General features: G+C 43.0%; 60 protein-coding genes and 2 long non-coding RNA genes across 95 annotated transcripts; 27 read left to right on the plus strand and 35 right to left on the minus strand.

Moving 5' to 3' along the window:
• The first annotated feature begins 11,523 nt into the window (after positions 1-11,523).
• On the plus strand, positions 11,524-13,997 carry LOC108080916 (uncharacterized). Its single transcript, XM_017175820.3, has 4 exons — positions 11,524-11,588; positions 12,042-12,281; positions 12,351-13,039; positions 13,188-13,997. The coding sequence occupies exons 3-4, from the start codon at positions 12,872-12,874 to the stop codon at positions 13,707-13,709; spliced, it is 690 nt and encodes a 229-aa protein (XP_017031309.1). The 5' UTR covers positions 11,524-11,588; positions 12,042-12,281; positions 12,351-12,871; the 3' UTR covers positions 13,710-13,997.
• A 12,970-nt stretch (positions 13,998-26,967) lies between these two features.
• maca lies at positions 26,968-29,359 on the minus strand. The gene is made up of 3 exons (XM_070287358.1): positions 29,345-29,359; positions 28,433-29,266; positions 26,968-27,978 (listed from the first exon to the last, which is right to left on the minus strand). The coding sequence occupies exons 2-3, from the start codon at positions 29,244-29,246 to the stop codon at positions 27,035-27,037; spliced, it is 1,758 nt and encodes a 585-aa protein (XP_070143459.1). The 5' UTR covers positions 29,247-29,266; positions 29,345-29,359; the 3' UTR covers positions 26,968-27,034.
• A 2,483-nt stretch (positions 29,360-31,842) lies between these two features.
• obe (activating signal cointegrator 1 complex subunit obelus) lies at positions 31,843-39,004 on the minus strand. The gene is made up of 6 exons (XM_017175988.3): positions 38,810-39,004; positions 37,060-38,747; positions 36,034-37,009; positions 35,573-35,981; positions 32,621-35,509; positions 31,843-32,564 (listed from the first exon to the last, which is right to left on the minus strand). Exons 1-6 carry the CDS (start codon positions 38,944-38,946, stop codon positions 32,100-32,102), a joined length of 6,564 nt encoding a protein of 2,187 aa, XP_017031477.1. The 5' UTR covers positions 38,947-39,004; the 3' UTR covers positions 31,843-32,099.
• A 727-nt stretch (positions 39,005-39,731) lies between these two features.
• Positions 39,732-40,424, plus strand: Trissin (trissin). Its single transcript, XM_017175990.3, has 3 exons — positions 39,732-39,856; positions 39,933-40,026; positions 40,094-40,424. The coding sequence occupies exons 1-3, from the start codon at positions 39,805-39,807 to the stop codon at positions 40,272-40,274; spliced, it is 327 nt and encodes a 108-aa protein (XP_017031479.1). The 5' UTR covers positions 39,732-39,804; the 3' UTR covers positions 40,275-40,424.
• A 33-nt stretch (positions 40,425-40,457) lies between these two features.
• Rh6 (Rhodopsin 6) lies at positions 40,458-42,363 on the minus strand. Its single transcript, XM_017175989.3, has 3 exons — positions 41,508-42,363; positions 41,167-41,447; positions 40,458-40,745 (listed from the first exon to the last, which is right to left on the minus strand). Exons 1-3 carry the CDS (start codon positions 42,213-42,215, stop codon positions 40,625-40,627), a joined length of 1,110 nt encoding a protein of 369 aa, XP_017031478.1. The 5' UTR covers positions 42,216-42,363; the 3' UTR covers positions 40,458-40,624.
• Positions 42,364-42,653: 290 nt separating this feature from the next.
• Positions 42,654-43,488, minus strand: B9d1 (B9 domain-containing protein 1). Its single transcript, XM_017176199.3, has 2 exons — positions 43,092-43,488; positions 42,654-43,037 (listed from the first exon to the last, which is right to left on the minus strand). The coding sequence occupies exons 1-2, from the start codon at positions 43,486-43,488 to the stop codon at positions 42,700-42,702; spliced, it is 735 nt and encodes a 244-aa protein (XP_017031688.1). The 3' UTR covers positions 42,654-42,699.
• Positions 43,489-49,999: 6,511 nt separating this feature from the next.
• On the plus strand, positions 50,000-85,986 carry AdamTS-A (ADAM metallopeptidase with thrombospondin type 1 motif A). Of its 3 annotated transcripts, none has more exons than XM_017176196.3 (16): positions 50,000-51,277; positions 77,586-78,024; positions 78,353-78,678; positions 78,832-79,370; positions 79,428-79,577; positions 79,644-80,422; positions 80,506-80,676; positions 80,848-80,970; positions 82,180-82,403; positions 82,467-82,747; positions 82,829-83,030; positions 83,097-83,258; positions 83,323-83,496; positions 83,557-83,934; positions 83,992-84,672; positions 84,743-85,986. In XM_017176196.3, exons 1-16 carry the CDS (start codon positions 50,909-50,911, stop codon positions 84,839-84,841), a joined length of 5,097 nt encoding a protein of 1,698 aa, XP_017031685.1. In that variant the 5' UTR covers positions 50,000-50,908; the 3' UTR covers positions 84,842-85,986. The 3 variants fall into 3 exon arrangements, with proteins under 3 accessions (XP_017031685.1, XP_017031687.1, XP_070143387.1); XM_017176198.3 differs by lacking the exon at positions 50,000-51,277 and adding an exon at positions 65,251-65,519; XM_070287286.1 differs by lacking the exon at positions 50,000-51,277 and adding an exon at positions 71,623-71,646.
• Positions 50,576-52,336, minus strand: LOC138928941 (uncharacterized). Its single transcript, XR_011445349.1, has 2 exons — positions 51,538-52,336; positions 50,576-51,467 (listed from the first exon to the last, which is right to left on the minus strand). It is a non-coding gene; the product is annotated as an uncharacterized lncRNA (long non-coding RNA).
• Act88F (Actin 88F) lies at positions 85,972-88,455 on the minus strand. Its single transcript, XM_017176055.2, has 3 exons — positions 88,330-88,455; positions 86,613-87,553; positions 85,972-86,546 (listed from the first exon to the last, which is right to left on the minus strand). The coding sequence occupies exons 2-3, from the start codon at positions 87,535-87,537 to the stop codon at positions 86,341-86,343; spliced, it is 1,131 nt and encodes a 376-aa protein (XP_017031544.1). The 5' UTR covers positions 87,538-87,553; positions 88,330-88,455; the 3' UTR covers positions 85,972-86,340.
• A 2,115-nt stretch (positions 88,456-90,570) lies between these two features.
• nxf4 (nuclear export factor 4) lies at positions 90,571-91,925 on the minus strand. The gene has a single exon (XM_017175871.3). The coding sequence runs from the start codon at positions 91,681-91,683 to the stop codon at positions 90,658-90,660; it is 1,026 nt and encodes a 341-aa protein (XP_017031360.1). The 5' UTR covers positions 91,684-91,925; the 3' UTR covers positions 90,571-90,657.
• A 4,023-nt stretch (positions 91,926-95,948) lies between these two features.
• LOC108081255 (broad-complex core protein isoforms 1/2/3/4/5) lies at positions 95,949-109,009 on the plus strand. Of its 2 annotated transcripts, none has more exons than XM_017176345.3 (5): positions 95,949-96,693; positions 105,417-105,510; positions 105,575-106,700; positions 106,776-106,985; positions 107,059-109,009. In XM_017176345.3, the coding sequence occupies exons 1-5, from the start codon at positions 96,627-96,629 to the stop codon at positions 108,499-108,501; spliced, it is 2,940 nt and encodes a 979-aa protein (XP_017031834.1). In that variant the 5' UTR covers positions 95,949-96,626; the 3' UTR covers positions 108,502-109,009. The 2 variants fall into 2 exon arrangements, with proteins under 2 accessions (XP_017031834.1, XP_017031835.1); XM_017176346.3 differs by having other exon boundaries at positions 107,062-109,009.
• A 5,898-nt stretch (positions 109,010-114,907) lies between these two features.
• Atx2 (Ataxin 2) lies at positions 114,908-122,713 on the minus strand. Of its 2 annotated transcripts, none has more exons than XM_017176125.3 (5): positions 122,284-122,713; positions 118,750-119,153; positions 117,749-118,691; positions 116,260-117,680; positions 114,908-116,089 (listed from the first exon to the last, which is right to left on the minus strand). In XM_017176125.3, the coding sequence occupies exons 1-5, from the start codon at positions 122,397-122,399 to the stop codon at positions 115,647-115,649; spliced, it is 3,327 nt and encodes a 1,108-aa protein (XP_017031614.1). In that variant the 5' UTR covers positions 122,400-122,713; the 3' UTR covers positions 114,908-115,646. The 2 variants fall into 2 exon arrangements, with proteins under 2 accessions (XP_017031614.1, XP_017031615.1); XM_017176126.3 differs by lacking the exon at positions 122,284-122,713 and adding an exon at positions 121,984-122,089.
• A 1,693-nt stretch (positions 122,714-124,406) lies between these two features.
• Positions 124,407-129,187, plus strand: LOC108081124 (sodium-independent sulfate anion transporter). 2 transcript variants are annotated; one of them, XM_017176142.3, is made up of 6 exons: positions 124,407-124,543; positions 126,643-127,313; positions 127,374-127,710; positions 127,774-128,036; positions 128,115-128,300; positions 128,360-129,187. In XM_017176142.3, exons 1-6 carry the CDS (start codon positions 124,513-124,515, stop codon positions 128,717-128,719), a joined length of 1,848 nt encoding a protein of 615 aa, XP_017031631.1. In that variant the 5' UTR covers positions 124,407-124,512; the 3' UTR covers positions 128,720-129,187. The 2 variants fall into 2 exon arrangements, with proteins under 2 accessions (XP_017031631.1, XP_017031630.1); XM_017176141.3 differs by lacking the exon at positions 124,407-124,543 and adding an exon at positions 126,424-126,572.
• Positions 129,188-130,827: 1,640 nt separating this feature from the next.
• Positions 130,828-159,217, minus strand: Rbp (RIM-binding protein). 10 transcript variants are annotated; one of them, XM_070286165.1, is made up of 20 exons: positions 158,845-159,217; positions 151,825-151,993; positions 151,655-151,753; positions 151,354-151,593; positions 149,759-149,882; positions 149,172-149,689; positions 146,960-147,497; positions 146,779-146,890; positions 145,998-146,176; positions 145,725-145,925; positions 145,280-145,470; positions 143,818-144,499; positions 143,488-143,756; positions 142,150-142,230; positions 140,594-141,106; positions 139,613-140,056; positions 139,455-139,550; positions 138,784-139,072; positions 135,822-135,889; positions 130,828-132,527 (listed from the first exon to the last, which is right to left on the minus strand). In XM_070286165.1, exons 1-20 carry the CDS (start codon positions 158,952-158,954, stop codon positions 131,811-131,813), a joined length of 5,640 nt encoding a protein of 1,879 aa, XP_070142266.1. In that variant the 5' UTR covers positions 158,955-159,217; the 3' UTR covers positions 130,828-131,810. The 10 variants fall into 10 exon arrangements, with proteins under 10 accessions (XP_070142266.1, XP_070142268.1, XP_070142269.1 ...); XM_070286167.1 differs by having other exon boundaries at positions 145,998-146,143; positions 146,960-147,467; positions 149,217-149,689; positions 158,845-159,216; XM_070286168.1 differs by lacking the exon at positions 142,150-142,230 and having other exon boundaries at positions 145,998-146,143.
• On the plus strand, positions 150,029-151,272 carry h-cup (heineken-cup). The gene has a single exon (XM_017176143.3). It carries the CDS (start codon positions 150,161-150,163, stop codon positions 150,953-150,955), a length of 795 nt encoding a protein of 264 aa, XP_017031632.1. The 5' UTR covers positions 150,029-150,160; the 3' UTR covers positions 150,956-151,272.
• A 1,162-nt stretch (positions 159,218-160,379) lies between the features above and the next one.
• Ccm3 (programmed cell death protein 10 Ccm3) lies at positions 160,380-162,423 on the minus strand. The gene is made up of 5 exons (XM_017176365.3): positions 162,127-162,423; positions 161,804-161,981; positions 161,588-161,720; positions 161,092-161,256; positions 160,380-160,694 (listed from the first exon to the last, which is right to left on the minus strand). Exons 1-5 carry the CDS (start codon positions 162,190-162,192, stop codon positions 160,610-160,612), a joined length of 627 nt encoding a protein of 208 aa, XP_017031854.1. The 5' UTR covers positions 162,193-162,423; the 3' UTR covers positions 160,380-160,609.
• A 155-nt stretch (positions 162,424-162,578) lies between these two features.
• LOC108080911 (copper homeostasis protein cutC homolog) lies at positions 162,579-163,664 on the plus strand. Its single transcript, XM_017175815.3, has one exon. The coding sequence runs from the start codon at positions 162,737-162,739 to the stop codon at positions 163,511-163,513; it is 777 nt and encodes a 258-aa protein (XP_017031304.2). The 5' UTR covers positions 162,579-162,736; the 3' UTR covers positions 163,514-163,664.
• Positions 163,665-164,577: 913 nt separating this feature from the next.
• LOC108080940 (coiled-coil domain-containing protein 149) lies at positions 164,578-166,761 on the plus strand. Its single transcript, XM_017175846.3, has 6 exons — positions 164,578-164,801; positions 164,869-165,453; positions 165,515-165,622; positions 165,709-165,796; positions 165,853-165,991; positions 166,047-166,761. Exons 1-6 carry the CDS (start codon positions 164,715-164,717, stop codon positions 166,627-166,629), a joined length of 1,590 nt encoding a protein of 529 aa, XP_017031335.1. The 5' UTR covers positions 164,578-164,714; the 3' UTR covers positions 166,630-166,761.
• A 116-nt stretch (positions 166,762-166,877) lies between these two features.
• Positions 166,878-170,604, plus strand: LOC108081259 (colorectal mutant cancer protein). Of its 3 annotated transcripts, none has more exons than XM_017176352.3 (7): positions 166,878-167,400; positions 167,931-168,180; positions 168,236-168,574; positions 168,643-168,785; positions 168,846-169,147; positions 169,198-169,911; positions 169,977-170,604. In XM_017176352.3, the coding sequence occupies exons 1-7, from the start codon at positions 167,110-167,112 to the stop codon at positions 170,110-170,112; spliced, it is 2,175 nt and encodes a 724-aa protein (XP_017031841.1). In that variant the 5' UTR covers positions 166,878-167,109; the 3' UTR covers positions 170,113-170,604. The 3 variants fall into 3 exon arrangements, with proteins under 3 accessions (XP_017031841.1, XP_070142415.1, XP_017031842.1); XM_070286314.1 differs by having other exon boundaries at positions 167,931-168,177; XM_017176353.3 differs by lacking the exon at positions 166,878-167,400 and adding an exon at positions 167,729-167,866.
• LOC138928749 (uncharacterized) lies at positions 167,493-167,945 on the minus strand. Its single transcript, XR_011445085.1, has 2 exons — positions 167,898-167,945; positions 167,493-167,845 (listed from the first exon to the last, which is right to left on the minus strand). It is a non-coding gene; the product is annotated as an uncharacterized lncRNA (long non-coding RNA).
• Positions 170,605-170,907: 303 nt separating the features above from the next.
• Positions 170,908-172,043, plus strand: LOC108081069 (aprataxin and PNK-like factor). 2 transcript variants are annotated; one of them, XM_017176050.3, is made up of 3 exons: positions 170,908-171,428; positions 171,490-171,653; positions 171,711-172,043. In XM_017176050.3, the coding sequence occupies exons 1-3, from the start codon at positions 170,995-170,997 to the stop codon at positions 171,944-171,946; spliced, it is 834 nt and encodes a 277-aa protein (XP_017031539.1). In that variant the 5' UTR covers positions 170,908-170,994; the 3' UTR covers positions 171,947-172,043. The 2 variants fall into 2 exon arrangements, with proteins under 2 accessions (XP_017031539.1, XP_070142823.1); XM_070286722.1 differs by having other exon boundaries at positions 171,725-171,866.
• Positions 171,990-173,237, minus strand: Trax (Translin associated factor X). Its single transcript, XM_017176049.3, has 2 exons — positions 172,300-173,237; positions 171,990-172,245 (listed from the first exon to the last, which is right to left on the minus strand). The coding sequence occupies exons 1-2, from the start codon at positions 173,010-173,012 to the stop codon at positions 172,062-172,064; spliced, it is 897 nt and encodes a 298-aa protein (XP_017031538.1). The 5' UTR covers positions 173,013-173,237; the 3' UTR covers positions 171,990-172,061.
• Cog2 (conserved oligomeric Golgi complex subunit 2) lies at positions 173,233-175,852 on the plus strand. The gene is made up of 4 exons (XM_017176042.3): positions 173,233-173,437; positions 173,496-174,566; positions 174,623-175,311; positions 175,373-175,852. Exons 1-4 carry the CDS (start codon positions 173,345-173,347, stop codon positions 175,668-175,670), a joined length of 2,151 nt encoding a protein of 716 aa, XP_017031531.1. The 5' UTR covers positions 173,233-173,344; the 3' UTR covers positions 175,671-175,852.
• Positions 175,696-177,741, minus strand: Hibch (3-hydroxyisobutyryl-CoA hydrolase). The gene is made up of 3 exons (XM_017176048.3): positions 177,583-177,741; positions 176,633-177,517; positions 175,696-176,432 (listed from the first exon to the last, which is right to left on the minus strand). Exons 1-3 carry the CDS (start codon positions 177,583-177,585, stop codon positions 176,160-176,162), a joined length of 1,161 nt encoding a protein of 386 aa, XP_017031537.1. The 5' UTR covers positions 177,586-177,741; the 3' UTR covers positions 175,696-176,159.
• A 70-nt stretch (positions 177,742-177,811) lies between these two features.
• Tmtc4 (Transmembrane O-mannosyltransferase targeting cadherins 4) lies at positions 177,812-180,745 on the plus strand. Its single transcript, XM_017176043.2, has one exon. It carries the CDS (start codon positions 177,812-177,814, stop codon positions 179,930-179,932), a length of 2,121 nt encoding a protein of 706 aa, XP_017031532.1. The 3' UTR covers positions 179,933-180,745.
• A 249-nt stretch (positions 180,746-180,994) lies between these two features.
• On the minus strand, positions 180,995-183,742 carry Atg4b (Autophagy-related 4b). Of its 2 annotated transcripts, XM_017176045.2 has the most exons (6): positions 183,616-183,742; positions 182,469-183,429; positions 182,218-182,413; positions 182,071-182,147; positions 181,430-181,902; positions 180,995-181,367 (listed from the first exon to the last, which is right to left on the minus strand). In XM_017176045.2, the coding sequence occupies exons 2-6, from the start codon at positions 183,427-183,429 to the stop codon at positions 181,077-181,079; spliced, it is 1,998 nt and encodes a 665-aa protein (XP_017031534.1). In that variant the 5' UTR covers positions 183,616-183,742; the 3' UTR covers positions 180,995-181,076. The 2 variants fall into 2 exon arrangements, with proteins under 2 accessions (XP_017031534.1, XP_017031535.2); XM_017176046.3 differs by lacking the exon at positions 183,616-183,742 and having other exon boundaries at positions 182,469-183,605.
• Positions 183,743-183,786: 44 nt separating this feature from the next.
• Trs33 (trafficking protein particle complex subunit Trs33) lies at positions 183,787-184,448 on the plus strand. Its single transcript, XM_017176261.3, has 2 exons — positions 183,787-183,946; positions 184,001-184,448. Exons 1-2 carry the CDS (start codon positions 183,878-183,880, stop codon positions 184,388-184,390), a joined length of 459 nt encoding a protein of 152 aa, XP_017031750.1. The 5' UTR covers positions 183,787-183,877; the 3' UTR covers positions 184,391-184,448.
• Positions 184,383-185,099, minus strand: LOC108081194 (uncharacterized). Its single transcript, XM_017176260.3, has one exon. The coding sequence runs from the start codon at positions 185,090-185,092 to the stop codon at positions 184,445-184,447; it is 648 nt and encodes a 215-aa protein (XP_017031749.1). The 5' UTR covers positions 185,093-185,099; the 3' UTR covers positions 184,383-184,444.
• A 190-nt stretch (positions 185,100-185,289) lies between these two features.
• Positions 185,290-186,809, minus strand: LOC108081192 (zinc finger protein 567). The gene is made up of 2 exons (XM_017176257.3): positions 186,380-186,809; positions 185,290-186,318 (listed from the first exon to the last, which is right to left on the minus strand). The coding sequence occupies exons 1-2, from the start codon at positions 186,707-186,709 to the stop codon at positions 185,290-185,292; spliced, it is 1,359 nt and encodes a 452-aa protein (XP_017031746.2). The 5' UTR covers positions 186,710-186,809.
• A 23-nt stretch (positions 186,810-186,832) lies between these two features.
• LOC108081193 (uncharacterized) lies at positions 186,833-188,695 on the minus strand. Its single transcript, XM_017176259.2, has 5 exons — positions 188,204-188,695; positions 187,715-188,091; positions 187,453-187,649; positions 187,230-187,391; positions 186,833-187,169 (listed from the first exon to the last, which is right to left on the minus strand). Exons 1-5 carry the CDS (start codon positions 188,613-188,615, stop codon positions 186,947-186,949), a joined length of 1,371 nt encoding a protein of 456 aa, XP_017031748.1. The 5' UTR covers positions 188,616-188,695; the 3' UTR covers positions 186,833-186,946.
• Positions 188,696-189,067: 372 nt separating this feature from the next.
• On the plus strand, positions 189,068-191,557 carry Surf4 (Surfeit locus protein 4). Its single transcript, XM_017176004.3, has 5 exons — positions 189,068-189,181; positions 189,255-189,369; positions 190,109-190,372; positions 190,433-190,843; positions 190,922-191,557. Exons 2-5 carry the CDS (start codon positions 189,319-189,321, stop codon positions 191,006-191,008), a joined length of 813 nt encoding a protein of 270 aa, XP_017031493.1. The 5' UTR covers positions 189,068-189,181; positions 189,255-189,318; the 3' UTR covers positions 191,009-191,557.
• A 256-nt stretch (positions 191,558-191,813) lies between these two features.
• On the minus strand, positions 191,814-194,418 carry SerRS-m (Seryl-tRNA synthetase, mitochondrial). The gene has a single exon (XM_017175999.3). The coding sequence runs from the start codon at positions 194,271-194,273 to the stop codon at positions 193,008-193,010; it is 1,266 nt and encodes a 421-aa protein (XP_017031488.1). The 5' UTR covers positions 194,274-194,418; the 3' UTR covers positions 191,814-193,007.
• Nagk (N-acetylglucosamine kinase) lies at positions 192,061-196,920 on the plus strand. Its single transcript, XM_017176003.3, has 5 exons — positions 192,061-192,189; positions 192,708-192,808; positions 195,076-195,286; positions 195,350-195,575; positions 195,763-196,920. Exons 2-5 carry the CDS (start codon positions 192,783-192,785, stop codon positions 196,362-196,364), a joined length of 1,065 nt encoding a protein of 354 aa, XP_017031492.1. The 5' UTR covers positions 192,061-192,189; positions 192,708-192,782; the 3' UTR covers positions 196,365-196,920.
• Positions 196,921-196,988: 68 nt separating this feature from the next.
• Cyfip (Cytoplasmic FMR1-interacting protein Sra-1) lies at positions 196,989-201,729 on the minus strand. Its single transcript, XM_017175998.3, has 9 exons — positions 201,404-201,729; positions 199,502-201,333; positions 199,142-199,434; positions 198,964-199,076; positions 198,701-198,900; positions 198,096-198,631; positions 197,945-198,039; positions 197,499-197,885; positions 196,989-197,441 (listed from the first exon to the last, which is right to left on the minus strand). The coding sequence occupies exons 1-9, from the start codon at positions 201,608-201,610 to the stop codon at positions 197,226-197,228; spliced, it is 3,879 nt and encodes a 1,292-aa protein (XP_017031487.1). The 5' UTR covers positions 201,611-201,729; the 3' UTR covers positions 196,989-197,225.
• A 71-nt stretch (positions 201,730-201,800) lies between these two features.
• Fkbp39 (FK506-binding protein 39kD) lies at positions 201,801-203,403 on the plus strand. Of its 2 annotated transcripts, XM_017176002.2 has the most exons (4): positions 201,801-201,957; positions 202,146-202,358; positions 202,425-202,607; positions 202,671-203,403. In XM_017176002.2, exons 1-4 carry the CDS (start codon positions 201,942-201,944, stop codon positions 203,282-203,284), a joined length of 1,026 nt encoding a protein of 341 aa, XP_017031491.1. In that variant the 5' UTR covers positions 201,801-201,941; the 3' UTR covers positions 203,285-203,403. The 2 variants fall into 2 exon arrangements, with proteins under 2 accessions (XP_017031491.1, XP_017031490.1); XM_017176001.2 differs by having other exon boundaries at positions 202,425-203,403.
• On the minus strand, positions 203,382-204,306 carry mRpL9 (mitochondrial ribosomal protein L9). The gene is made up of 2 exons (XM_017176005.3): positions 204,158-204,306; positions 203,382-204,101 (listed from the first exon to the last, which is right to left on the minus strand). The coding sequence occupies exons 1-2, from the start codon at positions 204,227-204,229 to the stop codon at positions 203,415-203,417; spliced, it is 759 nt and encodes a 252-aa protein (XP_017031494.1). The 5' UTR covers positions 204,230-204,306; the 3' UTR covers positions 203,382-203,414.
• A 257-nt stretch (positions 204,307-204,563) lies between these two features.
• Positions 204,564-205,480, plus strand: LOC108081216 (39 kDa FK506-binding nuclear protein-like). Its single transcript, XM_017176290.3, has 3 exons — positions 204,564-204,671; positions 204,802-205,014; positions 205,074-205,480. Exons 1-3 carry the CDS (start codon positions 204,662-204,664, stop codon positions 205,355-205,357), a joined length of 507 nt encoding a protein of 168 aa, XP_017031779.1. The 5' UTR covers positions 204,564-204,661; the 3' UTR covers positions 205,358-205,480.
• ea (easter) lies at positions 205,469-207,183 on the minus strand. The gene is made up of 3 exons (XM_017176289.3): positions 206,918-207,183; positions 206,320-206,706; positions 205,469-206,263 (listed from the first exon to the last, which is right to left on the minus strand). The coding sequence occupies exons 1-3, from the start codon at positions 206,976-206,978 to the stop codon at positions 205,533-205,535; spliced, it is 1,179 nt and encodes a 392-aa protein (XP_017031778.1). The 5' UTR covers positions 206,979-207,183; the 3' UTR covers positions 205,469-205,532.
• Positions 207,184-207,484: 301 nt separating this feature from the next.
• LOC108081214 (CLIP domain-containing serine protease B9) lies at positions 207,485-210,683 on the minus strand. Of its 2 annotated transcripts, XM_017176288.3 has the most exons (6): positions 210,312-210,683; positions 209,189-209,983; positions 208,451-208,553; positions 208,262-208,392; positions 208,097-208,204; positions 207,485-207,961 (listed from the first exon to the last, which is right to left on the minus strand). In XM_017176288.3, the coding sequence occupies exons 1-6, from the start codon at positions 210,469-210,471 to the stop codon at positions 207,594-207,596; spliced, it is 1,665 nt and encodes a 554-aa protein (XP_017031777.1). In that variant the 5' UTR covers positions 210,472-210,683; the 3' UTR covers positions 207,485-207,593. The 2 variants fall into 2 exon arrangements, with proteins under 2 accessions (XP_017031777.1, XP_070142752.1); XM_070286651.1 differs by having other exon boundaries at positions 207,917-208,201.
• A 71-nt stretch (positions 210,684-210,754) lies between these two features.
• LOC108080903 (uncharacterized) lies at positions 210,755-212,311 on the minus strand. Its single transcript, XM_017175805.3, has 2 exons — positions 211,709-212,311; positions 210,755-211,644 (listed from the first exon to the last, which is right to left on the minus strand). Exons 1-2 carry the CDS (start codon positions 211,931-211,933, stop codon positions 211,060-211,062), a joined length of 810 nt encoding a protein of 269 aa, XP_017031294.1. The 5' UTR covers positions 211,934-212,311; the 3' UTR covers positions 210,755-211,059.
• A 201-nt stretch (positions 212,312-212,512) lies between these two features.
• PpD3 (protein phosphatase D3) lies at positions 212,513-215,692 on the plus strand. Its single transcript, XM_017176219.3, has 8 exons — positions 212,513-212,908; positions 213,153-213,394; positions 213,466-213,616; positions 213,679-213,800; positions 213,857-214,127; positions 214,186-214,636; positions 214,700-214,781; positions 214,841-215,692. Exons 1-8 carry the CDS (start codon positions 212,725-212,727, stop codon positions 214,898-214,900), a joined length of 1,563 nt encoding a protein of 520 aa, XP_017031708.1. The 5' UTR covers positions 212,513-212,724; the 3' UTR covers positions 214,901-215,692.
• On the minus strand, positions 215,661-219,258 carry Tti1 (Telo2 interacting protein 1). Its single transcript, XM_017176218.3, has 4 exons — positions 218,979-219,258; positions 218,405-218,903; positions 216,150-218,350; positions 215,661-216,089 (listed from the first exon to the last, which is right to left on the minus strand). The coding sequence occupies exons 1-4, from the start codon at positions 219,161-219,163 to the stop codon at positions 215,690-215,692; spliced, it is 3,285 nt and encodes a 1,094-aa protein (XP_017031707.1). The 5' UTR covers positions 219,164-219,258; the 3' UTR covers positions 215,661-215,689.
• Positions 219,259-219,338: 80 nt separating this feature from the next.
• Positions 219,339-220,823, minus strand: Rpt3R (Regulatory particle triple-A ATPase 3-related). The gene is made up of 2 exons (XM_017175834.3): positions 220,151-220,823; positions 219,339-220,099 (listed from the first exon to the last, which is right to left on the minus strand). Exons 1-2 carry the CDS (start codon positions 220,701-220,703, stop codon positions 219,426-219,428), a joined length of 1,227 nt encoding a protein of 408 aa, XP_017031323.1. The 5' UTR covers positions 220,704-220,823; the 3' UTR covers positions 219,339-219,425.
• A 74-nt stretch (positions 220,824-220,897) lies between these two features.
• On the plus strand, positions 220,898-223,741 carry Alg12 (Alg12 alpha-1,6-mannosyltransferase). Its single transcript, XM_070286650.1, has 6 exons — positions 220,898-221,372; positions 221,432-221,564; positions 221,624-221,797; positions 221,860-222,013; positions 222,073-222,444; positions 222,501-223,741. The coding sequence occupies exons 1-6, from the start codon at positions 221,247-221,249 to the stop codon at positions 223,651-223,653; spliced, it is 2,112 nt and encodes a 703-aa protein (XP_070142751.1). The 5' UTR covers positions 220,898-221,246; the 3' UTR covers positions 223,654-223,741.
• A 157-nt stretch (positions 223,742-223,898) lies between these two features.
• Positions 223,899-225,526, plus strand: Mpi (mannose phosphate isomerase). Its single transcript, XM_017176246.3, has 2 exons — positions 223,899-224,778; positions 224,838-225,526. The coding sequence occupies exons 1-2, from the start codon at positions 224,202-224,204 to the stop codon at positions 225,461-225,463; spliced, it is 1,203 nt and encodes a 400-aa protein (XP_017031735.1). The 5' UTR covers positions 223,899-224,201; the 3' UTR covers positions 225,464-225,526.
• A 959-nt stretch (positions 225,527-226,485) lies between these two features.
• Positions 226,486-227,559, minus strand: Snap24 (Synaptosomal-associated protein 24kDa). Its single transcript, XM_017176247.3, has one exon. It carries the CDS (start codon positions 227,170-227,172, stop codon positions 226,534-226,536), a length of 639 nt encoding a protein of 212 aa, XP_017031736.1. The 5' UTR covers positions 227,173-227,559; the 3' UTR covers positions 226,486-226,533.
• A 2,866-nt stretch (positions 227,560-230,425) lies between these two features.
• On the minus strand, positions 230,426-242,794 carry jigr1 (jing interacting gene regulatory 1). Of its 3 annotated transcripts, none has more exons than XM_017176159.3 (6): positions 242,632-242,794; positions 234,029-234,095; positions 232,994-233,297; positions 231,566-231,827; positions 231,201-231,507; positions 230,426-231,132 (listed from the first exon to the last, which is right to left on the minus strand). In XM_017176159.3, the coding sequence occupies exons 4-6, from the start codon at positions 231,777-231,779 to the stop codon at positions 230,619-230,621; spliced, it is 1,035 nt and encodes a 344-aa protein (XP_017031648.1). In that variant the 5' UTR covers positions 231,780-231,827; positions 232,994-233,297; positions 234,029-234,095; positions 242,632-242,794; the 3' UTR covers positions 230,426-230,618. The 3 variants fall into 3 exon arrangements, with proteins under 3 accessions (XP_017031648.1, XP_017031647.1, XP_017031646.1); XM_017176158.3 differs by having other exon boundaries at positions 231,566-231,830; XM_017176157.3 differs by having other exon boundaries at positions 231,566-231,947.
• Positions 242,795-254,340: 11,546 nt separating this feature from the next.
• On the plus strand, positions 254,341-256,360 carry Ssadh (succinic semialdehyde dehydrogenase). The gene is made up of 3 exons (XM_017176366.2): positions 254,341-254,514; positions 254,593-254,894; positions 254,975-256,360. Exons 2-3 carry the CDS (start codon positions 254,601-254,603, stop codon positions 256,208-256,210), a joined length of 1,530 nt encoding a protein of 509 aa, XP_017031855.1. The 5' UTR covers positions 254,341-254,514; positions 254,593-254,600; the 3' UTR covers positions 256,211-256,360.
• A 186-nt stretch (positions 256,361-256,546) lies between these two features.
• On the plus strand, positions 256,547-270,990 carry Npl4 (nuclear protein localization 4). 3 transcript variants are annotated; one of them, XM_017176320.3, is made up of 8 exons: positions 256,547-256,655; positions 257,805-258,038; positions 258,102-258,268; positions 258,328-258,856; positions 258,916-259,114; positions 259,182-259,342; positions 270,019-270,434; positions 270,581-270,990. In XM_017176320.3, exons 1-8 carry the CDS (start codon positions 256,635-256,637, stop codon positions 270,738-270,740), a joined length of 1,887 nt encoding a protein of 628 aa, XP_017031809.1. In that variant the 5' UTR covers positions 256,547-256,634; the 3' UTR covers positions 270,741-270,990. The 3 variants fall into 3 exon arrangements, with proteins under 3 accessions (XP_017031809.1, XP_070143038.1, XP_017031808.1); XM_070286937.1 differs by lacking the exon at positions 256,547-256,655 and adding an exon at positions 256,853-256,873; XM_017176319.3 differs by lacking the exon at positions 256,547-256,655 and adding an exon at positions 257,469-257,726.
• On the minus strand, positions 260,857-262,916 carry LOC108081239 (uncharacterized). Of its 2 annotated transcripts, XM_070287072.1 has the most exons (2): positions 261,462-262,916; positions 261,239-261,394 (listed from the first exon to the last, which is right to left on the minus strand). In XM_070287072.1, exons 1-2 carry the CDS (start codon positions 262,914-262,916, stop codon positions 261,371-261,373), a joined length of 1,479 nt encoding a protein of 492 aa, XP_070143173.1. In that variant the 3' UTR covers positions 261,239-261,370. The 2 variants fall into 2 exon arrangements, with proteins under 2 accessions (XP_017031807.1, XP_070143173.1); XM_017176318.3 differs by having other exon boundaries at positions 260,857-262,916.
• On the minus strand, positions 267,392-267,802 carry LOC108081242 (RING finger protein B). The gene has a single exon (XM_017176321.3). It carries the CDS (start codon positions 267,800-267,802, stop codon positions 267,392-267,394), a length of 411 nt encoding a protein of 136 aa, XP_017031810.1.
• Positions 270,991-272,969: 1,979 nt separating the features above from the next.
• Positions 272,970-290,486, plus strand: ymp (yellow-emperor). 5 transcript variants are annotated; one of them, XR_001770939.3, is made up of 7 exons: positions 272,970-273,190; positions 273,250-273,289; positions 273,349-273,422; positions 288,667-288,831; positions 288,894-288,967; positions 289,021-289,221; positions 289,276-289,409. XR_001770939.3 is itself a non-coding variant. In XM_017176021.3 (6 exons), exons 1-6 carry the CDS (start codon positions 273,137-273,139, stop codon positions 290,091-290,093), a joined length of 525 nt encoding a protein of 174 aa, XP_017031510.1. In that variant the 5' UTR covers positions 272,991-273,136; the 3' UTR covers positions 290,094-290,486. The 5 variants fall into 5 exon arrangements, 1 of the variants encoding a protein (XP_017031510.1); XR_001770938.3 differs by having other exon boundaries at positions 289,021-289,217; XR_011445154.1 differs by having other exon boundaries at positions 289,021-289,210.
• On the minus strand, positions 281,120-403,710 carry msi (RNA-binding protein musashi). 4 transcript variants are annotated; one of them, XM_070286699.1, is made up of 7 exons: positions 376,447-376,655; positions 372,344-372,839; positions 321,400-321,444; positions 309,300-309,338; positions 286,902-287,394; positions 282,030-282,736; positions 281,120-281,969 (listed from the first exon to the last, which is right to left on the minus strand). In XM_070286699.1, exons 2-7 carry the CDS (start codon positions 372,448-372,450, stop codon positions 281,483-281,485), a joined length of 1,878 nt encoding a protein of 625 aa, XP_070142800.1. In that variant the 5' UTR covers positions 372,451-372,839; positions 376,447-376,655; the 3' UTR covers positions 281,120-281,482. The 4 variants fall into 4 exon arrangements, with proteins under 4 accessions (XP_070142800.1, XP_070142801.1, XP_070142802.1 ...); XM_070286700.1 differs by lacking the exon at positions 309,300-309,338 and having other exon boundaries at positions 376,447-376,654; XM_070286701.1 differs by lacking the exons at positions 309,300-309,338; positions 321,400-321,444 and having other exon boundaries at positions 376,447-376,654.
• Positions 300,692-302,088, plus strand: LOC108080880 (lipoprotein lipase). The gene is made up of 2 exons (XM_017175783.3): positions 300,692-301,224; positions 301,293-302,088. Exons 1-2 carry the CDS (start codon positions 300,695-300,697, stop codon positions 302,074-302,076), a joined length of 1,314 nt encoding a protein of 437 aa, XP_017031272.2. The 5' UTR covers positions 300,692-300,694; the 3' UTR covers positions 302,077-302,088.
• Positions 390,261-392,386, plus strand: LOC108081048 (NEDD8 ultimate buster 1). The gene has a single exon (XM_017176018.3). It carries the CDS (start codon positions 390,365-390,367, stop codon positions 392,219-392,221), a length of 1,857 nt encoding a protein of 618 aa, XP_017031507.1. The 5' UTR covers positions 390,261-390,364; the 3' UTR covers positions 392,222-392,386.
• Positions 392,689-393,698, minus strand: LOC108081050 (uncharacterized). Its single transcript, XM_017176020.3, has 2 exons — positions 393,551-393,698; positions 392,689-393,485 (listed from the first exon to the last, which is right to left on the minus strand). The coding sequence occupies exons 1-2, from the start codon at positions 393,611-393,613 to the stop codon at positions 392,904-392,906; spliced, it is 645 nt and encodes a 214-aa protein (XP_017031509.1). The 5' UTR covers positions 393,614-393,698; the 3' UTR covers positions 392,689-392,903.
• Positions 403,711-404,111: 401 nt separating the features above from the next.
• LOC108081265 (fatty-acid amide hydrolase 2) lies at positions 404,112-405,982 on the minus strand. The gene has a single exon (XM_017176361.3). It carries the CDS (start codon positions 405,807-405,809, stop codon positions 404,238-404,240), a length of 1,572 nt encoding a protein of 523 aa, XP_017031850.1. The 5' UTR covers positions 405,810-405,982; the 3' UTR covers positions 404,112-404,237.
• Positions 405,983-406,408: 426 nt separating this feature from the next.
• On the plus strand, positions 406,409-411,391 carry Gnpat (dihydroxyacetone phosphate acyltransferase). 2 transcript variants are annotated; one of them, XM_070287407.1, is made up of 5 exons: positions 406,409-406,621; positions 408,398-408,992; positions 409,546-410,828; positions 410,891-411,233; positions 411,356-411,391. In XM_070287407.1, the coding sequence occupies exons 2-4, from the start codon at positions 408,413-408,415 to the stop codon at positions 411,221-411,223; spliced, it is 2,196 nt and encodes a 731-aa protein (XP_070143508.1). In that variant the 5' UTR covers positions 406,409-406,621; positions 408,398-408,412; the 3' UTR covers positions 411,224-411,233; positions 411,356-411,391. The 2 variants fall into 2 exon arrangements, with proteins under 2 accessions (XP_070143508.1, XP_041633552.1); XM_041777618.2 differs by having other exon boundaries at positions 410,891-411,391.
• Positions 411,392-412,967: 1,576 nt separating this feature from the next.
• On the minus strand, positions 412,968-414,932 carry LOC108081247 (putative GTP-binding protein 6). The gene is made up of 4 exons (XM_017176331.3): positions 414,694-414,932; positions 414,182-414,635; positions 413,685-414,125; positions 412,968-413,623 (listed from the first exon to the last, which is right to left on the minus strand). Exons 1-4 carry the CDS (start codon positions 414,930-414,932, stop codon positions 413,165-413,167), a joined length of 1,593 nt encoding a protein of 530 aa, XP_017031820.1. The 3' UTR covers positions 412,968-413,164.
• A 33-nt stretch (positions 414,933-414,965) lies between these two features.
• LOC108081248 (transmembrane protein 141) lies at positions 414,966-415,421 on the minus strand. The gene is made up of 2 exons (XM_017176332.3): positions 415,224-415,421; positions 414,966-415,162 (listed from the first exon to the last, which is right to left on the minus strand). Exons 1-2 carry the CDS (start codon positions 415,336-415,338, stop codon positions 414,966-414,968), a joined length of 312 nt encoding a protein of 103 aa, XP_017031821.1. The 5' UTR covers positions 415,339-415,421.
• Positions 415,422-415,440: 19 nt separating this feature from the next.
• On the plus strand, positions 415,441-417,083 carry RagA-B (Ras-related GTP binding A/B). Its single transcript, XM_017176343.3, has 4 exons — positions 415,441-415,582; positions 415,645-415,744; positions 415,802-416,186; positions 416,242-417,083. Exons 1-4 carry the CDS (start codon positions 415,571-415,573, stop codon positions 416,678-416,680), a joined length of 936 nt encoding a protein of 311 aa, XP_017031832.1. The 5' UTR covers positions 415,441-415,570; the 3' UTR covers positions 416,681-417,083.
• On the minus strand, positions 417,022-419,167 carry CAHbeta (carbonic anhydrase beta). The gene is made up of 4 exons (XM_017176344.3): positions 418,889-419,167; positions 417,910-417,994; positions 417,651-417,838; positions 417,022-417,591 (listed from the first exon to the last, which is right to left on the minus strand). The coding sequence occupies exons 1-4, from the start codon at positions 418,979-418,981 to the stop codon at positions 417,190-417,192; spliced, it is 768 nt and encodes a 255-aa protein (XP_017031833.1). The 5' UTR covers positions 418,982-419,167; the 3' UTR covers positions 417,022-417,189.
• Positions 419,168-442,085: the final 22,918 nt, after the last annotated feature.

Here is a 442,085-nt window from a genome sequence, read left to right on the forward strand (position 1 = left end):
CGACAACGACGTCGATGATACCGAAACTGAGACTAGAACTGAGACTGGGACTGAATGCGAGGGATTGCCAGTTGGCAATTGGGGCATAGTTACACGTCCTTGCCAGCTGCAAGTGTATCCGGGGGATTCGTATCTGTTTCACGGGGCTTTGGCTCGTTTCAGCAACTTTGCAGAGTGATACTTGGCTTGTTTGTCTTTGGAAGGAGCGTATAATCAGCGAGCTGGTTTCGGATTACCCCATTAAGATCGTTTCGTTTTGCTAATTGCAAGGAGCAGGCCCTGCGATTTACTCAGGCGCGCCGGATGCTGACCTCTGGCACTTGAAATATGACAACCCTTAATGGGCGAATTAATTAACATAAAAATGCCGATGGCGGATGTCAAACCGTCCGCATATCAGCGGTTCGGAGGGTATGAGGATATGAATATGTCCGGAATGCCGACATATCCGTATGCACTCCAAACTGAAGTGTTGCGACGCCGCACTTGCGATAATGAAGCGTTGGCCACATTTGCATATCGCCAATTTGCAATTCGTTGCTGTTTTAATATCCTTTAATGGGGAGTCCACGAAAATGCAGGAATGTGAAGCCCAAGGGACGCTCGGGCACTTCATCAATGATGTATTCCTGCTGATGCCCGGGCCTCTCTATAAATACAAATTGCCATAACAAATATCTTACCTCAACAACAATTACAACTTTTGCCTTGTTTTCTGGGATTCACTTCGAGAGCACAAAGTTTTCGGAGCCGGTGAGGAAAGTTTTCAATGCTGCCGCATATTAAGCAAAATAGAAGAAATATATACATATATACATATTTATGCAGAAATTTCCTCTTTTTCTGCATTTTTTGGGATCTAAAAGTTTTTTGCCTTTTCTTCGCTACATGTTTCTCTTACGGCATTTTTGCTTTAACGCCCGGTGGTAGGAAAAGTTTACGAGGACTTTGGTCATCTAATAAACCAGGGGAGGGCCGGACCGTTCCTGGACTTTGGCTAAAAACTCAACTTTTACTACGGCTAATATTGCCGCATAAACTTGGCACAGGTTGGCAGTACCAAGCTCGGTTTTATGAGCCCCTCTGCACGGCACAAAAAATATGAAAGCCTCCCCGGCATTTGGCTCCTTTAGGAGCAGGATGCGTGACTTTGCATTCGGTTTTATGTGGCTCTGCGGCCAGTCCTTGGGGTCACATTAACATGTATTTTGTGCTAAAAGTGTTATTAGATTTTAGTTTCGAGTCAAGTGCGAGAGTCCTTGGCGCTTCAGTCACTCGTGCACTAAAGTTTTATTCAGGGCGGGCATAAACCAAAAGTGCCTTCGGGCCGGGCTGCGAACATATCGCCGAGAGCTTTACGGCCTTCCGAGGGCTGGGACCGAGGGCAGCAGCTGTGCGGATGTCACTTTAAAGCGTGCCAACACTTAACGGTGCGATAAAGATAACAGCCCAGAGACGAGCACGCAGGAGGAACCCAGTGAGTGATATTGTATGGGACTAGCCCTAGCCCGGCCCTAACGTGACTTTGAGGCGAATTACGGCTTTATTATTGCGTTGCGGGAGCCGTATGCAAACTTCAGGCACTTTTAATTGCAACGAAGAACTTCTGACTCTTGTCTGGAAGCGAGTGCCACCAAATGTCAATAATAAACAGATATTTATCTTGTACTTTTACACAGATAAAAATATCTAAGATCAAATGTACGAATCCTGCAAACATAAGGCACTTTCTTGATTAAAAATCTTAAATCTTAAAAATTAATTTACAATGACTTAAAACCCAAAACATGATTACTCATTTTCTCTGTCTATATAACTTATATGAATAATAAATAACTATGTACTTTTATTTCTCGGTATTCGCTCCGCCAGTTTGAAAAGTAATTTAAGGCTCCGAAATGGATGCTGAATGGCGAAAGAGAAAAGCGAGAAGTGAAATCAATACGTTGACATTCATCCAACGGCTAGACTTGGCCCTGAAGTGGACAGGACAGTCAGGATTTGAACCAATGCCAAAGGACATTGCTGGCTGAAAGCTGTATTTTTTATTTGTCGCATTGACACGTCAGTGTCATTAAAAACAAAGAACAGACGACTTCAGATTAAATAAAAAAGTGATTATCTAAAGAATAAATAACGCAGAGCAGACAATGACCCGTTGTGAATGGGTTTTCATTGCGAATTATTATTGCAGACGAAAGTTTATGAAAGTTTCCTGGAATTGGAGTTTGCTATAATGCTTTAATTCCTTAAAATTATGTTTACTGTTTGGTTATTTCCATTCACTACAGATTAGATGTTGACATAAATTCAATTGGAGTTTTCTTGAGTAAAAGTACATAAAACTAAATCCAGAATGTTGTTTACAGACTTTGGACTCCCAATCAGCAATCACATTTTCTTTACCCTAAGAAGTCTGCGAGTGGAAAAGTGAAAATTATTTGAATACATAAGCTAAAAGTTACGTTTTTCCCAGGAAGCCCTATCACTTTTTAATTCGATTACGTTCTATCAGCTTTCAGTGTCCCCAAATCTTTTATTCCTGGAAGTTTGATGCCCTGTCCTGAGCCAGGACCCCGTAGATACCCATCTAGTGCGTAAAAATAACACCAGCCCTGGGCCCCATCCTCCCCGGCGAATGCAAATGTCGTATAGCCCGGCGCGATCCTGGAGAAATTCGTTTGAAGTTCTCACTTTAAAAGTTGACAAAATTTACATAGAGCCGGAGTGCGTCGGGCTTCTAATTAAATTAAGAGTGTCCTGGGCGCAGGCGGTTGATATTCAATTTTGGCGGGCGTCAAGGCGTTAATAGCAATGAATTAGGTCGGTCGGGAGTGGCCTCGGACCGGGAGGTGTTGGCAATTCATGTTTACAAGTAATTAAGCAATTTCCATCCATTAAGCTGAAAAAATGAGGCACTTTGATGTCCCACAAAAAGCCATAGATATAATATTCTTTTTCAGCCATCTTTTGATAACACCAGAATGGATTTTTTGATGACGCCAAAAGCAGGAAAGGCGCTGGCACTAAAAGTGGCAGTGGCAGGGCGAGCCCGCCACTAATTTGAGCTTTGTGCGCTGTCAGACAGCATCTTTTACAGCTCCTTGTGGCGGGAGCATCCTTGGCCGAGCTCCCACTATTCCATATTCTCTGACAGCTTGCGGCTTTGTGGGAAATATTTAAATGTCATTTGAAAAGCAGCGATAACAGCAGGGCAAGCCAGGAGCTGTCGCTGCTCCTGTTCCTGCCCCTGCTCCTCCCCTTGTGGTGGTGCTGAAACTGCAATAAAGTATCTGCCAGAGCGTCGGCATCTGTATCTATCACTGCTGCGCTGGGTTTTTCCTGCATTTTGCATTCCGTTTTTTGCTGATATTGCTGATTCCTGGAGAGGGAGACGTTGAATTGTGGTTCTCCTGGATTTAGTTGGAGGTTTGTTATGGATTTCGATTAAAGCTTGCACATAAGCGGAACGGCTTTCGGGTAAAGTTACATGCTTAGCGCTCCCAGTATGTCCCAATCAGATCTTATTTCCGTAATAGCGGGGCAACGAGGTCTATCAATCTTTCCACTCATTAGACGCAAATCCCCGAATCCACTCCGAGCGGAATTAGAACCAGCTTGAGCCGTCGAACCGCATCAATCATGCGGCATATAACATTTTAAAGCCTCTTGCCCTCGGCCTGAGAGTGTTGTGACAAAAGCATTTCGCTGTCTGAGGTGAAAGTCGGGTGGCCAAGTGGGCACGATTGATTGATTGATGGATTGATTTGCCGCGGCAAGTTTATGAATGCGAAATGTGCATGATTAATGAGTTGTTCATTAAGCTTGTTAGGGTGACAGGATGGCCGGATAAGCGCCGTGGCGTGGCCTGTTGCTGCTCCTTGTTGCGGAGGATGCGACAAAAATAATGTAACGCCAACGCCAACCTGTCACAATCGTGGCGTGGCAGGCGGACGACGGAAGGCAGAGGTGACAGGCGACTGGCAAAGCGGCAACCCTCTCGCAGGCCCATCAGATTGGCAGCGTTATCCTCGACACCCCACGTCCTGGCGGCTTGACGGCTGGTGGTTTCTTTTTTCGCTCGCGCCGCCTGAAAAATGAAGTGCAAAACAAAATCAAATATTTTGCTTTGGCGCGGCACACACACACACAACAAAAAAAAGCGAAAACGAATTTTCATAAGTTGGGTTAAATCCTTGGAGGATTCCCCGTGACAGCGCGAACAAGTGGCAAGCTGACTGACGCTGACTGACACCGAGGGGTTGATTCGGTGGCTTTGCTGGATTCGTTGGTGGTGGTGGTTCGCCACCCCTAAATGGCGGCGCAGTTTAAAGCCCACTTCTCCTGCTCTGGCTGGTTACTGTGTTTTTTTAAGGATGCAAGCATCCTGCCAGTGCCTGAGAATTGCCCAACAATGGTTGCCTAATTTGGCCTTTTGAGGCATTATTTCCCCTGTGCATTGCCACGCCCGCAGCCCGCTGAATCGTCCTCGGGGCCACCGTAATTAAATCATATTTTGCATATTCCGAAACAAGCTCGATGCTCATTAACCGTTTGCCAATCAAGGCAAGAAAATCAACATTATTATTGAGACCAACCCAGTGGGGATTGACAGCCTTCAAAGGAGAGAGAGAGGGCCGAAAGTTGGAGGTATGGATTATTGTTTGGGGATTGCAGAAGGAGCGAGATTTGATTTCCATACAACTTCAATCGTAACAATTTCATGCCAAGAATACAATTAATCTGTAACCAATAAATGTGTATTTTCATAGTTTTACTAAATTATATTTGTATCCAACCAATATATTCTAATTTTATATACTCCTAACCCCGAATATCTCCTTCTTTCCCCTTCCAAATATCTTTGAATTATTTCCGCAGATAAACGTTTTCTTTTTAATTTAAAATGTAAATTCCTTTCGCTAAATGGGCGCCGCAATTAATTACAAGTTCAAAGTGCAATTGCCATTATCCATTTAGCCAGCAGCTAGTCAGACACGTTCCACCGCGAGGAAACACATTACGGGAAGACAGAGAGGCTCGGGGAAACCTCACGCACACTCGCACTCGAGCCTAGACGGCGAAAATGGCTGTTGGCATGTCATAAATTTACGGATTAACTTTTAACCAATTTACAGTGGCAACAAACAAGCTGCAAGGCCAAGATGCCGCATATCCTGTTACCCCATATTGAAAGTGTAATAAAAAGCAGCTGTGCGCCACTCACACGCACAGGCAAACACACACACAGCATACCAACACCACGTACGAGAGAGTCAAGTTTGTGATAGAGCAACAAGGAGCAGGACGAGCCGAGTCCTTGGCTTCCTCTTGGGCACCTCAACGAGCATCACGTGCAGCCCACTTCCGTTTCCGTTTGCTTGTTTTAAACTTCAGACCCCCGCTCACCGCCCCTGTGCGTAAATCAATGCTGAGTGGAAGGGGCAAGGGAGGAGGAGGGTGGCAGACAAAGTACATTGCTTACACAAAGCTTAACAGCGGCAACGACAACGCACAGCCGGCGGCGCGGACCCCTTTCCCTGCCAGCAGCCAGCCAAGCACCGCCCATGGTGAATGGAAAAAACAAAGCAGTGCATAAAAAAAAAGTAAAAGTAAAGCTCTGTCGCATCCGCAGGAACAGGAACAGGATCCGCAGCAGGGGCAGGAATGGAAGTCACAGCATCCAGAGCCACTCATTAAGCTGATTATATTGTTATCCTTTTTATGATACGTGCAAGACGTGAGCGCATATGGCTGAGGCCCAGCAGCGACATCAGCGACTCCGCCAGCAACTGTCAATGTCAACAGTCGACACATCCACATCCACTTCCACCAGCCACTCCCACCGCCCACTCATCCTCCACCACTCGTCGAGTGGTGGCTCCTTTGTCTTTGCCCTTTTTACAGTTAATTTTTGCAAGTGTAATTATATGGGTGGCTGCAAGGAAAGTCGTCGAGCTGGATCCACAAGGAGCTTATTTTTATGAACCCGGATGCAGACAACAGCAAATTTATATGATCTTCCTGCGTGGAAAATGACAAGGAAGAGAGAAGCCTGCTGTAAATGGAATCAAATAACACAGCGGCTTCAAATTTAATACTTTTGCATGTATTTGGCAAATAAATAGGTTTAAAAGGATAATGAAAGTAGCTGAGAATTTAGCACAATAAAAATGTCTATATTTTTCAGTCAGATTTAAAAGATTCGCCTTGACAACCACAACTCCTTTCACTGAAAAATTAACTAAATAACTGCAACAAACAATAAATTCACCAAAATTACATGCAACTGCTTTCCATCCAGGCTGTGCTCAAACGAAAGTTAAGTAAATTAATTCGGAAAACGAAATGAAAACATAAATGTAAGCAGACGCGGCGAAGAAGTGAAAGCACACAATGCAAATGCCGTTGCTGGAAAATTCGTGGGGCAGACAAAACAGGCGAATTGCAAATGAAACTGCACACAAAACGACGGGAGATTTATATATAAACAAATGTAATTTAAATATGAATTTAAGCGGCGGCACTGGGCGAGGGCCACAGCAGAAGGACAATATTACGTATACGCAGCGTGCGCCGACAACGAACCATGTAAACAAAACTCTGACTGTGGCTGCCAATGGAAAAGGAGTTAAGGCAGGAAGCCAGCAGAGAAGCCAACAAAATTTCATAATCATAATCAAAATGGCATTAACAACAGCAACAAAGGCAATGCAAATACGAGCATAAAAGCGACAACAGACGCGCCGGAACAAAGTGTAACCAAAAATGCCATAATGAAATGCAAAAAAACTCGGATAACAGCAACCAAATAGTTGTTGCCGCTGTTGCCATTGTTGTGCATAATGCAGTTTCAATTTCAATTGTTGTCGCCATCCAGTGCTGTGGCAACATGGCTCCTTGGAGCCCCACAAAAACAGAGCCATCATACCCATCATCATCATCATCATTGTCCTCGTTGTACTCATCGTCATCGCCATCGCCGTCGGGGCAGCCAAATTATGCTAATTAGATTAAAGCATAATTTCATGCAACTTGCAGTCACAGTCGCAGTTCCACTTCCAGTTGTGTCTGGCCCAGTCCTTTGTGCTCGTGTCTGGCATCCTGGCCGTTGTTGTTGAGTACTTTTGCCAAAAGATGTGTCAATTTGTCCCTGGCCGATAGAGGGTAATGGGTTTATGAAAATTAAGGGATTCATAAAGTATACATTTTGTTTGAGATGCAAATGAGTATGTGGTAATTATTTAATCAAAGTTACTGAACAAAAGTTTTCTCAGGAAAATAAAGCTGAAGGCCAAGCCAGTTGCAATACCAAATTGATTTGCGAATCTCATTTTCTCACCAAACTTAAATTCATTTTGCGAAAACTCTCGAAAGTGTCAGTGGAAAACAAATGATTGCAGACGTAAACTAAAAGAAAAGTCGCGAATAACTGGGAGCTTCCATAATGCCGCGTCTAAGGTCAACACTTGATAAATAGTTGAGCTGCGAGAATCCTTGGCGAGTCATAAGCGAACGCAAAGCGGAAACGGAAACGCAAACGAAAGCAATAATAAACTTAGCAATCAGCTGTCAGTGCGTAATGGAAACTTCGTTCTCCGCTGCAGTCCTTCGCTTCTGCTCCTCCCCTTCCTTTGCCCAGTGGAAAATGCAGTCGAGGAAGACAAATGATTAGCCGGGACTCACGTGCTTTTCGGGGCAGGACAAGAGCCGGATCTGGAACTGGGTTAAAGCTCTGTAATGTTCGAGGAGCGCGCGTGATCTTTGGCATATGCCCGCATGCACCGATATATCTATGGCTCTGGGTAAGTGGGCCTCAGGGCCCGTCAGCCAGGTAAAAACAGGAAACAACTTCTGACCATTTTTCAAATTTCAGCACAGCCCCGCCCAGCTGCAGTTGGCTGGATTTTTGGTGAGCAATTTCAATATGCTGGGCACGTTTCCCGTACGGCGGCAGCATGAGCAGTAGCAGGACCAGCAGTTGCTGTTTACGGCCATCTCCATCTTCGGACAAGCTCTGTGCATTACCTTATGCCCGGCCACGCCCATCAGCCGGGGTCAGGTCGTAAAGTGCCCGCTGCGAGTATTTACTCAGCGCCCAGAAGTTGAGTAATGATGACCATGATGCACCATCTCTGAAAGAAGCTGTGTAAGCTCCAGGGTCCACAGGGCAGCCATCAAACGAAGGACGCAATATGCTAGAGGCTGACGCTTATGCAAATATGAACAACACATGGCGGAGATGTTTTCAGTTTGGCACAAGGATAGCCAGCCGAAAAGCTCCCGCAATGGATATGACTTGGGAGCGAATCAGGTGCGGATTACTGGGTGGGCTTCTCAGGCGAATCTAAGTGCAGACTGTAAATTATATTACCATGAGCTACGCGTGGGAGGTCCACACGAAATCAGGAGATTTTAAAGACACTTTGGGCATTGTAAGTTCTATACTCAATATTTTTTCTAAAGTGAAATATGTGAAAGGATGGAGGACTATTTTGTTTGCTGGCCAACTCCAAGCTCCCATGGCAATCCAATTAGATTAATGCAAGGCAATATAAACAATTATGACTCCCATGATTGTTTTCCAATGGCCGAGAACACGCGCCCTGCCTCTGTCCGTGACATCCACCATAAATCAGCAATGTTGTGCTTCCAAATATGAATTTAATTAAAGGTCTCTTTATGACAACAAACGCCGTCTGGGTCGTGTGCTCGTGTCCACTTTAAAATATTACCAATATTGTCAGCTCTCTGGTGTGACCTCCGCCTCCATCCACTTTCCCATGCATTAGGCTTATTAGAAGGACACGCGCTCGGCTTTCGTTTCGGGAAGGGCCTGGGTCTGGGGTTGGGTCTGGGTCTGAGTCTGGGTTTGATTAAGGTTGAGGGCAATGTGCAGCGCATGCAACTTTCGGTTGTCAAGGTTCGTTGCCATCCGCTGGCCGAGGATGAGTTGTCCGTCTCACCCGAGGCTTCACTTTGTTTGCCACAAACAGTTCACGCATCAAAGGACCTGCAGCGCATCCTTCAGAATGGTGGTTGATCTGGGTTACTGAAGATTTTTCGAGTCTGAATACACAGACACAAAAATCGGATACCTATTCCGTAGATTGAATTACTAGTCTTCTTTTAAGAAAAATACCTATGATTGAATATATTGGTTACTCGATTTCCTATTTACTTGATAGCTATCTATAATATGTAGGCTTATAGGGAATGCATTTATATAACTAAATGAAATTTTTTTCTGAATATTTTTTGCAGAAGATCTAGAAATCCAGCAGACAGGTCTGGCTTGTACAACTCCTTTTGATGATGAATTTCCTTGGGCCATAATACGGTTGCCGTTTCAGTTGATGCATGCAAATCCCGATTATGCACGGGACACGCGTCACTAGGCTGCACCCCTCGCTGCCTTCTATATATCCTTGTGGGCGTCACGTGTCCTGCGACAATATGGCAACAAACGGTTGATTGTCAGGGTTACCAATATGCGTGGTGGATTCCCTTTTTTACGCATTTATTGCGGCCAGAAGTTTTCCGGTTTTTTATTTGCTGGCAATGGCAATTGGGAAGCTTCATTGTTGGTACCGCTTACAAAAGGAAGAGCCTGATTTACTGAATACCTTTGATATTAGCTTCTAATCTGATTGTTGGATCATCAACTAGGATTTGTGATTTATAATAAAATAAGCAAAAGAGGATGAGTTCCTTTAAATTGTAATAAAAAATAAGGAAAACCTTTGAATTTGAACAAACTAATACGTTGGAGAATTCAAAATTCCACCAATCATATCTATTACCAACTCAGACTGCTGACAACCCTGTTAAGACACACACCTTCGCATTGATAGCTGTCAACTTTGGACAAGCACTGGCCCTTTGTTTATGCAAAGCTCGAAAACGCTCGCAAATTATAAATCAAAAGTGACTTTTAATTAAAAGTTCAAACCTCTGCGGCAGCGCCAGTGCGGTGGAGAGGTTTCCGGGGGCTAGGAAACCCCTGGCCAAGATGCTGACGCCGAGTGTCGTTCGTCCGCTGGCTTAATTTTGTTTTGCCATCGCACCCTCATAAATCACAAAAAGAGCAAGGGCCGGAGGAGGACCGGGGGTTGGAAGTCGGCCCAGACTGCCAGTATATTAATTGAAGGTGCAAATGCGACGCACTCGCACCCCTGAAAACGCAGAAAGACAGCGGCTGAGAATGGAAAACAATAAACGACGGGGCTGGGGACGGAGACGGGATACGAACCCGGGACCAAATGCAAAATACGCAACAGTTTCGTTTTAGTTGGAGTTCTTCATGGTCGCCCTGGGAATCGCTGCCGCCAAAGGAGCGGAAGACTCGATTGCAGTCGCCGGAACATAAAACCCACTTGCCCACATTTTCACCCCTCGAGGGTTGTTTTTCTTGACTCCAACCTCGCCAGCCCTTGGATTCGGTTGTCCTGGCGGCATTTTCTGTCTTTCGGGCGGTGGTGTCAAGTTCTTTTTGCGCCGTCAAGTTGAATTATCATAAGTAATAATCATAGCCCAAGTATCCGGCCCAGGGCAAGGTGCACCGGAGGATCAGGGTGGGTGGCCGCTCCTTGTTTTTTCCGGTCGCTCAAAAGGGGTTTGCTTCCATCATTGGGGGGATTTAAAAAGTCGCTCAGTTAATTGCGCGACTCTTGGGTCTTTATGGGGGAATCCCGGCCAATCTGGGGTGGCCGGATTGTCACTGGGATTAGCTGCCTTGTACCCCCGATACTCGATAATTAACTGGGATGTATGAGACTCTATTTCATGAGTATACATAGCTCTAGTGATCTCAGCCAAACAAGGAAATAACACTCGGGGGATTTGTTAACATCCGCCTGAGCCTGACAGGCAATAGTCCTTGAACCGACCCACACAGGAGGCGGCGAGGATACTGAGAGTTAGTGAGAGTTGCCAAAACCAAACAGCCACAGCAATCGAATGTCAGTCACAAAAACGCAATCACAGTTTGACACAATTTTGCCGAGGCGCCACTTCAACACGTTGCAGTTGCAATATCTTTACTGTTACAAAAGCCAGCGCACACACAGTGCACACACGAGATCCATCGCACGAGCGACAACTCTGCAAACAGCACAATGACAACTCTTTAACACAGTTAAGTTTGCAGCGCTGCAGCGACAATCGATGTCGATGCACAGTTATCCATTTGCAAGTGCCCTGTAAACTAACGGGAGTACGCGTTTCGGAAAATTATCGACGGAACTTTGGGTTATCTTTGACACTTGTAGGGTCGGAACCATATAGTAGGTGTAAAGGAAGGGTCGGTTATCTAAAGCTTCCTGCTATCAAACCGTATTTATCTTAGGGAAACATCAATATCTAATCAGAAATGCAATCTATATTTTTATGATGCTAATAAAAGTACTGTTAGATGTTTATGTCAAATAATCATAATTTAAAGGAATACTAATAACTATGTATGTATGCTTTCATTTACCTGTTAACTGCTTATAAGCATCAATAACCTGAAATTGTTTTAACTTCCGATAGCCAAGCTCATAAATTAAGTACAGTATACGCGGACGGGTGCTAAACTATTTTATCAGGTAAACACCTTGACTTCTAACACCTTTGTCAGGCTATGTATTTCAATGAGTCACACCTGCCTTATGGCTTATAAAGGTTATCAGCTTGTGATTACGATTAGAAAGATCATAACTGATTGGAGCAAAGGATTCGAGGAAAGTGGTGTCTGCCCAATGTACACCTGTTTCTCTATCTTATCAGGATATACCCATATATGTTGAAGGTATCAGCTAGTACTAGTAAAGTTCTGTTTAATTTTCTTTGGAGAAAATTATTTAATAAATGCTGTTCCGAGGGTATTGGCAGCTTCGGAATTGGGCAACAGCTTGGAATCCCTTGGATGTGCGTGCTCGAGTGCATTTACTCACACACACACACTGGATGGCACACACAATGGCACCAATACAAACAGATGCCGTTGCAATTTTTGTCTTTTTTGTTGTTTGATTGCGTTTTTATCTTCGTCATTTCAGCAGCGCCTGAATCTGAAAAGCTGGACGAGCTGCTGGGGCGAAGGAAGTGCAACTGCAGCCGGGAAAGGAAAGGAGGAGACTGCAGCGATATTTTACTGCGACAACATTTCATTGCAAACATTGTGCAATTTCACTTTAAGCGACAATCGAATTTCATGCGATTTTTACAAGCAACTCTACTACTCGTACTTCACCAAACTTTTGACTTCGAGGCGATTTTGGCTTCATCGGATTTGATTGGTGCGTTTCATATTTTGGAAACAACTTTTAAACAGTTCCATACTTATTTCTTTTGCTCTCACTATATAGGTACATATTGTTGCGAGTCTCAAATGAACATTCTTGCCGAATATTCCTATCTATTTGGCATATCTGAGTGAGATAAAGCCTTACAGCCTCAGCACGGTATAAGATATCTCGTAGATAATTTCTACAATTGACACAGTTTCCCCACTCGCAAAAAATTTTACAAAATTATCTAGATAAACTTTTTGCAAGCTTCTCGAGGATACTCTATTCCATCCAGTCCTAAAACTAATTAAACGAAACTTTGGGCGTACAAAATTCCAGCTATTTTCAAGTGTTCAAAGAAAAAAGGATACTCATTGCACGTGCAAATATCGATAAGATAATACGATAAGAATGTAAGCCTTATCAGCGGTGGTGAGTCACCCATATAAAGTATCGATTGTGTATGCCTGCCTGTTTACTATATTATATTCATTAACAATTCATCGCCACTGATAAGCCTGTCATTAGGGAATCAAAAGTCTGTGTGTGACCGAGACTTTGTTTAGTTGTCTGAAGCTCGCCGATGTGAACGGATCGAAATGGAGGGCCACCCAATTATCTGGACGTTGTTGCTCGCCCTCTGCTGCTGCGGAAGCCAATTGGAGGTTGGAGCGAGTCGCTTGCTGAGCAGGATGATGCCCAGAGTGCCGGAAGGCTGGAGCTGTCAGAATGAAAACATAGGCGGATTCAGCATCAACCTGACTGAAGTAAGTAGCTAATAAAGTGTAAAAAAGAAAATCAAATCAAACTCACTATAATTTAGGAATTTGCAACTAATAATTAATTTGAATTAATTTAAAATAGTTTAAGAATCTGTATAGATTACAAGCTTACATTTCCCCCTTTCTTTTCCAGCTTTCTGGCTACTGGTTCGAGGTTGCCCGAGTGCCCAATGTCGATGTTCTGGCATGCCTAAATGTCTCTGTTCCTGCCGAGATCGAGAACAACACCCTGTCGCTGGGCCTGAACTACATCAGCACGGTCAACAACGAATGGCAGTTCGCCAACGAGTCCGTCACCTTTCCCTGGACCAATGACACCCAACATGGACGCTTCAATCTGGACTACGGTATTGCCACTGTGACATACAAGATGGTTTACGTGAACTACAGTTCAGTGGCGCTCCTATGTGGCTTCAGCAGCATCTCGCCCATTCCGCTCTTCAAGCTCTTCTCCCGAGTCCCGGAGATTAGTCAGCGGGCGCGCGACGTCATCCAGTATGTGGCAAACACATACAACGTTTCCGACCAGATTGCGTGGGAGGAGCAGTCGCCGGACGGGTGCAACGGATCCGCTGGCCAGGCTCCTCTGGCTGTCCTAGTGGGTCTAATGGCAGCGCTGTGGTGCCTCAGCTTCCGCAAGCGATCTCTTAGTTAGCTTTTCAATTATAATAATGAGTAGCCAAAATGTTCACTACACAATCATCGCGCTCTTATCAATGTTTGCTTTTCATGTGGATGGCTTTATGTCAATTGTTTTTATTCAAAGCGAATCGCAGATGAGCTCTCTTATCTTGTAGTTTAGGAAGGAAAATCCACAAAGAGCAAATTATAAATATAATAAATATTATCAGTTAAATTAAAATAATGTACATAGTAATTATAGCTTTTAAGTTTTAATTAAATTTTCTTCAATGTAATTAAAAACATTCAAGTGTTTTCAATATTTTCGATTTCTAATTTGAGGTCTTTGTTTGCCAATCTGTTGCTGCTGTTTTCTAGCTCTCTCTTTGAGCTGATAAGCGATTTGTATTTATATTAAATCAAGCAAATTCATATTTGTAGAGGAAAAGCTTTGTATTCATTGAGAGAATTCCTAGACTTAGTCAAATATTTGTAAAATCAATACAATACTTTAACTGCAACTAATATTATTAAGGCTATGAGACATATGCTTTAAAAATGCCGATTTCAAGTTTCCTTTAAAATAATTGCTATTTTTTTTTAATTATAATTTTTGGGAAATTTAAATCTTGAAAATATCATAATAACAATGAAACACACAAAAGCACTCTTAACGAACAAAGCTAATTGTGTAGTAAAACTAACCTTAAAAATCCTGGCCAAAAAACCTTAAAAGCTATTTTTTCATAATTTCTGTCTGTTTACGATTCCTAGTTTGAAGCCTTTGTTTTCCATTCTCTCTTAGCTGCTATTGACTCCTCTCTTTGTATTCTGATTAAATCAAGCGAACTCGTATGAAGGGTGATGCACAAGGGAGCCAGTCTATGCAGTTCTTGACTGGGATATAGGGGAAAAGCGTTGTTTTGAGGCCGTATGCCCCAGTAAGCTCATACAAGTGCAATTACGAAGCCCGAAATTGCAAAGGAAAATACCACAAAATATGGCCGAAGTCGGGACCAAGGAATTTGTTCGTTGCTCGATTTTCTTGGCAATTTTCATTTTCATAAACCCAATGCAAGTGGCTGGAAAATATAGCGAATGAAAAATGCTTTAAGTAGAGCTTGAAGCATTGTTTTCTACGGGTTCACTGAGAGAAAATGTGTGCATAAATTAAAGGGGAAAGAATTTTACTTTACTTTTAACTTAACTAAATGTTGTTAATATTTATAGTCACATTTAAATTATGATTTTGATCTATAGTTACATAGTTGACCTGAAGAAAAACCTTATGGAAAAGGAATATCAGTTAACATGTTTTTAATTTCAACTCAAATTTGAATTTTGCAGAGTTTTTCTTTGCCTGTTCCATTTCTCTTTCAATTGCCTCAGTTGTTGAGCGAATCAATGAAGTGCAAACCGTGGTCAAATGAGCTGGGGCTAGGAGGGTCCATAGGTCCGTGAGTCCGTGACTCTAGGGTGGCTTAGAGCGGACCCCCACCAGTCGATTCGGGGCACTTTCGTTGATTCGATGCGTTTGCGTGCCGCCTGCGGTGGTTGCATGCTTGACTTGAGCGCCACCGAAATCGAACGGAACGAGGAGCTGCAAAGCTGTTTACTTGCAGCTAACCAAGTGAAATTGAAAGCCCTTTCGCCGGATAATTGTGTCCGGCTCCTGCCTCCGATCCTGCTTGTGGCCTTGCTTCTCCAACGGATGGCTTTATGTAATGGGATCCGGGCGAATCTGGGATTCCGGGGTGGAAAGACCCGAGCAGTGCGTGTATGTGCACCACATGATGATTACTCGGCCCCAAAACCGACGTAATCATGCGATGACTCTGCAAAAGTATCCGCAAACTCGCCAGACGCTCCTCCGCCCTTCCTAGCCTTGTTACACAAAAAAGGGCAGCGGTTAGGAGGGAAAATCAAGTCGAAAGAAAGCCAAAGGAAAAGGAAAGTTAATGTGGCACATCGAAACGAGAAGGGTTAAACGGAGCCAACAAGTGAGCCCCGGCCAGCGTCAGCGTACGTGTTCCAATTAATTTTGACATTTGCTCTTAATAGATGTGCAACAAGGTTTCAATTTCGATTGAGTTACGCCTCGAATTGTGTTCATAAATAAGATTCCTTTTTTTTATAAATTTCTGAGGATAAGCTGGTTGGAATGCCTAATAAGAAGGGTTAGGAGAGTTATGAGTGGAATTTAAATTGCACTTAAGAATATATTTTAGATTTACCAATAACATAAACATCATAAGTTATGGTATTGTGATATAGAATTTTGAGATAATAGCTGAGAAAGATAAAAGGGTTCGAGTTGAATCTGTAGAAATTTGTAATTTAATCAGTCTCTTTGTATCTTTTTTGTTACCATTTTTTCACAAATAGTTTCGAAAGCCCCCACACAATCCCTCACTCATTACGATTAAGCCCTGGCAGGCGCACAAGTTTTGCTCTGCAGCAGAAACTGCTTAAAAATGCAACTATTCAAAATGTAAGCGCAAAAATCTGGCCAAACTTTGCGCAAACTACACACAATCGGAACCTGAAAGCCGGCAAAGGAGCCTCCAACCGGGCGGAGCTAAAAAATGAAAACAAAGCCGGCTGCACAAACATGCGAAACTATTAAAAACATGTCTTTGTCCTTTGGCTTGGGGTGCATATAATGAAATTCCTAGCTGCTTTGTGCCCGGGACGAAGCCACTTGGCGGGATATAGCGACCCCCGAACCCTGAATCCTGATTCCTAGTGCCCCGCTGGCCCCACTCCTATTTTTTGCAGTATCAATCTAGGTGAAATATTAACAAGCGGCAGTCGGGGGTCTAAAGTTGGCGCGACGGAAAGCCAACTGCCAGAAGGACGCCGGCAAGGCAGCTCATAAAAATTCCTCGGCTGACGACAAAAGCTCGGGACACTGGCGGAGCAAGGATCCGGGCCTCGGAGAGCTTAAAGCGGGCAGAACAGCGCTGAAACAATAGACTCGAGTTAACTTAAATTGATTCCCAGACGGCCCCAGCGAAATGAAACTGAACTCAGGCGTATCGCCATTTTGTTGTGACTCCGCAGTTGCTTCCTTCACTCCTTGCACCTTGATTGCAAGTTATTTGCAATTTTGTGCAAATTTAAGGCAAGCAAAAAGTACAAAAATGAGCGAGAATCGCGCCAGACGACGACGGCCTCCTTCACCTTCAGACGGGGGCGACTTTGGCAGTGCACTTGAACATTTTTTGAGTGTGCGCAACATTTTTTATGCAATTTGTGCAGGCAAAAAGAAAGCTGAATTGGGGAGTTGAGTGCTCCGAGTTACGGGGGAGTGGCACCATTGTTGTGCCCAGGAGACGAGGGCGGGCTGCTCAATTTGCTGGTTTATTTTCGCAGCATTCGGGATATTAAAATTGACACTTCATTTGTGTCACTCACTGCGCAGCGGAGTTTTAAGGATTTTAAATCATTTTCCAGCTGCTGCATTGTTGTCGATTGTCGTTGATTGTGCAGCAATTTGCATTGAGGAAATCCACTCACTGCACCCAAAGTGGAGTCCTTGTTGTGGTTGGGGATTTGACTTAAGCTGTATTAAGTGTCCCCTCGTCCATCGGGAGGGTATTTTAATGGGACAATAAATGAACAAGGCTGAAAAGAGGAGTACTTCCCAAAGCCGATTAAAGGAAATGCTGGCTGACAAATATACACTATTATAGGTATAATTTTAAATATTAAATTAATTAAAATATTTCTTAGTTAAATTTATTTATTAAGAAAATCTTCAGAGCCATCTTAGTTGAAGTTATAGACATTATATGCCTTGAAGATCCTAAACCAAAGCCTCCCCTCGACCAGCTGGTGTCCTTTACTTACTTGAACCCCTTCCCTAGGAGGTCCAGGCCCAGGAAAGATTTCATTAAGTGCCGGCCGAGGAAGTCCTCTTGGCCGCCCTCGGCAGCGTGCAACAAAGGAGCTGCAACAATGCCTTAGCCAGCAACACTGCGACTCCGAAGGTTGCACTTGAAGTCATTCAGCCTCGTACTGGCAGTGCAAACTTTTTAAGTGAATTTTTGATTAGATCTGGACGAAAGTTTTTTGTCGCACAGTCCAGTAAACGACTAAGGGGACAGGAGCGGGAGCCGGGGACACGGTCATAGATACAGTTGCCTTTCCAACTTAAAGTCGCCAGTTAGCTGCGCTCTTTTGTAATTTGCGCAAAAGTATATTTATTTGTGCGAAAGGATAATAATAAAATATGCGCTCCAGATAGTGCTGCGCCAGTATTGCAAAGTTGTCCCTGCTCCAGTGTCTGACCCCTGACTTCCTCTGCCCCTGAAAAGGTAACGAAACTGTACCTACTGCAACTTTTCGCGAACAGTTCACAGTCTGTCTGTGCCTCGGACCCCCCTTCCTCCGCCCTCTGGTCCCCGGTCTCCGGTCGCCTTTAGTGCATCGCTGAAGTTTTGCGCAAAGTTAATAAAATTATTTGCCACAGACGTTGATAAATATGAAACAAGTCTCTGGCAAATGGCAAATAAATACACAGAAACACCAACACGAAATGGCACAGAGTGGAGCCGGGTTAGGCGGGCGAGCTTTGTCTCTGCCATAAAATATTTGCCAAAGTTTTATTGCAATTTTTGTACAGGTCGCTTCAAGTAATTGCTTTGAGGATGACATGGGAATGTATAAAAGAGTTTTTATAGATTTTAATGGGGAGTTTTTTAAAGTTTATTGATGCAGGAATTTTACCAGAGACTTAAATTTGTTTATATATTTTCTTAAAGAGATTTATAAACCTGTTTATATTTGTATTATTTATGATATTTATTTAAGAATCCAATTTACCTTTATAATTTGTTCCTATATTACTCAATTTTTTCCTCATCTCCATCCACTACGAAATAGATATTTAGAAAAATATAAAAAAAGAAAGCAAATCTTTAAATTGCAAAGCAAGTTCCTGGGTCCAACCCTTCCGACATGGGATATCCCCGGCTTCTCCTTTTATTTTTTGCTACCATATGCATTCCGTGTAGTTATTATTCATTGTCGTGCTTCGGCAAATATCAAATGGAGTCCGGCGAGTGGCTGCCGGGTATTCCTTCCTCACTGATTCCGCCTGGCTCTCCCCTCGCCTCCTTCGTATTTTGTTTTCTCCGTTACTTACTTTTTGCACATGTGAGCGGGGGTTGGAGCGGGTGGGATGTGGTTGGTTTATTGGCAACCCCATAACGACATTGGCAAAAAAAAAGGGAAATTTTTAATCGAAACATTTGTAGCGTGAAATTGTCGTTATGTTTGTTCTCCTTTTTTAAGCAGCAATATGTTAGGATTTAAATGCTGGAAGAGAAGAGTACCGAGTATTGATTGGTTTTTGCTGTTCGAAAAATTTCAATAAATTTGCAACTTTGTCGAGCAGCGAGTTTTGCTGATGTGTGACATTGATACGCCAGCGAAGGGCGAAGGCCGTCATTAGCCGGTCATTAATCATAATTAACCGAGTTCTGCTTAACCCGCTCTCCCCAGAAGAAGGATTTTCTTAACTTGGCCAACAACTTTAAGAGCTAGACGAATCGAACTGCCGGCCATAAATCTCAATTTTCCACAAATTAGGCGACGATATGCCAAGCCGCCAGGAGCCAGAAAACTTCCGGAAGCAGGACCAGAACCAGGACCAGGTAACTGAAAGCCACACATCAAGTCAAACTATAACTCAAACCAGCTCAATTCGATAGTCTCGGCTTCTGTGCTGAGCCCGCTCCCGGTGACATCTGCTCAATTTATCGTTATTTTTGGCCTGACCAAAACAAAAAATCAATTTACCCTATGATAAAGAACCAACAGGGGCCAAAAAAAGCAGAACACTCCCAAATGAAGACTGCGACCAACAGGGGGAAGGGGAAAAGAAAAACTTTTGAAGCCGGCAAATCGAACTGTTCCCGCCACCGCCACCACTCGGTTCTCCTAGCTCCTGGAGCACTCCAGTGATTTATGCCCTGGAAACTGTTTTTGAAATGTGGCTTCAGACTCGCCCGGCGAGCCTATTCCCCGCTCCCCGCTCCCCGCTCCACTGCTGGCCAAAAGTCAAGAAGGGAACGCCGAACGACGAACACAAAACTGTCCAAAGTATACAAATTGGCCTGGCATGAGTTATTGATGATCCCGGCCGTGAAATGAACGACCGCAGCTCTTCGGCCTCGGCCGCCCAACTAACTGGCTGACAGACTGACTGGCCAACTGGCTCAGTGTCCTGGATGTGGGAACAAATGTCTGCCATTTACCAGAAAAGAAGCCAAGTCTCACTAGGTTCCAGTTCCAAATGAGTGGGAGTAGGGCTAATTGTGGAAAACTTTTATGCCAAGGAAGGTGGGGGGATAGATCAGTGGGAGGGTCAAGATTTCAGTTGTTGATCTGGTTTGCGGTTTAGGTTATTATTTCATATATATTACGTTTTAGTTAAAATGCTACATAATTTCTCATTAAACTTAATACTGAAAACTAACCCCTCTGTGGGCTGACTAACCACTGACCTAATTAGTCCGAACTAAGCCCGACTAAGACATAACTCATCCGCTCAGCCCATTAAAGCGTATTCCATAAAATATTCATGGGGCGCGCCCCCCCTCCAAATTATTACAAGATCATAACTCATGTCAGGGCAGGTCGCCGCAAACAAATATGCGAGACTTGCTTATCACGGCGACAAAATCGTGTTATTTAATGTTGTGCTAATTTCTGGCCAAGTCAACAGGACTCAAACACACCCCAGGTAAGGAGCAGGGGCATTCACGCCAGGTGAAAGTCGTGACATTTCCGTGTGGTGAAGCCAGCAGACGGAGGCTCATTTCTTGGCCATTTCCGTCAAGTGCTGCGTCTGCGGCTGTGGGACACGAACTATTTACAAATGACCAGACATTTAAGCCAAATGCTTCGGGCTGGCCAGCCTAAATGCCTGAAAATTATGCTGCCCAAACATGAAAGGGCGAAAAACACACAAAAAATTAACGACAAACAAGGTTGTATTTTAGGAAGGCAAAGTCGAACCTTGAATACACTTTGCAACGTAGTTAATCTTAATTAAAAAGAACTTGGAAAAACTTTTATCAATATTTATTAAAAGTAAATGAATCCTTATTCTATGCCTAATTTTATTTTAGGACTCTTCGAGTATGGCCAGTATATCTTTTCCAAAGGCAAACCCAGCCATGAAATATGCATACCCTTTTCTGCTGACCTGCATAAGAAACGATGAGTTATGTAAACATTCTGGCCCTGCTTGGACAACGGCAGGAACTACCGTTGTGGACGGTGGGTCTTGGGTGTCACTGTGTCAATTGCCTCGGCTTCTGGCCAACCAAATAGCAGCTGCTGCCCTGCCCAGATCCCAGATCGGCTTGAACTTAATTAAGTCACAACCTCAGGGCGACGGCGTCGAGGACGACGATACAATTTCACTAATTTCCGTGCAAGGCGACACCAGCAATCAGCGGCCGGCGAATGCTAAATGCTCGGCCCACTAACCGGTCACGAGTTAATAAATATTGTCCTTTGGCGCACCCAGTCGAAGCAGGGCAAACAGCTCCCCGACCAGTTCCAGGCGTTAAAAGCCCCGAAATGAATGGTCAATATATGTGCAGGAGGAATGGCAGCGCGGGGCATAAATAATATTTAGGGGTTGCCCCCTCACTTTCGCTGCTGCTGTCGTCTAGCGTGTTTGAGCAGCGTTTCCGCTGCGTTTTGTTTTGTTTGCTTTCAATTAACCAAAACTGGACATGGACATCGGCATAGCCATCGCTCAGTTGGGTCCGCTCCTGCCATGGTCTGTCCTGGTTGGCCCGATGGCCGTCGCGAACTGCCTAATTGAGTGGTGCCAGACATAATGTTTTCGGAAACTGGGCAAACTGCCGAGTGAAAAATGATTGAAAGCGTAAACAGATATTTTATTAGCCTGGGAATCAAAACGAAAGTGACTGATAGAGTCTGAAAATGAAGTCATTTAACTTAATTAAGATATTTATTTGTATGAGCTTGGTATTAAGTGGACTTCAGACTTATCAATTTAAGAAAATGTATTTCCCCACACAAAGCATTAGTCAAGGATGCCACAAAAATAAGTAAAAATTGAAATTTATATTTTCATCATCGTTTAAGTGATGATTACAAGTTTACAAATAATCCAAATAAAGTGAAAGTGAAACCTAATGAAATTCCTTCTGTTGCTAAAATCAAATAATAAAAATACTTATTTTTTTTAATTTCCTTCCATGACTCATCATCGCCCGTCAAACTCTTTCCGGACTCTAATTGGCATGATACCTAATGAATCCTCCTCACTGACAGTTTAATAAGTCGAATGCTGCAAACGAAATGGGATTTATCCGACACTTTCCAGCTCATCGCCCCGCCACCGCACTTTGAGGGTTTCAATGGCCACTTCTCGGAACCGTTAAGACAGTCGGTCAGTGGTCAGTGGTCCGATAGCCACCAGCACTTCCGCCCACCGGGCGATAGACTTCAAAACCCCGCCCGGGGCCATTGGCAAAGGAAAGCGAGTGGCTTTCCCCGCCCACAGCACAGCCGCTCTTGAGCTCGTACAATAATCTTGATTTCGTGGTCAATTGAATTCTTAACTTCTCAAAGCCCGACACACAACAGCCAAGGATATCTCGAGGGCGTGTCCCGGCCATGGATGACAGTGCAAAGGAGCCGGAGCTGGAGCTGAAATGCTGGGAACTGGGATGCTGGGGATGCTGGGGCTGCTGGACGCTTGAGTTGAGCAGTCGGTTACCAAATTGCGATTACTCAACAACAGAAGAGGCGGCGGCGTCGGCTGCTGACTGACCAGAAACCGATTTGGCCGTTGCCTACTTATTGGCCATTGATTTCTGAAAAATGGGCCAGCCAAGGAGGAGGCCAATTTGTGGGCCAATTTAATGCGTTATGATCTTTATGAGGGGAGCGGTAGCTCCTTAGACCCTGCCTGCTGCTGTCGATTACTTTTTGAGCCTCTCCACCGAGCCGAAACCGAATCATTTGCCATAACACTTTGCCAATGCCAGCTCAGCACCACTCTCCGGTGTCCTTTCCCCCGCTGCTGGTGTTTGGTAGTAGTTTTTGTTTCGTGTTCGAACATCTTTATGGGTAATTAAAACTTTTGCCCATTTTTGCCTGAAAGTTGGTTTTTGTTTTGCCCAATTCCAATTCCCCCCCTTTCCGAACAAGGGTTTTACCCCCCACATTCGCATTCTACCACAGCTTCCTGTGTTCTAGTCAAATTTATTGCCGTTCAATAATACCAATTTTTGGCCTTTCTTTTGCCGGAGATGCCAACAGATGTGTTGGCAAACTATTTCGCCCAGAATAGTTTTCGGAGCACGTTTGTGTTCACACTCGAGTGTTCCACATTATTGAAATTGAAGCGCGGTAATGTGTCTGCAATTTTTGGTCCCGACTTCCCGTTCCGCACAACTTTTGGCATTCCGCATTTGGCAAATTATTTTCGCCAGCCAATGCTCCGCGCTTATCTCGGTAAGTTTCGGGTTATTTGTGGCCCAAACTTCGGGTTCCGCCAACTGCAATTTCTCCACATCGATAAGAAGTGCAAATAATGAGAAGAAACAGGAATAGAGAAGGATAAGACTAAGGAAGTAAGTAACTAGAGAAAGTCAGCGCCCAACATTGTAATGTCGAAACTGGGCTTATTATAATGCAACTTTATTCTAAATATAACCCCTTAAATATCTGATTAACTTGAAGCTGGAAATGAAATTCTTCATATCTCAAAGTATAAATACCTAAAGTTTAAATCTTTTCAGCTCACAAGAAGGCGAATCTCAAGCCCTTGGATGAACTCATTGTTGTACTAAGCAGGCGATTTCCAAGCAATCGTAGCCGACTCTTAACCCTACCCATTAGATGTTGGCCCCGCTGGGAAGCAGCTTTCCTGCATTATCTCTTGGGGGAAGTTGCCCAACTGGAGCAGTCGGCCTATAGCAAATTTTCGAGTATTAACGCATCGTGGGGAAACTTCCGCTTGTTTGCCAAGCGGCTTAGAAGACGCACAAGAAAACACTCGCCCTCATCACACTTCCCCACATCCGCCAAGACAAATTGCAGATTGGTAGACTCCAACATCACTCGCTCGGGCCCTTCTCCGTTGTCGATTCCCCTTCGGGGCGCGTGGAACAAAGAAAAATCCATATTTTATTTTGATTATTTTCCGGCGCCTCGGCAGGTGTCGATTTCGTGTGATTTTTCTTTTGGTTAAAATTAAATTTAGCCCGGTACGAGGGACTCTTTCCCCAAATCAGCGTCAATCAATTTTGGTCGCTTTCGTCAGACAAAAACAAGCAGGCCTTGTCCTCGGCTTCGGCCTCCTTCGCACAGAAACCTCCGCCTTTTGTAATGGGAAAAATTATTGAATTTGTCAACGACTGCCGCAGGCTCTGGGTCCAAAAATTAGGTGGGTAGGATGGCTTTAAGCTCACCGGGACCCAGAATTAAAGAGCTGCGAGATTTATGCGACTGTTGTAGGTGTCAGGCAAACAAAATTATGTTTGGAAACGATTTTCCACCTTTGCCGTCATACATCATCGGGGCTACTACTACCCCTGCGACAATGGCAACAAGAGCAGCGGAAACAACCCTCCAACGTTAACAAATTTCTTTGCGACGTTTTTAAATTTTTTTCTTTTTTTTATTTCTGTGTTGATGGCGGTGGGAGGGGAAGGAAAGCGGCTAATGTAAATCGCATGTGTGTGTGTATGACCTACGCCTTATTTAGTGAGGCGTCCCAAGCCCCAGAGCCAAGTGATTTGTTGACAAAGAAATTTTTTAATAATTCACCGAGCCGGGAGTCGGGCCATACGGGAGAGGAAATCTCATTCAGCATAAGTGATGATGTAATTTTCGCTAAAAATTGAAAAAATCTCCATGCAGGCGAGAGCGATTGGGGTCGGTGGAGCGCCGGTAACCACTCACGTAAAATATGTTGCAACAATATGCTGCTGGCTGGAGTGTGTGCCTCTGACGATGATGAATGTGGCACGCATGCGTTGCACTGATTCCACTGACGGACTGGCTGACAATCCTGTCACGGCGTCATATGGATAATAAGACCCTTCAAAGGTCCTCGCAGCCAGTTTATCATTAAGCAAGGAAGTTGGAGTTCAAGTTTATGATATAGAGTACAGCCAGGATCGCCAGGTAGCACTTGGAATATGGCTTAGCCGAAGGAAACTAGGAGACTAAGTAAGAAACAGCTTTTACTATTTAAAAGATCATACATTGCTTTTAGTATAAATGTTTGGTAAGCATGGAAAATTCTACATTATTTATTTTATAAACTTCAAACAAGAGTCACTACTCCTTAAAAGACCAACTTATTGAAGGTCCCATCTCCGGTTCATTTACTGGAACTCAATAAAACAGGCATTGCAGGCAAGTGAACCCTGTAATGGGCATCCATTACAAGACCTGCAGTGGTCAGGTCCAACGACCTCCCCAGAAACTCACTCATGACTCAATGTCCTCCTCAGGGGAGACGCAATTCCTTCCCCACAAAATGATAGTCGGAAGCTGGACAACTTTTAATGCCGGCTGTCGATGGTCATGTGCATAGCTCATTAGTTTTTGCCTAATTTGAAAGGCAGGCGCTCGGTTCGGCTTGGCTTGGCTCCGTTCCTCGCCCTCCTTGGCCTAATGGAATTCAATCAATTTCCATTTATTTCGATAGCTAAAGTCGCACCACCACCGAGCAAGTCGGGGGTCCTGGAGCGGGAGCTGAAAAATTTCTTAATTATCCTGACGTGACGCTTGTGGGCGGCTCGGTTGACAAGCTTTTTAGCTCCCGCCGCTATTCACTCCCTTGTCAATTTTGTGGGCAGTCTGTTTTCTTAATGTTTGTGGACAAAGCAAGACAAATGGGTCTTGATACTGAATTACTAAGGAAAATTGTCGAGGAAAATGATTTGAACGAGAGAAAAAGGCAGCAAGGAACAGCAGTTGAAAATCCTGCATTTTCTTTTTCGTCATAAACTTAAAAATGTTTCTTGAAACTAAATTGATTGACAATAATTCCCGTTGAAAACAATATGCCACAAATGTCAATACAACAATAAAAGGGACCAAAAGAGAAAATCCCCGAAACAATCTTAGCCAGAGGAGCCAAAGAGGCAAATATGGAAGAAAATGATGAAAAGCTTATAATCTGTTTATCAACGGGTTGCAGCCCTTTTTTTCAACAAAGAAAAGAGGGGCAGGCGCAGGAGTTCCAAGAAAAATAAAATGAAAATGCTAAACAAAAGGGATGTGTAAATTTGATTTGCATTTTCTAAAAAAATATATATATATGGAGAAGTAATTGAATTGTTAGTAGGTTTTAGGTTATATTACCCCTTTGTTATTTTGCTTTATTGTTAAGCCAAATACATATGTATATATACGCCTCTACAAAATTCTCTTGGCCTTTCTGTATTTTTTCCTCTACTGTACAGGTTTTAAATACTCTTTGAAATTGGTTCAACGGGCTTATATTATTTCTGTAAAAATGCTAACCGAATTTTAAAATTTTATAAAAACTTTATCAAGCTAAAAATAAATAAAATACTTCCTGTCAGCGCTGGGCATTTTATGCCAACTGAAGATTATGCAAGACCCATTTATACTTGGGCTTAAAAAAAACTGCATACTGCCCTTGGCCCGGCAGAGTCCTTGTAAGGCAAAGGGAAGTCAACGAAATCTGGGAGTTAAATCTGAATGGGGCGACACACAGAAACGAGAGCAGCAGGAGCAGCCAAAGGGGAAACCGACCAAGAAACCAAAAAAGATACCGCAACCGAGAGATGCAGTAGTGGCAACTGTGAGCCTCAATTATAATGAGAAAAGCAAACGAATTGGAAATAATTTTCAATTCACTTGTTTCCCACCTACTTTCGTTGGCCGTACGGGCCGCGATCTCCAAATGTTTATGGACCCTTTGTTTCATTATTTATTTGACTCGCAAAGCTTTGCTTGCATTCCGGCATCCAAGGCGAAATCAGAAACTGAAACCGAATCGAAGGCAGCCCCTGGGTCAGTTGAGGGTGCCTGCAGATTGATAAAGCTGTTAATGTTTTTAGGAACAGAGGAGGGATCCCATGTGTCCGTAGGAGGGTCTTGTTTGCAGACGACAAGCCAAGCTCCTGCGGCCAAGTAATGAATTATTTATGTAAGCCCAGAGGACAGCGAACTGCACAACTGAATGAATGTGTAAAGGCAGAAACTAATTGGTATGGACTTCCTACAGGAACCCGGGACCTTTCGGTTTTAACGCGTCAGATCTTTAAATAAAACAAAATGGAATACGGTATAATTAGATGGTAGACCAAATATAATAATTTAAGTGTGTTTATAAGGAACAACATATCCGCCAGCACGCTTGGCGGTGTGCTCAATCTCGGCGAGATTTGGCCCTTGGCTGCGCTTGCCAAACGGCTGAGTATCTGGGTCCATTTGGAGTTTGTGGATTCTTGGGTCCACCTGGAACTGCTTGATGTGTCGCTCAACGGGCGGTGGAAAAGGATATGGCTCTTCACTGATCTGGCGTTTGATGGGCCGCGGAGGAGAATTTGGCTCCTGACAGCGCTTGCCAGCCGGCTGGGTCCCTAGGTCTATCTTGTTGGTTGGTCCACTGTTAGTAGCATCCTTAGGCGATTTATGGTCTTTGGCAAACTGGACCGTGATGGGCCGCGTAGCTTCTTTAAGGACGTAATTGTTCAGGGCGTTTAGGGCCACCTCAGCGGCCATGCGCTGATCGAAGCGCACGAATCCTGATCCCCGCGGCTTCCCAGTCGGCCAGCGCAAGACCCTCACCTCAATGATGGTTCCGTAGCGTCCGAACAGCTCTGTCAGCTTGCTCTCATCGATGTCGGGTGGCAGGTACGTCACATGCAAGTTGGCGTTAACAATGTCCTGGCTCCGGGGCCTGGCAAAGGCCACCTTAAGAGACTTTCCACGGACCTCGTGTCCATTGCACATAATCTGCGCAATTCTGGCGGCGTTTGTGTTTTTAAACACTACAAACCCGTATCCGAGACTTAATCCCGAATGCCTATGTCGGATTATCTTGTGATCTACGACTTCCCCAAACTTGGAGAAAATATTGAGAAGCTCGTTCTCCGTCATGTCGGTCGGCAAGTAATTAATAATGAGGTTAGTCTGGTTAGCTTCAGACACGGACACAAGCTCGCCATCGTTCTTTTTCGAGGTATCAGCTTTTGAAACCAGCCCGGATTTGTTGTCGAAGGTTTTCGGATATTCCATGTTGATGGTGCACGATTTCGCTTTAAAATAAAAATAAAACAAGCAATGAAATAAATTTAAAATTAAGAAGAAATTAAAAAGAGCACCAGGCGACGTACAGGTTGGAACAGCAAAAGAAAAAGGAAATCAAATGTACGTTCCCAAAGCTTTTTGGAAAGACACGTGTAGAGTAGTGACTCCGGGGTTAATCGATATCTGCATTGCAAACATGAACGAAATATCGCGTCATACGAGTTCTCTTCTAGTCCTACCCAACACTTTTGTTAGTGTTTAGAGGTTATATTTATCTTTTCCTATTTTGAGGGTATTTTGACATAAAAATACATTTCCAAATAAAATAATTAGGGTCAGGTGCGCCGCACGCAATTAAAACTTTAGAAAATTATACTTTTCCCGTTGTTAAAAAAATACTATAACTTAATTTTACTAACTCTAGTCTTTTGGACAATGGGAGACCTAAATTTAACGATTTACCTCTAAAGCACTTTTCAAAATGCTCTTTATATATATTCCAAGGTATTATCGCAGCTTGTTGGATTTTTGGCTTCATATGCCGCGGAGGAGGAATTGGCTCCTGACTGCGCTTGGCAGCCGGCTGAGTCTCAGGGTCTATCTGGTGGTGGGTTAGCCCACTGTTAGTTGTATCGTCGTTGGGACTGAAACATACCCGCTCATACTCTGGCCATTTAGGGCCTTTGGCAATCTGGACCGTGATAGGCCGCAAATCATCTTTAAGGACGTAATTGTTCAGGGCCTTTATGGCCACCTCAGCGGCCATGCGCTGATCGAAGCGCACGAATCCTACACCCCGCGACTTCCCAGTGAACGGGTAGCGCAAGATCTTCACCTCAATGATGGTTCCGTAGCGTCCGAACAGCTCGGCGAGCTTGCTCTCATCGATGTCGGGTGGCAGGTACGCCACATACAAGTTGGAGTTTACAGTGTCCTGGCTCCGGGGCCTGGCAAAGGCCACCTTAAGAGACTTGCCACGGACCTCGTGTCCATTGCACATAACCTGCGCAATCCTTGCGGCATTTGTCGTTTTAAACATTACGAACCCGTATCCGAGACTTAATCCCGAATGCCTATGCCGGATTATCTTGTGCTCTACGACTTCCCCAATCTTGGAAAAAATATCGAGCAGCTCGTTCTCCGTCATGTCGGTCGGTAAGTAATTAATAATGAGGTTAGTCTGGCCAGCGTCGTCGTGGTCGCCATCGTTCTTTTTCAAGGAATCAGCTTTTGAAACCAGCCCAGATTTGTTGATGCAGGTTTTCGAATTATCCATGTTGATGGTGCACGATCTCGCTTTAATAGAATAAATAAGCAACGAAATTAATAAAATAAAATATGAGAAGGAATTAAATAGTGCACCATGCGACGTACAGGTTGGAACAGCAAAGTTAGTAGTCGAAGTTAATCGATATATGCATTGCAAACTTGAACGAAATATCGCGTCATACGAGTTTTCTTCTAGCCCTATCCAACACTTTTGTTAGTGTTTAGCGGCTATCATATTTTTCCTTTCCGGATTTTGGTGAACCTATAGACTGACAAAACTAACCGATTTTACACTAAAAATACTCTTAATATATATTCGAAGGTATTAAGGTATTTAATATAATAGGAACTTGGCCAGTTTCCCATTTTGCGACGTAAATTAAATAAATTTCTTTGGCTGCCATCGCTGATTTGGCTTAAAAGTTGGCGTGCCAAGACAAAATGAAACCCTTTACGTGCCCAAGGTGCAAAAGTAACTGAAAAGTTTTCCAGCTGTTTATTTATTTGTTTGCTGATTATGGAATTCCAGCGCTGAAGGTGGGATAACTGCATTGGGGAATGTGTAAATTGGGCAGGTGCAAATTAAATTGGTCGCTGTCCTGGACCCGTACCTATTGATTATACTTTTGGGGTGATCCCCAATCGAATAGCCCCCGGAGGAGGCCAAAGTAAACTTGTTCATTATTTTTCTCTTTTTGTTTTATTCAGCCTCATATTAATTAATTTCCATTTCCGTTTTGTTATCTTGGCTACGCCGATTTTTACCTTCATGCTGACTAGACAATTAATCAAGTTTAATTACTCAAACGTTGCGGGAGAAGGACGGCGGAGCTCGGCGCACCCACCAGGTCCTTATCCGCCGCCAGTCGAGGAGCGGACCCCTCGGGGACCGGGACCGATGTGGTGGGCATCTGCATTAATCACTGGAATATGCTTACATTTCTCAGCGCCATGTGTGGGGGATGGGGAGCGGACCAGAAGTGGGCAGGATTCAGATAAAACTCGCCATTAAAAGACGCCTCACGTAAACAATACATCTGGACGAGGTGGGATCGTTTACATATTTTTACTGCGAATAATGGTTCTTTCTTGGGATATATTTTGATGATTAAAAACGCGACTTAGTGCATACAGGGGGCTTTTGGGATTAATGATTAAGTGATTGAAGACATCGGTTTAATATTCCTTTTACCTTTTAAGGTTTCGATTTCGAGTTACAATCGAATTCTAGATGAATTGAGGTTTTCCCTTAATAAACAAAGAAACCAAGAGCCATTAAAAGTAATCTCCCCTGTATATTTCAAATCTAGGCCTCTTCAGATGTCTATTGAAATAAAAAATTGTTTTTTATTAAGGATTTATAAATTTTTGAACATGTGTATGGTGTGACGCCATAAAAAGTTAAAAAAAAAACAAGAAAGAAAGCTTTCTTTGGCCAGCCAAAGTTTGTATACCCTTGCAGGTAACAATTAAAATATATCATAACTAAGCCAAAAATACATTAATTTCGATTCGGAAAGCAGTTTTGTGTTAGTTTTTATTAATTTAAAAAAACTGCGTACCAAATTTAAAATTTTAAGAAATCAAAATTTTTGGCCATTTTTGCTAATTTTAATGATGTTACCCCTTATAAAATTTTGCGAAAATGGCCAAAAAATCGATTTCTTCCGGACATGTCTAGAAAGATTCCTCTGTTGATGCTGATCAAGAATATATATGGTTTATGGGGTCGGAAATGATTCCTTGACTTAGAAAAATATTATTTTGTATTATAAAATCTAATTTTTTATAAAAAAAAACTTCTTGATTTTTTCAATAAATTTTTAAAATTAAAAATATCATAACTCGGCCAAAAGAGCATTAATTTTAAATCGGAAAACTGTTCTGTGCAAGATTTTCTACAGTTAATAAATCTGTATACTTCATTTAAAAATTTTTAAAATTCAATTTTTTATCAAAATCAAAAATTTTAATGATGTAACCCCTTATAAAATTTTGCAAAAATGGCCAAAAAATCGATTTCTTCCTGACATATCTAGAAAGATTCCCCTGTTGATGCTGATCAAGAATATATATGGTTTATAGGGTCGGAAACGTCTCCTTCACTGCGTTGCAAACTTCTGACTGAAATTATAATACCCTGCAAGGGTATAAAAATAATAACGATTTTTTTATCAGATTGCTATGATAACACAGTTTTAACGTTTTTATAGATAAACCCTTCAACATAATGGCGACATCTGGTGGGGAAACTAAGCAAACATGTATTAATTTTTTTTACACTGTGTACATGTAGATAAAATAACTGTTATACAAGTTATAATTTTGAAAATAAAACTCATAAATTAAGAGTTATTTTCTTTTATATAGAAAAAATTGAATGTAATGCTTATTATTCAACTTTACCTGTTAATTTTAATTTTTAAAAAATAATTTGAAATTTAATTTTATTCTCAAATTTTAAATCCTTCAAAAATTATGGTATACGTACATTTTTCAACTTTCCAGATCAATTTTTTGGTAGTAAATCGATCCCTGATCTATAGTCAAAGTTCGAGTTTAAGCAAAAAATATTGTTTAGTTAAATTAGGGACACAAAATAATTATTTTCACGTAATAAAAATGTTTATTCATCGGTTTTTATGTATGCATGTATGCCTGTTCAACGGGGTTGGTTAACAAAGGGCTTCGTGTCGAAGTTACTAATGGTAGAAATGTTAAACATATCTTGAAGGATCACACATTAAATACGCAAGTTGTGCCGAGGGAATCACTATCCCACTGATCGATTACTATTTGAACATCCATTTCCTAATAGCTAAGCCTCAAGTCTACAGAATGCTACGATATTCGTCTAGGATTAGACTTCCTTCGTCTCGATAATCTCGAACTGCAGGTTGTACTGCTGATCGAAGCCGATCAGGCAATCAGACATCAGATACAGCGTGAGCTGCAGGCGTCCACGCCGCGGTGTGGCCTGGAAGGAGATGCGATTGGAGGAGCGCTGGCCCCGAACGGTGACCCGCTTCATGGCGAACAGCTCGTCGTTGGCCTGGGAGCCCAGGGTCAGGAACCAGGCCTCGTTCTTGGGCTTTGGATACTTGGGACAGTGCACCGTGTAGCCCCGCCCGCCAGCTCGCTTCTGTGCTTGGGCATTGAGTCGCTGCATGTCCACAGCCAGGACGTAGTCCTCGTTGGCATGCAGGGGCATCCAGTAGCCCTTGGTGTCGGCGGCAAGTGAGAGCGGCCGCTTGGCGTACTCCTCCTCCAAGTAGCGCCCTTCCACTGAGATTTGCAGGGCAATCTCGGGCATGTCTTGAATGACCTGCAAATACACAGAATACAGAATCCAGAATACCTTTGGAGCCTCCTAGTGCTTACCTTGTACATCTGCTCGATCTCCTGCTCCTCGAAGGCATCCCTCAGAGGCCTAGCCAGCACCTCGTACTCCCTGCTGCACAGCTCCCTCAGCACGGGCAGCGTCAAGTAGTCGTGATCGTCGTGCGGTATGTCCAGGAACACATCGAGATTGTCCTCGTTTACACCTGGCAGTGTTAGGAATTCGCTGGCGTCGAACCAGCGTGCCTGAATCACGCACTGCATCAGCTGCTGCACAACCAAAGTGGTCGACAGCCAGCCCCGTTCCGCCGTGTAGTCCACCATAGCCTGCATCACGCGCGTGGCGTTGTCCAGGGCCGACTTGGTGTCCGTCAGGTAATCCGAGTTGGGCAACGACTGTCGGGAGAAGTGAGCCTGGAGGAGAAGGAATGTCTTGGTGTACGGCGAGTCCCAGGAGGCGGACGGGGGCCTGTAGCGACTCGTGTCGGCCATCTGCTCGTTGTACTTGTCTTCGTTGTGCCGAACTGGTTGCTGGTCGAATTCGTAGGAATCGGCGATGGCCAGGAGAACCTCCTTGGTGCCCATGCCTGACTGCAGATCCTCCAGGAAGTGCTTCATTGTGCGGTACGACAGGTAGTAGTAGGAACTGATGCGTCCCAAGAAGGTCGGCACCAGGCATCCGTCGCGCTCCACCAAGCAGGCGGCTCCAGAGAGTTCGTAGATCACGCGGTCCACCAGATTGGACATGAATGCATTCACATTCTCCGGCTCGACACCCTGCAGCTGGTAGTACGAGGGATTCCTAAGGAGACGCCTGAAGAAGTACGTCCATGTGAGGTAGTCCAGGGCCGCCTGCTTGGTCTGAACCGTTCCAGCCACGATCTCGGCGTTAATGTGCTCCGGCAAAACGCCCAGCAGGCTGGACTCCACTGGGAACGGGTCGTACAGGAACTTCTTGTAGAAGTTCTTCTTTTCGTCGTGCACCAGAACGACGGCCACTCCCTCGTTGTCAAACTGCGGCCGTCCAGCCCGGCCCATCATCTGCAGCACGTCCGTAATGGGCATATCCACGTACTTCTTCACCTTGCCATCGAAGTACTCGGTGCCCTTGATCACCACCAGGTGGGCGGGCAGGTTAACGCCCCATGCCAGCGTGGCGGTGGCCACCAGCACCTGGATCTTCCGGTTGAGGAAGAGCTCCTCCACGCACTTGCGATCCTGCTCCTGCAGACCGGCGTGATGCAGTCCAATGCCAAAGGCCAGGCAGAACTTCAGGTTCTGGTCGCGAATGTTCTGCAGGATCAGCTCCATCTCGCGCTCGGCGATGTGCAGGAACTGCTTGGGATTGGAATCGCCGGCCACAAAGGTGATCAGGTCCAGGGCTGTGAGGCGAGTCTGGCGACGCGAGGAGACAAACACGATGGTTGGCTCGCAGGGGGAGTAGGTTCGGATGGCCTGGAACGTGGGTCGGTTCATGGTGGCCATACGCGGGCAGTAGTGTTTGCCGGGGAACCCGTTGATGTGCACCTGCAGCGGTACCGGGCGCACTGAGGGCTTGAAGTTGTACAGACCCATCTTGGTGATGCCCAGCCAGTTGGCCAGATCCTGGGCATTTGCCAGGGCAGTGGAAAGTCCCACGATGCGGATGGCCCGGCCCGTGTGCGAGCGGATGAAGTTTGTGCGCGAGACAATCACCTCGATGACCGGACCTCGATCCTCGCCCAGCAGGTGGATCTCGTCGATGACTATGAGGGAGACGTGCTGCACGTACTCGCGCGTTTGCCAAGAGCGACTGATGCCATCCCACTTCTCCGGCGTGGTCACAATCAACTGGGACTCACGTATGGCCTGGATGTCGGGCGTGACATCGCCCGTGAGCTCAACCACCTTGAGTCCCAGGGCGGACCGCTGGAAGCGCTGCTCCCAGTCCGATATCCGCTCCTTCACCAGCGCCTTGAGCGGCGCTATGTACACCACCTTGCACTTGGGGTTCTGGTTGAGGGCCCGGAAAATGGCTATTTCGGCCACGATGGTCTTGCCACTGCCAGTGGGCGCTCCCAGGAGCACGTTGTTGTCCGTGTGGTAGAGGCAGTGGAATATCTGCGTCTGGATGGGGTTGAAGTGGGTGAAGCTGTACATGGACTCGTAGAGGACGTTCTTCAGGCAGCTGACCGGCAGCGGGCGCAGGGGCAGCAGCTCCGTCAGCGGCGGATGGTGCTCCGGCAGCACCAGATGTTGGAAGGACAATGGAATGCAGGTGGTGCTGCCCAGCCAGCTGTCGCTGCTCACACGGATGTAATACTGCGGCGGCAGGGGCTCCTTCAGCGGAATGGTCATCACCAGTTGTTGCGACTGGCCACTGAACACCGTCTTGCGGGTCACCTGGAACAGCTCCGAGTGGTATATGTAGTTGGACTCTGGATCCTCGATCCACAGCCAGAAGCTCTGGCACGTCTTTCCGTGCACACGATCGTTCCACGTGAAGCTGGGCCAGATGTCCACCTTGATGCGCAGTACGGTTCGCGTGATTGGCTGCAGACTCGCCTCCACCTCCAGCATGGGCAGCTCCTGGGCAGAGCGGATCACCAGCTCGGCATAGCGATCGCTGCGCAGCCACTCCTTCAGCTCGCGCTGCTCCATGTCCCTCAGCCGGTAGACACTGAGGCCGCGTCGCTCTAGCTTCTCAATGGTCTCGGCATTGATGGCGGGAAACTGGCGCAGGTCGCTGTCCAGATCCCACTGCCGCCGCTCGAACATCTTGCAGAGCTGCAGCATGCGTCCCGATAAAACGGCATTGTTCTGACGCAGGACAATGGAGAACAGAGCTCGCGCGATGCGTCCGATATTGGTGGTGATGTAGGACATGTCGGAGCTGAGCGAGAAGGACTTGACGTAGCCATTGGAAAGGTATGTTTGAATAAGGATGTTAACCTGGCCAGAAAAATATATTTTTGTGTTAAGTAAAAGTGGAAAAATGTGGGTAAGACAGCTTACCTTTCCGCAGATATTCTCACTGCCCCCGAATGGCTTTATCTTGCAGTAGTAGCTCCTCAGATCGTCCAGTTCCTCCATCTCATCGTCGCGCACCTTGAGCTGCTGGAACTCCTGGGCCTGCGAAATCATGGCCAAGATCTCCGCCTCGTTCATAAAGGGCTTCATCAGCTCGTTAAAGGTCTCCACTGTGTCGTATTTGATGTAGAAATGCGAGGCCGTCCTTCCCAGGTCAGTGATATTCATGTCCATGGTGCGCTGGTTGAAGCGCATCATCCGGGCCTTGTCCAGACTCATCGAGGCATTCATAATGAGGGCTCGCCGGCGTGCCTCCAGCGTGGGATCCTTCTGCAGCTCCGCATATTCGATGCCGTAGACATGGGGATTGATGCGCATCCGAACAAAGAGGTATCTGTAAGGGGAACCGTAATCCACTGGAAATTCTTCGCATGCAAGCGACTTACGTGTAACTCAGCCACTCGATGGCTTCCTCCACATTCGAAATGGTGCCCAGACCAATCTCCGCATTGAGATTGTCCGCCAGACACTGCACAAAGTTGGATTCGATGGGGAATTGGTTGGTGAGCAGCGACAAGTAGTGGTTCAGCTTGTCGTAGCTGGTGATGATGGTGCCTACGCCGCTCTTGTCGAACTGGGGGCGACCGGCGCGTCCGAAGATCTGGAGCACATCCAGAATGCCCAGGTCCACGAAGCTGCCGTGCTTGGCATCGTAGATATCCGTTCCCCGGATTATGACAGCGTGGGCCGGCAGATTGACACCCCAGGCCAGGGTGGCCGTGCACACCAGCACCGAGATGTGACCCTCAACGAAATACTTCTCTACCATTTGTCGGTCCGCCCGCAGCATGCCCGCATGGTGCATGGCCAGGCCGCAGGAGAAGAGGTCCACCAGCTGCTTGTTTCGGCTCTTCTGCACCGAACGATTGGCCAAGCCAAAGGCATTCGAGTCCTTGGGCAGGAACACGGCACTGGTGCCGTTCTGCTGGGCCAGTTCACGGATCACGTTGGCCGTTCTCACGGTGGCATTGCGGGCATGGACAAAGACCATCACCTGGTGACCCTGCTGCACCATCTCCAAGCACTTCTGGTAGCAGCACTGGTCCATGTCGGCGATCTGCTGCAGCGGCTTCACGGACTTTATGCCCACGAAGTTGGTGTCCAGCGGAACGGGCCGAAATCGGGAGTCGAAGTAAAACAGACCCTTCATGGGATTCACCCGCAGGAAGTGGGCCACATCGATGTAGTTGGGCAGAGTGGCAGACAAGCCCACAATGCGAATCATCGACTGCGAGGACTCCACAAGGCGGAGGGTGCGCGCCACCAGTGCCTCCACCACGGGACCTCGTTCGCCGTGCAGCAGATGCACTTCGTCAATGATGAGTAGCTTCACCAGACTAATCAGGGCTACGTCGCCGCTGCCTGCAAAGGAACTGGATGAGCAATAACTTGCGACTTTCTGGTTAGCTTACCCTTTCTCGTGACCACATCCCACTTCTCCGGCGTGGTGACCAGTATCTGGGTGGCCGCCATTTCCGCCTTGGTCAGCTGCATGTCGCCCGTGAGTTCCCTGACCGCGATCTGCAAAGATTTCAGACGCTTGGAGAAGTTCTCCACCATCTCGGCGGCCAGGGCCTTCATGGGGGCAATGTAGACGATCTTGAACTCGTCCCGATTGATGATTCCCTGCTCCAGGTGACAGCGGATCGTGTGCACAATGGTCAGCATGGCCACGTTCGTCTTGCCGGCACCCGTTGGCGCGCAGACCAGCATGTTTTCGTTGCTGTGGTACGCCACCGGATAGACCACGGATTGGATGCGGTTCAGCTCCTTGCAGTTGGCGAAGGCCAGCCTGCCAACGTCGTCCAGCTCTTCGATTTGGATGCGCTTGTTGCCCACCGTGAGGGGTGGCGGCTCACTGGCCGGGATCTTCACCTCCTCCCACTGCTTGTTGTCCACGCGCTGGGCATTGTCCGGCAGGGTTATCCGGCTGCCTCCAATGAAGCCGGCGTGCTGCTTCGCCGTCAGCTGGCTGTCGAACACGTAGGGATAGTGAATGGGCTGGTTGTATGCCGCCTGCTTGGCGTCCGCCTTGGCTGCCTTGGTGCTGAGCAGCAGTGGCTCCCGCTGGGCGGCCTCCAGAAGTCTTCGTTGGTGCTGCATGCGCAGCTGCTGCACAGATACGGCCACCGCACATCCCGGATCGTCCTGATCCTCCTCGTCCTTGATGCTGCGCATGATGCGGTGCAGCTTTTTCTCCTCCCGCCGCTGCATCTTGCCCAACTGCTTCTCCTGGGCCGACTGCACCACCACGGCGCTGGCCACCGTGGGCCGTCGCTCCGCAGCTGCACCACCGGCCGCCGCCTTGCTGCGCTTCTGCTTCACTTCCTTGACACGACGGGATCGGGTGGCGAACTGGTCCAGCTGCCGGGCAATCTTGTCCCGCTCCTGGAGCAGCTGTCCCACCAGCTCGAAGTGATCGAATCCGAGCAGCTCCATCAGCTCGTTCTGCAACTCCTCGCTGCTGCGCTTGGAGCCGAGCATGTCTCCCACGCGATTCAGCAGGTGTTCGTCGTCCAGCTTCTCGGCGATTCCGAGAAGACTCTGGAGCTCCGTGCTCAGCTTGCTGGTCTCGGCGTCCAGGCGCTTTGTGGCCGCCGCCTCACACTTGGCCTTGTACCGCATGGAGAACTTCTTGACCGTGCGATTCTTGAGCAGGGAGTCCGGAGCCATGTCCGTCAGCAGGCTGATGTCCATCCACTCTGCCGGCCGGCACTTGACGTGGACGTGGGCCCCCCACAGGGGACCGACGCCGGGCGCCTTGCGTTGTGCCTGCTGCCAGCGCTTTAGCTGCGCCCTCTCGTTCTCCTCCAGGGCATCGCCGATGGCCAGAACGCAGTCGTGGATCTGGGTCTGCTTGCGGTCAAAGGTGTTGCCGAACATGCCGTGCAGCCGGTTGCTGGTGGCCACCAGGAGCACCCGCTGCTCGAGCAGCAGCCAGAACAGGTAGAGGGCGGCGTGCTCCACCACCTGTGGCTGCTCCTCGTAGCCCATGCATTCCTGCACGAGGTTTCGCAGCTTCTGCAGCTGGACCTTGGCGGCCGGCTGCTTCCCCGCCGGCATCTGGGCCAGCAGCTTGGCTATGGTCTGCTCCTCCTTGCTGCAAGGGGATTTGTATTTGATTTTAAGTGGAATTTCAGTTATGGTGAAATCACAACTTACTCATGGGAGTTTGTTGTCGTGGACGCCGCGGCGGTGGTTTTGGCTTGCCGGAGGACGCTGAAACGGCGGCTTCGCGCCTCCAGCTCCGTCTTGGCGCGCAGGGAGGCACTTAGTCGTGGAGGCTCCCACATTATCATTTAATATTAATATTATTATTATTATCACTAATTTCGGCCGATTGCAGTATGGCCAGATAAAAATATGGCACTATCCTTAAAAAAGTTTAAACATTTTCGCGTTCGCGGATTCTGGGCACACTAAAACTCATGATTCTGGCAACATTGCCGGCCAGTGCTGCCAGGCCTCACAAAGCGATACGTTTGCGGTATGGCCAGACCATCAGAAATACGTTCTCCAATATCGTAAGAATTTGAAAAGTTCGTTATAAATATTATTTCTACTTTATAGCAGGATTAATAGAGTAAACTGATGTTTTAAATACGAACGTTCTATAATAAACTTCTTTCTCTGTAGAATGTGTCTGATTATACCGTTAATGTAATGTAATGTGTAAAATATGCCAGTTCTCCCTTAGGTAAATATAGTAATTATTTGAAATACAGCTTGAGTGACTTCTTCCATGAACCTCTCCTAATTTATTTAACCCTTTTATATGCAAAACTTGTCAGTATCTCGATTAAGAACTTTTACGGCCTGCGTCCAGCTGCTGTGATTCGCCCCCCGCCCCATGTCGCAACCCCAAAATAACCCCATAAACTTGTTGCGCAAGCTGCAATTGTCTGCGTTACTTATTATGCAGCACATGTCGAGTGGTCCTCTGGTTATCCATCCGCCGCATGCTTCATTGAGCACTTTGAATGGACCTAAGTCCGGAGTGTGAGAGTCCAGCCTGTTGCTCCTGTCCAAGGAGCGTATATAAGCCCGTCGACCGTCTTGTCGGTCCTTTCAGATGCGGATTCTGTAGGATACTGGACGGGCCACGACGAGTCAAGGATCTTATGAGTTGCACAAACACTTGAGCAGCACGCCGACCAATGACCAAGAACACGATGCATTGGCTGGCTCACCTCCAGATCATCATGCTATGTGAGTGGCTTCTGGAAGCTTATTTGAGGAGTGGCAACAGTAGTTAGTTAATCTCTTTCCCCTATTCCTCCTACAGGCATGTGGTTGGTGTGCCTTTCCAGCTCCAACGCCATCAAGTGCGACACCTGTGGCAAGGAGTGTGCCAGCGCCTGCGGCACCAAGCACTTTCGGTGAGTGTTCAGGCTTAGTGAAGAGTCCTTAAAATCACCCGACCCTGATTATTTCCACTTCACCCAGGACCTGCTGCTTCAACTACCTTCGCAAACGCAGTGATCCGGATGCACTGCGTCAGAGCTCGGACCGCAGGCTCATCGACTTTATTCTGCTGCAAGGACGCGCACTCTTCACCCAGGAGTTGCGCGAAAGACGCAACAATGACACCCTGATAGACCTCGGTTTGCAGACCTACTACGGCTGAGAACTCCTACGATCCCTCGAAACTGATACCGAAAAGGACACTGACCTCGCACTACTACTCCTCTGATCCCCTGGCTTTGGCAAAAGCTTGAAATGTTTGAAATGTTAGTTGGTTTTTTTTAATAAAGGCGCAAACTTTGTCGAGAACTATATAAAGACTCCACTCAAAGAATAACACACTTCATTTTGATTTTGTATCAATTGCAGTTGTATTTTCACAGTATTTTTTTTACATTTTTTAATTGCCATCTTTTTTTGGGTTTTCGTTGAGGTGTCCTTGCAAAATAGTTGAGTCTGTGTAGATCTAGAGCCGTCAGTTCCTCACGTCTGCAGTCGTCGTCTCTGATCCGCTTAGGCCTGCGACTCGCTGATCTCCGCCGTAGCCTGAGTTCTCGAGTCCGAGGCGAAGTCGTCCTTGCCACATGCCAGGCAGGGCATCTTCTCCCTGAGCACCTGCTTGTACTTGGGATGGCTGTGGAAAAAAGGATTTTATATGGTATGAATTCATAATGGCCACCAATATTTCCGCATGAGAACAGATAATTCGTCATTTTCTCACAAAATCTGTAATTTGAGAGCGTTAAAGTAATCTGGGGCGAATTCTCCCAAATTCCTTATGTCTGTCATCATGCATTTCGTGACAATAAGCCAATTTAAAACACAGATTTTGTGTATTAGTAATAAAAAATGAGGGCTTCTGGAGTGTCACATAAGTTCCCCACGAGCGGCTGCAGAGTCAAATGAATTTCCAGAGATATGAATATCTTGAAAGCCCAAAAGAGGAGTCACCGAGTTTCTAGAGAGTTCCGCGAAGTTGGAACAGACTTTCTCATAGGTTTCTTGAGGAGATCAAGTAATGGTAAAGGTATAGATAATTCTGGTAAAACACCTACCTCAAGCCGTACACAATGGGGTTGCACACCGCATTGGCCTTGGCGAACACGGAGCCGCAGATGGTGCTGAGCGGACTCAGGTGCATGGACTCGAAGATTCCCGCATAGTTGATGATGGTGTACGGGGTCCAGGCGAAGAACCAGAGCGATATGGTGGTTAGGGCCACCTTGGCCAGCTTGATCTCAATGGCCTTGCTCTTGTCAGCCTCGCTGTTGCGCAGCGAAGCCACGTTCATCTTCTTGGCCTGCTCCCGCATGGCCTTCTCGTGGGCAGCCACCGCCTGAAAGATAGAAGGAATGATCCTTGTAAGTCTTGCTCTAATAGAGTCCAATATGCTCACCTTCATGATGTGCCAGTAGGAAAAGATGATGGTCAGCAGCGGCGTAAGGTAGACCCACAGCGAGTAGACAATGATGTAGGACCGGTTCCACCAGTCCTTGGCGAAGTAATCGGTGCCGCAGGCGGTCATGTTGCCCTCGGGCACATAGCGATTCCAGCCGAAGAGCGGCATAAGGGCCCAGGCGCCGCAGATGATCCAGACGACCAGGAGTCGCAGGACTGCCGCAGTGGCTGTCAGTGGCTTCCTGGCCATTCCCTTGACGATCACGCAGTAGCGATCGTAGGCGATCAGGGTCATAGACCAGATCGAGACGCAGCCAAAGAGCGAGCCGAACATGCCATAAAGTTCGCACAGGAAGGGACCCATGATCCAGGTGCCATAGAAGCCGTTCAGAACCACGGGCGGGAACATAGTGAACATCATCATGAAGTCGGAGAAGGCCAGGTTCACCACGAACATGTTGGAGGGAGTGCGCAGTCCCTTCGACGAGGTGAAGATGTACATCACGATGAAGTTACCCGTAAGCGACATGGTGCCGAGAATGGCGATAACAAAGCCAATGATGCCGAACCACATGGGCTCCAGCGGAGGCCACTGGTACCAGTAGGGATCCACCATGTGCATGATTTCGGCGGGCACACTCTCCGCCAGACTGAGATTGCTCCCATCGCGCATATAGGCGTAACTGGGGGGATTCAGGCTGATCATGGCTGCTGCTGTGGTGCTTCGGTGGTGGCTTCGTCTGATCTCGGATGGCTACTCTGCTGGGGCCACTACTCGCTGTCCATAGCAGGACGGCTGACACTGACTCTCGTGGCGCGGACTCGGCGCTAATGCCTGCGGCGGAACCCTGGCCAGGTCTTTATACCTATGGCCACTTGTGTCCAGCCCGTCTTAGACTAATTGCCCTAATCCAATTAGCGGCCACTTGGCCAATCCCAAGTAAGTTACTGACTAGAATTGGGTTTTCGATTGCCGCAAATTTGCTGCGTCGGATTACAAGCAGTGCGCGTCATTTCCGAGCCGTCTAAGCCGCCGAAGGGCCACCATGGACAAGGTCAAGTTTGAGGCAGCCACTCAACACAGGCCCATCTGTTCCTCCTCCTCCTACTACTCCGTCTTGCGCCAGCCAATTAGATTAAGACAAACGCTTTTCAAATTCACGTTTTATTGACACACACATAAGGCCCCTTCAGGCATGCCAATGGTAGCCCAGCTTGCGGGCTCCTCTCATCACCGAGGATAGCTGGAAGTCCAGGCTGCCGTAGGACTCCATGGCCAGGCCCTTGCACTTGAGGTTGTCCAGCAGCACCTTCGGATCCTTCAGCTCCGGTTCACGGCGCAGCAGCCAGCTGGTCACATCTGCAATCATATTGGGGCACTTGGGCATGAGTATGGGGGTCTGCAGCTGCTCCATTTGCTCAGCCGGTCGACGGCTACCAAACACCGGAAGGTGGATGTGGGCGTAGCCCAGCAATCTTTCGCGCCCCAGGCCACTGCGCCCGAAGACGCTGACGAGGATTTGGGGCCCTGAAAGAATAGTAGTTAGGTTATGCCTAGTTAATTCCACCTTTTGTTACCCACAGCCATAGGGACTGGTGCTCCTGTAGGTCACCTCGATGGGCATGTTGAAGACAATCGGCTCGTTGAAGTGGCCGCTCTTATTGGTGGCCAGTTGGGTGAGTCCGTGCTGGGGCCCGGAGGCCAGCTGCCAGTCGGGACCCGCTATCAATTCGTAGCGCAGGAAGACGAACTCCTTGTCGGGACCCAGTGGAAATGTGGCGGACACTATCTGTCCCGTGATACTCAAACTAAAGTAACTGGCAGTGGCTTTTGCCTCCATGGGCTTTGAATTGCTCTCTTTGGCACTCTGGGATTTCTTCTTTTTGGAGTTCTTTTTTGGCTTTTGTTTACGTTTTTCATGCGGCGGACTGGTGTCCATGTTGCCAGGGAGACTGATGCCCTCGCTCCACACGCTCATGGTGGTGGTTTTTTACTCTAAATGGGATGGGGGTGTCTTTCCACTATAAGGTAGAATATTTTCCACCTGTCACTGGTTGAGTGTTGGAAAAGCTTTTGGCATGTCAATAACTCACTAGGAAATCGAAATTTAAAGAAGAATAATCGAAATTATAAGGTATTTCTGTTTTGCCATATTTTTAGCTTGTAAGGGCTTTATCCACACGCTAATAATTTCCATATTAAATAACACCGCACCAAAAGCAGTCATCGAACCACAAATTTATTGACTATTTGGCAGTTTTAAGTTGAAATTTCAAAGCAAATTGTTGGGCTAAATTATGTGAGGGCACTTTTTATAGTTATCTTTTTAAAAGAATTTTCCTTATTAATTTGCTTCTGGTATGTTTATGCTGATTGTTATGAGAAAGCTCAAGAGTACGTGGGAATACTTGAGGAAACTCGACGTTTATTGATTCTAAAGCTGGCTAGTATATGGCCTGTCCATATTTAATAACAGTTAAGATAAAGCCGTGCGAATAATTTCCATTTCTTGCTGATTTAATGAGTGAGCAGGAAATTACCAGTTAATAAATCACATTAATGATGCCTTTCGGTAAGTTGTTTAAGTATGTACTTGCAAGAATCAATTGCTTTATCTTGGGTATTTCTTGTTTGTAAAGTTAATTTACTTATTTTATTCACACATTTTGTCCAGCTTGGGCTTTCTGGTAATGTCGACGCCAATGTAATTCAATATCTTTAAAGTTACATGGACATTGCTCTGGTTCTGCTTTGCATATCGCTCTTGCACGGCTAATACGTGACAATTTACAAGATAATAATTCATGTTCTAGGCGTGTGCTGATTGTTCAAAAGGTCAATTAGGACTGACAGAGCAACGGAGCCAGGGAGCGGGTGTTCCAGCCTCCCGCCAGTCGTGTAATTAATTCTGTAATGGCCATTTAGCAATTTATAGCTGCCAACGCGGAATGCCTGTATAAATCATCGAGACAATTGCTGGCGCTACCGAAACGGGAAGTCGCGCCTCCGACCACCGATCGCCGATCTCCGGTACCGCTCCCTGCCTGAATGATGCATTATGCAACTGGCCAACTGGCCAAGTCTGGCCCAAGTCAGCATTTCCATGCTGCCGGCGTAATTAAAATGCACCGCAAATAATAATGCCAAGAGTTCAAGGCCTTCTCCTGGGTCGGCTCAAGAGTGCCAACCACGCAGGTGATCTTCACACCGCTTAAGAGCTTTGGCTTGTCATGGCAGCTGCAGTGCAGGCGGCTTAGAATGGCTCCAAGTGCCGAGGAGTGGAGCAGCAGCTGGTCCCAGCCAAATGTGTTGTGCTGCAATCGACGCCTCATCGAGAGATTACACTGGAAGAAGTGTAAAGGGAGTTCAGATATAATTTCAAAAGAAAAAGATTTTATTAAATGTTATTTTGGAGACAATTTTAGAAGATTAAAAATAATATTATATTTCTTCCTTTGCATTTTCACTTGAAACTAAAGCTTAGGCTTAGGCATACAGCAAAAACGCAGCGATCAGGCCATCAGAAATCCGAAATGCGACATCAGGCCATAACATATGCCGCAAGTCGTAAGCCATAAGCCGCTCAAGTCGGAGGTGCAATCGGAGAGAGTGCTGACGCCGCACAGAATCAGCATTATTTCGGCTCGGGTTGAGCATTATGGCATTATGCTAACTGGTCTCTGCGATTTCGACAAATTTTCGTTCGCTTCTAATACTGGATAATACCAGCAATACCCACCATACCCACACACAGGGCTTGGCGCTTTTAACGGCTGCATTCAATTACGTTTTCGGAATCAATGAACGGAGGAATTATTCAGAAAGAAATATACATTTCATTCTTTCATTTTTCATTGCTGCGCCCGGTTTCGGGTTGGCTTCTTATATAAAACCAATTCATATCCATTGAATGGCCTCCGGTAAGTGCGATTTTTCAATTGAAGAGTCGAGTCTTTGGCCAGTGGCATTACTGAAATTACAGAAAGCCGAGAGCCGTGTGTTGAACCGCATTGCGCAATGATACTTTCTGAGGGGGATTTAGGCCCGGAAAGGAACCATCTGCAGATGTCTAATATCTTTCTCCGGCTAGCCGCCAGTTCAAAGATCATCGAGATCATGGAGAAATGGATTTATGCATGCGTATGTACAGTAGTCGATCTTTATGATCTTGCCTTTCAGCGGGCACTCATCTTTTATGGCGGTAGAGCGGCGGTGCCGCCCATTGTACTTCTGCTACTTCTAAAATGTTTTTAATTTCATCTCGATTCAAGCATATTCCACATGATACCCATAAATATTCGCAAGCCTAGTGGATACGATTTGCGATTTGCATGCGCCATTCGGTCTCCATCTCAAGGAATAGAAAGACACTGAGCCCAATGAGTGCCACTTAGTTCCAGAATTTCAGCCCAAATTGGGTTAATAATTCTGTGAAACTGTAGAACAGAACCGTTGCCCAACACATGTTAAATTCTGAGCGAGATTAAATCCAAATTGGTCAAGGCGAAAGTTTAATTTCTTGGTCGGCATGAAGTAACATATTAGAATGTAAACAGTCCGAAAACATGAATTGTGTCTTCTTTTAGACGCTCTTTTTCCGCTGTGCATCTATATATAAACCACTATTAGTTTATATTTTGCGCGTTGCGTGGGCGTGGGCTAGTCTCAGGGTCAACGCACGTCGGCCAGCTCCCAGAGATCCCCAATCTCCACAGCCATCCCCGATTCCCATCTAGATCAGCATCACCATCACCATCGCCATCGCCATCTGTGTGCGCTGTCATAGAGGCTGCTGCTGGCTGCTGGCTGTATGCCGTAGTTGAATGGATGATATATGCCATACAGTTAAGTGAAATGTATCTTCGAGATACGCCAACTATGGGAGTAGAGCGAACGCCTCTTACGCATGTCTCTCGATCTCGATTCCGATTCCTATTCCTATTCCGATTCCTGCCGCTGATTGACAGCGCAAGTAATTGAGTTTGATTTTTGCGAATTTCCAGAATTCAGACATCACCATTCGATCCCGTCCCGCCTCGCCGCACTCCTCTTCGCTCGTGATGGGCCACGGAATTGGGGGGCTCTTTAAAAAAGGTTTGTGTTTAGTTAGCCCACATATTTGATTCGATTTGATTGAGCAGCTGTCAGGGGAACTTAAAAACCTGAGCTCTCAATAATTCCAGCTGTGGATCCGAATGGCCGAATGCCTGTCGCGGCCTTTCGCAAGCCTTCCATCATTCAATCAGGATCAATATTTATCAATCGAGTGTGTGGGTGACTGATTGGAACTATGCGAGCACCAAAGCCGCTGAGCCATTCACGCACCCAGAGCACACTCACCCCCACACTTGTATGTACTATATAGTATACACTATATAGTGTATGCGGACGGACGCAATTGACGAAGAGGCCTGCGCGTGTTGGACGCACGGACGGATAAACAGACTGTGGGTCTGACAGCGTTCGCTTTTGAAGATACACGAGAATCGATATGAGATCGATTCGCAGCCTAGGGCCCTTCACAGCCTCAACTGGCGATCGAAATTGCACATGCACATCTGAAAGCCATATTTATCCGTCTCCGACTCCAAGTCCAAATCTCTGGGTATCAAAAGGTGCTATTTTGACATTTACTGCTAAAAATTTACTACAACCCCGCGGCAGCGCGTGCTGCCAGCCGACGGCTGCCTAATGATCTAAATGCGTTAATTATTAAGATGATACAATGCGATGTGGATCTGGATCTGGAATAGATACCACACAGATACCATACAGATGGATAGACAGATAGATACATTGTGGTCAGCTTCAGTGGCTTCCGCCTCGCCTCGAGTGCGTTTGATCATTAGCATCTGAAAGGCAGCGGCGACTCTTTGAGCAATATCTCCTAATTCAGTCAATATGCCTCTCTTATGGATTAAAAAAGGATTTGCTAGACTTCATAATTAATTGGTAATTTACATTCGGACTTTCATAGCGCATCAATTATTTCGGAGGATGTGTTAGAGCATGGATGGGTCGGCCTCAGGAAAACCATGTTGGAATAGCCTGCTTGCCTCCACATTTTTATGGGTGTTTCGTAAGATTTTGTTATTTTGGCTGCTGTTTTATGCCACGAGTAGGCAGTTTGTTGTTGATTACAAAACAAGCGTTGCAGATAGCATAGTTGGTGCTTCAATGCAACGCCCCGTTGGGCCAGCGAGAGGAGCTCTTCCCGGAATCTCCGCCAGCTCTGCTGCTTTTCATTAGCTGGAGGAGGAGGAGGAGGAAGAAGCCTAGGGAACACCAACACTCGGTGCCGTCAAGCACATACATCATATTTTTGAGAATGCTTTTGAGTTTTTGTTTTATTGCTGCCGCCGACTGGCTGGAGGCTAGCGAAATGGATTTTTAATTTCCAACTATATTTTAATTTGGCAAACGCGCTCTCGTCTTTTAATTGATTAATTCTTATTGCTGCGTTTGATTAAGGAAAATATTTAGTATACAACAGGGTCAATTGCTACATATGGTAATTTGCCATAGAAGACATTTATGTGGAAGAGTTCTCGGCGCTCAAATAACGGAGCGAGCGCGGTTCGCAATTATTTTCGTCCACTGACGCGATCCGTAGATTGATCTTGACCCACATCGGCAGGAATCCAGCAGATGTCACATTTGTTGCTAGTATTTAAAGTTGGATAGATCAAACTCTGCAAGACTCTTGCACATCAATTTCTGTTTATACTTAGTCACTTTTAAGAAGCTAACCCGCCTTATCAGCTAGTACGTCACAGCTCGTGGAGAGAGTCATCTACCGTTCTTGGATCATAAATGATGTAACCATTTTCCACCGAATTGTGCTTAATAAGATAAACCCAGTGAAAGAAAGTCAATGTTGTGCTTTTATACCCTTGCAGGGTATTTCCTTTTAGTCAGAAAGTCTTTTCCGACCCTATAGACCATATATATTCCTTATCAGCATCAACATTACTACTGATTTGTTAACCTAATAAGAACTACAGCAGAAAAACTTTTCGAATTGAAATTAATGCAAACTTCAAGGATTTAATTTCTTGTTTTAAAGAATATTTTAAATAAATTCAAAAGAAAATCGTAAGCACAATATATATTCATACAAAAAATACACTTCAATTGTATATAAGATTCATTATTACTACTTGGGAGTCTGCAATCTGCTCCACTCGACCAAAAGCGAAAGTTGTTGCTATGTTAGGCTTCTCATATCTTAAGAAAAGATAAGTAGTCTAATGGTTTTTTATCTCTAAAGGTTGTATAACTAAGCAAAACACTTAATCCAAACTATACATGTGCGAAAACAGGGACCGAAAGACTTAGAATGACTTTTATAAAGTTATATTTAACTTAAGTTTTGATGTGGGGTGAATCTGGAGACATGCTTTAAAAATATTTATATAATTAAGTAAAAAAAATAACTTAGGGAAGCAAAAGTTTATATACCCTAACAGTACCCAAGTGTTTTTCGTTGAAAAAATAAAATATTTCATATTTACATATAAAACACACAAGTTTAGCCGATTTTTCCTGATCATAATACTATTTTCCCATATTCTCTTTATTTAAATTTAAATAGAATTAAAAATTGATTCCTGAAATTGTAGTAATTAAAATATTTTCATGTTTTTGCTTACGCTTTATGATTTAAAAAAAAAAAAACCAATTAAATAGATTTCCTATTAATTTTCAGATCGTTTCTATTTAATCAACTCAACTGATGATGCGGATAAATAGTATAAGTTCACTAATTATTTTACAAATAATGGAACTATACAGATTTTTTGTAAAGTTGTTGTTTAGACGTCTTTAGGTCAAGTCTGGGTATTTCTTATTAATTTTCAGATCGTTTATATTTCTAAATTGACTAAACTAATGATGCTGATCAATAATATACATACGTATGCAAGTTCACCAGGCTTAAAACATGCGACTAAAGTTATAATACCCCCTGTAAGGGTATAAGTTTTTTAGATTCTTATAGAAGCTTATTTGTACAATCTCATGGATTTTAAAGAAGCGGTAAGTGGTAACTGAAAAGCGAAAGAGCGAAAGTGTGAAATAACTTTTATCTTCAAGTTCTTTTAAGATTTCACATAACTTTTACTTGGCAGCTTTATAAACACGAATCTCGAATAACAAAAGATGGGCTCAGGCGTGTGGAAGCTAAGAGAGCACTCCGATCTTTTAAGCACCGCTTTGGGGCTTTGGGGCTTTGCCTCTTTCTCGCCGATCGCTCTCTGCACCGCTCTTTGCTCTCTCGGATCGGATCGGCTTGGAGTGGATGGAGCTACTTGGTGGATACGAGTGACTTGGGGCTGTGTGGACACGGGTTTCATTCTGCCTGGCGGCTCCTTACCCGGAGCCTTGCTCCCTGCGGCGAATAGCCTGCGCCATGTGCCCGTGCCCGAGTCCACACGGCACATCAGCTGGCGGCGAGAGAGCTTATGCTCTGCGCAGCGTTCCGCTTGGCGCGAGCTGCCGCTTCCAAGTGCCGATCGCCGAAAGGCGGCGGCAGTCCGCAGCGGGAACTCGAGCGAGCCGAACCGAACACCGCCAGATGTAGATACACGCCGTCTGACCCGAAGCACTTGGTCAGTCTCTATACATTCTCGTCTGTTTGTTTTCGCGCGCGGTAATTTGGCAATTTGGCCAGACATAAAATACGATTTCGATTCGCCTCCGATCCCGATCCCTGTCCCTGTCCCTTCCGATCCCGACTTGGAATCCACGCGGCGCGCTTCCTGTCCAGAATGGCCGCCGGTCTGCAGTAATGCCATCCGATCCGCGCGTTAACCTGACATGGCAAAACCTTCGTCGCCAGAAGCCAGCAAAAAGAACTAGAGCCACCGCGACAACTGTCACTGCCACTGCCAAAAAGAAAGCCGGCCCAGAATGCCAAAGGTGACCAAGTTAATGGTGCAGCTGGAAAGTGAATGCATTTAACCGCGATGTGCGAAGTGGCTTAGCATTGGCCCCACGAATTCTGTGATTCGGCAAAAAGATTCATCATGAGACCGGACAATCGCCGCCGCAGTAGTAAAGTAAAGTAAAGTAAAGTAGTTTATCTAAGCTAATCGCAGCATACATATGCCAGATGCCCTGATACCCCGACCAAACGAGCGTGTTTCATTTTTCGGCGGGTGCGGCGAACGGAACGAGACCGTCGCATTTCAATTAACAAAATAAGCAAAGCCAAAGAGCCAACGCACACAGCACGCAGAGTATATATGTATACGCCGCTATAAATATATATATATACGTATAAAGAGTGGGGATTGTGCTCCGATTTCGTGCGCATTTTTGCACGTGCCACAGCTGATTTGGTATTGGTATTGGTACTGCCATCGGACCTGGCATCTCGGGAGCTGGTGCTTGGAATCATGTCCAGGCCGGATGCCGGTTCTGTGGAAACTGCCGCCTCGGCGGCGGCCGACTTCCATCACCTGCTGGACCACGAATCAGCCACCGCCTCCGGACCGTACACCAGCGCTACACTCCGCTCCACAACTTCCTGTCACAGCAGCCGGACGAGCAGCACCACCGTCTGCGACTCGCCCGGAGCCGGCGGCGAGGATGGCGGCTACTTCGACGACGAGGAAATATCCCACGAGGAGTGTTGTCTGCGGGGAGCAACGGCTGTGGCGGACGACCTTGATGACCGCCTGCGGTACTCCTTCAAAGGACCGCCGCCGGAGCTCTACTCGCTGAAGAAGGACTTCATAAGCAAGGGCCCGCTGCTGGATAAACAGGTAGGTGGTCGCTGTCGGCCTAGGTCTCCTTCGGGCCCCTTCCTCGTCCGGCTCGCCCTCTGTGGCGTGATGTGGAGATAGAGGACTTCCAACGTTTGGTGGGCCAGCCAGTCTTTTGTTTTACGATATTTCATTTATTTTTTAAGGTTTTTTTATGCCTTTTCCTCTCTTTTTGTTTTATCGAAATCGGCTGGCGAAGCGAAAACCAAATTCAAGTTAATTTATTGCATTGATTCCACATCGATGTGTCGAGTTCTTGCCTTTCTTTTATAATTTCGGTTGATTTGTCGATATTTTGGTGTGCTCGTCTCGTTTTTGTAGCCACATTGTTTCAGTTTTTTATTCCCCTTCTCTGCCTCTATTTTCGATTTTGATTAAATACCGCAGGGACACAAAGAAAGCGGCGACGCGGTGGCCGTCGCATTTGAATTCACACGCTTCACTGCACAGCCCCGCCAACGGAAAGTCAAATTCGCAGCATAATCGACCTAAACGAGACGGCAAAACGATCTCGATGGCGTTCGATTTGTGAACGACCGATCCGCACAACGGCCAGGTCGAGACTGCAGTTGGCAGCCATCAAACACGTCCATTTGCACTTACACCGGTACACCGGTACACGGTTGTCGAAGGTACCTCGGATGGTTCGAGTTGGCGCAACTGAGTCACTGCATCCATTTGCGTCAAGAGGAGAGGCTGGGGCATGGGATCTCGGCACTGCTGATATGCGGGACATGTGTTTCCGCTATCCCTTATCGGCTGCTCTGCCGCAACACTTTTTCGCCGAAGTTGTTGCTGCATCCAACGCACACACGTCTGAAAGTCTAATAGATTTATCTCTCCTCTTATCTGCTGCCCAAGTAGACCCAGTCGAAAGTGGCAGTCTGATAACCCAAAACATAAAAGCGATCGAGATTTAAGCTGCTATTCAGATGGAAACGAGAAAGGTGTCCCCGACAGTAGAATACTCTATCTAAAAAAATGTAAAGAAACTGATTTTGGATTGGAAATCAATTGAATAGGTATCCAAAAGTATAAAAAATATTGTGGAGGTCTTTTGTTCCCTGTAATCTGTGATATTTTGTTTATTTTTAACACCCGATTTTGTTGTTTTTTAAGAGGAATTGTGATATTTTTCCATAATATTAGAACTGAAGAGCCATATTTATAAAATATTCAATAAGATGTATGAGATGTATTCCTTTGAAACAGCGATCAAGGGTTGATCCAGGGTGCCACAGAAAATGTTTTAGATTTAAAATCAATTAAAAAGGCGTCTCAAAGTATGCTTTAAAATATTTGTGGTTGCTTATTAGCAGAAGCCAATTTTCAATTTTCTTTAAGTAGATAATAAAGATTAGTGTACTGTTTCCTTTTTTAAATATTTATTAAATATTGGTGCACTGTTTCCTTTTTGCGGATAATTTTGTAGCTTATTATTACTATTTACTAATTTTTAATATTAATTTAATTCTTATACTGAATGTAATGTTAATAATTTCCATAGTGTGTTTTAATAAACATTATAACCTAATATCTATTTCAAATTATATAATTAAAACCTGACTCACTGTGGAGACAGACGCCCCTGCCATATTCCCCCATTAGTCAGAATAGCCAGAATTCACATGCAAATGCAACACATTTGGGAGTTGGCATTAGGGAAATGCCATTGCGAAACTGCAATTACCCGAGGCGGGTGGAAATGGCCGATTTGTGGGCTTTACAATACTCAACAAGGTGTAACAATTAGCCCGTCGAGACGTGACAACTACAAATATGGCCTACGTACGGACTTGCAGGCTATTAGAATTTTATCAACGTCCGTCGGGCGGAACAGTGTAAAATTTGAAAAACAACACGAACCCGGAGTTCATGAATACACTGTGCCTGGGTGCGTATTAGGAAGTCGGTAAGCTCGGCTCTGGCTGATAACGACCCATGTGCATCGTAACCCCCCTGGGCATCGGATGGACTGGGGATGGCTTCGTCGACTGCTGTCTATATGCCACGGCTGTGGGCAGTATTCGGGTATTCGCTGAAAAATTGTGACATCTTCGGTTGTGCTCGCCGTGCAGTAGTAGCGAACGGTTTGAAAATAGATTTTCTAATTTTTCATGTGGCGCCTGGGATCCGGCGGGTTGTGGGATACTTGCTGTAAGTAACTTTCAGTGTATTAGGACTGCCCAGTCCAATTTGTATTTCGACGATGAAATTTGCACAATGTGTAGAATTTGAATATTTATTTTTTTGTTATTGTTTTGTTTTGTGATTTTTTTTTTTTTTTTTTTGCTTTTTGAGTCGTACGTCGTCGCTTTGCGCGTGTTTCTCTGTCCCCTTGGTTTCTCGTCTTTTTTTTTGTTGCTGTATTTTGTCTTCAATTTATTTCGTCTACTTTAAATAAAAATGAAGAAAATTTTCAGCGTTCATTGACATTAAAAATGAGAAAAATAATAATAAGCAAAGAAAACGAACGAAATGTACACCAGTCTCTGAAATTGAACATTTGTCAGTCGCCAACAGTTTTTACCGATCTCAACGAAATACCACTCCAAATGTGGGTGTTGACGAATAAGGGGTGAGTAATCCCCCCATGAAACTAGACGATGATGTACCCCCGAAGACCCTGTAAGCCGTTGCCCAAAATCCTACCGAAGGCTGCCTGTAATGATCGTGAATTATTCTGGTCGGCTCTCGCCAAATGGATACGATACAATGGCATTATGTATGCCGATTTGTATGTTAATTAGGAGGGCGTGGCCCTGCAGCCCTTCGGGTGTAGACGGGGTGACAGATAATTTGCCAGAATAATAATGCCGGACTGCCAGGGAACAAAAAGAAGCGAGACACAATAACCAAAAGCCGCAGAATAATTTCAAGTAAAAAAGCCAAAAATAAACCAAAATCATTTTAAGTGTGATGCCGGGGCGTGACTTTAGGGTGCTGTGCTTATGCTTTCTGGGTTCACAGTGGGTTATTTTGAATTTAATTTATATTTTTTCGGCAAGAGATATTTACGTGATCTGCATGCTGACACTTCTCCGAAGGCCCGCATCTCCACCCACGTTCCCCGACCAGCAAAGTCCCAACTACTCATTTTCTAGCTTAAGAAAACTGTCAAAATGATGAAAAAGTGCTTATAAAAAGTGGGGAAATAATTTAATGCGATAAGGTCGAATATGGGATACCCTTTTGGACATTACAAAAGTTGTTAATCGAAGAATATTTTGGGAATATAAATTCTTAGTAAAGGTTCCCTTTTATGCTGCAAAATATTTTTTAAAATATTAGGAAAAGGGTATGCATCAATTATCATGAATACCTTCCAGACCTGACAAGTGGTTGCTCATTTTAATTAATTCTTTTTTAATTTATCAGTCAAGATTAATGTTAAACATGTTCAATCTGGCTAGATGCGGCTTTTGGACACCGATTTCGGTATTGGCCCAGCCGGGGTTTCTGTGTTAATAATTTAAATATGGATTTTAGCGGCCTTTTTCGGCGGGGTATTAGCATAATTGGTGGCCAGTGTCCATCCCCGGCTGCCAAGTCGAGCCACTCAAGGCGAAAACACCTTTAATAATTATCTGTCCAATTTTTCTTCACATTCGGGTGATTTCTTCTCTCGATTTGTATCTGTGTCTCTCTGCCGCCTCGCGCAGGTCGTGAATGAATTTTTCAGCAAATTATTTGTGTATCTTTTTTTGGTGAATAAAAATTTGTTAAACTAACTCTATCTGTAGTCGTCAGGCTTACATCAAACGCCAGAACCGCCCATGGCCCGGGCCTATTTCAATGCTTTATTTGGTGTTTAGTCGCTGGGAGGACGGGTCCGACCCGACTTACCTGAACGAGCCTATCTTAATGATTTTTTATTTATTTGCTGCCATTTGTTGTGAGCCGTCTTATCGCGACCGCGACCATTTCGGGCCTGAGCGTGTAACACCACTTTACATAAGTCCATTATATTTTATTTTTAACGACACTCTTTTAATTATTTCCCCGCTGGTGGCATCATCGCTCCCATCTTCACGGTCAAGGCGGCCAGTGCTGGGATCATCGCGGCATTATCGATACTGTCGCTTTGCATATAAATTTTGGGACCAGGTCGGGGGGATGTGGAGATCCGAGACAAGACGAGACGAGACGAGACGCCTCGTGGACGGACTCTTTGGGGCGGTGCGTCTTTATTCATATGCTAAACTCTTCTGAATCGGAATTCAGAAGTCAGAAGTGGTTTAGCTGGGCCGACGGGCTCGGCTTTTATTTGAAAGCAATTTGGAGACCTTGGGGCATCATCGCTTTATCATCGGACGCGGCACGGATGGGGATAGGATGGGATTGGGATGGGATGGGATGGGTGCAGCATAAGCCGAGCGCAGTCCGCGGTCTAAATACAAAAAGAAGGTTCCCTAATGGCTCCGTAAAGCTGTTATTGTTTTATTATCGGTTCTCTGCTCGTCGTTTTCTTTATTAATATTTCAAGGAGCCCGGAATGGGGATGTTCGCAGTGCTTTATGTGTGTGTCTGCCGTTCCTTTGTCTCGATTGTTTCGATTCCCCGGAATTAGACTTGGCATTGCGGTTCTTCTTCTGCCGCTAAATCTATGCGGGGTGTTACTCATATACATATTACTCTTTCGGTTGGGTGACATGATTTATGGGACAAGTGATGTCGCCTTTTGATGGCGCATCAAGTATACGCCCAGTGGGTTATCCTGCTCGAAGGCGGCCCCACGCGCAATTCAGCAGAAAGCAAGGCGAAGCACCAATCCCGTTGGCGTTCTTCTGGGAATCCCGATCGATACTTGGACATTTATAAATATATCCCATAATCGCATTATTGCCACACGCCCTCCGTTTGGTGAAATCGAATATCTGCCATCTCGGCCGCAGGGCATTTGCTTAACGGTTTCGCCAACTTAGCGGCAACCTAAAACAAAACCGATCGCGATTAGCATAGAAAATCGATTCGAAGTCATTAATAAATCGACCTGTTTTATTTATTATTTATTTACATTTCGCTTGCCGCTTCGGTCAAATATATTTCCGCCTCTTAGCATTGAATCTGATTTATTACAGCCCTGGGAGAGCAGATTACGGCAATCTGCAAGGCAATGCCTAAACAATATTTGCTATTTTGCACTTCACACCTTGTTGCAATCAGGGGAGCCATGGAGCACACTATATCAATCTGTGCACATGATTAATGTATACATTTGCCGTGCAAGTAGTGCATCTTAGTACCCTTTAAGCACTGGCTAATCTCTCGGCTTGGCGCCAACTCACATTACGTAGACCTAGGCCACACACACGTGCTAAGAACCCTATCCGTAGCTAGGCCAGATCAGCTGGCAGGTGATAGATAGGTGTTAATTTGCATTGACAGAACTGCACGTCACGCTAAATTTAGTGTTTACCCAAATGTTTAGCAGGAGAAAAACACCTATGTAGAAGCAAGCTACCGCTTCATAGGCGGCGGCTTACAGGGCATATGATTACACAGAGAGAAATCCAGCTCCTAAAGTGTATGTTTCCAGTTAATAACTTGCTTAAAGTTCTGTAAATGTTGATTCACTTTTCTTGATTAATAAAAATACTACATATCTGGAAATATATATAAATAAATCTTCTTTTGCCACACAACATTTTACACTCACAAGATGTATCAGACTTTCTTTAGTATTTGATTTATTTTAAACTAATTGAACTCTCTTCTCAGAATTTGTTTCCCGTGATTGTATTCGCTTCGGTGTGAGTGCCCTGACATTATTGTACGATCTGCAAACGATCCACGGAGCATTGCTAATTAATGCTGATAGCAAAGAGCGCGGTTCAGCTCCCTTATCTCCGATCTGAGCGCTCCCTGAGAACCGGCACGTTGGCTTTGGGCTCAGCTGTTCCGCCCGGGAAACAAACATAATTTTACACAATATTAGGCAGAAATTAACGAGACCTATGCCGGCTATTTTTGGCTGAACTTTGATAAGAATCTTGCTCGTGAATTAATAACTCTCCCTGCAACCCCTTACTCGAGACTCTCGGTTTGGAACACTGTATCACTTTCGTTCCAAAGAAAAACGCTTGATTAATTGCTTGATTGGGGCTCCGTTTTCAGCATTCGAACATTTAACATGTACTGAGTGAACTTGGCCCGCTCTATTTATTATTTACGCAAGTGCACTTACCCGCATGTTGAAACGAATATATTTTTAACACACACATTTGTCTGTGTGCAGAGGCTTTTATATAAAATGCACATATTAATGGAACATGAAATTTTATTTACGCAAATAGGAACATGAGCGCTGCGATGCTCGGGTTCCCGCTGCCAAATATTCAAATAGCCAAATATTCAAAAAGTCATTAACTATGGCGTCGATCGAGAATGAAAATCGATTGTGTGTGGATCAGCATAATATATTCGCTTGGCTGGAAGGAAGTGGAAGTCCGCCAAACGGTTGCTAAGTGATTTGAGATATATGGCCAGGGGCACAATTCGCCTGCCGATCGGTGTACAAAGCCATTGCCTAAGCACCCTTATTAATTTTAGCACTCCAGACAATTGCCACAAATTTGGGCAAAGCAGGCGTGTTAATTGCCGTACAATATAAACAAATTACTGTGTGTTCGCCACAACTTCAGCCGTTGTTGTCAAATGTCCATAACGTATACGTATGTGGTGATGGCCAACACTGCCGCTAGGTGGCGTCGCCGATGGTCCCCCGATTGTTGGTTGTTTGGGAAAACAGTTACTGCATAATTCCGATTGATTTCGCTGGCGAATTAGTCGCTTCGGCTTTGGGCAACACAAGAGTACGCACTTGCCCCCGCCTGTCCGCTCTCCGCCTTGTTATTGTACAATTAGTCGTATTTATGCTGCTGCTGCTTGTGCGGCGACGGCTGTCGCTGTCTGTCGCTCAATAATTAAACGACCATTAGGTGTATTTAGCGCACACAGCACCGAAATTTGGGTCATTACCACAGCAAGAAATCAGCCCAAACAGAGGCACGCACACGTGCTGGCCGCCGATCGGATGTGTTTATTATGATTATGGTTACGATTATGTTATTGGCCAGTCCAGCCTGCTGCTACCGTTTGGCTATCTGCCTGCAGTCCGCGTCGTCCCACAACGCATCTGTTCCTCGTAAACATTTCGGAATTCATATTCATATAATTCATGGAGCCTGCTGGCCGCCAAAGCGATTTGCATCAATATAGCTGCAACAATAACAATAATAGCAATAGAAGGCGAAAGCGTGCGACGAAAACAGATAGATTCCAGCTGTTTAGATGGATAATTATCCTTGGCACTACTTTTAAGCACTTTCAAGGTACTCTTAAGGAACGAATTAGGGAGATTACTGTGTACTCTTCGAGAGAAATATATTAATATTAAATATACAGTACTACTGTCAGCTTTCACCAGGAACAACTTCTTTAAAGATTTCACCTTAGTCTAATCCTTGCCCCCTTAAATATGCAGTGAAATGTGGAACTCAGAAAAGATAGCATCCATACCGGGTATCCAATAGTCGAGGCTTCTATTAAACTCTTTCTTGCCTTCTTATACCTAGGGCGTGCGTGAACAATTCGAGGCGTGGGAACTGCGTCGCTTAGGTTCTCCATTCTCAATTCTCGATTCACAATTCACTATCCACAGTTCGCGATCCGCAATCCGCCATCCTCAATGAACGTGGCCGCAAGCTGATGTTGCTCTTTAGCGCCGAAACTTGGGTCTCCAGTCGGTTTGCCCAGCTTTTGGCCCCAGGGCGCCACCGACAAACTGACAACTAAACTCAATTATGGCCTAATGAAATCGGCAATAGCGATATGTGGCGGGAAAAAGAGACAGCCGGGCGAATAATGAGAACTGCCAACGCCCCGCTGGACCGCGGAGAAGCAGAATTAATTATTGTTAACCGTAACAGTTTTTGTTTGTAAACCTGCCAGGCATGTGTCAAGGAAATTGGGTCAGATCGCTGGCCCAGGGCACCACCAGAACCCGTTTGGGCCCCGGAACGACTGGGTGACTGAGTGAGTGAAAAGAAAAGACTATACTCTGCACGAGTATACACTCGTAGTATTTGTGCCCCAATGTCCACCCACAAATGAACTCTTGTTCAATTTGTCATGCCGAGCGTGACAATCGAATCGGCCATCGATCTGGCCATGCTAAGTAGATTGATGGCAGGGACCTATGCCAAATTAGAATAAGAACGTGGTGATGGTGGCTGGAATTGGGGGTCATAAATCCGGTCGGTTAATGAACGCCGTAAAATAGCAAATGTCAGGCCGTTAAATAGTGTCGTACCCCTGCACATTTGTATGGATAGTGCGACCCATTGATTTCGCAACTCGAATCGATCGATCGATCGATCGATCGAGCTGGCGCCGATCGCTGATTGCCAATACGATCGATGGATCAGCGGATTGCCGAATCAATGGAAACCTGGCTCTGAGAAGATGTGCGTTGTCGAGAGCTGTGCACACACACCACACGATGGCGGCGGTGGTGGTGGGGCACACCTTCCGAGCAAGAGTGGCCACGCAGGTGGAGGAGACAACTAGTTACTTGTGGCACTACCCACTAAGACAACACCGTCTGCCGTCGACTGTGACTAAGTTCGCGTATGTGGGTCTGTTTGCCTAACAAGATATGTACGCGATATTGTGTACATTCACCGCCGTTCAAGTACATCAACCTCGAGTGGATCTCGTTGGATACCAAATAGAACGCGGCACTTGTGCCCCCTGACAAAACCGAATAATTATTAATTTTCATAAATATTAATTCACGTCCGTAAAAAACGCCTTATCTGAGAAAAAAACAAAGCCTTCAACTGCACTGGTTAGCCCACTTGCGAGCAAGCTACCAAATAGGTAGCGGAGACGAATCGAATCGATAGACAGATAAAAGCCAAGTGGCTCCATTTGGCCAGAGACAGAGACTGATACAGAGACGGAGACTGGAGACCGGAGACCGAAGACCGCTTCTCCAAATTTGCATGAAGAGCTCGAGCGGTCGCTCCTTTTTAGAGCTAAACGCCGTGCAATTAAAATTAAAGCAATAATTGCCCTGCCTTTGTCGCGACTCGCAAGCAATCAAATTTCAGTTTGTGCCCCATTAATAATACATTTTCGTAGAGTTTTCAAAATCATTTCCTCATTTGTCGCCGAGGTCGGGCTGTAAAAAAGAGATCAGCAGCTGGGGGGCATCTTCACGGGGCTCCCGGAAGCTGGTCAGACCTCTGCCCTTTCCGAATGTACACATATATTTACAAATCTCTTAGGGCGCGATCGTTTTTTACGCCTCTGAGCGAAACCATCTGTGCTCCGAGGGGCGAAAGAAGGCTCTAGAGTGTAGGGTCTAGACTGGACCAAACGCGTGGGGCGCTTGTAAACATGTCAAAGTGAAAACAAACTAATTGCTACAGAATATCCGACAGCTGCGCGAATCTGCCATATACTGTATTCTGTATTTAAATCTGCTGGGATACGCCATAGTCTCTATATGTAACGATGGCCACAAGGCCATCATCCATCGGAGGGATGTCCGAGTCCAAGTCGGAGAAACTCTCATAATTTGAATGTCAAGTGCGTTAGGCGCTGACTAACCGAACAGATGCTGCCAACACTGAGAGCGGCGTTAATTTTGATGGCGTCTAATTGCCAGAAATAAAAACGGCATTTTAATGGAGTCCACAGATCCCGGGGATCGAATACCGGGAATTGTGTCTCGTCATGCCCGCCAGTACCCATGAAGCTGTTAGATGATTCTTGTAAAATACAGATACAGCTACAAATAATAATAGCAATTTCAACACATTTTGATGAGAACTGTCAAGAAAATTAAGAAATTCCAGCAGTACAGTGGCCATCAACGCCATCGACCCAATGCTCTTGTTGCCGGCCGCTTGCCTAGTTAATGAATATAATCTCTTTTGATGGATTGAACAGTCGGACCAGGGCAGCCTCCGTCTCTGGTTCAAGCAAACCCAACCCAGCCAAAAATCAAAAGCCCCAAGCCGGGCTTTCAATGGCCAACTGACAACTGCCATCGACATCGACACCACCGCCATGAACTTGACGGAGTTTTGTCTCTTTTCGATTTTTTCCGCTTTGTTTTCGGTTCAATTCATTGTCTTTATGGCTTGCTTTTTGTCTCTGGTGCGTAATAATATAATTCAAAAAAATGTATTAATTTTTATGGTTTATATTTTGTTGATTTCTTTTCGGGCCGCAATCAGTTGCGTATGCGAGAAGTGTCTCTTGGCGGTATTAATCAGCGGCTTTTCACAGCTGCTCAAACGAAAGGGATCAGTGGGCGCCCACTGGCAGATACCCTACATAATCAACAATAGATATCTCGAAGTTATCCTATAAATCGGGCTTCATTTAGGCTTAATTAGTTCGGACCGGCTTGGTCATGGGTGGTTATCGACAATTAGCATTTCGGGACTCGGGGTTTAAATAATTTGGCAATTAGCGGTTGGCCTTATCTGATCCCTTCGAAATATTTTAGCAAATTCCTAATCATCGTGGGCCTCGCAGTTCCGGTTCAAAGTTCTGGCCAAAAAGAAAACAAAGTTCTTGGAGCAGGGCACTTGCCAGTCTCAATTAACTTAGATCTTATCTGGTGCGATTGCTGGCCAGCGAGCAGCCCAGCTCAGGTTCTGGAAAACCAGTTTTTTTCTCTCATTTTTTTTTTTTTTTTGGGCATCCCAACAAACCCTCTTCTGGGCCCAAACTTTGCGGCTGTCGGCTCGCATTTGCTTAGTGGGCGCAAACGGAAATTTAATGAAGCGTTAATAAGTACCCATCGTACACTCTGAAAAGGGTCTTAAATGCCCCATCCGAGGGCCAGAATGTCATGTATGCTGTTACCCCTCTATGATTGCCAGGGCCCTTTGTTTTTCGCATACTTATGACGGAGGTAACACTCGGGGCACTTGAAGGAAGGGCCGCCGTCGATCGGTGTATATAGGTGGTATGTGGCACAGGCAAACAGCAGGCCTACGACGAGTTGCCATGCTGAGCTGCGAATTGTTAAATCCATTCAATGTTCTCATTAGTGTTTGTACAGTTGTTGTAATTAAGAGCAGCGAGTGAACGACTGTTGTTCCCAGAACAGAACCGAACGGAGCCAGTCCAGAAAGCTCTCAAATCGGGCAATCAGCGAGACAGATGAACGCCACGGACCCCGTAATTATTTCAGCCCATTTTTCATTAAACTGTAATCATAATTCATTAGGGTATTATAAACGACACACACCATCTGAATATCGAATCTTGGCTCTTGCAGATGGGTCTGCTGCTGCAGAGCAGCGAAAAACATACACAGAGGCAAAACTTTGTATTGATATTTACTAGAAAACATTATATAAATCATAATATATCATTGTCAATATCATTTTTAGAAGGAATGAAACATTTACAAGCTGATTCTGGTATAAATTAAATTATAAATTAATTATTTATATGCTATAAATATAGTAAATTTATTTTAAACATTTGTTTCTCTCTGTGCAAAGTTTGACAGTGACAGCGCCCTTCCTTGTCTTGTACATTGTGTGCCAATGTTGCTCTTACTGTTGCTGTTTCTGCTGCGGCTCTTGTTGCTGCTGCTGCTGCTGCTCTTGCTGTGTTCTCGGCGGCAGCAGCTGTGGCCGAGGCGAAATCAGCACCAGCAGCAGCACTTCAAGCATCTGCGCCATCCGCTTGCCACCAACACCAGCGTCAAGTGATCTTTCAGTCGCTCGCGTGACGCAGACCCGATCATATTCGCCTGCTCCTCCTACGCGAACTCGGTCGCACGGATCGTGACACCTCCACTATATACAACACTGAGTACAATATATGCAAAGGACTCTTCTCTTTGGTGCTGCGTCCAATTTGTGGCAAGGCTTGGCCGCGTAAACGCCTTACAAATTGCGCAGGCGCAGCACAGTGAACTGCTGGGTGCATCATGGATGCCTCAGTTTAGTGAACCCGCCGCGATCGCGACTTAGTGCTCCTTTTTGGCTTCGTTTCGGTTTTGTGTGCACGTTGGCGTTGCGTCTGCGCGACATTTCAGTGTTAAGTCCGCGAAAGACAGACAAAAACGAGTGCCATGAAATCACAAAGAAAACCCCTGCTGAAAGCCCACGAGGCAGTGAATAGTAAAAGCAGGCTCCTGGACACTGGGCACCGTAAGATGTCGGCGGTAGGCAAGGAGCACCAGAAGCCGCCTCCGCCCACGGCTGTCGTGGAGGTCATTAAGGTATATTTTCACTGCCCCCAATTGTTGAGTTTCCGCCACTGAAAGATTGTTAATCCGCCAGCGCAGGCATTTCGCCAGCAGTTATTAGTATATTTACACAGTGTGGACCAGTGTTGTCATAAATTGGCCTCCTATTGGCTGGCTCTCAATTATTTTTTATGGCAGCCAAGTTGCGACCTCAATTGGTGTGCCATTAAATCGCCAGCCACAATGTCTTAATATTTTCAGAAGTGCTCTAGAAGTTGTTATAAAATGTATGCTGCCAAAGTGCGCAGCATAGAGTTATAGCCTTGTTTTCCAAATCTGCACGTACATAGTTGTAGTTGCAGCAATAAAAATTATTTTAGTGCCTAATTATGATTTGATATGCTGCTAATTAGGAAATCATAACAAACAAAGGAATATTTAAGAGCTTTTTTATTGGGGCGTTCGCCCGCCGTCCAGTGGGCTAGGATCTCCGCTCTCAGATCATCGACTAAAACAATCCCAATAGAAACCACAAACACTGTCGAAGTGTCCAAAATATCAGCGCTGGTTGAGCGGGTTTAATCGTTCATTATGGCAAATCTATATCTATATTCTCTCACACATCTTTTGATGTTCGAATTAATGTCACCGATTCAGGGACAATACCATAAATTAGAGTTAATTAAAGTGCAAATAGCGCGGGCCAAGAGAGGCTGGCGAAGCAGTTTGCATAATAAATTGCATACTTCCTGGAAGACAGCGACCAAGTCAGTGGTCCGAAAATACCCGTCGACGAGATCAACGCTCCCACATGGCGTTGGGACGGATCTCGGAATTATTGCCTTATGTCACGGAGCTCGGGCGCGGCACGAGCGAATGTCATAGACTTTTTGGCAATTAGAGCCAAAAAGCGGAACAGCAGCCGATGGCAATCTTCTTCAGAACAGTCCCCAGAATTTGTCAGGGGCGTTCCGTTTTTATTTGGTCATAAATTCCCACGAATAGGGCGTTGGTGCACGACGACCAAGCCAAACTAAGTGCTATCGAGGACACTCCTCTGCTTGGGATTATGTCCCTTCATCCCGTGAGTTGCAATACATTTATAAGCAGATAATACACTCTTCCGGCGGCGCTAAAGTCAAGTGCAGAGCGATGCCCACGGGGCGCCAGCATTGCTGGGATTCTTCCTCTTGAGAGATATTTTCGTAATTGGCATCGCATTTATCAGATTGTCAAAATCCGCTGCAGATGGTTGCAATCGAGAACTGCGATATTATTAGTTGTTGGCACAAGCCGCACAGCAGGGAAAATAGAAAGCATGTTAGAGAGAACGGTAGCGTTAGCACATATAAAATGAATTCTAAAATTATTTCCGAGAGCAGGCATTCGGCTAGGCTAGAGGTGGGCGCGTGAGTTTCGCGATCCCTCCTGCTGAGGATGAGAGCGAAAGCTCTCCTTGGCTTGGCCGTGGCCGCACAAGAGGTGCATGGAAGGTGTGAATAGTCCACCGCCTGGACTAGCATAGCATAGTACCTGCTCTCGCGATCCCACGGATACGCAGCGCTCCCGACCGATTGTTTACACAGGCCAAAACGCTCGCGGAAAACGCTAATACAAAGTGTGCGTCTTCTGAATTCGTTCCGTCAGTCTTATTTCGAACTTTGCAAAAGATCTGCACAAGCGCTGCAAACGCCGAACGATCGCGGGATTTTCTAACATATGTATATTGCCGAGAACTTTTTGCGAAAATTAAAAATATTATAACTCGAGTGGGATAACATGCAAGCGAAATAGAACGAGTTTAAATGATTTTGCAGCGGAAATTCACAAATAATTCACGTACACATTCGAATAAAATTGCATAAGATTGGCGTGGAAAATGTCATAAGTTACTCATCGACCACCGCCGAATTTTAATATATTTCCCAACCGAATTCTGAATTGGGAATAGTTTCAGTGAATAGCAACATCAAAGTGCGACAAACCTGTCATTTCCGAGCTATTGACTCAGAGGTGAATATATTTTTGGCTCATTTTTATCTGTCGTGCATAATATTGGGCTAATATTTCTATTGAAGCAAGACCTACCGCAACAGAGAGTAATTATGGCAAATTATGATTGATTCGTAAATAGTTTACATTTCTGAAAGATATATTAGCTTGAAATACATTGTAATATTTATCAGCAGTGCGCGTGGGGTAGATTAGCTATCGCATCTTTCGTCGCCTGCAATTTACAGAACTCTTCAAACACCATAAAATCCGGGTAAACTTCCCAGTTTAGGCGCCACGCTACTTAAATAAATTGCTTACACACAGTGGCTACTAAAATGAATGTGCAAATTCTTGCCTTTACTCGAACATACATACTTGATAAATATTTTGTATCAGGCCGACAGGCGTAAGAAATCTATTTTTAATAGATATTTTACACGAGTGAACGGAATCGAATTGAAAATTGCGGCAGTGTTTATGCCAAACTTTCACACATTTCAGCGCCACTGCCGAAATAAAACGAAAATCGAGATACTATAAAAATCGAAAATTAAGTAAACACGCCCTTTACTAAAAATAGTACCAATAGTACCAACTGAGGCAGGGCAGGGGGTAGGGCAAAATTAATTTGTTAACTTTTTTTGCATGCGCCGGGAAAGCTTTCGCGTAAGCAAACAAAACACAAGAGAAATGTGCGTAAGGAAAATGTTGGGAAAATAAACAAAAAACGCGAAATTGTGCTAAAAAAAAATTAAGACAAATGATGAGTGAGAGAAGCTTTGAGGTTAGATTTATGGGAAAATAAAATTTCCAATAGAAAAAAAGTCTTGCCAAAAAGACCAAAAGAAATTCACGGCATGGAAACGAGAGCGATCGAGGACGCCAGTGCCGCGTCCCGAAATAGCACAGACGTTCTTTTTTAGTTTAGCCATTTAGTTTTTTAAATGTTTAATGTTTTCTTTTTCCATCTTTTTGTGTACTTTCTCTTCTGTTCCTTTCGTGTGTGTGTATATTTTTGTTAACGGACAGAAGCGTGTCAGAATTTTGATGTATGTATTTGCTTGAAATGAACTCTCTTGTGTGCAGCGAATTGAACGTTTGGCGGCTATAAAAACTATGATATAATACAGCCAGAAAGCAACAACGAGGAAACAATAAAAATTCTTAATTAATCTACCAAAAAGGCAGAAGAAACCAAGCAGCAAAAATCTGAGAGAACACACACAAAAAAAAATAAAATAAAATGCAATAAAAAAATGTGATATATGCAAGGCATAAACAAAAAAATTATAAAAATACACCAGCAATTTGACAATAAATAAAGCTAAATAGAAAAGACAGCGCCAACAACAATGCGCCAATAAAATATGTATTAAAAATATGTAAAATATAAATAAATACAGAGCACACTAAAATAATAACCGAGGCACATGTGTCTCGATCCGAGTGCTTTTGTCTGGCCGCAATGCGAGTCGGGAAATATTTTCCGTTGGATTTATTAGCTGCGACCAGACATCTTCGGTTTGACTTACACAGATCTAGATCTGAATGTATCAGGGATATGTATTCCAAGTATTTCTCTTCCTCCTCTTCGTGTGACACTTTCTGAGCTTATGGAATTAGGCGGACAACAGCCGGCGACAAATAAATAAATGTTTTGGAAAGCAAAAAGAATATATACAAAAATGAAAACAAACCGAAACCGAGGGCGTTAATTTTTTGCTAGCCTCTCTGAACCGTAAATAAATAACAGAAAATGTGCTTATGAGATCTTGGCTAAGTGGCGGGTGTTAAAACCATATAAATATGCATTAGCATAGTGCGTTAGTATGCGATTAGGAAGCACTTTTTAGGCGGAATCACAAAAGATTGCCACTACAGTCAGCAAAAAATAAAAAATCCAGCTCTAATTTGAGAATTGTCCATAAAAATAGTATCACATTCGGTTGGCTGCATTTGAAAGCAATAAACCTGCCTGTTTTAATAGCATGTTTTCTTAAATTAAATTGATTTAATTTAAATATTTATACATACAAATAAAATAAATATTTCTAAAGATAGTTTCCTTAATATACAAGTGATGATATTTGCCAATTGACAGGTAGTCTGTCCAGAAGAGAGTTACATTTGTATAGAATAATTTATTGAGTTGTTGAAAATAATTAAATGCAGCTGCAGTGTCTGGGAAGTAGTTGTGGAATTCGCTGATAGACACATCTAATTGTGTGTTATGTTGTACTGAGTGTTGTTATTTCCAATTACGCGTATGCAAAACAAAAGCCGGGGAAAGAAAGAAACGTGTCGGAAGTTGCACGACAGCCGATATACTCCCATAAACTCGTGCTGAACAATAATAAAACATTTGTATGAATACTGGCTTTGCTTGACCTGTCCGTGTTTTTGTTTTTTGTTTCTTGTTTTTATTATTATTACTCGCACTTTTTATTGTTACTGTTTTGGGTCGGCGCACGCCTCTCGATTGCGCTTCCTTTGCTTCCGTTTATTGCAAGATCATTTATGGGATCCTACCCCCTGCCCCCCTTCGCAGGGCCATCAATTTTAATTATCGAACAAATTAATCGGTCGCAACTTTCGTATCATTAAGATTAATGATCGCTCGATCCACCGAGCTGGGTGGCAACAGCAACACCAGCAACATGGGTGCCCCGGCAACGATACTAACAACAAATATGCAAATAGCGCACTTGGCTGAACTCGGACTCGAACTGAGACTCGAACTCGAACTCGAGTGTATCGCGCCGGGCTGGCGAAAAGCACAACAGAGCCAAGATCACAAGCGAACCAAAATAAGCTGTGGCAAATTTGATTAGAGCGCCAATTAATTGCTTGTTTAATTAGAACCCAGATATGAGAACACGAGCAGGGAACTGGGCTTTCCCCGTTCCATGCCTCTCAGTCTCAGTCTCTCTGCCCAATTTCCAATCTCCCGACTCGGAGCAGTAAATAATTGTCGCGTCTCGAAGAGTGCACTGACCCGGCCGACAAATTTTTGATATGCTCAGACATGCAGACGTACTCGCCCGTAGAAGTGCTTATGCGGGCAATATTGGGGCCTGATTCATGTGTCCCGTTTGGCGGAGCGAGTGCAGCGGGCATCGAATCGCGGCCAAAATCAAATTCACACAAGTGCAGGCGGGGTCAGTGACGTGCCGCAAGCGTCAGCGTCAACCGTTGGCCGTCAAACGTCACCGTACGGCCTGACGTATCTGACAGATACAATATGTACGCGCTTCCCGCTTGTTTTGTTTCGAATGGGACGCTGCGGCCGGTATTCGCTGTGAATAATTCATGAAATGCAGAGGAACTGCCATCGATTGGCAGAGGAGCACAGAGAAGAAAGAACGTTAAGATATCAGTTTATCTTTAGTTTACTCTTTAAATATGCGTCTGCGCTCAAGATCTTATTAAGATCGAAGACCAAAGGCGGATTAAGCGGAATACGAATGCGGTATCTGGGTTAAAAATCTTTTAAAGTCGTATCTTTGCATACTGGAGTTTTTATGATATATTTGGAATCTTAAATACAAGCTACTTTTAGCTTAATAGAAATGTATGGGAAGAAGTAACCTTGTTGCAAACCTAATGGGGTGAAGATACAATTGTTAAACTGCGTTTTTCACTGTGCACTTCCAGTCAAGCCTCAATCTTGAGCTTGCACTTCGAGTTATGGGCAGGGGCGTGGACCTGGCTGAAGGGCCTGGTAATGAGGCGAAGGCGAGGGCGAAGCCGACTGACGGAGTGACTGAAATACGAGCACGAGCCCGGCCTGGCCAGCATATGCTCATGCAAATTTTCAGCGATTAAAAAGCCATAACTTACTGTATGAACGCAAAGCGTTGAGGTTAATTGACAGACAGCCAGACAAACTCGCCCAGACACAGGCACACGGACACGGAGACAAACACAAACACAGATACCGGATACAGATACAGATGCAGATATAGTGCTCTGAAATTAACACTGCACATAAAGTAAAGCGAAAAATAACAATAATTAGAATAAATGCGAGCGCCCGAAGGTTTCGCTCGTAGCTTTTCCGCATTCTGTGCACTTTGCAAAGACCCACAGCCCGAAGAATGCAAGTCTCCAGACACGTGTTCTTCGGATTTCACATCTGCGCCCTAAATCAGAAAGGAGGTCCCATTGAGCGGAGGGCTTCGCCGGAACCGAATTTAATACAAACCCGAACTGCTGATGGCCAGTTTCATGGAAGTTCTGGGTTCTTGAATTCTTCTTGTGGCCCCCGACTGATGTCTTGAGAAATTCCCACAGACATGCTTAGTCAGGAGGAATGCGAAGGGAACTGGGGCCCATTCAGCATTGGCGAAATCGATACAGGCCCTACTAAGCGGAATCCTTCCATAAAAATGGGTTCAAGATTGATATTCTTAATTCCTTACAGCTCCCTAATGCGATGATTGATGTGGCGCCATTCCACTTCAGCGAAATGCACTGGGGGTCCAGCTCTTCTCTTTATATTCTCTTAACGACAAGTGACTGGGTAGGGGACTGCGACAGTGACTGTGGCAGTGACACAGTGACAGTGACAATGACGAAGGCGCCCGCACTTGGATTCTTAATACGAAGCTCACTTGAGTGACAGACAAACTGGCGAGCCAAGGAATTAGTTCCAGGGATGGATGATCAGCGGCTGAGATTCTTCACACAAATTCCAACCAAATAATATGAAATTCCAGAAAATCGATTTGTTTGCTCTCGAAGCATATTTGAAAAATGTTAATATACCAATTGGGAATGGGAATGGGAATGGGCATTCCATTCCTTGGCTCCCAGTTGGCTCTCGATATTGTACTTTGAACGCCTCCCCACCAGGCCCCCATAATTCTTTGCTAGGTGCTAGCTGTTAGCTGCTAGGAGCATATAAAATTAATGAATCTCACCTGCGGCTATGTTTTCTTTTGCCCGCCGAAACTCTTAATTGCCGCAGTGAATTTTCCAACTCATAATTCTATTTTCAATGGGTGTGCCGAGTGTGCCTGGTCAATGAGTCAGACGTGGCCACCGCTTACCTGTGAGTGACTTCAGGTGGCGTGGTCGGTCTGTGTGTGGCGCAGAAAAATCACATTAACGTCTGACTATTTTCGTTTAATTATGCCGAATATTTCACTCATCACAGCCGCATTTGTGGCAAAAATAGATTTATATGCATTTATTGACTTTGTGAATTAAAATAGCGCCTGCCCAGTGACTCAAGGCAGGAGGACGTGAGCCGATTATTGAATGCACCTCACGTGACGACAGTCTTGGCCAGAATATCTTGGAATATCTGAAATATGAGGTAGCTGTCCCCCAGTAAACACAATTCCCGCCACAAATGCAATTCATCAAGCTGCTCGTTTGCCAGTCAATTGGCTATTTCTGATCGACTCGTCGGGGTCTGTCATTCAAAATAAACGCGCCTTCAGTTGTAATGTCGATGTCAAGGCATCCAGAGTCCAATCAAACTAACGATCTCATCAACACAGAGTCTTACATGGGTGCTGATGCTGATGCCGATCAGAGATCGAGACGAGGCAAGGATGAGGATCGACAGAGGATGACAATGACTCAATTGAGACGACGTCTCGTAACTCAAGCGTATAATCAGAAACAATTAAAAAAACTGCACATCATTTGAGAACAATAACCAAAGAACATCAGCCAAACAAAAGCAAACAAGACTATCGATCGAGGCGTTGGCATTTCAAGTTTATTCACATTTCCTTGCAAACACAAACACAAGCGAACAACAAACGCTCAGCGCAGTGCCTGCTGGCCAATTTTTATTGGACCGCCTGTTTGTTTGTTTGCCAGAGGATAGCACATGGTCAGCCGGCCGGCCGGCTACCAGGCACACGGCGATACATTTCCGCCAAGGTGCTGCATATGGCTGACTAATCTCCGGCCGATCTGACAAACGCTGCATACACAAAGGCGCCCCCGAGTGCATCAGGCATTCCGCATCCGTGTGCGCACGTCGTCGCTGAGATATTTATGAGATGTCCAACAAAGAGCAACGAGATACCAAGGAGCACAGTGTCATTGACACTGACGGTCAGATTTCCAGATTCCCAATTTCCATAATCATTGTGAGTCGGCCAGCGGATAAGAACGGATCGTTGGGGCAAGTGAAAGCATACAAAAAATAATAATAAATTCGAGGCTCTTTGGGCATTGCTGGCATACCTGATGCCAATCGCGTTTGTTTAGACTCCGCGCGGCGATTATTTAACTTAATAGAGCCGTTGCGGCCGCCTTTTAATTTGCAACCTGAGCGAACCACATAAAAAATAAACAACAATCGGAACGAACGAACGAAAGAAATCGGCTTGCTTTCCGCTCTGGCCTGCATTCCACTGGGAATCGCGGTGCTCCGGTTGCTAGGCCATTTAGGCGCGAGATCTATGCTGTATGTGTGCTCCGCATCCACAATCCCGTCCGCACCTTTGGTGCCGCGGATGGGGCCATCTGGTCTGTGCCACTGCCCACCACCCACCACCGGCATCGGTGAATTCGGACTCCGATTCGGATTCGGGGAAGAGCCGCCTTCCTTTGAAGTGGCCAGCAGGCAGGAGAGTAAATTTAGTTAATTTACAGCGTTTCCAAAATCATTGGCCGAGAATTAACATTTTGAACGGGTGCCCCGAAAACGAAACGGCTCTTAATTGTCGTGTGATTGAGGTTCATGTTTCCAGTTTCGGAAGGTGGAAGGTGTGCCAGGTGCAGAACGGAGAGCCTGTTCCCGATTCCCCTTCGCGAGCCCCGCGGGGATCCCAACTCGAGCTGTCCAAATAAACACGCACACACTTTGTAAGCGGCGGAGAGCAAATAAATATTTGTAATTTATATGTTTCTGGCCGGCGTGGGCAACACACCGCAGATACAATAAATATTTTGGGTGTGAGAATGTGCTTTTTGGAACACGTCAGGCCGAGTGGAACCTCGAATGCGCTGCGAGGAGCCAAGGCTTCAAACAGGAAATGTGCACAACAAGTTTCGAAACCCCAACAGAGAGGTGCAAGCTATAAAAATACATATCAAGATCAAACTTCTCTCTCAAAGCTCAAGTTGATATAATAAAAATATTGTTTTGCTTGAAAGATAAGGTCTCTTGCCAAAAGATTAACAAGTTTTGATCGAACATAAAATCAGTTTGACTCTCATGCCATGACATTTTTATTACGGCTGTCAAAGGCTCGAGAATTTATGGCCACAATTTAAAAAATTCCTTAATTTATCAACTAATTACACGGCAAATATTTACCAAGTCGCCGCAGCCGCCTTACAAATTGAACAAATGTTCGCGCATTGCACATTGCTCATACGCCATGTATGCCCATAGAGAAATATTAGCTTGTCTACGCCACACGCAAAAGTGTGCCAAATAAATCAAAAGCGAGCCCATTAAACCGCGTACTAAATTAAGCCAGAGCAAATAAACAAAACGGGCTTTAATCGAATGACAAAACCAAAGCCAAACCCCAGGCCAATCCAATGGCCAGGTTGCAATTTAATGGCCAGTAAAATCTTTACGACGCTTTCGGGACAAGTGCAGGCTGCTGCAGGCTGAGTCATCCGAGCTTCCCACGTTCCACAAAATAAGATAAACAAACCAAAATTGCACAATTGTGCATATGTTAGTTATTCGAGCTAATCTGTTTGATCGTCTCGGGGACGGTGGGAGGTCTACACCCGCTAGCTAGCGCTTTTTTTCCATTCCTTTTTTTGTGCGAATTTTATGAAACGAAAGCTAAACAAAGTTGATTATTTTATAGTTTTGAAACGATCGGAATGGGCGAATGTGTGTGTATATCATCCGGATTCAAGGTTAAACACGCAATAATTAACTTGGCGCGGGGGCATATGCTCCACGAGCAGAGCAAAGCAGCATTGGAGGCCCGTGCCCATAATAAACAGCCCTCTGCTCCTCCGATCTCCTACTGCCGGAGCACCGGCGATGCGATGCTCTTGGTACGGCAAACACATGGCAGACGCGGGCGTTGTCCAGCCAGCCAGTCAGGCGACCATGCGACCAAGCAGCCAGACGGCCAGACGGCCGGTCGTTAAGCCAAATGGAAGCCGTCGATTCTGTCTAATGCATTTTGTAGCCCATTTTCAATTAAAATTTTGTACATTTACGTTTCGGCCAAGGTTAATTGATCGATTTTGCGATGATGGCTTTCAATTGTGAATTTAAAGTTGTAAATGCACTTTGGCCGAATGCTGATTTCAATTTAGATACCCGCCGAGAGCCGAGCGATCCTAGTGCAGTGGAAATGCATTTCCATGAACTATATACCACGGGTCTGTGCTGTCATAGACGGATTTAAAAGTTGGACGCGTGGGGGATTCACCGGATGATGGCCAGAGTTTACCATTTGCGGCGGTGGACTCAGAGTTTTTCCAGAGAATAGCGCGGCAGACGATTTAATGGCCGTGTTTTGCTTCTGCAGCTGTTTACCGGGCTTTTTGTTTTCCTTTTGTTTTTCCCATTGATATTTGGCGAATTTTCAAGGGCTCTGCCGCATCGTGCTTCCCCTTGTCAATTCTACGACAACGGAAAATGGGGAAAAGGCGGGTAAAACTGGGAAAAACATTTCCAGCGAAATGCTCGGCTGCACATTAAAAATATTTACAAATACTTTTGCCCAGTCCTGAGCAAACAATTTCAACGTAATTCCGGCTGACTGCAGACTGTTCTGCAGAATGTTTGAAATGCAAATAACAATTGGGAATGGTTCTCAAGAAGAGTATTATTCATTTGTTGTCCTTCCTGAGTAGTGTTTCTAATTGTTTTTCTCTCTCGATGGCCAATTTAACGCAGACTTTTAAGGAAACGTGTAATTTAGCGTCTAGAAGTCGAGCCAAAATAGAAATCTGCACACCCTTCATTACTTTTCGAAGAATATTGTGTTTAAGGCCTTTGCCAATTATATGTAATGGCTTTTCCGATTTTGTTTGTGGCAGTCACGCATCGCGCATGCATAACGGCCCCAAAAAGCACACGCCCATAAAGTGTACAAGTTTATTTATCATTCGGCAGCGCCAGCAGGCACTGTAAACACACGCGCCCCAAATTCTACAAAGTGGAAAAGTTTTGGAATTACAAAGTATGAATTTTGCTCAGCATGTTGCAAGAGCTGCATATAAGGTCGGCAAGGTTGGGATATAAATAATGGTGAGAGCATCCCAAAAATTGCAATGCGATTCGAATCGAATTCCCCATCACTGTGATTTATTCCATTTATGGATCCCGATGTGTGGCTGCAAATGTGATAATTTGCTGTTGCGGTTAGCGGCTATTTTCGATCGACATGCGCATGCGCAACAGCTGCCAATTAAATCGAGCGTTAAGTATACGCCGCGTTGGTCCAAAGCAGGCACAGGGCGCCAGTTTAGTCGGCCAGCAGCACTGCAATTAAGTCATTAAATACAAATTAGCAGAGAACAACAATTGCTCGCTCCCCCCCCCCCCCCCTCCCTCTGACCACAGATCGGGTAACGGCAATAGCCGTGTAATTAAGCATACGCCGCGTTGTCTGGCCAGACCGGCCACGCATCCGACGGCTCACACCTCAACCAACGCGGCCAGAGGTGGTTTACACGAGTGGTATTTGGTCTGCTGGTCGGTGGTTCCCATCCCGACCGACTGGCCGGCGAGGAGAAGGTGAAGTGGAGCCGAAGCTGCGCGGCGGCCTTCACAAACGCTCACGGGGACAGACTGAGCGGCGACGACGGCTAGCTGGCTGTGCAGACTGTGTGTCGACCGGAGCCATTGGCATAAATTATGGCACTCGGCGAAATGAAGCGATCGGCTGACACACAAATCGCTTGTTTGTTTCCACTGGCGGTCAGGTGTAAACAGGTTTCCCCGCAAGATGCCCCTCGGCTTCGATTCGGATTTGGACTCGGATTCTGATTCTTATTCCTCATCGAATTGGTCAATTAGTCAGAGGCGACCACTTGGCCGTGGTAGTAAATTAGGCGAGGTGGAAATGAGGCATTCGAAGATGCTCAGAACAATACAAGCAACACAAGCCGGAGAGCCTAAGAAAAATAAAGAACGGCAAGGCTACTTAGCCGAAGCCGCTGTTGTTGCCGCTGCCGATGAAAGAAGCAAGAAGGCACGCAGTGCATTTGCATATTCATGAGGCAGAGCGAAACAAGTTAATAAGCAGCTCCCCCAACGCATGCATAACTAACCATTCGGAGATAACGCCGAGATCGCTTTAATTAAGTGCATAAAGAGCCAGAGGGGCGGTGGATTTCTTTGGGGCACCCGTGGCCGGTGCGATTAGCATTGCAAATCGAGCACATACACAGGCATTTAAGTATTGCTTGAAATTTATGATAAGCCTCACACCAAAGCAAGACCAGATTCTGGACGAGGGATTTGCCTGGCACACTCATCAGTGGGTCGATCTCTCTTATGGCAGATAAAATCGATTCCGAAAACTGTCCAGAGCAAGCCGGGGAATTCAATGATAACCCAGGCCATAAATCAATTCGTTGATTATGTCCCAGGCACAGTGAACGATTTGTTGAAGATTTAAATACAGAGTTTAATGAACGACTTAAAATGAATTTAAAAGAAATTCAATTTGTTTAAGATCCGTCATGGTGTGCTATAATAAGCACGAATGTGAAATACCATTTGCATTCTTAATAAAAAGAGGATAAAAACTTTGCATTAATAAGGATATAGAATAATAATGTCTGCGCTTAAAAGTAGGCAACCTAGTTGCCTTTTAAAGATTACTAGACCTTCAAAAACCTTATCTAGATGTGGAATAATGAACTTGAAAATCGTTAAATGTGGCACAGGGCGCCGACTATAAACCTAATGAGAATTTTATGGCCCAATGTTCTAAGCAATTTGCAAAAGCAATTAATTTGTAACTTTCGGTGGCTCTGCTAAAGGTCAATAGCAATTAACAATTTCAAGGACAAGTTTTACGGTTTTCTCGCTCGGCCGCCCAGCTATAAGTCCATTTAATGTATTGAAAACAGTTCCCCGTTCTGCGGTTTCCAGTTCCCATTAGCTGGGTTTGGCGTTGGGAACCGCAAAAATAGTTCGGCTATTTGTTATACGCCGGAAATGTGATCTCACACGGCTCCGCCACCATCTCCACCACCAACGGAATCACACGGCACGCCAGATCGGTATTTCTCAGATATCCATATATCGGAATATCAGCATATCCACATATCCGTAGAGCTGTTGTTGTTGCTCTATGGCAGACCAGACACATTCGCGGCGACATTATGGCCAATGAGCATAACGAATGTGTCGGCGGTTGCAGAGTTCACAGAGCTGCCATAAAATTATGTAAAAGAGCCCATCATTTAGTCGAATTAATCTGCTAATTTCGCGGGGGAATTTTAATTTATTTGCGCTGATGTATGAATTGTCTGAAATTATTTCGTCGGAGGTGCAAACAAAGAGCTCTCACATAAATTTACAAATTAGAGGCATTTAAATTTTTTGGCTCGCGGGGTACTGAGTCTTTTTATTCGCATTTTTTCGGCTCTGCTTTGCCTCTTGCCTTTTGTTTTATCTCTCGAGCACAAATTGCCGTTGGCACACTTTACACCTCGGCGTTTAAGCGTTTATTTTAAACAAAAATGTGCAAAAATTCGCGGTGCGAGGAAGTGATTTCAACAGCTTCTCTTACGGTCTGACTGCAGCCAAAGGCCACCGCCGCCGGCGATCCTCATCCTCGTCGCTGTGATCCGAACGATCCGAGCATCTCACAGGTGGTCAAGGTACCAATACCTGGCCGGCTCGCCGTCGGCGGCAGTTCATCAATAATTCTTTCAAAGAGTCTATCACTCAAAACGGCCGGCCCCCGCCACGATGGGCACTTGGGCAGCGTGGAACGTGCCCAAGTTCTTATCTGGCGGCCAGCTCTCCAGCCGCCCCTAATTGATATCCGCACGCACCCAAGGTGTGAAAGAATGCCGGAGAGTGTGCCGTATCGGCAATCTGGCCGGAATATATCACCTATACCGATATACCTTTACCCATCCTATACTAATCGAATACTCTTTCTCCTTTTGCAGCTCGTGCTGAAGAAGAGGTGTGAATGGTGGTTCTACAGGTGGTTCCACAAGATGTCCACTCACTGGCGGCAGCACGCCTGCCTGTATGCCTGCCTCGCCGCCTTCCTGCTGGCCATGATCTTCATGTTCCTGCATGGCATGCCGAGTGCGCATAGAACCAGGCTTGAACTGGCCAAGAACAACTACACAGATTCGCAACCAACCTTAGTACCCACACAACTGCTACCAAAAAACAGCGGGAATGCGGATTCCCACAAGCATTTCGACAACGAAACCAATGCAAAAGATACCGGCGAAGCGGGAAGCTTCGATGATCTGGGCGAAGAAGATCTCACTGCCTTCGTGACGCCCACAAAGGTCTACTATAACTACAGCCTCAGCGAGGATGACCTGCTATACGAGTCGAAGCGGAACAGCGACATCAACAGCTTGCTCAAGGGTAAGCTACCTTAAAACATAACAAGAATTGATATAAGTAACTGAGAATATTTAAAATTAAGACAGGCTACAATTACATTTTCTCACAATTTATAAAAGTCTCTTAAGTCCAATTCAGTCTACTTCTTATCGAATCTTTTCTTGGCTTTTCGTAATACCAATTCTTATCAGCATTAAAGATATAGACTTAATTTAATGCATTCAAGAAATGCAGTTTAATTCATTAACTAAAGCAGATATCTTTTGAAGCATCTCCTCTGTAGACACCAGGGCTAGGAATTCCAGAAATTTCCCCAGATAAGCATTTTCGATTAATTGTATTTCTCTAGATTCTTCATCGGCCTTCAGCATGACGGGCACGTTTCGTAGCCGACACAACGAAATATGGGATCCTCATCCGCAGTATAACCTCAATGTGTTCGGGCGCCAGCTGCACCTGGTCCTGAGGCAGGACGCCTCGTTTATACATAACCACACGATCCACCAGCTGAGGATCCTGAAGAACGAGACCCTCGACACTGACGAGTTTGACCAGGTGGAGCAGGAGTTGGAGCAGAACCTGGAGGCGGAGCAGCGCGACCTGGACTGCCACTACACCGGCTACGTCGAGGGCGATCCCAACTCAATGGTGGCAGTCTCGCTATGCAGCGGCATGGTAAGGCCAACAAGTGGCTACGACTGACCTTGGCACAGCCATTTGCATCGCATTTACATTTCGCAAATTATGCTTTATTGATAAGCCACTGAATATGACTACTAATTCCGTCCCCCCATCCCCACATCCCGTTCTGTCCGTTCTCCTTTCCAGACTGGTTATATCAAAACGAGTTTCGGTGCCCTGCTCATCGAGCCGGTGAACCGGACCAGCAGCGACGAGGTCTTGCATCGCGTCTGGCGGAAATCGCTCCGCCACGCCAGACAGGCTGTCACCAGCTTCGAGCTGGGAATGGACGCTCTCATGAGCATGCGAGGCCAGAGCCAGCTGAAGGAGCGAGGCCAGGGCCAGGACCGCAAGCTGAGGCGCCACAAGAGGCACTACAACGACATGGAGACCAAGTTTAGCAGAAACCAAGAGTACACTCTCGAGGTGCTCATCGCCGTGGACTCGAGCATGCAACGCTTCCACCAGCACCGCCTGGAGTCCTACGTCCTCATCCTGCTGTCCATCGTATCGAGCATTTTCAAGGATGCCAGCATCGGCAGCCCCATCCACATCACGCTGGTAAACCTGATCGTGCTGCCCGAGAACAACGACCGCCACAACTCCAGCAACCAGATGCTAAAGCACTTCTGCTCCTTCATTAACCAGAAGGGCTACCACAGGGACACCGCCATGCTGATAACTAGGTGAGTCTGGACTTAAAGTTGGTCGGATCCGGTCTAACCGATCCTCTGCCTCCCCAGGGAACCGATCTGCGGCGGCATTCCAGGCAGGAGCTGTCACATGCTGGGCCTGGCCGAGCTGGGTACCGTTTGCAATCCCAGGTCCTGCTCCATTGTCCAGGACACTGGGCTGCCCGCTGCCTTCACTATGGCTCACGAACTGGGACACATGTGAGTAAATCACATCGTTCACCTAATCCCACAGAATTCCTGACATCCAAATGATCCCGCTTCCAGCTTAAACATGCACCACGACGACGATCCCCAGTGCCAGCCATTCAACTCGAGACACGGGAACAAGGAGATGCACATCATGTCTAGCGTGATGGGCGTTCACATGCATCCGTGGTCATGGTCGAGATGCTCCAGACACTACGTGTCCGAATTCCTCGAGTCGCTAACACCCGCATCCGGCCACGCTTCCCACAGGAGGGGTGACAAGTCCTGCCTTGAAAACGAACCTGAATTGGTTGTTAAGAACACGGAGAAGCGACAGCCCGGGGAGATCTACTCGCTGGACAATCAGTGCCAACTGATCTTTGGCACCGAGAGCAGGCACTGTCCCATGGAGGAGCAGTGTCAGCGCCTGTGGTGCAACCGGACGCACTCCAATCCCAGCGACCAGTGCCGGTCCAGCAACCTGCCGTGGGCGGATGGCACGAGCTGCAGCCACCGGAACAGCGATTACTGGTGCCAGAAGGGCAAATGTGTGCCGCGCCAAGGCAGTCACCGGCTGACAGTCAACGGCGGCTGGGGTAATTGGAGTCCGTGGACGCCCTGCAGTCTCACCTGCGGGGGCGGAGTTCAGGAGTCGCGCCGCGAGTGCAACAACCCGGTGCCGGAGCACGGAGGCAAGTACTGTCTGGGAGCACGGAAGAAGTACCGAACCTGCAACGCCCACTCCTGCCCGCCGGGCAGCATGGACTCGCGGGAGCAGCAGTGCTACGACATGAACGGGCGCAACCTCAACATTCCCGGCATCACTCCGAACACCAAGTGGCTGCCGAAGTACGAAAGTAAGTGTGCCCGATTCCAGACGAAGCCGCTGGGCTAACTCCCAATTTCTTTCTCGTTGTCCTGTTATGTCCCGTCCCCAAAGGAGAACCGTGCAAGCTGTTCTGCCGCATGGAAAACAGCATCACCTACTTTATGCTCAAGAACAAGGTCACCGACGGCACCTCCTGCACGGTGGACAGTTTCGACAAGTGCGTCAACGGCATCTGCCGGCCGGCGGGATGCGACAACGAGCTCAACTCCATTGCCAAGCTGGGTAAAGAAACCATTCAAACCGCTTGACTTCCACACAATTAGTGCTTCTTACTGTGCCCTAACCCGTAACCCAAGAACCAGCATGCAATCCCTCTACTCCTATTCCCAAGCGAAACCATTTTAAGATGACGCATCCCACTAACAAGAACCTAACAATTTCCGCTTTTTACAGACAGGTGCGGCGTGTGCGAGGGACGAAATGACACATGCCACGAGGTTACCGGGAACTTTCTGGTCTCCGATCTCCTGAGGAGCGGCGAGAAGTCCAACTTCTATGTGACGACAATACCAAAAGGTGTGTACAGTCATAAGTACATTTCAATAATTCATTTTTTGGCTAATACTTTACTCAATGAATGCTAATGATTCCCGTTTTTGTCTTGGCGAATTAATTGCTAATTTTAATGTTCACACATGTACTTACGTGTGTTCCGTGTGCGCGGGCCTTGGGCGTGACTTGTCGCGGTCCACAAATAGCTGCCGGATGGGGTGATAGCCGGTCGAAAGATCCGCTGACGGGCCGTCGCCGGAACGGAGTGGCGCAGGTAGGGGCCAGGTGAATGCACCCCGCCAGCGCACGTACGCCCCGATTGGGCTGCGCCACTTCAGAGATTCCGGTGCAATCATCCGACGGGCAACAGGTTACCCATTAATTATATGCTATTACCTCGGAATCGAACCGGCTTATCAGCAGCTGGCGCCACTTGTAATCTTGTAAATTCCGGAGACTTGTATATGCACTCGCGATTCACAGAATTCCATTGCGAAAATTTCATTTAGTCGCGGCTAATCTGCAATAAAGATTTTCACTGATTTTAAATGGGTTTACTGGTGGGTTGGTTAGACTTGCAATTGCATTTTCGGCTTACTCAGCTAAAGATGGAAGACCAACGATAGTTTCCATTATCGATAGAAACTTTTATCCAGGCTATCGATTCTAAGGCACTTATCGTGGCTATCTAGAACCCAAAAGTAACTTGAGGCACTTATTAAATTATCCACAATTCCAGAAATACTAAATGCTGTATCTATGTACGTTTAAATATTTTTTAACAGTTAAGAATAGATATTTAATTATGCATAGAAGCGTTGAAAGCTCTTAGAAGCTTTCAAAGGGACCTTTTAATTATACTTGCACAGAAAATGTGTATTTCCGACGCGTTTGAAATTTTAACTGCAGCAAAGAGGAATTTCTTTTGATTATAAAATTTAAAATATAAAAATAAACCAAACCATAATTTTTTTTATGAATGAGTTAATTAAATATTTAAATAAAATTACATATATGTAAATATTTAATAGGCATGCCTTGTAGCAGTGAAATAGTGATAAGCCCCTATTTAATTTTTTTCCCACCTTACAGGTAAACGAAAGGTTTTACGTTCTTTTGAATAGCATATTTAAGTTTAGAAGGCACAAATCACTCTAGAAAAAATTATTTCATTTAATTTCTTATTGTGAAAAGTGGTACTAGAGAGTTAAAATACGCATTTATATATTTTAGGTGCCTCCAACATCGTCATCACCCAGCCAGGCTATCCCGAGCACCACTACATAGCGCTGAGCGATGACAAGGGCAACGGTCTTCTCAATCAGGATGTCCTGAAGACATTCTTCTACAAGTTTGTCTACGCTGGGGTTACGGTGGAGTATAGCGGTCCCAAGAGTCCGGTGGAGCGCGTTAACACGACCTACTCATGGAAGTTGTCCCGTGATCTGATAGTTAAGGTGAGTGACTGCATACCTAAGATTTTCCAGCAGATCGTAATCAATATCTCTCATCTCTCGCAGATCATTTCGCTTAACCTGAGTGTGGCAAAGAACAAGGACACCGTAATGCTTTCGTACTCCTACACCGTTGACAGACCCACGCTGCCCGAAGCGGAGGTTGAGATCTACCGCTGGGAAATGTCCACGTGGAGCACCTGTGACTCACTCTGCGAGGGCAGAAGCTACCGGAACCCGGCCTGCGTCAGCACCACCCAGGGTCTGAAGGTAGCCCCGCAGTTTTGCGACACATCCGCCATGCCCAAAGTGGAAGACCGTGGCTGCAACACGGATTGCCGCCTCAAGTAAGGAAATTAATTTATTTTGTTGCATACTTTTAGATATTATTTCGAAGGAACAATAATAATGTGTTATATTAATTACAGTCTCACTGTCACGAGCATTTCGGAGTGCTCCGCCTCTTGTGGAGAGCGAGGTACCCGCGAGAAGACCTTCAACTGCATTCAGACATTCCCGAGTATTCAGCGTTCCAATATTGTGGACATGTCCTATTGCAAGCTGAAGTTCGATGTCGTCCACCACGAGGAGTGTCGCGAGGGCTGCTGGAACTTCTCGGAGTGGTCATCGGTGAGTAAATCCTCGCCTCTTAAAAACCCTCTTGGTACGATCTAAGCCACTTTGTCCACCTAACAGTGCTCCAAGTCCTGTGGCACTGGTACACAGCAACGTGACGCCCACTGCTATCTGCACAACACGCGGGTCAGCGATGATCTTTGCAATCCCCGGACAAGGCCCCTGACGGACCTACTGACCTTCTGCAACACCGAACCCTGTCCCACGTACACCGAATCTCCGGTAAGGGTTGCTCTTAGATTCACATATGTAGAACGTGAATGTAATCTCCACGATTAACCCGCAGAACGCCATTGCCATCAACAACTGGGTGGTCGGAGACTGGGGCGAGTGCAATGAGTGGTGCGAGAAGAGTCGCTCCGTGAGCTGCTCCCATCCTTATGGCATCGGTTGCCAGAGCAAGAAGCCCAAGGAGGTGCGCAAGTGCTGCCACATTAAGTACACGAGCGATTGGACCCAGGTAAGATGCCGTAATAGCTTTCCTAGGGATACATCTAAAGTTAAATCACCCTCCCAACAGTGTTCCGTGCAATGTGGCGAAGGCAAGAAGTGGAAGAAGCAGACCTGCAGCAGGGTCTACAAGCCGGAAGTACCCGGGGCACCCAAACGTCGGGAGCCAATTAGCGAGACCTACTGCATCAGCCGCAAGGTGCGGCGACCAACGCTGCGCACCACCACCAAGACGTGCCGTATCAATTGCAAGTGGAACGTCTCGGACTGGACGCGGTGTCCCGCTGACTGCTCTGAAGAGTACCAGACCCGCTACGTCCGCTGCGAGGCCTGGCAGGACAAGAGAAGCAAGGAGGTGGCCGAGGACCAGTGCGATGCCAAGAAGCGTCCGACCAAACGCCGAATTTGCAACAACTGTGTGCGGCGGCAGTCGAAGGTCATCATGAAGGTGAGTTGATCCGTTTTTAAGTATCTCTCCACATGTAACTCTTCCCCTTTCTTTCAGTGCAACTGCGATGGCATAGAGAGGAGACGCGACACGTGCTTTGACTCCCACAAGCGACGCGTCAGCTGTCCCAGCCGCTCCAAGGTGGAGAGGCGATGCACACCGCCGCCCTACTGCCGGAGGAGGATCGCCGCCAGCAGCATGAGCAGCCTAAGCAGCCGGAGTAGCGGCATCAGCATCAGAACGCACCATCGGAGGCCGAGGAGCTGCAGGGAGCTAAGAGAGATGCATGGCATCGACAAGGACGGCGAGTACCAACTGGAGGTGCGGTCACGATTGGTGCGCATCTACTGCCATGAGATGCGCAGCCATAATCCGCGCGAGTACGTGAACGTGGATCCGCAGGAGAACTACTCCATCTACTACGAGTACAGGACAAAGCTGACCAACAGCTGTCCGCCGGAGTCGCGGTCGCACGAGTACTTAAACGACCAGAACTCCGGTCGCACGCACTTCAGCAAGCTGCGGTTGAACATCACCGATCTACGGGTCCTGGACAACGACTTTGAGTTCGCTCAGTCGCGTGGCCAGCCCCAGAAGCTGGGATCCGCCGGTGACTGCTACAATCGCAACCGGCAGTGTCCGCAGGGCGACTTTGCCATCAACCTTGAGAAGACGGACTTCACCATGCGCCCGGGCACAGTGTGGAGTACGCATGGTCAGTCTGCGGTCATGAAGCAGGTGGGTTTACTTAGTCTTTAGCTTTTTAAACGACTGGCTAATAAAGTGGATATCTTACTATTCTTTTCAGTTTGACAACACTGCTGTGATGCGAAGAGCCTTTTGCGGAGGCTACTGCGGAGGCTGCTTTATAGCGTTAAACTCTGGTCTTTACCTGGATGTGTTCTGACCTTCCCAATGGTAATCGGGTCTACGTCCCGGGAAGGACCAAGGGTTAAGCTAGCCCTCATGCATCCTCATGTTTGAGGGTTACCCCAGCCAAGCATTACCACACAGAGTCGAGGTCCCGAGGCTCCTGCCTGACGACGGTCAAAAGTATTCTCGAATATTAGATAGTCTAGATAGATACCATTAGGAATTGTGTCGAAGAAACCCGAACAAAAAAGCAAGCAAAATGCAAGATATTTACGGTCGTAAGGATCGTAAGTTAACGCGTGTACATATAGGTTTATTTCACCCGAAATTAGCAACTAGATATTATATTGCCATGTAATGTATTAAGCATTGTAAATACCAGAGAGGACGTCAGCCGTTAACGTAGCGAATAAGATCGATTGACCAAAATACAATCCATAGATCGGGCAGTAGCCCTTAGATAATTAGGGCCACTCAGTTGAACCGCTTACTATATATGCAGTGATGGGAAATGTCAAGGTCCTTGCTAAGTCTGCCTCCCCTTTCCACAATGCTGAAACCCCTTTTACCTAGTTTACCAAGTAATGCATTTTTAACATTAATTGACTAACGAATTTTCTTGGCTTAACCAATATGTTTACCCGTGCTACTCTGGGTACTGGCCATATCTAGCTCGGCACCTTTTCCATCACTGATGATTTCCACAATAAAGAGCTCGATAAAACTAGTGCAATGCCGGTCTGTACAATATTTGTATTAGCTAAGCTTCGCAATAAATTAGTTAAGGAAGAGAGATACGGAGATATGTCTGTGTATGTGCTTACGTATGGTAACTAAATCGAATACTCATATTATATAGAACACACCCACAAGCCAAAACCAAACCATTCACCTGATTAACCCTGCTGAAGGAACATTTTCAACATATAACAGGTACTGCCAGACTTTCAGTGTTCAATCCATCAAATCCCTAACCGCATAATCGCATAATCGCCTAAGTCCCGGTACCAAGTATCCTCGATGTATTTTCATTTTATTTAACTACTTAGCTAGGCTAATGCAAACCAATGTTAACAATTAATCTAATGTCGATTAAAGGAATTTAAAAGCTGTTTACCAACCAACTTTGTTCGCACCTTCAGTGGTTCTAGTACACGAAGTGGGTAATAGAAAAATGTATTTATTTAAAGTATTTCATATTTTTAATGGAAGATATATTTCGCTTTCAATTCACTGGCTATGGCTATGCTATGGCTAGGGTCAAAAGCTCCTCATATACACTTTAATGTTATCCGACATGGAGCACAGCTACGAGATGGTCACAGTAGCAGGCCCACATGATGTTGCCATGAAGGATGAGCTCCGGTTCTGGTGAATCTGAGTTGGATGATAATTGTGCGATGGGATCGCCGTTGTTTTCGTCTATCACTGTGCGTGTGCGAGTCCAGGATGTGGGGAGACTTCGCTGCTTTTGGTTGTTGGTCGCTGCTGGTTGCGGTTGCCTTTGAAGGACTTTCGCATCGGGCGAAAGACTTAAAAGCACTTGCGGTGGACAATGCCGGGGCCGGACTCGTCGTACTCCTGCTTCGAGATCCACATCTGCTGGAAGGTGGACAACGAGGCCAGGATAGAGCCACCGATCCAGACGGAGTACTTCCTCTCAGGTGGAGCAATGATCTTGATCTTGATGGTCGATGGGGCCAGAGCGGTGATCTCCTTCTGCATGCGATCAGCGATACCTGGGAAACAACAAGAAAAAAATTGGTTTAAGAAGCTCTCTAGGCAAAGGTAGTTCTGTGACTCACCTGGGTACATGGTGGTACCACCGGACAGCACAGAGTTGGCGTACAGGTCCTTGCGGATGTCCACGTCGCACTTCATGATCGAGTTGTAGACGGTCTCGTGGATGCCGCACGACTCCATGCCCAGGAACGAGGGCTGGAACAGGGCCTCGGGGCAGCGGAAGCGCTCGTTGCCAATGGTGATGACCTGGCCGTCGGGCAGCTCATAGGACTTCTCCAGGGAGGTGGAAGCGGCGGCGGTGGCCATCTCCTGCTCGAAGTCCAGGGCGACGTAGCACAGCTTTTCCTTGATGTCGCGCACGATCTCACGCTCGGCAGTGGTGGTGAAGGAGTAGCCGCGCTCGGTCAGGATCTTCATCAGGTAGTCGGTCAGATCGCGACCGGCCAGATCCAGACGCAGGATGGCGTGGGGCAGGGCGAAGCCCTCATAGATGGGCACGGTGTGGGAGACGCCATCGCCGGAGTCCAGGACAATACCGGTGGTACGGCCGGAAGCGTACAGGGAGAGCACGGCCTGGATGGCGACGTACATGGCCGGCGAGTTGAAGGTCTCGAACATGATCTGGGTCATCTTCTCGCGATTGGCCTTTGGGTTCAATGGGGCCTCGGTCAATAATACTGGATGCTCCTCGGGGGCCACGCGCAGCTCGTTGTAGAAGGTGTGATGCCAGATCTTCTCCATGTCATCCCAGTTGGTGATGATGCCGTGCTCGATGGGGTACTTCAGCGTGAGGATACCGCGCTTGCTCTGCGCCTCATCACCCACGTAGGAGTCCTTCTGACCCATGCCCACCATCACGCCCTGGTGGCGTGGGCGGCCCACAATCGAGGGGAAGACAGCACGGGGGGCGTCATCACCGGCAAAGCCGGCTTTGCACATGCCCGATCCGTTGTCGATAACTAATGCGCCCGCATCATCGTCACACATCTTGGCAGTTGATTATCTGAGGGTTAAATGGGAAGGCGCTTCGGTTAGTAATTTCTTTTCAAAGTTTTAAGTCTTTCTAGCGGGTCTAAATGTAAATTTAATTTAAAACCTTTTGATTAAAAGCTCTTGATTTTTAAACATACATATATCTTTTTGTATATTTTAGAGAAACTGTAAAACGAAAAAAATGTCTATAATATTATTACTAATGTCTTGCTAGTTTTCTGGCTATAAAGTTAGTGCTCCATGCAGTTAAGATGCCGTTAAATTCTTTGAACAAATGAAATTTTTTATCAGTAAAATAAATACTATTTTTGTTTAATTATTTAGTTAAAAGAAAATTTGATTGCAAAGTTATTTGTTTTATGTTTAGCATTTTACAAATATTTTTATTTGAATATTAATGAAAAAATCATTGTATTCAAAATTGTCTTATAATTTCATTGTAAAAACTCTTTGTATAGAAAAAGGAAACTCCAATCTTTTTACTACTAGAATTAAAAGAAAAACGTTGCTCTAAGTACGTGCAGTTCAAAGAACCCAAACCAATCTATTTAGATTAAATGGAAATTCCTTAAATTGTTAATCCGATTTAGTTTTTGCATCATTAGCCACCGTTCGATCCGATTACTATTCACTTTAAAAATAGAAACTGCCCTTTGAGAAGGGGAGCTTGTTCTTAAAAAACATTCATTGGCACTAGTATCTTCCACAAAAATATTTTAAATTGTTTTCGATATCCTTAGAGATGTTCTGTGATAATCCTTTGGTCCTTTCAGCACACACACACACCTTACTGGTCAACGAAGGGATGTAATTTGAATAAACTCGCACGTTCGATTCTTGTTGACGCTAGAGACTCAACAACAAATGGCACGCCGTGCGGTCTGTCCTGCCTTTATATCGACCCCCTCGTCCGAGTCGAATGAGCGAAAGTAGTGCGAGACAATAGACTCGGATCGATCCATATAAGCAGTTTTCTCAGTTCTGATCTCAGCAGAACAGAAGTTGGCGCTAATGAGGCATATGCGGCATATCAATGAGCTATACAATGATCCAATTATAGGGACTACATTAGGGGCTAGAAACATGTAATACCCAGTCTGAGTTCGCTAATAAATATTGCCTACTTTACAGAACCAGTGTAACTTAGAGAATAAGGATTTAGTTATTGACTTGAGGTCATAGCCGGCTTCGATTTTATAATAATCAAAGGCTCGACTTTTTGAATAAAAAGAAGTTAAAATGGATTCTCAAAAAAAATTAATTAGAATTGATTAATAAACAAGAAAGAAAGCTAACTTTGGCCAGCCAAAGTTTGTATACTCTTGCAGGTAACAATTAAAATATATCATAACTAAGCCAAAAATGCATTAATTTCGATTCGGAAAGCAGTTTTGTGTTAGTTTTTATTAATTTAAAAAAACTGCATACCAAATTTAAAATTTTAAGAAATCAAAATTTTTGGCCATTTTTGCTAATTTTAATGATGTAACCCCTTATCAAATTTCGCAAAAATGGCCAAAAAATCGATTTCTTCCGGACATGTCTAGAAAGATTCCCCTGTTGATGCTGATCAAGAATATATATGGTTTATGGGGTCGAAAATGATTCCTTGACTTAGAAAAAAATTATTTTGTATTATAAAATCGGATTTTTTATATTAAAAACCCCTTCTTGATTTTTTTAAATTAAAAATATCATAACTCGGCCAGAAGAGCATTAATTTTCAATCGGAAAACTGTTCTGTGCAAGATTTTCTACAGTTAATAAATTTGCATACTTCATTTAAAAATTTTGAAAATTCAATTTTTTATCAAAATCAAAAATTTTAATGATGTAACCCCTTATAAAATTTTGCAAAAATGGCCAAAAAATCGATTTCTTCCTGACATATCTAGAAAGATTCCCCTGTTGCTGTTCAAGAATATATATACTTTATAGTGTCGGAAACGTCTCCTTCACTGCGTTGCAAACTTCTGACTGAAATCATAATACCCTGCAAGGGTATAAAAATGAAAGCTTCTGGTAAAATAATTAATTAAATTTCCAAAATCTTCATTTAATATCCCACAAATTAATTTATTACCATATAAAAAACCAGTAAAGTTTATAAACCAATCGTAAAATGGTAGGGAGTATCTTTTGAGAGAAAGCTAGAGAAAGATAAGAGCAGAATGCAACCGAGTGATAAACTCATGTGCGTGACATCTCGAGCATCGGCCACTGCACATCGTTAATCGATTCTCTCTAGTTGGCAATTAGTGGCTGCTCCCGTGCCCCTTCCCGCTCCGCCTCCCTGCCTCCTTGGCGGCAGCCGACGACTCGGAGAGTTCAGAAAATAGAAACGGACCTTAGAAGGACCGACGCAAGACAATTGGCATGCCACCACCGAAAACTGGGGACTGGGTGTTGCTGCGGTTCGAGGATTTGGGGGGAGGACCTGGGAACTGAGCGGGCCAAATGAGAGGAGCAGGGACAGGGACAGGGCAGCAGGCACGCAGTGAGACGACACCAAAATAGACGCGCCAAGCAGAGCGGCACCTATAAATCAACATCAAGGTTGATCGAGATCTCCGCGCGCGGTGTCCGAGGAAGCGGCATCCACGGCGTCGCCGATGCAATCCCGAAGTTTCGAAATCACCATGCCGACCATTTATCAGGGCAATTAACCATACCCAGCCAGACCGGCGAAAAGTGCATCTATCTCCTCCTCTCGCTGGCTAGCTGGCTCGCTCGCCGCTGTGTATTTTTATTTTCTCAATTGAATTGTATTTATCCTTTTAAGTAGATTTGATTCTTTTTTAGTTGTTCCCCATTTACATTTTTATTGCCGACCATTGGCCAAACGTATGTAGAATCGCATATGTAGTTGAGCTAAAAATAGGCTCTGATAGTTCGGAAGTGAATAATTGGCATTCCCAAAGTGATTTCTTCATCAATTGCTGTGTGTATTGGTCCTATTGTGTCGTGGTAAAGGTTAGTGTATGCACATACAGAAGAATTCAAGTGATTTGATTTATCACAATTGGATTTTTGGGATAGAAATAATTCTCAGCATAGTTGAGATTATATTACTTTTACAAATATTTTATAAATACCTTTTACAATTAGTATAAATTAATAACAATTTTTAAAAAAACCCTTGTGGGAAATGTATCCAAGGTTAAGCATTCTGTGGAAACTGCTAATGGTCTGGGCGTAGTTACAATTATTCAACTCTAGGAATTTTGAACTCCACTCCCAATTCATTCCAGTCTCTTGGGAGACCTTTTGTATTAAAACGGGAGCACAATGACACCGCAAATGTATCCCGATCCCGGCTGGCAAAATGACTTCGTTGAGCTTCTGCAGCCTCGGCCACATATACAGGACGTCGATTTCGTAGCCAGGCGGCAGAAGATTGCGCCTCAAATTCAACTCGACAAGCGGAAGGAACTGCAGAACCCGCAACAAAGCCACGCTATTCAGATCGTTGTTCTCAAGAGAGATCGACTGCAGTCGTGGCAACCGGCGCTCCACATGCCAGAACGGTTGAAGGTGGCTCAGATGATTCCGGTCTAGCCAAAGGTGCTCTAACTCTGGCATCTCGCGCGCCAAGATCCCCAGCACCGAACTCATGCAGTGGGGATTGGCCAGGGCGAAGAACATTCCCTGCAAGATTCCGTCGTAGTGAAACAGAGTTAGGTCTAAGCTCCGCTTTCTGGGATCATATCTGGCCATAATAGCCTGCTTCAGGGCCCTTTTGTGAGCAGCATCGTACTGAATAACGGGCATCCGGTGGTTGACCCTCAGCCACAGGCGACTATTCAGTCTGTCGAGTCGGAACAGGGCACTAGCCACGGCATACCCATTGACGTAGAAGGTGAAGAGAGCGCCAGCGTCTTCCGCCGCATCAAACTCCCCGCCAGAGTGCAGATAATGGGGCTTCAGCATCAGTGGTGTTATCTTCCTCCGAATGCTTCGCAGGACGCGGTTAACACCCAAATGATCCTTGCTGAATACCAACACACGATACCATCCATGTGTACTGACGGGCAGGCTGGTAACTTGCCCCACACGTTCGGATTCCTCCACCTCCTCAGACTTCGGTGTGGAGTGACATAGAGGACCTTCACTGCCGCTATGCCGCGGTGTACTAGCCATAGTCACTAATAGAAAATCCTAGAAAATTTGAGTATAAATGGGTTAGAAAAGCGCTCTTTGAAAGCAAGACTGATTGAAAAGTAAATAAATTTTTTAAATATAAACGGCACTGAACGGCAACTTGAAAATTTGAGTATAACTTGGTTAGAAAAACACACTTCCTACTATAGAAATACTGATTGAAAAGTAATTTGTTATAACAGTACAAAAACTGAAGGGCAGCTTGACTGAAATTGCTATGATGTTTGTGGACAAATACAAATAGACATTACATTATTATCCAAATATTAAGGCCGTCAACCCAAACAGCTGACCCAGCCGTAAAGCCAGGGTGAAATGCCGACAAACTTCTGGGGCGACACTCGTGCTCGTGCGACCATTGACTGTGACTTCCAGAAGATGGCCGTCAAGGTGAGGGAGACCAGCGAGGAGGAAATAGTCGAGACATCAACCCTCACAAATTCCGCGTAAAAATCGAAGCATACTTTTCGGCTGTTTTTGACACGTAGAAATTTAAATGTATTCCGAAAATTTTATAATTCCGAAAAGAAAGTAAACAAAAAAATGTTCAATTTCGTTGTAAATATTTTCCAATTTTTTTTTTTTTAATATGGAAGGTTGTAATGGATTTTTAAATAACAATTTTTTTGGGAAAATGGAAGCTTAAAAAAACATTAATTTCAACTCTGAAAGCTTTTCTATGCTAGGTTTCTATTAAGAATTCAGCATTTTAAATTTAAAATTTAAAATAAAATTTGAGTATGGTTAGTTATAAAGATTTAACTCCTTAAAAAAATTAAACAAAACAATTTATATATTTTTTTTAGAAAATAGCTATTAATGCTAATCATATACTTTATAGGGAAAACTAAAAGATTACGCAGTACTTAAATAGTCCAATTAAAGGATGCATTTATATTTTAAGGAATTGTTTGCTAAATATGACAATCAAAAATATAATAAATACATAATCATTTAAAATAATAATTAATAAGAAAAAAGGGCATCGACAGGACAATGTCTTGTGGTATGTCAGAGTGAAAGGAAGCTCCGGGATCCCTTGGCTGCTAAACCCAAGGATCGATACTCTAGAGCAGGCCCCCTTAATGCTCCACAGAACACACATTTCCGCTGGCACCAAAGCGAAAGCCAAGAGAAAGAAAGAAACGTGCTCCCCGAGCAAACGAAAGACTCAAGACCCGAACGTGAACCGCGGCAGAAGAAGTAGAAGCAGAATGGTAAAAGCAAAGCGCAAAAAGCAAAAGGCAGCAGCAGCAAGCAAAGCCGACCGAGAGCTGGAAAAAGAAAGTGCAAGTGGACGCGGATGCTTAAGTATTCCGTCAGCGATGTCTGCGTGCGGGTTTCTGTTGTTATTTAGCTTGCTTTGTTTTTGTATTATTTTTGGTTCTTCTCGCCTGTGTTGGTTTCACGAGCGCCACTGGAGACCAAGACCAAGACCAAGACCGAGACCCACAGCCACTGCCAGTGCCACTACCACTATTACCACCAACACCACTGCCAAAACCAGTCGAAACCAAAGGCAAAGTCACAGTCAAGAGCTCGCTGGCTGCGACGGCGACTGAGCTGAGACTGCGCTGCGACGGCGCCGCTTGACCCACTTCGGGGCCCATACAATCAGAATGTTTCATGTTTCGATTTTATTATTTTATTTTCTGTTTCTCTTTTTTCGTGTATCTTTTCGATTTACTCGGCTATGGTCAGCGCCAGCCATAGCTCAGCTCCGCTTGCCTCGCCTGGTCGTTGTGTGAAGTTACTTTTTCTTTTCCAGCTCGGCTCGACTGCTCTCATTGTTCGTCCGTAGTCGTAGGCCTATGAGAGATACGTGTGTAGATACGAGAACCATTTTTATTTCGGGGCATGACTTTCGAAAAATTGTTTTATATTTTTTTCACTTGGGGAAAAATCGACTCTCCGTAACTGGTTGCTTTCGGAATGCCCACAAGATGCGGCCAGGTCTCTAGATGGACAATTAAAGGAACGCAGCATCTGTCGGATTTTGGTCTTATCCGAGGCCTGGAACTGATGTTGCTGCTTGCTGTTGCTGCGTGGCTGCTGCTGCTGCTGCGTTGCTGCCGGCAGCATGACATAAACTTTCGATTGTCTGCCCGTCACATAACTGTTACTCGTCTTCTGGCCACATTTCCATCTCCACTTCCCTCTCTCCCCATCCGCCGCCGCTTCTCGTTCTCTTGGTAGTTTCTTCCGCCGCCACATCAATTTGGTGTTTGGGCCTAAATGGGTAACTGGGTCAGGCCCCGCTTTCGGGAAAAGCTTCTCAAACTCATTTCACTTGAGATTCTCAGATTCTCGGGCTTAGTCGCTGCCTGATGTTAGTCATGCGACTTCGTTCTTTACGAGACTTTATGAAATCAGAGACCTGATTATAAAACTTTCTTGGCTTATTCTTTTCGTTTTTTCGGCTGTGGCTGTGGCTGGGTGCTGCGTTAATGCGTTTGGCATCATTTTCGTGGTTCTGCCTCGCCCTCTGCGCAGCTTCTTCGTCTTGTTAATAATTTTATGTTAATTATTAAAAAGTGAAAATACGGCTTTGGCTTTTGGGGTCTCGGCTTTTGGCTGCATTAATCATTTGGCCGATATACATCCAGTTTTCGTTTCTTTTTCTCTCCCTGCGAACGGTTCTGCTGAGATTTATATAACGAACCGGCGGACCAATTAAATCTATTAGCTCTTCTATTGACGAAGATCATCGTTTGGCAATAAAATGCGTTTTCGTTTTCAGGTGAAACAAAATATTCCGTTTCTCATTAGCATGTAAATACAAATTCGGGCCCATTAGATGATGGTCGAAAGTCGTAGGCCTTAGGCCCGGGACGCATGATTAAGCATAACTGCATGACTAAACTGATCTTCGACGGGCCAGCGATGGGTTCTGCGGAATACTCGGCAGTGCAGGAAATATGTAACAGTCGCAACGGGCAGCGCAACTTTCACCTGGGTAAAAGAATCGATCAATCGGCGGCGGTGTGAACTGCATAGAATTTTCGGCCTTTACAACATTCATTTCTGTGGGCCCTGAGAAAATCCCCAAAAGAAAGAAAAAGCTGACAATCGGAGAATAAATAGAGGCCTACTGCGCGGCAATTCAATCTTAAGTACCCGGGGAGCGGGGAAATCTTCTACATTAGAAAGTTTCCTACAACTACAACTACACAGCTGCCGAGATGACGACGAGAGTAAGACAAAGAAACCGCTGTGCGAGTGCAGAGAGCCCCCTAAAAGCACCCAAAACCCCCTAGCAAGATTCCTAAAACGGAGCCTGCTGAAGGCAGAGCTTGCAACGCTCACTGCGCATGGCTAGACCAGCGGCAACATCATCAGCAACTCCAACTCCATCTGCAACAATAAGAAATGCAGCGGCGAAAGATTTCCAAATGCAACTTACGGCTGCCTGCCCGACTCGCCACATCATTTCTCTCGGCAATTAAAGTATAATTAAGAATCTAATGGAGTTTCACTCTCCTTGTGCGTAATTAGCCGTGCGCGGTTTATGCAAAGAAAAGTAAAAACTGAAAACTTGGGCTAAAAACTGCGCCAACAATAGAAAAGCGGGCGAAATATAAAATTGCCTGGCGCTGCGCCGGCGCACTTACAGCGAAACAAAGGCCAAAAATGTGCGACAAGACAAGAAGCAAAGCAACAGCAACAACAAAAAAACAGTTTAAATTATATAATTATAAAAAAAATCTTGACAAAAATAGACGAAAGTTGTAATTTGCAGTAGCAGTGGCAGTCGAAGAAACGGGAAAGAAAGAGGCGGTGGAAAAAGCTGAAAACCCGCAGCGGGCTTAGAAGGCAGCGATGAAAGTTAAAGTTATAAAAGTCGTTTTCGGGGGAACGTATTGGAAACGAAACGACGTAAACTGTAAATAATTAAGCAGTTATATGTGTGTGTGAGTGGTGAGTGCGCTCCCAAGGCGAAACTCTTACTCAAAGCCACTCGAACGGAGCGCACATGGCCGCAAACTGAAGACCAAAACAAAAGACTTCAACGAAGAACCAAACTTGCTCGGAGCTCGGTGCGAGTGTGTTGTGTGTTGGTGAGAGAGAAAGAAATGGTAAAAGCACTGCGAAGCCACAGAACCGAGCTTACAGCCAGAGCTTGTATGTGTGTGTGTGAGTGGCAAGCGAAAGCGTCGCGTCGCTGGCGCTGCCGCAGAGAAACGAAATGGAATGGCATGAAATTTCTTAGCGATCTTTGAGGATAAGCGCTGGTTTCACTGCGCGCTGCCGCACAGACGTCTACCGCGTTTCGAGGCAGACGTTACGTTCCTCCGTTCGGCGCGCAAGAATCATCGCCCCAGACTCAGCCAGAGCACAGCCAGAGCAACCTGCAACAGCAGTCGCGTCTCCCGATAAACTAGAAACAAAAAACTGGACAAAATAAACTCCACAAAAAGTGCCCAAAAGTGCAAAAGTGCCGACAACCATGTATTATCCCTGCATAATCCAGCATCATCTGGCTACGTAAAGCCCATCAAAATGTTGACTCTCATTGACTTTGTGATTGGAATCTGAGTTTCTCTCCCCGCCCCCGACCCCCAATTCTGCAGACCGGACCTCGAGTTTCGAAACCGTTTTTCATTAACTGTCTTGTGTTCTGCGCATATCAAAACGCAAAAGTGAAAGTGAGTTGCGGTGCGAGTCTTTCGGTCTCTTCGGGCTCCGTGTGCGTGAGTGCCTCTTGAATGACAAATATTGATATATTGGTACAATGAAAACCAAGCAATTTCAGCCAACCAAATAAGCGTCGAGAGAGAAACTATCAAAGAAATTAAATTCTTTTTGTGACCCATTGGATTAACAAAAAAAAAAAAGAACAGCAAAAGCCCAGCTCAAGGATACCAGCAAGCGGAATTGGAATACACGCACAGGCTATCAGCAATAGACCATTGGATTTGGATATGGCTGCCAACGAGATTATGACACCCACAGTCAATGCAAATTGTCAATACTCGACCAGATATTGTTGTAAGTTAACTACAAGGGACTGATTATACTATATCACTACTATCTCTAGATCTAGCCCAACTTGTAACAAAACTTGTTCTAGCTAAACCTATCTCCCATCGCCCACACACAGGGTGTTCGGGTTGCCTGATTAAAGCCCCTAAACTGCAGAATGCACAGCGAAAGCAACAAACAAACAAACCGTGCTTTCGGGCAACCTGCGCAGCAAGAAAGAAATTTTCAAAACAAAAAGCAGAAACGACTTTTTTATAGAAAGTTTCCCGAGGAAGGGGCGCTCACTGGCGGTTGGAGTCGGAGTTGGAGTTGCAGCCAGTTTGGTCTTGGAGTTGCCCAGTGCTGAGCGGTGTGGCTGTTGCCGAGCATCGCCAGCGACTAGCAGACGTTTCTTCTGCTTCTACAGTATCTGTATCTGACTCTGACTCTTACTCTGACTCCATGGATGTATCTGTATCTCACTCTGCCTCGTTTTCTGTGTCTGTCTCTGTCTCTGTCTTGGCTTGGCTTTAGCTTTGGCAGCTCGCTTCTGCCGCTGCTACGACACGAATATTAATAGGTGAAAGTTGTTGCTTCGTTTCTTCGTTTTTCTTTCTCGTTGACTCTGCCGCAGTCGCGGTCGCTGCTTCTGTGCTTCGCTGTCTCAGCCAGCTTCGCTGCCACTTCTACCACAAAGATCCCTTTTCGGGAGCAGAATTTATGTTTCCTTCGGGTTGTTCGTTAATTTCTCTTCTCCGCCAGGCAACTCTACTTGTTGGCCACATCTCCACCCGGATGAATGCTGCTGCCTGACTTTGAGTCCTGTCATAAGCTGACCCAGTTTCTGGCACACTTCATTGCCATGCAAATGGATTTGATCGCAAAACCAGAAATTCAAATCCCTACACCTAGAAAAAAAATGTCCCTTAAAAGTATAATTATAATTCATTTTAAAGTTGGATAATATGGATCCGATGGGGATATTTTAAAAAGAAAACTCTCTTGAAAAAGTAATAACGTTGCGATATTTTTGTAAATAAATATTTTTAATAGAACCTAAAAAATAATATATAATTTAAAAATCTATAGTTGTATCCATTTTATTAATGCTCTAAAGAATATAATACTAATGCTAAACAACTCAGGTATCTTAAAATAACCTCAGGTATTTTCGAAATCTTAGGAATTTAACATATAACATATAATTATATTTCTGAAACCTATTTTTTTTTATCTGGGTGCATAAGCTTAGCCTTCAATGTTGTTTACAACTGTTTCGAGAAACCGTAAGAGCAACAGCGACAATACCAACCCAATCCCAGTTTCTGTTTTGTCGTTTTGGCATTTTCATTTCATTTCCATTATAATTAAGCGCTTACATAACCGAGGTTTGTTTACAAACTCGGCTGGGCAGGTTCGCATTTCGAGTTCAATGTCCCAGCTGGGTCTGCAGACGGACGGCCAGGCGATTGCAACAGTTCCTGCGCGACGCGTGTGGATCTCTCTCGAACCCGAGTAGTCCGAGCGGCCCATGCGGCGTATGCGCGATATGGGTGTAGGGCCAGAGCTCAATTTCGTTTTCGTTTTCGATTTTCGTCCACACTTATTAATAGTTAGTTTCATAAATATTTACCATTGCTGACTGGCTGGCTGGCACGCGCAATTATCTAGAATGACTCATCGGGTTTTCTGCCCGTTGCCAGAAATAAAAAAATAGAAACAAAAATCGATGCCAAAAACGCTGTTGAAGTACATAACAAGAAAATAGTTTAAATGTTCGCCTGGCGTTGGCGAGCCAAGAGCGTTGGAGTGGATTGGGGATTGGAGTTGCTGGTGAAGTGGTGGAGGTTGCTCAACAATACCGTTAGATGATAAACCGCTACAAATTATTTTGGCCACCGACATACATCAATTTCTTTATAGTTTCTGTTTCTGTCTCTCTGTATATCTTTGCTTTTCGTTTTCTATTTTCGTTTCGTATGTCATTATGCAACCCGTATCTTGTCATTCCGGCTGGAAGTGTTAGGAAAGTTACTGGCGATAACCATCGGTAGCATCAGATCAGAGTGGCCCAATGTCATTAGCCACTTCTTCATATCTTGTGGAAAGTGAAAACCGGTGGTGGCCTCAGTGCCCCCCCAAAACCGTTGCGATGCTATCAGGTCTTATTTGCGACACACACAAGTGGCTTTCTACGGCTCAACCTGCGTATGTTACTTACTGCTCTCTTCCTAGTCCGACACGAAGCGGTGGCCATTATGCAATTGCTTATTAATTCTTTTATAATGCCTGCGCCGTGGCTTACTGGCCGCTTAATTGGCCATCCGATGTGCAGAAGTGCTGCTGCTGGGAAGCTAGGAAGCGCTTCGAATGCTCGAGCAAAAATGCTTTATGCAATCGCCGCGAGAAGTGATCCGTTGCCGCCTGGCAACCGATCCAAGCTCTGCCCAGCGGCTCCCAAATATAAGGCACAAAGCCATTGATCGATCGCAAAGCGGAATGGATACATTTCTCCGCTGGAGTTGCAATTAATTTGAAATTACCAGCGGTAGAATCACGCCCGCCACAGACATTATTGTTTGGCGAAAGAAAAAGAAAAGAAATATAAATGAAGCATTTGTGTTTCGCACGAACAGAAAACTATGAAAAAAAAACCCTGCACAGAAGAAAGAGGCTATTATTTTATTTTTACACCCTCTGCCATTCAGCGACTTTTTTCGCATCTTACTTTTCTCCGGAGCCCGGACTACCACAACAGCGGCCGCGGCCCTCCACATGCTCGGTTGCATATCTCACGGCGAGTCGGGGCGCTACTTTATTAGAACTTTCACTTTAGGTCCGCTTCAATTGGGGCTCCACGATGGCAGTGGTGGTAATGGTTATGGCTGGCACCTTCTGCGGTTGGCCGTTTCTGATTTTTGCTGGAATTGAATAATAGGTGGAAGAAGTGACCCAGAAAGTGAAGATGCCGAGCGATGTCCAATCAGTGCAGATGAGTAATGGCTTCCCGGGGAAGATCGAAGAGATCGGGGTGTCTTGGGCTCTCAATAGAAAGTTACCAAACTAATTTCGCAGCGTTACTAACGCGGCTTGCACGGACAACCACAAGTCATCTCATTTGGAGTGGATAATTGCAATAGACATCGCTGGAACGATCAAGAAACGGCGAATAACAAGTAAATCGGGGGGAAAAACAGACAAACAAATAAACATTTTGGCTATCGTGTGTGGGGAAGGTTAAGTTTTTATGTAAGATGCCAAAATTTAATTCGATTTTTATTTCTTGGCATATGCTGAAGTTCGCCAACATCAACAATAGTTTTAATAAATGATTTTGCTGTTTAAATATTTCTTCGGCTTCGGGTTTCGGGTTTTTTATTTGGGCTTTGTTTCAGTATCTGCCCCGAAGTATCTGCGGCACGTAATGCCGTGCGTATGTGTGCTGCTTGGCTCTTACCGCTATTTACATTAACATTAGAGCTTTGGGTTTACGGCTTTGTAGCTGGGATTTTTTTTTTCTTTTTCTTTCTTTATGCCGCTGCCGCTTCTGACAGCGCAAAGTGAAAGTTTTCGGCCGCAGCTGGCGGGCGACTGTGCTGAGCGGAGCCAAGAGTCGAGTCGAGTCGACGAATCGTGCGAACGCACCGAAATCGGCCAGATACCTATAGAGTATCCGTTTCTGAGCGATTGGCCAGCCTTGATAAGAATATTAATGCGGCAGCCGCGACGGAGATTGAAAGCAAAAGTGAGTTTCCCGGTGACATGTGTAGTTGCCCCGACTCATTAGCCAGTCTTTAACTCATAGCGCCAATTACCTAGAAAATTCAGAAAGAAAATACCGAAGGAAAAATGCAAATTGTAAATGTTTGCAGTTAGCCACAAATGCAGGAGCTGCAGAAATCGCTCAGCCGCCGTGTTGCACTTTCCAAAAGATACATACAAGAGGCAGAGGCGGAGAGAAAAATCTTTTGTAAAAGTTCATAAACCTTCTCGCCAAAACAATGAGATTGAAGCAGCCACGAAAATCAACTTCTACGAAGCAAAAGCTGAAACTGAAGCTGAAGCTAAAGTCAAAGCCAGAGTCGAAGCCAAAGCCGAAGCCGAGTCAAGCAAAATTTTCCCAAAGCAAAGACAGAGAAATGCACGGAGCAAGCGCATAAAAAATATTTTTCCTAAATTACTTCTGACGATGTCGAGGATAATGATAATTGCAATGACGATCGCAAATGCCGATGATGATGTTGTTGGTCATGATTATATGTAGTGCGGAATTTCCACAGTTGGTTAGCGTACATTCAACTGCAGCAGCACCAGCAGCAGCGACTGCAAAATGGAAAAGCAGAAAGCACAAAGAGAAAAGCCCGCTGGCGAAGGAAAGAAAGAAAATTCCCCGCAACAAGTGGCTTCGTACCGTCAATTTCGGTTTATATCATCCGAGGCTTTCCCGCTTTTTCCAGCCCATTAGCAACTCGGGAGTTTTGTCTCTCTCTCTCTTTATATTGACTTTCTTCTAGGTTTTTCACTGGAAAAATCATAACAAACAAGAGTGTTTCTTTTACCGTTCGCCTATCGGCTATCGCCAGACTCATTTGTGCATCAGTTGGGAGAAAGTAAAAGCCAAGAATTAAATGCCACTCGCTGCTGGCCGCTGGTCGGAGCCTGGTCGATGACTTACACGGTAAGTGTGCCTGGCACACGGGGCGTATGCGCATTATCGCCGCTAGTCGCTGTGGTCATGGCGTGCAGAGTGAAAACACCGAAAGAAATGCAGCCCCCAGAAGAAACCCGAACTGCAACTGCAACAGCAAGAGGCAGCCGATGGAAATCCGCATCATGGTCGTCTACAATTTCATCGGAGTCGCAGATTCGAATTGGGAGTCTGGTTACCGCGGCTTTTGCCCAAGTTGAGTCTCATGCGAATTCTTGCATTCGCCGTGGCATCTCATTTGGAGTGGAAAATGGTATATGCATTTCTCAAGTGGCTGCCACTTTAGAGTTCAGGGTGAATCAGCGAAAGCCCAACTAATTTCAAAGCTGAAAATGGAGTCTGTGTACACTCTATTGTCTTTCTTTGGCATTGTAAATTGGATGGCATCTGAAACTATTTAGAATCGTAAAGCATCGGTCCAATTCCAGCAATCAATCAGTGTCGCACGACAGACCTTATCGCTGATCGATCTGGAGTAGAATGCCGTTCCATTAATCCCATCCAGTTCCATTCTTCGGTCCTATCACTTTCAATGCGGCTATCGGGAGTAGGGCACGTCAAATGCTTCATTAATTCCGGCTTGCATAGGCTGGAGCACAGAGAACAGAGAATCGAGCGAGCAGAGAGTGGAGAATGGAGAGTGGAGAGAAGTACCCAAATCCTGACCCAATTAGAAATTCTCACGCAAAACGGAGAAGAAAAATAAAACGAAACGTCACGGTTAACAATTCCACGTTTAATCAAACAAACAAAGAATTAGGCAAGAAGAAAACTTGCCATCGCCATCGCCTTCACATTTCTTTCTTCTGACGGTGACGGTGGTGCCCCGTAGTCGTAGTAGTCGCTGTCGTTGTCGAAGTGGCTTGCTGGCTGGTTGGTGAAAGAAAAAGAAAAGTGCAGGAAGCCAAATAAGCGTGGCAAAAAGAAAGCAAGCGAAACGAAGCGAGCGCGGCTCCGCACAATGGAACCGGCCCAAAAGAAGCTTTCAACTATCCGGACAAACGGACACGCGAACGGCCATTCTAAGTAGCCTTAGTCCGTGGCAATAAAATCCCAGTTCGAAGTAGCAGCCAATTATAAAGGCAACGTGATTGGACCTCCAAACATGCCCGAAAATGAAAGAATCATAAAGATCCCAAAAAAAAGAAAGACAGAAGAAAAGAAAACAGAAGACTTAAGACCCATACAAATGGTACACTGAAAAGAGTGTCTAGGTTCTGAATTCTTCAATATTTTCTAAATTTTAAGTATTAATTAATATGAAATCTTTTTAGATCTCATATGATATTATAGAATATATTGAACTTGAATCGGATTTCCATTCTTTTGAATATCTGTTTGAATTTTTATTTATTTAATATTGTAGAATAGAATAGTTTAAATAATTCCTTCTTCGTATAAGTTAGAATTATATCAATATATCTAAAATATTGGTGCTCTTGCAGGTTCTTATAAAAACATAGTATAAACTACTCTGATTAAGTTAATCTTATAAATCTATTAAAAAAAAAAAGTCTGGTAAAATAAACCTTACTTTGTTCCAACTTAATTAATGCAAGAGGGCACTCTCCCTTTATACTCGCTTTATAGAGTATCTCTGGATGCGATAGGCCTGCAGTTCCGAGTCACAGAACCGGTTCTCAGCCCACGAAAGTGCTCCAAACGGAAGTACTTCAAGGCACAGCCAACAAGACGATGGAAATGCTGATGGTGATGGTGATGGAGAGCGGCAGATAAAGAACCAACGGCGGGCGAGAAGACTCGGCTCGTAGCCTCGGCTTTGACTTCGGCTTGGCTTTGGCTTTGGCCAAATATAGGCCAAAAGAGAAACTAACGGTAAACGTTGTTTCTTCGCTTCAGCTACAGATGCTTCAGCTGCTTCAGCTGCTTGACTGGGCTGGCAAGCGAATTGGATTGTCTGCGCAAGAAGCAACCACAGCATCAGCATCCGAGGATTTGGGTTACATAAAAGGGCGCAAACGGAAAGTAGAAACCGAGAGAAGCGAGAAGTAAGCCCCAAAGGCCATATAAGTGTGTGTCTCTGTCGGAGTAGAGTGGCCAGCACACACACACTTGGGGCGACGCACAAAACTTGCTGCGAAGAAAGTGAAACTTTTTTGTGAGCACTGTGCCCCTTGCCCCTTTCGCCTCTCCGGGAACAGGGTATACCCATTGTGCGGGGAATGGCGGATCGTGGAACTTGAGCGTGTCACGATCAAGCGCGTAGAGTAGCGCAGAAGGTTGAGGTTGTTTTGCAAGCAGCGACCGCTGCTGCCGCCTGCGAATTTTTCGACTTGTTATGTTTATTTACGAGTATTTGCCAGCAATATTTTTTTTCGCCGTTTTCGACTCTGACTCGGAGATTTTTTAACGAGTTGGGTTGGGCTAGGTTATAACGCAGCACTGCTGCTGCTGCTAAACCATTAAACGAATCGAATGGGGGCTTGGGAATTGCTCAACCATCAGCAACAGCCACCGATGGCGATCTAAGGCCCTTGCCTTGACATAGACCAGACCGGCGACTGACTAATAGAGTTTCGTGAATGCACACCCCAGGCGACCTGAGGTTTGACTCCGAAAATTAGAAAGTACCACAATGCATCGTATGGACAAGGGGCATTCTTGCCATCGTCTTGAAGAAAAATAGTTAAAGTTTTTAATGCACTTGGAACAAATGTGGTTAAAGAACTTCCATCCTATCTTTTATTATCATAAAATTTGTGGGTTTTATAATGTCAAAGAAAATTTAAAGTAATGTTTTAAGGTTCACAGGAATTATATGATTTTCTTTAAGATTTGGGAAGCCATTTAGAAACCATTAAGGAATAGATTTTCAAGAAAAATTCGTAGACGAGTTACAAATACTATTTAAAATTGGAAAATTTCTATTCTATTCTATTCTATTCTTATAGGGGCTTATTTTTTATTAGTAGTAGTTTTCTCCAAGTTCTCCAAGTGTCCAAACTTTTGTGGATGCTGCTCCTAGCAGCCGCAAATCAAAGCCGCCGCCGTCGAGCGAGCTTTTCCTTAGATCCGGCTTTGACGACAAACAATTTTCTCTGGGGGAAAATCAAGTCGAGAGCCCACGGCCACTAAAGGCACCAAGAGCTTGTGCGACTTCTTGGACCCAGTGCAGCCGCTGCCAAACAAGAAATCAGTCGCCGTCGCAGCCAAAGTCAAAAAACGATCAAAGAAATACCAAGATCCGAGTGCCGAAAGCCGAGTGCCGAGTGCCGATGCCGAACACTTGAAAGCCGAAAGCTAAAAAAGTGAACGAGTAGAAATTACGGTAAATAAATAAAGAAAGACGACGAAGAGAAATAAGCGAAGGCGAACGCGAATGGCGTCGTCATGAGCGAAAGTGAAATCTGCTAATGAATTCTTCAACGTTGAATAGTTTTCAGTCATTATGGCCAGCGTTGAGTATACGTACTGCCGTTGTATGCGGCGTATGCTTGATGAGCACTCGACGCTGGCCGTGTGTGTATGTGCTGGCCATGTAACCAGCAGAAGCAGCCATTCCAGCGATCACTTGTCGGAGCAGCGCATCTGCAACTGGAAATGGACAGGGACAGGGGACAGGGGCTGTGGCAGGAACAGGGGTATGTGGCTTCCAGCCAAGAGCGGCTGCTGCCTCGTTTTTGGCGGTGGCTTTGGCTCCCGCTTCGATTTTTGGCTCTGGTCTTCGGGGGCTAAGTAAAAGTGGCTAGATTCGTTATAGCAATTAACCAGGCAGCCAGGCAGGCAGGCAGACAGATGCAGTCGCAAATGGCCGAGCAGCCATCGAGCCATCGATGCCGATCCGCTGTCAGATGATTGCAGTGATTACTCCAGACTCTCGGGTTCATTGAAACCCGCTGCAGTTTTCTATAATTCGATGCCGTTATGGCCAGAGGTCTTAAACTTGAATCGCATTTGGCAGCTGGAGGAAAGTGGCCTCCGCTCGGATCAATGCCCCGCCATCTTTCAATTCTTACCCAACGCCCTGCCCTCCACAACTATCACTTACTCATATCCCACCTTTCATCTTGTCTGCTTGCAGGGGAGGCAGAAAAAGTCAAATCTCTGATCAGACTGCGGGCGGAGCTGTCGCCGCTGTTCACGGGCAAAAGAAATGCCTCCAAATATGCCTGGGCGTAAGTAGCAGATTCCTTTGTCGATGATATAACCTTCACCATCCATCTCTTCTCTACTCCGCAGCGTGGTGGAGCGGGAGCTCAATGTGCCGCTGCCGCTGTCGAAGATCATCAAGAAGTGGAACAACCTGCTGCAGGAGTACAAGGCAATCAAGATGTCCGAGGAGCCCAAGCGGCGCGAGTGGCCCTTCTTCACCCTGATGGACGTCTATTTCAGCGACCAGGTCAACGATCCGTCGCTGCGTCTCTTCTCGTCCACAAAGACCCTCAAGGAGACCCTGGACGACAGTGTATTCGAGGATGATCCAATTATCGCCTCGGCCATCGCTGCGGCCACCAGCGGCGCCTACATGGACATGGACGAGCTGATCCGCCGGCAGAAGGAGCGTGCCGCCCTGGCCGCCGAGCGGAAGCTGGCCGCCGCCGCCAGCGGAGGCAGCGCCGACTACAAGTACGAGCTGAAACCGATGCTCTCCAACAGCAAGTTCAACAGCAACAGCGACATGGCCAAGCTGTCCAAGAGCGTAGACGATCTATCCATGCAGCAGTACAAGATCAAGCAGGAGCTAATGCGCCAAGAGCAGCAGGAGAACATGGTAAAGATCAAGCAGCATGCGCGCCAGCAGCAGCAACAACAGCAGCAGCAGCACCAACAGGCCCAGCAGCACCAGCAGCGCTTCCTGGGCCACCAGCCGGCCCTCTCGCCGCATCCCCATTCGCATCCACACCGTCTGTCGTCCTCGTCGACGCCGCCGGGCCTGCAGCACGCCCTGCAGCAGCAGCAACAGCATCTGCTCCAGCAGCAGCAACACCTGCAGCAGCATCTGCAACAGCAACAGCAGCAGCAACAACAACAGCAGCAGCAGCATCATCATCAGCTCGCTCATCCCCACCAGCCGCCCACGCCGCGCCCCAGCTCTCCGCCCACAACGGCGCAGCAGATTCACATCACGGCCACCCAGCACCAGGCCGCCCAGCAGCAGCTCCACCAGCAGCAGCAACAGCACCAGCAGCAGCCTCATAAGCAGCAGCAGCCTTACACCGACCCCAACACGATCGACCAGTACCTGCTGTCGTGGAATAACTTCCACGGCAACATGTGCCGCGGCTTCCACTCCCTGCAGAAGGACGAGAAGATGGTGGACGTGACCATAGCTGCCGGGGGCAAGATATTCAAGGCCCACAAACTGGTAAACTAGCGGATCACCGCCGAGAACTCCCGTACTCATGCCAAGCCCTTTCTTCCCTCTTTCATGTCGTTGCAGGTGCTGTCCGTCTGCAGTCCCTACTTTCAGCAGATCTTCCTGGAGAACCCATCGAGTCACCCGATTTTGCTGATGGCCGACGTGGAGGCCAGCCACATGGCCGGTCTGCTGGACTTTATGTACAGTGGACAGGTGAATGTCAAGTACGAGGATCTGCCCGTCTTTCTGAAGGTCGCCGAGGCCATGAAGATCAAGGGGCTGCACACAGAGGTGGGTGATGGCACTGAAATCCTGTTTATATCCTATATCCTTGACTTAATGGCACCTTGACTTCTCATTACAGAAGAACCTGGACAGCGATGCCAGCGACATTAGCTCGCCGCACGAGAGCGATGGCACCGAGTGCCGCTATGAGCGCGGTACACACAGCGTCAACATCACCAGTGGACACGCCGCTGGCTACGCTGGTGGACCGCCTCCGCCGCAGCCATCGCCGTCGCCCTCCCTCAATGGACCCAATCGATGCCCCACTCCCCTGTCTAGCGGAGGCGGTAGCGGAAACTATGGCGGATTCCGTGACCACATCAAGTCGAAGGCCACGCTGGCCGAGACATTCATGAAGAATCTCAACAGGAACAACAACAACAATAGCAGCAGCAACAACTACAATCACCTGGGCAGCAACAGCAACGGACTCAACCTGTCGGAGGCGGAGAGCAACTCATTCGCTATCCTGCAGGCGAACAGCAAGAAGATGCTGGACTCGGCCCGCAAGCAGCACAAGTATCTGGCAAAGCGCAAGATCCTGATGCACTACAACACGGATCTGGGCGGCGAGAAGCGGCTGAAGGAAATGGAGCGAGAACGGTATCCCAGTGCCGAGCAAAACGACGACGCTCTGAACAACAACCACAGCCACGCCCAGGACAACATTATGGAGCCGATAATTACGACAATCGTGCCGCAGACGCCACCACCGGCCACGCACAACAACAGCTTCAAGATCCGCCTGGTTGAGAGCCATCACCTGACCAATAGCAACGCCAACAGCAACTCGAACAACGGAGGCAGTGGCAGCGGCAGTAGTCCGCATTCCGGCGGCCACAACAGCAGCAGCAGCAACAACAACGATGACGACGACGAGGAGGCACTGAATCTGGTTCAGACCCCCCATGCCAATGGTAGCCGTGCCCGCCCCCAAAGTCCCGCTGCCACACCCACACCTACTGCCACGCCCGCACCCGCAACGCCCACTCCAACACCGGACATTCAGCTGATCAAGCGCGAAGTGGAGCACGAGCTGCCGACGGAAAACAACAATGGGCATGACGAGGAGCTGGCCGGATACGAGCGCAAGTACGATGACAACAACAACAATCGCGGCATGGACATGGACATGGAAACGGACTCGAACAACAACAACAGCAAGCCAGGCAGCGACGTTGATGCCAGTAATGCCAACAATGGCCTGGCCTTGGCGCTGGGAAAACACAAGCTGCTCAGTGCGTTCAACCGGAGTCTGGAGCAGCAGCAGCAGCAAGAGCAGTCACCGGCGGAGACGGATCACGGCGGCAACAACTGCAGCAGCGACGACAACAACAACAATCACAGCCCCCATCTAGACCTGAGCACCATTAAGAACATAGCCACAGCGGAGATATTGTGCGGGCTGAAGAGCAAGGTCCTGAAGCTGGAAGAGGAGCAACGGGAGCGCGAGCGAGAGAGGGAACGGGAACGGGAGCGCGAAGCCTGCCGCAGCCTCAGCGAGATCAAGAACGCCGAGTGATCCGCCGGAGCAGCAGGTGCCGCGCGTGCATCCCGGGCAGACGATTATGCATTTGATTACACATGACATAGAGCCGATCAAAGCGAATCTATGTGTATGCTAATTATAGTTATTTATTATACCACTTAATCGTTAATGTAATTGTAATTACCTGAGACCCCACATAAACATTGGTTAGTTGGTAGGCCTAGCATTCTCCCAGCACACCATTTGGATCCCTAGCAGATAAGACTCACGAAAGATTGTCGTATCGTATCGTGTCGCATCGCTGATCGACTTACAAATTAAATATTAGCACTTTGGAAATTGGCCCTGTTGCAATACGTGTTAAGCCCATGTTAAACATATTGATATCGACTAATTATGTACGTGTAGAGCAGTATCTTGTAAGATAATACGCCCCGGTCGCACTTTCGATATTTCACAGCCGTTCTTACATTATTTATACACATACTTACATACATATAACGTACCACGAATGTATCTCAACGCCAACAATCACGCACGCATTCATACATCCCTCACAGAAATCCATTGCCCCCATTGCAATGACATCGGCCCCGTTCAGACCATGCACCCTATGGACGGGCGCCAGCCCACAAAGGATCAAATAGAAGGAACAATATATGTATCTCGTTTTTAGTTTTAGCTTGCCAGACCTTTTGAATGAGCCCTCAAACTCAGATAACTCGGTTACCCACGATCAGCTGTAAGCCAGCGCGCCACTTTCACCTTGAAGCGGTTCCGGATCTTGTTAATTGTTTTAACCGAAACCCGAACCTGAACCCGAACCCGCACCAGAAACCCATTCCCGAAACGCACATCCACATCCATTAATCCATCTATGGGAAGGGATCGGTTCGGCCGATTTGGGAACACGAGCCTCACTCAGCCCCACATATCAATCAGAATTAACAATGCACAGTGTAACTCGTACAATATTTATTCAATTTGTTTACATTTAAAGAAATTCGTGTAATATTTTTCGCTGTTGAACATTTTTTTATTGTACAAGAATTAATGAATGAATAAAGAAACCACCACATTCAAAAGTTGCTTCTCCGCAAAGGATCTCAGGCAATGGGGTGTTTCAGGATGATATACTTTTAAAGCTAAAGAAGGTACAGATATTCCTTTAAGTATTAAGTAAACATAGACAAATTGTCTTAAAAAGAATGCTGAAACACCTAGCACTCAGTTAGATAAGAAATTACTGCATACTTTTTGGCGACCCTTGTCCTTACAGTAAGCACTAATGAGGTAAGCGTGTATTTGTAATGCTGCCAACTGTTATTGCATAATACTTAGGCTTAATTTATGGGGTTGCGATCATTTGATCCTGATTCTGGTGGCAAGTTCAATGACACATACCAAGGCAAGCCGAAAATACATCGCCAAGAGAGAGTGAAAAGTCCCGAGGGGATACACTGGAAAAAGTATTTTTCTCACCCGAAATTCGGGCTTAGCTGAGGTACTCAGGTACAGCTCACACACAGGACTTACGCTCTCTCTCGTCCGCTCTCTGACTCTGCAGCTCGCTCGCTCTCCCATGGAACATCCCTGACGCACACTAGTGTGCGGTTCGGAGAAAATAAGAGACAGTTTGCTCTCAGCGGCGGCGCAGAAATGAAAGTGTGTCGAAAGTGAAATGGTGAGAGAGACGAGAACGGAATACATTTTGTGTATTTTCGGGGGTCGACGGTTGGGGGCGCGCCTTTTTGCCCTTTTTTTCGCGCGCGCACCCATCGGGCCGTTGTTGTAATTGAAAACTACACCGCAGCCCGGTCCGAAGGCGGCCCGAAGTCCTGCCCAGATCTCACACTCACGCAGTCGCGCACGCACACAGATACACACACGCGCCGACACGGATAGACACGAAGGAGAGCACGAGCGTGAACCCGAAAGGACGTCGAGAACGAGCGGAAGGCTGATGCCGAAAAGCAAACGTCGCGGCAGTTCTCTGTTCTCCGCTCTGTGTGTGGTTGTAAAAAGGCAAAAATGTCACGAGAAAAACCGGTTAATAAATTATTGCTAATCGAAATGGTAAAATGCACAATAAATAAATAAATGAGAATGCCAAAAATCGAACCGGCCGCCCGTCGCCGAGGAGTGTGCATGCAAATTTCGCTGGGAAAGCGGTGAAAATTTAGTGAAAGCGAAGCGGTGAAAATTTCCACGCAACTACGTACGTTTTCGCCGTCATTGTTTAGCGGCCATTTACTAACTGCGCAAAAGGCACCATAGGATGCGAGGAGCGGATGTGAAAAGCGGCTACACATTCGAGCCACCAGCGAAGTGCGTATCTACAGGATACAGTCCAGGCAGCCGGATGCCGCAGAATACGTCGGCAGCCAGTGTCCAGAGGACGGGACCAGGAACACTGTCCAGCGGAGCACCCTGGCCTAAGCATTTCGCTCGTCGGAACCCCTGTAATTAAAAGAGCATCAAGAAGATCTTGCCATTGAGCGGAACACAAAAAAAGGGTAAAATAAGGATATGCTGCTGCTGAAGGTGAAGACAACGACAGCGGCCGTCGCCCTGAAGCAGGCCAAAAGCATAAGAAGCGGAAGGAGCGGTAGCGGCAGGAGTGGCAGAACAACAACAATCAGCCCTGGCCATAAATGAATTTTACGTATTTCGGTATACACACGACAAACGCCGACTAGCGCCAGGACCAAAAACCCCAGGACATTGGGCTAGAGGATGAGTTTGAGTGCGCGTTTGTGCTCGAGAATGATGACGATGATGACGAGAGGACGACCGAAAGGCAAAGGGAAATGGAAATGGAAAAGAAAAGGAAAAGGACGAGGACGAGGAGAAGGACAAGGAAGAGGAGTAGTAGGAAAAGGGTGGGCGGCAAGCCCAAGTCCGTCTGCGATTATACGAGTAGTAATACACACACACGGACACAGGCACAGGCACAGCAGATGGCGTGTAGAGAAAGAGTGCCAACAGGAAGAGGAAAAAAGAGAAAGAGCGCCAGTGTGAGTGTGTGCCGGAGAGAGGAGCATAAGGGATGGTCGCCGCTTACTTTCCGCACATATTTATGTGTATTGTACTATTCGACTGCAAAAACTGCAGCAGACGCAGCCGAAGGAGCGGCAACAACAAACTGAGGCCAAACTGGCCACAAATCAATCAGCCGACCGGGAAACACCCTACACAGGGAAAAATACGTACAGAAATAATGGGTTCTTTCGATAGGAAATATAATTTCATTCTTACTATTTATTATTTTGAAATAGGGTTCATTTACCAGCTCATATTTTTATTTAATTCTCGGTTTCTCCGTCACCGTTTAGTGCTACACGTCCACTTTAAATTTAATTACCTTCTGTCTATTTGTTTACTCAAAGCAAACGGTCAGTTTTCCGATTTATCCAAAAATTATAAATTGAATATTTATATTAAAAAAATTGACCCAAATAGACCATTGAAGAATAAACTTCCTAAGCTAGGGGAACTTTAACTCAGGTTGCATTAACTTGAACTTTTTGATGTAACCTACAAATCTTTTAACCCAAAGCTCCGTTATCAAGTCTTCCTAAACTCATTTTAACTCTTCAATAATGATTTACTTTGTAAAAAATCCTACATTTTTTGATCTTGAACTTCCTTAACAGAAACTTTATAAGCAAGAAACCTTGGAAACGTTCATAAATTAATTTCTATGCATATTTATGCTACATAATTAGGTTTTTATGATTCTTGTACGCATTTTAAATTAGTCCTCGAAATGGATTTAATATGGAAAGATATTTTTGAATTAAACTTGATGAAAGTATTAACATGTTTTTCTCCGAGTGCGTATAGGAACTCAGTAAGAAGAAGTTTTCCCAGTTAAAAGATCCCGCACTCGCCATAGATGGGGTTAAAAATGAGTACTTCACCCTTGACAGTCTCAAAATGTGTGTAATAATAGATATGCCCGGAGGTGATGGCGGGAGCTACTCAAATTCAATTTCGAAATATTCGTCCTTTTTCGGTGCGGCTTTCAGTGGAATGGTGGTGGTTGTTGTTGCTACTGCCGTCGCCTGATCCTGGGAAGGGCATGTTAAGGGTGAACTCGCCGCACTCACACACGCACACATAGGCACCACCACAGACAGCGGAAAGGAGGAAGGACGGACAGACAGACAGCGGGAAGCACAGTTAGACTGGATGGCAGACGACGACGCTTTAGCTGCGGCAGAGGGCGGTGGTCGCAGTCAACGTCGACGTCACCGCCGACGCCGGTGTATGTAAATGCACTCACTCATACATATGCAGGTCCTGCGCTATACAAGCATAAATACATATATGCAACATATGCAGCTTACGTATTTCGGCTACTTAACCTACAGAAACAAAGGAGGATACACAAAAAAATGAAACGTAAAGAAGCGCCGGACTGGGAAGGATAACGCTGCGCAAGGCGCGCAAAAGGACACGCGCACCCATACATACACATAGCGCACACTCCCACACACCAACACCCAACACTCTGAGACTAATTTAATCCTCTAGCTCAGTTGAGTTCAGTTCCAGTTACCTCGGCAACCGCCCCACTCAGCCGAATTATGCGAAAGGCCGGAAATAGGAAAACTACAGGATACAACAAGGATACAAGCAACTCACACTCACACTCGCACACAGCAGCAGCAGAGCGGCAAACACAGACACACTGACACGTATATGTATACACACGAAAGCCGCTTATGTGTTACGTTATTTACTTTACGTCGTTGTGCGCTAAGCGGCATGTAAATGCCGTTATTACGCCCAAAACGTCTTACGTAGTCGTTTACGCCGGTTACGTGAATTAGAGGCATTACAGTGTTTGTGTATCGCGCTTAATAGTGTGCGTGTGTGTATGTGTGTGTGAGCCGTTACTTTGTATCTTACTTTCAATGTCATCAAAAAGGGCTGAAGAAAGATATTTCTGCATTTGAAGCGTATCACAGCCAGCTTTGATGGGCATTGCAATGAGCATCGATTACCAATTGCGACCTGCAGAGCCAGCCCCTTTGCCTCACCCACTAAACGAGAGTCTGCGGATAAGCCAACAAGTGTTTGTGATCCAAGATGTCTGATTCTTACGTAACTCTTCAAAGGGCTGTGAAATGTTACCGTTATCTATCCATATCACAGCCATTTTGATGAGTTCCGTGTGAATTTCGGCAGCCAGAAGGAGTACCGCTTCGCAAATCAAATCGCTTCTTTCTTATACCATGTCGTTAAAATGCTTGTGACCTTATGTATTCGCAATCATATCACAGCCATTTTGACGAGTTTGGGTAAAGAAATCTCAACGTTGGGCGCCATTTTCCAGAATTCTTTACAGATCCGCCCCAGACGTCAACGCCCAAGAATATATCGGAGTAAAAGGATACACAAAAGTTTTAGATGTTTTGTTTTTTGGTTTTTTTTTTGTTTTGTTTTTTTTTTGTAGTTTTTGTTTTTATTTAAATTTATAATAATTGTTATTTTTATATTCTTTTTTTTTTTCATTTAAGGAAACTTGAAGGTTTACAAAACAAAACAGACCACAACAGATGCTTCTAGATCATACGAAATATATAATCGCGAACTGATTGATGACGGGCAAAGAATTAATACGGATTGCTTTTCGTTAAATTTTCATTAATTTAAGGACAACGGCGGCACTAAAACCCAAAAAGGAAGCCTTGCTATTACATTTGCTTTTGCTTGTAAAATTAGCAAGGAAATTGTAAATTAAAGCGATTTCTTAAACATTTCGTGTAAATGCTGGCGAAAGAAGTGAAGCGGAGAAGTGAAAACAAAATTCAATTTCAATAAAATTAATTAGTTTTACCGATTTTGAGAGGAAGAAAAAACAAAATAAATCAATTTCAAGCGCTCTTAAAAAAAAATAAAAAATTCACACTCGTTTTTTATTTCCCGCTGGGGACAGGCAAGGGGTTGCCATTGCCTCGGTCATCACTCTTCCCGAAACACACGACTACATATAATATATGCTAAAGTAAGTTAACTCTGACGAGTGCTGGAGGATGATGGCTTGGCCCTTTGCCTGCACCCGTGGAAAAACTAACTTGGAATGATGACTTGGGTTTTTGGTGTCTATCGCTGTCGCTTTGCTTTCAGGGTTCCTGTGTCTGCGGATGTCGGTGTGGGTGCAGGGTGTAGGGTGTGTGGGTGTGGGTTTGTTGGATGTGCGAGGCTGTGGGGGAGGGGTTGTCGATTGCATGTGGAATTAAGATCGCCAAAGCGGACCAAAGTATATATAGCAGCGCAGAAGTACATCGAAAAATTATGTTTAAAACAATTTTACAAAAAATTTCGCTCTTATCTTAACTCGACGTTTGTTTTTGCTTTCTTTTCCTTTTTAAATTTTTGATTCGACTTCATTTGCTTTTCGGTTTACAATGTGATTGCATAAATTTTGGTTGCCAATCAGTTTTTGGAATTTACGCCTCGACTTACAGGACTTGTGCGGGCCAGGAAACGCTCCTTACAAACGCTCATAGTTGTTCACGTATTATATTATATGATTTGATTTTCGCTTTTAGCTCTCTAAATTTTTCTTTTCGTTTTCATTTTTGTTATTTTTTGTATTATTTTTTGTGTTTGCATTTGCTTTCATACGTTTGGTGTTTTCAGTGATTGTTTGTTTTTTTTTTTCTCATGTTGGTTGGCTTCCGTGCGCTGTAGAAGTCTTGCAATTTCAAAAAATGTACTAGTTTCCTTTTTTGTTTAATTGTATTTTATAATTTCCTAGTTGTTGTTGTTGGTGTTTCGGTCTGTGAGATGTGCTACAGAATGAACTGCTTTTGCACATGACATAAGGATGCGGGGATGCGTGGATTGTGTGGGGGGAAAATCGCTTTAACCGACCAAGAAAGCCGCGCGTTTACTCTGAATTGCGGATGCGTATGCGTATGCAGGTGCGGATGCAGATGCAGATGCGGATGCGGGTGTGGTGAGTGCTTCATGTTGTGTGTCGTGTGGTATGTGTGTAAATGTTGCTTGTTGATGACTGGCTGCCCGTACAGCTCCCACTAGCCGGAGGAGAGTCTTCCTCCCTCACCGTCTCCCCCCGCCAGACAGTTCGCCTTTGCCATCGCCATCGCCATCTCTGTCGCCATCGCCAACTCATGCGCCATTGCCCAGCTGGCGGCGGCATCTCACTGTGGCTGATGCTGCTGCATCACAACATGATACTGATTCTGCTGCGGATGCTGTGGCGTCTGCGACTGGAAATAGGGGTTGGGTATCATCTGCGGGGGGTGCACGCACATCAGCTGGTAAGTGGTCGCCGGCGTGGTCGGTGTGTACGCCGGTTGGGGTCCCCCGCCGGCGGGGGAGGGCTGTGGCGGCGGATGGAACGGCTGATGCGGCTGGCCAGGCGACGGTGTAGTCGACTGTGGCGTCGGCGTCATGAACTGCAGCTGCTGCGGCTGATCCTGATAGACGCGCATTTGCATCGGCGGGACATACGGCGATTGGAAATGTTGCTGGTGCGGTGCATGGCCATACTGGATGAACTGCGGTATCGGGGCTGTGGCCATTAGTGGCTGTCCCGTGGCTGTAGTAGCCGACACGTGCATCTGTGATGCAGCCATTGGAGCTGTAAGAAATTAGGGAGCTTAAAAACTGACGTCCGGAAATAAAAGGATAGAGCTAAAGAAGTTTATGAGATAACCTAGTCCTTAGGTTGTTAGATCCTGGTCAAGATCGTAACCTCTAGCAGGGAGTATGGGTATAAAAAGCAAATAGAGTAAAAATAAGAGTACTCACGATAATTGTTACGACGCATGCCTCGTGGTTGTCCGGCCTGCGGGTGTGTGGGAGGCTGGAACGGGTGCGGCTGCTGCACAACATAGATTTGCTGGTTGGCCGCCGCTGCCGGAACATGTGCTCCCGTTGTCGTGTATAGGCCCGGTCCTATGGGCACTGGCGTCTGTGGGGTGTGGGGACGTGATGGATTCGGCGTGCTGGGGCCGCATCGGGGCGTGAACGGCTTGGCCGACGGATTGAGCACGTGTGGCTTCTTCACCACTGGCGTGGTAGCACTGCTAGCAACTCCAGCGGCGGCTGCCGCGCTTGTGGCCGCAGCTACTGCTGGTGTGGTGCTACTGCTAGTCGCACTGGGAACTGCTGGCGTGGATTTTTCCGATCCCGAACTTACAATCACCGTTGTTGTGGGCGTACTGACTATGCCAGTTGGCGTGGTAGTGTTGCTGCCACTTGGGGCCGGTGAGACGTCCGGCTTGGGTGTGACCAGCTGTTGTGGCTGCGCTGGCGGCAGAGGCAGAACTTGTGGTGGCGGCTGATCCATCAATACCGGCGAGGTAATCAGCACCGGTGACGTCTGCGGCGGCGGCATTGTGTGGTATATAGGCTGCGGCTGCTGCGATGGATCCTGGACCAGCTGTGGCGGCGGCTGTTGCACCTGCGGCTGCGGCTGATGCTGCTTTGCCACATGTTGGTGCTGGGTGTCAATCAGCTGTTGCTGCTGCTGTGCTTTCTGCAAGTGGATCGGCACATGCTGCTGGGGAGGCGGCGCCTGTTGGGGCTGCTGCTGAGGCACATAGTGTGGCTGTTGGAGTGGCGCCTGATGAAGGTGCGTTGGCGGCACTTGGTGCATGACCACGTGCTGCTGTTGCTGCTGCTGCTGCATGGCTTGCTGTTGCTGCTGTGGGGGCGAGGCAGATTGCTGCAATGCACGCTGTTGCTGCTGATGCTGCTGCACTTGCTGCTGCTGTTGTTGTTGCGGCTGTTGGGGCGGTGAATTGTTGCTGGGTGCCAGTTGGAAATCCTGACCAAATTGCCGCAGCTCCTGCATTTGGTTATCGCGGGTCCGCACCTGACGCACTGACTGTGTATTCTGACCCTGCGCCTGCACATTGGGATGTTGCTGCTGCTGCTGTTGCTGCGGCTGTTGCTGCTGTTGAGGCTGCTGCTGCTGTGGCGGCACTCCGGTCTGCAGCGGTGGCGAGTTGCTGTTCTGCCCGGGATGGCCACCATGGGAGCCGTGCATGGGCTTGCCCAGCGACTGCTGCTGGGCCTCGCCGCCATAGTTAAGTGACGAATTGCTCTGGGAGCCTTGGTACTGGCGCATCTGGCGCTGGGGCAGCGGCTTATTAGCATTGGCGTTCGAATCACCATTGAGCTTGGAAGCGCCGCCCATATGAGATTGGTTTCTATACTGCGAAGAACTGCGGAAAATTAAGTTAATCATCGTTATTAATCATGAACACATTATTTAACTACCGATCCCACTTACCCGTGCATGATCTGCGAGTTACCCTGGTACGAGTACTGACCCGGCATGCCCATCGATGGCTGGTAACCGCCTTTGGCCTGGCCCACCGAATTGCCGTTGCCGCCCTGCGACACGGAAATATTGCTTCCACCGGTGCCGGTGGGATTGTTGCGCATCACCTTGCCGCCCTGGGGGACGGTCTTGCGCTTCACCATCGAACCACCGCCATACTTGCTAGACGTGTCCGCAGCCGCACTGACCGACGGGGCTTGGCCCGCGTTCTTCAGACCGCCGGCTAGCATTAGAGCTGCCGTGGACTGCGTAGAGCCGCCTTGGTTAGCCCCGCCGCCCATGCCGCCGCCACCCTGCATCATCAGGTTGCCGTCGCCGCGAGTGTCGCGGTCGCGGCCGCTGCCCTGGGAGGACATGCCAACATGCGATAGCTGCGGTCCGGTGATGCTGCGCGTCTGCTTGGTGATGTAACGGTCACTGCTCATGGTCTCCCGCAGCTGGAAGTCAGATCCGCGAGGCTTGTTGCCGCGATCACGATCGCGGTCCCTATCGCGCTCCTCGCGCTCCCTTTCGCGATCGTTGCGGTCGCGGTCGCCACGATCGCCGCGGTGTTCTTGCTCTGCCGGACGTTCCACTGCCGCAAAGAGCGCCTCCTCGTCGCCGTTCTCTAGATCCAAACGCTCTCGGCACGTTGGATTATTCTCAATCTCAGCAGCCAGTTTCTCGGCCTTGGCCTCGGCCTCTTTGAATTCCAGCGAGTCACCTTTGTCCAACGGTACCGTGTAGGACGCCAGAGAGTCGTCGAATGTGGAGGTCACACCGAACGTGTGCTCATTTTTGCGGAACATCTCGTTGGGGTCCCAGCCGTTGGCGGCACTATCCAGTTCTATGTCAATGTCGCCATTGGCGCCAGAGTCCCACGGTTCCAGTTCCTTCTCGTCCAGGCGCGCACCTGTAACATTATCATTGTTATTTGAAGTATTTGTTATTGATTATGATTGGAATCTTACCGTTGCACTTGTCAGAGATGGCGCCATCCGTCTGAAAAGCGCCAGCGGTGGCGTATTGCGAGTCAAAGTCCTTGGCCACGATGGTTACCACGGTGTCGGCCGGGAATATAATGTGTTTTGGCACCTTGCCCTCCTCCGGCAGATTCTTGGACTTAATGCACGCCGGTAGCTCCAGTGCGATGTCAAAGCCGCCCGAGAATGTGCGGAATACTCCCTCGTAAATGTTGCCTGACCGCAGGCGCACCTCCACAACGCTGCCGACCAGCGCCGTGGCTGAGTGCATGAAAAACGGGTTGTTGTAGACGCCCTGCGCCACCGGACGCGCTGCTGTCCCGCCTCCGTTTCCAGCTCCTGCAGTTGCCTTATTATTAGCTGACCTCAGGCTGCTGTCGTTGGAGTTGTATCTGCGGATGATGATAGAGAAAGCACCAGCGTTCGGTTAAATGTTATCGTTGCGGTTTGACGCCAGAAGACTCAGCGAGCGACTGACGGCAATTGGAAATTCGATGGCATTCAGGGACGGCAGCGATATCGATTCGTTCGCTGTTTGCAAACTATGACCTGACGCCCCCAACCCCGACGCATCGCCTACTGCACCTAACCCCTCGTAGAAGCAAACACAGTGCCAGTTTGCTGGCTGGCTTTTGTTTGCGTATTTTCGTTTTTTGCCTTTGTTTTTAGAACGAGCAAGAGATAATATTGTGGACGTCTCTAGGAAGACTTTATCGGGGAATCACGGCAATTAAGTAGGAATGATTTATCAACCTCAGGCAAATATGAATACATATGGGGGATTCACAGAATCTAATATAAGTTAATTTGGGTGGATAATGATTCTTTATTGTATATCTGTGCATATTAAATATTTTACTAGAATATAATTTTTGTTTACTTTTCGAGTGTTGATTGGACACTTCTTAGTTTTCATTGGATATTCGTTAATCATCATCAATTAATTGATACATAAATTATAAATTATAAATTGTAAATAAATTTATATTTATATTATTTTCAGTCGTATCTCTTATCTTATCTACCTGGCGAAAATTTGTCCTCCAGAGCCACAACTTTGGTTACCAAATATTAGGTACAAGTGTGATGAATGTGTGAAAAACTGTTTTTATATTCGTTTTAATCATTTCTGAGAGACCGCGTTTTTTATTCCGCAAAAGTTATTAGCGAAATGTAACCACTTGGCCAGCTTTGTCCCGCTGCCTGCTCAAAGCGGACCAGCTCAGCTCAGTTCATTTCGGTTCGTCTGAACGGACGCTTTGGTTTTCGGGGTGTTTTGGCTTTGCGTGCAGGATCGACGACCGTGAAATGCGCAACGCAACGCACAATGAACCCGTGGTAGGTGTGGGATGGCGAGGTAGGGGCAGGAGCAGTAGCAGTCGCAGTAGCCGTGGCAGGGGCAGGGGCAGGGATGGAGCTGGGGGCAGAACGAGGGTAACTGTAGCTGATTCACGGAGCGTGCATTGTGCACATTTTCGTGAATGAAAACAAATAATTGATTGCGCTCAAGAGTGAATCATGCGTGCGCCAGCGTCGATAAGGTGAGACGGTGCAGAGCTCTACACGACCAAAAGCTGAGAACAGAGAACGGCAAACGGATCCGGGAAATAGGCTGCGACGGAGGCACACACTCGGAAAGCAAGTGTGCATGGCCGAATAGCGAATAAATATGCATAGACGTAGAGCGGAAAACAAGAGCGAGGTGTATCGTTCGGTCAGCAAATTGTAAAGTGACCCAAATTTCGAGCCCCAGCGGGGGGCAGGGTTCCAAGGGGGCTCGAAGTGTGCCAAAGAACGAAACGAAACTCAGCGCAGCCGCCGCACGTCACAGCAACTGAAAAACTGAATAACTGAAAAAATTAAAAACTGAAAACTGCAAGCGGCGAATGGCAAACTCAAAGCTGCAAAATGCTGACAATGCAAGAAAATGCATTCGCAAAAAGGCGAGCGCGCGAGCGAGTGAGACGAGAAAAAAAAACAACAAGAAGAAAAATATAGTGCGATACGTGAGCTCGTGTGCGTGCATCTTTGCACTGTGGGCCCTCGTCGGCCCTCAGCCGCACAGTGGGCCTAAATGGCCAGCAGGGTCATCTCACCGCATCAGGCCACAGTGGCCACAGCTTTCGGCTTGTGTTGGTGCGCAAATGAATAATGGACGTGTCGTCTCTCAAACAGTTTGAGCTATAAGTATGGGACACGAGCACGAGCAGATTGCTCTGATAATTCTTAATGGAATTACGCTACAGTAAAGCATCGAAGTTCTGGTACATTTATGATACAAGATAATACTAGGAGACACTAGAATTAACTCTTAAATACAAGAAAACTGTAAACATATGGCCATGTTTAACTAAATAAAGCTACATTTTAAACATACTGCACTTTACACTTCAATTGTTAATTTTCTCAATTACTGGTTATATGTAACCTTGGGTTTGTAGTCACGTTCTCAATAGTTACTTTAAATAAAAAACATTAAAAAACTTCCGTAATCTATCCGTGAAAAATAAAGTATTTAAATTATTTTCTTAAAAATATAATTCAAAACAATGCAAGACACTCATTGATAGAACACATTTGGTAAATAATCAATTGAGCACTCTTGTGGCGTTAATTATTTATATATTTACATATTCTTTCGTTTAGATATGGCGGCTACCGTTCAAAGCTGGCGGAACGTGCCGATACTTATGCTCCGCACTGTCCACAAATGCGGATGTGGATGTTGATGTGTGGATGTGAGTGGGGATGTGTGCGCTGCAGTCATATTTCAATTGAAAATTTTAAGGGCGCAGCAGCGAATGAACTGGGGAAAAAGACGGGGAGCCAAGGGAATGATGGAGATGGATGGGATTAGTGGGAGCAGTAGGAAGGGAGGGGGTGGTGCGGGTTGTGTCAACGCGACAAAACGGAAACCTTTAAACAAATTATGTTCTCTACACATACAAATTCCATTGTGAAAGGGAAATGTAAACAAAGCATAAAAAGTTCGATGCTGAACACAGCCACTCACACACCCGCACACATTGCAAACAAACACGCACACACATGCACACCACGATGGCCCTATTATATAAGCGCCATTTGCATTTACAGTTAAAATTTTAAGAATGATGTTCCAAAAACGAGATGCTGCATCGCAGCCACCAAGAAGCAGAAGCAGAAACGGGGAAACAGAAAAAAGATAAATAAAAACACCGCGGACACGAGACGCGCTTTCACCTTTTTTTAGTGGACCGGACCGGACCGGGAGAGCGGAGAAAAGAGCTCTTTGTGGCGCTTTTGGCTGTCGCGGGTTTTCAATTTGTCAGGGCAACGGCGAACGGCGAACTGCAGAGCAAAAGCAAAGCGCAAAGGCAAAACGCAAACCAGCCCCACACACACCGCCACATTCGCACTGCATAGGTGTGTGCGTGTGTGTGTTTTCCCTCTTCGATGGCTCCTCCCGCCCGGCCCGTCATCGCCTTTCTCCGACTCTTTCCTTTATTCGCCACTGCTGCTGCAGTTGGTGCTTCTTCTTACCTTGAGATGCCGCCGCTGGGAGCGCCTCCGCCGCCACCACCTCCTCCGCCAGCGCCAGCGCCAACGGCGCCTCCGCCACCGCTGGGTCTGGCTTTCCGCTTGCTATTGTTGTTCATAACGCACCAGTACCAGTACCAGGAGAGTTAAAGCGAAGAACGCAGCAAACGAAGTCGACGGAACGCACGAAACCTGGCGTTTTCCCTAACCTGCTGCTGTGCTATTTTCCGATTTACCGCTTTACGGGCTTTCCGACTTTCCGATCTCTCGACGTGGACGTGTGCGATCTGGCGGGCGAGGCGTTTTCTAGCCAAAATAAGCAATTTCGGCGGCGTTTAGCACGGTAACTGCTGCTAATTTTTGCTTTTGTTGCTAATTTTATTTTTTCCCTGCTGTAATGCAGTGTGACCGTTTCGTGACGGCGGAAAAATCTCTGAATCTCTCCGCCTAAAAAATCCAGACATCACAAAACTCCTGGAACCTGGGAACTCTGCTGGAGGCGGAACCTGTCATATCTTGCACATCTCTAAGGCTTGTGAGTTTTTATCGGCAATCGATAATTGGCGCGTAAATAAAAAAAAAAACTTTTTTTATTTTGGATAACGGACGTATTTTTTTTTTATCAAATTAATTCATTGTTGGCCTGCTCGACTGCTCAAATAGTTGAAATTTCCCCCAAAAAATCCACACTTAATATTCGAAGTTCGAACCAAATCTGACACTAGAACCATATTTTATACCCGAACCACATCTCATAAATTTAAATTTAATATTTGGCGCGTTTTACTTAAAGGTTTTTTTCCGTAATTTCCACTACCAGAATATATCACTTAGATGACGCATTTTGTGATGGGAATCCTACTGCGCGGCCATGTCAGCGATTGGCCAAATATTTGCCTCAAATCTAGTTCACAAATATGGTTAGTCGGTCGGCTAGGCCTATTAATAACCCTAATTATCTTTTTCGATGGGCGGGTACAAAACATCCGCATATTTACCAGATCGTCCAGATAAAGCGGCAGACACCGAACGATCTTGGCGGGATTAGCCGCCCGCCGTCAAGAAACTCCCTTTACCCAGAACCGCAAACATTTCAAAGTCAGGCGTTGGTTGTTGTGCTCTTGTATAAGGTAATTGTACCTCTGGTCTCGTATCAGTTATACTAATTACGATGCTATCTCGCAGGCAGGGTCTCCATTATATACAGTAGCCGTTAATCTGTCAGGCCCACACGCCAACCGGGTTGACGGGGGGTCTATGTAACGCTTGATGATGGGATTGGGGGATGGTTAACACCTTCAACTGGTGTTATGATCTAATCATAGGAGGCACTGCGATAAAAGTAACAAGGGTTATGATATAATATAGAACTTATTTCCTTAAATATTCTCTCATAATTATTATTCCTCAAATTTGACTTATTTTAAGACTAATAAAAGTACTTCTAAACAACCTACATTTTGTGTTTTTCGATTTTTTAATTATATTGATCTGTGCAGAAGTCTATTTTTGCATTTTTAGAATGCCGGACACAAGGTGTCACCGCTTGGCTAAAGTTAATTCCATATTTGATTGATTAATTTGTGAGTTATTCGAGTCTTTGAATCCGGCTAAATTCAAAGCCAAATATTGGTCCATCGTTTATCGATCAAGGTGCTTGGAATACCACTTGAGGTGGAAAATTACTTGGAGTCCACAAGACTACACATCAACCCATTCCGTATCCAGATTCCGCCACACCTCCTCCCACTGCGCACTTGAAGCGGAGTGGGAGCTTCTGTATCTCCGTAGTTTCCGTTGCCGTTCGGGTGCCGTTGACATTTCCAGTTATATATTCGTTTTGTGCTCCGGACAGACGATCCGGGGACAGATGATTCGGGACCCAACCTTCCGCTATGTTTGCGCGCCGCCCATTCGCCCATCCACCCATCCGCCTGCGCCTGCCGAATGGGCGTTAAGTATGTCATTGTTGTGCTGATCTCGAGCGACTGTTTGTCGCCGTTTTTCTTGATTTTTTTCATTTTTCGTGTTTATCAGAAAATCTGCCCCAAGTCTCCCCACTTATTTATCATTCAAGAATTCGCTTCTTCGGCAGTTTTCATTAGATTGCGAAGCGGTGCACTTGGCTCACTCGAGTAGCAAGGATATAATCTTTGAAAAATATATCGTACAGTCTCCTCCCGCATGTCCTTCGGTTAATATTCCTGTGAAACCTATGCGGATACGTGAAAAATGCCTATTGTAAAGAAATTATCCTTTGATGGTAGGTATTCGTGGATTATAACGACTTGAAGTGAATGGATATAAATGGTCGGTTAATCTCAAGATGTGTTTGAACTTTGAAATTTAAGGACTTTAGGAGGGATTTCAATAAGTTCAATAAGTTAATTATTCACAAGAAGGGAAATTTTATCAAGGTTTCGCAGTTCTTCTAAACTGAAAACAATAATTGAAATGATTTAATAACTATTAGAATATATATTGGATATAATACTAGAGTGAAAGTAAATGAAATGAAGTTATATAAAGTCATTAAATAGTTTTAAATCAATGAATCAATAAAAGTTGATTTAAGGACTTTCGAGTCTACATTACATTAGTTGAAAATTTATTTAGCTGAACGGAAATTTTAATAAGATTTCGTATTTTTGCGGAGCTAAAGAAATAATTTGAATGATCTTAAATTTATTGGATTATATTGGATAATACTGGAGTGGATTCTATGGAAATAAAAGAAAATTCCTTTACATTTTTCCATTAGGTATAGTTATATAAAGTTTTAAATCTTTTATATGGATATATTATTAAATCAATAAAAAAGGAATTTAGCTATTAAATATTTTCAAGTTACTGCCGCTGTCATTGCTAACTTTTATGGTAAAATTATTCAAAAATGTATATTATTATTTAAATGCTTAAGAAAAACCCGATAATCGTTGTAATAAAATAGTGGGAAAGTAATAAAATTACTTAAAATATAAACAACTAAAAAATTTTAAAAATCTGTTAAGTCTCCAACATTCATTCAATGATCTCGTGGTAACGTTATAATCGTTCCATTTACACTACTTCTACGATTTTACAACTGCCATAAATGCCAGTAGCCGATCTCCCCCGTTGATTAGCAGCAAAGCAACAGCTGTTGGCAAAAATCCGGGCCTGATGTTACAAATTAGCATTAATTTTCGGTTTCTGTTTTCGACCATCTTGACTGATAATGCCCGTGTATAAAAATATTTAACTTGCCCGAACCGTCAACCACAAATATTAACATTTTGCTGAGAAAACAATGAAATAATTGCTTGATTTTATAGGGGTTTAATTTGAATGGGATTATGGTGAGTGAATAAATAAAGCCATTAAGTTTCCAATTTCCAATGTCCTAAGATGGTTTTGAGAGGTGCAATCCTTTAAATTAAGGCATGTTACTCAGAAAGTATATAAAATCTATTATTAACATGAAGACTACGACTTGCTACGTAATAGATTTTCACAAATTTGATTTGTGAGTAAGTTTTAGCGCAATTCGTGCGAAAGGTAACACCTAAATACGATATTGTACTATTATTAACCCATAGAGACACAGAGACAGATGACTAACAGCCTCCGTCTGGAGTCGGTACGCACTTGTACCCACTTTGGCGTGATAATTGGTTCGCTTTTTTCCCCTGAATTTGATTATATTAATCACCTTTAGGTTGTTTTCGATTTGTTTACCTATTAAATACAACAAAAAAAAGTGGGTAAAAAATTGTATTAAAATACGATTTACATAAAGAGCGATTGAGGAAGATAGAACTGGTTTTTCAAGGGCGGAACATTCACATAGGAACTTACAATTAAGTGGTATATGGAATGTACTGGCTCTCCAACAGAGCCCTCCCGTTCCCAATAGCTTTCGAGAATCTCAGTTATTTATATACGTAAATTACCGAGCCACAGCGAGAGGCAAACATATGTGCTAAATTACGAATTCACACAATTAAAGTTTTGCGCTTTTTTTCGCTCTCTGCTCGGCTCGGCTGGGAAGCGGACAAGCCGGACTGCTTGCTGCTCGTTTTTAATTTTTTTTTTTATTAAAATGCTAAAAACCCCCTGACAAAATCAAACAAATTCGGCTGGCAGAGCGGTTGTACCTGTGGCCATTGGCGAAACTGAAACAGAGACTGAAAATCAGTACACAATGCGTTGGCCGCGAAAGCACACGTTCGGCCTGTGGCCCAAGGGCAGGCGCAGCTCCGGAACAGCCGCCGGGCAAGCGCAGTTAGCCACGGTGGCCACCATCTACGATCGTAGGATCAGCAGCCCTACTCTCTGCTCTGCTTCACGTCTTAAGCGTTTTTTTCGATTTCTTTCTTTCAGCCAATTGCGAGGAAAAGGAGAAGTACACCGCCCAGAATGCCGATGATTACTATAGTCAAGCGCAGACTGTCAACTTGGATGCGGATGTGGCTGGCAAATATACCAAGCCGGAGGAGGCCCACTGGCTGGTGCGGCGCATTTACTTCCTCAGCTGGATCACCAGCTATGATCGGGAGCAGGCATTTGCGGATCTGATAGCCGGAATTACACTGGGACTGACCATTATTCCGCAGAGCATTGCCTACGCCGCGCTGGCTGGTCTCTCCTCGGAGTACGGCCTGTACTCCGCCTTCATTGGGTCGATCATCTATGTGTTCTTCGGCACGATACCGCAAGTGTCCATTGGTCCCACCAGCCTGATGGCCATCCTCACGCTGCAATTTTGTGCGGATAAGCCGGTGCAGGTGGTCATCGTCCTGGCTTTTCTCGCCGGCTTGGTGGAACTGGCCATGGGCGTATTTCAGCTGGGCTTTATAGTCAGCTTTATTCCGGCTCCAGTGACCAAGGCCTTTACCTCGGGCACAGCGGTGATTGTGGTATTTGCTCAGATCAAGAATCTACTGGGAGTTCGCCTCAAAGGATTTCCCTCCATCGCTGACTTCTTTACCAACATTCGTCCTACGGACGCCGTCATGGGAGTATTCTGCATGGTTGTGCTGCTTTCGTTGAGGGTAAGTTGGAAGGCTACATTTTTAGGTTAATTTGTAACATTTGATTGTTTTTTCTCTTAGCTCCTATCGCAGGTGAAATTCAAGCAGGACACGGCTGTGACGCGTCGGCTGAAAAAGATCCTGTGGTACATCAGCATCTCCCGCAACGCCCTGGTTGTCTTTTTCACCGGCCTACTGGTGTTCATCTGGGTGAAAAAGAGCTCCATTGAGGCGGTGCCCTTTGCCCTCTCAGCGAAGGTGTCCTCGGCCATGCCCTCGTTCAAGCTTCCGCCCTTTGCCTTTGAGTACCAAAACCGTACCTACGTCTTTACAGATATCCTGCACGAGCTGGGCAGCGGCATCGTTGTGGTGCCCATTGTGGCGGTTCTCGCTAACGTGGCCATTGCCAAGGCTTTCGGTGCGTATACGTGATATTTAAGATACTTAGAAAGAACTCGGAGCTATTCGATTTAAATTCTAGTCAAGGACGGCAATTTGGATGCCTCGCAGGAGATGCTGACCCTGGGTCTGTGCAACATAGCCGGCTCCTTCTTCAGTGCCATGCCCACCTGCGGAGCTTTTACCCGCTCGGCGGTGAGTCAGGCGTCTGGAGTAAGGACCCCCATGGCTGGCATATACACCGGATTGATTGTGCTCTCCGCTCTGAGCATCCTGACCCCCTACTTCCAATATATTCCCAAGGCCTCCCTCTCCGCTGTGCTCATAGCAGCGGTCATCTTTATGGTGAGTCCAGTTTCTATAATTATCATATAGCTTAAATCTTGTTTATTGAACTTAAATTTAAATATCATATATAAACAGATTGATCTGGCTCCGGTCAAAGAGCTGTGGCAGACCAACAAAAAGGACTTCTTCAGCTGGGTGGGCAGCTTCATCATATGCCTGGTGGCCGGCGTGGAGTTGGGCCTGCTCTTCGGCATTGTGCTCAGCATGATCTTTATCCTGCTGCGCCTGGGCAATCCCAAAATAGAAGTGTCCCTGAAGAAGGTAGGATATAGAGACTTTTTCTAAAGGAATCATTATAAATTCCCTGTAACCCAACGCAGCACGAGTCCACCTACTATGTGCATGTGGTGCCCCAGTCGGATATCTACTACACCGGCGTGGACACACTCCGGGCGGAGTTGCGGGCTGCCTGCAGTCTCTATCACCACGACTTCCCCGTGATCCTGGACTGCGCTCGCTTCATGCAGTTCGATGCCACCTTCAGTGAAATGCTGATTGCTGTGGCCAAGGAGATGGCCGCCAACGATGTGCTGCTCATCTTGCAGAACATGAGCCTGAAGGTGCAGCAGATGCTGCCGGTGATTAGCAATGTGCGCTTCTGGCACGAGGATGGCGACCTGTCGTCTCACCTGCAGCCGGAGAAGGAGATGGCGCCGCCTCAGCTAGAAGCCAAGGTTTAGCCCAAGATCCTACTCCAATCCTCAATTACCGCCGCTGCCGCCTGACGTCACGAGAATAATTATCTCCGGCTGACGTTCGCGTGTGGGACTCGACGGTGTTGGCGGCGGAACTTGCGTAATTTAGCCGCTTAGATTTAGTTGTTTAGCTTAGCGACTTTGTAAATACTTAAATGCATCCACTAAATATATAATATAGCTTTCACGAACAAACAAAGATAACCGCAGGGCGATCTGCAGGCCGAGATAATAGAAGCAGGTGGAGCCATAAAGCAAGCCTCGTGTTGGGCCGGCGTACGTGGCGTATGAGTAATATTCCGGAGCAACGCTCATTACCGAATTAATTGAATGGAACGCAGCTTTGTTTTTCTTTGAAATTGTTGTTTAATTATTATTTTTTTCGCTTTTTTGTCGTTCAATAAGGAAATTATAATTTATAGAAAAAGTATAATAATACAGTATAACAATTTAGTTGGTTTCCATTTGTGTTTTTTCATTATCCATTTCATATTGCATAGTACGTTTTTATCATCGTTCGTTTGTGTCTTCATTATTAAATATTGTTCGTGGAAATAAACTGTTTGTATACTCTGGTGTGTATGTAACTATAGGGTGTATCTGACTGACTGTCTGCAGCTGTATCTTGATCTGTGTGTCTGTATCTGTATCTGTATCTGTTTTGGGGTCTGTGTGCTTCCGGTATGTCCCTGCAATCGCTGCGGGAACACTACTGCTTCGGTGGACGCCGAAGTGGGGCTTGTAGATTGTAATCGTCTCTCCGATGTGGCTAAATAATACAGTGTGACTTGATTGTTAAGCCATTTACGTGGGAAAAGTTAACGCTTGTTTCATCGTGTTGGATAAGGTAATTCAATCTTCGACATTCTTAGCTATCAACTCAACTATAGTTTCGATATCTAGGCCTGCCAACTACTATTTGCCAGTTTACAATTTACAGTGTGATTGTGGGCACCGAAGGAGAGCGTGTCGGGACCCTGAAAGGATGCCTAAACTCATCCGAAGCAGTCTGATACTTCAGCATGTTTCGAATAAATGTAAGCCAACCCTTCCCTCAATGCCCCTCTGTGTATCTGTGTGCGACTGTATCTGTATTGTGGTGTGTTCCTGGTTGTGTTCAGTGTGTGTTTCTCAGTTTAAAGTAATCATTTGCTCACAATTATTTGCCTTCCAAGCACATGTACATATGCAACTCTATGCGCTCTTTAAATATGCCTTGTTTAATATATTTGTTTGGTAAACGTTTTCTCATTAATATACTTTTGTTATCTTTTATACTTTCTTCCATTTCTTGAATGTTTTGTATTTTCGTAAAGCAAGAGGTACGCGATGTATTTGTGTGTGTGTATCTTCTGTATATGAGAGAGAGAGAGATCTGATTTTTAAAGCAATTTTTTAAACATTAGGAAACAGTTGACTAGCTTTTTGTTTCGTAACTCTCGGATACAAAAGCAATCAGAAGTAGTCGTGGCATATATGCAAGTATTAGCTATATAAAATAACGATCGAGTTTGGTATTCGAATAGGTAGTAAAGGGGGATGTTGGGTAGCTCTAGGAAGTAGTAGCAAGGGGCGGCTTAGGTAATTACGAAAGGGAAAGTCGAATTTGTAGTGAACTTGTCTCCTGTGTGTGTCTAACGCTAGGTTCGCTCTCTTGTGCTTAGTACATTATATTCTTGTATTGGCTTCTGCTTTTGCCATTTCCTTGGGTATCCCATATACATATGTATGTTATGTGTGTAGGAGTAGTTCGCTCTTGGTCTTTGGTTTGGTTTAAGTTACACTGATATCTTTATCGCATATAGCTTCTATGGACATCGAACACTGAAAGATGCGGGGAATAGAAGGCGAATAGAATGTGTACAGAAGTCGAGCAGTCCAAGGATCACAAGGATTGGAGGCGGGGATTGGTTTCGGTTATCACTGGTAATTGGTAACTGGGAAGTGGTAACTGGGAAGTGGTAACTGGGAAGTGGTAACTGGCTAGTGGTAACTGGGGATGTGCACGTGCTCTCTTCTTAGCTGGACTGGAAGTCAAGGTCGCGCCCGATTTGAATGCGAAGTCGTATTTAGTATATGCGAATATATGTAAATATGTTTCATATCGATTTATTTATTACGTTTTTAATGTATGTATATTTGTTTTTGGCGCCTTTTGGGGCGTCACCTCGTCTGACGACATTGCTCAACATTCGGTTGTGTTTTGTTTTGATTTATAAATGTAATTTAGTGTATCTCAATTTAGTTTTCAATATATTTTAAATATATACATATAATATATGTATCTTTATGTTAATGTTTTGGTTTAGTTTACCTTATGTGTTTGCTTTATCTCCTCATCTTTCGCATCTCGTCTGCCTCCTAATCTCTTCTTCGCCTCTCCTTGTTTTGTTTTCTTTTGTTTTGGTTTTTATTTATAAACTGGTCAGCAACAGTAGCAAATTTAACAATGTGCGTTAACAAATAATTGTAAATATAATGTATGTATATAATATATTTCTCCGCTCACTTTGCCATGCCTAGCTTTTTGTTTTTTCTCTTGTATAATATATGGTTATGGTGTGTGGCTGTGTGTGTGTCCAGTATCTATGTATGTGTGAGAGTGGGTGGCCGCAGGCGAGGGTCCTGCGACAGTGTGGCTTGTATATGTATTTTATAGGGTGAGAGGGTTCAGAGCAGTCACCTAAACTGGCAATTTGTTAAATAATTTTACAACAATTTATCTGGGGGCTGTGGTGGCTCGTGTGCTCACGTCTCTCCTGCTGCTGCCCCTGCCGATGCTTCTGCTGCTGCTGCTGTTGCTGCTGCTACTGTCCCTCCCCCTCCGACTCACATAATATTTCTATCAATTTAATTAATAAAAAATATTACCATTAGTACTATTAGTTGCGGTTTCACGTGTTATATATATCATATATCATGGGCAGCAACAGAGCACCAGGCACCAGGCACGAGGCACGGGCCTCACATTAGCTTAGTAATCGTAATCAATAGCGATAATCATAATCATAATCGTAATAGTAATAATAGGTCTAATCTACGAATAATATAACAGGACCCTATAGAATGACCGGGGTTATTTGCCAAAGCCGAACCCGAATTTCCCGAAGAGATCTTTGCCTTTCGACAGGACGTCGCCGCCGGGCGCCGCTGCCGCGATACCCTTGAGTCCGCCCAGCAATCCGGCGCCCGGTCCCTGCGGCGGAGCCTGGGCTTGCGGTGGCACTTGTTGTTGCTGCTGCTGTTGCATTCCGGGCTGTTGCATTCCGGGCTGCTGCATTCCGGGCTGCTGCATTCCGGGCTGCTGCATTCCGGGCTGTTGCATGCCCGGCTGTTGCATTCCGGGCTGCTGGGCACCAAAGGCGTTGGCTTGTTGCTGCACTGGCTGCACACCACCGGGTGGTTGCATTGGATCCGTTTTGGGCGGTTGCTTCGACCCAAATAGACCACCGGTGGCAGCCGAGGTAGCACCAGAGAGCAGGCTAGTCGCGCCGGAGAAGAGGCCGCCCGTTGGTGCCTGCGTCGTCACCGGCGGCTGCTGTTGCTGCTGGCCCATGCCCATCTGACCCATGCCCATTTGCTGGCCCATCTGCTGGCCCATCTGCTGACCCATCTGCTGGCCCATTTGTTGGCCCATCTGCTGGCCCATCTGCTGACCCATCTGCTGGCCCATCGGCTGACCCATCATTCCAGGTTGTCCCATTTGCTGCTGCTGCTGACCGTACTGCTGCTGCTGTTGGAGTTGCTGCTGCTGTTGTTGCTGGCCGAGATTACCAACGCGACCGATCATCCCCTGCAAGGTGGCGATTGGCGAAGGACCAAAGAGAACGAGTTAGTCGGGGCTCCAATCAGGCAGCGCTCGCATAAACGAATGGCAAACTAATCGTTAAGTATATATATATATATATATTGTACGTATATTTATGGGAGTTCTTAATATTTTCATGGATTCTTTCAACGTGGCCTCTCGTTGAGTGGCCGGGTTAGTTAGTTAGTTAGTTGGTTGGTTGGTTTAGCGTTCTCATGGCAAAAACTAGGTGTTAGTTTCGGACTCGTCCACGAGCAGTAGTCGCTGGGTTACTTGAGATGGAATTGGTTGTGTTGTTAGTAATGGCAACTACGTTCGTTAACTACGAAATGGCGCTAGTCAAAAACCGAACCGAACCGATCAGGACCGCATAGGTCCTCTCTGTGCTCAGCCTGGCAGCTAAATCAAGCGTCTCCAGAGGAGTCAAGGCTCTATTGAAGGCCTCAACCGAAACGAATAACAGTAGCATTACGTGATTGTTGGCTTCTATACACATTTGCCGTGTGAAAATGAAAATTATGTAGAACTAGCAACGTTTCTCAATAGTTGACAACTGAAAATCAAACAAGGGCCTAAGGCCAAGATTGAAAATTAAGAGTTTGCATGGCAAAAGGCAAAGCAAAAAGTTGAAAAACTCTTAGAATACACATTCTGACAACGGATTTCGGACTATCCAGGAGTACTCCTCAGCAGGCATGGGCAGAGCGCTGCTTTCTTTCTGGCTCTTTTAAGCACATTGTAAAATGTACGGATCTCTTCCCTGAAGCCTTTAGTGCCCATGCCTGCTTAGTGGCGAGCACTCCCCGTGTCCTCCGGGTTGTGCGCTCGGATCGGACTTGAATGAATCTCTAAAGTTCTATTTATGTACACTACCTTAATGAAATGGGAGTGGGAGGGGCCACCATGAAGGTGAAGTTTCGTGAATGTGTCGTGGCAATCATTGAAAATCATAAGTAAACGGGAGGGGCTATTTGTCATCCTTGAATGAGTTCGAGTTGATGGACGAAACAAAAAAAATATGTTGTTGTCGGTGGTTGGTTGTTGAGTTATTCTGTTAGCTAACTTTTACTTCGGTGTTTTGATCGTTGTGGAAAGTAAGAGCTAAATGCAAATCTATTCGGGAAATCATACTAGACTTAAAGTGAGCCAGAGGAAATCATATGAAATGTCGATAGTAATCAAAAGCAAATACAGTACAGGTAGTACAGGTTCAACTGAGGTGGGGAGAAGAACTCACAGAAAATAATAACTTCAATTGACGAAACGAAAAACGCAATAACTCAAGGTATTACACATACAGTGAATCACATAGAAATTTGTACACATTACATCCAATATTCCATATAGTAGTAGTAGCAATTAATTAATATAATTAGTAGCGTATACCAGTAAGAAAACAAAAATGTATTCATATATAGGTATATATATATATATATATTTATAGATATGTATGTATCACATCTTATCAGCAATACGTTTACTTGAGTGTGTATTTTGTATCTGGCATATATATATGGTATCTGGTATTTAGCAGTTCTCAGAGATAAGGAATCTCGGATTCTGCGTGAATAAATTTGTACACATTTCGGGGTTCGCTTGCTTGTCTCATTATCCGGATTTAATTTGGTTTGCCCTCAAAGCTAACTTAAAAAATAATAACATCTTGCTTTGGGATATGAAATCTATAGAGTAACCTGAAAACCAAAGCAGATCAATATTCAAAAGCAGACTGAAGTTATGGGGCTTCAATTTAGACTTTATCTCAAGACAATTTGATGGCAAACAAGTAAGTTAATAGCTTAGAACGAGCTAGCGGCTGAATATCTCACTTTTTGCTGAAAGTTAAGGAAGTCTGTAAGCTGAGTTGGTATTGGAAAACAAACTTAACTTTATAATAACGGAAAACTTAAGATTGTGAAATACAAAATGGAAGAAATTAAATATATTCGAAATGATTGTAAGCCAAGTGGATAACGAACTTAGGAGAAATCGATGTGAATGATTGTTGCTGTGGAAATTGTTGCTGATACTTCAGTTCCTGGGTAGATCTTTATATACAAACTATACACACATGATCTTTGTTCTGAGTTCGACTACAATTATATTACACCAACATGAAGTGCGGCACTGGCAGGCTATGAATGCTCAGATATCGGGGGATATATGTAACTTTACACGGACGAGCCTCCGACTGTTATTGTAAGGTTTCGGTTTTGGTTTCAATGTTTGTATTTATAATGTCGCTGTTGTCTTTGGATGTTAACTACAAGATAAACATGTTGCTAGCTATACATAGTTACTATAATATATATATATATATATATGAATATATATATGGGTATATATAGATCAGTTGACTGAAATGTTCAGGTACTGTACTGTAAGCGTTTAAATCGGGTTCGGAACTGGAACATATAGACAAGGTGATTTATGTATATATGTAGGTGGTATGCGCAGTAGTTAGTTACAGAGAGAAAGTGGGACGAAACAATGGACGATCGGGGTTGATTTCTCAATGTCCAGTTAACACTTAACGGAAAGTTAAACTGATGGTATATATGTATTAATAGTTTTTTCAATAGCGGGAGGGAGCTAAGATGTCCTGTGTTTGCACTTTAAAGCACACCAAGTGCATTTTACTGCACCTATTATGATTTAACTTTCGGTTAACCTCCCGTTAGCTTAACTGGACATTCAGAAAGCTGCTCCGAATCGCCAAGTGGCGAGAGAGTCCGCACTACACAGCTTGTCTAGCGTGTGTGTGGGTGCGGAGAAAGCGATAGCAGTATGTAATGACGTGGGAGAGAGTGGTCTGGCGTGTTGCTCTTCTGTCTGTCTGAGTGTCGGGATAATTCGTTCTTCCGTTTTATTTCTTTCTTTTTTCGCTGAGAGAGTCGGAACCGAAAAAGTGATGAGTGACAGAGATAGCAAGTGAAGGTACAGGTAGAGGTAGTAGAGGCTAGGTACAGGGACAGCTGTTTTTTAAGTAATAGTTGTAACTGTTGTGGCAATAATAATACTGTAGTAGTAGTAGTAGTAGTAGTTTTAGTAGTAGTAGTAGGTTGCAGCTTTGTTGGGTTTGAGGTTTGTAGGTATTGAGGTGAACAGTTGTGGTTACATTTGGCGTATTCTTAACTCTTTTCTTTAAGTTTAAGTTAGCTTTAGCATTTATTTTCACAAACAAACGAAAATATTGTATATCTTTTTCTTTGATTTAACACGATACGATACGTTCGATATATCGAAAACAAAAGGAAACAAAAGAGAACGAGTATTTACCTGCGTTTGGTGATCGGGGGCAGGATGGCCCGTGTTGTCTAACAGTGTAGGGGAAGCAGGGCGAGCATCTATAGCAACGAATATAACATAAAGACTTCACATTTACCACAGCAGACCATTACAAAAAATTATTTGAAAGAAGTTGTAGTAGTCAAAACGGAAAAGATCGTAATCGTAATTGTAATTGTAATTGTAATCGAAACTTAAGTCCAACTGAGGCATCGAAAACTAAAGGAAAACCAATCGATTTACTCAATTTAGTCGCGTACAATTTGCAGTTATATAGAGTGGTTCGAGTTAGGACTGCTGAATCTGAATCTGAATCGAAATCTGTGAATCTGATGATGTCGGTTCGAGAGATTGGATATTTATTCAACTTGTTCATCTCCGCGCGGGTGGGGTTATTCAAATCAAATCAAATGAAATCAAACAAATCGCTGTTCTATATAATTCACCGCTGTTCACGAACAAATCAATGGACAACTCAAAAAAAAAAGGGGAAAATTAACACAAGATAATGGAGAGAGATCCAAGGATCTCAAGTCACTTCCAAATATAAGTATAATGTAAAGAGCTTTCGAAAATGTTGTATTCGAATTTGGTTTGCGCAAAGACGTATTCAAAATCAGAAGAAGAGGCGCCAAGATATTGTAAGTCAGATTAAATTTTTGTTTTTTATCGGTTTAAAGTGAAAGAGAGATAGATAAAGTTGAGTTAGAAATGATTGCATTTGATTCGATTGTGGTTATTATTGGTCCAGACGTAAGCTTAAGATTGTATTAAATATTACCTTTCAGCCCTATACATGTATGTATGCTTCTTGGAGTCTCTGGACTGTGTTCAGAGTTCAGTTCTTTGGTTGCACTTGCATAAGCTTTTCGTATGCAGTTAACGATATATTATTCTTTAGGTAGATACAAGTTATATATATGGGCACTTAAAATCGGCTTAGTATGGCATTATATATAAGTTAGTTAGTTAGTTAGTTATAGTTATATGGAAATAAGTAGATTTAAAAGTTAAGTATTTTACAATAATGAGAATTTACACTAAATACAGAGAGAGAATACTGCTCGTATTTGTTTTTGTTATATTTGGGATTTGGTGCTTGGAGCCCTTAGCTGATGCTGTTGTTGTTTTTGTTGTTATATCTTTGAACAAAAATGAACAAATATCAAATATATATATATCGAAGAAGCTAATTGGCAAACAAACAAGACCAACATTCAGATAAAACCAGAAGGAAAGAAGAAGTTCAACGGAAAAACGAACACAAAATCCAAAAATCAACGAGAGAAACAACGCTAAAAGAATAATATTGTTTCGAAAAGCAGATACTCGTACTCGTTTCAACGTTATCAGGGGTTTATTTGGGTATCACAGGGGTGTAAATAGCTTAGAAGTACCAGTACGTAGTTCCCTAGGTTTCCCCTCTAACCCGATCGGGTCAGTCTCGTCGTCTGTCGCAATCTCCGGCTGCAGCTGCTCCATCAGGGCATTTGGACACTACTTCTTTTTCGGTTCAAGACACATTCAGAGGACGACTTTGATTAAACTATGGCTCGGTGGTGATCAACTAGGCAATCAATTCATTCGGCAATCAGGTGCAAGTAACTCGTATCTTTAACGCAAGCAATTGCTTTGCTAAAAACCAAATAAAAACAAGTTACAAAACTCAAAACTAAGGAAAATGATAAACATTTCAGATGTAGTACTGTAGTAGTTGATAAACATGCAAGAGAGACCATCTAGAGTTTTACACGGCTAGAAAAAGGCACGCAAGACAAGAAGAGAGACAGAGTACCGAAAGAAACTGAATAAGATTGAAAACAGGAAATTGGAAAATCAAAATAAAGAACAGACAAGTTAAAGAAAGCTAAGTGAAGGCTTGTATATACAAAGGATTATCGATATGAGCATGAGTTCATGACTTTATACGGAAGTTTCCCCCCTTAGCTTCATTTTGAGCTCCATATTTCGGCGATAATGATTGAATTGATGTTAATGTGATCAATGCTTAAGTTAATAAGTTAGATTGTGTGTACAACAACAAGAACAACAACTATCTATGGTATATTTTTATTCGATTAGAATTATATTATATCATTGGAATCCAAACCAAAAAAAAAAAAAAAAGAATAACAGACCGTACAAAAAAATAAGCAAGAAGGAAATATATATATTTATATATGTATATATAAAGTTGGAAATATCGAACTGATTGGTGCTGGAAAATTATTGAATTTGTACAGAAACCAAATCGCATTAAAGATTTTAAGAAAATGGGAGAAAGGAGTTGTACAAAAGATCGTTCGGAATCGTAATGGAAATCAAATTAGCGGCGTTCAAAATCAGAATTCGTAAGTATATATTTAACTTGTTTTTTTGTTTCACTTTGAAATTTTTGCGATAGAGAGAGTTAAGACAGAAGGAGAGAAAGAGTGAAGATATATCTCTGTGTTCGCTGATCTGTAATATATATCGTTTTTGAATTAACTGAACGAAACGAACGAAAAACATCGGGTATCAGAACAGAAATGGATTGCTATAGAGTATAGGTATATATATATATTTTGTATATATTATCCCGCTTTTGGACTGGACTGGTGGACTGGTTTATGTAGTCTGGAAGAACCTGCGTAGTTATAGTTATTCATCTTATAAAGTGCTTTCGAGATTAGAGTATACATATGTTTGGTATTATTTTGTTGTATTGGCTTTCAGATTTTCTTTTTTGTTTGTCTTTTTTTTTTTTGCAAAACGAATCAACCGAAAAGAAACCGAAAACGGAAACGTGACGAAACGTAATGGTTCTTCGAATAGGATTTTTTTTTTCGTTCACTGCGCAATTCGAAAGTCGTAATTCGCCTCCAACTCAAACGGAAATCACGAAAGAAAACGTAACCGAAAAGGCGAAAATCTAAGAGGATCGGAAGCCTCGATCTTCACCAAGCCTACTTACTTTTCCCCGGCTGGCCGCGTCCGCCCATCCCTGGCATCATGTTGTCCCGCGGCGGCGGCGGCGGACCCCTCGCTCCCGGCCCCTGGCCGCGTCCCCGCTGGCTAAGGCCACCCCTTCCTGCCACTCCGCCCGGCCCCATCTGGTTGCTGTACTGGTCGGGCGCGTCCGCCAGGAAGTTCGACGGCACCAAGCCGCGCACGCCGTCCAGCTCGCCCATGTAGAAACCGTCTTCATCCATATCACCGTAAACGAGTATGATTTCGCCCGTCTTGAAACACAATTCCACTTGCTGTAAGTTGAAAGAAGATTAGTTATTATCATTTAAACGTCTCTTAGACCAAAATAACTCATCTAGAAATGAATGTTTTCATTAAATTGTCAAAGAATAGAGGTAGGTTTGTATCAAGACTACTAATACATCCCAAGTTATTGGACTAAGCTAATTAAATGTTATGGGAAGAGCTTATCTTTACTACTTTAAGCCACTTTAATCTAATATTTTATAATGGTTCTAAAGCAATCCTGAAGTGATTAAGTCCCCAAAATATTTGCTTTCTTTCTTCATATCAAATATTACGTATACGCAGTGTTGCTTTAATAAATCTTTCGACAAGCTACTAGCTGTGGTGAGCCTGATAATTTTAATATCCCATCATGGCAAAAGGACTCACTTCACTGGACTCGGGTGCCAGGACACTCTGGCTGAAGCCAGGCACTAAGTTGCCAAAAAAGCCGCCCATAAGGCCACCCGCCTGACTTTGCCGACGCTAAGGGGGAAATCATAATAGGAAAACAACAAACTCAAGAGTTCTCAATTAATCAAACCTACCTCGGCATCCACATTGGGACTCAGCTCCTGGGGATCGTAGTCGTAGAGAGCGATCATCCGCTTCACCGGCATGTTGGCGTAAATGTCGCCCCATCGGTCGCGGCTTACATTCCGCATGCTCTGCTGAGGTGCACCCTGGCCGGGCATCACCTGGGCGGTGCCGCCGACTCCCATGCCTCCGGCCACGCCCCCGGCTCCAACCACGCCTGTGCCCTGGCCCATGCCCTGGTTCATGCCTTGGTTCATGCCTTGGTTCATTCCCTGGTTCATGCCCTGGTTCATGCCTTGATTCATGTTCTGACCCATGGGACCGGTCATCTGGCCGCCGGCCGTCATGTTTGCGGTCGTATCCTCGACCTCGGAGACCATGTTGTGCGGCACGTAGCCCCGGCGACCGCGCAGCTCGCCCCAGTAGAACCCATCTGCATCCTTGTCGCCGTACACCTGTTGCGGACAATAGGGGAAGTACCCGGATGGGGCATACATTAGTGCTGTATCCGGCAATGATCGGTCAGAGGTGATAACAAGTATATAGTATCTTGTATATGTTAAGTGTCTTGTGTCTCGAGTGCATAACGCTAACTTAACGAGATTATTTAGGGAACTATTAGAAGAGAGAACAACGGCTACATAGTGGGTATAGATAGAGTACGGTATGGATGAATGGGGAGGGACAACTGGAGGGTATCTCTGAGCTGAATCTGAGTCTGACGATGTGGTTCAGTGAGTCAGTTGTGAGGGCGAAGGAAAAACATGCACCGATTCTTCATTCAATTAGCGCGTAACAAGCAAGCGCAGCCAATTCTGGACATCGGATTCGATCGCATCCAATTGCCTCCAATAAATGCCGCCTTCGATTCGGGTTCCGGGTGAAAGCTGATCCCAACGATGTTTCTGCTGCTTCTGCCGAGGCTGGAAAGTGTCTTGGTGGTTCTGTGTGGACTGGGTGTGATTAGGGTGGGACCGGATCAGCGAGCTTACCTTGATCGTGTCGCCCTCTTGGAAGGGCAGTTCTTCGTCGCAGCCGTCGGGATTGGGACTCATCGTGGAGGGGTCGTAGTCGAACATGGCCACAAAGTAGCGTGGCTTTTTCTGGGCCCCGGGCATCTGCTGCTGCTGGCCGGGAATTTGCTGACCCGCCTGCTGTCCCGGCTGCTGGCCGGGCATCATCTGTCCCTGCTGGCCCATTTGCTGCTGCTGCTGCTGGTTGAGCGGTCCTCGTGGTCCCATCATCTGTTGACCCGGCATCTGTCCCGGCATTTGACCTGGCATTTGACCTGGCATTTGACCTGGCATCTGTCCTGACATCTGACCCGGCATCTGCTGGCCCTGCATGTTCATCTGGCCCGGAACTGGTCCCCGGAAGCGTGCTCCTCCCATTTGACCCTGCGGTCCGTACTGTTGCTGTTGCTGCTGTTGGTTCTGTGGTCCCTGCGGCCTGCCAGGAATCGGGACCATGCCCCTCTGGCCTCCTGGAGCTCCCGGTTGGTAGCCCTGAACGGCGCCGATCGACGGATTTTCGAATCAAATTTGAACGAGTTTGAATTTAAAATTTGAAATTTTGTTAGCGTTAGTTTTTGAACTCTTTTGTTTTGTTTTATTTTTTATTTTTGGGAGTTGCAGTTCTTAATTGGTACTCTGTTTTTCATTCACATTGTCTTTAGAGAGGTTCTCGTTAGAGGTTAGCAAAAGTGGCAAGAGGCGTCTGCGTTTAGCTGGTTTACATTGGCGCTTCACTTTAGTAGGAAAGCATTGTGTATGTACTATGTGTATGTGGAGTGTGTGTGTGTGTGTTAATGGAGCATTACGATCTAAATACGCACAGGAACTGAAAAGCAAAAATATCTATAGTTGATAGTCGAGTAAGTACGAGAAGCTAGACGAGTATGTACGAGGGGTTGTTGTTTGGGAAGTAAGAAAGCACGGATTCGAGTTCGGAGTATCTTTTGGGAGGATATTGTATCTGGGTATCTCTGTAGCGGTATCTTCTAGTGGTTTATGTGGGTGTTTACACATGTTCTATGCGATTTCAAAGTTATATATCGAGTATTTTACATAGATCAATTGGAGAGTAAACGAGTTGGAGTTAGAGGTAGAGTCACAGGTTTGAAGAGCTCTAAGATAAGTACGTCGATCCTTTTAGGTATTACCCGGCCTATGTTTTACGTTCTCGAGTAATCATGCATTCACTAGCCCCACCTTCCCGATAGCACCTACCTACCCTAGAGACAATAAACATTTGCTAACAAAACAAAACAAAGGATCTAACGAAACTCAAGGCAAACGAATACTCAAGGCTTGTAAATACTTAAATTGTTTCGCTTTTTCAATATACAAGATCAATTATTATTTAGGCATCGAGTTAGCTATTCTACCTAAGGATTGCTAGCCAACTAACTTAAGATCTAGCTAAATACTTGTACGCAAAGTGTTACGGATTTTACAGATACTTATATTATTATTGTGTGGTGTGTGTGGCGAGGTGTGTTAGTCGTGTGTGTGGCAATATGCGAGAGAGATGTTGTGGGTAAACTTACATTCTGGTTCACTTGATTCTGTGTGGGTTTCGAGAAGAGGCCACCGAGCAGGCCACCTAACAAGCCGGAGCCTCCGTCGGGCTGTTTAGCGTTCGGATTTGGATTCGTTTTCGGTATTCGGTTTTTGGTTTCATATAATGAAAATGAATATGTACTTGTTTTCGTTTAGAATTGTTCGTTGCATTGCGTATTCCTTAAGATAATTGTGGCGGCGGAGGTAACTCCGCTCCATACTTAATTTAAAAAACTCTATTTGTAAATCTGAACAACTCAACATAGTTCAATATATTAGATTGATTTATCATTATTATTATTTCGGTAGTTGCTGCTGCAGTTCAAGACATGCTAATGTGTGAACTATACTCAAAACAACTAAAAACCCAAGAACCGAGGGAAATGATAAGATTCTAGCACAAGTTGCATGGCATATATCTGGCATATATGTATATATATATCTCGTTGACAAAACCGAAGAAGAAGGTAAGAAATTATTGAAAAGTAAAATAAAAATCAGGAGTAAGTAACTTTACATACATACAAGTTCTTTTTTGGGTGGGAGAAGGACTCAATTCAATTGCTTGGTTCTTATAACAAAGACCTGAGGAGTTCGCAGTTCTTTGACATGTGGATTTGACTTTTGTGTGAATTTTGTGCGATTGTTTCAATCATTTCTCTTTGTGTATGTATATAATTTATATAGTAGGTTCATTTGCAAAACATATCGACCGAAAGAAGAGGGAAAGTATTCAAAAATAAGAGCAGTCCAAAAAAGAGAGAAAGAGAGAACGTGTGTAGTAACAAAGACAATATAAAAAATAAGATGCGTAACGCTCATACATTTGGTATTCCGAATGCAGGCAATATTTAGGCGTTAAGCATCTTGTTATTTATATTCCCTTTAGTTGTAAGGAGAGGTAAATGTTAAAAATAAGAAACTCTTAAGGAGAGATATAGAACTGGAGAGACTTCGAAGGAAACGATGCAATGGGAAAGTTATATATATGAGGGACCGTGATTTCGGGTTTTCTGATTCAATCGTTGTGTCTGAGGGTGCGCGGGTTTACAAGCAGAGTTGGGTAGAATTTCTTTACATTTTCCGTTGGGTGAGTGGACAGTGTGATCGGGCGGATATGTTGGACTTGTCTACGGGAAACATAACTTATGTACATTCTTCGATAGAGAGTGAATGTCGGCTTCAAAGTTTTGAATATATAAAACAAACGGAATTTAGAGGAGTTCTCAAACCAATTGCATAGAAATAATAAAACGAACATTATTTACAGTGTTCACGCGGTCGGCGGCATCCCTCAAGGAGTCGCACCTTCGCCGGCCACTCACCTGGTGACCCGGTTGACCGGGCTGCGGCTGCATGCCCTGCTGCTGCATCTGGTTGGGATCGTATTGCCCATGCTGGTCCTGCTGCCCCATCATGTGTTGACCCTGCTGCTGGCCCTGCATCCCCGGCATTCCCGGCATACCCGGCTGACCGGGCATGCCGCCCATCTGCTGTTGCACCTGGCCCTGCATCCCGTGCGGACCCTGCGGCAGCTGCGGCCCCATGCCCATCTGATTTGGTCCCCGGCGGGCGATACTGTTGCGCACAGTATCTGCGGAAAATATCGAGAGATAATTACAATAAATATTAGTTATTTAAATACAGACACTCACTTGGTATCAAGATGGGCGCACTGTCGGCCGACTGGGAGTCGCGGGACTTGGTGCGGATGGTGACGGCGCGCGGATTGAAGACGCCCAGCTTGCCGATGTCGATGAGGGCGTGGTCACCGGTGGGCGAGTTGATATCGGTGACCTTCTTGCCATCGGCGTACACAGCATAGCCGGTTACTGGCCCCGTCGAGGTGGGCCTGTTAACCGGCTGCCATGTCACCAGAATGGTGCCGTCCTGCGGCCCGGCCTCCAGCTGGATCTCCTGCGGCGGATCGGGCAGACCCTTTGTGAGAGTACGGAAGTCGGCATAGGCCCCGGGCGCCTCCTCCTGACCGGGCCTGCCCGGCGTCTGTCCCACGTTGGCCGCGTGCTGGCCGACGGCCCGCAGGTGCTTGGCGCGCACGGTCACCCGGTATTGGGTGCTCGGCGCCAAGCCCGTGATCGTGTGCCTGTACATGCCCGGCTTGACGGTGCGCACCTCCACATTGTTCACACACACCACGTGCTGGTGGTTGGAGTTGGCCGGCAGCCAAGAGATGACCGCCGAGGAACACGTTATGTGCGAGGCGCGCACCGCCGAGGGGCCCAAGTGCGAGGTGTCCCGCCCAATGATCATGGTGCAGGCGGCATCCCTCGAGGTCTGCCGGTTCTGGGTTACGCTCCGCACGCTTATGCGATGCGGCTGCAGGTAATGAGAGAAAAATTAGTTAGTTCTTCACAATAAGGACTATTTGCAGGGAGAAGACATCTGTTTAAATCAAGAATAAGTATGCCGGATTCACACTGACGGGTGTCCAGGTGTTCTTCTTAAATTTTGCATGTCTTGAGTTGTTTTTAATTTAGTTGTTATCTTAAGATCAATCGGTTGATTTCGTAAAAACATTCATTTTTAATGAAACGTAAAAGAAAGTTATAATATTTAAATGTTTATGTTATTTCAATTGTTTGCAGTTGTCATTAAAAGATGTTTGAAAAACATTATTGGATTTGTTTTTAGCATACATAGGTAGGTGACCCATTTCGTGATGTTTTACTCTGTAAACACTTAATGGAAGTAAAAACTAATACAGATAGACCAATCAATCTTTAAGAAATTGTTCTTTTGTTTAAGTTCTTAAAATAGTGATTATAAGTATAGATTTAGTTAAGAGTGAGAATTGAAGTGAGACATATACTTTTTTAGTTGAAGATAGTCAAAAAATATAAAAAATGTATTTTAATAGATTATTCACATATAAATATGTTAGACAATAAAAATGGGACATATAATACTTGAAATTAACATGCAAACACGTAAGAAGATATGGGACTTTGTATGGAAATCAGAATAAATCATCTTGAAACAAGACACAGCGACCTTGTTCAAAGATGGTTCATTCCCAGCCAGGTGATCTTAGATCTTGGGGCTCTTTTCTTGATTTTAAAAAGGACAATTCTCTGGTGCATTGGAGACGCATCTCACCCGCGTGGAATCCACGCCCTCGATTAGTGCGCGTGTGCGTTCGTTGGCCTTCACGGTGACCTTGAGCACGCCGTCCACGTAGACGTGGTAGCTGTCGATGAGGTTGTAGCCCACTGGCTCCGGCGGCGACCAGCCAATGAGCACGCTCTTGTTCAGCTGCCGTTCCAGCGTCAAGTGCTTGGGTGCTGGAACTGCGGGGAGGAGCAAGAAGTGTGTCATTAGCCAGCTGAGTAATCCCTGGAAAACGGATCTGGACGCTGTGCATCTCGCTAGCACTAGCACGAGTCTACACACACTAAGCGGAAACACGAACGGGGGTCTAAGTCTACGTTGTGTGAATTATATATTTGCTCACATTCATGCCATGCACGGCGACGCGTTCGAGGATCGCCACAAAAATCAAAAGATTAAACATGAAAAGCGGCCTCATGGCTAGCATAGTTACCGTTGTCGCTGATGTCGTCCTGGTCGTGCTCCAGATCGGTGTGCGTCTCACTCAAACGTGCCAGGTCCTCGTGGGTGTGTGTGAGCAATGGGTTGTGCGGCGGCAAGGAGGGCAGCGACGTGGTGTCGCACTGCATCGACCCGTCCTCGGCGTCACGCAGCGTCGACAGCACCGCCTGGTGGAACTCCAACAGGTCGTCGCCTAGCAAATACGGCAAAGAAGGGGAATAGCAGTTAGCTTAGACTCTGGGAAAAAATTGCCCATGACACTCACCCACTAATCGCTGGACAAAGGAGGCGGGCACCAGGCCACGACGTCCGTCCAGCAGCTCTGCGTCCAAGTAGCCGCCCTGAGGCTCTCCGCTGGTCCACACCAGCAGATAGTCGCCGGCACACAGGGAGAGCTCGCCCTCAGCCTCCCTGCAAGGCATGGAAAGGAATTCATTATGAGCTCTGAAAATTAACAATTGGCGTAAATCGACGTATTCTGAATGTGTGATGAGAATGAGGATCCTACAATCGTTGCCAAGATTATTTAGAAGGGAAATTCTTAAGTTATTGAATAGCTTCTATTTAACTTCGCTTCTATTACTACAAATATAGCGTATACGACACGTGGTCTTCTTGTATTCAAAATCTCTGCAAGTGCTTTTATTGTTACTATTTACTTTTAATTAGTTAAAACAGAGGACTAGGGAATATCTTCCATTATACGCGGACATAACGTATACAACACGTTGACCAACGAATCTCAGGTATAAAAAATGTCTGCATACTTCTAGGCGCGGTCGTTATTGTATATGAAATAATAAGTCATCGAAGATAACATATATTTTCTTTTTAAATCTGGACTATATTTTTATAAAACGATATTTCTTTCCAAAGCAAAATATATATTTTATTAGTACAGGTTTATATATTATTATTATTTTTAAATGAATGAATTTATGGTGAGATGACAATGATTGATGATTGTTTGTTATACCAAAGATTTTGGTAGGTTTTAACGTAACCCTTTTCCAAAATATTTATAAATAAAAAAAATGCAAACTTACTCTGGAGGATCATAAGGAAAGCGAGCTATGAACACACAGCAGCGGCCCTTTCCTGGTATATCTAGCATGTCCACCTGCGGTTCGCTGGCTCCGTTCAAGCCATGATTGCGGGCTGATGGGATTACAATAAAGTAGTTAGTATAACCTCAATGAGATATCTCTAATCAAATCAACTACTCACTGTCCAGATCGAGGGCACCCAGTGCCAGACCGCCGCGGTTGTGCATCATCGATACGCTGAGGCCATCGGTAAACTCGTCCAATCCCCAGTTGCTGGGAGGGATCGGTGAGCAGGGCGAGCTGCGGTTGTAACGCGTCAACGGTATATCGATCTCGTCCAGCATCTTCATCTTCGAGGCCTGTCGCAAAGCGGCAGCCGTAAATGGATACGATGCACTGGAGGCGACGTCCAGGAAGGGCGGCGGTCCATAGGAGCTACCCAGCGCGCCGGCCGCTCCGCCGCTCAGGCCGTATAGCGAGGTGGCGCCCGTTATGCCGCCGGCACCAGGTCCGGCGCCCAGACCGGCCAAGCCGGTGGCACCCAGTAGGGTGCCGGTATCCAGCAGGCCCAGGTTGGCCATCGAGGGATGCGTCAGCGAGGAGCCGCCGGCGCCCAGGGCCGAGTAGCTGCTCGAGCCGGCGGGCGGCAGGTTATGCGAGTTGAGTGACAGGAGGGGCATGGTTGTGCTCTGCAAATTGTACAGTTGTATTGTTCCGCGCTTCTCGTTTCGATTTCGATTCGAATTCATTTCGATTTTGGTTTTTGGATTCGACGTGTGTGGTTTGTGTGTTCAATTTGGAATTTTCATTGTTTTTTGATAATATAGATTTTTTTTAATTTACAGGTGTGTTTATTGTGGTTGTTGTTGTTGGTTTTGTACAGGTGTAATTACACAAACACGGGATCAGACACACACACACACGGATACGGATGCAGACATACATATAGATCGATAACAAGGATTAATTGACATTTTACAGTTTGCGTCAATCGCAATCGGTGGAAAAGAAAGCGAGTCATCGTCGATAAAGAGAGAGAAAGAAAGGGAAGACAGAGAAAGAGCACATAAAACGGAAAGAGAGATCACAGATACACGTTTTTATTCGGCTGCTGCGAGCATCGATCGCGTCTAGAGAACATCCTTAAAATGATCTATGGTCTACGCATGATCTGAACTGAATTGAACTGAACGTGTTGAGCATGAGTTTCTGCAATGATCTGAAGCCGTTTCCAAGCGGGATTATGTGTGATTTGTGGCTGGCATCCAATCCATCAATCACCATCGAAAACGTCAATTAACAAGTAACGTAACAGCCTTCAAAAATGCAACTCTTTCAAACGATATACAAGTATGTATGCGAGGTATAAATGATGGTTAAAGAGTGAAAACTTTTTAGTTAGTGACAAACTTGGCTCAGTTGCTCACTCAATTGGTCAGTTGCTTTTACTTGTTCTTTTGGTCATTTGTAGACTTTATCATTGAAAAATTAAGCAACTGAACAACTGAACAGATGTGAACAACTATAGTGAACATGTTTACTTATTCACTGAAGTGAAAAATAGTTTATTATTTTGTCTGTATATGTCGCAAACGCATGAGTATGTGTGTACACTCAGATAAATATTAACTGAACTTTTATAAATATTTCATATATATAATAATATTTAAATGTAGACTTTAAATTTATTATATTTTTTTTTTTTATTTAATAATCATTGAACAAAAGGCCTTTCTTAGGTAATCAAAATTTACAACATAACAGATTTATAATTTTAAAAATTATTTAATCCTTTTAATAAGAAATTTCCTCTAAAGCCCAACAAATATTTTCTGAGCGTTGGTAATAGTTCTAAATTGAGTTTGCTTTGAATTTCATGAAAAATGATATATTTATTAATGTGGATTAAATGGGCGATATACATATCAAGGAGATTCTAAGTCTGATTCTTATACAGGTGATTAAGAAGAGAATTTGATGAAGTTTTCAATGAAACATGCTGCGAAAGCGATATAAATGATGCTACTTCAATGTCAACAGGCAACTGGAAATTAGGTACAAGTATTCACAACGATCTACTCTCTGAAATGGGTGTATGTTTGTGATTCGGTGGGTGTTTGTTGTACGTGGTGTGTGTGTGTGTGTGTGAATGCTTATTTTCAACAGTAATGAGACTACAACAGAACGCAATGCGGCCAGCGATCAGCGAACGAAAGCAGATGATCGCTATGGACACTATATAGAACAGTAAGTAAACGGATCGTAATCCTAATCGTAATTGCAATCGTAATATACATTATGCAAAGCTGCAAAGCTATAATAATGGCGGTGGCGTGGCGTGGGCCCAGCCGCTGTTGTTGGTAGTTCATTGCGATCGAAAATAGTTGGTTTACCTGACTTAATGCCGTCGGCATAGCCTTCATCGTGTGAATATTTACCGGCAGGGGTGGAATGCCAGTGATTCCACTCGTTCCGCTCAGCAGCTTCTCCACGGACGTCTGCCCGGCGCCATATTGCATTGATTGGATGGCATGGCTGCTCAGGCTCGAGGATATGCCGCTGATTGAGTTGGGCACCAGGGCCGATATGGATGTGAGGTGCCCGCCATGTCCCCCATGATGTCCGCTATGTCCGCCGTGCCCGCCATGCCCTCCGTGTCCGCCATGTCCGCCGCCACCGCCCACTCCTCCTCCAGCGGCGGCGGCGGCAACGGCAGCAGCGGTGGCCACGCTCTGCGAGCCAACGCTGGCGCCGCTCAAGCTGGTGCTGGCCCCGCCATTGGCCATCGTAGAGGCCAGCGATTGTGGAAGGCTTGAGTAGCCAGAGGACATGGCTGACATGGCACCTCCGCCGCCGCCACCGCTGCCTCCTAGCACAGCCCGTTTGTAACGGTTCAGTTCTTCTTCGAGTTCTGAAAGCGAGACCCGTTCATGCTCCGTCCGTGACTGGGGCTCTCCGGCGTAGCTTCCTCGGTACTCACCACTCTTTGATATGGTTCTAAATTCGCTATTTACCGTGCTCAACATGGAACTGGGCGGCAACGCTGACATGCTGGCGCTGGCCGAGGTGCGGGGCTGCTCCAACTCGGCCAGCACGCGATTATCCTGCAAGTGAAGAGAAAAGGCATTACTCAATAAATTGGGTACATCACAATAGCTCTAGGTAATCACTTTAAATATAAATATATAAAAATATAAGATTCCTTTTGAAGCCTTTCCTTATTATAAAAAAAAGACAAATCTGTCAAATGGTAATAGATTTGTTCCCTCATTTATTAGTGCTCGGTTCGTATCCCAACCTGACCAGGCATTAATTTTCTCTAGAAAAAGTTCTAAATTCAACGTAAGCGCTCCTAACAAACGCTCCTGAGCGTTTTGTAAGAATGAACCGTCTGATGAACACTGGACCCGAGGGCAGGCTGATCCGTAAGGCCAGGGGCTTGGCCTGTAGCTTGGACGATCTTATAGACAAGGCTGATGCGCTACTTCTGGAGGCTAAGAACGCGGACGAGGACATGATGAACTGCTACAATTTCCGCGACGAGAACCTGATGAAGCACCTGTCGGAGCACAATACCGACGAAGTGCAGATGCAGCTGTTGCGCGACAACGCTGAACTGAAGGCCACTGCCGAAGAGTTCCGTAGTGGCACCGAGCACATCATGGCCAAGTATCGGGAGCACTGCGATGGCGACATGTTCATTGACACCTACCATCTGCGGGAGCAGTATATGGCCGGCCTGGCGGGTATCGTTCAGCATCAGAACGAGCGCATCGAGCAGATGGCGGAAGTTATGAAAATGATTGTTGACCTGGAGGATCGTGCCTCTGACGGCAACCAGCAGGTTATTCGCCAGCTGTCAGTGGAGAACGAGCAGATGCGCCGCCAGCTGCAGATCAACTGCGGAGACCCGCTTTTTCGCCAGGGATCCCTCGGCTCCAGCGAGAGCAGCACCCAGTTCGAGCTGAGCCTGTCTTCCGACCCAGACGCCTCCGGGGCAAGCAGCCTGGACAGCTTGGAAAGTTTCATCTCTTGCCTCTCGACAACGGCCAATGGCGAACTGGATTCCGACAACTCCTCCGGACGATCAGAAGTGAGCCAGCTGGAGGTCAGCCGCCTTATCGATGAGGCTCTAGCCGAGAGCTTCACGGAGCCATCGTCCAGTCAGGCCGAGTAGAGAAACCAAACAGGACTTGATCCTGTTACAACACGGATTTTTCAACACTGATTCTACAACACTTATCTTGCAACTTCACTATCATTTTGTAATACAATTCGAAAAGGTTATAACTCGGGATGGCGATCCGTTTCTCCCTTAGCTGCACAAGGGGAGTCCAACGTATTCCCATCCCGAAATGTAACTTTTTCGAATATGTACTAACAGTATTTAACAACTTTTATCTACATAGATGATTAATTATTCGCTGAGACATTTTTTTGCTGTTTGTAACACCTTTTTACTCTAGTTAATTGCTTCATAAAGTTTTACACCCACGTTTCTGTGTTTGTTTTGCTTTTTTTAACTAACCAATTTAATAATATTGTACAAAAAAGTTAAAAGTTACAGCTTCTTACCTGCTCTATCTTTGCCATTATGATATCAATCTCGGAGCCTTGGTCCTGGTGACTGATTGTCGGTGCCCAAGTGACGGTGGATCCGCTGGCCGATGTGGGAATAGTTGCGCCGGCGCCAGTCGCTCCACTGGCGGCCATTCCGGTGTGACCACCAGAAGACACCGAGCGCGCCGCCTTGGCCTTCAGTGCCGAGGTCAGTTCAATTTGCAGCTCCTCGCAGCGCACATTTTCCAGCGCAACCTAAAACAAGGCAAGGATAAGTGGGATGCAGGAATAACCGCAGTGCTTTGATGCCACCTACCTTCTTCTCCAGTTCCCGGGCTCTCGACTGCAGATTCTCCACCGCCTCGGCATCGGGACGTGCGCTTCCGCTTAGATTGCGTATTTGTGCCAGGGTTTCCTGAGAAAGAGAATTAAGAATAAGAAAATTTTCGAAATTTTAAAATGATGCAAGTAGGTTCCCACACTCACCTGATGCGCCCGTTCGATCTCTGTGCGTCGCATCTCCGCATCGCGCAGCTGCAGACTGAGGGAGTCCAGCATTCCGTTGGGGGCGCTGCCAGCGGCCACGGCAGCGGCCGCCGACTGATGATGGTGCATCGACTCGTACGGCATGCTGTGGTGGCTGCCCCTTGGACGACTGCAATGAAGGGAGACAAAAAGGATAATCGCACATCAGAAGGGGGCTCGCAACGCACATAAATCTTTGGCAACTCGAGTTGGGCTCAAGTGGAGCCAACTCCGCTTGGCTCCTAAAAATAGTTATTGCTTTTATTATCCTCGCACTCCGTCCGGACCTCTTCTTATTTATTCATGGGCCTGGCGACTGTGGAAATAGGTCAGCTGTCGGGCTTCTGGCCACCAGCGGCACGGCACAGCACGCACGTGTCGCTCGAGGCGGGTCAGTGCGGTGTGGCGAACTTTGAACTTTGGGTTAATTGCCAGCCTGACCGTATTTATCCATGTCCATGCACAGCCTACGACGTTGAGATTGGCCTGGCTGCTACACATTTGAATATCTCTCGCTGGCAGCTATGCAATCTCTCTTAGAGGCTACCGTGACTGCCCATTGCTGGAAGCTTTGTCAGCAGTTTAATTAAGGTGCTTAGTTCAATCAATGCTGATAAACTATTACCTAATAATTGCCTAAGAGCAGTATGGAATAAACACATGTATACTATTAAGCGCTTCAATTGAAAATGAACTAAGCGTTACGCATACGCCACATTACGCATACGCTGAGACAAGGGAAGGCGCCTCTTTGTCTAGACGGCGGCAAAGACAGATGCACCCTCATATTTATCAGTATTGATTCATCCGGAATCAACGGATTCCCTTTTTCACTTCTTTTTTCCAAACGAAACTTTAATGCAGGATATACCAAACATGAATTCAATTTAGCGGAGCCTGCGCCACATCGATAAATGCTTATTAATACATCAAAGCTTCCAGTCACCCACTGCACCACCCACTGCACCGCCTACTCCATCGCCACCCACTCGATGGGCCGTCAATGCCAGTGCTTATGTGGACCGTTGACATTTAAAAGCTATGACAGGGTTTATCCTGTGCCAATGATGATGCTGCTGCTGCTCCTGATGCTGTTGATGTTGCTTACTGTTGTGGTGAAGACCCGCCCCTAAATGGGCGATTGCATGACAACATCTGGCCGGAGCCAGGCGGAAGTCTTTGGCATTTTGCAAAACGCCCTTCTGGTTCTGCCCACTGCACAATTTTTATTGGAAACTTCAAAACGGTGAGTGAGTACCTTGTAATGGTTGTAAAAACCAGAAGGTGAGCTGGCTGAGATCATAAAGTTTGAAAGAACTCAGTGCATAAGCTTGATTTATAAACAATTTTTATAATTAAATTGCTTCAATTTAAAGAGACATTTGAGCTCTCGTTGTCTTAAATAATTTTTAACTAATATCCCTTAATATATAACATCACAAGTTATGGAGAAGAAATAACTGTTGTAACTGCCGCCAATGTAATTCTACAAAATCTAATGTTATTTCTCAACAAGTTAAACCACTTTCACTGCGTGTTTCCAGGTAGGCGCCAGTAATCAGGGTAATTAACTCATTAATTGCGCGATTTCTTGCGTTTCACTTATTGCCCATTGCTCTATACTACACTTTATATGTAAATCGTAAATGTTAAGTACACACTGACACAACTGCAGTGCAGCTCGGCTAGGCTGTGAATGTGAGTGGGAAATGGAAAATGGGAAATGCCAAGTGAGAAAGGCGAAAGGCGATGGCAAAAGCACAGCCACTAGTTGCTGTTATGCACAGTTTGGGTGTATGTGTGAGGGTTACAACTGCAACAACAACAAGAATAATAACAACGCTAAGCACGTTCGCCCTACTACTGTTACTGTTACTTTGCCGCTGTTAATGGCTTCCAGCTTTTATGTGGGCGACAGAGACAGCAGTCCGGGACTGTGCGAGAGAGTCGGTTATACGGTGGCCTGTGAGCGAGTCAGAGAGAAAATGTCCCTTTTTCAGAGAGGGAGAGACCTAGAGAATGCTAGAATTGGCGCATGTGCAAGGACTTCCGAAAGTTAACAGAGCCTGGCACTGTAAAGCCTTGCTGTAATGTTGGCTAACGGCAAATGTGCCAATGTTTGCTGTGTGTGCGCGTGTGGGTGTGCGTGTGTGGGTGTACATGTGGGCCGCAGGATTTTTTAATTATGATGAAGCGCATTGCAAGCATTTCGCAATTGAAGTAGATGTGGGCGAAAGGCCTTTGTTGTTGATGTGAGTTGTGAAAGTACACAGAAAACGAAGCACAAAGGTAACTTTAAGACTTAATAAACATAAGCTTCAATTTGGGTATAACCTAACCTTCTAACGGCTTATTAAACGAAAGTCATTGCTCCCTTAATCATTTAAAGTCATAATTCTTAAGAACTGTTGTATAAAATAATCAAAAACTTCTTGAGTCTAATTTAATGATTACATAAAATGGAAGTTTAATTTGGTTTTCTTTTTTGTCGGTAAATTAATCAGGTAAAAGGCACTGTAAAGCGAAAATGGTTAAGTTGGCCACAAGTCTCCCAGTTAGTCTTCTTGATTAGCTGACAATTCATTTCGAAAACTTAAAAAACGAAAACAATAAAGCAATAAATTTTTACAATTAAAAAACACGTATGAATGAACAATTTCATATTTAATTTTAAATTTATAATACGATTGCATGAGCTTCTTCAGAGTTTTCCCCCAGTGCACATATGCGGCAGTGCTTTTCTTATATTCGCTGTGTCCTTTGTCCGGCAGTTGCCTTAGATTGCTATCCGGCCGCTGTCATTTCCTTGTTTGTCTTTAAACACAACAGCAGCCATAGCCACTTGCCGTTCCCACTCCCGCTCCCTCTACCGTTCATCCTGTCCTGTCCTGGCTTAAGCCTCCGTTGCCCAACCATAGCTAGTGTCTGTCTGTGCCTGTCGGTGACTATTTTCAGCGCCCCACTGCTTGCCGCACACTTTCGGGGGCTTGAGCAGTGCTTGGCACCATTTATCTCCACACACATATTCCGCACCCGCATACATACCCCCAAGACATGCACGCATACAGCAAAAGGAGCCTACGTCACGGGCGACTTGTTTGCCAGCCTCTCAAACACGGTGGAAAAATGTTATAGCAACCGTCAATTAATTACGCTTCGGTCGAAGGTCTCCCTTGTCAAACCATTAATATGCCAGACGAATGAAATTTGATTATCCAAATGTCCTTTAATTGGGATCATTATTTACAATATTTGATTAAAAACGAAATTCTTTTTAAATTCTTCAGATTATTAAAAAATGGATATCGGAGACACATGCAAAGTTCATGAAATGAACAATTATCTTGGTATTTTACTTCGAAAAACTTGTTCCTTATTTAAAAATTAAAATTTAAATAAAATAATGCAAAATATCCGTTTTCTGAGTGTCACCAAAAACTAAACATAATCTTGCCTCTACATATGAATTTTTTTGTTAATGTATATAACTCCTTCTGATTTACAATTAAACATTTAACGCAGTCTCAGTGCGTACTTCTAGGAAGAGGACACATCGACGTCTGTCTTCGCTGTGCGGCGGCTTGAAATTTTAATGAGTTCTTAAAGCGCAGATTAGCCTGAGCCGTAGAATGTGCACCAGGCAACCAGCCTCTCAGGAGGCCCACCAGTTCCATGAAACCACCAGAAACTGGGTTGCGGCCTGGCGCTGCTTTACACTCTATTAACCCACATTTTGGCCAAAGTCGTTGCGGCCATCGGAGTAAATTAAATGGAAAATTCCCATTCATTCTGGCCGGAGCCACGTTATCTAACAGGGAGATGGATAGGGGGAGGAGGCGTCACCTCGATATCTTCATTTCAGCACAACGTGGCGTATGCGTAACCGTATTTCAATATATATACAAGTGCCAGGCCACATAGTGAAATATATAAAAAGTCGTAATTAAAACAATATTCTGTAACTTTCGGTGGTTAAAATAATCTGGAAAGAAGTAAGAGGAGACGGTATGACGGAGTCCCTCCAAACTTTTGGTGGCAAAACAAACTACGGCAAACTAATTTAAAAACTTTGTAGCTTTTTTTCTTTCGTTTTTGGCGCTTCAACTTTAATTTACTCCAAAATAAAGTTGCCACAGAAGCGGGAAAAGACCAAAACAGAAAAGTTGAGACTGAAAAATGGCAATTTCCAAGCTGGTGTCCAATGTTGACTGAATGGCTGGCAGGGAAAAGCAATTAATTAGCATATGGCGCCTGTTGAAAAATGGAAAAATAGCCAGTTCGAAGCGAATGTTTACTGCATACTTCCCGGCAAAGATCAGGGAATGTTTAAAAGCCCATTTCCCTGTGATGGCCTAATGAGCTGACGCTCAATTAATTGAATGCTCACACACTTGACACAAGCACATTACCATGAAGTGCTCCTAATTGCGGCAATTACAGCCTAGCCTGATGGCATTGCCAACAATTACATGCATAAATAGTTCAAGTGCTCGAGCCCCGAGTTCTAAAAACAAAACGCGCACTGGAAACCGGAGCAGAAACTTTTTAAAGTCAAGCAATTACATTTAAGATGTTGGAAAAGTTCATTATCCTGCTGATGGTTTGACCTCAATCGCAGAGCCAAGGAAAAAGCGGAACCAGAACACGAGCACAAAAACTATCTCGCCTATTTATAGTTATAGCGACACACACACACAGAGAAACAGGCAGGGGCACACGAATTTCGTCGCTTCTGGCGCACAAAATACTATAGAAAAATCGTAGCATAGTTATGGGGAGCATGGTGATGGAGGATGGTGGCAAAATGGTGCTTCCCTGCCTGCGGAAATCTCATGCGGCCACTCAACCATGGTCGCAGCTTGGCTGGCAGCCCAGCATATAAATTATTGAATGATTGCCAGATGTCAAAATTGGCCAACGACGACGATTAATCCTGCGCGAAACTGAAACTAAATTGTATTGGTTTTTTCTTTTCAATAAAAAGAGAATCGCCTTTCGTGACATTTTTTCCAAGTTTTTAGCAAACAAGAATTACAAAGACAAAAATGTAATGTAACTTATCCTTTCAAAGTTTTAACAAAATCACGCATACGACACGTGGGTCCGGTTGTTTTGCTTAGCTCTTGTTGACTACAACAACTCCTGTAGGTTAAATCAGTGTTAAGTAAAAGTTATTAGGATCTTTCGCAGCTAAATCATTTCATAAAACACAGAAAATATTTGCATGTGGCTGAATAAGCTACATTATCGTTATCGATTGGGTTAGCTCTGAGCGCGTGACTTTAGATCATTGCTGAAAGCATTCCAATAAATACATAAATATAAAAAAAAAAAAACGAAATAAAAAGAATTGAAATCGTATCTTTGTATCTTTGATTTTATGTAAGCATTAATGCTTTAAATTTAATGTTTCAAAACAATAGGAAAGCTTAACCCTTGCATCTTTGAAAGATAATTTTTGACAAGAACAAAGGACTATATCCGCTAATTCCAATACGAAAACTTGTGTAAAAATGTATATCATATTAGTTTTTGAACACATTTGCTTAAAACTCGTAAAAATGTAGATTTTTACACGTCGATCAGGAGAAAAAATTCTAAACTCCAAGGGTATACAAACTACTGCTCTTCAAAACTGATGTATGTATAAATAGCTTCCTTTCTGGTTATCGATCGTCGTTGTCCTGAGTGAGTACCCTGGCTTCCGGCGCGTGACTTTAGATCATTGCAGCGGAAACTGAGAGCAGCGCCCATAAATATAAACAGAGTGCGTGGGAAGGGGGACAACAACAAAGAGCCGAAATAAAACGTCAACGGGATTCAATCAGTGGCAGAAGGGGGAAATTTCTGATACTTGAGGGGGCCACGAGGCTGTTAGGCCCAAGTTTACGGGCAACATTTACACCTACACCTACTCCGAAGCGGGCCGGAGAAGAGGAAGGTAAGCTGCGGGTGTGTGTATGTAATACATATCCGTGTTACGCACGCAGCAGCAAACAACTTTAACACTGTTGTTGCGCAGGCTGAGGCAAGTGTCAAAACCGCCCCCAGAGCCTAAAGTGGGACTTTTCGTTTGCCGTTACTGCTGCGGCCGCTCCTGCCTCTTCTTCTCGCTCTGCTGCTGCTGCTGCTGCTGGAAGCTTATGAATATGAAACGTTCACATACACACACATGCGACACATGCTTCTGCTCCTGCCGTTATGGCATTTGCATTGGTAGTCGTGCTCTGCTCCAGTTTCGCTGGCCATTTACATCTACTTACTTGCCTCTCGCTCTTTGCCTTTCTCTCTCTATATCTTGCTCTCGCTCTCTCTGTGTGTGGGTGGGTATGTGTGTGTGCGCGCCGTTTTTCGCTAAGCTGCACTTTGACTTGATTTACTTAGCTTTTCGTATGTTTTATATTATTTATATTAAGCACCATTTTTCGTTTTCATTCAACGTTTCGATCACACTGGTTTTCCTGAGAAATTACTCGCATTTGCATATTGTATGATTGTACATTTCCATACACATGTATGTATGTATGAATGTACATGCCCCTGTGTGCGTGCGTGTATTGGAGAGTGTAATTTTACGTTGCCTGCTCTTTTTTTTTTTCTTACACTTTTACTTTTCACTGCCCCACCATTTTCCGGAATGCGACTATTTTCCGCACTCAGCAGCACTTGGCCTTTTCACTGCACTCGCGATTTTCATTATCGGTTTCATCGAACTAAATGAAAATTTTCACGCAGCAGCAAAAACATTTGGTGTAGAGCGAAATTTTCGTTAGCTCGCTGCTCGCTCGCATAACGGTTCTTTTTTTTCGGGAGCAGTGCGAAAAAAGTTTCTGCCCCCCGATTTATACACTTTTTCTCTTAGATGTCGATTTTGGTTTCATTTTCATTTTCTTTTTCGATATTTTCTTTTTGGTTTTAACACATTCAAGCACTTGTATTTATTTTTATTTATTTTTGATGGGTTAACAACGGGATGCGAACCTTTTTTGCTGCTTGTGCTTCTTGCTCGCTGCTGCTGCTGGTAGTGCTGCTTTTTCAGGTCGCCTGTTTTCCTCTTCCACGTTTGCGCTGGGAAATTCACATAAATGCATAGAGTTTACACTAGGCTACGAGTTGTACATAATATCCGAAAATGCGATTAGACTAATAGCACAGCGCGATCTCCGTTTTGGCAGCTACTAATATAGAAAAAAACTATGCCTAGATGGCCACTTTTTGTGGGTAGCAGTTGGCTTTCAGTGCGAAAACCAAAAAGTGGGTCATCTCGGTCGCGCTGCTCGGCTGGTTTGTACTCTGATTTCTGCCCAACTGCCTGCCTGGTCCGTGCTCAGTGTGCCAGAGTGGCCCAGTGCCCAGTGCCAGTGCCAGCAGTGCCCAGAGTACGGGGAATCGATTTTTCTTCTGTCAAATGACACTGAAAAACGGGCAATTTTCTCCCGCTTTGGTACGCTCTTTTGGGGTTGAAAGTGTACAAGTTGCTCTTACCTTTACTATCACTGTTGTTGCTGCTGCTGCTGTTGGCGGTTAACACTGGCCAGCCCTGTTAACCTTTTACAGGGAGAACTCCTCAGATTTAATGAGTTGTTGAAGGAATCTCTAGGGATTTATCCTTAAAAGTCAAGTTCTGGTTTATGTATGTATGAAATGGTTTATTTATACCCACCAAGAAATCGGGAATGGAACATATTATGGGTTTATGTTGATGTTGTATCCCAACTATCCCAATGTGAAATCATTGCCTACTTTTTAGAGTTGTTGAAGAGATTAATTGAGGGCCATATTTAAGTTTTACATTTACATATTTAATAAAAGCGTAAAATAAACCCTTGATTTATTTTAGCCAGACCTTATCTCGTTCCCTGTATTTTCTCCATGATAATGATAATAAGCATTAAAATAAGGGAAAGACATTTGTTCAGTTTGGAATATAAATACATTTATTTGTCGTTTTTGTTTTCGCTATGACTACATTATGAGTTGTTCCTCCATTTTTTTTTTTGTTTTGCGTTTGTTTTTCATGTAACATTTTTTAAATAAAATAATTTCTTTATCCATCCTGTTGATAGTGCTGTCGGCTACTAATGTCTTTCGCATCCGCATTTTCAAATCGAACATATCATTAAGTAAATGATTATTATGTATAGTTCATTTTTGTATTTTCAAACTCTAACAATTAAAAACAGTTAAAAATTCAAGTGTCTTCCGTTTTCTCCCTTTTGTTTTTTTGTTTCCTTTTTTTGTTTTTGTTCTTCCCATAGTACATACATATACATTTCCTGTTTTTCTCATTTTTTCACTAATTTTAATTTTATTCGTAGTCGCTTTCTCCTAAACAAAAACAAACTAGCCGATGGTTGTGTCGTTAACAGAAAAAGAATGAATTATTTACAATAAATTGTAAACAAAAAAGAAACACTCGCACACGCATCGTCTCTCTTTTTCAAATAGTTGCTCAATAGTTAATTACAATGTTTTAGGCTTTGCTAAATTTAGTGTCCGATTATCTGTAATATATATATGATGTACATTAGGCCTATTTATTTATGTAGTTACAACAGATTTTTCATTTGCGTTCAAACATTTCAACTTGGGCGTTTTTAGTCGGGCGATTTTCGTTATTGAAGTAAGTGTTCTCTCTTGGTTTTTATATGATTTTTGTTGTGTGTGGTGTGCTTGTGGTTAAATGGTTATTTAAAAATAAAATTAAAATGCCACTAAATTTGCCATAATTAAATGGTTTAATTTCCTACTCGCATTTACTCTTAACTGTCAGCATTATTTGATTCGTTTGCCGTATTAGAAAAAGTGCACTTATGAATACTGCATTCGGTCTGGAAATAGAGGCAAATTAAGTAGAAATCGATTAGTCGCTGGATTACTTCGGATTTGTTGCTGAAAACTTTGTAAATTATTTATAGAAATCGCCGTCGATAAGCGAAAAGGTCAAATATAATGAGAGACTTAAAAATCGAAGCCAAAACGGGGCAATTTGTGCGATTTACAATTTAAAATAACCACCGCCCCCGACCCCAAACTAATGCTCCGGCGCAAAATGATAAACCAAACAATGCCCGGAACGCCAATGGCATGACATCATGCGCTTTGGTTGGCCAGAAACGATAAGAAACCAGATATGAGCCGATTAAAGAAACCGGCTATCACGGGCGTCGACTCATATCGTATGATAACACCCAATGTAAATAGTAAATAGTAAATATAGATACTCACTGTCCTTCTTTGAAGTACTCCTTCAGCGTTGTGCTGAACTTCTTGGAATATTTGACAAACTCCTTCTTCCGCTGCTCCACAGCCTGCTTGCCCGTAACGCCCGGTATGAACGAGCCGATCTCGTTGACCACATCGAGCAGTTTCTTTATGGCGCTGGCGATTTCCCTGCAAACGTTTTAGAAATTTTTGTGAATATGTTGATGAGAACATTTAACTGGCTTTTATAACTCGAGGAACAAATTAGGTGGAATGGGAATATAAGGTTGCATTAATACAGAGTAAGCCTCTAATTTGTTTATACTTTCTAGATTAGAATTTGCCATTTCTTAGGGCTAAACAATTAATGATCATATACAAAGATATTTCTTCAAGAAAGTTAAGCAAATATATCAAAATATAACATTATTTTTAGAAAGTTTAAAGGAAAATATTTACCAGCCTAATGCCACCATTTCTTGAGTTATAGAAACCACCTCAATTTTAATGTTCGACTTACTTAATAGTCTCCAGGAAAGTCTTCCTGTCGTTTATCTCATCGGGGATGCGGCTGAGGATCACCTTCAGGGCCACGGACTTGCGGTTGAGCTCTTGGAAAGGCTCCTCGGTGCGCGTCAAGCGGTATTCATTTACTGCCAAGCAAAGGAAAATGGTGAGAGCTGAGAAACACAATAGAGCTAGATGCTGCTGCGTTGGCGTCGCCGCCGCTACTTACGGTCCGCTTCCGTAATGTTGCCCTGCAACCGGAGCACGGCCTCGTTCAGGTTGACATTTAGATCGGCCCGCCGCACGATCGTGGCCACGAGGTCGTAGCAGAAGCCCGGATTGTTCTGCTCAGACTTGAGAATGGCCGAGCGCAGAGACTGGGCAGCGCCGACGTCGCGTCGCTCGAGCTGCAAGCAATAAGCAATTACAAACGTTTGTACGTTGGCACTTGGGTTTACGCAACAGAAACCACAGCCACGGAATCTGGCGGAGCTGAAGGGCTCGCGCTCGGGCTCGGGCTGGGGGCTGGCCCATCTGGGCACTTACACTTACCTGTGAGAAAATAGGCCGCAGTATGACGGGCAGAACAAGAGACGAGGTTGGCTCGCCCATGGTCATTTCTAGGTAACTCCGAATGCGCTCGGTTTGGCTGCAACGTTGCTGTCCTACTGCCGTTGCCTAGATCGCCTGGCGCATGCTGCACTTACACGTCCACTTCCGCCTTCCGTCCGATGCTCCGCTGTCTCGGCACGCACTCGCACAAGCCTCGCAAATCAAATTAAAAAATTAAAAAAATTGTGTTCACAACAAAACCAGCACATCACAAATCTCAACGCCAGAGTGGACAGGCCTAGTTACGGTGTAAATACCAGAAATGGATTGGTTTTCCTTGAACACTCGGTCACACTGTCGAGATGCGTTGGCAATAAATTTGTAATTTTATGTTTCGTTTATTTATTACTATATTGTTTCATACTTAGTTTCTGTGGCAGCTTTAGGAAATTAAAATGCTTATCAATTATTTATAATTGATTTTAATTATATTGGTATTCCAAAAATATTAAATTAAAAATACGCAAAAATCGTTTATCGAAGTATCGAAACAGCTGACTGTACGTTTGTTTATTATTGTTTATCAATTGGTTTATCACTGATAAGCGAAATGACCAGCCACGATATCAAGCTGGAGGTCTGTGTGGACTCCATACGGTCTGCTTTCGCCGCCGTTGCCGGCGGAGCTTCCCGCATCGAACTCTGCTCGGCGCTGAGCGAAGGCGGCCTGACTCCCAGCGTTGGCACCCTGAAGACCCTCAAGGAGTCCATCGCACTGCCCGTTTATTGCATGCTGAGGCCGCGCCGTGGAACTGACTTCGTCTACAGCGACGAGGAGATGTGCGCCGTGCTGACCGACATGGATCTGCTGCGCCAGAACGGCGCGGACGGCTTTGTGTTCGGATCACTTAATCCGGATCGCACCATCAACGTGGACCAGTGCCGGCATGTGATGCTGCAGTCGGAGGGCCTCCCGGTGACCTTTCATCGAGCCTTTGACCTCACCGATCAGAAGCGAATGCAGGAGAACGTCCAGCTGTTGCGGGAGCTGGGCTTCAAGCGGCTGCTGAGCAGCGGATTCCGTCCCTCGGCAGCCGAAGGTCTCGATAACCTGGCCCAGCTGATAGCCAAGCACCACAGGGACTTCATAGTTATGCCCGGTGCCGGAATCAAAGTGTCCAACCTGGAGGAGATCCTCACGGTGAGCCGCTGCATGGAGTTTCATGCCTCCGCCATGGACACGGCTGGCGAGGACTACGTGGCCCCCACCACCCAGATGGAGTGCGATGTGACCATGGGCAAGCAAGACATTGATCCGTATTACGGAACTAATGCAAATGTTGTCCGCAAAATGGTAACTATCGCAAGCGCAATGAGCTGCCGCTGACGATTCTAGTTCTTACGTACACCTAAGCCACACTTTTATTCCTTGACTCTGACAGTATAAGTAGTTTCTAGCCGTTGTTACCACTTAAAGTAGTCCTTTCCCAAAAATTCCAAACAAAATTAATAAAACAAAAAATATATTTCGGTCCAGACTTCACCCCTCAATCATGATTTCCGAAAGAAAAGAGGCGTCATTTAACCAGCACTTGGACAGCGTGGAAAATGTATTGCACACGATGGAGCACTACAGTCTTAAGCTGAATGACCAGATTGGCGACCTTAAGAAATTGGTGGCCACCAACCGAAGAGTAATTACCAGGCTTAAGGAAAACGAGCAACGCATAAAGTTACTTCTGGAAGATTCCCCTAATTCCCTTGATAATCAAGTGGGGCCTGGGAAGGAAGTGCTTAGCCTGTGGAATTATGTTGAGAAGGACCAAGAACCTGTTATTTGCCATATGCACAGGAATTGCAAGGTGACCAAAATTCGGGAGATAAGTTGGACGCATTGTAAATCCTTGACAAATGACATGTTAACCAAAGAAGTGCAGCAGAATAAGCCGTACAAAAAGTCGAAAATGGTTGATCTTCGAGAACGCGGTGGTCTTAATCGACAGGTGTCTTTTGACCTCAGTCAGCACCAGGCTCTAATTTATAAAGGTAAAGGTTGACCACATAGCAGACCATTTTCTTATCAAATCTACGGATTATTTCAGCAAATTGTATTGTGAAGATCATTGAAAATCTGGACATGAGAACAAACTCAATTAAAAGGGTTAAACAAGTTTGCAAGCAGGCGCTGAAGGCCATGTCCGAGCGTCAAAAGGAGCTGTGGTCGGAAGGACCGAGAATTCAGAAATCTAAGAAAGCAAATTTCTATCTATAGCAATAGTAACAGCTTCTGTTATTACAAAAAATATTTAATGTGTCTATCCAAAATAAAAATAATTTATATTTTAAATAATTGAAAATAACGTAGTTATGGGGAATTCATCGATACTACCAATCGGAATGCCAACATATGTAGCATACGTTCAGGCGCCCACCGCGCAGGCGCCAAGAAAAATTGATTCACTTCGTGTTTGGCCAAAATGAAGTCCTTAGATGCAGGGGAATTGTGATTCTACCAGTTCCCCAATCAGTCAGTCTCATTTCCATTCACTGTCAATGTCTACAACTGAAGCTTTGCATACAGAAAACGAATGGAACCTCTCGGCATGGACTTGGACGATGTGGCGAGCCACCACCACCACGGGTTCGGACAGCATATGGCCACGTTCAGCGTGGAGGTGAGTCCTATCCTCCGCCCCCCAAGCTATGTGTGTGCTATGTGACTAAGCTACGCCACCCCTGCAGACATCCGCCGTTCACAGGAAGTTGCAGAGCAAGGTGGAGGCCCTGCGGATCCTGCGACAGGAACTGGAGCAATTCCGCGTAGAACGGGACCAGTACAAACTGGTGGCGGAGACCCTGCAGCTGCGCTACTCAGCTCTCAAGAGCAACAGCGAAATGCTCGCCGTGGGCGGATGCGGAGCCCTCAGCGAAAACTCCAGTCTGGCCGCTCTTCTCCACGAAACGCGCGAACAAAACCTGAAGCTGAGCACCGAGGTAGAGGCTCTCAGACAGCGGCTCAACGAGCTCCAGGGCGACATGGAGCTCCTGCGCGAAACGGAGGCCAGCAACAAGGCCCGGGTGCAGGCGATGGCCAACGAGAATGCCGCCCGAAACAAGGAGGAGCTGCAATGGCGCCGCGAGCGTGCCAATTTTATCTGCCACCTGGAAGGGCTCAAGAAGCGGAACGCTCAGCTGGCCTTTGATCTCAAGGCGGTAATCGACGAGAAGGAAGAGCTTATCACAGAGCGGGATGCATACAAGTGCAAGGCCCATCGCCTCAATCATGAACTCTTCGTTGCCCTCAGGGCCAAGAAAACGCATCCGAGGGTGAGTAAACTTGTGGCTTAAAGAGCATGTAATTAGCTTTTTCATACTATTTGCCTTTCAGCTTCTCGACATCGATGGGGTTTTGCTGGAGAACAAGTACCTGCACGAACGTGTGAAGATCCAAGAAGGCGAACTAGAGTTGACCAAACAGAGTATTTCCAAGTACAAGGTACATACAACATATTTAAGAAGATAGAAAATCGATTTAATCTGTATCTTTTCTATAATTTAACTTCCTGTAACCTCGTTATCCAGTCCATTTTAGACGCAAAACGCAAAAAGGGCATAGTAAAGCTTGGCGGAGGCAGCACAAATGATGAAACTATACTAAGTCCTCGACAAGGTAAGTATTTTACAGGATCCGCTTTTACCTGGCTTTATGTTTGCCTTTCTTTTTAGTGAAAACCATCCTGGAGAGCGGCATTGATCTTCCCCAAAAAACCGAAAGCTTACACGACCTGAAGTCCTTGTGTCTGGCGCTACTGGACAACCTCAACGACAAGAATCTGGCACTGACGCACCAGAAGAAGACCAACAAGTGGGAAATCATCTCGAAATGTATTCATTTAATGCTCACTCCCAATCTCACATAGAATACTGGCTGGCAAGATGACGGAGCTGGAACAGCGCTGGCAACAGCTTCTCTCGGGAACTGAGGAGGACGCGGCCGCTGATGAGGGCCAGGGAGAAGAGGAGGACTACGGCTATGCACCCTCGCAGCTGCTCCTCAACGGTTACTGCGCCGCTATGGTTGATGACGCCGACATCAGTGGCACTCCGTCCATTGCCCCGGATAACGAAGGTGGCACCCTCACCCCAAATCCAGCGGATTCTAACCAGCACAAGGTTGCGCCTGAAGCTCTGCACTCTGACGATGGAATGTCTTCGCTTTCCGCAGAGTCCGTTGACTCATCCGTTTACGGAGTTGATGTGCAACCGGAGGACTTCCAAAAGTCTTCGTCGGCCACCACGGATTCGGGCAACTGTGGCTTCGGCAGCCGTTGCAACGGAACCCCGCGTATTTCCAGCGCCGTCGCTCGGGAACGGATGGAGGATCTAAAGGATCTACCCCCGCACCTGGCCACTCTGGTGCAGAAGGCCCTTCACGAGCTCGACATGCGCGACTACGAGGCTATGGTGACGATTCGGGCCGAAAACGTAGCTGCTATTCCGTAAAAGGGAAACTATAAACTAGTTCAATGTTCATTATGATTTACAGAGAACCAGATGGAGCCATATCGCAGTGTTGAGAAAATAATTACATATATGTATATTACCGCAACGGCGTACAATAAAAAACTAATTGAATATATTATGGAAACCAAATTTTCGTTTAAATTTTGCGCTCATTCTGCCACAACGTTGGCCAAGTGTTGCAAAGTTTTGCTACTTTGACAGTTCCAAGCCTTTTCCAACACCGGTCTTGGTATACATTTTCTGATAAGAAATAAACATTGGCCCAATAAAAGTTTGCAAAGTTTCTGAATTAAAAATGCCTTAGGACGCCTGTAGAAAGTGCCATGTAGAGTTAATCCAAGTGCCACCCAGTGTGAGAATGGAGCACCAATCAAAAGCCATTGCAAAGCGGCCCATACAAAGCCGATTCTAGTCTGGAAGAGATTGCCCCGCCTCCGCCGTTCCGACCCATCGCCAAAAATGTCCAACGATGTGCAGGTAGCGCGGGTGGCCAAGATAGCCACCGACGTGCCACGACGTAGTGGCAAGCAACGCGACCTCCAAGGGAAGCAGCCCTCCGGCAGCGTGGCTGGCGAGGATTTCGAGTATGTCTTCGGGAGCATTTCGCCGCGGGGAGCTGGACCCAATACCAGGCATTTGGTGGGATCCTTCGAGCTGGAGTCCTCGCCGGAACATACACAGCGCGACACCACCACCACGGAGAGCGACAACAACATATCCAGCTGTTCCACGCTGGACATTGTCAACAAAGTGAGTGATTCCATTGATTCCACTGAGAGAAATATAGCTTCGTAGAATCTTAAAAAAAAGTGGCTTAAATTAGTACTAAACTGATAAAATACTTAATTAGGCAATATTTCATTATTTTTATTCAAATTAAATGAAATTAATTAAAGCCACAAAATCCATACAGTTCTCCCCGTGGAGTGGCGGGTTTGGGATTCCGGGTGGTGCTTAGTGCGCAGCTGCGTGTCGTAGGCCGAGGGTCAAGCTGCAGCAACGTCGGCGGTGGCGGGGAAAGCGGATGCATCGTGCTCGGATGACGACGTAATCGCCAGTCGAAATTTTCCACTGGACCATGATTGCGGAGCAACTGCTTCCGCGCAGCCTAAGCTGCCTGTGCTGCAGCGACACCCCTCCATCGATGCCCAGCGACAAGCGGCGCAGTTGGGAGTACACTCTTATGGCTCAGCCGCTAGCAAGGAAACCCATCAACGTGATGCCTCCAAAGATAATCATCTAGAAACCTCACGAAAGCTTGCCTCCTCTTGTATCTCCAGGTTGAACAACTGTCCGTGCAGCAACTGGAGAACCGGGTGAGGGACCTAACACAGCGACTGCAGCAGTCCGAGCGACAGCTAAAGGAGAGCAATGCGGAGCGGGAGATATGCCATAAGCGACTGGAGGTGGTCAGTCAGGCGCACGAGTGCCGCATTACCGAAATGCACTGCGTCATTGCGGAGCTAAGCAAGAAACTGCGCAGCAAGCAGGAACATATCATTGTGGAGGAGCAGGAGCCCGAGGGCAGTGGTGAGTGAGGCATTTTTGAATCCACCAAATATTTATTAATCCCTATTTTGTCCAGAGCTGAGCTACCAAGAGGGCTCTGTGTACAACTCGGAGCTCAACCTCACCAATCCCGATGCCGAGTGCCAGACGGAACCCCTGGAGGACATCGAGGGCGCCTGCAGTGCCGCTAGTGCTGATCACTTTGGGGGACATAAGCCACAGCATGAGCTCAGCCACAAGGGCCGGGTAGAAGCGTTGCAGGAGGAAGTGCTCCATTTGAGAGCTCAGATCGCCTTGCTCCAGTCCGAGATCGCCACGAAGGATGCCTGCGTGGTGGAGGAGCCGACCAAGGTGGCCTTTTTCGGTTGCGAGTCGGAGGTTAACGAGTGTGGTCAGCGGCTCAATGATCTGAATGGTATAACAATCCGAAGATGTACATTCTCCTCCATAATAACTCATAACACATATTCACCTATACACCAGCCTGCGTCTCCTTGACCAGTCCCCAAAAGCGAGTACCCGCCGTGCCGAAAATGGCAGAGAGGGTAAAGTTGCGCTGCGCCAGTAAAATGGAGCCCACCGATGAAGATGCATCCAATGAGCAGCACACATCCTTGAACAATGAGGTAAGCTGGAACCTCCTTTGAAACCGAAGAACCAAGTCAAGTCAAGCTAATCCCTTCCAGCACATCAATCTGGTGGAGCATTTGGTTTGTGAACTCAAGGAGCAGAACCTGTTCATGGAGAGCTTCATGGAGCCATTGCAACTAAGTAGGGAGTTGGACAGACTGCAGCGAAGAGTTGAGCACTTGGAGATGCGCAACACCATGCTGGCGCTGACCCTGGATGAGTGCAAGGAGCACACTGAGCACCTGTATTTGCTCTGCGGAAAATACGAGTCCAACGCGGTGGCCTTACAGCTGGCGCTCAACTGCAGTGATCGAGCCATCGAGGCCTATGACGTGATGCTGGCTTTGCTGGAGAGCAAGTAAGAGTCCTCCCAAGAGTTTTTTGCCTGTGACTAAACGTATTCTTTAGGTTAGCGCTTCTTGGGGAGAAATCAGCTTCGGAGGCGGAGGAGAGCCGGCGATCAGTAGAGGCGGTGGCCAGGCATCTTTTAGCCCGCCTCGACAGCGAGAAGAACGTGTGCGAGAACAGTCTGGGACCGTGGCAGCACAATATTAATCTGGGCACCGAGGATGCTCCCAAAACTGGACGTTCCTGGTGCACCGACGACGACAACCGCCTGCGTTACCATGTCTCGAAGCTGAAGGGGCGACGCTCGAGCGTCCAGCACACCATCGTCAGTCTAGAGTCCCCTTTCAGTGATGTGTACGAAAAGAAGCGGCTGGCCTTGGAGAAGGAACACGAACTCTGCGACGAGGACAAGAAGTCGCCCCTCGATCTGGAGACAGCGGTGATTATGCAGGAACTGCTCGAGCTCCGGGATGCAAACCTGCAGCTAAAGAACAAAATGGAAGAGGCCGAGCAGGAGCGACAGAACGCCAACGAGCGGGTGGGCGTTCTTCACGAAGCCCTTAAGCAGCTGCAGGCCAGCAACCGGGTCTCCTACTCGGAGGCGGAGCACGCGGCCCTCACCGAACAGCAGTTGGTGGAGGCTCTGACCCGCGAAACGGAGCTAAAGAGTCGCATCCAGGCGCTGTTAGTCAATGTCACGGCCACACAGAAGGCTTCTGACGAGAAATATGAGCAGCTGCATCAGAACGTGCGCGAGCTGCAAAAGTCCAACCAGTAAGGATCTCATTCATTGCTACTCCCATTAGGAATCTAAGACAGCTCTTATTTACCTCTTTCAGCAATTTGGGACAAATGCTGGAGCACAACAAACGCAAATACCAGCTACGAGTTAAGAAGCTGGAGCAGAAGATCATTGACCAGCAGTTGGGGAACGGCCAGCAACGCCACAACCATGTCCCTGAGACGACCCTTTAGGATGTGTAAGGACGTGCATGACGGCATTCCAGGAGCTGCTGCTGCTCAGGTGCAATGCGGGCTAGCTTGTCACATATCCCGCTTAAGATCTTTCCCTCTCGATCATATCGCTTTAATTACCCCAAATGCAATGCCCAACGCACCTGCACAGATTCGCTCCTGGATCCGACATGACCCAGACAGTATCACGAATGTGCCATGCGACGAACTGGCAGCCAGCTGGGGCCTTGCCCCGCGGATCAGGCTGCACCCACTAACTACGTACTCATATAGATACATAGACATAAATACATATTCATGGTGCCAAGAGCAAGGCTCCGATCCTGGAGCATCAGACTCTGCGCCACAAGCAATTACATACATATACATATACATACTAAGGAGTTACTCACGACGCATATGTACACGGGATCCTATATTTATACAAAGTATTCGCATTTTGCTTGTTACATATATGCATTCAATATGTATTAAAAATTGTACAAAATATAACGACTATTGAAACTATACTTATCAGGTATTTGAAATGTGCGCCTATTTGTAGATGTTGTGGGGCCTCAGACCTACGGAAAATCTGGCAGCACCAAAACTTTATAAGTTCATTATTTAGAGGACTCCTTGAGTTTTTAGGTGGAAAATTGAACTTTTCACATTCCCCTCAAGCCTTTGCATCCTAAAAAAAAGAAATTTTACCGCAACGATTGGCTGTTGGTGCGGCAAATTAAAAAAAGTACAAATATCCTCGCCATATGGCAACGTTCAATCAAATGTATCGATAGCATCCATAGCATAATCGTTGGTGTGTCATCTTTAGTTCTTGTGAAATAAACATTTTCAATAAACAAGACGCGCACATTCCTGTTCGTATTAACGTAGTTGAATATGAGTGCCATTGTGGAGACAGAAACCCCTGATGGAAATGAAACCGTCAGGGCGGAAGCTAATGGCTCCGATGACGGCCAAGCGTCCAAACGAAAGTCACCCCAACAAGACGAAATCGACGAAAACATTCAAAACAAACGCATAAAACCGGAGGAGTCGGAGTCTGTGGTTCCCATTAAAACCGAACCAAATCCCGATATTTCAGTTGCAGTAAAAACCGAGCCGGTAGATGAGGATGCTGGGGCAGAGGCAGAGCCTGCTCCTGCTGCAGCCTCCAGCAGCGATACTGGAAGCCTCCAGGTAAAAGCAGAACCACCTGCAGCGGCGGTGGTTAAAATTGAACCCCCCAATTCTAATGGACAAGCCTCCGACGACTCTGCCGTGACGTCGAGCAGTCTCAGGCCGTCATGCCGCTTCGGCATTCGATGTTACAGGTAACCCACCACCTTCATCATCCCTACACATAGCTCTTGCATTTTCCCAATCCATCCGCAGACGCAATCCGGCACATCGAAGTGCTGAAGCTCATCCGGGTGATTCGGACTATCGCCGGCCCAACTTCCCCGAACCGCCACTCGGAACACCAGCTTGTCCCTTTGGCAACGCCTGCTATCGCCGCAATCCAGTGCACTTCCAGCAACATTCCCACCCCGCAGATTGTAAGTAGGATGCCTCGCTGGCTCTGCTTGCTTCAGGTTGGCTAAAGGTCGCTCTAGTCAATTCCGCGCAGAACATTCGCAATCGTCTGCGCCAACGACGGGCCCAGCGGCAGAACGGCAACAGCGGACCCGCTGACGAGGATGACTTTGGGACAGACGACGAGGACAGTGACCCATTTGGAGGCGACAATGACAACGATGTGGACTATCGTCCAGGAGCAGACATTGACGAAGATGAAGAGGATGAGCTGGAGTTCGATAGCCAGCGCATTAACACAGATGACTATGACTAGCGGCGTAGCATCTACTACCTACACATTCATTGTTACTTTAGAGTTATCCGTTCCGAGTATCAAGTTACTTCAATATATTTTCCTTTGTTGTACGCTAGTTTTACAGCGTATTTTATTAGTAGAAACCCTCGTCCACCTCCTCGGCTGGCTTTTGGTCAAAGGTAGCTCCCCATTTGGCAGCTTCGCCTCCACGCACCTTCACATTGTAGCAGACGTTCTCCGCCTTGAGAACGCTCTGGCGCATGGTGGTGATCTTGCGCCACAATTCGCGGGCTCTCGGGCAGTGGAGACTAATGTACCTGAAAAGAGACCAAGATCACTATAAAGTGTCAATGGAAACTAAGCAGGCTTACCCTGTATAGAAGTGCTGCAGGGTCTTGCAGGTCTCCAAGCATGTGTCAGTGTCGCCGCTGCCCAATGAGTTTATGCACCGGCGCATTAGCTCCCCGGTCAGATCGGACAGTCCCAATACATATTCCGTTGGGTCTACGAAGAACTGAAACTTCTTGGGCACCTCCTCCACCACCGGCTCAGCCACAGCTTCCACTTCGGTTACGCTGGTGTCCTCGCCCTTGGCTTTGCCGGCTTCCTCCACATACTGCATAACCGCCTGCAGCGCTTGCCAGTCAGAAACGCTCTTGTTCTCCTTTGCTCCATCTTCGCTGCACAGATACTCCATGTAGGTGTAGGCCTCGATGAACTCCTGCAGCCCGGGCGAGTAGGCGCCGCGAAACTGATATACATCCTGGTCGCGCAGCTCCAGGGCGACGGCCCGAAAGTTTACCTCAATCAGTTTTGCCAGGCGCTGGCGTGCCTCCTCCAGGACCTTCTCCTTGTTCTGCTTGCGCGAGTCGATAGAGTGCAGCAGGAATATGATACGCTTGGACTCGATGGTGATGTCGCGGCTCAGCTTGACGATGCGCTCGTGGCGATCGTGCTTCATGGTAAGTTCAGCGGAGTAATTCCGAAAGGCCTGAATGATGGGGTTCTCCTCATCTAATTGCGCCGCCGGCTGACGCTTCCTAGGAGCATTATTTCGGTTGCCACCGCTACCGTTCTTCGGCATATTGAGATTCTCAGTCGTTTGTGTAAGATTTACGTCTTTAAACCCAATAGGTACACTGCAATTGACCGATTCTTCGGTGTTTGGTGGACAATTGTTTTAAAACAAAATGTTGCCGGCAGTGTGCCCAAGTACAGCGCTGGGAAAGTTAAACGAAATGGTCACACGAATTATTCGATTGACCGATAAACTCATAAGCCGGGCCGTGGCCGATATCTCTGCCCTTTCAATAATTGGTCACACCAATCCTAAACTGTTTATTGTTCGTGGCAGAATTTAACTTGGAATTTGTTCAAGTTCTTTGGCTGGAATTAATCAAGTTCGATTCCACGGCCATGCATGACCCCGCCACGAAGCCGGTTCACTTGCCCGCTGGCTCCACCAGCACCGCGGAGAAGCTGTGCTTCGACAAGACCGAGTTTATGAAGGTGAGTAATCAATCCCGGAAAGCTTATGATTCTGTTGTCAATACACATCGTCAAATAGGCAAACTTCTCGGTGGACGAGTTTCTTCACAAGAACCGCAATGCACCCAGTCTGGAGCAGTTACGTGACAATTTGGGGGTGTACTTGAAGGGTCTTCGGGCAGCGATGATCGATCTCATCAACGAGGATTACGCGGACTTCGTCAATCTGAGCGCAAACTTGGTGGGCCTGGACCAGTCCATTGAGACCATCCAGCGGCCACTGGAGCAGTTCCGTAGCGACATTGAAAGCATCCATGACCTGATCGACGAAAATGTGTCGGAGCTGCGAGCCCAGTTGGAGGAGAAGCGTCAATTGCGGGAGTTCAAGCGCAGCCTGCAGAGCCTGAAGAAGGTCTACGAGACAATCGCAAAGCTGCAGGATCTAATTGATCGCAAACTTAGCGGAGATCAGCCGGTTCAAGCAGTGGATCTGGAACGCGCCGCGCTGGACCTGATTCAACTGCAATTTCACGAAAAGCACTGCTCCAAGCACCTTAATGTCGACCAGCAGGCGAAGATCCGGCAACTAGAGGAGCAGCTGCACCAGCATCTGCGCCGGTTCTTCAACGATGCCTTGGGCCAGGCTCGCAACTCAGCGCCGGAGCACCTGGAGCGTTGTCTGCGCATCTATATCACCCTGAATGCTTGCGGCCAAGCGGAAAGCGCTTTCCGGGAGGACGTGGTGGCGCCCTACATGAGCGGCGTCATTGGAGAGCAGCAACTGCAAAACTCACCGCAGGGTCTGGCAGGAATTTACAGCAAGATTCTCAACTTTATTTCCCTGCACATGACCGACCTGCTCCGCTTGACGCTCTACTCTGACAAGTTTCCGGGATTTAACTTTGTGGTGAACAGCTATTGGGCCGATGTGGAGTCGCGCCTCGAACTGCACATGAACTCTATCTTCGCCCCGGGCAACTCGGAGGTGTTCTATGTCAAGTACAAGTGCACCCGCGACTTTCTCGCGAAAATAGAGGAGCTGTTAGCCAGCAGCGGAGAGCAGGCGGTGGCCCTCTACCGCCAGCACAAGCAGACAAAGAGCTTCGAGGCCCGCTGGAATCTCCCGGTTTACTTCCAAATATGCTTTCAGGTATGGGAGTCAGTTAATAATCGAAGCACACTCTACCATTTGATTGAATGTTACAGGAAATTGCTGGGCAATTCGAGGCTAAGCTGGAGCCAGTGCTGCAGGATGACACTTTGAATGCGACGAATACCGATGAAAAGGCCTACAAACTAACCACATTCAATGCCGCCAAGGAAGCTATGCAAAGATGCTGGGCGGAGGGTGTTTACCTGCCCGAAGTATTTCCCAAATTCTACAAGCTGAACGTGCAGATAGTGCTCCGTCTGTCGCGCTGGATCACCGATGCCATAGCCGTCTCCAAAGGCAGCAGCTTCGCCAAGTCCTTTACCAGACATCAATTGCTGATTGCTCTGCACTCGGACATCCGCAAACTGGACGCCTATCTGCCGGAGCTTCAGCAATTAATTGTCCAATCAGTGCCCGCTGATCAGCGCTCGAAAATGTTCAACGATGTCCTGGGCAAATCCATGGCCGCCTTGGGCGATGCATTGGGTGGGCATTTGTCGAGCATACAAAATACCTTGGTGGAGCTGCTGATCGGCGAGTGCGAGACAGAGAATGTGCGCCAGGTGAACGACTTGCCACGCCTGTATCGCAAGACAAATCGAGAAGTTCCCTCCCGATGCTCTGGCTACGTGGAACAAATGATTCGTCCACTGAAGGCGTTTGCCCAGCAACACGAATCCCAGCTCGGCACTCTGGTGGTGGAGCAAATCCTCTCCGAGGTTGCCAGTCACATAACAAAAGCGTAAGTGTAAATACCTTGACGTACAACGAGCTTTTCAACAGGCGTTTCTTTGACTCTCCAGGTATTTCAACGTGGTAAGTGATGTCCTCACGTCTGTCCAGAAAACCGAGGAATCATTGCGCAGGCTACGGAACGTAAAGAGTGGCGGATCCGGTGGATCCGGCGCACCTCCCACGCAGGGAAGCTCTGCTGTGATGTCTGACGACGATAAGATACGCGTTCAGCTGCGTGTGGACGTCACTGCCTGGAAGCAGGAGCTCGCCAATCTCAACTTCCAGGCGTCGCAGATCGATAAACTGTCCGAGCTAACCGACATGGTGGAGGACAGTATCAAGCTTAGGGACACCAGATCCTCCTAGATGCTATCAACGAACGAACGAACAGTTATTAAACATATACACTTCAGTTTATTCTTGTTAATAATCGACTTCTTACGATTCTTTAGGCACAATTAGTGATTGAATTAGGACTACGAATTGTATATAATATATTATATATAGGGATATACGTATATCATATATAAATGCATTGATTTTCACAATCGTTATGGGTAAATACGGGCATTTCCTCTGGAGTTACTCGCTGTTGGAATGAAACAGAGAAGAGATTGCAGATATTTAGCGACAGTGCTTGTCTGTGGCCACCATACGGATAACGGATAACTGATAACGAATATTGCAACACGGCAGGCAAGGAACCATGCAAAAAAGAACTCAAGCTTGCGAAGATTTTTATATACATGGGTATAGGGTTTTGTGTGTATATAGAAATGAGCGTCATAACGGAGGAGAAACGGAAAAGGCAGGCTCTCGGAACCAAACAAAACAAAACTAGGCAACCCTGCTACATTACAGTTTGAGCTCCTCGGTGTCCGGCAGCTTGCGGAAGAACCATTGCACCTGCTCCTCGGTGACCTCGCTCAGCTGTGCGGGCTGCCACTTGGGCTTCTGGTCCTTGTCGATCAGCAAGGCGCGTACACCCTCCTTGAAGTCGCTGCGCTCCAAGTGACGCACGGCCAGCCGATACTCCATAATCAGGCACTGGGCCAGCGACAGCTGCGAGCCGAGCTCCAGCTGGCGGAACGTGACCTTCAGCGAGGTGGGCGACGTCTTGCAGAGCGTCTGAAATAGACAAACAAGCAGGAATTGGGTGATTATTTACGTGCGCCAGTTGTGCGAAATCGTGCCACAACCAAGGCAGCGCTAATTGGCTGAAAGCCGTTCCAAATATTTGAGTGTTAAAAGCGCGCCAAATGCTGATTGGTTCAACCAATTAACATCTGATTGTGCTCTTATCACTGTTAACCAAGTATTTCGCTCACCTCAATCGTCTTATTTGCCCACTCGCTGCCGTCGTTCTTCAGATTCTCGAATATGCCCTCGACGGAGTCCGCCGAAAAGTTCTGGTTGATCTGCTCCAGCACCGGCTGCAGCGAGAACGGCTTCTCCGGCGTGGAATGGTACTTTTGGAGCAGCTCGGGCACGTCATCCGCATCGGGGCAGTTGAGCAGCGCCGTCTCCAGATCTGAAATCTTGCTGCTCTCGCAGTAGTGCGTGGCAATGCCCGAGTAAAAGACGTCACCACCGCGGAGACGGTATCCTGTAAGCCCCAAATAGAGGCCCAGCTTACCCTGCAGGCGTGGCAGAAAGAAGGAGCCACCCACATCTGGGAACAACCCGATGGCCGTCTCCGGCATGGCGAACAGCGTCCTGTCCGTGGCCACGCGATACTTTCCATGCACACTCAGGCCGACGCCACCGCCCATGGTGATGCCATCGATGATGGCGATGTAGGGAATCTTGTAGTTTCCGATGAGGGCGTTGGTGCTGTACTCCTCCCGAAAGAAACTCTTGGACTCGTCGGTGGGGCCCGCCTCGACGAGGGCTCGCACATCACCGCCGGCACAGAAGGCTTTCTCGCCTGTCCCCTTAATTATCAGCAGAGACTTGGACTTTTCACACTTCTTCAGGTGTTTGTAGATTTTGCGCACCATCTCCAGGTTGATGGCGTTCAGCGCCTTGGGGCGGTTTAGGATGATCATGCCCTTGTTGGACGACTCCGTGGCCAGCACGGAGGAGGAGGAGAGGCGCGCGGAGAAGGCCATGGCCGGGGGGTTCTTTGTTGACATTGCTGCTCCGCCGATCAGCGGCAACTGGCTGTAGGTGCGATGACCGAATGTGTACACCAACCTTTGAATTGGGCTTTGCTGGCGGGAAAGCATGGCTTGGGTTAGCTATGCGCCTTCATTTGCACGCAATTTGCATTACTTACCATGTTGAGCGGCTGTCTGTCTGCTGGGCTTTGTGTTTTGTTCTCACGGTGAGCCTCACCTGTTGCGCAATAGCATTAGAACTATCGTCTACCTATTCGATGAGGTTATCGATGGGGGTGAAATCGATATCGACTATTCGATTTAATCACAACAAAAAATTGATACAAATCCAGAGTCCGAGTTCTGAATTAAAATAGTGAATTGAACTTAAAAGTACTGGGTAAAACGATGCTGGGCTCCCTTCCCAAGGCCGGGCTGCAGAGCATGGTCTGCCAGTCGATCCTGGTCCTGATTTGTCTTGTGTGCTACGGCTGCGGCGGCCTCCGTGGGGCTACGTTTGTCTTCGACGACACGGTGGCCATCGTCAAGAACCGGGATGTCAGCGTACTGCCCACCAACTGGACGGCGATTTTCACGCACGATTTCTGGGGGGCCTCCCTGGTCAGCGCAGACTCGCACAAGTCGTTCCGGCCGCTGACCACCCTGATGTTCCACTGCGAATACGCTCTGCTAGGCCTGAGCGCAGCTCACATGAAGTTCCTCAACCTCCTGCTGCACTGCGTCAACACGCTGCTCATGTGGCGTCTGGTGCGATCGCTGTATGTGACGGAGATCAACACGGAGCGATGGGCCACCATTTCGGCGGCGCTGTTTGCTGCCCACCCAATCCACACGGAGGCGGTCTCCGGAGTTGTGGGACGAGCTGAGCTTATGTTCGGAATGATTCACCTGCTCTGCCTGCTGCTGACCGTGGCCAACACCGGAAAGCGCAGCTCACAGACCGTTGGCCTTGTCCTGATCCTCACCTCGGTGGGCATACTCTTCAAGGAATCAGCAGTGACTATTCCAATGTCGTGTGTGCTGCTGGATTACTTTCAAAATGGCTACTACCTGCTATCGTACCGGGATCAGTGGAATCTGGTGCGCTCCCGGGTGAGCTACGTCGTCTACTTAGTGGGCACTTCGGCTCTGCTAACCACCCGCTTGTGGTGGCAGGACTTTGAGCAGCCAACGTTCAAGGAAGTGGACAACCCAGTGGCCCACAACGAGCACGTTTTGACCCGCGGACTGTCACAGCAGTTCTTGTTGGTCATGAACATCTGGCTGATGCTCTGCCCCCACTGGCTGTGCTACGACTGGGCTCTGGGATGTGTGAAGCTGGTGACCAGCATTTGGGACCTGCGGCTGCAGGGCGTCATCGGATTCTACTCCATTGTGCTGGTGGCTCTGAAGAACTTCCGACGCCTGCCCGGCATGATGCTGGCTCTGGGGCTGATGGTAGTTCCCTTCCTGCCGGCTTCGGGCATTATCAGTGTTGGATTCGTAATCGCGGAGCGGACTCTTTATGTTCCATCCATCGGCTTCTGCCTGCTGTCCATCTACGGGTTTCTCTACTGGTATGACAGCAGTTCGGGCCGAGCTTATTGGCGCCTCTGCCTGCAGGTTCTCCTGATGGTTCTCCTCAGTGTAATGATGCTGCGCACACGGCAACGGGCCACAGACTGGCTAAACGAGGAGCAGCTGTTCAAGTCCGGCCTGCAAGTGTGTCCGGACAACGCCAAGGTGCACTACAACATCGCTCGCTTGGCCACCGATACGGGAAACAATACCAAGGCGTTCCAGCACTATCACAAGGCCATTGAGCTGTATCCCGGCTATGAGTCCGCTTTGATGAACCTCGGGAACCTGTATCGGGAGCATGGTCAGCTGGCCACCGCAGAGGAGTACATCCGACTGGCTTTGCAGGTGTATCCCGCCTTTCCGGCGGCCTGGATGAATCTGGGCATTGTGCAATCCGCTCAAAAGAAATACGCCCAGGCGCTGGCCAGCTACGAGAAGGCACTGAAGCACAGGGCCAACTTCGCCGTGTGCTACTACAACATGGGGAATCTGTATCTGGAACAGAAGCTCTACTCCGAGGCCCTGCACCATTGGCAGCATGCAGTGGGCCTGAATCCCCGGCAGCCGAAGGCCTGGGCCAACATCCTCACTATGCTGGACAATAGGGGCCTTCATGAAGATGCCCTGCGCCTCTCGGATCAGGCTCTGCTGCACTTGCCCAACGAGGTCAGCATCCTGTTCATTCGGGCCAATGTTCTGGGCAAGATGAAGCACTACGTTGAAGCGGAGGCGATTTACAAGCGAGTCATTGAGCTGGAGCCCCACAACATGCTCTATCACACGAACCTCGGAGTCCTCTATCACCGCTGGGACAAGAGCCAGGAGGCCATCGAGGCGTATCGAATGGCGATAAGCATTAATTCGGGTAGAGCAACGACAGCGCGGGAGAATCTGAACAAGCTGCTGAAACGCCTGGAAAGGGAGGCAAAGGTCGTCATTGAAAGGTAAGCGATTGCATCTCAATCCCACCGCAGCTCGTCCGAGTTTGAAAGCAATTTGTAGTTGATTGTCTAAGAACCTTGCACCTTAACAAAAAAGAATATTTTCTACTCAAGTCCAAATGGGTGTAAAAACAGAGAGTTCTGTTAATAACCAAAAAGGTTGTGTGCTGAGTCACTAGTCGCAATAACCAATAGTCCATGTACTTACTCATTGGTGTCCCTGAAACTAGAATAAACCATACCTAAGTGAATGTCCATCTCAAATCCCAGTATTTCCTATATATAACACAGGTCGACAGCTTTTTGCAACCAAGATCCGGAATAGACTTTTCCTATAGTTTTTTGATGCGCTGGACTTCAGGTCCACGTCTCAGAAAATTTTCAACACTTTAGGTTTTTAAAATATTTGAACATAAAAACTATTGAAGCTACAGAACCTCAAAAGAACCGAAAAAATGGAACATCTCAAAAACCTTACATATAGGAAACGTTCCGGGACTAGATTTAAGTTCTACTCATCAAAAACTATCGGAAAAGTATATTCCGGTTCATGGTTCTACGATATTTTCAATATTTGCCGGCCTGTTTAGTTTTTATAAGTAAAATTACGTTTAGGATAATTAATTTATTTATTAATTTACGAGGGTATTATATACAATTAATGTTACAACTAATTAATGATCGAACAACTAAGAGACGACTTACATAAATTAGCTAGAACGTAAGAACTACATGAAATACTTTAGAGAATAGCGCAATGGTTGCGCCCGTGTAAAATGATTATTCAATTCCATTAAAGATTCATGTTTTAAAATAATAATACCGCAGATTACGTAAGTTTATATATAACACATGTGTATAAACCGTTCAGGCTGCTGACGAAACACTTTGGCAGAATGCGAGACTACAAGTCGAACAAAAGAGAGAGAGGAATTAACGCGGATACGTCGGTAAATATTCAAGATACATGCCACTATGTACTACATATGTATATGCGTAGGCGTAAAGGTACAACAAAGTCTTTGTGTTTGAGATACGGGTCGGGTCTGTGGGGTTTTTCGGAGGCGAGCAGGCGAGCAACGGCAAATAATAGTGAGCAAATAACACAGCTAGCACAGCAACAACACAGCAGTTATGGCGGAACGAACGATCTACAGCAGCACAAACTCCTCGCTTTCGCTATCATCTTGGTCATTGTCATCGCCCTGCTGCGCGGCGGGTGATAGCTGGGCGCCCAGTTCTTGTGCCAAAGCGGCCACCTGCTTTATGAGGGGCTTGTACAGCGAATCGCTCATTTCGTCCCGCTCATGGTCCATGCAACGACCCCGCGAGAATGTAAACAGCGGATAGTTGGTATCCAATTGCTCGGCCTGTTGTTGTGGAGCTGCCACCTGTGGCATTCCGGCAGTTGCCCCCGAGGCGCAGCGCATCGGATGCAGATACTGGAAAGGATTTCCAAATTATTAGCAGGTATTGAGACATGTAAACCGAGTGCTTAGCTCACCAGTTGTACGCTCTCCATAAAGTTGTCGAAATCACTCTTGGTGGCACAGTAGAAGCCGATGCAACAGCTGGGATCCATCTTGCTCGACTTGAGCTTTCGCGGCGACTTGCAGTGGAAGGTCTGCAGCGAGAAGTTCTCCTGGTTCACATCGACCATCTCTTGGCAATAGTGCGGATCAAGATGAATGAGCCTGTCCTCCTGGAAACCCACAAAGTACAATGAGTGCTTCGGCTTGCCGCCAATGATGCCCAGACAGTGCTCCGTGCTCAGCAGCAGCTTCAGGCAATGGGCATACGCCGGATTCAGTTTGTCGCTGCCCAGTCGCAGGGGTATGAGCACAATGAGACTCTTCCAGTGCTGCTGCTCCGTCTTGGGCACTTCCGCCTGCGGCCGCTTCGCTTGTTGCCAAGGCACATGGGGTTTCGGCGCCGGCTCTGGAATGCTGCACTGATCTTCAATATCTTGCATATAAACTGAAAGACGGAAGCGCTGTTATCACAGACCAGGTCGTCGTTATCAAATAAGACTCTGACCATGAGTAATGGGCTCAAGCAACAAGACTGCTACCATTACTCATGTTCGTATCAGGTTGTCATCGGGTTATCTAATTAAATTCAAAGGTTTCCCCCACTTGTACTTACTGGTGCAGTCCTTGGCTACGTAAACGCTAATATTGTCAAAGTCGGCATTCTCCTGGGCTGCATGCTCCAAGGCGTGTCTGTGGATAAAAGTAAATATAAAATAGCCGTGATAAAGATTCCCGATCTCCGATAAGAATGTTAGCTCACTTTAGCAAATAGGAGACAGAGGCGGGGCCGTACCAATCGCCCGGTTTCTTGCCCAAGCGCTCACCCAGCCGCACCAGGGCGTGGATGGAGAAGGGGCTGCTCTTCGAGGAGCTGTCCCCGAACCATTTAACGATCTTCTTATGCATATTATCCTCGTAGGTGGAGTGCAGCTGCGATTCCGAGTCGTAGCGCCAGCCTGCAAATAAACAAATGTCTTAACATCCCCATTATAATCCCCATCATAAACTTACTTCGTCCCAGGAAGTGACAGATAAGCCCTTGGGCCAGCAGCATCTGTCCACTCCGCAACATGCACCCCCAGCCGCAGTCTGATGTGTAGTTGGAGCCATTCATGATGGGAAACTCCCGCCGATAGGTCATCCATATGCGACTGTAGAAGTCACGTCGAAAGCCTTCAATGCCCTCCTCCCAGGGCTGTTCGCCCACTTGGTTTTCGGCCGCGTCCATGCCCAGCTCCTGCGGCACCACAATTTCGTCGATCTGCTGAGGATTAAGGGCGGGATACAGGGATGCGGACGTCGACGATGTGGCCTGTATGCTGTCGAACGCGGATGTGGCGTTGTCGGGCGACGAGTCCGCACCACTGGGCAGCTCCGTGGTGGAGTTCTCCATGCTCACGGGCGGCGTGAAACGGCGATGATAGCACCGCCCCAGCAGCCACACCGGCTGCTCCTTGGAGAAGCTCGTTTGGCGCATCTTGCCACTCCACCCGTACTTGACATTGTGCCACATGGCCACCAGCTTTGACTCCATCCCCTTTGTAGGCGTCCGATTGGCCGCCAGGTCACCAGGGTCATCGCCGTGCTGCTCCACGTGACCACAGCTCGCGCCGCTGCCGCTACTGCCTCCATATAGCTGACTAAAGGCATTCATGAAACGCGATGACGTCGATATTTTCCGCTGAGGTGTCGCTGTCGCAGCACTTTCCGACTTGAGGTTCAAATTCGCACCTGATGTAGTCACGGGAGACGGGGAGGGGGCTCGCGGAACGGCGAATAGGGTGCGCGGCATCGTCTGGATGGGGGCTGCTTGCTCCTCCTCGACAGCGCCATCCTCCACAATGGGCAGCGACAGCGGGTCCGCATCCTGGAGACCTGAACCCATCCGGCTGCCCTCCACAATCGCACCCTCGCCGGTGTCGAAGATCATCAGTTTGTCGTCGGTCAACTTGGAGAGGAGGTCATAGTTCATCTGCTGGGGCGCCGGGGTCATGAAAACAGAGGCGGAAACGGCGGATGAGCGACGACGACGCTTTGTTCGCAGCTTGGGAAGCTTAAAGAACTGGGGCATGGCAACGGCAGTGCGAGCCACTTGCTGGCCCTGGCTGAACTGAGATTCGCCCGCTGCCGTGCGTGCTAATTACAAATGTTTACTCACCGTTTATTTGTTGACAGATAAAGATAAAAACTACAAGTTGTTTTCTTTATTCTTACGTTCTTCGGTATCGGTGCCTATCGCAGCTATACCATCTCTAGTCCTCAAAATCGATAAAGCTATCGATATCGATACCCTTGTCTGCCATTCACGTGTCGACGCCAGTTGTTTGCCATTCACGTGTCGACGTCAGAAACAGCTGTTCGACTGCAGTTCAAAACAAATCGGTGGAATTTTCTGTTAAAAATAATATTTTCCAAGCAAAATGTCCGAGGAGATCCTTTTCGACTTCCTGCACGCGGAGATAGTCAATTACTGCCTGGGCAACAACAAGGTAGGGAGCAAAAGCAATTGAAAACTCGCTACTACGAGTGGTTGCACCTTCCAGGAGCACGACCTGGCCACTTTGGAGTACATAGGCTTCACCACCGGCTACCGGCTGATAGAGCGGCTCACACGCGAGGTGTCGCGCTTCAAGGACGAGCTGGAGACCATGAAGTTCATTTGCACCGATTTCTGGACTCTTATCTACAAGAAGCAGGTGGACAACCTGAGGACGAACAACCACGGCATGTATGTGGTGCAGGACAAGGCATTCCGCTTTCTCACGCGCATCTCGCCGGGCACCAAGCAGCTGGAGCACGCGCCCAAATTCGTGGCCTTCACCTGCGGGCTGGTGCGAGGGGCCCTGAGCAATCTGGGCATCAACAGCACTGTCACCGCCGAGGTGCAGAGCATACCGGCGTGCAAGTTCCACATAGAAGTCAATAGGAACTAGTTAGGAAGATAAGGCAATGGTTTATTACTACAATAACATTATATTTACTACACACTAATCTAGGCTAATCTTCTCGTAGAACGCCACAACGTTGCGGTCGGTCCAGTTGAGGCGCTCTCGCAGTGTCCACTGGTTGCCGGGTAGCTGGGGCTGAACGGGATTGGGATCTGTGTGGATACCCAGGGCGGGCTGTGGGCCAATCAATATTATCCATCTGCCTCCAAATACATCAAGGTAGTCCAAGAAAGCGCGCCGATTGTTAAAATAGCAGAAGAGAAGCGCGCAAGGAGGGGCGTTTTCGCAGCAACTGTTGAGGAAATCTGCATCCAGTTGGGTGGAATTCTCCGCATAGTTCAGCGGTATAAAACTGCGCACGGAGTACTTGCTCTGCCACCAGTTACGATCCACTTCCAGGCCGAACATAGAGGCTTTCTTTCCACCAGCTGCCGTTATCAGCCATTCCAGGAGCCCGGTGCCGCAGCCAACGCTCAGGACATTCCGGATTCCATGCATGGACAATAGCTGATTGAAGTAATCCAAGTCTGGTGCCGTGGGCCAGACCCAGAGCAGCTTGCGCTTCAGCTGCTGCTCCAAAGAGTCGCCCAACGCCAACAACTTTCGCCAACTGGTGTCCGCCATGGCACCATGGGTTAGGTAATATATCTCACGCAGAGTCTCGACTTCCGACCGCTCGTCGCACATATTGAATACTGATTGCTGACACACTATCGCTGCTTCCGATGGCCGGCGAACTTGGCACTGACGTCGGCACGCGGAAATATGGCGAGCGGCCAACAAGACGGTTTCGCTTCGGTTCGGTTCGCAATACTTGACTTATCGTTAATAAATCAGCCGCCCTGTGATGCAGGGCAGGGATGATAGACAGCGCTGGCATGCCATCAATTTGTGCGCCCCTTTTCGTATGAGGCTTTGAAATTCTTGCGCCAGTGCATCTCGCTAAATTTGGAGCTCCCGCCGTGGCCCGGGCATCTTGGTTGGCTCTGCTGCAGGCCGAGATCCTGAGCGTTCTGTACCGCGGCGGCGTCGTCTACCTCATCAAGGCTTTGCTCGTTCGAGTACTCCTCGTTGTCCAGGTCCAGGATGATCTTGCGATACAGTTGGACGTTCTTCTCGGGCATGGCGTCTGGCAACGGCATGGGCACTGGGTTGGCGACTGGCTTTTCCAGCGGCATCTCAGGATGCGGAAGTGGCGGCGACTGTGGCAGCATCACTGGCTCCACATTGCCAACGCTCTTGATTACGCTGTTGTACCTTAGACTCTTCAATGGTCTCTCCTCCACTACTGCTGGCTCCGGGGCACAGGAGTTTGGCGTTACTATCTCCACACAGTTCTCGAACGCAACGCCCGGATGCATGGAGCGCATGTGGCGGAGCATGTTATCCTTCCGGTTTACCGTGATCTCACATTGAGCACAGCGGTATCGCTTGCCACCAGTCATGTGTTGCTTCTGGTGGCGTGCCAAAGCATCGGCATCGTTGTAGCTCCTGCCACACAGGGGACAGGATAGACGCTCGCGATTTGAGTGACGCTTCATATGCAGCCGAAGCGTGGACTGACGCAGGAAGGACTTTTGGCAAACCTTGCACTTGTGCCGCACGCTGTTCTTGTCATGCTTCCGGCAGTGTTGGTTCAGATTGGCCTTGTTTTGGAACTGCTTGGAGCAGAGCTCGCATTTGTAGGGCAGGCCGAGATCAGAGTGCGCGGCCAAATGGTCGTTCAGAGAGCTCTCCCGTCGAAACTCCTTCTGGCAGTGCGGACATACATGAAGTTCGGTGTTGTGGGTGCGCATGTGACGTTTCAGGACTACTTGCTGCTTAAACCGCTTATGACAGACGCTGCAGGAGTGCTTCGATTGGTTCTCATGGCTGCTAAGGTGGTACTGCAAATGGGAACGGGTGGCGAACCTCTGTGGGGGAAATAAATCTTCTAAGGGGGCTGCACCTGGCCTCGACTATCCTCGAACTTACGCGGTTGCACTCATTACAGCTAAACTTCTTGAGAAGATCGTTGCCGCAAGCTAGGTGGTAGTACTGCTGGGTGCGGCTACGAAAATCCTTGTTGCAGACTGTGCAGCGATAGCCCTGATCCGTGACTACAATGCACTTGTCCGCTGCGGTCCTCGGTTTGGCATCCGGTTGGGCGGCGGGGGCACCACTCTCCTGGCTTGCAACGCGGCACTCCAAGCAATCGGAAACATCCGCTACCAGACAGAGGCGACACTTGGTGTGGCCGCAGCTTTCGGTGACAAGGCGGTTCTGTCCCGTTGCCTCGCAGCTGCACCGCGGACATTTGTTCATAGTTGACGCCTGGATAACATGAGGAAAGCAGGAAACTGCACTTGCAACTGCAGTGGCTCTTCTTCTTGCTGCCCCACAGCAACCAGCTGCTGTCCCCGTCATTCACCGCGAAACGTAAAGCAATTACACTGTTAGAAAAACGTATTGTTTTGTATTTGAAATCTTTTTGCTTACAACTAATAACGATTAAGAAATCCCCTATACGAGAACTATGAGCTGTTGACCTCTTCCTGCCGCCTATTCGCATATATTTTCCAACTCCAACCCGGCCACATGGCCGGGAAACAGGTGAGCCTTCTGCATGGGTACCTGCACAAAGTAGCGTTCGCAAAACTTGTGATTCCGCCGGCACAGGACTTCCGTGAGTATTGTACTGTAGCTAACCTTCTTGGTGATCAACAGTCGCCGGGACTCGCCAGTACCATAGCTGTTGGAGCGCAAGCCCAGCCTGCTGGCCATCCTGGAAGAGGAGAAGACAATTATAAGCGGATCTTAACTGTGATAGGTTTAGGGTTCCTACTGGTGAAAGGCAGCGCGCTCCTCCTTCGAGAACGTCGGCTCAAACTGCATGTCGCGCATGTCGTCCGAGTTCACGTAGTTCTCTATCAGCTTGCGGTATTCAGCGAGACTGCCCTGCAGATTGATTGAGCCCAGTCCAGTGCGGTTGCTCTTTAGTAAATATCTAAGGAAATATATGATCTTTTGTTCATTTTCGTTAACATTAAACCGTGCTAAACACCCACCCCACTGGCTCTTCCCGTCCCTGCTTCTGACGGCCCAGGCCACCGCCTGTCCAGCCCATCATTCGCATCATGTGGTAACCCTTGTTGCTGGCATCCAGCTTGCGATCGCCTAGGCTGTCTGCCGACTCCTTGGTGACGTTAATGTTCACGCCGTTCTTGCTCTTCTCCACCTTGATGGTCTCGCGGGTGGCGTTCAGCTGAGGAATATAAACCGAAACATTTAGAATATACGTCAGATTAGATATAGCGACTATTCCTGTACCTTTATGCTGTAGCAGTGGGACTGTATGAGGAGCAAAGCCTGCTTAAAAGCTGCCATTTTGGCCACCTTAAGGTTTTCGCCTTGGCCGGAGGCTATCACCTCGTCATTGAGCAGTATTTCGGCATACTTTGTCGTGTCGCTGGGCGGCTGCTCTTGGCTGGCTCGCTCCTCGTACTTTATGTTAAAGGTGGTGCAGGAGTTGCGAAGGCAGCTGCGCCCGCCGGCCAAGTACAGTATGAGCGGGCCGAAGCGCAGGCCCTGGTAGAGATCGATTGGCTCGCCACCGCCGAAGCACAGGCGTTCTCGTGTGAATCTGTTCGAGCTATCCTTTGGGGAATCCGCCGCGCGTGGCTGATTTGCGGCTGCACCCCTGCGTCCTAGTTGTTGGAATTATGCATTAGGCAGGCTGTGGTCTCTGGCTCGTATAGTTACTAGTAATATAAGTGATTTCCTCCCGTTCTCTACGCTACTAATTGTTCTTCCGTCTACCTTTAGCGCGCTGCTCCGCCGCGTCTGAGGCCGAGACAAAGGTGCGCTTCAGACGCAAGGCACGCTTTCTCCGGAAATCCTCTGCAATCTCCTTGGACATTTCGGCCACCTGGTGCATGGTCTCGCTGGGGTACTTGCAACCGAGGAACTCCATGTTGACAAACGTCTGGGCTAGGCACACGAGGCGCTCCTCGTCGAAGTTATCCTTGTGGGCCAGCATGAAGCTGCGGCGCAGGTCCCAGTGCTCCTCGCTCTCGTATTCCGTGCGGTAGGAGTCAACATCCCACTCTCCGGATCCGTAACCGGCGTCCGATTGCCTCTTGGCTTTGATTTTCGGCTGTTTCGGCTTGGTGACGCCGCCCCCTGCGGGTGCATCCTCCTCTTTTCTCTGACGCTTTGCCTTGGCTGACATTATTATTAATTTTTTAATACAGTTTTTCGTTGATTTATATTGTGAGGCTAAATAAGTTCAGCGCCAGAGTGACCAATGTTAGAATAAAATATACATTTTCTGGTCACACTTATAATTAGAGGTGGAGACATCGGCGATATTTTGTAATAAATAACATTAAAAAATTAAAAGAAAAATTAAACTTCAAAATAAATAAAAAATAACATTAAATTGGCCTTATTTGGTTTGTAAAACTTGACAAAATCTGTTATTTTCAATTTGTTGAAGTAAAAATTGGAGAATAATTTATATTTCAATTTTTATTAAACAAAAATACTTAAAATATTAAAAAAATAAATAAATAAATAGAATTAAATTCAATTTATTTTTTTTTTTATTGTAAAAATTATAACTTACGATCCCTGGTTTGTACGGTTTATTAATTTAATTTATTTGACATCGATAGTCGCCATAAACATCGATTTCGTTGCTCTCACCTTGCCCATCCCCAGCAACGGCTCTCTCTACCAACCTTTCGTCGTGCCGTGTGTGTTTTTAAGTTCCTGGTTTTAATTCATGATTTTTTGGTAACTTGATTAAACTTTGGAGAGCTACACGACGCAAAGAACGCCCCAATTAATTGCCAAAGTGTCCCCGCAGCTGCCAGCAACCGAACCGAGTGGACTAACCTGCGAAAACAGAGCCAGCAGCTGAAACTGCCAACATGAGCATACCCAACGAATATATTGCAAAGACGGAGGATGTGGCGGAACAGGTAATATTCTTTGGCAATACTGTGATTGTGGCACCTGTGAGGGGTCCCAAAATAACTCCCCCACCGCCTTAGCATTGTCCGGACACTGCGTTTACGGCGATTCTCTGCCAGCTGCCCTCTCGGAAAACTGCCAACGTCACCCAAACGCGGCAAAGTTCACGGCGCTTGTGTGCACTATAATCTCGTCCGCTAACCAACTAGGGGACTAGGTGCGAGGTCGTGCCGTGATTAACTCCCGATTGGGAGTACCCTTGATCCCACTCCCGACTCCAATTGTCAATTGTTGCGTCTGCAGCAGGCGAAACGCACACAGCCGCGCGTCTCTGCCTGCGTGTGTGTGCGAAATAGAGAGGCAAAGAGAGAGGAGAGCTGTCTCCGCAAGTGAAAGTGCTGCGAGAGAGTGAGGGGCAGTTGGACGCCAGCGACCAAGTCGAGTTCCGTAACATAGTGGTCGAGAAAGTCGGCGGCGGTTTAAACCAGCCACTGACGTGCGCGATGGTGTGCGTGCTCGGTATTTATAATATTCAAATTACACGGAGAGCGCAGTCAAAACCCGTTAGCTGGCAGATAGCGATCGGGAGATAGACCGCCGAGAGACACGTCACAGTCATTGACTACCCGAAAGCCACGCTCAACTACTCGTTATCATCGTGCGGCGGCCCTTATCGCCTATCAGCCCATCCTGATCGCACCTAACTTGGCTATCAACTCCTATCTACTCTACTCCGCTCTCTTGCAGGTTATCAAGCGCGGCAAAAATGTGCTGCCAACGGTAGCCCGCCTCTGCCTCATTGCCACCTTCTTCGAGGACGGGCTTCGGATGTACTTCCAATGGAACGAGCAGCGCGAGTACATGGACATGAGCTGGGGCTGCGGCAAGTTCCTGGCCACCGTCTTCGTGCTGATCAATCTCCTGGGCCAGTTGGGTGGTTGCGGTATGGTTATGGCTAGATTCAAGGTTGACATCGCAGTCGGACTGCTCTTCTTCATTGTCGTGCTACAGGTGAGGCGGAATTGAAATCATCTTGCAAGCAATTGACTTCTCACCATTTTGTTTTGGCAGACAATAGCATACTCCATTCTGTGGGACTTCCAGTTCTTGCTCCGCAACTTCGCTCTGATTGGTGCCCTGCTACTCGTTTTGGCCGAAGCCCGGATCGAGGGACGCAGCCTGTTTGCCGGTGTGCCATCGATGGGCGACAATAAGCCCAAGAACTTCATGCAGCTGGCTGGCCGCATCCTGCTGGCCTTCATGTTTATCACCCTGATCCGTTTCGAGCTGAGCGTGTGGCAGGTCATCCAAGATATCATAGGCTCCATTCTGATGGTGCTCGTCGTGCTCGGCTACAAGACGAAGCTGTCGGCCCTCATCCTGGTAGCCCTACTGACGGTGCTGAACCTGTACCACAATGCCTGGTGGACCATTCCGTCCTACAAGCCACTCAGGGATTTCTTGAAATACGACTTCTTCCAGGTATGTTGATACTAACAATTGAATATGCCGAGTGACTTTTGTTACGAATCCCCTCCTACCTTTCGTCCTTGCTTGCAGACGCTCTCGGTTATTGGTGGCCTGCTCATGATCGTGTCCTTGGGCCCTGGCGGCGTCTCCATGGACGAGCACAAGAAAAAGTGGTAGGGCGGGCAGAAAGCTACCGCTCCTCGAACGAAACACTTGAAACAATTGACTTTTACCGTGTTTTACTCTTTCCGAGAAATGTTAGTTAGGATTTTACCATAAAATGGGACAACAACAGGAGCAGCATCAGCAGCAGCACAACGCCGGCACGTATAAGAACTTGACAAATTTCAATAAAGGGACCTTCGCAATACCCTCCTCCCCTGGCCCACTCATAGGGATCACAATCGCCCGGCACGCCCCACCAATACTATCATTCGCACACATTCAACGACAAACTTCGACTACATTTAAGACATTTTCTTTTTGTACATAATGAGAAAAGCTAAAAAAAAAAGGGCGGCCCACTTGAACCGCCCTCCAAAATGAGAGACATAACTGAATTTTATATTGATTGCTTGTCAACAACAACCACATTATTCGCCGATTTTTTATATGATTTGTACTACGCCCTTATAAGTAAGTTGTGTATCCTTGGTGTTTGCGTTTTGTTGTTTGATAGAAGTTTGAAATGAAACCGATGTATAAAATATGATGAGTGTACCAATATTGACAATGATTTGTTTCTTTCGTTTATAAGCAAAAGTGTAATAGAATTAAATTGTAACGTTTTAATAAACCTAAAAGAGGAAAATTTGAGTGCTGTGCGATTTTAAATTTACCGCGATTCAACACTTGGTCGTTTACCAGCACTGCCGGGTCGCTAGCTGAGGAGACTTAACACCACTGGCTTGTGGTCACAATAAAAAAAAAAGGAAAACAAACCAATTACCAAAACTGTAAAGGTTAATTGTATACCCTGCAATTAGATTCTTAAAAATGTATTCATGTTTTATTCAAAAATTTTCGTAGTACAAAAATTAAAGCTTATATCTTGATTAAAATTAATTTAAAAACAGCAAAGTTAATATTTTATTCCCATTAATTATATGGTATATGATATATACTACCTGCAACATAGAAAACACTAATCCGAAAGTTTCAAATTGAATTAAAAATACATCGACTTTAAATACGTTGCACACTTCACACGAAAAGCATCATACCCTTCGCGAGGGTATACAAATTATCAATGAGCGCTCGGCTTTAAATAAGAGTATGTCCCCCAAAAAACACAACATTTCGTGTTTGGGATTCATAGCGCTCGGACCGCTTGCAGCGCGATTACTCATTTTCGCCGGGTAAGAGTTGGTTGCTCGTCGTACTCTATCTTGGCCATAGTTCCTGCTGTCGCCTCTAATCGACAACTAGGAGGGCATTTTTTGTACTCTCGTGTGGGCGTGTGGCAATCAAATCAAAACAATATTAACATTATGGCAAAATTGCGCTACGAGTGTGTAACGTAAGCAAAAGTGAGCGGGATACATTATAAACTAGTTTGCACGCTTTTCACTCTCACTCTGCAGCGGGCGAGAGCTTGGCCACAGTGATACCTCTAGCGAAACACTCCGTTCTGTTTGCACTCCTCCAGCGCATGCACCACTTGCTGCTGCTGTTCTGGCCTTTCTTTAATGCCATTTCTACCTGGCTCAGCGGTTTTTACCTGTGCACAACAATAACAACTAAAGTACACAGGTGGACAAATGTTTTTTTGAGGCTTATGTGATATGCGACGATAAGGTTAAACCCAACCAGTTGATTGTTTCAATTAATCCAGCAAACTGTTTATTGCTTAATTGCACTTGTTTTTGTCTTACAGGAATCGCCTCCATCGCACCACAGAGCCACATTCAGGTTGGGACTCGTTCCGGCCGCCAGCTATCTTAGAATCAGGATGAAGTATTTTGGCGGAGTCGAAGGGTGAGTAGAAACGCCAACACAACACCAACCACTGTTTTGTAATTCAATAACCAATCGCGGTGATTAATGAGTGTGATTAAGTGCTATGCGTTATCCATGGGATCGGTCGGACGGAGGCGATAAGGGTTTCGGGGAGTGTGCTTCAAAATATTCCGCGGGCTTTAATCATAATATTCAAGAGTTTGGTACAAAAACAGTGCTAGATCTGGGCCTTGATGAACTTGACCAGCTTGGTCTCGGGTATCCGCTTGTTCCGCGTGATCAGCTCCTGTCCGTCCATGAAGGGCCTCAGCACAGCGGGTATTTCGATGCCTTCGCTCCGCTGGTACGACTCCAGCAGGGCTATCAGCAGTCGGGGAATGGCAGTAGCTGTGCCGTTGATGGTGTGGGCATGCAGGACCTGTCCGTCGCTTGAGCGGCGATACCGGATGCCCAGCCGCTTGGCCTGGTAGTCGGTGCAGTTACTGCAGCTCGAGAGTTCGCCCCACATCTGACGGCCTGGCATCCATGCCTCGATGTCGTACTTCTGGTATGCCGGAGTGCCCAGCTCACATGGTGGCATGTCTAGCAGCCGAAAGTTAAGGCCCAGACACCGAAAAAGATCCAACTCGATGTTCTTAAACTCCTCCAGCTCGGTTTCCGACTGCTCGGCCGTGCAGATGGCAAACATCTCTACCTTGGTGAACTGATGCACCCGATATATGCCCTTCTCCTCCTGTAGTCCAGACGTCTCGGCGCGATAGCAGCGACTGACGGCGGTCACCTTAAGGGGAAGCTGCTCCTCCGAAAGCTGCTTGCCCTGATATAATCCGGCCAGCGCCATTTCCGACGTGCCCGACAGGCACTCGCCAGTGTCCAGCTTGTAGACCTGGGTGCGCTCGCCCTCGGTGCGCATGCCACAGGATTCGATCACTTCGCGCGGTAGGATGTCAGGCACGGAGATTAGCTTGAACCCGTGACCCGTGACCGCTTGGAGTGCGTACTGTATGATGGCCTGCTCCAGCATGGCCAATTGGCCGGTCAAGTAGTAGCTCTTGTGGCCCGTATAGTTGCCCAAATGATCCATCCGGAAGAGATTAAGGGAGCGGGCCAGCTCGGAGAACTCTTTTAGATTGGCCTGCGGCGGCAATTCTCTGTGCACGTACTGGGCCAGCTCCCGCGGCTCCACGCCGTAGTCCTGCAGTCGTGGATGCGTGGCATTGGGCAGCTGCTCCAACTCTGAGCGCAGCCTGCTCAGAGTGTCCGGATCGCCGTCCTTCGCCTGCTCCACGAGGGAGCGGATCAGCGGCAAATTGTTTTGGTGTTGACGGAGCACCACATTCCGCTCCAGCTCATCGAGCTGGGCACTAGTTGGAACCGGTTGCCTTGGCGCCTCCGCCGCCAGCGAAGCTTTTGCGTCATGCGACCTTTGGCGGCGCAGCGTCAGCAGCGGCCGCAGCCTCCGGACATTTGTTAGCAATTTCATTTCAATTAACTCAACTTATTATAGAGCAAACGCCGGCGATCGCGGGGTTCTGGTCACTATACCGACGAAATCATTAAATGTTTCCGCGTACAATTTTCGTTAATAATTCTGCCGGCTGTTTGATAACCCACTGCAACGAGTTGGCAGGTCGCTGGCCAGCAAGAGAGGGAGAGAGTGGCTTTCTGCGCTGCCAACTCGCTGATTCCCGTTGACCGTTACGTCACGGAAGCACGGTACTCGGTTTGAATTTGCTGCAGAGGTATTTTTACGAGCGAAGTAAATTGGACGTTGGTTAAAAATAGTTAAGGCGGCGATAACAAATGCCTTTTGTTGTGCCCATTTTGCATATGATTGGCTCAATTGAGCCCAATAAGCGGTGCACTTTCGTCACGTTACTTATCTTGGCTTATCCATCCGTCACAGCAGCTGCAATGTAACGGTATTGCAGGCCCCTATTTTCCCTTTTACTTTCCAATTCGGGATAAGATTCTATGTTTGGATATGCCCATATATTATACTCTGCCCGCATTTGGACTGCGGCTAATTGGGACCTGTGGCACGACCCGTCGTCTATGCGTTGTCGAATTCAATTTTGTGCGTGTGACACGTTTTCTTTAAATGAATTTGTCAATTGGCAGCTTCTTCAATTTCAATTTGCGGCCGCGAGATCGGTTAATTCGCTTCAATTTGATTCCATCGCCTTATTTATTGTCTGCGGTCACAGCCCCTTTCACCTATTGTGTAACGATAAAGAGAATCCGGAAATAGATTCAGGAATTGCGTCCCTTTCTCTCCTTTTCAGGGGAGCCACGCACTCCAGGCTGGTCATCTGCGATGAGACCGGTCAGTCAGTGGGCTCTACGAGCGGCTTGGGCACCAACCACTGGGGCATCGGCATCCCGGAGTGCGCCCGTCGCATCACCGACATGGTGGAGCGGGCCAAGGAGGAGGCAGGCATATCCAAGGACACGCCCCTCACAAGCTTGGGTCTAAGTCTCAGCGGCTGCGAGCAGGTTAGCAATCAACATAACCCCTACTATTCAACAGTCCTTTAGAATATGCTTTGATCCCAACAGGAGGCCACCAACCGCGAACTGGAGCAGGAGCTACGCACAACATTTCCAAATCTGGCCGAGAGCTATGCCGTTTCCAGTGACACCATGGGCAGCATGTTCACAGCATCCTCCATCGGCGGCATGGTCCTGATCTCGGGCACGGGGTCTAACTGTCTGCTGCGCAATCCTGACGGCTCCACCTCGAATTGCGGCGGTTGGGGAAACTTCCTCGGGGACGAGGGCAGCGGTGAGTAGAGATCAAGCTGACTGGGGTCGTTAGGCTTATCAGCAGCTAATGGTTGTTTAATGTCATATGAATACCGCGATAATCGGCTGCAGCTGCGATTAGGATTGTCTGATAGCGTTGATTGCCACTGACTCATTGCCACCGTTGTTGTTGATTCATTTTGACCCCCAACCCTTCCACTTCGCAGCCTGGTTCATCTCGTACCGCGCCGTAAAGGTGGTCTTTGATCACATGGACAACTTCGAGAAGTCGTCGGCCCCCGTGGAGAAGACCTGGGCCCTGATCAAGGAGCACTTCAGCATCGAGACACGGTACGATTTGCTGCCCCACTGCTACGCCAAATTCGACAAGCCCTTCTTCGCCAATCTGTGCAAGAAGCTGGCCCAGAATGCAGAGAATGGTGACGAACTGGCACGCGGTTTGTTTCGCGAGGCCGGCGTGCATCTGGCCCGTTTGATTGTTTCTCTGCTGCCCAATGTCCACAAGGATCTGGTCAAGTCGGGTGACCTCAGCGTGGTGTGCGTGGGTTCGGTGTGGTCCAGCTGGGACCTGCTAAAGGAGGCCTTCACCGCGGAGCTCTCCAAGACGCCTATTGACTTTAACCTTAAGATGGTCAGCATCACCAAGAGCAGTGCCTACGGAGCCTGCTACCTGGGTGCGGATAACGCCAAGTTTGAGCTACCGCGCAACTATGCGGACAATGTCACAGTCCTGCACACGTACACGGATCCACGGAGGAAGTCGGAGGTTAAGACCAACGGGGTGGGCAAAGCGCCAGTAGCCGTGTAGTTGTTAGATGAATCCATTCCGAAATAGGCAATCAAAGTGGCCAAGTGTTAGCAGACGCACTTAGCGGCTTATCTATGATGTTGGATACCAGATACCCCTATCCCCAAAGTTATGACTTGGTGCCAACCGAGAGAGTATATATTTATATTTCATTAGCCTTGATGAGCTCCTAGGTGAACTTTAATAAGTTGGTTAGCTTCCTTGCTTGTTTTTTATATAGTTAAAATTAAAAAACACAAAAGCCCTTTATCTAAGCCACCGAAATAGTAATTTTCCGACTTATTGGGTTTGTTAGAAATACGTATGAAAATTTTATTCGATAATGTTCATTGTATTAATTGTGTAAATGTGTCTCAATGTTGGCTGTTGTTACAATATCTTCCATTATAATTGCTGCATCTAATTTGTAATACTTTGATTGTATTTAAAGCCAATTCGTTTTTATTTCGCCGTGCTGTCTGTCGTCAATTCTTTGGCTAATTTGATTCTCAAATCGGGGGCGCAAACGAGAGCGTGTCTATTTTGTAGCGAAGAAATAAAGAGAGGCCAAACGCAATGTCTTAGCGATCTTACTATAGAGTATTTGGGATAGCTAAATATAATGCAATGGGGATCAATACTATATCTATATATATATATATAATTGCTTGGATAATACATTTTACGTACTGTACGAATAAAAAACATTTCCAATAAAATCGAATTTAAATAAAACCCGAAACTCCAAAACAAATTGTCAAGATTTGGGCGAGACCTTGGCTCTATCGGTTCCTACATTACGACAATGAGTTCCGCCTTGTGGCGTGAAATTGTATCTGCGATTAATTGCGCTTAAATGCATATTCCCGACCGTCGATCGATTCAATTGTTCATGCTCTGGCGCAATCTCTGCGGATCCTGGTAGTGGGAGGACGACGACGATATGACCGACGGATGCTGCGGCGGGGGAAAGCACCGCACATGCTCCACGTTTGAGCCCTCGCCGTCACCACCCTTCAGATACTTGTTGAGAATGGAGAAGATTTGTGAATTTAATACTTGGAACCGACGAATACGATCCACCATCCGCTTGAGTTGCTGCAAAGGCAAATTGAACTTTAGCTTAGCTTTGACCAATTAGCAAGGGAAACTCACAATGCCCTTGACGTCTTCATCCTTGCCATCGACGCGCTGTACCCGCAGAATGTGGTAGCAAAAGTCAAGAGCCTCAAAGCGCCGCTGCTGGCCAAGCAGGACAATCATGACGCAGCCCGCCCAGTTGAGGCCCTCGCCGAAGAGCTCCTCAATGGTGTACTCCGTTCCTCTCACTGGAATGCAATAGACAAACTGCAGGGCGGACCACAATCGATGGAACTCTGAGCACTCGTCCACATGGATAATCCCATTGGCGGGCGGCGGACCACACCACACCGGATCATCCAAATAGCTCTTCACGCGATTGAGTATCACCTCGAAGATGCTCAAGCCGCAGCACAGGCGTTCGCGTGTAAGCAAATCCCCCTCCCGTGCGATCATGGCTTGCTGTTGGTTGTAGAATTTCGTTGGAATCTTTTCAATAACTGAATTCTTTGGAATCTTACCTTAGCAGTGCCGATCTTTTCCACATTTGACACGATTTGCAGGTTGGCGAACTGGGCTTCAAGTCGCTTTTGCTTGGCCTCCGGTTTCTCGTTCTCTGAAGAGGTAAAGATGCACAAGAGTCCCTTGAAAAAATACATTAAAGCTACATACCTTTGCAGAATGGCCTGGGAAAGATGTTTTGAAAGAGAGCCGCGTGCAACAGATCGCACACCTCCTCCTGGGAGAGTGCCTGTTCGATCAGCAGGCAAAAAATTATGCTGTTGCCAAACTCCCTGAAGGACTGAAACAGCTCGGTCTTGGCATCCGGATATTGCACGATGTCCGTAAGATGGGCCTGATAATAGCTCAGCACGCCCGGGGATCCGTACTCGCAACGAGGAAGCTTGCAGGACTTTGGCATGGCAATCATCAGGGTCTTGGTGAACTGCAGCAGTGAGCCCTGGATCAAGGGCTTAACAATGTCCTTGAGTATAATGTCCATGACAACGGCAATGCCCTGGTAGCCGAGCAGGCGGCACATTGCATGGAAATGGGGCGAGCCAACAAAGCCAGTATACTGGCCATACTGGGTGGAGTAGGCGGCATTCAGCTGTTTGGAGCCCCAAAGATAATAATGCGACATTTGCGGCGGCTTCTCCCGCTGAATGGCCTGGGACGACGACAGATTTACTTTGGTGCGAATAAAGCTAAATGAAGAAAATTAACATTAAAAGTAACTTCATTATGCAGGGCTCGTAATAATCCTGATAACTTACCGATTTGTGGCTGCATTGTAGCAATAATTTACCAAAAAGTCATAGTTTAGCTCCACAAAGACGTGCAGTGTAATGCGGCCGTACGGTGCCAAAACATTGTGATTAGCCTCCTTGACCATGCCATCAAAGTTGTCCAAGGCCAAGTATTTGCTTAGTAACTTGTGGCAAATGCGATTGGCCTCCAACAGTCCCTCCAGTTCCTAGAAAAGCAACATGTAATGCACGTCCTTCCTGCTCTTTATTTGCTTCCTGAATTTACTCACCACAATGCCAGTTATATCGTTGCCCTCGAAGCGGCTGATGGCCAGCTCAATACTCTTGTGCATGTTGGCGTTTATGCGCTGGGTTACCAGTTTGTTTAAGTCAATGGAACGACCTGTGGACAATTGGAGAAACAACATAAGTAAATAAATGTTGTAATCTAGAGATATGCCTGCTTACCCAACAGCTGTACATGTCGCTGCTTTAACAGGGTCTCATAGCGATTGTTTCGGGGATATGACTGAAAGTTGAAGCCGAGCACTTCGCACTCCAACCGGAATCGCTTGTCGAGGAAAATGCTACCCGCCAACTGCTTGTAATGGGCAAAGATCTGTTCGCTCAGCTTGTAGACAAACTGGTCGAAGCACAGATTGACCTCGGCCTCCACTTCATCATAGAGGAACTGCTTGCGGAAGACGGTGAGGGCATAATGCGCCGAGTCGTTGTACAGATCCAAAGGATACAAAACAAATCTGGAAAATATGAATACTGTCCTGTGAGTAGGTCTTCAAAAAGTCAAGCTCTCCTTTTGATACTCACTCCATCATCGAGGGCTCCTTTGTCTGCAGAATGTGATCGGTGAGGATCCAGGGCATAGACATCTCTATGGGGAACTGAATGCGCTTCTCCATAGTGATAAGATCCTTGCATTCCTCGTTGTGCTGGTGCCGCACCAGGCACTTGTTAACCTTGCGACCCATTGTCATTTCCAAGTAAAATTCACGGTACCATAGCTGGGAGAGATCGCAGCACTTCTGCAGCGTGTCGCTGAAGTTGAGCAAGTAGCTCCAGTAGAAGGAGGTCTTGTGGAACGTGTCGATCTGCATCAAGCAATTGCCATCGATGTCCTTGCGCAACGTGCGCTTGCCGCCGCTCTTGTCGGCAATCAGCGACTCCAACATCGTGCGCACCATGTACAGCTGCGTAGATGAGGGGCCCACGTTGAGGCGGGGAACCTGTATGCGGAAGCCGCCGTCGGGATCCTTTTTACCCTTGGACACTGGGTCGTCGATGGGCTCGTAGCCCTTCTGCCAGTCGGCCGAAGTCTCTCGCACCGACATTATGATGCTCCGGATCAAATCCTTCTTGTTCTTCACCGCCTTTCGTAGCGGTTCACGCAGCGAAAGTTGCACAAAGTCCTGCAGCTCCGAGTAGATGTTGCGCCGGATGGCCTCGCACAGAACGGTTTCAATGCGCGCCATCAGCACCTGCAGGCCCTTGATCATGGCGATCACCTCGATAAGGGCGAACTTCTCCTCCGAGGTATAATTGTAGCGGGTGGCCCGCTCATATTCCTCGGCCTCCACGGGACACTCCTTGTTCTGGTGGTGGTCGGTGGGGTGGAGCAGCTTCCAGGAGTACAGCTCCGTGACGACGCTGGTCCACTCCGATAGCAGTTGGAGGCCACGCAGGGCGAGGTCTGAGGTGATCCGGTTCTCGGCGTCAGAGGGATTCTCCTTGACGGTGGTGGTTACCTCGTTTGTGTATCGGGCCAGTTCCGATATATACTTAACGTGGTCCTCGCGTATCTGGGGCAGATGTACCATCAAATCCGCCTGGGGGCTGATGGCATTCGAGCTGGAGAGCGGCCACTTGCTGGAGTCGAAGTGCTTGCTACGCTTGATGTAGTTGAAGGGGGCGATCTGCATGTCGCCGAAGAGCGGCACCACCTCCAGGTTCTTAAAGATGCGGTCAATGCGGTCCAAGCGGATCTTCTTCTTCTGGTCCAGCTTATTGATGTTGCAGGCATCGCTGTCCATAAGGAACAGGCCGAAGCCCATCACCTTGACCAGCATATGCTTCTCCTCCGGTGTCAAGTACATTTTGGTCTCAAACATGTGTACGCAAATGTTGACCACGTCCGAGAGCAGATCTTCGTAGCCAACGATCTTCTCCAGCGTGTCCTTGACCGTGTCGCGAATTTTGTTCTGTGTGGCCAGGAACATGGAGAGATTCTGGGACTCCTGCAAGGTGTGCGAGTCGGACATCACCTTAAGGAACTGGGCCGCGCGCCGATACGTGGAGTAGTCGTTCTTCACACTCGACTTCATGTTCTTCAGCTCGTCCAGGACGGCAAACATGTTGATGAACTTGCCCAGCGTCAGCAAGTACGCCTCGGACACGAAATCCTTGCGCTTCTCGGCGTGACACAGACGCTTCACCTCGCCCGAGAAGGCCTCAATGGCCTTGCGCTGGAAGTACATGAAGTTCAGCAGCTTGTTCACCTCCGGGGCCAGGACCTCCACCGTCTTCTCGTAGATCTCCACTCGATTCGGCTGCTCGTTGGACTTGGGCTGCGGTATGGCGCGTGAGCAGCAGCGCCAGGTGTACAGCATAACTGCATGCTTCTGCCCCTCGTCCAGCAGCACATTCTGCGGGCGGAAGTGGGAGGGGGTGTGAGTAATTTGACCCAATGAAGCAGAGAACTTTGGTATATCTTACCAAATTCGCGTGAGTGGTTGCCTCCTCAATGTACTTGGCGATTCCGGTGACAAATCCATTGCGGTCCTCGAAGTTTGTGTCGAAGTTTGCCTTGTAGATAATGGAACAGGGCTGGGCCTCAATGCACGGCTGCTCATCCGGCAGCGACAGCTCGTCCAGCACCTCCACATTGGACAGCGCGTCCGCTAGCGTAATCTTCTCCGTCATGCTGTGCTCTTTACCATGCCTCCGGAGGCCCGAATTAAATGCAATTTATCAAGGCGGGGCTGCAATTCCCCGAAAGTACGATTTTTTCGCCTATCGCTGCCACAAATACACAAACAGTTTCTTGTCGTTCACGCGGAAGCGCCGACACAGTCTTAATTTCGTACCGTTTTTGTGTCGTATTCAGGATTTTGTTTCTTGGTCACACTGATCCGCTTTCCTGTGGTATTTTTAAGAAGCTCCGCATCGGTCTGCAGTCGGCGTCAGTTATTCAGTTTTTGAACTCCCCTTTTTTATTTGCTTTTCCGTGAAAAGAAGTCCATATCCTTGCAAGATGTCCATGTTTTGGGGTAAGCGGTAGCATTTCGATTACTATATAAGTAAAGCCTCTGGATGATCACTTGGCACTCATGGGTCCGGGCGGTTTTTGTTCGAGCCACGTGCTTGCCCCTGTCGCGGTGCCGGCAGCGTGGACGGCGGCGCCATTTGTATCGTCACGTTTTAGTCTGTAAATCATACAAATCTTCCCGCCGTTTAGGTTTGCATATGAAGCCTAGGCGCAAGTACTCCCAGACCATTGTGAAGTCCTTCCACATTTCCGGTGTCGCCATCGATGAGGGCGAGAGTGCCAAGCTCTACGTTACCAACGAGACGGAGAAGTTCATTGTGGCCACAGTGTCGAAAGCCATTCCCCAGGCCCCGCTGGACCTGAACTTCAGCAAGGGCGACCAGATTACATTCAATACGGAGGGTGAGTTCCGTGAATTTCGGAATTCCTACTCAGAGATGCACAATTCATGTTTTATTCGCTTTGCAGGCGATGCTACGGTATCTCTGTTGGGCTATTTGCACGACATCGACTCTGACGATGAGGACGACGAAGACTATACCATTGAGAACTTGCTCAAGGATACAGCCAAGCAGAATAAGAATGGGAAGAAGGCAGGAGCTCAAGCTGAGGACGAGGAGGACGAAGACGAAGACGATGAAGATGAAGATGGTGAGGAGGAGGAGGAAGACGATGATGACAGTCGCCTAATTCAAGAGTACGAGTCGTTCCTAGAAAATGGAGATGAAGACGACGATGATGATGACGATGAGGACGAGGACGAGAGCGCTGAAGAAGAAGACTCCGATGACGAAGAGGAGGTGGAGCAGCCCAAGGCCAAGGTTGCCAAGCTATCACCGGAGGCTAATGCCAAGAAAGGTGCCAAGGAGCAGAATGGCGTCGCTAAGAAGGAGAAAGAGTCAAAGACTCCGCAGAACCAGAAGACCAAGGCCGAGGCCAAGAAAGAGCAGCCCAAGGCAAAGGAGCAGACTTCCAAGCAACAGCTAGGTGAGCGCACCATTACCGGTGGCGTGAAAATTGTCGATGTCTTTCCCGGCAAGGGAGAAGAGGCCAAGCCGGGAAAACGCGTCTCCGTCTACTACATCGGCCGCCTGCAGTCGAATAACAAGACATTCGACAGCCTGCTTAAGGGCAAGGGCTTCAAGTTCGCTTTGGGCGGTGGCGAGGTGATCAAGGGCTGGGACGTTGGCGTCGCCGGCATGAAGGTGGGCGGCAAGCGTCGCATTACCTGCCCGCCGCACATGGCCTACGGAGGACGCGGATCTCCCCCGACCATCCCACCCAATTCGACACTAGTCTTTGAGGTGGAGCTGAAGGCAGTGCACTAATCCATTTAACCCACATCATATATGTAGACTCGTAAAGTAGCCATTAAGTACTTTTCTATGCAAAACTTGATAACATGTTAAAATAAAATAAACACACTTTGTTTTTCGCGCTGTTCATAGATCAACAAGTTTATTTTTTCTCCTTTCCCGGCTTCTGGGGCAAGCCGACCTCCAGCAATGGTTCTGAATTCTGCTTCCAGTGCTCCAGCACATAGGGGAGTCTTTCACTAGGATCTGTACTCCAGTGGTGCAGACGGCACTTTAGCCGCGCCTGCTCCAACTTATTAATGGTCACGGTGCAGTAGAAGTCCTTGTTCTCCTTCTTCAGATCGGGGCCCTCGATGCGCTCCTTGGGCAAGGTTATGCACTCCTCGCGGCAGTGGAAGCCGGCCTTGCGCAAAGAGGCCTTGATGTGCCACGGCTCCAGCACCCACGGTTCATCCTTGTTCATCACCACCGCCAAGACAATGGACTCTAACATATTGACAGTGCGCTGGGCGTATGCCGAACTATGCTTCACCGCCGACTTCTCCGCCTCAGTTTTGGCGTACTTGGCCACGTTCTCCGGTGTATTGTAGTCGGCCAGGCCAGGGAGGAGCAGTTTGTTGTAGACAAAATGTGGCTTCATTGACACCACGTCCCCCTTGTCACCAACGCCCTCCACGAAGGTCTTCAGCACCGCCTCCATGTTTGGCCGCTTCTTGACCAGCGTATCCTCCACAAGCTCGTAGATAAAGTATTTGGCCCTCATCCGGCGCGGCTTCTCGTTGGTTTTGTGCAGCGGCGGGTCATATTTGCGCTTGAGCACGAATGTGGTCTGCAATCAGGATGTGGTGAGTGGGGATCGCTTCCAAGATTGCTATTAGCACTTACTCGCACTTGTTGCTGCAGGCTGGTAGCCGATTTAAGCAAATTTAACGGCGTTACGTAGATATTCTTCAACATTTTTACCACCAGTCGGAGTTGCCAGACTGCACACGTGCTTTCAGAGCTGCCAGATGGTAATACTTCAACGGTTGCTGGCGTTTTTGTACCCGGTACCTAAAGGTACATATTTTCGGGGATGCCCCAACGACTCAATGATTAAAAATAAAAACAAATACAATGTCTTACTTTATATTTAATCACTTAGTGTGAAATAATTTAAGATTATATGAAAAAATACAAATACATGTCTTGCGGCAGGATTTTTACTTTTTGAGTCGATCCCTATACGGCAGATTATACCACCGATACATCGAGATAATCGATTCCTCATCGATTTACTCAACAGAGTTGCCAGACTGAAAAGCTTTAAAGTGACATTTTTCAACGGATGCGCTCACCGAGACACCATTGTGTTCACTCATATTTTACAGAATTTAATATTCCTGGAAAATGTTTTTTAGTAAGTGGTAGCTTTCTATGTATGGGATTTCTGGACTTCTTTTGGGTCCGTTCGGTTTTCGTTCGACGCCATTTTCTTCTTGTTTCGTCCTATTAAGAATAATATAATTCATAAATTTCCCGCTATCTAGGTCTAAAAATGGAGCCTGGGAACACCTACGTTGGCTGGACTCAGAATGATCTGCACCTATCGGGTGTGGCCTTCGAGAAGGGCGATATTGCCAAAATTTACGTAAAGTACCAAAAGAAAATGTCCATTTTGGGCACTGTGTCGCAAGTGATTCCCCAGGCGTTGCTGAACTTGGACATTAGCGGAGGCGAACAGATTACGTTTACCGCCAAAGGTGACTTTGACTTCACTAATGTTTATATGTATGTAGCTATCTAAATTTCTGTGTTACAGGCAATGCCACGGTTTCTTTATTGGGCTACTGGAGCGATGATGATTACAGTTACATGATGCGAGCGTACGATAACGAAGAGCCGTTCAAGTTCAAGGTTGTCAAGGCATCACCCAAAGCTAATGCCAAGAAAGTTAGCAAGAAGCAGAATGGCGTCGCTGCTAAGAAGGAGGAGAAGGACTATGATAAAGAGAACCTGTCACTTCTGGGAAATGTAGATAAAGACGTGAGTGGTGAAGAAGTCTCCGCTTTGATGACTAAACTAAACAAAACTAAAGCAGACTAACAAGCTCAAATAGCTCTTTTTATTCGATCATTTTGAAGAATATCTTGTAGCAGTTTTGCAAGGAAGCACACAATTTTTAATTTACAGCCCAAAAAGCTATTAAAGAAGTAATTGAAAGACAGATTTGTTGTTCGAATTTATTTACATAAACACTATTTTACAATCCACGCAACATTTAGGGTTCGATAGTGTTCTGGATCCAGTCAACATACTTGCCCACCAGCGTGTAGACACCCGGCCAGCCGGCCAGGCCGCATGGTGTTGGTCCAAAGGAGACAACGCCCGCCAAAAAGTAGTACGTGTTCACCTTGTTAGTATCCAGTCCAATAAGCGGGCCACCGGAGTCGCCGCGACAGGAGTCTACGCCCTCCTTGCCGCCCGCGCACATCTGAGTCTCCTCCAGAAGTATCTGCTGGCCACTATAGACGCCTTGGCACTCGTCCAAGCGGAATCCCTCGACGGCTGCCTTGAGCTTTAAGGGACTGGTGGACTGCTGCTCCGTCTTGCCCCAGCCCGCCACGTCCATGGTGATGCCGTCGAACGTAGCTGCTCGCAGGTTCGCATCCAGTGGTAGGCAAATCGGACGCACAAAGTCGGTGTACTCAATCTGCTGCCCGAGACGCAGCAGTGCGATATCGTTGACTTGGTTCTTGGAGCCAGGAATGTAAGCGGGATGTGGCACAGTGCGTTCTACGGGCACATCTAGATGCGGGGGCGCGCAGTCCTTCATGCCACGCACATCTACCTCGCAGTCGGGATCAGTGGAGGTGTCCCATTCGCCCAGACGTACTCCTGTTAGTCGCCAATCGGTGGGCAGCGATTTACCATTGACACAATGAGAGGCGGTGACCACGTATCGGGTGCTGATCAAGGAGCCGCCACAGTGATGACCTTTCTTGCCCTCAGCTGCATAGTGGGAAAAATGATAAGTGAGCTTTGACAGTGATTTCCATTGCTCTCACCTTTCGTGTACTCGATCAGCGCCATCCAAGGGAACTCGTCAATCTTTGTCTTAACGCCACCATAAATCCGGTTCGAGAGTATATTGCCGCACTGGCCGGGCAGCGGGAGCAAACTGGTGCTGGTGATATTGGGTTTAGTCGGCGTTACTGCCGCCGGCGAGCTGTCCCGATAGCGATCTGGGCAGCAGATCAGCACCTTGCCGTTCGTATAGCCGCACTGGCTGCGGCTGAGGTACAGGCGGTCTGTGTCTCTCAGGGGGCTGGTCGTCAAAATGCCATAAAGGTATTTGCAGTCCTCCAGGTGGATGCACAGTGCCCGCTCCCGGTTGGGCGTGATGCAGCGTCCATAGTTTGGCACCTGAGCAGCCTCATTGGGGAAATAGAACTCTGGATGTAGAGGGATTAAAGACGCATGTAAGTAACCGCTTTCATTCATCAAGCTAACGATTCGGTATTGTGAATATCTTTGGTTATTAGTTATAGAAGCGTGGAAACAGGTTTTAGAAGGCCCGCGGCAAAACAAATAAGCTTGTCATTCCCAGAAGATGTGAATCTTGCTGGAGTCCCATAGCAAAAGACTTCAATTTTATTTACTTACGGCCCGCCGATGATTTCGCCAAAATGCCCAGAAACAGGCAGATAACTGGTAGTTGAAACATTTTACGTTTCGCAAGCTTAATCCTTTCTTAAGACGTCGTCAGTGGGTATTTGGTTTGGCTTTAGCCTGGTCTCGGTGCTAAGCGGTATCACAGATCGATCGCAGAAGCAGTTATCAAAATAAACGGCACGATAATATGGACGATACAGATGTGATGACTAAATCGGAATTCCCACAAAGCGGAGAGCGGAGTGACCGAAGCGAAGCTTGGCACACGACTGAAGCTGGGCCAATGGCTTCACTCAGTGTTCTCACGAGCTTTGTCCCATAAGCTTTTCGGGGTGACTCGAAATCAGATACGAACAACAATAGTGGGATCAGATAGGTGATCTTAGGTTTAATATAAATGATTCTTAGTCTATAAAGGATAAGTGTCCCGAGGTACTCTTATCAAAGTTTGTTGAGTAAGCTATTTCTGTATCATACTTACAAGAATTAAACCAACCTTCGTTGTAACCTTTTCTCGCCGTTATTGAAGAAGGCAAAGCTTTACAAATTTTCATATGATTTTATTGATCCCAAATCAATATACATATTCATTGGGTATTCTTTAAGACTTTGGCATAGAAGGCTTTGGATGAACTTGCTTGGCTTCGGGTGCCAAGCGAACCATCGCTCATTGGTTGGTTATTCCGTTGATGCTCCGCACGATCCAATCGGTAAAGCTACTAACCAGCGTGTAAACCCCGGGAATGGTGGTCACACCGCACAGCGTTGGTCCAAAAGCCACGATACCAATTAGTGTGTGGCGTCCCATTGCTCCAAATAGACCAGAGCTTCCGTCGTCCATAAAGGGACCGCCGCTATCTCCGCGGCACACGTCGTTCATGGGCTGTCCCTGAGCACAAAGATGGCTCGGCGTGATCACGATCGGCTGCTGGAAGTTCTCACTGAGGCTGGCATAGGCAATGGCGCAGCTGGTGGTGTTTACTATTGGCAAGCGGATGAAGCGCACCGTGGAGGAGGAATTGTTTGGCCCAGTACCTAGAGATGGGGGAAATATATATTTTTTCAGGGATAGTCGGCAATAAACGTAGTAAGCAGATCTTGACAGTAACAGTTAGTTGAACAATTCAACAGACCAGATATAGACGATCTACATTTTTATTCGAGACTCACTTTCCGGATTCCTAGTACTCCAACCGGCTGCAACTCCCGTTTGTCCAATCAACCTGTTACCCAGGGTCGTCGAGCTGTTCAAGGGTAAGCAAATGGGCGTAATGGCTTCTGCCATTACAGGACATAAGTCCTGAGATAGTAGTAAGGAGAGTCAGGAACACTTACCCCCTGTGTTGTTGAGTCGCAGAAGAGCGATGTCGTTGGCATATCGGGGCTGGTCATAGTTCGGATGCACCATAACCTGGCTGATGGCCAACACATTCGACCCATCTTCGCCTCCAAATCTCACATGGGATCTGTTCGAAAGAATAGCCTGGCTTAGAATGCACCATTCGCTTTCTGATTTCAACTTACAGTTCAAGGTCGCTGACAAGGTTCACCACACAATGGGCGGCGGTGACAATGTAGTTACTGGAGATTAGGGATCCAGAGCAGCGGAAGCTAATACGGCTGCTGGCTGTAAACATAAGAATAAAAAGACCCATTAACCCATTTCCTTATCTATTCCTCAGCCACTCCCAGGAAAAGATGTGCGTGTGTCCCTGTGGCAGAGGCAAAGCACCGCCACCACCTCCAGGTCAAGCCACTTGCCAATCTCAGGGAGGAGGATGTGGTAGAGGTCCTGGTGCTTCTTTCCACGGCGGTAATGCTACCGATCCTTCTCGCGTCTGTAGTGATACCGATCCTTCCCGTGATAGCAAACTTGCCGCTCCTCCCCCGAAACGAAAGCCCTGTGGCCCAAAACCCTGTGGCGGTGGAGGCCCGTGTGGAAAGTGTGGCAAGGGCGGACCTGGGGGAAAAGTAGGTCCTTCTAACGGAAATGACCCTGGATTTTCGGCACCTCCGAACAATCGAGGACCCGTGGCCCTGGGACTGGCTGCTCTACTCTTTGCCTTTGGAGTATATCTCACCACAAGAATGGGCATCGTGGCCAACGAGATTGGCTAGGATAACCAGGGAAATGGTTCGCTCCAGACCGAGATCTTTAAGAGATTCCTCATACACAAACACACAGACCGGGTGTTGCGTTGATTTGGGGATGGTTCATTAAATTCTAAATTGAGGTTTTAAAGCGCCTAATGGGGTACTCACTTCGATTGCGATAGGCGATCCTGGCCAGCCACGGATACTGCCCTGCTGTGGCCTGACTTCCACCCAGCAGCCGGCTCTCCACGCTTATGCCGCACCCTGGCAGGTTACCTTGGCTTATCGTCACGGCGTCGGGTGCTGTCGGTGTGGTTATTGTTGTGGCTAAGGGAGCTGGACCCGGGATAATCGTTGGCGGTAGAGTGGTAGTGAATGGTGCCAGGGGAGGTCCTTCACTGGAATCAGCGCTTGTATCGTCTCCGCCCTGGCGCAAGAAGCGCAGATCCCCGGGAAACACAATTGGTCTGTCCATGGGATTTGGTCGCGGAGTACGCGCTCCATCGCCCCTACCGTGTTCTACGTGATAGTGAAAGTGGTGTCCGCCAAATCGTTGGTCAAAGAACTCTGGTTCCACTGGCTGAGGACAGTTTCGTTGCTCTTTGAAATCCCAGTAGTCATGCAGACTCGTTTCCATTTCCAAGTAACCAATGTGGGAGTGGGAATGCGAATGGGGGTGGCTGCTACCCTTGCTATCACCAAAGTCATCCCATATCCAGCGGTCGTCCGGCGGTGCAAAGCGCAGCATGCGACTTGGCTTGGCCGGGGATGATTCACCGTGGTAGCGCTTGCGCGATGTGGGACAGCAGACCAGCAGCTCAAGGCCTTGGAAGCCGCAGCCTGCCGAATGCACCTTGGCGAACACGGCGGACTGCTCTCCGGGGCCATGGTGAAGCAGAAGGCGGGCAAAGGGCGGGCACTCGCCCAGGCGGATGCACTGGCAGGCAGCCGTACCGGGATACACTAAAATGAGAAGAACCGACTAGAGGATGGATGACTAGGCAAGAAATAACAGCGCCGCCAAGGTCAATGTCGGCAATCGCGAACCAGAAAACCAGCAAACCAGAAGTGCCCGCGGCAATTACTCACTCACTCACTTTTGTGGAGCGGCGTTCGTGTTCGCGACCGCTCGCGCGGTTTATTGCCCTTCGCTTGGTCGGCTGGGAATTTCTAGTTGGCCTTGACCCACTTAGCAGGTTGTTCCTTAATTACCCAGCCCGTGAGGCACGTTCGCTTCTTCAGTCTTTCGTTCTTGCGGAATAGGAATGCCCGGGAGTACTGATTCACTCACCTCTCAGGAGCAAAAGGATGCTCAATAACAGACTGGCGACAAGAGCCTCTGGACGACGCATTTCATTTGAGATAATTACAGAATCGAACTCCGCGGGCACAACGTCGTCGGTCCAAGCGCGAAATTGAAATAAATTGGTCCAATCTCCACACCAGCGCATGCATATCTTACTTCCACTTCCAGCTCTTGATTTTGTGATTTCGATTTCAGCGGCGGCGGCGGCGACGAATCACAAGCGGAAAGAGAGCGACGCGAGAAAACCAATTATCAGGCCGTAAACACAGATTGGCCAAAGAGCAGCCGTAGCAGATCCCCGAGCACTATGAGTAACCGGCCAGCGGCCAGAACAGCCACAGCCACAACCCGATGACACAAAAACATGTTTTCAGGTCGAACCGAGCTAGTTAGCAAAGCAACAAAAAAAATAAAATAAATGTACAGGATACGGGATATGTGTAGAATGGATGGAGCATTTTACTTCTCTTTTAATGATGCTTACAATTTACAATTTATGCTCTCTTAAGATACTCGATGATGAGGGCCAAAGGGCTGCAGAGTGGGAAAAAGTCTTACTTCTTGGCCGAGAGCCCAGGATTGTGGGCTTCGATTCGATTACATAACTAGAAATGCATTGCGTGGAAATGGAATGTCATGTGGCGGATGGCGTACAGCTAAAATACTTAACTAACTCATTAAGCCTTTTCATAGTCGGTCTGGTTTGTCTTTAACGAGCGGCTCGGTTGCATCTCTAGGCAACCGGGGGAACTTCTGCGGCCGAGGCTGCCACGGTGACTGTAACGCTATTCTCGACCTGTTCTACAGGTTCGACAATCGCTGGAGTCGTGGAAAGAGATGGGGATGGCGATGGAGATGTATTCACTGCAATCGTTGTCACTGCAGCCGCTGGATAATGGCCATTTACATCGGCAGTGGTATTGCCAGCAGACTCTGCTCGTGGCTCTTCTTCCACGTCGTCGTCATCATCAACGGGCGTCTCTTGGCTCAAGACCGCCGCTAAGCGATTGTCATTGTCTGCCTCAGCCTCAGGAGCTGGCTCTGCCGCAACCACTGGCGCTGGAGCTGAAGCTGCGACCTCAGCCTCCACAACGACCACCGCCGGCTGCTCCAGTTCATGCTCTTCGCCGCCATCGTCGCTCGTTGCCCCATTTGCATTTAAATGCACGGCAACGTCGCCATTGTGCACACCATGGGGCCCCCTCAGCTCATTGATGATCTTCTCCCCCACCTTCTCGTCGATCTCGCTGATCTTTTCCTGTAGCTTGCATTTGAACTCGATCGGCCATTTGGGGCTCCATTCACGGAACAGCTTAATCTGCGGACAATGAACCGTTAGCACGGCTGCTGTGCTGCGCTCCAACTTTCTACTATGTACTTACGCGGCACTGGAAAAGGCTCATGGGCTTGTCCTGCACGACTGCATTGGCCAGGGAGTTCACCAGGCCGTTCACATAGACACCGCCGCCCACGTCTGTGCTGCAGCCACGAGCCAGATACTCCACCAGAACGTAGACAAAGTCGTCCCGCTGCAGCTCGCTCCACTCATTGAACCATTGAATAATGTAACGGAACTCGCCGTCTATTGATAGATTGCTCATAGACATCTTGATGCTGTTTGTTTATGTGTTTGCTGCTTTTTCCCACGACGGTGACGCCCCCGCACTGACTCTGGGTGGTGGCTTATCGATCAGTTTCGCGCTGCACTGGCACGGATTCGGGATCCGTTGGCGTTAATGTCGATGCGGCTGCAACTTCAGACTGGTGCCCAAAGTGCTGAATGCTAGCGAACGCTTCCAAGTTACCACAGTAAAACCCGTTTCCACTTCTATTTTTCCCACAGCTCGGCTTTGTTTAAGCTAGGGATGCGCACGTGAGTAAACTTGGTTTCAAACTGTGCACGCACCACAAAATTAAGCTCAGGCTTTTGGTCAAACCCGCTTTATTCATGTTTCTAAGTTAGTTTAAGGATATTTTATTCGTAGGACACAACTGTCAAATATGAAATTCGTAGTTTTTTCTTTTGTTTTCCTATTGTGCAAATTATTTTTGCAATCACACGTGAGACGCCGTGACACGAGCTCGGCTCTACTGCTAACCTAACTCAAAACAGCTGATTTTCGATAAACGTTGCAAAGCCCGTTATCGATTGCCCAAGCTGCGGGGGAAGCTTTAAAAATTAGCACAATTTCGTTCCGGAAGGCCAGATAACGTGCTTTTTAAACGGAACGCGCCACTGTTTATACAAGTGGCTAACCCGATAGACCATAGTTCATTTATCGCCAAGACTTGCCGCGTGTTGAGCAACACTAGTACTAAATTCGTCTGTCGTTTTCCAACCCTCGAACATTTTCAGACAGTAAATAAGTTTAAGAAAATAATTTTGTTACAAAAAAACATGTCTTCGTCCGAGCTAGAAATAAAAAAGGCTGCCGAGGGCCAGCAGGAGCAGCAGGGCACGGCCACTGCAGAGATTACGGGGCCCAAGGAGCCGGAGGCGGAGACAAATGCCAGTTCGAAAGCGGAATTGGATTTTGCCGCGGCCGAGCAGTTCAAGAATCAGGGAAACGATTTGCTCAAAAGTAAGTACCGCCCCCGCATCACTTGCACCGCGATGCCCACGCCAGGTGGACATCGTGCAGGCGTCAGCGCCAGCGCACTCCGGGCGACCCTAGTTTCGGAGGGCCACTTCACCCTAACCTTAAAGCGGAGATACAGAAGCTATCGCTGTGTGATAATTTACAAGTCTTCGGCCCCGGCCACTTCCACTCGACGGGCCTAATTAGTAATACTGACCGCCTTCCCCTCCCCTCTCCCCATGCGCAGCCAAGGAGTTCACAAAAGCCATCGACATGTACACCAAAGCCATAGAACTGCATCCGAACAGCGCGATATATTACGCCAACCGATCGCTGGCGCATCTTCGCCAGGAGAGCTTCGGCTATGCCCTGCAGGACGGCATCTCGGCGGTGAAGGCGGATCCTGCCTACCTCAAGGGATACTATCGCCGGGCAGCGGCACACATGTCCCTTGGCAAGTTCAAGCAGGCCCTCTGCGACTTTGAATTTGTGAGTAAGCGTACCCGGCAGCTCTATGACTCACTAATGACCCCTGAAACGCGAATGCACTTAACTTTTAGGTGGCCAAGTGCCGACCCAACGACAAGGACGCCAAGCTGAAATTCACCGAGTGCAACAAGATCGTCAAAATGCGCGCCTTCGAGCGGGCAATCGCGGTCGATAAGCCCGAGATGACGCTCTCCGAGATGTACAGAGACATGGAGAATATAAGTAAGTGGCTCACCGCAGGCACCTCCCCAGAAAAAGAAATAAAAAGGTCATCTAACTTCCAGCTATTGAGGATGACTACAAGGGGCCACAGCTGGAGGACGGCAAGGTGACTCTGCAGTTTATGAAGGACTTAATGAGTCACTACAAGGAGCAGAAGCGATTGCATCGCAAATTTGCTTACAAAGTGAGTTCTATCCCAACGTTATTATCTCCTTTCTCTTAAACCTCCCTTCGTCGTAGATACTCTGCGAGATCGATGCTTATATGCGCGCTCAGCCCCCGCTGGTGGACATCACTGTGCCGGACGAGGAGAAGTTTACGATTTGCGGCGATATTCACGGCCAGTTTTACGACCTGATGAATATCTTCGAGATAAACGGACTGCCGTCCGAGAAGAATCCCTACCTGTTCAATGGCGATTTCGTAGACAGAGGCTCCTTTTCCGTGGAATGCATATTCACGTTGTTTGGCTTCAAGCTGCTGTATCCCAATCACTTCTTCTTGTCACGTGGTAAGTGGCGATCCGCCATGTCTTTTAAACACGAATTAATCGATCGGATGAACTCCAGGCAACCATGAGAGCATCAACATGAACCAAATGTACGGATTCACCGGTGAAGTGACGGCCAAGTACACCAGCGCCATGGCCGATATATTCACTCAGGTCTTCAACTGGCTGCCGCTGTGTCACTGCATCAATGAGAAGATTCTGGTCATGCACGGCGGTCTCTTTTCCTCGGACAATGTCACCCTGGACAATATCCGGCGAATTGAGCGCAATTGCCAGCCGCCCGAGGAGGGGCTCATGTGCGAGCTTCTGTGGTCCGATCCACAGCAGTGGATGGGACGCGGGCCATCCAAGCGGGGAGTTGGCATCCAGTTCGGTCCGGACGTGACCGAGGCGTTCTGCAAGAACAACAACCTGGACTACATTATACGCAGTCACGAGGTCAAGGATATGGGCTACGAGGTGGCCCACAATGGTCAATGCATAACAGTCTTCTCAGCTCCCAATTATTGGTAAGTACTGCTGATAATTGCTGAATTACGTACATTCTCCAATTTATGGGCTTTTTCTTTCAGTGATACTATGGGAAATATGGGCGCATTTATTACCATAACGGGAAACAACTTGAAACCAAATTACAAATCCTTCGAGGCAGTGGTAAGTGTGAGCATAGAATGGCGCAGACGGTGATGTATAAACGATTTCTATCCTTATAGCCGCATCCCGACGTGAAGCCCATGGCCTATGCCAACAGCCTGATGAACTGGCTGGCGTAGTCAGTTTCCTAAATAACTTCAATAGCTAAACCACAACACAACACATACACATTTTCCAACAGCTTGAGAACCCACAACCGCAGAGCAGTGCAGCTTAAAACGATCAAAGAGGCAACGGCAGAGGATTCCGAGGAGATGCTCAATAGACTTTATGCACACAGCGAGCTGCTAGCTTCACTACTTAAGTACAAGTATTGCGAGAGATCGAGGCGCGGAGAGCCCGATGAGGATGATGAAATGGAGGACAGCAATCATTTTATAAATTCAGCTATATTTGATACAGATCGGAGATATGTTATATTGTATAGAGTGGCTTTAGAAGTCGGATGCTAAGTTATATCGGTGCCAAGCATCTGCGGTTCCACTTGTAAGTGAAAAAATTGCAAAGAAAGAAGAGACAGTGTTTGTTTATGCATAGCATTTAATCATTTTTGGCTACCAAACGGGAAATTCTATTTCAATTTTGTTTGTTCGCGAACCACGCTTCATTTGTGTATAAAAAACGTTTTGTTCAAACAAACCCTTGCCTTGTTTATATTTAATAAAACTATTCAAGTTAGAGATACCTCAATAATAAATAAAAATAATCCAATGATTTCTTCGATCCCTAAACTATTGCATACTCCTCTTACGTACACGAGCAGACAGCATGTGAGCTGCCCGAAGCGCATTAAAAGACACATCTAGCATTAAAGCCTGTAATGTTAATCATCGAGTGAACCAGAAAAATCAGAATTAGAGCAATTGTGAAATACATAATAAAAAGGACGGTTGACTGTCTGTTGTTCTTTATTGGTCAAGGTCGTACGCTTTAGGCCCACTAGCCGCTAGGATGAAGCCCATGGCCTCGAGGATCTGGTTAACGTTGTCCTTGTAGTCCTTGAGGTGAGCCCGCTGCAGGAGCGTCACGTAGACAAAGGGACCGTTGTAGACCGCCAGCTCGAGGAAAAACTGTCTGGCCAGCGTCTGCAGTTCCGGCGGCTGCTCCTGCGCGAGGTAGAGCGCCGCCGTCGACATTAGCTCATGCAGATGCTTTCCCTCTATTTGAAGGCCGAGTATGAAGTCGGCGAGGCTTTGGAGCAGCTTCAGTTGCAGCTTGTACTCCTGGGTCTTGGCCTGCTGTTTGGCTTCCGTGCTGCTGTGCCGACTGGCTGCCTTGAGGAACTGCTTCAGTTGAGGTATCACATCGCTGAAAAGGCGGCATTTACAAATGCGCAAGGAACTCGGGGGGGAAAAGATGATAACTCACCTGAGACTTCGTTTCAGTATAAAGTCCTTGGCATAAATGCCCAGTAAGTGGAGCAGAGTGAAGCAACGGTTGAGGACCAGGGCATCCTTTTGGCGAAACTTCTCGACCAGGGGCTGCCACACCAGATGAACCAGTGGCAGGAGCTCGTTCTCGTAGGCTGCTAGCAGGGGCAAGCCACTGGAGAAGCATTCAATGGCCGCTATCTGCTGTGATTGCTCAGCGGTCGAAACGAACTTGATAACCTGACTTAGTATGTCCTTGACCATTTCCACATGGCGCGGCAGTACTGGCTTCATGGGTTCCGGTACTGTATCATCTTCTGCACCTGCATTCTCCTGGTCATCCTGGGCAGGCGAATCGGGCATATCGGCATCGCCATTCAAATCGTCTAGCAACTGTGGCTTCTTAAGCGCATTCATCCATGAGCTGAGAACACTCTGTCGCTCATCGTCCACTTGCATTGGCTGATCGACAGCATTGACCTCCGCCTCGGCGTCACCCTGCCAGTTGGAGACGTGCTTTAGGAATGCATTAAACACGCGCAAATACGAGTGCACATTGGCCGTCTGGTGGGACTTGGAGCACTCCTCGCGTATGGTATGGAAAAGGCTGTCGAGGTGGGGTACATTGCCACGGCTGCTGTACTGCAGCACCACGGTGAGAATGTCCACGGCAGCGGTGCTCTCGTTAGAGCGCCGTTTTAGCAACGCGTTTAGGTGGAAAGTGATGTAGTCCGTGGAGCACTCGATGAAGTGCGATGGCTCGGCATATTTCAAGGCCAGCTGCATCGAAACGAAGGCGAAGCTGGCCGCCTGATGGACAATGGTGTTACTGCTAGCCACCTTAAGGAGCACCTTGTGCAGACTCAGGAATATGTACCTGTCGAAGGTGTCGCCAATGAAGGTGGCACAGTGTCCCACTGCATCTAGCACCAGACAGGTGTGTAACACATTGAACTGGGCGTCCGCAATGCTCACTCGCTTGCTGACCACCTGCTCCGACTGCTCGTCATCGGAATCACAGTCCTGGGTGCGCACCTCCACTGCCGAGGAATAGATACCCGGGGTACGCTCCTCAAACCAGTGAGTGGGCTTGTCCACTTTGAGTCGCCAGGCTGCGTCCGGCTGCAGGGCCAGATTCCAGTGCTCATCACAAAGCAGTTGGTCCAGTAAAAGTCTCGCTAGCTCCAGGCGACTTTCACGCGCCGCCTTCACCGCCGGCCGCGTCACCATCAGGGTTAGGAGTAACACAGCCTCGTTCATGGCCATGGACTTTTGCTTAATCAGGTCCTGGCAATAGTCGAAGATCAGGCGGTTCAATGTGGGCTCAGCACCCAAAATTGCTGCAATATCATACAGGATCGCTACTGTTCGGTCCGAGCCCAGATGCTTGAACTGGCGCCATGTCAGCTTGGACAGCTCTGCTGCCAAGTCCTTGGAGTCGCCTTCGCGCATGCGACGCAGGGAGTACTCCTCGTTCAGAAGCTCCCGACTGGTGCTCAAGTCAAGGGCCGTCAACAGGCAGGTGACGAACATCTCCAGGTTCTTGGGGACCAAGAGCAGCAGCTGCAGTTTCTGAGCATTGACGCTGCGCAAGAATCCCTTGAAGAAGAGCAGCTCGGCGAACTGTTCGTTGTCCTCGCAGCGGTGCAGGATTCGTGGCCATTTGTTCAGGTGAGCATCGAGTAGCATCTCGGCATTCTCATCAAAGATGCCCTGGCTGCTGGGCATCTCTTGCAAATGTAGCAGGGTGTCCCTGCATCGTTGGGCCACCTCAGGGTCCTCGTCCTCCGACAGGGCCAGCACGCTCTCCAGGATGTGGAGGAAGTTGCTCCGCAGGTTGTGGGCACAGTGCCTGAGCAGCAGGCAGCACATTTCGGCATAACTCTTTCTTAGCCTTAAGGCCTCGTGTGCCCTCAAAATACTTGTCTCCACGAAAATGGGCCGCAGGCGTCGAGATGTGGCCGCCACCCATTGGGGCGAACGCAGCTCCGCTTGCATTTGATGCAGTCGCTCCTCATTCTGCTCGATGGAGCCCTTTTTTTTGCCGAAATAGTTGAACTCACCCTCCGGCTCTATGCGGCCGTTGGTGCCGTTGAAAAGATTTCGAAAGGCATCGACGTCGTAACGCATTTTCATATACTCGTCCGTGGTTTCCTCGAACATGATGCAGATGATGCGACCCAGGGCTTGAATGGCCATCTAGTGAAGACCTTATCATTATGGATCAAACGAAAAGTTCAAGACTCTGCTTACCGATTTTATGGTTTCGCCAACCGTGTCATCCTTTAAGGATGTCTTAAAAAGTACTATAAGGACCTTTGGAAGGAATATAAAAATGGTATCGGCCACCTGATTGCGCAGCACCACATCCACCGGATCGGATTCGTCGTGAACGTAGAAAGCCACCAGCAGGCACTGCAGGGCTGATTGCACCAATTTCCGATACTTTTCCCGCTCAATGATCTCCAGGAGCGTGAGCAGGATCTGTCCCAGCAACATGGCTGTCTCCTTGACGTAAAACGACTCCAGCACATCGCTGGTGGACCGACGCAGTGCCTCGAAAATGCACTGTATTGCTGCCAGTTTGATTTCTTCGGAAAGATTCGGTAGCATAGCCGCCGCCTTGGGATCGCGAATCTGTTGCAGCACCACCACCAGGATGGATCGCAAGCCCTTGTCATCCGCCAGGTATGTGTGCGAGACAATGTTGCTCAGGCAGTTCATCAGGCTGGTGCGCAGCTCTTGGTTCTCCCTGTGGGAAACCGCAAAGATTAGTAGGATTCTAGGAATGTGACACGCGGCGGAAGTGTGGGGGAGTCACACTTACCCGGACAGTTCGTCCAGCTTCAGCACCAAGGGAACCAGCGTTTGCACCTGGTAGATGCGCATTTCGCCAAAGTTAAATCCCTCGATTTCGCGCTCCACCGCAGACAGGTTGTCCTTGTTGGGCTCCTTTATGAATCCCTCGATGGCGGGCTTTATCTTCGTCACATACCGCTCCAAATGCATCATCTTGGAGGCACGGAAACAATAACGAAAACAGATTAAAACGAACCAAATGCCGGCAAATTCGCAAAACAAGTTTAAACAAACACAGCTGTTCGCTGTTCGATTAACCGATTAACGACTAATCGATTGAAATCGAATTACTTACTTTTTAAAATTTAAATTTTAAATTGGAAAGATATTCAAATAAAGCTCTGTTTATTTTTTAATTATGAAGCATTGAACATTGATAGCTATCAGTAATGTGGCTGTGCCCTAAATCATTAGATTAATTGTAGAACTCGTGTTGAGTCTCGTCCTTTCGCACGCTGGTCTTGTAACCCTTCTCAAAGTCCTTGAAGTTGACCACATAGCGATTCTCGCGCACTGCATGCATTCCCGCCTCCTGGCATATGGCATTGATGTCAGCATTCGAGATATTGTCCGGACGCGCGATTAGATCCTCCAGGTCCACATCCTCGCCCAGATTCATCTTCGAGGTGATTGTGGAAAAAACCAGGCGCTTCTGACGGCGATCCGGCAAGGGAAACTCTATCTTGCGGTCCATACGCCCGGGGCGCAGTAGAGCCGGATCCAGGGTGTCAGCACGGTTGGTGGCCATGATCACCTTAATATTGGTGGTCTCGTCGAACCCGTCCATCTGGTTAAGCAGCTCCAGCAGGATACGCTGCACCTCTCGGTCAGCACCCGTCTGGGCGTCAAAGCGCTTCGTGGCAATCGCGTCGATCTCATCGATGAAGATGACGGAGGGAGAGTTCTCCTTGGCAAGGCGGAAAAGATCTCGCACCATGCGTGGTCCTTCGCCTAAGTACTTCTGGACAAACTCGGATCCAACCACACGGATAAAGGAGGCAGTGGTGTGGTGGGCCACGGCCTTGGCCAGCATTGTTTTGCCACATCCCGGTGGGCCAAAGAGCAGCACTCCACGCGGCGGATCAATACCTTAAAATGGGACTTGATGAAGGGGATGGGAACAACTTCGGATACACTTACCAATCTGCTTGTACAGCTGGGCATGGGTGAGCGGCAGCTCCACAGCCTCGCGTATCTCCTGCTTTTGCAAGTCCAGGCCCCCAATATCCGCATAGGTGACGGCGGGCCTCTCGTCCGGCGTCAGCATTGAAATCGTGCTGTCTGCCTCCGGCGGCACTAGATCCACTAGGCAGTTGCTCTGCTTGTGGAGTGCCACCGAAGTGGAGGGCTTTAGTTGCTCCCTGTCGATGGTGGACAGGACGCGAACATAGTAATTGGAGCCGGTGGTGGACGCCACAATGCCGTTATTTTCGTCAACCGCCTCAAGGAACTGGCCAATCACCAGAGGCACGGCCTTGATGCGCTTCACCTCCTCTTGGGCGTGTAAGAACTCCTTCTTGAGATTGCGCTGCTCCTCCTTAATGTAGTCCTCCTGCACCTGAATAAGCTCCAGCTCCATTTGGAGCTTCTTATACATCACATACAAGTCCTCCGGGCTAAGGCCGTCATATCTCGGCAATGACCTCTGGTGGAACTTCTCAATTTCCTCTTTTAACAGGCGGATTTTCGACATGTTTCTACGAATACTGGAGCGGAAGTGAAAAAAGGAGAATGACTTGAATTTTCAAAAGCTAAACGAGGGACGAGTTGAAGTTGTTATCGATGACTGCGATTCGATCAGTGTTGGACAGTGACGATTGACGCAGTGCCTCTGTGACGCACAATCAGCTGTTTGCCGCGACCTGTTGTTTCTCTTGTTCTTCGTTCTTGTTGTGGTCTCGACGTGGATGGATCTATTTATATATCTACTTCGATTTTATTTTGGAACCACACATATTCTACTCGCCTCTGAGCATATATATCTTGCTCATTGGTACTCTTTGTCTGGCGGGTGAAGCACACGGTTGGTTCTTCGACCAAAAAGGTTTCCAAGTGCAACCCTTGCGGAACGCCGGCCGGGAAAGGAACATTAATGCTATCATTGCACCCACCACACAGCTTATATAGATAAATACAACAAGGAATATATACAAGTCGGTGACCATTATGTAATGCGACGGGGGCTGCTCCAGCATATATAATACCAACAACGACCTCCCGAAGACCGAAGATCGCCATGGACTTGTTGGTGTTTCTAACGGCGGCCGCCCATCTGGTGTACACACCCTTCACCAAGGTGGAGGAGAGCTTCAATCTGCAGGCCATGCACGACATTCTGTACCTGCGCAACAACTTCTCGCAGGTGAGTTACTTTAAATACTTAAATCTTTTAAACCCTCGATTGTATATCTCGTTCTGCAGTACGATCACCATGAGTATCCTGGGGTGGTGCCTCGCACATTCATTGGACCTCTGGTGGTGTCCATGCTTTCCGCGCCGTTTGTGCTGCTCTTCGAGACGCTGAACGTTAATAAGTTCTGGGCGCAATATGTAGGTAAAAGGCAGCTCGCCAACTTCTGCAACTTCTTCAGTATTAATCTCTATTCCGCGTAGTGCGCCTTGTCCTGGCCGGAGCCATATCTGTGGCGTGGACTAATCTGCGGCAAGCCGTGACCAGGATCTATGGCGTAGAGGTGCGGCTGTGGTTCACCGCCATAACAATTACGCAGTTCCATTTCATGTTCTACATGACACGGCCGTTGCCAAACATTTTTGCCCTGCCCATTGGTAAGTAGTCCTCCCCCTGCTCCTCTGTACCCACTTTTTGTATTGAATTGGGATCTTTGCAGTGCTCTATGCTATTTCCTATTGGCTGCGCGACCAACACAAGCCGTTCATCGTATGCTCTGGCGTCGCCATCCTCGTCTTTCGCTCCGAGTTGGCACTATTTTTGGGTTTCCTGCTGGCGATCAGCCTGCTGCAGCGCAAATTCTCCATTGACGGGTGCGCGGTGATCCATCTCTGACATACTATTTCATACTCATTCGTTTATTTATTATTAGGATGCTGAAGATTGCTCTGCCAGCAGGTATTTGCATTTTGGCGGCCACCGTGCTGGTGGACTCGTTCTTCTGGCGCCGCCTGCTGTGGCCCGAGGGTGAGGTTCTTTGGTACAATACCATTCTCAACAAGAGTTCCAACTGGGGCACATCGCCCTTCCTGTGGTACTTCTACTCGGCCCTGCCCCGGGCCATGGGTGCATCCTTGGTGTTTGTGCCCATCGGCATTGCCCTGGAGCCACGTATTCGACCCTTGGCCCTGTCAGCTCTGGCCTTTGTGCTGTTGTACTCCATATTGCCCCACAAGGAGCTGCGATTCATCATATACGTGTTCCCAGTTCTCAATATAACGGCAGCCTGCGCCTGCCAACGCATGTAAGTTGGGCTTCAGTTACTCTACGGCATGGAAAACTTATTATCTTCCCTTTTAGTTGGATGAACAGCGCCAAGTCGACGTGGCATAGTTTCCTGGCTCTCGCCTCTGCAGCTCACATCCTCCTGAACGTCGGCATGACGGTCTTCTTGCTTGTCATCTCGGGCACCAACTACCCGGGCGGAGCGGCCCTTTCTCGGTTGCATCGCCTGGAGGCTGGCGCCTCGAATGTCTCCGTGCACATTGCCAACCTGGCCGCACAGAGCGGCGTTTCACGCTTCATGGAAATACGCGATGAGTGGACCTACAGCAAGGACGAGTCAATGAATTATACTCAAGCGGAGCTGAATCGATTCACCCATCTCCTGATTGAGGCCAAAAATAAACAGAATACGGAGCTCTGGTCATCGCTCCAAGAGGACTTTGATAACCTGGAGTTTGTTGACTGCTTTAACAGCATCGGCATCCAGTACAACTCCCTGCTTCCTGTGAGAATCAAAACGAAGCCGTGCATTGGAATCTTAAAGAGACGGCCGGCGCCTCCCAAGGAAAACTCCAAAATCAAAGATAGAAAGGTAAAACCTGCTGCTTCCCTCGTTGAGGAGAAGCCCAAATTGAAAGAGAAGAAGAAGGTGAAGGCTGCTCCAGAACCCGAAAAGGAGGAAGTATCACCCATAACGGCGAAGGAAACTCCAAGGGAAAGAGAGAAACCAAAGGGTAAACCAAGCTTGGATTTCGATGACGACGATGGCATTGTCGCCACGGTGGAGGAGATGTCCCTAGAACTGGACTACATTGAGCAGCTCAAAGATGAGGCAGAACCAGAACCCGTCGAGACGCCAGCCAAGGAGATAAACTTCCAGGAGCTTCGGAATCTCGCCATGGGACAAACGACTAAGAAATCGAGAGCCGCTACCAAGCTGAAAATACGTAAGATCATTGAGCAGCATTACCGGGCCAAGGGAAAGCAAATCGAAAACGATTCCGCGGAGCAGGCGCCAAAGAACCCCCAGGGAGACACTGGCGGGCGTGCCGGTGTTCGGCAGTCCGTTAAGTCTATCATCAAACAGGAGAAGATCAAGGAGATGATTGAGCAGATTGCCACCATGGACCTGACCCGCATTTGCGATCTGGAAAAGACATCAACCAAGGACTGTTTAAAACAGGTTATTGACAAAATAGACGATAGCGAGAGCGTGAAAACCAAATGACAAAAATTGTCATCTTTTGAACTGTTTTGAATTAAAGATTGTAAGAGTTTGTAAAAAGAAAATAAAAACCAGATTATATTTGTAAAAATTGAGGTTTTTTGTTTAAGAAACTGCAAGGGAATATACTTTCCTCTTTATAATTTGTAAAACTGAAGTTTTATTTGATGATTTGAAAATAGCGCCAAATTAGCCGCATTTTCAGTCCACTAAAATCCGCATACAGTGAGCGGTCACACTTGTCTCATAGAGCTGCCAGACCATCGGTCCACGGACTAGTCAGTTTTATGCATTTCTTTGCCACACCAGCCTCCCCACGCATCGCTACGCTTCTTAAAATGTTTGATCTACCACCCGCACCTCCACAATCCGAGATCTAATCCGCAAGAGAGCCAGGAAAAGCCATTTCAAGTTTTGACCCCCCCGGTGCAAGTTTGACCTTGAGCAGCGTTGCCAGACCGCGGTGCACAACCCTACTGATATCAGAATTATTTGATAAAGCAGGTAGCAGGTTGTGTAGCTCAGTTGTTGCTTTTGACTCGGGGGAAAAAATGGAGCTGACTGGATGGGTGAAAAATTACGACTGGGGCCGCAGAGGCATCAACTCAGCGGTGGCCCAACTCGCCATGGCCAACGATCCGGACTTCAGGCTCAACGAGGAGGAGCCCTACGCGGAGATGTGGATGGGCACTCATGTTTGCGGCGTATCCGTGGTTAAGGAAACCGGCGAGACGCTGGACCGTGTGCTGAAGACGGACCTCTCCTACCTGTTCAAGGTACTGAGCATCAACCAGGCGCTCAGTATCCAGGTTCATCCGAACAAGTGCGAGGCGGAGCGGCTGCACAGGGAGCGCCCGGATATCTACAAGGATCCCAACCACAAGCCGGAACTGGCCATTGCTCTGACGCCGTTCTTGGCACTAGTTGGCTTCCAGCCGGCCAGAGATATAAAGGACAACATTGACGAGTTCCAGCCGCTTAGCCAGTTGATTGGGCCGGAGGCAGTGGATCAACTTCACGAGGCTCCCAACGCTGACAGCGTCAAGCTGTGCTACGCGAAGCTAATGAAGACCGACGACGCGGACATTGCCAGGTGCATCAAGGCCATTGCTAAGGACTACCAGAAGGGTGAGCTAGTAAATGGGGTAGCCTCCATCCAACGCTGTCTCAAAGCGCATTGCTTTCAGAGTTAAAGTCCAACGGCCTGCTGGAAGTGTTCACCAATGTAAGCAAGGTCTTTCCCGGCGATGTGGGCGTCCTGTCGCTGTTTTTCCTTAATCTGGTCCGTCTGAAGCCCGGTCAGGCCATCTATCTGGGCGCCAACGAGATACACGCCTACCTCGACGGCGACTGCGTGGAGTGCATGGCCTGCTCGGACAATGTCATACGTGCCGGCTTGACGCCCAAGTACAAGGATGTGGACCAGCTGCTTGAGTCCGTGATCTTTGAGAGCAGGCATCCCGACCGCAAGGAGTTCATTCCCTATCACGTCGACGAGCAGGTGCAGGTGTATATACCGCCCGTGCCGGACTTTGCGGTGATCCACGTGAACATCCATCCCTCCCTCCAGTCGTACAAGCTGCAAATTCAGGCCTTCGGCTCTATTCTGATTGTGCTGAAGGGCTCGCGCGTCTTGCGCCTCCAGACGAATCAGGGGCCCAAGGAGATAACGCTAACGCGAGGCAGCATTGTGTACATTCCAGTGGAGGCGGCGCCAGAAATCGAGTTTGCCCGGGCTGACGATTGCGACGACGTGGACGACGATGACTTTACCGGCTACATAGCAACCAGCAACTACTTTCGAGTGCCATAAAAATTCTCAGTTAATCGGCTAATAATCCTCTTGTAAAGTGCAATAAAACAAACCATAAGGCCACTTTTGGTGGTGAATTCTTTTATTTTCAAATAATTGCATTTTAAGAGCTAAGAATGTAAGCGATAAATAATGTTATCTAATTGGCTATACACGTTCGTAATACAATATAATAATTAACGAGAAATATCTTGCGCACAAACAGGTCGGTCGTTTCCTAATAATTAATTGGGATTATTATTTGCAATCAACAACGTTTACTTAGGCTAAGCGAAACTCATTCGGTTACATTCACTTGGGATATACATTTAAGAAGCAGGGGGTCGGGGGGTTCGAGTGCGAGTCTAGGTTACATTATTAATTCAATAGAATCTGTGCTGGACTGTTTTGTTGATCTTGATCAAGCATAAGAGGCTCAACAATGGAGAACATAAAATTGGCTACGATATGAGACACCACAAATGATCAGTGATCGATGTCCGTGTCCGGTGGTTCTATAAATTGTAAATATATCCATACATCTCAGTAGTTACATGGCTTTTGATTCCACACAGAGTTTGGTAAAATGCTCAAAAAGTTTTGTACCAAAAACAGAGTACGTCCATCGTCTGGTAAATCTCATAATAAAATTGTTTCCGGCAAATCCGCGAGGAGTTCGCCCTTGTTTGTACACGAGTGTAAGTAATAGTAAGTAGTTACTTTGTGGTTCGCACGCATATAGTACAGTAAATATATGTAGATAGTAGAGTAAGTATAGTCGTAGAAAGTAGCAAGTTCTTCCGGCTGGTGAGGTGCGCTGGTAGGTGTGTAGATGGGTCCGTTACGTTTGCCGCCCCGCCAGGAGTCGGAGTCAAGTATACTACTTGTATTTGTATATAATATATAGTATAAATAAAGCAGTAGCCTGCAGTAACAGCTGCTGCTCCTGTTTGTGCCCACACAACATTTTTGGTTCGTACCCTCTCTGGCCTGGTTGATGGTAGTGGGAGGGGGACTGACTGGCTATTCCGTGGATTCCTGGCTATCGTATTTCACTATTGATTTTGAATTGAGACCGTCTTTGTGCGAATTTAACTCTTGAGCAGGTTGTTGGCGCGCTTGTTGACGCCGTCCATGCGGATGTTGTTGGCATCGCCCTTGGCATTGATGCGGTCCACCTGCTTATTCTGGTTCTCCAGCTCCGAGCCCATGTCTAGCGCCATGTTCCGCAGATTTCCCAACATGGAGTTCACCTGGCCCAGATTCTCGTCCATCTCATCCTCACGGGCATCGTTCGTAATACGCGCCACATAGCCTGATTGCGGCGGAGCGCCCATTCCGCCGCGCTCCCTCTCATCGATGACGCGCTGCGGCTGACTGGCCACGATCTTGCCATCGTCGTTGGCCTTCCAGGCGCTCTCGCCGTCATCCTTGATGTTCACCTTCTTCCAAGGCAGCACACAAATGCCGCAGCACTTCTCCATGCCGCTCAGATTCTTCTCCGCTTCCCGCATGTCCGCGTTAATGCGATCCATGCCCTCCTCGATGCGGTCCAGCTGCTCGCCCTGGTCGTCGAGAGCCACCAGCGTGCGGATGCCCGCCTCCTTGCTCTCGTCCATCAGACTGAGCATGCGGCGTGTGCTCTCTAAAGACTCATCCGCCACTTGGCCGGACTTGAACTGGAGCTCCTGCAGCTCCGTGCGGGGCTCATTGTTCTCCACGGCGGCCATGTCTGGATTAGCTGCTTGCCTCGAAAAGGTGACTTAAGTAATTGGCAAGCAAGTGGTTGCGCGGCGACGGCGACGTCTGCTGTCTACGTACGGCTCTCGGGGAAATCTGGGCAAGTGACTCACAGTGCGAAATCTCGGGCTGGCTTTGGTGTGTGTGCGGTGGTTGGAGGTTGCGTTGGCCAAGACGGATATGTATGTAGTTGAGGCGGGGCTAAGCTCGATTTGTGCTCGTTTGTTAAGCAGGAACTTTTTCACACAACAATGTGCAATTCAGCAACAATAATAATTATTTGGCAAATACGATTTTTCACACACTACGCCAATTTGTATACATACGCCTCGTCTTTCAGTGTGACCAGCCGCACTCGGGGGAGGATTTCTCGCTGCAACCCTACTGGATACAGGGTAACTAGTTACCACCTGGCCCCCGTGCAAAAACAATCGAAATAATAAAAAAACTTATAAACTTAAAAATAAGTTAAATTCACAACATTTTAATTTAAATGCAAAAAATTTAAGAGTTTATTTTATAATAAAATAATATTGATTTTTATTGCAAATAACTGTTGCTTTTACAAGGCCTAAAAAAATTCTTTATTGTCATCTGTCCTTTAAACTAAATTTATACAAATTCCCTTTTCAAAATTATATGAAATCGACTGACAAATCAATTTTTATTTATTAATTAATTAATTATTATTTAGTAGAGTCAATAAACAATACCCTTGTAAAAATTGTTTCTTTGGTTTTCGCAAGGACTTAAAAGGCTTCTAGGACCGTTTTAATAAAATTAATATGCATTTATTTGGGAGTACCTATGGTTTACAATTATACTCAACAGAAATCGTTAAAAATTCCTAAAAATAAGCAACTATAATATAGTCAGACCTATTTGCATTATTGTCTTCTAATTTACATTTTCAATACCTAACTACTAACTACTAAAAAGATTCATCAACGATTAATAACCTCTGCTACCTGATAGCATGTAATGAAAGCTTTTCAACTTTTTCAACTTCTCTAACGATAATGGCGTGCGTAGCGACTAGCTTTTGGCCGTCAGCCGGAGCTTGCAATTTGCAACTGTCAAGCCGCCTGTCAAGGTAAGTTGCGCCTAAAAATTTAAAATGCAACCGCAACGGAAGAGTAATGATGATGAATGTTAAAGTACGCAAATATCCTTGCCCATGCACGCACGCAGGCGGCACATTCACATTTCACTGTCAGAAATGCGGCTATAAAGCATTTTGGGGCCGCCAGGAGCTGCTGTCGTTGGCATTTATTTTTATTTCAGTTGCCACTTATGTTGGCCCGCATTTTGGCCATTTCGCAAGTCTTTCTTTCTTCCCTCTCCAGTGTTTCTCCGCTTCCTTCTTTTTTGGGGTTTTAGGTTTCGGCGTTTCCTTTTTTTTTTTTTGTTTTTTGGCAACATATGCAAGTAATTTGATTAAATTATATAATTACAGGGCCAGACAGACGAGATGGGAAGATGAGAAGACGGTGCCTGACTTTGACGAACAGCAGCAGCACGCAAAACGCCGCAACGCATTATGGCCATGGTTTCTGGTGTCGCGGTTAGCATTAACGTTAACGTCCATGTTAACTTGATCGGGTGCACAGAGAAAAAAAGCGATGATCTTTGGTGTATGCTATTAAAATGAAAATTAATATTTTCACAAAAGCCTTTTCATTAAACAGCAATTAATTAGCCTGTCAATTCAAATAACATTTATAAATAAGACCACATAAAATACTTTTTAGAGTCATTTAATCATTGAAGTTTTTATTTAAAACTATAATATTAAAAACGGTTCAGTTTTAAAGTAGAATAGATCTACAGTACGTTGTATGTTGTATTATGTTGTACAGGTAAAAGTAGATGTATCTTTAAATTTTGCGTAGCATCTATATTCTAATCCTAAAAACGTCCATCACATTTCTCTCAGCATATCGTTGCCTGCGACACTCACTGCAGGCCGGGACTAGTGCAATTTGTATTTTCAAATAGCAACAAATAAGCACCGGGCACGGCCTACATCAGGTGACGTTTTAATGCAGCACTCCACTCTCATCTCTTGGATCCACTTCACGGGACTGCACTCACCTCATTTGGGCTATATCAATAAGCCAGCCAGCCAGCCAGTCGCGCCGAGCCAAGCTGGGAAAAGAGCCAGAGCCAGGAATGTCCAAGTGGCACATAAACACTATAATTACACGCACACATGGTCAATCCCATGCGCACATGGAGCTGTAATTTAATTAAGAAATATAGATGCATTAAGAAAAGAAAGAAAAAAGAAGAAACGCACCTCTAGGCCCCGGGCCCCACCCAGTTTGGTCAAATGGAGATGTGCCTACTCAGACTTAATTTGGTATTAGCCATGCTTGCTTCTCATTGTGGACTCCAGTTTTGCCGGCTATATTTTATCCTGGGTTTGCACGTCCCACAACATCGATCAGCCACATCCCACTCCCTTGATTCTGGGTGGCATAAGTGGACCAAATGCAAGCTTGGTATGGAAATTATATTGGGATGGTAAATCTTAGAGCCTCCAGTTTCACTGGTTTTTTGGATTCATCCTCTATCATAAGCATGACAACAAATAAAGCTGCTGCGCTTACGATGTAGGTAAGTAGCTGTAAAGATAAGGGTGAAAACGTGGGAGCTTTTCAAAGCTTTCTGTGGGGTGGTTCTGGGCCCTAAGAAAAGTTATGATAATAAATATTAGGTGCTCATGCTGATTTAAATGAAAAAGTATAGGATTTTTCTAATATAGACAGCTTTCACTGAAATCTTAATCAGCAAATCCTCTTTCTTCCTAAACTTCTTCAAGTATAAAGGAATCTAATTAATGATTTATTTTGCATAGTTGTAGGATATGAGCGAAGCCAGTCTAGGAACTAAAGGTGGCAATGTGCGGGATGCTTGTCCACACATTACATAATCACTAATTATGTAGTAGTAGTAGTAAAAGTAGATAAAACATGTATTATGTTGGTGATGGGACAGCATTCTGGTTTAAAAACGATTGGTAAAATAATAAAACGTATTTTGTATTATATTTAAAAAACGTATATATGGGCCCTTATATGGGATTTATATAGGATTCAATACCATTACAGAAGTGCATCTTAGAGATATAGGCGAGTACTACATAGCTTGGTTGCCGAATCTGAAATAATGATCAATTGTGGTGATTAGTTGACCCGCTCCCGTTGTTCCCGTGTCCCCCTGCCTTTAAAACAAAGCAAATGAGTGTATATTTTGGTTTGCCATTATTGTTGATAAATGAAATGCTTTAGTCTTCCCATCCAGAAGACTTTTAAAAGAAGGAGTACTTTATACACTATGTTAATGTAATAATCGAATCTGTCATTAGTGCGGCTATATTAATATAGATGTAGACACGCGTCCCTACCCGTAATTAAAAATTGCAACTTAAGATCTACTCGTCCTCCTCCTCCTCCTGCGACTCGCTGCTCTGATCGACCGGATCGACTGGATCCGATTGATCCGGCTTCCGTTTGCTGCTGCTGCTGCCGCTATCCTCGTTGCGCAGCGAGGTCTGAACCAGTTCGCGGGTGAACTTTTGCACCAGACGTAGGGCTATGGCCGGCGACATGTCGCACAGGGAGTGGACCATAAACTCGCCAAAGCCATGGAACTTGGCATAGGCCGGTGGCAAGGGCGCGGGGTAGAAGGAAGGAAATGTGGATAAATGTTGTGACTCCTCTGATGATGCCTTATTGCGCTTCGCCGGGTGCTCCTCAAGCTGTGCTCCACGTTTGCCACTGTTGCTCTTGTGGACAATGGGACTACTGGTGATGTACTCGGGCTGTACGTTTTGCCGCCGCTGGTAGCTCCCTGTAAAGTGATTGTAATTCTTGCCATTGGACGCCACATCGCTGCCATTCAGCTGGCGTTGGCTTTTAATCTCATCAGAATTGTTTAGGGGAATCCTAAAAGGAAATCAAAGACGAGCAAGGAGTTGAAACGGGCTGAAACAAGAGAGTAGCCACGAACTCACCCCAGCACTGTGGTAACTGGCAGCGTTTGTTCGCAATCAAAGATCTCGCTATCCTCCTCCATCTCGTCCTTGACGCTCATCATATGCCCATTGCTATCGCTCTCGTCCACCTCGTACGGCTCCTCGTCATCCTCCAGCTTGCACATATTCTTGAAGCTGCGCCTAGGCCGTATGTGATCGCCCAGAAACTGGAGGCTCTCGAACAGCGGCCACTGCGACGCCTGTGTAGAGAGTCCGTTCTCGACGCGTCGCTTCTCAATGTTATAGCGGTTTCTCAGCGTAATCATGCGATCTCTCAGACTGGTGGCTGCAAGAAAAAATAGTCATTAATCCCCGCCAGCTTTGGGTGTTTTCACACTCCTTACCATCGTAACCCAGCTTGTGGGAGATCTGTTCCCATTGTTGGGCCACAAACAGCTTGTCCTTGAAACGCTTGTTGGTGCGATCGTACAGGACTGGGCGGGATCGGTACTCCCGAATCAAACCCAGATCGAACTCTCCCGTCTGAGCGTAGGTGGCCCTTGGCCGGCCACGACCCTTGGGCAGTGATGGGGGATACAGGTGCGACAGGTTCTCCATGCCCTCAGCTCCTTTGGCTCCCGCTGCTCCGGTTTCCACGTCGATGCTCTCCTTTTTTAAATCACAAGATGGTTCCATCTTAGTATATATTTAGTTCGTTTTTTAGTTTTTAGTTAACAGCTTGATGCTTAATGTTTCAATGATTTTGATTTTTTAAGCTAAAGCACACTGCTTAAAATAATTCAAGAAAAAAATATATTTATTAAAAAAGTTGCCTTGAAGCAAAAAATAGTGGAAACTCAAAACGAAAGATAATTGATGTTGGTCTTAAAAAGAGCAAACAAAACGAAGGGCACAAGAAAGGGAGAAACCATCTTGAGGATATACACACTAAAAACTAAGCAAATAAAAAAAGAGATAAAAACAGGTAACTCTTCTTTCCGCATAAAGAGAAATAAAAAGACCTTTTATTTTTCTATACAATAGTGCATGGACTTTGGTTTGATGCTCTTGATCGAAGATACTACTATTTCATTTAGTCTACAGAAAAACCAGGATGCGTAAAATATCCTTTGCATCCTTTGCAGGCCTGTAATAAGCCAGATTTGACAGAAAAAAGCGAATCTGACATAATTTGTTGTTTAGTATTGGGTGATCAATAATTTCCCTATATGAAGAGTACCAAATGTGGATTAAAAATATCTGATACTTTTCACATAGGGAAATTAATGATCACTCAATGATAAACCATCGATAACCCGATAGATAGGCGTTGCCATCCCTAATCTGAGGCTGTACATGCTTTTTACACGGCCGTTTACATGTATACACACGCGTGCGTAGGTGTGCGTGCCCTGTCTGCATCTCTCTCTTTCTCCGCCGCTGTCGGCGTCGGCGTCAGCAGCGCAATAAAAACAAAGCCAGAGAATACCATAAAAATATCAAACTACATAAAACAAAAACAAAAAAGTACAGAAACGCTACTGCTTGATATTAATTTTTTTAGCGCTGGCAGATACCCCCACTACTCACACAGATACAGCCATCAGAATCGCGTTATAAAGTTTAAATAAACAATTGCACAAAACCAGGCGGCAGCACCAAAACTACTAATTTATGATGTGCCAGTGGAAGAAATATAAACAATATAGAACTAAAAAATACATAGTTATACAGAAAAAATAAATAATCGAAGGAATATTATTTTTGGCACATTCCCGTGTGCTTGAGCGTTAATTATAATTTTCTTAATTTATTTTTATAGATTTACTCACCTCGAAATATTCAAATTCAGATTCGCCTCCGTTTTGTATGTATTTTTATACCTATTAAGCGCGCGCTCTTATGTCTGTTGGCGTCTGCTGGCTTTCTAGCTCGCTTGCTGCTAGCGTAGCAGTTACTTTAAAAAATCAATATAGACGTAAATAAATTAATTAAGATTGCCTGCGCAACACGAAGCAAAATAAAATAAAGCCAGCAGAGCTCTCGTTGTCTCCTCTCTCTGAGTGCTGGCGCTCTGTCTCAGTTTCTGTCTCTGCATTAACACGCACAACTAGTCGCAGCAAGAAATTTTTTAAACTGAAACAAAAAATTTTTTATTTTTATATTTTACGAATTACGAACGGGAGTGTAAGGCAAGCGGCAAGAGAGGCGGCACTCACACACGCGCACCACACGCTCTCCCACCCTCTCTCTCACACAGGCGCCGAACCCATGTAGTAGAGATGCGAGCGTGCTGAGTCTCTTTATCGCGTGACTATAGATTGTGGCGGTGATAAAGGAATTATGTATCTCTTTCCTGCCGTTTTGTCAAACTTCTCTCGGATTTCTCTTAAGCCTAGTACTCTGAGAGAAAAACAGGTTGTGAGCCTAGTTAGCAGCCGTATAACCACTTTTTCATCGTTCTTTTTTAAATTTGTATTTCACAAGAAATTCGGATTTTCAGTTGTATATTTATAACAACCACTAGCACATCTCTAACACTTAGCAATTAGGTGGCATCACTGCGCGATGCTCGAGTATTAAATAAGGTGGCAGCCCGCGGCGGACATTTTCATAACAACAGGGATGAAAAGTACCAACGAGCGCGCGCGCTTGGGAAATTTTTAAATTTTAATGTGTATGTGGCGATAAGTTATGTACAAATGAAAAATGAGAAGTATAAATAAAAATGTATTGAATTCGCAGAAATTCTGCAACTATTTTATTTAATTATTTAGGTAGTCTTAATTTGCGGTAACGTAAGAGGTATAATAGCTATTTATTTGGAATGTTTGTAAATTTAGTATATAGACTTTGTGCCAACTTACCTGAACTTATATTATTATTATCTTATAGTCTTATAATGCACAAGTCTTTGTGTTGCAAATATGAGATCTGAAAAGGCCAAAAAATTGATCTGTTAAAGTACGATACAAAATAGATTTTTAAAATCATTAGCCCTATATAATACTGGATTTATGTTGATTATTACAAATCGCACATAGGCCGGGACAAGTGCAATGTTTAGTTTAAAATGCAAAACGTTGACACCTTCCCGTCCTATGGGAAATTCATATTGTATTATTTGCTATGTCAGCAATGCATGTATAAAGTTTCAGCAAGTACCCAAAACATCTTGTTAAAAGTTGAAAGAAAAACATCCTTGATGCTGTTTAAGAATGCCGTGTACTCCAACAGGTAAGCAGGCAGGTAGACAAACAATGGGGGCAGCGATCAAAGACTGAAAAATCTCATATTTCAATAACAGAGAAACATAAAAAAAAACTATATGCAGCGATTCATATTAAATTTCCGCCCCTACTTGAATGTCCTTTGTGCGGGCTCGAAACTGGGCAAGGATGGAGCGGACCAACAATAGTCGCAAAAAAGGATCCTGGGACGGGGAGTGGGATCCGATCGGATCGGATAGGATCAAGCGTTTTTGGGAGCAGGTAAAACTAAACTCTGGACAAAATCAAGCGTTAAATGAATTTACTTACGCCTCAGAGCATATTTGGGAAGAGGAAGCCACAGGTCCGTGCGGACGGACGTAAGCTGCGGGGTCCATTAACAGTTGGCTAACATCAACAAAAATTTGAAATCCAAAGCGTGACAAATTCGTAGAAACCAGAAACGTTCAGAGGAGAGGCTGACTGCTGGCTGCTTGCTGAGCGGAAGAATTGCCAGGGCAGCAGAAAAGATCGCCCCCCTTGGGAAAAGCGGAGGAGACTCTTAAGCTGGCTCTCCATATGTGTATTTTCCTTGGACGAGTTTCAAGCCTCAGCGTATTTCGCTTATCTGCCCCGCGATTGAGAGCCGGAAAAAAATAGTAATAATAATGTCGCAAGGGGAACGGAGAAGCAAGGCTTTGCCTCGTATTTGTTTATTCGATCCCCGCTGCCGGGGGCTTTCGTGGCCCAAGACGGCATTAGGTTTTAATGTTCCCTGCGACACAAACATAACCCGAAAAAAGAGACCAGCGCCGCCGTCGAACAAACGCTGCAATAAATTCATATTTATTTATTTTTGTTAGGCAAATACGCCCCCAACGGCACGAAGACTCTCTCCTGGCTCCGGGGCCCTCTTCCTCGTCAAGTCAATAATGAAAGGAACGGGCCCAGAAGAACGGACCCCAAGTCCGAGTCTGCGAGAACGAAGAACGGAAAGCGGAAACGCAAATAGACGCACGATAAAAAAAGAACCCATGCCATGGCATGAGGAGAAAAGAAACAGCACGGCACATAAATTTGAAATAACTAATAATTCATTGAAAAAGCTTTTAGGGAACGGCAGCGGGCGCCGGGGATCGATCAGGGGCGATTCCAACTGGAGTAGAGGAATCCATGGTCTGGCATGGCGTGGCGGTGCTGGTGGTGCACAATATCATGTAATAATATTTGCCTAAGCCAACAGCTGACAAGTCAGCAATAGCACACACACTCCCTCCCGATATCGGCACCGCGATCGACAACAGTTCCCCACAGGAATTAAAGGCGCTCTCGAGCACAAGCTAAGATGGGGGTTTTATGAGCAATATATGTGCTTGGAGAGGGGCTAGGACTGAGATATAATAGCAAGGTTGCAATTTGCCTCGATGCTTGCCACGGTATATATACGTATCAATTGTGTTAATTGAAAAGGAAGTGTAATAAATCAAATACACTCAGTTAGGTATTGGATTTTTCAGTTATTGTGTCTTAGAACTAGAAAATTTAAGAGCATATGAGGGACAAGTTTTGTAAACTTTTATATTACATTGTCTTTATTTATTATCCATATTTTTCTTATATTATTTATTGATTCCTAACTTTACGTTATGGTAAATTCAATTTATAGTTTCTAACAAAATTCCTTTTTATATCATTTTCGAATCTTTTTTACAGCTAAGCTTCATTATCTTAAAAAGAATGGCTCATTAAGGGCATTCACAGTTCGGTTCCTGGACCTTTCTCCTCTCTGCACATTTATGATGGCCATTTCCCCAGACTCGGCGCAATGCCTTCCTTCTTTTTCGTTGCCCGTTGGTCTGTGTTCTAGTTTGAGTAGAATCATTTTTAATGACTCCGAGAGGCAGCAGCGTCAGGAGCTGCGATGCCAAAGAAAGCATCGAAGGCTTCGACAGGGGAGAGATGGCAGCGAGGGATAAGTGAACGGGAATGGTCATGGATGGCGATGGCCATGACTTCCAGCCAAAAACAGTTTGCATTTCCCATTGTTGATGCTGCTGTGTTAGCTAGCTCTTACACTGCTCCTGGTGATGTATGTACTTGTTGCTGCTCCGAAAAAGCAGATACAGTGGATCTTCCATATACCAAACCTCGATCTACTGTCGGGTTAAGGACATTATACAATTGAGTTTAATCAAGACTAATATTGGTAAACATTCTACACAAAGAAGGTTGGTAATACCTTGGATTTTAATATTTTAAAATTCAGAAAATATTATTAAAATAGTTTCTAAAATGTGTTTTATTATAAAGTACAAATATGATGGGATATGTCACCTTAACTCTCTGATATTTACCACATCAATATTTTAAGAGACTATTTTTTGATTATACCCAAGGGAAGTCTTAACTATTGAGCTACCACTGTGTGCCAGGAGATGGAGAGCGAGCGAGGGCAACGAATAAAAATAACTGTATTAAATGGGTCCAAAGCCAGGATCAGAAGGGGTTCTTGGCGGTAAAGAAAGAAAAGGTCTGACGCTGCCGCCTGAGAACCGAGCCGAACCGAACCGAACCTCCGCTCATGGCTGTTACAATTTCCAGGCTCGGTTCATGCCTTGCAGTCGGCCAGTGTTTTGAAGGAACCTGTTTTGGGCTTGAGCAAAGAGCTTGGACCTAGGCCTAGGCACAGGCCTCGGCCTTAGCCTTAGCCATATGGCAATCTAGCGTAAAAGGCGTTCCAGAGCTGGTGGGATTGGGCTGTGCCAGGCTGTCTCATCTGTTGTCTATTTGGCAGGCTGCAACAGCGGCAGCGGCAACGTCTCTCCCGGTTGCAATTGCTGCGGGCCTGTTCGCAAGTGCAACATGTTGCCAGCAACATTTGTTGCAGCAGATTTTGATTTGCTTCCATTTCTTCTACTTTAACGAAATTCTTCCCTCCTTTTTTCGGTTTGATTTGGTTTGTTTTTGCAGCAACTGCAGCGTAATCGAAATGCAATTAAGATGCGCCAGTGCCGGAGTGTTGCAGAATTTTTGACTCGCACTCACCGAGGAGCGAGCGAACGTGGCTGCAATTTATATTCCCGGACAGATTTTTAGAAAGTAGCAGAGGAGTTCCGAGTCCAGAAGAGCCCCCAGACGCGAGCCAAGACCAAGACCAAAGTGGAAGACCAACCCAGCAGAGTGCCATTCGAAAGGCGTTGACGTCGAGAGGTGAGCCGGGCTTAGAACGACGATCTCTGCGGATTGTGGACTCTGGATTCTGGAAAGAGCATGAGCTCTGGCTCGTATGTGTGGCATAATTAAAGGGTTACCATGGCCACGCCAATCTCCATTCGATATGTGGCGATCTCCTGGCCGCCTCCCCGCTTTTTTCTGTGAATTGTGTGGCTGATATGCATAACGGTGGTTTAATATGAGTTGGCGCACAAAGAGCAAAAGCACCACAAGTGGGCATGTCTCCAGAGATCCAGCCACAACCCCTTTTCCAGGAGATACCTGCACTGCGAAAAACGTCGATAATGAATTTGAGAAAAAAATTTTTCAGGCCTACAGATCCAGACATCGTTTCGCAATGTCACAAGTTCTAGGATTAGCATAAAATCCCCGTCATCTACAACAACCAATTCTAAATGAATATTAAATACGTCCTTCGAATGTTTTTGCTCAATGTAAGAGGCCTCGTCTATAAGTCCGACCACACTCATTTGGTTGTTATCGTTATGGCATAATATGGGCCACTCTCTCCCTGGACGCTGTGCACTCATCAGTCCAAATGGTCGGCCATCAGCGCGTCGTTTATTGGGGTTCGAGCTCGGCGAGTAGTTCTCCAATTGATTGCCCACATCTGTTCTGGCTGTGCTCCATCCTCACCAAAAGGAATCTCCTTCAGATCGGAGGAAATTATTGTTCATTTCGAGCGGGCTTTGAATATTGGTTAAAAACTCAATGTGTGGAGAAGCAGAAAACGTCTTTGTTTAATGGCACAAACTGTATCATATCAATAACCAAAGCCCATTATGAGGGTAGCAAACCCAGAGTGAGTTGGCATAATTAACAACAGGTGTGGATTTGTTAACAATATATGAATAGCTAACTAGCAACCTATAGAAACTACCAAAAACAATCAAGCACACTAATAATTGTAACATTATTTTCTTTGAGATTGGATTTGAAACATATACTTATTGATTATAATATTCTAAAAGTTTGATAAATTTCTTGATCGTATGTTATGCTGTACCTGATATCCATTAAAACCAAAGGTTTTTCAATAGACTATAAAAATTATTCCATCAATTTACATTGTACCCATAACCTGTTACAATATCTCAGAGATTTCCATGTTTGCAATCTTCCTACAAACTTTACTCATTATTTTTTCTTTAATGTGCAACAACCAAATGTTATTATCCGCTAATTGCCAAATAGTTTGGCGTATCTCACGCTGGCAGTGGCAGGCAGATTGGAGGCCAGAAGACTGGGCCTGGAAGACGATGCTCCAACAGCTCAATTACTTTGCGTCTTTTAAGCGCTGAAGAAGAATCAGGCCTGTTGCCAAGGAGCCTGGGTTAATAGCTAATGATCTGCGGCAAATATGCGCCATTTTAATCCCCTCACCCGGTTCCTTCTATTCAGCGTCTTTAGAGCAGAGGAAACCCAATGAAGCAAAGTTCTCACACAAATTAAAATTGCTATTCGTTTTTTTGTTTTTTGTTTTTGGGAGTTTCTACGCAAATGTGTAGGGGATGGATTGGATGCTCCAAATGGAATCTCTCTGCGAAAGAATTTAAGCCTCCAATTTCGCAGAGGAGAAACCGAACCGAAGCCGAAGTGAGCCACGAAAAAAATAAATGTTAAGAGCTAAGCAAATTTTAAGCTGTGGCTTCATAGTTATATGGGGCATCGTCCGTAGGAACCATACATACAGACTTTATGTGTGTATGGCCTGTGTTAGGTATTCGATAGCGCCAATTTGATATGGCGGCCAAGGAGCACAAATTAAGTTTCCCAGAAACAAACGAGCAAAAAAAAAAAACGGAATACTACCTGAACTGAGAAGAATCTCCTCACATCGTCTTCTCACACATCTAAGCTAAGCTATCTTCCCTGGTTTTGGTGTTTTATGTCCGTTCAGATCGTAAAGCAGTTAGCAACGCCATAAGGAAGAGAATCTCTCAAAAAGAAAGTTGGCAACCGACAGACAACGCAAATAAAGTATGTAAAATGCCTTGAATGGAGAAAGAAAAGCCAACGAATAAGATGTTGCGGCAGGAACTTAATTTTTCACTGCGGCGTTTTTTAATGCCCCCCTGATAGTTAAAAAAAAATTAATGAGTAGTAAAAGCGAAACGGCCGTCCGGCCGGCAGAAGACGCTCTCAAAGGCCAGAGAATCGAAATCAATATCCAATCATTAATCGTTAACTAATTCCGTGAATTCTGGGCTCCTCTCTGCCATCCTCAAAACGGACTGGGCACTCGACAGAGTCCCAGCTCTTTGGTCAGGTCCGCCGTCGTCTGCCTTTTGCCCCATTTACCAAGTTCCAAAAACGCAACCAGACATGCCACACTAAAGACATATATTTATGCCCCGAAAGCAACTTTTGGCGTATTTAGAACAGCAACAACAAACACTACAACAACAACAAACAGCTTCGAAAAACAGAAATATCAAGATAAAAATATTTTTCGGTTGGCCCTTTTCGGCTTGATCTTGGACAGTGGCTATGCACAGGAAGAAAAAGTGTTTTGAATTTTTAAAATAAACAAAAAACGGTACATGCTTAAATTTGATATTCATTAAAATTTGTATTATTTGTAAACATTTTATTTGAACTTAAATTTTGTATGGGTTTTAATTTTGATATTTGTATATACTTCAAAATATTTTATTATAATTATAATAAATATGTTTTCAAAATGTAGTTCAAGTAAAAACATTTAGCATATGGAACTTATATTTTTCCTGTCTGTATGGGTTCGCCTAAACCAAGTATTTACTGATTGTTGCCTTTTTGTTGTTATCGCTCGATGGCGCGTCTGAAGTCTGGGATTCGTTTCTTTTGGGCCCTCTTCAGGGGATCTTCTACTGGATCTCCTCTGGACTCCGATTCTGCCGCACACGCGTTTTGAATTCGATTTGCCGATTTCGGCGTTTGGACCAAAACAACAACAATCGACGACCATGAAACAATTTTATATTTTTGTGCAGAAAAAAAGATCAATAAAATTTTACCGACAACTGTATTCGGTTCAGACAGAAAAGCCCCGAAAAGCACAGAAAGGGTCCTAAAATTAGTGACCAAATTGTCATGAGGCGAGAGCGTTAAAGGGGAAATGGGAATCTGAGGGTTTCGGGACACATTTTTGGTTACAGTAATCAGTCCAATATCCACAAAAACCAGAAAAAAATATATATAAAATTGGAGCGCAACAGCTGGAAAAAATGTGAACTTCATTTAATGTGTGTCTTTCGTTTTCGGTTTTGTAGAAGCCGAAAGTGCGAAGAAGAAATCTTTGGGGAAGGGGGGGAACTAATAGGGTGATGCTGTAAGCTGAGAGTTAAGGTTATGTTTGAGACTATAAAAAATTATTAAATGGGGGGCAAGAAATTACAAAATTTAGATTTTATTTTTTGTAAATTTGTAAAATATAGGAATTTGGGAGAGTTATAAAGCTTGTTGAAAACTAATATCTATAAACCCTTTTGACACTTATATGAAAAAAAGGTAAAATAATTATTTTAAATTTTAAAGATTTATTTTTTAGTCAAATGGCTTTTCTTTTAGATTTGTAATATTCTGTATTAACTATTAACTGCGAACCGAAAAAACAAACATAAAAGAAAGTCGCCCAAAGCGCTTAGTTCCAGGGAAAAGTGAAGTATTGGTGGAGAAGGAAATGGAGGAGCACTGTGTGAGTTCCTGCAGAATCCATGGCTGGAAAAGGTGCGCTCTGCTGCAACAAGAACAACAACAGCAACGCCAATTCCCAGAAATGAGAGCGTGTGGGAGGCAAAGCTGGAGAAGGAGAAAAGGGAAGAGAGCGGGAGGAGCCGTCACTAATGAATTTGTATGCACAAACCGCAATGATTTGGCACAAAAACAAAAGCATCAGTAACGGAAATGCGAGGGCAAAAGGGAATAAGGATCAAAAAATGGCAAAAGGCAGCGGCAGAGAAAAAGCAACATTATGCGAAATTAGTGCAGACAGCCGAAAAACGCACCTTTTATGCTTTTTTAGCCTCTCAAAATTTTACGATTATTCCCCGTTTCGTTTCTGTTCGTTTTGTGTGTGATTTTTGATTTATGCAAAAGCAATAAAAATTATTATAATGAAGGCGCTGACATGGCTGATGGTCAGAGCAGAAATCGCAAGCGAAGAGAAGAGGAGCTGGCGACACGTGATTATGGTGGGAAAGAGGAGAAGCAGGAGGTGGAGCAGGAGGCGACGATGACGATGCTGTTGTTCCTTGTCCGTTACTTTTTCCCCCCAACCCTCCCTCGCAATCGCGTGTCTCTGGGGTAAAACATCAAGGAGCGCGCGGCGAAGAAAATGAGTCAGAGTGTTTGTTTCGACTTCTGCACAAAGAAGTGCTTCTTATTTCTGCTGCCGCTTTGTGCGGCTACGCTCTCCCCAAAAGCACATGTAAATAAATCATAAGGCGACAGGAAAATCGCCATTTTCGCAGCATTTTAGAAGAACGTTCAACGTTGGCTCCAACTATTTGATGGTCGTCAGCAAACATAAATGCTCTGTCTCGCACTTTGGCTTTTGGTAATTATCTCTGGAGAGTTAGTTGGCTGCTGCACCCAAAAACGGTTGAACATAAAAAAAGCAACGGCACTTTTATAGCTAGCCGAGGAGGAGATTACCTTTTGGGAGTTCGAGAGGAGTCTGCGCCGAAAAGCTGAGCAGAGTGCCCGCGAAAAGAGTGGGCGCAGAAGAGAGATCCCCGAAGATGATACACAAGCAATCAAAAGAAATGCAACGGCTTGCATCCTCCTTCTCCGCCCATCTCACTTGACTTGCCTTGCTTTTGCCTTGCCGATGCACCGTTACGCGGAGTTGAGCGCGGGTTCAAGATCACCGCACCCAGAGTTAAATGCTGTTTTCGGCACATTCTTCGCCTGTCTGTTATGCACTTTACACAGAGATTCCTTTCGGAATTTTGTTTCTTTCATTCGCTTGTTTATTTCTTTGCACTTTGCGGGCTAACGGTTCTGCAGTTAACAAATAAAGTAGCGCGCGCACTTAAACTCACCGACAGACAAACACTCGAGCACTGTTCAACGCACCCGATCATCGCTCAAAGATCGTCGTGCCAAAGGCATTAGTTTCCTCGATCGGCCAGGAGCTGGCCACTACTTTTCACTACTTCTTTTTAGAGGAGTTTTATTTTTGCAACCGTCGCCGCCGACGGATTGCGCGCAATTGATTTGAACTGGCGCGGCAGCTCAGCTCGAAAGCCGCGCCAGTGTGACCGCGCTGGGCTCAAAAAAATACCATTTCAGTTTCTGGAAAGGGGTGCATGAAGGGGGGTGGTTTACCTTGTTGGGCGTACTCGGACAACGTGAGGAGATTAAAAAAGTTATCTTTTGATCTGAAATAACCCAAAACGTATTCATATGACGTTAAGAAAATCCTGGTGGCAGTGTGGCCGCGCCGGCAACGATACGAAATACTCAAAAAAGGAGAGAGAGAGAGATAAATTATTAGCTCAACTCGAAAGCCGAACTCAGCCGAAGCTGTTGCACTCCTGCCGAATGGCCTCTGCCGCAGCAGGCAGCGGCAGCGACAGAGAGCATCGGATTATGAAATTTGCGCCTGCGCCGAAATTGTAATACTCTCTCGAAGGCAAGGAAAGTTCTAGTCGAGAAAACGTTCTGGAATTTCATAAAATTTTGGGGGTGATGATTGGTTTACACAAGCTGATAAAAACATTTTTAATGTAAATACAGTATCTATAATTACTAACTATAATAACAAAGAAAATGAATTAAAATTTGAACAGAAAGAGGTTTATTATTATTTTCTTATTCTACAAATATTGCGAAATATAAATTTTCCAGTTTTCATTGGTATTGCCAAATATAAAATTAAAATTTGAGTTTTCCAGGAGAAAATTCATATATTGACTTAAATAAATTCTTTCTATCAGTTGATAATTCTATATTTTTCACTTATTTAGAACATTTTTAAAACGGTAATGATTTTATTATGGTATGGTTTAGCTAGTTAACGGTTTTAAAACTAAGAGTTCCATATTTTTAAAGTTCTGAGATCCAGAGGATCTTGTCTACAGGTTGCTCACTGCGATTACTAAGACCTAAGATTTTTATGCGTTAAAAAGAGTAGAAGATCCACTCCACAAAATATCAAAAGTAAAACGAAATTTAAAATTTAAAAAATAAGTAAAAAAATGTAGTGGGGCGAGCAAGCCTCTGCCGACTAATGATCGCCCAGAGCTGTTGCCCTGGTAAAAGTTGTGAACCTTGGGCCCGGGGACAACTCCATTAGGCGGCCCACATTCGGTGGCTACTGAAGCCGAGTTGGCTTCAATCTTCAATGGGAGAGCAGGTGCATCCAAGCCCATTCCTCGATCGAGAGTCGCGAGGAAAGTTGCGACGCGTGGCTAGGATCGAAACAAAAACAATAAAAACATATGAAAACCAGAAGGTTTGTGGTAAAACCAGCATATCATCGCGTAAGGAGAATCGAACAGGCACGAGTGTCTTCAGACACATCTGGATGGGCCCAGAGTCTTAATAGTCGCACCTTGAGCAGTGCTGACAGCTCAGATGGTTCCATATCGGATCTGAATTTTGTTATAAATATTATAATATATGGGTTTTCTATATATGTATATTGTTTTAAATAAGATTTAGATGAAGAGATCTACATTGTACTTGTATATTTGCCGAACAAAAGTTTAACTTATTTTTGTCTGACTAAAATGCCTTGAGAGTAGGGGTAGCAATTTAGCATAACTGAGAGCCGAACTGAGATCGGCAGCGGGCAAAGGCATCATTAAACACATTAACAGACGGCAGACGATGGCGATGGCAGGTGATGCCAACAGAGACAGGTTGACTAACTGACTGAGTGACTGTGCGAACAACTGACTGACTGTCGGAAGGACTGCCGAAAGGAGTAAATGAACGAATGCGTGAGTGTTCCCGTGGCGATCCCAAAAAGCAGCAACTGTACAGAACTGGCTTGAATTGTTGGGGACCTTTAATGGGCTTAGCCCGTGCCTGCGGCTCTCTCCTCATCTCTCTCGCTTCCCGGCTCCTTCGCACTCCTTTGTCAATTACAAAGGATGCGCCACAGGACATCTGCCGAATGCCAATTGAATTTCCTCTTTCCAAGCTTCTCTTAACCCCTTAAGTACAGCACGAAATATACAGTTAACTGATCACTTGAAATTCAAAACAAATCCTCAAGGTATACTATCTGATCAATTAAGGGAAATAAAATAACAAAGATTGAGGGCATTTTACGGGTTTTGTTATTATTAAAAAACTCCATGATAAGTACTTCAGCGGGTTAAGCTTCAAAGTTCGTGACGCAGCTGTACCTATTCTGCCATCGATCCTTGTGATCCTTGCGCCTTACGCACTCAGTTTCTTTATTTTTTTCCTTCAGTGCCGCTGGTCCTTCCTCTTTCTCTTCATCTGCTTCTGCTTCCCTGCTTTTCTAATCTCTATTGTCTCGCTTTGAGCAGCAGCAGTGGCAGCAGCGGCGAAGGCCAAGCATCCAGCGGCGAAACTAGTTTACCTCACTGAGAACAAGTAACGGTACAAAGGCGCTGCTTCTCGGCCCTGCCCCCTCCCCCTCTACCATTCAGTTTTCCATTTCTTTGCTTTTGAAACCGTTGGAAATTATGTTTTGATTTCTTGCAGTTTTTCCTAACGAACCATGCCAAATTGTCTAATCTCGACGAGAATGTCTTCACACCCATGTTGACGAGTGGAAAAAAAAAGAAAGGGAAAGGGGGAAAAGCATTGGAGTTGGAATTTTCCCGCCCTATTACATTATCGTTTACATGGCACCACCCCGATTGACGATCCGGGAATACATCATGTTATCTAAGGTCCTTTCCCCGATCCTCGGTCCCTTCTTTGGTTTGCCCTCTGGCCCATTAAACAACCGTCGAACGGCTTTATTAATTTCCTGTAATTTGTTTATGCTTTCAAAGCAATTTATTTTCCACATGCGGCTGCCGCATTTTCGTCCAGAGGGGAACTAAGGGGTTAAGGTTAAGTGCGGCACGCAAAAAAAAAAAGAAAAAAAACTACAATAACACGTTGATATTTTAAGTTTTGATAAGTATGCTATTTGCTAAAAACTTCAAAGAAACAAACTCGATTAATAAATTGTTTCGAGAATCTAAATACAGGTAATTATAAACTGGTTTCTAGAGGATGCAATAATAATATCATAAAAACTGTGTGTAGATATACTTATTTAAGGTGATCAGATCCTAAATCAAGTCGCGGGCTTGAGTATCTCCCATTTAAATGTAGCTTTCTTTTCCCTCTAAGAATGAAATAAGATCCTACAAATAGTTCCCCATAATTACCTGTAAAGATCCACGTCCACCCATCATAATTCAGAATATAATTCATTATTAATATTATTATAATTATTTACCTTATACCTTCGTCTTGTTTGTAATGCATCAGTAACATGCGCATAAAAATATGACTACATGTGTTTGTTTAATAAAGTTATAAATCTAAAGTCAAAACATAAATGTGACATTGATCTACAACTGCTGAAAAGGGGCTGTGAACCCTTTTTTGTTTCTCACCGAACCGATTCGATCCCAAAAAAATAAGAACAGGAGGAAATTTTCAATATAACTTTTTGGCAATCGTTACATTCCTTTTTTTTTTTTTTTGGCGGCCAGGAAGGCAGATCAACTTTATGACCACAAAAGGCCAAAACAAATAAAATCGGACAAGAGAACAGCATGGTGAACGATTGCAAATTACAAGCCCGATTCTGCTGGGAAGCGTCTTCTCCAAAGAGCAACTTTTGCAGATGCGTTAAGGTTAAGGTACGAGTATCTCGGGATCAGACCAGGCTGCTCTGTCGTTTTGGCCATGTTTTGGTCATTCGCAACGGCAGCTGCTTCTTTGCGGCTCTGTCGTCATTACGAAAAGGAAGCTAAAGACAAACGGATATGCGCCGCACATCAAGCAACTGCTTTTTGCTGCCCTGCGTTTTCTTTTTATTTTTTTTTCGGCGGTTATTGCATTGCTTTTTGGGCTTTTTACTTCTTGGGCGAAAAATAAATTGTGCGACAGGTGCGACAACGACAGCAGCCGAACAAGATGCACTGCATCTGGTGGTCACAGAGGCGTACACGTGAAAAATAAATGAGAAAACTAAATGTATGTCAATAATGTCTTCGAATTAAAACAAACGTTGGTCTTTAAAGAGTTTCATTCCCCACTACCAATATTTCAAGCAAAAACTTCCTCATTTTCTCAGATAATAATAATAGTTTTGAGTAATAACCGTGATTAAATAATACTTTTTAAATTTGGTAAAAAATTTCGCCAGTGCAGTTAACCGATCGGAGCCGCAGGAGAGCTTTTTGTGTGGGAGCGAAGCTTTCGATGTGATTTTCGGTTTTTGGTTTATTGTGTCTGCTGTTTTTTGGGTATTTTACAGCTGCGCCATCGATAATTGCCAGGAGGCCTTACATGGACCGAGAAGATGCAGATCAGGACGTTGCCGCAGCTGTTACTTCCGCTCGAATGGAGTGGAATGGAAGCTGTAAGGGGTTCTCCCACTCCAACTCCGATCGGTAAGATCCTGCATCGATCCCTTTTCTAACTCTAATCCGGCAGACGAGCCGCAGACAGAGAATCCCTTGCTACCTGTACCTGTTCCTGAGCCTGTCCCTGAGCCTGTCTGTTTGCCGATATTTATTTTGATCCGTTGCGGTGATCTACATGCATGAGCGAACCCACCAGATCCTATTGAATTAATGTGCAGCATTAGCCAACAGGTTTTGGCTCTTGCATGTGTGTGTATATGTATCTCTTTCACGTAGCTAATGATGTCCTAAATAACAGGTGTGGAGCGATCAGTTCCACTGGTGATCCTTGCCCCGATTCCGGAGCACCGATTCCTGGTAGAGCGACAGGCCCACCCGAGCACGTAGCGAATCGATGAGGCCCGAAATTCGGGCCAAGATCTCTTTACGAGAAGATCCAAGAGTACAGTCGCAAGCGGTGGTCAAAAGCAAGTAAACAGGGCCAACAGGCAGATGTTTGCATATCGCCAAAAGATCGGTCAGCATTTCTTTCTCCCCTCTCACTCTCTGTTGTTCATATTTTGCATTTCCAAGTGCAAACACAGCAGAAAGGAACGAAACCAAGACGAAAGAAAAACAACATTTGAGCACAAAGACTGGACGAAGACAAAAGGACACTGGTCCTGCACATCCTGCCTTGATTTACGGTCGCAAAAATGATCGATCTCGAGCGGAAAACAAATTTACTTGCGGCTTAAGACCCGAAAAGGACAAAAACACCAAAGGAACATTAACATTCCCTACCCAGGGATCCTTTATCCCGGTATCAAACATTTTTAAGTCTTGCGCAAGACTGAATTTCACGACTCATTTGAGCCAAGGTGAAAGCGTCTCTTTGATCGATCTCCGGCAATTTGCCATCTTTTGCCCATGTGCAATGAAGTTGTTAGCGCGAATAACATAACACAACCCTCCAGCAGTGCATCATCCATCGATTGATGGTGTGCAAATTTGGCATGATCACTTATACGGGTGTTACATATCGATCTAAGCGCGAAATCTTTCAGTTGTGAGAGGTATTAAGGCAATAAATCATGATGCACAGGGGATAAGCTGACAAGATCAGCGAAAGACTTGAGCTTAGGTAACAGGCAACGAGGATCCGTAAGTGAATTTAGGTTTCGCTGAGCCAGAGATCAGCTGGAAACACGAATCTGTTCTAATGAGCCAGGATCGCTGCAGGGTTATAAACTTAAAATGAGCAAGATCAGCTACGGAGACAAAGCCATATCAGATGGGCAAAGAAACATGGTTTAAAAGAATGAATTTGTTGTTATAAATGTATATTCTTATAAATATATTTATACTATTAGGCTCTGGCGTCAATGAACTTGAGCCCAGTGTGGAGGTGAAGTTTTCCCCATCCCTAAAAAGATTCCGGTGCAGCCTCCTCCTAAGATCTCCCCCAAACCTGAACTCCCTTCCCTCGGTCTCCACTGTTTTATGTGTACTGATCCGGCTGTTTGCGCTGCAATCGCCTGTGTTTGTTCAATAAAAACAAAACTTCGACTTAAACTCGACAAAAATGTAACAGAAATTGTATTTGCAGTGACTTGAAAACAAATCAAGCGATCGAAATGGGCTGCGAATGCCGATGGAGATGTGAAATCCTTTATTTCTCCTGTATTTTATTTATTTAGTTTTTTTTTTTTTTTGTGGTTTCCTCAAGGGCGGTGCATCATCATTAAGCACAAAATGTTGAAAATTTATGAAGATTTGCTAGAGAAATAAAGGCGGCGAAAAGAGAAAATGCCGCCGATTATCGGGGCTTTTGTTTTTTGCCGGACAGAGATTTAAAAACTTCCGGTTTTTACAATACACATTCGATCGTCGTAATTTGATATGTTTATGCGATTCCGGGCGATTCGCATAAACTTGGCAAAAATAAGAGACAACACAGCCACAGCTGCCAGGAGCTTTTCGGGATGATCGCGATCATCTCCTGTTCCCCGCATCCTGTTCCTTGTCTTCGCTTCTCTTCTCGGGGCCTGTTACAATCGCAGACAATTAAGCGGAAATGCGATATGAGAAATGTTGCACTGCTCTCAATTTGAATGCGAATGCATTTGGTATTTCTTCCAGAACGGAGGCATAATTATGCCCACAAAGGCGCAAAACCAACTGAGGCCTACCCAAATCAAGCACACAACAAACAGCCGAGGGATAGGACGTGGACGTGGACGAGGACGGGGACAAGGACAAGGACAGCGACAAGAACAAGGACAAGGACAAGGGCTGGGCCAAGGACAGGAACTGGGAAAATCCAGCGTGAGAATACCGCAACGACGCAGTTGAATTAGGGAGCAGGACTACGCAACAGATTTCTCTCCGGTATCCACCGAAAGCAGCATCATAGCTTCAGTACACTAAGAAAAATTAACATTTTTGATATTTCCGTAAATAGTATATTTTTAAGAAAACAACATTACATACAGCAGTACTTTATCTGAGACAAGACGCTTTTTAATTAATACAACATAAAAAGAAGACAATAAGAAAAAGGAATATTATTATGATGTTCTCAGTGCACCATCCTGTCGCAAATACTACCCCATAAAGGGAAAGGAGCAACAGGGGGAGGGAGGCGCACAGAGCCACCCCATTTCCGGCCTTTCAATGCCATTGTGCGTTGGGGTTGCATAAATTATACAAAACAATGCTCGCACACACATATATTATATGTATGAATCTGCCAAGGATCAAAATCGAAGTGCGTAGTTCTTTCAATTGCTTTTCAAACTAGGTTTTACGCGCTTTTAAGCGATTTTCGGTACAGTTTCTCCAATCCGAACAGTTGTTGGAGAGCCGAAGCTCGTTTTTAATATCTTTCAGTTGAAGTTCTTTCGCTTAAACACTGAGAGAAAAATGTATACGTACTTTTCACAAGAAAAAGTAAACTTAAAATCCAACTTAAGACATATTCGAAATTGTTGGATTTATTACTTTGTTTCAAGTTTCTTTAAGTAAAACCCCATTAAAATTATAAACTTTAGTTCTGTGTAAAATGATTAATTTTATTTCTACATTTGTATGAATTTTTTGTATAGTTTCATTGACAATTTAATTCCTGCAGTGTACTAAACTGGCTAAGCTCTAATTCGAAAGCCACCCCAAGTTTTTTGACATCCCAAAAACAAGGTTACCAGGCAAGTTGCGAATGTAAGTCGCAATAAATGTACCAGGTTTTCAACTTTGGCGAGGTTATGGAAGGATGAACAAACGGAATGCGCAATTTGTGAGCAGATTTTCCGAAACTGGAGACAACATATAAGGTCCTGGCAAAGGATTGTGCGTAGGCCAATAGTAAGCACGCAATTATGATACTCTAAAAAAATAATATTACAGAACAAATAAATAAATCCGTAAAGGGATTTTGGTTTTATTTTTATTTATTTTTTTATAATAAACTCTTATTCTTTAAGCAATGGTATGTCCTCTAGTATTTTTGTATCTTTTGGAGGTTAATTGCATTTATTATTCATTACTTTTCTAAAAACAACTAAGGAAATGTGAGTCCCTTTTATGGTATTACTTCTTTTGCTATACACATTCCTTAATTTCCCCACAATCCTTGAAGTGATTGGAAGGCTGAAACTTTTTGACTTGGAATTTTCCAAAAGAATCTCAATTTCATAACAATTTAATTTCGATCCGCTTGAATACATCATAAATATGAGTAGTTATTACAAAAGCACTCGTTAGCGAATCAGTTTTCACTTAATTTCTAAGGGTATTTCGATGCCTCAGTAGCGTCTTGGAATCTTTCTTTTCCGGGGTGTTACCTTATTTGGAATTTTTGGGGTTGGCGAGGCTTATATTATTCTCGACGACAACAAAGCCTAGGGATAAGGGATCGTTGGTGCGGCTCAAGGACAGCGGGATCGAGTTCCATTGCATGCCAGGACATGCTGCTGCTGCCTGCCTACCACCGGGGAAAGTAGAGAAGCACACACACAATGGGCGGCCGAATTATGAAATAATAATCAAGTAGAGCATAATCATAATGCCGTAACCTTGATGCGAAGGTAAACAATAATTAAGCCGGGCTGCGGGAATCTTCTGTGTAGAAAAAAATAGGCTTGCCAGGGGGAAAGAATAGCCATCCCGATACCGATCGCTATCCCGGATCACAATCACTATCGCACACGTGTTGCTTCCACCCGGACAGAGCTAATCCGTTGACGCAGGATTGAGGACGCCTCGATTTCGAACAGGGACATTCGAAATTAAAAACAACTGGCAGCTGCTCTCTAACTCCTTCTTCATCGTCGCTGTCGGCTTCGCCTTCGTCCTTATTCGATTTCCCTGCGTCTTGACTTCGGAGCAGCTGCACCACCGACCGCTGAGCACACGTGCCAAGGTGAGTCAGCAGGAACTGGATCACAGGGCAGGATCCCTCAGGACAGGGATTGCAAGCGGAGGGAGCCGAAATGGGAGCAGTGGCGGTGTATCGGCAAAGTAGCTATTATCCTGCAGCCATTTTCAAGTTAACCCCTTGAAGTTTCTTCTTTTATGATTGATTTTCTTATAGTATATTCTTTTTTAGATTAGTTTTTCTTTTGCTTTTGAAGCAATCGTAGTATATGTTAAATGGTAATTAATAATTAATAAAAACGATTCCTTATAAGGAGATATGTCTTATGGGTAGTAATTTTCTCAAAAAAAGCCTCAGCATATGTGTTCCTAATGGGTTAATTTGGAACCTGGCCAAGGATACCCGTAGGTAATTCCAAGCAGCAGCTGCTGCGGCTGTTGTTGCGTGTGTTGATCACGACATTTATCTGTTTAACGGCGGCGGCTGCTGCTATGTTGTTTTCTTGCCATCCTGCCATATTGCCAGGACAATTGGCAACCAGTTTGCGCCCTAAGCTTGCGAGTCCTTTGTCCCTTTCAAGAAAGCTGCCAGGCGGCAGCAACCAGATCAGATCCGACCAGAAACAACAGATGTTTTATTTTCGCGTTAAGGAACGTGTTCCCAAACATGATTTATGGCTCGACTGCTCCGCGTTAGAGGGCCTCGTGGAATGGAAAGGAATCCTCCAAGACACAGAGAGCGACAGAGAGAGGACGACCTCATCATTGTTTCCATTGACCAGCTGCAAGCGACATCGGCAGCGGTGGCGGCGTCTTGGGCCTCCAGAAGAGGACCGGCAATCCAGGAACCGGTCTTAGGCGATCCCATACGATCGCTCTGCCGCTCTTTGTGTCGTTTTTATGGCGTGTTATGATTTCGTATTACAATTAGCCGGCACAAAAGGCACACGGCAGCCTATTTTGGGCTGTCAATTGTTTTGTGCCTACGGAAAGTACCTATAAAAACGAAAAGGGTCTCCCGGTCCCATAAACAACAACGAATTCGCCGACCATGGCAGCGCATTAAACTTGTCAAAATTGCAGTTAAGTAGACATTAGATTCGTCTGAGCGTTGATTGACTACTTCATTAGCTGGGCTCCTGATGGAGCAGACCAGGCAAGGTGTTTTCCCCTTACTGGCGACACTCTGCAAAAATCTTCACCAGAGTTTAGAAAGTGTTTAGCTTATAATGAGTGCCTAATTTGTTATATTTCTTTAATCAAGGAAGTTATGATCAATGTAATTGCATTTTTAGAAAGTCATAGTACTTTTTAGTTAATGACGCCGATAAAACGATGCTTATAAGTTAACTTTTATAAACGAAATATTAGGAATTTGATTTAAAATTGATAAATCGATCATTGATGAAGGAGATTGGTAGTCCTTTTAAACCATTGGATTTTATTTTATTAAGCAGCCTAACAATAATATATAGAATTTACTTTCTAAAATTGGAAATGGTAAATAAGCCAAATAAAAGGATCAGTGTATTTTATAGATTAATCTAGTTTATAGGTTGATATTTTTGCAAGTGCAGGCTGATCTCGATCAGTCTGGAATTGGGCAGGAGCCAGGAGCCGGAACAGGAGCTCACACACCTCCCGGGCAGCACTTAAGACAAATAACTTAAACACCTATCGACAGCAGCCAGCAGCAGAGGCAGCGGCCGGCACGACTACTCCCCAGCGAGACGCATTTTCAATTAGTTCTAAATCACAACTAATTGAATTCATATCAGAGCCTGCGTCCTGCACATCGCGATGGCCATCTAGGCAATCTTATCTTAACAGTTATGATGTCCGTGTGGCTTGTGTCCGCCTATTTTGGCATTCTTAGCCGAAATTTATTGACAAAATTTGCAACACAGATTGTCGGTTTACCGGGCGAAAGGGAAGCCTTAAACCAGGTGAGCCGGACGCGGAGGAAGCTACATAACCAGTAGCCCAGTAGGCAGAACCTGCCACTGTCTAATGCAGAGAATGCAGTCAGAAAAAATGACACATTTAGCTATTAAAGAAATTTAAAAAACAATCATAAAAAGCCACTTTCAAAAGCGCTCTGATTTTGTTTAATGATTTTTTATTGAAATAAAATTTATTTCAGATTAGGTTAAGTTACCAAAAAATAAGGAAATAGTACAGTTGTCAAAATATAAACTTCATTTTTTAAATTATAAAAAGGTTGCGTACTTTTGGTCACAATTTCAATTGATTTCACTGCGATTTCTATAAAACATCCTGTATCTAAGACAAAATTGGAATACGAAAATTGAAAATGTTTTTAAAAAATGTTATTTTTTTTACAGAAGTACACTCAATTCTCAAATTTTAATAAACAAGAAGACCACTTTTTTTGGCCAAGTGTGAACGATGGACTGCGAGGCCCATCTTCTGCCAGAACCTCTGCCGCCGGCATATGTGAAATCTATGGTCGTGATGCCTGGCTAGCTGACTACCTGACTGCAAAGTCATAATAAATGGAGCACACTCCGGCTCCATGTTGAAACGGTGGCGGCGGCGGCGGCGCATGCAAAAAAGATCGGGGCAGATCGGGCGAAAGGCAGCGATTGTCCAGAGATTGCTGGGACAAGTGGCGCTGCCTTAAAATCGCTGTAGAGCAACGGCTAAAATAGGAATCAGGAAGCAAACGTGGACTTTCTTTTTTCTATTCCTTTTTCTTTTTTGAAAGTCAAACGGTTGCCGCCCTTTGGTCAAACAAAAGCTGAGTGGTATGAAACGGACAATCTGTCAGTGTTGGTAGCTCATGAGATTTTTTAGGGTAAAACCAAAATTTCATCTGACAACACTGGTCGCGAATCGAATTAAAATCAATTAAATCCAATAAAAGCCTATAAACGAGATACTGCCAGAGCACTTGACACCCTCTGAGTCTTCCCGATAAAGGCGCAGATAAGATAAGCCCGTCAAACTCTCCCTCCCCCCGCAACAGGTGTCACACAGGTGAGAGAGAGAGCGCCGGTGTTTATAATCGATTAGTAGCAATTCGCTAATGAGTTTGTTTCTTGTTTAATTAAACAGCCGGCAGAATGTGGCGACAGCTCAACGGCGCCGCACTGAAGGGAACTAGCCTCAGCAACTTGGGTAGGATGCGCGGCTTTTCGGCTCTTCTCCAGGACAAGGCCCTTGTGAACGGCGACTGGGTCGGCTCCAGCGATGCGAGCACATTTGAAGTCCGTAATCCGGCGAGCGGAGAGGTGATCGGAAAGGTCCCAAACATGACCGTGGCGGATGCCCAAAAGGCGATCAATGCTGCCAAGCAGGCCTACGAATCCAAGGAGTGGCGATCCCTGACCGCCAAGGATCGCTCCAACCTGCTCAAAGTGAGTTTTTCCTTATCTAAGAAAGAAGTTCGAGTGTAGGTGACATCCCGGCTAACGCTTATCTAATCTCTCCTCTGCAGAAGTGGCACAAACTGATCGAGCAGAACTCGCAGGAGATAGCCGAGATAATGACGGCGGAGTCGGGCAAGCCCATCAACGAGTCCAAAGGAGAGGTGGCCTACGGCAATGCTTTTGTGGAATGGTTCGCGGAGGAGGCGCGTCGCATCTATGGCGAGATTGTTCCCAGTGCATCGCCCAATCGCGAGATAATAGTCATGAAGCAGCCCATCGGAGTGGCGGCCTTGATCACGCCCTGGAACTTCCCGATGGCCATGATCACGCGGAAGGCAGGAGCCGCTCTAGCCGCTGGTTGCACGGTGGTGGTGAAGCCCTCCGAGGACACACCGCTCACGGCGCTGGCGGTGGCAAAGCTGGCCGAGGATGCCGGCATCCCGAAGGGCGTGATCAATGTGGTGACCACCAACAAGGCGGCCCCCATTGGCGATCTCTTCTGCAAGAGTCCAGATGTCAGGGGCATCTCGTTCACCGGTTCCACAGAAGTGGGCAAGCTGCTGTTCCGCAACTCTGCCGATGGCATCAAGAGGATATGCCTGGAGCTGGGCGGCAACGCTCCGTTCATTGTCTTCGACTCGGCCAATGTGGAGAAGGCGGTGGATGGGGCCATGGCCTCCAAGTTCCGGAACTGCGGCCAGACCTGTGTCTCCGCCAACAGATTCTTCGTCCAGGACGGTGTCTACGAGCAGTTCGTGGGGCAGCTGAAGAAGCGCGTGGAGGCCCTGAAGATCGGCGATGGCCAGGGGTGCGAAGTCCAGATAGGACCGCTTATCAATGAAATGCAGTTCAAAAAGGTCAGCGGTTTTGTGGAAGATGCAAGGTCCAAGAAGGCGAACATCATCCAGGGAGGAAAGCCCCTGAGCGACATTGGCCCCCTCTTCTATGCACCGACTATAGTCACCGACGTGCCGCCCACGGCTCAGCTGTACACGGAGGAGGTCTTCGGCCCGGTTGTCTCCATCATCCGATTCCGCGACGAAGAGGAGGCGGTGGCGAAGGCCAACGACACCAGGAGAGGCCTGGCCGGCTACTTCTACAGCGATAATCTGCAGCAGGTGTTCCGCGTGGCCAAGCGCCTCGAGGTGGGTATGGTCGGCGTCAACGAGGGCATCATATCCGCGGCAGAGGCACCCTTTGGCGGTGTGAAGGAGTCTGGTGTCGGAAGGGAGGGCTCCAAGCACGGAATCGACGACTACGTCGACATCAAGTACATTTGCATGGGGAACCTGAAGTACGATTGAAATCCGAAGGAGCTTCGGTCACCTCCATTGCTTTCCACAGCTGCTGTCTTCCACTAGAATGCCGAATGCGATTTGTTGATTGTTGTAATTAGTTAAATATTTGTAAAACACCGCGCTAATAATATAAATAAATGTGCACAAACTAAAAAACCCTCGAAAAACTCTTCCTCAATTCCGAAATCTCTTTACAGATCTGCTCAAACTTTGAAAATAACGGTTTTTAAGACTCAGGTACGATATAGGTACGTGGTTCGAGTATTAGGTTTGGTTTGAGTATCAGGTGTGGCTCGAATATCAGTTAGTTGGATTTTTTAGGATGAAGTTTCAATCTCTTGGCGTTTTTTAGGTGAAACCCAAACTTCCATCTGGTAACACTGAGCCCTACTCAGCTGTGCGAGGGAGAAACAAAATTACAATAGCCGCAATGCCAATGTCTGACAAAATTGTAAGTAAATTGTTGATAACAATTACAAAAATGTGCTACTTAAGTGTGCTCCGCGCGGGGAAGACCCGAGTGGGCTATGTGTGCGTTGTGATTCGGCCACTGTGTGGGGACACGTAACCCGGAAAGCCGGCAAACCAAGACTGCGTTTGTTGTTGTTGCACTTTATTTTGCAAATAGTAAATTAAAGGAGCAGCAAGGAAGGCAAGGTGAAAATGCAGGTGAAGTGTGCATGCCGAGGGCCTCGGCTAGTGCGTGAACCTGTTCATTGTCTATTGCGGCGGCCAAGACAGCGGAAAGTGAAAATAGAGCGTACCATGACTTGTAGATTTGCGAGTGTGTAAGAGTGCAGTCTGTGCGAAAGGGGGTGGCGCGGTGAGAGGGAGGGCATTGAAACTCCCGAAGCAAAAATAAATTATTAATAACTTTAATTTGTGGCCATGCAATTAGAGGCAAACGAAGTGAGTTCATCCACCAGACGAGGCGCAGTGCCAATGCGGATACTGAAGGTGTTCGGTGTCTGTCTGGCGCATTGGAAAACGGTTCTAGGATGCACTCAAAGAAATTTTCGGTGTATTTAGCCATTTAATTCAAAGTGAGGTGTTGAGTAAGCCAATAATGATGTTTAAAAATAATCAAGATATAAATTTTATACATATATTTCTAGTATTGATTATTTATTAACTGAAATTAATGCAATTGCTTTTTTTTAATGTGCAAATTAATCTCTTTTAACATCAGCGCTCTTTTTGGCAAGGCTTTGTATTTGTTTTTAATTGCGATGCCAACAGAATTTCACAGTCAAGTTCGCGCCTTCATGACGTACAGTCCGAAACACTAAACAGAAAAGCCTTTCAGGCTTTGGTAGCTTTATAGCTACACTTGACACCCAACCCAAGCCCAAGCCATCGTCCTTACCGGAAACCAAAACCACATCCCCCTTACCCAAACCCCACCGAATCCCATCCAGACATGGCCTGTGCCCCGCTTCTGCTCGAGCAGTTCATCTACAAGAAGCGCAATTTCGCCTACGCCTTTGTGCGCCATCGTTTGTTCGTGTTATGCAAACAGTCGGTTGTAACGGAACTCAATTAATGCACCAGCCTTAGTTACCAATTACTAATTATATAATTCCTTCCGCTTTCCTTACAGCTAATTCGCGTTCAGTCTGCTGAGGGCATCAAACGCATTGAGATCTCGCCCAAATCCAACCTAAAGCAGCTCTACGACAGCGTCCAGAATGCCTTGAAGGTCGATGGATTTGGACTGTTCAAGGAACGCAGCTTCCTCACAGAGCTGCAGGCCAGTGGCAGCCAGCTGGTGGGGACATCCCTGAAGCATGGTGACTTGGTCTACTTGAAACAGATGGCTGGCACATCGTCTCGCGTAAGTTTGAGTTGCTTTACTAAAGTTTTACGAAAGATTGAACGGATTTTTAAATAATTTCAGCGAACTAGCACCACTGTCTTGGACAGTCAGATGTTCAAGACCAGCGAAAAGGCAAGCAACAGCAACCCAAACAGTGCTCGTCCCTCCATCAATGTGGTCGAGGATGAGGTTGACCAGGTGCTGAGCAAGGCGGATGGCACCATTAAGCGGGAACGCGATAGCAAGCTGTAAGCTTTATATTTTCAGATGAAACTCCAGTTTACTAATCAACCAACATGTTTTCTAGCTGCCATCATAATGCCAACGGCCGTTGCGTCCACTGCTCCGCACTGGAGCCCTACAACGAGGCCTACTTGAAGGAGCAGAACATCAAGCACTTGTCCTTCCACTCGTACATACGCAAACAGACTTCGGGCATGGATCAAGGCAAGTACTTTGTCTTCGACGACATCAACTGCCGCATCAAGCCCGGCTGTCGCGAGCATCCGCCATGGCCCAAGGGCATCTGTTCCAAGTGTCAGCCGTCTGCCATCACTCTGAACCGTCAGACCTACCGTCACGTGGACAATGTTATGTTCGAGAATACCAAGATTGTTGAGAGATTCCTCAACTACTGGCGCACCACCGGACATCAGCGCATGGGCTATCTTTATGGGACATACGAGCAGCACACGGACGTTCCGCTTGGCATTCGGGCGAAGGTGGCGGCCATTTATGAACCGCCGCAGGAGTCAACACGCGACTCGATCAACATTCAGCCGGATGAGGGAGCAGACGATGTGGATGCCGTGGCCAACGCGCTGGGATTGAAAAAGGTGGGAATACAGTGTATAATGCAATCAAATTCAAGGCTAATTGTTAATTTTTCAAACAGATTGGTTGGATATTCACTGATCTCATCACGGAGGATGCTAGTGCCGGCACTGTTAAACAGATCCGTGGCATCGAGTCGCACTTTATCACGGCCCAGGAGTGCATCACAGCCGGTGAGCTGCAGAATCGTCACCCAAATCCCTGTAAATATGCCTCCAATGGCGTCTTTGGCTCAAAGTTCGTGACCATTTGTGTGACGGGTAAGCATATAGTGTGGCATCCTCTCTGTTCTAGTTTTTTAAATTTTGTGTTCCTTTTGTTTTTTAGGAGATAAAACCAAACAAGTGCACATGGAAGGCTATGCGGTATCGGCTCAGTGCATGGCTCTAGTGCGTGATAAATGCCTGATACCCACTAAGGATGCGCCGGAGCTGGGCTATGTGCGCGAGTCTACAGACAAACAATATGTTCCAGACGTTTTCTATAAGGTAAGTGATTGGTTTTCTTTATTTAATAACAAAAGCTGCCTCTTAATGTGAGATCTTCTAAAAAAACATAAAATTAAAGCGAGACTTTGAACATTCAACACAAGGAACCAAAGTAAATTTCCCAAAAAAGAAATAGGAACACTTCCCGTAGCGACTTTTATTGAAATTTACATTTACATTTACACACTCAAACAATTTCCATATTTAGACATTTATAAATATTTTTTTCTAGTTTAGGGATACATAGTTTGATTTCAATACTGATTTAAATACTTTGCGGATTATGTGAATGAATTTATGTTCTCACCGGTGATATTTACTTTTGTACTACTTATCATTGCTCTGGGACTTCCTAGCAGAATTTCATGCCTTTTTTTTGTATACCTAGAGACATTCACACACAAAATGCACACGCATGAGATCAGATACGAAATTATGTTTACTTTTGAATGTTTGAATGGAGCCCTTTGAGCATCTCTTAATCACAATGTTGTCCAGATGTTTCCTGCTTCACAATTGACCGATGTACCAAAGATCTTATAATACCAAGATGAGTAAAGATTCTTTTTTTTTTAGATGTTTACGCTCTTAATTTGCCGCTATGCATCTTGTTACAATAAGGTCTTTGGCTGTACTTTATATTTGTATACTCTTGCAAAGGGTATTATAATGGTTTTATCCTTTCATCTGGGGTTTCATCCTTGTCTATCTAAAATATCATAAAGTTTTCGAACGTGATGATGATTTTTCTTAAAACTCAATATTATAAATATTTCTAATTTTCGTTTCGTTATATCTTGCCTAATATTTTTAATTTCTTACTTTTCGTTTAAAACAATTTGATTTCTTCTTATTTTCATTCAAAAATACTTTCGATTTGGCTTTTAACATAAAATATATAATTTCTTTTCGACGATTTCCCTTAATTATAATCGGATGGCTCTTTTTGTTTACTAAATTGTTATTTTCTATTGCATATGCAATAGACACCAACTAACTCTTAGCAATATTTATATACTACGCATAGATATTTCAAGTTTCTGCGCTTGTTTCTCATAAGCTTATTCAAATTTCACCTATATGAGCTTCTACTTGCTTTGTATAGTTTTACCAATGGCTAATTTTTATTATTCCACGGCTTAGCCTAAGTTTATATCCAGGTAACGTCGCAGCGCTTAGACACCAATTAATGGCTGTCCTTATGCTATTGAAATAATCCGAAAACTAATCCGAAAACTAGTTTATAAATTTAATTCTCATTCAATTTTCGTTATAAATTCCAAAGATGAATTTCTGTTGGTTGCATTTTTGGTTTTGATATTTTAAAGAGCCTCCAAAAGGATGATGTTGTTTGTTTTGTTTGTAAAGTGTTTATATAAAAATCTCCCTAGTTTGTTTGGAATCTAAAAAGTTTTGGTTTCTTTTAAAGTGTTCTCAAAATCTCTTCTTATCTTGCTTATTGACCTTAAAAGTGAATATATTATTGCTACGAAAAATTCGTACCAGGAGCTTTTTTCTTGCTTAGAAATCTGACAAGGGTGTACATTAATATTTGGTTTTTGGGGCTCCACCGCTCTTTTTATCGGTTAATGTGATATTCGCCGCAATTCCGAATGAAGCACTTAACCGCCAGTCGACCAATGGCATTTCCTGTGGCAGCAATTCGGTCAACCACTTCGATGCCCTCGACAATGTACCCAAAGATGGCCGTAAACGAGCGCATCTCGTTGAGCACCAGCCGGAATTGGCTGCCAACAAAGCCACTCTTGTCCTGCCGCCTCTGACCCCTTCGCATGCCAACGGTTCCCCGGTGGGCCGGCAGTCCCGTATCATCCGGCATAAAGTAGCGCGTGTCGAAAGTGGAGTGGCCACCCCGTCCGTTGTTAGATTCAAAGTCCCCGCTGATGATGCTCTCGCCTCCCCAGGCTTGGAACACGGAGCATCCGCGATAGCCATAGCCTCGGTCATGCCGAATGAGGGCTCCAAAGTTCTCCGACATCCGGGGAGCCACATCGTCACGCACCTCCACTAGTACTCGACCGACCAGTTCCCCTGCCATGTCCATTTCCATATAATAGATGGGATAACAGTGAACGGAGGGCGGGCGGGCTATGCTTACCAAGAAACTGGATCTAGAGTTATCATTCTGGGCCAATATCGGGAGTAGCTCGGGACTCCAGTTGGGATCGTCGTGCCGTAAAGTTGGCAGCTGCTGTTGCACCTGCTGGTGAAGCCGCTGCCGCCTCAGTCCCTCATGCGCCATCTGCCCGTTCATCCCTTGTTGCCGCTGCCACTGGGACTGGGACTGAGACGGGCACTGGAGCTCTTGATTCATCATATTGAACTGCAATTGAGTGCTCTCGGACAAGTGATTGGTCTGAAAGCCGGCGTAGCTGCTGCTGTTGCTGGTCGACGAATTGACAGAGTTAACAGAGCCCTCGCGATCCTCGCCGGCGGAGAAGTAGCGTGCTAGAAGCTCCTCATTCTGATCCGGCTGCATTTCACGCGCTACTCCGGACTGCGGCAGCAGCTCAGACGGCATCAGTCGGTTCTGCAGTTCGGTCCAGTAAGCAAACACGCAGTAGTTGGTTAGAATGAGTGCCAGTGGTGGCTCCACATTGGCGGGTATGCTGCTCGGTCGCAGGTTACTGCGCAGCTTTAGGAGCCTGTCATTCAAGGTCTCAAAGTCCAAAACCTGCATTCCATTCTCCCGGATGGCGGCTCGCATCCGGCACTGGAAGTGCACCTCCACGAGCTGTCTCTCGCACTTGCGACGCTGAATTACGAACCGCAAGAGAAGATTACGTAAATCCGTGGCAGAGTGAGGCGCGACGAAGCTATTTAGTTCGTGCTCGGCGCGGACACTCCATCCGTTCATTTGGCTGGAAACCATGGAGGGCTTGTGCTCTAGGATCTCGCGCTTCACATGCAACTGCAGCCGGAAGCAGGCCTCGTGCAACTGGCGGAACACGTTCAACTCGTGGGCGGCCAAGTCCGAGGCCTCGGCAGCAGCGCGCTTAATCTTCACAAGCTCGGCGCTAAGGAGCTGGCGCAGCAGCTCCAGGTAGTCCAGCTGGCGGGTGAGGCGGTGGTCTCGATGAATCGGAGCATCTGCGCAGGCGCGACATAGCAAAAGCTGGCAGTTATGACACCACGTTGAGTTGGGCATGGCATGGATCAGGCAATGTTCGCTGCTGCTGGCCAGGAAGCTATTCACGCAGATTTGGTCTAGCCAGTTCGCCGGGGAAACGGCCCGCTGCTCACCTACTATGGTACTGTTGCTTTCCCGCGAGAAGCCCAGCATGGCTCTGCCTAGCACCAGAGCCGGCAGCTCACGCAGCAGGAACATGATGGCCATCGTTTCCGGCAGCTTGCGGCCGAGCAAGGCGGTCCGAACACCGCAGAGTGGGCACAAGCATTCGGAGGTCTCTTGAATGAGGCTACTGGCCACACACTCCTCGCAGAGGCTGTGTTGGCAGACCAGCTCCTTGGGCAGGCGGCGGGTAACGAGGTCATAAGGACGACGGCACAGGCCGCAGCTAAGAAGCGACGCCAACTGACTGGGCACTTGCATGGGCGCCGCCATTGTTCCTCGCCACTGAAATGGGAAATTTATAAAAAACAAGAAAGGAATTTAACCTCGGTAAGCCGACGTTTTTAATTTGTGGTTTAGTTTTGAATAATTAATAATAATACCCCTTAGATATAAGCATTTCTTAAATCGATATTTATCGATTTAATTTTTTCCAGGGAAATCAAAGTTTAAACAACCAATTACTAAGCCAAACAGCCTTCATTTTGAATCCTATCTCAGTTCTGGGTTCGTTTTTTTTTTGTTAATAAATATGTATAACAGTTTTAACAATTTAAACCTTTCAGTCAGTCAGAAATCTATATGAAACCTAATGGCAAAAATGATTCCAGTTTATAAATCGATATCCCTTTTTTTCAGTGCCTAAGCAAAACCAAAATCGACCCCGTTATACATTTTCAGTTTAATTTGTGGTTTTGCACAAATCATCAACAGATGTCCCAAAACTTTGTTTGCACTCAGCCCGAGCTGCTTATGCGCTATAAATAAATACCCAAATTGAAAAGTGGTTGCCTTTAGCAAGACTAAACTTAACAAAATATAAGGAAACTTTTACTTATGGGCTTAAATTGATAGTACAAATTGCTACTTTCGTTGCAACAACATTCCTTTCTCAGATTCCTGCCTTTAAACTTGTCGCTTAATTCTTGATTTCTTATCGAGAACAAACTTTGTGAATTTAAAAATTGTTTCAACTTTGAGTTTTCCACTGTGATTGGGTTGCCATCCCTTGGGTCAACTCCTTCCCCCAGAAATTCGGCGGCCAAAAGACAATTTCTCGTTAGTCGGTCATAAGTAAGTCGGCAGCCTAATTCTTGAAAAACTTTCCGCCGTGTGCCATTTATTGGGACTTTGTTCTAAGCCGTGTAATCAAACTTTTCTCGGGCGATTTCGACTGCCAAAGGAGGAAACCGCCCAGTTTAATGTGTAACAAGCGGTTGCTCCTTCCCAGGGGTCAAGTCACGGTGCCCCTGGCACCAGGAGCCAGAGTCGTGCCCAGGGATATTGAATTGCATTCCGAAAACCACAAACTTTGGGGATGCGCAGAATGCGTATTCGGTTCTTGGGGAGAGTTCTTCGGAACTGGCCTTAACAGGTTAATTAGTATTCAATCGAAGTAATTGTGATCACAATTCTGAGTAATTATGCTCGGTATTGTTAAAGCTTAAACATATTTCCAGGAAAATTTTATGATAAATTCTGTTTTTATGACAGAAACTAAAAAACAGTTGAAAAATGGCAACACTGCAGTCACCATTTCTTTAGCCATTTTGCTTATTTTTGTCGTAGAGTCCACTTCTTTGTACTTTCTTCCATGCCATTGGACAGCGAGGCACACGTTTCGGGCATTCCTCACGGTTATTTTATTTTTCTGTTTATATTATTCACTTTTAGGGACTTTTGCCATTTCACTTCCCTTACATTTGAGCCTCCCCCTTTGTTTTGCAATTATGCAAATGCCTTAAGCTGTCTGCAAATTCTGCAGCCTCCAACAATTATCGAAGGGAGCTCCTTCTTCGCATATGGCATTAAGAAAACAGTGCTTCCTTTTTACTTTTTCTCTTTATTTTCTTTTGGGGTATTTTGGGTTGCCCACGTTTTTCGCAGTCTTGCCTAGCGAATGTGTAAATTGAAAAAGTAAATTCCTGGCAGCAGTCCTTGACATAAATTCATATTTATGGCAATTGTTTTGTCTCTCAAGGAGGTGTGTGTCTTAAATGGAAATTTTGGTGAAAACGCGCCAGAATTTGTTGCTGTTATTGTTAACACGCTGGAAAAGCGAGCTTTTCATGAGGTTCTTCTTGTTTTCTTTTTGCCACATTTGCGGAAAAGACAATGACAGATTTGTATTGTTGCTTGTTGGTCGGTCGGACGGTGGCTTTATTTGCTTTTGGCACCGAGTTGACAATAAATTAACCGACCTTACGTTGACGTCTGTCACCTTTATTCAGGCTTAACTCTCGCCACATTACACCTCGTGTTTAACCCCTGACGATACCTCCAATTCCCAAATTATTAAGCGAGCGACTGACAAATGACATTGCAAATTACTCGATGGGAAAATTCTGTGCACTTTAATTGCTGTCGCTTTGTTTTCACTGCCCTGCTTTTGTGACTGAGCGGGGGCGTTAATTGGATAGGCTTTTGTTAAGCAAATGAATATGGTTCTATAATCCGGCCATCACGTGTCATTTTCATAGGACTAATTAGTAGCAATTATAATGGAGAAGCAAGTGCATCCTTGACCTGAGCCACGTTTAAGGAATAATCAATAAGCACGGCCTGCAGTAAATTATCGAACTATATAGAAATTCAGAGGCTTAAAGGAAAGCCGTTTCTGCTAAGGCTATCATAATACTCTATTACTATATATTTTATATTAAATTTATTTTATTGAATTGCTACTTAAACTTTACCCTTTCCAAATACTAAATTGTGTTTAATACCACATTTTCTCTTGGCTAAATGCTTTACTATTTGGACAAATTTCTCGGATTTGGTTTTTGGCCCAAATTGACATTGTTTGTTTGTCCTATGCATTTTTAATAAGGTTAGCCTGTTGCACAATTCAATGTCTGCTGGGGTTTTCCCTGGGGAACTTCTACCTGGGAAGGCTCTTTGTCTGGTCTTAGAGAGAAATTATTTATGAATTTTTTGTACGTCTCACAACTTATTTATAGCCACTGTCGAAGCCTTTCGCTTAGCACATACTCGAGTATATGAAATTCCCAAATGAAATTAAAAGTTAGCGCCCAGGTTATGGTTTATGCAAGGCACTCTGGTTCGCTACCAGGGAAACCCCTGAATTCATTGTTGGATGAAATTATTTTAATGCGAATTTTCCGGAGAGCCGGCAGCACTTAATAGGGGAACTTTTCACAAATATTTTGGAAGCATAACTTTAGCATTTCGGGAAGTTGCATAAATCCGAACCTTAATGCCTGTGCATTCTCAGACTACCTTTTCCATTTATTTCCACGACTGCGTATCCAGGCCAAGTATTCGGATTAAAATCCCAAAAAAAAGAAAAGAAAAGTGGCGAAGGCAAATCTGCAAATCGATAAGCAATTTGTGGTCCTGTTTGCTGCGGTTTTGGCGCACTTCCTTTGCCTTGAGCTCATTGTCAATGCCATAGGGCCAGGACTCAGGGCCTGGGTCGGCTTTCTGTTTTTATGCCGGACCATAAAAGTTTATTGCGTGGCCCGGCCAGTGTGTCACCTTCGACGGAGGAGGCCTGTGTGGGTCTAAGCACCTCTTCCGAACTGGACAAATGCCATGCCCCTTTGCTAATTGCCATAAGCAGACTAGGGGCCCTGACAATAATTGGTTTCTCCACTTTAATGACTTTGCAAACGTGCTGGGAATTTTCCTACCCATATGGTCAAGTGTGTGGTGCACTTCATATTTGCCGGGAAATAGTCGAAGGGTCTTCTGGTATTTGCTGTGGTGTGCAAGCTCTGCGATAATGGAGAGTCTCGTTTGAATAATGCATAGCATTCAAGTTAAGCACTACAGCCAGTGGAAATTGTTCTGCAATTGTGTCTTACTTTCTTTAATAGAATGCTTGCTTAAATTTAATTATATAGAACTATTTCACAGGGACGTTGTAATTAAATTAATTCCAATCCAATCCAATCAAACTTGAAAAAAGATGAAAGTAAATAAACGAGAGCCACTACACACTTTCACAGGAAGTGTGAAATTGCGAAAACTAAAAGGAAATCATTGGGACAAACAGAACACAATAAGGTTTCCGTTGCCGAATAGTTACACAGAAACACACACGCATTGCACTCTGTAGGGTTTTCCAAATGGAGTTTGACAATTAATTAGCATACTTTTGCGGGCAAGCGACCTTTTTTGATTGATGTGCTTGCCTGCCTTCCAGCCAGACTTCAATCATGCAAATTAATCTTCAGCATGTCAAATCATGAGCTAATCAAAGGAAAACTTTGATGGATGCGAAGTGGAATGCGGCGAGTCCCAGACTTTGGCTGCATCCGCTGAGATATGATAATAATCAATTCCTTCTGATTACAAATATCAAAGGAAGACACAAAGATCTAAAAATGGATAATAGCATTTGCCAGGTTAAATATATTTCTTAAAGTATTTCTGTTTATAAAGATAGAGCCTTGGAAAAAGGCGAGCTCAAGGCTGAAAATTGCGTCAGTCTTGTAAATTAAAATAAAAATCTTTGGGTACGACGGGTATCTCAGTGCCAATCACACTCCACTGTAAGCTTACCATTAATAGATCTTATTAAATTCTTCGGTAAATTCTTGGCATTTATATTAATAAATGTTTTTCTGGATATTTGTTCTTTTGTTTGAAAATGCACAGGAACTTGATTGTTTTCACTTGCTGCTGCTCTCTCTCTCTCTATTTGCTACTTTGAAAATGCATCAAAAAATAGTTGCTTTGGTCATTTATTGTTTTCACTCGCACTGATTTATCTATTTTTGAGTGCACTTGCAGGAGGTGAAAGCCTTGAATATTTTACTTTCACTCTTCAGACTGATTTTCTTTTTGCAGTTTGCAACCTGTTGTTGTTGCTTCTTCTTCTTTACGTCCTTGGGCTCCTTTTTTGTCTGTCCATCTACCCGGGAAATTTGCTCCAGGGATAGCTGGTCCTGCTGCAGCCCCTCCTCCTCCTCCTCCTGCTGCCGTATCTGCTCCTGATGCTGCTGCATGAGCTGTTGCTGCTGCTGGCGGGTCTTGAACGCTGCATTGCTAATCTGCCAGCTGCTGGCCGAGGAGCGCAGCAGTGGCTTCGTGTGCTGCTGCTGGTAGCTGGGCGCAGCACTGGCCAATCCCGCCGAGCTCTCGGACGTAAGCGTCGAGGAGGCGACCGCCGTCCAGAACATGATGATCCACCAGGGCTCTGATGATGGTGGGGGCGGGCATGTTAGCCAAAAAAACAGGAGAAAACCTAAACTGGACACTAAGGAAAGCGCGGTTTAAATTTCAGCTCGGGACTAGTCCTTTTCCGCCAAAATCGTCCTGCTGCCGTTCACGATTTGCTGACAACTGCAGCCCCTGCCTGGCAGGATGTGCCTTTTATATGCGGAGAGCGAAAGCTCGCTTAGCTTTCGGTCCTTTGGCCTGGCTCTCTTTTACTCGGTTTCAATGTCAATGTCGAGCTCTTATTCTGCTCACTGACTCCTGCAGGCTACTGCTGCAATTTTTGCATATAACTCGACCTAATATTATATATTTTTACATATTGAAAGGAGTTTCTAAAAACTAAGCACCTAAAATATAAGACAGCTTTTAGTTGGAAATCTTTTTAAAAATGCCGAAGGAGAATTAAAATGTAATGTTTATTGAACTTTCCTATAAAAAATGTAAAGGTACCTGAAATTGTTGCTGTATTTGAAATATATTTTATTTCATTTAATTAAACCTTCATATATGTATTCAGGGTTCTATAATTGTAGTCAGAAGCTGGTAACGTAGTGAAGGAGTCATTTCCGACCCCATAAATCGTATATATTCTTGATCAGCATCAACAGCCAAGTCGAACTGGCCATGTTTGGTAGAAAAAAAAATTTACTCAAAATTTCAAAATTTTATAAGGGGTTACATCATTAAAAATGCCAAAAATTGACATTTCTTAAAATTTTAAACTTAGTGTACTGATCGTTTAACCTAGTAAAAACTAGCACAGAAAAGCTTTCCGAATTGAATTTGGCGCTTTTTTGGCTTAGTTATGCTGTTTTTTAACATTGATTTGTCCAAAAATGTATCACATAAAATATGAATAAATATTGGGGCTTTTTCGTGCAGTTAACAAAATTTTCTGTAGTACTTTATCTGCAATACCTTTGCATTACAATTTACTTCTACTTTTGCTTGGCTTCCAGGAAGCTTGATTAATTGCAGTAGCCCAGGCCAGGCAGGCATGTGTGGATTGCCTGCGACATTGCGATAACTCTTAAGTTAATTGGAAAATTAATGGTTGATTGATTTATGCTCTAAGCTGATCAGTGCAACCCTTCAGCCCATTTCTATTGTTTAGGCCACCTGTGGCCAGCTATTGCTTGCTATCTGCTTAGGCACATGCTGTCCTTCCATGCCATGGTTAAACCACCTCTGACCAAATATAGTTTTAGGAAATTTAATTGAATTTTCAAGTTTGAAACTATATTTTGCTTGCAATCACTGATAGGAAACAAAAGTTCCACTGCCAGTCAATTTAGTATTTTAACACGATTAAGGGCGCTGCTTCCATATCGTACCCAGCATTGGTTATCTTAGTACCTATTGCCCGGTCACAAGTCTATCTTTATGATGGTCTCCCACTCTGGTTCGCTACTCGGACATCCGGCGACGGCTAATTAACTTACGCTTATGAAAGTGATGCATCCATGCAATGCAATCGAATGAACTGCCGGGAAGGGACAATTGTTGACGTACTGGCTTCATCGACGCCGCCCCTTCTTTGTGGACGCATCACAGGATGCAGTAATTGCGTTTACGAGGACACTGCTGCCATGTGACATGCCTAAACCGCAACACGCTTCAATATTTTTTCTCTGCAGACACTATATTTTCACTGGGCTCCACCCAGCGGCAGGCGTAATGCAAATTTCCTTTTAATTACCGTCTGTTGCCTTTTCGAAGACTTTTAATGATATTTTGTCCACTGAATAAGAAATCAAACTTTATAGAAACCAACAGGACAAAACATAGAATATAGAATTTATTATCACTCCTATTCATGGGAGGGAATCCCAGAATGCCGACAAGCATTATTTCAGCGAGACTGTGACTTACGCTATGCTTCCTAGCTCAGTGCTAAGACGGCTAAACCCCTCTGTATTGGATCCGCTGCCAGCTCCAAGAGCACTGGCAAAGTGCCGACAGCCTTGTTGTGGGCAAGGTCATTGCCGAGCTAACAGGTTGCTCTCCCCAAGAGCTTTCTTAGAGAGAAAGAGAATCCGATGCGCGTCAGCAATAGTTTTTTGTGTGTTTATTAGACTCTCGCCCCATTTCAGATGTAGGTCAGTGGGCCAAGTAGCTAACACCTGTACTAACGTGATTTTAACCTCTCTCTACCTTTGTCTCTCTTTGATTCCAGGAAAAAGACCAGTACGGAAACGAAGTGCAGCGCCTGGCGCGCCCTCTGCCCGTCGAGTATCTGCTGGTGGATGTGCCCGCCTCGACGCCCCTGCAGCCGCAGTACACCTTCACCGAGTACGACAAGCGTCAGCCGTTTCCCATCGAGAACCGCTACATCGACGGCCACCTGCAGGACTTCAATGCCCTCAGCTGCTATCTGTCTGCCTGGGGCGAGGAGGAGTTCCTCGAGGCCATCTCGGACTTCCACCTACTGGTCTATCTGTACAAGATGGACATGCTGCCGCTGCGCCAGCACATGGGTCCGCTTCTGGAAGCAGTGCGCACCAAGAATCCCAACCAGGCGGCCAAGTTTAAAATCGAGGAGGTGTGGAAGCTCCTCGAATCGCTCATTCAGGCCAGCTCCGGCGGCAGCGGGTGAGTTTATTATCAAAATAAAATGTAAATGGGTCATCATATTTCATACATATATGTGTGTATCTGTTTTCATAAGCTTTTAAGCTGAAGTTTATTTGAACCAAAAATAGTAGTAGTATTTAATTCTGTTCGTTCTTCCTTTGCAGTGGCACCACCAGCTATCCCAGCGGCGGAGCGGCGGCCAGTGCCGGTGCATCTGGAGTGGAGGCCATGGACTTGGACGCCAACACATGGACGTGCAACCACTGCACCTTCATCAATCGCGGCGAACTCACTTCCTGCGAGATATGCTCGCTACCCAGATAAGGATCCCTGGGCCCAAATAATTCCACGTTGTGCAGCCCGGATGATGGACCCTTCTAAATTCTGGTGTAGAACAAAACTAAAGATTGAATCATACTTACTTATAGCGGCGGCGGCAGGAAGACATGGAGTGTCCCTCAAACACACACACGCATACACAAAAATACACACATAGAGGCAAATGTCGTGCTTTCTCTATATATGTAAACCTTGTGTAAGAATTTTATTAAATAAAACAACAACAAAATCCTTTCTTGTTGTAATTTACCTTTATTTGTTTATCGCCCTGCAGTGAAAATCGCAAAATTAAAAAAATTAAAGCATACTTTTGGGGATTTTAAATAAAAATGTGGCATCTTTTAGGCGGAAGTTCAATTTACAATCGCAAAATTAAAAAAATTAAAGCATACTTTTGGGGATTTTAAATAAAATTGTGGCATCTTTTAGGCGGAAGTTCAATTTACAGTTTGACAAGCACTGGACCAAGTGAGATTCAATTTTTACAGTTTGACAAGCACTGGTCAGAAACTCCCTTTTGGGCGTCCCAAGTGGAGTTTCTGTCCAGTGGCTCTAAAACTGTAAAAATTGAATCTCACTTGGTCCAGTGCTTGTCAAACTGTAAAAATTTGGAACTCCCTTAGACCAGTGCTTGTCAAACTGTAAAAGTGGAGTTGCATTCGTCCCCGCCCAAAAGTATGCCTTATTTTAAATTTTTTATTTTTTTTTTTTTTTCCTATTATTTATTAAGGCATACGGGGAGTACTGTTTACCCCTTTGTGTCCTTAGTGTCTGTTAATTCAGCCCTAAAGCGGGCGCGCCGGCAACCTTATTGGTTAGCATTTTTATAATTACAAAATAGCATAAACATCACATTGTAGGTCGTCTACTTCTGGCCCCAGGCGACCGAAAAATGAGGTCTCCAGGGTACCTCCTCCTCAGTCTTCTGGGGTTTATCCCTCTTGTTAGCCTATTGGCCAGCCAGTTTCGATGCTGCGCCAGTCTGTCATGGTAGCGACTTGAGTGCATGCTGATTTCTTCCATCACCAGGGGAAGCTTCAAGTCCTTGCGCAGGGTGGAGTTGCGGACGTACCACTCGCAGCCAGTGATAATTCTGGCTACTCTGTTCTGAGCAGTCTGGATTCTCCGGATCTGACTATCGCATGTCAGCCCCCAGATCTGGCAACCATAATTTTTTATTAAAGACTTAAAAATTCAGCGCAAAAGATGCCACAAAAATGACCAAATAATATTTAAAAATGCCTAAAAGTATGCAATTATTTTATTTTTTGATTTAAACCAGAAAAATATAAGAAAAATAAGGAAAACACCTTTTAAAGCGGCAATAAAACTAAGAAAATAATTAAAATACACTTCAAATTTCCTCTCAAATAAACAAGGAGACGTTTCCGACCCTATAAAGTATATATATTCTTGATCAGCATCAACAGGGGAATCTTTCTAGACATGTCCGGAAGAAATCGATTTTTTGACCATTTTTGCAAAATTTTATAAGGGGTTACATCATTAAAATTTTTGATTTTGATAAAAAAATTTAATTTTCAAAATTTTTAAATGAAGTATGCAGATTTATTAACTGTAGAAAATCTTGCACAGAACTGTTTTCCGATTTAAAATTAATGCTCTTTTGGCCGAGTTATGATATTTTTAATTTAAAGATAATCAAGAAGTTTTTTAATATAAAAAATCAGATTTTATAATACAAAATAATATTTTTCTAAGTCAAGGAATCATTTCCGACCCTATAAAGTATATATATTCTTGATCAGCATCAACAGGGGAATCTTTCTAGACATGTCCGGAAGAAATCGATTTTTTGGCCATTTTTGCGAAATTTGATAAGGGGTTACATCATTAAAATTAGCAAAAATGGTTAAAAATTTTGATTTCTTAAAATTTTAAATTTGGAATGCAGCTTTTTTAAATTAATAAAAACTAACACAAGACTGCTTTCCGAATCGAAATTAATGCATTTTTGCCTTAGTTATGATAAATTTTAATTGTTACCTGCAAGGGTATACAAACTTTGGCTGGCCAAAGTTAGCTTTCTTTTTTGTTTTTTATTAAGTTTGAGATTCAAATAAGTATTTACCTGTGTATATGTTAAATTATATATATATAAATACAGGTAAGTATTTATTTTAACCTCAAATTGTTGGAAAAAATCAAAGACAAGATTTTCTATAGCAACCTGTAGGAATTCAACAGACTGAGAACTTGAAAACTCTGTAGGCTTCCACATATCAGTCTATACCCAAATTTGGATGTGATAAGATTATACCTTACCCCTTCGGCTAAAATATTCGGACACAAAATTTGGTTACCAATTTTTTTTTTGCAATTAAATTGTAATATTAATCGGACCAGTTCCTTCTAGCAAAATGGCGCTTCGTCTTATCAGTTTAGCACGCATGCCCTCCCTTCTCGTGCCAAAGGTAAGCGCCATTGCGATGGATCATCTCTAAATCCTTACTTGATTTGATCCGATCCTTAGGTGAAGCCAGCGCAGCCGCAAGTTCGCTATTTGCTTAAAAGTAAGTAACGCGTTTCGAAGCATCCACAGTATCGATCTAAAAATGAATGCGTCTTGCAGGGGATCGTCTCGTGCCATTTGTTGATGAAGTACCAACTGTGTTCTCGATACCTGCCATTAAGCACCATTGGGGGGTGAGTGTATAAATCAAAAACCTACCATTAAGAGTGTATAATAAGTTACTTGTGTTAACTAATCAATGATCAATATCTTTATGGTTGTGGGAAGATGTGTCTATATACGTTTCTAAGCTTACATTAGGTGCCTCTAACAGACGTTTAGTAAGGGTCAATGAGAGATTTCTTTAGTAACTGAGTGCCAAACGTAAAAATTTCGGTTAACTTGTGTTTTTTATAGGCAAAAGATTGAACTAAAGACCATATGTTACCAGACTAACTACACGCGCAAGATTCTTAGATACCAACTAAAAATACAAGTGTAAGTAGGGATGTGGAGAATGCACGAAACTTAAATTGGTTAAAACTACAGAGCAAATATTATTTTATGTGAAACATTTATTGTGGTATATTTGTATATATATATATAGTATGTATATATAATTAATCTGTTAATTACGCTGCAACATTTAAGATGAGTTTGGTTTGTCTCGAGTCTCGTGTGGGTAAACAGCAAATTTATACGCAAATGTAAGTTTACACAATACCAACCGATGTCTGTTCTTCTGTGTGAATGAGTGTGCATGTATGTTCTACGCTCTAATCAAATCTATACGTTATCTATGAATACTTTATATAATATATACGTTTCAATAATATAGTATTAATATATATGTATATACTGCATAAGAAGCTAAGGGCAACCAACTTTGGAAATGGCATTGAAATCATTTCGAAAACGTCTTCTCCAGTTCGGAGATCCCTTTGCTGGTCTTTTGAATATAATATTTTGCAACGTAAAACATTGAACTTGAAATATTATTCTCGTTATATGTTAATATTCATTCTTATTGCGACCAACACACAATTATCATTAGATTGGTTCGTCTTTTAACTCGGCTCTTAAGTTCTAATGTTAGCTTTTTTCTGGGTCTTTAATCGTCTTCAATTAAATCCTCAAGATCGTGCCAAGTGCTAGCACGTTTGAAATACAAATATATATATGTACACATATATATTTTAATATAGATTTAGTATTTGAGTTGGCCTCAACGTTAACACATCGGTATCAAAGTTATATATGTTTCATTTATATTGCTTATGCGGTTTCCTCGCTCCTCCAGTTAAACACCTACTACGTAATATCCGACAGTTAATGGTTGAATCATATGATTTACCTTTCGTTTAGAGGATAATCTCTATCAAACTTTAAGTTCACACAAAAAGAGTATTGTCGCATATGTATGTATTTTCTTCTTAGACTCTAATCATTGAGTTAAGATCATTGATTTCTTTGTATATCATAAACCAGCATTGCCTTCTGTGTGTGCCAAGTCCTAAGATAAAGCAAATGATAGTATAAAAACTAAGAAATGGATACCACTTGTCCCTGTGTATGTACAAATCAGAATGATGGAAATTAAAATGCTGCAAGTATTGCTCTAAAGGTATCATACAGTAAAAAACAAAGTTGAATTAAAACCAGATACGCATTCTTTGCAATTTAAAAACTAGTGGAAACGATAATACTTCACCCGGAACTCTAAATTTATACTTTTTTTTATATAAAACCAAGACTGGGTCTTGGAAGCCATTTAGTTTCTGTTAAAAGCAGATTCATATAAAATGTATATACAATTATTCCACCAATATTTAGAGATCCGGGTTTAGATAAACTAAAATGAGTGTTTGGTTTCTACTAATAAATTAAGAGTGTTTTTCAGATGAATATCAATACGTGTACTAATGAGGCAATCATTAAACTTTACGTTTACGTTTACTATTACTGTTAAGATTACGGTTTAAGTGGTACCAAGTTCGAAACGGAGAGTACGTTATACAAGTACATTTTACAAAGTCTAATATGACGGTGGTTTCTAATTCAACTATCGACTAATTGATTACCATTCGAATGGATTATTAATTATTACAGCTAGGCTTACGCTAGACATTAACAATACAATATGTTATACAGACACTTTAGTTTTTGGTTTTCTTTTTTTTGTGCATTATACAGGAAGAAAAATAATTCGTGCAAACTACTTTTAATTACATACAAGGTCGTTTCTTTCTCGTATTCCATTTATTTCAAATCAAATACAGAGGTTTTATTTGTAAAATTTGCTTTCACATTTCTTTTATTCGTTTCGATTCGTTTTAATTCAAAAAAGGGGTTTTACGCCAAGAAGTGTTTCAATAGGAAAATTACACAAAGGGTTCACATTATATATTTGGTTTGTCAGCAATTTGTTTGATTTTTCTCGGGTTCTGGGCTTTATAGGATCTGTTAGGCTAAAAGAGTAAATACCGTTTACATGTCCTTTGTATATATCGAAAGAATTATATATTGTGTTTCAGTATATATACTTATATATGAGTGTCTAACCATCGCTACAAGTATAGAGCGAGAAATAGAGCGACAGCAGTTACAAGTTACGGGGCGTTTTATATAATATATATATATCCGTTTCCGTTACAGGCTAAACAAATAATAACCAAATCCAATCTATGGCTACGATTCTCAGCCCAAGCCAAACTCAATTCAAGGGGTTTTCATACTGGGTTCACTTACGGCCTAAAAGTTATATCATTTTTATATATATATATGTGAAAACTTACGGCTAGCCTTCAAATTGTTTACCAAGTTGTTCAATATAATGCACTTGCTTATTTTGTATATAGTTTGACTTTCTTTATTCATACATTTCTGTTTGTGTTTGGAGAAACAAATTTACAACAGTTAGTAAGAAGACCCTTCCATTTCCACCTTCTGCTTCTGATTTTTAGTAAGATTTTAAGGTAAGAACTAAATCAACTTTATAAGCGGGGAGATCTCTAAACTTGAAATTTAAAATAATAACATTTCCTTTCCCAAAGGGTCGATGATTTCGTTAAAAATTCCTCGTTGCAAAAATTGTACTGATTGATTACGTTTAACAAGTATTAGCCAAGTGCTGAGCTCTCTCTCTTCCGCTTTAAATTGAAATTGTTTTGAAATCATCGAGGGTGCTAAGTAGGCAAAAAGTAGAAAAATTAAACAACTCTCCTCATAACTGAGATTTTTTTGTCTCTAATTTTAACTTTCCCCTTGTCACTATTGGTGTAAGAACTTTTGTCATGTCAATTAGTTGCTGGAAGACGAGTCTAAGTTATGTTTTCGTTTCGTTTTAGGAAAGTCTTGGCAAGGCTTTCTGCTGAAATTTTCGTTAGCGGTTTTACTCACCTTAGTTATTTTATGTAATTCACATTTATTCTTTTATGTTTTTAGGCCTTATCAAAAATCCTTGGTTGCATCAATGCATAAAAATTGAACTTGGTGTTGAATTCGTTCGTTTCGTTTTGCTTTTCTTTTCAAAATACAGCTCAGTATAATTGATATGTTACGAGCCCGTAAAAGTAATAATCATTCCTCGCTACATTTATATATATAAGAAAACATGTTCCTTGTTGAAGTATATATATATTTTTTGTTGTTTTGTTTTGTATTTTATATGGTATATTTGAATTTTGTTGTTTGCTTAACACTTAAATTAGGTTTCAATACGACTTGTTGTTGTCTTTGATTTTAGCATTTCGTTAAGCATTTGAAATGAGCAAAAGTAGCCACTTTTCATTCCCTTAAGTAATATGTTATGCATTTAATATATAATTTTAGCAATTGATAAATATATATAGCGCACGTTTAATCTCTTGAATACCTCGCTGCATTGCTCCGAAATTATTTAACACGTTCACTTGGACTTAATGGTAAGCTTACGAACTAATTCTCAATAAATTAAATCAAGTATTTCTTAGGGCATCATTTTCAATGTGATTTTTATATGTTTCGTTTGTTGCTTTGTTTTATATTTTCCCGTTTAAGTACGGGAAAATAATTGCTTTTAGATTTTATTGTGTTCGTTCGATTTTTGGTTTTAGTTCTTCACTTTACTTACCATCATTACTTCTTATTTTTTTTTATTTTTTAATGAAATAATTTGTGCCTATGCACATCAATTGACTAGCTTGTGGAAAGTGTGTTTTTGGTGTGTTTATAGCGCTTCGGTGATAAGTAAATGAAAGGGTAACAAATAATAAGCAAGAAGCCAAAAAATGCCAGGTTACGAAATCAAAAACGTTCTAATACCACTATTATTCGGTTTCTGTTTATTTAGGATCTAATTTAATAACCTGATTTCGGAATTTCGCTATAAATTTGGTCCTCATTAGTCAATTAAATCAACACTCTACCCTACTTGTTAGATGTACTCGTGGTAGTCGCACATCCAAAACCATATCCAAAATGAAAACTCGTTGTCTCCGGTTCGGAAAGAAAACCTCTTTATACGATTTAACAAAGTTTTTATTTCGTTTCGTGGTTTTCTTGGGTAAAACTCGAAAACTCTCGGTTGACACCATCAAAGTGATATGCGTTGTTTATAGCCTTCTCCTCTTCACAACAAGAGTTGATGAAATGTCTTTCTTTCCTTTGTTCTCTGTAATTCATTTTACTTATACCAAAAACACTACTCTTAGTATGCAATTTGACACATTTCGAGAGACGCGCCTCAATATATAATTGATATATACATATAATATATAGTTTTTGTTTCGGTTTTACTAATTGAATATATCACGGTCTTGCTAAATATCATCGTATGTATATATATGTATCTGTATCTTTATGTAAATATCTATAAAGTTATCGCCACTTGAGTTGCGCTATCTAAACCCAACTACATTCAAATTGCTAAAACCGTCTCGAGTCCCGAGTCCGAGTTGGAATCCAAAAGGCTCATTCGGATCGTTCGATTCGATTACATTTAGTAGTGAGTATAAGTACTTTGCTCAGTTTGTTAGGTAATTTGGTTTACGAATACTGACACTTGAATGCTGAAACACAGTTGATCTTATTGTCATATGATGTATGTGTGTATGTAAGTAGATGTAGGTAGGTAGTATGTATGTAAGTAGTTAATGCTAATGCCTTGCTAGTTGGGGTCTCAGATGCAGTTGATGATATGGGGTTGTTGTCTCTGCATTATCTTGGAGATTGTAAAAGGGATGTAACTCAATTGACTACTGTACACGGTTCATCATGCTTTGTTTGTGTGTATATATCTATTAAATATGAGAATAAGTAACTATGTTGTATCTAAATATGTTGGTAGTAAACCTACGAGTTAAAACGAAAAGAAACTCCAATACTCCAGTGTTATATATATTACAGCAAGTTCTTGAGATGGCCCGATAAATTAGGAAATAGAATATATAGAAGAAACTCTTGGCGACGCTACACGACACGAAAACAAAGGCAAATGTACTGATTCTGTTGAAGATTTTTGGTTTGATATTCGGGGGCTGACTGATAAGTAGTTTTTGGCATATATTTGAGACTTCCAGATTTTGTCAACTTATCAACCAGCCCCGTCTTAGTGAGCAATTCAACTATTTGTTTTTGGTAATCAAACAATAGATATATGTATATGTATATATTTATAGAGAGAGAGCGCTATATAAGTATGTTCGATCTGATACTATATATATATCAAAATTAGCAAGCTACTACTTTGGGTATATATCTTTGGTACGAGAGTAAAGAAAACAAAACATTTCATTGGATACAAGAGGTATATTGTTTTTTATATCGGATTCAGACTGTGGCAACTGTTACAAGTACAAAGAACTAAGTAAATCGGCCGACTTTCGGTCGGTTTCAATATCTTGAATGTTGAATGTTGAAGCATAAGGAAATGTACAACGAAATTATAAATTTTACATAGGCGGCAACTGTTACAGCATTTTTTGACTTCTTGCGTTCGCAGCTAAGATTATAAATAAATATAAAATGCATTAATCAAATATAAATAAGTTTATTTGTTTGGTTTTTGTTTCGTTTATAAAATATGTCAATAGAACAAAGTTTGTGTAGTGTAATTAAAGGAATTTCTGGCAGGGTAAATCAATCTTATGCTAAAAGCAATGGTTCTGAGATCGAGATCTGACGGAGGAATGGGGTAAAAAGAGTAAATATTAATATCGATAAGTAAATGGCACCATATAGCATGTATTTTGGAATGTGTTAAGAGTCTTAAGCGTAAATAATAAATAAATAAATAAATTAGTTCCCGCGTATGAAGATGATGGGACGACGAGCCCCTCAAAATGTAAAGTGATTTTCCAGTTAATATTCAAAATCTTTGGTATACAGAAACGATAATAATACATACTCACCCCGCGTAAAATCTACAGGAATTAAAAACAATTCTCCGCACACACAATCGTTTACTTTCTTTTTGTTTTTGGTACTGGCAAATGCATCGAAATGTATCAAGTTCTACACACATGGGTGATGGGATCAGAAGAATACAGAGAGAGACAGAGGGGGCACAGCACAACAAAAGATATACGAGTAATACGAGGTAAAATCAAATCAAATACGTTACAAATATATATACAATCGAATTGTGTAAGTACAAATAATAAGAAAACACAAATTGTTTGCTCAAATCATTAGCAAAGTTCTTTCTGGTTTGTTTGGTTTTTTATTATTAAACACAATATAGTTACTTCAAATGTTTTATTGTTCTTTTCCATATAATGTGTGTGTGTGTGTGTGTGTAAACTAGATATTTACATACGCAAAAGATTACTTTCCAAATGAATAGCTAGGAATTAAAACTAACTTCAAACATGCAAGCGATTCAAATGAGACAAAATACTTAACTAATAATCAGGAGCGGTTGTCCTTGCTTCGATTTCTGTTTGTTGGTTTCAATGGATGAAGTAGTAGTAGTAAATATATATAAAATGCAAATGCTACACAAGGGTAATAATTACAAAATATAATTAAGAACTAAGATTGTGCCATATGTCTAATATTTTAAAACAATAAAAGCTACGGTAAAAGTAAAGTAATGTGTTACCTGGTTCATATAAGGATGGTTATGCAAATGAGGAGGGACGGGGGGCGGAAAAATGAGGGTAGATTAGTTCTGGCTCACTTAAAAAATCTACAAAAGACGCTGCTCTCTTTCGGTCGAAATCAAAATAGATGCAAATGCCAAGATGTTATTAAATTACTCGCTACAAATGATTGAGATTGGGGTGGAGACTAAGCTATAATAATTACACAACTAAGTCAAACTAAAGTCGAAAGTCACACACAGAACACGAAACAAAATATAGATTTGCTCGTCGTGGGTTTTATATATAGTATATTATTGTTACAATATTAAGTACAAAGAACAGAGTAAGAGATAGGAGGGGGTGGTAGGGCAGGGGGGATGGTGATGTGGTGCGGAGAGTGTGATGTGTGTCTTGATGGTAAACCTAAGTTGTTGTATGAATTAAATTCGAACTCAACTAAACGTCTAAGGTAATAGTTCATTTTGGGTGTTTTGATCGCGTTAGTTGGTTAACATAATTAATAACTCTTTGTCTTGAGCAAAATGTTTTCTTTTGAAGTTTTCATTCAATTACTTAATACTGCCTTCGCAGGAGAAAAAAAATGGATCATATTTCAATGAGCGCCCTTTTCTTGGTTAACTTGTAAGATTCGTGCCTTGCTCTTGCTCTTTTCTTTTTATAAATATGGTTTTATATTTACTCTTTATTATTTATATATTTTTTTTGTTTTGTTTTGTTAAAATTTATGTTTAGGTTTTTAATGGTACTCTTTTATGCACTAAAAATAATATATATTAACGGCTACATTTAAACGCAATCACAATCGGTGGTTTTTTAATGTGGTTATCCTCCTATTCGCTTCTCTTCTAATTGTTTGTTTTTTTTTTTTGGTTTGAATTTTGTTTCTCCTTGATTTCTCGCTTCGTTTAGCTTCCTTTTCATATTTTTTGTTTGTTTCTTGTATTGCTTATGATTTGTTATTATTCAACTCGCCGCCCCGGGAGCGCCTTAAATATAATACTTAATATTTGCCTGCCTACTAGCTAAGCCAAACTCAAAGGATAACTAACTTCGGATGAGTAGTGTTGCTGTGTGAGTGTGGATGGGGGCCATGTGAGTGGGGGGCGTGTGTGGTGTGGTGTCTGTTTCATTCAAATTACCAACACAAAACGCTCGATTTGCCTTGGTACTTAGACGTACATGCCCATGCCGTACATGGTGCTCCAGTCGACGCCCTGGAAGCTGGACATGTCCACATTGGCCAGCGCGTAGTTGGAGTAGGCGGCCGCCGGATTGGCAGCAGCGGCGGCGGCGGCAGCGGCTGCATTCAGGGGATTGCCGGCCACCAGGGCAGCTTGCTGGGCGGCAGCGGCCAGGCTGTGTGCTCCAGCGGCGCCAGCTCCGTTGGCGGCATTGGCCGCTAAGGCGGCAGCCGCTGCTGCTGAATGCGCCTGCGAGGCAGAATTCGAGGCGGCGACGGCGTTGTGATGGTTCTGCTGCTGCTGCTGGGCGGCGGCCATCTGGGCGTTGTGGGTCTGCTGGTGGTGGTGATGCTGCTGTTGCTGCTGCTGCTGGTGCTGATGATGGGCAGCGGCAGCCACGCTCTGCGCCTGATGGGCCTGCATCAAGGCGGCGTTGGCAGTGGCGGCGGTGGCGGGGATCGAGTAGGGTGCATACCTGTTTAGGGAAGGGGATTAGTTCGGTGTCCGATCAGGATCGGTGCTTCTGCACACTCACCTGACGCTGTGCAGCGCCGTCTGCGGATATGTGGTCAACAGCTTGCCGAAGCCCGACTGATTGGCCATCGAGGCGGCCGCGGCGGCGTTTTGTACTTGAAACGGATTCTGTGATATGAGGGCAGCCTGTTGGGCGGCAGCGGCAGCCGCTGCCGGCGACTGCAGCAGCTGTGTGGGATTCTGTAGCATGGCCAAGGGGTTCATGCCGGCGACACCGGCTCCTCGGGCTCCGATCAGTTGGCCAGGAGCTGTGGGCAGCTGGACGCCCAGGGTGCCCAGCATGATGCGCTTCTGGAGGAGCTGGGCGGCCGGTGTGACCGAATCCTTGGGCTGGGCCTTCTTGCACTCGACCTTCTTGTTCTTGATGGTGTGGAAGTGAATCTCGCAGACGCGGTCCACCACATCCTCGTTCTCGAAGGTGACGAACCCAAAGCCGCGATGACGCTTCGTCTGCTGGTCCATCAGCATGACCGTCTCCTCGACGGCACCGAACTGGTTAAAGTAGGCCTTGACCTCCTCAGCGGAGGTGTCTTGCGAGACGCCGCCGACGAAGATCTTCTTGGTCTTGTTGGCCTGGCGCGGGCGGTTCTTTGGGGTGGCGTGCTTGGGGTCAATCTTCTTGCCGTCAAGCGTGTGGATTGGCACCTTGAGGACCTTCTCCACGGTGGAAGGGTCCTGGAATGTGATGAAGCCGAAGCCGCGACTGCGCTGTGGGTGTAGGCGTTGTGACGTGGACGGGGGGGAAGAGAAACAAATAGAAACACGGATAGATTAGCAGGGAGCAATCACTGGAGACTTCGGTTAGAGGGACTAAGTCTAAATTGCAAATTGTAGTTGTAGTTATATAACTAGGATTAATAATCGTAAAATGTCCTACGGAACGTTAGCAAAAGTCCAACAAAGTAAGAATCAATATCAATTCGACCGGAACTCGATCTTCCACAAATATATATTTAAAAATTATATATAGATATATATATATATGTATATATGTAAACACAGATACGTTATACAGTTTATATTATGCAGGTATGTAGATGGCTTTTTATCGACTTTACGCTTTTTGCTCATCAAATTTGCATTGCTTTCCATTTAGTTCTGATTTTGTGGAGTAAACACAAACGAGTTTTAATTGAATTGTAATCCAAAGAACATAAAATAAGTTTTGCAACTATTGAACTAAAGTTTTGTCTAAAGATACTTTTGCTTTGTTAACGGAATACCAATATTTATACGCATAGATAGATCGATCGTTATAATGGTCATTATTCGCTAAGCTGGAACGTACATATATCAGAGAAACATTACGAAATATAGTATGCATTCAACGTGTGTTCTCTTTATACTGATGCGACACCCCTCTAGAGCCCAGATATACATATACAGATATGTTGGTACAGGAGGCATAGATATATATATATTATATACACGACAAACTGGAGGATACCAAAGACTTCCGTTCACCTCACCGTGAATGCGAACTCAACTCAAGGATACAAATGTGTGTGGCAATTACATATGTCGACGTGATAAGTAGTATTAGAAAAGTACGAATTGGTGCGTTTTAGTTCAACACTTTTTCTACATGGAATATTAATTTAAGCAATTTTAAAAGTATTTCTTAAGTAAATAAGAATGTATTTAGGCAATTTCCTTTGTCAAAAAGTTTGACTTTTAAAACGCACTTTTAATATTACAAAAAAACAAGAGTATAAATGTTCTAAAAATATGTTCTAAAAATGTTTTCTATAGCATTTGTATATAGTTCTTTTTCAAAATTGAATTTAACCCGCTTTTGCCATACAATTTGTTTTCTTCGGTTAGTTTTGCTTAAGTTTACTTAATATTTTTCTTTTCTTTTTTACAAAGAATGAGTCTTGAATGTATGATATTTTTGCTTAATCTAATTAATAACTCTCGTAGAATATTACAGTAATGTGGGGAATACAGTTGTTGCTTAAGCCTATGGCATATATTTAGAGTAGATCGATTTATAGTACACAATTCCAGAGAGAAAGAGAGATGAAAGCTATGGGACTACCTACCTAAAGAGTAAGATATGTATACAAGTTCTAGTATATAGTATAACCCTGGTGGAGATTCGTTCATTGGCTGGGGAGTTGTTGGGGAAACGTACTTGGACTATCTACTTACAGATACGGGACTTGTAATTTTTGATTCTTTATTATTAAGGCCAATATGGAGGGTTTCTATGGATTAAGCTTTATTCAGGGATCCCATAAACAGAAAATTATTATCAACGCAACGAAATTAAACATTTGCTCGATAGATATTCGAACTACGAAATTAAAAGACAAATATGGATTATTATATGTAATCGATATGCCAAAACAAAATAATATAAAGCATCAACTAAACACACACAAACAGAATTTTGCATAATGGGTTAAGTATAACAAAAGTCTAGCGTTTACGGGGCTGGTAATATATCGTATCAAATACATATGTGTGTTGGGTACATATTATGCTAATCTAGGGTTCTTATTTATGTTACACAATCAATTCAAGAAAGGTTGCCATGGACGATTTCGGCTCTCATCTTGCGCTAAGTTGGGAAGAAGGTGGGTTCTCGGGTAGCAAGTAGTAGGTATTATTGGGGTAAAACACGCCTCATCCAACTAGAGCTTGAATTGATTACTATAGGTTACTCGTTATTAGTTTGTTTTGCTTTTTTTTCGAGGCTTGCTTAAGATCAATGCGTGAATTCGACTGTTTTTCATTACTTTTTGTTGCTGGGTGAGAGAAACACTAAGAGTAAACCAAGTACACAATGCGGAGTAGTACGAGTACAAGAACGAGTACATTCAATTAGAGATACGAGTACAGTTACATTATTATTGCTCATAGTTATACGAAATACGAGTTACGATGCGCCAGAGTCTTGAGTAATTGAAAGTACGCTAAGCGTACGAGGTTAAAGTCCTTGGCGATTTATATTTCTTGATTTTTTTTGTTTTATAATAATGTACCTAAGCTGTCGCTGGTTCGTCATCCTGTGGTTGGCATCTCGTGGTTACCTGGGACCAGGTTCCTTCGTGGCTTCCGGCCTTGTCCTTGACTCTTGAGGGATTCCTCACTTTGGGTTGTGGTTTCACGTTGATTAAAATTATGTGTTATATTTAGTAATTCGTACATAGTTTACTACATAAAGCTAGCTATATAATTTATCGATCTTAGGTGCTTATGGACTACAGTACTCCCCAGAGACGACGGTTCATAGCCAGGATCGTCTTCAAAAACGATCGGGGGCCCGCCGGAGACAGTTGGTAAACCAGTTTTCTTCTCGCTTCTGTTGTTTTTCTTCATTCCTTTGTTGGTTTCTTGTTTTTTTTTTCTTTTTGTATTCCTTGTTTTCAGGGGGAAGGGACAAAAGGTGTTTTCTGTGCTGTGAGTATGTGTGTGTGTGTATATCTCTTGGAGTTTATTCGAGAGGGGACAGGACAACGACAACCCCGTTAGCCGATCGCTATAACTGCCCTATCATGCAGCCGTAGTTCCAACTCATTCCGTAATTGCGCAATTGGCTCGGCTGCAAACCACCCCAGGTAAACAGAAGAACGTTGTCCTGTGCCGAATCCAGGCAACATATTCAGGGAACCCTCCCAACTAGCAGGCGCTCGCAGGAACAGCTGCTCCTGCGGAGGAACAGGACTCGGGAACAATGCGACGGCAGCTGCTATATTTTATTGCCCGAGAGCAACGCGCGCGCGCGCTCTTTTTCGATGGGGAGCCACGGCCACGACGATGATGAATCGTAGTATGTGGCATGTAGTACGTGGTACCCACCAAAAAATACATGTAGGATGTATGGATAATGTTCGCTTATCGAGCGGACAAATTGCCCAACGCATTAAGCATTTCGAAAGTCAATTTCCGGGGCAATAACTCGGGTCTTCGAAGGGAAACTGAAGCAAGAACATCGGTCCGAAAAATTTGTGAGCTAACTTTTGATATTTCTAAGGAAACATTTGTTTGTGTTTTTCGTTCTTGGATTCAGATGAAGAGATTTTAATAATATTTAATAATAAAAAATAATTAAAACATACTTATTTAGGTTTAACAAGTTAGACCTTGACTGTCTTAGAAAATATTTATTACAAAAAATGTAGTTTTCATGGTTAACTATTAAAAGAAAATCTGAAATTGATGATAAACCTTTAAATACTCTTCCTCATTGTTCTTTTAATTACTAATTAAAATAGTTAAGATCCTAAAAAGATTAAAAAAACTACAAATATAAGCCTCATGGTATATAAAATACAATTCTCAAAGATGGCTCTAAATTGAGTCGTTATTTCTGAAATCTTCTTCTGGATTTCCTGACAATATTTGTAATATAAACTATAAATTGTTGTAAAGTGTAAAAACAACTTCAGAGGAAGTGTAAATTGATAGCTGTCCCGCATACAAATTATGACAGGGAAATTGAATTTATTCTTCAGAGTTCGTGTCTCAATAATCGGAGTAGCTGAACCCCAAAAGACAGGCTGATCTACATATAAAACCTGATTACATTCGATTTGGGATTTTGGTTTTCCTGCTCCTGCTCCTCCTCTGCCTTCTGCTTGGTCGCTCCTTTGTTTTTGGCACGTAGCCGAGACGGAGAGCGAAGCGAAAAGAATTAAGAACTGTAATTCTAAACCCGGGAATACCGAAACAGAAGAGACGAAAAGGAAAGAGAACCTGCAGCTTGCAGCTGTGCCAAAGGTAAATCACAAAGAGGATGGACCGATATATCAATAGGGAGTGTATAGCTGTAAACCCGAAGGCAGGGGGATTATGGAACTCGAAATATAATGGTATAATAGGGAATAATAGCTAGGCAAGACATAATGGAAGGCTCTCCGCTTACCTGGGTGATGGGATCCTTCATGATCAGGACATCGGTGACGGTGCCAAACATGTTAAAGTATTCCTTCAGCTTGTCCGACGACGTTTGCCAGCTGAGCCCGCCGACGAACAGCTTGCCGGGAGCGGGATCGGAGCCACTGCCTCCGCTCAGGCTGGGCGTGGAGCGGCCAGAGGAGCCGCTCTTGTTGCTTCCGCCCTGCTGCTGCTGCTGTCCGTTGCTGTTGGACCCCACACCTGCCGAGGCGTTAACGTTCTCCTTGAGCAGGGCCAGGGCGGCCTGTTGGGCCTGCTCCTGGCTGGCCGCCTGCTGTTGATCCTGTCCGGCTCCAGCGGACTGTGTGGCGCTTTTGAGCACCGCAGCTGTGGTCAGGCCACCGCCTATGGCGGCCACCCCGTTGTTGGCAATGGAGGCCACCAGGGCCTGGTGCAAATCCCGATGCGGATCAATAAGACCCGCGGCGGCGGCAGCAGCGGCTGCGTTCTCCATGGGATTGCTGTGGGCAAAGAAGAAGTTATCGGGTTTGAGCAGGTGATCCTCGCCAGAGTTCGGCGGCGGTGGCAGCTGGGGGTGCAGCATGGTGGCGCCTTCCGGGAGCGCGTGAATTTCCTGCTTTATCTGAATGTTGAAGCCTTTTTTTCGTAGCACACTTTTACTGTTTTTCTCTGGGTTTTCGCTACTTTTCTATTTATCTGTAGTTCTATTTGCGAATTTTTAAAACTGCCTTTTATTTAAACACTTTTTTTAGGTTAAAAAACACGACGTTTTGTTCTTTGCTTATTTCTTTCTAACTTTCGCGCTCTCCTTCTTTCACTTTGTTGTTCCTTTGGTTTCGTCTTCACTTTGTTGTTGCCAATGGCAATGCCTTTGAATTTTTTTTTTTATATCCCTTCGACAAAACAAAAAGCCGTAAATAAAAGCCAAAAACGTTAACGAAAATGTTCTAACAACACGACAGCGGTACTACCGAGACTTTGTTGTTTGTTTGCTTGTTTCGAATTTTTTCTCTGGGTTGCGACTGCGCAGCTTGGGATGTTGGATTCAAGTAACTCGAAAAACTGAGTGTCATGCCTTCCTTTCCTCCACGAGCCTACCTCGACGCCTCTGCCGGCGTCGCAGTCGGGAACAGCTGTCACGGCGGTTGTCAGGTAACCAAAAGCCGTAGGGGTTGCAGTGTTTCAAACCAGACTACAAAACAAAAAACTGGAATCTGAATATCGATAGCTATATCGATAGGCAATTTTAACTGTCACTAATTTAAGTTTTTAATTTGTTTAAACATTTTTTTTATTTTGAAATTCTTAATCCGTTGGGGATGCTCTTACAACTCCCTTGATAAATCTGGCAATTAAAAGAGTAAAGTGCAAAGGGATGTTGGAAAGTCCACTTGAGAAGTAAAGTAATGAAAAATAAATCTTTCAATGATTTACGACAGACATCGGGCCATTTAATTGTTTATTTGATAATAAAATTTTATAAATTTAATCAGTCTTTATTCTTTGTAATGCATTTATAATTTACTGACTACTAACCACTAGAATTCTATTTCTAAGCAAGCTTTGTTTTAATTTTCTTTCTAAGAAGGTAAAGTTCTTGTGGTTAGGGCTGGATTTATAATATTTACTTATTAACTTTTATATTAGAACTTCTGTACTTCTGCCTGATTTTAAGACACCAAAACCTTCGTCATTACGGCTCGATATATATTTTTTTGCAAGAATATTTCGTCAAATTCTTTGCAAGCCTCTCTTATGGGTTCCTTTTTCAGGCAATACCCATAATAGTGATTTCGGGAGTTGCGGTTTGTGTAGAAGTGATATGGTGGCTTAAGATTGCTCTGACCAGACACGATGTCTCCTATACGGCAAATTCGGCGTTTTACGAGTCTCAAGAGACCCGACAAGGACCGTGGTATAAACCAACATACCGGAAGGTAAGACCTGCCACATAAATACGACTTCAGCTAAAGCTTTCTCCCCAACTTATTTCCAACAGTTTGTGAGGTTTAACCAAAAATGTGAGACTCCACGGGGAGTGATTGAGGCCCAAGGCGACCCTGCAGGTGAATCGTGTGAGTAACAAAACCCAAATGTGGTAAATTGTTAAGCTCCAGGCTTTCTAGCTTCTGAGAGGACCTAAACAGAAGTTAAGCAGCAAGGAAATCCAATAGAAGATCGAGACTGTCAAAGGGACAATCACCAAATTCCATGAAAAAGAGAGAGAAGAGAGTATGTATAGCCAGAGCAGGATCTGCCAAATCGGAACCAATCTAGATTAAGGTCTAACGGTTTCAAATAAAGCTGTCGTCTTAGGTTCGCCGTGGGTATTATCAGGCCAAGTTCTATCTTCTTTAATCTACCAACTTAAATAATTGCAGGAAAATGTAACCCAGTCGTCTTAGTCGATTATTAAAAAAATGAATCAATAAATTCGGATCAAATTCTAAAATAAAGGATGCAATAGTATGAAATTATAATATATGTACTTTTGAAAATAAATATTTTCATATAACTTGTCAACTGTTATTACTTACAGTTATAATATATTCTTCCCTGAAAACCCAATCAAATAAATGATGTGTTTTTATTTACGTATTCCTATAATTAATTCAAGATCATCTTTCAATATTATACATTTTATATAAATGAATTTTCTTGCATCTCTAAAAGTATGCGTTGATAACCCGCAGGTCATCCCCATTATAGGGGTATGTACATTTGCTTTGATAATGAAAATTACCGTCATAATTCTGATGGGCTTCAAAAAGGATGACGTCTGGTTCACCAAAGGTTCCGCTCGCTGCGAAGACTTTGAGACACGCAGCGGACCCTGGTACAAGGCCAAAAGTCGCAAGGTGAGTCCGTGCACATTATAATGAAATCTGTATAATCCTAGTGTCCGGATCTACAGTGGGGCGGTCGAGATGACTACCCAGTGCCAGCTGAGGCGCTCTTGGCCAGACAAGGCGACACGAATGGTCCCCCATGTAAGTTTGCTTTTGAATTTGGGTTTTTCAGTGCTTTCCAGTAGTTTTTATTCGTTATTTTAATGTAAACCCAACATTTTCTATTCTTTCCAGTTCCGGCGGACGATGATGATGATGATAGTGACAATGGTTTAAGTGCTACAGAAGTGGCCGTTCACGTCGGCGTCACTACCGGGGTGATTGGCGTAGCCACATTCTTAGCCGCGTGATATCAAGGCGCTGCATCTGTAATACTTCTTCATCTTACATGTCTACTGTGTTCATAGTTGAGGGGAAAAACAGGAAAATAGGCCTGGCCTAGGGGTCAGATCAGACAGATCATTTCTCACATAAGCCTGACCATTCGATTTCCGGCTATTAGTTTGACCATAAACTTTCGTGTTCGCTAGGATAGCGTCTTAACAAAAAGGATACGGAGGTGGAACGGAAGGATATCAACATAGGAAGCTAAACCGGCTTGGCCAGTGAAATTCGAGTTGGGAAACCTTACAAAAAGGACTGACCAGCGGAAAGGAATGAGAGAGAATGAAGCCCCTGATCTTGTTTTGTGAAATGGTATTTCTTGCGCAAGTTATAAATAAATATATGTATATTTTCCTAAACTAGATAGATCTTTAAGGAAATAAAAATTGGGGTATAATGCGGTTTTTAAACCAAATCAAATGTTTTCTATTAATTAATTAAATTGGTATCACAATTATTTAAAAGATTAATGCTTGCATCAATTATTTATGAAATTAAAAAATAATTTATAATAAAAATTATAATTGAACAATGAATAAATTCATCAAAATTTTAAAAATTTTTGAAATATAAGAATAAATTTTTAAAATATTTATTTATTTTTAAAATTTATAAAACTTGACACATTTTTACATTGCAGTGGCGCCTCTCAGCGGACTGATTTGGTTGATTTAAAATACATGTAAAATACAAAGTCAACTAAAACCTTGTGTAGCGCCCATGTAGAAGTCAAATACAAATAGGTCAAAACCTAATATTATTGTATTTTTTTAATAAAAATTGCTAACTTCCTAGTTATCTAACTAAAAATTTAACAAACTAAATTTGTCATTTCTTGTATAATTTAAATATTCATTAAAAGTCAGAAAACAAATCAATTGGACAAGGAAAAGGATCCCTGAAAAGCAAATCCCTTTTAGCAACAGTTGCAGCCCAAACTAGCATTTTTCGCACATGATATATAGAAGGAAACTCGGCACGAATGCCTGCCCGCTTGTAACTAAGTGGAAACAAAACAAATAACTTACTTAAATATGAATATGTTTTGTTAATGCCCTTCGGCAAATTGCTGTACCTTTTGTGTGTGGACATCGCCGCCCCTTAATAATGCCTGCGCCCGAGCGCTCGCTCGTTCGTTCCTTCGCTCTTTCCTGTCATATCCCAAAAAACATAAACTCATTTTCCAGGGCGCCTGCGCTTTCCACCAATCCGAAAAAGCGGGGACTCCAGCAGGCAAAAGGAAAAAAATCCCAAAAAATAGCAGGAAAAAAAGGAATTGGTTGCTGCTTGGGACAATTTTCAGAGTCTTAAATTGAGACCAGGTTTTTCTTTCCCCTATGTCTCGGTGTGTGTGTGTGTCCTGTGGGTGTGCGCTAAATTGAACGCATATGTGTGTGTGTGTGTGCGGGCAAAAACAAATCGTGGCTGCGTTATGCTGTGCGTTATTGATTTTTGGCACAGGAAATGGGAAATAATGCCAAAGGATATGAAATTTATTAAAATAGATTGCAAAATAATTCAATGAAGATGTTGAAAGGCAAGCGCGCAGCTGCTGCGCGGCAGCAGGGGGAGTTTTCCTCCGGCACACGTGTGAGAGTGTGCGAGAGTGTGTTGATTTTCCTCCTACGGTTGTTGAACTTTTCCAAAGCAGCGACGTCGCCGTCGTCTGCAGGATTTTTTGTCGTGTGAAAGACGTCTGTCTGTCAATTTTATGGCTACTGACCCAGAAAAATGAAATGCTAAAAAGAAGAAGCCCTTTACCGGTAAGGGGTATCGGCTATTGGCAAGGATTTGGCATGTGTTTAGGGCCTTGGCTTTGGCTTGGGGAAATTAATGCCGAAAACACGATGCCGACAGCGACGATGACATCAGCAGTCGCCACCGCGATATGTAATTCGATTAGGCGCACTTAACAACTTAACCTCCTCCTCCTCATCTTCCTCGCACTCTATGTATAAAGGTCCCCTCACGCATTTTAATTGCGTCAAATAAACAGCGGGGAAGGTGCTTGGTGCCACGAGCCATCATCCTGTTTTTTATGGCCTCCCCTAGAGTTACATTTGCCCAGTAAATTAAGTAGTTAAAGGCGAGTGGAAATAATTTCATAATATTAGGTATATCTTGGGAAGAAACTATCCCATAACTGTGGCATTATTTTGAGTAAGTGTATGCTTGTAAGCTTAGTTATTTTATTGTTTAATAAATGCTATTATTAAGTAATTTATTGATATTTTATGCATGAAGAGGTTGCATGATAAAGTTTATGGAGTTTTCAGTAGTAAGACAATTCTCTAAGAAGTAAATTTATGAAGTACACGTAAGGAATAATCCTCCAAAGATACATATTAAATGTAACATAAATCCCAAAGTGTCGCCAATTAATGGATTTCCCTCAGTATCCCATACAAGGTGAGGTATATTAAAAATGAATGCATCACTTTACAAATTAAGGAAAACATTAAACATCCCTGCAGCATCATGTTTTATGCAGCCTTTGAAATAGTCAATCTATTCCCCCGGCAATAAGGATTTGCTGTCGCCAAGTGAAATGTCCTTTGCCACAGCCTTGGCTCAAAGTAGCTTGTCAGGGAAAAATACTTTCTAATCCGATGACAAACAGCAATGTGAAACCAACTCAATCCAACAAAAACTCCGGTGATTCCCCCTTGGGCCACAAAAGCAAATTGCAATGCAATTTGCCGGATCCGTCTCGCAAAACAAGGAAAACACTCGAGAAATGCCACCAACAAATTGCATGGATTTGCGCCTGAACAGCCTCGGCAACAATTTCCCTCTCTCACCTGTCGTTTTGCCCTTTGGCCTGCATTTTACCACCCAACACCCGCCAGAGGCCTGCATTGAAATTTATGTAGATACAAAACTGCAATTCAGAGCGAGAGAACCGTCAGTGTTTTCATTGAGAAAAATGCCACAGAATGCATAAACGCGATGGTTGGCAACCCTTAGCATTCGAGCCTGGCTAAAAGCATATGGCCTGGCCTGGCCTGCCTGCCTGCCTTATTGTTTTTGCATTTGATTTTGCCTAAAGGGGGGGCTGGGGCGGTCTCTGTTGATGGATGGCACTTGCACCGGCCAAAGTGCACAGAGTGCCACGGAAAACGCCGCATAAATTCAGCACGGAGAGCTGGATCGTTCGCTCGCGTCGCTTGGAAAGGTCTATATATCATATACCTTACACATATATACGTACATATGTATATGCACTCGGGGGGTGGCTTCCATTTCAGACCGCTGGAAGAGCGGCAAAGGCAGCGAAGCTGCCTGGAAGCAGCAACCACCCTCGACAAAGAAGCTCCGACTCCGCTGACTCGCGTACACAGAGCAAAAATCTGCCCTACAAAGGCCCACTTCTGCCACCGGCAGCGGGACACACATAAATCCATCCGAAAAGGGCGCGAGGAAAAGAGAGCCAGACCCGACGGCAGAAGCAACCCCCTGAAATCGGGGGAGATATTCTGCAATTGGAATGCGCGCGCAACCCTCGGCAAGCCGACGAAAATCGAGAAATCGAGACGACGGCGGCCGCTGCTTCCCTGGGCTGCCTTTCAGTCAACTTTGGGTATCCGTACGGGCAATTTCTCCCGGACCGATGGCGGACAACGGCTGACGGATGACGACGGATCCCTCGGACTACTCAAAACCGGGCCACAGCAAACTCAAAAACTAACCCGAATAACCCGTGGATAGCCTCCTCTTGCAGTGTGCCAGTGATAGAAAAGTGTTGCGATAAAAAAGGATATACACACAGAAAATGAAGCGCCAGGCAAATCCATAAGGATATATCGCGCAAATCGGACGCTTGCCATTGATATTGTCCTGTCACAGCAGTATTGTAACACTATATTATAGCTTACTGCTGGGTCGGGGCATTAACATTGTTGAGCGTCATTAGCAACGAGCAGCGGAAAACTCCGAAACTCAAAGGAAAACGCACCGAACTTTCTTCTTTCCGGCTTTGGGAAAGCCAAGCTCACACACAGACACACTCCCCCACACACAGAAACGCACCACGCACTGTATGTGATTGTGTGTGTATATGAGTAACCGGAAAAATCAATTTTCCATTTTTAATTCAAAGCTCACACAGCACAGGACACTCGCACACACAACGCACGTGCATGTATATGTCGGTATATATGTGTGAGTGTGTATCAGGACGAAAAGGGATAAGCAGGATGCTGCAAAATCTGCAGTGCGAGCGAGAGAAAACGAGCGGGAAGGAGAGAGATAGAGGCAGCCAGAGAGAACCCGAGAGAGAGGGAGTAAAGGAAATGAGAGAAATTCAAAGGGAGAAATGGGTTTTTGTATAGACAAAAGCCAAGCAAATTAATCAAAGTCACTCGGGAAAACTTAAACAAAATTAAGGAAAGTATGCTTATAAAGCACGCTTTTCCATCGTTAGAATTTCCCATTATTTTATCCGGGAAGCTAACTCACTTTCGACATAACCAAAAGGCCAAGAAGAGCCCAAAAACGAGACAGCGACCACTCCCTGATTTTTCTCGCTTTTCGTGGGAGTTTCTAAGGATGGCATTTACGGGGGTGGCAGAAGGGGGACCCCCTTTTTTTCCATCAGAAAACTGTTGCCAGCCCGAAAAGCCGGATAAGTCCTAAGGAGATGCCAAAAAGTTGCACCAGAATCAGCAGCATCAACATCATCATCATCATCATTATAGTTGTCAACCCCTAAATATAATCCCGGTGGAGAACTGCATTAGAATACAACGAAAAAATTGAAATGCAAAAAGATGACAAGGATTTTGGCCAACAACAAAGGAAAGAGATGATGAATTGGTAGATGGAGAGATTGAGAGCAGAGCAGGGACAGCTGAAAAATGGGATTTAAATGCAGTCGCCAGAGCGAGGGGAAGGATCTGAGTCTGAGTCCGCGTCCGAATCTGAATCCGGGAAGCCCTCGCTAAGGGTTGCTCTCTCCCATCTCACGTTTCTGCAGTTTGTTCAGGATAATGGCATAGGCATAGGTTTTTGGCCCACAAAACGAGGGAAGGTGGGGATTCACCGGGGGTGGGATGCTCGAATTTGCCGGCCTGCGATGCACAGGCTGTTTCAAGGATCAAAGCCTTTTTGGGCGTTTCTCTGCAGCTGTGTGTGCGTGTGCGGCCTGTGCGTCCTGTGTGTGTTTGCATAAATACTTCGAAATTGGCCAAGCGTTTGTTGTGCTTATCAAATTGACAACGCTTAGCTGTGCTTGAGGTAGCCAAATTGTTTCAACAGACGGGAAGAGAGGGTGCGGGTGCTGCTGCATCCTTGTGCACTGATAAAGGATTAAGGGTTGCTACCGCTTAATGTGCTGTAGCGGAAGTGAAGTGGTCTCCGTGTGAGCCGAATATGTCACAGATGACATGCGAGCAATGAGTCGGAATACTTAATTCGAGGAGGATTACTCATGTTCGCACCGTGACATTTCCTACAATTTATGTTTACGAAATTATGTCTAATGTTAGTTATCATTCTTCAGACATTGGATTAAGCTTAAAAACAGCAGGGATTTGTGCATAATTAACTTAACTGATATAAAGGTAAAGGTTTTTAACAATCTTAAGACTTCCTTTGCTTTAAAAATATTCACACAATTTTCTTAAATATTAATTTCTTCAATAAACTTTTCCGCGAGCACCGCGTGTATATTTTGCATTAAGATCTTGCTTTCCCTTATCGGTCAACCACCTCCGTTTTAAGGACCTAACATTAACCCTTTCAAGGAACTGATTGCCATAACAAAACAATAAACACTAAGAAACCAGGACAAAACTCTTATGTAAAAAAAGCGGAAGCTGGTGATAAAAAGTGCGGAAATTACGTTGACCTAAAAATAAAATTGCCAACCAAGTTTGCCGGCATTGCATAGAAAGGGAAAGAGAGAGTGTGATGGCAGAAAAGGACATGGGAACATACAGAGAGATACCAAGAGAGAGAGAGAGAGAGAGAGAGAGAGAGGAGACAGAGGACACGCACTTGCACTCATGCACTTCAAAAATGATGAAAAGGTAAACGTTCAGTACACACACACTCACTAACATAACACTAAATGGCAGAGGATGTGGATTTCGAAAGGACATACAGCTGTGGTGGTGGCTGTGCACGTAAATGCTCGGAAAAACTCAAGGGTTAAGGTAAGTGGTGCCCCGTGGCCCCCTTAACCCAGCCATATGCAAATTGCCGGTGCTTTTGTGAGCTTATTAAGTGCTTGAAAGTGCATTAAGAGAAATACACACACACGCACATACTCCAGACGGAGGGGCAAGGACCTGCAGTCGGAAAAACGCTTTCAAGTCAACCCACTCGGAAATGGGAAACCAGCGACTCCTGCTCCCGTTTTCTCGCACTCATTCACAGGCTGACAGCAGCGAAATGACCAAGTGCACTGGTAATAAAAATTGTTGCAGAATAGAGAAATAATTCTAATAATAAAATCCTTAATTAAATAATAAAATCACATCAATTATGATATAGAAGGGAACTTATTGAATACAACCCATATTTAAATAAATAAAAATTATTTCCTTGATTTAAATTCGTATTTTTTTCCACTGTACTATATCTCTTCTCAACTTGTAGACAAAAGCCAAACACATGTATAGCTTATAGGATTTGCCCGTCTCGCTTTTAGTGTAATTTTGTTAATTAATAGGTGTGACAAACGTGAGACCAGCGCCCTATAAAAAGTCTCAAATTACGGCAAGCATCCCTCAACAAGTATGTTGCAAGGACGCAAGGAGTTGGCTCGGACACATAGACCGCAGGCCCAGAACTTGCTCATTTGCATAGAGAATCAGAGCGTTAGAGTGTCACAGGTAGAAAGGATGCTATGCAACGAGGGAATCTCCAAAGACACCACTTGAGGTTGTCACACAAAACCAGACATCACAGGCAAGTGGCCACTTTGGCGTCTGAAGGACTCTGACGGGTCGGAAGTTCCTCTTGGTTCAAGGCTCTCTCAGGGAAATTAACTAAAAGGGTTTCCTATAAATAGAAGCAGTTAGCTTAAGGAAGGAAAGCATGAGAGCGATTTGAGCTTGGGTTGCTGTTTTAATGTTTTATTTAATAAAATGTATTTACTTTGATATAAATTGATAAATACCAATTATTTATTATTTAAACTGTTAATAAATTTATTGGAAAAAATATATTTTTGACCGAAAATCCTTAAAGAAATTAGTAGTAATAGAAGGCAGACATGCGTTTAAAAGCTCACAAAAAGCACACATCCTTTAAATCCCAAAAAGCTGGTTTACAAAGCTTTCAAAGGATGGAAAAATATAGGACTATCCTGGACACAGGACTTGAAGCTTGTAAGCTCTGATAAAAGCTTGGTGAATAAGCTTTCAATGCTAACGGATAAAGGATAACAACGAATGTCATTTAACAGAATGTTAAAGGAATTAAAGTCGTACCCCTGTAAATTCTATGTAAAAATGTATATTTAAATTCCAATTAGCTAAGAATATGTGAAAACGAAAAGTATTTAAAATCACTTGGATAGAAAATTAAGGAAGAACTTTTGAAATATATTGGATTACGTTTTCTTTAAAATTAATTCTGCTTTTTATAAACTTTTAATCCCCCCGTCAACCTTTTGTTTATTTTCTCTGCTCAGTTATAAAAAGTATATCCCCAAATAAGAAAAGTTAAAACTTATATAAGATTATCTGTACAAATAATAATTAGCAATAAATGCCAGGCAGGAAAGCCCCTCAAATAGTTTGAACTATGCTTCAACAGCCTTCCATTCCCCCGTACCAGTTCACATTCTAATATACTTTTCTGAAGTGATACTTCCTTTGCCTAGCCATAAAATTTGATGTCAACAATTTCTGTCGGCCTTAACTGATGTAACAAATTCGTTTATGCCGCTCATTGTTTGCACACAACAACCCAGCGCCGGTAGAGAGGAATACAGAAGGATATGGGGCTGACTCAGCGGCTTTTGAGGCGACGCATCCTGCTTATGCTCGCAGGATGCAGTGCGACAAGTGCCACTTGAGAAAATGCTTTTTTCGAGGAGGCAAGTCAGGGAAGGATACACGCCCGCATATGTGCGGTGGAAGGTTGGGGGCAGCACACTCGTCTGCTAAATGCTGACACCAAAGACCGGCTCAAGGATTCTGCGGGCAAATAGACCGGAGTACCGGAGTACCAGGGCACCAAACATCCTACTCCCTTAGCTAGCCTTTGAATATCCTCGTAATAAAAGTCACTCGAGTGACATTTTCGAGCTTGCGGCCATAAAGTAAAAGGCAAACAAAGCTCAGACGGCTGGAGTTCCTTTTCGCAGTCGCTGTTTTTAATCGATTATTGTCGCGTTATTGTTTTTCATCCCCTCTCCCCCCACTCTATCTACAGCTCCTGCTCCCGCATAAAAACACAAATCCTGTCTGAGTGTCGCATTGCAACAACAATGGGGACGAAGCTGCAAAAAATGCAAATGCAGAAATCCAGTCAGCGACTAACAAAAGATTGTACATTGAACTTGTGCCGTATCAACATCATCAGGGTCCGTAAAGGAAGTGTTTGCTGGGGGGAATTGAAATGTCCTCGCATGCCCCGTGACATCATAATATTCAATATGAAAAAATCCCGATACGAGAGGGGTCTACGATATGGTTACCTTCGTTTATCTGCTGTTATTCACCCCTACACATATTTTATGTTCTCGTTGTTTTCGTCACGTTCTGCGATCACCGATAAACCCAGAGGAAAACAGCTTTATGTAGGGCTCCTGCTTCGTTGCTCCTTATTTTCCACACAAGAAATGCACGCTCCGGATGTCGTTAAAATGGCGAACACCACACTTCCGGTGGGCGGAGTGGTCGCGGTGGGGTCTCCCTCACGCGGTTCCGGTTCGCGGAAATATGTGAACTTACCTGCAAAGTAAACAAACAGGAGAAATTTCGATTAGTATGTTTTTGCCAGAGGCATATGCATGCTAATTTTATGGGCAGGATAAGGTAAATTGGGAAAGGAGATATGAATGCTAAATACAAAATTAAATTTAAAATTAGGCTCTGTGTTAAGTGTATTAGTCCTCTGCAGAAGTTCTTTGTGATGTAAGTTTTTAGCTGAGAAAGCCAGGCATTTAAATGTAGGCTAATTGAAATTATATAACTCATATGCAACGAAAGCGAATTGCTCACATTGCAGACTGACCAAAGAGAAAGTACAATCCGAGAACCAGCAATCGTGGTCACAATTATGTGGCTTTGGTTTCAGTTGAGCTCCGAAAGCCAGAGCAACCACTGTTGATATTTTAATGCCGGAAAGTTGTCAATAACTGTTGAATACTGGGTCAGCACAAAATATGGCAGATTAATGTGTTAAACTAAGGATTAAAGTTGGTGCTGATGGGAAATTATTTTCACAATTAAATCTTTACATTAAAATTTTCACTACATTGAATTTTAATCTTTAAAAAGGCAAAAATATATTTATAGTTCCTATAATGACCTATACCAAAAATGTCTCGAGTGCTAAATGGCCTAAAAGTTGGTCACTGGCACAGATTACCCTCCTTGGGCACGCATCCACTCACTCGAAGAACTTTTGTTGACCCAACAGATTAGCAGCTAATGGGAGAGCACTCACACGGTAATTCCGGCCAACTCAGCCATTAACAATTGCCGCTTGTTAAGAAGAAATCAATGAAGAAGCTGAAGCTGCGAGTGAGAGAATAAGTGTGAAGTTCTGCATATTAATCAGCCGAAAAAAGCCGGAGAGAAAGAAATGCAGCTCGAGAAGAGATGATCGAAAATGTGTCAAAGACACTGGCCCACATCAGTTCAGTTGTCAATCCCATTTCTTTGAGGAAGGAACGGATATTCGAAAGATGCGGATTGCTGTGCACTCGGTTGTCTTATTTCAGGCAGGTGACTATCATCATTATCATTGATTGGGACAGCATTCGATTCACACACAGCGAAAAATATTTGTCGAAATGAGGCAGCATAAATGTTATCGGGATGTTCCAAAACAAATTTATTTAAAAGAAAAAGTAAACAAATTAATAAAAGAAAGTGCGTGATTTTTGGCATTGTGGAAAAGTCAAGTGTTGGTTTTAAATGTATTTTTTACTAGAACTATGTTTGTAATTCTCTCCTTCCCGTGATCTATTCTCTGTTTATCGGCTAAATAAAAATATAGTAGTAGATAGGTAACCTAATTACACATACAAATCACACTTAACATCCATGAGCTTCGATTGCTAATAGCTTCTTCTCTAATTAAACCAGAATAGAATAGTAATGTGCCGCGATAGTGTTTATGGACTCTAGTTTGAAATTCAATCCACTAATTTCTAAGCCCATCAAATGGATTCGTTTTTGTCTGTGTGTGCCCTGCTCATTTGCCGATTGGTCTAGTTGCACAGTTTCGAGCCTAATGCACTTTCATTTCGTTGACACCAGTTTGTTTGTGGCTCGCTGCGGCAAGGCTGACAGAGCCTGATTACAGGGCCCGGCTTGGGCTTGAGATGGGGTTCGGGGACTATAATGCCGCTGCAGACAACAATCAATTGCAGGAGGATATGGAGATGAAGGCAGAGGCGCTGGCGGAGGTGAGGCCAAGACCCGCAGTGCAAGTAAAAGTGACAAATGAAGTGGAAAGTGCCATCCGAATGAGAACGATGCTGATGCGGATGAGGAATCGGGGCCATGAGCGGCGGCGGTGGCAGGCCAACTACTTTGACACACAAATGGCACTGCTGTCTGGCCTAATGAGTCCCGGGCAGCTGCCAATATTGGGAGGACCCAACCTGGCCAGCGGGCCCAGCAGCACGGTTGAGCAGCAATTACTCCGCCTGCAGCCGGACTACAAATTGCTATACAATGCCGACCACCACACCTATTTCCACCTGCACACGCTTGCCCGGGACTCACCTCCGAAAGCCGTGGAGCCACCGCATCGAAGACTTTTTCAGCAGGTCGTGGGCAGCACGCTGACCGCTGCCTTTGGCCTCAACGTGATGAACAAGGACCTGGTGGCGGTCACCAGCGAACAGGTGAATCTCTATGATGCCGCCTCTCTGCGTAGGTCGCGCTTCAATCCCTTCAATCCCACACGGTAAGCGACTGGGGATCGTCTGTATACGATGTTTTATCATTATCTCTTATCCTTTACGTCTTCCTTAGCATCCTGATTCATGGCTGGCTGGGGAATGCAAATGCCAACATATATACTGCTCTACTGCCACCCTATTTCGATCTGAATAATGGCACCTATAATATCTTCACAGTGGACTGGGGCCGTGGTGCCATAGCAGACTACGTAACGGCCAGTTACCGGGTGAAGCCAGTGGGCCAGGTTCTGGCCAAATTTGTGGACTTCCTGCATCAGGAGGCGGGTCTGCGATTTGAGGACCTGCAGTTGGTGGGCTTCAGCATGGGCGCCCATGTGGCAGGTCTGGCGGGAAAGCACCTTCAGACAGGACGACTTCAAATGATCCGGGCCTTGGATCCGGCTCTTCCCTTCTTTCGATACGCCCAGGAAAAGGAACGACTTGCACCGGGGGACGCCGACTATGTGGAGGTGCTGCACACAAGTGTGGGCAGCTATGGATTCGACCGACCCCTGGGCCATGCGGATTTCTATGCCAACTGGGGTAGCCAGCAGCCTGGCTGCTTTTGGAACGAATGCAGCCACTGGCGGGCTTTCATGCTCTTTGCCGAGAGTCTTCTCCGAGATCAGAATACGGGATTCGTATCCCGCGGATGTCAAGCCGACGAGTGGAACCAGTTGACCCGATTCCAACGCTGCCCCACGGATACGGGGATCAGCCAGACCATGGGCGGTGATTTGGCCAACGCGTCGACGGAGTTCTTGGCCCAGAGACAGGGTGTCTATTATTTCCAAACAAGCGACCAGCCACCCTATGTTTTAGCACAAAGTGCCAGCGCCAAAGGGTGGCGCAAATAAATAATAAACAGAACCGGAAAACTGGCAGAGAGAACGTAATGAGCAAGTACAGTTCGCGTTTTTATTTCTAATTAGTAAGTGCATGTTGCACTACACACACACACACACACACACACACACACCTGTGTGTGTCGGCGCGTGTGTGTTGCTGTTCCATTTCTAAAAGCCGGTTGGCAAAATTAAAAAATGCTGCCATGTGTAAAATGCTTTTCATGCCAGTCACAGGCAGCAAAAATAGCAAAACGAAAAAGAAGTAAAAATATATGAAAACCTGCCGTCAGGACCTAAGCACATATATACGGGAAGAACACAAAAGCCGAGTGTAGTTCAGGATGGAAAATCAAGTAGAACTAGATGGGCCAAAAATGCACATAAAGCCAAATACTAATTCGAGCTAACGAGATTGGTAAAAGGAAAAAGTGTGTTTATTGCAATTACAGTAATGAAAGATTTTTAGATCAGCGTGTTGTTTGTACTCTAATTAATAATATTTAACTATATATTAGATCAACAACGCCTAAAATATATATCCTTTCTTGATGTTCCATTTTAAAGTTACCCTCTACTTCAAATTTGCTTCATTTTTAGTCACAAAACCTAGGTAAAGTTTCATAAAAACTCATAGCAATCTCTTCTCCCGAGTCCCATTAAAATTTTAGCCTGTATTCGTGTACCATAAATTAAAAAAAAAAGTAAAACTTGGCTAAGGTCGCACCAGCTTAAGGTTTAATTGGCTAAAACGGATGCAAACCTCCCCCGGAAGATAAAGCATACTTTGGGGCATTGAGACCTTGGAGCTGGCCAAAATGTCGCACGGCTGCCGCTAATGTGATTTTTACGCATCATTTGAGTGAACAAGCAGCAATTGGCCAAAGGGCCCACCAACCAAGGGAAAAAAAACAATAAAAAGCCAACATGAAAAACTTGGCAGCTGCGGATGGATGCCATAGGAAATTACGTGAACAAATATTGGCAAAAGCAAAACAAATATTGCGCACAGAGTACCCTTGAGTTGATAAAAAATAAGAAATAAAGGGAAAACACATATATTTAGACATTTTTTAATAAGTTCAAGTTAGTATATTTTAATTTATTAATAGAACATGGAATGTTGATTTTAGAAAAAGCATATAAAATGCGTGCATTTTGTGTGAACTTTTCCTTTGAAAATATTTAAATATGTATTTTTTTTGCAAAGTCTCTTCTTTATTAATTAAAATAGCTATTTCTGCTTTTGACTTAATAACATTTTGAGATATTTTATCCCCTTACCATAACATGGTCTCTAAGTAGTTCATATCCACAATGTTTTCTTTAATTAAATGAAATACAGATTCACTGAACCACTGATCCGGATATTTTTATTCCGTTTCACTTGCAGCACAAACCGAATTAGTTATTTGCAATAACTCTCCGCTCACTGGCAGGCAACAGCAATTGAATTAGCCAGCGACAGGCCAAGAAATTCAGTTTGAGACTTGCGAATTAAATTCTTTTCCTTGGTTAACTTGTCTGATAATTTCCTTGCCGCCTCACAAAAAGAATCTAGCGAAAGGCGAATCGAATAAAGCCCGTCGACTGTTGCCAGTTGTGCACTGCAAAGCAAACTGAAAATGTTCTCAGCCAAATGGAAAGACTGCAAAAAAAAGAATGCAAAAAAGATGGCTAATTTGTGTCGCGTCTTCCAGCGAAGGGAAGGGGTGAGCATCGAAGGGGTGTCTTCGGTGCGGAGGTTGCTCTGGGAAGCCTATGAAATGTGGCCCGCACTTGAGCCAAAGAGTTGACGCACAAACTGCAAAACTGAACCAAGAACCCGAGCACTGAGGACTGAGAACACTGAGCTGAAAAGCTGAAAAACCGAACAGAAAACTGAGCTGAGCCCTTAGACAATGCAATCCTAATTCCAGTCGAGGGGTTGCTGAATCGGTTGGGGGTGGCAGAGTCTAACCAAAGTGCACGCTAAGAAAATGTATCAATTCCAAATGGGAAAATATATTTCACTGTAGATGTTTTCTATTTTCAATCTTGTTTTCTGAGTATTTAGCTATATCCTTTAAATATTCTTCTTGCTAAAAAATTCAAATATAACTACAAGTTTCACATTCTCTGTGTAGAAAAGAGTTTGCCGCCTTGTCAGCTGCCATTTCATGGCCTGGCAGCACATCCAGACAAAGCTAACCACACCCTGCCCCCCCCGTCCAAGTCATAAAGTGTCGCGTTCCGTGCTTCCGCTCCTGCTGCCTTCCTTCCGCTCGCTTCTCACCTTGGCCTGTCCTGTTACCTGATGCCCACCCCTAACCCACAAGGGCTTCCGGCGCACGCACACCAACGGACGAAGGATGGAGGAGGGAGGATAAGTTTGCCGCTATTGCTGTTTGTCTCGGGCTGAAAGCGCATATTACTTTGGCCACACGCGTCTCTCCTTGCAGTAATAAGCAGCTGGATTAGCCAGCTATTCATCCGCTCATCCCTGGGAGCTGGGAATCTGTCTTTGCCGGAGTCAGTCTATTGACAGCTGGCAACCCAAAGCTGCAGCCAAAGATAGAGTGCAAAATTTGCCTTCAGGCAGGACTACAAAAATCTGTATACGTCAAGTGTAGAGATTTTGCTTAGCTGCACTGAAAATATTAGGGGAATGACAGCCAGAACCTGGACTTTAAATTATTTAGGTAATTTATGAGTATCATCTATTCCATAAAGTTTTATCTAAATTTTTATCTAAAGAATGTTTGTTCTAAAATATGGAATAATATTTAGTAAATTATCCTCTTTTCATTTTTGGAGCTTGATTTTCAGTGCAATTTTCTTTCATTCATTTGCAGCTGCCTTTAAAGTGGAACTTCTGCTCGAAAGAAGGGCAACCAATGTTTGACAAGATTGTGGCAACAAAAAAACAATGCCTTCATGTGAGTGCGGAAAGATGACCAACAACGCAAACGGCAGGTGGCGGTGGCCTTGGTGGGTGGCGCCTGGTGGGGACGAGCAGGCGGCCGGTTCTCAACACACACAGCTGGAGGTCCTGGGTTAGGTGACCAACAGAACGCTTATTTAATTGAAAGGTCAGTCTGCAGGATACAGTTGCCTAAATCGGTTGGGTTGGAAATGGAGCAAACACGGCGACAACATTGAATGGAACAAAAGGTTGATTAAGGCCCAAGCGCAAGGGAGGGGAAACGATGGCGGGGATTAGTTGCTTGAAAGGATTTCAATGGACGTGGAAATAGTAGTTCGAGGGATCGTATTCAATTGAGGAGAGAATCTGTCGGTCCTGGCTATCTCAAGCAAGACGAACAAAGGCACACATAACCAAAAGTAATGGTCTTCAGTAAATGAAAAGAAAATAGTGGCCATAAAAAGGATTTACAGCACAGTATTTCCTAGCTAATTCTGCGGATATCCTTTTCAAAGGAATTCAGGCTAGGAAAGTAACTATAATTAGGCCAGCTCTTCAATATAAAAGAACAAAATTGGATGGCTTTGGTGTAATTTTTAAATACAAAATGTCTTGAACTATTTATGTTTATATTTCAGCTTAGTAAAAGTGCCTAACCAATTAGCCTTTTATGAGTCCCAAATTAAATTGCCAGAATTCTATAAACCAATGCACTTCCTCTCATAATACCACGATTTCAGCCAACAGAAAACCTCAAACCGCTCGACACAAAAGTTGAGGTAACTATCGATATCCCAAGTGCCGAGTTACAATTACATCATTTTACTGACAATTCCAAATCGAACAAGGACTGTGGGGCTTTCGTGGGGGCTTGCCGGCAGGATGGTGGATCTGCACTTAAATCCGAAACTCACTCAAACAATTAGCTCAAAAGGTGAGGGCCACAGAGGCGACCGGGGCCGAGGGATCTGAGTCACGGCGGCGCGGCATCGTCAACTGAAGCCCTATGAAAAAGTTTCAGTTTTTGCGCAAACAAATTGGATTATTCGATTACGTGTTTGTACAAGCGCATTGTGGGGCGAAGAGCACAGAGCACAGGTGGGTGGGTAGGCGGCGGGGAAACCAGGTGAGTTGCAGGTGGGGTGAACTGAGCTCGGCTTGTAAAGCGGCCAAGGGAACAAGTTTTTAAGGGCACCACTGGGGTTTTGGTTTCTTTTTCATAGGGGTTGCTGCAGTTCTTCTTGTTTGATTTTGATTTATTTGGCATTTGTTTGCCAATTGGCAAATGTTTGCCAATCCATAGAGACCGGAATTGTAATATATAATGGATATACTCCATATGCATTCAAAGGAAATATGTACCTGTATTTCTCCTGCATTTCCTTTTGAAGTATCAGTTGAATATTGGTATTTAAATATTTGGTTAATGGGTGAAAAAACTATATAACAAAAATTAAAAAATATACTATACTGTTATAAAATTTATATACAAAAAAATATTTTTCAAATAAATTGTAAATTGAATTTAAAATTCATAAAAAAATTCTGGTAAAGATATTATTATGCCCGTAAATAAATCTTTAAAATAAGATTTACAGACTTTTCTTATCAATATCGAAACGATATCAGTACACCGTCAATCTTTAGTACCAATCTCTCTTTCAAATTTAAAACTTCTGCATTGATGGCCCTTAAAGGAAGCTTAAAAATAAATTCCAACCAGCTGGCCGGCACACAAATTGAAAGTCAATATAGCTGAACAGTTGGCAAACACCTCGTGCTGCCAGCAACTGAAATTTATTGTTACAAACTGGCTTAATTGCTGGTCGATGGTTGGAAGGGGCTTTTAAAATTCAGACCGGCTCTCTTCCTAAGCTTTTGTTGATCGGGGGAAAATGGGGATACAGGAAGCATTGAGGGTGAGTGAGTGTATGGCAAGTCTGGGGCACTGTGAAGGCTTGCTTTCAAAATGAATTTTATATATAGTGGCTTTGGCCAGGTGTTTGACATTTGTGCAATATATGGGAGCGCTTTTATTTGCTCTATTCGCAGCTGTCAGTATCCCTATCAAATGGTGCGTATGAGTGATTTTTAATTTAAATTTAAATCAAACATGAAGCTGTTCTAAGCCTGGCACCTTTATAATAATGAGTCTCAAGGCAGCCCGCAGCAACGGAAGTCGCCAAAAAATCAACAAACTAAAGGCAAGGAAAAGCAAGGGCGTCAAAGTAAAGTGTGAAGTACAAAAGTTCGAGAAAAAGGGCGGCCCTTCCAACAGCAATAACAAGAACAGCAGCATGTGCAAGTTATGTAAAATCGATGAACTCAACTTTGGAGCTATTTTGCTGACTGGCTGACAATTAACCCTTTACGTGCCAATTGCCAGCAATATAAGTTAACCAACACACACACACACACGCAGACGCATGTGTTGAAAGCCCTTCGTTGCCAACAAACAAAGTCAGCAGAAATCGTGGCATTTTAATTGGCCCAGCCGACGCCTTCAAGATGGCCATAAAAAGTTTCCTTCCAGTTAACTTCAAAGGCTTTAACGGAAACATAACCTTAGTGCAAAACGCCTCAAAACTTGCGTTGGCTTGAGTAGCCCTTGCCGAGTAACGTAATTAAATAAGGCCCTTTGTTTACTTGCTCGTCCATTTCCCCGAGAATTTTGCACCCAGGACCAAAGCTCGTAGGGTAATGAAAATTAATTAAGCATACGCCATGTGTGACAAGGGTAAACGCTCGGTATGGTCCAAAATTAGTAAGTTTTAAAGTCACTTAAAGAGTGGCAAAGTTACTGAGGCAAAACTTATGATATTCCGCCTCTATAAAAGCATATATCATCCAGTAAAAAATCCTGAAATAAACCAAAAAGTTACTTTGCTTACCATTAAGCCGGACAGCCACCCCGGAAAACCCATACACCCGCACATATGACCGATTTCCTTGGCTCTGTTTTTATTGCGGGATGTGTTATGCAAAGATCCCGACTACCAACCACTGGGATTTTTCGCCATACTACATCCGGCGGGACAGTACAGATTGAACGGTTCTGCATTATAATTCATTGAGGGAGCAGTGCGATTTTTGGCATTCCTTAACTGTGCTGCAATTCCCGGGAAACGAAAACGAAGAATAAAAGCACCAAGGGTGGCGGGAATCCCCGCAACTTTTAACAATGACATTCGCTGACCCCGCAGCAGCAGGACGACCCCCGCTCGGTCCCGTTCTGCTGGGCAAACACAGCACAAAAAGTGCATATGCCAGGGGCTTTTGTGAGTTCCCAACTCCGAGAGTAGTCCCAGCAACTTTGCTCCACCGCAATTTTTGTCGTTTGTTGGCATTTCACTTCCCCACTCTCGGTCGGTCGGTCCACTCCTCCTTCTCTCAGCCACTTTTTTATTTACCCAGATTGTTATACATGAGTTTGTATTTCATTTCATGTCGTACGCAGGCGGCAACGAACAAAACACTTGGGGAAAAAATTAAGCAATTTATAACAGAAATGTCCTCGTTTATAGCTGCAGAAGGTAAATATGCACGAAATAACCAAATAAACCGCTCGATTTACACTAATTGTTCGATTGTTTTTCAGCATGAAATGGTTTATTAATTGTTTGCACTTAATCTTTAAATGTTGGCAAATATTTCAGAAACTATGCATTTTCTTTGGCTATAATTTTATGAATTTAAGACAAAAATATTAAGGTAAGGCTTTTCCGCTTGATTTATTCTGTTTGATTTTCTAGTTACGGCTTTGTCTCGGCTTGTTTAAGATAATAAAAACATTTGAAGTGTCGGCGATTTTGGTTTGCTAATAAATACATATGTACATCTAAATTTATATTAAAACAAAAAACTAAAGAAAACAACATAAAATATTGTGCTTACAGGCACTTGAACTTTATTTAAAACTGAACTCGGCTCGACTGTTTTTACTTTCCCTGCGGAGCTTGGCTAAACTTTGTGTTGGCTTTCATTTTTTATGGCAATTATAAAGGCCGCACGAGTTGCCAAAAGCAAAAACCAAGTTCAAGCTGGCTTATTTGGAACCACTCGGCGCCGAAAGTTTGATTAAATTTATATTTGAGTTTTTGCTTTTAAAGTTCCCCCCACTGTTGTGGGCAAAATGAAACGAAAAATGATTTAATCCCGGGCAGGTAAAGGGATTTTATATGGCAAGTAGTCGCCATCGTCGTCGTCAAGCCCAATTAATAATTCGTTCGAAGCTTAAACCGCTTTTGTGACCGTTTTCAATAGACCCTTTCAGTGCGTAGCATTCAGTAAAAAAAAACCAACATAATTAAGCTTAAGTCCCTGGGCTTACCCTGCATATAGAGAAGTGACACTCATCTCAGATACTGACCTGCAAGAGACAGAGAGAAGAGCGGAAAAGAAAATACGGTTATAATGAGGTCAATTATGATTTTTTAGTTTATCCAAAGTCTATTAGGAGGGAAGAGCTAAAGATAACGACGATAACCAACAACAGTAACACGAGCATCAACTTCAACTACGTGTAACTACGGAATTAAGTTGTCTGTTTACTTATTTATTTATTTTCATTCATTTCTTTCGTAGAGAAAAAGAGACTTGCATCAACAGCTTACGGGGGAAAAGCAAATTTTTTTGTGTTGCCGTAATGCTGCAAATTGCATTTCCCCTCGAGGCTTAGACGATATCCCCGGGTTCGCAGGGAGACGAGATGGGGAAAATCTGCAAAGTTGATAGGAAAAGCGCAACAAAACCAGCGGGGAGCGAGGGAGGAGTTAAGGACGAATATCGGATGCAAAAGCGGAAGTTGAAGTGCTATAGCCGTTTGCAGACGGGTGAAAGTTGCTCAAAGTTAAGCGTTGGATGTCCATCAAATACCCAGGATAAGAGCAGCATAAAAGCGTATTAAATGTCAAGTTAGAGTGGCAAGTTTGCACGGGGAAATTTCAGATTATCCAAGTCATTGAAGGAGGAAATTAAATGGAGGCAAGTCATCAAAACAAATCAACTTGAATGTCGTTATTCTGATATAAATATGCTTCTAAAAAAACGGTTTAAACAACTCAAGCCTCATTATTAGCTTAACAATAAAGAAAACCTAATAAAAGACACAAGGTTTATAAATAAAATTAAGATAAATTGCAATGGGCTGCCAAGCCAAAGAGTTGCCAAGCTGCAGCCAAGAAAATTGGCTGAACAAAGAGGGTTTTATGAGACAAAAGTGACAGCCTGAGGCTGAGCTGCTTCCACGATTTGAAACGGATTAAATAATTTTGTTACCAAGAAAGTAAATGAGACTGTTAGGTCCACATTATATTTCTCAGAAATACTACTTAAAATATGTGTTTATCTAATTTTAGACTCCTATCAGGTTAAATCTTAGTTAGAGGTTAAAGATTTACACACAATTTTCATGACCTAAAGTTGCAACATGGAAAAGAAACTGTAAGCAAATCCCTGTACTATCCTTCCTGGCCGCTTTCACAATCAATATCACACGTTGACACAAGTTTCATTAGAGAACATATTGAACCATGGGAAGCAGAAGTTATCCTTTAGCTGGACAAGACGAACAAGGACCCGAGGAAGAAGTGCACGTGCCAAAAGTCTCAAGTTTAGCTGTTGCTGTGGCTATTCGCAAAAAAGTCGCCCCCAGGCGCCTGAGGGGGAAAAACAGACAAGAGAAAAAAACGGAGGTTGTTTGGTGCAAAATTGAGGAAAAACTGGCTGGCATGTGCAAAGAGATGACGACAGCTTGGGCTTGTCCTGGTGTGGTAAACGCCACGTGAGCCTTTGCTTGGCCTTTGGCGAATTTTCTTATTGCTTGCATGAGGCAACAGATACTGCTCGGTGATGAAAAAAAAGGGGTGAAAGGCAAAAATCGGGTTGTGGCGAAAAAAATTCTGTTGCATACTTATATGTCCAGAAAGCAACGGAACGTTTGAAGGCTTTTGTAATTAAAAAACTGTTAAAATCCTCTGCCCACAGTAGTTTTTCATGAGATACAGTGAATTTTTCTTCTAATTGGTTTTTTTTTAGCTTGGAATTACTTTGAATACATTTTCTGAAGCTTCTCTTAATTCTTTAAAGTTTAATAATATTCCAAGAAAATTTAGTTTTACTGAATATTTTTCTATTGTAAATCTTTAAATGACTTAAACAATATTAATATTTAAAATAAAACTTAGCTTAAGCCCAACTTAATGAGACTCCACTGTACTTCTTTTCGCCTTTCATGTGAATCACATTTTATATATTGTAGACCCCACCAAAAGGGGATGAGCGTGTAGTCTGAAGGATGTAAGAGTCGCAACGCTAAAGGATGCTTGTGCAAGATTTATGATGTGTTAGTTTTTTTCGAGTGGAGTTCTTCGCCCAACATGCATATGCATATGCTCAAGGCAGCAAGAGGAGGAGGACATGCAATTGCTGCCTGCTTCCATCACGAATTTCTCCCCCCGCGTTTTCGCATTTGGCAAATGGCGCTCAATTTTTTAATGAGCGCAGCGGCGGAAATGTGGAAAATGTCAGCGTGGTGCCTGTATGAATGTGGGAGCGAGTGTGTGCGGGCGTCACTTTGATTTATGAACATCGGCCTGGCATCCGACAGATTTTGTCATTTTCAGCTGTCGCTCTTTGTGGTGGCAAGTGCGCTTTTAGGCGGGCACCGCGAAAGAAAATTATTTTTAATGGTCACAGCCATGAAGTGTCCTCCTCCAGCTCACACTCGTGGATATTGATACGTAAGCCCTTCTTCTCCGTAGCACTTAAACTGTATTTACGCACATGCGTCCATTAATCAAGCAATTTATCAAAACATGTCATTCGAGCGGGGACGCTCGGGGACTTCTTCTGCCACTGAGCATTCGAAACAGGAAGGAATCGACTTGTGGGCCCCAGATTGTTCGGATTGCACTCGCAAATGTGTGACGGCATCTCGTTGGACCTGTCAATCAAGCCGACAACGACAATGATCGTTCATTCCGCCACTTCCGTTGGCCAATTATCTGCCGTGGAGTGAAAACAAATATACAAAACACTGGGAAAAACTGGGACTTTGTAACAAATTTGTCATAGAAGATAAATTTTAACAGTAAAACTATAATCTTCAAGCAATATTTGATATTTAATGAATGTATGCTATAGGATATATGTATATTTCTTCATAAAAAGCATCTAAAGTTCGAAGACATTGCATTTTCTCCCAGTGTACGTGTCACATATCAGTCTCAAGCCTTAAGGATCTGTGCCATATTTACATGCATAAGCAGCTACACGCCTGAGATGGCTATAGTTTACCAAAGGCAGCAAACATGGCTTGGAAAGTCGGAAGGAGGTTAATAACTGCCACACTCTTCTGCCACGCACACAGTCCCCTTCTCAATTACAGCAGGATAATGCAAGGTTTGCGATAATGTTTGAACAAAACGAGCAGACACAAACAAAATGAAGGAAGGACTAGTGGCACATAAAAGGATATGCGAGTATAGGCAAGCATTTAACCTCTTAAAAGTCGAACAATCCATCAGGAGATTGGCTTTCACTGGATTGATGGTGGAGTAAATATTTAAGATCCTCTGAGTCAATGGGTGATGGATCAAGTGGCTTACAACGTTTTGGGATTTATAATTGCCAAAGGTATTTATGTATTTAAACCTTTAAAGTTGTTGTATTTAGTTTTCCACTTCTTCACCAAAACTTCCTCTTTTGTTTATCTTGACCTATTTATTTTATGAATCAAATTATAAAGTGCTCAAGCTATAGTAAGTTCTTAACGTTTCCTCACGCACAGATTCGTGTGACATTTTCAAAGACCTGAACTTTCCATTTTATACGCAACTTTTGGCTTCATTTTCATAAGAGTATACCGAGACTGTTGCCATTCTCTAGACGCCTCTTCCTGTTTCTATTTAGTCAACATTTCCCCCCTCAGTGGCGCAGGATGCTGCTTCGCATTTCCTCATTTTCCATCTCACGGCATCCGTTTTGCATAGTGCGAGAATTTAAAGCATACTTTTAGGGGCTCTTGGCGGCGCTCAAGAGGTTTCCGGCATTTCGGCAATTCTCGCATCCTATTTTGTATTCTTCCCCGCAAGACTTTCTTGGTCCTTCTTACACATGCAAGGGAAGCGATGGCATACTTTTTGGGGCGCACTCAGACAACACTCACTCCTTTTAAATCAGCATTCATTCATTTTTACGGCCCTTTGCTTTTTTTTTTTTTTTTTGCTTGGCCTGCAAGAAGGCCTCCTTCACATAATTGAATTTTTATGACCGAGGCGACAAGCCGTGGAACAAGTAGCGAAGGAGAGGCAAGAACAATAAACCAAACAGCCATAAAATAACCATAAATCCAAATTTTTGAAAGCGCCTAGGCCGCGCAGCACAATGTTTTTTTATTACCTGCCGTAATCGAAGTTCGGTGTTCGGAGTTCGAACTTATTCATGTGTCCGCTTACTGCGTTCAAACATGCGACAATTTCGAACCGCAATTGCAACTGCAATCGCGACTTGAACTTTACTCAATGATTGCACAGAGAAAAAAGATAAATACATATGTAGTTTAATATGTTATCTTTTGATATTTTTAGGGCGTATCTATTAATAATTTGTTCCTAAGTCCTTAAATTTCTAACTAGATAAATTGAAAATAAATAAATGCATTTAAATGCATTTCAATTAAATGAAAACTGCATCTCAAAAGCTTCAAGATTAATGCAAAATAACCTCCTTAATATTAAGAAAATACTGCATTTATATTTTCTCTTCTGAGCAACCGCAGTTTTTCGCCGTAAGTTTTTTTCCGGGGCGAAACTTTACCCGTCTAGCCCGAAAAAGGCATTTCCGGGCAATAAAACTCCGGCGCGTTGCAATTTTCATTGCAGGAACGAGAGAGCGCAGTGCAATGAACCGCAGGAACGGAGACAGCAGTACGGCAAACTTTTGAAACATGGCGTGATTTGCGCCTAAAAGTATGCACAAAACTGCAAGAACAAAGCGCAGCCTGATAAGCACAAAAAGCAGACAGGGCTGTGGGGGAAGCAGGGTATGGGGAGGTCCAGACACCGAAACAGATGCAGAACTGACGGCCCTTGCAAAAGCTGGCTTTGTTATGTCCAAAAATGACCAACCTAATGTCTGGTTTATGTTTCACTTGGAGGCTACATTTCCAGGGAACGAGAGCTAGAGGTTTATTCAGCTCGCAGAGCTCTTTCCATTTTGATTTTGCTAGTGAATCTTGCCATTGAGATCGTACTTGGGGATACAAAAATCAAAAGGCTGCATATTGTAGGGAAAAAACAATGCGCTCTAAGGATTATAAGAGCCGAAAATACACGTTTGCATATGAAAGGCTTTCGATTTTCGTTTTGATTTAAGGATTTTAGGAGTGTTTTGTAACCTAGAGAAATTATGAAACATAATTGGAATTTTTATCAAAAGAAACTTTTTCTATTTTAAAAATAAATAATTATGCAATTTACAAGTTTTCAGCTTTCCAACAAAGTAAAACAAAACATTTGCAAATTTTATTATTTAATTTTTAACTCAAGAAGCCAGACTCACATCAAAAATTTCTTTGATTATATCCTCAGGATATTCTTTTTGACTTGAATTCTTAAACATTTCCTTTCTGTTATATTCTTTAATTGCTCACACATTTTCACACTTTGAAAATTGCTTATATTTTTTATGTTTTTGGTTAAACATTCTTCGTTATTTATACATGCTAGACCCCAACGTTGTGCAAAGTTTCCCGGTTTGTATAAAAAATGTATTTTCATTTCTCTCAAAGCGGAAAAAAATTTATCACGTTGAGTTTTTGCTGTTTTCTGTTGCTTAATGTTCAAGTGTCGCCTCTCTCTTTTTCGCCGGCTCTCTGTCTCACTCTTTGGCCATTTTTCAAAGTATTTTCTAGTATGTGCACCAACAAGCGTGCGAGTGTGTGTGTGAGTGCCAGTGCGTTTATTTGTCTGTTTTGTGCAGCTTGTTAAATATTTATTTGCCCTTTTTTATGTCATGAAAGAGCAAACGAAGAACTCGCAAGGGCAGTGGGAAATTTAGAAGAAGAATCAGCATGTGAAACGGTTATAAGGATATCCTTGGCCTAGAATATCCTTAAAAATAATCTTTAAATTTTCTAATTTAGTTTTAATTTACAAAGATTGAATAAAGTATTGAGTATTTAAAGCATTTTAATTAGTCCAATTTTTGTAAAGTTATATTTGCTCAACTATTTTGAATATTTCATTTTTAAAGAGTATTTAAAATACGATTACTGCCCTAATTTATTCTCTCTTCATGTTCGTATTTCCCCACTTTTAGTATGCTTTCATGCTCTACATTACGTTTTGATGCGTTTTTTTTTTAATTAGCTGCAATTAAAAATTTAAGTGGCATTCGCATCCGACAAGAAACATGGTCAAGGAGCTTTTGGCATGACTTTAAGCCACATCTCTGTGTCTGTGGCCAGGTGAAATTTCATAACCTAATTAACTTGGAGCGGCTGCCCACTCTTCAACTCAACTTCTTAAATTCGGACAAAGAAATTTTCATTTCACCGGCCGGCCGGAACGAGAGCTTGAAACTCTGGAAAGTTGCTCCTTTCCGGACACTGCTAATTGCACTTTTTGAGTTTCCAATTATAGTTGGTTAAATATTTATTTAAAGCCAAATTGTGGAGTAAGCTGCAAATGTGAAACGTGGCCAAAGGACTAAAAGGACGCCCGCGTTGGCCCCACAGAGTGGAATAACGTGACTTGCTATTTGTGTAACCTGACCAAGGATCGCAGCCCCTATATACCGAATTACATATATATATACCGTTATACAATGATGCGGGCGTAGGACGAGCGCTGTTGGGCGGTCGCCGACAACAAAAGTTTAATTGAATTTGCTTCACCTGGCCAAAGGCTCGCTGACGTCAAATGTCCTGCCGTACCGTCTCCGTCCGGCCCCATATCCATCTCTGTCGGTCTCTGTGGAAACTTTCTCGGATTGTGTCAAAGTCAGTCAGATTAATTTAGTTACGGTGAAGCGCAAGAATATTGAATATAATTATATGACAATCTATGACCTGCATTATATTTTTAGTTTATTTTCTTAGAAAATATCTACATATTTAGTCGTGATTATGAAAAATCAGTATACTAAGAGCTAAAGCAAACTATTTATTTATATATATTTTTTTAAAGAATTTGTTTCAGTATTTTATAGTTTTATTAGCTGTCTGTAATTATTTATAATATAATTGTGTTCAGATAATAAACAGATACGGATTTAATTGAACTTAAATCTATGAATATAAATTGATAGGATTGTTGAATGTGTCCCATTAACCCATAATAACAATACCGCACAACGCGAGTATTAACCCAAAAACCCTACGTCCCTCTCACGTTATTTCAATGCATAAATTATAATAAGGATAATCGCATTATGCGAAACACTGCACATCACGTACTTGATATTAACGTTAAGTTAATCGAACGCATATTAGCTCCCCAGCCTCCGCACAAAATTCCGCGCAGCAAATGCAAATAATATGCTATATAACCTTAAAGGACTTCCGTCAAATTACGGTGGCAAATGTGATACGATATCGTTACAGTTATCGTTTATCGGGCGTGTGAGCCTCTGGGTCCCCGAATCTATCCGCCACGTCCTTGATCGCTGTGGGGACGCCTGCTGCCCCCCCCAGCATCAACTTCGATTTCTCCCCTTTATGCAACGCAGCCTGCATATTAAGCACTTGACTTGTGAATGCGTATCTGTATCTACGTATCTGTATCTACACGTTCCCATGCATTTGTATCTGTGCGTGTGTGCTCATGCAAGGCAAAATATATTCATAGCCTCCGCTTTTGGACTCATTATCATTGACTTTCCATTGGCAGACTGTCAGAAGGGGGTGTGGAGTGGCTTCGTATCTATAGGATACAACCTATGCCATCGTATGTGGAGAGCTTAAAAAGGTTTCAAACGGCTTTAAATTGTTAAGGAATTGAGTGAGTCATTTAAAGAGGTATTAACTATAAAGTAGAGGTAAAATTCTTCTAAAAATTGATATTTCTAAGGTACAATTCATTCCATTTCTGTCTCATAGTTTTCTTGATTAACTAGAATGCTTTTTTGGCGAATACAAAATCTATTGAAATGCTTAAATCATTGCATTTGCTTACACATCGTTGCGGTTGCAGATTTATTTTTCAACTTGCGTCTGTTTGCACACTTTCGAAGAGATAAACGCATTTAAATTGCAAGGAAGTGCAAACTTTACCACCGCCGCCAACATAGTTCATGGCTGCTCCCTCGAAAATTTATGTTGACAACGTGCTGGGCCATCGCGCCACCAGTGCACCGTACGCCGAAAAACCAACCCAACGAGCTCAGCTTCCCTTCATAACCCCTCCTCCTCTGACACGACGACCAGCTGTGAGAGAGGAATGAAATGACCCCACCAAACCAGCAAGTGCCGTGCGCTTATTAATGGGTCATGTGTGCAGACCTCAAATTTTTTTTTCTCTGTCCTAAGGGATACTGGAAAACTTGGTATCTTTTGTGAAAAGTTGAGCTTCAGACATTTAAAGTTATTTTAAAGGATTTTTTAATAGGAGTATATGAAAATTTCTACTCATTGAACTTATTCCTTACGAATGAAAAATATGAAACTAGATCTTTTTAATTTAATAAGTAAATGTAAAGAGTTAATTTAATATTTTATTGCTTGCACTTAATATAAATTTAACAATTTGTACATATTATTTCTCCTAGTGACCACTTTAATGCCACAAGGACAGAGAAGGAGTACTGTAACTTTTACTTCTTGCTTCGTGCCAAAGAGGAGAGTTTCCACTGAAAGTTTTTCGTTGCCCCCTGGCGAAAACTTTTTGGCACCGATGGTGATCCCCCCTATCTTTCATCCTTAGCACATACCCTCTCCGCATTTCTATTCTTCTCATCGTAGTTCATTTTTGGTAATTTCCCGCCTTTGGCTAAAGCAAATTATGAGCTTCATTTGCATATTCGCACTGTTGGCTGTTGGAGTGAAGAGCAACAAAGGGTAGAAATTGAAAACGCGATTTGCACGAATTTACAGTCGAAATTTGCATAAACCCACCCGTGCTGCGCTGCCCTGCTCCTGCTGAATGCATAAATCATTGAAATATACACGCACACCTAACACAACACTAATACGCATCGTGGACCTTGTACAACATGGCGTATTGTTTATTCGAATTTGGGATTCCATCGACGGGAGAGCATCAAAAATGGAAAATGCCAATGTAATCCTAATGAAGACAGCTGCTGTTGATGCTGCATGTCGATCTCTGGTGTGCTGGCAATAAATCCTCTTTGCCGTTCAAGGAAATTAACTAAATATTGCGTATACGCAGTGTAGGAAATTAAGTGGTTTTCTCCCTACAGATGAAGTGTGGTTAGTCTGAGTTCAAAAATTTCCTGGAAAAATCGCAGCTGGCCATGAACCAAATGTTTTCAAAAGCATTTCTGCTTCAACCGACCGTTAAATTCCGCCTTTGTCAATGTAAATTGTCAATTCAAGGAATTGACTAGCTCACGCAACTTGACCCAAAATGTAGTCAAGTGCAAACGGAAAATCCGAAAAAGGGGGATTTTACAAAAAGAGAAAAAAAAAAGCTGCGTCCCTGACGTAATTAAAGCCTCGAAACAAGCGGAAGTTTGCCAAAAAAAAAAAAAGGAATATGAGAGACCTCTAACAATACGCTTCCTGTTCGGGAAAAGCGAAAAAGGAGCAGCTCGTTCGACTGGGAAATTAAAAGTGCCGCAGCCAAAACAACCCACGAAAAAAGGAAAATAGTGAACAGAATCAGGTGAAAGGACGACAATAATTGGAACAGTAGAACGAATCCAGTCGAGTGTGTTGTCGCCTTTTTGCAACATTGCAGCAATGTGTGTTGCAACAGCAGTCACACCAGCAGCAGCAGCAGCTGTTGCGCCACCATAACCGACTAACGTTGAATAGCAACAGCCGCAGAGCAACTTTAATTGATTGTGGTGTTAGTTGCAGGCAGAATGTGCTCTCATTGCGGTGAAAATTACAGAAGAAGAACTACTACTCCAGCATCAGTTGTAGCTGCCAGGAAATGGATTATTAAACCAAACCATAAGACATTCTGAATGAATTCTAATTGCATCAAGTCTTAACGAGGCTTAAAGTGATGATTATGGCTCTTCGCTATCATGAAATCAGCTCAAAATCGTGTCTAACTTGCATTCAATTAAACCCAAAGTTAAATGCTCTCCAGCCACGGTTTATGTAGTATACTTTCACGCGCAGCAGTTGCACAATGAAACCACAACAAGAACACGAAGCACCACTGCCAGTTTTAATTTCTAAACATAAATTTCAAAGCAATTAATTTCCCGCAGTTCTCTCCTTCATTGTTGTTGTTGCTGTTGCGTGCTTCACGCCATTTTCTATTTCAGCTATTTTTGTTTGTAAAACTTTTTTTTGATGTCATGAAATTTTAGCACCTTTCTCCGCATTTCTCGGGCTTGTTTCGCATATCGCGTATATCGTTTGTCAGTTTCGGAATGTGGCAAATGTGCTGGACTCACGCATTCCGGCAGCATTTTTGAAAATAAAAAAAAAGGAATCCACGCCCCCGCCGCAATCCCTTCGCTTGGGACAATTTTCCGGCGATTGTTATCGTCAGTCGTTTGTTAAAATTGCACCCGCAATACAATAGCTAAACGAAAAAAAATGCCTGCACAATTACAGACACAGACTTAGGCTCTGCGATTTCCATTTTCATTTTACCCGCTGCGCTATTATAAATAACAAACAACGAAATTGTTTATAATTACACATTAGCAGATAAAATATTGCATGTTGCTGATGTTGGCAGCCATTTGCCACGAGTGTCCGTGTGTGTGTGTTCGAACAATTTGTTGGCCAGGCTTGCTCAACATGACTTGGTTTTTTTTCCTGCCTGTGGCAATTGTTGTTATTGCAGTTCCTAGCCCACTATTTCTTTTTTTTTTATGATGTGTTGTATGGCGCTAAAGTGTTGTCATTATCGTCGATTACGAATGCGATTATACAATTATCGTTTTGCTAGCTAGGGACAGAAAACGATTACAATAATTTGCAGCCTTGTAGTACGGAGGGATTGCCGTGTCCTTCATGTGAAATATTTAGTCTTTGGCTGATTATCCTGCAGCATCTATAATTGAGATACATTTGCGTGCGAATCTGTTAAATTACGAACAACAAAACAATTCACAAATGGCTTTTCACACACTCCTGGCGAAAATTGAACACCTGTAAGCAGGGTTTTGATTAGAAGGACTCGAGATACCAACAGGAAGTTGCACTGAGAAAATAAATAGTGATGAAGGGAGAAGCAGTTGATCTTTAACTAAGAATAGTTGATGTAAAAAACCATCTTAGGTCATAATATAATACTTTTTGTAGTAATAAAAGATATTTCAAGATTTATACATTTTTTTCTTCTATATTTTTTGTAATTTTTGTGTCTCTGTGTATGAAAGAGCCCATAAACACGTACGCTTCATTAGAGACATTAAAGGTTTCTCTGCCTTTTCCCACCCCCCTCCCTAATGTTCAACAAATTGTGGGGCAAATCTGTCTATATTTCTTGGCAATAAAATTATAACAAACATGGACAGGAAGCACAATACTTGCAGCACAGCAGGTCCCTTCAGGGCTTCTCCAATGGTAAAAGCTGCCAAATGCAACAGGACAACCCTACACTTTTGGTTCTCCATCGCTCAACACTCCACAGGCATCTGGTTATTGTTTTTGCCATAAATGTGTTTCTGTTGTTTGCTTCCTAATTGTTTCATTATGATGGGCAACATGACGTATGAGCAATGTGGAAACAGCCACAAGGCCAGAAATTTAAAGATTTCATTTCCCTGTATTTATCGATCCCAGGGGAAATTGTCTTTCTATAAAATACAGAGCTGTGTACATCCTAATTAACACTAATCTAAAAAAATATAACAAAACTATGTCCAATTAAAACTGAAATAAAAGACTGCAAATAAATAATCTACAGTTCAAACATCTCTACTAAATGACAACACTAAAGTAAGGAAAGTGACTACAGATACATGGGAAAACAAATAAATTGAAATGAAAAGAACTTCCCAGCAAGGTAAACAATTTTGGAGAAATTAATTGAAAGATGAAACAGCAAACACATCAAACATTCTAATTAGAATCCTACAGTTTGGTTTCATTGCAAGCCAATTGAATTTATATATATCTCTGGTTTCTGTTTTAGCACAAACACACAGAATAGTCAAACGACAAGACGACACAGAATGAAATTAGGCTTTTTGGGGGATTATTTGGATTGTTATTATTATATTTTGGTTTTATATGTTCGGTTACGGTTGGGATTGATCAGCTGGTTAGAGCTTACCTTGTGGCTGTCAGGCAGGCAAACGCTTTAATGGGTGTCTGAAACCTGCAATGTAAAAGAAAACCGGAAAAGAAAAGAAGAAAAGTTCGCCACTGGTAAAAACAATTTTTCAAATCGATCTCTCCGCTTAAACTGCTCGCCCCTGTTTGGTTATTAAGTGAGCTCTGGTTATTTGTTTTAGGTTTTTGTTTTCAGTAACTACAAAAAATGGTTGCATCAAATATAGGCATGTATGTATATATACGGATGTAAACGAGTTGACAACATTTTTGGGAATATTTTCTTTTTGGTTTTTGGTGTTTTTTTGATTGTTTTGATGGCCGACCACGTTGAAATATGGATTGGTTCGTTATTTGGTGGTTTATTCAAGGGGGATGAGGGGAACGGTGTTTGTAAAATATTTACAAAATGCACCGAGTATTTGCATTGCCATGAATTTCGTTTAGCTTATCATGAACAAGAGATAGAGATAAAGTGAGAGATAGAGAGAGACAATCACAAATTATTTACAGGGGGGTTTTTCAAAAAAATTACTTGAATTGCCTGTCAAGTGGAGCATCATTGAATGCGATTAGTTAAAATGCTAAACCGATTGCCAATTGCATAATTCAATTATTTTATCAATGTCCATTGTGACAGGCAGAAACCTCAAAAATTCTACAACTACAACATCTTCAGCAACAAAACTACAAGTAAGGGCGATGCAAAATTATGGCTTTTACATAAAAACGTATGTTTTCATTTCACTTTATGCGAAACCAATTTAAAATTATTTTATTCATACATTACATACCAAAACCATTTAATCAGGAGTTATTTATTTATTTACACAACAACGGGGGACCATGTTAAATGCACAAATGGAACAGAGAGTACATATAAATATATGCGTATGGAAATTAATAAACCAATGTAAGCCAGACTAACGACAACGGGGTTGGAGGGGGAGACGGGGGGACTCCTGCCAGTCACAATAATTCCGATGATGCCGTGCCAGACCAACTCTACTCTGATTTGCGTTAAATTACCAACTTTATTCATATTGTTTTTAATTATTAACGGTCTGTGTTTCGGTTATTTATTTATGCTGTGACAGGGAAAACTATGGGCCAAATATGCAGCAAATTGTAGGTACAACTATTTGCTAGGCACACGACATAAATTACAGAGAACAACTACAGCATACCGGAAGACAAGCAACGAAATGCAAAAACGAATAAAAAAGGAAATAAAATCATTTTGTAAACATGTGAATTGTTTATTATTTATTTGGAAATTCGGTTTTCATGTTTATTTTGTGAGTGTTGGAGGTGTAGTGGCTTTAGTTTTGAATGTAATTGGCATAAATATTGAGCCTCGAGCGTTCACTCGGTTTTCAGTTCAATTGAATTTAATAATTGCGGCTGAGAAGGTAGACTAATTGGATACATTTTACAGGAAAAAGTAAGGGGTGTTGTCTGTACCTTCCTGTAATTATGCTTAAATGGGTTAATTGCTAATTTGATCTCTACTTCTGAAATTTATAAAGAATATTCGTTAACTTCTAAATGTTTTAAAGCTCTTGCCACCACCGCCACCACTAGCTTTTCATGTGCCTGAGTTGGGAATTTAGATTTCCGTCGACAAATGTAGGCCAAAATGCAAGTTTTCGCTCCTCTAGATGTGACACCAAAATGTCAACAAGTCGAGGAGGCGTGGAGGCTCGACTGAAAAGGCTAATGAGAGGACGCATCAGGCGGAATGGCCTGAGGGACGTACTCATTTGTAATTAAGAGCAGAGGCTTCCCACATGCACATATATAGATATATATATATACTGGGAGAAGCACAAATATCTGACGTTAATAGAGAGAAATGCAGATTTGAAACGGCTCCTAATTAAGCCACTTTCTCCGCCCATTCTAATTAAATAAAATTGCAAAACGCAAAGTTAAATGAATATTTGATAAGCCGCCAGAAATGAAGATAAGGCAAATGCATATTCAGGGCTCTCTCTTGTCCCTAAATGGGGGATTTTCAAAAACAGACACAGCGACACAATCGGGCGGAAAGAATCTTTGGCAAATTGTCAAAACAAACAGAAGCGACAAGGAAAAACATTTTTAATTTCCTGCTATAAATTGTATGCAAATGGAATAGATTTTTCCCCGATAAAAAAAAAAAATTACGAAACAAAAAAAACTTGCAGCCACAAAATGTTGTTTTTCAATTTGGATATTCAGTTATGTTAATTTCGAGTCCATGGGTGTTGTTGTTGTTGTGTTTGGATGGGTTGAGTGGTTGTTAAAAACTACAAAATACGAACACAAAAATGTAGTGAGACTCGATTACAAAATTCATAATGTGAAGAGAATGAGGTTGGGGTAAGCTTAGAATAAATTTATTTATATATATATAATTATATGTGTATAGGGGGAGTACATAATTACGCAATTAGTTGTTCTACATGGGGTTAAGCCTGGCACACACGCACACACAGACACTACAATGGTATCTATGCCTAACCCTTTCTCAATGCTTTTTCCTTAAGGGATTTTCCAAGATGTAGACGCATGTTGCTTACCTAAAAAGAAAGAAAGTTAAAGATGTTAGTTAGTTTAGATAATAATAACTTGGGTTTCTTATGTTTAAAGTTATAACAATTGCATAAATTGCTTACTTAGTTGAAAAATAACTAAGTATGCACCCCTTCAACTGCATAAATAAAAGATACATTTTACCCGTTAGGCACTCACCTGCACTTCCTCTACATTTGCATATCCTGAAGCGTTCAACTCAACTCAACTCTCTTACCAATTCCCCCCCTTGCATCCACCCAACAACAACAAATTGGCATTAAAAATGTACACGCAATCCTTTTAATCGATTTAACCGTACGGGAAGCCAAAGGAATGGGCAAAAAGAAGGTTTATAAAGCGTTAGCTAAACGTTTTTGTGGGTCTGCGCCTGAAATATGCATATGCAAGTAGCTGAATGCTAAGTAACGAAGGAGTTTCCCGAGTTGACGCTTCTAAAGCTTAATTTTTCCGGGTTTTAACATTTTACGGTGGCAGGTGGAGTTTTATTTTCATGTTAAATGATTATATTTGGTGTTTAGTGATTCTTTAATGATTATATTTGGTATTTTTAGCTGGTTTTAAAATATTTTAAAAAGTGCCTAAATGTATGCAATGAAATTATAGAGATATCAATTTAAGTTGACATTTATTTATTTATTAAATAACTTATTTACTTTCATCTAAACTTTTATTAAAGAAAAACTTGATTTACACATTGCATACTGCATTTTCCATTTCGTTAAAAAACGAATATAGAATACCCAAAAATTAATATTTTCACATATCTCTATCCCATTTTTAAACAATTAAACTCACAAATATATATTTTCTTTTACTTTCCCGAACAGATATGATTTCATATCCTTTGTAAGAGCAATCTATTTAAATCCGTTGGCTTGCGGATTAAAAAACAAAAATTGTATATTCTGACAACATTCCAACTTTTTTGACACAAATCGGATTTAGTAGATTTTAGCGCACAGCAGCCGGCACAATATAGGGGCAGCATCAGCATCAGCATCTCACTCACTTTCGCTTTAGACCGTCGAGCCGTTTGACATCTCTGTCAGGCAGTATAAAAGCCGTTACCAATGTCGGTCTATTACAATTTTTCGCTTTCAATTTTCGTGGCATGGCCCAAAGAGAGCTTAACTCACAAATCTGACACTCAACCGAGACCGACGGCTACAACCTATATGGAACCATTAACATATATACATATATCGATATGGCGAATTGTAACTGGCACGAGTTTTCCGCTCCGGTTTACCCCTCTCCTCCCGCACCATAAACTGCATGTTAATTGCATTTATTATTATTTTTATTCTTCGCTTTTCGTGCTCACCTTGAGGGTTAAGCTCGTGGCCTGACTTTGGTTAAAAAAATATGCATATAAAATATTTCGCTGCCATCAGTCATACATCGTTTATAAATTATAGAGTCGGGGGGGAAACACATTTATAATTTCACATAAAACCAAAGTCGTTTAAAGAGCTTTTGGGTGTGGATGGATCTCGATTTCCCGCCAGACTTTAGCGTTTTAATGATTCACTCGCCTACAGGTATATGTATATAGCTCTGGGCCTCGAGCCCCGCCGATATGCATACGTAATTTCCTGCTCGATTTTAACGAGGACAGAGGGACTGACACACGGCTGGCTGGTTGTCCATTTTAATGGTGACATTTAATATGCGTTAATTATGCCATTTATGGGCCGCCGCTCCGTTTGGCTTTTCGGGGCATATGCGCTAAATGGTCTGTCGTTAAAAGGGCTCATCCATTTTTTATCACGAACCAGTCAGAGCCGAGGCTTATCCCAAAAGTTACACCCAAATCAGTACAAATTGCTTTGGACAGGTCTTCTTTAGTCCGCAATTTAGTTTAATAAACTGAAAATAAAACTTGGCTGGCAAATAAAAGTTTTAGAACGGCTTAGCAATTGTTTGAAAAGGGTGCCTGTGTTCTCAGTGAGAGCTGAGAAATATGCAAATGAGAAAGACAAGGATATTTAATTTTAATTTTCTAAGAACTGTTGGAAATAACAGGGTTCTTTTCTAGATATTTATATTTTAGCTTAAATTAAATTTGTAAAATAAATCTAGAAATCATATTTATTATTACAGTGCTCAATAAGTAAGTTTAACCTTTGTCAAAAACATATCCTATTGCTGCAACAATAGTGGCAAATAATAAAAGTCGTAACCAAGATTGAACTTATCGGCTACACATTCACAAACCAGGACATTTACTCGCACAAACAACAGTACAAAATAAGTAAAGTTTACTCTTTGGGCAAAGCTTTCATGCTGTCGAAGCTTGGTACAATTTTATCCAATGCCAAGATCTTTCAAATACGTAAATAGTTTCATTTTTTCCACACATTTATATATATATAAATATATATATATGTCTATGCAGAAAGAAGAGAACGGGAACTTTGGGTCAGAGACTTGGGGTTAGAAGGAAAACGGAAACGGGGGTGTTTGGCTGTGTGTATCTGTATCTGTATCTGTGCGCCGAGATATGCGAGCCGTAACGAATTGGCGCTGTGCTTTTTTGTTGCCTTCCCAGTTGGTATCGGGCGTTGGTGTTGCTGTGGCCATAGCCATTATATTTGCGGCAGGAGACTAACTGAAATGGCAGTCCCAAGCACAAAAGTTGGCAAACTTAGGGGGGAAGTGGCGAGGAACAAATGTGAAATATAAGTAAAAGTGTCCCAAAATAGGGCTATGAAAACGAATTTTCTATACTCACGAAATGCAAAAATCTAAGGAGAGTTATAAAAGTTATTTTTTAAACCTTGAGGTTGTTTGATTTCTTTATGAAAGAAATATAGAATATAAAGAATCATACAATCTGAGAAACAACAGAGTTTTTAACTTAAATATAATAATTTGATGTTGTTTTTTATCACGAATTCCAGTTTTCTATCCATTTTATGGCACTACTTTATCCCATAAAAATTAAGTTATATATTTTCTCCTCGATTCTCTGACAGGCACCCTCATTAACCCCATCTAACCTTCATTCCTATATCCCCAAATTTAAGTATCAAATAGCAAAGGGATAAGGCACAAACTTAACAGCTATTAGAGGGTGCCTACAAAGAAGGGTTTTTCGGCAAAGGACTACCCTTTCGTACACTGTAAATATAATATTTTATTGTACAATATATACAATATATATATATAAAAAAAAAAAAAGAGGAAACCAAAATAACCCAAAGAAATACTAAGTAAAACGAGTAAAAGCTAAAATGGCGCGCTACTTTGCCTTGGCCAAAACGGATTCATAACATGAAATTGCTTTTCATGATGGGCCTTCCAGCGCGAACACACACACAAAAGAAGGCCCCCGAAAACACATATGGGGAAAAAAGGGTTGGTTGTGTCTATGTTAATGGTTATATTTCTACTGCAACTACATTTCATAACTATTACATTTCCTAGCCTAACCTCCTTCCTGTTTCAAAGAAAATTGTGTTTGCATCACTTTGACGCGTCGTATTACAACAGAGGTCATGTGGATGCTATGCGTGTTTCCCTAGCCCAAAATGAAATACAAGTTTTCTGTATGCAGCCAACTTTACTTATTAAAATTGTTTACAGCAAAGTTGGGAATGATTTGCAGATTGCTAAAAAGAGTTTCTAAGACATGCAACTATATACAAAAAATTCAATTAAATGTTGCCAGAACAATGTAACCGCTTGCTGTCATATTTTTCTAAAGGATTTACCGCCACTTGACAGCTAATTCGAAGGAATGTGCCAGCTTATACATAGTTTTTGGGGTTTATAAAATATTTATTTAATTTTTTCAATTGCCCTTGACTGCTGTCCAATTCGGTTAGTTTAGTAAACAAAGAAATGTGGGCAAAAAGTATTTTCATGTTTGTGAATATCTTGCCAAAGCTTCATCTAAATATTAGCAAAAGTCAGATAAATAGGGAAACTGCAGTGAACAGACAGAGTGAAATAATTCATTCATGTTATTTTTAAAACGTAAACAACACATGTTGAAAATCCATTAAGATTAAGAAAAAAAATGTCCGAGTCAACTGTATAGTTTTTTCATGACTTTAAAAGTGATAAATAACATTGAACAACTGCATATTATTCAGTTTTCAAACTAACAATAAATTGTCAAATTTTCTGCTTGGATTTTTCTGATTTTTTAATCTTTAATCAATCTTAAATTGCAATCAAGAAATTGCAATAAAAATATGCAACTCGCTGAGCAAAGCAAACGCTATTTTCTCAACTGTTTAGTAAATTTTCTTGGCTCTTGTCAGGCGACTTTCATTTTCCAATTTAGCAACAACTGCCGTGCAATGTGAATTATTATAGTTTTTACTCGTTTCCCATCAAGTCGGCGTTACGGTTCGCTACATTATTGGGCAAGACAATGCGACAACTACATACTTATATCGCAAGTATATTGTCCGACCAGTGGCGATAACAATGCTGCCTCCGTTAACTATGGGCACAAACACTTTTGCCACTTAATTGACTATTTGCGGCTGTTTATGGGAGCAACGTCGAGGCTCACTCGCTTTAAACACTTTTAATTAATATTGTTACACACAGATGCACAGAGATGCACACTCCTCAACGAGCGTGGCGCGTTGAAAAGTTTAATTGAAATTTAATTATGAGTACGTAGCATCATGTGTGAAGGAAATTGTGTAGCACAGCATCGGACACACTGAGTGAGTGCCTCCTCGGATCCACCGCGAGAAGGCAGGCGTCCATCCAGGGCATCTCGAACTCAAGCCAATTGAGCGTAAACAACAAATTGTTGATTTGTTTTGTTTGGCCCGTTCGATTCCATTCGATTTGAATCGATTCCGTCCGATACGATACAATACCATGGGCTTTTGTGTTGGTTTTTGGCCGTTGCCACTTGAAATTTTATGCCATTATTTGGCTTTGCGCACGATTGATTGATTTATATGAATGAGGCAGACCCACTGACTGACTGGATGCTCGATTGCCATTTGATTGCATTACTTTCCCAGGGATTTTACCCGAATTTTACTATTGACAGCCAGACATTAAGTTATTATATTAAGATGAGTGCAGTGCACAGAAAGAAAACGAAATAATAGGAATTTCAGTACAAGTTGTATTGTAATTTCTATTTTAAAAGTTTTTAATATGGAAAGTTTCTCGAATTTTGTCTAAATATATCAGTTTTTACTCACTACAAGACCTGTAAAACATCTTAGTGGTTTTATTAATTTCCTTAAAAATATGAAAAGTACTATAAAATATTAGTTGCCTTTACTTTTTCACTAAATTGACCCAATTTTATGTTTCTTTCAGTGATTTCGCCTCTTCTCGACGCACATTTGTGACCTTTTTGTGTGCAAAAATATTTTTTATGTTAATACGCTTAGGTGAACAACGCTCAGAGATCGCTTCACTGAACTCAACTTCAAACTCCAAACCGAGTGATGAGCCGAGGTGGGGAGGAGTGTTAGACAAAAGGCTTTGCATTTAAACTTGTGATTTATGGAGCATAATACCCTTGGGGCCACTCTGAATGATCTCATATATCTTTTCGTGGCACGACTTTAAAAATTATGTGACTATCGTCTATGAAGAGTTCATTTGAATTGTCTATTTACCCGAAAATGATACATTCTGATGAATTAATTTGAACTCTAAGGAGAATGATTCAGTCGGGGTTATTCTCAGAAACACATTTTGATGTAATTTGATCATTGCAAATGATTCAATTTGAGTTGTTAATTTATTTCACAAATGTTCAAAGAAATTGCTTTGCTACATTTTCCGCTGATGATTATTTTCTGCACAAATAAATGTCTAAGCCCATGTTACTTACATTTTTAATAAAGAAATTTGTTGTATATATTAACCTACAATATTTTAAAATATTTTAGATGTTTTCTGTGCAGACCCCTTATTTTATTCTCTAAATACATATCTTATCTATCCATTAAGTTCCTGGAACAGCCGTAAATTAACCCTAAAATATCTCTCCTCAGTCTGTCCGGAATGAAACATTAATTATTTTGTATTATTTGTCTTTAGCTTGCAGTAATTTTTCACTCCCTTTTTTGTTTTGCTTTTTCTTGCAGGGAATAAGGGCGAAAAGAGAACCATGTAATTATGTGCCACTAAAGGCAGCAACGAAGCAAATGGGGCCAGGCACATGAGGCATGGAATCAAAGGAAGCCACGGAGACAAACAAACCTGGGGACCCGAAAGCCAGTGACATACGAAAAAAAAAGAGTCTCGAAGAGAAGGAAATACTACCAGAAGAAGAAAAGGCTGGAGAAGATGGCCAAGGAACTCGCTGTGGCCGATTCACCTTGAACTCAAAAAGTGAACTTATCGAGACGGGCTCCCCAACGCTCCAGCTCCAGCAACATCAACTCCTTTATTTTTTCAGTTCCGCCGTCTTGCTCTCGGCAACTCCACTCCACTCTACTCGTCGGGGCGTTGAAGCGTTATAACTGGGTAAGCGGAACGGGGCGAGTGCTGGCGAGCAGGAGTGGAGCAGCAACAGCAGGAGGAACAGGTAACCGGCACAGGTAACTGAGTGCTCCACACACCCGTGCATGCCTTTGAACGCTTCCCCGACTGACGGACGTCGTCGACTGGCAGCCAGTTCTGCCTTTTCAGCCATTTCCTTCTACGAGTGTGCGTTACCCTTACCGCTGAGGGTTGCATGGGTATTGTTTTGTGTTTGTAACACTTTCGATGTATTGTTTTTGAACTTGTCATCAAGATACCCATGTTGAGGTTACAATGTGTTGAGTAACTTAATATATTATAAAATAAAAGAAATATTGCAACTATAAAACTTGATTGAAAGTATTTTAAGACTCACAAGCAATATATTTCCTATACTATATATAATAGTTACTTTTCACAAGGGTATTACTAGATTCGATCTCAGGATCTGTCACTTCCTTTCCTGTTTTTTCACTGTTCACATTTTTCAACTCAAAAGTTTTGTGCGTGGTTCCTTCGGCCTCAGCCCCTCCCTTGAAGGCTGCTTCCTCTCTTGGCGTTTTTTTTTTTTTTTTTCGCTGCCTTTAACAGGTTTTCATTTAAAGTTGGCAAAAGCCACTTTTGCGGAAATTGTGAGTGCATGTGTGTGAGCCTTTAGATTTCACTCGCAACGGGGGGCTGCTGCGACCCAGTTAATGGCCTTGGCTTCTTTTTGAGAAAAACTCTCTCATATTTACTATATATGGCACAGATTTCTGATTGACTTTATATCACCTCGAGGCGGGAGGCCTGAAAATTAATTTAATTAACAAACGAAAGCCATTGACTGGCGTCCCAAAAAAAATCCCAAAATAAAGCAATAAATATATATTGCAATAACATTTTAATATACATAGCAGGTTCCGCAAGGTGATGACATGTTAACAACAAGACTCCCAAGGGGAAAGTCTCCGCAACGACAACGACAATTTACATTTGCTTTTAAATGTTTTTATGGCTTCATCAATGGCTGCACTTAATTGCACTTTAATTTGCAATAAAACGATTGCCCAAAAGGGTTCCCGACAAATTGAAAACGTGCCAAGCATCTCGAAGATGCTCTTCAGCTGTCGCCGCTTTCGCATAAAAAAGTGTCATCCCAGACTGGGTTTACACATCCTCCCCCCATCCCCCAACACCGTGATCTATTCCCAAGATATTGAGAATGTTTTACAGCAGATGTTGCCGCGCTTGTATATGTATATTTTTGTGTGTGCTTCAAGCTGAAGTTTGTTGACCTGGATTAGGGGGAACGCATGCGAAATGAGTTTATTTGCTCAACCCGAAAAAAACTCACGCAACTGCTGTTGTTTTCTCGCTTCTTCTTGCATATTTATTTACGGAATTGGAGTATGAATAATATTTATGATGGCTTGAACCTGAAGTTGAACAACCGAACGAGGCGAACTCGAACTGCAATCGCAGCTTGAATTCAAAAAGATGATAAATGAAGGCATACGTTCGTAATATTTGACAGCCTTGAGTCAATCACAAGGTTCTTGAAACTTGTTACACAAACCCGAAGCCAACCAGAGAGCCATAGTAATGTTAATAATAATAACAATCGCAGTCAATGTTGCCGAGTGGAACTGCATTTTGTGGATTTTTCCAGTTCCCATCATCGAATATGTATGCCGACAACAAAAAAATGCATTATTTATGAGCAGAAAATTGTAAGACAAAAACGCCAACAACAATTATATTGATCGATCGAAAACGCAATTGGAAAATTCCAAGAACAAACATTGTTTATTAACGGCTTTAATGCACTTGAAGATTTTCTTTTTATATTTACCATGAAATCAAGAAAACTTTCCATGCTAAAAAGACATGTTTTCTGCCTTAAAATCCATAGAAGATCTGCAACTGAAAAACGCCATAAATATAGATTGCATAATGCCAAAAGACATCATGATGATTGGCCAAATATGGCGGCTACTCCTCAAGCCTCTCCACATGTATCCATACAGATATCAAATGTGCAACTGTTGCACGAATGAAAATCCACAAAGCGAATGTGAATGCGAGGTTCCGCCTTAAAGCAGACATTTGGCGATGTTTGCTGGCAAATCGTTATTCGGCTTTTAAGGAAATTGCATTGCACAAACGATTGGAATATTCCACGGCTGTTATTTGTTGTGGCTAATAAACTTTGGCAGCATATTAGCCGTGGCAGCAAGTAGTCTTTGATTTGGTTTTTATTCTTTGTTGTTGTCTGTGTTTTGTTTCAGCGGATTCAGATAATAAAAGTGCTTGCCAATGGGCTTCGGTTTGTTGTTTGCGTTTTCATTTTAGCTTTGGGGCGCCCCGTTCGCTTTTGTATTGCTGATTTCTGCCTTGGCATTGTTTGTTTTGTTTGTTTTGCAATAATGATGCCACACACACATACAACACCACCCCTCCATCCAGCCTCCCCCCAGCTACTTGTCTTGGTTACAATGGAATATGCATGTTTCAATTATGGCGCTCGAAAGCCAAAACACCGCCCACAATGAACAATAGTTCCGGGACGAGGGGCATTCTACATCTGCAGTGCACAAATGGAAATTTATATACATCGAAATGAGAAGCACAAAAGGCGCTAGAAAAATGTTTTCCTAATGCATTTTTCCACTTTTCCTTTTATTTTGCTAGCAACGTTTATTTTATACTATTCACAGACTCAGGAGAAGTTAAATATAAAAAGAAGGAGGAAAGGTTTTCCCGTTCTTTAAATTTAAAATTGGAAAAGTCAATATATGAATTTATTTGTATTATATTTTAATATTTTCCATATCTAACTCTTACTAAAAATACTCTTTTAATCTCTATTAAATCGCACTCTATGCATTTTTAAAAGCTAAACAGCTGGTGCTATTATTCTCACCACATCTGTACTTATTTTAGTACTCTTGACATAAAAATAGAACGAGAAAAGAATGCATTTCACTGAAGATATTAATGCGTCTGCCAAGTGCTCAGCGAAAAACAATGGCGCTGCGAAGTATGCCATAAGAAGTGGTTACCGCCGTATCAGCCATAAAATCGATTTCCAACTCAATCGATTCCTTTCATTCCAGACAGCACACCTGGGCGAACCAGGGTCCACGTCCACCCTCATATCCGCTACAATGAAATGCTTTTTCTTCCAAATAACACCGGTCAAGTCCATTTACGCACGACCTGGACACAGGGCCAAAAAGGAAAGGGTCAGGCCCAAGCCGAAAACGGAAGTCATTTATTTCGGCTCACGACATAACAATGAAATGGGCATAACAATTATTTGGCCAAGAGAAAAGAAACTGGAAGCCAGTCAAAGGAGGAGAGCCAGCAGGAGCAACAAACTTGGCTTAAATCAGACATCATTATGCTAACGTACACTTTGAAAAATATTTTAAAATACTAATAAAAGTATATACTTAAAATTGGATTATTTAAAGGCTTACGGCATAAACAAAAACTTATTCGGAAATGTATTTAAACAATAATCAAAACAAAACAGTCACTTTAGACTTATTAAATCTAAAAACCTTTTAAAATTTCATCTTTTTAGAGTTACTAGTTTTTGTTTTCAGTGGCTTTACATTTATTTTCATTACGCTTATAGTTTTTGTTGTATTTCTTTGGCTGGCTTCCTGGACGCTTAGCTCCAGCTAGTTGTTATCTAATTTCGCTTAAAAGCCCAAGTCACTCAGAGCGGCCTGGTTTGTGTTCGACGGCATTCCGTTTTTTGTCTTCTGTTAAATATTTCCGACTGCAGCAAACCGTCATTGTTTGGGCCACAAAACATAATTGCAATGGGGAGTGGGGTAAGGGGGAAACAGGATGGGCTTGTGCTTGGGCTAAAATGAGTTTGGACTCGGCAACTATTTTCAGCCATTAATTATGCAAATGTTTTTTAATATTACTAAAAAGACCGAAATTGTTAGACCAAGCAGCCTGTCAATTTATCTAATGGTTGCCTGAAATTTCACTCTGGCAATATTGATTTCAGGAAGCAAACATAAAGAAAGCGCAAATTTCAAAACAACAATTAACCTACTTAATAAAAAATAACTCAGATTACGTATGGGATTCTCTCATAATTTTTTGTTGCTGTTGTTTTTGGTGGTACATTAACCTCTATAGCCAGCGAATGCCAAAGTCAAAACAAAAGCGAAATCCGTAATATGATTCATGCGGACAATATTCGTAATATCTGTGAACAAACCGAGGCTTCAGTTTCATATATTCATATTTATATGCAGACGCAATAAATATGTTTTTCTTGTTTTGTTTATACTGTAATTTATGGCGTATAAAATGCGGGATGAGGGGGAGGTTCCAATTCCCATTAATACAATTTTGGCCAAGTGAGCAAACCTGAAAATGAATGGTTCGAAACGCGAGTCATGTCTTGGCTGTTTTTGTTGTGACTCTTTTTATATAAACTTATTTTTTGATTTACAAAGCATTGACAATGGCTGAAAAGACGATTTTGATGGCTTTTGACAAAACGTCATCGTCGTCAGGTATTTTGTTTTTATACTTTTTCGATTGCAAAATATTTAAATTTAACTTAACATTTATTTGTGGGTTGCTGACAAGAGGAAATTAAACGCATTGAATTTAAATTAGCGATTACTTGAAGCTTCGGTGAAGAATACCAAGATGTGGGTGAGGCTTCTAGTCTTAAATTGATATTTCAACAAGTTTCCTTTAAAGGAACTTATTGTTAATTTCCTTTATATAAAGAAATCTTTACTTTCAAGCTATTTTTTTTTAAATAAACCCGAGCAATGTGCTTTAAATAGCCTGCGGGCTTTTGTGTTCGTCCCTTTAGGTTTTCCATTCACAAAACCCATAAAACGTTTCAAACATTGTCAATGTTTTCCCATTCCTCCCACTATTGCAAAAAATAACATAAAAATAGCATTTGACACTTTTTCCCCAAAGCCAAGATAAACGGTGGAAAGTGCAGCAGCAATGAAAAAGAGTTTACAAAACGATTTTCCCAACTGAACAAAAATGTTACCAGCTTTTCCGTTCAGTAATTTATGCAACTATGTGCGAGGAAAAACGGGACTTCAAATGAGGAAAAGCAAATCGAGACAAAGCCAGGAAAGTGCATTAACCAGCGGCAATAAATAACATATTACGCGTCTTATGACTTAATCTTAAAGATGCCGTTTTCCAAAGCGATGATAAATTGTGTGAACAAAACTCTTGAGTGGCTGGGATGGTCGATTGGGATTCCCTTGGCATTTATCAACTGAACTTTGAAGACTGGGCCCTATCTCAACACTAACTTGTTGGCCAAATACAAAGACGAATTATAACTAATAAGCATGCTTAATGCCATTGTTAGGCAAATTAGCAGCCACAGGCAAGGAGAAATATAGATTTTATTCGATTTGGCTTTCATTATGGGTTCCCTCGTTCCGAGCTCAACGCTTTTCGGTATCACATTTTTCACTCTCGGCATTCCCTTTGTCAAACAAATGAAAAAAGAAATATCATCGGCTACTTTATACGCCACACTCTGTGCAAGAGAGTGAATGGAAAATAAATTTGAAAATTATGCAAATTAGCGCATTAATATTTGTGTGCCGGGCATTTGTTTAATGTTGTCACTTTTGCTTAATGATCATTCTCTTTTGGGCTAAGCAAACAAAGCCACTTGGCTAATAAGAAAGCCAAGTGGGAAGATGAAAGAACTAGGGCAGAGAGTGCAAGTGTTAAAAGGAAAGCTAACTGAATAAATTAGTAAATATGTAGCACAAAAGGTAAAGTTTCCGGGGATTCACAAAAATTACCATTTAAATTATGAATTTATTAAGTCAAAACCCATAAGAACTTAATCAGAAAATTAATGTGTTGGGCAGAATAAAAATAAAATTCAACTTCCAAAAATGGTAATACTTCTTGGGAATTCGTGTGCCTTGACATTGAACTCTTCACACATTTAAATTTAAATTACCAATTTATTAAAAATAAACTTCGGCCGCACCACCAAGCGTTTATATTAAAATGTAAAGTGGGTTTTCAGCAAAAGTTCAGTCGGTGGACAACATGAAAAATAGCATTGGACAGGGCCTGCATATGGCGGCGTCAATTAACCCAATTAACTTGATATATGCATAGCATGCATATATAATTTGTGTACCAAAATATCGACTCAATAGCCCACAGCCCGCAGTGTAAATTATTTTAAAGTTTTTCTTCTGATTCGAGCTGATTTTTTTTCCAATCATTTGCATAATATTATCATAAATTATGCTATGATTTGGTTTATGACAGGTGCGCGTGTTGTGAATTCTGTTGCCACGATTTTGATGATTCGGCCGCTGACAAATGTTTTTATTTGGTGTCTGATAGTTTACACGTCTCCTCCGTCTAATTTGGGCTCAAGATGCGGCTGCGGTGAGCCGCAGATCTTGAATTGATTGAAAGATTACGCAAATGAATGTCATGCCGTGAGATGAACTTGTTAGGTATAATTGCTCAGCCTTTGAAGTGCTATTAAACCGAAACTCGTTGGTAGAAAGTTGCCGTCAATCAAAACTAATTAACTTTTGGGTGGAACAGCAGCAGGTCGGGAAAAGGTATATATATATATGTATATTCTTCCCGAAAAGTACAAGTAAGTGGGAAAGCAAGGAGGCCTATTTATTGGTCTTGTGGCAAATGGTTTGTGTTTCGCCTGTCAAAGTTGACTTGAGGTGGATGGAGTCAAAATATTTCAGTTTGTCCATAATTGACAAGGATAACTGGAACTGAAATCTATTAGAATACTCGTCAGTTGAGGTAAAAAAGACTAACAAGAAGAATGATTTTAATGATTCTTAAACGAGATTTTGAAGGCATAGTTTGGGGCTATCTGTCTGGAGTGTTGCTTAAAAACTTCACTACCTCGAAATGAATAAATAAAAAATATTTTAAAATGTTCGCGGTTACTTAAGCATCATTACATTTATGTTTTATTATTTCTTCTTTAATGCTGCTATACAAAACAAGTTTAAATAACCTCGAGACTGGGCTACAAACCCATTAAATCTTCACCCAACAACATCTTACTTTCTAAGCACTCTCTCACCACCCGAAGTGGAAAGATATTTGACCCATAACTTCCAGCTGCTGCTCCAGATGATGATTGCAGCGACACTGCTTCTGCTCCCGTGATGAGGTGGCTAAGAGTGGGAATGATGATGATGTTGCGCTCCTGGTCCCAGGAGTATGTTTGGCATTCACTTTATTGCTTCCACTTCACTTTACCCGCAGCATGGCCGCTTGACAACATTTTCCAGCTATCCCGAGCGAAAAAAAAGACCAAATCCAGGCTCTTGGCACTGCAAATATTTTATAGTTTTTTGTAGCTCGGTTGTGATGGAAGTTATGCGTGGCCTAAGCGCCCTCGGCTCGCTGTGCAGAAACCTGCAACCGTTGACAAATGCATCCCCAGTGGGTGGAAAAAACAGGGTGGCGGCCAGTGGCTGCTGAAAACCTGAATGCGGTTGCGGCGGTTGTTACACGGTTGCAGCTTCAGCGGGCTTCCACTTTTTTTTTTTTTTTTTTTGGGTCACAGATTGCAATATTTTTGTGTGTGTTTATTTCCAACTCCATTTGGCAGAGTAGAAACATTTAAATGGGGGAAAGCAGTGGTGCCAGCTTAGTTGGTTTTTAGTCTACTAAGTAAATTTCTACTAAGAAAATACATATATATTCCCATAAAAATTTAACATGATCAAGAACAAGAATAATAATACATTTTTCATATATTTTTTTATGTATTTTGCTAAGGGACAACCCTGGTGAGGGTACCTCGAAAGGGTGGTGAAAAACCATGTGCTGATGGTCAATTTGCTTACAGCTGATGTGAGATTTCCGCAGCAGTGATTTATGCCACTTCGAGTGCGACTTTTCCCTGCTGCCCCCATTAATTTGTACTAACAAAATGCTAGAAAACAAATTAAAATTCGTGCGTGTTTTCCATATTTTAGGGCAACAGGAGAGGGGGCGGCAGAAAAAGTTGAAAAATAATTTTTGTTCGCACTTTTCCAAGATTTATTTCACTTGTCATTAGCTGCGAGGGGTGAGGAGGGAAGGACGGAAAAACGTGGAAGATCTCTTAGCCCGCTCGGTTAACCATGAAAATTGATTGCGACCAGCAGCTGTAGAAGCTCTTCCTCGTTTTCCTCGTTCTTCATGAGTTTTCTTTTAGTGTTTCTTCCATTTTCATGTTTTGCCGGAAGCATTATGTGTATTAATTTTTCTTTCGCGTTCAATAACGCTTTGCGTACATGCAGCTTAATATATCAAACGAAGGAAAATACAAAAAAATATAGAGAAAAAGACTGTGTGTTACAGCAACAATGGTGCATTGATGTATGACACTCGGCTGCTTAAATTAGTTCATTGTTGTCCAAAAGCTGTCAACTGTCAGCGCCACCGGAGCCTCCTCTTTTTCCCGCCGAACGCGGCACGCACTATATGAAAAATATCTAAAAATAGTCAAGAGAATATCTAAAAAGTCTGTAGTTCCGAAGAAACACTTTAATGCCCAGTGAGGATTTAATCTCACCAAACACGCAAAGCACAAGTGTCAAGGTCTGTGGTTACATAAGTTAATATGTAACCATACATTTTATGAAATCCTAAAACTAAGCTTGTGGGCTTTTTCATAAAATTCCAGTTCTTTAAAGTCACAAGGTCAAAAATGTCAAGGTTACAGGACATTTTTACAAATTCCTATAAATAAGCTGGGTGGGTTTTCTACTGAAATCCTTTACTTTACTTGAACAACTAAAAGTCCACTTAAATTCGGCAAACCTAAGCCATTTAAAATTTAATTCCCTTATTAATTAAGACAAAGAGGAAAGAGGAGGTGCCCTAGGAAAAGGTAGCCAACAAAGTTTCCCCCTTAATTGAGAGACTAATCCCATTAATTCATGTAAGCCATTAAGAAGATTAAGAAAATATGCACAACTACACCAAAGACAACGTGAAAGATATAAAACAAACCTTTTTGAATACTTTATATGAAAAGTAATGAACATTAAAGAGTTAATTAATGAGTGACACATAACTTCCCAAGTTACTTCCCGGGTTGAGAAAGCATTAATCGCACTCATTTTGATGACTGAAAAGATTGGCCTAATGTATGAAATTGGCTTCCGCATAACGCTCGCATTACGTGACCGCTCGAAAAATGTTAATAATTAAAGGCGTGCATCTTGGGAGGCAAACCAATTGAAGTCAATCGAAACAAACGGCGGCCACTGTGAGCAGAAAATGAAAGCAAAGTGAGACAAACAAGAAATGAGAGAAAATTTAATATGGGAAATGGTATGGAAGTCGGAATTACCCAGTACTAATTTTAAGATATAATTTAAAGAAGAAATATCAATATAAATTATAAGAATACATTTTTGTTTTCTTGAGGATTTATGATATTAGGGTAAGGTGGGGTAAAGCCGACCTAGTAAATGGTTTTGGCTATAAAATGCTTATTTTACATCGGATAAAGTCGTTATATATACCAAATTAAAGGTTAGACTTTTGCGCAACGTTCTATGCATAGCATTTTATTCATACCTTTGAAAAGTTTTGAGATACAAGCGTTTTACGAAAAAGTTCATTTTTGCTATGTTCAAAAATGATGGGGTAAACCCGACCGCCTATGTTTTTGGTGATATAGTACAGATATAACCTAAATATAGGTTTTGCAATGATAAATCAATCAATGTTATGTTATATAATGGTAATAAAAGATAAAAGAATTAAAAAAATTTAAATAGCAAAATAATTAATCAGTATCATCTGATTCGCTGCTCAAATAGCTTGCTGGCGTTTTTTGGTTCGAGTTGAACGTCTGGTTGACTGCGATGTTGATGGTTTTGGTGTGATTGTTGTTTTTTTTGGATTTTTTGCGGCAGGATTTACCCCGCTATTTAGAGGTCGGATTTGCCCCACCACGTAAGGCCTTAAAATTCCCAACTGGAAGATTGCTCAACTTATCCAAAAGAAATAAACCGATTATCAGTTTCAAAAAGTAACAACATTTTTCAAAAGGGAACCTTTGTAAGCCATTTCAATTTCAATTTCCAGCATTTCCAACATGAATCAAATTGGGGCGCATATAAATTCACTTCCTCGAAGCAAAGCTATCCAATTAAAGTGGAAAATTAATGGTAAATAAATGTGTTTGGGGGTCTCAATAAAAACAGACTTTCCCATCATGTTTTCTTGTTTCTGAATGCACTTTCAAGTGCATGAACTTACAGCCACTCGAGTGGGGTAAACACTGACACAATTCAAGGGATGACATTTGAAGAGGGGAGGCGGGGCTTCCCCCTCACTTGAAACGAAACATGATAAATGACTATCACAGAGGCATACATATTTTTCAACTCCACCGCCGATGGCAAATTAATTTAAATGCGCTCAACAAATTGATTTTGGAGGCACCAAAATCGACTAAATTTGGTAACGATTTCTAGTAGCTCGGGCGTCATTAACCGCCTTCGGAAATCACATTCCCAAATCGAATGGAATCCGCTTCGTGAAGACAGCAGCAGCCCACACTCAGCACTCCCTCCATTTAGTCGATTTGGTCTGACTGTCAGTCTGTGTGCTTTTGGCTTGATTTGATTTCATTCGGTTCGTTTGATTGAAAGTCTGTCTGTCAGTCAAATCGATTGGAAAGAAAAATCACAAACTCAGCCACAGAGAAAAAACGAGCCGACAAATATTTAATTGTTCGCCAAAGAAGTCATAAAATCATAGCAATACCTCGGAGAGGAAGGAAAAAATTCAAAATTCGTTATAAATCTCTGGCAAATAGCAAATACAAATAACTTGTGAATATGCATGAGCCGCCCCGGCCATATTTGGCCCATAAAAAAGCACAGTCCCAGCGGCGACTGGCTTACCTTGGATTAAACGTGAAGCGGGAAAAAACGGGAATCAAAATAGGTTTTGGATTCTGTTTTAGTTTTAAATTGTCTCACATTAATCTATACTTTTACTTTTTCTGTCATTCATCAATTTCAAATTGCTTTTTTGGGCTACTTTGCGCGAAAGTTGTGAGTGGGTCAAGGCTGGAAAACTGATGTTTGATCAAAACGAAATATACCAAATAAATTAATGTAAAGAAAAGTATTTAATAGACTCCACAAAACCGGAATAAAATCTTTAATATAATTACTGTGCGGAATGGATATATCTTCTATATTTGCCAACTCATTTCCCATTCATCCACACGCTAGCCTTTAAGGGGGTCTTCTCATTCAAAAGCCGTTTTTTGGACCCTTTTTAAAAAAATTCTTATTTGAAAACGCAAAGAATAATTGAAAACTTTTTTTATTTATTGTATTCAAAAATGTTCAAAGTAACTAAAAAAGTTGTTCTTGCCTCGATACGAGGGTTGTTCAAAGAGTAATGAGACTTCAAACTTGGTGGTCGAAAAAAAAGGTGTCGTCCTGGCGGCCACGATTCAGGGTCTCCAGAGCGTCCGAAATGAAAAATAAAAACGGGGTTATAATCAGAATTGATGTCATTTTCGGCTGACGGAACAGATTTTTTTTAAAAATTTTTAAAACAAAATGGCGGCCATTCAAAAAAAAAATTCGAATTCTGGCGTTTTTTTTGTAGTTTAGTGTAAAAAAAAAAATAGAAAAAAAAAATTTTAAAAAAATCTGTTCCGTCAGCCGAAAATGGTGACAATTCTGCGTCGATTCCAATTTGTTTCATGAAAATCGGTTCAGTTGAACTGGAGATATCATGGCCGCCAGTTCGAAAAACGTGGTTTCGAGATAAACGCGTTTGAAGTTTGAAAAAAGCTCATTTTGCATAGATCTTGCTTCACAAAAAAGGCTGTATTTTCTAAAGTATTTCGAATTTCTAAAAATCCTTTTGGGGACATATACACACCATCCCAAGCTATAAATAAATGCAAAAAAAAATCGAAAAAAAAAAGTTGCCCAATGAGAAGACCCCCTTAAGGCTGATCCACATTCCAGTATAACTCGCTTTCAGTTTTGATGAATGTAGATCGCTTACCTGAAACAATACAAAGAGAATTGATCTAATAAGTAAAGTGGTCATTAAAATGGCATCAACGATATGCAAATAAACTCTTCAAATAAATTGTATAAAATACAAACAGAAAATCAAGATCTCAACAAACTATATACATATGTTTTTCTGATTGCAGTATTATTATAAAATTTAACCTCAATAAAGACGATTCTCTATATCATCAACATCTGTCCTTGTTGGGCGAATTTCTTGAGTTTTTTTTTTAGTGAACAAAAAACTCATCAAACTCTTGATCTGCGCTTTTAGATTAGAAATTAAAGTTGCCTTTGTTTTCGTGCATTTAAATGTCAAAACTAGATGGGCCAACTTATCACCAGCATCTCCGCCATCAACTGACACATTATGATGGCTTAGCAAACATCAAAATCCGAACAAGTTAAATGGAAAAAATTAGAGTTGACCGAACCACCTCACGGCTCTAATTGCACATCAATAAATTGTACATTTATTTTCCTCTGCGGTATTTTCAATTAAAACGTCAACTACTAGGGCAGCTCATTAATTACAAATTTAATGCTAATTTTGGCCATTTATATATAAAATGGCGTTTACATAGGCCCATGTGCTGGGGCATATGTGCTAAACGAGTTCGCAAATTTGCTCACATAACTCAGTGTCAATATTAATGGGCGGTCCAAGCATGCGGTTCGCCCACGTCCATTCACATACACACACACACAACACTGTAATAATAAAAATAATAAATAAGGTATCTAGTGTTACTTGTGGGCGTGGCCAACTAGAAGAATTCGAGAAGAACGTTCTTAAGCCACTCACAATCAATTAAAGATACATTAAAGATAAATATTTATAACCAGAAAACTGGGTTACGAAGCTGACGAACCGCTTTAGGAATAGTGTGGCTTGTTCTTTTTTTTTTCGTATTGAGAAGATAAATAAGAATAACATTCATTTAAGCGGAGCAGATAGAAAATTTGATACACTACTTTTAAAAAATGTTTAATAAAGTAATATAGATATAGATAAAAATGAATAAGTTTCCCCATAAAATGTTTTATAACTTGATAAATCATATTAAATCATAATTCCTAACTCTCCAATGAGCTCTTTTTAATAAGATCTTTAATAACCCAATTTAGAACCAACAGAATTGATAGCTTAAAGTCATAAAAGTACCTTAAATTGCTTGATTAAATCAAAAGATCGAAAGCCTGATTTAAGGAATCTAACGCATATATATTTGATGGCCACGATATGCATATTAATGGTATATATGTAGCGGGATTATGTTTCTGGTCTTACCCACAACAAGTTGATAAACTTTTCGCATGGGCCATAAAATCTTTAGTGATCAGGTATATAAATAATGCATAAACGAGACTAGACACAGTCGCTAATTTCAGTGTTTTTTTATTTGTGACGCAGAACGCAACAAAAAATAGGAGCAAATACAACAACAACAATGAATAAATTAAGCAATTTAGTTCGTAGCTCCGATTTCAATGTTGTTTAATTGAAATAACAAAATATTAATGACACTTAATCGAGAACGGATTAACATTTAGCGCCCTGACACTTATCGGAAATAAAAATAAAGCACTCACACAAGCGCACAATTCAATCAAATTATTCATATTTCAATTGTTCTTTCATTCGCGTCCCACAATTGAAACACCAATTGCTTTATAATTGCATTTGTATTGTCGAAGCTGCGCTTCTATCCCCTCTCTCCATCGGTTAAATAAATGCGATAAAATGGATTTTCCCTTCCGACCACATTTCAATTAAACTATCAAACTCAATCAGCCGAATCAAAGTAGATTAAGTTTGCATTTTGTAGTTTCGACTGGATGGAGTCTGACAGCATTGGAAAAATAGCGCTTTTTGTTTTTTAAGCTGGTTTTTATTTCATAAAATGAAAGTTATAGCAACAAGCTAGCAGCTTGACTCGAAGCTCTGTTCGGATTATCTGCTGTGAAATTACTAAGCTTGCTGTATAATTTTCATTATTAATTTGGTACACAGAACAAATTTTCGCCGGTTGAATATACTATTTGTGTGGGTTGAATTACAGTAAAGTACAGTCGTTGTATTTTGTTGTTGGATTTTTGACTGTACGAAACTGTACAAAACTGTTGTTACAGAGAGATCAAAATAAAATGTCTCTTTCTCTATCTGTCTCTCTCTCTCTCTCTCTCTCTCTGTGAGCTACGCGTTACGTCATTATACTCTAGTTTACAGTAAAATCAACCCATGATTTTGGGTAGGGGCACTTTAACTGTGAAATTGGTTGGATTTACTGCAGGATTTCTTCTGTGTAGTTTTTAACATAAAAAGTTCATGTATTTTCAATGTCATTGCTCTAGGGGTGTTTTAGTCTTTTTAAAAATACTTATAGCTTAATTGAAGATAATTGGTTAGATAATCCCAGAGTGTAATTCATTTAAAGACACACTTGCTACTTATTTGATAAATAAATACAATAAAATCAAACTAAGCGTGGATTATTTACAACCAATTTAATTGACAACCAACTGAATTTTGCCTCGCAAATCACAACCCCTGCACTTCTCTTATCTTCGGTAGCCTACGCATAATTTACATTGCCACCATAAATAGTTATAAACTTATCTCGTAAAGCCGCTGTTTTTACTACCCAATATCTGACTCGAGTGTTTGCATTACGGGCCTGTCCATAAAAGATAAGCCCACCCAAAACTCAGTCAGTTGATTGACAAATAAAACTTCAGAAAACAATCCACACTCGGAGGTGTCAGTGATGATGGGCTTTAAATATTGAGTGCGTAAATAATAAATATTAATCATTAGAGCGCGCCCGCACTGGCTCATTGACTTAAATAATTGAAACGGCTTGAGTCCGGAATGGGTAAAGTGAGACCCGGACCTCGCACGCAACTTTATTGTATTTTTACTTTTTTTTTTTTGTAGGCCGAGAGCTGTCAAAAGTGCTGTCTCGGATACCTTATAATTTTCAAATTTATAGTTACCACTTGCCCAGGCGGCACATACTCGTAGTTTTGGCTAAATGGTCTGGTAATGTTCTAATTACGTGGGCGCGTGTCTGTTTTATCATGCCGCTGAAATCATTTGCTATTATTTATGGAAGGGGTCCCCGGCACCCGGTCGGTAAGCTCGATGTCGCTTTTGGGACATTTATTGTTGGGCATGACAGTGGTACATGTTCATATCGGGAATTGGTAGTTGGAACATGCTCTAAATTTGATTACCAGGTGGTGGGTCGTGTGGGGCATTTCAAATTAATGTTTTTGGATGGGCGTTAAAAATTGGTAAGTTTGTTCACTTTGGGTGATAAATTGATTGCGTGATGGGAGTCAATTGAAGCAGGAAATGTTTATGGATTTTCTACATATATGTAAATGATAGTTAAAATAAAGAAATTATTGTGGTTTTTATTCTCTTGCCTTATAAATAAACACAGAATTTTGAGATTAGCTTAATATTTTTTATAAAATTTGTTAAGGAAACTGATTTATGTAGTTTTATACATACCAGCATCTAAAATAAGCGTTATCCAATATGTACTTCATCTGTTACGAAATTATTTTTGAAATGTGCTCGTAAATAGTATTTTCTTTAGTGGATTTCATAGGTAAGCCACCACTCACACCCACAGCGTACAATTTCATTGAATTGTGTGCCATTCATTCAACCCACTTTCATTTCATTTGTATCTGGCAGATACATTATTCTCCCGTGCAGCGAAAAAGCTCTCACGTGGCAAAATCCGCCGTCAAGCGAAATGTGAAACTCATATCTATCCGGAATCCGTGGAAGAGGGACTCCACAAGACTAAGGCAAATGCTCCAAAAGACAATGGCGTGTGCCTGTCACATATCATAAAATAGTTGGGCCAAAACTACATACGTATTTCCATATAAATTGGCGAGAAAACAAAAGTGAAATTTAATACGCTGCCATAGTTAGCTTACACGCCACAGTAGCGACAGCAGCAGCAGCAGCAACTTTTCAGTTGAATTACGAGACGCATAGTGCAACATCTGCTGGCAGCCTAAGTATCAAGTGTTAAGTTCCCTTAAGCCATCCATCAAATGCGCGTAGAATGGATCCGAGTTACAGGTTTCCATGATAAATGTGCAAACAAATTGAATGCAGGCTGGAGAAGATTTTCCACTCAATTGCCGCCAGCCAAATGCCAAAGTGCCAAGCCAAGCCAAGCCAATCCAAGCTGAGCCCGGCCGAGCCTTGATTGCAGCATTCATAGTCTTTGGCGGCTGCCAATCTATCCGCTCAGTGGATAAAAAAAAAAGTTAACCATATAAACGAATACTTCAAACTGTCAGCGCCGAAAAACGTGTCGAGTGCCATGGGAAATGAATGAATACATAAATAAATAAATACAGTTTAGTGTGTCCAAGCAAAAGACCATAATTGCTTACGAAAATATTTTCGCATCCTCAACAAATATTTTTCTTACTGCCGCCATCGTCCCTTTTCCCCCAGGGCCATTGGATCAAATTACGCCAGCATCCATCCCAATTAGCATAACAAAGCTAACAGAAGTTGATTTATTAATTGGCTTTAAAGTCGCACACTTCTTGGCAAATTAAATTCAAATTAAAAGATACATAAAAACTACACAAAAGTAGAACAAAATGCGAGACAAACAATGATATTAATCAAGCTGAAAAAAAAACAACATTAAAAACTAACGCAAAAACTAAACATTAACAAATGCTGAAGGCGAACCCAAAAAGCCAGTTTACACACAATAACAAGAAGTCGGCAAATAAAAACTGAAAGAAATGCCGACAAAAAGGTTTTACAAGTGAAAACAAACACACGACTTGTAAATAAGAAAAAATATCAAATTGTATTTTGCACTAATTGATTGTTGAATTTTTGTTCAAAAAGAAGGAACTGGAAAACCAATTAGTTGGCTTTATAGGGTCAAGGGTTAACATAACAACACAGCAAGAGGGGCAACTGTTGTAGCAATTGAAATGTGTTTTGTAAACTCTGTGGCCAATCAGGTAAAGTTTTTAGTAAAAAGTAGGTCAAATGAACATATTTTTTACAACAATGCAAATGGTACAAGAAATTAATATAAAGCTCTTGTAAATTCATAGTTGACGTTGTCAACAAGTAATCCCGTTTTAATTAAATAACATTGGTTGCCACAGTTTTTAATTGCCACATTTCTAAAGAAGAATTTTTAATTAAATAAACATATAAAATGTGTAAAACTCCATCATAAAAAAAACTGCTGTTTATCCTATTTAAATTATTAATGGCTCAATTAAACAATTAAATTTAAATTGGCAAAATGTTTCTCCATGTATACCATTTAATTTTAAAGTTGCACGTATCATTTCACTTCAAAATTAAGCTAAATAAATTTGCATTAATGCTCCACCCATTAAACTTTAATTTTCATAACCTAATATTCATGATGCTTATTTATTTTCAATTTAGAGCAATGCAATAATCCACATACACATTCGTTTTAAAAAAGAAAGAAAGAAAACAAAATTTGCATAAGCAAATGTCAGACGAGCCGCGGCGTTCGTCAAACAAAATAAATGCCAAATTAAATCATATAAAACAAACCAACATGATGGGGCCAACAAAAATACCAAAGTCATGTAAGTATATATGCATATATGCTCTATGTGGAGGGTGGCACTGGGTGGCACCAGATAAAGCCGCCAAACTGAACAAAGTGTTGTCAAAAACGACAAGAGACGGAATAAGAACAACGGCGAAATCCCCATAGAAGATAGGTGGATGTGTCAGGATGACGTAGTCCCCTTAAAGCCCCCCCTTAAACTCTGCCTATTACGTGCCGACAGGGCAATAAATATTTATACATATACGTGTATTTATATATATAAATGTTTTTGTATGAGGGTTTTTCAAAAGCCGTAAGGCATTGAAATTTAAATGCACAACGCATGGCTGCTAAAAGGGAAACGGAAGGCAGTGAGGGAGAGGTTGATGTGGGTGAAAAACACATGCGAAATGAGTTGAATACACGCAGGAAACGTAAGTTACCCCCCGCTGCACCCCTTTTTTAGCCAATACCCCCCACTCGTCGCAACAGCGGAAGTAAGGCAAGAAAGGTAAGTCAACGCGGCGTATTAGCAATGTAATTTAACCCAAGGGCATCCATTTTCCACATATAAATGTTTCTCTCCTCGAAAATGGCAAATGCAAATTGCGTACATTTTGTAAAATTTATGCCAACATTTGTGTTTATTTTTAATTTTATAACCGAATCGATCAAGCGGAATGAATGGATGGGAAAAAGGTCCACAAATGGGATTGCCTCCATCAAATGTGATGCTGATGCTGGTCCGCAATATGGCGCCACCACGAATTATGTATATTTTTGGAGTCCTGATCTCCCGGCGTTTCCATCGATAAGCTGCCCTGGGACACCGAAACACATACACATAAGTTTTAATTATAAGCCTGCCTGCCAGGATGCATAAGAAATGCTTTTGGAACAACAGGGATAGCAACAAAAATGGTTGAAACAAAGAAAAACCCAAGGCAGGCAGTTGAAGTCCTGGTTGGCTCAGGTAGCACTTGGCAAATCCCTCTAAGAACACCTTAAGTACTACATAATACTCGATACATATAAGCACAAACGTAAATAAACACAGAAAGAAAATATAATATATTGTTTACGATATTAAAAAATGTATACAATTTGTAAAACAGAGTTTTATATTTAGTTGATTTTTTTTAAAAGGTTATATAGATAGATTTTATATTTACTATATCTAAAATTTAAAAATTCTTCTTATAATTTAGAACTTTTCTTTGCGTGCACACATATATATTTGCTAAGCTTTGCGGGAGATTTCCCGTCTTTCTTTTTCAAGAATTTCCCCAAAGATTTGGCCTGAAGACCATGGAGAAACAGTTGACGTCAGGACAAAAGCCTTCACGGCATTCGGCGGGGGAGGCGGCTTAAGCAAAAGTTTTTATGCCTCCTCCATAAAAGACGAATAAGCAATCCTGGGAATCAAAAATCTGAAAACTAAGTATAGCTGGAGCCAAAAGAGGCAGAGGCAGAGGCAGTGCCCCCGTTCGGAAACTAAAACAGTAACTGACAAACAACTGGAATTCCATTTTACGACTTGTTATGATGCCTAAATATGGCCAACAACAGCAGCGCCAACAACTGTTACGAAATTGCGTCGCCAATATGTCTGGACACTCTCTCAGGGATGTGTCTCATCCGAGTGGACTGAAATTTATTTGCTTTTGCTCGAAAACGTTGTTGGAGTTGTTGTCATCAGGCCTGAGCCCTCTGAAGTAGGCAAAGAAAAGAAAAAACCTTTCGCGGTGAAACAAAAAAGTTTACTGAAATCACCGAAGTTACAATACACTTGTTGTTATTATTAGTAAAAGGAATGGACTAGATTTTTTTTAAAGGATTTTTGAAAAATTTCTGATTTTAAATTGCCATTTAAATATATTTTGTGCATTCCGAAAACAGCTTGCTCTTAAGATTATATGTCTGAATATTTATTTAATATTAAAGACAACCTGAAATACTTTTCTAATTGATTGATTAATAAGTATCCGATTGAGTACTCAATTTCCTTGCAACAAACAAAATATGTTTAGAGAGCGACTCCGCAAAAAACACACATCGCAGAAATTTTTCAGGTCGAAAAAAAAAGAAAGAAAATCCCCCGAAAATCAACCCCCTTGTGACAATACCGATGAGGACTACGACGCCACACGCAATCCCCCAAAAGCAGGCAGCTCCCATTCCCATCCACATCCACATCCTCAATCCCGAACCCAATCCTGAGCCATCCCCGCCACCCCGAGGGGACCATCCTTGTGCTGATTACCTTGGCGTTCGATGGCGACGCCGTAACAGTTGCCGCTTGGTATTTTGGTATTTTACGAGATTTACGGCGGCGGCCCTGCCGCCTAAATGTATGCTAGCTAATTTTTATTCAAATATATTTGGATGTGCCTGTAGTATGTGTGTGTGTGTGTGTGTATAAATTCCGGCCCATTCCTCCGCTTTTGGGAATATTTCGTGTGCGCAATAAAAATTAATGGGCTCGTCTGGTTCTTCTTTTTTTTATTTTGCCTCTTCGTTTTCGGCTCCTTCTCTGCAGTTGACGTTGATTTTAGTTTCATTCCCTTGACTCCCTGACTTTGAATGGACTTTTATGGCCTGCTCCTTGTGGTTTAAGTGCAGATAGATAGATATAGATATATATTTGTATACACACAGTAACCGAGTTCCAATGAATGTTAAACGTTAATTGCTCTGGTTATGGCACTCCCAGGAGGCACAATGGAAATCACAGGACATGCAAACAACAGCCCAATGGAATCTCGACTCCTTTTGTATTCCGTGTCCAGCAAATCAATCAATGCACTTGGGGCTTCGGCAACAACTTTGCAAATGCCTTTTTGTGTGCCCAGGCCGACCGACCGACCGACCGACAAACAAATGGTTAACAGAAGCCCTCCGGCCAGGGTCTCTTCCTTTGGGCAAAAGCCCCCCAAAAATAGTTGAACCCTTTTCTGTTCTCTTTTTTTATGGCGATATGAGCAAGCTAGCAGGTGTGCAGGACAACATTTCGACCTGGTTATTATTGAATATTATCCGGTTACTGCTTCAGGTTCCTGTTCTCGCACGTGCCCTGGTTTTATGTGTCGGAGAGCCATAAGACATCGCCGTCATAAACTGCGGTTTGCGTTAACTTCATATTTAGATTGCAGTTTGCCCTCAAGGAATAATAAGACTGAAGTATATCTTTTGGATTGGGTATTCAAGGCAATTTTATGGCAATTGCGGGTTTTAAATGAGATTGTGAGACGTATTGTTGCAATATTTATAATAGTTTTATGAGAATAATTTTAAATAAAAAATTATACAAAATAAAAATTAATATTCAATAAACGAATGGAGATTAACGTAAGCTTGAAACAATACAAAATTACAATAATTCTTATTCATTTCAAGATAATTTTATATACTTTTTTAATAATAATTTTAATTCAGCAAACATTTTAAGCTAAAGTATAAAAGGTTTATGTAAGATTTACAGCCCTAAAGCGTAGTGCCGTAATTCCTCAATGCCGTAATGCTTTGTAAAAAGAGTATGTCATAGTTGGATGATAAAATTTGTGCCTCTCTTGCTGTTTATTTGATATATAAAATGCTTTCATTGCCGCTTTCTAAGCCAAGTGCACACGGCAAACATTTTATGGCTTGTTTATTGTTCAGTCAGAGGCCTTGCGGGTGAGGCGGAAAAGGGGCTGTGGAGGAGGTCGTAGGACAGGATCAGGTGACTTTAGTATTTTTACGCATTTTCTATGCTAAGCCAACATCCCTGTAGTTATTTGTGGTCGGCTTTTTTATGCTTTTGTTGATTCTTTATATATTATTTTATGTCAACGGAATGTGTTTATTGTTTATTTTCACTCCGCGCCCATGCTCACACATGGCAATTTTTTTTTTGTTTTTACTCGTTCCTAGGCAACAACCGTAGGGCCAAGTCCTTGGTAAGGAAAATCCTTTAAGTCAGCCGTCAGAAAATCAAGCGAAAAACACGCGAGTCGGGCAAAAGTTTTGACTAGCAACTGCAACGCAGATATGCGGAGCTCAAAACTCATTAAAAAGAACTTAGACAACGTCTAAGTGGAGAATAAAAGCAACAAAAAGCAAAATCCATTTCCAACTCTCTCTCTCTCTATTTTCCTGCAACAATAGGAAATTGTTGCCAGCCATCGACTGAGAGCCTCGTAGGCGTTTCTCACTTGGTGGCCCAAAGTGCCCCCAAGTCATCTAAACTGCGCCAAAACCACTCGAAAGGCCCCGGGCTTTGAGACCCTCAAGAGCTGCTGAGTTTGCGGCTTACAAGTCCCACTGTAGTGGCCCCGAAAGATGCTGTCCCGATATGATTTTAAAACGCCAGCGTGGGAAACACTTTTTTTTTAGCTAACAGCGCCACTCGAAGCTATCTAAAACCCAATTCAAATGTTAAAGGTTGCAACTAAATTGAACCGGTGGCTAAGCAAATATTTAAATTGCCATTGTTAGATGTGCTAACCATTAGCAATTGTGTTTTCTCACTATAGTGGAGTAAGTCTTGTGTTAAAAAATTAATAATAATCTAAGAAAACTTCTCAAGGGTTAAATAATAGAAAAAATACTAAGGTTAATAAAGACAAAAATAATTTCTTATCCCTTAATTTCCGTAAAACTTTAAGCTGTATCCTGACAGCAACTTAGCAAAGATTTTCTTGTAGTTTTTAAAGCGTTTCTCATTACTTGAATGGCAAAGAACTAAAAGTTTACAAGATTCCAAGTTCTGTCCCTCAACCAAGGGCGAAAAACTTGTCACCGGCCAGGCAGATGTTCCTCGAAGTGTATGGAAAACAATAAACTTCCTTGCTAATAAGAAAACTTGGGGCGCCCTTCGAGCAAACTTCCGAATGAAAGCAGCCCGCCCAATTGTTTCAACAAATTTGAGAGAATTTTAGACAGTTTACGAAAAAATATTATCGATGCTTGGGCCACTTTGCAAAGTCTTTTGAAATGAGTTCAAAATAGCAAACTGACCTTTGTTAAAAGTGTCAACGCCTGCCCACACAATACCACTCATTAGGGCTCTACTTCATTTGACTTTGGCTACCCCATAAATATGTTTTCGTTTGTCTTCTCTTTAGACACTGTTTTATTTTTTCGTCTGTAGTTTTGGCTGCAATTACGCAGCTGGCAAATATTTGCGCAGACAGCAGCAGCAGCAAAAACTGTTGACAGCTGATGGTCGTCGACGCCTCAATGTCTCCGCTCCGTAAAATAAAAGAAAATAAAAAATAATAATAACTGGGAAAAATATCAGACATCTGACAAACCGTTTGAGGTGTTAACCCGCCTCTTCGACCCATCACGCTCCTCTGGCGATCATTAATGGCTGATAAAAAACCAAGATACCCCGGTCCCCAGCAGCCAGCCATATATCATTAAAAACGACCAAAGAAGAAATAAGAAAAAACACTTTTTGGATATTTATGTTTGAGTTTGACAAAGTTAAATGTTGGGCATAAAGTTGGCCATAACTCATTGGGAGTGGGTCCAGTAATGTAATGCAATAAAAAGGGGGGACATTTTTGAAAAAAAGAGCATTTTAGAAAACGTTTTTCCAGTGAAAGGTACTTGGATATATATTTTTAAGTTTTTTTAATACCTTAAAAGCCTAAACTCAAAATATTCATTTTTGTTAGAGATAATATTATTAAAATATATATAAAACCTTGTTAAATAAATATATTTATATATTAATCATCAACAAAAGTCAGGATACTAAATTTAGAGTATCCTAGCTTTAATTAATTAACTTTCAGTTAGACTTAACACTCTTATAATTGAAATGGCCACTTTTGTATCCACGCAAGCACAACCCGTCGTATACGTAATGTGACCTTAATCGATATTTTGCATTTGCTTTTGATTTATTTCAGTCATACATACCTGTAAAGAAAGAGAAAAAGTACACAAATTAATTAAATGTATTCAAATGTAAATGTGGATTAGGGATTCCAAAAGATTGCCACGCACTTTGCTAATTAACTAACTAAAACCTGCAGGTATCCCTAAACAAGTCACAGTCTGAAGTCCGCAATCAAAAATACTTCCATAATAAACCTCTTTTGACTCTTGCTGCCCGTGGTGTGCCCATTACGTCAAGCTGCCAAAATGCCAAAACTGTACATTTAGGAGAGTTTTGCAACATTCTTGGCCGCCAATCCAAATGATATGCAAATGAAAATTGACCAATTGACCAGATGCCAGATGTTGTTGCTGCCATTGGGCCGGCTCACCGCATTTCCATTTGGCTTGGTTTCGGCATCAAAGATGCAGATGCAGATACAGATACAGATGCAGTTGCAAAACTGCAAATGCAGTGCTTGCCACTTTGTCCTGGCCCTCTTGGACAGGATTAGGCCAAGTGTCCGTTCCAGAGCTAAGGCAAATTGTAATTGATTTGCTGCTCGGAAAATCTGTCAAATCTGCCTTCCCTGCTCTGGGACAATTTAATTAAGAATTTTGTGTCTCGGTACCGCAAGAGTCATTAAATTTTTATATTTTTAAATGACCTGCCTAAGCGCGGCTGGGGAGCTGCCATTTATATTATTTTACGATGCAAGCTTGTCCTGAGATCAAGCTGATTCATTTTTATTTAAACGAGAAATACCCTTAGATTTAATGATTAATTCCTTCAAAGTATTAAATTATTTATTTTAAATTGTTTGCTTGCGTAGAGATTAAACACAAACAAATGACAAAGAATTTATTCATTGTAACATCAAAATTATAAATACATAAAATACAACTAATAATTCCATTTACAGTTGCAAAGAAGATTGCATATTAATAATAATGGACAACATGTTATAAATTAAGGACTTATGAGATTAGGGATCGCCTTAAAAACACATCTTAAAGCCAACATGTTAAGCAGCATAAATTTAAGCTTGAGGAAGCTTCAACTTTAAGATGTAATCCTGAAGAGCATTCAATTTTCGTTTGGTTTGCCAAAGTCCTATCCATATTTAAAGGGCTACCGCCTTACCCTTTTGTCTACCTGGGGGAATTTTCCAAAAGGATGGGCCAAGCCAAAGGCTTGTGTGGGCGGCTGATTGTTTGGGTGGGCGTGGCAGAGGCAGGGGACATTATTATGGAAAGACGTCACCTGCCTGGGGGACATTTTGCCTGATTGAGTTCCATTCTCCATTCTGTGCCATTCGCTCCGCTGACTGGGGGGGGGGGCTCTTTCTGGGAGCTTTGCATATTTAATTAAAATTGTAATTGATTTTGTGTTATGCACGGAATTGTGGACCAAAATGCGTCTGTTTTTAATTTGATGCCACAGCCCAGTACAGCCCAGCCCGACCTCATAATTTTTCAGCTTGCTGGCACAGATTTGTTCGCGTTCTCCTTTACTCTTTCTTTTTTTCCGTTCGCTTTTCTAATTTGACTTCAAGCCCACGAAACAGCAATAGAATTTCACGGCAATCTCAGGTGAGATTGGCCTCGTTGCCGGTGGCCAAAAGGAAAAGGGGTGGACAAATGCAAGGGGAGGACGGGCAGAAAGGAGGGAAATTTTTGTGTACATTACGTCAAAGTTGTTTTGCATATGGATGGAAATGTATGTAATCGTTTTGCTCGAAATGTAACAGCTAAGCCAGAGTCTGGATATTGATTTTGTGAGACTGAAAAATGTACTTTCATTCTCGGATATTACTCATACGCCACCGAAGCCCACGCCAAAGCTTCGAACCAGCAGCAACAGCAGCCCGTGGAAATCAATTTTCATGTCGACTGTCAAAGGCAGGTTTGCCCTTTGTGTGTGTGTGTGTGTGTGAGTGTTTTCTTTTTGTTTGCGTGGAGATTTCGAGGTGTGTGCAAAAATAGCAGCCAAGTTGCTCTCTTTTTAGCCCATTTTTTTCATTTGGTTTGTTTTTTGCCTCGTTTTTTGTCATGTCACGATTTGTGAGTTTTCCACTCGAATCCATTTCGCTTATTAATTATTGAAAGAAAGGATTTCGTGCCTTACCCAATTGACCCAGTATATCAATTCGCAGAATACGTTTACCTCTGGCTCAGAGCCCGCACAAAAAGCAATTAGTTTAGCCATAAATTCTGCTAATTAAACCATTAAAGCATAATTACATTTTATCTTTTAGTATCTAGGCACAGCGAATAATAATATTTCACACGAAACACACCCGAAAACTGAAAAATAACATGCATGGACAGATTTTTGACACCCCTGACCTTTCCCCAACTGTGCAATGATGCATCAAAACGACTAACTAAACAAACCAAAAACACAACTAAAATAAAACACAAAAAAACAAAAATATATATCCGAAATGTATTTTCGTGTCGCAAAACTAGAAGAGAAACAACAATAGCAAAGAGAGACCACAGGCAAATGCAAACAACACGAGCATTATCATCGGATTTGGGTTTCGGTTTTACAATATGATAAATTGCAAGTCGAAAAGAGCAGCCAACATGTTGATTTTCGGGTGATTTTTAGTACTTTTAACCGTAAATTTGTTTTTATTTTGTTGTTGTTTTTAACCGAAGGTTGACAATGCTTTTATTTCGGCATTTATTTTGGTGTTAGTTCTTGGATTTTAGTTTTTTGATGTTGGTTTATAAGTGCGGGTGTGCCAAATGGTTTTACAAGTGGTTTTTAAAAGAGGCTTAACCAACAATCATCAAGGTTATCAAAGATCTCAGAAAAGTGTCCTTAACCTTTATATAATATAGTTTTAATGAACAAATAATGGTTAAGTTAATGAACATGAAAAGGGTTGAGCCTCTTGGAAACTTAACTTTAATGGAAATTATAAACTAAAAGAGCAAAACAAACTTTGATCATTGTTTATATGTTTATCTTTTTGAATATATTGTTTCAAGAGAATATAAACTCTATTTTTTATATGTTAAGATCCAAAACTTACTTTTCAAAATTGTAAAAACAAACTTGTACATATTAAAAAGACAACTGTTCGCCGAAATTGCAATTTCAAATGAATCACTGAAAGTAAAAACCAGAAACTCCATTCCCCATATAAGTTAATGCAGCCATAAACATACATATTCTCTTGCAACTCCCACACAAATGTCGAAAAGCAACTGCAGTCTCTTTATTTTTTCTGTATTTTTGCAGGAAATGAAAGTCAGTTTATGTATTGCCCGAAAAACCCAACGATGTGAAATAATTTATTTAATGCGACATTATTTCTGCCACCAAATAAAGACAACGCAAACGGCAGCCATAACAATAATAATAATAAACCCGGGCCATTTACGGGCAGCATCCACCATTTATATAACTCTGCATGCGGGGCAGAGTCAATTGAATGAGATTGCGACTGCTCTGGGAGAGTGGTAATGGTAATGCCTAGATCCGATTCGAATCCGACATATTTTTCACGATCTGTGAACGCAGGAAGACTTTCGGCCGCAGGCCTCGCCGACCACATTTCAAGATCTTGGACTGGGCCTTTTATTTTTTTGCTTTTTTTAATGCCAGGCCAAGAAACAATAACAACCAGGGCAGTTCGCTGATCCACTCATTTGGTTTTAATTTTGCGCTCGTAAATCGAAACGAAAACGAAACGAAATGGAGAGCTGAGACTAAGAGAGAGACCCAAACCGGTTGAGAGTCGTTCGTGGCCAGCAGAGACCCCAAAGCCAAGCCAACAATCCAAGCCAAGCAGCTCCATACAGTCAGACTTTACTAAGACTTATTTCTTTAAGTTTCCGATTTTTTGTTAAGGGGGGGGTAAGGTATTTAATTTTTTTTTTCGTAAATTTTTTTTTATTTTTTATTTTAAAAGTTCAATATCTTAAGAATATTGTGTCCAAGTTTTACATCAATCATAGTAAAATTGACGAAGTTATGCGGAGCTGAACGAAGGTCGGTTGGTGTTCAATGCATGGGAATCACAAAGTTTAAAGCGCTCTCCTGAAAAATGCCATTTTGAAAATCGGTGTACACGATAACTAAAAATATACTGAACCAATCGGTTTGAAATTTGGAACATAACTTCTTTAGATAATTCTACAGGTATTATCGTCGAGCTTTTTTTAATTTTTAATTTTCTTATATTTTTTATTTAACAAATTAACTTAATTTTTTAGTCAAAAATCGGGGTTTTGACTTCAAATTTTGATAAAAAATAGGGAAAAAATTTTAAAAATAAAAACGCTTCGAGAATACCTCGGGACACTTATCCTTTAACGAATGAGGTATAATTTTTGTAGATCGGATGATTCTGTGGACAGTTAGGATGTACACCGCAAACCAACTTTTTTTGGAGGCGACTCGGGAGATTCCTTATAACTCCTCTACCTCTAAATATTTTTCAATACAAAATTTATCACAAACTGTTCAAATGTTGTGTTATTATATGGTATTTAATTCGTTAAGCTAGCTTTAGCCGTTTCGCCACAACATTTTTTTGAAAAGTGGGCATTTTTGCACCGAATTAACCTTACCCCCCCCTTAAATAATAAAAATGTTAAGAAAATAAATTTGTAAATTGTAAATACATTGTTAGCTAAAAATGTTATATTTTTAACAATATTTTATATGTTTATTTAAACAATTTAAAGGTGATTAAACTATGGCTTATGGCATTTAAAGAATTATTTAATAATAATTCAATATGAAATAATATATTATTAATTTATTTTTAATATTATTTATATAATTTAATATGCCAGATGTCTGTCTGGAAATTTTTACTGTAAATAAATCTATAAAGCCTGAACCAGCGACCGGAGATACAGATAAGGATCAACTCCAACGCTGTGGCAGACAGCAACAACAACAACAATAGCAACGGACACGTTTTGTGGCACAGCCGGTAAAACAAAAACAAAAGCCAAAGTCTCAACGGTGTACAACTAAAATAAAATGCAAAAAAAAAAAACTTAAATAAAAAAGTAGAAGTAGACTGGCAGCAAGCAAAAGCTGAAACCAGAAACCTGAAATTGTAACGCAATCAATGCGAAAAGAGGGCGGCGCCACGCCTCCAACGCCGAGTCGTGCTGAAAATGAAAATCAACACAGCTGGCTGCCTGCATTTTCACACAGAAAATAAATGTAACTAGCTTTTACTCCGTTGATATTCTTAGTTAAATACAATTAATAATTTAAGATAATTATGTATTTCCAAAAACGCTTTAATTTCAATCACAAATTCAATTTTTGTAATGGTTTACGTGGTCATGTAACAATTTTTCAGTTTTTCTTATTTTTTTTTTCTGTGTAACGTTGATCAAAAGGGGTTTTAGTAGGGGGAAGTGGTAGGGGTCAGTTGGGGCCAGCAGCGTTCAGTTATAAGTTGCAAACGGATTTTCCTTCTTCTTTTTTTTTAACCATTTTTTGTGGCGTTTTGTTTTTTTGTTAGATTACCACACGCAGGCGGCAGATTACATTTTATTCACACTCCATTGAAAATTGGAGGGGTCTCAAAGCCGAGAAGAGAGCCACTAAGGAGGGGGTGTGCGTTAAGGCGGGATGCAACTGTCGATATGTCGGAAACTGTCGAAGCTCGAAAAGCGACAACTGCGACACGTAATATGGCTTGAAACCACTTTTTTTATGCGGTCAACTGGTGCAGATAGAGAAAAATATATTCCAAATAAAAGGGTTATCTAGAAATTAAGCACCAAAGCACTATAGATAAAGCTTATCTGGATGAAATAATATTAGGAAATTATTTTTGAATTTTAAAAATAATTTAAAACAGAGGCTAAGAAGTCCCATCTCCCAAAAATAGATCAATAAAAACAGTTTCAGAACTTATTTACTTCCAGAAAGCAATTTAAATTTTCAAGATCATTTCATGAGCCTGTGAAAAGCCAAATATTGCTTTTTCGCTCGCTGTTGGAAACACCCCAGAAAAAAAACAACCGACAAAAAATGGGATTTGACTTGGCGAAAGGAGCCGCTCCGAAAAATACAAAAGCAAACACACAGGCATTGCCCACTTTGGGGGCCTCTTTTGTGTACGTGTGCTTTCGAGTGTCGGGTGCTTTTCACGCTAGGCCGAGTTTTTTGGCAATTCTTTTTTTTGTTTTCCAGACGCTGCTGCGCTACTGCTTTGTTTTGTTTTGCTTTTTCGTGTGCCATTTACCAATTTCTTTGTTTATGGCCGCAACACGTGTTTTCATTTCAATACACACTCACGCACACACGCGAAGGGACACTGGTGGGTGGGTGGGTGGTGCAAAAAGGGAGGAAGTTTTATGTCTATGTTAATGAAATGGTAATGGACTTTTGGCAACGGGAGGCAACTCCCACAGTCTCCTATTTTTTCGTTCCCAAGCCCCAGATAATTAAAGCCGAAGCTGTCATTGCTCGCTCCCCAAACAGTGACCAACCGAAGGTCGTTGACTGTCCCAGCCAAGAATTGTTTACAGATGCAGACGGGGGCCTCAGTCCCAGGTCTCAGGTCTCTCTCCACCAATGCCTATCGTTGTCGAGGCATCAAATTTTGATTACCACTGGGCAGCATTAATCTCTTCCGTAGAAAGAAGCGAGACTCGCTTGGAAATTAAACAAATAAATAAAAGCTGAGTGGACTAGAGAGGTTTTCTATTCCCGCAAATAAACAATACACTCTGAAATGGGATATACTGGGCTTTATGTAGGGAAAAACCTAGCGAAAATATAATTAAGGGAAGCTCTGGGACGAGCCTATATAAATCTGAGAAAAGAAATAATCAAAAGTTTTACTTTCACGTAAAAATTCCAGCAACAAAAACGAACAATCAACCATCCTGGACAAAAACAAGTTATTTGCCAGCTATTTCCACTCGAGGCTAAAATTATGTGGCAATTATGTGAAAGTGAAACTCAATGGCAAGGATGTTGCAATCGATCTTAATTGTTCACAGACTCCAATCCCCAAATTCGGAGATAATTTACATTAGAAATAAATGTTCAGCACCTGCTGCAAAATTGTCAGTGGCTGCCAATTTTGAATTGGACCCGAACTAATTGCATTTAGCATTTGCCATTTGCCATTTGCCATTGCCTATTGACATCTTTTGGCCAGTTGTCAGTTGGCCAGAGATATTTCTTCGCGCCGTTTTACAAGTTTGATATTTTAGGCAATATTCATTCCGCCTTGCCAATGGGGCAAGCACTCAATAAAAATTTATTTCGCACTCGTTGGGCGAGAGGCGTGCAGCGCTCATAAATCCGATTCCGTTCGAGCGAAACAAATAAGACAAAATCCACAGAGACGGCAAAAGAGAGAAAAACAATTTCAACCAAGCTAGAGTAAAGCTATCGGGTCTGGGTCTGATTTTGCCTTAGCTTCTGGCCCAAGTTCTTTGTTTCGTTTGACTTCGAAGGGAAACTGTGCTCTGCAAACTGGTTTCCTCTGCTCTACTCTTTTTCTGCATTTATTTTTTGGTTTAATAGATCAGGGGAGGACGGAGATTCGTTAAACATTTTTTTTTTTTTTCTATTTCTTTTTTTTTCAGGTCTTCTGTATCTGAATCTGACACAGTTGAGTGGCGGCGATTGCATAATGCCCCCACGAAAAGAAGATTTCAATTATGATTAGACCATGGTTAAGTGACTCGATTGATTTCCCACGGAACCGCCAAAAAGATTCAAATTTGATGGCAATTTGTTGTAGAATATTCTCCAGCTTTGATGGATGTTCCAAAGTGTCTTTTGATTGGCTTTCTATCATTTGTCACCGTCTTCTTAATGGCTTGCCAACTAAGAATTTTATAATTAAAGTTAACTAAGGTAAGATTAATTTGACTCAACTCACTAGAGTAAATGGATTTTGTGTGGACAATACAATTTGTTTTGACATATAATTATAAATTATAAATTATTTTAGCCGATTACTAAAATCTGTTTAAGTTTAAAGTCGATTTTTATATGTAATATTATTGGTTAATGGTATTATTAATACATTTACTCCAAAAGTTTGCCTTCTATAGACTTTTCTATGTTTATTTTCTTCAAAGTTTTCATATTCTCTAGTAATTTTCAAAGTCAAATAAATAGAATTTACATAAAAACCTTGGTGAAAAGTTAAAGCTATTCCCAAGAAGACATGTCACCTCAATATGGATACGTAAACATCTCTGCTCGTATTTCTTTTTCTTAAACTGCTGCCGGAAACTGGGCAAAAACAAAGCGCGAATATGCCACCAGCAAAAGCCCGGGCTTTGTCACTTATTTATGCATCCGGTCGCCAGAAAAATATATATGTACATATACGAGAAATACAAGAAATACGAAATGAAGATAAACATATGATGTATACCGGCTATGACAAGATAATATGGCTGAGCTGCGATTTTCCCAGCATGAGATGCATGAAAGTTTTGCCCAGAATGCCAAAGTCAAAGTGAATATTGCAAAAATATTTGCTTACAATTTGCGTCGACGAAAAAGTTTTCAAGGAATTTTATTTGAATTGTGAATGATGAATATTTGCACATTATCATGTTAGATCTGAGAAAAAGTTAGTAAAGAGGTGAACACATGAAAGGTTCAACTTTGAGTGAAAACTTTTTTAAGCAAGCAGAAGGGAATGTATCGCTGTAAAAGCAAATCATCTTGATGTTATTTCAACGACTCTATGATTAAACCGTTTTCTTGGTACTTTTCTTGGAATTTTCCGGCCATAATTATGTGGGAATTCTCCCACAAACCCCCCAGAGATAAAGACAGGCAGCGACCGCAAAAAGGTGGAAAAGGAACGGAACAGTTCCCAACTGTCATGCAAATCGACACGACATGCTGGCAAAAGTTGATATATCTCACAGATACATTTCCCAAACAGAGCTATGCTATTCCCCTATTGACTTACAAGATCTGGCATTTGTGGGGCTATTGGCATTGCATGTTTCACAATTTTACGGCTGTTTAGATACTTAAATTGTGCACAAATTCTGCACAAATAGGAAGTGGCTGCTTGTCTGGTTCTGGTCTGCACATATTTGTTTGCCCAATGACATCGTCTGACTGGGTTTTTGATAGTTAGTTCCGTTGGCATGAGAATGGACAAACTCAGATGGCACACTGTGTGCTCCCCTCTGTTCGTGATATTTGATTACAAATTATCCATAGAAATGGGGAAAGGAAAAGGCAGCCAAGCAATTGGCTTGGTGGTTGGCTTGAATTCATTGCATTTGACATGCCAAGCAATAGCAGTTTTGTGTGGACTGAAAAATAACAAGAAAAGTCAACTTTTGCGGTTCGCCAAATTCCATTTGAATGTTTCTATTGAGATTTTTCTTTCTTTCTTTTATTATTTTAATGATTTTCTGTCATGGTTAAAGACTTGGACTTATGACAGATAGATTCTTTAAGAGAAATTAATGCTGACTTAATTCTGCACATTTACTAGGCACTAAAGTCATACCAAATAAGCTTAAAAATATTTAAAAAATTGTCAACCACTTAAAAGGCATTCCACGTACAAATCAAAACCCTTTCCATCTTGATCCATTTCAACATACATTATTCTTCCCCCGTCAATGGCTATTCCTAAATCGAAAGCGAACGAACCGAAATGAAATTTATCATCATCAAAATAATTGCACACAGGCGGCTGGCATCAAAGAGCGAATAGTAAAAAAAAAAATATATCAAGATATATTTGAGGGCGCAGCAGCCTTCAAGCAAACGGTATACAGAAAAAGGTTATTTACAAAAACTATATGTACGTTTATGACAAAATAAATTGCCATAAAATTTGTAGCCATTGCAAAAACATTTCGCACTGCCTTTAGTACGATCAACACACGACAGCCAAAAACAGAGGCAGCTAAATCGAAACAAAACGAAAGCCAACAAGAAATATATAGCAGAAAGTGTAGGTGACAAATAGCATTGACACAAAAAAATAAAAAATAAAATAAAATAAGCATAGGGAAAAAAATCTGAACAAGAAATGGAAAACTATGTTGCCAAAAATTTAAAATTTAAATATGTACCATAAATATGGATGACTGATCAATAAGAAGGGACAGTCATGACGGAGAAAAAAAGTTAATAGAATAGATTTCTACTCATGTGCATATATTGAATCGATTCTCCAAGACAACCGTAGAGGTGGAGCCGTCTATATATACAGAGGGAAAAAAGAGATCAAGATCTGGAATTTTTAATTTAAATGCAGAAATAATTTCACCTTTAACATGTCTCAAGCTTTTTTAAACTCTTTTTTTGATAAGCAGTTTACTTTAAAATATTTCAGCTATAAATAAATGTCATGTTAAAGCTTTGATATTTTTTTTAAATAATCGACTTATTATTATTTTTTCAAAGTGTACCTTTAAAAATAAAAAAAAAAACTCGGAAACCGGTCTTGAAAATTGAGATATTTAAAAGCGTAATTATAAGTTTTCTTCTCGTATCCGAGGGTCTAGAATCAAATTCGAATCCGCACACAAACGGGGTCAAAGTGTTGCAGCAAATGCCTAACACGAAGCACACCCAGATGCCATAATAATGCCCACATCCAATCACCTCCCCAGACGTCTCAGAAATGCCAATCAATTGATTTCATTGTCTTCAATTTATAACCTATCGATAATATAAATTCCTGCAGTCAGTCAAAAGCAGCAGCAGCCGCAACCGTCGAACCCGCTGTGTCTTATGATAAATACGAATATATATTGTATATATATAAATATATAGATGTGTATATAACTGAACTGTATGTGCACACAAACTTGAAATATATTTGTGCGCACTAATGTAACTGATAGATACGCATGCCAATAATCAGATACTGTCAAAGCACATACATCAAACTCAGATATACTCGTGCATATCTGACTGGCTTCTGCCCTGCTGGTGTGGGTGCTTGCTCTTGACATTAATTATTTGAAATTGTTTTGCCACAGTTACCAATCGAAAGAGTAGCAGGAAATACATTCCACGGGGTGCCAGTTGTGTAAGATGTATCTTATATCCGCAAATTGGTGTCGAGGGTCAAATAAATAAGCTTTAGATACTAATACAAAAGTAGATTGAAAATATACCCTTTTGGGAAAAAGATTAAGGGTTAGAGTTTTAAAAGTATAGTTTGTATTTTCCTTCTGTGTTTTGTTCTTCAATCAATAAAACAGTTTTTCACCCTAAAACTAGTCTAATCAAGTATGTTATAAAAACGCCAAGAAGTTAGTACTTAATTATAATATAAATGTCTTCATCAATTTCGCTCACAGTCACGCCTGTTCATGGCGTGAATAATGAAAAAAAACATCATCCCCATTCAGCTCGATAAACTTTTAGCCAACGAAGAAAACTTCATCGCAAGACGCGATACAAACTTGAGTTTTATAAGAAAGATTTTTACGGCCGTTGCCCAGCAGCCACTGCGCTGGCAGCTAATTTTAAGTAATTGTTCGCCATAACCTCTAACCAGGCTAACAACAAAAAGCCAGCTCAGGCCAAGCTCCATCGAGGGAAAGCACACGCCCCCACACAAGAGACTGAGTGAGTCGGAGCTGCTGGAGAGCTTGGTCGCACTTTAATTGGCATATCAGGCCATGGTAGCAAACAATTTTGTATTTTTTTTTTATAACCATTTTGTTAGGCCAAGTTGCGGCCAGCTAGCTAGCCAGCTACCCGGTCCAGCTTTCTTGTGTTGCTGTGCCCCAACAATGAACTCCCAGAGCGAAAAATTTACAACAATTGTAGTTGAAGAGGTTAATGAACTAAATGCGCAATGGGCCAAACTTATTTACAAGCCGGTCGGTCGGTCTGGCGGTGTGTCCAACACAAAAGGCTAACAAAAAAAAAAATACGCTTAATGAGACGCTCATTACTCGTTTCTTGAGAGTTATGCGGGGGGATTGCCAGAAGATTGATAGAAAAGCCAGCAGAGAAGTGGGAGGTACGATGGCTTTATTTAGTTTGGCGTGGGCCTTACATTTTTTTATGGCTACCAATTCGATTTTGGCTCCATCCTGTACCATTCTTAATTGACATTCAGTGGAAAGTTTTGTATTGTTAAAAAAAGCAACCGAAATTTCACTCTCTTTTTGCCAAAACCAATATTATGAATTCACACATGCTCCGGAATTTACAACATAAATACAAATATTTCATACATAAAAATTCTTGTTCAATTTGCTTTGGCACAACAACTAACCAAAACAGCACAAAAAATCGCAAATAACTTGTCGCTAAATTCGGTTTTACAAATTCCTCAAAAACATTTAATAAAATTGACGGCGACAAGCGGGCCGAAGAAATAAATTGTCGCGAGATTGACCCAGTTGGAAATAAAATTAAATCTTTGAGAGGGCGATTGGAAAGGAATATTGATTGTAATTGATTAAGAAAATGTGGGACGGTTCGTTCTTTGAATATAATTGCAGATTCTTTATGGGTTTTAAATAAATTAGAGGGGAAATTCAATGAGTCAAGCCCACTGATCTTGTGGATAATAAATGGTTATCGTGATCAATAAATCTTCAAGATGACATATTTGAAATAAAATATTTAAAATATTCTCCATTCATACGGTTCTGAAGGCGTTTGCCATTAATGTCATACTTGAACTCATTTCGTTTTCACTTGGATTTCCGCCTTTCTTCACTTGGCGCTAAAAATCTTGAGAATGTCATGCTTGGAATTTTCTTGAAAACGTTTCATTTCAAAGAGAAAGGCGCCCTTCTTCTTATGTGCATAATTTAATGCGGCCCTGCACTTGAGAAAATGCAATTTCCCCCACTATTCGCTTGGCGAATAACAAACGAAAGAGTTTTTCTCCCCATAATGTACATATATGCCATATAAGTATGTGCTTTATTTACATATAGTTTCACCCATATACCAGCATATATTTGTAGACATTTGTATATAAGCTGCCGCATAAAACGGAATTTACATATAACCCCCTTGAAGCATCATTTGTATAAAAGAAATTGAGTGCGGACTTGTGATGCATAAATCGAGGAATATATTTGAGATCCGAGCAAGTGTGCATTTTCCCGAGTAAACAAAAACAAATATATAAATTCGCCTGCCATCTAATGATATCACTCGATATAAGGGTTGAGCAAGAATCAAATCGAATTGTGTGTAAATAAACAGAAAAGTATATTAAAGTCTTCGATTTTTGTTGAGTTTGCAGTTCACATGATTTATGGAGGAATGCAAGACTGAGCCATAAAAGCCAAAGTTCACATTATTATTTACCGCAATGGAAATTCAGCAATCAAATCACATGCACAACTCATTAGATATTAAAATGTTGATAGCGAAAACAAACAATTTATCGTTATGCGTATGGAAAAGCTTCTCCCCCTCCCCCTTCACTCTCTTTATAAAATATCTGAATCTCTAATCTCGGGCATACTATTTGCGCGTCATTCGGTTAGAGAGCTTTCAACTCTAGAGTTGCTCGGGCTGGCATTTCAATTAAAGTGCAAAAACACACGCAAAATCCCATCCTTCGGCTTGCAATTCGTGCAAATAATTGAAATACGCCCACATCATGCCTGGAAAACTGTGCAGAAAAAAATCCTCAAAAGTTGCCGACCAACCTCATATATGTGTGTGTGTATATAGGGAAAATGCCATGGTAGCTGCTTGACAGTAAAAGCAGACTTGGCAACTTTTACAATTTTATCTGCTGCTGCATAAAAAAATCTAGAAAAAATCATACATAACATATGTACATATGTACAAATGTGCATTCATTCACTCAACTCAGGCAGCAGCATCAGCATTCGGAGCAAAGTATTCATTCTCAATTTTATGTGGAATCCCAAGTTGGAAACATATGTTCCAGCACATTTCGTGTTGCATACGTGCAAATCAATTTAATCTGAGCTTTAACTAGAAATTCCATATTCCTTCGGGATTTTGAAATAATGAGTTAACTTGATAATTCAAAATCAACCAGTAATCATGTAATCATGGACAGAAAGTATGTCTTGTTGAAATATTAGATCGAGGTTCTTAATGTTACTAGGTTTGTTGTACATTTCTTGTTCTCTCATCGGTTATTTCAAAATAATACTTTAAAATGGTAATAGTTTCAGTGAAATTTTGATATTTCTTCCCCTGTACATATATGGAGTTTGAAGTCAAGGAACTTTAAGCTGCTATTTTTCTGCCCAGGCAACTTTTACCAGCACTTTTTGGTGTGCGTGTGTGTGTGTGCTGTCTCTATTTTTTCTTATTTTCATTTCGGCTTGTCATGCTCAATCTAAATGAGAGATGAGTTGTCCATTTGTCCGTTTGCTGCTGGCCAGTCGGTGGTCGTTGGTCAATTTGTTGCGGCCATTCAAAAGGCGAACATGTGAGAACAATTGAACGGAGGAGACCTACTACAGTTATGTATAACTGCCAACGCACTGCGTGTGGGTAGATAAATGACGATGGTCGGATAATGAGTTTGTTGGGATACTCACTCGAATGTATGTAAGTTCGGTGAAACCCTGTTCAAATTAGAACAAACTTTGTTCGCACTTTGGTTTGGCATTGCAATCAAACTTCTCAAAAAGTATGTGGGTAATTCATAAAACTTCATTAAATGGCCTTTTGATACACACTTTTTAGACGAAGAAAACTCTATGTCACTATGTTGATTTTGAAAAGAAATATGTACCAGAAAATTAAGCCAAATCCTAACTTCTACAGATATTTTGCGTAAAAACAGTTTAAAGTTTCTTCGTTTTTTATGTTTCTGTATATAAAATTGTTTAATATTTGTATAGTATTATATAGTAAATTTAAAGTACTTTAAAATTTAAAAAGGAAATACTTGGCCAACAAATAAATTTAAAGCGAAATCCGTCAGGCAATTGAAAAGACAAATCTTGGCCAGAAAACAATACAATAGAAGCCAAATTGGAAAATGGCCCCCAAAAAGAAACCCGCCAGATTTAATCAGCTTAAGTAAGTAGTCAAAGAGGGCGCCCAGAGATACGCAGTTAAATAAATCTCCCATGTGGGTGGTGTGCCACTATAGTGGTGCGCTATTGGTGGTGCTGTGGCAGTGGTGGTGGTTGTACGGTGCTACCTTAATAAGAACAGCCGTTGTAGCTGTCACTCAAACGCCCCGGCACAAATCTCTGGGCGAAGTCTTATGAATAATCACTCGACGGCAGTGTAAAAACTTGGCAAAAGTGCGAGAGCACAAAATGAAATGAAACCCGAAAAGAAAAATGTATTTCAAATGCGCAAAACCAAAAAAGAAAAAATATATATATATATCTAAACTGAGGAAAAGTGAGGAAAAGTGTCTTTTAGGTAACATCTTAATAATGCAGAGAGAAATGGAGGGAAGAAAGCGTGAAAGGGTTGGGGGAACGAGCGTGCAACAAATGCTCACTTGTCTGCCCCGAAAGATTGGGATTTTTAATTTCAAATTCATGTGGCATTTGTCAGATACTCTGATACCTTTTACATTTTAGAAAAAAAGTGTGGCATTAAATTGTATTACCTCAACACAGCCGGGGCACTTAACTCCTCTCGGTTCTACCAGGTAGGAAGGAAGGTCGCCGTCGGACCACGTATGTCAGCTTATTTCGAGATAAAGATACAAATTACATGGAAAGGTAGAGAGGGGAACGACTTTGCCTCGATTAATATGCAAGCAGTGCAGCAAATAAAATATATATAATTGCTGTCTGATTCTTATTTACCCGACTGTCTGTTGCATATAAAGCAAATAAAATGATCGACTCGGGTCCGGGGCTAATTAAGGCGGAACTTGAGCGTGGCTTAACTCAATGTCAACGACAGTGCGTCATGAAAGTATTAAGTTGTCATTTCAAACTCATTGTCAGGGGGCAAAGAGATGTTTCGAGTTATTAATAAACTTATTAAATTAATATTTTGAGTTCTTATACTACGTTGAAGATTAAAAACTATTTGGGAAAGAGTTTTTGACCTAATTATTGATTTTCGGGGGAAACCAAATGATAAGTTAATAATTGCTAATAATTATTATATATTATTAAATTAAGCCCACTGTAAGAGCCTTAGTTATCTTTAGCTCACAGTCATTTAAGCAGCCAACTGTGCGTAAGAAGCCCAAAATAATTAAGTTAACAATTTGGCTAATTATGCTTGCACTAAATGCATTTTAACTAACGCACAATTAAATCCCGTGAACGAGAGCCAAGAATTTGAGTACTTTTCAATGCCTCATCATACAGTGGACACTGTTGCAGATACACAAGGAAAAATATGTGCCTGCTCAGGGAAATAGAACTCAAATGAGCGGAGGATATCTCGAGTTCTGATTTTCTCGGGTCTCCTGCTATTTGTTTGGCCTGTCAGTGTGTCAAAACCGAAAATGTGGCGACGATGTATGTTTATTTAGCACGTTCTGTGGCTTCTCGCGTCTCCCTAGAATTTCATCCCATCCCCATGTAGTGCAAGTTCAGTCAGCAGCTAGCCAAGTTCTTTTTTTTCTATTTTCCTGGCAGCATGTATTTTTTTACGAGTATTTATAAATGAAACTTGCCTTTGTTGTCATTTATTACTGTCACTTTAAATCCAATCAACGCTTTGTCTATGCTCCGTCGATGAGCGATTTTCCTTGGCGTTTCTGTTTTTCCTTCGGGTTTTTTCCGGCTTTTGTTGATATAATTTTTTTTCTTTTTGTTTTTTGGGTTTAGTTTGTGTTCTTCGTCAAGTGTCAAGAGGATAATTTTAAATTTCCCGTTTTTTTTGGCATAAAAATAACTTGTTGTTTCGGAAGTAATTCGATATTGAAAAATATTGCATAATTTGTTTATTATCAGTATATATAGAAGTTTTGTTTTTGTAATATTTTTGTGCAATATTTTGACATGCAATTACTAAAGCAAATAGTACTTTTAGCTTTTACAATTAATTCCTTGGCTAATTCCAAATATTGCATGACTTTAAAATGATTTTATTCATTTGTAATTTATCTTTTTGATACCTCTTGTGATACACTGTTAATTAGTCCACCATTCCTCTCACAACTTCTCTAGTTTCCCAGAAGCAAAGAAAAAAATGTTTGGCACATGCCACATAAAAAAAAATTATGAAATAATAAATAAAATGCTAATTGGTAAAGCAAACACTGAATATGCGAATAACAAAAACTTTAAACTCTTAATTGCGAGGCGCCAGACGATCGTTATTTAATAACAAAAATTAAAGCAAGTTCCAATGACGCTGACGAACTTGAATGTTGATTACTTTCGATAGCCTCACAAAATTTGGCTTCTGGCACGGGGTGTTCCCCTCGAAAATACTGTTTACCTTCAGGCTTGCGACACGAAATGGTTCATTATGAACGTCACTTCAGTTGGCAAAAGCAGGGCATTAATAATCTAAACGAAGCCTACAATCATTTATTACCGGGCTCAGGGAAATTACGGAAAAATTGCAAATTTACAACACTTGACTCATAATGAAAAAAAATTGCAGACATTTTGCAGAGAGTCGTAAATTTGTTCCGTTATTTTAATAAGGGTATAATTAAAAGGCCTCAAATATTACTGATTATCATTTCTAATTTTTGGAAGTATTTTGTTTCCTTCAAATTAGCTTTTTGTCATAATCACAATGTAAAATCAGAGATTCTCTTTGAACATTAAAAAATACGTTAGCTTATTCCCACAGTTACTTGCCCAGTGCCGTCCCAAAATTAATATTAATACGACAACTCACAGCGTAAACCTCGCCCTCAATCTCATCTAATAAATGAATGCAATTTACGGACAGCAACTTATAAAAATTATAGGTTGGCAAATTTCCCCGAGACTCGGACTGAAGCTGAGTGCCTGATGAAAAATTTAAAAACAAGCAAAGAGCAAAACAATTTTCATAAATATGCCACTGAGGCAAAAGTTGGGCGAAAGCTGCCAGAAAAAATGAGAGTAAAACCTCAAAGCGCATTAACGCCTTTAATGGCCTTGAGACGTTGAGAGTTTTCATTCTCGTAGGGTGGTTGGCTACACATAGAGAAACTAGCATAATATGAATCATAATTTCATAGGCTATATATATTTTTAACTATTATTATAAGTAATTTTAAGACAGTGAAAGTTATATTTTTATAGACGGAATGATTAAAAAAGTATTTGATTTTAATGACCAATATCTTAATGATCCACAAAAAAATATAAATTGTGTCTTGAAATAACATGAGGGTAAAATAAACTAATTATCAATTTCTTGGTGTAGAAATGTCTTAGACCAGTTATTTTTAGAGAATTATTACTGCCTTTTTTTTTTAGAAATTTCTTTGGAGTGCTGGTGGAAATTGAGAAAACTCACCTTAGATTTGGGACAGCCGCCGCTGCTGCTGCTGCTGCCTGCAGAGGCGGTGGCACGTTGTATGGAAAGGGCAACTTGGCCGCAACCGCCGGATTTTCGAACAGCATTCTCGCACTGTTTTGGGGGTGGTGCTGCTGGGGGTGGTGTTGCAGAATCTGGAGGGGGTTGATGCTGCCGCCGAAGATGGTGCGGGTGTTTATGTTTATGTTGAAGTTGGAGTTGCCGTAAATTTTGCTGGCTTTTTGCTCCTTATTCCAAAGCACACGCTGAGAAAATCACTTTAATGCGCTAGCACAAAGTAATCTTGTTTTCGCTCGGGTTTGTTTTAACTTTTGTTTCACTGTTTAGTTAACTCTTTGTCAACTATTTTGTTTTAACAATAATTTTTATTAAAGAACCGCACTTATTTACTTTGTTATTTATTTTTTATATTATTCGTTTTTTAGGTAATACTCATTTTTAAACACCACGAGTTGTTGAAAAGGTTTTAGATATTCTAAAAGAGAAATATGACTATTATTAGAAAACATGTTTTGGAAATATTTAAAAATATAAAGCCCACTTAAGAACAAAAACTTTTTAGGTATAATTAAGGTGAACGGAAAAGCTTATGCTTAAATACATTTTTTAAGGAAATTAACTGATAAGTTAGTAGAAATTTTAAATAAACTTATTTTTTATATATTTTGTAATTTTTTTTACTTGTTAAAACACAATGAAAGTAGGCTATTTTGATGTACGCTCTAAGAAATAAAACATTTATTACAATAGTTTATTATCATTATTATACTTTATTATTCTTTAGCTTCGACATTATCTTTCATTTTCCATGATTTTTCCCTCGCTTTTCTTTAGTTTTCTGTTATTATTATTATTATTGGCAGTATTATGTTATTTTTGTAGCTTTTCTTGATTTCTCTTCCCCTTCCTTTGTTTTTGTCTTTACGCTTTTACTTTCGTTCTCTGGCGTTGCTTCTGGTTTTTGCCTTTTGCTTTTCAATGCTGAATTCTGAATTCTCTTTCGCCATTGCCGGCTTTTCAACACATACATACACACATGCAGCCAAACACGAACACTCCACAAACACACACAAACACACACTAGCGCACACACGTGCGTGCTGCTCTCAAAATGGTGATAAAATATTGTTGTTTTTGCCGTTGCGGTTTGATAAAATTTCACATACGGCTTTTAATTAAAATCCGTACAACAAATACGGCAACAAAAACCACTCTCGAGTCTCTGGTGTTTTTTATAGTTTTGTGTAGTTCTGTGCCGGTTTTTGTATTAATTTTTCATAAATTAAATCGATTTGCTTGAACAAAAACACACAGACGCACGCACCAACAAAAATTCATGGCAGAAAGACGCACAGCAGCAACAACAACACCAAAAAGACGTTTCTGCGACGTCATTGAATTCGCCGCAAAAGAATATGCGAAACGAAAAAGTGAAGCAGCTCAAAAAATAAGAAGACAGCGTCCCTCAGTTGGGTAAAAAAAAAAAAATTATATATATACGCTGTGTGTTGGAGTAGTTGAGTCACTTACACACACACATCTGCATAGTAACGCACACACTCGCAAGCTCGCAAATAAACGACGCGTGACGAAAATTACACAAAATCCACGGAATACGAAATCCGTCCGTTCAGCACAGCACAAGGAATTTTTTTCAACTAACCGAAGGAGAAAAGCTAAGGCAAGCTCCACGAATTTCGCCGCCGAAAGAGAAGCCTGCGCCGAAGCGAAGCTCTCCGGGTTTTGAGCTCTCCTCGCTTTGGCTCTCTTTCCTGCAGGACTTGGGGAATGGAGGAGGAGAAAAACGAAACTTGGATGCAACATGCGGCCATGTGAGTCAGGTAATGACGTACCGCTCTCTTCCTGCTGCCATCTTGCACCTCTCCGCCATCCCGTTGGTCCCCATAATCATTTCCGATGTGCAGTTTCCCCCAGACAATAGGCCTACATATAAAGCTATATAGCCCTAGCTATATCCCCATATACATATCTGGGCAGACGAGCGTCTTTATACTGCGCTTTGTTCTCCGCGCTTACAGTACAGTGATGTCTGGAAAAGTATCAAATCACTTGAATGTATCTAGCACAAATGGATATTACTATGGCTTTAACTTCTTAATTCTTTACTAATAGAATCTAACTTAATTGGGGTTTACTCGTTATCAAAACTTTAAATATCTATTAAAAATGTTGTCAATAAATACCGCTTTGCTTTTTACAGAAATCCGATTCGTTCAAAATAAACTGTATAAAAGACTTATTAATTTTAATTATTCCAAAAACCGTTCTTTTTAAGCTTTTAAATTTTAAAAAGAATTTTAAAAATATATCTAAAAGTTTTAGGTTTACAGTACATCATTTTCAATTAATAACTTTAAGACCTATTAGTTTGACGATTTTTTAACGGTTAAAACTTCATAGGCGCCATAAAATATAAAAATCAATTAGCTTTAGTGTAAGACACATAACAGTTTATCTGTTTGCCTTTCATTTCTGATTTGTATTTGACATTAACATTGTTATTTACAGAACTCAGCTGACTGTTTATACCTAACTTTTAATTTAAAATAATAGAAACTTTAACTTTAAATGTATTTACAAAAAGTTGAATGACTTTGAGACTGAGTTTAGTGGTAGGCACACAACCAAAAAATAATACGTATACGGAGAAATATTTAAAGCTCTTGTTGAGGTGTTATTATGTTTAGAGATTTTTGAAATATTTTTACTCTGATTACATCTGAATTTAAAAACTTGGAGAAATCACTGTACTTGACTTTCTTTGTTTATCTTATTTTGTTTGCTCAGCGGCTCGTATTTCTTTTAAAACTCAGCTCGCTTTCAGTTGATTTTGATTGCTTAAAGCAAAAACAAAGACTAATTGTTTAATTCAGTTAAGGGTAAGAATTGCCCGCTGTCTCCACTCTGATTTATGTTTTACAAATCAAATTTATTTCATTTGCTGAGTGTAAAATAATTCTCATCTTTCTTAATTCAATTGTCACATTTGAATATAGTATATTAGGTTTTTCAACTCTACATTCTTTCTACGTCTGAACTTGCTCTTATTTTGATACAGATTTGTATATATATAGATTTAAGTCCACTATATTCTGAGAAAAGTATAGATGCCTTTGGCATTCCGTAAATATAGTATTTCTATATTATGTGTACTCCCCGATAATATCCAATTACAGCCACATCATCGGTTTCAAGGGAACAATTTTTTTTTTTTGCTTTCTTGAAGTGTTTTGTCGCCAACGTTTTCTTATCGTAGCGAACTTATTGGGAAACAAAAAACCAAAACACAAAAATGTTATTGATAAAACTGAGAGAAGCAGCAATAACCACAGCTTGTACTTTGATAGTGGTGGTAAGTTGTTCTGTTCGTAATGCGGTTTTTGCAGGGCCTTTTAAATGCACACGTTTACACTGAGCTTGTATTATATATCATATCATTCGAGCTTAATTGCACTTGGTAGCGATATATATATTGACAATAAATTTATTTAATTATACATGTTTTTATTTCACTTTATTCAGTTTACTTTGCGTCTTATCAAGTTCAAAGACGTTTCGGGATTTTCCCATATTATATTATAGTTGATCTTGGCTTTAACTTTATTACACATTTAAGTTATTATACATTTCCTTTGTTTATTGTTGATTAAAAGTTTCTGAGTCATCGCACATCAAATTCGTTTTGTGTTTCAAGATTCATTAGTTAAACATATCATTAGTTAATAAACCATGAATGTTGATATTAGATTTAATGATGAATTTTGTTTATAATCTTAATAGCCATGAAATACATATTTTATTTAGTCGCTCAAGCCATCGATTTGAATAAATCTCGATGAGTTTGAAGGCAATTTTGCATATAGAGATTGGGGATCGTATTTTTAATTAATTTGCATGGCTCACAGGCGTGTTGCACTCGCATCTGCTAAATGGATGCGGTTTGTTAATTTTGCTTAACAATTTAACAGGTAATTTAATTCAGTTGCTTCTGCGGTCATGCAATAAAATCGAAACACTCATTTTTTCTTAATTTTCTAGGGGACTATAGAATAGAAAATTACTTTCAATGCGCGACAAACAAGACTTGAGTGACAATTCTGTTTGTTTTCCATTTGCCGATTTTGGTTCCGATTTGGAATTAGATCCTGAGCCAAGACTGGGCTTGGGCTTGTACACAAACTATCCGCAGATCAACGACAAAACGACTACGACACGATGACGACGAATCCACGAATCGCTCCGCTTCGAATCGCTTTCGAATCAACTGACTGTTGTAACGGTCACAAGCAAACTGAAAACGGAATCTGAAAGATACGACCGCACCGAGAGATACAGATACAAGCCCCAGTGTTCTCTCTTCCGCCGCCTATTCTCTTTCTCTCTCTCCGACGTTTTTGCGGCAAGCATAATAAAATAAAACAAGTTTTCGACTTTTCCGACTATCCGATACCCGGGGTATTGAGAAACAATACTAAAAAGTATATTTTTGAGCATCGAAAATAAATTCTTAGAAACTTATTACATTACATTGAAATAGAACATACACATTTGTAGTATTAAAATCATAATTTTACATAAAAAATCTTTTTTTTTTAAATAATCAAAAGAATCTTATAACTTTTATTTTAAATAAAATACCCTAGAATTTATCCAAAATCCATAGAGAACCAGAATGAGAGAGAGCTCTCCCGGTTGACTTATTCTCTCGCTCCCACCCACAACATAAACGGTTTCCTTTCCCACACCCAACAAAAACAAACCCAAATGTTTGTTCGCTCACCTAGAGCCCCCAAACGAAATGAGAGCGTGGCGGCGAAAGAGAGCAGCTTTGTTGTTTTGCGGCGAAGTCGCTCAAAAAACGCCGTTTAGTGAGACAGCGTCAACTTTTTGGCGTCTGTATTCTCATCTCTTTCGCACGCATGCTTTTGCTTACTTCCGGTCTAGAGTACTGCTGCTGTGGCCTGGTTGTTGTTGTTTTATCTGCTGTTGCTCTTGTTGTTGCTTTTTCTGGTGCGGATAAAAAGTGAGCATCGTTTGCTTATTATCGGTATAAGATGGCTTCTAAGCGGCGGATAAGGCGTATAAGGTCTGGATAAAGGGAGTATAAGATGGGTGTAACTTGTGGGAATTGGAGAAATACGAATAATTTCTAATATAAAAAGGAAACAGATAAAGGAAATTCCTTAAAATATTTTTTATTAAGGGAAGCTCAATGTTATACTTATTTTAGTTAATTTGCAATATTTATTTATATATATTTTTATTCCATTATTATTTTATACATTTACCCGAAACTGTGGGTATAATTAGTATTTCTGTCGCCTGTTGCACCCACCTCAATTACCAATTGGTAACACGTTGCAACGCCCCCGCAAAGTCCAAATTTACACAAATGAATTTTTTATTTATCTTAAAATCGCAGTCTGCTCGGCGCTCCCAAAAACAAAAGAAAAAGAAACATAAACAATAACTTTGACGGCTTATTAGGCTCCTAAGCTAAATTTTCCTTAATTTTCTTGTATATTTCTTTATGATTTACAACAAAACGCGCAACAAGCGCAACAACGAGTTTTCTGCATTCGAGCAGCTGACGGTGAAGAGTTTTTTTTTTGTCCTGTAATGTTTTGTTACGTTTTTTGTTTTGTTTGGTTCATTTTTTTGCATGGTCCCCCTATTTCTTTTTTTGTCGGAACACAAGAAACTTGTTTGCAGAGCTTCGGGCGATAAAGAAGGAGAAATAACGTAACAATGGCAACAACAACCAAGACTGTAGCAGACGGGTCAAAGGAGCAGTTGTACCCGCCTCCTCTTTCCTTAATTTTATATCCTTGCCGCCCCCTCCAAACCTCCTCCATTGAAAGAAGGAGCAGCAATAAATTCCACCGGCAAGCGTCTTCGATTAGTTTGGGAAAAATGCGAGTGAGAGGAAGTGAGTGCCGGGAAAGTGAAGAAACAAGAAAAATGTTCTAGGCGGGAAAACAATTGGGTCGACTTTAAGATACCCATCACAAGCCACCTTAATAATTCCTTGACTTGATTATAATATAGAATATCAATAATATGTTTAAAGGTGAGGTGTCTCAGGAATAAACTTTATCCTTCAACCATCATCACCCTTAAACCTTCAGCTTTTTTATATCAAATAATATTCTCCTTCAAAGAATTATCTTCTTTACAGTCCCCGCTAATATCCCCTATTGGGTTACCGGGTATCATTGGCAAAAGAGCGACCATTGATGGCAATATTTAGTCTTTAGTCTGCAACTGATGTTCGCCGGGTTTATTAACGTTCAAGGTAGAAATTTATAGCAAGCTGCGCAGTCAGCAAATTTGGGTCATAAAAGTAATTAGTGAAATCTGTTCCTGCGCTCTCCAATACAGATTGCCATTGTGGGTGGATTTTAATTACCGGCCAGAAGTTCATGAAAGTGCCAAGAAGTAAGTTCCTCTTGCTACCCCGCCGTCGTGTTGGCTAATTGATTTAGGTCCCAATTTTATTGATCAGCCGAAAGGAGTGAAACCTACCATGGCCTGCAGTTAAATCGACACGGGTTAAGCGAGAGGGCCTGCCAGTGGGGTGTTAAGAAGTAGGCAAGTTGGGGCATCAGCGGTTATTGGCCCATTAATGAAACAGCCATAAAATTAAATCTCAATTTATTAGGGAAAGTCAAAGTAGCAGAGATTTAAGAAGAAATATAATGATCTTTTACAGAATATTGCAATGCAATGAAAATAAATTAATAATTTATAATTGAATGGTTTTTAAACCATAAAATAAGAGATATTCTTCTGTTATAATTTATTATTCTTAAATATTTTCCGAGGGGTTTTTAATTTAACCATTTTTTAACAAATATGTCACAAATATTAATCAGTAACAAAGTTCTTTGTTTTTGAATTCACAGGAAATCTTTTAATAAATTTAATAATAATAATAAATTTAATTAATACCAAACACAAGACCCCAAATTAATTGCAATTATTAATGCATTATCATATTCTAATTATAATGCCAAGTCATACCAGGGAAGTCCCTACAATTTCATTAATTCTTAGGTAAGCACTCTTATGGCAAGGACACTTTCTTCATTCCCGTCAGAGATTAATGTCCTGGGAAAGCCCTTAAGTCCAATTTGGGTCGTTAAAACTACAGCTAGATGAAAATTTTATGACTCCGTCATGGTCCTTGTGCACCATGTATGGGTTCACGCACAAATGTAGGCACATGTAGGTCTGCAAATCACAGTGGCCATTGTTGTTGGCGCTCAGTGTTTGTGAGTTGTGCGCATAACAATTAGCCAGCTTCGGCTTAGGCTGCTTTTGCCATGCCACCGAGGAACCGGAGCCCAGACTGCATGTATCCAATGTCATAAAAATATCAGCAACACATGTTGCCTGCCTGCCGCTGATTTTCTGAGGATTACAGAGGGGGCGTCGCTGCCAGGCTTTGGAGTTATGCGGGAGGGGAGACCGGGACCTGTCGTCTGCCAGACCTGCCACGTCTGGTTAATGAGCACGTTTGCATCCGTGGGAAAGAGGCGTTTTACGAAAATATCCCCTCTCCAAGGGGTACAACTTTGTGGGAGCATCATTGTTTGTTTTTATTTTTAAAAATAAGAAAAACTTTAGTTAATCAACTAATTTAATTTGAAACATAATCAGTTTTCAGTATACTTTTAAACAGAAATAGCCTAATTTCTGTTCTAAATTTGAGTATGCATCTACCCTTTTTTTCTCCCTTTTTTAATGCTCTGACACCTTTTGGTTCATTACACTTTAAATTCTATATAAAAAACTAGAAACAAAGTTTCAAAGCCACACGAGAGTTACCTCAACTGATTCTCCAAAAGTGTTCAACACTTTCCCTCGTGTAACTTTGCCGCTTTAAAATTCATTTGCCATATGAGGCCCCCTTTGGGCGAAACGTACTTTAGTTTGGGGGACTTTTGCTGGTCGCTCCAGGGACTTGACCTTAACAAGCGTAATATCATCAATCAGTGCACAAATTTGCATTTCATTTTTGCCTATTTGGCATCGAGCGGCCACTTGTCCCCTCGACTTTTGTCCATAGCATGTCACCGTTGTCGTCCGCCTGTCGTTGTCGGCGCATCAGCGCGCTTCATCAGCGCGGACTGATATGTAAATCCCATAAATCATGCACACCTGTCGTCGCTGGCAGGCGACAGTTCAGCTCGCTTTCGAACCGTACCCATCAGAGCTCGGTTTGCTCAGGTCAGGCAGGACGACAAGGACATGGTCAACAGACAAGCGTAAAAACTGACAGACAGGCAAGACGGGCAGGCAGACTGTGTCGTGGTCAAGCCTTTCGGCACAGTTCGGCGCAACCTGTCTCTGAGTTCCATGTTTAAAAAAAAAATTGAAATTTCTATATATCTTTCTTTGATTTTTATGGCTTTAGCTTATTCTAGACTTTCTTGGTAATTAATTATTTAATTCCCAATCATTGTATATTTTATTCTAATACAAAATTTTTAGATATATACGCAGCTCTTGACATAAGCAGAAACATAAAAATGGAAAGAGAAATAAACGAGGCACGTCGGCTTCCTTTTTGCAAATTGATTAGCCACGTGCCGCCGTATGCTTCCTTGCTTTAGGCCAAGCCAAGAGTTGTGGCCAGCTAAATGGCAAATGTTTCATTCGAAGTCTGATGAAGATGAAACTGGGGAAAAATTGCAGTTGTCTTTAAGTCTAGTAGGCCCACTTTTAGCCAGAGAACCTGACAGGTTTCTCTTTTTTCCTTTATCAATTATTAAATATTTCGATGCTAATTACTTGTTCTTCAGTTTAAAATTTAAAAGAGTAACTTTTAAAACTAAGTACCTTAAAATCTTAAAAGATTTTTATATAATTCATAACCTTAAAACCCCCCTGGGCTTCCACCATCATGGCAAGTGTTGCTGGTCTGCGTTCCGGACTCTCACTAATTGCTCGGCCACAACACCTGCTGCTGCTGTTGGCTTTTTAGCCTAGAGCTTTGGAGAGATGTTCAACGGACAACGGCAAAAAACCACAAATTTACATAAATATGCCACAAATCATAAGGACCTGGGGCCACATCCCAGTCGCCACCCAACTTGCTGTCCATGTGACACTGTCTCTCTCTGGCTATTATGAATGCATAAAAAGCTTCATGACTTCATTTTTTTAAACCACACTTTCATTGCAATTAAAATACCAAAAAGGAAGAAGCCTGTTCTCCAAAAATATATACCTAGACCATAAAAAATACCAAGGAAAATTTATGTGCAGCACATGCCACGCCTGCAACTAAAGGCTCATCCCCCTGTTTCCCTTTTTTTCAAATTTTTGTGGTGGGAAACGCACGTTGCATAATAATAAAAGTAGCTGTGGTGCGAAAGTTGGAGAAGTAGCCTTTGAAAGTCATAGATTCTGGCCGCCATCGTGGCAAACTGCTGCAATTGTTTGTCATTAGCAAATGTTGCCTTTTCTGGACACTTTACGAGTCTATTCCCATACCCAAAATGCCGTAGACCTTGTTTTCCAAACAGACAAAATTTGTGACTGCGACAGTTTGTCCGGTTTGTACCCCACTCTGGTCTGAATTCCCTTTCCCGGCCATTGCGAGGGTCTCCTCTCATTTTTAACGCATCATTTACAGCGTTTTATGTAGGTGCAACATTGCGACACTGCAATTTACAAACACACAAAACATAAGCCCAGGCTGTTGCCTCGAATCAATGAATAAATGCAGGAAGATACCAAAAGGGTTATATGGCTATAAGGGATACTTTAAATTCTCTTTAATTTTGAAACAAAATAATCTTTGGGTTTTTAAATCATTTAAAAAGGCGTCTAAAAGTATGCAATGAAATACAGTAATACAGTATCAAAACTGCAATAAAAACCATAGCAATTATTTTCTAATCCTGTTTGTCTAACTTTTAATAGCTTCTCAGCTAAGTGCTATATACAAATAAGTCAAACTTTACATTTTAAACAATTTGCTTGCGACCTCACATTAATTTGTATCAACAAATTTCAAATAAAACTCTGCCCTCTGTCCCAACCCCTTTAATTCAACCCCTTGACATATGCGCTGTTTTTTATTTGACAAAATAACGAACTCTGGCGAAAGGAGCGTATCAACAACTGATTTAATTTAGCTGTGTGACAGATAAATACTTAACGCTACAGAGGTGGATAAAAAATGCACATGGTTTTCCATCTAGCCATCCAAAAGAGCTGTCCATAAAATGCGGCACGCGTTTAATTTGTGCATTTTTTTCCTCTCTGCGAGTGCTAAACGGCTGACATAATGAAAATGTAAATTACAGAGAGAAGTTATAGACTCATTTTCGGAGCCCCAATACGGGACAGGGACAAGGGAGTTGGAGAACTTGACTTTATGAGCACATAAAGTTCGCCTGTTGCCACATGAGGCCTCGGTCTCATCTCATTAGAGAGAAACTTTTGCCAGCGAAACGTAAATAGATTTCAGTTCAAATTGCATAGGTCCCCTTGCCTGCCACAGCTGAGCTCTGTGGGATGGGATTTGAAATCTGGATTAACAGAAGAAACAGTACTGGAATTGTGTAAGTACTTATTTTTTGACTGGTTTTTGTACTTTACTTAATATACTTTTATGCCCAATCTTATTTTAATTTTATTTTACAAGTCAAAAAAGTTCCTTTTTATAACTTTTGGTTTGCAATGAATTCCAGTGTGAGTTTTCAAAAACGAAAAGCACTTATTCTTAGGAAGTATTATTATATATATTTATAATTCAACGTTCAATAATTATAATCCCCTTTTAGGTCCTGAAATCGAATGATTAACTCAATGTACTAAGTATATATCTTAAGAGAATGGTTTAATGATACTTTTCTTTGATGAAAACAAATAAAGCCGAACAAAATCACAAGCTAGTATTTTCGTTTCAGATTATTTGTCGTTTGCTTATCAACGCACTTCCGCATCATTAAATAATTTTATCATTTGCATTATTTTCACTTTCCTAAGCACAGATGATAACGATGGCCCCGATGGCGATGATGAAGATGAAGCTGGCTGACTGGCGGGCGGTCGTCGGAACACGGTTACAAAGTTCCCTCGGCAAATTATGGGGGTAGCTTGCTTGGTCACAGGCTGATTTAACTAATTTGTAATTTATGCGACACTTTTGCGGTTAAGTTGCGGAAAAAGTTGATGAGAGAAATCTTTTTTTAATTAACTCAGGAAAGCGAGGCCAAAACAAAACAATTTTGAATTTTTCCCCGAGTTCAAAAAGTTCTTTGTCTCTGTCCCGGGCCAACTTTTTGGTTTATTACATTTAAATGCAGGACTCATATTTTAGTGCAGTTTGTAAGTCCTTTAAGATCCAAATCTAAGGCATACTTATTTTCGTAAATGGAGAAGCCGAGCTGAGTTCACTTCACTTACATTACGAACCCATTAAAGTTGCCGAGGGAACACGAAAAAAATTGTTTTATAGGGAGGACCATGGAAATGCAAATGCCAAAGGACATGAGGGGGGGCCAAAGCATGGGACAAACGATAATGAGGACAAACAGCAGAAGCACAAATATAGCAACAGCAACAGCCGCCACTTGCAGCTATAATGATAATGTTGCTGGCTGTTGATGACAACAACATCCCAGCACCAACAACAACTGCCACCAAACAACTAATACTACACAGAGAGTACAATTTACAGACAATCGAAACAATAGTATTTAAATTTTGAAAATCAGGACTCAGGTCCCGTTGTACTATGAATCGTAAAAGACTGATTTCGGTCTATTAAGAAATGCTTATTTACAGGTGAATTTATGAGTGTGCTTTAGTTTTCTCTCTCCCTCTCGTACTCTCTTCAACGCTTTGCCTGCAATGTACATTCAAAGCAGCAACAATAGCTTACAAGTTCCCCTAAGTTCCGAACGGAAGAGGTTTCTTTGGGAGAACTTTTGTATTTTTTCTCCCCGATAAGTGCAATCACAAGTTAAATATTAATATTAACAATCACTAATGTATAAGACTTAAGCTTGTAGCGTTAGGAAAACATAGACTAATAAAACTAAATCTTAAGAGAAAGACCACTGTTTTATGAATAAATATAAATAAATATTTACAACAATAGGTTTAAATAAAACCAAAATTGTTTAAATTAAAAACCCACTTAATTTTTGTTGTATTTCTAACAGTGTGATTACAAAATCTACTAACAACCGAACAACCAACGGAAATCAGCCAAAGAATGCGCGCCCCAGTGAAGCATTTTGCCCCATCTTTTCCCCCATTTTCAGTTCCCCTGTGCCGCCTTTAAGTCCTTGGTAAAAAAAAAAAGAAATCTAAACGCTGTCTGTGCCTGCCAGTCCCCTTCTTCTCAGCTCTCAAAAACCCTCTCTAACCACCATTTTTTTCAAGCAAGGATGTGCCTGCCGCTGCTCATTTTCGCTACTAAATAAGACAGGCCGCCGCGTCCTCGAACAACATTTTGACATTTCTTCTTCTTTGCCGGTTTTTTTTTTCTTTGTTTTGTGTTACTTTTTTTTAGCATTTTTGCATTTTTCCTAACAAATTTCCTAGTTTTCGTGCCATAAAGAGAGGTTTCAGGGAAAAAGGAAAAGAGAAAAGTGCATCAAGCTAACTGCAAGAAAAGATTTCTGTTGAAGAAAGCAAAGCAAAATATTAAAAGAGAATTCTAGTAACATTTATTTTTAGATAAAGAAGAATATTTTCAAATGCTAAATTAATTTTACTCAAAAGTATTACGGAAATAATTAACTTTTTTTTTTTAAATATTTATTTCAAATTAAAAATTGATTTCATATTTCTTTATGAGTAAGCACTGACATTTTTCCCAGCTTATCACTTTTTCAAAACAAACCCCATTTATTAAGTAAGAAAACAATCTGGGAAAACGCTTTTCAATTTCAGTTTTCACATTATTTATTTTTGTGGGCCACTGCATGCACGATTTACTCGGAAAAGGGCGGAAAGTTCGCAGTCAAGTGAAAATGTCAGCCACTCAAAATGTGTGCGCCATTTCGCATATATATTAGAAATCTACCAAAAACTGAACAAACACACAATAAAGAAAAGAGCAAGAAAGAGAAGAAAGCCGAACAGAGTTTATTTAAGGTTTAACGATTTGGAAATAACACCACAAAACAGGACGACAAATTATTTGGCCATCAACTGCAGAACACTCGCTTGGCATTGGCAGATTGGCGAGGGGCTGAAAACTTATTAATTTTCACAAAAGTCAGCCACACGCAAAAAAAAAGTATCCCGAAAACATATACACACATACCCCACACTCTGCTACCCCACCAAGTCGAAAATTGTGAAAAACTGCGACGTTATGCACATGAGTGAGCAAATAGCAGCAGCAGCAGCAACATCAGCAGCCAAAATGCATAGCATACTTCGCCGGGCATTAGTTTATTTTGTGGGGAGGATGGTTAAGATGGAATTAAATGAGTCCGGGTTTCGGGGGTCCGGAGTAGCAACAACAAATTATGAGTAATTGCTGTGATGGCAGAAAACATATACAAACTAAGAGTTGTATGTGGTTGGTATGATGAAGCACTCCGAGGATTTTTCAAAGATTTTAGAAGCCACCAAAAGCTAAGGCTAGGAAATTAGACTGAACCGATATTTATTAAGAATACAATATAGTAACAACAGTTTGGTTAGATTTACGCGGATTCCCAGCACACTTGTAACACCGCCAAGCTTTCAGTTTTTAGAAACATAAGGTCTCATTTTTTCCAAATCACGATAACCAGATACTATCCTTTCCAGTAGAATCTCAGCGAGATTTAAAAAGTCATTCAAGAAGTACTCTCTTTAAATGTGAGCTGACCTAATGCATCTACCTGCATTTTTCTGCAAACTTCTGACTAAAATTATAATACCCTGCAATGGTATAAAAATGATATTAACCATAACACTTAAGGCCCTTTAATGGTTTAATCTGATTGCAACAATTTGAAACGCTGCATGCCAAAGTCATAACGGATGTACAAAAACAGAATCTGATTCACGTTTCCACAATGAAGGTCTTCTCTGGCAACTTTAGCCGACTCCATTTTTGATGCGACCCAATCATGGGGAAGGCCAAAGCCTGGTGACCATATTCTTCATCAACCCATAAATAAATTGGATCTGAATGCTCAGCTACACTATGGACACCAACTGTGATATACAATAAATAAATACAATATCAATAACCCGAAGCTTTCTGGTTTAACCTTATTATAAGGCTTTTTAGCGCTGCATGGTTAAGTTATTAAGAATGGGGAAAGCAAACAGAAACTACAAAATGAATCTATTACACGTATCTGCGGAACGATTTCATAGTTCCGCTATCCTAGTAGCCGTTCTTTTTCTGGCAATTCCTGAAGGATGCTTTTGTTTAAAGAGTTCTCCAAAAGTCTATACCTATGGAGTGCAACAACCCGGCGACATGAGACACACGCGTCATATAAGTATGACTGCGTCTGCTTTTGGCAAGGCTATCTACAAGACAACACTAAATCTAAAATACGAGATTCACTTCATTAAATTCCTGGATTATGCACGAAATAGGCCTGATATATGGTTGAGTAAACATCCACCTTGCTATAACCCAGAAATCGTGATCAGAGCGCCACACAAAGACAAGATCGATATGCAGATGGAGATTTACGTTGCGAATCCAAAAAATGGTTAAAGATTGTACACCAAACGGATCTTGTAAAATAAAATAAAGCAGAGAAAGTACATTTTGGTAATGTCAGCATGGCGAATAAAGAATTTATCTGATTTAAAAATGTATAATTTATATTATATTAGATGTAAACCCTTTGATACAGTTATTATGTGCAATTTAAAAATACAATAACTAAAGTTTTCTGGCTTAATCTCATTACAAGGTTTTTTACTGCTGCATGCCCAAGCCATCAAGAATGGGGAAGGAAACAATAGTTACAAAATGAATCTACACGTATCTACAGAACGTTTTTATAATTCCGCCATTCTAGTAGCCGTTATTTTTCTGGCAATTCCTGAAGGATACTTCTGCTTCTGGAGACCTCCAATAGCCTATACATATGGAAAGGAACAGCCCGGAGACATGAGAACGACGCGTAATGTAAACTTGGTTGCGTCTGATACTGGCAAGGTTATGTACCAGACAACATTAAATCTAAAATACGAGATTCACTACATTAAATTCCTGGATCATGCACGTAATGGACCTGATATATGGATGAGTAAATTTCCACCTTGCTATAACCCGGAAATCAGGATCAGAGCGCCACACAAAGGCAAGATCGATATGAAGATCGAGATTTATGTTGCTAATCCAAAAAATGGTTAAAGCTTATACACAAAGTCGATTATGTATAATAAAATAAAGCAGAGAATATACCTTTTTTTTAATGTCAGGATTCCGAATAATGTATATATATAAAAATGTATAATTTATATTATTTTATTATATTATATTAGATGTAAACCCTCAGATAAAGCTATTATATACGATGTTAAAATACTATTTTGAGCTCCATCAATTTCAAATTATTATATTACATATTAATTACAAACTGCAAAGTTCTGCGTGCTGAAATTAGCTTTCTTTTCAGTTTTATTTTGTAACGGGGGGTCGACATTAACAAGAAAATACAAGAAAAGCTTTATGGTTTAATCTCATTACAAGGCTTTTCCGCTGCATAGCTAAGTCGTCAATAACAAGGAAAGCAAACCCAAGTTACAAAATGAATCTACTACACGTATCTACGGAACGTTTTTATGGCTCAGCTATCCTAGTAGCCGTTCTTTTTCTGGCAATTCCTGAAGGATACTTTTGCTTCTGGAAACCTCCAATAGCCTATACATTTGGAAGGCAACAACCGGGCGACTCAAAAACGACGCGTCATATAAACTTGGTTCGGTCTAAGATTGGCAGGGTTATGTACAAGACAACATTAAATATGAAATGGGAGATTCATTTCATTAGATTCCTGGATCATGCACGTAATGGACCTGATATATGGATGAGTCAATATCCACCTTGCTATAACCCGGAAATCAGGATCCAGGCGCCACCCGGAGGAGAGATCGATGTGCAGATGGAGATTTACGTTACGCTACCAAAAAAAAATGGTTAAAGCTTATACACAAAGCCGATGATGTATCATAAAATAAAGCAGAGAAAGTACATTTTTGTAACATCAGCCAGCATTCCACATATCTATATCTATAAATTTCAGAAATGACTAGTGGTTCCGTTAAAAAGTTATATCCAAAGACGTCATTTCCTTTTTTTGCATCGGGGGGTTGATATAGAGAAGGAAACGCAATAATAGCTTGACTAAAGCTTTCCGGTTTAATCTCATTACAAGGCTTTTAACCACTGCATGCCCAAGCCATCAAAAGTGGGAAAAGCAAAGAATAGTTACAAAATGAATCTACTACACGTATTTACGGAACGTTTTTATAGTTCAGCCATCCTAGTAGCCATTATTCTTCTGGGAATTCCAGATGGATACTTTTGCATAAACAAACATTATGTTTATGGAAATCCTAATGAAAGGCACAGTAAAATAATACGTGAAATAACCCTGGTTGCGTCCACTTGGGATAAAGTTACCTACAAGACTAAACTAACTATGAGAAGGCAGCTTACTGGCATTAGATTCGTGGATAATGCAGGTAATGAACCTACAATATGGATGAGTCGATGGCCACCTTGCTATAACCCGGATATCGTGATCACCTCTCCAATAAGAAAACCCATCGATGTTACAATGACGGCTTACTTTGGTTGAAGCTTGTACACAAAGCCGAACAGATACAGTGAATTTTAATTGTCAGCACTCCCAATAAAGAATTTATCTGACTTAAAAATGTATATTATTTCATATTATTTGCATTTAAATTAGAAAATGCAAGGGTAAAGAATGTTCGGCGTTCTAAAGTTAGCTTTCTTTCTTATTTTATTATATAGCATGGAAAAAATGCAATAACAGCTTGACTAAAACTTTCTGGTTTAATCTCATTCGAGGCATAGGCTAAGTCATCAAGAGTGGGAAAAACAAACAGAAGTTACAAAATGAATCTACTACACGTATCTACGGAACGTTTCTATAGTTGCACCGTCCTAGTAGCCATTATTCTCCTGGCAATTCCAGATGGATACTTTTGTAGATCGTATGTTTTTGGATATATTAATGAAAAAGACATGAAAATAACGCGTGAAATTTACCTGAAAGCGTCTTTTTGGGGTCAAGTTACCTATAAGAAAACACTAACTATGACAAGGCAGCTTACTGGCATTATATTCGTGGATAATGCAAATAATGAACCTACCATATGGATGAGTCGATGGCCGCCTTGCTATAACCCGGTTATCATAATCACCTCTCGAAAAAAACTACCCATCAATGTTACAATGACGGCGTACTACAATTAAAGCTTGTTCACAAAGCCGATCATGTATAATAAAACAAAGCAGATAAAGTGAATTTTAAATGTAAGAATTCCAAATAAAGAATTTACCTGATACTATTATAATTTCGTAGTATTACTATATCAAGTTTCGCGCTGCTGGTGTCTGGCTTTATCCTATTACAACCATTTTCCTCATTGCAACGCAGAGTCATTAAAAATGTAGAACTGAAGCTACTACATGTATCTACGACGAAGGTCTGCATATCATAAACAGGTAGTCAAGCCTTAAAAGTTATGGAAAATGGTGAAAGATGACAAACATAATAGATTGGACTAAGTAGCGATGGCTTAAAGCATGACAGATAAACGACTTTAAAGTACCCTTCCCTTTTTTCATAACTAGTTTAACTTGTTCTACTTAAACTCGTTTCGTATTAGGGATATATTCACTTTGAAGGGTGAAATTTCTACACTACTATATCCAGGGGGGCAAAACTCATCTGAAATCAATGTAGTAAAATTCAAAATTGTCTGGAAATCGAAACCGACAGACAGACCATGACCCAGATAGACAATACTTTTATCAAGTTGCGAGCCAGATTACGAGAGCGGGATATAAAGTTGTGGGAGGAGCCGTATTACCTCGACGGAGTGGGCAGCATCGAGTCAGAGATGGATCGTTTAGCGGGCGACTTGAGCGGAGACCTGGGAATAAGTGTGTCCAACTGCCGGTGTGCCCTGACAGAAATGCAGGACAGCGCTCTGAGGAAATTGGCAGCACGCAAGGAGTTCACCGAGACTGGCCTTGCTACCTTCAATGTGAAATGTGTGGACAGCAAGGGCGGCACTGCGCAAATGATAGAGGTTAAGTGCTCTTTGGGGGCCCCGGGATCGGAGCTGCAAAATGAGGTGGCCAAGAAGATGGGATTGCCGGATCCCAGCCATGTAAAGTGCATTTCGGCAGGTCGCATCATCGATGGACAGCGAACTCTGGCCGCGCAGGGTGTGAAGAACAGCCAGCAACTCATGGTGGTGGTGGGCAGCCAAGTGCTAGGCCAGGAACTGCACGAACGTATTCAGCGGATAAGAGCGGATGTGGAGGTAATTGTGGATGCCGATCACCGGTTCATGCAAATGGAGGATCAGAACGGACGTCAGATTTTCCTGCCGCCAGACGAGAATCGAGCCCTACTAATGGCCATGAGCATGTACGAGAAGGGCAGAGCCGCTATTCAAAGGGAACAGTTCGATGAAGCCTTACTCTTGCTCCTAGAAGCCGACGAATTGTTCTCCCAATGCAACTCAAAATTCCTGGAAGCGGTGGACAATTATGCCCTGCTTAACCTGGACATTGTGTGGTGCTATCTTTGCCTGAAAAACATCACCCAATTACCAGATGCCCAGCGCCGCCTGGAGGTCTGTGAGAAGACTTTTCGCCTCAGCTATGGGGAGCACTTTGATCGATTGTACTCCATCAAGGGATCAAGTTGCCCGGAAAGAGCTCTTATCATGAGGCTGTGCCTGTTGCAAGGTGTAGTCTTCTTTCACCAGAATCGCCGAGATGAGGCCTACGAAAGACTGGAGGAGGCTGGCAAGGCTTTGGCCGAGTTGAAGACCTCCGACGACCACATTTCCCTTCTAGTCGAAATGGGTTACGATGAATCGGAGGCCAGGCTAGCACTGAGATCCTGTGCCGGCAATGTGGACAGAGCCATCCAGTTTATTCAGGAACGCAGGGAGAAGATAAGCGAGGAGCGGAGTAACTCGGCGCGTGTGAGTCAACTTAACCAGGAGCTGAAAGAAGGTAACTCGAATCGAGGGTGGGTAGATCCTAGGGGTGTTTCTAGGCTAATGGAAATGGGCTATGAGCGGCGACTGGTGGTGGAAGCCCTGAAGAGAACCAAGAATAACATAGATCGCAGTCTGGATCTACTGCAGAACCACTCCGAAGAGCTAAGAGCCAATCTGCCGTCAACTCTTGCCGTCGATGAATCGTTACTCTCCACCCTCTTGCAACTTGGATTTCAGTCCACATCTGCTCGAGTTGCTTTGGAAACCACAGACAACGAGTTTTCCAAGGCAGTGGAGTTTCTGTTAAAAAGCTTTGCTAGCAAAACAGAATTACTGGGTGTGATCCGAACTATGACAAAAATACTGGAGGAGCATGCCCCCTCAGGATCAAATAGGACAACCAACAACAACAACAATGACCCCTCTCCGTTTGCCAACCTGTCCGACAGTAAGTTAACCCTCATCCGAACGGCTCTTAGTCAGGCCAAATCGGAGATGGAAACATATACTGCCTTCAAGAGATTCAACGAGGATCTCTCCGAGAATCATCCCGACTATTTGGATCTGCCGCTGGTCCAGGAGGAGCAAATCCTCATAGAGTATAGACAGTTGTTGGAGCGTTGAGGTCTGCATTTTTCAAATTTTAAAACTGTAAAAAATATTTTGAGATTTATCTTAAGTCTTCCAAAGTAGAACTATGTAAATTGGTAATGAAAATGTATGCTTTATGGTCACATGGCGGACTCGAAAATAAAGGGTCATATTTTTATTAAAGCTTTAAGACATTAATTACCCAAGGAATACATGAGTTATGTACCAGAATACCTGGTTTAATAGCAAGGTGGTTCTTTACTCAGCCATATAGAAGGTTTAGTTTAAAATTATTGTTAAATTTATCGCAATGGATATCGTTCGGCATCCATAATGTAGTTAACCCTCCAGTAATACGGTTCCTTATGTGTACGTAGACCTAAAGTCACCTGGTTTTGTGCATCCTAAGTAACTAACCCACAGCTAAAACAGCCCAAATGCGAAATCTTAAGGGCCCTGTGCCTATCTATCGAATTATCTATCAAGTATTAGGAACTGTATCAGTTTGAGACCTTTAATAATTCAAAACTTCTTCAACTTACATGAGAACTTATGTATATAAATGTTTAGGCTCACCACATTGATTAGGTAAGTATCTAAAATTCTTGTATTATGACGCCCAAACCTTAACCAAATCGTTTTTAAAAAGTTGCTTTTAGAGGTTATATTCTCTAACTTTTATAGGAATCCCCCATGAAAAATCTATTTAACGTTTTCACATAGACTCAATACAGACGTTGATGTTGGGCAGAAAGGAGTTGAACGAGACCTTGATATTGTTGGTGGCATTCATGAAGCAGGAGCCAGTATCAGCTGGCAACTTGGCAATCAGCTTGAGAGTCTTATTGATCTTCCTGGTCAGCTTCATGGTGGCCTTGAAGAGTTTCCAGAAGCATTTGGAAGAGTTCTTGACGACCGACCCCACGGACTTATCCTTGGCACACAATTTCGAATGCAGATGCAGTATATCATTGCAGATCTTGATCATGTCCTTGACATTCTTCACAATCTTGGCCACATCCTTGGGTACAGCGGTGCCGCAGGCATCAATGTCATCCAAATAGGTTGTACAGGAGCTCAGAATATTGGTTACCTCCTTGATAATACAGTTTGTGCCACGAACCGTTTTCAGAGCCTTGCGAAGAATTTTCCTGCAAGTGCGAATAAAGCCAAAGTCCTCTACATCCATATAGTCATTGTCATTATCCAATTCGTCCAGCACCTGATTCAGTTCGAATTCAAAGTCAAAGTCATCGTCCAAGTCAAAGGTTTCTTCGCCTGTTTCAATCGAGTTTGCCTATAAATTTAATATTTTATAATGTTAATTGCTTATTAAAGTGAATATATGTATAGAAAACGTACCCGAGTGGTAAGCACGCAGGTGGCCGAAACCAAGACCAAAAGACAAAGCGTTATAGCCTTCATATTGCTGCACAGTTGACTTACGAATGATGTTTGGCCACGATTAAGGCCTAGTTTTTATACACAAACCTTATCACTTCTTAGAGTGCCCACTCGATCTATCGAAATTTAAGTCAATTGGAAATATTTAATCAAAATAAATATCGCTATCGGGCAAAGACAAAGAATCAATTCAAACTTATAGACAATTTAAAGACAACTGATAATCAATTCAAACTTATAGACAATTTAAAGACACCTGATAATTTTTAATTAAGATAAGGAAATAAACAAAAAGACCTGATATTACAGATAAAATGCAACCATTATATACAAAGAGAATATTGAATTGATTAAAGTAAACTCAAGCAAAGATTTCCAAACAATTCAACTCAATTCACAACGAAATCCGTTGAAAAATCCCGAATTTTCGCTGCCAATTATTACACCGTATCAAGAGATGTAACCGCCATATCCACTTGGGCTCCCTTACGAATCCAGGCAGCGGCTCAGGACGAATTAAAAGCGATAAACCGCACGGACAAAAAGAAGAGGAACCACAATCGAATGGTGGCAGAGAACAGATCCCGGACACAATAGACGACAAAAAGGGAAAAATTTGTTGCCATTGTCAGCTTAACGCGCTCCAGCTCGTCGCCTCACTTTGTCCGGGGGTTATAAATGGTAACGTGTGGTTAAGGGTTAATAACTCCCACCAAGCTGGCGAGGAAATAAGAAATAAAAGTCCAAGGAACCAGGAATAGAACGGGGCCCAAGACATTTTATAGATACAAAGGAAAGTTGGCACCCCGCGACAACAAGTGTGGCTGCTATTGAAAAGTGCCGTAAATGTCTGTCGCAGAATGGATGGATGGTGTTGGGTCTGGGTTTGGGTTTGGGTGGTGTCCTTTGGTTAAGTTACTCGGGGTCTTCTTCCCGGATCTTGGGTGGTAACACTGTCGCTGGGTGATAAAGTAGTGCTAAGGCTGACGACTGCGTTATTTAGGGGTTTCATTTCAGGTTGATTCTGCATCTTTAATTTGTTTCTCCTTTTTGATAGCAAAAAGAAATTGAGGGTTATTTCCGTTAATAAAGAGTTTCCACATCCTGGAAACTCTGTCCTGTGTAACAGGCAAAAGGTTAAAATCAACCTCGGCCTGTCACAAACTGTTGTCTTCCCATGCTCAACCTACTTCCCCACAAAAATTATCTTCTACTTACCATTCGAGCACTGCACATCTTGCCGTCGTCCTTCTGCTCTTGGCATAAGTTAAATGTCGAGTAAATGCGGCTGACAAGCATGATGTTGCATCGCTGCCTGCATCAGACACTTTTAAAAATCCTTGTCCTGTCGTGTAGTCTTGTCCTTTCCGCCTCTCGTCCTGGGCAAGCAGCAGAAATGAAATCAATGACATGTCGTCGGCAAAGTTTCCCCGGCACTAAATGAGTTTTCTCCGCCCCACGGGGCATTAGACTAATATGAACTGATTTACCCCAAAGTTAAGTTTCCACCAAAAAGTTGACAAGTGACAAGTCACATTGTTGTACATTAAATTAATGAAATCATTCTGCAACTTTTACAGGTCACGGCCGCACACCCAAAGCTCTTTCTTCTCTTCGATCACGGGAAACTCCAAGTGTCTGTCCGGATTTACGGCTCATAAATATTGAGCACAACTCATCAGGAGCAGGCCATATCTGCTGCTGAGAGGGGGCGGAAGGAAGGAGACCGACTGCAGTCAATTGTTGGTCATCAATCTTTTAAACAAATGCGGTTCAATGCCAATGACAGCAGCAGTAGAAGCAGTAGCAACAAAGCCGAGGAAGGGAGGGCGGAACAATGAAGAAAAGTGAAGAATCGGGGGATGTTGCTGGGAGCTGGCAAAAGGGCAAAGGCAGATAAAGATGAGTGGCAGAAACCAGGGTTTAGGTGGACCAGACTATCACTCTTCAAGTATATAATATGGAGAGACTACAACGTGAAATCAATGAAACTGTGATCACAACAAGTACATTTGTGATATTTAAAATACAAAAGCTGGGTATTTTTTTCTCCTTGTGATTGAAAACCAGTAAGCCAGATGCAAAACCGGAACCCCAGCAAACTAAACACAACAGCACCAAACAAATTCCAACGCCAGGACCAAACCAATGGGGGACAAACCCTCTTCTGGATTTGATGGCCATGATGGCGGCGACATATTACTTCCTTATTTGTGGGCTGCGCCCCGTGACCTTTCACCTTGCCATCGTCACGCTCCCAAAAAAAAGTGAAACATTAGGCACAGAATTCGCATTGTGTTCGACGCCAGCGTTTGCGTGTGTTTCGCATTAAAACAATGACGGGGCGCAAACATTTTTAGCGCTGACAGCGAGCCAAACATCCGCCAGATAAAAATGTCCGCGAACAACAAGCTCACACAAATTTGATTGAATCAACTGTGTCTCTCCCACCCACTGGGTGTCTGTCTCCTTCCAAAAGGGGTCCTGGCCATTTGCTATCCGTTTAACCAAGCCCGCCGCCACTGGGAGGGTAATGATAAGCGCATAAAACCATTAAGTGATTCCACTCAAACGAGCACGTTAGCATGGCTGTGAAGCTTGCTTCTGGTTCACTTTTTTTATTTTGCTGAAATTGCCGTTCATCTACACGTAGAAAAATTGTATTTTCTTCAATATATAAATACTGCGAAATCTTATTTAAGTAAATAAAGAAACTATCCGCAGAAGTGTACCATAAATTGTTTTTGAAAATTTGAAAATTGTAACAAGTCTCCTTTTAAAGTGAGTCCTAATATATAGTTATCAATCTCATCCAAGTTTTTCTCGTCTTCCAGCAATAATACCAACTCAAAGGACTCACTGTGCTCTCATTCACTAATTGAATCGCACACAGAGGCAAATCTCTTGCTCCAATCCTGCGAAAAGTGAATCTATATACAAAAAAAAAAACGAAACAAAAGGAAGTACTTTTTGTATACGACAAGGAAGGTCGAGAATGGGAGGTGTGGCCGTTACAGTAACGATGACAGCCATGTGCTTAAATCCCTGGCAAAGGGAATACACGGCTTCCTACCAGTCGAAACGGGGAAAGCGATAAGAGGGATGAAGGCGGGTGGGTGGTGCCAGAGGCCGGGAGCCATGCCCACGATCCAGGAAGGGACGCCCCATCCGTGTTAAATGGCCAACAAGGTGACAATGCAGATATAATGCTCATAAGCAGACGGCATAAAGCGACAAACGTGCCAGCGACCAGCGACCATTATGTCGATGAGATGATTCGCATGACGGTGACAACGATACCGGTGTCGATTCGCGATTGATAATGCTCACTTACGGCTAACCGAAATGTCAGGGCAGTCGGGACTGTGGGCGGTAAAAAGAAATCGCTTATCGTATGTCTTTACGCACAATATAACAGACAGATGTCAGTGGATTGCCCAACGATGTCATTACAACCAAGTTAATGATTAATGAAGCGTTTCAATAAAGTCAGGGTCTATGAAAAACTACAGGAAGATATACCTTAAAGAAAGCAAATACCAAGGGAATAATAACATTATCATTTCATTAACCTAATGCAATATTTTAACCTTCTTTTTCTTAAACCCATATTTATGTAAAATACAAAACTGTTCATGTTTAGTTTGTTCCTTTTAAATGCCGGAACAAGTACAACAGAATCTAGAGTCGTAAGTAGCGGAAGTCACCCGCATCTTTTACCAAAAACTTTTGCGCCGCTGACATTAGTTAATTGTCAGCCGCTTCAGTTTGCAAACATGCATTTGGCCAAAAGCCAACACGGCCAGCAAAATACAAAAAAAAAGGCAGAACGGGAAAAAAACAGAGAAATGGTTACAATTTAATTAAGTTCTTCGTACGTAATTTGCGCCAGCACTTAAAGTTGTTCCCTTGCCTTGTTTTCATGGCGACGCTGCCATGGTTTCCTTCTTTTTTATAATTTTTTTCTTGGTTTAATGCGCTGTTGCACCTTCAGGGTTGCCACCAGCGCTAAAGTTGCACTACTTGCTAATTACGCAAATGTTTCAACTTTAAAATGGCGTCGCCATTTCACGCGCCCTGCGTGTGAAATTTATAAATGTCAACTGCTTGGCGCCACCCTCTGGCCTCTACCCCACCGCCGTCACTTTGCACTCTGTTTTGTCTGTTTAACTTTTGTTCATAGCTGGCTGACTTCTGCTGATTGTGCAGGGGTCGGAAAATGGAGAAGAGTCCTTCTTGGTGGTAGTACAACGCCCCCAACTCTCGGCACTCGCAATTTGTTATATTTGCTAGTTTTAAAAATTAAAAAATTCTCCATTCCCTTGAAAAGGAAAAGAGAGCAGCAGCAGAGAGATAATACTGAAATGGAGACATTATGTTTTATGCAAGTGCAACAGTGCGTATGCGTGTTAAAAATTGCTGCCATCCAGTGTTGCCATAGCAGTTGCAGTAATGAAAGTAACGGCACATTCAGGGGAGGAAGTATTCAAATATGAAGAAGAGAAGAAAAAGTTAAGAAAATAATAATAATAAGACTAGTCTTTTAAATATCTATAAGAAAAAATTCAGTAAATAATATATAAGATCTTTCTTTTTAAAGCTAAAAATCAACTAAATGTACAAATTAACGCATAATTGGGACTCATTACCACAGAGAGATTAAATCTGAGATGATGCTGTCTCTGAAACTTTATGGTTTTCAAAACTAACTGCAAATTATTGACTAAAAATTGAAGAAGAAAATGAGATATCGAACTTGAATGAAACTTTTCCAACATAACTACTTTTTGTATGTTAATAAAAGCCAAATTTATGCAATCAAGTACTAGCAAATGCTGCAGACACTACTGAGTGTAAAACTAATGACCACACAGAGCCTTAGATACATCACAGCTCTTGCCCATTTACTGGAAATAATTGATCAAAAATTGGAGAAAAAATGCAATATCAATATGTCCCAATAATAATACTTTTTCAATGCTTATAAACGTAAAAGGCAAGCTCAATGAAACCTTTAGAAAGGATTGCATGTCTAATTTGGGGTAATAAACACGACGATGGGCCGATTCATCATAATTGTCCCTTTAAATTCAAGTAATTGATACAACATTGAAGTAAATAAAGTATTTTTGTTGAAGAAAATATTAAATATTCAACTGACTCAAGGCTTCCAAATGTCTGGATGTTAACCTTAGGTATTTTAGTACAATTTTTTTCAAAACAAATCGAAGCGACTTAGAGGCAGACTTAGATTTACGAAAAAATGAACAAAAAAACACACATACAAGCCAATGTATATAGTACACATAAAGTTGCATTACTCACACGAAACACGACGACAAAGCCCCGGAACACATTTGCCAGTTACTGTCAGTCAATCTCCATTAAGTCCATGCCCAACACCTTATTGAATTTTATTGTAAATTGGAAAGGAAAAAATGGCACCAACTGCAAAATGCCAAAAGGGAAAACAAGAGGATAACACGAAACAGCAAATGCCAGACGGCCCGGGAAAATGCAGACAAAGATTTGAGTAAAATACAAATTGGAAAAGAAAACAACAACAGACGAGATCAGAGGAGGGTTTGGGTTGCGCGAAAAGTTTTCAATTAATTTGCATAAACGGCCAAACGATTATGTAATTTCTATTTGCCACATAAATTATCACACAGTGCGAATAGTTTTCAAATATGCACCCCAGACACAATGGAATGAAGTGGGACGAGAACTCTGAGGAAAGGGACAGCTTATTAGAGGCGAAACTGAAACTGGCAACTATCAATAAATTACGAAAGGGGGCGTGGTAAGTGGATACTCCCAAAACCACAAAAAGCCCCAGCACCAGAGTTGGACAGAGTGTCCTTTTCGGGATGGGAACCTATGACTGGTTCAGGAACCAAGAATGATGCAATTAAATATTATGGTATTATATGTTATGGTTTAAATTGCTTAATAACTTAGAATAATAAATATTTTTATACCCTTGCAGGGTATTATAATTTCAGTCAGAAGTTTGCAACGCAGTGAAGGAGACCTTTCCGACCCTATAAAGTATATATATTCTTGATCAGTATCAACAGCCGAGTCGATCTAGCTATGTCCGTCTGTCCGTCTGTCCGTCTGTCCGTCCGTCCGTCCGTCCGTCCGTCCGTCCGTCTGTCCGTTTCTACGCAAACTAGTCCCTCAGTTTTAAAGCTATCTGAATGAAACTTTGCATATAGTCTTCTATATGCTCTCACTGCTATATATGTCGGAACGGGCCGGATCGGACGACTATATCATATAGCTGCCATACAAATGTTCGATATATTTGTAGAAAAAAATTTATAACTTTGCTGTTTTTCAACATTTTTGCACCATTTTTTAGATTTGGCCATTCTATATTATTTCAGAATTTTGGTAAAAATTTTATCAAAATCGGACGACTATATGATATAGCTGCCATAGGAACGGTCGAGAAATAAATAGGAAAAAAAATTATAGTTTCGTTGTTTTTCAACGTATGTTTATCTACTCTGAGATATAATCTTTTTTTATTATTCTAGAATTATGGTATAAATTTCATAAAAATCGGACAACTATATCATATAGCTGCCATATAAACCGATCGGTAGATGTAGAGAAAATGTAAAACTGGGAATGTAAAACTGTAACTGTCAAACTGTAAACATAATAAGTATGGGTAAAATGTAATGAAACATCGAAACCAATCTGCAAGGGTATACAAACTTCGGCGTGCCGAAGTTAGCTTCCTTTCTTGTTATAAATATGATATATGGAAAAATCCTTAAGGATTCAATTGTAAATATTATGAATTTTAAATAAGACAACTAATAAATTAAGATACAAAGCTACGATATTTTAAATGAAGATTTTTTGAAAAGGGAAAATAGATTATAAACTTTTATAATGATTGAATAATTGAATAATTTTGTTCAAACAATATTTCTTTCACTAAACCGCTTTACTTCAAAATAAACTTCACTTTCATTTAGTTAAGGGGGTCTTCTCATTCAAAAGCCGTTTTTTGGACCCTTTTTAAAAAAATTCTTATTTGAAAACGCAAAGAATAATTGAAAACTTTTTTTATTTATTGTATTCAAAAATGTTCAAAGTAACTAAAAAAGTTGTTCTTGCCTCGATACGAGGGTTGTTCAAAGAGTAATGAGACTTCAAACTTGGTGGTCGAAAAAAAAGGTGTCGTCCTGGCGGCCACGATTCAGGGTCTCCAGAGCGTCCGAAATGAAAAATAAAAACGGGGTTATAATCAGAATTGATGTCATTTTCGGGTGACGTAACAGATTTTTTTTTTAATTTTTTTAAACAAAATGGCGGCCATTCAAAAAAAAAATTTCGATTTCGGGCTTTTTTTTTGTAGTTTAGTGTAAAAAAAAAAATAGAAAAAAAAATTTTAAAAAAAATCTGTTCCGTCACCCGAGAATGGTGACAATTCTGCGTCGACTTCACTTTGTTTCATGAAAATCGGTTCAGTTGAACTGGAGATATCATGGCCGCCAGTTCGAAAAACGTGGTTTCGAGATAAACGCGTTTGAAGTTTGAAAAAAGCTCATTTTGCGAAGAACTTGCTTCACAAAAAAGGCTGTATCTTCTAAAGTATTTCGAATTTCTAAAAATCCTTTTGGGGACATATACATACCATCCCAAGCTCTAAAAATATACAAAAAAAAAAAATCGAAAAAAAAAAGTTGCCCAATGAGAAGACCCCCTTAATCAATCACGAACTGAACTAGATCTTTTGGAAAACGCAGCTCCATCCGAAAATGCCCCTTGACAAATTTTTGGGGGCTGACATTGTGGCATTTCGGGCGGGTAGGTGCTTGCCAGGGACCGCAAATTTTATGCACGTTATAAATCACGTCCAAACAACGACGACAGCGTCGAGGACGACTGCAAAACTGTTCACATTAATTGTTGCAACGTCATTTTCGGGCCTATTGTGTTTGGGCCAGCAGCGCACCACGAGCCCTATGAGTCCTATGAGCCCCAGGAACCACCACCCACCCGACCCAACCACATTTGGCGGAGTCAGGCCAATAAAAGGCGCTCTCTCTGTGTGTGCTCCAGACGCCTTTGTGTCACGTGGCAATTTTTGCAAAAGGAATTCCAACAATGTAGACGTTTTTCCTACAGCAAATAATCAGTGAAAAAAAAAGAACAAAGTCCAACTACTTTTTTTGTTTGTTTGCATAGGCAAATGTGCTTTGGTTGGGATGGCCGGCCGGCGGAGTCCATAAAAAATTGCTGTTTAGTGGCTGGATTTGCGGATTTGTCAAAGGCCTGACGAGGATGAGCGCGGATACTGAATATCTGCCACGATTTTCTCCCCTTTCATGTTCATAATTTCACATTTGAGTCCCAAAAAGGATAACATTGAATTTTGTAAAGGAATGTGAAAGTTTAGAGCGCAGATTCTTTGGTAGAGATGTTATTTGCCAAGCTCTTTCCATAAAAACAGAAATTTAAAGTAGTAATTTTCAGTTTCACTAAAACAAATAACATTTCAGGTATAATTTTGTAGTTATCGCCAGATTTTCGGAATAAATATAGCCTCGATTTTATAGCCCCTCCATCTTCAGCAGACCTACAAAGTCTCATAGAGCTCCCCACACGCATATGCCCATATTTACATACGATATTGTGGCGTGGCAGGGTGTGGTATCCATTGTGGAAAGATAATCCCAGCAAATACATTAAATGCAGGCAAAAACACTTGAATGCAAAGTTATGAACTGAGACGATGAGGGGCAAAAGGGGGGGCCCAACACAAAAAAACAGCAAAAGGGCGTCGTTAATATTTCAAAAACAGAAACACACAGCCTAAGCGAAACCAAACGAAACAAGGCAGGAGACATAAACAGAAGCGACAAACAACAAAAGCAGGCAATGGGAGGAAAGTCGGAATACTTGGACAATTGCACACGCGCCCACACTTGACTTTTGCCGGTCCATTCCGAATATTAAGGCATATTTGCCGCTTGGTCAGCGGAACAGAGCCGGGCGAAGAGATGAATCCAGACGGGGCGGAGGAGCTTCGAATTAGACAAATGCCAAGCCAGACGAGGCGGGGTGAAAAGCCACCTCCGTGTTGCACCAAATTTATGGGCAAGGATAGATGCCACTGGTATCGAAACAAGTAATACCTAATCGGGCTAATTAACTTTTCGGCTCAATTGAGGTTGCTTGAAATTAAATATAAAGTGAATTAAGTGGCACTGAAACAAGGATCTACTCTAGATCTACTCGACTGTTGATGCAAATAAAATCAAATGTTACTCCTAAAGCTTTAAAAACTTTTTAACTAAAGGATACTTTCATATAAGGAAACGGGGAAAATAATTACCTAATTAGTATTTTATAAGACTAATACCAATATTTTTTATGAATTTGATACATTTTTGTTGTATTTTACGAAAGATATCAATAGACCAGTTTGCGGTACAAACTTTTGGTCAAAATTATAATACCCCTTACCGGAACCAATAACAAAAGGTGGTTGTTAAGCATGAACGAAGAGATGTGAAGGGTACGGGCACTGGCGTGGACACGCAAATTGCACATCCTACTCCGTGCAATCCCCAAGAAAAGGGACTTCTCCACTCCCCTTGTCAATGTGTGAAGTGAGTGCCCCCGTGTGTGTTCGAATGTGTGTGTGCGGACAAATTAATTGTTGACAGCGTGACAACATCTTCGAACCCCCAACTAAATTCCCAGGCTCCTGGAAGTTTGTGGGTTAAGTGTTTCCTGACACCAGATCCATTTATCACCGCCGCCCGGGCAACAGAGTTCAAAGGTCCTGCTACATGGCAGTAGCTAAGGGAAGACTTAAGAAGATTTCACATTTCTAATAAATACCTAGGGAAATAGAGAAAACGCACACGTTAAAGCAAATCCCAATTGGCCATTAGACGCAGAAAGTACCTGCTTATTTTTTGATCTTTGCACGATTGCCACCAACTATCACAGGTATGCCCGATATCCGTAAGCTTCTGATTCACTATAAACTACTATATTGCACTATTCATCACTTTTTTAAGCAGATACAACACAATTTTCGTTCATTTTCTTACAATTAAAGGACGCACAACAAATTTTCTTCTTCTTGCCACAAACGATGATCTGCATTTCGATAAAAACTTGACGTCAAACAAAACTATCGGTGGTAGTGATCGCCATTTTTGGTATGCGAGTAATTACTACAAAATACCAGCTTTTCGACAAAATATAAAGAGAATTAAATAATCTGGACCTGTTAAATTAATTTAATGAAATTGAAAATATTGTTATACATCCTTTAAAATATCTTAGACAGTTAAAAAAACGATTTTTATGAAACGTCAAATATATGACTTTGCGCCAAAGTTTAAAAGTCTGACCATCAAGTCTGGCATCCTTATACAGCGTCGAAGGGTTGCCAGATCATCTATAGCAACAGCTGATGTCTGTTTTTGTACATTTTCAAGTTGCAAAAAAACGCAAAAAACAATTAAAATCTGTAGAATTTAGTATAAAAGAGTACAACATTTTATTAGTTCCCTGTAACAAGGCCACAAGCGACAGTCTCCAGAGGTTACCAACACCTAAATTACAAAAGTTTAACAATAATTTGATCATTTGTCATTAGTCTCTAGTGTTTCAGTGGAAATGGAGGCACCCAGCCGCCAAAAGTTCGCTCCAGTTCCTCGGCCACAGCCAGGCACAACCGATCGTTATTCGCATTGGCCACCACCTGAATGCCGAGAGGCACTCCCTTCGAGTCCAGACCCATGGGCACCTGAGTGGCCGGCAAACGGAGCACATTGAAGAGGCTGAAGTACGCGAAATCGTTGAACTTGACCAGCGGGTAGAAGTGGAAGGGTGCTGTCCTCGGTGAGCTATGGTAAAACAGGACGCCATCGTCACCAAGCAGCTCCTCCAGTACCCTTTTGCATTTGGTGGTGGCCTCCCGCATCAATCGCTCCGATTCCTTAGGCAGAACACTGTCAATCAGCCCGTAGATAGCAGCCATGCTGTAGTCGCTTTGTCCCAGGATTTTCTTGAACAGCTCCACAAACGGATTGAGCTCGGCACCGTTTCCCAGCAACAGATTAAAGTTGGCCGGCTCCTGGGTCATCCAGTAGCGCCACATCTTGCCGGTCAGCTTGGTATTGGGTATGTTTGCATGTCGCACTTCCTTTCCGGTGACACTCTCGAAATGCTTGCGGACCTTGTACATAACTCTCTCCGTTTCTCTGTTGACAGGATTGCACTGCGCCATGCCATTGGAGGCCACATAGAAGTAGCGGAGACGCTTCAGATCCACCTGCTCATCCAGCTTCAGCTTCGATTTCAACGATGGTTCTACGAGAACCTGCATCATGGGCAGTAAATCCCGGCCAAAACGGCTCATGGGTCCGGCACACACCATCGTTTCCTTCTCCTTGCCCGTCCGGAATGTACATCCGGCCATATTGACGGCTCCGGCAGTGGGTTTATGCCCAAAGACTCCGCAATTGAAGGCGGGAATTCTAATGGAGCCGCCGATGTCGGTTCCCAGGCCAAAGCCTGTGCAACAGGCGGCAATGAGAGCAGCTTCTCCGCCGGAAGAGCCGCCCACAGACCTTCGGAGATCATAGGGATTATTGGTGCCACCAATCAGCATATTCCTGGTCTCGATCCACTTGTTCACCTCGGGGACATTACTGGTAGCGATGATAATGGCGCCGCTTTCTTTCATCAGCCGCACGCACTCGGCATCTGTAGCAGATCGTTCCGATTTCCGGGATAGAAGACCCAACGTATGGAGCTTTCCAGCCACCGCCGTACTATCTTTGGTGCTGAAGGGCACTCCAAGGAATGGCTGGCGCCGGAAGTCCTCGTCGCTGTACTCCTTTTTGGACAACTTCCGGTCGATTTCGCGTGCCTGATCCAAGGCTTCCGGAAAGGGTCCATCGACCACGGCGTTGAGATCTCTGTTGACGCTTTCGATACGCTCACAATAGGCTTTGACTATGTCGTAACTGCGGGTCTTGCGTTCCCTTATAAGCTGCGCCAACTCCACGGCGCTCTTGCTGAGCAACACCTGCTGCTCCAGGCTGGGCGGACCCGGAACCCGCTTGAACGGACCCAAATACCATCCCAGGGTGAACTCCAGCAGTCGGTCACTAAGGATGTGGACCAGTGCCAGCAGGGCATCCAGTACGTGGCTCCAAAACGACATGATGATGTTGCTCGATTTTTCCGCTGAGTTTTGCACTTTGCGCAATGCAAATTCGAGACAAAACCAGACGACGACCAACGACCACTGAGTTGCGATATAACCAAGACGTTGCCACCCCGATAAGAGCGAAAGCTGAGCGATGAAAGCTTTCCAAACCAGTTTCAAGGCGGAAAGTACAGTGGTACCCAAGTGGATGGGATAGAAACTTAGGAAAATTAATGATTTTTTTATTATTTTATACGATAGAGTAGTTAACAATAATTATATTTGTAAATTAGAATTGCTAAACAATTATTTATGAGCTTTGAATCTAAGAATAATTAATGACTTGTATTATTTTAATTTTAGTTTTATTTATTATTCTTTAAATTCGTGATTATGTTTAATGTTAAAACAAAAATTTAACGATTGCAGTGAAAAATTAATATTGGTAAAATTTATTTTAAATTTCATTTTTATTTAGAAATATTAAAAATATTTTGCGAAATATCAACAAAAAATTATCTCAATATCGATATTTGAGCAAACAAAAAATATCGATATAATTATCATTCTTTGAAAAGTATCGATATCCACAACCCTAATATCGACCCGCAGCTGCTTTTTCGTCAACAAAACAAAACAACCGCGCCGCCGCTGCTGCTAAAACGTTAAAACTCGGTCAAGCAGATCAAAAATAAATTGCACATTGTGAAGCAAAGCGTCGGCCTCGTGCGGTGAAGTAAATGCATTAAAAGCGGCGGCCTCGAGCAGTGCGAGAAACGTTTACTTCATAATTCCTGCCAGAGCAGCTCTTATTGAATTTTACCCCAGTGCGTTGACCGGTAAAACAACTAGCGAATACCCTGTAATTCTAAGCAAAGTTCAACTACCCCCATTAAAACCCACCCATTACTAATCGCATGTGCTGCACTATCTGTAAAGTGATTCATTTTTTAATTGGCTTCGGTAATAGGAACGTCTTATCTGAGCCGAAAAAAAATATAGATTATTCCCATAGTGTGTGACATACGTAACCAATTAGTCAGCATGACCTGAGTGAGGTGTATAAATAGAAAGTTTTTGTCGAAAAGTGCATTTACCCAGTTAATAGTATGTGTTATTTCGCTGGCGTTGTCAACAAAATGAATATGTTTAAACTTTAAGCCCCGTCGCAAATTGCCGGCTAAATGGCCAGACCAAATGTGTGAATTGCTACCAGGAATTAAGTGTGAATTTTTTTGTGGGAGCCAGTGCAACTGTCGTCTAAAATTGCATTTTCGTATTAATTTTTAATTTCCCTCCCCGTTGCCATGCGTGGTTTAGTTTAACCGCTTCTAATCGGCGGCTATCAGGTGTTTTCTACGGCTTTATCTTCAGCTGGTGTGTGTGTGCGTGAGAGGGTGTGTTTGGTTCTATGGTAGCTTTGCCGATGTTTATTTACTTTGCCTTTCTTTTACCTGTCCCAGGTGTGCTTGCGCCTCACCTGATGAGTGACGACGAGGCTTTTGGCCGTTGTGGTTCACCAGATATGTGCTCGTGTCGTGTCACGAACTGGTCTCCTTGAGCTGATCTTTGAGATAGGTCTAGGTCATGGTATACACAGGAAGAAATTATCTTAAATGTAATTAAAAGAAATTGGTTTAGTATAGAAACTAATCGTAAAGGGAGAAAAACATTGATCTTTTATCAAAAATTTATTCACAATATTCAAATATTCAAATAAAATAATATAAAAATTTCCTTGTGTATTAAAACACATTTTTCTATCATCTTCATGAGCATGAGCAATTTTAAGCACTTGTAAATAGCGCTTCAGGTGTAATGGCTGCAATTTTTGGGGGAGCGGCCCCAGCTACTATGAGCTTTGTACAAGCCTTCAGACTCGGCTTAAGTTATGCGAGGTTTTTCAATTTAAAGTCAATGTATAAAGTAGTATATAGTACAATGTGCTCACCTTTAACACGCAATGCCGCCAAGTGCTCGTAGCTTGCTGCCACTGGTCGTTGATTACCTAAACTGCTTCGGGTAGATTTACTATCTTCGTTTGCACTAGAAGAAATATTCAGGAGAGCAATATCATTTAGTTTAACTAAACGTAGATCATAAAAAACTAAATGTATTTCGTGTGGCAAGCAGGCCTTATAATTAACCTTTTTGTGTGACTTTGTGCCTTATGTCAAAAAACCTTTTAAAAGTTCTTAGGCTAAGACCAAAAAAGAATATTTTTAAAATTAATAATTACATTAAATATTAAATTAAAATGTATTTTAAAGAAAAACAGTTTCCAATAATGAGAAACACGTTAAACCAAAGCCGCCTTTGCTTATTTATTTATCTGAAGGCAACGACTTTGTGTTGTTGTTTTTTTGTTGGATAATTTCTGTGTAAATATTTTTCCCAGTGCAAGCGATATCTCAGCAAACAACGTGTGCCAGTGTGTGCGGGTATATGACACTGTGTGTCTGTGTGTCATGTCTGTTAAGTGGTGCCGGTTGCTTGTCAGTTGATTCGTCAAATGGCACCGCACTCGACGTTGCTGTTTTATTTTTAGTTACCTCCAAAGATTTTCAACAGCCCCACGCACGTTGCTTTTCACATTTCCCCAGGTGTAGCTCAACGAGATGGAGCGGAATCCAGTCACGGTAACCGGTGGAGGAGGAGGCGGCGGAGGTGGAGGACCAGGCTGTGAACCCAGTGATCAGGAGGAGAAAAATGTACCCAGCGGCGCTGATTATATGCTGAACTTCAAGAACATCATAGCGCCGGGTAATGAGGCGTCCATGACCAGAGAGTTCAATCCCCAGGTGGCTTACGAGTTCGAGAAGTACCTTAATCCCCTGAAGCTCAAGCAGCACGTGCTAAAGAGTGAAAAACTGCGATCCATACTAGAGCATTATGCTAAGGAATCGGGTCAGCCGGTTAAGCAGTTGGAGCGCCAGGCCAAGGCGATCATCGAGGAGATTGGCCTGGAGCGAAATATGGCTATTATTCGGTGGTGCGGGATCGCCATCACAGCCATTGGCAAGAGGATCTGCGATGGATTCTACGTGAATTCGGCCAGCATGTTGAATGTGCGCAAGGATATGGGCAAGTGTCCGGTGCTCTACCTTCCCAGCCATCGCAGCTACATGGACTTTATCCTAATGTCGTACATCTGTTATTACTACGACATAGAGATACCCGGTATAGCCGCCGGAATGGGTATGTATTAAAGAAATCCTTTGAAATTTAAAAAGAAAACATGATTATAGAAAGAAGATCAAAGGCCACCTTCTGCCATTAGATTAGAGGTTATTTATTTATGATTGTGGTCGTTCCTGTGTTTCTTTTTAGTGATTATTTTCTGTAGAAGTTTTATGATTATATTTTTTCTACTGTATTGGCCGTGTAGCTGCCTCTTTTTTTAAGTGTAAGCACTAATTTGTTTGCCATAAACATTTGTATATGAAAATTGAAGTGTATTGCCTACAAATGTGCTTAAATTTTAATTAGTTAGCGTGTTATTTATCGCATTGTCAATGCCTAATTAACTTTTTTACCCGAACGATAATTACCCCCTAAATTTGTTAGGAATGTTTGAAATGAAATTAGTATAATTAGCAATATTTTTCGGTTCATGGATTTCACACTTCCGAGGAAATGTGTCACAAAACTAATTTGATTTCTCAAATTAATTCGAAATCGTTGATAAAGTCACCGAAAAAATTATAAAAAAAAAGCTTAATCTTTGAATTACAAATGTTATCCCCTACAGATTTCCATTCCATGTTCGGCATGGGCACCATGCTAAGGAAAACTGGAGCCTTCTTTATGCGTCGCAGCTTCTCCAACGACGAACTTTACTGGGATATTTTCCGGGAATACATGTACGCTTTAGTGGCCAATTATCACATTGGCGTAGAGTTCTTCATCGAGGGCACACGGTCTCGAAATTTTAAAGCTCTCGTGCCAAAGATTGGACTTTTGTCAATGGCATTACTGCCATATTTTACCGGCGAAGTCCCGGATGTGATGATTGTGCCAGTTAGTGTGGCTTACGAGCGAGTGCTTGAGGAGCAACTGTTTGTCTATGAGCTGCTGGGAGTGCCAAAGCCCAAGGAGTCCACGAAGGGCTTCTTCAAGGCCCTTAAGATCATCGATGAGAGATTTGGCAAGATGTTTTTGGACTTTGGTGAGCCAATATCCGTAAAGGAGTTCTTTGGACACGACAGCTCCCAGCGGATGCAGCGTGCCGGTGTGGGCGGGCATCTGCAAAAGCTCAACCGCCAGGAGGTGGAGCTGGTGAAGCAGCTGGCCAATGAGATTATCTATCAGCAGCAGCGACGCATTGTGATCACTACGTTCAATCTGCTGAGTCTGTACTACGCTAGTCAATTGTATGCCCAAAAAAGTGTCAACATTGATGAGCTATCCCGGGGTGTCCTACATCTTAAGCGCATCTTTGAGCAGCTGGGAGCACATGTCAGCACCAGGCCGGGAAGCATTAAGGCCGATATTATTGATGCTGTGGAGATACACGCGAATATCCTTCATTTTGTCAGCGCTCGATTACAATTCACACCGATGGCCGCCAAGCAATTGGCGGACAGGATCGATGTGAAGCGTCTAAAGGCTCATGCGCTCTGTCCACAAACCATGGCGGTGGCAGTTCCCATGCTGGCCCTTCAGCTCTACGTGAATCCCTGCATGTTCTGGCTGGCCAGGCCGGCCTATCTGCTCCTGGCGGCTCTCAAGGAGCAGAGGAGTCAGGAGAAGAGTCTGGATTTCTCGAACATCTCATACGATTCTACGTTGAGTGCACTTCATGCGCATGTGACCAACATGGATGCCTTGTTTCAGCATGAGTTCATCATTGAATCGAATCGAGAGGCTGCCGAGTTTGAGACGCATCTACAGCTGCTCCTCGACGAACGGGTCGTGGAGGTGGCGAAGAGTGGAAGGATCAGGGTGCAGGACAACGAGTGTTCGCATGTCATATTGGCCGCCCTGGCACCATTCCTGTGCCTCTACTACCAGTTGGTGGTCACCCTAAGAAAAGTGAGTAATATATTTCAATTTATGACTAGTTTTTATCATATTTTATAATAATACTTTTGTAGATTCCTTTGGATTTGGAATTCAGCAACAAAGATCTCCTCGTTCGCGTCCAGAAGCATGTGGAACAGCTGCTCCAGCAGCCCGGCGGAACTGCCTTCCACGTTCATCCGTATTGCCTGGCGCTAGATAACCTTAATATTGCCATCTATGCTCTGATACAAAGGGGTTATCTGCTTAAAAGCCGGGACTCTGGACAGCTGAAGATCCCCGGAACCCCTGGAAAGTGCCTTGAGGAGCTGGAGCGACAGCTGCTCGAGTATTGCCAGTTAATGCCATTCGCCCAATACTCAACGGCGGCCAACCAGCAGGCCCAGTTCCACATAGCCAAATTATAACTGGCAAATGGTAAGAGGCCGACGGAGGAGGATGCGGCTAGGGGATCGGACACTGATCGCAGTCTGGACTCCGAGCTGTATCCTAAACAGTGTAGTACAATTTGGTTTTCATACTCCATACAATTCATTCAGTTTGTTGTCGGCCTGCTCAAGAATTGTCGCATCATCTGCATTCTGTTCTTTATTGTGGTTGTGGCTCCGCTCAAGCAGCTCCTCCGCTGGCTCATCGAATCATCCCATTCCTTCACATAGGCTTAAGTAAGGGGTGTCTGGTATAAGGGTGGGTCGAATTTTATGGCATAACCAAAGTCCAAATTCAAAGCATTGGGTAGACTTTGAGCCATTTTAAGTAATTTTTTTTGTAAGAGATTGAAATTTAAATTTATAAATAATTTAAATATTCATTAAGTAACTTGTTGATCCAGTTTCAATTTATTTAAAATCTATATTTAGATTTTTTGTCTTTACAGACATTTACATTACCAACTTAAATTCTTAAACAAATTTTTTTAATTAAAATTATATTATTAAAAAAATTTTGTTTTTAATAAAAATTAAATTCTTAAAAAAAATTTTTTTTAATTAAAATTAAATTCTTAAAAAAAATTTGTTTTTAATAAAAATTAAATTCTTAAAAAAATGTTTTTAATTAAAATTAAATTCCTAAAAAAAAAATTTGTTAATTACAATTAAATTCTTAAAAAAAGGAAAATACTTAATATAAAATATACTTGCAGGCAAAACTTTTAACAGTTTTTTTTTCATACTTTTAAACAATTTTACAATCAATTTAAAAACCTCTGATATTTCATTGGCATTCCATATGCATTTTTAGATTGAAATATGTATTTTAAAAATATTATGTAATTTTAAATATTTGATTATTAGGAACTGCACTTTTCGTATACTCTTAAATAAAACTGCTTAATATTGCTCAGAGTTAAATTATGCCCTAATGCCAATAAAAATCGTCATCCTATATAATGTGTTTGTTCGTTAGAGAGCTAGGGCTGAAGCCTCAGAAACTGATATTTTATGTTCGGTAACGCCATGAAAATCAAATGAAATTCACAAAAGAGAAAAAAAACGCACTTTCAAAAACCAAATTTTGATCAACAAATTTTTGTATAGAAAAAACTGGTAGATCCCATCGAAATATATATATTCTATATATTTTTAGCCAAGGAAATGTTACCCATCTAAAGTGACAAACAAATATGACAATTTATAAGATTTGGTTAAAATATAATTAAATTAAAATAATGAAATTAACAATATTCTTAAAAATATGGGAAATTGTAAACTTTATTTTCCAAAATTTTGTAACAGAAAAAGCTGAAAAGATTTTGAAGAAATCTGAATTTTATAAAATCTTTTAACGATTATATTTTCTTTAAATTATTTTAGTTTATTGTAATTTTTAATTATTCATTTTTAAACTTAACTTTTAAGCTGTTTTTGGTTTAAGAATTTGTTTATTTAAAATCGGTGTTAAGTTTATACTTCATTTTATTTTATAATTAAGTTGTTTATGTTCAAGGGCGCTGCTTTTTATTTTAGATATTCAATTGTGCCAATACACACAGAGTCAGCACCACACAAATATATATATGTACATTCGTATAGTTTCGAGGCGAGCCACAAGACTTGCCCTTAGATATTTATAATAATGGTTGATTCCGGGATCAGATCACCCGATTTTCACAGCACAAAAAAGGCCAGCGCTAAGTGCAATACAAAAATGTTCTGTTTAAATATATTTTTAGACAACTTTTTCGTTTTTATTTTTGTGGTAGCAAATTTTATATTTATATAAGAATCAAAGAGAGAAAACAATAACAACCATTCCTAACTACACTCGCTAGTAACTAAACCAGAAAAAGAACAAGAGCAATAATAAAGAAATTAGTCAGAAACCTAAGCATTAACAAACTAATTAGATCACCGAAGGAACTCTCGCTTGAACTGGTCCAGGGTGCGTTGGCTTATCACCACGTGCATCATCAGACGCTCTGGATTCTCCTCATCAGCTATGGTCTCCACCACGGCGGCGTTCTTATAAAGCCAGGCCATTTCAGGCCCACCGTTGGGCACTCGCATCTGCAGCTTTCTTCGCCCGGTGGATGTCAATATCTGCTGTTCAATGTCCTCCAGCAGGTGTTCAAGTCCCGTCTGAGATCGGGCTGATATACGGTGGACAGCAGCTGCATCTGAAGCAGCTTCGGGTATGGAGGATACCAAATCACATTTGTTGTACACATCGATAATCGGAGGCAATTGGCTGGCCGTAGAGTCTCCGCCAGCCACATTGAAAGCCAGGGAACGCAGTGTGGCTTCCACATGACTTCGCTGGGCGGCGTGGCACGGATGCGACAAGTCCTGAACGTGGACAATTACGTCCTATTGGAAGAGAATGATGTTTTGAATAGCTACTAAAAAATCCAATACCTATTTAACTTACCGCCAGCATAGCATCCTCCAGGGTGGCCACAAAGCACTCGAACAATCCAGTGGGCAGGTCAGACATAAAGCCTACGGTGTCCATGTAGATGACCTCCAGGTTGCAGGGCAAACAGCCCGCATGGGCTGTAACATCTAGAGTGGCGAAAAGTTGATTTCTGGGCTGCAGTGCATCCTCCACTGTTAGAGCCTTTATCAGCGAAGTCTTCCCGGCATTGGTGTATCCCACCACCGCCACAATGGGATAATTCTGCTGCTTGCGTTTCTGGCGTAGCAATTGTCTTTGGCGGCGCACACGATCCAGTTCGGCGCGCAGCTTTCGCTCACGGGTCCGCAGAATTTCCTTTTGCAAATCGGTTAAGGCATATCCCTGCCGTCGCGTCTGGGTAACACTGGCATCCTTGGCCTGGGCCCAGATATAGGGAAGTTCGGCCATTGCTACCTGAAATATATTATAAATAAAGTGATTAAGTAATTAGGTAAACCTAATATTCTTACCTGAAGCCTTGCCTCTGCACTGGTGGCATGCAACCTAAGGATTTGAATGACCACCGAATACCGATCCATAACTGGCAACCGGAACTCCGCCTCGAGAAAGCGCTTCTGGGCAAAGGACAACGTTCCCTTGCTAACAAACAGGCAGGTTAGATGTCGCTCCTGTCGCAAATCGGCCACAAGAGCCTTTAGTTCCATCAGCTTTCCGCTGCCGAATAGGGTCTTTTTCTCGAGACTCTCTAGGGGTACCTTGAGAGCCTTGGCCACCTGCCAATTGGGTAGGGAATGAACCAAGGCGGAGGCTTCGGCCAGCTGATCCTCTGGTCGGACATCGCTGTTGGGGCTATTTTGCCGTTTGGCTGCCCATTTCACGTAGGGCTGCAGGATGAGCACTTGCTGGGAGCTGGCTGTGTCTCGCGTGATTCTCATAGCTCCACCAGCCACTTCGTCGTAGGCGCTGGAATGGGAAATCAATAAGATAACAAATTTCCCTTACTTGCTTTACTTTTACTTACCGATCATCTAAAAATCGCATGTCTGTCAGCTCCGGCGAGCCCTGTTCCTTCTGCTCCATGTCACCTTCCTCCTCGTCTCCCTGTCCCGCCTGCATCTGTGCCTCATAGAAGCTCTTCCGGTTACGAATACCCTTAACCCCTTGGTGTTGCGTGTACTTAAAGCGGCATGGCATTGCTGCCATCGTTCGCGGAAGAGGAAGACTCCTTGCCAGACGCATCCATGCCCGGAGACTCGACATCACTAAACCTAATTAACTAGAACTTTTCTAAAGCTAAAAGGTCTTCTCGTTGAGCACGGAATGCTTGTCCTCAAAGGCCATCCACGCCGCCTGGCAGGATCTCGTTCGGGTCGAAGTGGCTTGATAGGAAACACCGGTGGCTACTAGGGAGGAAACCAGGATATTGTACTTGGCCGGATAGCGAATGCGGGATTGTATGATCTTCTGGGCAAAGTAGGTGCCGGAAAAGCCTGCAATTTTGTGTAATTTATTATGCAATTTCTTTAAATAACAAAAGACAGCAAAACGTACCCAAACAGAATGCGGCGAGGCCGGTGAAGAGGGAGCGGGTCATGCAGTCGATGTAACCATCGAATCCGGGGTGCTTCTCGCGCTGCTGGTCCTTCAAACGCTTGATATCGTTCATAATAAACGTGTATTTATGCGGCAATTAGTTTATTTCGCAAGAATTAATCATAACAAAAATATTAAAAGTGTGAAAAAAGTATTTGGGGTTTTTAAAGTTGTACACCAATGGTCACACCACAAATACAAATTAATCGACGGTCACACCGATTGCAAAGTTATCGAATTTTAGCCCAGCCTACTATTTGTTTTTATTGTTTTTATTGTTGAATTACTAAACGGGGAGCAGCACAATGAAGAAGAAGGTAACTTAATTCAATAAAACTCCTCCCGAGCCGTGTTTGCAACACATTTGCCTTTCCCCCAGGTGTTGCTGATGGGGAAGAGCGGGTCGGGGAAGACCAGCATGCGTTCCATTATCTTTGCCAACTATATTGCCCGTGATACGACACGCCTTGGAGCAACAAGTGAGTAGAATGACTATATAATCAGGATCCAAAACCTATTCCGATTCCCGCCCGCAGTCGATGTGGAGCACTCGCATGTCAAGTTCCTGGGCAACCTGGTGTTGAACCTCTGGGACTGTGGCGGTCAAGAGGGTTTCATGAAACAGTACTTTGCCCAGCAGCGCGAGAACATTTTCCGTCATGTCGAAGTGCTCATCTATGTGTTCGATGTGGAGAGCCGGGAGATGGAGCGCGATGTCCACTACTACCAGAGCTGCCTGGAGGCCCTGCTGCAGAACTCGCCGGAGGCCAAGATCTTCTGCTTGGTGCACAAAATGGATCTGGTGCCGGAGGAGCATCGCGAGAGCGAGTTCAAGGTGCGCGAGGACGATCTCATACGGTTGTCGAAGCCCGGCAATGTCACCTGTTTCCGCACCAGCATTTGGGATGAAACACTGTACAAGTAGGTGCTCCATAGCCTGGAAATGACTTTTATTTAACCTCTAACTGATTTACAGAGCCTGGTCTTCCATTGTCACCATGCTCATACCGAATGTGGCTGTCCTGGAGAACTCGGTAACGCACTTTGCCAACGTTATCGAGGCCGACGAGGTGCTGCTGTTCGAAAAGGCCACCTTCCTGGTGATTTCCCATTGCCAGAGCAAGAAGAATCGCGACTCGCACCGCTTCGAGAAGGTGTCCAACATCATCAAGCAGTTCAAGCTGAGCTGCTCCAAGCTGGGCGCCAAGTTCCAGTCAATGGAGGTGCGTAATAATGCCTTTGCCGCCTTCATCGATACCTTTACCAGCAACACCTATGTGATGGTGGTGATGTCGGATCCCACCTTGCCTTCGGAAGCCACCCTGGTGAATATACGGAATGCGCGAAAGTACTTTGAGGAGCTAGAGAATCCGAACAACAGTGCCATGAGCCACCACGGCCACAAGTACCACTGAACTGAGTAGCTCGTTGTTTTCCGTATATTTAACCAATGCCGTTTTCCGTTCAAAAGACATGAAACTCGGTCTGTTGTTGTGCACACACATCGAAGCGCCCCATGGTGGTGCGCCCCCAAAGTCTTACCGCTTCCCGTAATGATAAATATGATAAATACGTATATATGTATAAATCGCTCACTTGCTACAAGACTCGCAATATCCAGCTCCATATTTTGTATAAAATTCGTTATAGCAACATGTCTGATTTCCCATCCTTAAGATCTTCTTGTTAGAGTTATGAGATGGTCTTTTAGCAAGTGGGCGATGGATAGCCATCTCCTTCGTTGATTTTTCGTAGATTTGTAAGTTGAAACCTTCGTAGGCCTTAAGTTTATATACAAAAAACAATTACACACTTATAAATACACAAAACAATCCTAACAATTGGTCATTTGTAAATGCCGTAAACGGTAGATAAGGCCCACATATCACAGATAATCCAGTTAGTTGATCCGCGGACATTGTGCCTACGAGTAGAATCTCCTGACCTCCTCGGACAATCGATCCACGCTGTCCTCATCCACGGCCATGAATCGCTTGGCGCCGCGACTAAAGTAATAGATGTCACCCGTGTAAATATCGAACCACAGGGCGTGTATGTGGAGGTCATGGGACTCCAGTCGGGGCTTAAGGAAGCCATAGGAGGCAATATTGGACATCTGCTGCAGAGTGTTGATCTGCGAAAGCTTATCCTCGACGGCGAACTTTTGCTCCTCATCGATGTAGGCCACAAAGCGACGCAGCGGCGTCTCCGAGGAGAAGAGCAAGGGATCCTTCATGCCGGCGTCGCGCCACTCTTGGAACTTGTCCAAACTGGTGTTGGCATGGGTGCACAGCCAGGATCGCAAGGGCGACAGGCGACGGTTCAGCTGGTGATTAAAGGGTAAGTGATTATATATTCCATAACCTGGGTTCCTAATAAACCAACCTTGGAGGCAAAATCTGGATCCCGCAGCTGGTACAGCAGATTCATGGCCTTGCAGTCGCTGTGCCCGCAAACGATTATGTGCCGGATATCATTGACCACGCATCCCAGCTCCAAGGCAGCCGGCTCGCAGCTAAAGTACTCATCCTGGAAGTGCTGGGCATGGGGAATCAAGTTGCCCGCATTTCGCACTTATTGTATCATGGGAATCGTTGGGAATGTTAAAGCCATATTGATTACCAGTAAAACGATATACACCTACCCACAAACATGTCACCCACATGGGTGTCCGTGTACCGGGTGGGAATCATTCTACTGTCCATGCAGGTGAAGAACACGGCCTTCGGCTGAAAGATAAAGCGTATCAAGAGTTAGCGGTACATAGATACTGGCTAGTGTGTACATAAAAATATTCTGCAGATAGCCAACACACAAGTTATGACATACTTGGCCAGCGGCCAAAGTGTCAGTGGGTTCGGTTCAAGGCTGTTTGAGGCGGGAAATTGAAAAATATTGAAAGTATTGATGGATGGACAAGTCATGCGTCACTTGTGGCCACCTTCTCCACTTAAATAATGGACAAGTGGCGTTATAGTTTCAAGACTTCTAGTTTGAGCAAGTTAAAACTATCAGAAAATCAGAGATAGATTGATATTTTTAAACATTAATTTTCCAAATATATTCTCATAAAAATTATCAATTTGCTGTCCTTAAATAAACTGTTTTCCTTTCATTTTACGGTTTTTACACATCCACTAAATTGTTTATTATTTTGATTTATTACCTAGAGTAGTTTTTTGTATCGGTGTGCTAAAAACCCATTCACATATTTCCAATTAGAACCGAATTAATTTAATAATTAGCGAAAGTGCAATGCACGAAGTCCAAGAGCACCGAAAAGCAATCACTTAAGTATATAAAAATAAAATTTAATATTAAGCAAAGTCGAGGGGGTGGCAGTGGGGGGATTGTTTGACAACCGGTTTACCTTTGTTGTTTGTTTACCAAAAATAAAGCCACTTAGAGAGAAAGATAAAGAGCGACAAACAGCGAGAGCGAAGTGGAAGAGCGCCAAGCTCTCGGACTGACAAGTTGGAAAAAAATGTGATAATAAAATTAAAACACATGCAATAATAGCTCCCCACAAGGCGAAATTCTAATGCTTTTTTGTCTATTTATGTACAACAAATTCCAGACAGCTTGCCTTAGATCTTGACCTATAAAACCTATTGATTGCTCACCTCTGGATTATCGCGGACTTTCTGGAACTCTTTCACCATTTGCTCGCGCGTTGTATTTCTGTATCGCATTATCCCCCTCAAAATACGCTCCATATTTCAATGTTTTTGGCGATTTTTTTAGCTTTTGGTTATCTTAATTTGACACTTTTATTGCACGCACTTTGGCACTATGTTAGAATTGATTTTCCTTGATTTGCGGACAAGTAATGTGGCGTTCGCGTCCAACGAAAAATGCGGTGGGGCTCCTCGGACGAGGGTTGTGGAGCATTTGAATCGGAATATTGTTGCTTCCAAAACACGCGACGAATTTAGCGAGCAGCTGTGGTTGTCTCTCCGAGAAATACCGAGTTGCTCCACCGTCCTCTCTTTGGGGAGCCCAAGGGTTTGGGGTTAAGAGAACGTTAAAGAGCGAGTGGAGCAATATGGGGCTGTTTTTTTTAACGCTAATTTTGCGTCATTTATAAATAAACATCAGAGCTAATTACAGCTTATTCATACAATAATGATAAAGTTATATTTTAGGAGCAATATCTGGATTATGAATGAATTTTACGAAAACTATTTATTTTATTAAATTATAAATAAACACTAAAACTTAAAATCTATTAATTTTAAACTTGCATAAAACTGTATGACTTTTTTATACACGTTTTTTCTACCACTAAGGACTAAACTGGGAAATACAGAAATATCTTAAAGAATTTCTCACTTAATAGCAGCTTAAGAAGATTTTAAGCTATAAAACATTTATAAAAAAAAATATAATTGTAAAATAGAAATGTAAAAGCTAGATTTAAAAAGCATAATATAAAGAGAACTATATAAAAGTTTTTTATACCATGAACATTTTCCCTTCCACTCAACTATGAACACTCCTTTGCATTGTAATGTTTGCTCTGTAAATATTATTATGGGGAGCGGAAATCAATTACTTAATAGCAATTTCTCTGAGCTGACATCTGGCAGGTTCCAGACCCTCAAATAAAAAGAAAAACTCAAGTTGCTCGTCTCGCCAGACAGTGGCTTATCAGTGGGAAGACGACGACTCGAATAGCCCATGATGACGCTGATATTATGGCTTCCACGCTTAGCACTTTTTTCTGTTCCTGTTATTATTCCTAATCAATGTTTTTGATGGAACTTTTTCATGACTAGCATGGACTTTATGCGACCCAAGGTCAATAATAAAGTTGTCATACGCTTAGACATTTTTATATGCTTTTTTTTTTTGATACAAATTAAGACTAATTAATGTATATATTTAAAAATAAAATTTTAAATTTACCAAAAATTTTAAATGTTACATTTTTGGAAACCTTTGTTACAAAAAATTATGTATGGTTATATTCCTATAATTGGAGCGTAAAATGTATACGAACAGAAATTAGCAGTGCTGTTCGAAGGTAAAATCAGCTTTAAAATTTAATAAATTAAATCCATCTTAGACATTTTATTTTTTTAATTATTTTTTCCATTTTATAAATAAATTAAAAAAATATATATTTATAAGCCAGTGCAATTAATACATGTAAACATGAGTCTACATTCTACAAGAAGTTAAAGCGACATCTAGTGTCAAAATATAGACAATATGGCCAATAGGGGCGCCTTTAAAATAAAGTTACTAACTAATTTGTTAATTTGTTTGTTGTTTAATTTATTTTTAATTTAAAAAAATAATAAAGAAAATATTGCTTATATACTAGGAATTGTCTTACCGAAAACTTTATAGAATTCGATTTAATTTTTTTTTGTTTATACCTAATATTTTTAATAAAGTGTGGATATAAAACATTAGCAATAGTGTTACAAAAAAAAAAAAGATATAAGTACATCCCACTTACATATACATATGTATACTATTTTTAATTTCTATTTATCTTTAATTTTTCTACCCGGGAATTCCCTTTAAACTCTCTTTAGAACCTTGTGAAATTTCTAGGAAGTTTTACATACATATCGACATATATCGACAATCTAACTAAAAAATAATCAGCTAATCAACGAACATACTGGTTACCCAATTAACTAAAAATAAAGATTTTTTGCTTAAATCTATATTTCTTGTTTCCTACAAATTGATATTTGTACCGAGGTTGCCATAATTGCAACTCATATTCTGTTTTTTTTTCATTATTTCGACCCTGGAGCATCACGTCTCCCTCAACGAATGAATTGGGCTTTTAACCAGTGTAATATTAGCCTTTCCGAGAAATGCCCACCGCGCATCATTCAGAGAGCGTGTTTTTTTGTTGGCTTTTGCGTCGGGGCAGAACTTCTCAGGCATCGAGCTGGGATGTCGCCCGAAAGTGGGTCACACAAACACCTGTAAGAGCAAAAAGGCCCACACCAATGCAAATATTATGAAATCCCCCCCATGGAAACCGCCTCGAAAGAAAGCAAAGTCTAAACCACAAACATGACTGACTGACGGTGTGTGTACCGCCACCAAAAACAAAAACCAAGACCATTTCACCAGCAGATTCACTCTTGATGATTATAAGCTTTTGTTGTGTATTTCGGGTCTTGTGGCTTGTGGGATCTCCAGTTCCAGCTTCTCGGCTCCATTCCGCGCACCCTGACCACCGGTTTTGCTTTCCTTTCATTATCGACCGGCAAAATATTGGTTAAGCAAGCAAAAGCAAAAAAAAAAGCAATGAAATCGAAAGAAAATACCTACTTCTTGAGGTGGCAGATACTAGCAGAAGATTAAATGCTCTAACATTATAGGAAATGGTCATCAACTATAAGGAAAACTTATTTAGAAAATCTTAAGATAAGTTTATTTCTTTAACATTTTTTATAAATATTTTAACTTTTTCATTGTTAAGTTTTTACATTTTATAATTATTATTTTTACAGATTACTCTGGCTTTAAATGTATTTTATGTTTTATTTGTTATAAAATCTAAAAAATAAAATGTTCAATAGTTTTTCTTTAGTCAATGGACCCATCTTCACACAAGAGTATTTAAAACAAAAGCCCCAGCATCAGCGTGACCAACAAATGACGAAGGCGATGCGCCAGCAGCATCTTCATCTTGTTCCCAAAAAACCGTCATGAGATGATGATCAGAACCCTCAAACTTAAAGCTCATTACGATGGCTATCAAGTGGAAGAAGGTAAGATGGTAAGATGGGAAGAAGCGTGGGTACAGCCGGCGAAATAATGAAGCAGAATCGCCTGCATGACAATGATTACTTCAACCCAAGCGAAGAGGAGGAATAATATACAGAAAGAGACGGCCCGGAGCACCCGCCATCCCACTCCCAATCGGTTCGGAGTTGGGAACCGCTGTCAGCTTCAGAATATTTGGGCCAAAGCGCCAAATGTAAACATTAAAAGTTGTTAAAGAAAAAAAACTCAGATGATCATGGTTACTTAACAATGTTGGACAATAAATGAGCTCCAAATATGCATGTGTGCTTGTGAGGGATTTCTGAAGGTGTCTTGTGAAATCCAAAGCCCCAGAAGAAAGGAAAAGAAAGGGGATTGCAGGTGCCAAAGGGTTTTACCCACGTTGAGTCATTTAAGCGAAATTTCGATTTTAAAAATTAAAAAGAAGCAAAAGCTAAAAATTGCCTTTATCAAAGGATTTGTATGATGAAAAATAAGGTTAAATTAAATATTATAAAACTATTCTATATTATTTAAATAAAGATAATAAAATTATCATATTGTCTAATATAAAAAAATCTATGTTAGCCTTATTATAAATATTAAAATATTATTTTCAATTAAAAATCTTCAAGTTTTACCGGTTTTATAAAAGTTTATATAATTACACTGCATGATATGTAACACCTGAATAAATAATTTAAGTTGTTAAAATATTTATAAATATTTCTAAATATAAAATCAATTTTAAAGTAATAAATGAAGGCTAAAAAGTGGGTTAATGATTTATAATACCATAGTTCAACAAAGTACTAATATTTCTACAAATTTAATCAACATTCTAGTTATTCTTTGGCCTAACATATTTTTTGTTAGCATCCGGCCTTGTTAAGCTTTATTTATTAATTTCCAAGAAAAGTAAAAATTATACAGTAAATTATAATCTCTTTGCGTTCTTTCTTCTAACAATAAGGCCACCCTATATGATGTCATATGTACAATTTGTCTTTGGCCAACTTCTGAGCATACTCACAACTACAGCTTTGTGATTTTTTGGGGTTTCCTAGGCATAATTTATGTATATTTATATTTGGGTGCTACCTCCAATCTTTCTCTCTCTATCTCCCCCAAATCTTGATCTACCTCTTTCTTTTCTTTAAAGCCTCCATCTCTTTCGGGCACAATTTGCAAATGAGTTTTTGGTTGATTCTTTTGGCTCTGACTCTGGCTTTGGGTTAATTAGTGAGTATCTTTCCTCGGCACGCACAGAGGAAGAAAAAAAAAAAAAGAATACAACAATGCTTTTGGCGTTTGGGAATATATTTATTTATTTTGTTGCTGTTGAGTTTTTCAAGTGTGTCTGTGTGGGCAATGGCGGCGGCATTGCTGTTCTTATTAGCGTTGTAGCTTTTAAGCTTAAGCTTGCCCCGAAAATCTGGGTCACCAGTGTCGTTAAAGCCTCTCTTCGTATATATTTATATTCGAGTGTGTGAGTGCGCAAATTAAATATTCACAGCGTTGGCTAAGCAAATAAAATCTTTCAAGCTCCTCAGTTTTATAGTTGTTGTTCTTGTTGTTGTTGTTGCATTTCCTTCTCTGGCCAACATTTTTGTTGTCACGGCCTTTTCGTTAGCCCGAACAATCGGAGATGGTGTTCGGCGCATGAAAGTGAATCAGAATGTTTTAGCCGCCGTTCTTTGCAAAGCAAATGAGATCAAAAGTGGGCTTTAGTCGCATCTCTTTAACCTGAATATGTCAACCCTACTTATTCCGCTTCTTCTTTTACCAAATTTTTGTCTTTCTTTATTTATTTTTTTTTTTTTTGGCCAAAAGAAAGAACCCACGGTATCCAATATTTGTATTTAACTTTGTTTTATTGTTTTGTACAACAAAAGAGAATGTCTTTTTAATGAAATGAAGCCATGGATGGGACAGTTCATGGCACAAATTAATACATTCTTTAATTAAATTAATTTATAAAATATATGATTTTTAAAAATAGTACTTTTACTTTTATTTTTGGATAGAACAACACGGAAAATGAATCGGACTTTCCGGATAAGTTTCGCTAAATGCTCAAAAACGGACGCTCAAACGGACGGGTATCGCGAATTCTCAGGATTTGACCCGATAATGATATCGTAAAAGGTTCGCAATCGAAATCTTATTCGGATTCTGAAAATTATAGCATTTTCTGCCACAAAACATATGTATGAGAGGTGATTTACTTTAGTATCGTTTAAGCCTGGATCGGACGTTTTGTCTGCTTGAAGCCCGCAAAACTATCGTTTTCAATATCATAAACGAACGTTTTTGTCTTCTGGGACTTTACACTGGTTATAGGGATAGGGTAAAATAAAAACATCTGAGCTGCTTCCTCCCTTGATTCCATGGTAAACATAATTCTTGGCTTATTCCGTAATTCTTGTGCCAAATTTGAATTCTTTGTGTAATCTTTCATTCTCGTGGGCAACTTTTAGTGTCGATTTGTGAAAAAAAAAACAAAATAATGAAGTAAAAAAACAAATTCCGTTTGCTGTGGGCGTTCCTTATTATGAGTTATACATATGAGATGGACAACAATTCGGCGGTGCCGTCAGCAGCCGTTGGCTATAAAGAGGTGTGCCCTGACCCAATTTTTTGTTTCTTTTCTTCCCTCTCCTCTCGGCCTCCTTCACTACTTCACCTTTGTTTATTCACGCATGAGCTCAGCATTACGCGGAGAAAGAATTCTGCATTTTTATAGTTCAAGGGGAATAGTAAAAGCATTCTTAACCCTTTCTTCGGCGAGGACGTCATTAAGTAAATATCCGTACCATTTTTGCATCATTTGGCGGGTGAGGGGCAGTTGCAGAGGCAGGTAAGAGCAAAACACAATGTCAAAGGACGGGCCAACGGTGAAATTTACAATTTTATGGCGGGGACTTTAAGTGGAAAACGGCAAACAGTCAGCGGCCGTGGTTTTATGGCCATGACAAAAGACAAGCCGGCGACAAATGTTGCATCCGCATTGCCAGCTACTCTTCATGTTGATGCTGCTGCTGCTGCTGATGCTGCTGTCACCGTGGACGGACCACTGTCCACCGCGGATCGGTATCGGAATCGGTCTTGCCTCGGCCAAGTCGTAAATCATGCGGCAATGTTTTGCATGTGACATGGCCCAGAGTGACAAGAGATTGACCCAATTTCCCAGACTAATCCGCAGCGTGTCGAATCCTGGTTTCCTCAGTTTGCTTCACTGCCGGAAACCCTTCTGGAATATGTGTTCAAACAAACGGATGTAAGACCAAACTCCTTATTCACACAGCAGATTTTTTTTGTTTAGGTATAAATAGATATAGGAAATTTTCTAATTTATATTTTAAGATAAATAAGTTGAAACCATTTTTTCTTAGGATAAATAAGATCTTATATAAGAAATAAAATCTGATATAAAACTTCTCATAAAAAATAAAATAATTTATATTATAGTTCATGTAATTTAAATATAATAATGCAATGTAAATATAGTAATATTTTGAATAATTTTGATAAGAATATTTACTGGTATTAAGTAGAAATATATAAAATATAAATACCAGTTTTAAAGGGTCCTAAAGTTGGCTTCTGTTATAAGATTTTCATGGTGAAACAATCAATATTCTTAGAGAAACGCAAATACCTATTTGACCAAAGAATTCTGCCACAACATTTTTTTGGCTGTGTAGCAATTGACCTTCGATTGGTATAATATTCCCAGACAAAGGACATTTTTTCTATTCTTACGTAATCTGTCTGACGGCAAAGATCCGACCATTATCCCCTTTTTTGTACCGGCACACGACCGGCACATATGTCAGGCGTAGGACACGTGGGTGGTGAAGGCTCATAACCTTCACCTTAAGTGGAAATAACAGAAGTTACGTAAGTGATTTTCAGTGAATGAAAATCCGAAAGGAAAACTATTGTTTGTGTTTTTTGTGCCTTCGCTTATATGTCAATGATACTCAGGAGGGTAACATAAGTTAAACTTCATAATATAAAATATAAATATAAGAGCAAGCTTATATTTCTTCTCGACTTCCTGGTTATTATTTCAATTGTGGATTATTAAATATTATCTTAAACTAAATACAATAAAATAGGTAAATGCATATGAATTTTAAGTATAATATAATATTTTATTTCTAATATCCTAATCTTCTATCAATCTTAGTACAAATAAGACATATATAAGTAACAATACATCTACGTTCTGTATACTTACAATCTCTGCGACTATGAAGCCTTAATTAAAATTGGGTAAATATTTTCTGCGCAAACAGATATCTGCCTGGATCCGTACTTAGTATAATGACTCCAATTATGATTCCCCCGGAATGGGAGAGTTTTTCAATGGCAGGCTTCAGAAAGGCCAAAAAACGCTGACAAACAAACGGATGGAAAACTGTTACTTTCACATCAGCTAAAAGCCAAGATTACACTCTCTGTGGAAGCCACAGCAGAAGCAACAACAATGGCAATAATAGAAGCGTAATAGTTGCTAATTTTGTGCATCGCTCTGGCCCCAAAAATAATATAAAAAAAATAAAAAAAAACGTCAACAAAAAGGGCTAATTATGAGCACACTTTCGGCCAAAAGCAGTCGAAATGGGGAGCTCACAGACAATGCAAAAGAATCACGTCGTTATAAACTTTTTTTGTTGCTGTATTTTTTGAGTTCCCCATTTAAATTGGAATTTGTTGTTTGTGTTGGTACTTTTTTTGTATTTTTTTTTTGGGGTAGTGCACAAAAAGGTGAGCACTTAAATGAAAGTTGTTCAACTTGCTCACGGAGCCCTAAATTGTTGGTGTCTTTAAAGTGCGTGTGTGTGCGTCAAGAAGGGGCTACAGAAAAGGGGTAATTGTTATGGCAGAACTGAATAAGGAAATCGAGGACACCAGCAAATATTTCTAAAATGTTATTGCAGCATTTATCAAAAGGCTGGGAATTCAAATATTGAATCTGAATCTTTGGATTTCACATTTTTTATAATTTTTAATAGGAAGATTCAGAAAGAAGCCTCTTCTTTCATACGTAAAAAATATATAAATATTTTAATGATGTAAATTTTAATCAGATTAATTATGTTTTAGAAGAAATAATTTATGATAATCAGGGCTTAGAGTTATCTAGCATAATTAAGACTTCTTTTGTGGGAATGTGATACCTAGAATCCAAGTATACTCGGACATATATTATTCAGAAAAGTCTAGTTTTTTTTTATAAAATATCTCCCTAGATTATTTAAATTTCCATCTCCGCCTTAAGAATCCATTTTAAAATTACATTATTCCTAAATCTGTTTTATATGGCCCGCAACAACTAGTACATCACAGATAGTATAATTAGCAAGAAGCCCCAAAAAATTATTATGCTTTCCAGCTCCTCTCACCCAAGCATGAATACGGAAGAGGCAGGAGGAAGAAGAGCAGGTAAGAAGGTAATACCAGGTGGGTGTATTACAGTAATTGAAGCCAAGTCCCCGGCCTAAGGTTGAGGCACATGTGTCATGCTTATTAAACTTTTGGTTCTGTTCCAAAAACTATTTTGGGCGGCCGCACTTTATGATTGGTAATTAAAAAAATATATATACAAATATATACTTAGTTTTTGGCTACTTTAGGAACGCCAGGAAAGTCTGTCTGTCTTTTGGGGGGGCTGGCCAAGTCATGGTTGGCTTGGCCGCGTCTTGACTTGGCTTGCTCCCATTGACAGCAAACGGGTTGCCAACGGGAGTGCGTAAGCGCAGGAGGGCAGGCGGGGAATGGAGATGGGGTTTTGCCAGGCAGCGGGCAGACACCCCAAAAACCAACAAAACCAGCGGCCAAATGTTGCACTACATTTCAGTTGTAGTTGCTCCTGCACCCGGATTTCAAACCGGAGTCGAAGCTGGAGCTCAAGTTGGCATAGTCATCGCCGCAGTTGCTAAACTTGTTGCACATGTCGGATACTAGTCAGCTTTATTGAGTGGAAACTGAAGTTAAAGTAGAGTTGGTTAGCTTTAAGACGGATCTAGCTAGTATTTTATGAAATAAAATGTAAATTTATATAGTATTTTGTATATATTTCCCCGGAGTTACCTATAACTTCTGTGAATTTCAAACAAATTAATGGTTTAACTTTTCTTTTATTTATATATTTCTCTTTTATTGGTATAAACCAAGGTAAGAAGTATATATTAACGCTTGATTAAGCTACTTTTGTTTGTATTATTCGCATCACTGAATTCAAGACCGAGCTGGAGCTGTTCGAGGCTGCGGCTGTTCCTAGTTTTTGTATCAAAAACACTTAACAACTTGTAAAATTCTCCGACTGCTGCTGCAGTTGACATACATCTGTCAAAGCCGGCCAAGTGGGTCATCTGGTGGGGCAAGTGGTGGTTACTCTCGGTGGTTGGTCTTCGCAGAGTGGAGTGGTGCGATCTTGTTAATCGTTTTTGATTGCCGCGTTGATGTTCCACCACCTGAAGCACAACAGCACACAAATGATGATTGTCGTTTAGAGCGCCGACTGTCACAGATTCTTTACTTTTACCCATCGTGTTGCTTGCTTTCTTGATTGTCGCTATTATTCGTTATTGTTATTGTTATTCCGCTTATTATGTGCATTATTAGCTCAGCTTGATAGCTTCTAGGCTGGCTTACATCTAATTTTAACGATTGTAGAGCTAAGTAAAGGAAAATCAGTTTTAAAAATGTATAGGGTAATGTATCTGCCAGGAAACTTCCCTCACAGAATGTATCTCATATCTTTTCAGATTTAACAATTTTATTATATTTATTTTAAACCATATCAATGTACATTTTTACATTTTTAATGCCCAAGCCCTACTTAATTAACTACCCCATTTTTACGTGCTTCAAGCATTAACATCGCATTAATGCTGAACGAGAAAAGCTGTAATAACCGAAAATTCTGTCACACACACATCAGAATCCATTTCTTTTCTTTCCTCAAACTCAAATGTAAAGCCCGGCCAGGCCCACTTTTAATATCCAATAAAGATTTAACGAGACATGTTAACCGCTTTTGCAGTCACAGAATGCATAAATAATTATAGAATTGAGCAACAATTTCAGCAAAGTCATAAGAAAAGGCCAAAAAAAAAACGAAGTCGAGACACGGCAATTAAATTCAATTTTGTGGCCAATAAAGATGAGAAAGAGAGGAGAAAGAACGAATGAGGGAGGGAGTGCGGCGTACAAGGAACAGTTATGGCCAAACACTGAGATAATAATTTTGTTTAAATTTAATTGTGAGTTATATTTGTACGGTAAATCACGTAGCATCATCCATGGTATGAAACGCACAACGGGGGAAAAGGGTGAGGTACGTTGTCGGATAATAACCGAGTATTGGTCATGGCCCAAGGGGAAGCCTAATTGGTCAAATTGATATATTACTTTATATATGTATCTTCCTCTTTATGGCAATTGAAGCGTGAATGCTGCAACAGAATGATGGAAGAAAAAAAAAATGTGAAGAAGCAGGAGAACCCTAAAAAGTATTATATATTAAACATTTACATGAGGCCATGTACTTATAAGTTTTTTTGTAGAAAATAGTCAAGTATTATTACATAAAATAATTAAATTTCTTCAAAAAAATATACAAAATAATTTCAGTGGAATAAATGATTTTCTTTTGGCTTTTTTATATAAAGAAGAATAAGAAATTGACCTTAAATAAATATTTCTTATTAGCTACCTTTGTAAAAAGTTTATAAATTGTATTCTAGACGTATATTTCCATATAAATCTTTCTCATTTTGTTGTATCTATAATTTACCTTATCAACAAGCAGGAAAGATAATAAATTTAAAATATAAAACCTATTCTATCTTACAAGCGAATCTAGTCAAAAGAATACCTAAAATAAATAACTTCCATATTTATAAGACCTTTGTAACTGTCACTTTCAAATGGGTTGATAAGAAAAGGAATGCTTTTAAAGTTGCTAATTTATTTATTCTCACATTTTTGCAATTTGCATTTCTTTGACAAAAAATAAAAAAACTACTTAAAGCTATCAAAGACTTTTAGTAAACAAATGGCCGCATAGAGAAAGAAATTCTCTGGCCAATCATAAATAACTTAAGCAAAAAAACAACAAAGAAGCAGAAGTTAGCCACTTGAAAGGAAAGGAAACGAAACGAAAGAAATGTGAAAAGAAAAAAAGAAATAAGAAGAAGAAGAAAAGAAGAAGAGGCAATGGCGAAAAGTCGGTCATGAAATCGCAAGTGACCCACTTGGCAAGCGAACGACGCAGAAAGCAACGAAAAAAGAGAGAGAAGAGCCAAGAGAAGAGGGGCCAAAACGAAAGACTCAGGCAACGAACGCGATGCAGACAAATATGACAAGCAACGCTAGAGCGAGCGATAGAGACGGAGAAAGAGACGGCATCAGGCAACGTAGCGAATCTAAAAGAGGACACCATAATTGGCAATGCACACACACACAGACCAGACACAACTATTGGATTGGATGGGGTAGGAGGCGGAGTGGGTCTGGTAAACCTGCCATGAATGACTCGATGTGCCCGGAGCCGGACCTGCTGTATGCGTCACTAAACTTGACCAAATTGTACAAGGAAGTCTGCAGACTCCGCCTCACAATGCCTCCTCCTCCTCCACTCCACGTAGCTCGTGTTAGCTAATGACATTTTTTGTGGGTCCCCCAGTCAGCCCCAGTCCAAGTCGGAGTCGAAGTCTTCTGTCTGAGCCCAGGTCTGGTCGAAACAGCAGGTTCAAGTCAAAGTGCGAGCGACTCGGATTTTATGTACCGATGGGAACTTTTTCTTGGCACGAGGAGATTCCCAGTATGGTTTTTCTTAAAGTGAAAGCAAAGGATGTGATTTGTTGGGGGGAATTTACCATAATCATGATTTATTTTGGTGGGAAAAACAGATAAAATCAACTGAAAGGAAATTAATACTTAGCTGAAAAGTAGTTAAAATATTTTTAGATATTACAAATATATTATTTAAGTATGTTAATATCAATTTTAGACCATTTGCATTGTTAGCAAAAATAGGAAATTAATTAAAATTAAGGAAACTAACTTAACTTTGGTTTAGCTATATATAATCAATCTTTAACTTAAAATTTTTAGAATTGTTATGACTTTACCTCTTACAAAAGTGTTGTTGCTATCTTTATATGCTTAAGAGTATCCATCATAAATATGGGTTTAAAAAATTGCAAACCTTAAGCCTTCTCTAACCCGACCCCAATATCAAAGTTCTCATCTGTAACACAATTTACAATCTTTCCGATAGATGAATATGTACCACTTTAAAAACAATTTCTCATGGGCTTTGAGATATACATTGAAGTATTTTTCCAGCAATTTTCTTAATATTTTCTCCACTGTCTGTTGAGCCGCTCTAGACTTGGCCGCATAATAGACTTGGCCTACATACGAAACACTCAGACACTCAAGGCATTCTTTACACACACTCTCCGCCTCTTTCACTTTTACTCTCTGCTCATAAGCATAATCATGCTTACTCACGATAATCAGACTCTGTTTCTGTTTCTTGGCTGCTCAGCTCAGCTCATTACCATGCCAAGCCGCAACAACAACAACAACAACAACAGCAACAGCAACGATAGTAACAATAACAATTATTATACCAACTTTAACTAGTTTCCACACTTGGCCTGGTCTAGTCTGAGCCCGCACAATTTTCCATTTCCATTTTCTTTGCAAATGCGACCACGTTGCCGCCATTCCCCCCGCTGTTTCAGTTTTAAAAATGTAATAAAAACAAAAAAAAACAAGAGAAATAAGAAATAAAGTTCCCTCTGGGGAACTGTTTACTGATGTGCCAAAAATTTGGATAATTAAAATTACTGCCCAAAAGCCAATGTCTGCCACCAAAGAATGTTGAAGAGAAAAACTTGGTATGTTTCGGGAAATTATAAAAAATAAGATAAAAATCTGATGTACTTAATCCCCAGGTAAAACTCGACTCTAATACTAAATAAATAAATTAAACAAGCCATAAGCTTTGCAAAACTCCATAGCTATAGCCATATTAACTTCTTTATTAGTTAATCTTGTGTATCTATTAACTTTTATTATTAAATTATAGGTATTTTGGCTGGCTCATTTGTTTCACAATTTAATTTATTACTTTTGGTTCGCCCAGTCAATCGATGTGAGCTCTTATTCATGAAAAAATATTGGTATTTAAGTGGCAAACTAATTTTAGGTGCTTGCGGTTTAAGGAAGCAGGATATGTTGCCAATTTGGTTCCACTGTACCAATGCAGACAAAAACAGGCTGGTTAACATACAAATAAATTAAAAAAAAATTGAAACTTTACTTATAAAATATTAAGGTGCTTTGAAAGCGGATAAAGCTAACAGCTTAGATATTATTAAATCAATATAAGTAAGTTGAATGGGACCAGTGTTCGAAGTCAAAGAATTTTTAGTAATAATTAGGATTTATTTTGGAGTTTTAAAAAATTGATTAAGTTTTATAGGTTATATGGTATCTGGTTATATTCAAAAGATTATATATTGTGTTTTATCTCTGAACTGGTTAAAGATTTTAAAAAATTTGTATTGATTGTTTACAAAACATTTATTTATGCAATTTAAAAAATTTGATAATTAATTTGACTGCAAAATCTTTATTTTTTCTCAGTGCACACTCACACCCAGAAGACGGCGTACCTTAAAACGTTTTTCGAATATTTTGAATAACGGTTCATGGTGCATACCAAAATCAAATCAAGTGGAATCGCTGACCGGCTATGGTTTTTGGTTTTTTTTTGTTTTTTTTTTTTTTTGGTTTTTCGGTTTTTGGGTCTGGTTCCCCTCTCCCCACTTGACCGAAAACCCACGAAACGACAAAACGAGACGCATATGAATTCTGTGTCTTTGCTTTTTTTTTATATATTTTGCTTTTGGGCGCGATGGCAACAAGTGCGCCGACTGACCAAAAAATAATACGAGCCGAAACCTGTTGGCCCATATCACGTACCTTCTGGTACCCCCACCCCAGAGAGCCGCCGCCACCACCTCCTTTTGGACGCCGCCGCAGCCGCTTGGCGGAATTAATTATGTAGCCCAAAGCTGAATTATATGCGAAAGCAACTGCCTTACCGCCTGCCTCCACCTCCATCCCACCCCAGCCCGTCCGTCTGTCCATTGCTGTGGCTGTTGTCCCCCTTTTTTCAGTTTATCTTCCAAATGCGATGCGAAACTTGTTTGTGCATTTAATTTATGGGCGCGACGCGAAGAACAGAAGACACAGAAGACCGACGAAGACGAACGCACTGCACTTGTCCCACGGAAGGGGAAATGGGGATGGGGGGATGTGAGTGGTGCGGTGTGGTCACCCTACCTTACGCACTCCCAGCCTCCGGCTGCCTCATTGGATCACGAGCGGTGCGGCGCAACAACAATCGAATGTCAGATCCCAAGCACGTGACCCAATTCGGTTTGCTTCTCATTGAACACAGCAAAAAATTATAAATAAAATATAATAATAAATTCCACAATGTCTTAATAAATATTTTCTATAATTGCGGACTTTACAAAACGATAAATAATATATATATAAATCGTTTGTTATACTTTCTTGTGGGACGTTTAATATATTTTTGGATGCACAACAAATAAGCCAAGCTTTTTATGAAGGTTTGGATGCTGTTGCAAAAGGAATCAGCTTTTTCCTCATTAGTATCTCATGTTCATATAAAACCCTTTGAAAAAGCTGGTATACCGATATTGATTAAGCTTCTTCTCTGACTTGAACTTTGATAGATTTTTTATCATATAAATTGTCAATATTCAATGATTTTTTAGCTATAATAAGATGCCAACTTAAACTTACTAAAAATTATATAAATGTTTTAAAAACAAAAGAAATAATATTTTCTCTGTGTAGAAAAGGGTAGGACATTGGAGCTGAATATAAGCAGGATACGATGGCATCCTTTGTCCGCTTTGATTATGTTGCGCCTCTCATAATTGGGTTAATTTTGTGTGGCACCGCCAAGCGGCCAATAATACGTTGCATTCTTCTCTTCCTTTTCACCATTTTCTTTGCGGCTCATTCCCCAATATTTTTTTTTTTTTTTAATTTTTGACAACTCCCTGACAGGCGTTAAATTTTGGCAAAGATTTCTGCTGTTATAGTAGTGTTCCCATTGGTTAAAGGTGAGCGGTGAAAAATTCGAGTCGAGTTCATCTTGGTTGGCTGCTTCCTCTTCAGCGCTTTTCTGGCGTTTGACAGCCGTGACATATGCAACATAATGCAAAAAATAAATGAGAATTCGAAAAGATTCGAGGCGGGAGGGCTGGCAGCAGAGGCTTTTGAGAGACTGATGAAAGAAAGGCAAGCTAAAGTTCAGTTCGAGCCTTAATCTTTCTGAAGGGAAATATGAAAATTTCTCTGGCAATTTACAGACCTTTTTAAATTAATAAAACCCTGTAATTTATTATTAATTCTTATAAGAACTAATTAATTTAAATAATAATAAATATTAGAAGAACCCAAAATCTAGAAAAAAATGAGATAAATACATTTTTCCAACTGAATTATGGATTACTTTGTAGCCAATTGCTACTGCTGCCTTTTCAGAAGCTATCATTTCCATCTAGGCTACCGGAGGAGCTGCAGCAGCTGGCGCAGAATTTCTTTTTCCCGCACACAACTATCTCAGGCTGAGTATCTGTCAGATACATTGCCAAGTTGACGTTCAATTTAATGACAAACTGATTGCAAAGTGACACGGAAAGAGACACAAACGACACCCGCCGATATGCAAAATGCCAAATAAAACTAAAAAAAAGAGAATAAGCCAAATGAGAGCAACGAGATACCCGCGTGTAATGGATGCACTTGAGGCCAGAAGAAGAGAAAAAAAGTCACTGCCAGTCAGGCGATCCGCTGCAAATTGATTAATTCGCTACGCCCGGGCTTGCCACAACGGGAACGGGCACACAGACGGCTTTTCAGCCAAAAATATAAAGCGCCCAAATCTGATGACAATTAAGCAGTTGAGCGGCTTAAACGGTAACCCAAAAAAGTCGCCGCCGCTGCACAAAGTAGAGGAAAATTCAATTAAAAATATCTCTGAGGCATATTCTTTGGCTTTGGATTGGGCCCAGTCATTCGGATTTTGTCCAACTGCACCGGATAGCGGTCAGCGGACGGCGCTGCAGGTGCAGATGCCCATTTGTATCTCGTGGATGGCGGTGAAAAGTGAAAAAGGTTCCGTTGCCGTTTTAGCGGCTGCTCCTTAAGCTCCAATGGCCATTAACCGTTAGACAAAATGATGCGCTGCGTCCCATCATCTACTTTTTGGGACCCAGCTTGCCGTTATGATTGTTGTTGCTGCCAGTTGCCGGTACTGCTGCTGCTGCCACTGCCGCCGTTCTTTAAGCTTGACTGCCCTTTTCCAGTTATATCAACCAGCAAAGCTCGTTGCCTGAGTCTTTGCGTATCTGTACAGAGGGAGAAATATCATTGTAATATTGTATGCTTCAATGAGGTGACTTATGATACCGAAAAACTTGAAATATTTCCATCAATCTTAAGGAAAATAAATATATAAATAAAAACAAAATAAATGTGGGGTTTTGGTTAACATCTTTCCTTTAAAATAGAGATTAATTTACTTTTAAATAATAATCAAATATACTAGTTAAATATATTAAAACCTTTTCTCTACATTATATAACACATTAACTTTGACTTTAACTTTTGGAAACTATTTTCAATGGGGTTTGAATACTTTTATGCTCAATAAAAAATCCTTTACTACCTCTTTACAATCTCTGTGTAATCGCTTCTTTTCAGAACCAGTCTCCTTTGAATGCAATAAATTTCTTTAGCAAATCGCAATCAATAAAGAATCGTATACATATGTTTATGCTTGTATACAAGAAACGTAACTTTTCTCTCACGCATTCAGAGGTCTTTTCCCCCAAAATCAAGTGGCCATAAATAAGGCATTTCAATGGACAAGAGTAAAGCGAATCTAGATTGGCCCTTGCGGATAAAATAAATAAAAAATCAAGTTCAGTAAATAAGAGGAATGGTATATCTCTGGCATATTTATTTAACAGTTATTCGTATATTTAAAACAATTTCTATAAATTAAAAACTAATAAACACAACTTAAATTTATTTACCTGCAAATATTTCTTATTATTTTTAAGACTTCAGTTTAACAAATAACTATGTTCAAAAGTCTGATAATTAATTATTTTCCTTTCGCCAACAAAGAACCTTTCCGAAAACTCCATCAGCCATATAATAGATGAAAATATGTGTGGTTCTTGCAACCAATTGAGCGTCCCTATCTCTACCCATTTTTCGCATTTTCCTCCGCTGCCTCTGTGGACTCCAGTCGACCGAATGGAACTTCATTAGATGCAGCAGGGAGTTTGTCAAGAGCGAAGTCAGCCAAAGCCATGCCCATGACACTCCGGCAGACACATGGCCTTTTGTCCGCCTGTCTATCCGAAATGCAAGGGGAGAAGGTCGGGGGAATTGAGGCGACACTGTCATTCCCAAGCCCGCCTCCCCCCTTGCATTTTGGGGGCCATTGGCAATGTTAATGGTGTGCATTATTTTCATGTTTATTTATGTTGCTGGCACACACACACACACAACACACAACGAACAGCGCCAGCAACTGCAACATGTGGCAAATGCAATTTGCATTTGCATCTCAATTGCATTTTGCATTGTCTGTTGTTTGTTTTGTGTTTGTGTTGTTTGCTCGCTGGTTGTTGTTGTTGTTGTTGCTGTCGTTATTGCTGTTGCCATTTGTTGTTTATCTCTTTCCACACACAGCTGCGTTTGCATTTGACGATGCGGATCCGGTTTTCGTTGACCCACTTCCGGTTGCCAAGCTGCCAGTTGGCAGTTGCCAGTTTGTGTTGCTTTCGCAGTTGCCGCGTTGTTCGTGTTGCCAACTTGCCGGCTGCCAATTGCGTTTCGTCTTGACCTTTGCCTAGCTGGGTAGTCAGCCACCCACTCAACCACCCACCAGGACATGCCACCCACCAGAAAACAAAGTAGAAAGGTTGTTAATTAAAACTGTTCTTAAATATATATAAAATAAATATACTTAAAACCATGAAATGTCAAAAATAAATCAAAAGACTTAGGACACAAACTTGAAAATAAAACTTCCTGCTTTTCAGATTCATAAATTAATTTATTTAAAATGAAATTTAAACTTCTCCCCGATCTTAGTAATTTTTTTTAGTGCACGTCGCACACCGCCCACCAGACTGGCCTCCCACACTTTGCACTACATTCATATTTCTCCCAGATCCATTTCTCCGCTTCCTCTCTCACACATGCGGCCATTTATTTAGCATTTTTATTGCCGCCTCGTTTTGTTGTTCTCGTTCTTGCTCTCCTTTTCTTTTCTTTTATTGTTTTTTGTTTAGTTTGTTTTCGTTTCGTTGTTTTGTTAGGTTGTCGTTTTGCGTGTTATTAACGTTGATAAGCCTCCGCATCGACAGCCCCGCCATCTCAGAATCCGTCTTCTCCCTCTTTCTAACTGGGCTAACTGACGCCCGCACCTTGGCTTAAAAAAGAAAGAAGACAAAAAAAACGTGGTAGAAGTACGAAATTATGCATGCCGAATTTGCATTATTATTATTGATGCTTGTGCTTCCAGTTGTTGTTGTTGTTACTGTTGCTGTTAGATGTGATGCGAAATTTATGCAACGTTTGACATCAATTCGCAGTTTTTGGTTTGGCAAAAAGATACAAGCGATCGAAAAGTAGTTATGGGGAAGAGAGAAGGATGTGAGAGATCTTAAAATGGGAATAGATGGGATAGCATCGGAGCAAGATGTGATGTTAGATATGGAAATATATAAAGTATTGGCAAATGTTCTAGTTTTAAAGATCAGAGTGGATCGTTGGATATACTTTGAAGGGGTTGGAACTTATAGAATTAGTTCCTTATAAATAAAATACTTGAAATGTTAAGCAAAATTGAATGAAATAAGCCTTTTATTTAAGTATAAAATATTTGAAAAAGAGTTAATAGCTTAAAGTTCTTAAAAGACACACTACAAGTTAGAGCTTTACCTATTAAAACAAAAGACTGAGGACACAAACTCGACTGAAAGTGAAGGCAAATATTTAGCCATGTTTACTTTATTTACCCTCCAGGACACTGCCACTTGGTCAGTAGCGAAAAACAGCCAACAATTCAATTTGCGACACTAGACGGTATATAAATCCTACCTATCGTCGTACCTGTTCGGCACATCTCCCACAACGACCACCCCGCGAGCACTTGTTTGCGGGAGGATCAGTCGACGTCCCCTGTGTTTCTGTCACATTTGCAGCTCGTATTTTGTTTTGTTTTTGGGCAAATAGAAAGGTGCAGCTCGGAGGCGTTGCGAATTGTTTTGACTTCTGCGCAATTTGTTATTTGCACCTTAATTTACAGATCTTTTGCGGTCAGGAGAGGGCCAGGCCACCCATTGTGCGAGAGTGTGTGTGTGTCCGAGATCCCCGGAAGGTCTTCATTTTGTTTCGGTCACATTTATTTTCGGCTGGGCCCGAGTTTGTCTAACCCAAATGTGTGTGTTTTTCTGGAGATGGAGATGGAGAGGAGCCGCTCTGAAGCTGTTGGCTGGCCCCTGACAAATGCACAAATCTTGTTCTGAGGGCCTGACCCTCGCGCGTCAATATTTACACAATGTGCGGTTGAGTCTTATTTTCATTTACTTTTTTACCGTTGCCCCATTGACCTATCCCCCCGATGCCCGCGTTCTCTCTCTTTTTTCCAACTCTTGTGGCGTTTGAATTTGATTGCTTGCCTTTATTTGCTTGGAACAAAATGCCTTGACTGATGGCTTGACTCCAGAGGCACTTTCCTATATTGTTCGGTTTAGCTTGGTTTGGTTCCCCTCTTTTTTTTTTTTTGGTGAAGTGTCACGCTGTCCAAGTTCAATTAGTTTTGTATGCGCTCTTCACAACTTTTGCCGAAACTTCTTTAATGCCAAGATTGATTCCCTATCGTTGTTGCTGCTGTTGCTGTAGTAGAAGATTGACATTTGACGTGCATAGAATTTGTCTAACTGTATTTTTCCCTTGGCCCGAAATCCAGCCTCTTGTCTCGGCATTGGTATTGATCTTGGAACTTGAAACTTGGCGGGAGCTTGGGGTGCTGGGGGCAATGGTTGATTTTTCTGAAAAGGGGCAAGAACATTAATTGAATTTCGTTTTGTTCTACGCCAAGCAATTACCGAAACTCATTTGGTTCTGCGTCAGACATTTGATTGATATTACAATTATTTAGAGCCAAAAATGGTCAGTATATGTAAGGAAATTAGGACAGAATTATGGGCATTAAAAAGGGATTATGATTTATGGTATCAACTTCATGATATTTAAATTAAAAGCTAAAATATATATATGTTTTAAAAACATTTTAAGTCTGCTTATTTCTTAATGAAAAAAGTAAATGTTAATCAAAGAATGTTAGATGTAAATTGTAAAAGTTTAAGTAAATATCAATCAAAACCTAAGAAAACAATAGGTCAACAATTTTATTTTCATAAATTATGCTTAATATTTTATATTCTTGCATTTAATTACTGCAAAATTATCCAAACATATTTCAAGAACCCATCACACGTATTGCCATGCCTCTACTCGCCATTGTTAATCATGAAAACCACCTGCCATTGAGCCAAACAAAAGACTTAGGCAACAAACTTGGCAATGAAACCCCTCCCTAGGCTTCCAAGTAGGTGACAAAGTTCAAGATAATCCCAAAATAAAATTTTTATTAACTATCATGAGTCACGCACGCAAAGAAAAACAAAATATTTGATATGCAAAAAAAAAAAAAATGAACAACATGGACATAAAATACTTTTACGAAATAAAAAACGCAAGTTAATTCCATTGAAAAAAATCAGGCAGAGGGAAAGAAGATGCCGCCGCCGCCGCAGATGAAAACAAATCATGAGGCATAAACATGACCAGCAATCCAGACGGACACGGCGGAGGCGACGGGGAAAGTACCCGACCAATATCACAGTGACGCAGTTGCATTTGGTCAACACTGGGTGATGAGGCGGCTCTTGTTTATGCTAATGCCAGTGCCAGCCAACACTGATACTAACCTCCATACGATATTGTAAGCCTTGGAGACCGATGGGGTGAGTACCCTATAAAATGTAGCTAGTAAGAGAAACGAACTCACATGTTAGAGAGTATCTATATATATTTATTTATTTATTTATTTATTTAATGCTAACTAATAGTTATAAACTAAAAAGTTAACAAAGGTTATATATATGTATATATATATATATATATATTTCAATTCAATTAATTCATAATTAAATATCTTTAACATTTAAAAACCACTGTTTGTATTTTAATGATAATAAAAACCCGATGGGAATGTAGAAAATATTATTATTACATATGTGCACCATTGATAGCATTTGGGTAGGCAGAAAAAATCCATTTATGAACATTTATCCTTAGCAAATAAATACCTAACAAGGTCAACTTTAGCCTCTATTGTAATACCCATCGTGAGGGTATCGAATTAACGAAAAAATCAGCAAAAAGTCGTGAGCAAAAACACAAAAATTCACACAAAAAACACGGCAACCTGTGAGCGCTGCTCGGAGCTTTCATTTTCGAAGCGATACCGTTAACTGCACAGGCGCTGCTGCAAGTAAACAACAACAATGTTAGCAACAGCAGCAGCGGCGGCATCAGCAGCAATAACAACAATCAGGCAAAACAACAACAACAACAATAGCAACAAGTGCCAAAGAGGAAATGCAACAACTACAACAGAGCCGCAGGGATTCCAAAAATCTCAACAACCGAACCCACCAGCAACATGTTGCTAGCAGAATTGCGGGGCCCCGGCGAACTGTAAATCGCTGGCAACATGTTTACAAGGCGGAATAACAGGAAAAAATGTTTAAATTTTTGTTAAGTAGGTCAAGTTGTATGCGACCGCGCAGAAGAGAGATAGAACGAGAGATGGAGAAATGAACAGAGAGAGAAAGAGAGCCAGTCGAGCATCGAACAGTGTATGATTGTGATTTTTTAACTAAGGCTTAGGCAAATTAAAAAAATATATATATGTTTAAATCAAAATAAATATGGAGGTATACATTTTATTATTTTATTTTTAATGTAAAGTTTATTGATAGGGTATTTACAGCTAATAAAAGTGTATTGTTAAATCATTAAAAATTATTATACCAAAAGATCCGAGCTTTGTCCTATATTTAACCTTCATATTTTATTTTTAATGAAACTTAAATTTAAAACTGGACAGTTTAGTGATGTTTGCAAAAAACGTCCTAATCATATCCATTTTTAAATATGTTAATTTCAAAGTAATCTTTAGAAAGAACAATTTTTCGATGAATAATGTTTCAAAAATCTCGTCAGCTTTATTTTATCTGTACAAGTTTCAGCAACATAAACAAACTTAGCCCTGACTTTGAACTGACATCTCAAACTGACCTCGACCACCTGCCGCAACATGTTGGCTCTCGAACATGTTGCTCGATATCTGGTTGCGCTGCTCTCTGCGCTCGCCGAACGTGATTTGTATCTTTTTTTGTATCTTCGCCCCCGTTGCTGCGCCGCTGCCTGCGTCGACGTCGCCGTCGCCGTTGAACTTCTTGGCTCGGAAATTTCTTTTCGTGTTGCGCCTGCGCACAGTTGGCTTTCTACCGTTGACGTCTTCGGATTTGTGCGATTCTCCGTGTTCTGCGTTTTTTCGCGTGCCCGTTTCTTCGGTTCGGTTCGATTGTGGACGTGGATATCTTCCTCTTCATCCCACACACACGCTTACACTCTCAGATACTGGCGAACATGTGAAGTGGCAATAATCGAAAAGCAAGCAGCAGAAATTAGAACAAGCCCACAGCAAAAATACAAAAATAAAAAGAAAGCAAACAAAATAGAAAAAAAAATAAGTGAACCACCACCACCACAACAACAACAAATTTTACTATGGTTAAAATGCGGTCAAAAAATTGTGAAAATGGTTGACAAAAAGTTGAAGAA

The sequence above is a fragment of the Drosophila kikkawai genome, chromosome 3R, assembly GCF_030179895.1.
Source record: "Drosophila kikkawai strain 14028-0561.14 chromosome 3R, DkikHiC1v2, whole genome shotgun sequence".
NCBI classification, from domain to species: domain Eukaryota; kingdom Metazoa; phylum Arthropoda; class Insecta; order Diptera; family Drosophilidae; genus Drosophila; species Drosophila kikkawai.

Excerpts from the sequence above, each read along its gene's own strand:
- LOC108080916 (XM_017175820.3), top strand. The coding sequence starts at position 12,872 with ATGGAGGGCCACCCAATTATCTGGACGTTGTTGCTCGCCCTCTGCTGC. Across the intron at positions 13,040-13,187 it reads TCAGCATCAACCTGACTGAA|CTTTCTGGCTACTGGTTCGA; the intron begins GTAAGTAGCTAA and ends TTTCTTTTCCAG.
- maca (XM_070287358.1), bottom strand. The coding sequence starts at position 29,246 with ATGGATAATTCGAAAACCTGCATCAACAAATCTGGGCTGGTTTCAAAA. Across the intron at positions 27,979-28,432 it reads TTTTGAAAAGTGCTTTAGAG|CGAAATCGTGCACCATCAAC; the intron begins GTAAATCGTTAA and ends TTTATTTTAAAG.
- obe (XM_017175988.3), bottom strand. The coding sequence starts at position 38,946 with ATGATAATGTGGGAGCCTCCACGACTAAGTGCCTCCCTGCGCGCCAAG. Across the intron at positions 37,010-37,059 it reads GGATGTGGTCACGAGAAAGG|GCAGCGGCGACGTAGCCCTG; the intron begins GTAAGCTAACCA and ends GTTCCTTTGCAG. Across the intron at positions 35,510-35,572 it reads GTGAGAATATCTGCGGAAAG|GTTAACATCCTTATTCAAAC; the intron begins GTAAGCTGTCTT and ends TTTTCTGGCCAG.
- Trissin (XM_017175990.3), top strand. The coding sequence starts at position 39,805 with ATGACCAAGAACACGATGCATTGGCTGGCTCACCTCCAGATCATCATG. Across the intron at positions 39,857-39,932 it reads CCTCCAGATCATCATGCTAT|GCATGTGGTTGGTGTGCCTT; the intron begins GTGAGTGGCTTC and ends TTCCTCCTACAG. Across the intron at positions 40,027-40,093 it reads TGCGGCACCAAGCACTTTCG|GACCTGCTGCTTCAACTACC; the intron begins GTGAGTGTTCAG and ends CACTTCACCCAG.
- Rh6 (XM_017175989.3), bottom strand. The coding sequence starts at position 42,215 with ATGATCAGCCTGAATCCCCCCAGTTACGCCTATATGCGCGATGGGAGC. Across the intron at positions 41,448-41,507 it reads CCTACTGGCACATCATGAAG|GCGGTGGCTGCCCACGAGAA; the intron begins GTGAGCATATTG and ends TCTATCTTTCAG. Across the intron at positions 40,746-41,166 it reads CCCATTGTGTACGGCTTGAG|CCATCCCAAGTACAAGCAGG; the intron begins GTAGGTGTTTTA and ends TTTTTTCCACAG.
- B9d1 (XM_017176199.3), bottom strand. The coding sequence starts at position 43,488 with ATGAGCGTGTGGAGCGAGGGCATCAGTCTCCCTGGCAACATGGACACC. Across the intron at positions 43,038-43,091 it reads GAGCACCAGTCCCTATGGCT|GGCCCCAAATCCTCGTCAGC; the intron begins GTGGGTAACAAA and ends CTATTCTTTCAG.
- AdamTS-A (XM_017176196.3), top strand. The coding sequence starts at position 50,909 with ATGTCCAGGCCGGATGCCGGTTCTGTGGAAACTGCCGCCTCGGCGGCG. Across the intron at positions 80,423-80,505 it reads GTGGCTGCCGAAGTACGAAA|GAGAACCGTGCAAGCTGTTC; the intron begins GTAAGTGTGCCC and ends CCGTCCCCAAAG. Across the intron at positions 83,031-83,096 it reads ACTTCTCGGAGTGGTCATCG|TGCTCCAAGTCCTGTGGCAC; the intron begins GTGAGTAAATCC and ends TCCACCTAACAG.
- Act88F (XM_017176055.2), bottom strand. The coding sequence starts at position 87,537 with ATGTGTGACGATGATGCGGGCGCATTAGTTATCGACAACGGATCGGGC. Across the intron at positions 86,547-86,612 it reads TGGTACCACCATGTACCCAG|GTATCGCTGATCGCATGCAG; the intron begins GTGAGTCACAGA and ends GTTGTTTCCCAG.
- nxf4 (XM_017175871.3), bottom strand. The coding sequence starts at position 91,683 with ATGGCTAGTACACCGCGGCATAGCGGCAGTGAAGGTCCTCTATGTCAC.
- LOC108081255 (XM_017176345.3), top strand. The coding sequence starts at position 96,627 with ATGGCTGCCAACGAGATTATGACACCCACAGTCAATGCAAATTGTCAA. Across the intron at positions 105,511-105,574 it reads GCCTCCAAATATGCCTGGGC|CGTGGTGGAGCGGGAGCTCA; the intron begins GTAAGTAGCAGA and ends TCTACTCCGCAG. Across the intron at positions 106,986-107,058 it reads TCAAGGGGCTGCACACAGAG|AAGAACCTGGACAGCGATGC; the intron begins GTGGGTGATGGC and ends TTCTCATTACAG.
- Atx2 (XM_017176125.3), bottom strand. The coding sequence starts at position 122,399 with ATGAACAACAATAGCAAGCGGAAAGCCAGACCCAGCGGTGGCGGAGGC. Across the intron at positions 119,154-122,283 it reads CCCAGCGGCGGCATCTCAAG|ATACAACTCCAACGACAGCA; the intron begins GTAAGAAGAAGC and ends CATCATCCGCAG. Across the intron at positions 117,681-117,748 it reads AACTCGCAGATCATGCACGG|TTCTTCGCAGTATAGAAACC; the intron begins GTAAGTGGGATC and ends AATTTTCCGCAG.
- LOC108081124 (XM_017176141.3), top strand. The coding sequence starts at position 126,464 with ATGCGTTGGCCGCGAAAGCACACGTTCGGCCTGTGGCCCAAGGGCAGG. Across the intron at positions 127,711-127,773 it reads GGCCATTGCCAAGGCTTTCG|TCAAGGACGGCAATTTGGAT; the intron begins GTGCGTATACGT and ends TTTAAATTCTAG. Across the intron at positions 128,037-128,114 it reads TAGCAGCGGTCATCTTTATG|ATTGATCTGGCTCCGGTCAA; the intron begins GTGAGTCCAGTT and ends ATATATAAACAG.
- h-cup (XM_017176143.3), top strand. The coding sequence starts at position 150,161 with ATGAACCGTCTGATGAACACTGGACCCGAGGGCAGGCTGATCCGTAAG.
- Rbp (XM_070286164.1), bottom strand. The coding sequence starts at position 158,954 with ATGCATTTATGTGAATTTCCCAGCGCAAACGTGGAAGAGGAAAACAGG. Across the intron at positions 141,107-142,149 it reads AGAATCAAGTGAACCAGAAT|GGCTACCAACCGGGAGCTCC; the intron begins GTAAGTTTACCC and ends GGCGCCGTTCAG. Across the intron at positions 140,057-140,593 it reads AAGAGGGCGACACGATCAAG|GTGTACGGCGACAAGGATGC; the intron begins GTAAGCTCGCTG and ends TGTCCGCAACAG.
- Ccm3 (XM_017176365.3), bottom strand. The coding sequence starts at position 162,192 with ATGACCATGGGCGAGCCAACCTCGTCTCTTGTTCTGCCCGTCATACTG. Across the intron at positions 161,257-161,587 it reads ACTTTCCTGGAGACTATTAA|GGAAATCGCCAGCGCCATAA; the intron begins GTAAGTCGAACA and ends AAACGTTTGCAG. Across the intron at positions 160,695-161,091 it reads GAGTACTTCAAAGAAGGACA|ACCGAATGCAGTATTCATAA; the intron begins GTGAGTATCTAT and ends CTCTATTTCCAG.
- LOC108080911 (XM_017175815.3), top strand. The coding sequence starts at position 162,737 with ATGACCAGCCACGATATCAAGCTGGAGGTCTGTGTGGACTCCATACGG.
- LOC108080940 (XM_017175846.3), top strand. The coding sequence starts at position 164,715 with ATGGAACCTCTCGGCATGGACTTGGACGATGTGGCGAGCCACCACCAC. Across the intron at positions 165,454-165,514 it reads CCAAGAAAACGCATCCGAGG|CTTCTCGACATCGATGGGGT; the intron begins GTGAGTAAACTT and ends TTTGCCTTTCAG. Across the intron at positions 165,797-165,852 it reads TATACTAAGTCCTCGACAAG|TGAAAACCATCCTGGAGAGC; the intron begins GTAAGTATTTTA and ends CTTTCTTTTTAG.
- LOC108081259 (XM_017176352.3), top strand. The coding sequence starts at position 167,110 with ATGTCCAACGATGTGCAGGTAGCGCGGGTGGCCAAGATAGCCACCGAC. Across the intron at positions 168,181-168,235 it reads GCAGGAGCCCGAGGGCAGTG|AGCTGAGCTACCAAGAGGGC; the intron begins GTGAGTGAGGCA and ends TATTTTGTCCAG. Across the intron at positions 169,912-169,976 it reads GAGCTGCAAAAGTCCAACCA|CAATTTGGGACAAATGCTGG; the intron begins GTAAGGATCTCA and ends TACCTCTTTCAG.
- LOC108081069 (XM_017176050.3), top strand. The coding sequence starts at position 170,995 with ATGAGTGCCATTGTGGAGACAGAAACCCCTGATGGAAATGAAACCGTC. Across the intron at positions 171,429-171,489 it reads TTCGGCATTCGATGTTACAG|ACGCAATCCGGCACATCGAA; the intron begins GTAACCCACCAC and ends ATCCATCCGCAG. Across the intron at positions 171,654-171,710 it reads ACATTCCCACCCCGCAGATT|TCAATTCCGCGCAGAACATT; the intron begins GTAAGTAGGATG and ends AGGTCGCTCTAG.
- Trax (XM_017176049.3), bottom strand. The coding sequence starts at position 173,012 with ATGCCGAAGAACGGTAGCGGTGGCAACCGAAATAATGCTCCTAGGAAG. Across the intron at positions 172,246-172,299 it reads CTGCAGCACTTCTATACAGG|GTACATTAGTCTCCACTGCC; the intron begins GTAAGCCTGCTT and ends GTCTCTTTTCAG.
- Cog2 (XM_017176042.3), top strand. The coding sequence starts at position 173,345 with ATGCATGACCCCGCCACGAAGCCGGTTCACTTGCCCGCTGGCTCCACC. Across the intron at positions 173,438-173,495 it reads ACAAGACCGAGTTTATGAAG|GCAAACTTCTCGGTGGACGA; the intron begins GTGAGTAATCAA and ends ATCGTCAAATAG. Across the intron at positions 175,312-175,372 it reads GCCAGTCACATAACAAAAGC|GTATTTCAACGTGGTAAGTG; the intron begins GTAAGTGTAAAT and ends TTGACTCTCCAG.
- Hibch (XM_017176048.3), bottom strand. Across the intron at positions 176,433-176,632 it reads GGGCAAATAAGACGATTGAG|ACGCTCTGCAAGACGTCGCC; the intron begins GTGAGCGAAATA and ends TGTCTATTTCAG.
- Tmtc4 (XM_017176043.2), top strand. The coding sequence starts at position 177,812 with ATGCTGGGCTCCCTTCCCAAGGCCGGGCTGCAGAGCATGGTCTGCCAG.
- Atg4b (XM_017176046.3), bottom strand. The coding sequence starts at position 183,528 with ATGCCCCAGTTCTTTAAGCTTCCCAAGCTGCGAACAAAGCGTCGTCGT. Across the intron at positions 181,903-182,070 it reads CGTAGCCAAGGACTGCACCA|TTTATATGCAAGATATTGAA; the intron begins GTAAGTACAAGT and ends TCCGTCTTTCAG. Across the intron at positions 181,368-181,429 it reads TTATGGAGAGCGTACAACTG|TATCTGCATCCGATGCGCTG; the intron begins GTGAGCTAAGCA and ends AATCCTTTCCAG.
- Trs33 (XM_017176261.3), top strand. The coding sequence starts at position 183,878 with ATGTCCGAGGAGATCCTTTTCGACTTCCTGCACGCGGAGATAGTCAAT. Across the intron at positions 183,947-184,000 it reads ACTGCCTGGGCAACAACAAG|GAGCACGACCTGGCCACTTT; the intron begins GTAGGGAGCAAA and ends TGCACCTTCCAG.
- LOC108081194 (XM_017176260.3), bottom strand. The coding sequence starts at position 185,092 with ATGTGCGACGAGCGGTCGGAAGTCGAGACTCTGCGTGAGATATATTAC.
- LOC108081192 (XM_017176257.3), bottom strand. The coding sequence starts at position 186,709 with ATGAACAAATGTCCGCGGTGCAGCTGCGAGGCAACGGGACAGAACCGC. Across the intron at positions 186,319-186,379 it reads GCTGTAATGAGTGCAACCGC|AGGTTCGCCACCCGTTCCCA; the intron begins GTAAGTTCGAGG and ends TTTCCCCCACAG.
- LOC108081193 (XM_017176259.2), bottom strand. The coding sequence starts at position 188,615 with ATGTCAGCCAAGGCAAAGCGTCAGAGAAAAGAGGAGGATGCACCCGCA. Across the intron at positions 188,092-188,203 it reads GGCGGAGCAGCGCGCTAAAG|GACGCAGGGGTGCAGCCGCA; the intron begins GTAGACGGAAGA and ends TCCAACAACTAG. Across the intron at positions 187,392-187,452 it reads GGACGGGAAGAGCCAGTGGG|ATATTTACTAAAGAGCAACC; the intron begins GTGGGTGTTTAG and ends ATATTTCCTTAG.
- Surf4 (XM_017176004.3), top strand. The coding sequence starts at position 189,319 with ATGAGCATACCCAACGAATATATTGCAAAGACGGAGGATGTGGCGGAA. Across the intron at positions 190,373-190,432 it reads TCTTCATTGTCGTGCTACAG|ACAATAGCATACTCCATTCT; the intron begins GTGAGGCGGAAT and ends TTGTTTTGGCAG. Across the intron at positions 190,844-190,921 it reads TGAAATACGACTTCTTCCAG|ACGCTCTCGGTTATTGGTGG; the intron begins GTATGTTGATAC and ends CCTTGCTTGCAG.
- Nagk (XM_017176003.3), top strand. The coding sequence starts at position 192,783 with ATGAAGTATTTTGGCGGAGTCGAAGG. Across the intron at positions 192,809-195,075 it reads TATTTTGGCGGAGTCGAAGG|GGGAGCCACGCACTCCAGGC; the intron begins GTGAGTAGAAAC and ends TCTCCTTTTCAG. Across the intron at positions 195,287-195,349 it reads GTCTCAGCGGCTGCGAGCAG|GAGGCCACCAACCGCGAACT; the intron begins GTTAGCAATCAA and ends TGATCCCAACAG.
- SerRS-m (XM_017175999.3), bottom strand. The coding sequence starts at position 194,273 with ATGAAATTGCTAACAAATGTCCGGAGGCTGCGGCCGCTGCTGACGCTG.
- Cyfip (XM_017175998.3), bottom strand. The coding sequence starts at position 201,610 with ATGACGGAGAAGATTACGCTAGCGGACGCGCTGTCCAATGTGGAGGTG. Across the intron at positions 199,077-199,141 it reads GCGACATGTACAGCTGTTGG|GTCGTTCCATTGACTTAAAC; the intron begins GTAAGCAGGCAT and ends AATTGTCCACAG. Across the intron at positions 198,040-198,095 it reads TCCCAGGCCATTCTGCAAAG|AGAACGAGAAACCGGAGGCC; the intron begins GTATGTAGCTTT and ends TTACCTCTTCAG.
- Fkbp39 (XM_017176001.2), top strand. Across the intron at positions 202,359-202,424 it reads GATTACATTCAATACGGAGG|GCGATGCTACGGTATCTCTG; the intron begins GTGAGTTCCGTG and ends TTCGCTTTGCAG.
- mRpL9 (XM_017176005.3), bottom strand. The coding sequence starts at position 204,229 with ATGTTGAAGAATATCTACGTAACGCCGTTAAATTTGCTTAAATCGGCT. Across the intron at positions 204,102-204,157 it reads GCCTGCAGCAACAAGTGCGA|ACCACATTCGTGCTCAAGCG; the intron begins GTAAGTGCTAAT and ends TCCTGATTGCAG.
- LOC108081216 (XM_017176290.3), top strand. Across the intron at positions 205,015-205,073 it reads GATTACGTTTACCGCCAAAG|GCAATGCCACGGTTTCTTTA; the intron begins GTGACTTTGACT and ends TCTGTGTTACAG.
- ea (XM_017176289.3), bottom strand. The coding sequence starts at position 206,978 with ATGTTTCAACTACCAGTTATCTGCCTGTTTCTGGGCATTTTGGCGAAA. Across the intron at positions 206,707-206,917 it reads GGCGAAATCATCGGCGGGCC|AGTTCTATTTCCCCAATGAG; the intron begins GTAAGTAAATAA and ends CTCTACATCCAG. Across the intron at positions 206,264-206,319 it reads GCTGATCGAGTACACGAAAG|CTGAGGGCAAGAAAGGTCAT; the intron begins GTGAGAGCAATG and ends CCCACTATGCAG.
- LOC108081214 (XM_017176288.3), bottom strand. The coding sequence starts at position 210,471 with ATGCGCTGGTGTGGAGATTGGACCAATTTATTTCAATTTCGCGCTTGG. Across the intron at positions 208,205-208,261 it reads GCGACTCAACAACACAGGGG|AAGCCATTACGCCCATTTGC; the intron begins GTAAGTGTTCCT and ends CTGTAATGGCAG. Across the intron at positions 207,962-208,096 it reads GAGTACTAGGAATCCGGAAA|GTACTGGGCCAAACAATTCC; the intron begins GTGAGTCTCGAA and ends CCCCATCTCTAG.
- LOC108080903 (XM_017175805.3), bottom strand. The coding sequence starts at position 211,933 with ATGTCTATGAGCAATCTATCAATAGACGGCGAGTTCCGTTACATTATT. Across the intron at positions 211,645-211,708 it reads TGAGCCTTTTCCAGTGCCGC|ATTAAGCTGTTCCGTGAATG; the intron begins GTAAGTACATAG and ends CATTGTCCGCAG.
- PpD3 (XM_017176219.3), top strand. The coding sequence starts at position 212,725 with ATGTCTTCGTCCGAGCTAGAAATAAAAAAGGCTGCCGAGGGCCAGCAG. Across the intron at positions 214,128-214,185 it reads TCACTTCTTCTTGTCACGTG|GCAACCATGAGAGCATCAAC; the intron begins GTAAGTGGCGAT and ends GATGAACTCCAG. Across the intron at positions 214,782-214,840 it reads ACAAATCCTTCGAGGCAGTG|CCGCATCCCGACGTGAAGCC; the intron begins GTAAGTGTGAGC and ends CTATCCTTATAG.
- Tti1 (XM_017176218.3), bottom strand. The coding sequence starts at position 219,163 with ATGATGCATTTGGAGCGGTATGTGACGAAGATAAAGCCCGCCATCGAG. Across the intron at positions 218,351-218,404 it reads TTGGCGAAACCATAAAATCG|ATGGCCATTCAAGCCCTGGG; the intron begins GTAAGCAGAGTC and ends GGTCTTCACTAG. Across the intron at positions 216,090-216,149 it reads ATACTGAAACGAAGTCTCAG|CGATGTGATACCTCAACTGA; the intron begins GTGAGTTATCAT and ends CCGCCTTTTCAG.
- Rpt3R (XM_017175834.3), bottom strand. The coding sequence starts at position 220,703 with ATGTCGAAAATCCGCCTGTTAAAAGAGGAAATTGAGAAGTTCCACCAG. Across the intron at positions 220,100-220,150 it reads CCAGCTGTACAAGCAGATTG|GTATTGATCCGCCGCGTGGA; the intron begins GTAAGTGTATCC and ends TCCCATTTTAAG.
- Alg12 (XM_070286650.1), top strand. The coding sequence starts at position 221,247 with ATGGACTTGTTGGTGTTTCTAACGGCGGCCGCCCATCTGGTGTACACA. Across the intron at positions 221,565-221,623 it reads GTTCTGGGCGCAATATGTAG|TGCGCCTTGTCCTGGCCGGA; the intron begins GTAAAAGGCAGC and ends TATTCCGCGTAG. Across the intron at positions 221,798-221,859 it reads CATTTTTGCCCTGCCCATTG|TGCTCTATGCTATTTCCTAT; the intron begins GTAAGTAGTCCT and ends GGATCTTTGCAG.
- Mpi (XM_017176246.3), top strand. The coding sequence starts at position 224,202 with ATGGAGCTGACTGGATGGGTGAAAAATTACGACTGGGGCCGCAGAGGC. Across the intron at positions 224,779-224,837 it reads TGCTAAGGACTACCAGAAGG|AGTTAAAGTCCAACGGCCTG; the intron begins GTGAGCTAGTAA and ends CATTGCTTTCAG.
- Snap24 (XM_017176247.3), bottom strand. The coding sequence starts at position 227,172 with ATGGCCGCCGTGGAGAACAATGAGCCCCGCACGGAGCTGCAGGAGCTC.
- jigr1 (XM_017176157.3), bottom strand. The coding sequence starts at position 231,857 with ATGGAACCATCTTGTGATTTAAAAAAGGAGAGCATCGACGTGGAAACC. Across the intron at positions 231,508-231,565 it reads CCACAAGCTGGGTTACGATG|CCACCAGTCTGAGAGATCGC; the intron begins GTAAGGAGTGTG and ends TTTTTCTTGCAG. Across the intron at positions 231,133-231,200 it reads CCAGTTACCACAGTGCTGGG|GATTCCCCTAAACAATTCTG; the intron begins GTGAGTTCGTGG and ends ATTTCCTTTTAG.
- Ssadh (XM_017176366.2), top strand. The coding sequence starts at position 254,601 with ATGTGGCGACAGCTCAACGGCGCCGCACTGAAGGGAACTAGCCTCAGC. Across the intron at positions 254,895-254,974 it reads ATCGCTCCAACCTGCTCAAA|AAGTGGCACAAACTGATCGA; the intron begins GTGAGTTTTTCC and ends TCTCCTCTGCAG.
- Npl4 (XM_017176319.3), top strand. The coding sequence starts at position 257,625 with ATGGCCTGTGCCCCGCTTCTGCTCGAGCAGTTCATCTACAAGAAGCGC. Across the intron at positions 258,269-258,327 it reads CGGGAACGCGATAGCAAGCT|CTGCCATCATAATGCCAACG; the intron begins GTAAGCTTTATA and ends CATGTTTTCTAG. Across the intron at positions 259,115-259,181 it reads CGTGACCATTTGTGTGACGG|GAGATAAAACCAAACAAGTG; the intron begins GTAAGCATATAG and ends TTTGTTTTTTAG.
- LOC108081239 (XM_017176318.3), bottom strand. The coding sequence starts at position 262,916 with ATGCAAGTGCCCAGTCAGTTGGCGTCGCTTCTTAGCTGCGGCCTGTGC.
- LOC108081242 (XM_017176321.3), bottom strand. The coding sequence starts at position 267,802 with ATGTTCTGGACGGCGGTCGCCTCCTCGACGCTTACGTCCGAGAGCTCG.
- ymp (XM_017176021.3), top strand. The coding sequence starts at position 273,137 with ATGGCGCTTCGTCTTATCAGTTTAGCACGCATGCCCTCCCTTCTCGTG. Across the intron at positions 273,191-273,249 it reads CCTCCCTTCTCGTGCCAAAG|GTGAAGCCAGCGCAGCCGCA; the intron begins GTAAGCGCCATT and ends TCCGATCCTTAG. Across the intron at positions 273,290-273,348 it reads AGTTCGCTATTTGCTTAAAA|GGGATCGTCTCGTGCCATTT; the intron begins GTAAGTAACGCG and ends TGCGTCTTGCAG.
- LOC108080880 (XM_017175783.3), top strand. The coding sequence starts at position 300,695 with ATGAAGGCAGAGGCGCTGGCGGAGGTGAGGCCAAGACCCGCAGTGCAA. Across the intron at positions 301,225-301,292 it reads AATCCCTTCAATCCCACACG|CATCCTGATTCATGGCTGGC; the intron begins GTAAGCGACTGG and ends CGTCTTCCTTAG.
- msi (XM_070286699.1), bottom strand. The coding sequence starts at position 372,450 with ATGCTGTTCGAAAATCCGGCGGTTGCGGCCAAGTTGCCCTTTCCATAC. Across the intron at positions 287,395-309,299 it reads GTCACTTCTCTATATGCAGG|CAATCCCATGGAGAACGCAG; the intron begins GTAAGCCCAGGG and ends CTTTGCCCACAG. Across the intron at positions 281,970-282,029 it reads ACGGCGCTGCACAGCGTCAG|GTATGCACCCTACTCGATCC; the intron begins GTGAGTGTGCAG and ends TTCCCTAAACAG.
- LOC108081048 (XM_017176018.3), top strand. The coding sequence starts at position 390,365 with ATGACCCAGATAGACAATACTTTTATCAAGTTGCGAGCCAGATTACGA.
- LOC108081050 (XM_017176020.3), bottom strand. The coding sequence starts at position 393,613 with ATGAAGGCTATAACGCTTTGTCTTTTGGTCTTGGTTTCGGCCACCTGC. Across the intron at positions 393,486-393,550 it reads CCTGCGTGCTTACCACTCGG|GCAAACTCGATTGAAACAGG; the intron begins GTACGTTTTCTA and ends TTAAATTTATAG.
- LOC108081265 (XM_017176361.3), bottom strand. The coding sequence starts at position 405,809 with ATGTCGTTTTGGAGCCACGTACTGGATGCCCTGCTGGCACTGGTCCAC.
- Gnpat (XM_041777618.2), top strand. The coding sequence starts at position 408,413 with ATGGAGCGGAATCCAGTCACGGTAACCGGTGGAGGAGGAGGCGGCGGA. Across the intron at positions 408,993-409,545 it reads CGGTATAGCCGCCGGAATGG|ATTTCCATTCCATGTTCGGC; the intron begins GTATGTATTAAA and ends TATCCCCTACAG. Across the intron at positions 410,829-410,890 it reads TGGTGGTCACCCTAAGAAAA|ATTCCTTTGGATTTGGAATT; the intron begins GTGAGTAATATA and ends ATACTTTTGTAG.
- LOC108081247 (XM_017176331.3), bottom strand. The coding sequence starts at position 414,932 with ATGTCGAGTCTCCGGGCATGGATGCGTCTGGCAAGGAGTCTTCCTCTT. Across the intron at positions 414,636-414,693 it reads ATGCGATTTTTAGATGATCG|CGCCTACGACGAAGTGGCTG; the intron begins GTAAGTAAAAGT and ends TTCCCATTCCAG. Across the intron at positions 413,624-413,684 it reads TGGAGGATGCTATGCTGGCG|GACGTAATTGTCCACGTTCA; the intron begins GTAAGTTAAATA and ends CTCTTCCAATAG.
- LOC108081248 (XM_017176332.3), bottom strand. The coding sequence starts at position 415,338 with ATGAACGATATCAAGCGTTTGAAGGACCAGCAGCGCGAGAAGCACCCC. Across the intron at positions 415,163-415,223 it reads CCTCGCCGCATTCTGTTTGG|GCTTTTCCGGCACCTACTTT; the intron begins GTACGTTTTGCT and ends ACAAAATTGCAG.
- RagA-B (XM_017176343.3), top strand. Across the intron at positions 415,745-415,801 it reads GACACGCCTTGGAGCAACAA|TCGATGTGGAGCACTCGCAT; the intron begins GTGAGTAGAATG and ends TCCCGCCCGCAG. Across the intron at positions 416,187-416,241 it reads TGGGATGAAACACTGTACAA|AGCCTGGTCTTCCATTGTCA; the intron begins GTAGGTGCTCCA and ends ACTGATTTACAG.
- CAHbeta (XM_017176344.3), bottom strand. The coding sequence starts at position 418,981 with ATGGAGCGTATTTTGAGGGGGATAATGCGATACAGAAATACAACGCGC. Across the intron at positions 417,995-418,888 it reads AAGTCCGCGATAATCCAGAG|CCGAAGGCCGTGTTCTTCAC; the intron begins GTGAGCAATCAA and ends TTTATCTTTCAG. Across the intron at positions 417,839-417,909 it reads TGTGGGTGACATGTTTGTGG|TGCGAAATGCGGGCAACTTG; the intron begins GTAGGTGTATAT and ends TGATACAATAAG.